The 576716-nt window shown below is 40.8% G+C and overlaps 3 protein-coding genes, 1 long non-coding RNA gene and 4 pseudogenes across 4 annotated transcripts; 5 read left to right on the plus strand and 3 right to left on the minus strand.

Annotated features, from left to right (window-relative positions):
• The first annotated feature begins 12348 nt into the window (after positions 1-12348).
• Positions 12349-13994, plus strand: LOC118657615 (ankyrin repeat domain-containing protein 26-like). The gene is made up of 2 exons (XM_036311880.1): positions 12349-13056; positions 13621-13994. The coding sequence occupies exons 1-2, from the start codon at positions 12769-12771 to the stop codon at positions 13729-13731; spliced, it is 399 nt and encodes a 132-aa protein (XP_036167773.1). The 5' UTR covers positions 12349-12768; the 3' UTR covers positions 13732-13994.
• Positions 13995-20261: 6267 nt separating this feature from the next.
• Positions 20262-20891, plus strand: LOC118657659 (annotated as a pseudogene).
• A 36309-nt stretch (positions 20892-57200) lies between these two features.
• GAD2 (glutamate decarboxylase 2) lies at positions 57201-117995 on the minus strand. Its single transcript, XM_036344842.1, has 16 exons — positions 117344-117995; positions 116584-116643; positions 116246-116395; positions 114975-115208; positions 110296-110386; positions 109281-109393; positions 104946-105061; positions 97859-97938; positions 86965-87019; positions 85378-85494; positions 82795-82859; positions 77166-77244; positions 74319-74468; positions 70865-70972; positions 70366-70455; positions 57201-60182 (listed from the first exon to the last, which is right to left on the minus strand). Exons 1-16 carry the CDS (start codon positions 117417-117419, stop codon positions 60009-60011), a joined length of 1758 nt encoding a protein of 585 aa, XP_036200735.1. The 5' UTR covers positions 117420-117995; the 3' UTR covers positions 57201-60008.
• Positions 117996-122664: 4669 nt separating this feature from the next.
• On the minus strand, positions 122665-358279 carry MYO3A (myosin IIIA). Its single transcript, XM_036344863.1, has 34 exons — positions 358201-358279; positions 330780-330969; positions 327782-327916; positions 308181-308285; positions 305524-305623; positions 287102-287178; positions 282435-282580; positions 279891-279956; positions 276753-276908; positions 243798-243897; positions 241568-241684; positions 240230-240334; positions 240041-240124; positions 235502-235704; positions 233488-233586; positions 233286-233400; positions 222505-222631; positions 213421-213631; positions 210762-210909; positions 196067-196220; positions 193373-193461; positions 191040-191169; positions 182348-182427; positions 181794-181871; positions 179020-179225; positions 176134-176245; positions 173501-173663; positions 171318-171441; positions 166971-167856; positions 164897-165041; positions 137174-137280; positions 132212-132252; positions 130767-130910; positions 122665-123098 (listed from the first exon to the last, which is right to left on the minus strand). The coding sequence occupies exons 2-34, from the start codon at positions 330945-330947 to the stop codon at positions 122969-122971; spliced, it is 4851 nt and encodes a 1616-aa protein (XP_036200756.1). The 5' UTR covers positions 330948-330969; positions 358201-358279; the 3' UTR covers positions 122665-122968.
• On the minus strand, positions 154843-155380 carry LOC118673699 (annotated as a pseudogene).
• A 50035-nt stretch (positions 358280-408314) lies between the features above and the next one.
• Positions 408315-424863, plus strand: LOC118678595. The gene is made up of 3 exons (XR_004974941.1): positions 408315-408382; positions 408960-408977; positions 424812-424863. It is a non-coding gene; the product is annotated as an uncharacterized LOC118678595 (long non-coding RNA).
• A 67811-nt stretch (positions 424864-492674) lies between these two features.
• On the plus strand, positions 492675-494338 carry LOC118665872 (annotated as a pseudogene).
• A 504-nt stretch (positions 494339-494842) lies between these two features.
• Positions 494843-494987, plus strand: LOC118662169 (annotated as a pseudogene).
• Positions 494988-576716: the final 81729 nt, after the last annotated feature.

Below are 576716 nucleotides of genomic sequence, written 5' to 3' on the forward strand. Positions count from 1 at the left end.
GATTGTTGTGTTTTCATGGTCATTCATTTCTAGGATGTTTTTAATTTCTTCTTTGATCTCTTTTGTAACCCAGTCATTGTTTAATAGCATGCTATTCAGCTTCCTAGTGTTTGAATTTTTTTGATTGTTTTTATTGTAGTTTATTTCTAATAGTATGCCATTGTGTTCTGAAAAGATGCTTGATATGATTTCAATGTTCTTGAATTTGGAGAGATTTTGCCCGTGACTCAATATGTGATCTATCTTTGAAAATTTCCCATGTGCACTTGAGAAGAACATATATTCTGCAGCTTTGGGGTGAAATGTTCTGAGGATGTCAATTAAGTCCATCTGATCTAGTGAGTCATTTAGGATTGCTGTTTCTTGCTGATTTTTTGTCTAGAGGATTTATCCAGTGATGTCAGTGGGGTATTAAAGTCCCCTAGTATGATTGTATTGTTTTTTATCTCTCCCTTGATATCTTCCAGGAGGGTTTTTTTTAAATGTATTTGAGTGCTCCTGCATTCGGTGCATATATGTTTACCAGGGTTATATCTTCTCGTTGTATCAATCCCTTTAGTATTATGTAGTGGCCTTCCTTATCTCCTATTGTGGCCTTCACTCTGAGGTCTATTTTGCCAGATATAAGTATTGCTACCTCAGCTTCTTTTCATTTCCATTTGCCTGGAAGATATTTTTCCATCCCTTCACTTTCAGTCTGTGTGAGTCCCTTGTTCTGAGGTGGGTCTCTTGTAGACAGCATATATATGGGTCATGATATTTTATCCATTTAGCCACTGGATGTCTTTTGATTGGAGCATTTAGTCCATTTATGTTTAAAGTTATTATTGATAGGTACTTGTTTGTAGCCATTTTTATTTTTCGTGCCTGTGTTCCTTCCTCCCTTCCTATTTTTTCCTTTTATAGCTGTCAATTTAGCATTTCTTGTAATTCTGGCTTGGTGGTAATAAACTCCCTTAGTCCTTTTTTGTCTGTGAAGCTCCTGATTTCCCTTTCAATTTTGAATGATATAGCCTTGCTGGATTCAGTCCCTTGCTTTGTGTCACTTTGTATATTTCATTCCATTCTCTTCTGGCCTGATGTGCTTCTGTTAAGAAATCAGTTGATAGTCTAATGGGAGGTCCCTTATAGGTAACTTGCTGTCTTTCTCAGTCAGCCTTTAAGATTCTTACTCTGTAGTTGGTGTTTGCCAATTTAATTATGATGTATCTTGGTGTTGTTCTTTTTGGGGGTTCATCTTGTTTGGGACTCTGTGTGCTTTTTGGACCTGTGTGAGTTTTTTTCTTCCCAATATCAGGGAAGTTTTCTGTCATTATTTCTTCAAACGGGTGTTTTATTCCTTGCTGTTTCCTCTCTTCTGGCCCCACTATTATGTAGATGTTGTTCATTTCCTGTTGTCCCTTAGCTGGCTTAGGTTCTCCTCCTGCTTTTAAGGTTTGTTTTTCCCAGCTGCTGCTCTGCTCGGGTGTTTTTTTCTTTTTGCCTTGTCTTCTGACGCAGTCTCAGCTTCCTCTAATCTCCTGTCGATACCTTCCATTGTGCTCTTTATTGCAGCTATGTCATTCCTCATTTCCACTTTTTTCTTCATTTCCTCTAGATTCTTACACGTGTTGAATTTGTCTTCCATCCTTTAAGCGTCCTTATAACTATTGCTCTGAATTGTTTCTCTTACAAGTTGCTTGGCTCCACTTTGTTTACTTCCTTTTCTGGTGATTCCTCCTTTTGTTTTGTTTGTGGGTTTTTTCTTTTTCTCCCCATTTTTTGCTGTTCCTTTGTGGGGTTTTACTATGTATTAGATCAAACTTCTATGTCACCCAGATTTTTTTGAGTTTGTCTTGTATAGTAGATGTTTTGTGGGATCCAGTGTTGCAACTCTCAGGTCTTGTGGTTGGGTATTCTATGGATGCTCCCTACTTGGGATATTTGGGTCCTCCTGGTGTAGTTGTGTCTTGAGTGTTATTGTCCCATTCATGGATGGAGTCTCCTCTCTGGGTTTCTGGTTATGTGGCTCACTCTCTACCACATTGACAGAACAACACAAAATACAACTTGACAAGATATGACACAAAGGGAACAAAACACAAATGTACTCATGATACCGACAACCCCAATAAAAGTGACCACCAGAGAATTAGGAGAGAGGAGAGAGCAACAATGGTACTGAGGAAAAAAAAGATAAGAGAGAAAAGAAAAAGAAGCAAAATGAAGGATAAAAAAATATACATATATGGGGAGAAAACTCCATAAGACAAACAAACCAAAAAATTCAAACAACAAACACCCAGAAAGAAAAAGGCGGTAGGAGGGGGGGGGGGAGGGGGCGGGGGGGGGGGGGGGGGGGAGACAGAATCTGTAGAGGCAGCGCTTATATCCAGAAAGTAAGGTAGAGAAATTGAATGGATAGGGCAATGCCATGGTTCAGTATAGAGGAGGTAGAAAGAGAATGAGTGGATAAGAAGAAAAGTAAAAAACAAAATAATTCTATCTAATAAAAGGGTAATATGCAAATTAACTGCCACTCCATCACAAAGATGGCAGCATCCATAGCCACAAGATGACAGTGTCCAGTCTTCTCAGCCCCGCCAGAGTCCTCCAGTCCTGGAGGGCAGCCGCTGAGAGCGGACAGTGTGAGCAGCCTGGTGGAATGCTTGCTTCATCGCCGCAGCAAGTACAATAAAAGTTGGCTCCAAAACAGCCTGTTTCTTGGCGAGTCAGGGAAAGAGGAGGTCTTGAGAGGTCTTGGCTGCTCAGGAAAACAGCGCTGCCATTGCTGAGGGAGCCATTGGGAAGGAGGTGGTAACGCAGCTGCGGAGCCAGAGCAAAGAGGCGGGGGAGCCTGAGAGGAGGAGGCAGGGAGCCGGAGCGGAGGAGGCAGGGCTGCCTCTGTTCCCGCAGGGGTGGCAGGTGAGCCACAGTTCAGGAGCCTCCGGGAGTGGAAGTGCCAGGCCATCTAGTGCTGCATCCAGTCCCTGAGGCATGCCCGCTAGTACTGCAACACCGAGTGCCCACAGCTGTCCTTCCAGAAGATGAGATGGGTTGTGCAGTACACCAAGGGCTGCCAGCACAAGACCAATGGAGGTTGCGGAGTGTGCAAATAGTTCATTGCCCTTTGCTGCTACCATGCCCAACACTGCCAAGAAACACGTGCCCCATTCCCTACTGCCTCGACATCAAGCAGACGCTCCGCCAGCAGGAGATACAGCACCGCCGGCAGCACGCGTAGCTCATGTGCCAGTGGATGCCATCATCAACACCCACACCGTGCCTCAGCTGAGTCTGCCTTCCCCTCCTTCAGCACCACCCTGACCCCCCACACTGCATCCCAGCACACCCTGGACACCACAGCCGCCAACTATACCCCAGACCTCTCCTGTGAGCATGTCACTAGCCGACTTCTCCAGCGTGGCCAGAACTCAGCCCCCCACCACAGTTTGCACTGGGAAGCCCACCAACCAGGTGCCAGCCCCACCGCCCACTGCCCAGCCCACTTGCAGCAGTGGAGGCACCCGGCAGATTGCACGTGAGCTGCAGCAGCAGCACCTGTACTGGGTGAGCACCAACAACGGTATGCCCCTGAGGCACAGAGACCCCTGAGAGCCAGACGGCCCCCATGGGCCTGAATGTGACCCAACCAAGTCAGTGGGCCTGTTATTCTGCCCCCTGAGCCCTGGCAGTGGCAGCTGACACCCATCCCCCAGCAACAGCCAATGTGAGGCATGCCCAGACCTGTGATGTCTATGCAGACCCAAGGTGCAGCCCCCTCAGAGTATCTCTCCAGGTGCCCTGCAGGACCTGCTGCGGACCCTGAAGTCTCCCAGCTCCCTCAGCAGCCGCACATGCTCAACATCCTCAAGTCAAACCCTCAACTGATGGCAGCTCTCATCAAATAGTACATGACCAAGTAAGTAGCCAGCCAGCCCTGCCTTCAGCTCTAGCCCAGCCTGCTGAATCTGAACGCCATGCAACCAACGGGCCAGGACCTGCTGTCCCTCCGCAGCAGCAAGCAATGGGAGGCCTGAACCCCCAGGGCCAGGCCTTAAACCTCATTCACCTGGGGCACAACCCCAGCATGGCGAGTATGAACCACAGCACAGAGAGATGCCCGGGAGCAACAGCGGCAGCAGCTGCAACAACAACATTGTGGGAGGCATGTCTGTCGGTTGTGATGGGGAGTCACCTTCTCCTGATCGCTGGGTTATCTCCTGCCCCTGAGGGCTCCCAACTGAGAGGGGGCAGGCTGGGCTGAGGGACCCCCTCCAGTGCACGAATTTTCATGCACCGGGCCTCTAGTCAATAAATAAAAAATAAAAAGATAAAAAAATAACAAAAAACATTTAAAATAATTTATCTATATATTCATCTATTTTTGGAAAAGGAGAATAGAGGAGAGATGTAGATAGGCTTGAGTTTAGTGAGTAGAACTAATTAAGCCATTAGGAGAAGAAGAGATCAAGAGAGGAGAGGAAAAACAACAGCATAAAAAAAATTGACTAGTGAAGAAAGAGAAAAGAGAAGGGTGCATGGACTTGAAGCAGGGGAGAGGAAATTAAATACATGAGTAAGCCAACAGAGACTATAATAATAATAACATGTCAATAAAGCAGATAAGGAAGGTCAATTTTTAACAAGGTGTAGAGAGAAAAAATATAGCAGAGATAGGAGAAGAGAAACAGGATGAAAAAGGGAGAAGTGAGGAAGAAAAGGGTGGAAAAAAGAAATAATAAGATAAAATAATGATAAAAAATTAAAAAAATAATAAAAATGGAGTGAAGAAAAATAATACAAAAAAATAAAAGGTTAAAGACTGAAAAAGAAAAAAAAATAAGTGAAAGATAAAAAATAAAAAGCTGAAGTGTCATTCATTTCAGCCCCGTTTTAATGTCCCGGGGGGGGCTGGTTTAAGACGCCTCTCTACTGTCCTGTCTGCCACTTCTCAGTTTCCTGGTAGGTAGTCAGCATGCGTAGAAATTCCCAGGGATCCACCACTCCTCTGTGTCTGTCCCCACAGCCTCGGTCGAGGCAGGCGGGGCCAATCTGCCTTCTTTATCTGTCTGCTTTCATTCTTATTTACACAAGCGTCTATTTCTGACCTGGGCGTTAGGTGGGGGTGTTGTTGCATTGGTTTCCGGACAAAACAGCACCTCAACCCAGTTCCCAAGGGCTCCCTGGATCTATTCAGAGTCTGTGTTTCCGCTGCAAAGCTCGAGGCTGGGTGCGGCTGCACTAGTTGCCCTGCGGGCGCTGCGAGGGGCTGGCTCTTCAGGAGGAAATGGCTGCTTAGGGTTGGAGGCTCCGGGATGTACCAGGGCCGGATTCCCGGTCACCTTTCCCGATCCTGCTCCTCTCCGCAGCCTCTCCCCAGCCTCCACAAAACTGCACCTTCACCTGCACCACAGCCTCGGTGAGGGTTTGTAATGGAAAGGTCCTATGAACTGGGTTTAGTGAGTAAAAGCAAGGAAAATGTAAAGGCAAAACAACCGCGCCACTGCGAGCTTCTCTCCCCCTGGTATGGCGCTGCTCGGCAGCTCTTCAGGCTGCCTTCCTGGGCGCGGCCTCTCATGGCTGTGGACTCAGATCTAGATGCCCGGCTGCCAGCCGTCCTGTGGACCCTCCACCGTCCAGTGGTACCGTGTCCCCAAGGGACGGACTTGGTGCCGCGCAGGTTCTTTCTGACCCGCTGTCCCGGTGGTCGCCAGTCTGTCTCTCCAGCCCAGATCCCATATCCTACCGTTCTCCAGGAGTCCGCTGTCATTTCCAGCCATGGATTGTCTCACCAGCTGTTAATCCGTCAATTCCGGGTGGATGCTATTCGATTTAGTTGTTCCTTCTATCTGCTCCATGAGAAGACGCAGGGCACGGCTGCCTATTTGGCCGCCTTATTGAAAACCAGCGCTCTATCCCTAATGTCAGTATCTGTGCCAGTTACTTATTGCTGCTTAATAACCACCTCCAAACCTCGTGTCTTAAAGCAGCATTTACCTTGTTCACAAATCTGCACTGAGGCCAGCTCATTGCTTTTCCACTTGCCACCAGCTGGGATGACTTGAAGCTGGGCAGTAGAATCATCTAAAGCAGTGGTTCTCCACCTTCCTAATGCCGCAACCCTTTAATACAGTTCTTCATGTTGTGGTGACCCCCAACCATAAAATTATTTTCGTTGCTACTTCATAACTGTGATTTTGCTACTGTTATGAATCGTAATGTAAATATCTGATATGCAGGATGTATTTTCATTGTTACAAATTGAGCATAATTAAAGCATAGTGGGACCAAAACTAAGATGGCGGCATAGGTAAACACCGGGAAATTGTCGCCTCCCACAACAATTGAAAATTACCGCAAAGGACTGAGCAAACATCATCCAGAACAACAGGAAGGCTGGCTGAGTGTAAATTCTACAACTAGAAGGAAAGAAAAGCACGCTGAGAGCCAGAGGTGCTGCGGAGGTGAAGTGCAGAGGTACGGCGGCTCGCGCGCGTGAGGAAAGGGGGTGGCACCTGAGGACGCGGCTGTCTTTTTGAATCACAAACTCCGGACTGCTCTGAACTCCGGTTCCTGGAAGTCTCTGGGGACCCAGGTCTCATACGGGGAGAAGCTGGTCTGTCCGGCAGCGGGCGAACTTGAAGGCGGCTTTCCCTCAGAGGTGCTTGCAGCCGTTACCGGGACACTGAGACCCGCGACTCCGGGCGGAGAATCGGCCATAGCTCCTTGATCCGCCCTTTGATTCCCTGAGACCCCGTCCCACCCAGGCTGCGGCAGAGGCTTTTGCATGTGAATGTACCTAACTGCAGCCCAGCCAGGCAGACCCGGAACTTCCAAGAGAAGGCCCAAGGCCCCGCAGCGGCTTGCATTGCTTCACAGCTGAGCCTCTTCGTGGCTCCTGCTGTGTGGCCTCAGGCAGAGGCTGAATTAGCACCTCCTTAGATCCAGGAGCCACTGGACCATCCAGATTGCAACTCCTCAGATCCATAAGGGACACACTCAGGGAGCAGACTCAGTGAGCACCAAAGCCCCACTGAAGCAAGTCTTGCCCCAGAAGGGTGTCTTCAGCACAGAAGTTCTCCCACTTTAGACACAGCTGATTCTCAGCCAATTGGCCTGGAGGTCAATTCCTCCCAGTGATTCTACAACAACCAAGGCATCAAGAGTGCACCAAGAGTGTCCACCCCAGGTAACTGGGGAGGCTGAGCTACTGGGCCCTACAGGACACCTGGCGCGCAGGGCCACTCTATCAACACAGGGAAGCTGCCAAAATGCGGAGACAAAGAAACAGGTCACAAATGGCAGAAATGGAGGAAAGCAAACGATTGGATATAGAGTTCAAGGCCACGTTTATAAGGTTTTTCAAGAATTTTATGGAAACCGCCGATAAATTTAATGAATCCCTCAATAAGTATAGTGAGACCATGGAGGACATGAAAAAGGACCAACTAGAAATTAAGCATACACTGACTGAAATAAAGAATAATTTACAGAGATCCAGCAGCAGACAAGAGGATCCCAAGAATCAAGTCAAAGATTTGAAATTCAAAGAAACAAAAAATACCCAACCGAAAAAGAAAAAAGAAAAGAGATTCCAAAAATATGAAGATAGTGTAAGGAGCCTCTGGGACAACTTCAAGCGTACCAACATCAGAATTATAGGGGTACCAGAAGGAGAGAGAGGGCAAGATATTGAAAACCTTTTTGAAGAAATAATAACAGAAAACTTCCCATACCTGGTGAAAGAAATGGACTTACAATTCCAGGAAGCGCAGAGAACCCCAAACAAAAGGAATCCAAAGAGGACCACACCAAGACACATCATAATTAAAATGCCAAGAGCAAAAGATAAAGAGAGAATCTTAAAAGCAGCAAGAGAAAGACAGTCAGTTACCTACAAGGGCGTACCCATACGACTGTCAGCTGATTTCTCAACAGAAACCATGCAGGCCAGAAGAGAGTGGCAAGAAATATTCAAAGTGATGAATAGCAAGAACCTGCAACCAAGATTACTTTATCCAGCAAAGCTATCATTCAGAATAGAAGGTCAGATAAAGAGCTTCACGGATAAGAAAAAGCTAAAGGAGTTCATCACCACCAAAACAGCATTATATGAAATGCTGAAAGGTATTCTTTAAGAAGAGGAAGAAGAAAAAGGAACTCTGACCATTTGCCACAGCATGGATGGAACTGGAGAGCGGATAAATACCACATGATCTCACTCATTTGTGGAATATAATGAACAACATAAGCTGATGACTGTCGGGACTTGGAGGGAAGGTAGGGGAGGGTGGGGGTAAGGGGGAAAGATCAACCAAAGGACTTATATGCAAGCATATAGGCCTAATCAATGGACATGGACAACGGGGGGGTGAGGGCATGAGCGGGGGTGGGGGGGGGTGGGGGGTAGAGGGTAACGTGGGGACAAGGACACATATGTAATATCTTAATCAATAAAAAATATATTAAAGAAAAAAAATTAAAGCATAGTGATGAATCACAAAAACAATATGTAATTATATGTTTAAGTGACCCCTGTGAAAGGGTCGTTTGACCCCCAAAGGGGTCGCGACCCACAGGTTGAGAACCGCTGATCTAAAGGCTTGTTTGTTCACGGGTTTGTCAGGTGCAGCGGGCTTTTGGCTGGGACGCTCCCTGGGGCAGTCTCAGCTGGACACCTGTATGAGGACTGACCATGTGGCCTGGGCTGCTTTGTTCTTCACAACACGGTGGTGGGTTCCCAGGGTGAGCTCCCTGGGGAGAGAGTCAGATGGCACCAGACAGCACAGTCACACAGCAGTCACCATTATCACTGACATTCCAGCAAGTTTGTTATTGATGATGATGACATTGTTTTGTTTAGTATCTTCCCTTACTTTGAGGGAAGTAAAAGAATTTCAAGATAGCATTATTGAATTCAGCCTCCCACCCCCACTTTTTTTGGTTCTAAAAAATGTAGGGCTTATGTCACTAAACTTTAACAGTAAGAGTTTTAATTTCTCTGTAATCCAGGGAATCATTTCTTCTTGGAATGCAATTCAAATTAGCATCAAACTTTTGTAGTTCAGTGAAAAACTTACTGCATTAGAATCCATATTTATAAGATTCATTAATTAGTCTCATTTTGAAAGTCTTATCTTGGGAAGCATTTGTTGACAATTCTGAATACCACAATATGATATCTCTAAAACTTTCTTTAAAAATATATTTTATTGATTTTTTTACAGAGAGGAAGGGACAGAGATAGAGCGTTAGAAACATCGATGAGAGAGAAACATCGATCAGCTGCCTCCTGCACATTTCCCACCAGGGATGTGCCCGCAACCCAGGTACATGCCCTTGACCGGAATCGTACCTGGGACCTTTCAGTCCGCAGGCTGACGCTCTATCCACTGAGCCAAACCGGTTTCGGCTCTCTAAAACTTTTTTTTTTGTGTGTGAAAGCCTGGAGGGGTGTGGGGGCCAGAAGTGGTCAATGGAGGGAAAAGGTAGATATATATATAATACTCTCAACAATAAAGATTTTTTTTTAAGTGACATAGATTTCTGGGTGTTAATTTTGTATCCTGCTACATTGGCGAATTCATTTATTAAATCTAGTAATTTTTTGATGGAGTATTTAGGGTTTTCTATGTGCATTAATCATGTCATCTGCGAATTTGGATGCCTTTTATTTTTTCTTCTTGTCTGATCGCTATGGCTCAGACTTCCAGTACTGTGTTGAAAAAGAGTGGTGAAAGTGGGTATCCCTGTCTTGTTCTTATTATAGGGGAAATGGTTTTAGTTTTTGTCCATTGATTTACTGACCTTTTAAAAGAACCAGCTTTTATTTAATTGATTATCTCTGGGTTTGTTGTTATTGTTGTTATCAATATCATTGCTTCTTGCTCTTTTTATTATTTCTCTTTTCTACCGCTCTGTATTTATTTAGCTCTAGTTTTTGTGGTTTCTTGAAATGCAAGCTTAAATTTGAAAATTTTTTCTTTTTCTTAATGCAGAAATTTAATGTTGTAGATTTTCCTCACAGCACTGCCCTGGATGATTCCCATACATTCTGATGTGTTTTGTTTTCTTTTTCATTCAGTTCAATGTATTTTTAAGTTTCCTTTGAGATTTATTCTTTGATCCTTGGATCATTTGGAATATGTTATTTCGTTTTCAAGTGTACAGAGATTTCCCTGTTATCTTTAAGTTATTAATTTCTAGTTTTATTTCAGTGTCATCAAAGAGCACATCCTACGTGTTTTCATTTGTTGAGGTTTGGTTTATGGCCCAGGAAATGGCTGATTTAGATATATGTTCTGTGACTACCTAAAAATAAATGTATGTTCAGTTGTTATAGGATGGAGTGTTCAATAAATCTTTATTAAATCCTGTTGGTTGATGGTTTTGTAGAGTTGTTCTATATCCTTGCTGATTTTCTGTCTAGTTTATCAAATTGTTGAGAGATATTTTATCTCTAACTATAATTGCATATTTGTCTATTTTAAACAGTTCTATCAGTTTTGGGTTCACATTTTGCAGCTCTGTTGTTTATATATGCATTACACTTAGGATTGCTATGTCTTCTTGGTGGATTGACCCTGATAGCATTATATAATATTTCTCTCTCTCTCTCTCTCTCTCTCCTATTTCTGAAATCTACTTTGATATTAAAACAGCAACTCTTGCTTTATCTGATTACTGTTTACATGGTATACATTTTTCATCCTTTAACTTTCACTCTACCTGTATTATTCCACTTGAAATGAGTTGCTTGTAGATAGCAGATAGTTGTCATGTTTTTTAAACTACTTGCCAGTTCTGTCTTTTAATTGGTATATTTAGACCCTTTATATATAATATAATTATTGGTATGTTAAGGCTTAAGTAATCCATTTTATTTTTTATTTTGTTTGGTCTGATTTTTGTTTTGTTTTCTTTTTTTTTTATTAAATCTTTATTGTTCAGATTATTACATTTGTTCCTCTTCCCCCCCCCATAACTCCCCTCCACCCAGTTCCCACCCCACCCTCCTCCCTCACTCCCCACCCACTGTCCTCATCCATAGGTGCACGATTTTTGTCCAGTCTCTTCCCGCATCCCCCACAACCCTTTCCCCCCCAAGAATAGTCAGTCAACTCCCTTTCTATGCCCCTGATACTATTATAATCACCAGTTCATTCTGTTCATCAGATTATTCACTTGATTTTCAGATTCACTTGTTGATAGATGTGTATTTGTTGTTCAAAATTTGTATCTTTACCTTTTTCTTCTTCCTCTTCTTAAAGGATACCTTTCAGCATTTCATATAATACTGGTTTGGTGGTGATGAACTCCTTTAGCTTTTTCTTATCTGTGAAGCTCTTTATCTGACCTTCAATTCTGAATGATAGCTTTTCTGGGTAAAGTAATCTTGGTTGTAGGTTCTTGGCATTCATCACTTTGAATATTTCTTGCCACTCCCTTCTGGCCTGCAAAGTTTCTGTTGAGAAATCAGCTGACAGTCGTATGGGTACTCCCTTGTAGGTAACTAGCTGTTTTTCTCTTGCTGCTTTTAAGATTCTCTCTTTGTCTTTTGCTCTTGGCATTTTAATTATGACGTGTCTTGGTATGGTCCTCTTTGGATTCCTTTTGTTTGGGGTTCTCTGCGCTTCCTGCACTTGTAAGTCTATTTCTTTCACCAGATAGGGGAAGTTTTCTGTCATTATTTCTTCAAATAGGTTTTCAATATCTTGCTCTCTCTCTTCTTCTGGCACCCCTATAATTCAGATGTTGGTGCGCTTGAAGTTGTCCCAGAGGCTCCTTACACTATCTTCGTATTTTTGGATTCTTTTTTCATTTTGCTTTTCTGGTTGGGTGTTTTTTGCTTCTTCGTATTTCAAATTGTTGACTTGATTATTGCAATCCTCTAGTCTGCTGTTGGGAGTCTGTATAATATTCTTTATTTCAGTCAGTGTATGCTTAATTTCTAGTTGGTTCTTTATCACATCATCGAGGGTCTCATTAGATTTCTTGTAGATCTCATTAAGTTTATCGGCAGTTTCTAGAAAATTATTGAAAGACCTGAAAAGTGTGGTTTTGAACTCTATATCCAGTAGTTTGCTTTCCTCCATTTCTGTCATTTCTGTCCTTTTTCTTTGTCTCTGCATTTTTTATGCTTCCCTGTGTTGATAAAGTGGTTTTCTGTGCTAAGTGTCCTCTAGGGCCCAGTGGTTCAGCCTCCCCAATTACCTGAGGGAGACACTCTTGGTGCACCCCCTTGAGGGCTTTGTGCACAGTCTTGTTGTAGTTAAGCCTTGATTGTTGTAGGACCACTGGGAGGAATTAGCCTCCAGGCCAATTGGCTGTGAGAATCAGCTGTGTCTGCAGTAGGAGAACTTCTGTGCTAGAGACACCCCTCTGGGGCAAGACTTGCTTCAATGGAGCTTTGATGCTCACTGAGTCTGGCCCCTGAGTGTGTCCTTTTATTCTAAAACTTTTTTAAAGATTATGAAGAGTTAACATGGGGGAAAGGTAAGAGACTTTCTACTAAGGGGCAACATGTAGTCATTTTGTGGATGATAGACATGAAACAGTCACAGGAAAAGGAGTATAAAGTCAAGTGCAGACGTGTGGCAAAGACAACAACAGTAAATATATTTTTGTCTCCTGGTCGTTTTAACTTTGGTTTTGATTCTGAGTAATTCAAGGTTCCACATCCGAAGACTCTACCACTGTACAGATAACATTTTATTGCAATTGAATTCATTTCAAAATTCCATACTGGCGACCGCACCTTCATAATCAAACTATATTCTTTTATTCATGCAGAATGATGAGCTTATAGCAAAACTGCAACCGTCATCTTCAAAATGTATATGTCTGGATGAAGAAAAGACACCTCAACAGGAGTTAGCAATGGAAACGCTTCTAAAGAGACGTGAAGAACTAAAGCCTAAACAAGACCCGTGGAAACAAAGAGCAGGAAAACTCAGAACACGAATGGATATGCGCAGGGCAGAAGACTGTGTAGGAGAAAAGTATAAAGTAAAGATTGAAGAAACTGCAAAGGATCTAGCAGACAAAGTGACACAACTCGACTTATTTTTACAGGTTAATTTATTGATTTAATGTGCTTTAATTCACTTCACTGCAAATTACATTTTGGATAGTGTTTTGCCTTTCCTTTGCTTCCTTTAATAGCAATTTATTTTGTAGATTTCTGGAAGGAAGGTGGCATTTGTTTTTCCTTTTCAGTATTTCAGTTTCCATCATTATTATCACTAAATTGATCTTTCCAAATGATTCTTAGAGGATCATTTTATTTTTAAGACCAGTTGATGTTAAACAAGACTATTTGAAAGAAAAGGGGAAAATGTGATTTAAAAATTGTTCCATACTCTTGAATTAAGTTATGTCATTCTACTTTAAAATGTTTAAACTGATTCTATTATTCTTTGAATTATCAGATTACATGAGTACTAATAGAAGAATGATTAACTTTATAACTCAGATTTAATTCAGTGGACATTGATGAAAAATAAATATTTTAAATGTCAGCTTTTTTTTTCACATTTAAAGCTGATCTCTGAGTCATTGACTCAAAACTAAAGAAAACAATTATAAACTGTTCAGGTTATACTTACTTTGAAAATGTATCCTTTTTATTTGCTTTAGACACAAAGAGCATCTCAAGCAACCTCAGAGGAGTTAATATGTACTCGTAATGCTTCAATAAGAAGTCATTTGGAATTCAGAACTCCTCTTTTTGCAAACTTCTCAAGATGACAGCAGAAAGAGAATCGGAAAAATATGTGCGACTCTATCAAGAAGAATTGGAACCCAGAAAATTATTGGAAAAGAAATGAACTTTATACGTCAAATGCAGAATCAGAGAAAATAAATTTAACTCGCCAATTAGCCTCTAAACTTAAAACATAATTACTATTGTGCCAGGTTCATGAGATTAGCAGGGCGTGAAAGCTAACTAAATAGTATAACTTTGGCAAATGATGTTAGTAAATAAACTTACCTTTCAAATGTTCCTTCAAGACAGTTTCATCTCTCCTCCTTTTTTGGTTTTACGTGCCTTTAGTGTTTTCCCCTTAATATTTCCATGTAGTTAACCTGATCTACTAGTCTTTAAGCTGAATGTCTTGAAGCTCTACAATTTATCAATATTATTATAAAATCGCGTGTCAGAATCCCCCTAAATAGAAACATTTAAGACAACTTGAACACAAAGGGTTAAGTTCCTCCAACACAATCTGGTACTTGGTAAATTTACTTTCTTTATTGTGATATTTTTTATTATCACTAGAGGGCGCCTTTAAACAAACTATCCTTTATAGTTTTTCTACTCCACATAGAGCCATACGTGTTAAATAGGCAAAGCTTAACATCGGGGTGAGGGGCAGTATAATTGACAAAGCGGCTAAAAATAATGTGATCTGCAGGAGGAGGGTGTGGGGAAGACAGAAAGGGAAGATCCCATCTCCAACGCCTTGGTAACAATGTTATCAGCAATGGCCTCTGGAGCTGTTTTCAGTCATTTGATCACCAGCCAGGCTATCCTGTTCTCCCTTAGAGGTTGTTGTTCTAAATTATGACTTGGTGTCAAGTTATTAATATCTCCAAAGTAATGAGTGTATTGTACAGGGTGGTAAAGGCAAATGCTTGGCAATGTCTTTGAGGGATTTTTTTTTTAATCTCTAAAGTGGCTGCTAAATATGTCCAAGGGCATCTTAAAAGGTCTTGTAAGTATAGCCCTTCCAGAGGCAGCAAGTATTACCTGATAAGCCGTCTGCATCACTGATAGCCTCCCCACTTTGGATTACTTAGCTGGGACCCCCTCTCCCCACTGCCTGGAAACATAAGTACTTTTTTAGAAAAATTAAGAACCTATACTTGAATAGAGTAGCTCTGCTCTGACACATTTTCATTGTTAAAATGCTATTTAATGGGCAATTCCATTTACTATCCTGGCTACTTTAAAAAATTGCAAGTCACTGAGGGAAAAATAAAATACTAAGCATCTGTTGTTTACAATCTTTACAGGGCTCAGAAGCAGCTAGCAGAGGTCAGCACTGAAGTTCTCCTTCTTGTAGAAACAACAAAACAGATGACTGAGCACTACTAATACGAGGCCAGTCCTGGAGACACCTTGTGTTGGAAATCCTAATAGTAGTTTTTTTTTTGTTTTTTTTTAATATATTTTTTATTGATTAAGATATTACATATGTGTCCTTGTCCCCACGTTACCCTCTACCCCCCACCCCCCCCACCCCCGCTCATGCCCTCACCCCCCCGTTGTCCATGTCCATTGGTTAGGCCTATATGCTTGCATATAAGTCCTTTGGTTGATCTTTCCCCCTTACCCCCACCCTCCCCTACCTTCCCTCCAAGTCCCGACAGTCCAATCAATGCCTCTCCGTCTCTGGATCAGTCCTTGTTCATCAGCTTATGTTGTTCATTATATTCCACAAATGAGTGAGATCCTGTGGTATTTATCCGCTCTCAAGTTCCATCCATGCTGTGGCAAATGGTAATAGTTCCTTTTTCTTCTTCCTCTTCTTAAAGAATACCTTTCAGCATTTCATATAATGCTGTTTTGGTGGTGATGAACTCCTTTAGCTTTTTCTTATCCGTGAAGCTCTTTATCTGACCTTCTATTCTGAATGATAGCTTTGCTGGATAAAGTAATCTTGGTTGCAGGTTCTTGCTATTCATCACTTTGAATATTTCTTGCCACTCTCTTCTGGCCTGCATGGTTTCTGTTGAGAAATCAGCTGACAGTCGTATGGGTACTCCCTTGTAGGTAACTAACTGTCTTTCTCTTGCTGCTTTTAAGATTCTCTCTTTATCTTTTGCTCTTGGCATTTTAATTATGATGTGTCTTGGTGTGGTCCTCCTTGGATTCCTTTTGTTTGGGGTTCTCTGCGCTTCCTGGAATTGTAAGTCCATTTCTTTCACCAGGTAGGGGAAGTTTTCTGTCATTATTTCTTCAAAAAGGTTTTCAATATCTTGCCCTCTCTCTCCTTCTGGTACCCCTATAATTCTGATGTTGGTACGCTTGAAGTTGTCCCAGAGGTTCCTTACACTATCTTCATATTTTTGGAATCTCTTTTCTTTTTTCTTTTTCGGTTGGGTATTTTTTGTTTCTTTGTATTTCAAATCTTTGACTTGATTCTTGGGATCCTCTTGTCTGCTGCTGGATCTCTGTAAATTATTCTTTATTTCAGTCAGTGTATGCTTAATTTCTAGTTGGTCCTTTTTCATGTCCTCCATGGTCTCCCTATACTTATTGAGGGATTCATTAAATTTATCAGCGGTTTCCATAAAATTCTTGAAAAACCTTATAACCGTGGCCTTAAACTCTATATCCAATCGTTTACTTTCCTCCATTTCTGCCATTTGTGACCTATTTCTTTGTCTCCGCATTTTGGCAGCTTCCCTGTGTTGATAGAGTGGCCCTGTGCGCCAGGTGTCCTGAAGGGCCCAGTAGCTCAGCCTCCCCAGTTACCTGGGGTGGACACTCTTGGTGCACTCTTGGTGCCTTGGTTGTTGTAGAATCACTGGGAGGAATTGACCTCCAGGCCAATTGGCTGTGAGAATCAGCTGTGTCTAAAGTGGGAGAACTTCTGTGCTGAAGACACCCTTCTGGGGCAAGACTTGCTTCAGTGGAGCTTTGGTGCTCACTGAGTCTGCTCCCTGAGTGCGTCCCTTATGGATCTGAGGAGTTGCAGTCTGGATGGACCCCCTCTGACCACTGGGTACAGTGGCTCCTGGATCTAAGGAGGTGCTAATTCAGCCTCTGCCTGAGGCCACACAGCAGGATCCACGAAGAGGCTCAGCTGTGAAGCAATGCAAGCCGCTGCGGGGCCTTGGGCCTTCTCTTGGAAGTTCCAGGTCTGCCTGGTTCGGCTGCAGTTAGGTACATTCACATGCAAAAGCCTCTGCCGCAGCCTGGGTGGGGCGGGGTCTCAGGGAGTCAGAGGGCGGAGAAAGCGGCCATGGCCGATTCTCCGCCCGGAGTCGCGGGTCTCAGTGTTCCGGTAACGGCTGCAAGCACCTCTGAGGGAAAGCCGCCCTCAAGTTCGCTCGCTGCCGGACAGACCAGCTTCTCCCCGTATGAGACCTGGGTCCCCAGAGACTTCCCGGAACCGGAGTTCAGAGCAGTCCGGAGTTTGTGATTCAAAAAGACAGCCGCGTCCTCAGGCGCCACCCCCTTTTCTCACGCGCGCGCGCGCGAGCCGCCGTACCTCTGCACTTTACCTCCGCAGCGCCTCTGGCTCTCAGCGTGCTTTTCTTTCCTTCTAGTTGTGGAATTTACACTCAGCCAGCCTTCCTGTTGTTCTGGATGATGTTTGCTCAGTCCTTTGCGGTAATTTTCAATTGTTGTGTGAGGCAATAATTTCCCGGTGTTTACCTATGCCGCCATCTTAGTTGCTCCCCCCTAATAGTAGTTTTGCATGCAATAGAAACCTTGGTGATTCCTACGCTGAGAATCTTTTCTTATGAATTAAATAAACATGTAATACTGAACTGATTAATTTCTGTGTTTAAGTGTGAATTTTTGTCATCTTCTTACGTAGAGAACATTCTTAATTGCTACTTTCCTTAAGCATTTTTATTTCAGTTTTTATAAAATGTCTTGCTGAGCAGTTGTACATTTTCTAAATAGTGAAATGAAGGAAATATTTGAATTTTTATTTTATATATTTGCATTTTTAAATAAAGTTCACTTCTGTCTGTATCTTGCCAGCCCTTGAATGACTGATGACTAAGATGGCACTGTCAGGCCATCTTGACATAGCAACTAGCTTTTATTGCATATCAGTTATTAATAAATCCATTAATTATCTCATTCATTGAGCTTTTTAGTTCCATAATTAGTTTGGTTCTTTTTATAGTTTTCATCTCTTTGGTAAAGTACTTCTTTTGTCATTAATTTTATTCCTGAGCTCATTGAACTGCCTTCTTGTATCTCATTGAGTTTCTTCATGACTGCTGTTTTGATTTCTCTCTCCTTTAGATCACAGTCATCCATTATTTTGAGTTCCTTTCTGGAGAATGGTCATTGTCTTCCCGTGTAATTGTTACCTTGGTGGTCCATGCTGCTTGATGGGTCGTTCCTCTGCGGGCACATTTGAAGTGGTGAACACTTTTCTTATTTGGGAGCATTTTCCTTTCCACAATTCAGCAGGTTGAAAATTTGAGGTCTTTCTTTTGTTATCCAGTAGATGGTAGTATAGCGCAGTTTTTGTTTTCTCTCACCTGTACTACTTAAGCTTGGGGAGGAGGATGCTTGTGAGTAAAGGTGTAGGAGGCTTTGCCTTGGACCTGGGAGTGGAGGTGGGGTGACCAGGGCAGTGGGTTCTGGTGTTGGATCCGGGTGGCCTGGGTCTCAGGGCACTCCCCCGCCCCCCGACAGGGATGTGGCCAGTTGAGGGGAGCCAGTGTGTGAGCCCACTGAGCTGCTGCCTCATTCCCTATGGCCACTGGCAGCAAGGTGCTGTGGCCTGGAGGCTGGAGGCTTTGCTCTGCTGCTGCTGCTGGTCTGTAATAGTGCGAGCACAGCTGCAACTGGGGAGGGATCTGGACTTGGGGGGAGGGAGAGTTAGGAATGCTGCTGGCAGTTGCCTTGCACTGGTTTGTGGTGTGGGAGCTGCACCCCGACTCAACCACTGCTTCTGTGTTTGCTGGACCTGTAGGTTCAGCCTTGCTGCAGTGATGGGTCTGTCCCTGTCATCCCCTCTTCCCCCTCTCATCCTGCCTCTCCTACACATTCCAATATGCCCACCTTCGGAAGTACTGGCCATGGACTTTTCAGTGTGTGGCGCACAGGACCCTTTGTTGGGTTCTGGATATCTGACTAGTTGTGGATTTCAGGGGACATGCAAAGGAGGTCTCACTTCACCATGATGCTGTCACTCACTAAAATACCCATTTCAATCAGTGCACGTCAGCCTATGGTTTTGATGGTGCTTTTATGGTCCTAATGCAGAGAAAAACAGCATAGGCCTGTGCTAACTGAGGCTTCAACCTTGTTTTTCCGTTTGGCTTCATCGGATCACATCATAGAAGAGCAAAGCTGAGGATTTTTAGATCACCTTTTGGGCAAATACGGTCTAAGTGCTTCAAAGTTGTGAAACTGGACTATTGGGTACAAAAAGAAAATGAATGGCAAATACTTCTGTAAATTGGTAAGCATCAGGCAAACCTAAAATGTTCTTATTCATTCTCACCAGGAAAATCAGATAATGTCTCATTTTAGAAGATGAAGATGAAAGAGTGTGTAGCTGCAGAAGCAATACAAGAGAAGATATTTGTGAAAAATTTAGTCTTTAATCTTTTGGAAAGAAAAAAGTGTTTTTGTTTTTTTAGTATTTCTAGATAATTTGAAATAAAATAGTTTAAACTTAATGTTGGTTCCAAGGTATGAATAGTTTCCTTGTGGGGTATTGGTTCGCCAAATCATGCTAGACTTTATAGAGAGTAAAAAAGCGCCACTTTATCCAGATACAGAGATCAGTCACAAATCCCTGCAGAATGCCTGGAAAGACTTGTTGTACAGCTGTTGTTTACAGAGTCCTGAGACTTACAGACAGAGGTGCCTTCTAGAGCTGCTGGGGATTTAATTATTGCCACTAGGAAAACAAAGCAATACTATGAGAGGTGCTAACATGCTGTCTAAATTGAAAGAATGGGGTGGGTTGTGGGATGGGCCATTACAAAACAATACATTTCTACAGATTTTTAAGCTGTGATTCTGGAGAGTAAAATGTTAAAAACACCTTAATATTGAATTTGTTTTTCAATCCCCTTTATTGGCAAGGTTTTAACATTTTGAAATATTCCTACCTTGTTTTTCCAACTTTAAGCACAATAATTATAATAAAGTATCACTAATCGGTGCTTTCAGTTTTCTCCATTTTCAGAATATTTAGATGGGTTGCTTCTCTCACCATAACATGAAGGTTAGCCTTGCCCACTTGATTCCATTTAGTGGTATAGATGACGGCCTGTCTGTTTTGATGATTTTTACCTTTAGTATTTACATTCTAATTTAATTCTGGGATGTTTATTCTGTACATCAGAAGTAATTTCAGCTCTCTCGGCCACTGGAGCTTACCGTTGCATCGGTGAGTGTGGCAGGGGAGCCAAACCTAGGTTTGAAATGAATGACTCTTTGCTTTTGGATCGGACTCGCTGGCTCCCTGTGGGTTCTTGGGAATCATGAAATCTGGGCACAACATTTGGGGGCTCGTCCGGGATTCCCAAGACCATCGAGGGACCCCCGATCCGAAGAGTCTGACTGACCGCGGAGCCTTGTTGGAGGAGATGATGATGGTCCTGGGTCCCCTGTTGTTGGTCTTCATGCTGGGGCCCTGTCTGACCCCACCAACCCTGGCTCAGGATGAGAGGTACAAACACTTCCTGGCTCAGCACTATGATGCCAATCCACGTGGCCGGAATAACAAATACTGTGATACCATGATGAGCATACGAAAATTGACTTCACCTTTGTGCAAAGACATCAACACCTTTATTCACAGCACCAAGAATAACATCAAAGCTGTCTGTGAAGACAAGAATGGAGTGCCTTATGGGGCAAATTTCAGAAGAAGCAAGTCTCCTTTCCAAGCTCAGAGGAGGGTCCAACCGGCCTCCCTGCGAGTACAAAGCCACAGCAGGGTCCAGAGACATTGTTATTGCCTGTGAACATGGCTTGCCTGTCCACTTTGATGAGTCCTTTTACCGTCCATAGCCAGCAGGCCACTAGCCCAGAGTTGGCTCTGCTCTCTATCCCTGGCATTTCCCCTACACACTCTAGAACAGGGGTGGCCACATTCATTGCCAGGGGCCCAGAACATGAGCTGCCTGGATCTTTTGTTTTCTGTTTTACAATATATTAACAAATAAAAATGTCTTTGAAATCAGTAAAAAAAAAAAAAAAAAAAAAAAAAAAAGAAGAAGTAATTTCAGTGTTATTTGATGATATTATAAAATACAAAAGATAAAAGTAGTACAAATATATCACTAGTTAGGTTTTCTTTATGTTTTTTCTTTAATCTTTACCCAAGAATGTTTTTTTAATTGTTTTTGAGAGAGAGAGAGAGAGAGAGAGAGAGAGAGAGACATAGATGTGAGAGAGCAACATGGATCAGTTGCTTCCCAGCAATTGATCAAATCAGCAACCTAGATATGTGCCCTGCTGGTAATGGCAGCTGCAGCCTTTGGGGTACTGGATGACACTCTAACCAGCTGAGCCACCCTGCCAGGGACTAGTTAGATTTTCTTGCACCTAAAATATTTTACTAATAACTGAAAACAATTTATTCCAGGAAATTTTTTAACAGATGAAATTTCTCTGGTTTCAAAATATTTTATGTGCAAGTGTTTTTCAGTATTTGTGTTTCCAACGCAATTCCTGGCATGACAGTTCCTCAATCATTGCTCTTTAAATCTGTGTTAAATAGGGAGACTCAATTTTACATTGATTGGTTTTAGACTTTTGGTCCATTTGTGACACTTTCAGAAAATATTAGAATTCTAATGATTTATTAAAGTTTTTCCATTTCTCAAATGTGTATTCAATAGTTTAGCAACTCTTGTATACAAATACATGAAAGCTAAAACAGTTAAGATTCATAAGACTATAACTTTGTACATGGCAGATAGAACATTGTGTCTCACCAGAATGTTGAGTCACAATTCTTCCTGACTAAACACAGGCCTCACGTTTCCATCACCAAGGAAGTGCCTTTCTCCTCTGAATTTTAACTCTATTATCACAGTAGTTATGCTAGTTTCTCATAAGGCAGAGATGAGTTTAATCAACTTGTTTTTATATTGCTCTATGTAATTGCTCATGACCTCACTTCACTTTGCTCACTTAGATAATTGTCCCATAGTCATTTATCTTTTGAAGGATACAGATATTTGCTCAACTTATTCCTATTCTTTTTTTTCATTCATTTTCTCTGTACTTAACTTTTCAGCTTTGGTGAATAAATTTTTCCTCATTTATTTTTGCAGCGAAATAAATGATTTTAATATTTGCAAACTGCCCAGTATATTTCCTTTTGCACATTAATCTATTCACATTTGGATAATGAATTGCAATACTTTAAATGGGCAAATGGACTTGATTTTATTACATTTTATATTACATTTATTTCTATAACATTTAAAATAAGAATGATATCAAAATTTAACTTAAAAGTATCAACAGTTACTGAAAATATATTAAATTTGAAAATGTGTACATGTGTCTGGTTTGTATATGTTTATCAAATTGGTCTCAGCGAGAGAATGCAACATTATTTTCTAACCCATAATCTCAGATATAATTTAATGGTAGCCTATCAATAAATTAGTGTTGAATGAATGAACATCTACTTGTATTTGTTGTGCTTTTGTTGGTATTGGCTTCATTATAATTCTTTCTAAAGTGTAACTTTCCCCCTCTTTATGGTGGGGGTTGTTTTGGACAATGTACATCATTATAAAATCAAGGAAGAAGAAACATTTCTGTAAGTGTTGTGTAGTTATCCCTCTTGTTGGAGCTGTGGTGGGGTAGGTGGCAAATGACTGCCCTCTTTCCCTTCTGATATTAGAACCTGGGAGTCAGGCAGATGGAGGTGAAATTACTAGCTTGGTTACCAACATGCCATAATGAATTGGAGGATGAGGTTCAGATGTGCGGCCACATTGGTCTTTGGAACACAATACAAGAGAAAAAACCTTTTAAAAATTGTATAATTTAGTGATGTATTATAGGGTATATGAATTATAGCTTAATAACGATATTACAAAGATCCTATTTTGTTTTTCTTAATTTTAATATTTTAAATTACAGTTGATGGTACAATATTATATTTGTTTCAGGTGTACAACCACATAATTAGACATTGGTATAACTTATGAAGTGACCACCCAATGAATCTAGTACCCATCTGACACCATACATAGTTATTACAATAATAGAGGCCCTGTGCATGGATTCATGCACTGATGGGGTGCCTCAGCTTGGTCTGCGGACATCCCCCGAGGGGTTCCGGATTGCAAGAGGGCACAGACCAGGCCGAGGGACCCAACCGGTGCATGATCAGGGCATGGGAGGGACCGTGGGAGGGCTCCAGGGCATGTCCATCCCATCTCACCCAGTCCCCATTGGCCTGACCCCAGCAGCAAGCCAACCTACCAGTCGGAGTGTCTACCCCCTGATGATCAGTGCACATCATAGCTACTAGTTGATTGGTCAAACAGTCGAATGGTGAATGGTTTGGCTTTTGTTATATAGGATTATTGACTACATTCCTTGTGTTGCATTTTACATCCCTGGGAGTATTTTGTAACTACCAATTTGTACTTCTGAATCTCTCCAACTTTTTTTACCCATCCTTCATCTCCTCCCTGCCACCCCATACTGGCATTCCTCAAAATGTTCTCTATGAGTCTGTTTCTGTTCTGCTTGCTCATTTATTTTGTTCTTTAGGTTCCACATATAAGTGAAATCAACTGGCATTTGTCCCTGTCTGACCTATTTCGCCCAGAGTAATATGAAGATTTCATTCTTTATTATGGCTGAGTCATAGTCCATGCACCACTTCTTTATCCATTCCTCTATTCATGGACACATAGGTTGCTTCCATATTTGGCTATTGTAAATAATGCTTTGATGATCATATGGATGTTTATATCTTTTCGATTTAGCCTTTACGTTTATTTGTATAAATACCCAGAAGTGGCAGTGCCAGGTCCTTCCTTGTCTTTCGTTAGATAGCCTTTGTTTTAAAGTCTATTTTGTCTGGTATAATTATTGCTATCCCAGCTTTTCTGTTTTGTTTCCATTTTCATGAACTATCTTTTCTCATCCCTTTAACTCTGTGTGTTCATTTCAATCTGAAATGAGTCTCTTGTAGACATCATAAGTAAGGGCCTTGTTTTGTTATCCATTCAGTCACCACATGTCTTTTGATTGGAGCATTTAATCCATTTTCATTTAAAGCAATTGCTGATAGACATGTACTTATTGTCATTATATTATTCATATTTTTATCCCCCCCCTTCTTCTTAAAGAAGATGCTTTAACTTTTCTCGGAATGCTGGTTTGGTGGTGATGAGCTCCTTTAGCGTTATCTTGCCTGGGAGTCTCTTTTATGTTCTTCAATTCTAAATGATAGCTTTGCTTGGCAAAATGATCTTGTTGTAGGTCCATGTTTTTCATCACATTGAAAATTTTGTGCCAGTCCCTTCTATTCTGTAAAGTTTTTGTTGATAAATTGGCTACTAGTCTTATGAGAGCTCTGGTGTAGGTAACTAATTGCTTTTCTATTGCTGCTTTTAAGATTCTCTCTTTGTTTTTAACCTTTGGCATTTTTATTATGATGTGTCCTGGTGTAGGCCTCTTTGGGTTCCTTTTGTTTGGGGCTCTCTGCAGTTATTGCGCTTGTATGTCCATTTCCTTCACCATATTAGGGAATTTTTCTGTCATTTTTTCCCATAGGTTCTTCCTTCCTTCCTCTGTCTTCTCCTTGAGGCACCGCATGAAAGTTGGTCACATTTTAACCACTTGAAGTTGTCCCAGCACATCTTAAACTACCTTCATTCTTTTTGTTCTTTTCTTTTTGCTATTCTGTTTTCTGCTTCCATATATTCCAAATCGCTGGTTTGACTCTTAGTTTCATTTACTCTACTGTTGATTCCCTGTAATGTACTCTTCATTTTAATAAATGTATTCTTCATTTCTGTTTCTTTTTTGTTGTTGTTGCTGTTGTTTTTGTTTTAGTTTTGCACATACTTTTTTATGCTGTTGAATTTCTCACTAAGTTCTTTGAACATCCTTTTAACAATTGCTTTTAACTCTACTACCTCTCTTTCATTTAGTTCTTTTTTCCTGAAGAATTCTGCTCTTTCATTGGGATCTCTTTCTTTGTCTTCTCATTTTGGATGCTTTCCCGTCTGTGTTTCCATGTATTAGATCAGTGATGGTGAACCTTTTGAGCTCGGCATGTCAGCATTTTGAAAAACCCTAACTTAACTCTGGTGCCGTGTCACATATAGAAATTTTTTGATATTTACACCCATAGTAGAAAAAAGATTTATATTTTTGATATTTATTTTATATATTTAAATGCCATTTAACAAAGAAAAATAAAAAAAATGAGTTCAGAGGTGACACGCGTGTCATAGGTTCACCATCACTGTATCAGATCTTGGTATAGTGGCCTAATATAGTAGGTTTCCTATAGGACCTAGTGGTGCAGCTTCCCCAGTCACTGAGCTGGTGTGCACCCTATGTGTGGGTTGTGTGCACTGTCCTATTGTAGTTGAGTCTTGATTCTTGATTGTTGTTGGCAAGTCACTGGGAAGGACTGACCGCCAGGGCAATTGGCTGTGAGGACTGGCTGCAGCTATAGCTTAGAATCTGCTGGGCAGCACTGATCCCACAGAGCAGGACCTGGTTCAGTGAGGGTTTGTGCCTGCCAAGTCTTCCCTTTGAGTGTGTTGCTTGTGGAGGTGGTTGGGTTGTAACCTGGCATGGTCTGAAGCTCACCACCATGTTCACTGGCTCTAAGGCCTCCCAGGAGGTACAAGGTGAGCCACTGCCTATGTCCTGCTGGGGAGAGACCAAGCTCTAAACTGAGGCTGGCTGTTGCTAGTACCAGGCCTGAAGCCACTTAGCAAGATGTATGGGGCTTCCTAGGCCAGATGCTGCTTGTTTGAGAAATTTTAGGAATGTCTGAAGCATGAGCCAAGACAGCCCATTTGTATGGAAATGTCCCTAGAAACAGCTTGGCTGGGCCCACAAGTTTGATGAGGCTGGGTGTCAGGGAATCACAGGTATGGGGCAAACAGTGTTAGCCAGGTTGACTCAGTTATGGGGCTCACCTGTGGGCTCTATGTGGGAAGGGCTTAGCAAAGGAACAATGGCCTTTTCAAGAACTTTTTTTCTGGCAGAAAGCTGCCCCTCCAGCTCTTTCCCTGATGCCAGCTAACTCAGTTCCTCCTTGTGTGTGCCTGGTGCCCCAGTGCTGGAGCTCAGAGAGAGTGAGTCTGAGTAAGTCTGTGCATGGGCCTTTTAAGAGGAACTGCCTGAGACTCCAGCAGCTCTCTGTCTCACTCAGCCACAATCCCTGCTGGTTTTCACAGCCAGAGGTTTGGGGACTTCTCCTCCTGATACTGGAACCCTGAGCTGGCAGGCCTTGTGTGAGGCTGGGACCCCCTCACTTCTTAGGGGAGACCACTGCAGGAGAGATATTCCTCCTGATTTTATTCATCACACATGGGTGTGAAACCAGCCCATTTTGTATCTTCACCCCTCCTACCAGTGTCAATGTGGCTTCTTCTGTATATCCTTAGTGATAGAACTTCTGTTCAGCTAGTTTTCAGGCAGTTTAGTTGTAATTCTGATGTAGTTGTTGGAGGTTCTAAGTGTGTTGTTTACCTACACTGCCATCTTGACAGAACTCTTCAAAACATTTCTTAAATGCACAGCACTTGTAGTATCTTACCTTTTAAGCTTCCAAGAACATAAATCAATACAGACACAATTTTGAATCATGCTTTAAATACCTTTCTCTGTATGACAATTTACAAGAGTATTTAGTTATAAAGTTTATGTTCATCTGTAGTGATTTTAATGGTTTCCTCATTTTCATTATATCTTTGGCACTGTCTCTTTCTTCTTCTCTTTCTATCACTTCTATTTTGACAAGACCAGGAGATGGAAGCCATGTGGCAGGTACTATAGTAATCTTATCTAATAAAAGAGAAACATGCAAATTGACCGTACCTCCGCTACACTCACAAGTCACGCCTGCCAGCCAATCAGAGTGACTATATGCAAATTAACCCAACCAAGATGGCGACCGGCAGCCACAGAGCTGGAGCAAGCAGGAGGCTTGGTTGCCCTGCCGGCTGTAGCCTCCGCTCAAGGCAACAAAGTTTCAATTATAGAAGATAAATAAATCCCAGATACCTGCTTCCAGCCAGCCTCCACTGGGAGCTTGGGTGGCTGGGGCCTGTGGCCAGCCTGCATACAGCCATCAGCCCCTCACCCAGGATGGCCACACCCTCATGGGGAAAGGGTCCCTGCTGGGAGGCTTGGCTAGCCTGCAAACAGTGATCAGCCCCTCACCCAGGCTGGCCAGGCACCCCAGCGGGGACCCCCACCCTGAAGGGACTGTGAACAGCCTGAAAACAGCCATCATCCACTCATCCAGGCTGGCTAGGAACCCCAGGGGGGGACCCCCACCCTAAAGGGTCTGTGGCCAGCTTTCAATCAGCCATCAGCCCCTCAACCAGGCTGGCTACACCCTCATGGGGTAAGGGTCCCCACTGGGGGGCTTGGAAAGCCTGCAAACAGCCATCAGCCCCTCACCCAAACTGGCCAGGCACCCCAGCAGGACCACCACCTTGAAGGGGCTGTGGCCAACCTTCAAACAGCCATCAGCCACTCACTCAGGCTGGCCAGGCACCCAGCAGGGACCCCCACCCTGAAGGGGGTGTGGCCAGTCTGAAAATGGCCCTCATCCCCTCACCCAGGCTGGCCAGGCACCCCAGCGGGATCCCCACCCTGATCTGGGACACCCTTCAGGGCAAACTAGCTGGCCCCCACCCATGCATCAGGCCTCTATCCTATATAATAAAAGGGTAATATGCAAATTGACCCTAACAGCAAAATGATTGGGAATAACTGGTCACTATGACACACACTGACCACCAGGGGGCAGACGCTCAATGCAGGAGCTGCCCCCTGGCGGTCAGTGCGCTCCCACAGCGGCAGCTCTGCTCTGCCACAAGCCAGGCTGATGGCTGCATGTATAGCGGTGGTGGTGTGAGCCTCTCCCTCCTCCTCAGCAGCACTAAGGATGTCTGACTGCAGCTTAGGCTTGCTCCCCACTGGCAAGTGGACATCTCCCAAGGGCTCCCAGGCTGCCAGAGGGATATCTGACTGCTAGCTTAGGCCCAATCCCCAGCCAGCAGTTGAACATCCCCCGAGGGGTCCCAGACTCTGAGAGGGCACAGGCTGGACTGAAGGAACCCCCAAGTGCACAAATTTTTGTGCACCGGGCCTCTAGTCCTATATAATAAAAGCTTAATATGCAAATCAACTGAATGGCCGAACGACCAGTCACTATGATGTGCACTGACCTCCAGGAGGTAGATGATCAATGCAGGAGCTTCCCCTTGGTGGTCAGTGCACTCTCAAAGGGGAAGTGCCACTCAGCCAGAAGCCAGGTTCATGGCTGGTGAGCACAGAGGTGGTGCAGGAGCCTCTCCACCTCCATCACAGCACTAAGGAGCAGTGAACCAAGCAGTAAGGAGCAGTGAGTAGGCCGGTGGTAAGGAGCAAGGATCCTGGACTGTGAGAGGGCACAGGCCGGCTGAGGGGACCCCACACCCCAGTTCACGCATTTTGTGCACCAGGCCTCTGTATAACTATAAGTACATTGATTTTAGTTGTACTTAAAGAAAGCTTTTCCTTCCTTGAACAACAGAAATACTATAACAAAGTTTTTGTTATATTTTAATAGTTAGCCTTTCTGAAAAGATTAGGAATGTAGATTTTTTTAATTTTAAAGAATGGAAATATATACATATATATTTATATAATATATACATATTATATTAACTGTAGGAGATATACATTTTTATATAATTCTAAATGGTTTCAAATACACTGAAGAGTTCAACCTTTCATCAAATATCTTTTTTTGTTGTTGTTAATCCTCATCTGAGGATATTTTTCCATTGATTTTTAGAGAGAGTGGAAGGGAGTGGGAGAGATGGAGAGATAAACAGCAATGTGAGAAAGACAATTGTTGGTTGTCTCCAGCATATACCCCAAATGGGGTCAGGGATCAAGTCCGCACCTGAGGTATGTGCCTTTGACCGGAATCAAACCAGATACTCTTCAGTCGTGGGCAACACTCTATCCACTGAGCCAAACAGGGTAGGGCCAAATGTTATCTTTTAAAACTGATTATAATTTTTAGAGTTTGAATATTCTCCTGCAAAAGAACAACTCTCATACCATATTAATATGGAATTTAGAAATATTAAAACACAACTTTTAAATAACAGAGTTAATAAATCAATGTTTTAAAATTCAATTTAAAAATGATGTCACCTTGTAGATTTATCAAGTAAATTGTTCTTGGTCAGCATAGTTATGTCATAAAAGTCATGAGGCTCCTAGGTTTTGCAGAAGAGTGATGAAGAGGATGGATTCACATCATTTGAGGCCAGCCCTGCATACTTTAACCACACCATAAGCTACTTAAGGAAAGGACTGGGTCAACTGTTATAACAATGGGCACAATTAAAGACCCAGGAATGATATTTCTGAATTGCATTGAATAATGAAGTCCAGTTAATAAATGCCTTCAGATCTGTGAAAAATCTGGCAGAAATCCTTTTACATAAGTGTTTAAAATTAAAATTTACTCTTTCTGGACAAAAAGAAAAACACAACAGATTACCTTAATTGAAATAATTGAAATGTGCCTGGTAGCTCAAATTACTTACAGATATAGGAGCTTTCAAGTTTTAATGAAAAATGTTTAGCACTCACAGTTTGGTAAGAACTTTTCGCAGCAAGTTCTACAAAGATAGCCTGAACGGTGAAGTTTGATAAAAGAAAGGAAATCAAAAGCTGAAAGGGATTTTCTCTCATGTCCACTGTGCTGGTTTGGGCATTTCTTTGCTTCCCTCGTTGAGGCAGGGTGGACCTGCCCTGTGCTACTGGCACCAGCTGGGAAGCGAAGTGGTTCTGAGGACTGTGTACCTGTAGGTTGCAGATAGGAAGGGGAGGACCAGAAAGAATAACTTTACCAGCAGGAGTGGGAGATCAGCAGATGTCAGCATAAAGACATACTTTCCCTTGAGTTCCCTTTAACCTAGCTGAAAAGATTGGGTCCTGCCTGTCGCTCATAGAAACACAGCTGGAGCTTCCTCCCTCCAAAATGCCTACTTCCCCCTCTAGGATAGCAGCACTTAAAGCTATATATGGAATAATTATTTCATGCCCGCAGATATCACCTGTCCCCCACTCCCTTACACATGCCACACCCCCACTCTCAGGATTCGTATTCTACATTTCTGAGGCAGCAACTCGGATTTTGCATTTTTAATAATCTCTACAGATCATTCTGATGAACAGCCAGGGTGGAGAACTGATGTCTGAAGGGCTAGTAGCAAATATATGATTTTTGAATCCTTGCATACTTGTTTTTTTCTAAGTGTGTCCTAAGGCTTTACTATTTTTTCCCCCTGAAATATATTTGTTTATTTATTGAGTCATTGATTTATTTATTAGTTCATGTATAATTTGCTGAGTCTACTAATTCCAAGGAATTGTACTAAGTGAGGCTAAGGAGGGTACTCTTAAGTGGTAGGGGCGATAAATAAACAAATAATTGCAATGTAAGGTGACAGCTATGATTGAGATAAATTCAGCTATGAGGGGGAGCTCTTAGGGAACACAATCATGGCATGACTAAAAGCATATGAATGGGACAAGTCAGTTTGGACAGCACGGATGCCCCTGTCCTTGGTGCTGAACCATCTCTTCACCTGCTGAGTAGGGTAAGGATGTTTTCCCCAACACCTGGCTTCTGATGATTTCTCTGCTACCTATCCATTAATTTTGAACCAACTGAGGAGAGGGGTAGAAAAAAATGAAGGAATACAGATATAATCAGATTAAAGAGGTTGTTGGAGCGATAGCCACTGAGTTATTGACTCAGTGATGTGGGAATTTGGGGAAGTAGGGAGTAGAGTTTTCAAATTATTTCGAAGAAGAAAGTTTCTGTAGTACATCCTGGAATATTATACTTATGAAACCAGGCAAGGCAGGCGGGACCCAGAAGCCTCAGAAGTACTAACAATCTGAAATTAGTCCTGAACTAACACCTTTAGGTGAAGGGGTCCTGAGAGGCATTTGGAGAGAGATAGCATTATTAATTTAAACCAAAGGGCTTGTTCAAGGACTTACGTAGAATTTGATATAGCAGGACCATACAATGTGATGATACAAAATAATGGTGAAGATGTAGCTAGTGGTTGCATCATTACATCAGTGTCCCAAAGCGGGAAGATTGCAGTCATCACTGAGGTGCAGGATGATTAGAACACGGTCCCTCAAGTAGCAGCTGGGAGAGTATGTAGTTAAGTTCCTCCCAGGGAGAAACTTGTAGTTGGACATTTTGCCAGCTCCATCTGTATGGGGGTGGGGGTGAGGGGTGGGGGTTATAACTACGAGGTGGCGACCCTGAACCCATTAAGAAATGTTTCTTTTTTTTGCTACTGTCTTGTGGGACTCGAGCTCAATTTCTGTTGGGTGTTAGAGCCAGGTGATCTGGGGGGGGATTTTCCCATGGTTGGCTGCTAAAAAAGCTGGGGTTCTAAATGTTGTGCAAACTTCTCCTAGGAGGATACTGGTGACTTGGAGTGGGTTAGGGGGAGAAGGCAAGAGAGGTATCCTCTGGATTTTCTAGTCTTTTATTCTGGTCCCCAGTTCTAGCTGAATTAGAAGCTGACCCTCAGCAGTAACTTTGGAAGTATCCAAATAAACCTCTTTCAGGGAAAGACTGGGAGATGGGCGATATTGCCCATCAGAGTGAACAGAAGGAAGAAAATAATAAAGATCAGAGGAGAAATAAATGAAATAGAGTCTAAAAAAATCAACACAAAATACCAATGAAGCCAACAGCTGGCTCTTTGAAAAGATAAACAAGATTGACAAACTTTAATCCGACTTATCACTCACCAAGAAACAAGGAGAGAGTTCACAAATAAATAAAATCAGAAACAAATGGGGAGAAGTAACAACTGACACCAAAGAAATACAAAAGACTGTAGGAAAATACTATGAACAATTATATGCCAACAAATTGAACAATCTGGAAGAAATAGATAAATTCCTGTAAACATACAACCTTCCAAAACTAAATCAGAAAGAAACAGAGAATCTGAATAGACAGATTAAAACTAGTGAAACTAAAACAGTAACCAAAACAACTCACAACAAACAGAAGTCCAGGATTAGATGGCTTTATAGGTGAATTTTATCAAACATTTAAAGAACTAACACCTATCCTTGTCAAACTATACCAAAAATTCAAGAGGAGAGAAGACTTCCATGCTCATTTTACAAGGCCAGCATTATCCTAATTCCAAAACCAGGTAAAGACAGCACAAAGAATAAAAATTATAGGCAATATCCCTGATGAACATAGATGCTAAAATCCTCAACAAAATATTATCAAATGGAATCCAGCAATGCATTTAAAAGATCATACCACAGAACAATAAACATGATAAACCACATAAACAAATTGAAGGATAACAACCTCATGATCATATCAATAGATGCAGAAAAAGCATTTGATAAAATCTAACACCCATCCTATCTAGTAATAGATCAACATGGTAATTGACCATACCTTTGCTACACCTCCCATGAGCTAATCAGCATGATATGCAAATTAACCGCCAACAAAGATGGCGGCTAATTTGCATACTGCAAGCAGGGTGGGACAGCGTGAGCTGCCAGCATGCCACCATCCAGGGCAGGCCCGGCCCCGCCTTGCCGCCCCAGATGCCTCAGGAGCCGGTCCCGCCTTACCGCCCGGGACCCAATCTTCGGGCCCTCGGCGGCAAGGTAGGCAGGACCCAGAAGCCCCAGGAGCCAAGACAGATTATGAGGGTGAATCAAAAACAAAACCCACTTTAAATATAAAGACACATATAGATTAAAAGTAAATGAATTAAGCTGCAGCCTGTTTTTCTCAGTGGATAGAGCACTAGCCCATGGACTGAAGGGTCCCAGGTTCGATTCCAGTCAAGGGCATGTACCTCAGTTGCTGGCTTGATCCCCAGTCTCAATCAAAGCATGTGCAGGAGGCAACCAATCAATGTGTCTCTCCCTTTCCCTTCACTCTCTTTAAAATTCAATGGAAAAATATCCTTGGGTGAAGATTAACAAAAACAAAGTAAATGGATTAAGTAACATTAAAGAGATTATAAGAAAAATATATTCCAAATTCTGTTAGTTGTATAATGGTTATGTTTAAATTATTCACAGCTTAGAAACTGGGTGAAGGGTACATATAATATGCTGTAGTATTTTATAGTTTTTTTTTACATGTATGAGATTATTTCAAATTAAAATATTAAAAAATTAAAAATTAATAAAATATTTGAAATGTATCTGCATTACATGAAAAATCTCCTAATTGCTTCTAGCAGAATTTATTAAATTGTGCTAAAATTTACAAGGGTTCAATTAAAAAGTATCATAATTCTAAATGATAAAATAGAAAATATATAATAGTGCAGTTATAAGCACTTATCTGAAAATAAAAATTTAAAGAAGTGAGTTTAAAGAAGGGATTAGCCAAAGAAAATATATGCACAAACCATGGACACAGACAACAGTATGGTGATGGCCAGAGAGAAGTGGGGGGGCAAGAGCTGGGTAGAGGGGGCAAAAGGGGGGAAATAGGGACAGCCTATATAATAATAATAAAAGGCTAATATGCACATTGACTGAACTGCAGAATGACCAGTTGCTATGATGCGCACTGGCCACCAGGGGGCAGACACTCAATGCAGGAGCTGCCTCCTGGTGGTCAGTGCACTTCCATATGGGGAGTCTCACTCAGCCAGAAGCTGGCTCATGGCTGGCCAGCGCAGTTGTGGTGGCAGGAGCCTCTCCCACCTCCGTGGCAGCACTAAGAATGTCCAACTAATGGTTTAGACCTGATCCCTTGGAGGCCTAAGCCTTTAGTTGGACATCCCCCGAGGGCTCCCTGGCTGCCAGAAGGATGTCTGACTGCAAGCTTAGGCCTGATCCCCCAGGAGTGAGCCTAAGTCGACAGGTGGACATCCCCCAAGGGGTCCAGGCTGGGCTGAGGGACCCCCCTCCCGAGTGCACAAATTTTTGTGCACCGGGCCTCTAGTTTATGATAAAAACTCTCAGTAAAGTGGAAATAGAGAACATACCTCAATGTAATCATGGCCATATATGACAAACCCAAAGCCAACATCATACTCAATGGGGAAAAGCTACAAGCATTCCAGTAAAGATCAGGAAAAAGACAGGGATGTCAACTTTCACTACTCTTATTCAATATAGTACTGGAAGTCCTAGCCACAGAAATCAGACAAGAAGAAGAAATAAAGGCATCTAAATTGGAAAGGAAGAAGTAAAACTTGTCATATTTGCAGATGGCATGATATTGTATAAAGAGAACCATAAAAATTCCACCAAAAAACTACTAGATCTGATAAATGAAGTTAGTAACATAACAGTTTACAAAATAAATATTCAGAAATCAGTTGCATTTTTATACACCAACTAGAGGCCCTGTGCATGAAATTCATGCATAAGAGGGGGGTCTCTCAGCCCAGCCTGCACTCTTTCCAATCCGGAAACCCTCGGGGGATGTCTGACTGCCTGGTATCAGGGCCTAAACTGGAAGTCAGACATTCCTCTCACAATCCAGGACCGCTGGCTCCTAACCACTCACCTGCCTGTCAGCCTGATCGCTCCTTCACTGCTCTCCTGCTGGCCTGATGGCTCCCTAACTTCTCTCCCCTGCCAGCCTGATGGCTCCCAACTGCTCTCCCCTGATGGCCCCCTCAGTGCCTGTGCCTCAGCCCCCACCACTGTGGCTTTGTTTGGAAGGATGTCCAGAAGATGTCCAGTCTAATTAGCATATTACCCTTTTATTAGTATATATAATGAACTATCAGAAAGGGAAACTAAAAAAAAAACAACCCACTCACAATTGCTTCAAAAAGAATAAAATATCTAGGAATAAATTTAGCTAGGATTGTAAAAGACTTGAATTAAGAAAATTATAAAATGCTGAAAAATAAATAGAGAAATATACAAATAAGGGAAAGCATTATACTGTGTTTGTGAATAGGAAGAATTAAAATGCCCATACTACCCAAAGCAATCTACAGGTTCAATGCAATTCCTATCAAGATACCAATGGTGTATTTCACAGAACTAGAACACATATTCCAAAAATTTATATGGAACCACAAAAGACCCTGAATAGGGAACAAACCAAAATACAAGTATCTCATTTCCCTCCCTACCCCAGCCCCCTATTGAGAAAGAAGAACAAAGTTGGTGGAATTACTCTACCTGATACCAAAATATACTACAAGGCCATAGTAATCAAAACAGCATGGTACTGGCATAAAAACAGACATATAGTGCTGGAGGCTAAGTCCAGCAGGTAATAATAAATGCCAGAAGTCCTCAAAAGGTTGAATGAACATTTTCAGCAGGGCTGAAGATCTGCATATTGTTACCTGCTGCCAAATAGCTGAGGGCAATTCCCCTAACCTGATAATCTTTTCCTGTTTGCCAAGCCTTACCTTTGATATGTATATCTGCTTTGCTAAAGGACAAACTGTGTGAATAGAAAGTTGTGGGTCTGAACATTGAGAGAGCTTAGTCAATAGAGCTAAGCCTCCATCTGGCTTCCCCAAAATGCCTTCCAAGTTTATATTTCTTGTACAGTTTATTCATTTACATGCAGCCCTTCTCCAGATGCTTGAACCCTTGCTGCAACAGGTTGCAACATTTATGGCATCCAAGACAAGGACATCTGGAGAAGAAGATTCGCCAGAGTGAAGAAAAGAAGTTAATCACCAGTAAAGGTGGGGACCACTGGTTAAGGTGGGGGTCACCAGTAAACTTGGTGGGGGGATTCACTGCGTGTAAAGCCCATACTGAGCCTAGAAAATCATGAGCCTAGGTGGGCGGGAACATCTTTTTCAAGCCAGGCCATAATGGGGAAGAAGTTGGTTGAAAGGCAAAATTATAAAGAAATTAAAATGTCAAAAGTTACTCTTCTAAACCAGGCTCGAGGAAAAGGAGTGCCATTGTCATCTTTAACTATGTGGGGTCTTGTTCAAATTGCAAAATGCCTAATTCGTATTAGGAATCAAAAGTCTATAATTATTGAAAAATCCACCGGATCCTCTCCTCTAGTGTGGAAAGACTAGGCAGATAGAGAGGGTGGAGCTGTCAGCTCTCTCGCTGTCCCCAGCGAGATGCTTTGTTTAAAAATTACCATAGGATGCGTTGGGACAGGCAAAGTATCGCTAAAATAACTTTAAAGGACAGTCAATGCTATGGAGAGCAGAATAAGAAAAGATTCAGGAAAAGAACTGTGATTTATTAAGTCTTCTCTACATGTTATCTGTTGAATGTAGTTTTATTTCTGTCATTTTTGTTTGATTTAATATGTTTATTGTTAGTTTATTAAGCACGCCTTTAGTTTAATTGGGAAAAGAAACACGGCCAGACCATTTGCTGAGTTTCGCCAGGGAAGGCAGGATGTGGGGGTGGGGAGACACATGGTAATCCTGTAAAATGGATGCCCACTCCCGAGAGTACTATTAAAAAAGTCTCATTTCCACCATATTTTTTATTTCCTGGTAAAATTTTTCAGAATTTAAGGGATGTGTCTGGGATTTCCGTACTCGTAAAGAGAAAAAGACTGGCTTAATAAAATGGTGTGTCCCGTCCGATCTTGGATGGCTTCTTGGGCTAAGCTCAATCTCTTTGGGGATGCTATAGAAAAAAAAACAAAAACTGTTTTTCTCAAAAGAAGAAAGATGGCGAAAATGACCCAAAGGAAAAAATACAGGCTGGTTCTAAGCAACAAGATTGGTATTTCCATAATAGAGGGAAGTTTTTGAATAATAATGGACTGCATTCCAAGGTTAACATTAAGGCTGCTAGAAGTCAGTAAGCTATCTCTGTTATAGAATTTGCCAAAGAAAATGCCTTGGATGATAATAATTGCCTTTTAAATCTCAAAATTGTTGATACATGGATAAATAAGGTAATTAAGATGAAGGATTCATAGTAAAACTTTTCAGGTATATTGATAAGTGGGGGTTCACTCCTTGTTAAAGGAGGGGCTGGTCCTGAGGCAGCATCCTCTAAGGAAAGAATGTGGCAATTTTACATTTATTTATTTATTTATTTTTTAATTAAATCTTTATTGTTCAGATTATTACATTTGTTCCTGTTTTTTCCCCCCATAACTCCCCTCCTCCCAGTTCCCACCCCACCCTCCGCCCTCACTCCCCACCCACTGTCCTCATCCATAGGTGCACGATTTTTGTCCAGTCTCTTCCCGCATCTCCCACACCCCTTTCCCCCGCAAGAATAGTCAGTCCATTCCCTTTCTATGTCCCTGATTCTATTATGATCACCAGATTATTTATTCACTTGATTCTTAGATTCACTTGTTGATAGATGCATGTTTGTTGTTTATAATTTGTATCTTTACCTTTTTCTTCTTCTTCCTCTTCTTAAAGGATACCTTTCAGCATTTCATATAATCCTGGTTTGGTGGTGATGAACTCCTTTAGCTTTTCCTTATCTGTGAAGCTCTTTATCTGACCTTCAGTTCTGAATGATAGCTTTGCTGGATAAAGTAATCTTGGTTGTAGGTTCTTGCTATTCATCACTTTGAATATTTCTTGCCACTCCCTTCTGGGCTGCAAAGTTTCTGTTGAGAAATCCGCTGACAGTTGTATGGGTACTCCCTTGTAGGTAACTGAGTTTCTTTCTCTTGCTGCTTTTAAGATTCTCTCTTTGTCTTTTGCTCTTGGCATTTTAATTATGATGTGTCTTGGTGTGGTCCTCTTTGGATTCCTTTTGTTTGGGGTTCTCTGCGCTTCCTGGACCTGTAAGTCTATTTTTTTTCACCAGGTAGGGGAAGTTTTCTGTCATTATTTCTTCAAATAGGTTTTCAATATCTTGCTCTCTCTCATCTTCTGGCACCCCTATAATTCTGATGTTGGTACACTTGAAGCTGTCCCAGAGGCTCCTTACACTATCTCTGTATTTTCGGATTCTTTTTTCATTTTGCTTTTCTGGTTGGGTGTTTTTTGCTTCTTCGCATTTCAAATCTTTGCCTTGATTCTTGTGCTCCTCTGGTCTGCTGTTGGGAGTCTGTATAGTATTCGTTATTTCAGTCTGTGTATGCTTAATTTCTAGTTGGTTCTTTATCATAACATTGAGGATCTCATTAGATTTCTTGAGGATCTCACAACATTTATAGGCGGCTTCTAGACAGTTCTTAAGAGACCTTAAAAGTGTGGTTCTGAACTCAATATCCTCCATTGACAGTTTTGTCCTGTTTCTTTGTCTCCGCATTTTTTATGCTTTCTTGGTGCACCCCCTAGTGGTCTTTGTGCGCAGTCTTGTTGTAGTTAAGCCTTGATTGTTGTCGGCAATACCGGGGGTGATTTGACCTCCAGACTAACTGGCTATGAGAGTCCGCTGTGTCTGCAGTGGGAGAGCTTCTGTGCTGGATCTCTAGGGCGGTGCTAATCTAGCGTTTGCCTGAGGCTATCCAGCAAATGGCTCTGCGCAGGGCTTGGGCGGGGCGGGTCCCAGGGGATCTACAGGGCGGGCCGGAGCGAGCAGTTATGGCTGCTCTCAGTTCCATCCCTAGCGGCTCTGCCTCACAGAGTCCCAGCAACCGCTGCAAACCTCAGAGAGAAAGCTGCCTTCGAGTTCCGACCGAAGCCAGACAGTCCCGCTTCTCCCGTTTGAGTCTGGGTCCCTAGAGACTTGCCCAGATCTGGAGCTCAGAGTCTGAAACTCCCTCCCGATTGAAAACAACAACCGCGCCCTCCGCCTCCAGCCCGCTCCGCGTGCACTCTGCATCTTAGTATTTCACTTCAGCACTGCGCCTCCTCTGAGTCTGGGTACGATATTCTCTTTCCTCCTAGTTGTAGAATTTCCACTCAGCCAGCCTTCCTGTGGTTCTGGATGATGTCCGTTCCATCTTTTAGTTGTTTTTTTGAAGTGGTTGTTCGAGGCAGCAATCTCCGGCGTTAACCTATGCCGCCATCTTGGTTTTTCTCCTATTTTACATTTAAAGAGCTCCCTGCTTCCCCGTCCTTTCACCAGCTAGAAATGTGGTTTTTCCAGAGCCTTTGGCAACTTAAAACTTTGGGGTTTGCTAAATTAAATAATAAAAACTTATTAAATATCTAGTTATTTTGAAATAACAGAGTACTGAAATATTAATCTGAGTTTGCTTAGTATAAAAAATCTAGAGGATTGAATTGAATCCATTAATTAAATATGTCTTGTATTTTATTTGAAATATATTCTTAAAAAAATGTGAAGTTAATACTAATCTGAGAAATGCGAAGTATTTAACTTGCAAGCTAAAATTTAAGGCTTTTAAGAGTTTAAAGTTCAAATTAAGTTGGGAGTAATTATAAAGTTGTAATAACAAAATGCATAAAGTATAGAAATTTATCTTTGAGAAAATAATTCTAAGATATAATATTTTATATAGTCTAATTAAATAAAAGGATTAATTCTGTGGTCTGAACCAAATTTTTAACATAAAAGCCACTTTAAATTTAATTAATATCTTTTAGAATAATTATGAAAAGTATATAATATAATCTTTGGCATATATATATATATATATATATATATATATATATATATATATACTAGAGGCCCAGTACACAAAGATTTGTGTACTTGGGAGGGTCCCTCAGCAGGGCCTGTGCCCTCTTGCAGTCTGGGACCCCTCAGGGGATGACCATCTGCTGGCTTAGGCCCGCTCCCCAGAGGATTGGGCCTAAGCTGGCAGTCAGACATCCCTCTGGCAGCCTGGGAGCCTTTGGGGGATGTCCACTTGCCAGCGGGGAGCAGGCCTAGCTGTAGTCAGACATCTTTAGTGCTGCTGAGGAGGTGTGAGAGGCTCCCGCCTCCACTGCTATGCTGGAAGCCGTCAGCCTTGCTTGTGGCTGAGCAGAGCTGCCGCTGTGGGAGCACACTGACCACCAGGGGGCAGCTCCTGCATTGAGCGTCTGCCCCCTGGTGGTCAGTGTCTGTCATAGTGACCAGTGATTCCCAGTTGCTCTGCTGTTAGGGTCAATTTGCATATTACCCTTTTATTATATAGGATAGAGGCCTGGTGCATGGGTGGGGGCCGGCTGGTTTGCCCTGAAGGTTGTCGAAGATCAGGGTGGGGTCCTGCTGGGGTGCCTGGCCAGCCTGGGTGAGGGGCTGATGGCTGTTTGCAGGCTGGCCACAGCCCCAAACAGGGATCCACACCCCATGAGGGTGTGGCCATCCTGGGTGAGGGGCTGATGGCTATTTTCAGGCTGGCCACAGCCCCCAGCCATCCAAACTCCCAGTGGAGGCTGGCTGGAAGCAGGTACCTGGAATTTATTTAGCTTCTATAATTGAAACTTTGTTGCCTTTTGTGGAGGCCACAGCCAGCCAGAGCAGGCGGGAAGCTTGGCTTCCTCCATCGCTGGGGCAACCAAGCCACCTGCTTGCTCCAGCTCCGTGGCTGCCGGCCACCATCTTGGTTGGGTTAATTTGCATATAGTTGCTCTGATTGGCTAGTGGGCGTGGCTTGGGTATAGTGAAGGTATGGTCAATTAGCATCTTTGTCTTTATTAATATATATATATATTAAGGGCCTGGTGCACAAAATTTGTGCATGGGGGTTCCCCTCAACCCAGCCTGCACCCTCTCCAATCCGGGATCCCTCTCACAATCCTGTACTGCTGGCTCTTAATTGCTCACCTGACTGCCTGCCTGGTCGCTCCTAACTGCCCCCCCCCCCGACCCCCGCTGACTAGATTGCCCCTCACTGCCTCTGCATGCCAGCTTGATCACCACTAACTGCCCCCTCTGCTGGCCTGGTTGCCCCTACTGCCCCCCCACTGGCCTGGTCACCCCCAACTGCACCCACTCACTGGCCTGGTCACCCCATGCAGCCTGCTGTTCAGTTTGGTCGTCCCTCACTAACCCCACTGCCGGTCTGGTTGTGGGCAGCCATCCTGTGAGGGTGTAAGGGTTAATTTGCATATTACCTCTTTATTATATAGGGTATTTGATGATCTTTCCAAGTTAAATTTCAAGACTTTAACCGAGAAATTACTTGGAACACTCTACAGGCCCTGGAGTGATTCAAAGATTTATTCTCTCTTCTTAAAAGAAATATTTTTGAATTAGGCCGATCTAATATACTTGAAATCATGTGGAAAGCTTTATCAAATAAAAGTTAATAACTATATTTTATGTATATACATATATTTTAAATATATAAAGGTTTTAACCTCTAAGGGAGGGCCAGGCAAAGTTGCTAAATATTTCTTCAGCAGCAGAATTTTAAAAACAAAAGCAAACAAAAGCCCTGGCAGACTGCCTTTCAAATAGGCTGGGGGGTCGGGGGGGAGAATGGGACAGCACCTGTGCTTCATAGGTCAAATGTGTAAGTTTGCTTGCTCTGCCTTTTCAAGAGATGCCTACTTTAATTACTTAATAATTAGCTTTTTAAAATATAATCAAGGTCTCATATAAGTTCAGTTATATGAGAAGCCAAAATGTTAAACAATTAATTCTAGTTAAGTTCTCTGAAATAGTTCCTGAGACTCCCATAATCCCTCTATGTATGCAAATGAGCACTAGCCAAAAAGAATACTGTTTAAAAGTAAATTTTAAGCTTAATAAAAAGGAGAAATTTAAAAATTTGAAAATCTCTTCTGCTGATATTTACAGGGTAAATGAAGGTTTTACTCAAGCATTAAATCTAATCATTAATCAGTCACAATAAATACAAAGAGAGTCACTTAAAATGTAGGCAGCAGTGTTAGCCAGCACCTGAAAAGCAACCAAGTGTGTTGCTTGGTTTAAAGTAGGGGTCCTCAAACTTTTTAAACAGGGGGCCAGTTCACTGTCCCTCAGACCGTTGGAGGGCAGGACTATAGTTTAAAAAAAAACTATGAACAAATTCCTATGCACACTGCACATATCTTATTTTGAAGTAAAAAAACAAAACGGGAACAAATACAATATTTGTATTTGCATGTGGCCCGCGGGCCGTAGTTTGAGGACCCCTGGTTTAAAGGAAAGAAAAAAGGTTTTTAAAAGAAACTCTCTAAATGTGGCCTAGAAATTACTCTGGGAGGAAATAAAGGGTGATTTCCTTCAATTGTCTGGAAAACTGTAATTAAGAGTCAATGTATTAGGCCTCAAAATGACAAGTAAGTGATTTGCATTTTTGCCTCCCTAACAAAGCTTATGTGAATATACTCAAAGATTGATAGCAGAAATTCAATTAGTGCCATTTATTGTTTACAGCCAAGGACAAATAAAGTTGGAAAATAAGCCTTATTTCAGACTGATTTAAATTGGCAAGTTGAAATAAGTGAATATTCAGGGGAACTTATTTGTAGTAGGCAAGAACCTATTCCTGGAGCATTAACTATTTTTTACTGGTAGTTCATCTCATAGTAAAAACTGCTTAACATGCGATGAATCCAAACCAGTCATATTTCTGTGCAAAGATTTTAATTAAAAAGCTATCAAGACTGCATTGCAGGATTTCCAAAAGCCTCTTGATATTATTTAAAACAAAAAAGGGGGGATAGTGGAGTAATCTCCTGTAAGTAAACTACATCAAGCCTTAATTACTTTAAATTTTTTTCACTTTGAAAATTTTTCACTTGGAATACTGATGGTAAGACACGCATGGTGTCAGAATAAGTCAAAGGAAAATGGTTTGGAAAAATGAAAAGATCCCGAGTCTAGTTTATAGAAAGGATCCCTTTATTAACCTTTGGTCAAGGATATGCCTATATATTTCCAGAAAACTCCTCCAAGCCCGTGTGGATTCCTGAAACAATGGATCTGAGAGAGGAATTGACCAGACTACTCCAGCCACAGATGGTGGTGGCCCCAAGCAACACGCTGAGGAGACAGAGGAGAAACAGTCCAGAGATGGGGGATGGTGAAGACACCTTGCCATGCTAGCAGTCAGCAGCTGTGAGTCGGTGCAGGTTGCCCTGGACAAAGCCAAGGAAGGTCGGACTTGCAATGTCATTGCTCATCGTTTACCCACCATCCAGAACTGGAATATCACCGCTGTCATGTCACAGGGGACAGTGATTGAGAAGGGGACCCATAAAAAACTGTTGGACAGGGATTGAGAAGGGGACTCAAAGAACTGTTGGCCCAGAAAGGAGCTTACTGCAGACTGATTCCTTTGATACCTGACAGCAATTTAAAAGGACGTGATAGAACTCAATCCTTGTCATTGAATTTAAAAATCTTAAAATGATCTGACCTCTGCAAATGGCATACATTCTTGTTAAATTTATTCAATCAAAAAGGGTGATATGCTGGGGGCTAAGTCCAGCAGGTCATAATAAATGTGAGAAGTCCTCAAAAGGTTGAATGGACATTTTCAGCAAAGCTGAAGATCTGCAAATTGTTACCTGCTGCCAAACAGCTGAGGGCATTTCCCCTAACCTGATAATCTTTTCCTGTTTGCCAGGCCTTTACCTTTGACACGTATATCTGCTTTGCTAAAGGGCAAAATGTGTGAATAAAAAGCTGTGGGTCAGGGCATTCTGAGAGCTTAGTCATTAGAGCTAAGCTTCCGTCTGGCTCCCCCAAAATGCCTTCCAAATTTATATTTCTTATCTAGTTTATTCAGTTTTGCAGATTCCTGAACCCTTGCAGCAGAAAAGACTGCGGCAATATATAGTTCAGGGGAACAGAATAGAGAGCCCAGAAATAAATCGACATCTTTATAGTCAATTAATACTTGACAAAAGAGGCAAAAACATAACAATGGAACAGTGATAGTCTATTTAATAAATGGTGCTGGAAAAATTGGACACATACATGCAAAAAATGAAACCAGACCACCTTCTTACACTACACACAAGAATAAACTCAAAATGGATTAAAGGCTTGCATGTTGGACTTGAAACCATAAGAATCCTAGGCGAAGACATAAGCAATAACATATTGGAATTTGGCATAGGAATATTCTCTTCTGATACATCTCCGTTGGCAAGGGAAACAAGAGAAAAAATAAGCAAATGGGAGTATCTCACACTAAAGGGTTTTTGCACAGCAAAGGAAACCATCCACATAATTAAAAGGCAGCCCACTGTATGGGAGGACATATTTGTCAAAGAGACATATGATAAGAGTTAATATCTAAAATGTATAAATAATTTATAAAATTCAGCAACAAAAAACCAAATATTCCAATTAAAAATGGGCAGAAAATCCAAATAGACACTTCCCCAAAGAAGATATACAGATGGGCAATAGCCATATGAAAAGATGCTCAACATCCCTAATCATCAGTGAAATGCAAATTAAAACCACACCTGTCAGAAAGGCTATCATCAATAAATCAACAAACAACAAGCACTGGTGAGGATGTGAAGATAAGGGAACCCTCACTGGCCGTCTTTGCAGAGCCTACAGAGGAGCCACAAGAAGATTCTGAAAATCCTCTCCTACCCCCACCAGCTATGCGGAGTCCTACTATCGCCGAAAACATCTCTGTGCACAGTGTCCCACTGGACAGAGGCGGCCAACTGAGGAGCCTGGGGTCAGGCCCATTTCTTAAGCAGAACATAACACATTGGGCTTTAGCTGTGTTTCTCATTTATTGGTGTGTGGAGTGGGAGCTGGGGTAGGGAGCAGAGAGCAATACTTGGATTTTGGTTGGTTCCCTATTAGAAACCAGTTTTGTTCTTAATTCCATTCCATTTGGAGCTAAGATGACTAATTTGATGATTTTTAAATTTTTCTCTTTTTTCCTGTTTTGTTTTAAGCCCTCCTTCTTCTACTTTGCTTAGGCATATATAGTAACATTAGCAGAAATATTTAATTTGGACAACTTTGATTCTTAAAAGGGAAAACAAAGCATGTGAATTAACATTGAAGTGTTCACCTCAGTTAGGCTTGGATCTTTGTAAAAATTGGTTTTCTATGTCAAGGAGGAGTTCAAGGCCTTTCTGACCACATTGTGCTCCCCTTTCCTATAGCCATGGATCATGTGGTGCTGCTCCTAACCACACCCCATGTGCCACCTCTGCCAGTATTTGATGATTTCTTCTGGGCTGGCATCCCATTCTCCACCAGCAGCTCCAATATCCCAACTTTCTAGGCCTGCTGATCCCTCAGCAACAGCCCTGCAAACTGGAAGGTGGTTACTGGTCTGTTTTCTAAGAAACTTCTGAATTCTACTATGTTTACAAATATAAGATGAGAAAATAATTTTCCTTTATTTTCTATTAATATTTTTATAAAATGAAAAGACACTCCTATGATCAATTAAGAAAATGGTTATGTCTGGGTGGTTTGTGGCATCTAATATATTTATTCATTGACTCACTCATTCATTCACTCAACTCATTCATTCTCACTCTCTCTCAACCTTTATCTCTCTCCACCCCAACCCGGTTTGAGTGTAAATATTTTTCCTAATTGTAAATTACTGGAAGGTGTTCTTATAGTAGAACCTCATGGAAGCAATGGGTTGCCCATTGCAGACTTGAACACTGGGAAGTAATATAATGCTTCATATATAGTACTTAGGGATTAGAGACCATTTTATTTTTAAAAATAAATTTTTATAGATTTCAGAGAGAGATATAGAAACATCAATGATGATGTTCCTGCATGCTCCACATGGGATTGAGCCTGTAACCCAGGCATGTGCCCTGACCAGGAATCGAACTGTGACATCTTGGTTCACAGGTCAATGCTCAACCACCAAGGCACTCCAGATGGGAGATCATTTTATTTTTTAAAAGAACTATTAATTATGATTTTCCAGACTCAGAGATGGCATTCATCAGTATGCTGACAATGTGGTTCAGAGTAGTTTCTTTTGATTTAACTGTGCTCAGTTCCATTTTCTGCTTGTGAAGGAAAATTGGGCGGAGTAATTACATATGAAGAATAGATAAATGGCAAAAGAAAAGATTTGTCCTCCAAGAACCACAATAGAGAATGAGAAATGAAAGATGATAAAATGGCAAGAATACCAAATAATTATTTTTGCATGTCCTTAGAAGCCAAGGTGAAGGAACTTTATGATGATGACAGAGATCACAGAACTGCTAATTATTGCAGGAGACTACCTGCCCATTGTGTTCCTTGTGTCCTGCAGTGTGAAAGGAGCAGGAGAAAATAAAAGTAAGGATCCAGAAAACATGGCTTTGCTTAGAATGAATGATCAGAAACCTCTAAGTGAGCCCATTCTTTTAAGTGAACATTGGAAGGGGAATAATGCAAGTGTAGATGCAGTCTGAATGAAAAGGCACATGGAAAAGAAAGGGAAACACAAGATGCATTCCTTGAGGAAGATACTGCTGCTTCCTGGCACTACCATTTTCACAGGTTGTAACTGTGGAAGTGACAGTACGATACTAGATGCCAGAACATGTTCTCTGAGATAATATCGGTACTGGTGTCTGAGCATCAAGTAGGTGCCAGATAAAAGCTACAAAGATGCTGATGAAAAAGTCAGCTCCAGGTGACTTCATCACACATTGAAGGGTGGTGAATGTGTGGGGAGGTATTGGGACTATTACATGTGGATGTGGAATTTTCATAAGTTGGTTATGGGGTGGATGATAGGATAAGGGGTGAAAAGTATTGAAAGGGACACTTAGGCATTTAGGCATCTAGTTCAACGTTGGGTTCATATCTCCCTGAAATGTCTACTGGTTTGGTTTTATGTGCAGCCCAAGTAGTTCAGTTTTTCAATTTATGTAAAGTAAGGTCATTGTTACACTGTTCACATGAGTAAAGTAAGTCCACTGGGATGGGCTGAGTGATTAAAGTCCAACCCTGTCAGTGTATCCTCCTCTCTTTAATATCTGAGAAAATGTAGCCATGTAGTCCAAGTGCAGCATTTTTATGTGAAGTACTAGAGGCCCGGTGCACAGATTCGTGCACTGGTGGGGTCCCATGGCCAGGCCTGTGGGGATCGGGCCAAAACTGGCTTTCTGATATCCCCTGAGGGGTCCGGGATTGCGAGAGGGCACAGCCAGGCCGAGGGACCCCACTGGTGCAGGATCAGGGCCCGGGAGGGACTGCGGAAGGGCTCCAGGGTGTATCAGGCCCATCTCACTCAGTCCTCATCAGCAGGACCCCCGCAGCAAGCTAACCTGCCAGTCGGAGGGTCTGCCCCTGGTGGTAGTGCGTGTCATAGCAACTGGTTGATTGGTCAAACAAAGATCGGACACTTAGCATATTAAGCTTTTATTATATAGGACTGGTAGCTATGTGAGAGGTTCCAGGGAATAATTAAATTAGAGTTGAAGTTTTAAAAGCCCTAGTGAGAGCTTCCTAGGAGAAAAATGGTGCTTTTCTTTGATACATATTCTAGAAAAAGCTAGTAAGGCTATTTGAAATTTTCTTATAGGATTTTAGGGAGATGTCATAGAATTTTCTGCATGACGGGAGAGTCTTAAATATAATTTTAGATTATGTAAATCTCAAGTTACTAATGGTAATTAGAATGTTTCAGGAACATTTCAATACTTGAGATTTGCTTCACATACAGTAATCCTGTTTTCTCAATGCAAGTCTCATGGTGTCTCTCTCAGACCCACAATCTTGGGAAAATCAAACTTCTTGTTTTTTACTTCTTGTTTCAGTCAACATGTACTATATAGTTTCCCCATAGTTCTGAACCCATCTAGTGTCTAACAAGCCAAATTTAGCAAAACTGGAGTCACAACAGGGCAGAAGTGGGCAGGGATGAAGGAGATGGCAGGGAGAGGGTCAGAAAGGAAACAAGTCACCATTGCTTACTGCGAATGGCTTTGCACACGGGTCCAGCTGATAGATTTGTTCAGTATCCTAAACTGAGATTTTTCTTGGAAGCCAGGAAAGAATTCTAAGTAAGTGGCTCCAGAAAAGATTCTGAGAAATTCCTACTGAGCAAACAAAGGCTTGGAGCAGGGATCCTGGGTCCTCTTTTCCTTTTCTAGAAAGTTCTTCTCATCCTAGTGTTAAGTGATCCAACCTTGGAGCTGTACCTCTTCTATTCCTTTTCCCTTTTTGTGTCTGTTTGGAATTTGATGAAATACGGTGTAGCAGTAAAGGCAGCTGGTAACCGTTGGCCACAGTTGGGAATACACATTAGTCAGGTAAGACAGCAATTAGAGAGAAAAAAATCACATGGATATTATTTCAGAATCCATTAAAATTCAGAATGCCCCACACTTCCTTAAGTAAACAATAGAAGATATTTAGAGCAAAATAATATGTTTTAAGATTTAAAAATATCTTTCTTTTTTTTTTTAATATATTTTTTATTGATTAAGATATTACATATGTGTCCTTGTCCCCACATTACCCTCTACCCCCCCACCCCCCCACCCCCCGCTCATGCCCTCATCCCCCCCGTTGTCCATGTCCATTGATTAGGCCTATATGCTTGCATATAAGTCCTTTGGTTGATCTTTCCCCCTTACCCCCACCCTCCCCTACCTTCCCTCCAAGGCCCGACAGTCCAATCAATGCCTCTCCGTCTCTGGATCAGTCCTTGTTCATCAGTTTATGTTGTTCATTATATTCCACAAATGAGTGAGATCCTGTGGTATTTATCCACTCTCCAGTTCCATCCATGCTGTGGCAAATGGTAAGAGTTCCTTTTTCTTCTTCCTCTTCTTACAGAATACCTTTCAGCATTTCATATAATGCTGGTTTGGTGGTGATGAACTCCTTTAGCTTTTTCTTATCCGTGAAGCTCTTTCTCTGACCTTCTATTCTGAATGATAGCTTTGCTGGATAAAGTAATCTTGGTTGCAGGTTCTTGCTATTCATCACTTTGAATATTTCTTGCCACTCTCTTCTGGCCTGCAAAGTTTCTGTTGAGAAATCAGCTGACAGTCGTATGGGTACTCCCTTGTAGGTAACTGACTGTCTTTCTCTTGCTGCTTTTAAGATTCTCTCTTTATCTTTTGCTCTTGGCATTTTAATGATGATGTGTCTTGGTGTGGTCCTCTTTGGATTCCTTTTGTTTGGGGTTCTCTGCGCTTCCTGGACTTGTAAGTCCATTTCTTTCACCAGGTAGGGGAAGTTTTCTGTCATTATTTCTTCAAAAAGGTTTTCAATATCTTGCCCTCTCTCTCCTTCTGGTACCCCTATAATTCTGATGTTGGTACGCTTGAAGTTGTCCCAGAGGTTCCTTACACTATCTTCATATTTTTGGAATCTATTTTCTTTTTTCTTTTTCGGTTGGGTATTTTTTGTTTCTTTGTATTTCAAATCTTTGACTTGATTCTTGGGATCCTCTTGTCTGCTGTTGGATCTCTGTAAATTATTCTTTATTTCAGTCAGTGTATGCTTAATTTCTAGTTGGTCCTTTTTCATGTCCTCCATGGTCTCACTATACTTATTGAGGGATTCATTAAATTTATTGGTGGTTTCCATAAAATTCTTGAAAAACCTTATAAACGTGGCCTTGAACTCTATATCCAGTCGTTTGCTTTTCTCCATTTCTGCCATTTGTGACCTGTTTCTTTGTCTCTGCATTTTGGCAGCTTCCCTGTGTTGATAGAGTGGCCCTGTGCACCAGGTGTACTGTAGGGCCCAGTAGCTCAGCCTCCCCAGTTACCTGGGGTGGACACTCTCGGTGCACTCTTGGTGCCTTGGTTGTTGTAGGATCACTGGGAGGAACTGAACTCCAGGCCAATTGGCTGTGAGAATCAGCTGTGTCTAAAGTGGGAGAACTTCTGTGCTGAAGACACCCCTCTGGGGCAAGACTTGCTTCAGTGGGGCTTTGGTGCTCACTGAGTCTGCTCCCTGAGTGTGTCCCTTATGGATCTGAGGAGTTGCAATCTGGATGGTCCCCCTCTGACCACTGGGTACAGTGGTTCCTGGATCTAAGGAGGTGCTAATTCAGCCTCTGCCTGAGGCCACACAGCAGGAGCCGTGAAGAGGCTCAGCTGTGAAGCAATGCAAGCCGCTGCGGGGCCTTGGGCCTTCTCTTGGAAGTTCCGGGTCTGCCTGGCTTGGCTGCAGTTAGGTACATTCACATGCAAAAGCCTCTGCCGCAGCCTGGGTGGGGTGGGGTCTCAGGGAATCAAAGGGCGGATCAAGGAGCTATGGCTGATTCTCCGCCCGGAGTCATGGGTCTCAGTGACCTGCTAATTGCTGCAAGCACCTCTGAGGGAAAGCCGCCTTCAAGTTCGCCCGCTGCCGGACAGACCAGCTTCTCCCTGTATGAGTCCTGGGTCCCCAGAGACTTCCCGGAACCGGAGTTCAGAGCAGTCGGGAGCTTGTGATTCAAAAAGACAGCCGCGTTCTCAGGTGCCACCCCCTTTCCTCGGGCGCACGAGCCGCCGTACCTCTGCACTTCACCTCCGCAGCGCCTCTGGCTCTCAGCGTGCTTTTCTTTCCTTCTAGTTGTAGAATTTATACTCAGCCAGCCTTCCTGTTGTTCTGGATGATGTTTGCTCTGTCCTTTGTGGTAATTTTCAATTGTTGTGAGAGGCGGCAATTTCCCGGTGTTTACCTATGCCGCCATCTTAGTTTCTCTTAAAAATATTTTTCGAAGATGGAGGTTGCGAACTTGAGAGAATGCTTTCTGAAAAGCCCCAAATACATTTGTGTACAAGGAAACTTTAGGCCGCCAGGCCTCTGAGGTTGTAATGATATGGGGTTTCTGGACTGGAACACGCAGTGTTCCCCTGGGCAGGATGGCTTCCTGGGATTCTTTGTCTATGGGAGTCCAAGAATGAAACCATGGATGGAAGGTGGTATAGCAAAGGTGGAAATTTATTGAAGAACAAGTACAGACTCCCATGTGGGGAGGGGAAAGAATCTCACAGCACAGACTCCCATGTAGGGAGGGGGAAAGAGTCCCACCGAGTTCCTCCTTCCATGGTTTATAAAGGCTGCAGTTCCTGTGTCCTGATATCCCCTCTGATTGGTCAATATGCCCTTTGATTTGGTCAGATAGCAACTCCTGAGCTCAAAGGTCAGACGCACATGGGACATGTGAGGCCTTCCTTCTTTATTTTGTAAATATATTCCTTTGGCTTATCCCAGTTCCCTTATCTTATGGAAATGTAACTTCTGCTGAACCCTGCTTCCTTGCTTATGAAAATGTAACCATTGTAGCTCTGTAGCCCTGTTTCTTCCATGGATACCTTTAATTTTAAAAATTCCCTCGCCGAAACCGGTTTGGCTCAGTGGATAGAGCGTCGGCCTGCGGACTGAGGGGTCCCGGGTTCGATTCCGGTCAGGGGCATGTACGTGGGTTGCGGGCACATCCCCAGTGGGAAATGTGCAGGAGGCAGCTGATCGATGTTTCTCTCTCATCGATGTTTCTAGCTCTCTATCTCTCTCCCTTCCTCTCTGTAAAAAATCAATAAAAATATATTAAAAAAAAAAAATTCCCCAAACCTGCCTTTTTCATCTCTAAAAATTCCCATTTCGCTAAGGTGTGTAAGTATTCCCAGCTTTCCCCAGATGAAGTGTGGCAGACACAGGCGAGGCCTCTCTCGGGGGAGCTTTCTGTCTGATGTCCCTACAACATACTTTTGCCCAAGTTTCTCCTCTAAGTGTTTGATCCTAAAATAAGAGGGTTGTGTTTCATTTCATCCCAATTTTGACAGATTCGAAAATACGTTTTGTCCATGTATGAGTTGCCTGTATGATGAAATGTATTTAACATATATTTTTAGTGTAATCAAGACCCTTTTAAGCTACTTATTGAGAAGTATGATATTTCAGTTAACTGGTTTTCTATAGAGGCAGAATAAGCACTGACCCATTTTATTAAAGACAAGAAAATGAATTTACCACCAATGCTTTATTTTGTTTAATAGGTGGATTAAAGGATGACTTTATCTTTTTTGGATAGTTCATAAACAATTGGGGGAACAATTATGCTACAGGTCATCTTTACTAACAATAATTTACAGCAGCAAATAACATTCCTGACCCTTGTGAGTTCTGATCCAGCCTTCAAAGCAAGGGCAGAGTGGAGGTGCTGACAGCTCTCTCTCAGGACCAGCCTGGCTCTGTTGTGGCTGCAGGAGCTTCCAGGAGAAACCTTCCACCCTAATTAAATGCATATTTGTCTCCCACCCTCCAGACCACTCGCTTTTCTCATGGCTGCATCCAGAACAATGACTCTTTTAGGTTTGATTCTTTTCACGTGTGTTAGCCAACAATGTGCATTTAGTTCTCCTTCTGACCAGAGCTCCTTGGTGGGCACACTGCAGGCCTCCCTGACGCTGTGCAGGCTGTGGGCTGCGCTCTCTCTTTGAGGGCTGCTCCAGGAGAGCCTCCCATGCCTGTCACACTCTATATAAGCCCCAGAATGCCTTTCTCCCTCTTGTCTTTCTGGAAAGTGTCCTTCAAGACCCAGACTTCTCTGACCTCCCATGGAGGCATCCTAGTCCTGTCTCTCCTGCCATGCTGGGAACTTCCTGAAACCTGAGACTATGATCTTTCATCTTTGTCTGCCTGCAGCTTACACATCACAAAGACTCAGTGTCTATTTACTCTTTTCTTTTTTGGTTGTTTTGTTACTCCTTACCCCAAGGATATTTTTCCATTGATCTTTAGAGAGAGTGGAAAAGAGGGGGTAAGATAGAGGGAAACATCTATGTGAGAGAGACACATCCATTGGCTGTCCCTGCATGCACCCTGAACCTGGATCAGGGATGGAGCCTGCAACCGAGGTATATACCCTTGACCAGAATGTCTTTCAGTCTGTGGGCTGATGCTCTAACCCCTCAGCAAACTGGCAAGGGCTATGCTGCCTTACTCTTGCCTTACTCTTTCAGTGGCGAGGCCATGACTTCAGGAAGGCAGGTGGCTGGAGAAGGAAAGTATAATTTATGGGCACAGGAAATATCCTATATAATAAAAGCCTAATATGCTAAATGTCCAGTTGTCTGGTCGGTCATTCAACCAATCAAAGCATAATATGCTAATGATATACTAAGGCAGCTTAACTGCTTGCTATGATATGCATTGACCACCAGGGGGCAGACGCTCTGACTGGTAGATTAGCTTGCTGCTGGGGTCTGACAGATCAGGACTGAATGGGATGGGCTGGACATGCCCTAGAGCCCTCCCGTGGTCCCTCCCCTGATGGGCATCCTCCTGCGCCCCTCCCCAGCCCAGATCCTGCACTGGTGAGGTCCCTTGGCCTGGCCTGCACCCTCTCGCAATCCGGGCTGAGGGACACCCCCCCCCCAAGTGCATGAATTTCATGCACTGGGCCTCTAACATATATATATATATATATATATATATATATATATATATATATGTATATATATATGTATGTATGTATGTATATGTCATTAGGGGCTCCTATGGTTCCCCCATTTCTGAAGCAAACTGTGTTATTTAACCTCAGAAGGGAAGGGAATGGCTAAAGTCTTTTTCATTCTTTCTTAGACGAATCCCTCCATTGGGTACAGGATGATGAGATAATTATGGTTCCTGTGTCAGACAGAACCTAGTGCTGTTCTTAGCTGCAGGGATGCTCCAGTGTGCTGCTGTGAAGGGTCCTGGGAGAGGCAGGGAGAACAGCTTCCTCCAGCCTGTGGGAGAGTGAATGAAGGCAGGATGGTATTCTTCTTAAGTGCCTGTCTCATGGTGTGGGGTGTGGGATATGCAGCCTTGTTGGCGCTGTTCCCTGCATGCCAAGGCCTTCCATAGCCCCCACCAATCATCTTTGCAGCAATGGCAGCTGCAGTGGCATCTGTCAACCGGGGGTCCTCTGCTCAGGTGGCTGCTGCTCACCAGCTAATAGGTGATTATCTAGTCTTCCCTTGTGGGGCCCAGTCTTAATAGAATCTAACACAATTCTTATAAATACATTTACCAGAATAAACCTGCTCCCAGTGTGCTCAAGCCCATGACTCTTTGCAGGAGTGCATGGTCTCCGTGGATGTTTTGTTTAAGCAACAAACCAAAAAACAAAATTTCTTTAATTTATATAAAAAGCTACCCAGAGTAGCAATCACATTCCTAGTGAGGGTGTGAATAGGTTGACTCCCCAGCAACCAGCCACTGGGAGGTGATTCTAACACCAGGAAGGCAGGGCTGTCATAGGACAGAGCTGGGGAAAGAAGGGAATCATCTCTACTATTGCCAAGGGCCTTAGAGGGGTTTTCTCATCGAATCCTTACAGCCCTCTGTAATAAGTACCACTAACCCAAGGTGGCAGACGAGGAAAAGACATTCAGAACTGTAGAGAGAAGAGACAATATATTATGGAGTAGGAATTTTGTCATTAGTCCAGGAATTATTGAAGGGCTTCTGATATTACACAATAGCTGCCTCAGGTTGAAGGTGAGCATTAGGAAAAGGAATTAGGCCAGGCCTTTGCCCGTTTCTCCCTTCCCCATTTCCACATGGAATCTCACTGAATATAGCTATAGCTGTTAGATGAATAGTGTCACTGGGTTGGGGTCCTTCATGCATTGAATTTATTCCTAGACTAAATCAGCTCTTATAATAATAACTAGAGGCCTGGTGCATGAAATTTGTGTACAGGTGGGGTCAAGCCAGCCTTCCCCTTTCAGGGCCAATCAGGCCAGACCAGCCAGGAGGAGGGACCATGGGCGGTTGGTGGGCCAGCCCTGCCCCCGGTCAAACTCCCGGTCAAGGGGACAATTTGCATATTAGCCTTTCATTATATAGGATTATTATAGCTCATAATGATGGAAGCAGAGAGAATCAGTCAATGTTAGAATTCAACTTCCCACCCAAGGCTAACTTTAGACAGTTAATTCTCAATAGATCTTTTACCTGAAATCCCACCCACTTTTCTAAAAAAGTGATGTGAGCAAATGCTTTGTTTTTGCCACTTTAAAAAGAAGAAATTCTTCCTTTACCTCTTGGTGCTTGATAAGAATTGGAACCATCTGCTCTTTCCTGAACATAGACCAGCCTGGGCTCAGCCAACTGTGGAGATGCCCAATGGTTCTCCCTCTGGAATGTGTCTCCACAGAACAGAGGGAATATATGCACCCTTAGGCAACAATTTAAACAAAAATCAATATAAAGAAAATTCCTATTCTTTTTTTAAAATATATTTTTATTGATTTCAGAAAGGAAGGAAGAGAAAGAGAGAGTTAAAAACATCAGTGATGAGAGAATCATCGATTGGCTGCCTCCTGCTGGGGGTCGAGCCTGCAACCTTGGCATGTGCCCTTGACCAGAATCAAACCCTGGAGCCTTCCATCCATAGGACGACGCTCTATCCACTGAGCAAAATCAGCTAGGGCAAGAAAATTCCTCTTCTTTACTCTCTTGATTTCCACAATCATAAAACAGACATATAAGGAAATACAGGGAAAGCAAAAGAGTTAGCAACAGGATTTCCTTTTGACTGTCTAAAATCTAAATGGAAACAAACTCTGAAGCTCTCCTTTGGTCAAGTTTGCATAAAAGAATTTCCTTGGAATTTTCTAAGTTATCATGTTTAAATAAATTGAAATTCCTCTACAAAGTCATTTTCTTGGCAACTGTAATACGCTTTTAATTAGAGTTCCTGAGCCAGAAGCCTCAGTTCCGACACTCTAACAGAGACCACACATATTTTCTCCAAAAGTGGGAAGCAGGATTCCAAGACGAGAAGGGTCTGTGCAGCCACTTAGGCCTGTGGTGTGTTTGTGTTTATCCAGCACGTGCTCCCCGGCCAGGACTGACGGCAGCAGGTGCTGGGAAGGGATGACCCTCAATTTAGAACGTTTAGTGCATCTTTGGTACTTGCTTTTTGAAACATTGGAAGTTCTTTAATGGCTTGGGGGAGACCAAGTCACTCTTCCTCCTCGTGTGTGCCCCAGTGATTGGGTCTCACTGTGTGAATGGAAGCTGTAAGCCTTCGGTGAGTGAGCATATTGGCAGTTCCAATGAAGCCAAAGCTGATGTCCTATGTCATTCGTTCTAACTCTGACGGCTGCCTGTCTGGGGCAAGGGTGTGCCCCGGGGCAAGGAGTTCAGAACAGGTACTGGTTAATTCATCCCAACTAAGACCGCTTACTTCCTCTCGCTCTTCCCGTTCACTCTGCTATCCTGCCCAGCCTTTCTGAGTCTTTCCCCTTCTCTATTAAAGTGAGGCCAAGCCCGTGACGGAGGCTGCCTCAGCCACCAGCCTGCTGTCCTCAGGGATAATTCACACCCAGGCTTTCTACAGGGAGGGGCTGCGGTCACATGCTCTCTGTGCTCAGCATGCTCTTGCCTAGATGAGTTGGGGGACTGAAGGGCTTGCGTCTGGGGCCTGGCTCTTCCAGGCAGCGGCACAGAATACAAGTAAAACTACCACATGCTGAGCATCCACTATGTGGCAGGCATTGGGTTTTCTTCTTTCAACCTTCACTATCACCCATGTGTAAGTGCTGCTTTTGTCCTCACTTAACGGATGAGCTCACGGGGTTCAGAGAGGTTAAGTGATTTGCCGAGGGTCACAGCGCAGATAATTAGCAGAGCTGGCTCCTGAGGCCAGGCAGTCTGACTCCTGCAGCTGCTCCAGTAGCTGCCTCATGGGAAGGATGAAAATGTGGGCCCACGAATCCTATTTCTCCTGGCAGAAGCTTCGCTTTCCAGGCCACCAAAACCATCCTTCAGGATACCTCCTCCCCATGGCATTCATAAATAGACTAAATCTGATTTGTATTTATTTGGCCATACAAGTTCAGGCAAGGCATATCAGAATATACTTCACCACTTCACTTCCCATGGCTTTCTAGTTTTTACCTGCTTGCACTTCAATAGCCCATGAGTATACAGTGTTGTATTGCGTGCCTGATTCACGTGTCAGTGTGTGGGCCTCAGTGGGTCTCCCGGGCCACAGGCCGGGCATTTGTTATAGAATCAGGGAAAGGAGAACACTCACTGAATATTTGATATTATTATGGAAATTTTATTATTATAGTTTTAGTTGTGATAACGGTATTGAAGACTTTTTCATTTAAGGAATCCTCTTTTATAGATTCATATAAAAATAATTTGGGGTGGGGAGGATATGAGATGGGGGGAATAGATGAAATGAGATTCAGGCTCTGAATCAGCAAATGTTGAAGCGGGGGGTGAGCCGGGGGAGGCCTTCATGGGAAGGAGTCTATTACACTGTTTTCTCCACTTGTGTATGTACACAAAACATTCCATAATACAATATTATTTAAAAAGATTGGCTCTGACTGAAAGACAAACCAGAGTGGTAAGCAATGTGCTTCAGAAGCTACAGTGGGGGGCAACTGCAGAGGTAAGAGCTCTTTTTCCCAACAAAGACCCAGAGACACGCTGAGCGCCGTGACTGGTGAAGGGCCTTTTATTCAGGCAACTCACCAAAACTTAGCCCCACAACGTGGAGAGGCCAGAAATAACGATACGAAGTCTGAGCTGTGTCCACACTCACACATTTATTTGGGTTTGGAGAGACGACACAGATAAAATACTTTGATCATACACAAGTTTATATTTGGTAAGAACAGATTGCCACATGTTTACATTTTTTCTTTTAGTAACGGAATAATGCTAGGGAGATGGCGATGTCTTGCAGAAACTCCGATTGGGAACACTATTTGGCACATATAACTAATAAATACACAATGTTTGTACTTAGCATTTGAAAACAGGACAGCACATGCAAGGTGATCTCACGTGTGGGGTCCTTCACTCCTTGCCCTGCCCTATATTTACACTTGTGCTTTCTTTGTCCATATTCTGAGGAGTAGGACCTACTCCAAACCCCAGGAGGGACAATACCTGCAATTTTGGCAGCATGTGACATTCCATATTGGTTTCTTCTGTTCTCAGAGGTAAAGTTCACCTTGCTTTTTGTGAAATCACAATTGTCAAAGGAGATTCCCAGTGGGGTGCTTAGCCGAGGGCATGTTCTGTATTAGAGCTGATGTGGAGGGCGTACAGTTTAGCAGAGAGGAGGAGAGAGAGATTACAGGAACAGTGCGAATGCAGTTCTCAGAATATTGATACAGCTACCACACAGAAAAAGACATATCAATAATATATTGTACAAGCTTTTACAGCAACACATGTTGATTTGCAGCACTGTAAAGTTCATATCTAAAGCACACAACCACAATCTGAGGTGACAAGACAGTACTATCAATACAATAAAGGCAACACAGTTACATACACAACTGATTCTTTTTCTTTCCTCACAGCCTTGTGATAATTCACGAATTCAATCCCATTTATATGTCTCAGATTAAGACGTACCACACTTGTTTCAAGTATTTAAAAATAATAAACACAATATTGCTGTATAAATGAAAATGGTCATGTTAATTCTGATTAAAGCTACCACCAAACTTTTCTAAAATTTGTAAAGAATGGTTTCACCTTTGGTACTGGGGATTTTGGCTAATGTTCAAAACAACCTACCTCCCTCACTCCCTCCCACCCGAGTGGGTGACAGACCTACTTTAAAGAATATTTATTAAACTGCTGGGACCTATTAGTCTTCTATTTACCTCCTTCCCTGGGCTACGGCTGGTAGGGGTTGCACTACACATGGTTGCACTTCCCCAAGCAAACTTGGGGAAGGACCTGGAAGGAGCAAAGGGTGGGGAAAGTCACCTGTTGGTAAACGCAATTTCTGGTCCATAAAGGAGAAATGTTTCTAAATTTGTGCCTGCAGCTTCACATATGAGTCCGCAGTCCCCTCGGCATCTGAGAATCAGCAGGCCCAGAACTGTCTGTGGGGCCTCTTGTGAGCTCGTGTCTCTCCATCACGTTTGCAGGGGCAGAGGATGCTTTCAAATATTGTTTTGAATTCTGAGGACCTTAATCTTTGCATAATCTGGGCACTTGGATCTTGATGGGAGATAGAGAAAAGAAGGTCTTAAGGTGCTCTCTCAAAATCCCTGGTGAGGAACTATTTTCACCAGAGGGACAAAAAATAACTACCCATGGAGTTGAAATTAATTATTTGGGATCCCAGTGATGGGGCACCTAACAGGGGAGACTTTCGTGGGTAGAGATGGTTGGAAATGGAACTAAGCAATTACTCAGGTGGTAAAGGACTCCTTCCTGGACAGTGGCAAAGCAATGTCCGGGCTGACACCATCATTCTCAAGCAGACATCTCTTCTCCCGAGGTTGGCTTTAATTTCCTGGGCTCACCACATTCTGGAATGTGCTTTGTTCTTCCTTGCCCAGGTTGATTAGATTTTATTTTTCTCTAATTAATCTAGATGACCAAATAAAAGAATATGGTTTGGGAAGATGCCATAAGAATCAGCATCAACTTTCTGTTTAAAACAGGGTGAACTGGAAAGTAAAATAGAGATGAGCATCCTAATTCAGTCTAAGATGAAGGTTGGCTTGTCATGCTCACTAGCAGATCTGCAAAGGGTCAACTGGGTGGAAAACATTTTTAAATGGGAAGGGAATCTTATTGTTGCTCTGATCAATTATATTAAGGGACTTGCAGTATTCTTTTGTGTTTGTTTTATAATACTGACTTTATAGATGTGATAAGCCATAACATGAATAAGAAGAAGGCATCATATCTTTTTAAAGAATTTTGTGGGCCTATGTTTCAAAATAACTGCTAAGTGTTTTATTGTGCCTCCATGAAAAGAAAAAAAATCTGGCTTAGTTTTTATATCTGCCCCTGCAGTTTGTATAACCCATATAAAATAAAAATCTATATGTTACAAAATAGGATTTCTTTTTAATATATATATTTTACTTTTGTAAAATTATATGTATTTAAATACATTTGAAATGTCGCTATAGGTAAATTAGAAATTTTTTTCTAATACTATGAAAAAGGCAAGAGTTTTTATTGTCAACATACATTTTATATTTACTTTATCCTTTTTACTGCACCCCAAAGAACCTTTTATGATTCAGGGGCAATTTGGCACTATTCAATCCTACTACTTTTAAGTGAAAATAACATTTGATTTGCATACTCTATTAAAAGTAAGGGAAGTACTTATAACAATTTTAAGCTTTTCCACATTGATTAGAACACAGCCTTTGTCACTAATTATTAGAGAGGCATTCTAACTTAAGAAAGGGTTTTTTAAAGGAGCAATGTTGTTGTTGTTTTTCACTGTACTTCTACTTTGACACCACAATATAGAAATAGATTTACTTTGGAACAGACTACAAATACATCCACACAGGTTGTGATGACTTAATTGTCTACCTAGAGAATTGAAACAGCTTAGTGAGTTAGTTTATTATAAATCTTGTCCAAGGCGTTCTATTTCTTCAATCAGGAAGTCAATGTCTTGGTGAGTTGCTGCCGGATTTGAAATGACCATGCGGAAGAAATTGACCTTGTCTCCCAAAGGCTGGTAGCTGACCATTGTGGTCCCAAACTCCATCATTCTGGCTTTAATTACCGGAGCCACCTGTGTGAGAGACCACATCAATATGGTGACTGTTTCTTCTGGGGGCTCTCCCCTTGGTCAAATAATCTGCTATCAAGTAGCATTTTAGCTTTTAACTAAACAATTAGAACCATATTTGTTTTTCCTTGAAGGAACTGTCTCCAAGCTTCCTGGGAATTGGAGAACTGGAGCAACTCTGTATGGTTAGATCATAAAGGTGATCAGAGGAATAATAAATCATAGTGAAAGGATTTTAGAGATAGGAGAGGTGGGCTTTAGGCAAGGCAGGTCCATGGGAGAGGAATGCATACGTGACAGGCAGAAACAGCTCCAAGCCACCAGATTGCTTATAAGGATGTAACAAGATAATGGGAAGAAGAAGAGGGGGGCACCAGGTGAGCTTTGAAATGATGAAACTGATATCATGCAGGAATAAGGGGCCGGGGGGAAGTGGCCAATTAGGAAAATATGGGGTACATAAAATAAGGAAGGGTGCAATTAGAAAGTATCATGAAGAGACAAAGAAGCTTCCAGCATTTATAAACCTGTGGACAAAGAGACTCACAGGACTATGTTTTTCCCATTTTAGAGCAGGGCTCTCCCATTTTGGGGATCCCTCCCCTGTAGAGTTCCCCTTTGTGGGCCCTGCCCCAGGGGGTGTCTGTATATGCTTAAAATAAACTTCCAGAACCAAGATGGCAGCATAGGTAAAAGCCTGTACTTGCTGCCTCCCACAACCACATCAAAATTACAACTAAAATACAGAACAACTATCATCCAGAACCACGGGAAAGCTGGCTGAATGGAAGTACTCAAATAGAGAGGTAAAGAAGAAAGCACACTGAGAATGGTAGGAGGTGTAGAGGCATGGAACAGGCTGGTCTGGCATCTGGGTGTGCTGCTTTTTTAATTGGGAGGGAGATTGCCAAAGGGGTGCACCAAGAGTGGCTACCTCAGGTGATTGGGAAGGCTGAGCCACTGGGCCATATAGGACACCTACTACACAAGGCCACTCTATCAACTCAAGGAGACTTAGCAGCTACCCAATACATAGAAACAAATACAGGGAAGCAGCCAAAATGCAGAGACAAAGAAACATGTCACAAATGAAAGAAATGGAAGAAAGCAAACTACTGGATATAGAATTCAAAACTATGGTTATAAGTTTACTCTAGAATTGTCTAGAAACCTCCGAGGAACTTAGTGATACTTTCAAGGATCTTAGTGAGAATGCCAAAAAAAAAAAAAAAAAAAAAAAAAAAAAAAGAAAGAAAGAAAGGAAAAGGACCAATGAGAAATTAAGCATACACTGACTAAAATAATAATATACAGGGATTCAACAGTAGATTAGAGGATCCCGAGAATCAAATCAATGATTTGAAATATGAGGAAGCAAAAAACACCCAACCAGAAGAGCAAAAAGAAAACAGACTCTAAAAAAAAAAGATAGTGTAAGGAGCCTCTGGGACAATTTCAAGTGTAGCAACATCCAAATTATGGGGGTGCCAGAGGAAGAGAGAGAGCAAGATACTGAAAACCTATTTGAAGAAATAATGACAGAAAACTTCCCCTACCTGGTGAAAGAAATAGACTTACAATTCCAGGAACTACAGAGAACCCCAAACAAGAGGAATCCAAAGAGGACCACACGAAGACACATCATAATTAAAATGCCAAGGGCAAAAGACAAAGAGAGAATCTTAAAAGCAGCAAGAGAAAAACAGTTAGTTACCTACAAGGGAGTGCCCATATGACTGTCAGCCGATTTCTCAACAGAAACTCTGCAGGCCAGAAGGGAGTGGTAAGAAATATTCAAAGTGATGAATAGCAAGAACCTACAACCAAGAATATTCTACCCAGCAAAGCTATCATTTGAAGGTCAGATAAAGAACTTCACAGACAGAAGAAGCTAAAGGAGTTCATCACCACCAAACTAGTATTATATGAAATGCTGAAGGGTATTCTTTAAGAAGAGGAAGAAGAAGAAGAAGGAAAAGGTAAAGATAAAAATTATGAACAACAAAGTGACAACAAATACATATCTATCAACAAGTGAATCTAATAATCAAGTGAATAAAAAATCTGATGAACAGAATAATCTGGTGAATGGAATAGAATTAGGGGCATGGAAATGGAATGGACTGACAATTCTCAGAGGGAAGGGGATGTGGAAGGGTGCAGGAAGAGATTAGACAAAGATCTTATATACATGTATGCATTACCTATGGACACAGACAATAGGGTGGTGAGGGCCTCGGGTGGGGTGGGAACTGGGTGGAGAGGAGCTATGGGAGGAAAACAGAGAGACATTTGTAATAATCTCAACAATGAAGATTAATTAAAAAAACTTCCACAGTTTTGCTTAAAATCTTTTAGTCTGCGAATTTATTCTTCAAATTTTGTGAGACAAGCACCTGAGAGGAGAGTCACAGCTTGCTAGCCCACGCACCAGTAGGCTATCAAGTGCTTCCCACCTTTTTCTTGCCTTTATAGTCAGTGTTTTGGGAGAATGAGAAGAATCTGGTATTGGTCCAAGGCTAAATAGTTTAGCAGTATAGCATTTGAGAGAGGGTATTTTTCCCCCCTCAATAAATGTAGAAACATTGGAAGTAAAACTGTTCAGAGAATGGTTTCCAAGAGGTAAGCCTCAATATCAAGTGATGTATAAAAATCGGAAGACTTTTGAGACCATACACCAATTTTTCTTGAGACCCTAAAGTTTTCTAGTTCCTTTTCATTCACCTTTTGCATTACCTTAATGTATAAAATATTTTGAAATATGTTCCTTAATAATGAAGAATCAGATGAGGCAAAAGGCTGAACCCCTAAGGACTTAACATTACAGAAGTCGACCACAGCTGAGGTTTTTCCACATGTATGCCAGACTGATGACTACAGTGCCAGCTGTCCCCTATTGTGTATAAAATTAAAGTCAAACTCTTCACTCAGTATAAAGGCCTGTCACCCACCTCTTGAGGGCTCATCTTCTAGTGCTCACCAAAATAAACCTTCAACTCTGACACGAGCTACTTATGTAATACCCTTGGAGTGTATCACACATATTTTTATCCTTGTCCTGTCATACTTGTTCTCTTTGCTTAGAATCTCTTTTGTCTTACAGCTCACATTCAACACACACTCCAAGGCTATGCCACAGTCCCACAACTTCTATGTACCCCTTCCTGATTCCTCTAGTCCACTAACATCTCTCTTTTAATTCATCACTATATGATCCTTACCTATAGGTTACGACTATATTCTAAGTCTAATTGTCCTCTTATGAGGAAATACATTTTATCTCTGTACTTCACTGGCAGGCACAGTGCCTTCCACTTCTTTTGTTTACGGTGGTACTGGGTGCCTCTTGAGGAGTTCCTTATTGACTATAAAGGCATACATTTAAATTATATCTAACTATGTATGAACTGTCCAATGATATGTTATCATCAAAATCTGTAAATATAACATATAATCTTTTAAATTTATTGCTGTAAACATGTAACCAGGAATGATAGGTGGTAGGAACACTGTAGACTCATTCAGATAGAGTCACCAACTCAGTTAAAAAATGGGGATCATTTATCTGAAACGAAGGATAGTTATATTCCAATGGAATGCTGCTAGGAACATATCACTTTTCAATGCCAACACATAAATAATCATTGTTTTACAATGAGGTTTTCATCTTCAAAGTACTCGATGCACAAAATCAATGTGGTTCCCATCAGACCTAGTGATTTGTGAGAAACCGGGGGTATAAGAAACAATTTTCCTCCCACTTTCTAAATTCTTCTAGATGGATTAATAATCAAATTTAATAAAATGGACACATATGTAATACCCTTTGTAATACTTTAAGCAATAAAAAAAAAATAATCAAATTTAATGGACACATATTAACAGGAGAAAATGTCCAAACTTTATTTTCCAGGTGCCATAAGAATGAGAACTATGGACAGATTGGACAGTTAAGGGCTTATATGCCATCCTGAGCTAAGGAAAAGAGGAGGTGGATTGTGATTTGGGACCTCAAAGAGCAGGAAGGCAATTTTCATGGAAATGAAAAGCAAAAGTTTGGTAAATAAATGTTTGCTGGGCCGTATTTAACAATAGGACACAGAGAAGACTTTGATCAAAGGGACCTTGCTAGGTCCTTTCCTGTCTACTGCACTTAGTTTATATTAAACTATAGTTATCTGTGATAATATTTCCCTTCCTGGAGCAGGTTCTCTATCTGAATTCCTTTAGATAGGTAAAGAAGGATGGACAAAGGTTATTTCTGAATTGTTTGTTTCTTCATAATCAGCTTAAAATAACCAATATCTCAAAAGACATATTTTGGTGTGGCAAACGCTGCTATCCTTCATTGCCAAAGACAAACTGCACCTTCACCTTCATTTCACCTTCACTTCACTTCCTAAACCTAATTTCCTCATCTAAAAATGTGGACGGTGATTCCAGCACTGAGTTTTCTGATTCAATATTAACAAATTCTTAAGTCCCTTCCTGCTCCCTCCTTATTCCATGAGGAGGTAATATAAAGAGGGATATATCTGTTGATCTGATCCTTCTTTCAACTCAAAGGATTAAGACTATATCCAGAGCATTGGGCTCATCCAAGAGAATAAATATAAATAAGAATGTAAATATTTCAAGTCTGGGATTAAGTTCTGAAATGGATCTCCTAGAATATTATAGCCTAAGGACATGAAATTTACCACTTTGTTCTAGGAGGCAGGGCATGTCAATGTGCTCCTGGGAAGAGAATGAGCGGGAAGGGGGGGGGTGGGTAAGGGGGGCAGCAATGGTGGGATAAGGACACATATGTAATACCTTAATCAATAAAGAAAATAAAAGAAAAACACTACTAAATATATATGGAAAATATAAAATAAAATGTGCATTATCATTTGAACTCATTTCAAAATTTCTTGTCTATATAAAGAATTGAATGATTTTTATACATTTTGCTTAAATATTTTTAAGTCTAAAAATGAAAAGGCTCTATTTTGCATGTTGAGATGCTATAAAAGAAAAAGATCCCATAAGAACGTAATGTATGAGAATGGAATAAAATGAAACAATGATTTAAAAAAGAAAAAGGAATTCCAAGTCCATGTATCTGCAGGAACTCAAGGAAAAATCACACAACTGTCCCTTAGTTTTGCCTGTGCAACAATTATGCTTGCTCTTTAGAACTGATAAACAATGACCATACTTTACTCAGTGAATTAAACCCTGATTTAGTTTGCATGGGCAAAACAAGAAAAACATATAGGAATGAAACTAATTATTAAGAACAATCACCTCTAACTTTTCAGATAAATCAAATCAAAGGTCAAAAGATTAATGGTCACAGCCATCCTCCCAAACAGATTTTGGCATTAAGTAAGATTGAGTCCCTCCAGTTCCCGAAGCTAGCTGGGATAGCAGAAATCACAGCTGTCTAAATACATGTGACTTTTAGTTGTTTCCAGAAAATGCTGATGTACTAAAATTAGCAGGAACATGGAACATCTACTTCATTACATAATCACTAATTGCAAGTTAAGAAGGAAAATAAAATTCTGACTATTCTGATGACTATACAGAGCTTTCACTTATCCCTAGGATGTGAGTGTGTGTGTGTGTGTGTGTGTGTGTGTGTGTGTGTGTAACATTTTTGGGTTTGCTGAATTAAGAAAGTCAGTTAAAAAAGAGAGGACTGTGTGTTGAAGAATTCACTAAGTGCCTCATCAGCAAGAGCTCTTTGGCGCTGCCTTAAAAGTTTTAGGGTTTTATTTTCTCCTTTGTGCCATTAGGTTTTCCAATCCTCTAGAAAACAATAACCAGAGGACTCTTTCATAATTGGAAAACACATTTTTTCTTCCTCCAAAGAGAGCTCAGAATAAAGCATCATGAAATGTATTTTTCACTGTGTATTACAAAACCTTTTTGTTTTTAAATCTTGGAAGTGTGAGTGAAAATTTTGAAAAATGAAATAGCAGAATAATGATAAATAAGACATTCTATAATGCTAAAGTCTCCCCATTACATTTAGAACAGAAGAGTCACAACAAATATGAGGTCAAATACTTCTTTACAAATTTACTTTTAATTCCATAGTTGACCTTTTGAAAGTATGCCAATCAGTATCTATACTAATAAAAGCCTAGGTGGCCCTCACGCCCTCACGAGACATCCTCACATCATCACAAGATGGCACCACAAGATGGCTGGCAGGAGAGGGCAGTTGGGGGCAACCAGGTCTGCAGGGGAGGGCAGTTGGGGGTGACTAGGCCGGCAGGGGAGGGCAGTTGGGGGCGATCAGACTGGCAGGCAGAAGTGGTTAGGAGCAATCAGGCAGGCAGGCAGGTGAGGGGTTAGGAGCCAGCAGTCCTGGATTGTGAAAGGGATGTCCGACTGCTGGTTTAGACCTGATCCCTGCGGGAAACAGGTGGGTGGCAGCCGGGCACGACTGGGGACTGGTGAGCGGGTGGAAGATGGCCCCGATTGCAGGCTGGGCCTGGGGACCTTACCCGAGCACGATTGCACAATTTCGTGCACTGGGCCTCTAGCACCCTGCGGGATTAGACCTAAACCAGCAGTCGGACATCTCCTGAGGGTTCTCAGATTGGAAAGGGTGCAGGCTGGGCTGAGGGACACCCCCCGTGCATCAATTTCATGCACTGGGCCTCTACTCCTATATAATAAAAGCCAAGCGACCATAAGGGCATAACGACCAGAAAGACCACTCAACCAATTGCTATGAGGTGCATTGACCACCTCTCAGTCCCTCCCACACAGCCCATAGGCTCCGATTGCAGGATGGCGAACAGAGAACCAGGGTGGGTGGTGGCAGGGTGGGACTGGGGACTGGCAACTGGGCAGAATGGCTGAGCTCTTGGTCCCTCCCTCAGGCCCACAGGCTCTGATGGCAGGATGGCGAATGGGGAACCATGGGAAATGGGTGGGGGGCGGCGGTGTGGGACTGGGGACTGATGAGTGGGCAGAACAGCTGACCTCTTGGTCCCTCTCCCCAGCCCACAGGCTCTGATGGCAGGATGGTGAACGGGGAACCACAGGAAACTGGGGTGGGGGGAGGCGGGGCACAACTGGGGATCGGTGAGCGGGCAGAAGATGGTCCTGATCGCAGGCCTAGGGACCTTACCTGCGCATGATCGCATGATTTCATGCACTGGGCCTCTAATAGGACTATAAATGCTTATAGAAGAGATGCAGATGATGATCAAATATAATGAAAATTAAAATATAAGAAGATGATGATGATGAAGAAGAACTAGAAACATAAGTGGTGATCAATATGCAGCCTTTGGATTCTTATCTGCTAATGTGGACTCTGTGTGCTGCCCCTTAAGGCAAGTGATCATGTCTCCAGAGCACCCTAGGCCCTCATGCCCACTCTGCCTCCATGACAATGTGCTACCTGCACAGTCAAAGTCTTGACTGGGCAGCAGGAAATGCACCCACCAGATTCTCATCTTTACCTCCCTCATGAAACTGTGACTTATGCCTGTTTTGGTAATAACCAGTTGTTACCTAGATAATTATCCCCAAGCCAGTATGTGGCCTGAGAAAAGGCCTACGGTTCACTAGTAGGTTTTCTAAGTATTGTTTCTGCCCCTATTCTGAAAGATTCAGAGAGCACTTTGGCTCAACACTTTTTAGTGCTATTTTATGCTTAGCCATGTAATTTAACTTAATTTTCTTTTTTTTTTATTATCGTTAATCCTCACCCAAGGGTATTTTTTCCATTTATTTCTTTTAATTTAAATTCTTTACCATTGAAAGTATTATATATGTCTCCTTTCCGCCCCCCCCCCATTGACATCTCCCAGGCCGCTCCCCCGCCCCAGCACGTCCTTGCTCCCCTACTGTCTGTGTCCTTTGGTTATGCTTATATGCATGCACACAAGCCCTCTGGTTGGTCTCTTACCCTTTTCCATTTATTTTTAAAGAGAGTGAGTAGAAGGAAGGGAGGGAGGGAGAGAAATATTGATGTGAGAGACACAACAATTGGTTGCCTTCCACACACACCCATTAGGGTCAAGGATTGAACCTGCAACCCAGGTACATGCCCTTGACCGGGAATTGAACCCTTAACCCATCAGTCCGTGGGCAGATGCTCTAACCACTGAGAAACACTGGCCAAGGTTAATTCAATTTTCTTGTTTGCCATATACCACATTGAAGACTCCATATTTCTCCCCATTTGGGATCTTTATCAGCACTGACCAAAAGAACATTCTGTAATGATGGAGATGTTCTCTATCTGAATCATTGGAAATAATAAGAACTAGTCACAAATTGAGCACTTAACATGTGGCTAGTATAACTGAAGAAGTAAAGTTCTTTGAAATTAATTTTAATTGATTTAAATTTAAATAGCCACATATAGCTATTACTACTACGTTGGACAGTGCAGATGATTTAATTTGCTTCAGCTCTTTTCCTTCTGGGATTGTGTGTGTGTGTGTGTAACAGTTTTACTGGTACCTGAACATTATAGTTTAAGTGCTTTGTACTTAATGGAAAACTTTTCTGAAACTCTGAAAAATTATTGACATAAAAGGAATTTAACCTTGATATTTATGTGGTTCTATTTTGATTTTCAATTCTGAATTGCTGAATTCTCTCTATTAGAGTTAGGAAAATGGAGTCACAGGATAGGGGAAAATTAGGAGAATTCATTTTGCAATCCCAGGAGACTTTCAAATTTAATTTATCTACAGCATAACAGTAACTTACTAATATTCTAATGGCTGTTCTCAAGAAATAATTTCCATTCCATTACAGTTTATGTGATATGCTAAATCTAAGAGGTATTTGAAGAGAGTTGTATTTAACTGGGGAACTCAGAGTTGACTTTTGCTCAGAAAACGATGAAAAATCCTTTTTGTTTTGTATTCCCATCTTGATCCATCCCTCAGCCCAGCAATAATTTATCAGTTTAACAAATGGAGTCAGCCAAACTACTGTATGCATTCTCTGCCTGCTCAGAGAATTAAAGGAGTGAAAGCCAATGAAAATGGAAATACCTAATTTCTAACTAACTCTTCAAATAAAATTAGTTATTGTTAAGATAATATATACCATGGAGAAGTCACCATAAAAGTTCCAGAAAAAAATGAATTTTTTTCTTCTCAACCAGTAGCAGGCCATTTTTTATTTTTGCCAGAACCTATAATTTTCTCCAATATGACCATCCTCACTCCATTATGCCCTTGGCTTGATTTCCTACAATGAACCAACTTCTCTAAACCTGCAAACATGACTATCATCCCTTCCACCCCAGACACACACACCCATGCTCTAGAACAGTGGTTCTCAACCTTCCTAATGCAGCGACATTTTAATACAGTTCCTCATGCTGTGGTGACCCCCAACCATAAAATTATTTTCGTTGCTACTTCATAACTGTCATTTTGCTACTGTTATGAATTGTAATGTAAATATCTGATATGCAGGATGTATTTTCATTGTTACAAATTGAACATAATTAAAGCATAGTGATGAATCACAAAAACAATATGTAATTATATCTGTGTTTTCCAATGGTCTTAGGCGACCCCTGTGAAAGGGTCAGGTTGGCGACCCACAGGTTAAAAAGCAGTATAATTTATAGCACAAGCTCTCAGGCTCTGGGGTCAGACGTGGGTGTGATTTTGGGAAAGTGACTTTTTCTCCCTGTGTTTCAGGTTCCCCATCAGTGGAGCAGAGAGACAACAGTGCTTCCCAAAGTAAATGGCTGTGAGAGAGACATGATGTCATGCTAGATCAAGCTGAGCCTGGGACACACCACCTACTACACAGTGGTCCTTATTACTGCTCCTGCTCTGTTACCTTCTGGGAGTCACCACAGCTCTAACGGCCCCATAGGGCAGCCTTGACCTTGACATCTCAAGAGGATCAGCAGCAGCTATATTTTCCAATTATTTCTGGTTCCCGAAGTCTCTTCTGTGCTTGTAACTGAGCACCAGTTTCACTTGGCAGGGCAGTCAATGCCAGCAAGTACAGTTGTTAAAAGTCTGGATATACCAGCATTGCATGCCCTGGCTCTGCAGGAGCCCACAGAGGGGCGAGAGTCCATGCACCAAGCTTAAGGATGGATTTCTCCTGAAGACCTATGAATATTCATAAAAGTATTCATGGGAAAGCCCCAATGTACCATCAACGCCATATCAGAGGAGTTTGTAGCACTTACTTTTGAGAGGCGGCTCATTCTCTCTTCGTTGTCTTCCAAGACACGCAGACTCGGAGGAACGTACCAGAAGCAGACATTTGTATGCTGAGGCTACATAGAGAAAAGTAAGATTCACACTCACTCAGCACAAAGTGGCAATTTTGAAAATTCCAAGGACATTTCTCATCTACTTATGCTGTAGCTTCTAAATACAATTCCTGCTTTTAAATCCGTAATCACCTTTGAAGTGCCTGACTTCCATAACCTTATTCAGTTACTTTTTAAATTTTTTATTAATATATTTTTATTGTTGATAGTATTACAGATATCTCCCACTGCAGTTATTTTTTTTGTGAGTTTGATTTTTACTCCAGCTCAGAAGAGCTACCCCATCATCCCTGCTTCTCCTTTGTAATGATCCACTTACCTTTATAGTACATTATTGACATATAAAAATATATCAGGCACAAGAATGGCAATTGACTAAACATTTTGGGGTTGTACAAATCAGAAGACATACCTTTCCATCAAACACCATTTCATATCCTTCTCGGTTTTTTATGATATTGTATAAATACTCTGCCAGCTCCAAGCACTTGTCAATATGTGCTTCAAACCCAGCAGTTCCCTAAGTGAGAGAAGAAGAGAGACTCAGGCAGACCGAGCAAAGTGGGGAGCACCCAGGCTGAGCTACGGACGAGTGATCCCTCGAGACAGATGGTCTTCCTGCCACCTCGGTGTCTTCCCTAACATAGGGAGTGTTTGAGGAGGATTTTCTGGCAATTCTTTCTCCTTTACTGTTCTCCCCCTCAGGTGTTTTTGTTCCCTTTCCCGTCTGGCATTACTGCTCTCCATGGAGACTCTTTTTCTTTCCAGGGCCTCCATTCCCCAGGCAATTATTTTGATTACTCAAGGGGAAAATTTGCGTCTGCATTCATAGGGGTAATCATGGAAGTCATTAATGACAGGAGGGCTGGGCTCTTCGCTTCCTGTGGATAAGAAGCATCATTAGAGACCACCCCCATCCCCACACCAGAGGCCTGCTTAGGCCCTGCCCATCATGTAAATCAGTCATTTCCAGACCCCGCTTTTGTTCACAAAATGTACCCCCATCATAGAACAAACAGGGTAGGTCTCAGTGAATATTTGTGGAACACATGAATGAATGAATCTTTAGGGGCACGCAGATGCCTCGCTAGCCTGTCACCCTGCAAAGCTTATTAGATTTCTCCTCTGGGGACCAATGGCTGATGGGCCAACAAGGTCACAGAGGCCTTTCAGCTTTTAGCTCCGGAAACCCAGGGTCTGGACTCAGGAAAAACAGCCTAGCAGCCTTGGACCGGGACTGTTGAACTGACGTCAGGCCACACTAGGGAATGGCTTTTTGAAATGGCTTTCCTTCAGTGCTTGTGGCATGCTAATGGAAAGCTTGGAAAAGCAGCTCATGCTCATCCCAGGAGCTCTTAGAACTGGCCCACCAGTGACTAATGCAAACCAGGGCGAGCAACTGTAATGGAGACAGGATGAACCCACTTTCCTGTTTACACACAATCCCGTCATTCTAGCGAAAAGAGGGACCCAGCATGGGCAGTGACATTTAGTATCTGACACATATTTAAGAATAAGCTGCATTTAAAAAATCTCATGGGTTTAGCAATCTATTTCTCTGGATGTTGCTGCCCTAGCTGATTGGTTTAAGGAGGCTGAGTGGTTCCTGATGAGCCCAAGGAAGGACTGGGCTGATGCCTGAATGCTCACGCTAACACCCATGCCATCTGCTCCATGAGTCTGTGGATGCCAAAGAAATTAGGATTGGCTTCCAGGGGTGGGCAAACTTTTTGACTCGAGGGCCACAATGGGTTCTTAAACTGGACCGGAGGGCCGGAACAAAAGCATGGATGGAGTGTTTGTGTGAACTAATATAAATTCAAAGTAAACATCATTACATAAAAGGGTACGGTCTTTTTTTTTTTTTTTTAGTTTTATTCATTTCAAACCGGCCGGATCTGGCCCGCGGGCCGTAGTTTGCCCACGGCTGTCTTAGACTGACCTGGAAGTTTGGGTCCACTTGGGATGGACCCTAGGTAGGAGGGAGATAGGTTAGTTGTTCTTTAAACTGGATCCTTTGGACCAGGCTAGAGCAGAATTTAAATTTGCACACACCTGATCCAGGATATGACAGGACCAGCATGACTCTGATCCTGTCCAGTGTATGACGTTGGCTAATCTCTCTGGTCATGTGGGAATAGCGGTGCCTGTGTGATTTCCCACACAGAGGCATAATAAGGCAACATGAATGCTCCGAAAGTGAGCTTGATTGTATTGCAAAGGGAGTGGAAGTCCTCAGCCATTTGCCAGTCCACTTGTTATCTATGTTGAAATTAGGGAGGCCAATCACAGAAAACTAAAAGGACACCTGCCAAACCCAGCTGGCGTGGCTCCATGGTTGAACATCGACCTATGAAACAGGAGGTCACAGTTTGACTCCTGGTCAGGGCACATGCCAGGGCTGCAGGCTTGATCCACAGTATGGAGCGTGCAGGAGGCAGCCGATCAATGATTCTCTCTCATCATTGATGTTTCTATCTCTCATTCCCTCTCCCTTCCTCTCTGAAATCAATAAAAATATATTTATATATAAAATGAAACCTGTCAATTGGCATAAAGATACAGACACAAAGATTTACTGTGAAAATTCATTAGTTACATATTAAACCATCCCTGCAGGCCAAAAAAGGGGGACTAATTTTAAACAATTTTTTCTACCACCAAGTTTTCACCACTGAAGAAATCTGTCAAGAAGGAAAATACTCATCAGACAAAATGAAAGTTCTACTCAATAAGAACAGAGTTGAGGGTAGGCATAGTGCCCTTGCTAAACACACGCACCATGAAGCAGTCTAGAGCACCTCCCAGAATCCTACATCAGGAGGCTTTTTAAAAAATAAATTTGGTCTAATCAAGTAATCTTGGACTTAACGTGATGGCTGTCATCAGTGCACTTAGTTCCATTAGTCATTAAGAGATTAAGGAATAATAATTTATACATAGGGTACTATCTTTCAAGTAGTTTATCTTGGGAGAAAATGTGGGTTCACTTGAAACATTGCATTCTTCAGGCATATCAGATAACAGAGGGTTTAATGATTATTGATTTTTCAGATTGTGTCCTCATTCCTGAGAGCAAGAGGGCATGTCAGAGAGAAGATCGTGCCTCACTCTTTCCTGGATCTTCTCGGGAGAGATGACCTCCCCTTCCCTGGCTGGCATTCCTAGACAGTTTTTGAGGCGAGAAGGCAATTATCCTCACCTCTGATCCAGAGTGCAAGACTACACTTATTACTTTAATAATTATTATCAATTCACTTTGTAAAAAATGCAGCTTTTTTTTTTTTTTAGTTGAAAGCCAAATGGGCATTTTGTCTGTCTAGATGCTTAAGGTTTTACATAAGGAATTAAGAGACCGTGTGTTCATAAGTTATGTGGCTGCTGGGACTGTTCTTTTCCCCCCCTCTCCTGGTGCCTTCATTTCAGCACTTTAGAAACTGGATCCTTTGCCTTCATTTCAGGCTTCATTTGTTCCTGCTGTTTAATTCACACCTGATGTCCTCCAAGTTATTTCTCTAAGAACCAAGCGGCTGCACCATGCTGGTGAGGAGGCTTTAGATGGAAGAGGAGCAGCAGGAACTGATGAAGCATGAGAGAAACATTTTTGTGTAAACGTGGCTGATGATCATCATCTTAATAAAAATGCCAAGGAAAGGAGACAAAAAGAATGGTACTGAACAATATTTAGAGATCAAGCTTACCTCACCTTATTGGCTGATATTTTGTAATTCCCACCAATTGATGAAATGAAAAGCCCACTCCGTTTGATAGCTTGAGAATACACCAATAATTCATATTATTAACACATCACACTAAGATGCAGTTTGTGTTTTTAGTCGACATTCAGCTGATCTACGCGCGCTCACCTTAGCTCTCCACATCAGCCATAACTTAAAGACATCAACGTGGCGTCCGCACTGCAAGGCCTTGTCTCCAGTGTCATAGGACAGGTCGTAGTGTTTATCTTGCTGGAAGAGGTAGGAGGCGTGCATCTGGTTGCAACTCTGCATCAATCCCTACAAGAGGAGAGAAAACTTAGGAAACTCTACTGACTTTCTAGGTATTCTATTAGAGTAACTCTGTGATGGAAATTATTAAGGAAAAATAAAAGAGAGCTACCTTGACTATCCTAGAGAAAGAAAGCAGTAAGAATCAAATGGGAAAAAAAGTGGGACCAATGTCTGGACAGGATGGGCTGTGCTAAGTCAACTCTGGGATAAATGGCTCAGGGTCAGATGTTACCAGAGTTTAGTCAGAGAAGGCATTAAAAAAAATCACAATCAGAGTGTAATGCTCATACTTTGGGAGAACATCCTGATATTCTAGTTTTGTTGCAAATATAATATTTTGGGAACTCTTTGGTTCTGTAAAATATTATTAATGTAATTCTACTCTGGTTTCATTCCTATTTAGTTCAAGTACTTTATCATTTAGCTGTTAAGGTTGAGCTCTCTTTGGAAGTCATAGCTTTTAAGATAGTTCACTGCTATCATTTTTATATGCTGGAATCTAAAAGAAATAAAGACATTATTACTCTGAGATGTCTTAAATAACCAATATGTCAAATGTCATGCCCTTCTCTCAAGAGTGGTTAGTGTGTCTGCACTGCATTTTCATATTCAGTTGTGTATGGGAGTTATTGCGGAAAGTCTCACTGTCGATGACCATTAAAGCTCCTTGGGACCATAAGCTTACTATGGAAAATGGGTGGCAAAGTGATAGAACTTTTCCAAAGAACGGTGAATGAATCATGCTCTCCTGACTTAGACAGCACTGCCCGTCTCCTCGTTAGAAACCCCACCACGTTTCAGTTTGTCATGAGCCACAGGAATCCCTTGACTCTTACATCATCCACAGCGTAACTGTGATTTTATAGAAGGTTTGGCATTTTTTCTCTTGTGACTCATGACCAGAGAAAAGACAAAAACGTGAACATTTAGTAGAAGTTATCAGTGTGAACCCTTTTAAAAAATTATCTAAACTAAAACAAAAGCATTGCAGCTAAGATCTTAGCTAGAGCTCAGCCTTCATATCTAGTGGACTGCATTAAGTTATTTTTTTGAGACTAAAGGAAATTACCCAATATAATTGAAATAGGGCAGTAGAAAGACATAGAATTTGAAAAATAAAATTCACTTGACCAACAAAGTAAAAAATTTCTTCAGGTGATTCTGTTTTGTTTCATGGTCACAGAAACTTGGTATCAACCTTCCTCAGTTCTACAAGCTTGCATAAAGGTTCCATCAATCCCAAGGGAGCCATCCCAGAGTGTGGAATGGTAGGTAGATCAGACCAGCTTCTACTGGGATAGGAAAGGTCACTCACGGCAAATGGGTTCTAAAAGGTTGGAGAGCACTAGTCTCATTGTGTAAAAGGATAAATAAAAGTGATGCTGTTTTTCACATGAAGGGCCTTGGTCAGATAGTATCCTGGTTCTGGGCCATTACAAAGTTTTAAACTATTATGTCCCAAACTATGATAAATACATGAATAGGTGCTGTGCTGTAAACTAGTTACTGTCAAAGAGATTCCCATGGTCAAGTAAGCGTAGGAAATTCTATATAATAAAGCCCTTATTTTCAGATATTTGCATATTAAAGGTTCTGATATGCCCAGAAATAATTAAATTTGTATTTAACTCTTTAACCCAATGCATCCCAAGCTTTTTGAAGACTAAGAATTCTCTCATCACAGAATATGTGGAATGGCATCATTCCTTGGTTCCCAGTAAAGGCAATGCTGTCAGAGTCATAGATTTGGAAGGAATCCGGGAGCTATGAACCTATTCCTTCCCAATGAGGGTATCCTTTCTATCCTCTTACTAATAAGTGATTGTCCAACTTCATTCAGTCACCTCCCTTGATGAGGCATTTATTTCTACATAAAGCATTCATTATTTTTTGGGCAGTTTAATTTTCAGAAAAGGAGTCAATTCATTTATTGACCCCCCAACTCAGACATAAAATCATGGTGTATTCTAATTTTGCCACCAAATCTGTACCAAGCAGTGTTACTAACCCAGTTCCCTGAAACCTCAGGAGAAAAACAAAATCTCTTCCACGTGAGAGTAATTTAAACACAGGCTATCTTTTCAGGCCCCTCCTTCCTTCCTTCCTTCCTCCCTCCCTCCCTCCCTCCCTCCCTCCCTCCCTCCCTCCCTCCCTCCTTCCCTCCCTCCCTTCCTTCTTTCCTCTTTTCCTTCCTTCCTTCTTTCTTTTAAACATCCTTAATTCTTTCAAACCCTTCTTTTACATGCTTACCAAGTGTTCTTTCTCTACTATTCAAGCTCTAGCTTGATAGGGTCACATATACCATTTGGCACAAACATAAGCAACCCCCGCCAGGTGTGTTTTAACCAGAGGATGTGGAGGACTGCCACCTCCCTCATCCTGAATCTTCACTCTTTCATCCCATTAATGTTTTGTGAATAGTAATTCTCTCTTGACCCATTATTAACCCCACAGATTACAACCTAACGTCCTAGGCTTTTTCACAAGTAGGACAATTTAGCCACGTGTAACAAATGACTATCTTGTCTAGTCAAATTGTAACCAGACTATCCGAGGGCATAAGAGCAGACCTTACAATTATCCTCATTAACAATTCCCCTTTTTGGATCTAACTCACTGTTCCAGCCTGTAAAATCATCCGTGTTCTGAATCTGTCACTGCACACATTTACTCTTATGAAACCCCACAGATGGAATGACATACCTCTTCCCTGACCAGGAGAGCGGAGCACTGCAAAGGGACGCCCATCATCTTGTGTGGATTCCATGTCACAGAGTTGGCCCTAAGGAAAACAAGTCCTGTTAAGAGGTGGCATCACGACAAGCTCAGACTGCTTCCCTGTGCCTGGGCAACAGAGCTTCAGGGTTCTTGGCACTGTTTTTCAGATGCCAGGAAGACACTAAGTTTGTAAAAGAACCAGTGGATCTACATCCTTTTCTCTTTTTCCATGGAGGCATTCATTTGACTTCCAAGGTGGTCTGAGAGCCCCTTCAAATGCCTGGAATCATCCAGTCCAGGGGCCCCTTTTGGCTACCAAGGAGCAGAGCAGCAGGCAAGTGAAGGAGCTGTCCTGGTGCAGGTCTCCCCTGTCCCTGCTCCTGATACAGTAGTGGCCTGGAGTTCAGAGCCATGGCTCCTTCCACTGCTGAATTTTGACCTTTCCCCAACCCAGTTTCTCCTTCTTCTGATTCAACTGATTACCAAATTTCTCAAATGTGTCATTTCATACTAGCTTCTAGCTCATCCCTGCTTCCATTTCTTCTTGAATCCAGTTATCCTTCCAGACTGCAAGTGAGGCACACTACAGCTCCAACAGCAGCTTTCAATCAACTTGGTTTCAACACACCGGAGAAATACAATGCTCTTCCATCATCAGTATTAGTGATTCTCAGATCAGGGATTTATGCTGTTTGAAAAGTCTAAGCCATAGTCCTGTTTCAGATTCCTTTAATAATAAGAATTGTTATTATTTTAATCTAGATACAGCAATCATGTCTTAACTGACTCTCGGTTTCCGTTTTATCCTCCACCCAGCTCCATATTTACTTCTTAGCTGTTTATGGCCCTCTCCTCTTTCTAAATTGTTGACAACTTCCTTTTGCCTCCAGCCCAAATTCAAATGACAGGGTATGGTTATGATACCCGCATGGCATCAAATGTGTTCGATCTTGTCCTTTCACTTTCTTGTACCCATTACCATCATACCGGACTATTTTTTTTTCTCAGAAAATTATGCACTTCTGGTCCAGGGTCTCTTAATGTGATTTCTTCTTTTTGAATGGCACTTCCCTTTGCCTCTTGACTAAATTTTACTTATTCTTTAAGGCCTGGATCAAGTTTTATCTCTGCACCTTTCTCGGACTTCATTCAATTTCTCTTCCTCACTTCGACTTTACTGCTCCAACCCCCTCCTCCTCCAGGTCCTAGGAAAAGCAGTTGTCCCTCAGTGAGTTCCTACTGCTCACTTTCTACGCTTATCAGGCAAGTGAGTCCCTGCGCACAACTTCTGAGAAGCTGCATGTGACCTTGGTATAAAGAGACTCGCAGAAGGAGGAGAGTAGCAGTACCTTCCATGACAGCTGCTGTGAGCGCTGCCCCCCTGGCTGAACAACAGTCTTGGGCTTACCCTGTGCCCAGCACGCGAGGTGCAAAAACCTTGAGGAGAAATGAGAAGCTGGGAAAGATCTGGCTCTTCTATTGGATGAATGGCAAGCTCAGCGGCCAGTCAGAGGGAACACTTACTGGCCTGGGGATCTTGTCTGATCAGTGAATAGTCCAGCTTTTCTTCCTGGCTGGAATTGAGGCAAGAAGCATAGGCAGTTCATGGCCAGATGGATACTACCCCTGGAAGGAGGGCTAAATGACTTCAGGACCAGAATCAAGGCGCCTGGGCTCTAAGCAGTAGGTAACAGTGGTTAAGGGAACCAGCTTGGGAGACTATCTGTATTTGCATATAGGTTCTATCACTTCCTAGCTAAGTGATCTTGAGCAAGTTAGTCAATCTCGATATGCCTAGATTTCTTTGTCTGTAAATAGAATAATAGTACAGTAAAGTGCTTAGAACTGTGTCTGACATACCATAAGCATTAAATAAGGTTGGCTTTTGCTATTGATTTCAGTTTTATTATTTATGAGCTGGTAACAGTGGGTACATAGATGCTGCCATCCTATAATATTGGACAGCTATCTACCTCATCCTGAGGAAACTCAGCCATCAGTAATGACTCTAATGGAAAAGAAAACAGCTTTTCTCCATTTCTCTGAGTATAGGTGTTTATTTCTATGCAGTGGCCAATGCGTCTTTTTAGAGTAGGAGGTGCCCAAGTCCACAGCTACCTGTCACTGTCCTGCTCTGTTCCAGAGGGGCTGCCTCACAAAGACAGCAAAAAGCTGAGCAGAGTGATTCAATGACGCGGCCTTAATTTATTGGAGAAATGTTGGCAATTTATAAAAAAACACCCTCCGGTTTATTTCAAAATGCTCTGCCCTTGGATTCAGACAAGTGGTGTCTGTGATTTTCCACAAGTTGAGAGAACTGAGTCCCCTTGGGCTGTTTTCAGACATAGCCAAGTGCCCTCATTTGCACCTCAGACTCAGCAGACCCCAAAGGAACTCGTTCACTGGCTCCTCCCATCCTCCCAGACCTCATCTTTGTCCTCATCTTCTGTGCCTCGCTCCCTGCTCCATTTTCCTCCCAGGCATCCAGCTCCCAAACCTGTGAGGCTTTGGTTTCATTCTCTTCTTCCTGGCTCCCTGACAGCGCCCCTTGCAGTTGTCTTTCCCCACCTCCTGGGTTCAATTGCTTTCTTCCCCAGTCCAAGAAATGTAATGCTCTCCGTGCGTAATAGAGGCCCAGGGGTTGAGCCTGACTTGGCTCTGTGGGCAGGCGCCCTGGGCAGGACTTGCAGACAATCGACTAGCTTCTTAGGCACTGCCAGGACTCCATCACAGTCTCCAAGCAACTCATCTGAACTTTCTCCAAAGACCCTTTCAAGCCTGAAGTCCCTGCTCATCACCTTGTTTCTTCCACTTCTGCCTGATAAAGCTCCCATGCCCACCCCTAGGAATCCTTCCTCTCTGGTCCCTCCACACAGCTCGCTTGTCTGTGTGTTGGGCCTTTACTTTCTCTGCCTTGAATTTTAATCCATTGTTGATTGTCAGTCTTCCCTGATGGAGTCTCAGCCTTTTGGAGACAGGCTTCCTATCATATTCATCCTTGTGCTCTCATGGAGCCTAGTGCGAGGCTTGCATATGGAGGAGGTTCTACAACTAGTGAGTTGAATTTCGGAACCTCTGACTCTTGGAGCGGAATTGAGGGCAAAATTGGTAATGGGGCAGAAGCTGCACTGGAACTTTCAGCTGGGCCCGAGAGCCTTGAGAGCGGACCACAGTAGTGGATTCATGTAGCAGCCTGCTGGGGGAGGGTTAAAGTCAGTTTAAGCCTAGCCGTTTTGGCTCAGTGGTTGAGCTTCAACCTATGAACCAGGAGGTCATGGTTCAGGGCACATGCCTGGGTTGTGGGTTCAATCTCCAGTAGAGAGGCAGCTGATCAGTGATTCTCTCTCATCATTGATGTTTCTCTCTCTCTCTCTCTCTCCCTCTCCTTTCCTCTCTGAAGTCAATGGAAATGTATTTAAAAAAGAATAGCCCATTTACAGTGCACAGAAACAGACTTTGGAGCCTGGGGCTCCTGGCATGCACTCTCAGTGACACCATCTCTGGCCATTTGCACGGTGCTAGCGAGGAAGAGGATTGCTTTCGGAGAATTGGGTTGGTTCTTGAAGGGGATGCCAGGCAGGGCTCTGGGAGCTTGTACCATTTTGTTATGTGGACAGCACTCTGGGATCCTGGTGACGATGAGGAAACCTCTGGATTTGGGGACAAAAATCAACTATGGATTTCCTCCACTTTAGCGTGAGTCCTAACGCTTGGAAAAACATGATACCCCAGGTGAAGCCAATTGTTTTCCTAAATTTGTGCCCATGCACATTATGCCCAGGGGTTTCCACAGGCCCTGCAACCTTATTCACCAACGAAAGTGTGCTTTTGGTGGATGATAAGTCAGCCTGTTGGATCATCTCAGATAAATGGAGGGAATTGAAGGGATTCTGAACAAAGCGAAACACCATCAATCCCTTGTTTTTAGGACGTCATGTCTAGCTGTTCCACTGGGTAGAGTTCATTACTATACAGTTGCAAGACCCGCGGCAGTGGCAGAGGACTCTGTTCCATTGCGAGTGTTCTAAGCCTTGCTCTCAAATAACAGTCTTTAGTGCAAAGGTGCGTGGGTGTGTTTTTCCCAGGCTCAGGGAAGGTAATTTAGCAGCTTTTAAGTCATCATCAGCGTAGGATGCTGCATGGCTTTTAGCACTCAGAGTCCCAGGTGGCATTAAAGGTAGAATAACAGATGCTCACTTTTTGTGCCCGTCACAAAGAAACTCAGAAAAGAGAAGGTACTGTGTACAGGACACTTCTGTCGAAATCACATGAATTTAATTCCTGTTCTGATCATTTAAACAGGCACCTCCTCAATTGTTCCCTTTTGTTCATTGCCTCTCCCTGTTTAGTTCATTGTCTCCTTAAGTTTTGGGTTTTGAGCAGATCGTCATGAGAAAAGGAGTGAGGCCTGTGAGAAGCCCTGAAGGACCAGAAGCAGAGACTAGAAGTGGCTCCTTGTAGGAAGGGACAGGCCTGTCCTCATCCACCCACACCCTCAGGCACCTGCAATCAGAGCAAGGGCAGCGACTCGGGACAGCGACATATCCTGCTGGTCTATGTCGAGTCTTCCCAGTCTTCTCTTCACTAAGGAGGCAGGGTGCCCTGACTCTGCTCAGCAGCCCCACTCCTCTCTCTACTCCCAGATTCCCTGGGTATTGGTTCTGGCCCGGCTGCCCTGCAGGACCAGCGGGGACAAATGCTCCCGACTGCCACCAGCCTGACTCCTCATCCTGGAACAGAAATTGTGCCAAACTGTCCGGGGGCAGAGCCAGTGGAAAGCTTTTCCTGGGCGGCATCTGGCTACTTGGCAGGGCACGCTGGGAATCTGGCAGCCTCCAATGAATTCAGGCCTGCTCAGTTGCCTGGAGTGTCAGAGCTCACCACCGCAGTTGACCTGCGGTGTCGTGATGGGAGAACAGGGAACTCTGAGCTCCCTCTGCATGTGGTCCAGAGCCCAAGGCTGGTTTTTCATTCTATGATTTTTGTTTTCTATTTGCTTTGGATCTGAATATGCTTTACACTAATCAAATAATATCTCTTTTGTGTTTTATGGCCTTTTCTCAATGATTTACTGCTTAGTTTCTGAATAAAGGTGCTTTGCAGCGTCTCTCAGAGTTATATCAGGAAAAAAAATATCATGGGAATAAAAGGGTGTTCCACTTTAAGTAAAGTGGCCATTGAAACCCAAACCTGTCATAAATTACAAGGTGTTTATTTGCTTTGCTAAATTATTTACTGGTTTCTTTAAAGCAGTGGATGTCATCCTTCATGGAACCCAAAAGCCATAGGTCTCTTTAGGAAAGTTTCAAACAATTTTGGTGGATGGTTCAGAGATCCTAGAAAGGTCATTCCTGACTTCTCTGGTGAACCGTGGGCCCCAGTTGGGAATCTGTGTGTCTGAGAGATATTCCCACTGCGCCATTCGATATAGGCTCTGGTTTCTTTTTGTTGATTACACATGGTATTTACACATATATGACCACACAAGGCAAGGCACACAAGGACTGCACAGAACAGGCTCACCTGTATACAACAGCTCTTAGAAATCGGGTGTAACTTGCTTTCAACATTTAGCTTTCACACTTAACATTGTGAACAAGAAAAATGTGTGTACCTCTCCACGCCGCTCAGCTTCCACTTGTGTTTTTGGGACATCAGCAATCCCCCACCCCAAGCGGCCTGAAAAAGGAAGATCATACAAGGAAAAAGGTAGAAGTTTTTCATTGCTTAAATTTCTATAGTTTGGTGTCTTTCAGAACAGTGAGCGTCTCCTTGACCCCAGAAAACTTAGGGGTTGGCCACCTTCCAGATTTTTTTTTAATTGTGTGGCTTTGATTCTGGTACAAGAACGTTGGTGAGTAGCACTGACTTTAGGTCATCCTGGCTTTATGATAAGTATTCAGAGAAAATTATTTCCCCTCTCTTTAGGAGCAGAAAACATTTAGAGGCTAAGCTAGATAAATTTCTATTATTCCAGAGGTATAGTCTGCATAGTAATTACCAAACTTCTTTCCCTTCCATGAGTCACAATGTGAGTTGTGCATTGGGCTACCAGAGACCCCTATGTTTTACACATGAAGACACTGAGAAAGGGTTGAACAACTTGAGTACCTTCAGTGACCTGGTCTCTGGACTGGGAATCTAAATCAATTAAACTAGATTTTCAAAGTTTAAATTAGGGGTCTGTTCTAAGGTTTCACACTCCATCCCTCATTTATATGGTGTAAGGAGCCACATTGGGGCCACCTTCCCTCAGTCTGCAAGAGAAAGAGACAGATTCTCCCCACAGCCCATCGTCAGCACTCAGTCCTAGTGAAGCTCCTCATCTCAGAGCAAGGAAACTTATTATCTGTACAGTGTAGAGTTGAGAACATGGGCTGGGGACCCTTTAAACATCTTCCAAGTTGCAAGGAAAACTCTTTTGGCAATTCTGAATGAATCCAGAGGGAGGACGCGGCTTCACAATCCAATTTCACTGCTGTGTAATTTTGGATAAGCTAATTTCTCTGTCAAAAGCAAAACAAACAAACAAACAAACAAACAAACAAACAAACAAAAAACCTACCACCAAAAAAGCAAGCAGGAGAGATTTGTACCAGTCAGTTAATTGAGCAATTAGAACATGGCCCTTAATTTTTTTTCTCAAGTTTTAAGATTTGAACTGGTAGAGTAATCTTCAAAAATAGGATGTCAAGATAGAGATTCATTGGAAGATATTAACCTCCTTTGTGGGTAAAAAATATTCCCGGGATTATTTTAAAGGGAAAAAACCACCACTGTTAGGGTATAATTGCTCCCCCAGCTTTGTTGTAATTTCAGTTCTTTTACAAATGTGTAATCTTTTAAGATTTTTTAGCTTAATTATAGAATGTGTAAACATTAAAGAGAATAAGTAGTAAACTTGATATGTTTCAAAGAAAGCTAATACAATTGGTTAAAAGAACTCCCAGCTCTGTTGTAATTATAATCCTGGAATAGAGACTGCAGCATCTGCTAGCGTAGGACACACAGACATTGCTATTTTTAAAGCAGTCAGGGTAATTGTCTTCCTGAATCAGCTAGCAAGGTTTAACAGACTCCCGGTTCCGAGACCAGGTCACTGAAGGTACTCAAGTTGTTCAACCCTTTCTCAGTGTCTTCATGTGTAAAACATAGGGGTCTCTGGTAGCCTAATGCACAACTCACGTTGTGACTCATGGAAGGAAAAGAAGTTTGGTAATTACTATGCAGACTATACCTCTAGAATAATAGAAATTTATCTAGCTTAGCCTCTAAATGTTTTCTGCTCCTAAAGAGAGGGGAAATAATTTTCCCTGAATACTTATCATAAAGCCAGGATGACCTAAAGTCAGTGCTATTCATCAACATTCTTGCACCAGAATCAGCTTACGCTTCCTTCACTGAGAAAGCCACACAATAATAAAAACAAAAGTCAGCTTTACCAAATACTGTGCTTAGTGATATTATTTTGACACCAACTCCTTATTTCAATCCTGGATCATTAACAGTTTGCAGATAGCAGCTAATCTTGAGCCACACTTTGAAAAATACTGGCCTAAATTTAAATCCCTGCAATTTGTCCTTCTAAAACTGGACAGTTTTTCATTTGAAAATGTGTTCATGGGCATTTTTTTTTTTTAGTGTGACTAAGCCTACAGTCAAAATTCTCACATCTAGTTTACCTTAGCTGATCAAGCTAAGAAATTGGAAATGTGGTGGTAGGTATTTCTTAGCAAGTTGTCAAGTCTGCTTTCTTCTCAGTATCTATAAATACCTGACTTGAGTTTTCTGAACCTTTGTGTTTCCTATATAAATGCAATTCCTGTTTATCCATGTGAACATTCTTGCAGGGCAGTAAGCTCTGCATGTGTGTGCTGTGTGTGTACAAAGGACATTGTGGTTCAATGGATTAAGAACTAAGTGCTCAGCTCAGGTACTGGCCAAAGAAATAAGAATATTATCATGTCGGGAACATTAAGGCATAATCAACCTCAGACTGCTTCCAGTGAATTTGTATATTTTGTCAATTGTGAGCTATTTTTGTCCTTTAAGTTATTAAAAGCTGAAATATTACCATTCGAAAATGAGAGAGAGAGAGAGGGAGCGAGAGAGAGAGAGAGAGGACAAATTTCATTCCACGCGCCCCAGGTGAAAAATGCGCAAGGACATTTTAGCGGCAGGCCTATGGGATACTTACATCCACATGCATCCAGATCTTATACTTTTTGCAAATGTCAGCGACAGCTAAGAGGGGATCAAATGCTCCATACACGGTGGTCCCAGCTGTGGCACTCACAAGGAAAGGGACAAATCCCTATGCAAATGAGAAAGCCCCAAGACGTGTAAAACAGGGGTTCAAAGATTCTTTAAAATAGCTGGCAAAAATAAATAAGTAAATAAATAAAAAAGAATAAAAAAATAAAATAGCTGGCAAAAACAAGGAAATCCCCCCTCTCATACAGGTGCATTTTTGGAGCCATCAGAAAGGCTATTGAAACCTCAGAGTCTGGTAGGAACAATATTCACACTCCAGGACTGGAGTTCTCCAGGCCATTCCTCGGGAACAGAAGACATTCTGGTTCTCAGAAGAGGCTACGCTGGACCCAGAGGTGAATACGCTTTGTGGTGCTCACCAGTCATTTATATTTTCTAGGGAGGTTTTTTGGCCTTTCCTCCTACCCTTTGATAACTTTCTAGTCTTTCTTGTTCATAAAAGGACCCCAACTTAATAAATCAGCAGAAAAGAGAACAATGAGAAGGAACTCCAACCAGCTCATTACTCCTATTTGGAAAATCCTCAGATAACTTATTTGGAATCTTAGAGAAGAAGATTCATATGGAGCTAAACAATAACCCCCGACTTTTATGCGTGTTAGTAGTTCTCAGTCTGTCTGGCCCTGGCTAAATGAAATTGATTGAAATAAGAGATCGCTGCTGAAAGAAGGCAGAAGAATGACTCAAATAGATGAACATGTTACTCCACGTGCTACAACATGATGTTACACAGTCAGTCTGTAGGTGGCAGCAAAGGCCTAATCAGTGATTTACCTTACAAGAAGTAGTTCCAGTACAAGAACAAGGGGAACCTCACGCTGCCAATTTATAGGGGGGAAAAGGCATATAAATAGAAATAATTATTCCTGAGTTCATAATAATCAAAAGGTGTTACAGCGTTGAACTAGGACCTGTAGGTTATATTCAGTGGAAATTTAATTAAGAGAATTCTAGAAATAAGCTCTCTGGCTTGCGAACCATCCAGGGATGTACATGACTTTCCAGAGCTTTGTGGGACTCTGTAGCAGGTCTCCAAAACTTATTACGTCTAAAGAGTTCTAAATGGTTTCTGAAAAAGAAGGCGTTTAGAGAGCCGGGCATATCAGTATGTGTATAGGCAGGGAAAAAATGGCCCCTTTCCAATAACCTCACAGCAGTAACTGACACGCTGCATTAGCATTCTGATATTTTCCACTTTTTGATCTTTCAAATGTGTCTGCTTGATGCCAAGCCTCTTCACACAAGAAGACAAATGCTTTGGAAACTCCTACAATATTATTGTGGATATTATTTATTCAGCAACTTAGACCTTTAGAAATACAGGTCTAAAAACCGGAGAAATAAGTAATGAGTAGATGCAAAATTCCATATTCTCATTAAAGCTGGGAGGTTGAGGTTCGGGTCCTCTTTTTAATAATAAAACCAAAGTGTGTTCTCCATTGGATCGGACTACAGATTTGTCCCCTTAGCTTGTCATGGGCTAGAGGTGAAGCTCCCTACAAAAACTTACTTTTTGTTTGGCTTCAAGGATCCTTCTTTCAAGGTCAGATGGGATCATTTTCCCCCTGGAAGGAAAAATAGATTATAGATTTGCTTTGAATAATTTCCTTTTTTTGTCCTTGACAAGCGGCAACATGAGGGTAAAAATCCAACCCTAAACCGTTGATAATAATAATCAGTTTAAACAACTCTCGTCGCTTTTCAGAAAGAAATGCATTTCCTCCCTGAATGATGCAAGGCTGCAGTATCTGGCAGGTTCCGGGGACTCCTGACCACTGTGCACTCGGCACAGACCCTGCTTTTCAGGTCATCTTCTTAATTCGGTTAAAACAAGGCTGCTTTGGAGCAAGACATTTGGCAATGGAGGGAGAGTGCAGAAAAAGACTTGTATTTCAAATCTTCTAATGGATGGACCTGCAATTTCACATACAGACAAAATACCAAGATGAGAAAATGCATTCTGAAGCCTTTGAATGAAATATTAAGCCAAAAAGCTACCTAATTACATGCTAAGTGCTAAAATCATGAAGCAGGACAAGAACTCATAAACTCAAATTTCAAGCAGGAATTGGAGAAAAAACATCCTTTCATCCCCATAATGCTTCTTTCCTAAAATAAAAACACAAATAGTGCTTTGCTTGCTATAAAACTCCACTATTATAACAACCAGAGGAGTTGATTTCTCCAAGAAGCCAGATGTGGCGAGATGTGTGATCTTAGTCAAGTTTCTTAATTTCCCTGTGTGTATTATTATTACTAACCCTAGGACACAGTGGCAATAATATCACTCATAGAGTTATGAGGATTTAATGAGTTAATAAATGCAAAGTATTTTAAAAGTATTTGACATATGGGACGCATTCAATAAATGTTAGCTTTTATTTTTGGGAAAGTTTTTATGTATTGTGACATTCCTATCTAAGACGTTTGGGGAAGCACAGGCAAAGGGCGGACAGAGTAGGTACAGAGGACCGAAGGAGTGAAATATTCTTTCAACCAACACAGCTCTCTTGAGGTTGCCAGACCGGTTAAACTTTTCACAGCAACGTCCTTGATCTAGGTGTGTTTTTTTTTTAAAGCAATTTGGAGAAATACGTTATGAGGAGGAGGTTGGAACAATAAATGGTGGGAGGGTGCTACTAGCATTTAGTGAGCAGCAAGAGGGGCAGTAGTATTGGTCACTAGCTCAATAGTCCATCCGTGGCTGTCCCTGTGAGTCCAGATATAGCACGAGAATTGGGCTGCTTCGTTACATCTCCTAGTGTGATCATGCCTAAGGTTTTGCATATTGAAATGTTATTTTATTGTTATTGTGCTACCATCTCTCCATTTAAAAACATAATTTGTGCATTATATAGTGAGCAGGTAAGTTATATTTTCTACAATTTTCATTTCAGGCTAATAAAGGAGGTGCTGCAAATAGTCGGAATATAAAGCAGACATTAGGCCTGAAGGCATTGAGAACCACTGATTTATGCGAAGTTGTTTGCCAAAGAAGGCAATTACCTGGCGATGGTAATGGACAAGTTAATAGTGATTAGTCAGACAGGGGGGTAACGAACAAAGGCATTGAATGTGCATTAGGTACAAAGGATGCACTCCACCTCGGAGCAGCCACCTTTGGGGAACTTCTATGCAATGGGGACAGGAGGAGGGACAGAGGGAGTGCAGAGGTGGGGAGGGCATCTCACTCCCTGTCTTTCTTTCTTCACTTCACAGCTTAGCCTGGGAGCAACCTCGAAGGAGTGATTTTCACCTCTCCTAGACCAGACTGCCGAAACACCCCACTCCAGCCCTGCTATAAGCAAAATGTTCACCTTTCAGAGGAAATGCAGATATTTATCTTTTATATAAAGTTCTAAGCACATTACATTTACTGTAGTGCCTTTGTGGAATATGGAGATTGAAAGAATTCCCAGAAATTGTTTACAAATTCCCAATTTTACCTGGTCTACTAAAACCAATCACCTGTCTGCCTTGCGAAGTTTGAGGTGGACTAGCTTGACAATAGCTATCTCCTCATCTAATCATGTTCTGTTAAGTTTAGGCAGTAAGGTATCACAGATTAAGGCACATTAGAATTGGAAGGGGCTCAAACCTGATTCCAGTTTAATTGTCTCCTTTTACAAATGAAAAAACAGGCCAAGAGAGGCAACGTGACTGCCCAAGATCAAAAGCTGGTAAAAGGCTGGTTGTCACTAGAAATAAAATGAGCAGCTTCCGGCACAAACTCGAAGGGCCAAAGATACAGGAAACCTATTTGGGAAGATTGGAGTCTTTTAAGATAAGATAAATCCTTTAAGATAATATCTGAATTTCATGGATCAGAGGTGTCATTCAAGTCTTCCAGGAAAGCAGTGATGAACATACAGTTGGTTCCATTTCTGTATTGGCGAGTTGTGGGGCAGCAGGAAGGGGCAAGCTTATCAAATGCAATATGCCCCCCTTAGCCATGGGGATGCGTTCCAAGACCTCCACTGCATAGAACCAAACCCTATACATATATACTATGTTTTTTTCTTATACATACATGCCTATGAGAGAGTTTAATTTATAAATTAGGCACAGTAAGAGATAAACAACTAATAATAACAGAACAATTAGGCAATATACTGTAATAAAAGTTAAGTAAATGTGGTCTCTCTCTCTCTCTCACAGCTTATTGTCTTTATTCACCTTTTCACTTAAAGAAAGCACTTCATGGCTTCCCTTTGGTATCTGCATTGTCAACATTACTACTCTTACACGTTGGGCTATTATTAAGCAAAATAAAGATACTCTGTCTTCCACTCCCATATTTATTTTGTCCACTTCAGAACCCAGAGCCTGGCACACTGCAGGTGGCAGCTCAACATTCGTTGGAGGTGTGTGATTAGAAGGCAAAGTTTAACTCAAGGATGATATTACTGTGTTTACTTTATTCTTTGACCAGACAGCTAGTGTGGGGGCCTCTGGAGACAAAATTTTTCATTTATCTTAGAATTGGCTGAAATACTTTAGAATAATGGTTTTTAAATTTTAGTGCACATAAAAATCACCTGTGTGTGTTTTTATTTATTTTTATTTTTGTTAATTCTCATCCAAGGATATTTATCTTTTTCCTTTGATTTTTAGAGAGTGTGGAAGGGAGGGAGAGAGAGAGAGAAAAAAAAAACCCACCACATTGATGTAAGAGAGACACATCGACCTATTGCCTCCCACACGCACCCCAACCAGAGCTGAGATGGAGCCTGCAACTGAGGTATGTGCCCCTGACCAGAATGGAGCACGGGACCCTTCAGTCCAGGGGCCAACCCTCTATCCTGAACTGGTTAGGGCTGTGTGTGCCTTTAAAACACAGATTCTTTGGCCCCGCTGTTAGGGATTTTGATTCAGTCAGTCAGTTATAAGACAGGAATTAATGAATCCCACAAGTATTTATTGCGAACTTACTATGTGCTAAACACTGGGTAAACAGCCAGTTTCTACTCCCCAGGGCTCACATGCCAATAAGGAAGATACATAATAACATAGTTAGTAGACAAACATGCATAAGAATTTGCATTTCTAATAAGCACCCAGGGTGATGCGGAAGCGGGTAGACCTAGCTCCAAGAAATACTGTTTTAGAAATGGAACGTTTAACCTGGTAGGCACTTAAATAACTGGGTAACATACTAGCCAAGTACTTTCATGTGCCCCATGGTTTTGAGTCAGCATGGCTTGGGTAGCGAGCAGAAGGAGCTCCCCGATGTGGCCCTATGCGGCCCTGCCTGCCCGTGTGCTGTGGGCGAGTACATTGGGTGACGACCAGCAGGCTCTTCTGAGGATTAGGAGCTGTCTGGCCAGTCCTGGCTTTTCCAGCCCAGCATCTCTCCGTGCAGGGCAGCTGTGGATGGCAGCTGTCGCATCCTCTGTCTGTTCTAAAAGCATTTCTATAGCCAAAAGTTCTTTAATGTTTACACATCCAACTTTTAGGCTCACATGTAAGTGGTGACCGGCTCTGTAACGCTGCTTTCTGTTAGTTGTTGGTGTTTACTAGTAAGAAAGCAACATTAAAGTGATGCCTCTTGAACCAGACTGCTGCTTTGAATGCTGCGGTTTTGCATTAAATTCCCGATTAGCTGTAGCCTTTGAAAATTCACATGATGCTATAGGGTCAGATAACTGCATAAAGTTGCCTGGGGAAAATGCCACAATGCCAGCTAGAGGATTTTGCCAGCAGGAAAAATCCTCTCCTTGTGGGAAGGGCAAAAACCATGGATTACATCATGTGTGGATTTTTGACTCAGATTCATGGCTATCCTTCATGGCTCTGAAGGAGAAAGCTACCCATCCTACCTAAAGGGGCACGTTCCTGCAAGGTGTGTACCTCCAGGCAGGCATTCCACTGGGCACATATGGGGTGCTTGAGTTATTGGTGACCTGCTCATTGACCTGCTGAACGTGTAGTAATTCTACCAGCCTTTACTAAGTGAGGAGAGCTTGGCTCTGCTCACAGAGACATGAGCGCAAAGAAGAAAGGATGTGTGAGTCCTTCCTGTTAGAAAGTGACTAATGTTATGATCACTGTTAATAGCAACACAACATCAGTGATAATGACTTATCAGTTTTAGGAAGAGTCACTGCACTATGCCTTAGATAAGGCTCTGAGAAGCAGCTGAATGTGGCTAAACATTTGAAATGAGGAGACAGAATAAACCGGCTCCTGCTCCAAACCTTGTGCTAATTGTGTGTACTTGAAGCACTTAGTTCTTCCTTGTACTCACCTGCCTCACAGGTTTACATGAGGATCAAATGAAATAGTAAATGTAAAACACTATAGGGCAGTCAGTGCCGGAAGCCAGTTCCAGCATGTCAGCAGGGCTGAATCATCTGGAGATGGCTGAGGGCATTTCCCCAAACCTGAAAAGGATGCATTAAATGATTGCTTGCTGCCAGACAGCTCAGGGCATTTTAATCTACATGTTATTGCCTCCTACTGGCCACACACCTGAACAGCAGGAGGCATTTCCCCTAATCTGACAATGGATTCTGTGCCTAGCCCTACCCCTTGAAGTGTATATCTACCTCCCCTTAGGACAAATTGTGTTAATAAAAAGCATGGGGTCCTGAGACAAGGAGAACTTAGTTCCTTTAACTCAGCCTTCTCTTACTCCCCATAATGCCTTTCAAAACTATGTTTCGTCTATGGACTCTCATTTAATTTACACACAGTGCCTTCTCTAGAATTCTGAACGCTTGTGGATGCTGGATCAAGACCACTGGCATTAATTGGCACCCTAAATATGGACAATTTGGATATGAAGTGTTCGCCTGAGCGGATAAAACAACACCAGTGATGGTGGTAAGATTAACTGTGCATAAAGCCCATGTCAGCTTCAGAAGCCTGTGGATCTGTAAGTGCATGGGTGATACTTATAGTTTAAGTCAGATTATAATGGGGAAGAATTTGGTTAAAAGGCAAAATTATAAAGAAATTGGAATATTAAAAGGTACTTTTTAAAATCAGGCTGAAAAAAGAGTGCAGTGGTCATCTTTAATGTGGTTTCTTGTTCAAATAATAAAATACCTAATTTGTTTTGAGGATCAAAAATCTATAATTTCTAAAAAACCGCCAGATCCTCAGCTTCTGATCTCAAAAGCGGCTGGAGCGGGCAGAGCTATCAGCTCTCCCACAAAAAGACTATTTAATGCTTTGTTTAAAAATTACCTAAGATCAACCGAAGGACTTGTATACATGTATATAAGCCAAACCAATGGACATGGACAACAGGGGGATGGGAGCATGAGTGTGCGGGGCGGGGGGGGGGGGGGGGGGGGGGGGAGGTTAGGGGTTAATGGGGGGGATGAGGACACATTTGTAATACCTTAACTAATTAAAAAAAAATTACCTAAGAACGTATTGGGATAAGCTAATTCTGGCAAAAATAAGTGTGAAAGCTAGTTATTACTTTGGAAAATGGAATAAAAAAAGGTTTGGGAAAAGAACTTTGATTTGGTCTTGTTGATCTGTCATTACCTATTAAGCATGCCTTTAGTTTAATTGAAAAGAGAAATGCAGCCAGGTCAGTATCTGAAACTTCCCCCAAAGCAAATAGGAGGCGGGGAGAAGGGAGACACATGGCAATCCTGTATGGACGGACCCCCCCCCTCTCCCCCGCCCCGAGTACACTAATTTAAAAAGTCTCATTCTCGCCATGAAAAGTTTTACAAAATTTAGAAACGTGTCTGGGATTTCTGTGCACGTGTAAAGAGAAAAGCTAGCTTAAAACAAATGCGTGCACAGTCCAATTTTGGATTTTAAAAAAGTTTTGAGCTAAACTTAACTCTCTTTACGGATGGTGTAGAAAAAACAAAACTGTTTTTTCTTCAGAAAGATGGCAGAAAGGAACCAAAAAAAGATTCAGGCTGGTTCTAGCAACAAGATTGGTATTTCCATAATAAAAAGTAGTTTATTTAAACAATAATGGACTTTTAATGTTCAAAAGCTAACATTAAAGCCACCAAGAAAACCAGTACATTGTCTCTGTTACAAAAATTTGCCAAAGAAAATGCCTTAAGATAATTATAATTGGATTTAAATTTCAAAAAAGTTGTTGAGACATAAATAATATATTAATTATAAAGGTCCAATAGCCTGGGGGGAAAGCTAGCTGCGCCTCTTTAATGGAGGAAGGGGCGAGTCGCCCTTCTCCCAGCAGAAAAATTTGGTCATGTTAAATTAGGCAGGTAAATCAGAGTTCCCCACCAGCAGCTTCCCAGCTTCCCCTCCTTGGGGCTGGTCATATTTCCGGCAAAAAAAATGTAACTAATTTGTATTTATATGGCTACATGCCTGCTACTGAGCTCTAGCAGCTTAATCTGAGAAATGCTAAAGATTTGACTTGCCAGCTCTAAAAGTTTAAGGTTCAAATTAAATTGGGAAAAATTTTATAGTTGTGGTAACTAAATGCCTAAAATATAGAAATTTATTTTTGAGAAAATAAAATTTTGTGTTTTCTCTGAAATAATTAGGAATTCAAAATATATTTCTTATTGGCCTAATTAAAAAGGAGGGTTAATTCTGTGATCTGAACCAAATTTTTAATATAAAAACCAATTTAAATTTAATTGATATCTTCTAAGATAATGATAAAAAGTATATAATCTTTAAATCATATATATATGGTTTCAACTATCTGCAGAACAAGACAAAATCTGCCACCCAGTCACCAATAGACTGATGAGCAGAGTCAGAAAAAGTGCTGTAAGAAGGGAAAGCCTTAGAGAGCAGGTCCAGGTTCATGTTTTGCAAAGTCGGCATGAACTTTGTGAAGCACACTAGGAGAAACTTTGTCTGTCTCAGGTGATTTCTGAACTGCACGCCTGATTTTCACGGGGACTTGATAGATAATAAGAAGAACATGGCCACTGGGAGGGTTTGAGCAGATTCCAGTGGGAACTGTGGCTGCAGATGACTTTTCAAGGCCTCCTCCTGGCCCCTGGCTCCAAATATGTCAGTGTCACTTAATCCATCAAGACCAGGCTCTCAATCTTAAACTCATGCTATACAGATGGTGTGAATTATTAGATTCAAAGACTATCTGTAGCTACCAACGTAGCTTTAATTTTCTTTTCCAAAATGTTCTCATACAATACTGCTAGGAGTAGATTCATGAAACCTATTGAAAGGCAATATGGCCTGATGTGTCACTTTCCTTGTGAATGTTCACAGATTTTAGGTTAGCAATAATATAAAGAAATAACCATAGATGTAGAAGCCCTGGGCCCGTAAGAACGTTCCCTGAAGGATGTAAAGGTTGTTTACAAGAGAAACACCAAAAATAGGGAAATAAGCAGTAGGGGACTAATATTTTGTGCTTGCTCTGTTCTAGCTGTCATTTTTAGCATTTTACGTTTGTCAATGCATGTAACTTGCACAACAACCCTATGAAGCAGGTGCCATTACTTTTTCCTTTCCTTAGCTGAGGAAACAGGCATGGATCGGTGTTTGTCCCGACTACTGCTGGAGCGGAGATTTATTTAAACAGAGTACTCTCATTTTTTCCCACAGCCACTCCTCAAAAATTATGTAAAGTGTGTTGTATTTGTAATAATGTAGAAATATATTTATGTTATCATGTTTAATTAGAAAAAGAAAGATGATCACAAATGTAAATATTATTCAAAAGAGAGGGGGCGGGGAAAGAATAAACCTCTATGCTTAAAAAGATACTCAAAGGTTTAGACAGCAATGTAGTACAATCTTTGGGTGGGAGAGCTATGATTTTTCCCTGCTATTTTCTACGTTTTTAAAAGTGAGCATATATTACTTTTTTTTTAAACTTTTTTAATTTTTTTAAAATATATTTTATTGATTTTTTACAGAGAGGAAGGGAGAGAGATAGAGAGTTAGAAACATCGATGAGAGAGAAACATCGATCAGCTGCCTCCTGCACATCCCCCACTGGGGAAGTGCCTGCAACCCAGGTACATGCCCTTGACCGGAATCGAACCTGGGACCCTTCAGTCCGCAGGCCGACGCTCTACCCACTGAGCCAAACCGGCTTTGGCAAACTTTTTAAATGTTAAAAATGTTTCCTGCTGCCACTCCCATTCCCCCTGCTTCCCTCCTCCTTGCTTCAATTCACTTCATACACGCACCACAAGATTTTTCTTCTAGTCCTTATTTCTCCCACCTTTATTTCATATGCTTTTTTCCCTCTTTCCTTTTCTCTTCCTTCTTTCTCCTGTGTTGCTCCGTGCCTCCCCTCCTCATCTCACAAGGCCCCTGAGCAGAAGGAGACAAAGCCCCTTGGCCCTACCGGTGGTGAATGACAGACACCTTTGGCCTCGGTCCCAGCTGCCCTGTCAGTGGTTTCTTTCCCTGCAACACTTTGCTTTTCCTTCTTCTAGGCCTGCACTTCTCTATGGAGCATGCTGCTGCTTCCGGACAGTCGGATGTCCTCAGCTCAGCCTTTGCTCTCATAAATACCTGGAGGTCAGGCTTAGGGGACGCCTCCCAAGGCTATTTCCATGGTCACAGCCTGATTTTCACAGGAGTAGAAGCAATATTGGTGCCATAAGGAGTGGAGCCAAGAGCCCCCTCTGCTCTCCCAGATAATCTATCCTCCCATTGGGATTCAACTCAAGAGCACCTACAAAGCCATAGCCGGTTTGGCTCAGTGGATAGAGAGTTGGCCTGCAGACTAAAGAGTCCCGGGTTCGATTCTGGTCAAGGGCACGTGCCCAGGTGGTGGGCTCGATACCCAGTAGGGGGCGTGCAGGAGGCAGCCCATTGATAATTCTCTCTCATCATTGATGTTTCTCTCTCTCACTCCTCTCCCAAATAGATATATACAATTTTAAACAACACCTACAAATTGGAAAATACATGGCCTGCCAGACAATTCTTCCCTGGATTCCAGGCTCATTACTTATAACCATTTGGCTACAGAGTAAGGAAATGTTTTTTTATTTAAATCTTTATCCCCAGTTAGAAAATTTTGTGTCTGTACCAATTTTCTCCTCAAGTACCTGATAGTGAGGAACACTGGAAGCCTTAAAAGTATAAAGTGGTTCCTTTTTCAGAATGTGTTCACCTCACTCCAGTCCTCTATCATTTCACGCCCATCTTACTGCTAGAGTCACTGACCAGTCTCTCATCTTCCTTGCTCCCTGAAGGGTGTTTCATTCATGCCCTTGGCAGATAAAAATGCTTGCAAGTTACCTGGTGTCCAGAATCATCAAGTTCAAATGCTAAGTTTAGCTTTTTATCCCCAAAAAGAAAAAAAGAAAACATCACTGTTTTTTTTCATTGTAGAGGTAATGTGCACTCCTTGCAAACAAATTCTGGCAATATATAAAGGTGTGAACAAGAACATGGCAGGTTATTGTAACTTTATCTTCCAGAGGGAGATGTGGCTATTAATCAGTTTGGTTTATTGAGTTTTCAAAATCCCACATGGCCAGACATGTTTGCTATGGCTGTCCCCTTGCCCTCCTGGAGCCCCACAGACTCATTGCTGCTTCTGTGGCTTTGCTGGTGGTACTCAATCTTCTGCTATTGTCCCCATCCCCACCCCCGTTTCCAACTCATCTCCAATTTTTAAAATCCAGCTCAAGCCCTCGCTGCTGCATGAAGCCTTTCAACCTTACCAATGTATACAATGTGTACTCTGGGCCACACAATCCAACCATATCAATGTCTCTTCTGATGCTACTCCATCTCTCCACTTAGATCATATTCTGTCAGGGCCCTGGGATTATGCCTTATCTTTTTCTAGAGCTTAGTGGTATGGTGGGCAATCATAAATGTCTGTCCCATAAATTCATACCAATAAATAAGTGGTTAATTTAATTTTTATAGGTTCCAAGCTACAGGCTAATGATAATTTACATGAATATCTTGAAAATGCTATTAAATCTTCCTTTCCCCTTCCCCTCCCCACCTATCCACAGAGTGCCTATGAAGGTATGGGTGTCAATGAAAACCTGGATTCTTCTTTGGTTCCAGCACAAAGCTGATGAGTTGCTGAGGCATTATTTATTCCCTACTCGCTAAAATGCCCCACCCACTTCTGTAATTACTCCATCAAGTGCACACCATCCAGGGTTCCTAGAATGATGACATCACCATAAATCAGTGATCAAGTTGTTGGTGTTGATGAATGTCCTCGTGCACCATCTTGGTGTAGAATATTTTGATAGATTTAACAAAGGTTCTGATTCAGTCAAGGGCCGTGGAAGGCTCCATGGCACTGAGGGACACCATCCCACGACTCTGAGCAAGAGCCCGTGTGAAAAAGAAAGTGAATGGCGGTGGCCAGGATTGCAGCCAGGTTTTCTCCCCCAATGGTCATCACCTGTTTTCAGACTAAAAGGTATACATATGTGTGGAATTTGCAAATTGCTAACAAACAAGGGTTGCATATTCATGCTCACCTCTCATCACATTTAATTAGAATCACGCTGTCTGTTCCAATGCCCAAGGCTGCAGCTCCCTTCTTGAGAGAAAAATGACTCTGTAAAAAAAGCATATTAGTAATTAGCTGCATATAAAGTCAAAATCCACTCCCTTAGCTATTTTTTTTTTTCATTTCTCCTATTTCTAACCTGTGCCTCCAAAGCCTGGATTGCTGCGAGAAGAAGGCATCCTTCACTTGGGCTTAAAAAATTGTCGCGAAATCTACATAACATAAAATTTACCAACTTTATCATTTAGAAATGCACAATTCAGTGGGTTAAGTACATTAATGTTGTTGTGCACCCATCACTACCATCCATCTCCAGAACTCTTTCCATCTTGCAAAACTGAAACTCAACCCATGAAACAACAGCTCCTTATTCCTCCCTCTCCACAGCCCTTGGAGACCACCATTCTACTTTCTGTCTCTATGAATCTGGCTATCCTAGGAACCTCATGTAAGTGGAACCGTGCACTATTTACCCTTGGTGAGTGGCTTGTTTTACTGAGCATAAGGTCCTCAAGATTCATCCACGTCGTAGCTTATGTCAGAATTCCCCTCATTTTCAATGCTGAATCATATTCATTGTATACATACATCACGTTTTGTTTTCCATTCATCCATCCATGACACTTGGGTGGCTACTCCCTTTTGTCCATATGGATACTGTAATATGACCATGGGTGTGCAGATATTTCTTTGAGCCATACTTTTAATTCTTTGGAGTATACTCAGAAGTGAACTGCTGGATCATATGGTAAGTCTATTTTTGAGGAATTGTCCTACTGCTTTCCACATCAGCTGTACCATTTTCCCACTCCCACCAGCACTGCTCCATGGTTCCAGTTTCTACACATCCTGTCAATAACTATTTTCTGGATTGTGTTTGAGACTAGTCATTCTAATGGGGTGGAGGGATACCTCATTATGGATTTGCTTTGCATTTCCCCAATGCTCAGTATCACCAATAATTATGATTAGTGATACTGAGCATGTTTTCATGTGCTTATTGGCCACTTCGGAGGAATGTCTATGCAAGTCCTTTGACCACTCTTGAATAGATGTTTTGTTTCTTTGCTTGTTTGTTTGTTGCTATTGTTGTTGAGTTCACTTGGACTTTTAAGTGAAATACTAAGCCCCTGGAAATTGTAAAAGGACCTGCTACTCCAACACACAGTAATCCAAGCCAATGTTATATACAAGGGGTAAGCGCACATCGACTGTCTCCAGCAGCTGTGTATGTATGGCTCCCAAACTTCTATTTTGCTACCAAGAGGTTACACTCAGTTTCTCTCACAGTTCAGTGAAATTGTGTGCACTCAAGAGAAGAGATTGGCTTTAAATTCAGCACCTTTTGTCCCAGGATTCCTGGAGGGGCTATGTGTTGTGCAGGTGACTGCCCGGCCTGGGCTGGGCTCCGGAAGGAGGCCTTGGTTCCTGGCTTGGGCAGAACGCTGTGTGGGAAAGGCCACACTGACAAAGCACAGCCACATCTTCGTGCTCTTGGTTATTGATTCCGGATAGGAATCTGAATCTTTTTTTTTTTTTAATGGCTGTATCACTGTGCAATGTGGAAAGCTGAGTGGCTAACTTAAGCCCAGCTGTACTGCATCTGCTCAGCAGCCTCCTACTATTAACTACAGATCATTAAGCCGTCCAAGAGGGAGCCGCTGCCTCAATTTACATCTCCAAAGGGCTGCTGGCTGGAATTTTAAGTTATGGTTCCTGAGTGGGCTCTCTTTTCAAAGGCCCACTTTTGACTTATTTGAATTCTTACATATGCAGCATAGGAACTGCTATTATACTTCTAGGGGGTGTGTCTTATAAACAAGAGGAAATCACATTTAAAACAGTAGCAAACAATGCAAACCAGTTAACGGGGCACTGAACAGAGGCGTTTTAAAAGCCCGGTGTCGCTGAGAAGTAATGAGAAAGGGCCATTAGCCTCATTTTACAACCTCAGAAAGACAAAGTGGACATTTGTTACCAAGATACCTGGGAACTAGGAGAGAAAGCTTAATTGGGTTTGTAAAGATGCCTGTCTCGTCACTAAAAAAAAAAATAGTAGTCTCTCTTGCTTACTTAGCAGATCCCTAAGCCACCCAGGAAAGGGCGAAAACAGCGCTAAGTCTCCCGGCTAGGAGGGCACAGAACAGAGGAAACAGCTGCCCCACTGAGCAAGCACAAGCCTCAAATTAGGCCCCTCAGTGAATGAGCTTGTAAGCACTAAACTGCCAAGTGGCAAATTGGGGATAAGTGAGAGATCTGGTGCACCTGGTCAATGAGAGGAAGTCGTCTCATCTGGTATTTAATGGGAAAGGCTAGGGATCCTCAAATGAGGAACAATTAACCAGGATAATTGATCACTGTACCAAATACCACACACTTAAAGACAAACACATGCCCAAATAGAAAGCTTAAAGATGGGGAACAAAGGTGATATGAGGCATGAAAAAGAAAATTAGATACCGAACGCATTTATATTTCAGGAAAGGGAGCAGGGAAATAGCTAGATGTTGTCCACAAAATAGCAAGGGACCCATAAAGAGGAAGGGACTTGAGAGACAAAAAAAAGACACTGCCTAATGAGGAAGAAACAGTGAAGCCAGCTTAAATGGCCCATCTCTCTGTGCTGATGGAGAATCATTTGTAATCCTTAGCACCACATCTCTTGGAACCACTTGTTGATGAACCAGAGCACAGCAGCAACCTAGATGCTGAGGAGCCTGGAAACCAAGTGTCTAGTGACGTCTCAGAGAACACTTGGTCATAAGCAGAGATAAAGAGGGTCATGTGGCATATGTGCGGCCTTTATATCTGAAGGGCTATGCCAGAGGTTCTCAACCTGTGGGTCGCGACCCCTTTGGCGGTCGAACGACCCTTTCACAGGGGTCGCCTAAGACCATCCTGCATATCAGATATTTATATTACGATTCATAACAGTAGCAACATTACAGTTATGAAGTAGCAACGAAAATAATTTTATGGTTGGGTCACAACATGACGAACTGTATTTAAAGGGCCAGAAGGTTGAGAACCACTGGCCAAGGCGGGAGTAGAGGAATAGCCTGACTGCTTTGGGTGGCTTCAGAAAGGAGAACTAGGAACAAAAATTGGAAGCTATAAGGATTCAGATGTGTCCCTCAAATCATCAAGACTGTTGTAATAATCGGTTCATCAATGGAATAGCTGGGGAATGAGCTAATGAATGCCCCTCTGGCCCTCCCGCCTCCCCAATTTTGGAAAAAATAACAATTGGCCCCTCTGCTAGAATCTAGTGCTTATTTAGAACAAAAGCATATTTCAATTCAAGGATAATAGATGTTAAAACCTATATGTTTTTAATTTATACTAAACAAAGACTAATTTACCTTTTAATAAAATATCATTAATTAATCTAGACACAGGATATATGTTTCAGTTGACATTGAAAATGTGCAAATAAGTATGGGATTTTATACTCGTGAAATAATTGTAAGTAAAAAGGAAGCAGGGTCTGAGTGTGTTGAGATTGTCCAAAGGGAGAATGCACGAGGATGGGAGCCACAGGCATGAGCTCCATCACTGTATGCAGCCCCGGTCCCGTCAGCCTTACCTGTCTTTAGGGATGGTGGGAGAGTAAGGAGAGTGGTGGAAAGTTCTGAAAGAAACCAGGTCAGTCTTTTGACATGCTGGCTTCTCTTCCTCTTTACAATTTAGATAAGCAGTTTGGAAAGTTGCATTAATTCTTTCAAGCCATTGTTAGTCACATCCAGATATTTAACTGAGACTCAGATTCAGTCCTAGTGGACCACAGGGCTTCAGGGAAATCCTCTTCTGGGCTCAGGGAACACAAAAGTTATTAAGACAGCCCTCATGCCCAGCCAGCGTGGCTCAGTGGTTGAGTGTCAACCTATAAACCAGGCAGGTCACAGTTCCATTCTCAGTCAGGGCACATGCCCCAGTTGCGGGCTGGATCCCCAGTGGGGGGCATGCAGGAGGCAGCTGATCAATAATTCTCTCTCATCATTGATGTTTCCATCTCTCTCCCTCTCCCTTCCTCTCTGAAGTCAAAAATATATGTATGTAAAGACAGCCCTCAGTACCTAGCTACCTTTATCCCCAACCCCTCCCTACCTTGTGTCCTACCTCCCCACCTCTCACTCTCTCTATCTGGTAGTACTGGCTTTTCTGGTCTTCTGTGAGCTTGCTCAACTTGTTCTTGTCTCTGGGCCTTTGTATTTTGTTTCATTTCTTGAAAAATCTTTCCTTAGATATGTATATAGCTCCCTCCCTCATTCGAGGTAGGTCTCTGCTATGTTTCATTTTTATAGAGACCTTTTACGACCATCTTGTAGAATAGCCCACTACCACCCCATTCTCTTGTCTCCATGTGGCATTAAATATTTATTTAGTTTACCCACTGTCTATACCCTAATAGAACATAAGCTGCATGAGGGAAAATTTTTATTGTAGCATATAGTTAATAAATATTTGTTGAATTGGACCACCTCCACCCTCCCCTGTCCGTATTCCCCTTCCTTAGCTTTGACCAAATTATTGTCTCACATGTCCAGAATGATTTGGATCAACTGTTCAAGGAGACATAAAAGTGTTTTCAATAAACTTGGAAACCCCCCTCCAGCTCAGCCCTGAGATAATGAGGAGGTGTTTTCTTTGGGGGAGGTAACAATGTACCATCACCTTCACATTAAGAAAAATCTCTTGGTGGAAATTTGATTTGGGAAGGTTGAAAATGTTAAATCCATTGATGAATTGTGGGGTACAAAACTTTGTTGCTGAAACGTTTAATCTGGTTTCTACATGGTAGTCGAGGCACTGGTCTGGGAGTCAGAACACCCATTAATCCTATCTCTGTCTACATAGCTAACTGCAGCCTCTTCATTTGTAAAATATTGGTAACAATCTCTGTTCTGCCTGTTGCACAAGATTGTCGTGAGAATCAAATGAGCTAATGTAATTGGAAGGGTGTTGGAAACAGCCAAATAGTTACCAGATATAAGATATTATACATTAGAAAAACAGTTCATTTGTCAAAATAAGCCTTCAGTTAGAACCAGTTGGTATTTTAGGGCAGGTTTATAATTCAAATGTTATTTCATAATTGTGTGTGTGGATAGAGATCCAAAAAAGAGAAGGGAGAATTAAATGGTTGTTGTATTACTGAATTACCTTTCTTTCCTTAGAAATGAAGAATTAGACTCCAAGTTTGCGATATCAGGAAAATAAGGCGTAGCAAAATCATTCCCAGGCTACATGACCCAAGCTTTCTGGGTAAGGTTAAGCCAATTTGCATGAAGCTTGAGCCCAAGAAACTCATTCAGAAACCAGAGAGCACAAGGCAGCTTGTTGGTTTAATCAACCTCATTTCAGGTTGTGTAATCAGCACAGAAGCCAAAAGAAAAAGACACCAAATATAATAGCATCTGGAATTTTTGAGACTGAGAATATAGTAACATTTACTTATGTAGAGGTCCAAATCCAATGCAGGGAAACAGTAATTAGAAAATATTGCACCATGTTTTTCTACCTCTGGAGAAGCTGAGAAATTAAAATTAGCTGATGATGGGGGTACTAGGCCTAGTAGAATGAACAATGTCTTCCTCCCCAAGGATGTCCATATCCCAATCCCTGCAACCTGGGAATATGTTACCTTACATGGTAAAAGGGATCTTTCAAATGTGATTAAGTTAAGGGTCTTGAGATGGGAGATTACCTGGGTTATCTGGGTAGACCTAAGTAATCATAAGGGTCCTAACAAGGGAAATAGTGGACGAGAGAGTCAGAACCAGAGAAGGAGATGTGGTGACAGAAACGGAAGTCAGAGAGAGCAGAGGAAACGGGTGCTCCCCTGCCACCTCCAGAAGGATCTCAGCCCTGCTCACCCACATTCCATTCTGACCTCCAATGAAGTCATGTTGTCTTAAGCCACTACGTTTATGGTAAACATGACTAAAAACAATGGCGAAAGATAATTTGTTAACATAAATCATTCGTTTCTTTTGATTCTATGGCTACTGCTGTGGTTATGAATTGTACTCACTGGCTTCCAACCTGTACTTGCCTTTCATTTCCTTGTTATAACACACACACACACGCACACGCACATGCACATGTACACACACACATACACATACCTTAAAACATAAAAAGAAAAGTTCTGTAGTAGAGCTGAGGCCCCACTATGATTCCCTGCTTCTCCTGCCTGACATGTCTTTCAGGAACTTCTAACTTCCCTATAAACCCCTCTCCGCCCTCCCCATTTTCCATTTCCCCTACCATCAAAGGGCTGCTTGACCTTTGAGGCAGTTGTTTTCCAGACCTTGGGCTACTTTGAGGAAAGGTCGTGATGGAGCAGTCTTAGGTATGTGAGAGGAAGCAGGCAGCCGAGCAGAGCTGTTAATTCAATTTATGTGAACAGGAAGGGCAATTGTTGCGATGCCTTGGTGGCATTAGCTCTTTGAAGGCCCTGGAAGGAATATGAAATACCACCTCCTGGAATTTCAGATGGGAATCCCAAGCTCCCAGCATCCTGCCTGGCCAGCAGCCTGGTGGTAGGTAGGAGCCTGTGCTTGGCTGAGAGATCAGATATGACAGATCACTATGCCGTTTCTCTACAGTGATAAAACCTCTGGTTAAGGTTAACATTAAAGTGATTCACAGTACTACGAGGGTAGGATATCTGGTCAGAATTTTAAAACACGAAGTCTGTATCAACAGGCTACTTTAGAGTTATGTAGGTGCAGTAATATCGATAGTCCAAATGAGTTCATGGTCAGTCTGCTTTCTCTCCTCCTACCCTTCCCCAACACACAACATTATTACTGAAAAGTGAAGCGTAGGAACTGCAGGTAAAACATCCTGATTTCTCTTTGAGAGTTTTCCGGAATTTCAAAGAGAAATTCAACCCATTGTACCACTCAGCTGTTCTCCCCCCTAATTCTTTTCCAAAAAGGATCTTTTAGGAAGAGAACCTCTGGGAATAAAGCATTTCTAAATAGCATTGCGTAAACCCGGGCTTTACAAAATAGAACCTTAAACTTGGAAAGAACAGAAACACGTACATGCTCAGATGTGAAGGCAATGAGCCTGGGAACAGCGGCCATCCCTTTCTCCTTGACTTCTGGGAACATCTTAAAGCGTGCAATCAGCATGGCATACATGTTAGATATGGCGCCACCTAAGTGCACAGCAACACATAATTACCTTTTCTAGTCATTATCAGCATCACTTCACATGCAAGCCACACCCCATTTCCACTGACCCAGAGTCCTCCTTGGACACAGGAGGAGAACTTTTGATTGGCTAACCTTGACCTGAATACTCAGACTCAGGTGCTAGCTAAGAGGGTCCAGAGAAGGGGCATTGGGCCCAACCATGGGACAGATGTCCTCCCTCCACACCCATCTCTGTCACTAAGAGGAACTGCAATTGATTCTGCTCTTTGAAGCAGCATTTAAGAACTAAGGAACTGTTGCCTTCTTTCCCAGCTTGTGAGTGCAGTCATTCTGCATGAGGCTTAGGAAAAGCTTACTTATATCCTCATGTAGAAGACATTTCTTTTCATTTCAGCTCATACAAATGCCTTGCACTTGAACGGCTACAAATCAGTTGCTGTTAATCAATAAATCTTACAGAATGAGAATATACATCCAAGCCCATCTCATCATACTCATTTGTTAATTCCCCCTAAATTGTTCTTCCCTCTTAAAGATATCATTAAAATATAATAGTAATAGTTTACAAAAATCTTATTTTATAGTTATGGGATGACATGCAACTAAGGGAACTTTAAGTTCATATTGAATTATTTTTCTGTGTCATCCTCAGACTGTCAAGAATTTTATACAATAAAATTTGTATCTAATAAGTAGAGTTTTATCTGATGTGCAAAGAAGAGTAAGCTTTTCCCCAGGATTGTTGGAAAGGTTAGGATTTTTGCTATCCAGAAAAAAGGGACAGATTCTTCTGCATGAAAATGAATATGTAGGCATGGAAACTGTGAGATCAAGATCATGAGACAGAGCAAAGGTACTCTCTCCCCCTCACCCAAAGCGGGGCACACCCAGGCCCTATCATGAAGTGAGTACTTTGTGTTCCCTTCCCTTCACGTGGCAAGAGCAAAAGAGCTCGCTGTATTCAGTTGAATGGCCCACAAAGGGCACAATCTTTGCCCCATGAGCCCTGGGCTCTGACACAAGCAGGCAGCCTCACACACAGCAGTCATCAACAAGATCCTGGCTTTGTCATCAGTAAGAATGAGGACGATTCTTACTTCTTCTGGACCTCAGAGACATGGGACAAGCAGAATCTAGGTCAGACCTGCTCTGAGCAGGCACCCTTTCTAAAAGTCTGACTGTGTAGGATGCCGTTGGAAAATGGAGCAGCTTTTAAAGAAATTTGCACTCTAGCTATGGCTTCTAAATTCTGGCGCCTAATGATAGTTTGGGCTGGATAATTACTTATGGGGGCCTGTCCTGTGCATTGCATGGTGTTTACCAGTATCCCTGACCTCTACCCACCGGATGCCAGCAGCACTGTGCTCCCCCAAAGTGGCAACCAAAAAATGTCTCCAGACATTGCCAAATGTCCCCTGAGGGAAAATACTGGGGGCAAAATTCTCCCATCGAGAACTGCTGCCCTCATTCTTCTCAGACAGGCCAGGGAGAAAGGAGAGGAAGACAAATAGAGCTGTGGCCTGTGGACTGAAGGGTCCCAGGTTCGATTCCGATCAAAGGCATGTACCTTGGTTATGGGCAAATCCCCAGTAGAGGGTGTGCAGGAGGCAGCTGATCGATGTTTCTCTCCCATCGATGTTTCTAACTCTCTATCCCTCTCCCTTCTTCTCTGTAAAAAATCAATAAAATATATATATTTTTTAAAAAGAAAGTTCATTTCACAGGACACTTGTCCAAGAGGCTTCTAGCTCTGCCTTCCCACTCTTCGGGTTGCACCTCAGTCATTCTCTTCACCCCTGAGAGGGATGAAGAGGCTTTTGGCCTCTGGACAGAGCAGACTGCATTGTGCAGCACAGGTAGGAGGACAGATGCACGGGTCCTGCATCCTCTTATTGCCCATGAATCTTCAAGAAAAAGGATGCAAAAGCAAGCCCTGAGTCATTCTGAAAACCCTGTGGATAGGGAAGGTGTGTGGCTAAGCCAAGCCTTTCCTCTTTCCCCTCAGTTCTTCATGACGTGCTGAGCAGTGACAAGTGCTCGGGTCTCTCTGGGGGTCAGGCATAGGTGACATAACATAAACGGATTTCTTCTAAGTCCCAAAGGACTTTCCATGAAACAGGAAGCCTCTGGACGTTATAGATGGAGGCGTAAGGCAAACAGCTGAGCTATATATTCAGCTACAGACCTACCTCTTCATGTTAAGTCCCAGACAACAGGACTTTCAGATCTCAGGGAGGTAATATGTGCAATTTCCCCTTTTCCTCACCCCTTAAATTGTAAGACTCTTTACTTCAGGAATAAAGCTGACTGCTACCTAGAAAGACACGTATTAGTGATTCAGGATGCTATCAACCTTTCCTCTGCAATGCCTATAGGAAGCAGAGAAGAAACAGGTTGCCAATGGCTTTTCTTCTGTACCCTCCCTACTTTGCAAAGTCTACATTACATTGTAACATGACGTCGATGGCTTCTATTTTAGGTCTTTGGGGCCAAGGAAGGAGCCCCATGATCAAACTTAAGTCTTGTCTAACCCCTTTTCTTGACCATTTGCTGTCATTGGTGAGGGTGTTGGGGAAACCTTCAATCTATAACTGGCTTAACACAACTGCCAGAGACAATGCTTTCTCTGGGACAGGTGGGTTTCAAGACCAGCCAGGTAATTAGGCCTGTCTCAAGCCCCTTTAGTCAACTTTTTAGGGTCCACGTGAGCAGCTGTTAGCATCTGTTCACTCTGCCCTCCTGGGAACCATTAAAATAGATCCTGGAATGCTCCTGGCTCCCTCAGGGACAACAACTCAGTCATGCAACTAACCTTATAATAGGAGAAAGAATAAAGGTAGAAGTGATGTTGATCTCTGAACCCTATCTAATTGCTCATGAAAAATACCTTAAGCCTTAAGAGCCTTAAGAACTTAAGAGCATCAGTTCCAGGCAATGATGACAAAGTTCCCTCAATAGGGGATGGTTATCCAGAGAAAAAACTAAGTACTAACTTTTCTACAAATAAAGACTAGCTAAAAATTCATCACAGCTGACATTCAATGACTTATAAAGAAAAGGCTAATTTTCCCTACAATTTAACTAACAGGGTTTCCTTCAGCACCTGAAAAAAAAACTGCCATAGCTTTAAAAACATAAAATAGCAGATCTGAGCTTATAGGTAAAGCTGCTTGATTTTAAGCCTACTGCTGCTCATTTATCATTTCTTTTTCCATCTGTTTTTTTATTTTCTCCCTCTCTCATTATCCCCTTGTCTTTGTAGATTTGCTGAAGAGAGAGCACAATGTGGCCTTTGGGAGGCCTGGCACAATGGCAGGCGTGGAGCTGGCTCCCCTAGGGGAGCGCCCACCCGTTATGATGACCTCCTTCTTGCACTGATTAGGCGATGATCTGCACACCGGGTTTCTTTTCCATGGGTCATTGACTCTTTTTTCCCACTGCCCTCCTAACTTCTGTTTCTTCTCTGCATCAAACCAAGGTCACACACACACACACACACACACACACACACACACACTGGGAAGCAAGCGCAGGCCTTTGTTTCAGGTTGATTCTCTTGGCTGAAAGAGGTGTAAATAACTGGAGCTTAGAATGCAATGGAGGGCGATAAAAGGCAGGATGGGAGAGACGGAATGGCTTGATAAAGAAGAGAAGGAATGAGAAAATTCCTGAAGAAATCATCACCCTCTCCTTTAGTTCTAAGAAACTGCCTCGTAGGCACTCTCCACCCTCCTTGAAATTAGTGTAAATCAGCTTCTCTGCTTGTTGCTTGAGAGGAACAGGGTTCTTAGGATCTATTAAGTATCTGTCTGTCATGCATTCTCAAACAGAGAATGCTTTATTAAACGAAGCTGCCCTTTTCCTTTCTCTAATTCTGGGAAGAGCATCAGAGAGTGAATTCTCTTATTAAGCATCTTTATTCTTTTGTTCCACATGATGCATACATCCTGTGTGTGGGAGCCCAATAGAAGTCCTGGGTAAATATAATCTTTGTTTATGCTCTTTTTGAACACAAATAATTAATGTTCAAGCATAGGATAGTTGGCTTAGAGGCATGGCCAATGGTCAAGTGTACTTAATGACACTCATTCTTTTTATCAATATACAGACTATTGAACTTAAGCACAAGTACAAACAAGATATTTAAGATTTCCCAGGTTCATAATAGGGCATTGCATACCAGAAGAAAGAAACACAAAGAAAAGTTGTAATATCATATACCAGGAGAAAATATCCCATCGCCAGAGCCCCCTGGCCAGCCAATGATTTCTCTCATTTTCTTTAGGGTGACATATTCCAAAAGCACAAATACTGGAGCAATTTCATAGGTGAACCTGAAATGCAGTAATGGCCACATTTTATTTATGTAACTCAAATAAATAACTCACCATTATAGTATCTACAGAACTATTTCCTTTTTTCAAACCCTGCATTCACAAATGTTATGATTATACATGAAGTAGAGAAAAAATTATGTCTTCTAAAAGGTTTGCTCATTTTTTATGTTCGTAAAGTTAAGAGCTTCAATTATTGACTTAATGCACAATGGTCATTTATCATCTCTATATATAAAAGCCTAAGCAACTGTTTGACAGTTCGACTGGTAGCTATGACATGCACTGACTACCAGGGGGCAGACACTCAATGCACAGGCATGGAAACATGGAACAGTCTGATGAATCTCAGAGGGAAGGGGGAGGGGGAGGGAAGAAAGAGATTAACCAAAGATCTTATATGCATACTAGAGGCCTGGTGAAAAAATTCGTGCACTGGTGGGGTCCCTCGGCCTGGCCTGCACCCTCTCGCTATCTGGGACCCCTGGGGGATATCAGATGGCCGGTTTCAGCTGGATCGCTGCAGGCCAGGCGGAGGGACCCCACCAGTGCTCAGATCCCTGCACCGGCCTCTAGTATTGAATAAATAAAGAACATTGCTGAGCAACACTATTTAAAAGATAACATCTAATCTCATTTGTTTTTTACAGTATACATTATTATCAATCCAAAATTCAAAAAGGTCCCTTTTTGTGTTTAAAAAATGTTGTATAGCTTTGCATAAGTTATATCAACACTATATTCTATTAAGTTAGAGTGAACAGCAATGTATGTCTGACATCCAAATCACTATTTTAGGGGTTACTTAATAAAAGAGATTTTCACATGAGAGGTAGAATAAAGACTATGAAACTTCACTAATAATTATTCATGATTACACAAAAACACATTTACCTACTTACATGTTAGTGTTTGCTGTTGATGTCAGCCAGTCTGCTGCTAATCCAACCATATCCAGTCCAGTGGAGAGTTGATTGAAATATCTGGGATGCCCTGAATAAAATGGATGCCCAGAATCAGGACTGGGTCCAATGAAAATAAATGCCTCTCAAACACACAATTTCTCTTGCTAAAGAACCTTCAAAGATCCCATAGAAGTAGGAAATCCATATTTAAAAACCCAATATGCACGCATGCATGCACACACACACACATCCCCCAAAGGGACATTTCCTCTAACAAGAGAGACTATTTTGGATTTTTGGTATTTCTAAATATGGTCCTTAAATATTCTCTATTAAAATAACAAATGTGGTCTGCAATGTGGGAAAAATGTAGCCCTTTTTTCAGTAGATTTGTAAAGTATAGTGCTTGTGCAATCCAAAGCTGTTCAAAGACAGGCTTTTCTTGTTTACACTGGTGCTACTAAAAATCCTTTTTTTGTTGAAGCTGTTCTGGAATCAGTCATACCATGACATCTGCCAGCCATGCCAACATTCATAATGATATCAGTGACAAACGGCTGATGATTACAAAAGACAAGGCAAAAATGAGAAAATAGGACATTCTGTTGAATGACTTGCCCTTGATTCAAAAGGTGATGATTGTCTAAAGATGGCATGGAGAAACCTAATTCTTGTCAATTCTTTTCTGTCCAAATATTTAATTATAAACAACAGAACTCCTTCATAGCTGTGATTTAAAATAAAGAGAAATACAGTCAACATCACTGTCTTGTCAACAAGATACATGAAGATATAGTCAATGGACCAATCAGTCCATTAGCAAGGCTTACCTAATTAATTTCTGGATTTCTCAGAGACTCTTTAAAGGGGTTGACATCCAAATACTCCCGAGGCCATTATTTTAAATGTGATGGTAAGTATCTCATTAGAATTCCACTTCTGTGTCTTGCCCCATAAAACCTATCTATAAATCTGTGATTTGCTTAGCAGCAAAAATTTTGGAAGACGAACAATTATGGAAATAGTGTCTGATAAAAAGGCACCTGCCACTTACTGGACACCTGTCTGAAGCCTGGGGGTGTGATCGTCTCTCATGCCAGCATGGGCAAAACAAGATTTAAAAAGGCAAAGCAGAAAGCAGGGATGCTATCTCTAGGACTGGAGTGCTCTCTTATCAGCCTCCTGCATGTGGCTAGACAATTAGATGCTGAGAAAAGATAGGAGCCAGGAAAGAAAAGAGCACATTTGAAAGAGATTGGGTTTTGTGCAGCTCTCTCTACCCCACCTCCACCATTGTTTGACCTCCCTTTGGCCTGGCACAGTGCCCCTCTATCTTTTTTTTGCTCTTTTCCAGGCCTATGATGCTGACCCTGTCCGTTTGTGCATCCACGGAAAGTGAAAAAGCCTCCTTTGGGTTCCACCATTGCCCTCTGGAACACCCCCCACTCCTCTCTGCCTCATTGACTCCCCATTTCATTAGAGCTCACAGCTGAAACCACAGTCCTCTGCTCCCTCCTGGTGCCCCTGCATTTCCCTTTCCTTAAGCCATTTCTTTAAAGCGAGGAAATTGATAAGGATTAGCAAATCTATCTGTTCATCTACTTTACCAATTCGTAGACATTTTCTCCATGAAGCTGCTGTTTGCTCGCACCCACTATTTAACTCTGTGGAAACTTTGGGATGAAAACCTCGGCATAAAATTGAGAGAGGTTCCAAGGCCGTGTTGTGGCCCAGGATGTCAGAAGACCAGTCGCCCCTGATGATTGCCTTTGGGAAATGGTGGGAACAAATTTGATACTTCAGTGGCCCATCTCCCTTCAGTATTTCTTTTTGGCCTTGGTCACCCATTTTGCCTGAATCTCTCTTCCCTCAAATTTTTTCATTTGCTGATAACGATGTGAAAATATAGAGGGAGATAGTTTGACAGGTCGGAACAACATAACCTCTTGATTTCTGCAGAAATACTATTTTGCTCCCTTCCAATGACCCCTACAAGCTTCAGGCAAATCCAGGCAGGGCTCTCTGAGAGAAGGAGAGTGGGAGACCTGCCTTGGAGCTTGCGGAGCTGTCCTGGCAGCCCTGGCATCCAGCTGCTGCTGCTGCTGCTGCTGCTGCTGCTGCTGCTGCTGCTGCCCCCACCGGCCCTGTGCTGCCAGGCTCCACGCCAGGAATCAGGTGGCCAGGGTAGCCTGAGCAGCCAGTGATACAGAGAGTTTGAAAGGTGAGATTAGAGTCGCTTCAGGCTCTACAATGCTCCCCACAGATTAGCAAATGAGACAGGAAGGATGCACAGACTGCTTGTCCAGAATCAGTGGGGGAGGGGCCTAGGGTCCACCAAACTGCTCTCTTTGTACTGTTAACTTGCACCCAAGGAGGTCTCACTTACTAACCCTTCAATTCCTTTGACTGATGGTTTAGTTAAAAGATTCAAGACAACATTTAACCCTTCCACCACCCAACCACCACCACCACCACCACCAAATCTAAGGACCCTCACAAACGCTAATTATTCCAGGATTCTTACCATTTTTTGGCAGTTTTTGGTCCTAATATTTCTTACAGAGGTAATTTTATCAAAACATGAAGGCATCATTTCCCCACTGCCCCTCATGCCACTCAAAGCTTGAAGTCCAAGTGGAAATTAGGTTAACGACTCTCAATAGAAAGCAGTTGGTAAGATGCATCTTTTAAAAACAATCTCCTGAGAATCATTAAAATGCTTAATGTAGCAGGGTAGCAACTACTCTACAAACCCTACATAGTACTTGTTGTCAAGTTATAGCATAAACTCCTGTAAGTAACAAGTTTATAGGAGTTTATGCTATAGAGACGATGACTGCTGTTAATTCTTTGAAATGCCATTTGTGGGTAAGGGGGAAGACTATGTATGTTATGAATAATATTGATATTGAATTAATATCAATATGCCTTGCTTGAAAATCCAACTTAATCAATCATATTTTTTCCTAAACTTTAAATAACATGCATGAGAGCTATACTTGCCCAAAAGATGTAAAAACATTATGGTAAAAATCAAAGAATTGAATTGACCCATGTTTTCCTGACACTAAATGGAACATTGACAGACAGAATTACTTTCATTGACTTGCATTTCCCATTATCTTAAGTCTTTAAATTGTATTTTAGACACCACCAGATTTTAAGGACAAAGATGTAAAACATTTGTATAGATTCTTTTTGGTTTGGCAGCAAAAAAAAAAAAAAAAAAAAAAAGTAGCATTTTACTATTAACATTTAAACATCAAGTTAAGGGAATGGGTTAAACAAAAAATGAATTAAAAGCATTGTTCAGGTTTGTACTTACAGATACATGAAAAGCTGGGAGAAAAAAACATCTTTAATGCCTAGTATATAAATCATGTGGATTCTCTATGAACATAACTGAGAATGATATGTAATAAGCCTTCAAAACCATACTGGACAGACGGAATTTGATAGAAATCACCAAACTAAATTCCTTTCCCTATATATCTAGCCCTAAGTCTATAGTCTCACAAAAGTGGATACCAATGGTTCAGTAAATTAATTTCCTAAGGTTTCTTCTATGCATACCTTCCCTCTCTGTTGGTTTAAAGAATGTACAAAGAACACCTCCCCCACACCACCACCACACACACATACACATGCACACTCACACACAAAGAGCTAAAATCACACAGCAGATATTCTTAAAATGTTTGTTGTTGATTATAATTATATGGATCAAATTTAGCTCCAAGTCAATTTAGATCCACAAGTTCTCTCTCTTTCCCCCTGAAAATTCAGTCATTTTTATTGCTCTAATGAAGTATCAGGATGATTAGAGATGAAGTAGAAAAGAAAGGGGTAATCATGACCTGAGAGATGAATAGCTGATTTTGTGTAGACAAAATTAAAACTTAGAATGCACCCAAACAAATGGTACACCTGGCACTATAAAACGGATAGATGATGAAGAGTTCTGTGAAAAAGCAATAAATTTGCTCCTAAGGATATCTGATTTCCCTCACCCACCCCACCTCACCCCCCTTTATCTTATATACAGAATGACTATGAAGTGCACATTTTGTATAATATGGCTAAATTGTTAAGGTAGTTTGAGTTGTGTTTTCTTTTGTGTACATTTCTTTGAAAATAGAGACAAACTAGAGTTCAAATCTAAAGTGTTGGCCATTTGAGACAATGCCAAAACATTATCCCTCTTGATCAATAATCACATAGGATGGTTTGTCCAAATTCTCATCCTTCCTATGTCAAAGTAATTACCAGCACTATATTAGCATTTGGGCTTTTGTTTAGATCATATTTTTTGACCATTCATTTTCATATCCCCCCCTTTTCTCCCCCTGCATTTTGGGTCTGCCTCTACTGGCCTCTGCTGACAAATGCTTGTTTCTATATCAGTGGTTCATCTCTTTGACCACATATGTGCAATGTAAAATATGACAATTTATAATTAGATAATGTTTTTGACATTACCAACTTCAGATCATTAACACTAATAGTAAAGGGTGCTTGTGATTAGGATCATTCTGATAATGTCTATTTTTTAAATGATGAAGAATTTTGTAAATTTGAAAATATCAGTAACTCCAAAAAAACAGAAAATATTTTATAGAAAAAAAATAAAGATTGTGAAAGAAAAAAGAGCTTTATTATTTCTGATGGGACAATACCTGTTTTAATTGCATATTTTAGAGTTGTTTGGCAATGCATCAAAATTTCCTCCAAATTTTGTGGTTGGTCTGCTAATTCCCAATTATATTCTTGAAGAAGCTCATTAGGGTAATGGAAATCAATCACTTTGGTTGATCTATCGAAACTTTTCACCACATACTGAAGCAAAATATCCATAACATCCTGCAGGAACGCCAAGGTGGGTCTTTCTCCATCACAGGCTGGCAGCAGGTCTAAGGAATGAAATCAAAATGCCACATTTTATTTTATTTTTTTAACAGGTAACATTAATCTTAATAATATATATTATTTAACCCAATATGTCCAGAATACTGTCATCAAAACGCTATGTTTTAATTTTACTATGAAATATCCAGGCAAGACCTGCTCCAGCAATTTCCCTAATAGCTGGCGATTGCATGTTTAAAAAAAAATCTTTGGGAAACGCAGAGCTTTTTCTTTCAAAGGGAGGCACTTTTCAAAGAGGAAGGAATGAGAGAAATTAGTGTTTCTCCCCACCTCCCGCCCCAAATGAATGCCTGCATTTCAATTCTAAACTTAATTGCTTTCTTTTTAAAACAGGGTGTGCCTCTTCACAGGGGTTCTTCAGAAACGTTTTTTCTCAGTAAACCCTCCGCCACGGTTATGGAAATTGTCCACGTCAGAAGTGTTTGAGGAACCAACGCCTTTGGGCAAACCGGGCAAAGGGGAACATGCAAAGTTAGGAACTCTGACCCATTAGGAAGGCCCGCTGTTTCCGAGGTCAGTGTGTGTGTGTGTGTGTGTGTGTGTGTGTGTGTGTGTGTGTGTGTGTGTGTGTGACGCGCGCTTGTTTGGATGACTAAGTATGTAAATGCAAGGGAGCAACACCGCTTGCAGTTCTCACGTGAATAGAATCGTTCTCCTGTGAAATCGCAGCTACAAATTACTCTTGCGATCTAAAGACAGAGTCTTTTCACTTCTGACCTGGAAACCGAGTCCCACCCGAGGCCTCTCCAGCACCAAGAAGCCGATCAGGAGCTCCCGGCGCGAGGACACCTCGGCCACCGAAGCGCCCCTTCCAACGCGGGCGCCGCGCACCGCGGAGAGGCTGGGGTCGGGTCTCGGACCCGGGGCAGGCCCAGCGTGTCTCACTTTCAGCTGAAGATTCTCCTAAAGTCATCCTCTGCCCTCCACCTGGAAGCCGGGGTTGGGCTCGCGGCGCCGGATGGCGCACGGGCAGAGCCACGGGCACTGGCTCCAGGGGCCCAGCGAGGCGCCTCGCCTTTACCTGTTGCGTGCAGAAATGCGTAGTTGACATCCGCTTTGGGACAGCTGCAGGGCTTCTGGTTGCAAGCACAGGCGGCCTTCCGGGAGGTGGCCCGCGGGGGCTCGCTCCCGCCACTCTCCGCTGGCTTCTCGGCGTCTCCGTAGAGCAGAGCTGGGCAAAGACACCGAGCGCGGATTTCGGTCAGCCGCCCTCTGGGCCCGGCTCCCCAGCCCCCGCCCACCCCGCACCGAGTAACCCCGACTCGGGGGCTGAGGATGCTGAGCTGAGAAGGTGGCTTTGCGCCGCGGCCCCGAGGCGCCCAGCCCTATCGCCTCCCGCCCCGGGGCACCGGCTCTCACCGCACAGCTTGTTTCCGATGCCTCCGGTGAACTTCTGGGCCACCTGACACCAGGCTCTCGCTGTAAGGAAAGACAGGCACGAGGTCGGCGAGGCAGAAAGAGAAGAGCAGACAGACGGACGTGCTAAATTTCGTTCTCTGTAAACAGTGTCAATACACCTGGCGTCCAGGAAGGGGCCGCCCCAGGTTCGGCGCCGCGGGCAGGTGCGGGAAGTGCGCGGGAGCCTGGCGATCCCGCCCGGCCCTCAGTTTTCTGATTCTTTCCCCCAAGGTGAAGCCCACACCGCGGCTTCTAGGTGCCAGTCGGCTCGGGCAATCTCCCTCCCCTTCCTGCCTCGCTCGGGCGAGTTTTCCCAGACACCGAGCCTGTCCCTTTCCTCGCAGGCTCTCCGTTCAAACCAAGAATTCTCTCCCCTTTCCCATTTATCCTTTCCCCACTGCCACTCTGTCCCTCTCTAGGATCCAAACACCAAGATGGTGGCAGTGTCCCAGGCCTGAGGAATTGAGGGGTCGAGGAAACGCCTCTGATGAGAAGGCTCGCCCAGACTTCGGCGGAGCGGACCCAGGATTCGTGGGGCGCCTTCTTAGGGGATAAGGACCTGCGGGGTTTGGTCTCTTGGGCCATCAGGGACCTACCCCGAGAGGAGGACGCAGCCGCTGAAGTTTCCTATTGCAGGTGGAAAACCTCCTTCCTCTCCCCTAGCCCCGCACACCGCAGTCCACCCTCAAAGCTCGCCTGCTGCAGGTCCTGGTTTTCCTACCTGTGCTGGGGTTCTCGGGATCCCCGGAGCCATCTTCAGAGCCGAAAGACCAAAAGCTGGAGCCGGGAGATGCCATCGGCGCTGCGAGACTGGAGCAGATCGCCTCCGAGTGCGAAGTGTGGGCGCGCTGCCCTCGGCTCGGTCCCGCGCGCGCGTGCGTGTGTGTGCGTGTGTGTGCAAAGAGGGCAACGCGCGGGGACCCGCGCGGCCGCGGGTAGGTTTCACTCAGGGACAGGAAACGTGCGTGTCTGCGTGTGTGTGTGTGTGTGTGTGTGTGTGTATGTGTGTGTGTGTGTGTTGGAGTTAGGGCTTTGAAACGTGGCGGCAACTCTCTGAAAGCCTAGAATGCTAAGTAGGGAAGGGGAAGAGAGGGTTCTCAGAGCCAGGAGAGGGGAAAGCGCAGAGCGCCCGAGTGATTTTGAAGGCGAGGAAACCCGAAACGGATGGATGAGCGGGCGGCGGGAGTGCGCTGAATCAGGAGGGTGAGACTGACAGCGCTCAGGAGCTGGAGTCGGAGTGAGTGGGTGGGAGGTGTGCCCGCGAGCTCCCGCAGAGGGCAAGGCGGGAGGGAGCCCGCTTGCCTCCCGGCCCGGATGCGCTGTCCAGGGTGCTAACGCGGCTGACTTCGCGCTGGCCTCTGGGAAGGGTGGACCAGAGAGACTTTGGCGAGGCGGGAAGGGTGGCGGGGAGCAGTTTTACGCATACTGGGAAGAGGGTATTGTTTGAGGTCTGGCTCCAGCTGCGGAGGAGGAGGCGCGGTTCCTGCCCCCGCCTTCCTTCAAGTGGGTGCTAGGGTCGCTGTGACCTCGAGAGACGAGCGACTGGGCCAGAATCCCGAGCGGTTCCGCAGCTCCGAGAGGGGATGGTGGGGGAAGGGCGCCTACGCGTTAATGGGCTCATTTCAGCTTCTTAGTAGCGCCTAATGCCTGCCTACTGAGCCGCGAGATCCCCGGCGGCGCCCCAGTCCTGGGCTTTCGAGCGCGCTATCGCCCGACCCACCGTCCAGCTTCTGACTGATGGATGGGGAGAAAGGCTGCCAATTGAGGCAATTAAAATCCATGCTGGAGTCTACGGTAGTCTATCACCGAGGACCTTGGGCTGGAGAAAAAAATGAAACAAACGGGAACTTCTTGGAAGGGGCGTGAGGAAGAGCAGAGAAGGAGAGCAGCTAGGACTGGCTGGATTGACAGTCGATGGGGCATGGGATCGGGTCATCTGTGACCTCGGCCTGCAGAGGCGCGGAAGGGCCGTTTCTTCCGTGTGATTGCAATCGGTGGGTGCGTGGGAGGCGTGCACAGAGTTTCAACTCCTGTGCAATTGGAGCTTTCCAAATCGGAGGCGGAAAGAAGGCATCTCCTGCTGGGCCCTCTTTTTAGCGGGCCTCAAATCAATGACCCCTCTCCCCCTGAGAATCTTTAGGATAGAATGTGTGTGTGTGTGTGTGTGTGTGTGGTGGTTGGGGGTGGGAGGGTGGAGTAATTGGCTATATCTGTGGCCTGTGGAAAAGGGGTTTCTCCTTTCCTGAAGAAGTTCAAGTCTCTCCTCTCTTACAATTTCTTTTCTATAAAAGCTGTTAAACAAAGGAAGGGCGCCCTGAGAACTCAAAGCCCGCTGAGCTCGCATTGCTTTCCCCTAGCCATCTAGAGAGCAGCGACCCTCCCGCACACTAAGCTGGTGGGGAGCGGGGCGAGGAGGACCGGGTGGGAAAGGGCTGCGCTCCCCTTGGGCAAAAGCTTCTCATTTCCATTGTGTTGCAACCACTCTTTCTCTGACCTCCTAACCAAGTCACCAAAGCTGCTGCCAAAGCAGAGATCCACGGATCCTCCGTTTCGACCACCACCCCTCGGCCCTGGCTGAGAAAGGGCATCGTGGGGCTAGCATGGCAGCCTTCAAGTTCAACTCCAGTGTCCCGAGGCGCGAGGAAGCCTGGTCAATTGCCTCCACTAAGCTGTGTCTTCTTCCCACGTGCCCGATCCCGAAGGAGCCGTTCCATCGGTCCCACGGCCGCCGGGCCCATTCTGGGAGTGGGCGCAGGGAAGGGCGCAGAGCAGGCTGCGTTCAGAAGCCTGCACCAGGCTGCAGGCTGCGGGCGCTACGTGAGCGCCAACCCAGGCCTCATTGTGGCCCCTCATTGTGGCTTCCGGCTCCAACGCTCCGGTGAAGCCAGGTCACAACTCTGGGGGTGTCATGATGCGGTGGTTCCGCCTTCTGGGGCGAAGGGCGGCTTCGCGGCTCTCGCTTCAGCCGTGCAGATGCGCGCCCGAGAGCCCGGTTCTTTGTTTAAATCCACACCAAATCCTGCCAATGTTTCCCTTCAAGCCAGCAGGCTGGGGTGGCAGAACTTTTCTACAAAGGATGAGTGGTCGAAAACAGAAAGGTTCTTTAAAACGAGCATTTAACACACACACACACACACACACACACACACACACACACACACACACATCCCCGAAGATTAAAACACGAGGAAGGTAGAAATCACACCTGGATTTCACGGATTTTTAAAACACGGTGGCTTGAAATTCTACTCCATTAAATCCCCCGGCTCCGGAGTACTTTGAGTCCAAGGGTAGTATTTGCATGTTTAATATAACACCCTACTTCAGAGGCTCTCGGGTTCTGATTTGTCCATCCCTAACGCCTTCCCGCCTAGACGGCAATTTGCTGTTCACAGACGCATTTCACAAAAGAGCCCACACCCCACCCCCCTTGCTGGGCTTGGGGTTGGAGATAACAAAAGAGCTCTGGGAGGTAATAATTACAGTCATTAGTTCACAAAAGAGGCGGCCTCCGACAGGGAAGGGGAGGCGGCCAGCTCTGGGGAAAAGCTTTCTGAGGAGAGAGAGAGACCCACACTCCCGCGCGCGGCTGCCAGGCCGGCTCCCTCGGCTGACCTATTTTTTGTCCGTGGATTATCCAGTGATCGCGCCGCAGGCCCGCCTAAGAAGGGTGTGCGGTACAGGTTTTCCCTATGTCCTCCCTGTGCTTACAAGTCGAAGGACAGAGAAAGAAGGGAGATGGAAAAAAGATTCAAAACAAATAAATACAAGAGAAAAAACAAAAACAAAAACATTGTATTTCACCTAACGTTTGCCATTCTCTTGGGGGGAAGGGGAAGATGTTAGGCACATTCTCTACCTTTCCCTGCGCTCAGTACTTTTCCATTACCCGCTGCTTGGGGATTTCGCGATTTTCCTATTATTCTCATTTCAGATTTTGCAAGACATGACGAATGGCTTGCAGTTTCCAGTGAACAGCCTCTCCCAGTTCGCAGCGGACTGCCTACACCCGGCTTCCCGCCATCACCTGGCACCTGGTGTGACCGGTTACTCGGACCTGCGCAGGAAATACAAATATCCCGCCCCCGCTACACTTGCTCGCTGACCGGACATACTGGTCTCAGCCGCTGTGAGGGAATGGAACACCAATTTTAAAACTCGCACAACGTCTTTTGGCCTGGATTCTGTCTGCACGGACCTAACAGAGGGGATTTCGGGGACGGGTCATTGCCTCCCTTTCCAGCAACGGAAGGGCCAGGCTGCCAGGGCTCTGGTCTGCAGGGACCACTCGGGAAGGCTGGGTTGACGAAGGGGCCTGCCAAAAAGCTCGGCCTTTAGCCCCAGACCCCTCTCGGCGGCCTGAGCGCTGGGTAGGGGCGGAGGGCCGGGCCACCTTCGGTTACGGAGATCGCTTCCTCCCGAGACCCGCCAGTGAGCCGTGTCCTGCGGAGCAGGTTTCATGGGTGTCGGGGCCCGGCCCCGCCCCGCCGCCCGCTGCAGCTCGGACGCGAGCCGCACAGCCCCGGGTGGTTCCTCCTCTGGGTCGCAACCCCGGCGGCGGCCGCGGCGCGAACCCAGGGAAAGAGCAGGCCTAAATAGAGTGCACTTGGCCTTGGATCTCAGCCGGGTCTCAGTACGAGGTTGCCCCTGGGGCGCGTCTCATTTGTAAAGTTAAGAGTTTGCATGAGTCATCTCTGGGGGCCTGTGAGCGCCCATTCAGTGGGATGGAGAAAAACTTACATCCAGGTGACCAAGTGGCACAACAAACACAATCGGCCAGCGCACGTGCCCTCGCCTTCTCCTCGAATAGTTCCCCAAAGTCTCCTGTATCTGGGCCATGGGTGTAGGAGCTGGGACAAGGCAGATGATGCAAGCCCCATCCTAGCCAGAATCCTCTTTCCAATCAGTCCTCGATGGAACCACCCCGCCACCCTTCCTATGCCCTCACCAGGTCTCAAAGACACGGAGCGTTAGCATAATATGCTAATTAAACCGGACATCCTTCTGGACAAAGGGAGAGGGCACCGCAGCAGAGGCCCCTGGCCCCGTGGAGGCGGTGGGCGGTGGCGGGGCCAAGGACCCTGCATGAATTTCAAATTTCTAGTATATATTGTTGATTTCAGAGAGGAAGGGAGAAACATCCGTGATGAGAGAGAATCATTGATTGGCTGCCTCCTTCACGCCCCCTACTGGGGATGGAGCCTGCAACCTGGGCATGTGCCCTTGACTCCAATGGAACCTGGGACCCTTCAGTCCGCAGGCTCACACTCTATCCACTGAGCCAAACTGCCTAGGGCCCCTCCATCTTAAATTCACCAAAATTCAGAGCTGGGAGATTGCTTCAAATCTGCAGACGGGGAGAACCGAAAACATCTGACAGTTCATTCAGTAGTGGACCAAAAATGTTATAGGCGGGGCCAAAGGAAGCCACAGTGTTTGGGCAGGCTGGGTGTGTGTGTGTGTGTGTGTGTGTGTGTATGTGTGTGTGTGTGTATATGTGTGTGTGTGTGTGTGTGTGTGTGTGTGTGTATATGTGTGTGTGTATGTGTGTGTGTGTGTGTGTGTGTGTATGTGTGTGTGTGTGCAGTGTTTGTGTTGGTGGGTTTGGAGATTTGGAGGAAACGTTTGTGTCACAGGTACAGGTTGTAATTTCACATGAGCCTTTGGAGTGCTGGTGGTGAGTTGTTCACTGGTGGAAACAGAAGGCCAGGCGCCTCGCCCCCCTCCCTGGTCATCCCAGCCTGCACAGCAGGACCACAGGAGCTAGACCTCCCAGGGGAAGACATGCACAGGCCCAGAAAGCCACGGACTCTCCAAGGCACTTCCTTTATTTAGTAACTTAATAACCACGGGAAGGCAAAGCACGAGTTTAAGTTCATCTTCAAAACTTCCCCACATCCTCACGCTTCTCCTCAGGATTTATTCTGTTTTAAGAGACTCAACCCGCCCACGAGTGTGCCGCGGGTCTGGGAGAGGCGTTTCCAGGAAGTAGGAACTCGTTGAAGTCGCCCAAAATGAGAGGCGGGGGGGGGGGGGGTCAACGAGAGATCAGGCGCCTTCCGGTCATCAGAAGGAGTGTGGCAGTCAAGTGAACAAAGAGCTGCATTGGGGGCCAGCGACAGGGGCTGGTGGGCTGGTGGGAGTGGAGGGTGAGGGAGCGCAGCCAGTGGGCGTTGGAAGAGCTTCCAGGTCTTCCCCCTCCGAGCGCCAAAGCTGGCCGAGGCCCTCCATGGAGAGCGCAGTGGGTAGCCCCTGCCAAAATCGGGGTCCAGACTTCAGCGCTTTGGACCCTGCAAGCAGCAGTCTCGGGCACATTACGGCTGCGGCTGCCACTGTGGCAGACGGGCTACACCTGCTGGACCAGGCGCCGGCGCTGGGAGGTTTTGCGCAGGAGCCTCCTGTAGTCGTAGGGATTGCTCGAGGGTCCATTCTCCCCCTCCTCCTCCTCCTTCTGGGGATCCTCCACCGCCCAGCACCTGCCAGCGAGACCCAGAGCCAAGCGTCAGTGGCGCCATCACGTGCAGCGCATCCCCGCCCACCCCGAGTTAGCCGAGTCTACACATTCTTCTCCACACATTCCACCATCGTCAGGCATTTGAAAACCGTACATTTAAGGAATCAGGGTCGTGGTCAGACGGATCTGCGATAATTTTTCTCAGCAGGTTTTCAAAGCTCCTCTAAGCTGAGGAGCAGAAGAGCCGGTGGAGCCTGGTGACTTTGTGTTTGAATGACAGCTAAGTAAAGCACCAGCGAATGTGTAGTTCAGAAAGACTAGCTTCTTTGAGCTTGAAATAGCTCACAACCAATAAACAAGTACTTACTTTAGTTGCCTAACAGACAACCAATATTTTGCATTTTTACACTGCTCAAGTGTTTCTTAAAAACTCCCCTGCCAAATCTAACACACCACTGGGCTAGCTACGCAGTTGGTGTTAGCCCTGTAGGCATTGTCAATGTTTTCAATAAGGCTGTTGGGCCAAATTTCCTACCGCTGGGAAACCCTGCCAATGATTACCTTTGGATTCTACAGCTTTCCCTGGGGAAGCCATGTACACATAAAAGGCAGCCACGGAGATTCATCCATTTTACGGAGCACCCACTGTCAGCCACCAGAGCAGGTGATGAGTGAGCAGAAGTCCCTGCTCTCATGGAGTTTATAGTCTAGTATGGGAAAGGACCACAGATAGCTTCTAATACCAGATGGTAAGAGGAGCTAGACAGACCAATTAAGTAGCTAATGGGAAAGAGTGGGGTGTGCGTGTGTGTGTGTGTGTGTGTGTGTGTGTATGTGTAGATAAGCCATTTCCTAGTGGTCAGGAAAGGCCTTTCTTTTTTTTTTTTTTTAATATATTTTATTGATTTTTTTACAGAGAGGAAGGGAAAGAGATAGAGAGTCAGAAACATCGATGAGAGAGAAACATCGATCAGCTGCCTCTTGCACACCTCCCACTGGGGATGTGCCCGCAACCCAGGTACATGCCCTTGACCGGAATCAAACCTGGGACCCATCAGTCCGCAGGCCGACGCTCTATCCACTGAGCCAAACCGGTTTCGGCAGGAAAGGCCTTTCTAATAAGGTGGCACATGAGGAGAGAGCTGAAGGAAGGGGAGGAGTGGGCCAGGCAGATTTCTGAGGGAATGACAGTCATTCCAGGATGACAGTCGAACAATGAAAAGTTTCCAAGCCTACAGTGTATATATTGTGCTCAAGGAACAGCAAGGAGGCCATTGAGGCTTAAATGGAGCAAGCCAGAGGAAGAGTAGCAAGGGATGAGAGCAGGAGGAATGAGGGGATAGTATGGCAGATAATTTAGTGCTTTGAGATCATGGCAAGGACTTGAATATTATTTAGAGTGAGAGAAACATTGGAGAGTTCTGAGCAGAAGAATGATTCCTAAAAGGATCTGACTCTCAGAGAGGAAGTAGGGAGGTCTGTTAAGGCTTCTAGAGGAGGTAAGACATTGATCAGGTTCTGGTCATATTTGGTAGGTAGAACTGAAAGAGTTTGCTGATGGATTGGATATAGGACATAAAGAAAAGGAATTGAGAATGTCCCTAAGGTTTCTGGCTTACTCAACTAGAAAAATGGGGTTGCCATTTGAGATGGGGAAGGCTGCAGAATAGTATTTTTTGGGGGGTGGAGGTAAAGATTTTGGTTTTGGTTATACTAAGTTTACTTATTAGACATCCAAGAGGGGGTATTGAATAGGCAGTTAGCTACACAAGTCCTGATTTAGGCTAGATATTTCAGTTCAGGAATTTTAAGTAAATAGATGATACTTAAGGTCTTGAGTGTATATGTTGACAAAGCAAAGGACTGGGACACTCGAATGGTTGAGAGATCAGTGAAATGAGGAAGAATCAGCAAAGGAGAATAATGAGGAGTCAGGGAGGTAGGAGGCAAAGCAAGAGAAGTCCTATCCTGGGGGCAAATGGAAAGAGATGTTTAAAGAAAAAAAGGAGTAATTGTAAAGAAAACATGTTCAATGTTGATAAGTGAGATAAAGATTGAGAATAGATAATGGCATATGGCAAAATAGAGGTCACTGGTGGCCTTGGCAGGGACATTTTCAGTGGAGTAGTTCAAGAGTGAAGTGGCTCAAGAGAGATTGGGAAGAGAGGACACGGAGGAGGTTGAGTCATCCTCACGTATTACCCTGCTATAATGTAGAACAGGAGCATGAGTTTGGCAGGGGACTGAGTCAAGGCTATATTTTATGCTGGGTCCAACTGCATCCTGTTCACAAATTGTCAGGAATGATGTTGTAAAGAGAACAAATGTTCAAGTTGCAGAGAAGCGAGGGGACAATTGCAGGACAGTGTTCTTGAGTAGAGGAAGGAACTGGATTCTGTGCACAAAAGGAAGGTTTGGTCTTACCTGGAGGACAGTCATCCATGCTAAACTGAGGGAGGTATATGCATAAGTGATAGATATGGTGGTGGAAGCATGTATCTGTTCTCTACTGTTGTTTTCCTAGGAAAAGAGGTTGTCTGATGAGAGTGAGTAGATTATGAGGGTTTGATGAGAGAAGAGGAAGTCTGAAAGAATGAACTGGGAAAGTTGCATAATGGATTTTTAGGGAAATGTAGTATTGCAAAATGACTCTTAAGTGCCTGCCTAATGTGGGTGGTCATAAGTTATAAATGATAATAGACTGGTTTTTTTTAAAGCTACATTCAGCTACATGGGTACATGTATAGATTGGGTAGGAAGCTGGGTTTACCCAGCACTGAGGCTTACCAGTTGAATATAACTGAAGGAGAAAGGGGCAAGGTCATTGAAGGTATATGCAAATGAGTGAAAATACTGACCAGCTAGAAAGGAAACACTAGAATTTCTGCAGATGGAATAGGCTTTTATTCTAGCCCACTCTGAATAAAGAATTTTAAAAAAGAAATCCTTTGGGTTTTGCACAACAAAGGAAACTATCAACAAAACAAAAAGACAACGACTGAATGGGAAAACATATTCACCAATGATACACTTGATAATGGGTTCATATCCAAAATTTATAAAGAACTCACATAATTCAATATCAAAAAACCCAAACAATCCAATTAAAAGTAAACAGAGAATCTAAAAATATACTTCTCCAAAGAGGACATACAAATGGCCAATAGACATATGAAAAGATGCTCAATGTCACTAGTCATTAAAGAAATGCAAATGTAAACCAAAATGAGATATTAAACACCTGTCAGAATGGCTACCATTAATAAATCAACGAACAGTAAGTGTTAGTGAGGATATGGAGAAAAGGGAACCCTTGTGCACCACTGGTGGGAATACAGATTGGTGTAGCCACTACAGAAAACTGTATGGAAGGTCCTCAAAAAACATTACAAATGGACGTGCCTTATGACTCAGTGATTCCATATCCCAAGAAACCAAAAGACTGATTTGAAAGAATATATGCATTCTTATGTTCATTCAGCATTATTTACAATAGCAAAGATTTGGAAGCAGCCCAAGTGCCCATCAGTAAATGAGTACATATAAAAGCTGTGGTACATTTACACAATGGAATACTACTCAGCCATAAAAAAGAATAAAATCTTATCATTTGTGACAACATGGATGGACCAAGAGGGTATTAAGCTAAGTGAAACAAGCCAGTCAGGGAAAGACAAATATCATATGATCTCACGTATATGTGGAATATAATGAACAAAATAAACTGACAAATAAAATAGAAATAGATATCATAGATACAGAAAACAGCCTGATGGTTGCCAGATGGAAGGGGGCTTAGGGCACTGGGTGAAAAAGATGAAGAGATTAAAAAATACAAATTGGCAATTATAAAATAGTCATGGGGATGTATTGTAGAGCATAGGGAATATAGTCAAAAATACTGTTTTAACTATGTATGGTGCCAGGTGAGCACTAGAAACATTGGGGGGAACACTTTGTAAAGTTTTATGATTATCTAAGCATCATGCTGTACACCTGAAACTAATCTATATAATAAAATCCTAAACAGCCATTACGGTGGAATGACCAGAACAACCAGTTGCTATGATGTGCACTGACCACCAGGGGGCAGATGTTCAATGCAGAAGCTGCCCCCTGGTGGTCAGTGCGCTCCCACGGGGGGAGTGCTGCTCAGCCGGAAGCCGGGCTCACAGCTGGCAAACGCAGCGGTGGTGGCAGGAGCCTCTCCTGCCTCCGTGGTAGTGGTAGTGCTTAAGGAGCAGTAAGGAGCAAGCAGGCAGGTGGTAAGGAATGAGAGATACCAGATTGTGAGAGGGAGCGGGCCAGGCATGAATTTTGTGCACTGAGCCTCTAGTATAAAATAACATTGAATGTAAACTGTACTTGAAAATTGAAAAAAAAAGAAAAAAGAAAGAAAGAAACCTTTGGGAAGGTCTTTTAGGGCATCATGAGCTCAGTGGATATTTGACATGGAAGGACTTTGGGTGGTACCTATGGGGAGGATCTTGGGTAATTGACTTGAAATCTCATTACTGTTCATCTCATTTCTGGTAAAAGAATATTGAGGATCAACTATCTGACAGGTACATGACACACATTATTTTTAATTCTAAGACAGCATGACAAAGCCTTAGTTTTTCTTATCCTCAATCTATAAATGAGAAAATTCTAGTTGATATGACTAATGAGGAATGGAGTGGGGTTTCAAATTTAGGTCTAGAGCACTTAGATCTCATACTTTCCCAACTGTATCCCTTTGCCTCTTTTTTTGCTGACACTTCTTTCATAATTCTCCTAACCCTAAAATGAGGAACTCTTGTTCCATTTTATGGAACACCCTTCCCCTCCCATCCTCCCTATAGCTTCTTGTCCAAATTAAAACCAACTATGACTTAAATACCCTACATTACTCTCTATTGCTTAACTGAGACCCCACTACTTTCTGTCTTAGTATTAGCTAAGGAGACATCAGTTCTCTTGTTGCTCTCTAATGCTATTCTCTAATCACTGACTACCTGCCACCATTTTTATTCATTATGAGACTCTTAACTCATCATTGCTGTTCCTGATTCCCAGATCTACTCACACCTTCCTGGGTTATATCAGTACTTGGGGTGTGTGTGTGTGTGTGTGTGTGTGTGTGTGTGTGATACATATAACATTGTCAGAATATATTATACTTATTAAAAATGATATAAATATGTTATATTTATGTGCTATAAATATATAATATAAACGATATATATTCTATAATAATTTAATATATAATACAATTTATATTCTTTCTGTAGTACTAACACCATCCAACTTTTAGTTTAGACTCAAGTTTCTCTAACTGTCCTAAGTGTCCTTTAGAGCTGTTTTTCTGCATTGTTTTTTATTTTAAATTCAGGATCCTATCAAGATTTACCTAGTGTCTTCGGGTATTTTTTAAAATCCTCACCCGAGGATATGTTTTTCGTTGATTTTAGAGATAGAAGAAGGAAGAGCGAGAGAGAAACATGGAGTGGTTGCCTCTCATAGGTCCCCCAACCGGGGGTCAAACTTGAAATTGAGTATGTGTCCTGACCTGGAATCAAATATGAGATCCTTGGGTGCATGGGATTATGCTCCAAGGGACTGAGTCCCACTGGCCAGGGCCATTTGAATGTTTTGTCTCTTTAAGCTTCTTTAATTAAAAAATCCCATCTCAGAGTCACCTTGTTCAGCTTTGTTAGATCAATATACTTTCTAGAATCAAGTTCCTTCAATATAAGGGTCACATTTCATGCACCAATGTACTACTACCCCTTCCTCAAACACCCTGCGGGGGAGGGGGGATGTTGCTTAGGTAGGCGATACAGAGCAGAGGTTAAGGTCCTTGACTCTAAACTCAAGAAGGCCCATGTTCAAATTCTGGCTTCATCAATTATTGTTTAGGTGAGTATTTCCAGTCACTAAACTTGTAGACAGCCTTCTCATCTATAAAATGGAGCAATATTAGTAACTGCCTCAGAAGGTTGCTGTGAGGATCAAATGGGATTTTAGCATAGTGATTAACACAAGGTAAGCACTCAACCAATACTACCTTCTAGCATTCTTATTCTAATGAGCATTAACTACACATCCATAGACACTACTAGAACACCAGGCAGTACTTCAGGGATGCAATGCTTTTAGAGCATGTGTGTGTCTGCCAGTGGAGAAAGGGGGAAAATACACTGGAGGGGAGGCAGACTGGGTTGTTAAAATGGGAAGCAGGTCAGTAGGTGAAAAGCAATGTGAGCAGGGAGTAGAAAACACTTGGATTTTGGTTCACTAACTCGATGTGTGACTTTGTGCAAGCCACTAAATCTTTCTGGCACTTGGTATTCTCCTGTTTAGAACTCTGTGGTTAGATTGAAACATCTCTAAGCTCTAACACGTTACAGTTCTTGATCCCAAGATGAAAGAATGCATCCTCTTTTGGGTACAAGAAGAAGAAATCATAGTTCGGGTAGATTCTGGAAAAGCAAATAGAGATGGTAATAGTCTTTAATGACTGCCTCTCCTATGCCACATCTAGTGTTAAGCGCTTCATAGACATCATTTCATTCATTTTTATGACATCATGGGGAGGCAGTTATTAGTAAATCCCTTTGCCGATGTGGAAACGGGGGCTTAAAGAGGTCCAGGAACATAAGCAAGGTCACTCAACTACTAAGTAGCAGAGTCAGGATCCAAGTCTGAGATGGTCTGACTCTAAAGCAGCGGACCTCAACCTGTGGATCTTGACCCCTTTGGGGGTCGAACGACCCTTTCTCAGGGGTTGCCTAAATACATCCTGCATATCAGATATTTACATTACGATTCATAACAGTAGCAAAATTACAGCTATGAAGTAGCAACGAAAATAATGTTATGGTTGGGGGTCACCACAACATGAGGAACTGTATTAAAGGGTCGCGGCATTAGGAAGGTTGAGAACCACTGCTCTGAAGCCTCTTCTCTCACGCACCATCTCACACTGTGGGAGAGACTGGTGCAGGCCCCTGAGTGGCCCATGTTGCTAGGGTGCTTGTTTAGGATTTTAGAAAAACAGCTTTTCATGGCTTGTCATTGCTCCCATTTCTTATACACCACATTACCATCTTATTATGTGCCCGCAATTTTACAACTTTATGAAGACTGTCTGGGGAAAGAAAAAAAAATTACCAAGGTAGTAAGTAAAGTACAAACTGTTTGTTACTTGAAATGAAAGCCGGTGGCAAAATGAGAGAATAAATCCAAAATACCAGGTACATATTTCCATATGAATCTTTCTCCCAAATATTGGTTTGGTCTGACATCACTGATTCTAAAAAATTACATGACATAACTGAGAAACTAGTGATTAAAATTACATCGGTTTGAGATTAACTACATTTTGAATATGGTTAATTGCTTACGGTTAATATGACCATAAATTTATCATCCAAACTGAGATACTTTTAAAGGCAGGGGGGCTGCAATTAATGATTACACCAAAAAGTAGGTATAAACTAGGATTGTGCTAGAAAAACTGGGATGTCTGATTACCCTACTATAATATTTATGGTTTTACTTTTAAACAACATATTAATCATAAGATGCAATATTCAGTAAGTGCTTTGTCATTAAATGATTTGTCATACATAAAATAAAAGTGCTTTAGAAACGGGATTGTGAGTATAAAATTGAAAATGCTATGCTTTAATGTGAAGTTTATTACCTTTCATCAGCCTTAAAACATTGATTCTGGAGTTCTCTCTGTTGTCTTCGTTCTTGTAAACTAGGGTTATGTTCCTTTGGTCCAGAATGATTAGGCAAAAATTCCTTATAATAGAAATCTTCCAAATCTAATAATTTTCCCTGACTGTAAATGAACACACAAACACACCACAGTATCAATTGAATTTTCTAGTAATTTACAGGATACTTGCTTTGTTTTTTAAAAGTATTTACTATAATTTAAGAGTAACACATACATGTCAATAGAAATAGGAGGAGTCTTGAAATGTGCAAAAGTAGCATATACTATAAATTAAAGAGAAAAACAAAACCTTTACCTCTTACCTTTAAGAGAACACTGGCTGCTGGAGGGGACTGTCCTGGTTCTGTCGCCTTCAACTTGACACAGCATTAGTAGTTACTAATAGCCAGTGAGTACAATGTTCCAGCTTGGCTAGACTAAGTCAGGGGTCACAACTGACCCTTGGGCCACTTTATGTACTAACACATAGCATTTTCCAATTTTATCAATCGTCAATACACTGATGTACACAATGTGTCATACTCTTCCTTATTCCTTTACAGCTAACTTTCTGTCCTCCCTTACCTGTTGGTCTTGTGGGAATCATTTTTTGTGTATGCGCTAGATTTTAATTCCTGCCCATGGGTTGTGCCCTCAACCATTTTAATTCTTGGATCTACTCTGACTGCAGTTTTGGTGCCTGTGGTGCTCAGCATCTGTAGGACTCAGATGAGGTCACCAGGGACAGGTCTGGACAACTACCAGGTGCTACAGTGCTTCTGGGGAAAAGTGCTTTTCAAGTTACAGATGCCAACATATAAATTAACTTTCATAAATTAAGAACTCTGTGTCCACTCATGCCTAACAAAAGAACCTGCAATATAATTAACACTGTCTGGACATTAGTTGATTGAAATAATGGCAAAATATTAAAATAGTAAAGTTGTGGTTGGCTGAAATACTATAGGCAAAGGGGACCCATGTGAATTTAAGTGTGCCACACCTGCAGGTGACACAAACCTTATCTTCCTAACAAGTCCGTAAAAGTGAGATTTAGCATGTTTTGTCTTCAAGAATAGAAAGCAAAAAGGAGTTTGGGGAAAGAAAGTTCATGGGCATGGGCATGTTCAAATTGCCCAATCAAAACCATATCAATGGACCAAGAAAAGCAAATTCTGGATTGTGACAGTATAATTCATTCAAAACTATTTGAGTTCTTACTGTATGCTTTGCACTGTGCTAGCTCAGTGTATTGCCAGTAGACAAGATCTTAAACCACATATAGGCATTCGTAATATAAATGCATTGAGAGCACACTACTTTCCAAATCTATCCACATAAAACTGGTGATTATTAATCTAATTTGAACATACAGATTTATATTTTGGTTTGATAACTTGTTGAAATCTAGAAAAAATAATTACCTATCTTTCCTTGGTCTTCGTTTTTCTTCTTGGATTGACTTCTAAAGGGAATAGAATAATTTTAAAAATCTCTATATATTAATGTCTTAATGTAATATAATTTGTATATTACTATAATCTTAATAAATAAATACATTTGTTCCTATAAAGCTAACTTAACAATAAACAAGTGGATACAATATTTTTAAGATCTGAAGTAATATAATTTACTTATATTTTACTAATCGTGAATTTGTGATTATTTTTACCAGCACTGGACTGAAATTTATCTTTGCATTCTATACAAAAAAAAAAAAAGAGTTCACCACAGTGACCACTATACACAGACTATATAACGTCTATCTACCTACAAATGGGAGGGGCTGGGAAGAGTCAGAATTTCCTGAAAATCCATTTCTTCACAAATGCAGTTGTGACTTAGGCAGATAATTAGGCTGCTTTGTGGTCTTGTTTCTATGCCACCCTTGTCTGCAGGTAAAGCAGATGGGCGGGCATGAGGGCAGCTGCAACAGTTCACGGGCCAATGAAACTGACTTCACTAACTATAGGAGTCCATTTATGGCATAAAAGTAGCAGCACAGATGATACCTTTGTTCATTTGCAAAATGTTTTCCAGTTGAGAACTTTATGTATCCAGGCAAAAATGAGAATATTTAAGTATAGGTGTGATTAGATATTTTTTAATCAATACTTTGATTTGAACTCTAGCAAAATGGTGCTTTACCTTACATACAAAGCAATATCCTCTTTGGTACTGTAACACTATTAATGGGTTGCACTGTGTGCTAGCTCAATATATTTGAACATATATTTACATGCTGCAAGAGCAGATACATCTCTTAGGCTGAGGAAACAATACCAGAGTCACCTTGATCAAGCCAAAGATGTTATAATTGTGGAAACCCTAATGCAGACATCAACTTGGCTGGTACCATAAAAGTGCAAAATAATAAAAATGGCAATTAATATGGTTTGTAAGGACTAAGGGTTTTCCCAGTATTTATAGACACACAATCATTTTTTCTCATGATTCATCATTTGCAATAAACTAAAATGTTGGATGAGTCAAACAGTTCATAGTTTCTTTCATTTTCATTAGTTGTCATTTTAGTGGATGGATGAGGCAGAAGTAATGCTTAAATGCATCAAGTCTGGGAGTAGACCTTTCAGGAAATAACAATGTAAGGGGCAGGACACCAATTACATTCCTGTCCTCCTTCCTATTTCCTATTACTTCACATTCTTGACCCAATGCCCTAGGCTAGGAGGTGCTTAGAAATAATTGTATTACCAGCATAGGTACAATGGCCCCTAGTGGTCCAGTTAATGATCCCTGGGACTGGGGTGGTGTTTGCTGTGGTTGCTGTTGTTTTAATATGGCAGAGGTCTTGTCTCCTTGATCCATTGTCTGAAAAAAAGTCTGTTTTGCTCTTGGTAACAATTTTCTATAATCCAAAATTATGCTGAAATGATAGCATGATGTTGTGTGGCAGAGATCCCCTTTATACAACTAAGAATGAGATAACGTCCTGCCTTTGAATTCCCAAGCTGGCCAGAAGTCCCCCACCCCCTTTTTAAACTTCACCTAAGGATACATTTTTATTGATATTTTTTTAGAGACAGAGGAAGGGAGATAGAGAGAAAGAGAAATTTCAATTGGTTGCCTCCTGTACGTGCGCCAACCGGGGATTGAACCTGAAACCTTTTGGTGTACTGGACATGCTCCAACCAACTGAGCCACCAGTCCAGGGCAACCCCTCTTAATTCTGTATTGCCTTTTCCCTTGGGAGGTAGTGTGTGTTAGCTGGCTCTCAATTACAGGAATTCTTAGAGAGGAAACCCTGTCCAGGCTTTACTTCACTCTTGCCTGTGTTAGGATATTCTAATGAAATGTAATTCCATAATAAAAATTTCCAAAAATTATTTAAGATGGTTTATAATAGAAGCAATTATACAATCAAGGTGATCAAACGTAAGTTGTAAATAAGAAAGGAGGACAAAAATGAAATGTGTTAAGATGGAGCCTTAGCGTTGGTCTCTTAGATTCCTAGAGGCTAAGTCCAAAAGGGAAGCATGAAACTACATTCTTTATCATAAAGAAGGAAGCACATTGTGCTTCATGGGAGGGGATTTAATATAAAGCTTAACCCATGGAACTTTATATTAGGGGCATTTATTGCTAAAACAAATAATGTTTTCAATTATAGTTTTGAAATTACAAATTACCAAATTGAAATCTTAAATGAAAATAAAGAAGCAAATGTCCCATGGCAGTTTCTTAAGGAACCACAGTAAAGAAGAAAGACAAGGAGACAACAAGGACTCAAGGAGGAGATTTTCCCTTGAGGGTGTTTTTCAAGGGGCCCTTTGAAAGAACAGAGGTCTTAGCTCAGAGGACTTGGAAGACTCAGCTGCAACACACTCCTTCCCCTCTAAACTGACGTAAAGAAATATGTTTTATAATGAAACTTTAAATTTCACATCTATTATATCATGGTGGACACAGTTTCACATTCCTTTTTGAAATACACTGTATATTTAGAAGTCTTCACCAGGGTAAAGAAAGTAGACAAATCATAGGGGGAAAAAGATCTTGGAATGGCCAAATGCCTACTGCTATCGTCAGGGAAGGTACTGGAGAAAATAATGAAACTGGAAGGCCTTCAGAATTATGTGGTCAGTTACTCTTCTTGAGGAAACTGTTGGCCCTTAGTCATTTTTGCGGCTGCCCAGCTTCTGCGTGTTACAGCAGCCCCACACGCCATTACAGCGGGGTGTGCAATCCCAGCTGAGGCATGCTTCGTAGGCTCAGCCTGCTCTTATTTTGGACACAACTATGGCAACATTTCCCAGACGTAAGAGATGAGGAGCATCAAATCATAGAAGAGAGCTGGTATTGATGTTAAGGCAGTCAGAACGGCTGTAGTAAGAACTGACATTCAAGGAGAAACACAAGCTATAAAAATAGGTAAAACAACGGAAAGCACAGCTGTCTATGATAAGCAGGTGTAGGGAAATAATTTTCACAGCTCAGCAGCTCCGTAAATATTTATAAATGCTCTGAGAAAATGAAGCAGGGCCATGGGACACAGAGTGATGGGGTGCTGCCTTAGACATGGTGGTCAGGGAGCCCCGCTGTTAAACATGGATCTGAATAAAGTACTAACATTGCTGCTCACTGCAGTGACCTTGGGTCATCAAGAAAAGGTTAAAATGTGCATTATAATATATTTTAGAAAGATTTTCATGAAAACCACTTAAAATTACAGTGTTTCAATGGATAAAGGAAAGTTGTTCTTTTAATGTTTCCATTGATTTTTAGAGAGAGAGGAAGGAAGAGAAAGAGAAAGAGAGAGAGAGAAACATCGATGTGAGGGAAACATAGGTAGGCTGCCTCCCGAACACAACCCAAGCATGTGCCAGAGCCAGTGACCTCTTGTTGCATGAGATGATGCTCAACCAATTGAGCCACACCAGGTAGGGCAAGGGGATGTTTTGATGAGTAAAGGGAGTGGGGCCTCATCATTTCTGTAAATTTCACCTGTGTGTGGCGCCCAAACTCAAGTAAGGGCCAGGTGAATATGAAAACATGGTGTGTTTTCACTTATAATAATAAACTAGTTTTCTGTGTTTTATTTTTCACTGAAGCCACAGATTTAAAGACTCGGGGTTATACAAAGGATTCCAGTCACTATGGTAATAACTCAAGATGTATTAAAACACTGTACGTTCATTAAAAAAAAAATAATTGTTCAATGGCAATGTAAGCTTTTTGGGGGCAGGGACTCCTTTGTGGAGCCTCAGAATCTGCTCCACTCTGACGGGTTGGCTATTAGTCATAAACATTCCTCCTTATTTCAAAGCCTCTTATAATTTCTCATCTCGAGAACAGTATCTGTTGTTGAAGTCACTGTAGCCAATTGCCATTTCAGTGGCCATTAGTAAAGATTATGGAGCATCATGTTTGGTACTTTCTAATTTTGTGCTCTGCTATCCAGCTTCGGAAGGAGTCTGGCCTTCATGCTGGGGGAGCTGCTGAGCTATAAAGGGACTATCAAGGGAGGAACATGATCAAATGAACGGTTTAGAGAAATTTGCTAACACGGGCTACAGAGGCTGAGATCAGAAGCCCTTAGGTGGGGCCTGAAGCACTGCAGGTGAAGAACGATGATGGTCTGAAATAGGGCTGTTGCTGTGAGAGTAGAGGAAGGGGGTGAGTGGGCGCGAGGCGTTGCTGGTAGAAGCCACACTTCAGATTGAATGGTCATATATGAGAGAGGGCCAGGTCCAGGGTGACACCAGGTTCTTGGCTTAGGTAACCAAGTGCATGATGGCGTCATTCACAGAGAACAGGAACATGAGAGGAAGAGGAGGCTGGCAGGGGGGATGCCAATGAGCTCCCATGGTGCCCACAGTGAGTGAGAGGACCTCAGTATAATGAATGACTTTGACAGCTAAGACGTGCCTTATCTGTGTCTCAGAGTCCGATCTGTGAGATGGGAATGCCCCTGTAAAGCTGTTTCTAGGATTAGATATCCCAATGCACGTGAACATACCTCAGTCCAGGCCTGGGATTTAAAAGGTGCCTAATAAATGCCTTTTTTCCCTTCCTTTCTTCCATTTTCACCTAACCTCACCCATTCATATTCAGGTCCCTCTCAGGAGAGCTCCTGCTACGACACAGCTCTCTTTCTGGGTTAATGTTTGCATAACAGCTCAGACGAATAGACCAGCAGAGAAAACTGCTGGGAGGCCATGGGGTTACAGGACTGGGGGAGAGGCCTGGGTGGTGAGGATGGCTGGAGGATAGCCACGTGCCCAGGTCCTCAGCCAGGGATGGGGCAGGAAAGCAGAAACTGATGGGAGTCTCCCTTTTAGAGTCCTCCCTTTGGACAGGCCTAGTGTGGACACGGTTTTGTGGATGCTATGGCTCCCATCTGATAATAAGAGTGAGCCACTTACATGTAGTAGATAATAGTATGTGCAGTCTTCAGGGTTATTTAATGTTTTGGGTTTCCGGGGCCGTCTTGGGGGTCTCAATATTTTTGGCTCCTCTCCTTTAGAAACACCTACAAGAAAGGTGATCATAAACAAGTATTCAATTACAAAGACTATCATCAAGCAATGCCTTCCTTTTGGGATAAATAAAAAAATAATATATGCACTACTGTGGCTAAAGCTGGGAGAAAGAGGAAATACCTTTTTTTCCCCCAACCAACCCTCATCATATTCCTCACCATGTGCTTCCTGCCAGTTGTCTGGTGGCGTGTGACTTTGAGAGTTAAGGGGGAGAGAGGAAGGAGAAGAAAAGAAATGCATAGTCTGTGATGTGGAATAGTGTGCTGCAGTTCAGAAGGTAGATGGGGAGAGGAGACAGAGCTGCTAAAAATCTTATAAAATGGGTGTAATGCTCATAGAATTTTGCTCCTCCCCCCCCCGCCCCCCACCAGATTCACACATCCACCTGTCCATCTAAGACCTGCCTGATTTTCACTTTAAGGTACCACCTCATGTTATGGCCCAAACAAGGACTCTTTCTACAAGCCTAATCAACCCTTTTGCCAAAATTTAGAATTTTCAGACCTGACTTTAAAAACCATGACCAAGAAAGAATAAAGTTTGTCATTCTTTTCTGCCTCTTCTGTCACTATAGCCAAGTTCTCAAATGGTTGCAACATCATCAGAGCATGCTTGGTTGTTAGTGATCATAGGCGGCTTTATATTTACAGAGATAATAGGCTTTTCATAAAGTATTCCTATTTTTCATGATTCTTAACACTCCATCCACTGACTGCAATTGTGAAGGAATGTCTGCTTGATAGAATATAAGGATCAGGCTGGAAAAGGGTCATGGGTGCTTTTTGGAAAATGCTACTTTAAACGGATACTTGAGCATACATTTCTTCGCTGAAATGTAAAGGTATTAACAGATCATTTTTGTGTATAGTAAGGGGACAGGAATGATCTCTGATTCTTACACAGAGAAACTGAATTGCTCCAAACCAAAACTAATCAAAGCAAGTCAAACAGAAACAAGTCAATGAATATTTAATAGTTACTATGTGTAAACAACTGTGGCTGGCAGTGTAAATCAGGTTCAACCAGATGGAGAAGCCACATGGGTGTCTGGCTTTCTAGTCCCTTGTTCGACCCACTAGGTGAACATACTGATCACAGCAGCATTCACAGTCTAATGTCATCTAGCTCATTCATTTTAAAATATATGGGAAGTTTTGGGTGACAAAGATACATCAATAGTTGAGAGTACTTCCTAGAGATTTAACGCAAAGAACAATGCTAATCAGAGAAAACCATGACAATCTTACATTACCATTTTTTAAAATAAAACAAAGGAAAATGAGGTCTTTATTAATGAGACCATGTTAAATAGAGATTAGTAATAGACTAAGGAGTGACACACTTTTCCAACCAATCCCTGGAAGTTCATCTCCCATTCTCTCTCTCTCTCCCTCTCCACAGGAATAGACAGTGGAGAGAATTGAGATATTGAAGCCCTGTCAGCATCCTGTTTTGCACTGTCACAGGTACAAGAAGAGATGGTAAACCCTGAATTCTTGCCACCACCATACACAGTATTTTTTTAAAATTAGTTTCCTTCTCTTTGCTTATCATCTGTCCCAGTGCTGATTAATAAACAGCTTCTATTGACTCTTACAAAGTGTTATTTAGAAATGTATTGGTCATATTCACTTATATTACTCATTTGAATCTGAACAGAAGGAAATATAAAACGACAGTGTTAAATTATTATGGTTTCAGAAACATGAAAGTGACCTGTGACTAAATTTTAAAAAAATTAAATTTATTTTAGAGAGAGGAAGGGAGAGAGAGAGAGAGAGAGAGAGAGAGAGAGAGAGAGAGAGAGAGAGAGATCATTGCATCATAATGGGTTGACTCCCGTGCATGTCCCAACCGGGGCGGGGGTGGGGGGTGGGGGGGTGGGGGTGGGGTGGGGGAGGGGGGAGTGGGGGAATCAAATCCCCACAACCTCCATATATGCCCTGAGGGAAGAGAATACACCACCTTTCAGTGTATGGTGAATGGGATGATGCTCCAACCAACTGAGCCACAGTGGCCAGGGCAACCTGAGACTAAATTTTAACTTGACTGTTAATTTTATTAAGTCTGAATTAAAGTATCAGAACGTTATTATTGAAATGAAGATTAATTAATTTGAAAATGACAAGGAATTTGAATAAATGCCAGGAAAGTATCTGGGAATAAAAGAAGTCTTGCTCTTGTCTCCATTTTATTATCAAATTTTCCCCATTCAATCTGATTTCTATTATAAGACTCTATTGAAGTTGCCTTCTAGAAGCCCAAGGGTAAACACTTTATTGACAAATCAAACGCCCTTTATCTGTCCTTATTATCTCTCAGCGCATCATTTAACATTACTGACCACTCCTTGCATTCATGATTGAGGATGAGGTTTCTGAGGGAATACAAAGGTAAGTATTCCCGGCACTTAAGGAAAAGCTGGTCACATAGTAAATGCTTAATAAAAGTTTGCTGGATGAGTAAATGATCCCTTTGCCTCTGGATTCAATCCCCAATCTCTTAGCTCTGTATACTTTCCACAGTGCTCTCCACACTGACCACTTCCTAATGTATACCTCAGGTTTGACCTTCTCAGCCCTCTAGACGTCCTGCCCTAATTTCTTATTGGGTATTTCCATCTCAAATGCTCAGACTCAAAAGGACCAGTGGCTGCCTTTCTCCTCCATTTAGAGTTCTGCATACCACAGCCTCAATGGTACTATTATTTCTGTCCCCCACTAGGTTCAAAATACTGATATCACCTTGTCTTATAATCCTCAACTTCTGTCAATGCTGAAGTGGGATTTCAGGAAGGAAAATCTGGTTTTCATTTGTGAGAAATTTCATTAAAAAATTTATGAAGCTTCTTTTTCTTACTTCCTTAAGCCTAAACTTCTAAATCCAGATGATTTCAATCAGCATTTTGAACTTGATCTTCCACTTCCCCCCAAAATTATCTTCCCTGGTCAGCCTAGTTACCTCATAGGAACCCTGACACGCCATGTTTATAGCTATGACTTCATTTATTCTCATCTTCTCGCAGCAACACTGAAATCTCCCGCCTCCTTCAGTGCCTACCTCCAGGCCTGTCTCTTCCATGATGCTCTCACTAACTGTCCAGTGACCTCCCACTCATGTGAACACTTATAGGCTGAACAAATCATATGAAACATGTTATGGGCTGAATTATGTTTCCTCAAAATTCATATGTTGAATTTCTAAGCTCCAGTACCTCTGAATATGATCATATTTAGAGAAAGGGTCTTTAAAGTGAGGTCATATGGGTGGGCACTAATCCAATAGGACTAGAGTCCTTATAAAAGGAGATAAGAACACAGACACAAGCAGAGGGATGATGACAGAAAGACACAGGGAGAAGACAGCCATCTACAAGCCAAGGAGAGAGGCCTCAGAAGAAACCAGCCTTGCCAATACCTTGATTTTGAACTTCTAGCCTCCGGAACTATGAGGAAATAAACTTCTGTTGTTTAAGTCACCCAGTCTGTGGAACACTGTAACAATAGCCCTGGCAAAATGTATAAAACCTTACTATTTTTAACCTGTGATTTGTTTTTCTAAATAATGAGGCTGTATGTTTTGGGACAATGGGGATCATGACTCAGGTTTTCATGCCCTCCTGCCTTGCCAGTGGTGGTCTGCAGGTGCCAGGTGTTGGATGGATTCTGTCTTAGCCTAGAGACACAGTGCTAAGTGAAGAGTAGACAATCAATGCACTTTTGTTAACTGAATCTCTATTGTCACTAGATATAAAGTTAAATTCCTGATGCTTTAAAGAAAAATGTAACTTAAAAAAACAATAAAACCCTTGAAAGAGAACCCAGAGGCTTCATGAACAATTTAGGGGCACACATGTCTTAACGAAAACTCAGAAGTCATAAAATGGTAGATATAGCTGCCTATTAAAAATATATGAAAGCCTTAACATGTCAATGAAACCAAAAGAGACAAGGTAAATTTAGAAAACCACATGTATAGCACAGATGCCAAATAAGGGGGTGATATTTCTAATATACAAGAGGAAAAGCAAATGACTACAAAAATAAAGACCAACAGAAAAATGGGCAAAAGATATAAACAGGAAAGTCAAGATGGGCAAATCCAAAAGGCCAATAAGCATGGAAGACAGCTGAGCTTACTAGCAGATATATATATCTATATCTATATCTCTATATATATCTATATATATATATATATCACAATGAATTACCATTTTACTTCAGACACATTAGCAAAGATTAAAAAGAAGGATAACGTGGCTGGATAGGATGTCAGAAAAAGTGTATTCTCAGAAATTGTTGAAGGAAATATCAGTTTTAAGGGCCTTTAATAAAGCAATCTATCAAAACCAAAATTACCTTTCAACTCAATAATTTCGAAGGACTTTTCTCAGAAAATTAAAATCCTAGGATACAAGGACATTTGCAAAGATGTTTACTGCAACATTTTTCATAGTGCCAAAAAAATTTAAAAAGTGAATATCTGACAATAGAAGAAAGGTTATACAAAGTATTGTGATCCACACAATGGAATATTATATAACCAGCAAAAAGAATAAATTATAACAATTCCAGTTGATATTCTAGGATTCCTGCTAAAGTATGGAGGGAGAAAAGCAAGATACATAAGTGTTTATATTATGATTCTATTTATATAAAAGAATGACAAAAAGCTCTATATGTGTGTATAAGTACATGTAAGCATATCTACAAAAAATATTAACTCATATTTTATAATAAAGGTTCCATTAAGGGAGAATAATGTGGGTTGGGGAGGGAGTACAGAAGGGTGGGGGAGAAGAAAATAGGCAAAAAGAGAAAATAAAACATATCGCATAAAAAGAATCCTGGAATGTATGGCACAGTCACATTTATTTAAAGTTATAAATTTCTAGCTAGTATGTAGATATTATAGAGATTTTAACAATGTCTAAATGCATTGAATTTTCAGAATTTCTGTTTAATTCTTGTTATCTTACAGGATCTGCTTTATTGTTAATTCATTGACTTTTTTCCTTCAGCAGGACAATCTCTAGGATGCATATTCTTAAAGGGCATCTCATTTAAGATCCTGCCATGCAAAGTGGGCAGCCAGCAAGGAAAAATTATTGATGAATATAACCAACAGAGTCTGATTGTTCAGATTAAATTTACCCAGACTATTTTTTATTTTTGAAGAGCAAACTTCTCATGAGCTTATCAGCAAATAAATGTTTCAGAAAGGTTTAAGTTTATTTTTGCTTTCTAAATTTTTGTTCCTTTGGGGGAGTATAAACATTGCCTGCTAACATCGCTCTAACCCCTTAATTACAAAAGTGACATAAACATTTATAATCACAAATGATCAGCAGCATATCAATGTTGGCAGTAGCGAAATTAGGTTTGTGACTACTTTGTGTGATGTGCATGATAAATATTAGATGGTAAAGGTTACTGCTATATTAAATAGTCAGAGGGTAAAATGTTGATTTATATTATAGTTTTGGTAATTATATCATTAAGTGTCTTAGTTTACTAGGAATGAACATTTTAAAAACAACGAATGGACAAACATCTCAACACTTTGCATCCTCCCCCCAAAAAAGATAGATTTAAAACTGGTCATATTTGCTTTAGGAAATTAAATTTCACTATTACTCTCATTTTAATAATTACACTATTTCACTTAAGAATACATGCAGAGTATAATTTGTATAAGTATCACATGCCTAAATTGATGAGGACAGAAGTGCACTTATGTTATTGTAATTTCTTAAGAAATCAATTTTTGTAAATTTCCATTCACTCCCCACCTTCTGTGAACGTTAAGCAACAACACAGTGACCTACAGGAAACCTTCGAAGGGAGGTATATTCATTGCTGCATGTCCAGGGCAGGATTCACCCTCATCAAGGTTGCAATCTGCCTTTGGGAAGCTGCTGATTCTGCCTTTCACCTCCTCTGCCCTTCAGCCGGGCTAGTCACTCTTGGAAGAGAACTGGAGACAGGCTCTGAGCTTGTGTGGGCCGTTCAGGTCTGCATGGCTCCTATCTGCTCTCTGCTGAGCTCCTGGAGATATTTTCATTTCTCATGCCGGGCCAAGATTTGACCACTAGCTTTACTCGACTACGTGGTCTTCGTCCTTTTGAGTCTATCTGAGGTGAAGAGTTATAAGGGTAGGTTCTTCTCCTGCTGTGTGTGTCCTAACACTTCTGTTTGCCTTACTGTTCAGTGGGTCCGCCTTACCCCTTTCCTCTGACCTTCTCAATAGGCAGCTACCAGCCCCATTCGGAACTGCTCAAGCGATTCCTTCTGTCTTCTTTTCTACCACCTGACCACGGATGCCCTATAGCCAGCTTACACCTGCACTTACCACCCTATAGGTCATGGGCTCTAAGCTTTTGGTCACTCTCTGATTTAGGTATGTTGCACTAATATCCAGAACCTTAACACAGAACATTTCGTTTTTTAATTTCCCTCTCAGATTTAGGCAAGTTGCTTCCCCCAGCCTGCCCTTTATGTCTCTTCTAGTTACATCACAGGACAAACAGGGGAGAATAAAGCGGCTCTGTTTGTGGCGTGAGGCCTTTGGACTATCATTTGTCTCTTGGACATGATCACTACATACCTTCTGTCATCTTCGTTGGGCTGGGGTCATGGATTAGAGTCTTCAAAGGCTAGTGAGTTTTTTCCCAGTCCCTGGGGTTAGGCTACACCCTTACTTCCAGCTATCTGCCATTCAGGTGCACAGTTACCAAAGGAGGGTGCCCTCGCAGAGGCGTATGAGAATGCACACAGTGATGCTGATGCTGTCTTGATAGTACCATCTTTGATGGGGACAGTGAGGCGTCACACTGACCCATGAGCATGTATCCTGTGTATGCCCATCCACGGGACAGAATACAGTCAAACAACAGACTTTCTTGCCTGAAGGGCGAGGAAACTCAGGAGTGGCATCTAAGGCTCCCTAACAACCCCTTGGTTATAAATAGTTGGGTATATAGCCTGAGGTGAAAACCTGTTCATTTTTTCCCCCAAAGAGTCAAATTTTAGAAAATTATTTATTGACTATTGCATAGTCATTTTCTCAGATTGGCCTCTTAAAAACACAGGATAGAAGAACATTACCTGGTTTTAAACAAGCAACATTGAGGTTTTTTCTTGCCCTCTGCTCATGCTTGAAGCCACAAGGATAGATGGTTCCTCTCAAGGTAAGGTAAGATATACCAATTCTTTAAAAAAGCCATCATTCCATAGTAGGGCATGTCTGGTCACAAGCATGGCCAGAGGAGACACCAAGCGAGCTTTTAGTGGCTCAAGCCAGCCTGGCAGCAAAGATGACATACGTGGAGATGACACCCTAGTCTTATTACACACGGCTGTGCAAGCTCTGTGCCAGGCTGCAGTCACATTATTCAGATGATTAATTTTATACAGACATGGACTCTGAGGGCCCAAGTCAGCAAGAGATGGAAAGTGTCTGCTCTGTTGGCGAGTGAGCACCTAGTTCTTATTCAACCAGTCACCGGGCTTTTCTAAAGCCCTCTACTCAGATGCTCTTGTTAATGAACCATCTCACACGAGGGAATATTAAGCTGATTTATTTACATTATCCAATTCCAATTCTGCAATATTTTATCCTGTAGCTAGCAGTTTGCCAAGGTTATTCTTTGAAAAATGAATTTAAGGGCTGTTAATATTCCATATATGAACGTGTCATTACTTATTAATCATTTCCTTATTGTCTAATTTTATATTTTGCCATGTACATAAATTTTTATTTTTCAGCTCTGATTATTCCTTTAGGCTATGTTTTCATAAGTGGGTTTACTGGGTCAATGATATGAATTATTTCAATGTTTGTTTCTTTTTTTTACATATTGTCAAGTCACTTTTTGAAATGTTGACTCTTTACAGTCTGAACATTACTGTTTGAGAATAATTAAATTCATATATTCTCCTCACAGTTAAATATTTTGTCTTCCTTGCCAGTTTGATAAGTAAAAATAGCAACTTGTTTTAATTATATTTTTATTTTTAGGGCGATCATATATATGCTTATTTGCCATTTGCATTTAATTTTCTATAAATAAATCCATTCTTGTGCCCATTTTTCCAACTGGGGGTACTAATGTTTTTCCTAATGATTTGTAAGAGCTCTTTCTACATTACATATGACAACCCTTTTTACATTTGTTTTAAATATTTTATCCAATTCGTCCTTAACCCTTTAACTTTTAATCTTGGCTTTCTAATCTCTAGAAGGTTTGTTTATGCAGTTCAAATTTATCACAACTTCTCTTTGTAATTCTCTTATTACTTCTTATGCTTTGTCCTGTCCAAAGTAGAGATTGTGCAATACTCAGTTCATACCATCTGGTTTCTTTAGGTTTATTTCTTACATTTGAATCATTAATATAACTGGGTAGTCACATAAGGTAGGATTCTTATTTCTTCTCCCCAAATAAGAAACGTTTCAAGCATTACCTATCCATTTCTTATTGCTTTGCTGTGTATATTTTAGTGACAAGTTTGCAGAAATACTAAGGCCAATTTGGGGACTATCTATTCTGTTCGAATAATCCATGGTTGATTATTGGCATGTGGTTTTAATTGTTATGGCTTTATATTATTTATTTTATTATTTAATAAGAAAAGTCCTCATTCATAATATTTTTTTCTGAAATTTACAAATAATCTTGAGGGACATTTTCTTAAGTTCTAAAAAAAAATCTCACAGAGATTGAATGCAATATTTTTAAATCCAGAAATTAATCTTAGAATAGTCATGTTTACAGTCTCTTATCTTCCAATTCAGACACACTATGTAATGTCATTCCATTATCCACCTCTTTTCTGGTCTCTTTTTGGTTTTCCTGTTAGCTTTATTTCAATGTCTTTATTTATTTATTTGTTTGTTTATTTATTGCTGTCATTTCCAATGAGCTCTTTTTCCATTATACATTTTTATAAGAAAGAATATCTTTATACCTATATATCCTTGCTGAATTTTATCATTAGTATCAATCATTATTTTGGCTCATTCTTTGCATTTTTAAGGTCAAAATTCATGTTATATACTAACACTCTTACAATCCTGTCTTTTCCTTTTCAATAGTTATAAGTTTTAGAAATGTCTATTTTCTGTCTTATTGTGTCAGTTAGAAATTCCCCCAAAATATAAAAAAGTATTTTTACTAGCATGCTTATCTTAATGCTGCCTTCTAAATGGAACCGCTTTCCAGTGTTTCATAGTTAATTATGATGTTGACAACGTGTTTAAGAAATGCATTCTGCATATTGCTAGAAAGCCTCCTCTTCCTAATTTAGTAAGAATTTGGCTTCTCTTCAGGACCACTAGTTGGATTTTATTGAAGACTGTTTCAACATTTATCACGATGACTGTATTCTTTGACCTTCTGATATTATGTTACATTAATGTGTTGTTTGTAGAGTCTCTTAATGTAATATTGCATGCAATTATCTAGTACTGTATTAGGAGTTGTACCTCTAAATTTCTGAGATTGATCCCTAGCTTTCTTTCCTTGCGTCCTTCCTCCCTTCCATCCTCCTTGCCCCATTTCTCTTTCTTTCTTAAATATTATTTGTCAGACTTGGGTTTGAGGATACATGACTGTCATAAAATATGTAACCTCCATTTTTCTTTTCTTTTCTCAGATTACATAGTATGGGAATTACCTGTTTCATGAACTTTGATTGCAAATGCCTATAACACTAAGTTCTTGGAAACTTTTTTTGAAAGCAATTCTTTTACATACATAATGTCACATTGACTAATTTATTCTTAAAAATTTATATGTCAGACCACAATTGTCTTTGCAATATTGATTACATTTATTGAATGTGAGATTTTAATATTATCAATTATAATCTTGTTCTATTTTCTATTCTTTTTGCCTTCTTTTTTAAAGTAACTATATATTTATTTTTTATTTTCAAAAACATTGTCTTAGCTTTATTTAGATCTTTGATGTATTTCTTTTTAAATTTTTATTTAACTTATTGGGGTGACATTGGTTATTAAAATTATATAGGTTTGAAGTGTACAATTCAATAATACATCATCATATATTGTATGTCCACTACCCCAAGTCAAGTCTCCTCCCATCACCATTTATCCCCCCTTTACATTATTCTACTAGCCTCCAACCCTCTTTCCCTCTTTCCCACAATGTTGTTTGTATCTATGAGGTTTGTTTATTTTTTGCTTAATCCCTTCACCTATTTCACCCAGGCCCCAGCACCACTCCCCTCTAACAGCTGTCACTCTGTTCTCTGTATCTGTGAGTTTCTATTTTTTTTGTGTCTACTTTGTTCATTAGATTTCACATATAAGTGAAATCATATGGTATTTGTCTTTCTGTGACTGGTTTATTTCATTTAGCATAATACTCTCCAGGTCCATCCATGCTATCCCAAAAGGTAAGATTCCCTTCTTTTTTATGGCTGAGTAGTTCTATTGTGTAAATGTACCAGAGGTTTTTATCTACTCATGTACTGATGGGCACTTGGGCTGTTTCTAAATCTTTTTTTTTCTTTTAAAAGTTTTTTATTCCTGGGTTATTTTTTTAATCTTTATTATTCAGATTATTACAGTTGTTCCTCTTTTTCCCCCCATAGCTCCCCTCTACCCGGTTCCCACCCCACCCTCTGCCCTTACACCTGCCCCCCACTGTCCTCATCCATAGGTGTACGATTTTTGCCCAGTCTCTCCCCACACTTCCACACCCCTTTCCTCCCCGAGAATTGTCAGTCCACTTCCTTTCTATGCCCCTGATTCTATTATATTCACCAGTTTATTCTGTTCATCAGATTTTTTATTCACTTGATTTTTAGATTCACTTGTTGATAGATATGTATTTGTTGTTCATAATTTTTATCTTTACCTTTTTCTCCTTCTCCTTTTCTCCTTCTTCCTATTCTTAAAGAATACCTTTCAGCATTTCATATAATACTAGCTTTTTCTTATCTGTGAAGCTCTTTATCTGACCTTCAGTTCTGAATGGTAGCTTTGCTGGGTAGAATATTCTTGGTTGTAGGTTCTTGGCATTCATCACTTTGAATATTTCTTGCCACTCCCTTCTGGCCTGCATAGTTTCTGTTGAGAAATCAGCTGACAATCCTATGGGTACTCCCTTGTAGGTAACTAGCTGTTTTTCTCTTGCTGCTTTTAAGATTCTCTCTTTGTCTTTTGCTCTTGGCATTTTAATTATGATGTGTCTTGGTGTGGTCCTCTTTGGATTCCTTTTGTTTGGGGTTCTCTGTAGTTCCTGGACTTGTAAGTCTATTTCTTTCATCAGGTAGGGGAAGTTTTCTGTCATTATATCTTCAAATAGGTTTTCAATATCTTGCTCTCTCTCTTCTTCTGGCACCCCATAATTCAGATGTTGGTACGCTTGAAGTTGTCCCAGAGGCTCCTTACACTATCTTCATATTTTTGGATTCTTTTTTCTTTTTGTTTTTCCGGTTGGGTATTTTTTACTTCTTTGTACTTCAAATCTTTGACTTGATTCTTGCGATCCTCTAGTCTGCTGTTGGATCTCTATAATATTCTTTATTTCAGTCAGTGTATGCTTAATTTCTAGTTGGTCCTTCTTCATATCCTCGAGGGTCTCACTAGACTTATTGAGGGTCTTACTAAATTTATCGGTGAGCTCACTAGACTTATTGAGGGTCTTACTAAATTTATCGGTGGGCTCACTAGACTTATTGAGGGTCTTACTATAATTTATCGGCACTTTCTAGAAAATAGTTGAAAAACCTTAAAACCGTGGTTTTGAACTCTATATCCAGTAGTTTGCTTTCCTCCATTTCTGTCATTTGTGACCTGTTTCTTTGTCTCTGCATTTTGGCTGCTTTCCTGTGTTGATAGAGTGGCTTTGTGTGCTAGGTGTCCTATAGGGCCCAGTGGCTCAGCCTACCCAATTATCTGAGGTGGACACTCTTAGTGCACCCCTTTGTGGGCTGTGTGCACAGTCTTGTTGTAGTTAAGCCTTGATTGTTGTAGGTATCACTGGGAGGAATTGACCTCCAGGCCAATTGGCTGTGAGATTCAGCTGTGTCTGTGGTGGAAGAACTTCTGTGCTAGAGACACCCTTATGGGGCAAGACTTGCTTCAGTGGGCCTCTGGTGCTCACTGAGTCTACCACCTGAGTGTGTCCCTTATGTATCTGAGGAGTTGTAATCTGGATGGTCCTACTCTGACCACTGGGTACATTGGCACTTGGATCTCTAAGGAGGTGCTAATTTAGCCTCTGCCTGAGGCTACCTAGCAGGAGCTATGGAGAGATCTGCAGATTCCTCTTCTTTGTTTTTGATTTGGAGATGCCCAGATGAGGCCCAGCTGTGAAGCAATGCAGTCTGCTGTGGGGCCTTGGGCCTTCTTTTGGATGTTCTGGGTCTCTCTGACCCAGGTGCAGTTTGTTAGGTAATTTTAGATTGCAAAGGGCCAGGTCATTCATATGCAAAAGCCTCTGCTAGCAGCTTGGGTGGGGCAGGGTCTCAGGAAATCAACAGGGTGGAGCAAACAGCTATGGCTGATCCTCAGCCCTGCCCTATGAGGTCTGGGGTCTCAGTGGCCCATGGTAATCACTGCAAGCCCCTCTGAGAGAAAGCCGCCCTCAAGTTCTGCCCACTGCCAGACAGTCCAGTTTCTCCCTGTATGAGTCTGGGTCCCCAGAGACTCGCCCAGAACTGGAGTCAGGGCCATCGGGAGCTTGTGTCTCCCTTCTGATTGAAAAAGACAACCGTGTCCTCAGTTGCCAGCCCTTTCCACGTGTGTGGCCCTCTGTACCTCTGCACTTTACTTCCGCACCTCCTCTGAGTCTCAGTGTGCTTTTCTCTTTCCTTCTAGTTGTAGGATTTCCACTCAGCCAGTCTTCCTGTGGTTCTGGATGATGTCCATTTTGTATTTTAGTTGTATTTTTGAAGTGGTTGTGCGAGGCAGCAATTTCAGGTGTTTACCTATGCCACCATCTTGGTTTCTCCCTGTTTCTAAATCTTTACTATTATAAATAGTGCCTCAATAAACTAGGGATGCATATATTATTTTGAATCAATGTTTTGGATTTCTTTGGATATATTCCCAGAAATGGAATTACTGGGTCATAAGGCAGTTCCACTTTTAATTTTTTGAGGAATGCTTTTCACAATGGTTGCACCAATCCTCATTCCCACCAACGGTACCTGAAGGTTCCCTTTTCTCCACATCCACACCAACACTTGTGTTTGTTGATGTATTGATGACAGCCATTCTGACAGGTGTAATATCTCATTGTGGTTTTAGTTTGCATTTCTCTGATGATTACTGATGTTGAGTATCTTTTCATACGTCTATTGGCCATTTGCCTGTTCTCTTTGAAGAAGTGTCTATTTAGATCCTTTGTCCATTTTTAAGTTGGATTGTTTATTTTTAAGGTGTTGAGTTATAAAAATTCTTTATAAATTTTGGATATTAACCATTTATTATATATATCAATAGCAGTTATATTCTCCCATTCAGTTGGTGTCTTCTCATTTTGTTGATGGTTTCCCGTGTTGTGAAAAAACTTTTTAGCTTGATGTAGTTCCATTTGTTTATCTTTTCTTTTGTTTTCCTTGTCCAAGAAAATGTATCAGAAAAAATATTGCTACAAGAAATGTCAGATTTTACTGCTGATGTTTTTAACTAGAATTTTTATGTTTTTAAGTCTTACATTTAAGTCTTTAATCTATCTTGAGTTTGTTCTTATATATGTTGCGAGAATGTGGTCTAGTTTCATATTTTTCATGTGTCTGTCCAAGCATTCTATCACCATGTACCAAATACCCCTTGTATGTTCTTGCCTCTTTGGCAAATATTAATTGACCATAAAGGCATGGGTTTATTTCTGGGTTCTCTATTCTGTTCCATTATTATACACTGAGTGGCCAGATTATTATGACCATCTGACGTTTGTAGACAAATTAGTTATAATTTCGCGTTGAAGTTGCTAGAGGGCCAGATCATTATAAATAGGGAAGCAGGTTGTTTACCACGACAGAAGTGATTTTTTTCTGAAGATATGGGTAAACAAAGTGATTTAACAGCCTTTGAATGTGGGATGATTGTTGGCGCTCGGAGCCATGGAGCAAGTATCAGCAAAACAGCCGAAGGCCTGTTCAAACACCTTTGCTGTCTGCAGTTACCAAGATAAAACATCTCCAATTCACACAGGAACACAAGGATTGGACAGTCGAGCATTGGAAAAAAGTCATGTGGTCTGATGAATCACGTTTCCAGTTGCATCATGCAGATGGCAGAGTGAGAATTTGGTGGAAACAGCATGAAAGTATGCACCCCACATGCATGAGTACAACCCTTCAAGCTGGTGGGGGCAGTGTTATGGTTTGGGGCATATGTTTTCCTGGCATGATTTAGGCCTTTAATTTGTGTGGAACAATGTCTGAATAGCACAATATACCTAAGTATCATTGTTGATCAAGTTCATCCTATCATGTTGATGGTGTATCCCAATGGAGATGGCTTCTTCCAACAAGACAATGCGCCATGCCACAGTGCTCGTATTGTGCAGGAGTGGTTTCAAGAACATGAGGGAGACTTTACCTTGCTTAGGTGGCCCCCACAATCACCAGATCTCAATCCAATTGAGCATTTGTGGGACGAAGTTAAAAGAGCCATCAGGCAGCTGGTTCCACAACCATCAACTCTCACAGAACTGGACAGTGCTATTCATCAGGCATGGTGTCAGATTCCTCACATCACCTTTCAACATCTCGTGGAGTCAATGCCAAGAAGAATTGCTGCAGTATTGAAGGCAAAAGGTGGCCCAACAAAGTACTGATGGGGCGGTCATAATAATCTTCTAGCCACTCAGTGTATATCTCTGCTTTTATGACACTACCATGCTGTTTTGATTACTATAGCCTTGTAGTATAGTTTGATATCAGGTAGCATGATTCCTCCAATTTTGTTATTCTTTCTCAAGAGTCTGTGGTTATTCAGGGTAACTTCATGGTTCCATATAATTTTTGAAATATTGGCTGTATTTCTGTAAAATACAGCTTTGATAAGAATGCATTGATCTATGGATTGCTTTGGGTAGTATGCACATTTACAGATGTTAATTCTTTCTATCTATGAACACAGTATATACTTCCATTTATTTTTACCTTCTTCAGTATCTTTCTTCAGTGTCTTACAATTTTCTGAGCACAGGCCTTTTACCTCCTTGGTTAAATCTATTCCTACATATTTTGTATTTTTTGGTGCATTTGAAAATGGGATTCTTTTCTTAGTTTCCCTTTCTGATAGTTCATTATTAGTGTATAAAAATGCAACAGATTTCTGGATGTTTATTATGTATCCCAATACCTTACTGAATTCATTTATCAGTTCTAATAGTTATTCAAGGTTCTCTATCTTCAGTGTCATGTCATTGGCAAATAAAGACAGTTTCACTTCTTCCTTTCCAATTTGGATGCCGCTTATTTCTTCTTGTTTGATTGCTGTGGCTACAAGTTCCAGAACTATGTTGAATAATAGTGGTGAAGGTGGACAATCCTCTTTTGTTCCTGATTTTAAGAAAAAAGCTTTTAGTTTTTGCTCATAGAGTATGATGTTGGCCGTGGGTTTGTCATATGTGACCTTTTTTATGTTGAGGTATGTTCCCTCTGTCCTCACTGTGCTGATTGTTTTTATAATAAATGGGTGCTAGATTTTATCAAATGCATTTTCGGCATCTATTCATATGATCATATGATTTTCATCCTCCCTTTTGTTTATGTGCTATATCACATTTATGGATGTGTGAATATTGTACAAACCTTGAATCCCAGAATAATTTCACCTAATAGTGGTATATGATCTTTTTAATGTATTGCTGGATCTGGTTTGCTAATATTTTGTTGAGAATTTTAGCATCTACATTCATCAGGGATATTGGTCGATAATTTTCTTTCTTTGTAGTGTCGTTATTTGCTTTCAGAATTAGGGTAAAGTTGGCCTCATAAAATAAGCTTGGGAGTTTCCCCCCCTCTTGTATATTTGGGAATAGTTTGAGAAGGATAAGTGCTAGTTCTTTAAATGTTTGATAAAATTCACCTATGAAGCCATCTGGTTCATGACTTTTGTTTGTTGGGAGGTTTTTTGTTGTTGTTGTTGCTGTTGTTTTATTTCCTTAAATTACTGCTTCAATTTCACTAGTTATAATCTGTCTATTAAGATCCTCTGATTCTTCCTGATTCAGTTTTGGGTGATTATATGTTTCTAGAATTTATCCATTTCTCCCAGATTGTCCAATTTGTTGTCATATAGTTGTTCATAATAATTTCATACAATCCTTTTTATTTCTTTGGTGTTGTTTCCTCTGGTTAAATGTTTATCTTTTCAAAGAAACAGCTCTCTCTTAGTTTCATTGATCTTTTTAAGATATATATGTATATATGTATCTATACCATCTATCTATCTATCTATCTATCTATCTATCTATCTATCTATCTATCTATCTATCTTCTATCTATCTATTGATTTTAGAGAGGAAGGGAGAGGGAGAGCGCGAGAGAGAAACATCAATGATGAGAGAGAACCATTAATTGGCTGCCTCCTGCACACCCCCCATTGGGGATCGAGCTCGCAACTTGAGCATGTGCCCTGACCAGAAATCAAACTATGACCTCCTGGTTCATAGGTCGACGCTCAACCACTGAGCCATGTCAGCCTGGCTCACTGATCTTTTATGTAGTTTTCATAGACTCTATTTTTTTTATTTGCACTTCGGTCTTTATTATTTCCTTCCTTCTACGCACGTTAGGCTTTGTTTGTTGTTCATCCAGTTGCTTTAAGTGTAAAATTAGATTGTTTGAGATTTTTCTTATTTCATGAGACAGGCCTCTAGTGCTATGAATTTTCTTCTTGGGACTGCTTTCACTGTGTCCCATACAGTTTTGGTTGTTGTATTCTCATTTTAATTTGTTTAAAGGTATCTTTGATTTCTTCCTTGAACTCATTGTTAATTTATTCATTGTTATTTAGTCTCCACATCTTTGTGTGTTTTTCTTTTTCACCCCTTGTATTTGATTTCTAGTTTCATACCATTATGATAAAAGAAGAGGCCTGATATGATTTCAATCTTCTTCTTCGTCCTCTTCTCCTCCTCCTCCTTCTTTGCCCTCTTTTTTTTTTAAACAAAATAATTATTTTTTGTTGTTGTTGTTGTTAATCCTCACCCAAGGAATTTTTCCCATTGATTTCTAGAGAGAGTGGGAGTGGGAGAGACACACACAGAGAGAAACATGGATATGAGAGAGACACATTAATTGGTTGCCACCTGTACATGCCCTGACTGGGCCAGGGACTGAACCTGCAACTGAGATACATGCCCTTGACCAGAATCAAACCCAGGACCCTTCAGTCCGTGGGCTGACAATCTATTCACTGAGCCAAACTGGCTAGGGATAATCTATGTTTTTAATTCTAATTAGAAGAAAACTTGTTTGATCACATGAAATATATTTACTAATAAAGACAATCAACATTATGTTTTTACTTTTATTAGTATTTATTTTATGCTAAATTTACTCCAAGGCCATAAGTTTTTGTTTCTTCAGTTTCTTCTGGGATATCTTTCCTTTTGTGCAAACTCCTCTTCCAGTTTCAAACCAATCTGCTCTTTTTTCAATAAGGATCATCTCAATGTGTCAGGGAGAGTTCATGTATGGGTTAATCCATGAGCTCTGTAAATTCTACATCACATCTTGGGAGCTTTGTTCACATAGATGTGTTCAATGACACATCTAATCCTTTAAGTTCAGTATTGCTGTCTGCATTTTAAAGTATATGCAGCAAAATTTCAGCACTCTTTTTGGGCCACTGACCCGGTGTCCAGCCCTGTTTCACCTGGGCACACCTACCAACTCCACTATTGTAATGATGGAATGGCACACATTGTTTCTGTACAGTATCTTCCTTTAGATACTTGGTGGTTTTTCAAATATGCATGCCCTTGATGGCCTAGGCAGTTTCACAAGTGTTCTTAAAGTGAACACGCAGATTTGAGCCTCTTGATTTGCATGATTTTGTGGGGTTTTCTGTGTCAAGTGAATAGCAAACCATTTTCAGAGGTCAGCTCTGGCTGCTTTGGGGAAGAGCTCCTTCTTCTTCAAGGAGCCTTTTAACATTTTTTGTAAAACCCGTTTGGTGGTAACAAACTCATTTAGCTTTTTCTTGTTTGGGGATCTCTTTTAATTTTAAATTACAGCTTTGTTGGATAAAGCAGTCTTGGTTGTATGTCCTTGCTTTTCATCACTTTGAATATTTAATGTCCATCCCTTCTGGCCTGAAATGGTTCTGTTGAGAAATCAGCTGACACTCTTACGGGAGTTCTCTTATAGATGACAAATTGTCTTTCTCATCTTGCTTTCAAGTTTCTCTCTTTGTCTTTAACTCTTGCCATTTTAACACATTGTTTGAAGGTAGTTTTTATCGCGTGCTAACAGGTGGCGTGGGCCATTTTTGCGCAAATGGCAATGTTCAGTAAAATTACGATAACTTTAGTTTACGTATTTATACGTTACCCGCATTCTATTGCTAGTCTATAAAAAACGTATTAATACGTGTCCCGCGCACTACTACACTGGTAGAACGTATAAATACGTAAAACGTGTAAACACGTTTCCCACATACAATGTGTTAATTATTATGTGTCCTGGTGTGGGTCTCTTTGGGTTCATCTTGTTGGGGACTCTGCACTTCATGGACTGTGTGTCTTTTTCCTTTACTAAGGTAGGGAAGTTTTCAGTCATTATATCTTCAAATAGATTCTCAATTCTTTGCTCTCCCTCTTCTCCTCCTGGTACCCCTATAATGTGATGTTGTTACATTTCATGTTGTTCCAAAGATCCCTTAAACTATCTTAATCTTTAAAAATTCTTTTTGCTACTCATAATGGTTTTTTTTCTACCTTGTCTTCCAAATTTGTTCAATCCTCTGCTTCATCCAATTTACTGTTTATTCCTTCCAGTGTATTCTTCATTTCAGATATTGTATTCTCCATTTCTGACTGATTCTTTTTTTACAGTTTCTATGTCCTCTTCATGCTGTTGTAGTTCTTACTAAGTTGCTTGTAATTAACACTAAGTTTCTTGAGCATCATTATAGCCATTTTTTTAATATACTCTATATTTGATAAGTCGCCTTCTTCCATTTCATTTAGCTATTTTACTGGAGACTTCTGTTCTTTCATTTGGGGCATGTGTCTGCCTCCCCATTTTGGCTGCCTCTTTGTGTTTATTTCTATATTTTAGGTCCAGTCTTGGTAGGGTGGCCTATGTAGTAGGTGTCCTGTGGGACCCTGTGTGATAGTCCCCTTGATCATATGTGTTGAGTGCTCCAGGAATATCCCTTGTATGGATTATGTGGACCCTCTTGTTGTCATTGAGTCTTGATTGCTATTGGCTCATTTGTGCATGGGTGACTGTGCTGACTGTGAGGCTCATTTGTGCATGGGTGACTGTGCTGACTTGATTGCTATTGGCTCATTTGTGCATGGGTGACTGTGCTGACTCAGCCTGGCTGACTGTGAGGCTCCACCCTGACCATGAAATACAACTGCTGTGTAGGTGCTGACCACATGACACAGAATTCTCCTCAGCAGGTCTGGTGCCCGCTGAGATCTCCCTTTGGATATGATACTTGTGAAGCATATTGGATTCTGCTCTGATGATGTCTAAAGTTGTCAACTGTGTGTGTTGTCTTGGCATCTTGGAGGGACTCTGGTGTAGGTCAATATCAGATGTTACCTCTGACTGGCCCTGGCATCCTATTTGGAGCTACAAAGGGATCCACATTTTTGTGGCTGCCTCTTATGTACCTGGGTGTGTAAAGGGAGGGCTCTGCACTGTTCAGGCATTTAGGGAAAATTGGTCCCTATCCTAGAGCCACACAACTCAGTCTGTCCCAGATTCTGCCATGAGAAGCAGTAGCTCAGCAGAGTGGGGCCTCTAGGAGTCAGGATGGGGATAATGGATCTCCTATGAGGAGGAGGTGCTGGTCAGGCTTTGGGATGTTGGCAATGTGTACTTGCCATACAATTCAGTCTGTCCTGGATTTTCCAAGTCCTTGGTAGGTTGGAGTCACCAGGATTCACCTGCTGTCACTGGAGGGTGAGGCTAGTGATCTCCCATGAGGGGAAAACACCAGTCAGGTCTAGAAAAGTTTGGGGAATGATCCCTGCCCCAAAGCTACACAACTCAGTCAGTGACACCCTCTGAGTCTGCCCAGATCTCTACAACCTTGCCAAGGCATCTGACTCCTCAGCAGGGTGTAAGATCATCAGGGTGGGGCAAGAGTGAGTCCAGAGGGTAGGGCTATTGCATTCCCCCAGGCTTGTTTTCAGTTGGTTATTCAGGTTGATTGTTCTATAATTTATTTGTAATTCCAGTTTGGTCTTGGGAGGTGAGGGTACCTTCCATCTATTGCATGCCATCTTGGATCTCCCAGTGTATTTCTGTCTTATCACAATTATTTCTCTTTTCTGTTTTTCCTGTGGTTGAATAGTATTTTTTTTCTTTTTCTAAAAATATTTATTAAATTACAACTATTTTTAAATTACTTTCTTTCAATTAATTAAAACGTTTAATGATTTACATTTTCCTATGAATACAGTCTGGCTGCATCTCATTCATAGTTTTTATATATATGTGGCTATTTTCATTTTTATTATTTTGAAATAATTTATAACTAATTATAACTCCTTCACTTCAGGCAATTTTATTGATTTTTAATATGCAAATTTATTTTTCACATCTATCTCAATTACATCCTGGTCAGGAAATATAATCTGGTTCAATTTATAATTTTTGGGAGTTTGTGAACTAGCCCAATATGTCTAGTTATAAGAACAATTAAAAATACTAGTATTTAAAAAGAAGGCATTTTCTCTGTGTGATATGAAATTATGAATATATTACATGTGAATTTACTTTGTTGACTATCTATTTTATTAAATATGATATGCAATTTATCTTTAAATTGACCTCATGTAGTAAGTAATATGGTGTACAACATATAAAGAAAAAACTCGGTTTACAGTACTGCTAATATTATTGGTCTTTTTTGGGTGCATTTTAATAAAAAAATAATGGAAGATGGGGGGGATATATTGTTCATAACGTTTCTGTTTCCATGTTAGTGCCATGTGCTCTATAGTTTAAAGTAGATTAAAAGTATGGAATGAGAAGAAGTATTTTGGATGCAAAAAATTTAGCTCTTTCTATCTAAGGCTTCTAGGTCAAGTGGTTAATCTGAATTAATTCAGTGAACTTATCAGAAATCCATACTTCAGAGTGCAAACTTATGTAAGGCAAACTGCTTTATATAATTAGTATTTATTAAAATACCAGAAATAAATGATTCTCACTGAATTGTAAGTTTATAAATAAAATAATTTCTTTTTGGATATTAAAGGTTGTTGTTGTTTTTAAGAGTTTTGGGGAATTAGTATTACTATTTATGAAAAAATATAGCAAATAAACTTAGGAAGATAAGTGTTCACCAGAGGTATGTTGGGTGGGAAGCAATATAACCTCTTTACTTTCTATTCTTGATGAAATAATATTCATAACCCAACATTATTTGAGCTGCCTGGCTTTCATATAAATGTAAGTATATATACAGATACATGTGGAGGTATCTTGTTGGATAGTTTGCAAAATACATTTCTAGGTGCTAGCATTACAATGGTAAAATGATAGGCATACCTAACAAATATCAAATCTGCACCATTATAACTGAAAAAGCTAGGGTTATTGTATGGATCTAAATGTCATAAATATTTAGAAGCAAATGGAAAATTGCTATTTTTCCCCCCTGACATTTACTCTGAAAGCAGCATAAAAGCATTTTCATTATACCCACTGTACGTTTGCATGGCAAAGGACTGCTTTAATTTAGTGTTGAATTTACTGATGATATTATGCAAATGAAACAGAATTATAATAGCGTCCTTATTTGTTAATCTTGCAACCATTTAAAAATTGTAGCTTGTTGGGTGGTATAGCTTCTTCATAAAAGGAGAGAAGAACATGCTTTTGTGTTACCAGGGTTTATTTGTTCCACAATTAATCTTTTTCTTCTCTTCACAATTGTCAACACAAATTGCCAGGTGTACCATAATTAAGAAGAAAACATCTCCCAAACTCTGCACACCATTCAGGGAGAAATAATGCAATTGTCATGTATACTTATGAATACAACAGCATTTATTAGAATTTGTAATCAAATGACCATGCTCTAGTTAAATACAACCTATTTATATATTTCTCCTGGTGAAAATGCGGGGCAGTTAGCTAATATCAGTTTCATTTTATAAAAATTATTAGCAAAACAAAGATATAAAATAAGCTGTTCAAGCACTTACCTTATTTTATTTTTAAATTTCATAATTAGCTCCTCAGTTTTCATATGCATATTATTTTACTCTTAGCACTTTTGCACTTTTAAACATGTCTTACAAAAAGAGAAACCTTATAAAATAAGGTTATAGCTTGTTAAAATTTGCAAAATTTAATTATCTTTATTTATTATCCATGCTTTCTTTTAGGTAAAAAGCATTTCCAAGCCACTTTACATAATCTAGCTAAGGCTTATTGAGGTCTTACAACAGAGTTGGGTGCAGCAATTATTGGAAAATGCCTGTAGATTTTTGAGAAATACAAGAGAATTAAAATTTCAGGTGCCTCTTAGGCTTATTTTAATGGCAGGATTACTTGTAAATAAGCTTGATTTTGGCTTCTGAAGTGAAAATTTTCATGGGGAAGTAGGGTTTGCCATGAAGGACAGTACTGCAGGGGTGGCCTATTGATCCCAAGCTAACAGGTCCCATAGCATAACAGCTAAATCTGCCTCTGCAGGTGAGGGCAGCCGCCTGTACTTTGAGGTTCCAAATTCAGTGTTATTTTTTTTTTTTATCACAAGAAGTATTAGAGTAGACAACATATGAAAATATAAATGAGTATTTAAAAAGAATGTAATGTTACATTTTTTGTTTTAATAAAAAACAAACTTTCTAATCTTTATTCCACTGGTCACTATACTTCACTCCACTATACATTTTGGAGGAAATTAAACAGCTTTTCAGCCAATTAATAAGCAGTTATTGAATGTTTACTGTGTGATGAATAAATGTGTTATGGTAATAAAAAATGAATACATAATATATGAGATGGTCCTGCTGGCAAAGGATTGAAAATCTGTTTGAGGAATACAAAACTAATCTACACGAGATAACTTTGAGATAAGTAAATACAGGCTGTGGTAGTGTTAACCTAATCCCTTCAACAAGTATGCACCTGAATGCCTGTGTGAAGTGTGTGATGTCTATAGGTGTATAAAGATCACTGAGAAAACCACTAGAACTAGAGGAATAAGAAATGGGTGGGGGGAATTATTGGTTTAAATATGGTTGGCAAACCTAGGCTGTTCTATAAAGAAAAACAGTGTCTGAAAATTTAGGGCAGAGTTGTCCAATTCTGAGGTAAAACAAGAACATCCAAAGATATAAGAATGAACCTGGAACCATTTCAGGGATTAAATATTGACCAAGCTATATCTGGTTCAAATTGTGACTTTAGTTTGATTTATTTCAACTACATTTTACCATAACATTTTATAAACTACTCAAGAAGTAAAAAAGCATTTGCATAGGTCAGTAAAATATATGAATATAGACTATATCCAATGATAAAGTCTAGCACATATTGCGGGTGAATTTCCACAAAAACAGCATCGTAATTATTTGTATCTGTCCCTCTTTTCAATTCATATCTATTCTAATATTTAAAAAAAACTCAGGAATTTAGTAAGTAATTGTTAATACTTCGGCAAGTCAATGGATATGTTAAATTCTCTTCGTCTTGCTCCATCAGCATCATTCTGTACAATATCTTAAGAGCCTCTTCCCATGGCTTCTGAGGTACTAGGCTTCCCGGTGTGCTTTCCTCCCTTCCTATTGCTCCTCTTTGCTGGTTCCTTTCTATCTGACCTGTACGTGTCTTAACTCTGGCTCTGGGTTCTTTTCTCTTTTCATTGGATGCGGACTACGTGAATGATCTCGTTTACTCCATGGCGTCAGTAACCACATACATGTCCACCTGCCTACCTGGCAGGTCCTCTACTGACTAACAGTTACTTGAAACTATTTGCCTTCTAGCTATCACTTTGTCCAAACCACCATCATTTCTGGTTGGCCTTCCATGTTCCTTTAAAAGTCATCATATTCTATTCATACAGTACAATCAGAAGGATCTTTCAGCAATGTAGTTGTTTATGGCAGGGTTAAATTTTCACAATGTGCAACAATTCAGATGTAACTTGATTTTCCTATAACTAAACTTAATTCCTACCTCTTAGTGCTCATTTCTATTTTCTAGCATTACATTGTTTTTAATGAATCCCAATTAAACTCAGTGACTTTCAATTTTCTTAGTATCTTCTGAGTAAACTTAATCATTTTAGGTTTCTGATTTTCCTCTTCTCCCCCCTCTATATTTTATCCTCTTTTATTCCATATAGTTAGGGGTGGGAGTGGGGAATATTTGCAGCTTCATAGCCTTAACGGAGATAGGCCATCTGCTCTGAAGCTATTCTTGGCTTTTCATCAGCATCTGTTGAGAGTAACTGTACTGTCTAGTCTTGTCACTGGCATCGACTACATCTCCCAGTGTCCTTCCTTACTCCTTGGTTCTGGGTTTTCACTCACTCAGGCACTTCTTCTGCTTTCTCAGGGACACAGAATGATTCAGATGTTTGCCAATGTAGCCTCAAACAAGTAGAGTAGACTATGTAACCTTTCTACATGTATATGGAGCAAAAAGTTCTCTGTCTACACCTGAAGTTAAAAAAAGTCACTGAGTTACAATTCTTTCCAGATAAGTTAACAATTGGTTCTGATAGCCTTTTTAGGGTCATTAAAAAATTGGCACACTGAAGAAGAAAGTGAAGTAATTTGACTTTCTAGAAAAATTTAGCTGTTATTAGGCCAATTCAAAGTCCCTGACAAAGAAATCTTGAGGGACAAGAACAAAGCTGGAGGCATCACACTTCCTGATTTCAAGCTATATTACAGTAATCAAAAACAGTATGGTATTGGCATAAAAATAGACGCATAGACAATGGAACAAAACAGAGAGCCCAGAAATAAACCTAAGCAAAGCATGTCTGAGTAACTACTTTTCAACAAGGGCACCATAAATACGTAATGGGGAGAGGATAATCTCTTAATAAATGGTGCTAGAAAAACTGAATAAGCACATGCAAAAGAATGGAATTGGGCTCATGTTACACTACATACAAAAATTAACTTAAAATGGATTCAACACTTAAACATAAGACCTGAAACCATAACAATCCTAGAAGAAAACAAAGAAAATCTCCTTGACATTGAGATGGCAATAATTTTTTGGATATGACTCAAAAGTTCAGGCAACAAAAGCAAAAATCAACAAGTAGGACTATATCAAACTACAGAGCTTCAGCACACTAGAGAAAACCATCAACAACATTAAAAAGTAACCTACTGAATGGGAGAAAATATTGTAAACCATATGTCAGATAAAGGTTAATATCCAAAATACATAAGGAACTTGAACAATTCAATAGCAGAAAACAAGCAACCTGATTTAAAATTGTCAAATGACCTGATTCATACAAATGGCCAACATTATATAAAAAGACTCAATATCACTTATCACTAGGGGAATTATATCAAAACTAGAGGCCTTGTACATGAAATCTGTGCACGGTGGGGAGGGGTGTCCCTCAGCCCGGCCTGCACCCTCTCCAATCCAGGGCCCTTGCCTGCCTGATCGCCCCTAACCACCTCTGCCTGCCGGCCTGATCGCCCCTAACTGCTCTCCCCTGCTGGCCTGATCCCCTTAACTGCTCTCTTCTGCTGGCCTAATCCCCCTAACTGCTCTCCCCTGCTGGCCTGAACCCCCTAACTGCTCTCCCTTGCTGGCCTGAACCCCCTAACTGCTCTTCCATGCCAGCCTGGTCCCCTTAACTGCTCTCCCCTGCCAGACTGATCCCCCTAACAGCTCTCCCCTGCTGGCCTGATCCCCTTAACTTCTCTTTCCTGCTGGCCTGATGGCCCTAACTGCTCTCTTCTGCCAGCTTGATCCCCCTAACTGCTCTCCCCTGCTGACCTGATGGCCCCTAACCACCTCTGCCTCGGCCCCCGCCACTGTGGCTTTGTCCGGAAGGACATCCGGGAGGATGTCCGGAAGATGTCCAGTCTAATTAGCATATTACCCTTTTATTAGTATAGATCACAATGAATCACCTCACATCTGTTAGGATCTAATATCAAAAAGATGAGAAAAAATGCTGGTGGGATGTAGAGAAAAGGCAACTCTTGTACACTGTTGGAGGGAATGTAAATTGGAGCAGCCACTAAACACGTGGAGATTGTTTAGGAAACTAAAAATAGAACTACCAGCAATCCCTCTTCTGTGTACATGTCTAAAGGAAAGGAAAGCATACTTGTATTTCCATGTTCAGTGCAACATTCTTTACAGTAGCCAAATTACGGAAACCTCAGTGCCCGTCAACAGATGAACACACACACACACAATGAAGTACTATTTAGCCACGAGAAAGAAGGATGAACCTGGAGGACATTTTGGTAAGTGAAACGAGCCAGGCATAGAAAGAAAACAACTACATGATCTCACTTATATGTAGCATCTATAAAAATCAAATACATAGAAGCAGAGGAGAATAGTGGTTAGCAGGGGCAGGCAGGTAGTGAGAGAGTGGAGGGCCTCCAAGAAAGGGAGAATGAGTGAGGGAGGATAAGTGTAGATTCTCTTAGGGAGAGGTCAGCAGAGCCACAAGGGCTGTCCCTGGGGGAGGTGATATACTAACTCGCCAGTTACCGGGTGCCCCTTGCATGAATGGGAGCAGTAGAGCCTCCCAGCTTGAAGGGATCATCAGGCCAGCTAGCAAATCGGAGTCCCAACAGTGATTGTGTGGGCAAAGGACTAGTCACCACAGGCTCACCCTGATCCTCACCCTGGGGGGAGGGGGCAGAGTATAAGGCTCGAAGGCCTTTGCACATCTTTGAGGGAGCAGGCAGCCTAATAATCACTGATCTGAATTCCCCTCCAGTTTAGTAGAAAGGGGGCAGAATGTGATTTAGGTTGATGAGAAGAAAATTGAATAATGCATCTGGGTTTGTATATCTACAGAGATTGGCACTTTCACACTCTCCTCAAAGTGGCAGACACTGGCAGGAGGAACAGATACATTTTACTTGTTGGCTCCCTCTTATCAAGCCTGTACGCTGCCCATTCCCCCCAGCTCCATCCCCTTTTATTCCCTTTGGTGTCATCTGCCAAGTTCTAGTTAAAGTGTATATAAAAGGAAGAAGAAAACACAAGAAAGAGGAGGAGAATGAAGCCAGAGAAAGAACATTCTGCTTATTAGAAGCAGAAGGAAAAGGTTCTCCGCAAGACTGTTCGAACACAGTCACCTCAAATCTGCCATCGAGTAAATGTGGGGGACTCAGAAGCAAGCAAAGGACAGTATCGGGCATTGCCTTCCCTGCAGGGAGATCTAGCGACTGATGTTTACCTGAGAGGTACTGCTGAGGAGAGACTCGTCTATTAATTGGCTTATGAGGACAGACACCCAGATAAAGAGGCTTCAGTTGCTGTGACAAAATCATTTCATTCAGTTTTTTCTGCAGAATGAAATATTCTTCAGATAACTTTGATATCTAAAAAGAAGGCCATGTGTCAGATTAAATCAAGGAAAAGAATTCAGAGCGCTCCCAGGTACACTGGGGTCTAATAAATTCCTGGTTAGCGGTCCCCGGGCCCCTCATGAACATCTTCTTCAGGACCCACCCTGACCCTGTAACAAGGGCTGATGAAGACCTCCCTTGACAGACCCCCACTCCCTGTGCTACCTGCCTATTTCACATTTTCCATTCAAAACTGCCAATCAGGTCATGCCACACAAAGTGTTCTATCCTGGGGTTCCTAAGACCTGGCTTCTGTCCTTACCATTCTATTGGGACTGCCTGTCAGCTTTGAGCTGGAGGAACCCCCTGCTGACTGACTGACCTCCTTCCCTTTACAGTCTCCTCAGCCTGACTTCAGGGTCACTGTCTCCTGACTCCTCTCCTCTCACCCCGGCCCCTCTGCCTCTGTCTCTCCTGTGAACATGGCTGTCCTGCGAGGTTGAATGTGAAGTCCTGCTTTTCTGCCTGTAGCTCTGTCCCTGTGGAGCACCCCAGGGCATACCAGCCTGCCCTTGGTAGATGACTGGTCATTCTACATCTCCTCAATGTCTCGGTTGCATAGCAGGTTAGGGTCCTAACCCCGAGTTTGGTCTTTAGTGTGAACAAATGTATGCACCAAGGGAAAAGAGACTAAAAAAAAATAGACCAGGGAGGGGTAGGTAAATGAATCAATTGCATGTCTCTACTACCAGCTACAAGTTGGAGATGTCTGGGCCACACCTCTGACCCTCAGGGGGTGTCCAAGGGCGTTACTGTGCTTTCTCATGGGTTCAGCCACCGTTAGACAAAAAAAGCAGTTTTGGAACTCAGGAGTATCAGCTGCTCCTTCTTTGAACTTGACTATTATGATACTTCTTCCATGATTTCACACACCAGTGACTACCCTGGTAGTTCATATTAATTTATAATATGAATTTTATAAGTCATCTAGTTAAAACCCTTCATCTTCCAAAAGAAAATAAAGGTGCTGATATACACAGTGATTTCTTAAGGTCAAACGTCTAGTGAGCGCAGGAGCTGGAAATGGCATTTACGGGAGCCAGTCCCTGTGATCTCTCCATAGCACTCATTTTTCAGAGTGCCACGTGCACCTCGGAGGAGCCCTATAGCGCAGTGGTTCTCAACCTTCTCGCCCTTTAAATACAGTTCCTCATGTTGTGACCCAACCATAAAATTATTTTTGTTGTTACTTCATAACTGTAATGTTGCTACTGTTATGAATCGTCATGTAAATATCTGATATGCAGGATGGTCTTAGGCGACCCCTGTGAAAGGGTCGTTCGACCGCCAAAGGGGTCACGACCCACAGGTTGAGAACCACTGCGATAGCGGATTGCTCACTTCTAGAAACAGCTGCGAGATGCCCACTAATGGCAGGCCATATTCTCCAAGAGGGAGTTTTTCTTGCTAGTTTTTCCTTAAGGTTCCTTACTGTCATGATGTAACATGTAGACTTATAGCTGCATTGCATGTGTGGCTGCACATCGAATTTTGATACCTGATTATGTCTTCTCAAAATCTGAGGCCAAAAAGCATAGGCTTTAAAAATTTTAGAAAACCTTTTTAAAAAACACACAAAAAACCCTATACTGAAAGATCTCAGATACATAGAAACATGCATTGACAAATGCTAGAATTTTTAAGTTGTATAAACCAATGACTAAACTGATCTTCCTACATAAGATTTCTATCATATTTTATACTATTTTATCATAACAAATTGTTTCAAAAGTTATGGCAATTTGAATAGCACAACCCTTGAGATATTTTATTAAAAGGGTTTGCAGTCTCATAAAAACAGATGAAACAATATGTCAGTTATTAATGAGCTATGTGTTTAATTCAGTTCTTGTGTAGTTCCCAGAGATGTGTACCAGTAAATAAATCTGCTTATTTACATACCTGTTTTGAAAACATTGCCAAGTCACATGCTTCTTTTTCTGACATTGCTTTTGAGTCTTTATCATTCCTCATGTTGATATTACAGGATTCCTCATGTTTTGTGGAGTAGGGACACAGATTGTGAGTATTTCTTGCTACTTCTGTCATTGTTGGAACGGTATTTTGATTTTTAAAAGAAGACCTCCTGTCCTTCCTTAACTGCTGCCTTCTCCTGTAACCCCGGTATTTGCTTTGAATGAACACGGCCGCTTTATCCTCTTCATCCTGGGCTCGTGTTGGTGGTTCAGCTTGGCTCCCTTTGGCCATCCCGAGCCTCGGGTGGCTTCTCTGTGGGCTGCATGTGGGTGCATTCTGGGTGACCACAGATGTCTTCTTTTCTTTCTCCTTGCTGTCAGCATTTTTATAAACTGACCTCTGGCTAAGACTAGGTTGCAAAGGTTGTTTAAAAGAAGGCGGCTTAGTTTCATTCTCGGCTAACCAAAGTCCTGGGTAGCTTGGCCTTTCTGACATGGCCTTCCTTTCTAGGTTCCCTGCTTTTAAGTCTTCAGAATTCCTTTCCTCTGTGTAGCTTTGGTAGTAATTCTGGATCACAGTAGCCTCCTTCTCCTCTTTGCTTATTTTATTGTTCTCTTCCAGGTCTTTCATATACTTCTGTCTGGGGCTTACTTCGGTCCAAGGGTCCCCCACCAGATACAATTCTTGCTTAGCCTCTTCCCCATACACATTATTCATTTTCTTCTGAGTATGATATCCCCTGTTGTTACTTTCGACAGCATGAGTGGCTTCCTCCTCAGCTTTGAAAGTAGAAGTCTTGTTATTTGGAGCTGGACTGATTCTTTCATTAGTAGGGGCTGCATTTTCTGTCTGTTTCTTCATAAAAAGTTCCCTGTGGGTAAAACATATTGCATCTGAATACATGATACTAAACTAGAGGTTATTACTCTTTTGTCAATAGCTCCATGCTACATAATGTTGGAAGAAGAGTAGAAGGGAAAAAAACCCCCTCAAAATAATAACTCTATGAAGTCACATTAACCAAGTTGTTTCCAAAATGCTCTCTTTAATGATAACTGTAATGGCTACTCAAACAATCACAAAACCAGTTTAAACTTTGAGTGAGAAACATCCTAGCATATTTTCACTTTATGAGGGTGGCATCAAAATCTTAGACAATTAATTACTTCAAATATGCCCTTTTCAAACAAAAATACCTGCAGTGAGGAGATGTTGAGAAAAATGTATCTAGATTTGAGACCGGTAGGCAGTGCATGTATGTTCTCTAGACTGATGTGCTGATTTTAAATAAGCTCTAAGTCTACTGATCACAGGAAACACCTTATGAAATGGAAGGAAAAGCAATGTCCCTGAGACAGCTCATCCTATCTAATAATAGACAAACATGGTAATTAACCATACCTCCGCTACGCTTCCGATTGGCTAATCAGGGCGATATGCAAATTAACTGCCAACCAAGATGGCGGCCGACAGCCAGGCAGCTGAAGTGAACATGAAGCTTGGTTGCTCCAGTGATGGAGGAAGCCAAGGTTCCCTGCCTGCCGCAGCTGGGCTCTGAGCTGCACTCTAAGCAACAATGTTGCAATTACAGAAGCTAAACAAACCCCAGATACCTACTTTCAGCTGTCAGAGCTGGAGCGAGCAGGACCACAACAGTGTTTCAATTATAGAACCCAAACAAACCCCAGATACCTGCTTTCAGCAGCCGAGGTCTCAGAGCTGAAGCCGACTCTCAGCTCCAGTGACGGCTATAGAAGGTAAATAAATCCCAGAATAAAAAAAGAAAAAGAAAAAAAAGAGAAGTTGGGAGCTTCAGTTGCAGGCTTGGCCCACTTGAAAACAGCCCTCAGCCCCTCATCCAGACTGCCCGGGCCACCCAGTGGGGACGCCCACCCTGAAGGTGGTGCGGGCAGCCTGAAAACAGCCACCAGCCCCTCATCCAGGCTGGCCAGGCACCCCAGCGGGGACTCCCACCCTGAAAGGGGTGCAGGCAGCCTGAAAACAGCCATCAGCCCCTCATCCAGGCTGGCCAGGCACCCCAGTGGGGACCCCCACCCTGAAGGGGTGCGGGCAGCCTGAAAACAGCCATCAGCCCCTCACCCAGGCTGGCCAGGCACCCAAGCAGGACCCCCACCCTGATCTGGGACACCATTCAGGGCAAACCAGCCGGTCCCCATCCATGTACCAGGCCTCTATCCTATATAGTAAAAGGGTAATATACAAACTGACCCTAACAGCAGAAAGACTGGGAATGACTGGTCACTATGACACACACTGACCATCAGGGGGCAGTTGCTCAATGAAGGAGCTGCCCTCTGGTGGTCAGTGAGCTCCCACATGGAGGAGCTCTGCTCAGCCACAAGCAAGGCTGATGGCTGCCAGTATAGCAGTGGTGGTGGGAGCCTCTCCTGCCTCCTCAGCAGCGCTAAGGATGTCTGACTGCAGTTTAGGTCTGCTCCCCGCTGGCAAGTGGACATCCCCCGAGGGCTGCCGAGCTGCCAGAGGGATGTCTGATTACCAGCTTAGGCTCAGTCCCCTGGGGAGCAGGCCTCAGCCAGCAGATGGTCATCCCCCGAGGGGTCCCAGACTGTGAGAGGGCACAGGCAGGGCTGAGGGACCTCCCCTGCCGAGTGCACAAATTTTTGTGCACTGGGCCTCTAGTAAACATATAATATGGTAGCCAACATTTACACTTATTACTTTACCAATATCCTTCCAAAATCATTTCTCCTTAACTTAACTATAAGACTGTCTCCACAACTCGTGTGTGTGTGTATGTGTGTGTAATGGCAAAACCCTCACAAGATCAATTTAAGCATAAAAAAGAAAACCAAAACCAAAACAAAAACTACTGGCTGGGTAGCTCAGTTAGTTGGAGCATCATCCCATACACCAAAAGGGTGAAAAAGCTTCTGCACAGCAATGGAAACTATCAATAAAATGAAAAGGCAACCTGCCAAATGGGAGAAAATGTTTTCAAATTATATATAGGACTAGAGGCCCATTTTACGAAGATTTGTGCAATAGGCCTTCTTTCCCCTGGCTGCCAGCACCAGTTTTCCTCTGGCACCCGGGACCCAGACCTTCACTCTGGCCACCGCCTTCCATCTTTGCTCTGGACACAGTCTTCGCTGTGGCTGGAGCCTTCAGTTTTTGCTCCTCGTTCTGGCCAGAGTCTTCAGTCTCTGGCCAGAGCTGCTCCTGTAGCTCCTTCCGCCCCCCAACCTCCCCCTCATAGCTTGATCGCTGCTTCACCTGCAGACCTCGCCGACGGGCTCCTGGGTCCCAGGGGGCCGCCTTGCCTGCGACCTGACTTTCCAGCGGTTCCTGGGGTCGCACGCGGGGGCCTGGATGGAGGCTCCCAGTGTCCCGCCCTGCCTGAAGTATGCAAATTAGCCACCATCTTTGTTGGTGGTTAATTTGCATATCGAGCTGATCAGCGAATGGCGATGGTAGCAAAGGTACGGTTAATTACCATGTTTGTCTATTATTAGATAGGATAAGGGGTTAATTCCCACAATATATAAAGAACTCATTACAACTCAATAGCAAAATAACCCCAAACAACATAATTAAAAAATGGCCAAAGACCTGAATAGATATTTTTTCAAAGAAGACATACAAATGGTCAATAGGAGTATAAAAAGGTGCTCAACTTCATTAATCAGGAAAAATGCAAATCAAAACCACAATGAGATACCACCTCACACCAGTTAGAATGGCTACTATCAGACAGACAAGAGATTTCTTTTCCACAACTCTGGGAGCAATTTGAGGATAAGGATTTTGTGTCACTTATCTATGAGTCCCCACTGCTTAGCATATCAGTAAAGCCAACTGTATAAATGAATTCAGGTTGGTCTGTGAATATCCACTTAGAAATACAAGTATGAAAGTTCAGGTGGAAAAGGGCTAAGGTGCTATGCGTTATAGATTAGATTATGACTTAGAAGCCAATGGCCTGTTGGTTATTAAGACCATGGAAATGAATGAGGGCCCAGGGGCAATATTTAATGGAGAAGGATTTAAGTATGGGGAGAGGAGAAGAATTAGCAAAGGGCACTCAGAATTAGGAGCAGAAACACAGAGAGCAGTGTGGCAGAAGCCCAGGAAGAAAAAAATTCAAGAAAGAAAGTGTGATCATCACTGTGAAATGCCAACAAACTCCCCTGGAGGATAAAAAACTTGAAAGCGGGAACGAGTGCTCACTGACATTTAGGCATCAGTATTAGGACCTGTTGGGTACAAGAAAGACTGTGAACTTTGCTTGGGAACTTTACAGATTTGAAAACTCTACAGTGTCAAAGTGGTATACAAATGACATTACTATACCTTTTATTTTCAAAGTTTTTCTTGTAGTCAAATTCCTGATCCTGAGTCTGAATGGTTGTTACTGCTGTGTTTTTGGTGTTAACGATTTCTTTTCTTTGCTTCCTGGCTAGAAGTCCTCTTGCCGCTGAAACATATAAGGCCCAGAGTAGTGTTAATCCTAACAAATAAAAGACCTTTATTTGAGTAGAACAAATATTTTTTTGGCCATCAATGTCAAAGAGGAAAATGAAATTAAAAGCTCCAAATAGAACAGGTTCATAAAAATATATGGGACTCATTAACAAGACTCTTCTAGATGTCAAGCTACAGCAAGAAAACAATTAAAGTACTTTTTTAAAAAAATATATATTTTATTGACTTTTTACAGAGAGGAAGGGAGAAGGATAGAGAGTTAAAAACACCGATGAAAGAGAAACATCGATTCACCTGCCTCTTGCACGCCCCCTACCAAGGATGTGCCCACAACCCAGGTACATGCCCTTGACCGGAATCGAACCTGGGATCCTTCAGTCCGCAGGCTGACGCTCTATCCACTGAGCCAAACCAGTTAGGGCTAAAGTACCTTTTGTATTAAGGAGAGAACTAAGATGACACTAAAGTTATAGAAATGAGTGAAATTAATAAAAAAGACAAAATGTACTTATTTGCTTAAAATCTGCTAATAATTACATTCCTTTTACCAGTATTTATGCCATGTTAACCTATTCATGAGAGAAAGCCCCTATTACCTAAATATGTTTTGGATCTTTTGGCCAATTATCCTTGAAACCAGATATTTTTCAGAAATCAGATTTAAACATGTCTTTTTTTTTTTTTTTTTTTTTACAGAAAGATAATGCAGAAGCAATAACATATATTTTGTAACACTCCCCATATCAGGGCAGCATTTCATAACCAAACACTATTTTTAAGTGGCCTGGGATGAGAAAGGACTGTAAAAATTAGGTCATATTTTATTTCAAATAAATTATGAAAATTTTTTTTTTTTATCATTTTATACATTTTGGAATTGTGGATAAAGAATTAGATCCCAAAGTATAGTGTTTGCATTTTGATGTCCCGGTGAGAAGTTAAGGGCTTAAAATTCCAAGAGATGACAAGGAGCCTTTGTGGTCCATAGCACTAGGCCAGAGCATGCATCTCCTGAAAGGAAGTTAGCTGTTCTGCCCGTCAGGTCAGTGTTCTTCAGAACACAGGTTGCAAATCAATAGTGGACCCTAAAATGGATTTAGTGGGCTATGAATCTAGCATCTAAAAATGAAATAAAATAAAACAGAATAGAAAATGTCAGAGTGCACTGCTTGCAGTATGTGTATGCATCAGGTTACAGAGTAAAATGTATTTTTTATTATGGGTCTCCAGTCAAAACTTTTGGAAAGATACTGTATTAAGTCATAATAGGCTCTAAGATTAGTTTCTTACTGATGAATTGAAAGCAAAATCCAAAGTCTATAAATATATTTTAAAAAATTTTTGAAATATGGTTCTAAATATTATTTTCCTACAGTTAATAGGAAGAAATGAATGCCATTTAAAATGAGATTTAATAAAGTTGTCAAAAATTATGGCAATTGTAACCTTTGGAATAAAGTTGGACAAATCTTATCATCCAACGGATTATAAGAATATGATATTGAGATCTCTAATTAATTCAATCACTTGCCATGTTTTGCACAATAGGTCAATTGTGTTTCATTACTACTTGACAGAAAATTCAATAATTACATTATTTCATTTAAAACAAAACATTTATTCAAATATTAAAAGTGCCAATCACTAAAACAATCTGATTTAGATTCAGTATAGGGCAGTGATGGCGAACCTTTTGAGCTCGGTGTGTCAGCATTTGAAAAACCATAACTTAACTCGGGTGCCGTGTCACATATAGAAATTTTTTGATATTTGCAACCATAGTAAAACAAAGACTTATATTTTTGATATTTATTTTATATATTTAAATGCCATTTAACAAGGAAAAATCAACCAAAAAAATGAGTTTGCGTGTCACCTCTGACACGCGTGTCATAGGTTCGCCATCACTGGTATAGGGAAAGTATCAGGGTAAGAGAGTCTGGAATTGAACATGAAAGCTACATAAGAACAGGAAGTTTGTATGTAAAATTTTGTTTCATGCCCATACCTAAATATAACATTCCATTTTGTGAGAAGGTCTGAGTGATTACCTGACTGGATTATTATAGCGCTCTCTTTCCTTTTCTCCTGTATTTTTTGGTACCGTCTTGAACCCAAGAATCCTCTGACACAGGCTTGAATCAAAATAAGCTTGTCAATAGCTTCCTTTCGCATTAAATTTAACTGTTCCACATGATAATATTTAAGAAACACCTTAAAAGAATTAAAATAAAATACAAATAAGACTCAGGCACACAGATGTGAAACAGTCATGTGCTATGTTTTGAAGGACAGATTAAATTTTAAATCGTTTTCCATTTTGGAGCGCACTGACTTAGCTTCTTTGGCCTAAATGTTGCTCTCGCACTAGGTGTTTATATGCTAGAAGAAAACCTCTCTTTGAGAAGAAGTGCAGTTTGAAAATCATGCTGTTTATTTGCAACAGGTAACTAGTTCTTGTTGGGGGAGCCAATACAAGTGGGGGATGTTGAGCTCTTGTATCAAATGTTTTAGCATCGTATACTCTGAGCAAAGATGACTTTCATGCTTTTATTTTTTTTAGAAAAAGGCAATTATACTTCCCAAATGTAAAAATATGACAAATCTCTTTGTAAGACAGAAAGCAATTATAGTATAGCTGCTCATTTATCAAATGCTTTTTGAGACCAATTTGTACTTATCTGCTGGGGATACAAAGGTGAGTCAGGAGGTGCACGGCCTCCAGGGGCTCTGATGTCAGTGAAGGCAGGATTGACAACTTTCTCACCAGACCCAGTGGCCACCAGGGAGAAAGAAATGTCTTTTGATCATTTTAAAATCAAAATGAATTCCAGCAACAGAGGAGTCTGAGGGCCTGGAGATGTTCTCACCTAAATGTTTTCAACTCCCCCAGGAAATAAGATTGTGTTGTTTTGTTTGTTTGTTCTTTACTTCTTTTAATGGCAACAGTTTCTAATGAAATTCACCTCAAAGAGAGTTTACTGAATCCACTAAAAAAGTCACTTAATTGCAAATTTAACAGCTGACTCATGACACCTGGTAACCCTGACTCTAAAATTCCCTCAGCATTCCATTACTTGAAAGCTTGGCCCCACAGGCAAACAGTTCAGCATTACACGATTTGATTGAAGTTAGTTTTAATTTCTACAAGGACTCTAGATGTTAACATATTTAGTCCATTCCACTGTTGACAATTCATTTAAAATTCAATCTGTTTAAAAAGGTCATCATTTTCTTTGAGCAGCATTAAAAGTGTTTTTATAGTGAATACTTTTATCCATCTTAATGAGTTGGAAAAGGTGAAGTGGAAAAATATAAATAGCTTTAAAATGCTACTCAAATATCATGCACAACTGGAACTGCAAAGGTCCTTTTCACAAGTTAAAACTCCATTTGGAGTTAGGCGTGCGTTTCAGACCATGAATCATGAGATTTCAGCCTGAAAAAAAACTCGTCTTTGTGAGCATCTAAAAGGGTGTGAATAAAATACACACTTTGTTGGTGCCCAGAATTTCCCCTTACTAAATACTAAAGTACATATAGATTATGAATATGTAGGACTCAGTCTAAGATAAATATTGAAACAAATTCCTTAAGTTGTTACTTCTCATCTAAACTTTATGAAAATTCTCTCCCACACCTCCCACAACTAATACAAATTTCTTTTGCAACCGTGGAAGTTGTTTCAGTTTGCATCTGTGGTGTGGCTGACAGTGGTTATTCTTCTGTTTTTAAAATGTAAATTCTTTATTGTTGAAAGTATTACATATGTCTCCCTTTCTCTCCATTGCCCTCTCCCTTGCAGCTCCCACCCCCCAGACATGCCCTCACCCCCCCTACTGTCTGGTCCATTGGTTATGCTTATATGATGCATACAAGTCTCTTACCACCCCCTTTCACTCCCCCCTCCGCCCGCCTTCCCTCTGAGGTTTGACAATCTGTTCAATGTTTCTATGTCTCTGGAGTGCTCACTTCTTTTCTTTAGCTTGACTCTTTTCTCCCCCCTCCCCCAGTGATACGTTCAGCATGCCTTAAGACCTGCTACACTGTTTATCTCCTTATACCCATCTTGTAATGCTCTGAGGATATCTGCAAAGCCCAAAATCATCCTTTCTCCAAGCAGCCACCTACCTTACTTCCATATTCAACATTGATTATGATTTTTCCACTTCATTCTTTAAGGGACTAAATAAGCTAAGATCTCACAGGCTCTCAAATCTAATACATGAGCATGCATAATAATATTGGTGAATATTTCACTCTGGATAAATTTCAAATTTATAATAGCAGATTTGAGAATTAAAGAAAGTAGAAAAAAATGCTACTTAGAACATTACGATTCTTTACCGCTTCTTGGCTATATTTGGTGGTGATAAAATCGAAAATATATGCGTCTGTTTTCAACACTATTTGAAGTATACTCACTATAAACTTCATCCTCTTTTTAGATAAGTCTTCAAGATAAATTTTTTCTTGAATTCCTTAAAAGAAAACTTTGAGAGCAAAGTATTTACTTTTCCTGAAGAAAACCTTTATAAATTTCCCAGTTTACTTCTCCTATAGTCAAGCTAAAGTTCTGTAACATAAAAAGCTTAACATTTTCAATCAACGTAGAATGTTATAACTCTCAGTAGATCCAATGTAATCATTAACTTTTGTCTTGAAAATTACATGAAAACCTTACTTTTGTTTTTCCAAGGGCCCAGTTATCGAGACCAGCTTTTTCCAAAATGGCTGCGCAGGTGTCAGGGCTCACGGGGGGCTCCTCGCTCCACTTGTAGCAGAGAACCTGGTACCTGGGGTGGGAGGGCAGGCAGGTTAGTGTTTCACAAAGGCCCGGCATCTCAGAGCCCGGTGGACACTGGCCAGCTCTGAGCAGTGAAGGAAGAGAATCCCAACTTAATGCAGGGGCCCTAGGCATTCTCAGAACAGCTCTGGCGTAGACTGAATTCCAGGCTGACACAAATCTCCAATCTGTTTGTATACATTTGAGCTATGTTTTCTTTCAGTTTAGTGATTGCTTTTCAATACTTAACACTGAAATCCCCAACAAAAACTCCACTGGGACGAAATAAACAATCGAGCAAAATAGAAGCAGACTCCTAGAAATGGAGAACAAAGACTGTCAGCCTTCAGAGGGAAGGGGAGTTGCAGGGCTGGGTGAAAAAGTGAAAGGATGAAGAAAAACAAACAGACTCACGAACACAGACAACAGTATGGTGATCACCAGAGGGGAAGGGGAGCGGGGGCAGGTAGAAGAAGGTAAAGGGGGAATAAATGGTGATGGAAGAAGACTTAACTTGGGTGGTGAACACACAATACAATATACAGATGATGTACTATAGAATTGTACACTTGAAATCTGTATGCTTTTATCAACCAATGTCACCCCAATAAATTCAATGACAAGAACAAAAATCCGCAGGGCATTTTTTAAAAAGTAACCTTTTCCTGGGAATTAAAAGTAGAAGGACTACAGTAGCAGGAAGCAGAGGGAATGATTTTATTCTTTTTTTTTCACCTTCACAAAACATAGGAAGCTGATCTGAAAATTGATGAAGGGATTTAAGTCTATGCAAACTTCCCCCATGCCATTGATCGCTGATCAAACCTGCAACTCAGGCATGTGCCCTGCCTGGGACTCGAACCTGGAACCTTTTAGTGCACCAGACGACATGCAACCAACTGAGCACAGGCCAGGGCTTAGGCTCTGATAATTTTAACTGGATTGTTAATTCTTGAAAATCAAGTCTGCACTTGAAAGTTTTAAAATTCAGTGTTTTCCACAGTGATTAGCATGGTGCCTTATACATTAAAAAGTCACTAAAATATAAGGATACATATATCAATGTTATTTATATTAATATTTAAGTGAGTTAAAGATCTACTCTTCACCTAAAAATGAAAATAATGATAATAAGGTCAAATTTTAGTTAAATTTGAAAGTCCTTTGCAATAAATACTTTCGGGTTACCTGCTTTCATGTACAGAATGGAGACTTTACCTAATGGCCAATAAAAAAATTACAATATCTTTTATTTCCTAGTTTTGGATGTAAAATATAAGAAGTGAAGTCAGTGGTTAGATGCTGGCTGTACTTCTGAACTCTAAAACTTGAAGTTCTAAAGTCTGTCTTAAGCTATTATAAAGAATTTGCAAAATGAAAATAATATTTATGTAATTTTGCGCTCCATCATAACAAAATTATAGGGTTTTCTTTATTTAAGGTGCTCTAAGTGAATACCTTTGCTTTGAAAATTGAAATTTCAAGTTTAATGGCTAAAACAAATCATTGAATTGATACATATAAAAAACATGAGCATTTAGCCCTGGCCGGGGGGCTCAGTTGGTCGGAGCATCATCCTATACAACAAAAGGGTGCAGGTTTAATTCCAGGTAGGGCACATGCGTAGGTTGCAGGTTCTATCCCCAGTTGGGGATATGAGACCCAACCTATCACTTCAATGTTTCTCTCTCTGTCTCTCTCTAAAAAAATAAAAATAAATAAAAAATAAATGAAAACATATCCTTGGGTAAGGATTTAATAAAATAAGCTTTAAAAATATTACATATATAAGATACTGAATCTATATCACCAGTAATGTGTTACTTAATAAAATATATTTAATCTATAGTTTAGTTCATTTTACATTCATCTCCAATATCAGAAAGGACTCCTTATACCGTTTATGTGTCCTAAATCACCTTTATTTATTTATTTATTTATTTATTTTTTATATATTTTATTGATTTTTCACAGAGAGGAAGGGAGAGAGATAGAGAGAGTTAGAAACATCGATGAGAGAGAAACATCGATCAGCTGCCTCCTGCACATCCCCCACTGGGGATGTGCCTGCAACCCAGGTACATGCCCTTGACCGGAATTGAACCTGGGACCTTTCAGTCTGCAGGCTGACGCTCTATCCACTGAGCCAAACCGGTCTCGGCCTAAATCACCTTTAGAGATGCTACCTCATTTGACTCTTATAACAATTCTATCAGGCAGTCATGGCAGATTTATTAGATGAGGAAACTGAGGTTCCATATAGACCAGGGTTTCTCAACCACTGCTGACATTGTAAGCTGGATAATTATTTGTTGTTGGGAGTTGTCCTGTGCATTTTCAGATGTTCAGCAGGATCCCTGGCCTCTACCCACTAGATGCCAGCAGCCATCCCCCTCTCCCACCAGTTGTGACAACCCAAAATGTCTCCAGACATTAACTAATGTCCTTTGAGGGCAAACTCTCCCCTCACTGAGAACCACTGGTGTAGGCCATGGTCACACAGCAAGGGGCAGAGCTCGGAGGAGAACCGGGTAGAAGCTCAGGCCTCTCACTCATGCTGCCCGTGCCATGTACCCACTGTGCTGCCACAGAGGACTCCCCGCTGACCAGAGAAACTTCCAGCTCCAGTTCAGAGTTACCTTCTTTTCAATACATAATCCTTAGTGTGAACAAAATGCTTCCTTCCTAGAATGCCTAAGTAATTGTTTCTTATCTATTCCTATATTTCTTCCAAAGCATTTTGATACAAACTGCACATGGAAACTTAAATAGAAATCCACATACCGCTTTATAAAGTTAGCAAAAAGTATCCGATGTGAATATCCTAGCCTTCGAATTCTTGCTGTTTCCAGAAGTCCTGTGTAGCGGAGCTGTAGCAGAACTTTCTCTTTGTCGTATTTCCTTGCTTGACGTTCATTATTTGGTTTGATGCAACGAACAAAATGAGGTTGGCCCACCACCATTTTAGATAACAAATCCATCAGGGAATACTGTAATATGCAACAAAAATAAATTTCCAAGTGTGCCATGCAAAAACTTATGAGCTTGTAATTCTTATTATTCTAAGAAAAAAATAAAAACCTGAATGTTACACATGCTTGTACTAATTCACAGTAAATGGAGGGCAAGCTGTATTAATGACAATTTTATATACAGCATTTTAAAAAAGACAGATTTCCTCATAAAAATGTAGAGGCAATAACTAGGAACTTAGCTATTAAAAGGTTGCCTATAAATTCTAAAGACAACTTTGATATATAAACTTATTTTTGATAGTTTGTAAGTAATTATGTCCTCTCATGGAAACTTGCCAAATTACAATATTTAGGAACACAATCTAATTTCCTGCTTATGCTACTAATTTCCTTATCTTTCTTTATAGAAAGAATAAAAGTAAACACTTTAATTCCTGCCAGAATCATCTCCTAATCTAAAATAAGGACTGAGAAGTTAATGCAGTTTAATATGTAGGACATAATTACATCTTTCTGTTGTTGTTAACCCTGACCTAAGGATTTTTTCTCCCATTCATTTTCAGAGCGAGGGGAAGGGAGGAGAGGAGGAGAGACAGAGGGAGAGAGAAACATCACGTGAGAGGGACACGACTGGTTGCCCCCCTCACGTGCTGCGACTGGGGCGTGGATCGCACCGGCTACTGAGGTACGTGCCCTTGACTGGAATTGAACCTGTGGCCCTTGAGTCCCTGGGCTGATGTTCTAACCACTGAGGAAACCATGCGAGCCAGGGCATAGTTAATACACTAAGCAACTTCATTTAAGTCCTCTAATATGCTCCAGTTTGATAATTTTCTTATTTTAGAATTTTAAAATCACACAGATGGGAAAACTCTGTTAGGCAGCAATACCTTATTAAAACAGCAGTCAGTACTTTTGCTCAGTATCATTAATTAGAAGCCAATTAACTAAGTATGTAACATATTAGAATAATCATGGGTAAGTTAAAAGTGGAATACCAGAAAACTAGTATTTTAGAAACCAGGTTTACAATTTGTTGGCCAGGTAATGACTATGTGGACATCCATAGCTGTTGACGGCTGGATCTCTCTTAGTGCTGGAAACGCAAAAGCCTACAGTTGCAAAGCCAGAGCAAACCGAATGCTGGAACCGGGGAACTGACAGAGCACCGGATTCACATGGCTTCCTCCTGGGCACTGAGACTCAGATGTGATCTTTAAACAGCCGGGTGTGTTATTTTGGAGCCATTTTCATTACATTTATCAGTGAGTCATCTTCCTTTAGTCATGCAAACATCTGCCAGGGAGCAGAGATACTAAGGTGATACATGTGTCTGCTGGCAAGCTGAGCAAGAGCTTACCGCCATTTAGGCATCAGTTTTCTTTAGGGAGCAAGGCAGAATGTCACTCTATAGTCATTCTTTTCTGCAGATTGAAAAATAACTTCAAAAACACACCACAGACTACATGAAATTATCTTCTATCACTTTCACTTCAGCCTGAAGAATAAAATCATTTTATGATCTGATGGTATTTGATGTTAACAGTAGTGGTATGGTAATGGTTTGGATAGGTCGCTTAAAAAACAACAAAAGAATCTGGCTGTAAATATTCTCAGTGACTTAGCTGTGCTGTAGTCTTGATGTAAGCTGAATATATCAGCAGCAAATGTGAGATAGTAAGCATTTAAATATAGTAGGTACTCCTCAAAGATGATTAGGCACACAATGGTCTACTTTAAGTTTAGGACTGGGAACATATTTAATAACACTACCCAGGTATTTTTAAAAAGTATTTTATGATTCTGTTAGGGAGCTGGGTTTATTTGCTGAGCACTTACAGTAAATTTAACCCAAGGTCCTCCTCCACATTAAATTATACTATTAGGAATCTTAGGTGGTATTTTCTTCGTTTTCACTGGCTGGTTAGCATGATTTTATCAGAAGAGATAAACGAGAACTGGAACCAATAATGAGAGCAGGGTTATCTAGCCCTCTCCAGTGCTTCTCCCCCCCCCCTTCCCCTTCCCCGCCGCCACCCCGTCTCCCCTACTGTCCTAAAAGGAAAGGTCACCTTGAACCTAAGCTGAAGACACAGTGACTCACTCCCATGGCATGTCCCTTGGTTTCCCTCATGACCCTTCTCCTGCCCCATTCCTACACCAGTTCTATTTTTCTCTTGAGGTTTTCAGCTTATCCGTGTGCAGCAAGATATGGAATGGGAGTGGATGGTCACCTTGTCCCATCTGTCTATTCAGGAGAAGGAAGGAGCATCGATAGTTATCATAGCATCAAATTAAAAGCCTTCTTAAGTTTTACTAGCATACTGGTGGAAATGCACTTGGTTCTATGGACAAATTTTAACCCAGGTATAGACCTCCATTAAGATGGACCTCGTATACATTAAGTTTACAGATTTTTTACAGTATACTCTATTATAGCCTATATCTAAAAAAGAATAATTAAAATACAGTAAAAATTCATTTTTTGCTAATAGCACTCTATGTTATTCACTTTCGATATGTCACTATCATTTAGAACAAATGACACCCCTAATCACAACACATCATAATTTAACATCTTACTCTAAAATATGATGCAACTGTTTGTGTCTTCATGTTGGTCGTCTCTCTAGCATGACGTGTGGTTTCTCCAGTTTCACCCTAAGACCAAGGGAGACAGTGATGCATTAGTACTGATTGTGCTTTCGGATCTACAAGGAGCTTGGGGAACTTTTCAGGTTATCATAGTCTGTGCACTCAAATACCTAAAACAACAAAATGTCATTGATCATTTTACTTTAAGGTAACTGTCTACCGGTAAGGTAATTGTTTAAAGTTTCACTGAAATTTGCGTTGGTCATGCATAGAATGTGAATATTTCTGACAAATACACTTTTAATTGGTCTTAGTGTAACATTAAAACTAGCTATAAATGAAGAGTTAAGAATATATCAAAAATGTATGATTATTTTAGTGTATAGTGGAAATATGAACATAACATAAATATCTGTTTAAGCAGAAAAGAAGATCAAAGAAAGAAAACGAAGAAAAAGACTGTACTTTTAGGAGCACATAAATGTTGCCATTGTAAAGGTTAGATTCTTAGATTCACTGCTGTGAAAAATACATTTTCTTACCTTTGTCAGGTTGATTGATTTTTCTGAAGTTCTCATTTGATAGTTTATTATATTTTTAGTTTTTGAATGTGGCAGGTTACCTGTGGGAATTTAGATAAAATTAATATACCTTTTAAAATCCTTAAATGGCTAGAAAATTTCCCTCATTTACTTGAATGTTAAAATAAGCATTGTTGATCTCACAATATTCAGACTTACAAGCTTGGTTAACTATTTATTGAGAAACTTAAAGATAAAGTAATATTATGTGACATTTGTGCCAAAATTTTAATTCAGAAATAAATAAACCCAGCTTAGAGAATAGAAAGATAGAGGTAAATGTTGGATTGCCTTTTATTTATTTTTATTTTTAAATATATTATTATTGATTCAGAGAGGAAGTGAGAGGGAAAGAGATAGAAACATCAATGATGAGAAAGACTCATTGATCGGCTGCCTCTTGAACGCATCACAGTGGGGATCGAGCCCGCAACTGGGGCATGCGCCCCTGATCAGGAGTTGAACCGTGACCTCCTGGTTCACAGATCGATGCTCAACCATTAAGCCATGCTGGCCAGGCTGGACTGCCTTTAATTGCTATAAAATATGGAGTGATTATGATAAAGGAGGCAATTTGTTGTTTGTGTGTGAGTGTGTGTTAAATGGCATCTGAGATTTTCTTTACCATAAAGAAAAGCTTTACAATGGACCTTAAAAATCATATGGATCACCCTAGCCAGCTTGGCTTAGTGGCTAGAGCATCAGCTTGCGGACTGAAGGGTCCCAGGTTCGATTCCGGCCAACGGCACATGTCTGGGTTTCGGGCTCGATCCCCAGTAGGGGGTGTACAGGAGTCAGTTGATCAATGATTCTCTCTCATCAATGATGTTTCTATCTCTCCCTCCTTCTCCCTTCCTCTCTGAAATCAATTAAAGAAATATATTTTTAAAAAAGTTTTTAAAAAAATCATGTGGATCATTAATTCATGCAAAGTGGTTTAAGTGAATCAAGTGTGGCTGATAGCACTGGACAATTTCAACTTAACATTCAGAAATGTGTGCCTGGTTCGAGGACTATATAAAGGTTCACAAGACAAGGTTGTAGAAAAAATATTGGTGTAGTAAAATAATAATGACCTACAAAGCCAGGAAGACCTAGGTTTGATACCAGCTGTGGTACTTAAACTGTTACCTGTAGGTTATTCACTTAAGTCTCTGAGTTGTAGTTTGGCTCCATAACATGGATCCCTCACAGAATTTTGATGAAATGTGAGAGTATGTCTGTCACATGGTAGGTGCCTGAAAATGTTAGTTCACTCCGTTCCCACCCCCTACCAACCACAATAACTCAACCACCACCATCCAAGAGTTTATCATCCTAATAGTAATGTTCAAAGTATCTCCAGAATTGAGTATCGCTTTAGAAAGGTCATTTCTGGTCACTCTCATTCTCTTACGTGAAAAGCAGAGGCTACCTATTTCTGGCAAATCCTTCACATTCTTTGTGGTTGAAGAGGTGGGTCGGAGAGGACCTCTGCCTGGGGTGTGGCTGGCAGTGCCTCTGCTCTGTTCACGCTCCCCCACCCCCTTCCCTCTTTATTCCAGGAAAAGTGCTGAGAAGAGTGCAATGGCTTTCCTGCTGTGCTGGCGCTGCACGCGACACTGTCACTCTTCAAATGGGAAACTGACTGAACACAGCAAGGAGGACAGGCAGCAACAGATGACCTCCAGACAAGCATGTCAGGAGTTTCAGTCAGTATCATCATCGTTAGGATTACCAGGGAGTTTCAGAAACAGATTACCACAGACTTGGAGATTTCTTAGAGGTGTGATGAATATACAAAGTGCTAGTAGCACATTAATTAGGATAGACCCATTACTTAATAGATCCTATTACTTTGTATTACCCAAATAAAAATTAAAAATTGCAAGTTTATCTGAAACTAAAAAACTAGAAGAAATTTAGTAAAGGATTAATAATTTCACTTAAACAAAATTTGTATGCTAGACATCAAATCATTTAACAAAATATAAATGAAAGCCTTTTAAAAATTCATCTATGCATATTGATAGGTACTAAAATTAGCATGAATCTTAAATTTAGAAACTATATCCAGTTTGCTTTTATAGTTTATCTGATGACAAACCTATGATAAACCAAACTGGAGATGTGAGCTGCAAGGCATACTTATGCTGCATGTCCCCTAATGAGGGCTGAACTTTTTTTTTTTTTTTTTAAATTTTTTTATTGATTTCAGAAAGGAATGGAGAGGAAGAGATAAAAACATCAATGATGAGAGAGAATCATTGATCGGCTGCCTCCTGCATACCCCACACTGGGGAGAGAGCCTGCTACCCAGGAATGGAACAGTGACCTCCTGGTTCATAGGTCAATGTTCAACTACTGAACCACACTGTCCGGGCAGAGCTGAACTCTTTCATATTTGAAGTCATACATGCAAAGGGCCATGGTTATTTTAGAATCTTGGAGACAGCATAAATAGAGAATTGAAGAGCCTGACTTTTCAAGCCTACTTCTCTGGGGCAACACTGAAAAAGCTGCTCAACACTTCTAAACTTCAATGTATCATCTGTAAAAGTAGTTCCTCCTCAGAGTGTGGGTATTAGGATAAATGAAAGTACTTGGCACAGTGCCTAGCACAGTGCAATTTTAAAACAAATTTATCTATTATTGCTGTCACTGTTATTATCACATGTTTGCATAACTAAGTGAATATAAAGCCCATATGCTTTAGTTTTGAGGTTCTGAGTTCCTGAAACACTTTTTGACTGTGAAGTTCTCTTAAACTAGAGAGCTGTTCTACTGATAGTCAGGAGGCATAACAAAGTATTGAGAACCTGGCTGCATGTTTTATAAGGATGAAAAGCACGGAGTTAGATGCCTAGAGGCTATAGGTGGATACAGAAAGAGATAACAATTGTTAAGATCAAAACTGAAGACTTGCTTCTAGGCAAGATAAAGTAACAGACTGGATTAAATGAAACAACTAAAAAACATACAAAATATATGGAACAGTCTTGTTTTTTTCCTTTTTCTCTTTTTATTGTGGTAAAATACACATACCATAAAATTTAGCATTTTAAAGTGTATAGCTCAGTGGTATTAAATACATTCATAATGTTGTGCAGCCACTACTGCTACCCATCTCCATAGCACTTTTCATGCCCTAAAATGGAAATGCTATACTTATTAAATACTAACTTCCCATTCTCACATCCCTCAACCTTAGATAACCAAAGTTCTGCTTTCTGTCTCTATGAATTTGACTATCTCATATAAATTAAATCATACAGTATTTGTCTGGGAGAAACCCTTGTTATACATTGTTAATAATGCAGTACAGGACAGTGATCCATGAGAGAGGGGAAAAAAATGAAGTAAGTCTACAATTACCCCAGTTTTCTCTGTCTGCAGAGATTTTAGGCTGAAATGCAGAGAGGGGAACCCAGGTAAAGACTGAGAAAAATAATAGATGGAACAAATAGAAAACAAATAACATGATGGTAGAGTCATCCCAAACATATAATTAATCACATTAAATGTAAATGGTCTGATCACCACAATTGAAAGGCAGAGATTTTCAGATTGAAACTTAAAAAGCAAGGCTCAACTATAGGCTGTCTAGAAAAAACCATTTTAAATATAAAAACAAAAATAAGTTGAAATTAAAAGTATAAAAAATGCCATTCAACCACTAATTATAAGAAAGTTGGAGTCTCCGTATTATTATCAGGCAAAGTAGACTTCAGAATAATGAGTATTACCAGGGATAAGAAGAGTAATTTAATAATAATAAAAGGGATCTACTCATCAAGAAAATGAAACAATTCTAAATTTTTATGTCCCCACTAGTAGACCTTAAAGAAACATGAAACAGTCCTGGCAGTGACTCGGTTGGAGCATCACTGAGAGGTCGCAGGTTGGATCTCCAGTCGGGGTGTGTACAGGATATAACCAATAGATGTCTCTCTCTCCCTCTCTCTCTCTCTCTCTCTCTCTCTCTCTCTCTCTCTCTCTCTCCTTTTCTCTCTAAAAGCAATAAAAACATATCCTCAGGTGAAAAAATACAGAAACTATATAAAGCAAAAACTGATTTTAATGAAAGGAAAATTTGATAAATTGACAATTATAGTCACATATGTCTAAGCCCCTCTCTCAGTAATTGATAGAAGCAGGAGAAAACCAGTAAGAATATAGAAGATTTGACCACTATTATCAAACAAGTTGACCTAATGGACATTTATATAACACTCCAACCAACAACAGTAGAATACACATTATTTTCAAGTGCAAATGAAACATAAAACAAGATAGAGCATATTATGGGCCATAAACATGTTTAGTTAAAATTAAATGGATTAAGTCATACAAAATATGCTTCCTGAGCACTAACTACAGAATTAAATTAGAAGCCCAGACAAAAAGATATCTGGAAAATCCCAACATACTTAAAAATTAAATATAAGACTTATAAATAACCCATATAAGTGCTTATATTAGAAAAAAAGAAACATTTTCTTAAATCACTGACCTAGGTTTTTAGCTTAGAACTTAGAAAAAAGACAAAATACCCAAAATAAACAGAAGAGAGTAGGCAATAAAGATAAAAGGAAAAAAATCTACAAAATAGAAAGCAAAGATAATAGAGACTATCAATGAAACCATAAGCCAGTTCTTTGAGAATATCAATAAAGTTGATGTCTCTAGAAAATATATCAAGAATATAATTAGAGAGGACAGAAATTATCTATATTACAAATGAGAGAGCTGATATAACTTCAAGATCTACAGATAGTAAAAGTATAAGGAAATAATAACAAACTTTATGTCAATAAATTTGACTACACAGATGAACAATTTCCTAAAAGACACAATCTACTAAAGCTCATTAAAAACACTGGATAACTTAAATAGCCTTATAGTTATTAAAGAAACTACATTTGTACTTAAAAACTTTATCACAAAAAGCCCTTCAGGCTCAGCAGGTTTCACAAGTAAATTCTATAAAGCAATTTAGAAATAAATAATACTCATTTAACTTTTCCTGAAAATTGAAGAGGAGGCAATACATCTCAATTCATTCTATGAGGCCATTATTACCCTGATTCTAAAATCAGAAAAAATAACCATAAGAAAAGAAAACTACCCAATATCCATGAACATAGATAAAAAAATTTGTTTTTTGTTGTTAATCCTCAAAGATATTTTTTCCATTGATTTTCAGAGAGGGTGGAAGGGGGTGGGGGGACAGGAAAAAGACAGAGCGAGAGACAGAGAGAGAGAGATGTGAGAGTGACACATTGACTGGTTGGCTCTGAAAATACCCTAATTGGGGCTGGGGATTACTGGTAAACCTGCAAACCAGGTACATGCTTTTGACCAGGGATCAAACCCGAGACCCTTAGGTCCCAGGGCAGTGATGGCGAACCTATGACACGTGTGTCAGAGGTGACACGCAAACTCATTTTTTTGGTTGATTTTTCTTCGTTAAATCGTATTCAAATATATAAAATAAATATCAAAAATATAAACCTTTGTTTTACTATGGCTGCAAATATAAAAACATTTCTATATGTGACATGGCACCAGAGTTAAGTTAGGGTTTTTCAAAATGCTGACAACGCCGAGCTCAAAAGGTTCGCCATCACTGTCCCAGGGGCTGATTTTAAAACCATTGAGAACACTGGGCAGGGTGATACAAAAATTCTTAACAAAATGTTAGACAATTGAATTAGGCATTACACTAAATGTCCAATGCATTATGACCATGTCTGGTTTTTCCTAGGAATAAAAAATTGTTATAACATTAAAAAAAATCAATCAATGTATCTCACCATATTTACAGATTAAAAAACAAGCAAAGAAAATAGCTCAGATGCAGAAAAAGAATTTGGCAAAATTCAAACATGCATGTCTGATTTTAAAAAACTCAGCAAATGAGGACTAGAAAGTAACTTCTTCCTGATAAAGAACATCTATGAAAAACCTACCACTGGCATCATTCTTAATGGAGAAAAACTGAATGTTTTTGCCCCAAGATCAGGAATAAGGCAAAAATATTCTTTCTTGCTAGTTTTACCCAGTATTACGTTGTTGATTCTAGCCAGCGCAACCAGGTAATCTGAATAAAAAGTAAACAGAATGGAGTAGAAAGGGAAAACTCCTTAATCAAGAATGACATGACCATCTATGTAGAACATCCTATAGAAATTACAACAACAAAAAAACTTACTCAAACAGTGGCTAGTCAGTGTGCTCATAACTCAATGTTTTATGCCTGTAGTAGAGACAAGGTGAGTTTGCTGAACCCCAGTTATTGTTTACAATGTCAGTCTGAACATTTTAGATACCTTATGCCACAGCATCTATAATGTCTTGAATCTAAGTCCTTTCTAAATGTATTACATCACTAGAGGTCTGGTGCACAAAATTTGTGCACTCGGTTGGGGGCGGGGGTTCCTCAAACTGTCTCACAGTCCAGAAGTCCTTGGACATCCTTAGGGCTGCCGCGGAGTGGGAGAGGCTCCTGCCACCACCGCTGTGCTCGCCAGCTGTGAGCCCGGCTTCTGGCTGATCGGTGCTCCCCCTGTGGGAGTGAGCCGAAACTGGCTCTCTGACATCCCCCGAGGGGTCTCAGATTGCGAGAGGGCTGAGTGACTCTGCCAGTGCATGGTCAGGGCTAGAAAGGCACACGGGAGGTTAGCCAGCCAGGGAGGGACTGTGGGAGGGCTCCAGGGCGTGTCCAGCCCATCTTGCTCAGTCCAATCAGCTGGACTCCAGCAGCAAGCTAACCTACTACTTGAAGTGTCTGCCCCCTGGTAGTCAGTGCACGTCATAGCGACTGGTCGACCGGTCAACTGTCTGCCCTATGGTAGTCAGTGCACGTTACAGTGAGCAGTTGAGCAGCCTTAGCATATCATTTGCATGACTCTTTGATTGGTTGAATGGCTGACCGGACAACTGGACACTTAGCATAATAGGCTTTTATTATATAGGACTAGAGGCCCGGTGCTCAAAATTTATGCACTTGGGAGGGGGGTCCCTTAGCCCAGATTGCAAGAGGGCGCAGGCCAGGCCGAGGGACCCCACCGGTGCACGTTAGGGGCCAGGGAGGGATGCCGGGAAGTTGGTTGCTGGGGAGGGACTACGAGGGCTCCAGGGCATGTCCTGCTCATCTTGCTCAGTCCCGATTGGCTGGACCCCAGCAGCAAGCTAATCTACCAGTTGGAGCATCTGGTCCTTGGTGGTTAGTGCATGTCATAGCGACTGTTCTAGTGGTCGACTGTCTGCACCCTGGTGGTCAGTGCTTGTCACAGCAAATGGTGGAGTGGCCTTAGCATATCATTAGCATATTACACTTTGATTGGTTGAATGGCCGACTGGATGATATTAGGCTTTTATTATATAGGATTATTATTAGGCTTTTATTATACAGTGGGGCCTTGACTTACGAGTTTAATTCGTTCCGAGACCAAGCTTGTTAAGGAGCTCGTTAACTCAAATTACTCTGTCAACTCAATGCAAAAAATCGGCCGAGAGACAGCTGGTATCTCAAAAAACTCGTTAGTCGGGACACTCGTAAGTCAAGGCCCACTGTATAGGATTATTATTCTTATAATTTAACTCTTAGGTTAAAACTATTCTTTGGGGAAATGAGTTCCATAAGCTCTTGCTTCAAAGTCTAAAGTAATATTTCCCCCATTTTATCTGTTATTATAGCAAACTTTGTGTATAATAAACGATACCCACCTACTCAAATAAATTAAGCAACACTGCACAGCAAAAATTAATACACAAAGATTAACTGGGTTCCTATATAGTAGCAACACACAGAACTTGAATTAAAAATTACCACTTATAATAGCTTAAAATGTGATATACTAGCAAATAATTTGACAAAAGATATATAAGACTTGCATGCTGAAAACTACATAATATTGTTAAGAGAAATTAAAGAAGACTTAAATAAATGAAGAGCTATATTTTGCCTCCTGATTGGAAGACTCAAGATTGTGAAGAACATTTGGCTAGGGGCAGGGAAGAGTGGGGGGAGGATTACAAAGAGCCATGAGGAAATATCATTTGGGGGTGATCAATAGGTTCATTATTGATTGTGGTGACGGTTTTACAGGTATTTGTGTATGTGAAAAACTCATCAAATTTTACTGTCTAAATATGTGCATATGTATATGTCAGTTATACATCAATAAAACTATAAAAAATGCAGAGAAAAATTTCAAACTCCAGTAAAGAAAAACCACCCACACTACATTTTTGCTCTTAAAAGCAAATTTAAGAATGTATATGGTTGAAGGGAACAAGGTTGTGTGAGTCTTTAATCAGTAAGTCAGAGCTCACTAAACCTATAGACCTCAAACCATCCAGATGCTACCTGATCGAAAATAGCAGGCAATTCTGAACTCCCTGGAGGTGAGCATATTCTTCTAGTGAGGCGCTAGGACACCACATTTTCTGGGAGGTGCTTCACTCTCTTTAGTGAAAACCTACCTTCCTTATGTTTTATTATTTTCTTCAGATGATCTAGGCAGGGGATATTAATAATTGCATATTTAGGGAGCCAAAAACAAACCAATATGAAAAACTGAGGAGCATACTCATGAAAATGACTATCAGAAACTATTTGATCAGGCCTGAAAAACCTTTTCATTTAAAGGTAATTGTCTTATCTTACCTGTTTTTGTCAGAGGGTGGTTAACTAGTTGTCGAATTACACTGTTTTCTGATGACCTCAAGAGTAGCACAATATCAGTTGGAAGAGTGTCTCTATTTTTAGCTAAGAACCCACTTGCATTATAAAGGACCTGTTGATAAAGTATATTATCATCATCATCACAATTAGTGTCACTGCCATCATCATCATCATCATCATCATCATCAATAGATATTTATTGAGAGCTTACTCTGTGTGGAGTGACAGTTATACAAAGATTTATAAAGGTAGTCCCTTACAACTTGGTTGGAAAAGCAAACCTCTCCAGGTTTACTAATAAATCTTGTCAGAAAAATATTTGTCTCACTGATTTTTTGGGTGTTGAAATGATAAAAGAAGTTTGATTCCTCCCATGTTTTATGTTGGAAATTTGGTGTATTTCCGGAGGGTTGGGTGTGGCAGGAGGAAGCACACTGGGGCCACCCAGGCATTCTCATCCTATATAATAAAGAGGTAATATGCAAATTGACCCTCACACCATAAGGCTGTCACAAGATAGTGGTGCGGGCAGCAGGGGCGGGGCTTCCACCAGGGTTCCTTCGGCCCCATGAGGGCACAGGGGTTCCCGGCGACCGCTGCACGTGGCCTGAGGTGGGGCATCGGGGCAGCACTCCAGGACTCGAGCCATCTGGCAGCGAGCTGGCCACACGGGGTGGGACTCCAGGACTCGGGGGTGGTCCCATGGTGTGGGGGGAGGGAGGATGTCCTGTGTCTCTCATGATTTCGTGCAACAGGTCACTAGTTTCTATTATAATTGATTCACTGCAGTGAATTAGCCACTACAGTATTTTGTCTCAGTAGTAAGAATGGTCTACGTCCACTGTGGGGGTGAATAATTTTAAGGCTTTCTAAAAACCAAGGTAATCCAAAGATCTCTGTAGGCTGGTCCAATATGGCTGTTGTCATGGACTGAATTCTGTTCCTCTAAAATTATTATGTTGAATCCTCAACCTCAAATGTGACTGTATTTGGAGAGAGAGTATTTAAGCAGGTAACTAAGGTTAAATGAGGTCATAGGTTGGGGTCCTAATCCCAGAGGACTGATGTCCTAAAATGAGGAAGATACACCAGAGATCTGTCTCTCTCTACCCCAACCTGTACACAGAGAAAGAAAAGATATAAGGACACAGCAAAAAGGCAGTTGTCTGCAAGCCAGGAAGGGAGGCCTCAACAGACACCAGCCTTGCTGGCACCTGATCTTGGCCGTGTTGTTTCCAGAACTGTGAAAAAATAAATTTCTGTTGTCTTAAGCCACTCTGCCTGTGGTATTTTTGGTATGGCAATCCAAGAAGACTGATATAGTTATTAAAACCTGGGTAAAATGACCATAGGCAATTTTTAATGGATGTTTTAAAGGAGGCTTATTTGAAAAATCAGATGCTAAAAATCATGAGAGGGGCTATAATTATAATATTGAAGGCAGATTTGTTTTTTTTCAGTGACAAGTCTGTGGAATATCGAAGTTTGTGGAATATAGTTCTAGTAAACTAGAGTGCTCAGGGTTATGAATCATTTTATTTTGTTTATTTTTAATCCATTGCATTCTTTCTTGATTTTAATACCTTCTTAGTCCTCCAATATTTATAACGTCATTGTGAGGGAATGGCCTGTTATTCTCTGCAGAAGGGAAGGAAAATGTCCTCTAAGTACTGAGGCTTGCTTTGGTGTGGGAGTGTGTATCTGTCGATGCATAAACATTTCTTCCTCTAACTGTGCACCAGTCCATTAGCCAATTCCATCTGTCTCGGTTAGCTCAGTTCCCGACCACACCCCTAGCCTGACACCTCCTCCTGTTGGGAGGGAGAAGAGACAAAGTCGGCAGTGAAGAGAGAAGCACTAATGTTTGAAAAAGTCAGTTTATAATAAAGGTTCCAGCTTTCATCAAAAGAAGAAAAAAGTATTGCCAGCCAATCTCACCCAAAACCAGATGTCAGGATCAGAAAGATGGACTGTTGAAGACCTGTCTCTTTTCTTGCTTGTTTCCCCTTAGTTTCTTAATAACAATTCTTCTAGAAAAACTATTACCTTGTGCTTGTTGAAGGATTTTTTATTTTATTTTATGTTTTTATCTTTTCAGGGTAGATGCTAGACGTGAAAGTGGTCGGAGCAAGAGTGGTTGGTAAAGGCCAGGACAGACTGTAGGAAGGTGCAGAAAGGGCCAGATAGGGGCAGACACAGATGGCTATCTCATTATAACCATCTGTAAATATTTCAGGCCATAATTTTCATGTCTACTTTTATTATTCGACAAAAGACTAAAGAGAAACTCAGTCACAATTCCTTAAAGTTCTTACCTTTCCTGCAAAATGGTGAATTCCAAAACTAAGTTCCATTCTTTTGGGCCTCCAGAAGTACTGTGACTTCAGATTATCTTCAAATTTTTCTATAGGAAAAAATGGAACGCCAATATCAAATATGTAGGAGATCCTCAAAAAATGCATGTTGACAGAATCACCCCTTTCTCCATAAAATGGACAGTGTGCAGTAAATAAAGAAAAATTTACATAGCTAATATATGCAGATTTTGGAATATAATTATAAATGGTATTGCAAAATTCAAGATAATGAATTTTACCATTCCGTTATGATTTACAGCAGTTCTCAAACCTTAGTAAGCAACAGAGTCCGCTAGAGGGCCCATTAAATACTATGCTGCTGTAAAAAGGAAGGAACTCTTACCATTTGCAACGGCATGGATGGAACTGGAGAGCATTATGCTAAATGAAATAAGCCAGTCAATGAAGGAAAAATACCACATGATCTCACTCATTCATGGATAATAGAGACCATTATAAACTTTTGAACAATAATAGATACAGAGGCAGAGCTGCCTCAAACAGATTGTCAAACTGTAGTGGGAAGGCCAGGGAGGGTTGGTGGGCAGGAGGGAGGGGGGTAAGAGATCAACCAAAGGACTTGTATGCATGCATATAAGCATAACCAATGGACATAAGACACTGGGGGATAGGGGAGGCTAGGGGACTGTCAAGGGCAGGGGGAAAAAAAGAACACATATGTAATACTCTTTGTAATACTTTAAGCAATAAAAAAAAATACAGAAAACAAACAAACAAACAAAAAACTCAGATTGCTAGGTCTTACCCGGAGAGTTCCTGACTCAGTACATCTGGAATGGGATCTAAGAAGTTATAATTCTAGCATGATCCCAGGTGATGCTAATGTTCCTTGTCTGGGGACCACATTGTGAGAACTGCTGGTACAGAACTACTGGAGTCTGACTGAACAAAGGGGTTTGTGAAACACAGTTTAAGCAAAGCCATGCACCTAGAAATTGGGTGTTTGCTTTTCCTTTCTATTAGATGGTATATGTTATTATTGATTACGTGGGAAACACAATGGGACCATAAAGACAGTTATTTTTCTATAACAATTTTACCAATCTCAGAGAACTTTTTACTCCATGTTCTAGAACAGTGGTTCTCAACCTTCCTAATGCTGCGACCCTTTAATACAGTTCCTCATGTTGTGGTGACCCCCAAGCATAACATTATTTTCATTGATAACTGTGATTTTGCTACTGTTATGAATCATAATGTAAATATCTGATATGCAGGATGTATTTAGGCAACCCCTGTGAAAGGGTCGTTCGACCCCCAAAGGGGTCACGACCCACAGGTTGAGAACCGCTGCCCTAGAAGGAACATTTTAGCATCAACATAGAGTGACTGCTATGCAATCATTTCCCCAAAATTTGGGTATTATTTTCTTTTCCATTAGTATTGTGCAATTAGAGGACAGAATAAACAATCAGTAAGAAATAATTAGCACCACTGACTTTAATGGTCAGAAACAGACCAATATATCACCAAAAGTAAGTCAGAGAATATCGGAATTTTTTGCAAGTATTGAGTATATATAATGATTATCTCCTACCATCAGGAAATATAGTGTTCCACATTAAAAATTATTTTTTTCAGATAGCTGAAAAAGCTAAAGTTGTGTTTGTTTGTTTTTAAATTTAAGGAGTAGGACATTTATGTTAACCATTTTTAGATGATAATCTTTTAAATAGGGTATACATCTCTGCCTTACGAAACAGAAAAAAACGTTTAATATTTTTTGATGACTTGGGATTATTATAAACAATGTACTGTAACTTAGAGATTATTAAGGTATTTGAGGCTAGGTGCATCTAGTAGATAAATGACTAGAACATCACAGATGAATTTATTTCCTCCCCATTAGCTAACTCATTTCAAATTCTAGAACTGTCCTTTTCCCTTGCCCTCCAATTTCTAATTTTGGGCTGCATAATTTCTAAGGTCATTTCTAAGATAAGATCCTATGGTTGGAGCACTATCATTAAAGTAAGAAGTCCAATGTCTAAATTTGTTTAATTTTTCATGAAATATTTCACCCTATTATCAACATTCACTGGTCCAGGTATTAAATCCAAAGCCTCTTTTTAAAAAAATATATTTTATTGATTTTTTACAGAGAGAAAGGGAGAGGAATAGAGAGTTAGAAACATCGATGAGAGAGAAACATTGATCAGTTGCCTCCTGCACACCTCCTACTGGGGATGTGTGCCCACAACTAAGGTACATGCCCTTGACCAGAATCGAACCTGGGACCCTTCAGTCTGCAGGCCAATGCTCTATTCACTGAGCCAAACCAGTTAGGGCTCGAAAGCCTCTTTAAAGTCCAATATGCAGGCTTTGTGATAGCTATTTTCTCCCAAATAATTAAAAATCTATTAAAATTGTTTTATGTCAATCCTCACCTGAGGATATGTTTAGAGAGAGGAAGGGAGAGAGAGGGAAACATTGATAAGCCCCCTCCCGCCCATGCACCCTGACTGGGGATGGAACCCATAACCTAGGTATGTGCCCTGAATGGGAATCGAACCTGGAAACCTTTTGGAGTATGGGACACTCCAACCAACGGTGCCACCCAGCCAGGGCTAAAAATCTATTTTCAATCATTCAGAATCAGATGACTATATCAGAAAAGGTAGACATACTCACCTATAAGAGTCTGGTCAGTGGCCTTGGGAAATCTACTTTCTTCATCAAGTAGGGACAGTAAACCCATTGGCTTCTGCAGAAACATATCTAGGATGGGCCGGTTATCTTCATATTCAATCACTCTGGCATCAACATCCTCATTGACATATTCATTCTGTAATAGGACATGACACATATAGAAAAATACACTTTAAAAATTTATGAATAATATATAGCTTTACAGTAATGACCTAACATCCTACTTTACAGATATTATAATAAATCACTCCCTCTGACCTTGCCCTTAAACTGAGGGTGTCACTGTATTTCTCTCTCCCCAGAAACACTAGATCATTAAAGTCAGGACTGATTCCTATTCAGGGTAGTTAAAGAAGAAAAGTTTCTAGTCTCTACACCAGAATTACAGACAACTTATGATTTCAAAATGCAAGGGAATATGTTATTAATGGGCAGTAATAAAATTGTGTTCAATAGTTTATAGAATATTAATTAGGTCTATTTTAGGATTACACTTCCCTCAATGTAAGCCTTTTATCTAGTTCCAGATGTGAATGTCTCACAAATATTTATATAATAATGTTTCAGTTATTGTTGGCAAAGTGGACAGCTGTGGGTCACAGGAACAACCGATGGATTCAGAGCCAAGCACCAACAGGTGCATGTCTGGGGTCTGCCATTTAACTAGCGAATAATCCTTTGCGGTTTTCATCCTCTGTAAGCTTCCACTTTCTCATGTACTCAGTGGAGCTCACAATCTTCATCTAACAAAAGTCAAAATATCCGGCACAGTAATAATATTTTGCTGTTGAGTATATAAGATTCATAAAATAAAGAACAAGGAACAACAATTACTGTACGATCATGGTTCCAGAACAACATAGTGATGATGATCTGCTTTCCAAAAGGGACACGGAGAACTGTGCTACATAAGTGTTTCTATGACTTTGCCTTCGTATTGTGTCCCTACTTCACAGTCTAGAAAAGAGAGGACACACATGACATCTGAACAATGACTTGTAGCAACACTTACGTGCAGGATGCTCACCGGCTCTCAGGTGAGAAAGCTACTATTACTGGAAGTGTATCAGATAACCACAGATTCAGGAAGAATGTCCTGCTCCACCCACAAATTAAAATTACAGGCTATTTTTCCCTTACATATTTAACTCTAATTTTATATATTTTATATTTTTAATTCATTAAACACCTTATAATAAGGAACTGTGTTGGGTGATAAATAGATGTTTAAAACAAACTCCCTGTCCTCAGAGGGTTTAAAATATAACTTGACTGATAAGGTTACTAAATACATATTCAAAATGCAAGGTACGATGTGACAGATAAATGCTACATGTACTACAGGAGTTCAGAGAAAGAGAAGTTATTTCTGGCAACTTCATGGAGGAATTTAGTCAATGGCAGGTGGGCCATTGATAAGCAAAAGCTTTAATCACGACTTTTGGAGCCTCATGAAATTAAAATCTCATTTCAAAGATGTCACCAGAAAAATAATATGTGTATATTTTAAAGTAAAATCTAATACAGAAAATGAGGCAGAACCCCTGGTCTAAGAGGTAGACAACCTGAAAGACATTTAGTTTATCCAGTACAAAAAACAAAGTGAAACAATGTCTTGATGTTTCACAGCTTTTTCTCATCTCCTAAACCCGTGGTCGGCAAACCGCGGCTCACGAGCCACATGTGGCTCTTTGGCCCCTTGAGAGTGGCTCTTCCACAAAATACCACGTGCGGGCGCGCACATACAGTGCAATTGAAACTTCGTGGCCCAGGTGCAGAAGTTGGTATTTTGTGGAAGAGCTGGTATTTTGTGGAAGAGCCACACTGAAGGGGCCAAAGAGCCGCATGTGGCTCGCGAGCCGCGGTTTGCCAAGCTGCAGTTTGCTGACCACTGTCCTAAACTAATTCAGCAATCTGCTTTTTCATTTGAAGGTAACCGTGGAGAAGTATGCAGACCTAGAATTACTTTATGCTGACAGCATGTTACAGCTTAAATGACAACGGCAAAGTTCAAAGGCGGTTCTGTATGTTTTATATAGAAAGCACACGAGGTTAAGGTCTAAACCAATGCATTTGTCATCTCTCTTTGCCGGTGTCAAAATCCACTGAATGCTTTTGTGGCAGGTCATACAGCGCAGAGATGAGGAGCTTGGAAAACAACAGGCTCCCCTTTAAGAAACTTGCTAGTATTACAAACTCCAGGGGAACCAACGGAGGAAAAATGCTGTTATTCAGGATTCATAAAGCGCTTTTAGTAAAATGATCATGACTTAAACATATATTATATATTGTTAGAGCAGTTATAAACTCCAAATGCTTAGTTTAGTTGTTTTTGAGCACATGCAGAGAATTGAGGCTCACCTACCACTTCAGAAAGTCCTCTGCTTTGCCCTGTACATTAAAAATACATTTTCAGCACATCAGTGGAATTACTCAGGAAAAGCTGAGCTGGTTAGCATAGGTAATCCCTACCCTGTTCAGACAGCCAGAATTCTCTTTTGAAAAAGGTTAGATGAATTACCTTTTAAAGTATATATCAAGGGGGCAAGGAAAATCATAAGACTTGGATGCTAGGAAATTTCATCCAGAGTTAAATTCTCCTTTGTTTTTCACTGAATTTTGAGTGTAGGTTGCGAAAGGACACATTGGCAAGAAAGCCCAAGGAAGGTGCACCTCCATAGCTAACAGTGCTTAGGCAGCAAGCTTAAATATTTAGGGTCAATATGTCATCCCACGAGAGACCTGAGGTTACTAAGTAAGTCCTGGCTCACACAGCAGCGTGGCAGGGTGGTCACCACAGGCTGAGAGAGGCTGCAAGCTTCCATGGCAGGAGAAAAATTATGGGTATGTTACTCAGCACAGGTGAATGACACAATAAAGGCTCAATCCTCAGGTCCTCAGAGAGACCTCCTCTCATCTCCTAAACTAATTCAGCAACCTGCTTCCTGAACTGGTCACGGTCTACTACCCCTCCCCCAACCACGTGCATGTCTCTTATTTTAAAATTTTAGTCCACTTTTCTTTTTACAGTGAAAATTTTTTATATTTAGAATTAGCCAGCCCTAGCTGGTTTTGCTGGGTGGATAGCCTGTGGACTGAAGGGTCCCAGGTTCAATGACAGTCAAGGGCACATGCCCGGATTGCGAGCTTGATCCCCAGTGTGGGGTGTGCAGGAGGCAGCCAATTAATGATTCTCTCTCATCATTTATGTTTCTCTCTCTGTATACCTCTCCTTCCTCTCTGAAATCAATAAAATATATTTAAAAAAGAAAAAAGAATTAGCCAGCTGGACTTAGTTTAGATGACCCTAATTTTGTTGGCAACATCCAAAGCATCATAATCAGGAGCCAAACATATGCCTTCTTTTTTTTTTTTAAAAAAAAATATATTTTATTGATTTTTTACAGAGAGGGAGGAAGGGAGAGGGATAGAGAGTTAGAAACATTGATCAGCTGCCTCCTGCACACTCCCTACTGGGTATGTGCATGCAACCAAGGTACATGCCCTTGACTGGAATCGAACCTGGGACCGTTGAGTCCGCAGGCCAACACTCTATCCACTGAGCCAAATGGGCTAGGGCCAGTGATGGTGAACCTATGACATGCGTGTCAGAGGTGACACGTGAACTCATTTTTTTGGTTGATTTTTCTTTGTTAAATGGTGTTTAAATATATAAAATAAATATCAAAAATATGTCTTTTTTTACTATGGTTGCAAATATCAAAAAATTTCTATATGTGACATGGCACTAGAGTTAAGTTAGGGTTTTCAAAATGCTGACATGCAGAGCTCAAAAGGTTCGCCATAGGCCCTCCCATGTCGGCAAACTGCGGCTCACAAGCCACATGCAGTTCTTCGGCCCCTTCAGTGTGGCTTTTCCACAAAATACCGGCTCTTCCACAAAATACCGACTTCTACGCATGGGCCATGAAGTTTCAATCACACTGTACGTGCATGCCCGCACGTGGTATTTTGCCCGCTAGGGCAAACAATGCCTTCTTTTCTCCATCAGGCCTGATCAGGGTGTTGACCTTGACCGCGTCAATGTCATAGAGCTTCTTTATAGCCTGAATTTTTTTCCTTTTTATTGAGTTTATTGGGGTGACACTAGTTAACAAAATTATACAAGTTGCAGCTGCACTATTTTAAAACCAGAGTATGAGCTGCACTATTTTAAAAAACTTCATCTGTACACTGTATTGTGTGTTCACCACCCCAAGTCAGGTTTCTACCATTTATTCCCCCTATACCTTCCTCTACCTCTTTCCCCCTCCTTTGCCCTGTACATTAAAAACACATTTAGAGCACATCAGTGGACTTATTAAGGAAATAATGTCCATGTCCATGAGTTTTTCCTTTTTCTTTTTTGCTCAATTCCTCTCCTGTCCCAGCAACGCCCTCCCCCATCAGAGCTGTCAGCTTGCTCTCCATCTATGAGTTCATCACTATTTTGCTTGGTAGTTAATTTTGTTCATTAGATTCTACTTGAGTGAGGTCATCTGATACTTGTCTTTCTCTGACTGGCTTATTTCCCTCAGCACAATGCTCTCCAGGTCCCTCCTTGATTCATAGCCTGTTTGATCTGGTGCTTACTGGCCTTGACCTCCACAATGAACACAAGTGTATTGTTGACTTCTATCTTCTTCATGGCTGACTGGCAGTCAGAGGGAACTGTGTGTGTGTGTGTGTGTGTGTGGCTGTGGACATCTTTCAGCACCACTTTCTTTGCCTTCAAAGCCTTTGCTTTAGCTTTGGCTTTGGGAGGGGAAGGTCTTCTTCACTTTTGGTGCCATCTTCATGAAAAGGCTCCACTTAAAAAAAAAAAAAATGCTTCTACCCATTTCAAATCATGGGACAAAGAATGAATGAGATTTATATCAAGAGATGGTATCTGGAATTCACCTCGGGGTGTAGCACTGTCTCTGTATAGACCATTGTAGAAAGAGCCACATACGAAAATTCTTCAAATATTGAGGAGCACCTACTATGTGCATGTTCAGGAGTAGATGGGGTTAGAGAAGGTAGAAAAAGATGAAAAAGGTCGAGTCCCTGTCCTGTAAGGCACAGAAACGATGCTCTCTCTGCCTTGCCATTCCAACCCAGAAGAAACATCTTTGGATTTCTCTGTTTTGGTATATTCTCTCTTTCAGTTGTTCCACCTTATATCCTTTCTACTAGGAGGTCTCTGCTCCCTCTATTGCCACTTGCTCAGTGCGACTCTTCTCTCCGCTTTCCTTCTTTCCTTCTTATATTGACTCGCCCTGGATTTTCATGTGAAAAGATGGTCTCTTTCTTTTTCTTTTTCTCCCTCCCTTCTTCTCTTTTTCTTTCCTTTCTTTCAAATACAAGGAGCACCCTTTTCTTCTGCATCGGAGATTACTTTTCTTGTGTCTCTGGCTCTCTGAACTTATTTGTTTGTTCTATTTGTTTGTTCATGGGAAGAACCTGAGATAGGCATCAGAATACCTAGATCCTGGTTCTGGCTTTGTTCAACCAGACTGCGACCTCGGGTAAGTCACCCGAAGTCCTTGTTGTCTTTAAAATGTAAATCATCTATTTAGGTTTCTTCTGGTTCTAACATTTCAAAATGCCAAGATTGCCTCAATGTGTTGTGAAACTTAATGAATAAATATACATTCTGTTGACAGAACATTCGCAAGGGGGAAAAAGCCACATGAACACATATATTCCTGAAGTCTATCTTTTAGTAAAAAAATTCCCACTCACCAGCTGCTCATATGAGTGTACACACTTACAAAAACATTCCCCTCACTGGACAGAAACCATTGAGAAGCTACTCATTCTAACCACTGACAAAAATCCTCATTCTAAGAGAAACATTTTAAAGGTTGAAAATCTAGGATTCAGAGTGCTATTAGTGCTCCAGGTAAATTGAGCATGTTTACTATAGTGAAAAGAAACAACAACCTCTGCCACTTTTTTTTTTCTTTTGAAATAACTTCAAACTGAAAGACAACTTGCAAGAATAGTACCAAAAAACTCCCATGTCTCCTTTATTCAACTTCCTCAGTGGCTAGTATTTACCACACTTGCTTTCATTCTCTTTCTTTCTATACATATTATTGTTAGTAATAACATTTTACTGAACTAAGCATTTAAAAAAGCTAAAAATGAAGAAAACAAAGTGCCAATATGCATGTTTAAAAATCTGAACACTTGATGTAAAATAAAATGTATAATTTGAAGTTGGTTTCTTCCTGTATTTTCTATTCAAAGCTGGTATTAATGATCCTGCTGATTTTTATGTTAATACTAATGGCAAACCACAGGGAATGTTGTTCATCATTATCTTGAGATGATGTAGGTCATTCATTCAGAATCTGACAAGTAATCTATGAGAAAGTACTTTGGATAATTCCTGATAAAATATACATATTTTATTTCACATACTAGAGGCCTGGTGCACGAATTTGTGCACAGGTGGGGTCCCTTGGCCTGGCCATCTCACCAAGTCCTGATCGGGGCTGGCTGGTGGGTGCGGGGGTCGGGGGAGGGACCGTAAGAGGTTGGCAGGCAACTCCTGCATTGAGTGTCTGCCCCCTGGTGGTCAGTGCACATCATAGCTACCAGCCAGTTGTCTGGCTGTCTGGTTGTAATGGTCACTTAGGCTTTTATATTATAGACTAGGGGCCCGGTGCATGAAATTCGTGCACTTGGGGGGTGTGTCCCTTAGCCCAGCCTCTGCTCCCTCTCACATACTGGGAGCCCTCAGGGGATGTCCTAGTGACAGCTTAGGCCCACTCCCTGCTCCCCTTGGGGAGCGGGCCTAAGATGCAGTCTGGCCTCCCTTTGTGGAAGGCGACCGGGCTGATCAGGAGAAGGCACCAGCCCCATCACCCTGCTGCTGCAGCCACTGCCAGTCACCACAGCCAGCAAGGTTTTTTCATCAACACGGACTACAATCCCTTCACCATGAAAAAATGACAACTTTCTTTAGGCATTTTCAAGATGTGTCTTTCATATAATAATAATTTCTTTATTATTTTTTTTATCCTCACTGGAGGATATGTTTCCATTGATTTTTAGAGACTGTGGAAGAGAAAGGGAAAGACAGAGAGAAACATCAAAGTGAGAGGAACACTTTGATTGGTTGCCGCCTGCATGAGCCTTGACCTGGGCCACCACCAGGGAGAAGCCTGCAACCTAGGTACATGCCCTTGGTCAGAATTGAACCCAGACCCTGCCATCAGCAGGCCAAGGCATTATCCACTGAGCCAAACAGGCTAGGGCAGGATATGACATTTCTTAGCCCTCCAGCAGTGGACCTTCGTTTTTTTCACCAGGAATGTGGTGAAAAACCCTAGATCACCTTTTTGGATTCTTATTACCCAAGTTACTAAGAATATTACCAGTGGCATACAGGGAGCTTAGCCAATGAGCAGTCAGAAAAGGTGTTTCCTCTGTAGTTCACACCAATCGTTGGCTTGGACCTGGCCCAGGCCTGACGCCTCTGGCCCAGGCTTCAGGCCTGGGCAGGGGACCCCCATCTCCCCCTGATCACCGGCTCCACCCTCGCCCAAGCCTGACACCTCGGCCAGAGGTGTCGATCCCCATCTCCCTCTGATTGCCGGATGGGCCCCTTGCCCAGGCCTGATGCCTCTGCCAGAGGTGTCAGGCCTGGGCAGGGGACCCCATCTCCCCCCGATCACCGGCTTCTGGGCGGCTTCTGGGATCGCATACTGGGGCCTGGATGGCGGCTCTTGCACTGGCGGCTGTGCTGTCCTGCCCTGCCTGCAGTATGCAAATTAGCCGCCATCTTTGTTGGCAGTTAATTTGCATATTGTGCTGATTTGTCAATGGGAGGCATAGCGAAGGTATGGTCAATTACCATGTTTGTCTATTATTAGATAGGATATTTAATGAACTTTGAAGGAAGGAATTTCAAGTGGTGCTCTTAGAGCAGCGGTTCTCAACCTGTGGGTCGCGACCCCTTTGGCGGTCGAACAACCCTTTCACAGGGGTTGCCTAAGACCATCCTGCATATCAGATATTTACATTACAATTCATAACAGTAGCAACATTACAGTTATGAAGTAGCAACGAAAATAATTTTATGGTTGGGTCACAATATGAGGAACTGTATTTAAAGGGCCAGAAGGTTGAGACCCACTGTCTTAGAGCATTTCCTTTTTATCAGAAAGAGGCATATAATGCATGTTAAGATGAAAAGTCTTTTTGTGTATGATACCTATTTTTGAAAGCTCTTTAAAAGTCATAAAGAGTTTTGCAAATTTATATTCTATTGATGGGCACTGGCTTCAGATAAGGAGGCATTTTTATTGGAAATTCAGAAATGTAACTTTCTATACATTCCTTTCAACTTAAATGTATTTCTCCTTTACTGTCATGTTTAAATCTTTACCAAATAATTTTTTTTTTCAGTTTGGCAACAGTATGCTTTAACCTTACATATAGAAACTATTTTAAGTGTATGGATCTATGCTCCTAATTATATATCTCATTTAAAATTATCTTTTATCATAATTAAAAGGTTTTGAAAAATGTTATTAAATTATCAAAATAAATCCCCACATTGCATTATGGTGCTGACCCAACTTCATGGGTGCGAAGAGAAACATGTGCAGCACAGTGTTGAGTGAGGGCTGAAATGGGCACGGAACCCAAGAGGTTGCCTGTGAGAACCAAGGGAGAGGAAGACACACCCCCGCCAGGAGCTGCTGCTGGGCTACTCCACGAATACCTTATCATGTCAACTTCCTCATTCTCCTAGTACAGGGGTGGGCAACCCTTGGCACGATGGCACGCCAGTAACTTTTGCTGGCACCTCTCTTATAATCTTCCATTTACAATTTTTTCCTTAATATTGACTTTTTTATTTTTCAGATAAATTCAGTGTAGGTGCATCTTAGATAAATAATTTTACATAACAAGTTATCTTAAAGACCATAGACATGGATTGACGAGAGAGGGGAAGAGCAATTTCTATGCCTCTGCCTTAACTCTCCCTGCCTTCCTAGATCTGACCAGTGTTTTGGTTTCAGCCTCAGACACAACGGGTTTTCATTGACAAGACAACCGCCTCACCTACTTATTCAAAATTTTGCTCTATAAAAATGAAACCTTCTCTCTTGCTTTGCCCACTGGTACTAACGAAAGGGGAATAAATTTCTATGTTTCTCTCGGCACAAAAGTCCCACTGATAATATCAAACGGAGTCATAAAGTTTTCTGTTGGATTATCAGTGTACATGTGTACATTAAAAAATAAATGTATTTTTCATCATCATATACTGTGTTTCTGTCGCTCGAATGAATTTTATTATTTCTTCAAGGTTCTTCACATACGTACATCTTAAGAGATATCAAGTAGGCGTAACATGTTCTCAAAAAATTAGGGTTGGCATGCAGAAGAATTTTGAGTCAGAGATTTTGCTGGTTTTGGCACGAACTCACAAAAAGGTTGCCCACCCCTGTCCTAGTATGTGAGAAGTGTAAGGAACATTTGAATGTGATCTCAAACAGTAACTCAAGTCTTGGCTGAGCATTTAAAAAGGAAGATTTGTTGTATCAAGGGTTTCTTAAATGTCTGGCTATGTTAATGCCTAAAGAAACTGCCTATAAATGTCCTTTATCACTTGGAAAGTTAAAATAAGACAAATGCTACCACCACAGCACTCTTTAATAGGGAAGATTTATTTAGTAGGGAAGAAAGTTGGATATAAAATAAAAATTCACATTTTGCAAGCAAAACAATTTGAAGACATTTATAAGGGGTTTATTTTAAACTACCCACACATTTTTTATCTGAAGGCTGATTTTTACTTTATGATGTTAATAAAGTTGAAAATGTAGATATTAGATAATTAAATGAATGTTTGTCCTTTGTAATTGTCACAAATCATGTAGAGCCCACATTAAAAAATCTCAAAAGCTTTCATCTTCAGGATATGAACAACTGGAGATGAAAGTCATACACATAATTTTCAGCAAGAAGCCAGAGCATTATTACAGTTATTGTTTCTATTATGTGCTGTAAATAGTTTCCTGCATATAAAATGATTCCTGACTTTTAATTCTAAACCCACAGGTACTTACATAAGTGATACATGTAACAACTTATCCTCATACAGAAAAAAAAATATTAATAGCTCACTTTAGAAATGAGCTTTAGTTCAGTTACTAGCCAGAAAGCTGAGCTGCACTAATGGGTAAGAAAGCTCATCCTAGTATAAACAGGCATGTCAGGAAGTAGAGTGACTCTTCAGGGTCTAGAACAATGCTTTGTAGTATCATAACAGCCTTAAAGAGCAATGGCATCTGTTCCAATTCAAATCATGCCCGGGGTGATGAATTAATGGTTTGTGTGCATTCCCCTTGATTTGAAACATAAACTTGAGGGAATAAGGTTCATTTTTTTATATGTTCATACTATAATGATTATGCCTTAATGCAAAATTAAAACAAAGGACAAAACCGACCACTACAGCACTAACATGACTAACGTGAAGAGAATGTCAAGTTTGCTATCACACTTTTTACTGTTGAGCTCTCTTTTACATGGAAGAAAACCTGAAAATGAAAAAATACTGCTCCCCCCCGTCCCCCGCCCCGCCAAATCTTGGTTACATAATTATTACCATGGAGATTCAGTGTGAGGGCTGTTGTAGAAAGATGCCTCCTGCATGGAAAATGGGATAACTTGTTTCCTGTTCTTAGAGCTGCTAACTAAAGGCTTTTAGAAAAATATGGAAGTAAACAGTGTGCATCAATAGAACCCTACACAGATGTAAGGGGAAATATGAATAATCTATTTGTGGAATGAATAAATTAAAAGAAAGACATATACTTTACGGTTGCAACTCATTTAAAAGAGTTTGACTCTGGAATTTTAAAAGGTTTTAACTATATTCCTCATCATCTATTTGCAGGGATGGGGACTTAAGTTATTATCTAACGCTCAAACTACTGTCTGCAGATGCAAATCATCCCTTTGAATTTTATTAAATTCGATCTGTATAAAATGGTTCTTCTAGTGCTAGAAAAGCATGAAAACTTCAAATATTATTAAGTATCAAACTCCAGAAAATTTTCAGAACCTATCAGTTTACACAGTAGGAAAATAATTCTACCATAGACCGGCTATCTTAGATATTCCAAATATCTAGATAATAAGAGGGGGAAAAAACGATACAAGTTCTGGATGCTCTTGTTTGGGTGTTGAGATTCCAAGACATGCAATTTATGTCCACAGAAAAGTGGTTATGAAAAGAAAGGAGGCATACGTGCCATCAAGCTAAAAGTGAGGATCCCAGATTTAAGACCTTTAAAAGCAATACAAATGGTTAGTTGGAGGCAAGCATTCCAAGAAACAAAACTATTCAGCCAGCAAGCCATGAATTAATAGGTCACTGTCATAAACTCACTAAAAATGTTTTCCTGTAGTCCGTTGATTATTGTTTTAATGGAAAGTAAAGGGAAAATGATACTCAAAATGCCTGTGTAACCAACTTTGTTGGAGTGTACCAGTGTATAACTGCAGGTAAAATGAGCCTGGGAGAAATAAGGAAATGCTTTCAGGAAACCTGTATTTGTGTTCTAATGTTGTTGGACTGTCAACAAAGAGAACATTTATTGGTTTAAGCAGGACCGGAAGTTGTTTCATCTGGGAAGGTGCTGCCTGAGGCAGGGTGCCTTTCGCTCAGATTGGCCAAATTTGTTGTATGTGCATGAAATTGAGAACAGCATGTCCTACTGATAAGCAGCAAGGACTTTATTAATGGAAGGAGTTCTGTGTTAGACCGAACCTGTGATTATATTCCACCAAAAAAAATGTGACCATGACTTTAATTAATGACTTGGCTTACTACCTAGTTCTCACTTATAGAAATTAGTATAAGTGTGCTCTCTTTATCTGTGACAGCTAATCATACAACTACAGTTAGCATTTCTCAGTTACGTTTTTTGCCTTCACAGGAAATGACAGTGAAAGAAAAAAACCACACACGTGCAACCACATTTTAAAATTAAGAGAATCACTGACTAATCTTGTATCGAACAAATCACACGTTCATCACACACTCAGCTGCCTGGTCCTTAAGATTATGAAGCAGAGGTTCTTGGATCACTTCTCTAGGAAGTCACTTGAAAGAATTGGGAATAGCCTTAATTCATCACTGGATCCTAGTTAAAATTTTAAATTGGGGACACTTTTGAGTTGTTTTGTCTAGAAAACTTCTCAGGTACATTTTTTTAAAGGGTAGAGAAGGGTAAAGGGGGAGGGTAAATGGTCATGAATGGAGAGTTGACTTGGAGTGGTGAACACACAATACAGTGTACACATTATGTGTTTTAACTTGGTCACCTGAAACCTGTGTAATTTGTTAACCAGTGTACCCCAATAATTCTATAAAAAGGAAAAAAAGTATCTTATAGAATAGTCTCATTTGTAGCAAGCTCAAAGACAAAAAAAAATTAAGAGCGTTAGAATCATGCATGGGATTCAAGACTATCAATAAAAGTGAATTATAAATTGTAACATTCTATAAAAGTGAAAAGCAAGTAATAATAAAAGATCTGTACATTGGTTTAAAGGCTAATTCCAATAAATCAGGTCCTAATATTAACCTCCAAAAGAGAATAACAGAAGTCTATCCACACAAGCTCTTAATAATCAGATGGGAAATACATGGAGATAAATCTTGTCTCCTGAAGCAGGTAACCCCAATTTTTTTTTTTACTTGTTTCAATCTCTGGTTAGAATGAATTCTGTGAACAGTGTGAAGCATTAAAGCAAGATTAACTTAATTTAATAAATATTTGTTGAGCAGTTGCTATATGTCAGGGTCAAGGATAGAACTCTTTGGAGGAGCTAGCATTTAGGCCAGTAATTCTCAACATTGGAATACACTGGGAACCTTAAAAAACAGTGGTACCTGGGTCTCAGCCCAAGAGATCTAATTTGATTGGTCTGGGATAGGGGCTGGGCACTAGACTTTTACAAAATTCCCCAAGTAACTCTACTATGCAGCCAGGGTTTAGAACCATTGGTGTAGAAGATGGTACAGAAAGAGTAAAGGAAGAACTATCAAAGAAGAAAAGAAATAGAAGGATGGTGTTAGTAATGCTAAAGGAGGGGTTTTCCAATAATAGGAATCTGTCAATAGGGTTGAAAATCACAGAAAGACTAATAATGTGAGGAGTAAAACATTTCTGGTACTAATGATGAGGAGATTAGGAAGGGCCATTCTGATTCAGTGAGGGTGGTCCAGCCAGATGCTGTGGGTTCAATGTACCAAGTGGGGAAGAAATCGATACAATGCAATGAGTATTGAATATGCTTTCAAAGAGCTTGTCTGTGAAGGAAAGAGAGAGAGAGAGAGCCTGGAGATGAGATTGGGCAAACACAGATTAAAAAGTATGGTTTTATTTTTTTATTTTTTGGCTTAAGAAATGTCAAGATCTAAATATTTTCTTTTGTGACCACTGTTCTCAAAATGCAACTTCAAAGTTAACGCTCAATAAGCCTAAATATTTTAAATCAGAAGAGATTCAAGTACCTCTAATTTATCTCAAATTTAAATAAAAACTTCAGTTGTAATCAGTAAATACAACTTTCATATATTATTTTAAAGGAATCAAATGACATACTGAATATGACTATTTCTTTTAGACTTGATAAAAATATTTAAAACAGTCTTGATACTACAGTTTTGCCAAATGCAATTCAAGTAAATCTCTGATTTTTCTCTAAGGAAGAATATTTTTGAAGCTGAATCATGAATTGCACATTGTACCCTGACAAAATTACTGTTTCACGGCATTTGCATCAAACCCATTATCTTGTGTTCTGTTGCCTAGTTACTGGAATTCTGAAGTTTAATGCATTTTAGATGGATATTTAAATTTCAAACAGAATTTCATACAGAAAGAGAAACAGTTGGATGCATCTATTTAAATTTCCAAAGGAAACGTCTTTGTTTGCAAGGGCTCAGGCTTGCTAAGTTTTGGAGAATGGTGCACTGATATTCGATGGAGGACATTCAATATCAAATATACTAGTTTTTTTGGCTTGTATTTGTTTTTCCTATGGGAATGAAGTGAGTAAATATTTTCTTTCTTTTTTAATATTTTATTGATTTTTTACAGAGAGGAAGGGAGAGGGATAGAGAGCTAGAAACATCGATGAGAGAGAAACATCGATTCAGCTGCCTCCTGCACACTCCCTACTGGGTATGTGCCCGCAACCAAGGTACATGCCCTTGACCAGAATCGAACCTGGGTCCATTGGGTCCACAGGCCGACGCTCTATTCACTGAGCCAAACCGGTTAGGGCGAGAAAATATTTTCTTTGTATTAAATGTTTAAGGCTTTAAATCTATGATTTAAGTCAGTGATGGCGAACCTTTAGAGTTCGGCGTGTCAGCATTTTGAAAAACCCTAACTTAACTCTGGTGCTGCGTCACATATAGAAATTTTTTGATATTTGCAACCATAGTAAAACAAAGAATTATATTTTTGATATTTATTTTATATATTTAAATGCCATTTAACAAAGAAAAATCAACCAAAAAAATGAGTTCGCATGTCACCTCTGACATGCGTGTCATAGGTTCACCATCACTGATTTAGGTCATGCTTCATTAGTACAAGTCTGCTTATAACACACAGGCATGCATCTTTATAGTACATTGACTTACCTGTTCCCATGCAAACACATGTTGATTAAAATAATACTGAATTTGTTCATTTGCAATGTTAATGCAAAGCTGCTCAAAGGAATTTTTTTTGAAATTTTCAAAGCCAAATATATCCAGTATGCCAATGCTCAGTTCATCACCATTCCCACTGGAAAATTAGAGATATTATTTTGAGTTCTTATTTACTTTCTTAAAAGGTACTATAAATCAGGTTATCTCAAAGTATGTTTTTGTGATTTATCTAAAAACCTACTACCAGCATACACACTTAAAGTGAAATTGTTAATTGAAAAGGCTTCCCTCCATAGAACTAAAAGATAAATTAGGTAGCATCAATTTTAATATGAAAATGGTCAATATTTTTCTTGTACTATAGAAACCACTGGTATACTATCTTTATATTTAAACAAAAGAAACATTATTCATATGGGTTTATGAGCACAAGATCACAGCCTTGAGCGAGTCATCATTCATAGAGAAAATATAGCTAGCATTCAGAACATAGCAAAAATATAGTCAATAAAAACCATACCAAAAAACACACATTCTGTGAAAGAGCAGACTTAGTCTTTAATTTTAGGGCAACAATGAAAACATCTTGCTAAAAATATTTCAATTATTTTAAAGAATTCTTATGTATTATAGGGTCATTCACTCATAATTTAAAAATATGCAACAAATGATAACCCAAAGGAAGGTGTAAATATATGTGGATTTGTTTTATAATTAAATATTTAAAAATACAATTAAATACTATTTTGCAATTGCACATTACAAATGCATTTTTTCCTGCTCTTACATAATGGCTATCTCTGCTCACTAAAGGTTAGATACTTGGTCAAAAGTCTGCTCCTCCTCCAAGAAATACCTACACTCCCAAAAAGGAAAGAACAAACATTAGTCCTGTGTCCACCATTTATATAACCTACGTTATTATTCTTGGTGTTGGGTGAGGCAGGGCTTTGGAAATGACAGCCAGCAACTGCAAGCTGTGAACTGAGGGATACTCTCTATATAAGTGGTTCTCAACCTTCCTAATGCCGTGACCCTTTAATACAGTTCCTCATGTTGTGGTGACCCCCAACCATAAAATTATTTTAGTTGCTACTTCATAACTGTAATTTTGCTACTGTTATGACTCGTAATGTAAATATCTGATATGCAGGATGTATTTTCATTGTTACAAATTGAACATAATTAAAGCATAATGATTAATCACAAAACAATATGTAATTATATATGTGTTTTCCGATGGTCTTAGGCGACCCCTGTGAAAGGGTCGTTCGACCCCCAAAGGGGTCGCGACCCACAGGTTGAGAACCGCTGCTCTATATTGGGAGGAATAGACTGCACTTAGAATGTAGACTTACAAAACATTTTGAATATGTGATGGGATCAACAAAAGGAAAACTATCAAATATTTCTGAAAGTTCTTAAAAGTAAACAGTGAGTATACTTTTATGTGGTTATATGAGGCAAAATGTCGAGTTAAAAGTTATACTGGCTCAGTCAAAATGATTATTCTTTTGCCATCTCTGTTCCACAGGATTTTACTGAGCTAAATAACTATCATGTACAATAATATATCAGATCCAGTCAGATAACATATGGTTTAGCAGGGAGGTAAAGAAGCAATTTGAAGATAATTTTGACTGGATCATATTATGGTGCAATGTGTATTTCAGTGGAAAAATAACAATAAATTGCATCCTGAAATGTATATAAAATGATTTTTTATATTTAATAAGCAAGTGTGAATGAAGTGACCTTAAGGCAGGTATTCATCTTCTTTATTCATTTTCAAATTTCTAAAGGTTGTATAATTTGTGGCGGAGCAAAACTTTAGATGTAAGTGAAAGGTATCTATGCACAATCCCTGCACATAGAAAGCACACAACGATGGCCATGGTTACCTTTAGTTCTAAGATGAGGCATCAGGCAAGGTGTAGGCTAAGATCACATAACACTGTTTATATCCTGAATGTACTATTCACTAGTTATTTAGAGCATTTCTGATTCCAAATTTCATGGATAGTCATAACACCTACCTCTCCAGGATTATAGTGAAAGTTAAAATATGAAAAAAGTTTTCCTTTGTCTTCAAGATTTAATTCAAAATCTCAAAACAAAAACAAAACACTGCTGAATTGACATTTTATACAAGTATAAAATGGCATGCACTTCACAGTACACCTTCTAATTAAAAGATATAAATTAATAGGTCACATTAAAAATTCACTTTCTGCCCTAGCTGGTTTGGCTCAGTGGATAGAGTGTTGACCTGAAGACTGAAGGGTCCCAGGTTCAATTCCAGTCAAGGGCACATGCCCGGGTTATGGGCTCAATCCCCAGTGGAGGGCGTGCAGGAGGCAGCCAAATAATCTCTCATCATTGATGTTTCTATCTCCCTCTCCCTTCATCTCTAAAATCAATAAAAATATATTTTAAAAAATTCACTTTCTATTATGTTTATTCATATTGCTGGCACAATGAATTGGTACTAGTAGGAAATAAAACAGATCTATTGAAATATAATGTTAATAAATTAAGAGATACTGATAGAAACATCTTCAAAGGGACTCTGATATAATCAATAAATTACAACACAGATTTACATCATCTGACATTTGGAAAAAAATGTGTCCATAAAAATTTTTACCTTGGTGATGTGTCATGCTTCAACAAGCTGTTAATGCGATTAACTATCCAGCTAAAGAGACGGCCATATAAAGTTTTAGCCATAGCATCTCTGACATCAGTAGCTTTTTCTACAGTGTTGGGTCGTATAATGGTTTCTCCTCTAGTGACCACACAGTGGGAGGTGAGGGCTTCTTGTAGCTCATCTGACTGAATGCAAAGCAAAGAAGCAGCTAAAAAATAAACAGATGTTTGGTTAGAAGAAATTATGGCAATGAAGAAACTTCCCAGAGAAAGAAAATATCTTAATTCATCCTCTTGATATGATATGAAATGATATGAAATATGCAAAGATTTTATAATCCTATGTAATAAAAGGCTAATATGCAAATAGACCAAATGGCAGAACAACCAGAACAACCAAACAACCAGTCACTATGATGTGTGCTGACCACCAGGGGGCATGTGTGAAACACGGCAGGCATTGGTCGTGGTGGGATGGTGGAGCAGGTGAACATGGGTGCCAGACCAAGGTAGGGTGCTGGTCACTATCATCAGGGTGAGTCTCTGGTGCTTACTGAAAATTCTTTTCTCCCATGTACCTCAGTCCCATCCAGTGCTTGCACCTGCAGCCGGTGCCTGGCACCAGTCCTGATCGCTCAGCGCCAACAGCGGGTGGGAGCGGCGGCTCCGGCCCTGATCACCCCTGAGGGCTTCTCCACCTCCCCCAGCTCCTGAAGGGCGATCGGGGCAGCAGCTGCCATTCGCACCTACTAATGGTGCTGGCCCCAATTGCTCCGGGCCATCAGCAGGTGTGAGCAGTGGTGGCAGGAACAGGGTTGCCGACAGACAGAGGACCAGGGACCACGGCAGAAGGGGCCAGGCAGGGGTGCGGAGGATGGACCAAGACCTGCTCCTGTGCCTACCACAGCCTCCCGACCCACAGTTCCTTTCAAGGTGCACGAATTCATGCACTCGGCCCCTAGTGTAAAAATAAGTTACTGTTCACTAATAGTCTTGGATCATTTTTCTCCATTTCTTTTGACTGGTCAAATGTGGGATGCTATAAAATAGAGCACAGACTAAACTAAACTGGCTCACTGACTGAAATATGTTCACAGGTGAGTGGTTGTTTGTAAGATGCCAAACGTAATTTCACTGAATTATGTTAAATAATTTAAAAACATTGCTAATAGACTTGGTATAAATTTGAATACCACTATTACATAAAGATTTTCAAAAGGTGGAAATTAATTGGAAGGTTACCTAGACTTCAGGGCTATACCCAAACAAATATATTTTATGTACCTTCTGCAATATACAACCCAAAGAACATACCCCTATCATGACATTCTTATACCTTCTTTCATACTACCATTCAGTTACATATTTCAATTACTAAATATTGTTAAAACTTGATGCCTGAACAAACATTTATTATCATAGGGACTTTAAAATTAATAATACATAACATCAGTGAACAAAACTCAGTTTTAAAAAATAAACATCTTGCCCTGGCCAGGTGGTTCAATTGGTTGGAGTATCATCGCATACACCAAAAGGTTGTGGGTTTGATTCCTACTCAGGGCACAAACCTAGGTTGCGGGTTCAATCCCCATTAGGAAGGGTATACAGGAGGCAACAGGTGGATGTTTCTGTCTCATATATGTCTCTATCTCTTTCTCTCTCTCTCCCTCTACTCTCTTTAAAATCAATAAATATATCCTCAAATGGGGATATATATCCTATCTAATAAAAGAGAAACATGGTAATTGGCGTACGACTGCTACCCTTCCCAATGGCTAATCAGCGAGATATGCAAATTGACTGCCAGCCAAGATGGCGGCCAGCAGCCAGGTAGCTTGAAACTAACATGAGGCTTGCTTGCTGCAGTGACGGAGGCAACCAACGTTTCCCGCCTGCCTTGCCGGCCTATGAGCTTGCAGTTTAAGAAGCATTGTAACAAATATAGAAGCTAAACAAAACCCCAGAAACCTGCTTTTAGCGAGCCAGGATCTCAGAGCTGGAGTTATACATTGTTTCGATTATAGAACCGAAACAAACCAGATACCTGCTTTCAGGAGTGGAGGCCTAAGAGCTGGAGCCTCAGATCTAAAGCTGGCCCAGAATAAAAAGAAAAAGAAAAAAAGGAGTGGTTGGGAGCTTCAGTCACCCGCCAGCCTGAAAACAGCCCTCAGCCCCTCACCCAGACTGGCCAGGCATCCCAGTGGGGACCCCCACCCTGAAGGGTGTGTGACCAGCTGCAAACAGCCATCATCCCCTCACCCAGGCTGGCCAGGCACCCCAGTGGGGACCCCCATCCTGATCCAGGACACCCTTCAGGGCAATCCAGCCGGCCCCCACACGTGCACCAGGCCTCTATCCTATATAGTAAAAGGGTAATATGCCTCCCAGCACCGGGATCAGCATAGCCGCGAGGCCTTCTGGCACCGGGATCAGCATGACAGGGGGCAGCGCCCAAACCCCCTGATCACCCTGTGGCTCTGTGTGTGACAGGGGGCGGGGCCACAACCTCCCTATCAGCCCTGCTCTGTTTGTGACAGGGGAAGGCGCCCCAACCCCCTGATCAGCCCTGCTCTGTGCCTGATAGGGGGGAGCTCCCCAACCCCCTGATTGCCCTGCGGCTCTGTGTGTGACAGGGTCCGGTGCCCCAACCTCCTGATCGGCACTGTTCTGTGTGTGACAGGGTGCAGTGCCCCAATCCCCCTCCCCCCCACGGGCCCTGCTCTGTGTGTGATGGGGTAGAACCATAACCTCCCCATCGGCTCTGCCCTGAGTGTGACAGGGTACGGGACCCCAACCCCCTGATCTGCCCTGCTCTGTGTGTGACAGGGGGCGGTGCCCCAACTCCCCTATTGGCCCTGCTCTGTGCGTAACAGGGGGAGCTCCCCAATCCCCTGATGGGCCCTGCTCTGTGAGTGACAGGGGGCAGCGCCCCAACCCCCTGATTGGCCCTGCTCTGTGCGTGACAGGGGGTGGCGCTGCAACCTCCCCATCGACCCTGCCTTGAGTGTGACAGGGGGCACTGCCCCAACCCCCCAATCAGCCCTACCCTGAGCGTGACTGAGGGTGGCATCGCAACTCCCAATCCACTCTGCTCTGTGCATGACAGGGGCGGCGCCCCAACTCCCCAATCGGCCCTGCTCTGAGCCTGACCAGGGGCTGCACCTAGGGATTGGGCCTGCCCTCTGCCACCTGGGATCAGGCCTAAGCCAGCAGGGCGTTATCTCCCGAGGAGTCCCAGACTGCGAGAGGGCACAGGCCAGGCTGAGGGACCCTCTCTTCCCCCCTGAGTGCACAAATTTTTGTGCACCGGATCTCTAGTATATATATAAAGAGCCAGGGTCCATAATGTCAAAAATGACTGAAGGGACGACCGGATGCCAGGCTATGCACGTAGCAGGCTCGGGTGGGCAGGGATTGGCAAGCGGGCTGAACTGCTGACCTCTCGGAGAGAGAGAGGTGGGGCTGATCAGCTGCTGCTGTGGATGCTGGCGAGGACAGGAGAGAGAGAGAAGCAGGGTCTGATTTCCAGCACTGAGGATCAGACCCTGCTTCTCTTTTTCTCTGGGCCTCACCAGCAGCCGTGCCTCTCTCTCTCTCCAAGAGGTCAGCAGTTCAGCCCTTTCACCAGCAGCCTGGGGGGGCTGCTGATCAGCCCTGCCTCTCTGATCAGGCCTGGAGATAGGCCCAGAGACACTGACTGGCATAGAAACCGACCAATCAGAACCTAATCTGGGTGAACTGCGAAGGCAGAACCTAAGGTGGGGGCTGAGGAGGGGTTTTAAGGGCTACAGCTATTTGGTGTAAGGTGTAAGAAAGCGGTTCAATTTTTTAATGACCAGTTTGGTAGTATAGTGCATATGGCTATCAGTCCAGATATAGGGATTATGTATTTTTGTCTGCCAAGAGCATCTCCTCCTGCTGAAAAAGGCTCCTCCTACTCCCCATTTAAGCAATCCCTATCCTATATAATCTATCTATACTAATAAAAGGGTAAAATGCTAATTAGATCAGGTCGACCAGCCATCTTCTGCACATCCGACTTCCGGACAAAGCCATGGTGGTGGGGGCTGAGGCAGACAGTTAGGGGCAACCAGGCTGGCAGAGGAGGGCAGTTGGGGGCAAGATCAGGCTGGCAGGGGAGGGCAGTTAAGGATGAGATCAGGCCATTAGGGGAGGTCAGTTAGGGGCGATCAGGCAGGCAGACAGAGGCAGTTAGGGGCGATCAGGCAGGCAAGCAGGCAGGCAGGTGAGCAGTTAGGAGCCAGCGGTCCCAGATTGCACAAGGGATGTCCGACTGCCGGTTTACTGGCAGTCAGACATCCTCCAAGGGGTCCCCTAATGGAGATGGTGCAGGCTGGGCTGAGGGGAGCGCCCCCCCCCCCCCGCCGTGCATGAATTTCGTGCACCAGGCCACTAGTAATTAGTTAAATAAATAAACAAATAAATAAATAAATTGAAAATAACTCAAACTATTACATGACAGATAGGCTGTTTTCAAATCAGTTTTTCTTTTAAAATATTTTGAACATAATGAATTTACTTTGAGCATTTGGATCAAGGTATTCCTTAGTTTTGTGGCAAAGATTGCTGGCCCTTGTTTAAACAAAATATTTTTTTCACATTAACATTGTACATTCCTTTCCTTCTAGGCATTTTATTGTCATTATCCTGCATGTATCTTAATGTAGTATCTTAAGCATTTTTTATTTTGTTAAGTATTGCTTCTAATTATAATTTAACTCATTGCACAATATTCTGGTATCATAATATAGCAATAATTTTTAAATCGTTGGATTTTTATATTGCTTCCATGTGTTCATAATTGTGAAGAATGATGGACAAATATTTTGGGCATGAATCTGTGTTCTTGTTTTGTATTATTTTCTTAGCATAAATTTTCTAAATTCAGTATTTGGTTTAAAGTATATAACCTTTGATACATCCTATTTAGCCACTCTTCACAAACTCTGAACCAATTATACTCTTATCAGCCAAATAAAAAAAAAAAACAACCCAATTTCAATACAATTTAATAGACATCAGAGATTATTTTTAACAATGGCCAGTTTGATAGAGAAAAAAAATGTCTCTTTCAATTTGTTTTTCATTGATTCCTAGTAAAGCTAAATATTTCGTTCTTTTTCATATTTTTATTAGTGATTTGTGGCTATATTTTGTAATTTGCTTTTTTTCATTGATATGATCATCTTTTCTGAGTTAATTTATGAGAGCACCTTACAGCATAAAGAGAATGCTTTGATACATATTGCAAATATTTTCCCTTGATTTTCATTGCAATGTCATTTGTTTTTTTTTAATATGAAAGTTTTTAATTTTTTATGTTGTCAAATACCATTTTAAAAAATAATATTTTTTTGTTTTTTGCACATAAAGTCCTTCAATTATCTCAGGATTATATAAATATATTTTGTCTTGTGCTTTTATACTTTTTTTTGCATTTAGATTGATACACATTTGGCATTCACTTTGGTACATGGCTTATGAGAAGGATTCAAATCCCCTCTCCCCCAAATGGTTAGTCAGTTGGTGGTCCCTGCAACATTATTAGTGATTTGTAATGCCATTTCTGACAATTTTACTTGGATTTGTTTCTGAACAGTGTCTGCCATTGATTGGTGTATCTATTTACATCCCATGATATTCATTGGATATATATTCATTGAATATCCACTTCACGCCAGGCATTATACTGCTAAGTATAATACCTTGTAAAACAAAGTTCTAGTCTTGATGGTCTTCATACAGGAGATATGGGAAGCTAATCAAGAAACTTAAGAGAGAATATAGAGGGAGGAGGAAAGGAAAGGAGAGGAGGCAAGATAAGATCAGGAGAAGTGGTGAAGGGGGAGGGGAGATCCAGGAATAGGGAGAGGAAGAGGGAGATTGAGAGAGCCCACCTATAGATTCATTTAGTAGTTTCAGAATAAGGTGTGGAAAATAAACTGGAAAAGTTAAAGAACTGATGCAGAATGAGCAATTGGAAGGTTACTGGGTGAGAGGTGATATTGTCTTGGATGACAAGGATGATGAGAGAGATAAAGAGAAGTGGTTAGATTTGATATATATATATCATATATATATATATATATATATATATATATATATATATATATATATATATATAAAAGCCTAAGTGACCATTATGACTGGTCGACCAAATGACCAGTCACTATGACACACACTGACCACCAGGGGGCAGACGCTCAATGCAGGAGCAGCACCCTGGTGGTCAGTGCGTTCCCACAGCCAACCTCCCATGGCTGGCCAACCTCCCGTGGTCCCCAGCCAGGCCGAGGAACCGCACCCGTGCATGAATTTGTGCCCCAGGCCTCTAGCATTTAATGAAAAGAAGGATAGAACTGGTGCCTAATTGAAGCAATGCACTTGTAAAATAATCTGGAAATATAGCCTTGATTTAAAGATAATTCCTTGTAATTTTAATTATAAATAATTTGAATGTAAATTAGTAAAATTTCTATTTTCCATGAGTGGCTAGTCCAGAAAGTAATGAATTTTAACTATATTTGTATTAATTTTAACCTTTCAGACCTAAATGACTCTCCTGCTATACAGAAATAGGTTTTCAATCATCAATATCATTTTTTAGTTTGTTTCTAAGTATAATCATAGCCACAAAAACCTCTATTGTAAGTCATTCTGTTGGCTGCTGACAACTCTTCTAATTATGATCAGATAGTGAGATTTTGATCCTATCACTGGAGTTTTCTGGTTGTTACACTTCTGATAATGTCTTAGTTGCCAATTAAGTTTATCAGAACAGCTTTTTAGTTTGTTGTAGTCTCATTTGTTTATTTTTTCCTTTGTTTCTCTTATTCTAGGAGCTGTATCTATGAAAATTCTGCTGCATAAGATGTCTAAGATTTTGCTTCTGTTTTTGTCTAAGATTTGTATGATTTCATGAAAGAAATCATCCTCAAAATGCAAAGGGAACCCACTGTATGGGAAAACATATTTGCCAATTGGATAAGAGTTAATTTTCAAAAAATATATGAAGAACTCATACAACACAACAAAAGGAAGACAAACAATCCAATTAAAAAATGGGCAGCCTTGGCTGGTGTATCTCAGTGGTTAGGGTCACAGAGAAGGGTCACACACAGAAGGGTCACAGGTTTGATTCCTGGTCTTGCCTGGGTTTGACCCTCAGTCCGGGTTGGGGGCAATGCAGGAGGCAACCAATCTATGTGTTTCTCTCACACAGATGTTTCTCTCTGTCTCTCTCTTCCCCTCTCTTTTTTCTCCCTCCCTTCTAGTCTCCAAAAAACAAAACAAAACAAACAAGTAAACAAAAAATCAATGGGGAAAAAAATGGGCAAAGGACCTAAATAGACACTTCTCCAAAGACGACATACAGACATCCAAGAGACATATGAAAAAGTGCTCAAAGTCACTAATCATCTGAGAGATGCATATTAAAATGACAATGAGGTATCACCTCACACCTGCCAGATTGGCAACCATCAATCAATCAACAGACAGCAAGTGCTTTGTCAAGGTTGTGGAGAAAAGGGAATGCTAGTACACTGCTGGCAAAAATGCAGACTGGTGCAGCTACTATGGAAAACAGTATGGAATTTCCTTAAAAAATTAAAAATCAAACTATTTGACTCAGTGATTCCACTTCTAGGAATATACCCTATGAACCCCGAAACACCAACCAGAAATAATATATACACCCCTATGCTCATAGCAGCACAATTTACAATAGCTAAGATCTGGAAACAGCCCAAATGCCCATCAGTAGATGAGTGGATAAAAAAGGTGGGACATTTACACAATGAAAATACTATGCAGCTGTAAAAAAGAAGGATCTCTTACCCTTTGAAACAGCATGTAGGGACCTGGAGAATATTATGGTAAGCAAAGTAAGCCAGTCAGAGAAAGACACTCTCACTTATATGTAGAATCTAATGAACAAAATAAACTGATGAACAAAATGGGCCCAAAGGCATGGAAGCATGGCACAGACTGACAGATCTCAGAGGGGCAGGCAGAGAATAACCAAAGAACTTATATGCATATATGCATAACCCATAGACACAGACAATAGTGTGGTGAAGGCCTGGGATGGGGTGGGAACCGAGTGGAGGGGGGCAATGGGGGACATTTTTAATACCCTTCAACAGTAAAGATAAATTAAAAAAATATCAGAACAGGTTCCTAGGTACATGTCAACCTCAGACATTTGTTCTGCTGTATTACCAACCTGGATCCTGAGACACAGTCAGATGGAGATGATGGAGATGTAGGGACAGGTCCAGACCAGGATGGTTGGGCATTTGGTCTCTCAAATTACCCTAAAACATCTCATTTGATTCATGAGTATGTATAAGCCAGAAAAATATATAAATAAAATTTATATAATGATTTCCTATATTATGAATGAAACTTATAATAAACCTGGTACTATGGGGACATACACTGATAATAAAAAATAGGTGTAATCAAAATAAAAAAGCTATGTCATTGGATGATATCAGTGGGGAGCCTTAAATTATTGGCATTAAACATCAAACTCTGCAAGTAAGAGAAAAACTGATTTGAAGAAAATACCAGGATGTACTTTACTTATGTAGAAAATGACTGCAAATTTAATCAACCCAGGATGAATATGTGAACAAAGTCTATGCAGTATGAAAATAAATATACGTCTTTATTACTTACAAAATGGTACAGATGCTAAATTTATAACAAAACAACTTAAATTCTTTTTAGATCAGTTAACTAAATTTTAATTAAATTTCCTGTGTTTTTCACTGAAATTAAATAGCTCCTAAAATAGTCATGAAAGCATAGTCTTTAGAAATGTTTTCTCCAGTAATCAGTGAATTTGGAGACATGAAGATTTGTTTCAGATAGTGGACTTCAAAAACTTCCCACTTCATACAAATGGAATCTGAGTATTGTTTTTAAAGATTCCATAAAAGTACAATTGCTTGAAATTATCCTTATATGACATTCACAGTATGTTGTTAGACTTTTTTTTTTTTTTTTTAAATAAAGAGTTCAGTTTAGAATGGAAGATAATAGAACTCACAGTTCTCCAGAGCAGCAAGATTGGAAATGTGGCTCTTGTCCACCTGGTGTTCAGTTGCCACTGAGGAAAATTCAATGTTCCCAACATTCAAGATGGCAGCAAGTATACTGTATACACTTCCAAGTTGCTGAAACACACCACACAAATGTTAGCATCACTATGCCCTGGGATACGGCAAGTGACTATGGGTGGGGACACACTGGGGAGAACCCTTAGGCTCCAGAATAAGACGGTCACCCTGCAGACCACAGTGTCAGACTAACAGACCCAGCTGGCATGGATCCAAGGATGCCCTCTTCTTTCATTCATTTTAGAGGTGAGCATGGCATCTTTTTCTCAGTGAATGCTTAAAATATTTTATGAATGTAGATGTAAATGAGGAGCTCCCCTCAGAGCAAGTAGAAATAGCTAAATCATTAGGCCACAGAGAAAGCTATCCATGCAAAACTTAACTTTTGACATTAATATGGTCATTTCCATATATGTTCCTTTTCCTTGAGTTCATCTTAAAAGTGAGGTTGTATGTGTGGATATAGTTAAGGAAGAAAATTCAAAAGAACCCAGTACCAAAATCAAAGAGTATATGTATCTAAAGAATAGGTAGGAGTTCAACAATAAAGATTTTTTAAAAAAATAAAATAAAACAAATACCTGACAAGGTAAAATAAATAATAAAGAAATATGTTCCTTCAAAAAAAAAAAAAAAAAAAAAAAAAAAAAAAAGAAGAATAGGTAGGAGGCCCTGAAGGCATTTTGTCACGAAGTCTATGGCAATTCTAGGTGTCATTCCAACTACGTTCATGGTGCAGTGAGGAATAGGAAAGAGAGAAAATCCTTTATTGCTTTCTTATTTTGCTGCATTTATTTTAGCCCAGCTCCTATACTCAACAAAAAATAATTATCTCATCCACTCCAACATTCCAAGTCAAGATAAAAGCTGAATATGAAAAATATCTTCAGGAATATTTATTCATTCATATATAACATATACGTTCAATGAATATATAAATATATTTGTTGAATGAATCCTCACCAGCATTTGATGTCAGTATTTTAGAGTTTGGCTATTCTAATAGGTGTGTTGTGGTATTTCATTGTTGTTATAGTCATTTCTGCTGCTGGACTTAAAGATCCTGAAGATGAGGAGCTATGTCTGGTCCTCAGATCCTATTTAATCTCTGGCCTACTGTCTTCCACATGGTCAGCAATGGCTCAGGGTTTGTGTAATCAAAGAGTAAGTATGCTTCTTATGGTAGACTAGAGGCCCAGTGCATGACATTTGTACAATGTGGGGGCGGGGGGTCCCTCAGACTGCTGGCTTAGGCCCGCACTCCTGGGGGAAGTGGGACTAAGCTGGCATTTGGACATCCCCCAAGGGGTCCTTAGCACTAAGAAGCAGGGAACTCGCCTCCTGGCTGAGTGGCACTCCCCCTGTGGGAGCACACTGACCACCAGGGGGCAGCTCCTGCATTGAGCACCTGCCCCCTGGTGGTCAGTGCACATCATAGCAACCATTCGTTCCACTGTTCAGTTGATTTGCATATTAGAGTTTTATTATATAGGATAATCAATGCCATTGTGGGGGAAAAGCCAGGGAAAGTAGGATGAATATATCTTCTTGTGGTTCTTTATAAAATATAGGATGTATCTGATTTATAAAACATAATATTCCAAAAGTTTCTTTGTTAAGTGACTTTGAGACATGGAGCACAATGCTGTAAGACAAAGCACCTTCCTTCCTGATGGCTTTATCAGCCTCAGGTGTGACCTGCTCAGAAGGAGAAAGGAACATGTCCATAACAGAGCATACCACACTCACAATCTAACTGAAATAAAAGGTAGAAAATAACGCTATCAAATTATATTAAAAATAAACTAAAAATAATTTGATGAATAAGAATAGATCCAGAGACAAATGGTAGGGGACGGGGGGTGGTTAGAGAGCAACCAAAGGACTTGTATACATGCATATCAGCATAACCAATGGACATAGACACTGGGGCGGTGGGGGCTTGCCCAGGGTGGGAATGGCTGGGGGGAAGGAGGTCAATTGGGGAAAAAGGAGATATATGTAAAACTTTAGACAATAAAAAAATAAAATAAATTAAAAAAACTAAAACTACATTCTCAAACAAAATGATATAGAATTCATGAGTAATAATTATTTCTGAGCTTGACACTATCCAATCTGTCTTCCACACAGCTGTCACAGGGATTCTCCCAGCAGGCAAATCAGATCATCTTAAGTCCCCAATTAACATCCTTCAACGGCCCCTATTTCCTTAAAGATAAATTTCCAACTCCTTCCAAGGCATAAAAACAAGAAGGTTCGGATCTTCCGGTGCTTCTGCACCTTCATTTCCAGCTACTTTTCTCTCACACATTTTTCAGCCAGGCAAACTCCTTTAGGTCCCCAAATTCCACATTATTTTCATACTTTAGTTCCAGTTCACATTATTCTTGTCCCCATTATTTTTTAAATTTTATTTTTCAGTTACAATTTATATTTAATATTATTTTGTTTTCATTTCCAGTGTACAGCATGGTGGTTAGACAATCCTTTACTTTAAAAATTGTCCCCCCCCCACCCAATAATTGTTGTACCCACCTGGCACCATACATAATTATTATAATTTTATTGACTATATTCCCTATGCTGTATTTTATATCCTCATGACTATTTTTTAACTGCCAATTTGTACTTCTTTTCTTAAAAAAATATATTTTATTGATTTCAGAGAGGAAGGGAGAGGGAGAGATAGAAACATCAATGATCAATCGGCTGCCTCCTGCATGCCCCCCACTGGGGACCGAACCCGCCACCTGGGCATGTGCCCTTGACCAGAATCGAACCTGGGACCTCTCAGTCCACAGGCCAATGTTCCATCCACTGAACCAAACCAGCCAGGGCCCAATTTGTACTTCTTAATCCCTTCACCTTTTTCACTCAGTCCCCCAGACCCCCTACTCCTCTGGCAACCATCAGCCTATTCTCTGCATCTATGGATCTGTTTCAATTTTGTTTATTTTTTTCTTTAGATTCCAAATATTGTTTTCCTCTGACTTATTTAATTTAGCATAATACCCTCTAGGTCCATTCATACTGTCACAAATGGTAAGATTTTATTATTTATTAGGGCCAAGGGATATTCCATTGTATATATGTACTACATTTTCTTTATCCACTCATCTAATGATAGACACTTAGGTTGCTTCCATATCTTGGCTATCTCTACTAATAAAAGGGTAATATGCTAACTAGACCGGATCAACTGGACATCTTCCGGACATCTGACTTCCTTCCGGACAAAGCCATAGTGGTGGGGGCTGAGGCAGAGGCGGTTAGGGGTGATCAGGCCAGCAGGGGAGCAAGCAGTTAGGGGCAATAAGGCTGCAGAGGAGAAAACAGTTAGGGGCGATTAGGCTGGCAGGGGAGCAAGCAGTTAGGAGTGAGATCATGCTGGCGTGGGGGAGCAAGCAGTTAGGGGCAAGATCAGGTCAGCAGGGGAGGGCAGTTGGAGGCGATCAGGCCGGCAGGGAAGTAGTTAGGCGGTGATCAGGCTGGCTGGGAGTGGTATGGGGCGATCAGGTGGGCAGGCAGAGGCAGTTAGGGGCGATCAGGCAGGCAGGGAGGCAAGTGGTTAGGAGCCAGCAGTCTTGGATTGTGAACTGGCAGTCAAACGTCCCCCAAGGGGTCCCAGATTGGAAAGGGTGCAGGCCAGGCTGAGAGGCCGCCCCCTCTCTCCCTTGCATGTATTTCATGCACTGAGCCTCTAGTTGTAAATAATGCTGCAATGAACATAGGAGGCCATACTTTCTTTTGAATTAGTGTTTTTGCACTTCTCTGAATAAATTCCTAGAAGTGGAATCACTGGGTTAGGAGGTAGTTCCATTTCTAATTTTTTGAGAAAGCTCCATACTGTTTTCTACAGTGGCTGCACCAGTCTGCACTCCCACTTGACAGTGTTTGAGGAGGTCTCCATTTTCTCCACATCATCACAAACACTTGTCATTTGTGGATTCATTGATGATCACCGTTCTGACAGGTGTGGGGTGGTATTTCCTTGTGTTTTTAATTTGTATTTCTCTGACAATTAGTGACATTGAGCCTCTTTTTACATATCTATTGGCCATCTATTTGTCCTCTCTGGAGACGCGATGATTCAGGTGCTTTGCCCATTTTTAAATTTTGTCCTCATTCTTTTATTTTTTTTAATCCTCACCCAATGCTATGTCTTTATTGATTTTTAGATAGAGGAAGAAAGAGAGAAAGAAACAGATTTGAGAGAGAAACATAGATCGGTAGCCTCTCTCATGCACCCTAACCAGGACTTGACCCTTTACCTTTTGGTGCACAGGATGATGGTCCAACCAACTGAGCCAACTGGCCAGGGCTTGTCCCCATTCTTTTCACATACTTTCTTCTTACAACTTATTGACCAAAACTTCATGTTTCTGTATTGTTTTAATCATGTAATTAACTACATTTTATTGAAGCTTTGCCCTGTGTATGTTTCTTCTATCAGATGATAAACAGAGACTGTGAGTAGTTCATATCCCTGATTCTAGCACAGGGCTTGGCACACAGCTGGCACTCAGACATGCTTGTCAAACTGTTTTCTTTTGCATCAGTCAAGTGACAGGAAAATTTCCTTCACTTTCAAGACAATTTCTCTCTTATTTACCTTGAAGTCTTTCACTCTATGCTCCTCAGTGTTTGCTCATCTTCCTCAGATTTTTTTTAAAATTCTAGCTGTCTACCTTTATGGTCATAGGCTTTGCATCCTGAGTGAGTAGTCAGATTTTATGAGAACAGCAAGACCATACTAAGCCAAGCTGTTTTCTTCCAAAAGCCAATTAATTCCTCTAAGTGGTAGAGTCTTCTCATTGGATAATGCATGATCCCCTTTCTCTGCTGTTGTTTTGGGAATGGAAGTTACACCCCAGTTGGATGGACTGAGTTTGGTACAGCATCCTTCTGGTGACATGTACCATGTCCTTTCTTAAAGCCTCAACCCATACTTGTTGCTTAACTGAAATCCATTCAAGAGAGGAGTGAGAAAGGTGACAACATATAGATCTCAATGTAGGTCGGTGTCACCATGGGCTGTGATATTAGCCCAGGCTTGGGGATATGGCACTACCCATTCCAGTCATGGGAAAGCCAAGATGCTGATGCTACTATTGAGAAAGAACAGAGAAGGCAGGATGGGGAGGAGCAGGCTGGGGCCATTAGTACAGGACCAGATGCTATCAGAGACCATACACCAGGCAAATAGGAGTGGGTGGGCTCTGTGATCAGCATTTGCAGATGTTTAAAGCGATATTAATACTTCTATATGCTTAGGCTGATTTTTGCAGATACCTAAAGCAATAAAATGACACGAACAGTCTGCAAAGATTAGAATGAAATTAATAGCCCGCGATTTGAGTCATAGATAGCGAGAGTAGAAAGTGACTCAGAAATAAACCACTTCTCTGCCCTCCTTTTACTGATAAAGTTAGAGCTGAGAGGTTAGTTATTGGTCTAAAGATACACAGCCAGAGACAAGCAGTGCCAAGGACTTTAACTCACAGATATGACTCATTAGTATAGAATTACTTTTATTTTAAATAACTGGCTTTCTTGGTCCTGTCGTTCCATTCAAGTCATCAATGTTGGTTGAATTATAAAACTGTAGAATTATAACTTATTTTATGTGTTTGAATGAAGACAACTAGGCACCAAATGATTATTTTTAAATTATCAAATGAATACATGCACCTCCCACGCTGACCAAAACAATTTTTATAAATGAAGTATTTCACAGAAATTCAACACTTTGTGTCATGCTTTAAAATACTTAAAACATTTTTTTTTCAAGAATATTATTTGATCTTAATTAAAGTCATAACTGGTAATCCAGGGAAAATGTACCAGATTGTGATTTTAGACTATCACAAAAAAGATAAGCAAAATTAAAGGAGAAAAAAAAACCCAACACACATCCTCATCTTAGATATAAGACATATGACTTTCTACAAAGAAGCAAAAATTCCTGCCATGAGGTGGCAAAAATTGCCTCGAAATGAGTTGACTCATAAAACTACTAATAATTTATTTTAAAATTATGGCAGGAAAATGACATAGGAAATCACATTGTTTGAAAAATTTTGGGGTCTTACATTTTGTTATTTTTTGAGACTACCCCATTTTGATTTTGCTGAACAAAAAACGTACAAAGGACACAAACTGTGGGTGCTGTCAACACCAATCAGAGAAACATCAGGGTATAAAAACAGAGAAAGAGAGACTTTATATAGGAGAATGACCACAACTGTGCTACAGAAAACTGTGAAGGCAGCAAGCTGTGCTCAGAGGATGTGAGAATCAGGCCACTTCACTTGATATTGAAGTTGTCTCTTCCCTAAATGGAATTGAAGCAGCTACAGACAAAGGACAAATCCAAGCAAGCCAGTGGGAAAGCAAAACAAACAAACAAACAACAAAAAACGGGAGTGGATTTCATTCTACTGCTTCCAAACTGTGTCACTCTGCCCTGTGAAGGCAACCCCTGCTTTAGGTGGGAGACCACCACATCGCAGGAGACTCATCTTGAACCAGACTACATCTTCACAAAATATGAGCAGTGACTGTGCTTCAGCTTCAGAAACAGCTGTTATATTTCCCTTTATCGTAAGCTGAATGTTCAGCTGTTCAAGAAACAGAGTATGTTGACATTTGGAATAAACAGTTTTAAATAAAAGAAATCTATTTGTCAGTGGATGCTAACTGTAAGACTGGTTTCATTTAATGCTACTAAACATTGCTCTACCAAGCAAGAGAAAGGAGTTGAACCAAATATAAATGAAACATTGCCTCTAATGAGGGGGGCTTAGAAGTAAACAGACCAATTAAAAATGATTCATTGCTTCTAAGATAGCAACCTTTGGGGGAGGGAATTGGTAAGAAGGTCAGCTCTTCTGATGACAAAAAGCAGGCAAAAAAAGTACATTGAGGCCCAGAGCCTGGTAAGAGCACGAGCTGCTTGCTTGGTGTACAGGATGCTTCAGTTTGGAGGGTGTGCTGAGTTCCAATCACCCTCTCCTGTTCTCTCCTCACCACGCCAACAAGAGTCAGACTACAGTCCTAAGGAGCATCTACCACTAGCAACATTCATCTTAAGACCAAGGACTGGAGAAAAGGTGAATGCTGTTGGGTGGTTTTTTTATTTATTCACTTTACCCCTAAACTGGATCCTCCTAGTGCTTACATCAATGGCCTCCGCAGGTGTAAGGTGTGGGTGAGGACAGGGCTAGGTAGAGCCTCGTTGGAAAAGGGATGCAGCAGGAGGGGAGGAGCCAGATTTGAATTTGAATTTTGTCCAGGGGAAGTGAAGATGCACCTGGAAGAGGCCACACCCAGGAAAGGATTGGTGTCCACACAAAGTTAGGATTAAACCAATTAGTGTAACATGCCAGGCTGTGGAGCAGCAAATATTCTATTTTTACTCCTCATGCAGCTAACCTATGGTTAATGTCATGCTGAAACACTTAGGGGAGGACAAGGTCTTGGTTCTTTGAACCAGAATGAGAGCAAAAGACCCAGATAATCATTGACGATGCTTGGGACATCAGAATAGAATATAAGAATTAGACTATGTCTGGAACAGTTTGGCGTGTGTGGAATCTTCTGGAGTGTCTCCCATAACTGTCTGAAATCTCTGGGTGGTGATCACATGTCACATGGAATTTGGCTAAAACTCATGCCTTTTGAGTCAATGACTTCCTCTCCCAGAGCTGAACCAATTACAGCCACGTTTAATTCATCTATTTCATTTGGAAATGTATTAGGGTTATCTCTGTTTCCCAATGATACAGTTCAGACCTGCTTCCCAAAAGGTAGTTAGGTAAGGTTAATAGCACAGTTTTCATCCTAACATGATGTCCACCACCTCATGGCATATGCACACCACTCTACTCTTTACATGAGAGATCCACAATGAGTTCTACAAGCTTAGTAATCTCCTAATTGTCCAACTCCTAGTCAGTCCCCATCATTTTCCTCCCAACTCTCCAGCAAAGGCTACTACTGGTCAAGCAAATTCTTCTGTCCTCATACATCTATCCATTCATCCTACCAACCCTTGTTGCTGACCCTTCCTCCTTCCTCCTTTCTCCTTCCTCCTTCCTCCTCCTCCTCCTCCTTCTTTTTCTTCTTCTTTTTTATAAAGATGGAATAGGGGAATGAGATTCATATACTGGCCACTTTAAAAACCAGGCTTCTCTTTGCTAGGAAATTTTTTTACAGTAACATATTACAGCTAAGAGCAGAGTGTGAAAGATTCCCCATAACCTTCAGAAATCTATGAAACAATGGATTCTTTGTTCCACTTGACAGCCTAAAAGCTACTTAATGCAGCAATAGAGAGAAAGGTCCAATCATCTTTATTCTGCCCAGAGAGCACAGAACCAGTGAGTTTCCTGATTTGAGTTGCAGTTAACTGGTTATAGAGTGACAGCCTGAGTCATAAGCTGAAAGTTCAAGATAGGGTCCATAAATCTACACAGAGAATGCATCATTCAGGGATTAGACTGGTCAAGTTGGAGCCTTAACTTCTAAACCAGAAAAGTTACCTTACTTTTCAGCTCAAGACTTCCTGTGAGTAGATTATTTGACTAAGAATGTATTCAACCTTGGCTTGTCATTGAGTCTACAATATTGTTTCCCACTTGTCTATATAATTCACAGTGTGCTGACAAAAACTGAGAACTCTTTGGAGAAGTCATGGCAATAATTCCTCTCTGGTCTCAAGAGGAGTTATTTCTCTTTAGGTCCCCTCAACTTCTCACTCCCATCTCTATACAACCAATTAATTCATCTAGAAATAGTAGCAATGTTTATTTACATCTCTAAGAGGGACTCTAAGTTGTGGGGCTATAAAGCAGCCAGGCAGGAGTCTCCCCATCAAATCTGAATTCCTTGTGGCTATGGAGGATGACCACACTAGAAAAATTAACTCTAATAGGTGAAATGTTTCCTGATGGACAAAGATTATCCTGACTTACCTAAACACCTCCTTGTATGCAGGGCCCTCATTTCTAGTCAAGAAGATATACAAATGATCAATCAGTACAAGAAAAGAAGTTCAGTATCATAAGCCATTATGGAAATGCAAATGCAAGCCACTAGGGAAATGCAAATCCAAGCCACTCCATACCCACCAGGATGGCTATGATAAAAAAGACATACTAAGTGTTGGGGAGGAGATGGAGAAATTGGAACCTTCATACACTGCTGGTTGAAATGTAAGACTGCACAGCTGCTTTGGAAAAGTCTGGCAGTTCCTCAAAAGATTAAACATAGTGTTACTTTATGACCCAGTAGTCCCACTCATAGTTATACACCAAAGAGAAATAAATTAAAAACTTATGTCCACATAAAAAATGTACACCAATGTTCACAGCACTATTCATAATGGCCCCCAAAGAGAAGCAACCTAAATGTCCCTGAACTGATGAATGGATAAATAACACAAGGTATAGCCATAAAATGAAATATTATCCGATCTAATAATAGACAAACATGGTAATTGACCGTACCTTCGCTACACCTCCCATTGGCCAATCAGCGCGATATGCAAATTAACCACCAACAAAGATGGCGGCTAATTTGCATACTGCAGGCAGGGTGGGACAGTGCCATCCCGCCTGCCCTGCCGCCATCTGGGCCTGCTATCTGTGACCTGGGGCGGCGGGCATCTGTGTGCGACCCGAACCGGGGTGGCTGGGTGGTGCAGCAGCGATCGGCCGGCCCACCCAGGAGTCCCATGTGCGACCCGACCCGGGGCGGCACCCCAACCCCCCGATTGGCCCTGCCGTGTGCGTGACCCAGGGTGGCGCCCCAACCACCGGATCGGCCCTGCCTTGTGCACGACCTGGGGAGGCGGGACAGGCACTGAGGGATTGGGTCTTCCATCTGCCACCCAGGGAGTGGCCTAAGCCAGCAGGTGGTTATCTCCCGAGGGCATTGTGAGAGGGCACAAATGGGGCTGAGGGACACCCCTCCCCCTCCCCCCCTGCCAGTGCACAAATTTTTGTGCACTGGGCCTCTAGTTCAACAATAAAAATAAGTAAAGTAATGATACATGCTACAAAATGAATGAAGCTTGAAAGTGTTATAGCAAATGAGAGAAACCAGTCTCAAAGGATGACATATGGCATCACTCTATGTAAAATGTCCAGAAGAAAGAGATTGATAGTGATGGAAGGCAAAGGTTGGATGGGAATGCAGAGGCACTGCTCATAGCATGTTTTTTTTGGGGTGAAAATTTTAAAACGTGAAAATATTCTAAAAATGATGATGGTGATGGATGCAGACCCCTGTGAATATACTACAAGCATTAAAATGTACTTTAATATGGCTGACTTGTATGGCATATGAATTATGTTAATAAACTTGTTCTAAAAAGACTGAACTAAAAAGAGCATGTAATATAATCACATTTATGCATTTATATAAAATTTAATATATGCAGGAGATGCAAATATATGTAAAATAAAAGATTAAGAATAAAACGAAACTCAATTATATCTTAAGGCCATTGTTTCCTTATCCATAAAGTAAATATCATAATTCTAGTCATTTCATAAGGTTATCTGAGTAACTAAAAGGATGACCCATGTAAAACCACTTAGCACGTTGCTTGCCATGCATTAATCACTCCATAAATGCTAACTCTTGCAATTAGTGATGATAAAAAGATATTTCCTAATGGGGTTCAAATGTCGTTCATACTCACCTCCATTGTAAAACCTATGACTTTGAAACATTGCTCAATTAATTCATATTGAGATTTATAGAAACTATTATTCATCATGTCCTGTACTGTTCTGAGGTGGTCATTTTGTAGGTATCTGAAAATATATGAAAGAATGGGTAAAATCTAATATTAATTGGAAAGGAAAAGTGTTATTTATGAAACATACAAGCTGCTGAATTACCTAGGAGGCTTGTTTTCAGGCAATTTGTAATGGGCTAGTTTCTTCTTTTCAGCTAAACCAGCATAGATGTAGTAAAAAACATGGAAGTTTTTTTCTCCACTGAAAAAAATAACATTTTCAATAAGGTGGTTAGTAAGAATAATTCTTTAGGGCAGCTAGAAAAAACTTAATTCATAGCATGCTTAATATATAATCCTAATTGTGCAATTTCCTAGCATTTATCCTACGATATTTTAGTAAGCATTCACGACAAAAATTAATTTTATGGTTACAAACCCAGGGCATCATTGCATAGCTCCAGAGTTTACTGGATGTGATGATGCTTCACAGAGCCCACTGTGACTGGTGCCCTCTGACATTGTGCAACATTGTGCATCTAAATCTCAAAACTTTGCCTCTTAGGTAGACTTTACTCAAATGCTTGAAGGAGAGAGTCTTACACAGTTATGAGAGCAGTACAAATTGTTACAAGAACCAGTAAACCTTCACATCTGCATAAGACCCTGAGGTGCCTCTGGGTTTAGATAGCAAAGGACACCCATGCATGTCCATTAAGTTCTGGGCACGGGGCACACATCAATAATAGCAGCAGCTATTTACTGAACATCTTCAATGTTCATGTCTGTGCTAGATGTTATTGTAATCTTCTGGCTTACACTGATGGGTTCTTACTATGTCTTATTCACTGTGCAAATACCTGACAGGCATTATCTTAATGGACAGGTAGGACCAATGCTATTTCCATTTTGAAGATGAAAAATTGAAGTGCAGAGAGGTCAAATATTTCAAATCATACACACAGTAAGTTCCAGAACCAAGATCCTAGAAGATTCTTTAAAATTTAATTATCTTATCCAGAGAGGACCAACATGCCATAGAGCCACAATTAAAAACCATATTTGTCTAATATTCTTCCTTCCATATTTTGAATTGAGGACCAAAGGCTAATTTTCCACACTGAGGACTGAGCTCAGGAGCTGGAGTCCGGGCAACTTATATTCACAGTTTACTCACCTTTGAAGGCATTTATATCTATACTAATAAAAGGGTAATATGCTAATTAGACTGGGAGACCTTCCAGGAGACCTTCCGGACGTTCTTCTGGACAAAGCCATGGTGGTGGGGCCAAGATAGAGGTGGTTAGGAGCCAAGAGGGGAGGGCAGTTGTGGGTGATCAGGCTGGCAGGGGGGCCAGGCCAGAGGGGAGGGCAGGTGGGGGTGAGCAGGCAGGCAGGGGGGCAGTTGGGGGTGAGCAGGCTGGCAGGGGGGACAGTTGGGGATGATCAGGCTGGCGGGGGGGGCAGTTGGGGGCAAGCAGGCTGGTGGTGGGAGCAGTTGGGGGCGAGCAGGCTGGCAGGCAGAGTGGTTAGGGGCAATCAGGTGGGCAGGCAGGTGAGCAGTTAGGAGCTAGCAGTCCCGGATTGTGAGAGGGATGTCCGACTGCCTAAACTGGCAGTCGGACATCCTTCGAGGGGAGGATTGCAGGCCGGGCTGTGGGACACCCCCCACCATTCCCCCCGTGCACGAATTTCATGCACCGGGCCACTAGTTAAATAATAATGTGCTAATAGATAATAAGAGCTTGTGTTCCCATGAAGTTAACATATGACAATTTACTACAATCTAGATATGTTTAGCATAAAACCAACAAAAAATGGAAGACTCTAACTTGCCACACTTTAAAAATCTATATAAATGGACAGAGTGGACATCTGATGTTGTGACTACAGTTTCCTCTTAAAAATAGCAAACAAATGTTTTAGAATCATTAGGCCAGAACAGAAATTTTGTTACTCAGCTACAAACTGCCAAAAGGAACACACATGCCACTTATGACTTGTACACCATTGAAGGCACAGTTTTAGATCACAGGTACACATTTGTCACTAATGAAACATATGTTGCTTATGACATGCCTGCCACCTACAACACGTGTGCTGCTTGGGGCACATGTGTCGCTTGTGACTGGTGTGTCTTTTATGACATGTTTCTTTGCCTGTTTCTCAGAACTTACAGGGCTTGGTGGATAACTCGGGATTTCTCCAGAAGGTACTCATAAATCTGTGCTCCCACCACAGCTCCAGAAGAGGTGAATTTCATTTCTAAATATTTTCCAAATCGACTAGAATTGTCATTGATAATGGTGCACGCATTGCCAAAGGCTTCCACCAAATTGTTCACTTGTAAAATCTTCTCTTGAAGGGTTATGTTATTAGCCTATGGAAAATGTCAAGATATATTTTAAATGTATAAAATTAATTTTGTATATAATTTTCTTCTTTGATAAGCACTTTTTGCAGATATAAATGTATCTGAGCATATTCTTAGTGTACTGTCAGACATTACGGTCTGCCTATTTCTCCCCTCCCATATGTGCATTCACCCACTTGCTTCCTTAGAGGGGCTAAGAGACCTTCTGTACTTTTTTCTATTCAAACATAGGTCCACTCTGTACCTAACTTACCAACATAATTTACGCATTCTGAGGTATACTTCTTACTTAGTTATTCTCCTCTACCTGCCCAAGCCCCCATCCAAATGTTCCCCAAAGCCTGAAACATTATCTTGCTTCCATGGAAGCTGCTAAATCTGTAACTAAGGGAATTAAGATAATTTGCAAATTTGAAAGTAGAGGAAAGGGAGCAATTGTGAAAACCGAGGACATCTTAGAAGTGTAGTTGCAGGGAGTGGAAGTCAGTGGAGGCCCACCTGCCTGTCCCTGTATTTGTCCCTACCCCACCTCACCTTCTGTCCTCAAACTTTTTTGTTCTTTATCACTTTACTTGAAATATCATCAAGTAGAAATTTATTTGGATTAAAAGCCAACCTCTGTTAGAAAAGCATCCTCTACTCTGTGTTTCAGTCATTCATGTCTTGGTAGAAATTTGGATCAAGTAGATGGTGTGCAGTGTAATACCTTGTTGAGCTTGGCTGTGCTAAAGGTATGGAAATTTTATATGTTAGGGAGAGGAGCAGTAGGTGTTTCTGGGACATAGCCTACAGGGGAATGTAGGAAGGTTGGAGGGGGCATTCACAGTGAGATTTTAAGAGCATATTAGGACTTTGGGTATTTTCTAAAAGAGGCAATAAATGCTGAGAGAAGAGTGTAACAAGAATTGAAACAAATGTGGCTCGATTGAAACAAACAGGGCTGGCCTTGCATCCACGAAAAAGGTGAGGAAACATCTTCATCCACCTATAATAAATATCAGTGCTCTGGTAAGTAAGGTTTTGCATATTACAAATAAATATTCAATCCACCAAATACCCAATATTTGTATGTGATCAAACTTTATCAAGGAAATAAGTAAAAGACATGATCAAGTCTGATAAGGTTAGGGTTCTGAGGTGTGTGTGTATGTGTGTGAGACCATACCCAATTAATATTAAATAATATGTTCAGATCTGGAACAAGATAAAGAGATTAGATGAACAAGTTTGCTTCCATCTACAAAACAACATTCCATTATTGATAAGGACCTCTATCCACCCCACAAATGAACAATGGGGCCCTGGCTGGTTTGGCTCAGAGGATAGAGGGTAGGCATACAGACTAAAGGGTCCCAGGTTTGATTCTGGTCAAGGGCACATACCTCGGTTGCAGGCTCCTCCCCAGCCGAGGCCCTGGTCGGGGGTTATGCAGGAGGCAACCAATCGATGTGTTTTTCTCACATCGATGTTTCTCTCTGTCTTTCCCTCTCTCTTCCACTCTCCCTAAAAATCAATGGAAAAATATTCTCAGGTGAGGATTAACAAGAAAGAATAGGAAAGGCCCTTTTATTACAAATACTTGAATAAATTAATTCAGCTGTTCAATTCTTCTATGCCAGGATAATATGCTGTGTTTCACCACCCTTCTCCCTCAAAAATTACATCTAATTTCACTGTACTTAAAACCTTTAGAATGATACTTCTCCTAGTTGTAAAGAGAGAGAAAGTGGTGGGCTAGGGCCGTGGTCGGCAAACTGCGGCTCGCAAGCCACATGCGGCTCTTTGGCCCCTTGAGTGTGGCTCTTCCTAAGCCTTAGGAGTACCCTAATTAAGTTAATATGAGTGTACCTACTTATATAGTTTAAGTTTAAAAAATTTGGCTCTCAAAAGAAATTTCAATCGTTGTACTGTTGATATTTGGCTCTGTTGACTAATGAGTTTGCCGACCACTGGGCTAGGGGGATAGGGAAGGGGTTGAGATGATAGCCCTGATATAGCACTATCTGCCTGGTCTCTTCTGGCTCTTCCAGTCTTTCAGGGTTACAAGTCTGATTAGTAGAGGTAATAGCAATCCATTGGGCAAAGTATATTTCTGTTCCATACCAATACACATGATTGAAAATATTAAAACAAGTTAATTGATTTTTTTTTAATCCTCACCTAAGGATATGTTTTCCATTGCTTTTCAGAGAGAGTGGAATTGAGGGAAGAGGAAGGGGTAAGGGAGGGAGAGAGAGAGAGAGAGAGAGAGAGAGAGAGAGAGAGAGAGAGAGAGAGGCATCGAGGTGAGAGATACACATCGACTTGGGGTGGGGAGTGAACCCAAAACTGAGGTATGTGTTCTTGACTGAGAATCGAACCTGTGACCTTTAGGAACACCAGCCAGGGCTTATTTTTAATAGGAACATGGAATTTTTTCAACTCATTATGTTGAAAAGGAACTATACTCAATTAGGCAGTTGTTTTGACCTTTTAACAGAGAGGTTAGCGGTTAGGTCTGGTCTTATATACTAGTACACAATACTTTATTACACAAAATTCTATAATCACAGTGATCACAAATTTTTAATATGACTCTAGTTTTAACTATGTAGATCATAATAAAATTTTCATACTGATAGGTTGTGCACAATGATTTTTAAACTATTAAGACTAATAAGAACACATAATTCTTGGCCTATCTCATTTCAAGGGCTGTACCTAAAAAAATCAAACCAAGTCTCTATCATCAACTTTCCTTTTTAAAAATTAAGATAATTTACATAAAGTAACATTCACCCTTTATGGTGTAAAGTTCTGAAATTTTTTTTACATATTTAATCATATAACCCCCATTAAAATCCACACATAAAACAATTCCCCCCCCCCCAATTGCATCATTACCCTTTGTAGTCAATACCTCTCACCATCCCTGGCCTGTGATAATAACTGATCTGTTTCTGTCCCTATAATTTTAAATATGCAAGAATGGCATATAAATTGAGTCATTCAATATGTACTCTTCTGAACCCGGCTTCTTTGAATTAGCATAATGCACTTGAAATTTATCCAAATCTCATCTAATAAGATTCATACATTGCTTGTAACAGTGTTTTTTATTTTTGCTTTTTTCATTGATTTTAGAAAGAGAGAGGAAGGGGGGGGAGGGGGAGAGAGAGGGGGAGAGGGAGAGAGAGAGAGAGAGAGAGAGAGAGAGAGAGAGAGAAAGAGAGAGACTTGTTCCATTTATTTATAAGTTCATTGGCTGATTCTCGTATGTGCCCTAACCAGGAATCAAACCTGCAACCTTGGAATATAGGGACAATGCTCTAACCAACTGAGTTTCCTGGCTGGCCAGGTATGTAACAATATTCTTTCATTCGTTTTTTTAATTATTTGATTTCTTATTATTGAGTCTTAAGGGTTTTTAAACATATATCTTAAGGATACAGTCTTTATTAGATATGTGACATGCAAATAGTTTCTTTGAGTCTGTAGCTTGTGGTTTCACTTTCATAACAATGCCATTCAGAGAACAGAAATTCTTAATTTTGGCAAAATCCAATTTTTTCCTTTATGGGTTATGCTTTTTATTACATCTAACAACTATTGCAGCTTCACAGTAAGTCTCAAAATCAGGTAATATTAACCCCCAATTTTGTTCTTTTTGGAAATTATTTGCTTATTATAGATCATCTGCCTTTCCATATAAATTTTTGTTTCAGCCTGTCAATCTCTACCAAAAAACATCCTGTTGGGCTTTTTATTAAAATTGATTTGAATATACAGATCAATTTGTGGAAAATTGACATGTCAATAACATGGAGACTTTTTATCCATGAACATGGTAAATCTCTCCACTTATTTAGGTCTTTTTTATTTCTTTTACCAACTTTTCTACTTTTCAGAATACAACTCTTGCATATGTTTTATAGGGGTTAGACTGAAATAGTTCATGTGTTTTGGTGCAATTGCAAATTTAAAATGTCAACTTGTAATTGATAATTGCTGGTATGTATGTATGATATATAAATACAATTGGTTTTTGTAATATTGACTCCTCTTTGATGTGCTAGTAAGAAAAGGAGAGAAAGTAAATAAAGCATTCAGTGACTGTATTGGGGCTAAAAAGAGAAAATCACATTTATAAAGCTTTGCAACTAAGAAGAAGATGAGTTAGAATATCTCCAAAACAGAGCATATGCTTTTTAGTATATTGTTTGTTATATTTTAAATTCACAAAGGATAACAATTGTGTTTTATAATTTTATTATTAAACTAGTGAATATTAATCTAATCAGTTATATTACGCTCTGATATGTAACAAATATTTCTATTAGGACAGATAAAAAATCAACTGTACCTTTCCGAGCACGGTCAGCTGCTGAACTAAAAGATGAGCACTTTCCGTCTTTCCAGCACCACTTTCCCCAGAAATAACAATGCACTGTACAGTGAGACAAGGAAGCTGTAAGACCACTTTATCCTCACAAAATTCAGCTGACACACAAGAAGCTAATAGGGGAGTTTCTAAGAATGTGAGACTCCTTACCTGATCTGAATTATATGTTACCATCGACTGGTAGCCTAAGTCAGCCACTGCAAAAATGTGAGGAGGGTTGGCAGTTCTCTTTGCTCCAATATAGAGTTTGGAATGCTAAGGATTTAAAAAAATCACATTTTATAAAGCTTTTGGTTTTTTTTTTTCTTTCATCCCTAGATTATTTACAGGTACAGCTCCAATTTTTAAAGCACAACATAAGCAAAAATAGAGTTTCATACCAAAAAAACATTACACACATTTTACACACACACTTAGATATATGCAGAATTCATGCAAAATTATGTAGAATAAAAAAGTCTGACACTAAATAGCCCAGAAATATGATAGCACAATATGCTATAACATCACTCTGGCAGTGGGATTTGAAAGAAGACTCTTGGTAGTGCATACCACTCCAAAACAGAAGTTAAGGTTTAAAATTATTATTATTTCTTTAAGTAAAAAGACAATTTACAAATAAAACAATAGGGATCATTTTGTTGACTATTCCTTGGATATAATGTCTGAAATATGCTCACCACTTTTTTTTTCTTTCACATAATTTTACATACATTTTCTCACTTGATTTGTCCAAGATCATATAGTTAATTGATAGCAGAATTTGCACTAAAGCTCAAATTACCTGAAACTCAGGTCAAGGTTCACATATTTACCATTCTTCTTGTAAATTTTAAAGTGATAGGGGATGACAGAATTATGTATTTTTCACATATAAAAAATAACTCTTAGGCACAGTATTAAGTAATTTTTTGGAGTACACAAATAGTTAGAAGAGAATGGGTCCAATTAAAAATGGCCTCATTTAATTCCAGAATACTATTCTATACTTAAACCATTAGGGGTTGAAAAAATGGATAATTATATATTCATAGTCATACAACACACAGGTCTGATATTAAAAACGAATCAATATGTCCAAAGAATTTGTAAACTCACAATTACAAGTGTTATAGCCATTAAGTATATTACCTATATAAATAATGTAATTATAACTTTAATTCTCCGATGCTTGGATCAGAGGTAGATATTGAGCAGACACTGTTTTAGATACCTGTGTATTGTTATGATACACAGTATAGACTAGTTATCAATAACTATAGGTAAGTAACATTCTGCCACATACTTTTGGGGAAAGGAAGACCACATATAGCATCCAGATTAAAAATTCATCTTCTATTTTTCCCTATCTCTATGTTGCACAATAATTATTTAACTGTTTGTTCAAGGTAATGAATAAAATGTTCCTTGGAATAATTTAAATTAATTTCAATATCTGAATAGTATAATTATTAGTACAAATAAGAGAATGCAAAGCACACAATTTACCTCTTTGGAATAAAGACCCAGACTCTGGAAAGGGTTAAGAGCAAGGAGTATGTCTCCCACATAGATATAAATCTGATCTCTGGAATAACACTTCTCAAGTTGCTCAGAGACTGTATGCTATAATAAAATAAAAGTAATTTATTTTTCTTAAAAATCATTTATGGTCAATTACAATGTAAAAAACAAACAATAATAAATAAAATATTTGGAATCTGGGCCAAGGCTCTAGAAAGAAATAGACAGATTGACAGTAAGACGTGTAACATTTGGTCATCAACTACCCTTTCACTGGACAGGCATTTTCTTTGGTTCTGAGAGCCATAGAGGGATGTCATTGTTACCTGTGTTTTCCAAAGGGAAAATCTGATATTGCAGATAGACTAGTGGCCTGGTGTATGGATTCATGCACTGGTGGGGATGTGTGGCCTGTGGGGATCTGCCACTGTGGGAGCGCACTGACCATCAGGGGGCAGCTCATGCATTGAGCGTCTGCCCCATGGTAGTCAGTGCGTGCCATAGGGCTTTTATATATATAGATCAGTGGTTCTCAACCTTCGCTGCACATTAGAATCACCTGGGAATCTTTTTAAAATCCTGACTTCTGGGCCTCATCCTCCGGAAATTTTGTTTCTTTGTTATGGGGTGGGGCCACAACATTAGTAACAAAGAAACATAATTTCCGGAGGATGAGGCCCAGAAGTCAGGATTTTAAAAAGATTCCCAGGTGATTCTAATGTGCAGCCAAGGTTGAGAACCACTGAGGTAGATGATGCTTTCAAGGAAATAAGTAAATGCAGATGATGAAATAAAGAGAAAAAACACTAAAAAAGAAAAGGGAAGATACAGTGAACATAATATAATGCCAAATTGAGATTATTCAGTGGCTCTGTGGAATGGTCTAGCCTTTTGCTTAGACATTTGGCTTTATGAGGCAGAATGCAACAGTCTTGTGATTGTGGAGGTAAGAAGGGTGGGTGAAGGTGGAAGAGGGCATAGAGGAAATAAATGGTGATGGAAACAATAAAGTAAAGGAAAATAAAAAATATTAGAAAAGTAACTTTCATAAGTTATGAGTATATGGTATCAATTTTAATAGTGTCATTAAAATAGTATATGACATAAGAGAACAAAAGTTCTTAGGTTAAAAAAAAAGACAAAAAGAAAGCACATACAATAAAAGCAACAACAACAACAACAACAACAACAAAAAACAACCACAAACCCTGTGTTTAACATAAGTCAGCACTATGATACCAAGGCCCCCCTTATAATCCTCGAGCCTAGAAATTCCCGTCTTGGAAAATCTGATACATAAGGTTTCGTAAAGGTTTTGGCAATCTCTGACTTGCAAACACTGTCTGATTACATGATGTTTGATATTCGCAAGAGAGATTATTTTGAGTTGTTTACGCAACCCTAAATTTACCAAATGACTACTTCTGTTGAGAAAATGTCTCCTGATTTGTTGCATTTCTGAGCAAAATGATCAGGCATGTATCAGAAGTATTTAAAAAACAAAAATCTGTTGATCAAGCAGGATAGAGATCCCAACCTTTCACTGAAAAGGAACCATTCATTTCTCTAATGATCTGATTATCTGGAGTAAAGGGCGATGAAAGGAAAGGAGGCTGAAACTGCAATTTACTGGCTTGGATTTATACCTACACAGAGATGTTTGATCTATTTCCGACATCCCTGGGATAAGTAAGGAGTTTCAAGCAGAATGCAATGCCCTAAAAGGTTAGCCCTGTGAGAGCTGGGGAGCTGAGGACCCAAAAGGGGGACAACTCATGGTAGTAACAGGCTGTTGAGGTAACGTGGAGACCTCGAGGCACTGCCACTGAGAGGGGGACAGGAGAGGATAAGGGGAAGGAAGCCACATGAAGGTGGTAGGAGACAACTTTCTGACCTCAGTAAATCATCCCTTTGAAACTTACAGAAAGAATTAAGGGGAAGAAGAGTCTGTGTCCTGTAAGCAATTCATCCAGTGGAAACTCACACCTTTGCAAGTTGAATATCAAAAACAGGAAAAAAATCGACACCAGGCTGGAGCTATGCGGAAATGTGGCTCACATGTATTCAAGCTGAAGACAGGAGATAGAATCAGGAAGCCAAGAGGCGCAGGAAGCATGAGAGGCACAGATATTATTCAAACAACCTCCTGATCACATCAATCCTATGAATTAAAATAATCTAGAATGTTTACATTTGATTAAACTGGGTTCCTTACCTCATCCAAAACTTCTAGGGTTGCTAAATCATCTACATCCTTCAGACTGGAAATTAAAGGTCTGCTGAAGTTACTTTTCTTGGTGTGAATACGTTCATGTCTGTGGAGCAATACAAAAAGAAAAACCCTTGCTGATCTGAGAACTTATTATTGATCATAGTGGAAGTAAGTTTTAGATTCAGATGAGACTGAAAAAATTACATGCAGCTAATTTATTAAATTCAACGATAGCAATTTTATCAGAAAATAACCTATTGTATTTGATCTGTTTGCTTGTCTTCTCCATTGGAAAAATGCTAACATGTCAAACCTCATGGATGATAAAGAGTTCACTATTCCTATCAAGAACTATCCTGCATATAATTTGCTTTAATGTTTCCTCTAAATTCTGTGAGTGATTTAATCTGCTACAAAGTGGTGAGTCAGAGAAATTTGAATTCATTAAATTTCCAATTTTGTCTGAAGTAGTACTAGGCCATCGGTGCTCAAGAAATACTAATTTCAGTTTATTTTTTTATTTAATTAAATGAATTGGGGTGACGCTGATTAATAGGATCATATAGGTTTCAATCATACATTTCTATGATATAAGATCTGTATATTGCACTGCGTGCCCAGCACTCATAGTCAAATCATCTTCCATCACCATATATTAGACACCCTTTACCCCCTCTTAACCCTTTTCCTCTGGCAACCACCACACTGCTGTTATTTCCACGGGTTTCAATTTTATATCCCACATATGAATGAAATCATATGGTTCTTAGCTTTCTGACTGACTTATTTCACTTAGCACAATATTCTCAAGGCCCATCCATGTTGTTGCAAATGTCACTATTTTATCTTTTCTTATGGCTGAGTAGTACTCCATTGTGTATATGTATCACATCTTCTTTATCCAGTCCTTTATCACAGGACACTTTGGTTGTTTCCATATCTTGGCCACTGTGAATATGCTGCAATGAACATAGGGTTATATATCTCTTTGCAAATATATGTTTTTAAGGTTTGGGGGTATATAACAAGGAGGGCGATTGCTGGGTCATATGGTAACTCTATTCTTAAGATTTTGAGGAATTCCAGACTGCTTTCCATAGTGGTTGTACCAGTCTACATTCCCACCAGCAGTGAACGAGGGTTCCCTTTTCTCCACAACCTCTCCAATACTTGTTATTACTTGTCTTGTTGATGATGGCCACTCTAACAGATGGGAGGTGGTATCTCATTGTCATTTTGATTTGCATTTCCCTAGTAGATAGTCAAGTTGGACATCTTTTCATATATCTGTTGGCCGTTCATATGTCTTTTTGGGAGAGGTGTCTGTTCAGGTCTTCTGCCCATTTTCAAATTGGGTTGTTTGTTTGTTTTTTTGGTGTTGAGTTTTATTAGTTCTTTATAAATTTTGAATATTAAACCTTTGTCAAAGCTATTGTTTGCAAATATCATCTCCCATTCATTCAGCTGCCCCTTTCGTTTTGTTGTTGTTGTGTAGAAGCTTTTAAGTTTGATATACTCAAATAATGGTAATTTTAAAAATTATTACTCAGCAAAATTTAAGAGGAGTACAAAAAATAAACCACAAGGTGGATTTTCAAAAGGTTAAATGTATATAGAAAATTGATTTAAAACATTAGGAAGTTTATTTTCAAAGGAAAACATCTCAGCCACTTTCACCTACGGCATAAGAATCTTGATTTGACATGAAAGCTGGAGAAAAAGTTGCTGAGATAAACACAAGGGTTTATTTAAACTTTGTTGAACATAAAATTATCACTCACTTTATTCTGAGCAAAACTGTATTTTCAATGTTTATTTTTGGACATACTTTTAAGCATCTGAATTTGTCTATAGTAACAGGGAAAAGAATAAATAGATTATGAGGATCAACAAGAATCATACCCCTCACTCACGAACGTTAATGCTTTCTCACTGCTAGAGACTTGTGTCTATTAATAAACTGTCCTCGCCTCCATCTGTGCCCAGCCCGGCTTCCAGGCTAGATTCTGTCTCCTTCCACTTAAGGACATCACTTCTGCCGGTTCCCCTCTCACTCCTACTTCACTTACTTCCCCTCTCAGCTGTTACAGCAAAGAAAAACACCCTTCCCTGATGTAGTTTCTTCCATCTACTGTTCCATCTCCTCGTTTTATTGCAAAAAATCCTCAAAAGAATTTTCTAAATTTAGTATCTTCAATTTCTCTCCACTCATTAAGAAAACCTATTTCAGTCAGGCTGTCCTCTATACCCTCCATGGAAACAGTTTCTGTTCAGGACATTAATGACCTTCACATTGCTAATCCAAGGGGTCCATTCCAATCCTTTTACTTAACCCATCAACAGCACGTAACAGACTCCTTCTTGAATACATCCATCTGGGCTTCCTGCACCCCTGGCTTGACTCTCTCCTTAATTCACTGGCATCTTCATCTGAGTGTCTTTTTCTGGTTTCTCCTCATCTTTCTGTCACATTTTGGAGTCTCCCACACTTCAATCCTTGCAGCTATTTTCTTCTCTATCTACATTCACACCCTGATTTCATAGACTTAAATACCACTCATGTACTAACAAGCTTGCTAACCTCCAAACTTAAGCATCCAAATGCTTACTGGACGCTTCAATGAAAAGTCTAACAGGCACTTCTAAACCATGCTCCTGAATACCCTAGCCCAGTGCTGGCGAACCTTTTGAGCTCGGCGTGTCCGCATTTTGAAAAACCCTAACTTAACTCTGGTGCCGTGTCACATATAGAAATTTTTTGATATTTGCAACCATAGTAAAACAAAGGTTTATATTTTTTATGTTTATTTTATATATTTAAATGCCATTTAACAAAGAAAAATCAACCAAAAAAAATGAGTTCGCGTGCCACCTCTGACACGCGTGTCATAGGTTCGCCATCACTGCCCTAGCCCCACGCCTGCTCTTGCCCCATGATTCTCATCTCAGTAAATGGTGATTCCATTCTTCTTATTGTTTGGGCAAAAAACCCAAGAGTGACTCCTGGCTCTTCAATTTCTCTCAGACCTCTCATGCAATCTCTATGCAAATCCACTATATATATATATATATATATATATATATATATATATATATATATATATCCTTTGTTTTTGTTATTTCCTCCTTGACCTCATCTGCATGATGAAACTTTATTCACTTTCCACAGTACTCTCCAGTGCCACCTCTTTTGAACCCCTAAGCATAATTCTTACATCCTACAGGCAAATATCTTAGTTAAGTCATTTCAGTCAATCATTTGTGTACACATCTTATTCCCTTTATTAGCCTGTAAACTTCCTTATGACAGGGATATCTCTTCAAAATATGGTGCTGAAATAGCTAAACATACATGCAAAAAAGAAAGAAACTGGAAACTAACCTTACACCTTTCATAAAAATTAATTCAAAATGGATTACAAACCTAAATGTAAAATACAAAGCTATAAAACTCCTAGGAGATAATATAAGAGAAAAATATAGTTAACCTTGGGTTTAGAGATGAGTTTTCGGATACAACACCAAAAACACCACCCAAAGAAGAAAAAATGATAAGTTGTATTTCACTAAATTAAAAAATCTGCTCTATAAAAGACACCATTAAGAGAATAAAAGGTGAAGTCATAGACTGGAAGCAAATATTTGCAATCATGTAGCTGATATGATTTGTATCTAATAATAGGAACAGTTTCACTCCTATTTGCAATTCTTAGATTCTTCCATAACTTTTATAGCATTTACAGAAATTTATAGTTATGCACTTATTTGTGTGGATAATTTAGTTAATATTTGAATCATTTACTACAATGTCAGCTCCAAGATGTACAAAACTATGTGTCTTTAGTTCCCATTTAGAACATAGGAGGTCCTCAATAAACATTTGCTGAATGAATGAATGAATGAATGAATGAATGAATGAAGGCATAGTGTCCATGATTTTGAGCACAGGACTGGCACACAGTTGGTCTCCACATTTGCTGAACTCAACAAGTATCATCTTATTTTCCCCCTATTTCCCAAGAGCTTCATATTATATATTTTTCAAAAACAAGAAAAAGAAATTCAATTATCCAATTGATTGAAGTGAAGAGCCCTGAATTTTTCATTGGTTTTTATGGGACCATTTGGCAGCTAAAGATTGTTCCTGGAGAATGAAAAGGAGCAGATGGGGAAGAACCTGGGGATCAATACTTGGCTGGCTGGTACCCTCATTCTTCTGCTCCTGTGAATTTGTCTTCCATGATGCTTTTGGTATTAGCTTCCAAAAACGTAGCAAAGATTTTGATACTGTGATGAATAAAAACCTTAGATGGCTCCCCAGTTCCTATAGCATGACTCAACATTCCTTGGCATGAAATCAATGAACCTTGACAAGCTTGCCTCAAACAACCTTCCCAGCACCATGACCTATCATCTCTGTACAGAACATTCCCCGATATGTCAAGTAATTTCAAGATTCTGTACTTTGCTCATTCTGTATCCTCTGCCTGGACTTACTTTCCTCCCACATCTGGCAAATTTCTACTTATCAGGCAAAGTCGGACTCAAATATCACCCTCTTTTGAAGCCATCACAGAGAGAATACACCACTAGTAGAGATACTTTCACACTCAACTAGGTATACCAGGTATTCATGTTCACCGTTCCTGCCAGATGGGGAGAAATTGTGAGAGATACCAAGTGTTATTCATCCTTCTATGCCTGGAATCAAGGATACGAAGATGCAAAATACAACTGGTGGCTTGAAGAGCAATACTTAGTCCTACCCAACCAGCTGGTGTGCAAAGAATAGTATCTCGTGGAGTGAGCAATCTTACGTTCTTCCCCTTTGGCAACAGTGCTAAAGCCTACTTAGGTACTGGAGGAATGCAATGAAAAGGCCCATGGTTGTCCAGCACATCTTGGCTCCAGCAAACTTCCCTCCCAACCTCTCACCCGTCAGCGTTGAAGTCAGTTTAACTAGAGAAGCACCCTGGCCACTGGAATTGCCCATTTGTATGAGGGTACCAGCCAGCCAAGTATGGATCCCCTGGTTCTTCACTATCCGCTCCTTTTCATTCTCCAGGAACAGTCTTTAGCTGCCATTGGCAAAGGGCTGCTCTGGGCAACATGGTCAGCACTGCTATCACTTGCGTGGGCCGTAAAGATTATGGAGAAAATGAGGCAAAAAAGAGAGACAGTAATAGCTGCCACAACAAAGTAGCGCTAGTGATGAGTCACATTTGCACTCTTTCAAGTGGCATGACTCAGTGAACCACGTGATTAACATGGCATTTCCATTCTTGTTCTCATTTGTTAGGCTTCTCTCCCCGGCCCCTCCCCCCCCACACACACACATAGAGACTTGAATTATACATGTTTCAACATTCACTACTGCATTCATTCATTCATCATTCATTCATTCAATAATTATTTAAATTTACGGAGCACACGATAAGCTTGGATAAAGCTATGAAGACAAATAGTACAGGTCCTGGCTCACCAGGAGCACACAATCTGATACAAGAGTTAACAAAAATCAACAAAAACGTTAAGATAATTTCAGCTATAATGTATATGTTTGAACACATTCATTTCTTATGAAGAAGAATATGTTAAAATCAAGGAGGTACAACTAGCTACTGCTTCAAACGCTACTCTGTTAATTGACATAGCTGTATCTGTTCACATGGCTTCTAAAATTACATGAATGATGTATAGTTAAGTTAGGTGCATGAATTAGTTTATAAAAGCTTTCTCTAGGAGTTAAACACTTTAAAGCTATTAAAGTTGTAATCATAATGAAGAAACAAAAGTAGATTCTATAAATGAAAATTAAAAAAAGAACCAGCAGTTGTGAAAATACTTTACACTTTCTTACATATCTCTTTTGGTCAATAATGTATCCTAAGAACTTAAAAGAATAGCTGAGGCATAATGGATACTCAATAAACATGTATAGAATGACTAAATGATTATTCATCAAAGGAACATGTCTAGTCCAATGTTCATTGTAACGTTAATCTGATATCCATGTTTGTCTGAAACAAACTGAATTCTTTGGATTCCCTTTGGGTAAATAATAGCTTTGAATGATTTTTCTTACTTATACTATTATGTATTTCTTAAAATGAATTAGTACGTTTTCACAAGGACATCTAAATGTTTCTATAATTTTATACATTAGTGAATATCTTATCAGTCATGGCTGATTTTGTTCTGGTTGATTTTCATTTTTCCAATATCAAGTGATTTTGATTTGTTAGATGTACCTATATACCAAGTACCAGACACAATTAAAATGCAAATAATTTTTGATACTTTAAAAATACACATTTATAGGAAGTGATTGCTACAGAATTTGGAAGGGCTTTTCTTTAGAATATTCTCATATGACTGTCATTTTAATAAAAATCTTATTTATTTAGACCCTGCCATATGCAAGGCAATGTCCTAAGTGTTGAGGGGTTACTGTGTATGAAATAAGATCCTGCCCGTGCATTCAATGAGTTTTAATCTAATGGGAGATATAGACACAAATATTTAAAACAACACAAGGCATATAGCAAGTGCCATAAGTAAAGTAAAAACTAAATATTATGGAAATAGCAAGGAGGAATAATTACTTCTGGTGAACTGGAAATGATCTTCAGTAGTTCAGCATTTAATCTTGGTTTTTAAGTAAGAGTAGCATCCCATGACCTAAGGCAATGATGGTGAACCTATGACATGCGTGTCAGAGGTGACACGCGAACTCATTTTTTTGGTTGATTTTTCTTTGTTAAATGGCATTTAAATATATAAAATAAACATCAAAAATATAAGCCTTTGTTTTACTATGGTTGCAAATATCAAAAAATTTCTATATGTGACGCAGCACCAGAGTTAAGTTAGGGTTTTTCAAAATGCTGACACTTCAAGCTCAAAAGGTTCGCCATCACTGACCTAAGGGAGTCAAACCTGAAAGGAGATCCTGTGTGAGTTGCAGTGTGTGTGCCCCAGAACAGTGATGTGCTTGCTGCAGCCAGAACTAAATGGTATGACACTGGAGGCTGTGGAAACTGGGTTGCAGGAGGGCACAGTCATTGAGAAACAGAGATGTCTTAAATGCATTTAAATTCCAGATGTCCAAAGAGCAAAGCATGACCTTCCGCAGCACAGCCTGAAACTCCCCCAGTGTTTCTTATCTCATTGACTGACACCATCATCTAATTCTTGCACACACCGGAAATTTCCATCTTCCTCACCTCCTGCATCCACATCGTCACCAAATTATAGTGTTTATCCCCTTAAAATTTCTCAAACCTCAATTTCTCTCCATCTCCACCGAGGAGATGATGGTTGCATGGACTGAGATGGAGTTGTCTGAGATTAGAAACAGTGACACTGACAGGTTAAAAAACCCAGATGTTGTGAAAGCTATAAAATATTTGTAAGATCATTTAGAAAATTTTCCCTGGACTTCTGGGCAAAGTGGGGAATTTCTTACAATGGAACAATATTCTGATTTCCTTCTAAATCTTAGAAAGAGTATTTAATAAAACCATAAATGCTTCAGAGGCTCAGCCCCACTCTTCCCTCTGCCTGGAGAGACTAATGTGCCCCGCTCTGTCGTGAGGTCTGAGCTGATCACTCATTTTTAACCTTGCAGTTCCACGCCCCCCCCCCCCCCCCAGGACTCCCAATCCAGTTTATCTTGCTCCATTTTTTTTTCTTTAGCATGCATCACCATCTAATATACTACATCATTTACTAATTTATTATATTCGTTGTCTGGTTTTCCCATTGGCATGTAAGCACCATGAGAACAGGATTGTTTTTTAAATTAAACCTGTTGACTGATATATCCCATACTCGTAGACCAGAGTCTCACAAATGGTAGGTGCTTAAAATATATTTCTTGGGTAATGGAGTTAATATTTTCCTTTTACTAAATGTTCATCTACTATGGAACCAAAGAAAAGTTTTATTAATTTTAAATTCTGGTTTTAAACAATTGAAATGCTAAAGTAAAAAGTATATGTGTATACTTTATATATCTATATCTATATATATACTATATATATCATAATATTTCAAGATAATTTTATACTTCTAACATTTTCCCTTTGCCTTCATTTTACATAATTAACTTCCATTCTTATTACTTTATTCAATATTTAGTTTCTGTAAGACTTGGAGAAAGCAAAGCTAGAATCCTTCCATAAGATTTTTGTCCTCTTGTGAAAAGTACAACTTGTTAGCCAGATTATATATTTCATTTACTCTGTAATACTGGAGAGAAATAGTTTCAGACTTTCTGTATTGTCAAAGGTCACAGTTACCCTCAGGGACGGTTATTACAGTTTCACTTGTATTTCAGTTCTACACACTGAAAAAAGAAACAACAATTGTTGCTCAGTGTTAAATTTTTATCTTTACTATTCAGTTGTTCTATTTCAATGCAACAGCTTTATTTGCTTTTATTTTGGTTAATATCAAGCTCTATCTTCTAAGACCACCCAGGAAGCACTGGGGTAGCCTAGCAATCCGTTGTTAAACATAATTCTAATCAATGATTTTATTTTCATTTCCTTATCCATCGTTAAATTCTAGTAACAAAGTCACAACTGCTAGTATCAAAGGGAGTATGGGCTCTCACTGATGTGCCTTGGAAAAATAGTTTTTATTTCTCTGTAGTTTGACCCTTTTGGCCAAGTGTGTAGTTCTGAAATGATGGTGGGAAAGAACGCCAGATCAGCAGAACAACTCTGGCAATGGCCGGAGTGACAGATGTCATAGTCACCCAGCCCCCATTAAACTTTTAAATGTCTTTTTCACTAAATCCTTCCTCTTTCCCATATAATTCCTCAGAGATGTGCTTTAATCTGGACTGTACACATAAACACATGTTCATAAAACTTGTAGCAATGCTCGAAGAGGTTGGAAAAGTAATACAGTTGACTCTTCAACAACAAAATAGGAACATCACTACCCCCTCCCCTGTAGTCAGAAATCCATGCAAAACTTTTGACTCCCCCAAAACTTTACTGTTGATCGGAAGTCTCATCAATAATTAATAAATATTTTTATTTGTATTATATATAATTATATACAATGAAAGTAAGCTAGAGAAAATGTTAATAAAATCATAAGGAAAATACATATACAGTAAGTCTATACATATTTATTGGAAAAAAAAATCCATATATTAGTGGATGCTTGTGTTCCAACTCATGCTGTTCCTGGGTCAACTATATATGGGAGCAGATAAAAATCTTACCTATATTAGCATCTTCCTTAATTTATTCTATAAATCTCTGTATTAATATTCTCCTAATCTTTTCTCCATGTGGGTACTAAAGCATCTAATCTAATAAAAGAGGAACATGCAAATTGACTGTACCTTCGCTATGCCCCAGGCCATGCCCACCAGCCAATCAGGGTGACTATATGCAAATTAACTCAACCAAGATGGCGGCCCGCAGCCACAGAGCTGGAGCAAGCAGGAGGCTTGGTTGCCCCAGCGATGGAGGAAGCAAAGATTCCCACCTGCCCTGGCCGGCTGTGGCCTCTGCTAAAGGCAACAAAGTTTCAATTATAGAAGCTAAATAAATCCCAGATACCTGCTTCTAGCCAGCCTCCACTGGGATCTTGGGTGGCTGGGGGCTGTGACCAGCCTACAAACAGCCATCAGCCCCTCACCCAGGCTGGTCAGGCACCCCAGTGGGGACCTCACCCTGAAGGGGCTGTGGCCAGCCTACAAACAGCCATCAGCCCCTCACCCAGGCTGTCCAGGCACACCAGGAGGGACCCCCACCCTGAATGGGCTGTGGCCAGCCTGCAAACAGCCATAAGCCCCTCACCCAGGCTGGCCACACACTCAAGGGGTGAGGGTCCCTGCTGGGGAGCTTGACCAGCCTGCAAACAGCCCTCCGCCCCTCAGCCAGGCTGGCTAGGCACCCCAGCAGGGACCCTCACCCTGAAGGGGATGTGGCCAGCCTGCAAACAGCCATCAGCTACTCACCCAGGCTAGCCAGGCACCCCAACAGGACCCCCCTCCCTGAAGGGGGTGTGGCCAATCTGAAAATGGCCCTCAGCCCCTCACCCAGGACGGCCAGGCACCCCAGCAGGACCCCCTCCCTGATCCAGGACACCCTTCAGGGCAAACCAGCCAGCCCCCACCCATGCACCAGGCATATAATAAAAGGGTAATATGCAAATTGACCCTAACAGCAGAACGACTTGGAATGACTGGTCACTATGACACACATTGACCACCAGGGGACAGACGCTCAATGCAGGAGCTGCCCCCTGGTGGTCAGTGCGCTCCCACAGGGGGAGCTCTGTTCAGCCACAAGCCAGGCTGACGGCTGCTAGCACAGCAGTGATGGCGGGAGCCTCTCCCGCCTCCTCAGCAGTGCTAAGGATGCCCAACTGCAGCTTAGGTCTAGTCCCTGCTGGCAAGTGGACATCCCCGAGGGCTCCTGGGCTGCCAGAGGGATGTCTGACTGCCAGCTTAGGCCCGCTCCCCCTTGGGAGCGGGTCTAAGCCAGCAGGTGGACATCCCCCGAGGGGTCCCAGACTGTGAGAGGGCACAGGCTGGGCTGAGGGACCCCACTGAGTGCACAAATTTTTATTCACCGGGCCTCTAGTCTAAAATAAACATCAAGGGATTGTGTATGAAAGTAGCATGTTCCTACAGGATTCTCTGTACCATTATAACTTTGTTATTGCTGCATTTAAAATCACTTCCTGGTTTTTCTTTTTATGCTTTTTGCCCATTCATTGCCATGACCAAAATTCTATACTCTAGGGTATAGATTGACAAACTTCTCTATAAAGTGCCAGATAAATAAAACATTTTGAGTTTTGTAAGCCATATGACCAGTGCCACAACTACTAAACCTTGTTATTAGGGTATGAAAGCAGCCTAGACAATACATAAATGAACAGGCATGACTGTTTTCTAATGAAACTTGATTTATAAAAGTGGGCAGCAGACCAGATTTGGCCTGTAAGCCAGCGTCCGCCAACCTTTCGGACCTCACGGACCACCAGTGGTCCACGGAGTCTAAGCAACAGCTTGCTGACCCTCTGAGAGGCACCAGATCTGGAGGGAGGGACAGCAGACACTATCAATGATTGGTGGTTCACCAGGTAGAGTCCTTTTTAAGATATAAGTGCATTAAAAATTAAGCCATGAAATGCTTAGTATTACATTAAAACTTAAAAGATGCAGAATAAATGATATATTTAATATAATTGGTGTGTCAGTTAAAGAGGTATGGAATCAACTTTCAAACACTGTCTTGCCCTAGCCGGTCTGGCTCAGTGGATAGAGCACCGGCCCCATGGACTGAAGGGTCCCGGGTTTGATTCTGGTCAAGGGCACGTTCCTTAGTTGTAGGCTCTGTTCTGGGCCCTGGTCCAGGTGCGTACAGGAGGCAACCAATCAATGTGTCTCTCACATTGATATTTCTTTCTCTCTCTGTCTCTCCCCCTCCCTTCCACTCTCTCTAAAAATCAATGGAAAAGTGTCTTCAGGTGGGGATTAACAAAAAAAATAAAAAATTGAGTCTTCTCTCCTATCTCCAACACTTTTATTCAGAAAAAATATTAAATTCTCTCCAACCTCTAATTGTCATTGGTTTTTAACATTATATGCCTCTCTGACCAACCTTGATGTTTCTGTTCAAGTGATGGAGTATTAAAATTTTAAATTAAATATTAAAGGAGGCTTGTTAGATTTTCCTTTAACTCTCAAGTTATTTGCTTGTATATAAGAAGAGTAACTCTAGCCTAGCCAGTGTGGTTCAGTGGTTGAGCGTCGACTAATCCACCAGGAGGTCAGGGTTCCATTCCCCATAGGGCACATGCCCAGGTTGTGGGCTCGATCCCTGGTAGGGGCTGTGCAGAAGGCAGGTGATCAATGATTCTCTCTCATCATTTGTGTTTCTATTTTTCTCTTCCTCTCTGAAATCAATAAAAAATATTTTAAATAGAATAACTCTAGAAAAAAACAGGGAACTGCACTGGTTGCCCTTGGGAAAGGACATCGTGAGCAGACTATTTTTCACTGACGATGCTGGCACTCTTTCAATATGTGTGGACTATCCATTCAAGAAACAGAATAAAAGAAATGTTGTTTTCTAGCAGAGATTTTTATTTATAATTAAGAAGCAGCCTGCTTCAAGAAAAAAGGATATGATCCTTTGTTTATGACTTGGACAATAGGCACAATCTCACTAATTAAAACGAGTGATTTCATTAAGGCTATTAGCAAATTTTAAGCAACATATACCATCTGGTAATCATTTTTATGTGTTCTGGGCTGGGTGAAAAGTGTGCCTGCGGGCTCTTAAAAAAGAATCAGTTATCTGGAGACTGCAGACAAATGTTCCCACAGGGAAAGCCTGTCTGTTTCTGCTGTGAATGGGACTTTTCTGTTCTATTGTTTTAGATAGAGTGACCTGGTTTTCGATGTTGAAATAAAATGGACATCTGTGTTTGCAAGAATATTTTATGGCTTTTCCTCACCTGCCAAGATCCCTGGTAGGGGCTGTGCAGAGTTCCTAACATCTTTCTCCTCTACTCTTAGCATAGAGACAAGGAAGAGAGCAGAGAAGACACAGCTTCTGCAGGCAGAATTGTGTTGCAAAGAGGGAGTGGCACAGTTCCTTCAATAGGCAGAGCTGTGTTACCATGGCCCCTGTAAGTCTCTGTAGGATAAACGTCACTACAGGAAATTTACCTGGCTAAGAATATGTCTGGGGGTTTGGTGGAGTTTGTATTTTCAAGGAATGATGGCATTAAGGGTCACTGAAGATTGTGTGATTATCTTTATTACATTAACTTTATTCCAGGTATATATTTCAAAAATATCTTCTTTGTTGAACAATGCCAAAAAATGTAAGACAAAAATCACCGATAACCCCATTTCCAACAGATAACCACTACTGACATTCTGATGTTTCCTTGTTGTTAGACAGACAGGAGCAGAGCAAGGACTATGGGCCAGGTTCAGAAACTCACCAGGGCAGAAAGCCTGGGATGCCTAGCAAGGGGGAAAACTGGGAAAACAAGACCCTTGCCGCCAGGATAACCTATCCTCCCTTGGCATATCAATGGTCATGCGGTTTAGACCCCCTGACTTTTTCCTCCCTAAAAATAACATCTAGCCGAAACCGGTTTGGCTCAGTGGATAGAGCGTCGGCCTGCGGACTGAAAGGTCCCAGGTTCGATTCCGGTCAAGGGCATGTAACTGGGTTGCGGGCACATCCCCAGTAGGAGATGTGCAGGAGGCAGCTGATCGATGTTTCTCCCTCATCGATGTTTCTAACTCTCTATCTCTCTCCCTTCCTCTCTGTAAGAAATCAATAAAATATATTTAAAAAAAAAAAAAAAAACATCTAGACCTCAGTTGTATTTCAGCTCCAGGCCCAGAGAAGCAGGAAAACCAGACGAGTGGTGCCCTGGCTGCCTCAGGACCAGCTGCATTGACTAATGACCCCCAGCCTTGGCACCGACCGATCAGTAGAGACCATGACCCTGAAAGAGCACACCTAAAAAGCTGATGAATATTCTATTACGACACTTCCCTTAATCCTCCCCTAAGATTTCTACCTGCAAGTCAGAGATAAATACACTCAGGATGAAGGACCCAGAACACACTCTCTCCCAGGGGAGCATGCCAGGGCCATTCCCTTCACCCTTCTTCCCTCTAGCCTAGCTAGTGTGGGACAACATGAGACTTGCAACCAGGGGAGCAATGCGCAGCAGCAGCTCACCCCAGGCTAACCCCGTGAACCTGTCTCCAAAGTCCCCTTCTCTCTGACTTCCCAGTGAGCCAAAGCAGCCTGCCGAGGTTCTCCTGTTATTCCTTCTCTGCACCTTCCTTGTATCACTGCTGTCATCATTGACCCAATAGCCTTTGGCTCAGTGCTGTGTAACCCTTCCCTTGGATATCCCCATCCCCCATGCCCTTTTCTTTAAATAAATTCAATTTTTCTTTATTCACCTTCTGACATTGCTATTTAGCCTACCCAGGCACCACCAACTTTACCCTTTCAGTTGTATGTTTCTTTCTTTGAGCATATTTTTTAAAACAAGTTGACAGAATTTCATTTTTGTGTCACCTTATTCTCTCAGTCTCCTCTCTGGTTACATAAACAAACTATCCCTACGGTGAACAAAGGCCAACTCTTCTACTTGTGCACCTGCTCTCTCGGGACTGCTGGGAGGATGCTCTTCCACATGCATTATGAGCTTCTCCCTCCATCAGCATTCAATGGGCTCTAGGATCTCCCATCTCTAACAATCTCTCCTTTGATCCTCCATTCCTTCACCACTATCTCATGTCTCTTCCTTTTACAGCTGAGCTTGTTGAAAGAGTAGTTCACATTCCCTCTCTCTTCTTCCTGACCTCACCCCTCTCCTTAACTTCTCCCAACAGGGGCTTCCTTCCAGCGAGCCTGCTGAGATGGCTCTTGTCAAGGTCACTGAAGAACTTCTTGTGTCCAAATTCAGCATTACTCTACTTTTCCTAAATTCTCAGCACTGTTTGGTGGAGCTGACTATCCTCTCCTTCTTGAAACACCTGGTTCACGGGGCTTGCCAGACCGCATTCCCCTGCTCTTCCTCCACAGGTCACACTCGCGTATTCTCCAGCTCTGATTCCTCTCCCTCTGCTGAGTTCCTCAATGTGGGTGTCTCCCAGAGCTCTGCCCTAGCCCCCTTCACATCTCTCTCTAAATGCACACATCAGCGATTGCATCCAGTGCCATGGCATTAAGAACCTCTATAAGCAAATGACGTATAAAGAGGATCTGATCTCTAAAATGGACTTCTCTCTCCTGAAATCCAGATTTCTGTATCCAACTGCCTATCTGAAAACTCTACTTTCATGTTTAATTACATCAAATTTAACATCTTCCCCAAAGAATTCAAGACCTCCTTCCACTTTATTTGAATAAATATAGGAGAATTACACTATTGGACAAGGAAAACACCCACATTTTAGGTTGGGCTGCCAAGGTAATGTTTTTACACACACACACACACACACACACACACACACACACACACACACACATTATTTTTTTCAGAGGAACTTGTGGTACAGTAAAATACATATGAGTCAATCATAAAATAATAGAATTCTATTTTAATTTCAATTCTCCAGACTAGAACAGCCATAGTTAGGTACTTATTTCCCTTTCTTTCCTTTCCTTTTTTTTTTTTTTTAAATAAAACATGGCATTTTGACTTCAGATTTTTTTCACTTAAAAAAAACCCCAGCAACTCCAGCTGTATTTATATAGAAATCTAACTTCAAAGTGAATCATAATCTTCCAAAACTAAAAATTCTCTTAAATACAGCACTTTTTTTTGCAGAGATTACAAAACTAAATGGGGAAGCAAACAAGATTAGGGCAGCTGAGTAGTCAGAGATAAAGCTTTACGTGCTTTGCAGTAAGGAATGAGGAGCACATCATTTTGAATTCTACTCAAAGACTGAAATATTCTGCTCTAATTCTTTACTACTATCCTTAAAAATATTTTTCACTTTTTCCCTGCAAAAAAGATGGTTAAAAGTTTTAGCTAATTTAAATCACAAACATTTACAGTGTTACTCTCAGTAGACTTATTACTCAGCCCCTTAGACATGATGACAAAATGCAGAGAACCAAACAGGGGAAGGTGCTCAGGGAAAATGGTTGCTCTGTCCTCCATTCAACCTACACATCTTGTGAATCTTGCTTTGCTGCAAAAAATTAGTATCAACCACACTCAGTGTTCTGCCTCCTGTGTGGCACTTCAGAACTCAACAGTAAATGTAATTTTATGCAAATGTGTCTTTTCTTAATACCAAAAATGGATGCAGTCAAATCCTAAGCCATTTAATTTGAAAAAAAGTAAATAGGCAAAATTGCAGTATTTTTTGCAACTTTTATAATGTAGGTCAATACTCTTGATAATCCCTTGAGCTATTTTTATTCTAGAGAATAAAATTTGTGCCAGGCCAGTGTGGCTCAGTGCTTGAGCGTCAACCTATGAACCAGGAGGTCACAGTTCAATTCCTGGTCAGGGCACATGCTGGGTTGCAGGCTTGATCCCCAGTAGGAGGCATGCAGGAGGCAGCCAATCAATGACTCTCTCATCATTGATGTTTCTATCTCTCTCTCCCTCTCTCTTCCTCTCTGAAATCAATAAAAATATTTTTGAAATGTGTTAAAGATGAACGTCTTTAAGAAGGCCAAATAATGTACACAGAATTTTCCATAAATTTTTTTTTTTTTTTTTAGAAAATGGGTTATAATTAGTTCTATTTAACTACATATACTTATTGGATTCAAAGCATTTTATTCCATGAATTCAAGTGTGATTATTTTCAGAAACCTCTGTAAGTAAAATAATTATAAAATTATAAGAAAAAGTGCAAATATTTTTAAAATAAGTTGAGTCAATTTAATATAGTTAAAACTGGATAATGCCATCTTTAAAATAATGACTTCTAGAACATCAATGGAAACATCTATATTACAGATATTTGGAAATCTAATATAATTCCAGAATTTATAAAGTGGTCCTAATATATAAAATTTAAATTTCCCTATAAATAACTAGCATATTTTAATATTAAATTCTAATGAAAAACAATCTTCCATTGAATGATGCTGAAAATACCAAGGAAGTGCCAAATAAATTAGTCACATGAACTTTAGGGAAACAGACTTCAACCTTGTATAGATTTGCTGAAAGCATTTTTACGTGAATGCAATTTTATGTGAAAGTACTTTAGAGTAAATAAATTTTCAAGCTAGTTAGGACCCACATAAAAAAGTATGAAATAGGGACAGCTCTTTATCCAATTCTCTAGTTGTGCTAAAATTAGGTGTATGTTGATAATATTACAGATGGTGATCAAGTTGGGTTATAAAACAAACTTATTCAGAATTGTCCCGGGCTCCTGATCCACAGTCCACATTATACAACACCAAAAGGCACCGCTGATGTTGTAGCTCTATGCAACATTATTGTGGAGAAAGCATTCATGTGGAATATGAAATGAATGGTGCATCCTGGAGGTGTACAACATGGGCCATCCCACACAACTTATAGGTACAATAATAGGAGTCTTCAAAAATCATACTTTGATGGCTCATTGTCCCCATAAGTATGTCTCAAACGTGCTTATGGACAAACCCACTTCAGCTAGACACCGTGTTACTCACTCTTGCTTATTGGGAATTGGTATCCTTCCCACTTAGTTGGGCAAATGGTGACTGACACACTGTTAGTCACTCTGGGTGCGCTGGTTGCTCCTCAGCACACAGAGTCCTTCCTGACTAGGCTGGGCGTTGCTTAGCATTGCTCAACATGCAAGCAGTGCCTCCAGTTACTCTGCCAGGTAGCTTATTCCTCTGCTGAGGAGCCTCTGGGTTGATACACTATTGCTGTGTGGATATTTGGCCCCTCCTGTTGCTGCTTTTATCCAGGAGTCCTTTGGGAAATGGAAATGATGGACACTCCCCCTTTGTGTTATATGCTGATTGAGGTGGGGCAAATATTGTTGCTTGTACCGAATTTACAGATTGAGTGAAGCAGTTCTTTCAGTTTTCACTTATAACCTCACCTTTCCTTAGGACACAGACATGTACCCAGGTCACTGGGTTGGGTTCAGGATGGCTTTGATTAGTAGCCAATACTTGTATTCAGATTTCCAACTCCTTCCACTACTGGGTTTTTTTTTACACGTCAAACCTGTGCTCTTCCCCTTAGTAGCAGTCATCTCCCAAAAGATTACATGACCCTAGGCAAAAAGACTCCTACTGGGTCAACCTACTGCCCATCAGATATTCCTGGTTTCCTGTTGTGGCCACAACTCCAGTTCCTTTCCTAGGAAGCTCCTCGGTACCCTCCACGTATGTGAACACACTCATCTCACTGGTAGCCCAGACATATCTAATCTCTCTTAGACTCAAGGTGGGACTCTTGTTATATAAGCCACCTAAAGTTTTTAGTCACCATGATACAATGAATTTTGGTGACTTCATTCAATTAATATTTTCTTGTTTTGGTTATTCATTGCTATGTAACAAATTATCCTAAAATTTTGCACCTTATAAAAAACACCTATATATATATAAAAGGCTAATATGCTAAGTGTCCCTCCGTCCGTCCAACCAGCCGCTATGACATGCACTTACCACCAGGGGGCAGATGATCAACACAGGAGTTGCCATGCTGCAGTAGATTTGGCAGTGGTGGTTCTCGGGTGATGCACCCCGAAACCAGAGAGGAGGGAGCCTGATTCCTCGTGGGGCTGAGCGATTCCACCTTCGGCCATGGGTTATGTTGTTTCTGGGGCACTGTCGGCCCTGAATCTGATTTACTGCACACTCGCATTTGCGTTCCACATCCTATACCACAGCAACTTTGCAGAGTGCCCTCTTGCATTCCAGGACCCCTCGGGATATGTCGGAGAGGTGGTTTTGGCCCAATCTCCACAGGTCAGGCTGAGGGACCCCACCTGCCATAGGGACCCCGCTCATTCCACAGACACCCTTCAAGCCACAGTGCCACTCCAGGTGTGGCTAGCTGGGGAGGGACCACAGGAGGGTGGCTCTAGGGCATGTCTGGCCCATCTCCCCCAGTCCTGCCCCACCAGCCACCTTCTAATTAACTTCCTTTCAATGTGCATGAATATGTGCACCGGGTCACTAGTTTTATTATATTTTATGATTTTGTGGGCCAGGAATTCAGGCAGGACTCACAGGTAGGCAATTCCTTTGTTCCATGTTGTGTCAACTAAGGTCACTTGGTGACATTCAGCTGGTGAGTAGGCTGATCTGAGGGGGCCAAGATAGCTTCAGTCATATAGCAGCACTTTTTAGGGACAGCTGTGAGGCTAGGCCCAAGCAGGTCTGTTGACCAGCGTGCCCACATGTGGTCTCCCCAGCATAGTGGTCTCATGGTTCATCTCACTTACTTTGTGGCAGTTCAGGGTTCTCAGAGACAGTACCCCAAGAGACCTGAAGTGGACACTGACAGCTTCTTAAGGCCTGGGCTCAGAAACATCATTCATTACTTTTTCTATCTTCTATCAAGTAAGGAGGTCACAGAAAATGCCAGTGCTAAAGGGCAGGCAGGAAAGACTCCAGCTCTTAATAAAAGAAGCATCAAAAAATTGTGACCATCTATCATCCGTTGCACCCTGTCCTATTCTATCAAGAAGCTGGATGAGAGTTAGTCCAAGTTAAAGGCCACAGAATAAAGTAAATTTTCCCTTCCCTTAAAACTCATTAAACAGCAAAAAGAATGGAAAGTAGAGAAAAATCACTTCCTTTCATGAAAAACAGAAATGACCATAGTCCCACAATCTATAAAGCAAATGGTCAAACACTGTGAAATCTGTTTATCTGAGAACCAACATATAACTCTTTATGTGTTCCTGGTCCCACCTGAGAAGAGATTCATCACCATACATACTTTTCACAAAAGAGGAAAATAAAAGGAGGAGGAGGAGGAGGAGTTAAGGGTTATAAACAAAAGGCAGATGAAGTACATATCACACAGGAAAGAATCATGGAAAAGGTTCAGACAAAAGTTCTCCATCCCTCAAAGGCACTTCTTACATGATCTCTCATTAAAGAGAAAACTCCTCAAGAGAAGGTACATAGTTTCAATGAAGAGACAAGAAGAAAACAAAAATAGATAAACACTGAGACAGTTGAGTTGAGAAAAGAAATGGAAGAAAATCATGACACAAAAGCAACAAGCTGCAGAATAAATATGACTGAAATCATGGGTAGGGTAAGGTGCATGGTTTCAGTGCACAAAATGAAAAAGAAAAGAACAAAGATTCACTTGGCTCTCACGAGCCAGTGTGAGCTGGCTATAATGAATTATAAGATACAAACAAAATAGATAAGGAAGGACTGACAGTAACACACAGCTTGGCAAAATTATTGAAAGCCTGTAGGCACCCTGCAGACAAAGTCAGTCATGAACAAAGGGAGGCATCTCATTGCCTTGGTTCTCTCAACAGCCAGACACTCTGCCAAAGAGAGTGGAACAATGCTCGTAACATCTTGAGGAAAAGAAACATTAACTTAAGTATATTTTACCTAATGAAACTGAGCTTCAAATTCAGGAAGGAAAGAATTCAGGGTTGAGACTTTCTGGAAATAGCCATGCAAAAACACAATTTAACCACGCAAGAGAATGATGAAAGTACTCAGAAAATGAGAGGGTATAGTAAAATAAATAAATAGATAAATAAATAAATAAATAAAAGACTTGTCATGAGCAATGAATCAAGATTATACAACCTTACAAATTATGGTTAAAGACAGACTATAAATGTGAAACTCTGATAATCCTATATAATAAAGAAGTAATATGCAAATTGACCATCACACCCTTGCACAAGATGGCCACCCCCATGTGGTCAAAGATGGCCACCCCATGTAGTCACAAGATGGCCACCACAAGATGGCCAGTAGGGGAGGGCAGTTAGGGGTGACCAGGTTGGCAGGGGAGTGATTAGGGGGTGATCAGGCTGGCAGGCAGAAGCAGTTAAGGGCAATCAGACAGGCAGACAGGCTAGTGGTTAGGAGCCAGTAGTCCCAGATTGTGAGAGGGATGTCCGACTGCTGGTTTAGGCCCGATCCCAAACAGGCGGTCGGACATCCCCCGAAGGGTCCCAGATTTGAGAGCGTGCAGGCCGGGCTGAGGGCCACCCCCTCCCCTCCAGTGCACAAATTTCATACACTGGCCTCTAGTGTAAAATAATAGTGTAACAATACCAGGAAGTGAAAACAAAGGAGATAGGAGGAAGTATAACTGCTAACTTCATCCATCAGATCCAGGAGACAGTAGCACTTACTGTACTCCCCCCAATCCTCAATTTTGCTTTCTGCAGTTCCAGTTACCTAGTCAACCACAGTCCAAATTCCAGAAGTAAACAATTCAAAACTTTTAAAATGTGCACCATCCTGAGTATCATGAGGAAATCTCACACCAACCTGCCTGGACCTGAATCATCCCCTGGTGCAGGGTGTCCACACTGTATATGCTCCCTGCCCTTGAGTCACTCAGCAGCCCTCTGAGTTATCAGATTGATGGTCACAGTCTCATGGTAACCCTTATTTTACTTAATAATGTCACATTCACATAACTTTTATTATACTATATTTTTATAGTTATTCTATTTTACTATTAGTTGTTGCTGTTCATCTCTTACTGTGACTAATTTATAAATGACACTTTATCATAGGCATGCATGTATGAGAAAAAGCATAGTACATATAGGGTTCAATACTAGCCAAGGTCTTGGGCATCCACTAGGAGGTCTTGGAATGTATCCCCTGCAGATAAAAGGAGACTACTGTATACAGTCTTGCAAAATGTGAACACCGAGGAAAATTGATTGGAGAGTATATGAGGTTTTCTGTATTATTTTTATACTATACTAATATATGCAAGAGCCAGCTTTTCCATCTAAGTTGCAGAACTACATGTGTTGGTTATAAGGGGTGTGAATAATGGCATGACCGAATCCCTTTAAACTGTAATTTCTAGTAGTAAAGCACCTCTAGAACGTATGATTACCCCAGGGTATTAGTTGGATTATCTTGCTGAATGAATAACTAAATTTCAAGAAACACCACAGAGATGAAATTGAGAGACTGGCCAGTCTTGGTTCTGCAATAGCACCCTGCACCTCAGTGGTGCTATCCTAAAAGAAGGACCAGGGTGCACATCATGTGACTTCACAAAGATGGTTTTAGGAGCAAATGAGAAACTAATGTAAATGTTATCATCTTTTCCTCCCCTAAGTCCTCTTGCTTCTGCCACTAACTCAGCAGAAGAATTATAAAGAGGAACTGTTAAAATAGAAGTTTTCTCTACAAAAGACACACATTTAAACTTTTCTCTAAAAACCAAAAATTCATGTTAATTGCTTCTCCAATTATTCTCAGTTAAGTAATAGTCAAACATGCTCTTAACTGTACCTATTGAATATAAAAAGCCAGATGACGGTTTTCTATTCCTGATCGTAATCCAAACTTTTCAATTCAAGATAATGAATATTTATTGAGCATTTCCTACAGGTAAGGTACTGGACTCAGTATATGGAATTTGCAAAGATGACCAAGATTCACAAAATATAGATGCATGTAACTATCCAGAAAGTGATGGTATATCTAACTCTGTACTAGGTTCTGAGCTTTCTGCTTTTTAGGGCATTTCATTTATCCTCAGAACTGTATGGGATAAGTTTCCCTAGTGTTTTCATTTCTTCTTTTTCTTTTCTTTCTTTATATATATTTTTGTATTGATTTTTTTTTTTTTTTTTTTTTACAGAGAGGAAGGGAGAGGGATAGAGAGTTAGAAACATCGACGAGAGAGAAACATCGATCAGCTGCCTCCTGCACACCTCCCACTGGGGATGTGCTCGCAACCAAGGTACATGCCCTTGACCGGAATCAAATCTGGGACCTTTCAGTCCACAGGCCGACGCTCTATCCACTGAGCCAAACAGGTTACGGTGCATTTCCATTTCATAAACAAGATTTAACCAGGTCTCAGAGACGTTTAGTCACTTGCCCCAAACCACAAAACTAGTGTATGGCAGGACTAGTACACAGGTCTGTCTGACTTTGAAGGATGAACAAAGTGCTGTAAGACCCTAGAGGGAAAATATGCAACTGTAAACTTGGGTTTGGGAGAAAGGTTTCTCAAGGGTGCTGACATTTGGAGATATGTTTCTGAAGTTTATGTTCAAGAAGATAAAGAAGAGGGGAGATTACAATGGCAGAATATGGTGTGAGCCAAAATAAAGAGGAATGACAACGTATGGTAGATTCAGCAACCAGCAAGTCACCTGCTGGCTGGAGTGTGGGTACCAGGGGATCCATGGACAAGTCGCTCATCACAGGCTCACTTATTGTCCTCAGGGACACATATTGGCAGTCACTGAAGACTTACCAATTTAGACCCAAATGAAATTAAGAATGGAAGACTACATACCATAGAGTACACAAGTAGCATGCTAAATAGAGTCTCGGAGAGCGATGTAACTCCAAGGAGTAATTAGCAGAGAAAACAGAACTAAGACTTTTTTGATTAATTAAATTTTATTGGTCCCTGCTGATAATTTGGTTCCTAATAACAAATGAAAATCCTTAAACTCAAAGTAGAAATGAGGGATCTTAACAAAAGAAATGAAAAGATCAGCCCTAACCGGTTTGGCTCAGTGGATAGAGCATCGGCCTGAGGACTGAAGGGTCCCAGGTTCGATTCTGCTCAAGGGCATGTACCTTGGTTGCGAGCACATCCCCAGTAGCGGGTGGGCAGGAGAAGGCTGATTGATGTTTCTCTCTCATCGATGTTTCTAACTCTCTATCCCTCTCCCTTCCTCTCTGTAAAAAATCAATAAAAAATATATATTAAAAAAGAAAAGAAAAGATCACGGTGTTGATGATCATCAACTCATAGTAAGTAGTCATTAAAATCTAGTTCCTAGAGGATTATTTCCCAAACATTTCAAGGATGCTGGAAAATAGATTGCCATTTTATCCTCTTCATTAAAAAAAAAAATCTTTGGGGAAACATAAACAAAGATTTATTTAACCCTTGAATATACTAATCGCTAATGCAAATCCCAATTGCAAAGAAATTGGTTAAAATTTAAGTTTAAATGCCCTTTATGGGTAAATCATACAAAGCAGCCCCCAAAAGTCCAACAAAAACTTTATATCATCAGTTTTGTGAACACAAACTTCCATGACTAGTGAGGACACAGAAACCAGAAAAAGTGCTGGTCTGAAAATTAGGGTGTTTGAGTTATGGCCCAGGGCTGACCATTAACTGATTTTAAAATTATGGATTTAGGTTTCTGATTTCTAAAATAAAGAACCAGAAGAAAAGTTCCCTTCCAGAAATGACAGTCTATAATTTTATGATTATTCTTTGGAGAAAAAAGGAAGACAGCATGATGCAGACAAGAAATGGACTAGGTACTAGGACCAATGAGTTCTGGCCCCTACATTTCACACAGCATGACCTGACCCTGCACAAGTCTTGGTTCCCCTTGGTCTCAGTTTCCTCTAGTCATGTGAGTCAACATCCATGGCAAATTATCTGAATGTAATGGTTCTTTACTCTGCTTTTAGTGTTTTAAGTATCAATGTAACTTACTCCCAGGAGTAAGGAATCATTTACAACTTATTAGCACATTTGAGTAACTGCCTCTTCCTGTTTATTTGAATCCCTTTACTCATTGTACTGAGGAGCACAGATGCTCATTAATGGTCTTCCCCAGAGAGTGCTTATTCAATCGCTTATTCCTTATAAAACTGCTCCAAAACAGGAGACTATATTTAAAAGTGATTTAGCTCTGATTTGGGAGCCTTTCCAGAAGGGGAAGGAGAGAAGAAAGGCATAGGCAATATTTCAGGTGGGCAAAAATAAGTCATCATTTCTTAATGTTCTAGTCCTTGATGGGCTCCTACTATAATCATCTAGCTTCATCTGTCTCTTTTTGAGTTCTCTGTCCAAGATAGACACTGCCACTAACTTGTGCCTTGATGATATCTCTCTCCTAGATTTTAGATGAACAATTACTTTACTCCCTTGTTTTGGTCAAGATAATATTGGAATTTTCCAAAATAAAATTTACTTAGAATATAAGTACACACATACACACACACACCAAACAATAAAAACATCCCACAAAAACATCTACACTAATAAAAGACAAAGATGCTAATTGACCATACCTTCGATACACCCATCAGCCAATCAGAAGAGTATGCAAATTAACCCAACAAAGATGGCCATTAAATTTGCATACTGCAGGTGAAGCGGGGCAGTGCCATCTGCTGCCCGCCCCAACCCCAGGATCGGGTGTGCCATGTGCGCGACCCAGGGCGGTGCCCCAACCTCAGGATCGGGCCTGTCGTGTCCGTGACCCAGGGCGGCAGGGCGGGGCAGCACCATCCACTGCCCGCCCTAACCCCGGGGATCAGGCCTGCTGTGTGAGCGACCTGGGGAGGCGGGGCAGGCATTGTGGGATCGGGCCTGCCATCTGCCACCTGGGGAGCGGGCCTAAGCCTGCAGGTAGTTATCTCCCAAGGGGTCCCAGACTGTGAGAGGACACAGGTCGGGCTGAGGGACACCCTCCCCCCTGCCAGTGCACAAATTTTTGTGCACCGGGCTTCTAGTAGACATAAAAATATAGCAATAGATTTATCATCTCAAAATATTTAAAACTAACTGGCTTTATAAATAAACATGGGGACCAACTTCCCCTATCAACTTGAAAGTATTGTATTTAAAAATATACAATAGTTTAAAGTTAGGAAGAAATACTGGAAACAAGCAAACTGCATCCAAAATTATTGCTATAATGTGTCCTGGTGTATCCACAGCTTACCTTCTAGAACCAGGAAAGGATGGTGCACAATAGGACACAAGTGTCTCGGGGGTCCTCTCTAATGTGGGCTGTCAAGAACATAGGTCAAACCTCTCAGCCTGATTTTCAATGTTCTCTGTGGTCTGTTCCCTCCAACCCTATTTCTGAGTTTCCCCTTGGAACTTTGATTAAATGCTTGCCTGTCTGTGAGCATATCTCCTTGCTTTCATGACTACGCAAGCTTTTCTTTCCAGCAATAATGTTCATCTAGTGATAACTGTCTCATGTGATTAAGTCATGTTTATCCCTTGCTATGCTGATTCAAAGGCTGCTTTCCTGTACCTGCTAGCAGAAATCCTCTTTGCTTCTTCTGAAGTTTCACAGGACATTTTCATATTCTTTTTATGGAATTGAAATGTCTTACTGTGTGTAACAGTTATTTACATGCTTGTCTTACACCTTTCACTAAAAGATAAATTCCCAGAGCAGACTCAATAGCTGCTTCAGCTGTCAGCTCCCTGCAGCAACTCATTCAGAGCTCTACACAATGGCCTCAATAAATATCGAGACAACATGGATGTGTTGTCTCAACCATGATTTCTATGATAGCAAGGATTATGCCACAATTGGTACTGGGTTGAGTAGGGGTAAAAAAATTTAGTCTTGCTATGGACTAACAACAGGAAGTAGGAGAGAAGAACATGTCAAGATAATGCCTAGATTTCTGGCTGGCATACTGGGATGAGTAGCGGTACCATTACTAAGAGAGGAAACAAAGAATTAATTTTGGGTGGGAAAGCATCAGTTCAATTTAGGAAATGTTGAGTTTGAAGTATCTTTGAAATATTTGAAACTGAAGTGGAGACAGGAGTCAAAAGGCTGTTTATAGTGAAAGCAGCCAGGATAGCATTTTAGAGATCCCATGTATTAAGGGAAAGGAGGAGCAAATGCTTTAAAGGGTGAATAATTCTCACTAGGACATGGTCACAGCCATTAGAGAAACATTATCTTGCTCATAAAATAGAAAGTAAAATGGAACTATGCATTGAATTATACTGAAAGAACCTTATTATTGATTTTTCTGCTTTCTCCCTTCATTTTTTAAATAAAACTCCCATTCAAGTGAATTTCCATTACATAAAGTCTTACACCTAACTAAAGAATTGACAGCTCTTTTAGCACTGAATGGTTAGACAGTTTTCTAATTTGTCTTTCATTTGTTAATCCTTTGAGAAATGTGCCTTATATCCTGGTTTAAAAACCACAGGATCCTTATATCCTCACAGTTGCCTTATATCCTGGTTTGAAAACCACATATGCCAAGGCCAAGGGGTGGGGGTGGAGGTGGGGAGTAGGGGTGGGGGTGATTGCACAGCACCACAAATGCAGCTAGTATTTTTGGCCTAAGAGATAACTATGTTTGAGTTACTAAATTTTTACATAGATTCCTTCTGCTACTATAAAATTATATTCAAAATGTAATTTATCTATTTCAAAATTAATCAACACTAGCATATTGAGCATGTCAAATAAAATATTAAAGTTATTTTGCTTTGTACATAAAAACAAAAGAAATTCAAAGGATAACATATCTATATATATAAAACCCTAATATGCAAATAGACTGAACGGCGGAACAACCAGTCTCTATGACGTGTGCTGACCACCAGTGGGTGTGCATGGAACATGGCAAGCGTTGGCCATGGCAGGATGGAGGAGCAGGTGAGTGGGGGCGGGGGGAATCCTTGCCAGACCAAGGCAGGGCACCAGTTGCTGTCATTGGGTGAGCCTCTGGTGGTTACTGAAAATTTGAAAATTCTTTGCTCACACATGCCGCGATCCCACCTGGCGCTCGCACCTGCGGCTGCTCGCACCCGCTGCCAGCGCCAGCCCCAATCGCTCCACACCATCAGCGGGTGCGAGTGGGGCTGGCACCAGCAGGGCATGGGAGCGGCTGTGGCTGGCAGACAGGGAACCGAGGCTGTGGTGGGACGGGCCGGGCGGGGGCGCAGAGGATGGGCCGAGACCCACCGCTGTGCCCGATGCATTCTCACAGCCGACAGTTCCTTTCAAGGTGCATGACTTCATGCACTGGACCCCAAATTAATACTATAACTAACACAGAAAGAAATTTCAATTTGGAATTTGTCATCATCAGGTAGATACTGGGCTAGGTTTTCCTTTATTTATGGGGAATGCAAATCACAGCTTAAATAATATTTTTAGGTAAATGTTCAAGGTATATAAAAAAGAATTTTAGGAAACTGTTTGCATATTCCACATAATGGATATTCAGTTTCAGCAGCTCAGAATCCTTTTCTTCTGCAGGGGCCAGGGGTCTGAGGGCCTGGGGGAGGGCGTGGTTCCCAGATGGTTGAGAGGAAGGACTCCGCCTCCCACATAGGAACCAGAAGTGAGGGAGGACCAAGAGTGTCTGTACGTTTCACCCACGGCACGGGCCTGTGACCTAAGCATGGGGAACGGATGGTCCTGTATGGACCTGAGAGTGTCAAGGGAGTGAACCAGAGCTCAAGGTCAGTTTACTGACAGTTTGAGGTGGATGTGGCATTCACGAAACCAGTGTGGCTGTAAGAAATGTGGGGTGGAGGGTGAGTTTCACTGGCAGTTCTTGAGGAAGGGTATTTGAGGACCCTGCTTCCTTTGCTCCATGCCCAGGCAGGCCTGCCTATCTGTCTCAGACATTCATTATTTTTCACTAAATTGCTTTTCTTCTTAAGTTGACTTATATTGTTGTTTTTAGTCAAGAATGCTTTCATTACAAATGACATTTATCCATTCCCATTAAATCTTTGATTATTTTAAAATACCGAACAGAGGAATTAAGCTTTCCTTTTAAAATATTCCATAATTTGAATTTCTCACTGATTTAGTCTGTACTTTAACGTTGTCACCCATAACTCCCATGAGGAGTATGTCTTGGAAGCAGTTGCTGCATGCACATACATCTCCATTTCACAAATTAGCTAAGGAAGTTATAAGTGACTTATTATACTCAGACCTTCATTTAAAATAGAAAGTTCTTGTATCCATTCAACAGTGCCTTCTAACACCACTCTCTCCCCATCATCTGGAAATTTAAAGTACTCAGTTTACATAAAATATATAGTAGAATGGTCTTCTTTAAAAATGAATGTGATTTCTTATTTTTTTAAAGTATCCTCTCAAGCACATATATCAATCCAATTTCAAAAGTTAGTAACAGGTACAATAAAATATCAGCTTTGAGTCAGCTGTGTTGATTGAGCACAGTCAGATTTTAGATCAATTTATCAATTTGAGAACTGTGACAAACCAAATGATTTTGTGTGGTCTTGAAGAGGACTATTTTTGCCTCGGTGTTGCCTGTGGTACACTAGAGCCTCATTTCTTTTCCTGAGTATCCTATATAATAAAGAGCTAATATGCAAACACTAATATGCAAAGCCCTCATGCCGTCACACCATAACGACTCAGACACTCAACACTAGGGAGAGAGGAATGGGGACCAGCCAGGCTGTGGCCTGGGAGAGGGACAAGCCGCCCGCCCCACAGTCCCGGCACCAGTGACTGCGCCTGCTGCCCCGGAGAGGGATAAGCTGCCCGTCCTGTGGTCGCAGGCGCCAGGGGCTGTGTCTGCACCTGCGGCCCGGGAGAGAGAGAAGCTGCCTGCCCTGCGGTCCCAGGTGCCAATGCTGCGCCTGCACCTGCAGCCTGGGAGAGGGACAAGCTGCCCACCCACAGTCCCCTGCGGCTGCGGCTGACCCGGGCGAAGTCAGCCCGGGTCCTGGGTGCCTGTGACCAGCCAGAGGGAGGAAAGCCCAGGTCCCAGGTGCCTGCGACTGGCCAGAGAAGGGAATCATGGGTCCTGGGTGCGGGACGAGGCAGAGGTGGTTAGGGGCGATCAGGCTAGCAGGGGAGCAGTTAGGGGCCATCAGGCAGGCAGGCAGAGGTGGTTAGGGGCAATCAGGCAGGCGAGCAGTTAGGAGCCAGCGGTCCCGGATTGCAAACGGCGGTCGGATATCCTCCAAGGGGTCCCAGATTGGAGAGGGTGCAGGCCAGGCTGAGGGACGCCCTCCCCTCCGTGCATGAATTTCATGTACTGGGCCTCGAGTCTCTTATATAAAAGGCCCATGGTTGTGACGCCGTAATGCCATCAGGACCAAATGAGCAGTGGCTCTTGTGGTGGGCGGGGCGGGGCGCGAGCTACAGCAGAGGAGAGCTACGAGCAGCGATGTACGGGGCGGCCAGCTGAGGCAAGGGGAAGCGAGTGTGCGTGCTGGGCCTCCAGTGTTTCATAATTTGGAACTAGTATAAAAAGGCTGAGAGCAGTAAAATCTTCCCTCCTCCTATGACTTGGGACTAAGATCTGTAATCAAAAAGCACCTTGGGTTAACAATTCAAGATCCACTCCCACCTCCTTCAAACATATACTTGTGGAAAATAAAAGTGAACCTAAGAGATCATATATACGGAGGGCACAAACTATAGGCTGACTTGAAGCTCAGAACTAGAAATGGGCAGAAGAGGCCTGGAAGGTAAAAGAACTATGTCTCATAATGAAGGTCCTGACCTAGACTCCATGGACAGCGTGTGTGTGTGTGTGTGTGTGTGCGTGTGTGTGCACGCATGCACACGCACGCGGGGTGGGGGGGTTGGGGGGTGTCTGGGGTGGGGAGGGGATGTAAGGGTTTCCCTTGCCTAGAAGAGAAGATTGAAAAAATTCTGCACTTCTCCCTTTCATGCAGCCAGGTACTCAAGATCGCAGAATGGAGCAGAGATACGGTATCTACTTCATACTGGCTTGGTCACTAGATCTGCAATATCCTCAAGTCATGCTAGGCAGCAAGGCTTTGGGCTAGGGCTCCTGAAGCCACATTACAGCAAAGAAAAAAAACCTTCAAAACAGGAGAAAAGAATGCCAAAAAAAGAAAAGAAAACACAAAAAACCCCATCCAAGATGAGAGAGTAAGCTAAAATTCTAAACCACAGAAGGAAACCAAATATTAAGGATACAAATAAACTCACTAACTAGGACAATTCACCATTATTGAAATGCAAATCAAAAATTGACTGCTAAATAGTGTAAGATAAAAGAGCAAAAAGAAGGAATTAAATTCACACATACACCAACAAATTTGCCATATATGAATAGTCTTTTATAAGAAGTCATATATGAATAAAGAATAAATGGTGAAAAGATAAAACAGTGAGAAAGTCTAGAAATGAAAAATACAGATGTTAATAAAAATATTAGCATGAAAAAATCCCTATAAAGAATAAATTTACACTAGACCTAGTCTAAGAGAGAATTAGTGAATTGGGAAACAATTCTGAAGAAATCATCCAGAATGCAGCAGAGATTAATAAATGGATGACAGCATGAAAAAGAAATTATAAAATATGTAAGGTAAAGTAGGACATTTCAATATTTATCTCCTATAAGTAAAAAAAGAAAAAGAAAAAAAGAATCAATATTTAAAGAAATGACTGAAAATTTCCCATAATTATGTAAGACATGAGTTCTCATATTGAAAGCATATTCTGAGTTCTTAGTTGGATAAACAAGAATAAATTTTGTGACTCAGAAACAGAAGTATTGAGTCTAACACAGTGCCCAAAATATAGCAGTTTTCAAAATTGTTTATCACTAAAATTCAGAGCACCAGGATTACGATCCAAAGATAAAATCTCCCTCCAGAACAGATGGAAGTTAAGATAATGTTTGCTCCAGGGATAAGCTTGGACTGGTTTGCTTTAAAAGATTAGTTTCTCATGCTCAGGGTTCCTCAACTGTGAGGCAAACCCACTGTATATACAGTACCTACTTAGGCTTACACCCCTATGACCAGTCAGGCGAGGACAACAAACATGAACATAAAACCCATGCTGCTGACTTAACTGTGAGTAACAATGTCCTCTGTCTCTGATCCAGGAGTCTCATCTTCTTCTAGCCTTCACAAAACTGGCAAGTCAACTTACTAGCTTTCCAGTAGGGTAAAACCTCAGGTCCTCTCAGAGTTCTTGACATTCACCACCCTGTACAACGCTGGTATATACTTTAGTTCCTGTTTGACTGCTTGTTGTTTGTCTGTTTGTTTTGAGAAGGATGGGACTGTGGCAGACTATAAAACTGTATTCACACAAGGATAAAAATATGAGCCTGTCTGAGCCAAAGACCACCTCTTTGCTATAAACCCCATGCCTGCTTCCTTTTTTTTGGCACTCTATTCCACTCACAACTTTAATTCTTCCTCATTACAGGTGTATTAGTTCTGTCTCTCCAATAAAGTTGTAAGCTCACATAGGCAAGGAGAATATCTCCCCAGATCTTCCACAATTGTTAGGCCATTTACTTTGATGCGAATAAAACTTGGGCTTTGGGATCAGGATTTGAAATCCTGCTAAGTCATTCATTACTTCTACAGCCTCGTACAAGTTAATGAGTCTCTTCAAACCTCAGTTCTCCTCAGCTGTGAAAATGAAGTATCAAGCACATTCCTCTCAGGGTTGTTGTAAAAGCCCATGGGGCAATATAAATAAAGTCCTCATACAATGTCCTGCATACAGTGGGCATTAAGAAAATAGGAATTAAATATGTAAAACTGCAAAAAGAATTTAAATAGAATTGTCTCTTAAGTCATGTCCAACTCCCTAAATAGTGATAGGCTCCTGAGATGAAACTAATAGGATTCTCAAGAAAGAATTTAAATGACAAATGACTATCTTTGACTTAACAGTACCATCTATAGTAATTTATCTTAAGGAAATAATAAAAGATTGAAGTACAGCTTTTTTCATTATGGTGTTACTTACTAGAATAAAAACAACTAATAAAAACTTAAATGTCTAATAATAGAGGATTATTTATATCAGTTGTGCAAGAGAATGTTGTGCAGGCATTAAAATTTTTTGGTAGAAGGATATTTAATGACATATATATTCACTATTCAATGAAAAAAGGCAGTCTCCAAAACACAAAAATATTACTTAACTTTTAAAAAATATATTTCTGTTCATAAGATACTATAAGGTTATAGACTGATTTTTTTTCTACATTTCTTCATATCTTCTAAATTTCCTAATAAACACATATACTATCTATAATATATAAAAAACATGGCAATATTATAAATACATAGATTTTTAAAAATCCAAATAAGAAGTATAAATAAATATATTAATTATTTTTGAATATAATTTAATCAAGGAAAATGATACCAACAAATAATAGTATAAAAAAAATCAAATTTTATGTTCCTTCTTAAATCTCAATTCTAAGATAGCTTACTTTACAGAGGAGCAGAAAATATATATGAAAATTTATACTAATAGTAGTCACCTATTGAAGTTTACATTCTTTGTTTTGAGGAAGTTTTTGTAAAAACGCTGCCAGTAATTTTACCAATTTCGGATGCAACTCAACTTCTGACAATCACTTTTCATGTAAGTGCCCCTGATCTCCAAACCACAACCATGGAATTTAAGTTCTTTTCTCCCCTTAACTATTTCCTTATAAAATTGTTCAGTCTTTAGATGATCCTTGGGCTTTTAGAGTTAAGATGTTACTTGATTACCTGGCCTTTTCTGTGCCTCCCATGCATTGATAAATGTCAATGAATTCCATGAGTTGTTTTTGCAACATCACGTCTTTTCCCTCAATTTGAGTAATGAATTTATGCTGCAGAAGATCTGACACTGTTGGACGCTTTTCATAATCTTTAGTCAAGCACCTGCACTGGCAAAAAAGAACATGCAATTATTAGATAAGTTATATAAAGTATGACTCATATTCCTAAAACTACTCTAACATAAGAGAATAATGTTCCTCATAATCGCTCAGCCCAGGTCTCAAAAACATCTCAAAAAATGTTAAAAAGAAATGGGACAAAATGAATATTTGTGAAAGTGCACACATCTGTGATTATGCTACTAAATGCTACTTCCCTAGTCTCCCTGAAAGCATTATTGCATAGTGAGAGTTAAACTCAGTCTCCACCATGAAGTCTCCTTTACATGTTACTAGCTAAAAATAACAAGTCATTACAGTTTTAATACTGATCTGAAATTAAAATAAACTTTTCAGTTTCCCTCACTAATGCTTCCAAAGGCTTCTCATTGATCTAATTCTTTCTATGTGATAAAACTGCTAACCCATTTGAGAAGGCTAATGTATTGAGGATGTTTAAATTCCACGTCAGTAGATGTTATCTGAGGTCACAGAGTAGGTGTACATGTAGGTCACACTTCTTCTTGAGAGGTTCGCCCAGAGAGGCGTCATAAGAAAGGAGGTGGGGAGTGAGAGCACCTACGCAACATCACAGGAGGAACATTGGAACAAACTTAGGATGTTCAATCAGCTGAGATGCTGTCTTCAAATATTTGGAGGAGAGATTAGACAGTTCTCAGTGATTACAGGGGATAAAAAAAATCCACAGATGGGTTGGTAGGATTAAGAGAGAAACAGATTTCAGGTTAATATAAGGAAGAACTTTCTTTGGCTTAACGCTTCTTGTCCCTCCAACCCCACCTCAAGGTATGTCAGTCTGTTCCATGCCTCCCTGCTTCAGGTCTTATTTTGTTTGGTCAATTCATTTTGTTCATTAGATTCCACAAATAAGTGAGATCATGTGATATTTGTCTTTCACATGATCTCACTAAGTTTGGCTTATTTCACTTCACATAATATTTTCCAGGCCCATCCATGCTGTCCCAAAGGGTAAGAGATCCCTCATATACTTACATGCATAGCGCATGGACAAGGGCGATACAGTAGCGAAGATCTGGGGAAGGGTAGATAGCGGCTGAGAGGAGGGGGAAAGAGGAGGAAATGGGGGATAGCTATAATACTATCAACAATAAAAATATATTTAAAAATGAAAAATATATATAATGAAGAACTTTCAACAGTGAGGTTTCCCAAAGATAGACTGGGCAGCATTGGGAAGTATGATTATTTTTATTAGGGGTGTCTACTGATTGGGTGACTGCTCAGTGGACATGTTTTAAAAGAATTTACTCTACTAATATAAGAATGGGCTACATAAATTTACAATATCCTTTCAACCCTGAGATTCTGAGCATCTATGATTATAAGAACACTGGTCAGAGTTGGGCTGTCATCTGGGGATATAGAAAAAGGAAAAAAGAAGGAACTTATGCCTTGATTTCAGCAGTGCTGTTTCTAATCTGTATTGTTGATCTTCCTGAAATGGTAATTTGGCAATTTATTTTACTGGGCTTAACCAAAAAGATATTTCCCAGGTATGCTAAATAAAATATGCTAAGGAATAAGAATGATGATATCTAACAATACAAACAAGAGCTTTCAGTTTTCATTTAGTTTAACAGACGGTTGATTTCTGACATCTGCAGCACTTGTATTGCACTTAGTCACATATAAAATTATTTTATTCAAGTAAAACTTCATAAAATATCTGACGTGTACCAAGCACTTTGCTAAGACACTGGAGTGACAGTAGCAGGTAAGGCACATTCAGTGCCCGGGAGTCACTTTCTGTCTAGGTAGGGAGAAAGACCTCTAAGAAGGTAGCTGAATGAAAGTGGCGATGTTACAAGAGGAAGACAAACACACTACAATGAGAGCACACAGAACAGAACATTAACTGCCTGGAGGAAATCAGTAAATGTTTCTCAGGGGTGAACTTGTGTGAAATATGTTATCACCAGGTTCCACTCAGGATCTGCGTGGAAGGATCTGCAAACATGGGGCATAATTATGAATCGTGGGGAGCCCTTCAGAGCTACCAATGATTCTCCTGAGATTTATGAAATTCTATTGCAGTTTATTAAATAATCTCTAGTGCATAATACATACTCAGTAATGACTGGTTAAGTGAAAACTAAGAAAAAAAAAAACTATTATCAATCCTTTTTAGGTTTCCACAACCCTTAAATCTATGCACCTGACTTTGTAATAATAAGCAGATATTCTTGGTAGGAAAACCAGTGATAGCAGTTATGGATGGTATGACTGGTTCCTCTTCTTTCTTTGCCCTTTCTACATTTTTTGGAGTGGAGTCTGACACCAAGTCTTAATGACCCTTCTCTTCCATTTACAACCTGGGGTCATCTCTTACCCTTATTTTCTAAAGTGAAGTCAGAATAAAAATTGTGAAAACAGAGTCTGTGGGACAGATACTTAGAAATGTCTGAACTCATGGCATCTGGTCAACCGTCTGAAGGCACTGAACTTGAGCTAAATATCCATCAAATTTAAAATGTTCACTGAATTTCAAATGTATAAGCATTTTATCTATATGATTATGAGATTCACCAACTACAATAAATATTGCCTGATCATGATGAGAATTAACAATAAAGATAAATGAAGGGTTAAATAACAGACTAAATAGATGGTGGGTGAGCAGGAGGGAGAAGCTGAAGGTGTAGCTGCTAAAGGCAGGTGGACAGGAGAATATGTTATTGGATGATGCAAAGTCCGCAGAACTTACTAACAATAAGCGAATCAACAGGGCCCTGAGGTCATTGTTTAGGCAACAATGAATTCACTGAACATTCACAAGACATAACAAATGCTTGTTTTGGAGAAGATAGTGGAAACCTCTGGGGCTATTTAGTAAATAAAATGTAAGGAGGAAACATGAAGGAATTGTTCTAAAAGGCACATCGCTAAGTTAGCAAGGTGGTGTTTCTTTGATTTAAAAAGAAAAAAAGACTATCTTGTTACTCACTTGCTAATGAAATCATTGAATTCTGCTGACCACATCTCAGGCTGCCTTAGTTTGGGGGGTGGATTCCTAGAAAAATAATAATCAAGGTTGAATTAGACACACCTGTCAGTCAGTGCAAAATTAGGGGCAGAACTGGACTAATCCAGTACTGCCCTCACAGGTCCTGCTGGGTAAAATCAAGTATTATACACATCATTTTCCAATTCAAAGGCAGATAAGTGAGTTATTAATCATTCTTTATAAAAAATGACAAGTTTCTTGTTTCTCTGAAAGCATTTAATAGATGACCCAATTTTTCTAACTGATAATTTTTTTCTTTTAAAGAATCTTCTTGCTTTTAGCTGAGAGCCGTGGGGGAAAGCATCAATACTGAGCAGAACAGAAACAAGAAATACTAGGAAAAATTTTTTGCTTTGAGTCTTGCAGAAGTCCCTTCGGGACATCCAGAGTACACAGAGGTGACCTGAGAGGAGTTGCTAAGGAGACGGAGGAAACTTCAGCAGAAAGAGGCACAGGACAACGTCCTCACGAGTTCTGTTGTTACTGAATACGTGGCCGGAGATAGTGCCACAGAAGTAAGGAACTGAAAAATACGATTAGCTATAAAGCTCTGAATGCCACTTGAAAGATTTTGTTATTAATTCCTTTCAATTTTTAAGCTGAACCAATCTTTTCTTCTTTGACATGTTCATGAATACAACAGAACTTCACTTGAAAATGAGGCTGAGCTAACTCTGTAATCAAGCTACATTGATCAACCATGAGGGTACCACTTTATGTTCACTCTAACAGCTCTTTGTTTTTAGTAGTGGGATGGAAACATTTTGTCTTCAGTCCTGCATTACTCCTTGAATAGCTTATAATGAAATGAATGTACAGTCTGATTAAAGAAAAGTGCAGCTACTCATCTACCCTGGCTCACCCCTAAAGCTCATTTTACAATCCTTTGGACTATTTGGAGATTGCTGATTTCACATTAAAAGAAGTAATTCTTTCCCCCAACAATCTTGCTTTGTTTCTTGTCCTCCTGAAAAATTCCTTTGTAAGCGATCTATCGGCTTGCTCAGGATAAGAGTTTTGGTGATTTTAGAGCACTAAGAACTGGGTGCCTTTTCAGATCCCATTGTTATAATTGTTTCTAGAGTCACTAGGAGTTCTTAGAGTTCCATTTAGAGATATACTGGTGGTGACAGTAGTAAGAAATAACTAAGATGAGGTAGTTTCCTTGAGTGCCTTGCTCATGGTGACATGTATCAATGGTGTCATCACTCCTCCATGCAGCTATGGTCACTGAAACCATCATTAAAATGGTTCAGAAAATACAGTGCTTCATGTTACATAGTAGGAGTTAGGAAATAATATTTTTTTTCCCCATTTTCCTCATACTTAGACATGGTGTAGAGCAGGTTTTCTGTTCTTTTCTGTAATTTTGTTTCTCCACTTACCAAATAAGCAATATATTTTACAAACAATCAGGCCTAAAAATATGTTGACATTGTTATGTGTTATCATTCAGAACCTATAGATAGGACAGGAAATTCAAAAGTAACATCACAAAGTCAAATGTTTGGTGTTATTATAATTTAATTACATGCCAAATATTCCAAAAGGATCCGTTTGGAAATGAATATAAAATATCGGCATGAATTCTTAGGACTGGAAAACGACCCCCAAGACTTCGTACATATGATTATATGTTCTATAGGTGTTGGGACCAGAGAATTTAACAGAAAATGTGCTAACAAACTATAATATACCACCTACCACTCAGCCCTGGACCCCTGTCATTCCATTAGAATTAAGGTACCAGGCAAAATCCTTAAGAAAGTCTTCAGAAGATATTACATCTATACTAAATATAGGCAGTCTTTTCATATCAGCTTTCTGAACTATCTAGGAACTAACCAAATATATAAAATAGAGTTTAATTAGTAATAGAAAAAGCAGGGGAAAGTTTGTCAATATACACACTGAAGGGGAGGGGTCTACATAGATACAGGAATGTGCTTTCCTGGCTCCAAAGAAAAGAATTCTTCTAGGTCTACTGTTTAATGTTAACATATTCAAAACATTAACATATTTTAAATAACTATTATTTTATCAATAATTTTTATTTATAATTTCTTAATGTTATTTTAAAGTCCTAAACAAAGAGAAGTCTTAGCAAGCAGTGAAATAACTAGATTGATAGAGTGCAGAGACTCAAATCACTGTTGCATTGACAGTGGACTAGGGTGCCTCACTGACTAACTTGGGAGTGGGTAAAGACTGGGAGGAACTACTTTTTCTGATAGCAAATCCTTATAAGAAAAAAAAGGCACACCAAGTATCAAGAAAAAACTCTTCTACTTAACCTAGACCAAGAAAATGAAACTATTAAACAAACACAATATCTCGAAGAAGTAGAATGATATTCCAGGCCACTTTGCCCGCAACTTGCTGAAATATATCTGAGTAATTCCATGATGAGCATGAGGAGCACTCAGTAGCTGGAGGAAGAAAACTGGGCTGCAGACACTGGGCCGAGTGTCAGAATCCACTGACCTTGGTATTTTGAAGAGTGCTCGCATGGGATGCAGGTCGGCTAGTGGAGGGTCTCCATCCCCTAGCTCAATGGCCGTGATCCCCAGGGACCACGTGTCACACCTGGCATCATAAGTGGTATCCAACTGCTGTTCACATGCAATCACCTAGTGGAAAATGAAAGGGAAAAAAGTGACGTTTGTGACTTTAACAAGCATGTAGCAAGACGTTTAGAATAATGTGTAAGTGTTCAAGCTGATGAAGTCTGATAGCTACAAGTAAAGCCAGTAACTTGGGAGAGTAAAAGCTTAAACTGTTATTAGTGGTAGTATTTTCATTCTGAGAACAGAGAATACCTTAGCAAACACAGGTTTGCAAACATAAGGGAAGAAGCCTATGAAAAGAAATATTTTTGGAAATGTCAAACAGAAAGGGCAAAGAAACAGTGTCCCAAATGGAAAGAGATGGGATCAAATGCACAGCGAAAGACTATGCAATCCCTGCCACTCAGTGAACATCTGATTAGTGAATGAAGTCATTTGTCATGGCAAGATAAAGAGCATATCTTAGTGAATTAAAAGTAAAGTTGAGAGCGGTATAATGAAATGGCCTTGATCTCTCCTGGTAACTGGAAGGCAAGGGAGGAATGAGACAAGTTTGAAGGAATGCAAAAAGGTTTACACCATTAATAAAAGAAAAATCTACTGAGTAAAAATAAACATTCGTAAAGATTTATCAATATTTACCTGGGAGCATTCTAAACTGTAAAACTACAGCCAGGTTTTTAAAATTTTCACTAATCAAAGGATATAATAGAGAAATAAGAAAAAATGGAATTTTTTGCAATATTATAAGATAGTATTACAGAGAACAATTACTAAATAATTACCTCAGAATTTATTTCTAAATATGCAAATATAAACACAGACTGCAAATAACGACTCATAACATCAATGATCACAGAAAGAAAATTCAACTTTACATTTAAAAACTATTTACATTTTTAAAAATTTTACATTTTGTGAATTCCAACTTTTAAGACAAATAAAAATGATTTGGGAATGATGGCAGGTTAGAGTTTATCATTTAACTACAGTATTTTGAAATGATACATAAAGCAAAAGAAATCTAAGGCCCTGTCTGGAACAATATTTCATCTGTCTGACTCTATTTAACATCAAGCTTAACACATTAAAATATCCTGGTGTTGGCACAGAGTTTACTTGGTAGCATTTACACATATTCCATCCAGGAAGGGTGACTCCTTCATAAATATATCTTTACTCATACCTAATACTATCAGCAAGAACAGAAAAGAGTTTAAATGTAAACATATGAATGTGATTAAAAAATAAAAGGAAGGCAATGATAAACAAAACATCTAGGACAGAAGTTCCTCCAGGAAGGAGGCAAGAAGATAGGATAAAGGAAGAATATAGAAGCAAATGTATGCTATTGGGTTGAATAAATAGACAAGAAGGCCATAATCAATTCTATTCTTAGCACCTGTATGTGTGCATAAATTATATGTATCTCTATCTCTATCTCTATCTCTATCTCTATCTCTATCTCTATCTCTATCTCTATCTCTATCTCTATCTCTATCTCTATCTCTAATCTATCTCTATCTCTCTCTAGAGAGAGAATATATAGCTTCCCAACTTAAGTGTCAGTATGATGATGGGGACAAAATCTTACACAGCACTTCCCAACTTGTCCTACCAATGTATCCTATATAATAAAACACTAATATGCAAATCAACTGACTGGTGGAACGACCAGTCGCTATGACATGCACTGACCACCAGGGGGCAGATGCTCAATGTAGGACAGTGATGGAGAACCTTTTGAGCTTGGCGTGTCAGCATTTTGAAAAACCCTAACTTAACTCTGGTGCCGTGTCACATATAGAAATTTTTTGATATTTGCAACCATAGTAAAACAAAGACTTATATTTTTGATATTTATTTTATATATTTAAATGTCATTTAACAAAGAAAAGTCAACCAAAAATATGAGTCCGCGTGTCACCTCTGACACGCATGTCATAGGTTTGCCATCACTGACGTAGGAGCTGCCTCCAGCCCACAGGCCCCTACAGGCGGCAGTGGCGGGGGGCAGGGGTGGCGAGAGAGCGGCACCAGGCCAGCCTGGGTGGGTGTGAGCAGGGGCCCAATCACCTCGTCGATCACCCCACAGATTGGCCCTGATCACTGGCCAGGCCTAGGGACCCTACCCATGCACGAATTTTGTGCACCGGGCCTCTAGTTTTTAATATCACAGGAGAGTGAAATGCTGAAATCAGAAAGCATAGCCTGAAGTACCAGAAGAAAGCATGAGTCCCAAGTTTTGTATTAAAAATTGATGTGCAGCCCTAGCCGGTTGCTCAGTGGTTAGAGCACCGGCCCATTGATTGAAGGGTCCTAGGTTTGATTCCAGTCAAGGGCACATACATCAGTTGCAGCTTGATCCCTGGCCCTGGTTGGAGCATGTGCAGAAGGCAACCAATCAATGTATATCTCTGTCTCTCCTCCTCCCTTCCACTCCCTCTCTCTAAAAGTCAATGGAAAAAATATCCTCAGGTGAGGATTAATAATAACAACAAAAAATTCATGTTCAATATAAAATGGAATATTACTCAGCCATAAGAAAGAATGAAATACTACCATTAGTGACAGCATGGATGGACCTAGAAGGTATTATGCTAAGTAAAATATGTCAGTCCAAGAAGGACAAATACCATATGATTTCACTTTTATGTGGAATCTAAAGAACAATATAAACAAATAAAACAGAAAGACTCACAAATACAGAGAACAGACTGGATTAGCGTGTCTGACTGTCTCCTAATGCACATTAAGTAGTGTAAATTTTAGCCTGGCTTCATAACTCAGTGGTTGAGCTTAGTCCTCTGAACCAGGAGGTCGTGGTTGAATTCTTGATCAGGGCACATACCGGGTTTCAGACTCGATCCCCAGTGGGGGGTGTGCAGGAGGCAGCCAATCAATGATCCTCTCTCATCATAGATGTTTCTATCTCTCTCCCTCTCCCTTCCTATCTGAAATCAATAAAAACATTGTTTAAAGTATAACTTTTAATTATTAACTCATAGTACTTTGGTAATTAAATTTTAGATAGGTCAAAATATTTCCTTTTACGCATAGAGTGGTTTCAAGACCCATTAATCAAATTGTTTTTTACTGAGTGACAAACTTAAACATATAATAATGGCTTTATTACTATAAATTAACATTTAAAAATATAAAGCTAGATCATCAGTTATTTAATATTAATTATATGATAATATAATGATTATATCTTATAGTATTTATTATATTAATAATATGTGAATAAAATGCAATGCTTGGTATTATAGCTATATTTTATTAATTTCTCAGTTTTTAAAATTGTTTCATAAGCTGCTAAAACCAGCAATATATCAGGATAAACTCTAAAAAAACTTTCACTTGAGATTTTCTTATTTATTTTGTTTTTGCTTATATGACTATACTTTTTATTTTTATTCTAAGATGTACTCACTGCTACAAAGTTTTTTAATCTGCTGGAGTCTTTAAAAGTTTCTTAAGATGAAAAAATAAGTTTCTTAAGATAATTTATCCTTTCTCCATATTTGACTATTACTTTTACAATTTAACTTTTTTGCAAGTAATAATTGAATTAGTATCCAAATAGAAAAAGCACAACAGGATTTAATCCTCAAACAAATTTAATTCTAAGATTTTGCTATATTAATGTAGTGTTTGAATTACTTCTCCTCCCTTCACTCCTTAGGAAATTGTAGATAAATAGCAGAGCTTTTCCCAAAGGGTGCAGAGAGAGTGTTGTTTTCTGATAAACATAATTAAAAAGACCCGCATTAACAGTGACTGTGGAGAGAAGATGTGACTCCAGAATACTCTTCCTTAACTATTTCGGCCGTTTTCTACAACTTCCCAACACTAAGAATGAAAAGAATCTACCAAAGCTGAGCACAGTCCCCAAGCAGAGTGACTCCATATGGAAATCTGTGGTACAGATGAACAGGCCTGAATCTGATTTCAATAAGGCTAGTGGTTTTCATTATATTTCTGTTATAATTTAAGAACAGAATCTAAGCATCATTTATATAGAAACATGCTAAACAATGAAAAGTAAATTTAATGAAAAAGTAAGGCTCCAAGCAATTTCTCCTTCTCTCCTCTGACTCACTCATTCACTCAATGCTTCATCTGCTCATATATGCCTTCACAGCCCATTTACTGAGCACCTCCCATGTTCCTCCTCACACATGCAAAAATCTCACCTAAAAGCAACACAACTGACTTTTTCTTCTAGAGCAGCGGTTCTCAACCTGTGGGTCGCGACCCCTTTGGGGGTTGAACGACCCTTCCACAGGGGTCGTCTAAGACCATCGGAAAACACATATATAATTACATATTGTTTTTGTGATTAATCACTATGCTTTAATTATGTTCGATTTGTAACAATGAAATTGGGGGTCACCACAACATGAGGAACTGTGTTGAAGGGTCGCGGCATTAGGAACGTTGAGAACCACTGCTGTAGCGGCTCCCCACAATACAGAGTCTAGAGTTATTCCAAAACACACATGGAGAGAGAGTACTCATGAAAAGGCAAGTCAGAAAGGATCAAATATGACATCTGTCTCCCTCAAAACTCTATCTGACCTCAGGAGCCATCCAAAATGGTGTTCCTACGGACGTGTTCCGGCGGTGCCAGGTGCTGGTGAGCTGTGCAGACACACCTGGAAGGGAGAGACAAGACTTACTTCTTGTATTAATGCTTCATGTAAACAGATTCTAATTGCAGTAAATTTTCTTACAAAGTAATATTAAAATTCTGTTCCCTTAAGCTGCCACTGGACTTGAACTTTACATTAAAGTTTCCCAAGTCCGGATTTTTGCATAGCCAAAATACAGAATGGTCCCCTGTTTTTCATTTTTCACATCCAAACATATGCCTCCAAACAAATGCATCATTTCAAGTTTTAGGTCCTCCATGCTGACTTTTAATCTGCTTTTGATCATACCAACTTCTATTTCTAGTTTGGCATGTAATTGTTATTTAAATGGTATGCTTCCTACCCTCTCCCTCCCTCTGTCCACTATCAATTTCTGGTGAATCTGAAAGTATTTTATGGTGGCATTCACCTAGGGCAGTGGTTGGCAAACTGCGGCTCGCGAGCCACATGCGGCTCTTTGGCCCCTTGAGTGTGGCTCTTCCACAAAATAATGACTTCTGTGCATGGGCCACAAAGTTTCAATCGCACTGTACGTGCGCGCCCGCACGTGGTATTTTGTGGAAGAGCCACACTCAAAGGGTCAAAGAGCCGCATGTGGCTCACGAGCCGCAGTTTGCCGACCACTGTCTAGGGAGTGACTGGAAGTTTCAAATTAACAGCATCTATTTAAACCAGCACCATTAGTAGAATCTGTTCTTTTCTTTGAGAGAGAATATAAACCAAAGGACTACAATGGAGAGGTACAACCAAATATTTCAATCACATCATCCCATTACTTCCAACTGGTTAGACATAATCAGAACTGGCCCTTAAGAAAATTAGGAGGGAAGTCTCTCTCCTCGCATTTTAATATCACAGGAGAGTGATACTAACAGCAAGAACTCCTGCTCTTCACACAGGGCCTGGTTACTTGCTTCTGGCTGTTCAGTGCTGCTTCCCTTGACCTCCTCTGGACTTGATGGGTTAGATCCAAATCCTGGGCTTCCACTCCCTGGGTTCCCTGGTTTGAAAAGTACCTCCTGGGCGTCACATTTGTTTTAGGCTCTGGATGTTTATCTTTCCAGGTACAAGCCAAATAGAACAAAGGCACTAATAGAAACTTAACATTGGATACATTTGATTCCTGTAAGGCAGCGGTTCTCAACCTGTGGGTCGCAACCCCTTTGGGGGTCGAACGACCCTTTCACAGGGGTCGCCTAAGACCATCGGAAAACACATGTTGTTTTTGTGATTAATCACTATGCTTTAATTATGTTCAATTTGTAAGAATGAAATTGGGAGTCACCACAACATGAGGAACTGTATTTAAAGGGTCGCGGCATTAGGAAGGTTGAGAACCACTGCTTTAAGATGACATTAGACATTTATCATGAAATTCAGCCAAATGGGCATTTCATTGGTGGAAATGCACTTGAGCAAAGGGGCAGGTAGTATGTTTTGGTTCTACATTAATTGCATCCCTTAATGACCTACTCCATCTACATGTAAACCCTGTCCTAAACAGACTTCATCTATGGCCTTCAAATTTTGCCTATAAATTTATTTGACAGTAAAAAATCCTCACTAAATCATTTTTCAAATTCAAAGGAGATTTTCTAACCTGTGCTTGAAGGTTCTCCATTAAATATTTTCTAGCAGACTATCTGAAGAAAGGGAATCAGCACTTATTGAATCGCATTTCTCCAAAAGACATCCTCTACCTCTACTCCAGGCATTCTACTTTTAGAAAAAATTAAATTTAATTCTAAACATTTTAACTTGTCTTTTTCTATGAATTAAAGGCAGAAGTCAATAAGCTTGAATTTCACAGTAGTATCGATATACAATTAATTATGTAAACGAAAAAAAGGATTTAAAAAGCAATTTAATTTAAAATTGATTCTAAAATTACCAAAATATAATCTAAGGGTTTATAATTATTTACAAAAAAATTAAACTATATTTGACTCTGAATATTTTTGTTTCAAATTCATAAAAATAGTTTAAGAATTCAAATATCATATAATTGAAATGGAAAGGGAAAGGAAAAAACCACAACCAAGTAAAAAATCAGAAGTATTGCTTCTGGCAGAAAAATAACATTTTAGGCTAATCACATGGTACATTTTTTCTCTTTCTGGGTATGAAAGTTATGTCATCCTAATTGGCATTTTTCAGCAAGTATTCATGTCTCAGCGTCTGAATTTATAGACACAGGGGGCAGAAAATATTTCACAGCAGATATTTATGAAAGGATGCTGACGAAAGGTAGACCATTCAGGCTCTCTGTCTTAGAAGTGTGAATGTTTAGTGGAGACTCTCAGGGAAGGTGATAACTAGGGCTGAGTCAACCAATGGCAGGGCTCTAAGGACTAGACCAGGTGAGGCTGCCTGTGAGGTCTAAGGCTGCCACAGCTCCCTTCCTAGGAAGTTGGTGGTCCGCCTTTTCCCTTGACTTTGCAAGCCAGCCAGTGTTGTTTTCAGTTCTTGCCACAGTTGGTCAGTTAGCTTCTGTTGCTTACAGCCAAGGAACCCTGACTAATACAAGACCCTAATGATTTTACATGTGAAGGAGCAAATGTTTTACTTCCAAAATCTTTTTTTTTTTTTAAGATATTCATTTTCTTTCTTTTTTTTTTTTTTAAATATATTTTATTGAGTTTTTACAGAGAGGAAAGGAGAGAGATAGAGAGTTAGAAACATCGATGAGAGAGAAACATCGACCAGCTGCCTCCTGCACACTCCCCACTGGGGATGTGCCCGCAACCCAGGTACATGCCCTTGACCGGAATCGAACCTGGGACCTTTTAGTCCGCAGGCTGACGCTCTATCCACTGAGCCAAACCGGTTTCGGCTACTTCCAAAATCTTTAATCACACATCTTAAACAGTAAAAAACTTTTGAGCAAGTACACTGTACATAGATATAAAGACAGTTCTCTAAATATCTACAGTGGGGCCTTGACTTATGAGTTTAATTTGTTCCGTGACGGAGCTCGTAACTCAAATTACTCGTATGTCAAATCATAAAGTGAACGAGTGAGACATGTGATGCTGGGCTGATGTTGTGGCATTCACTGTGACGTTCGCTGTGCCAACTAGCGGTGGGATATCTGAAGCGGGCTCGTAACCCAAATTTTAGCTCGCAACTCAAAGCAAAAAATCGGCCGAGAGACGGCTTGTATCTCGAAAAACTCGTGAGTTGGGACACTCGTAAGTCAAGGCTCACTGTACTAGCATATCAATATAGACATTATGAAATATAAAATGAAAATAATTATAAAGGATGATATTAAAATAACTGTAATAAGGTATGAATATTTCTTTCTGCACTCCAATAATATTTTGCAAACACCCTGGTATTGATTGACATTCCTTTCAAAGACAACTGCTCTAAGGAGTGCTGGGGTAATGAATCACAATGCTCTTGGAGTCTCATGCTGTATGGAAACAAAAATTCAACCCAGATTATAAAGAAAGAAAAACAAAAATAAGTGGAAAAGGACAAAGTAGCCTTAGCCGGTTTTTCTCAGTGGATAAATCGTTGGCCTGTGGACCAAAGGGCCCGAGGTTCAATTCTGGTCAAGGGCACGTGCCTTGATTGCAGGCTCCTCCTTGGCTCCAGCCCTGGTCAGGGCTCACGCAGGAGGCAACCAATCAATGTGTTTCTCTCACATTGATGTTTCTCTCTGTCTTTCCCTCTCTCTTCCCTAAAAATCAATAGAAAAATATCATTGGATGAGGATTAACAACAACAAAAAGTAGAATAAGAAACCTATGCCTTGGCCGGTTTGGCTCAGTGGATAGAGCGTCGGCTTGTGGACCAAAGGGTCCTGCATTTGATTCTGATTCCAGTCAAGGGCATTTACCTTGATTGCAGGCTCCTCCCCGGCCCGGGCCCTGGTCAGGGCTCGAGCAGGAGGCAACCTATCGATGTGTTTCTCTCACATCGATATTTCTCTCTGTCTTTCTTTCTTCCATTCTCTCAAAAAAGAAATGGAAAAATATCCTCAGGTGAGGATAAAAAACAAAAAAGAAAGAAACCCATGAGTTGGAGAATATTGGATGATTGTCACATAGAAACAGGACAGACACCCAACTGTGAAAGTGACAGAGGAAGTCATTTACCAAATTTCATATTTGCTGACTGCTTCCGCAATGACTGTTAAACCTCAAGATCATTTACTAAGACAGACAAAGAGCTTCAGAGCTAGAAGGCAACTTAATGGTCAGGAGTGTTCATTTTCGGAGTAGTAAACTTCAACTGGAGAGAAAAATGAGTTTCCTGAGGACACATGGCATTTTGATTCAGTATAAATTCTCACAAGGAAAGCAGTTAATAGGTAGAAAAATATAAATTCTATTAAGAAATGATTGACACAAATGACTTTAAGAGGCAACAGGAATCCAAATTATGAATTCAGGAGCCCTGGGATGTAAAGGAGATTAGGGAAATCATCTTGTCCAGAGAGGAACTAATGGAATAAGTCACCAAAGTAAACAGTTACATAAGCATCTCAAGAGAGAAAACGCCAAAGGGTGGAAAATTCCAGGCAGAAAGTTGGGGTAATGAAAGGATATTGAAAGAACAGGAGGCCAGAAAGAGATCAGGGCTGAAGAGAAAAAGACTAGAATCAGTAGTCCATTTAAAGTTAAAGCCACAGGAACATGAAGGAGGTTTATGTTAATGGTTCTTCAGCCCTTTGCTTGACTACACTGCTGGAGAACTGTCATGCTATTTTAAGCCCCTTCCATAAGGCATCCTGGGTTGTTTGGTGGCTGTACAGCAGATCTGTTCCCTTTTGCATTAGTCCCATTTCTAGGGAGATAAACGTGCAGCCTCCATCCCTGCGGTCAGAAGATCTTTGAGCGTCTTAGGAACTCAAAACAAACATCCCATGTGTGGGTTTCCAGTATGGTTCAAACAGACCAGAAAATTTCAGGGAACTTGATTTTCTATAACCATCCAGTAAAACCCTTGACATCTCAAGAGACCAAAGGTAAGACAATGGGTTTGTTTGTTAAAAAACAAAATACTGTGGGAATAAGAATTGAAGTTATAAAAATACAGAATTTTTCCAACAAGAGGAGCCCTGAAATTTGTTACACCATCTAATATCCTCATTTCTTTGATGAGGTTAAGACAGTGTGATGATTAATTTTATGCATCGACTTGGCTGAGCCACGGGGCCCAGATATTTGGTCAAACATGATTCTGGGAGTGTCTGTAAAGATGTTTTTAAAAATATATTTTTATTGATTTCAGAGAGAGCAAGGGAGGGGGGGAGAGAGAGAGAGAGACATCAATGATGAGAGAGAATCAGGATCAGCTGCCTCCACCATGCTCCCTACTAGGAATCTAGCCTGCAACCAGGGCATATGCCCTGACCAAAACGTGACCTTCTGGTTCATAGATCAATGCTCAACCACTTAACCACACTGGCCAGGCTCTGTGAAGGTGTTTCTTGAATAAGGTTAACATTTAAATCAGTGGACTTGAGTGAGGCAGAGTATTCTGCACATTTGGAGAGCCTCATTAAATAAGTGAAAGGCCTTCGTAGGACAAAGACTGACCTCCACTGGGCAAGTTCTTCCAGCAGATTGCCCTTGGACGCACACCACTCTTCTCCGGGTCCTCACCCGCCAGCCTACCATCAGATTTTGGAGTTGCCATGCCTCCACAATTACATGAGTCTCTCCCATAAGGGAGACTTAGTCTCTCTATATTTATACATATACACATTCATATTCTGTTGATTCTATCTCTCGGGAGAACCCTAATACTGATTTTGGTTCTGAGAGTGGTTCTAGAAACACAGAATCTTAAAGATGAGTTTTCTGAACTGGTTCTCAGGCTTCTGGAATTGGCTTTCTATTCTGATTAGATTTAAAGACACTAATGACTATTTCCAGTAGGAAAGAGCACTGATAGTCCATGAATGATGTGGTGATAGAAATATGCAAAACATCATCACTGGATACTTGTAACCAAACACCTACAGGAGATACAATTCAGGGTGACCATCTATATGACCTCTTTAAACATTTTTGTCAAACTAATGAGTATAATGAGATTGGCTGTTTGCTTCTAAAGTCACTGGACAAAGTGAGGAAAGAAAAGGATGAGCTCAGGGGTTCAAATTCCCAGTTCAAGTGCTACATAAGTGACCTGAAAGCTACTATGTCTGCCCTGAGAGAGACCCTTCTCTCATGTAGCTGCAAAGCTGAGATTGCTGAAAACCAAACCCAGAATCTCATCTTGCAAGTGGCTGAATTGCAAATTAATTTCCCAACCTCACAGGGTGTCTACTGTTAAAGTGAGGGCCTTGATTGGAAAGGAATGGGATCCTGAACATTAGAATGTGGACCTGGTGAAGCTGGGGACTTTGAATTACTAAATTATGATAAATTTCTTTGCTGGTACAATTGGTAACCTCTCTATCCCCATCAAAAGAGATTAACTTTGCACTGACTAAGGAAACTGTAATGCTTCCTCTGATGTAGTTGCCTCAGAAGACATCTATTCTCTTAGGACCCATCCTAACCATCATCTCCCTGCTTCTAAACCAACAACTAGACTCAAGTCCCAGTAGGACCCTAAAGATGAGATACAAAAGTACAAAGAACAACTTGATTTTTCAGATTTATACAGAAATTCAGAGAATATGTGTGGGAATGCTCAACAAAGGTGTAGGATAAGGGTGGAAGGAACATAAATTTGGATCAGACTCAATTTACTGATATGGGGCTTCTAAGCAGAGACGCTGCAATTAATATTGTAGCTTGGGGAGTTAAAAAAGCTATCTATCAGTTTATTTGGTTGACTCAGACGTGGACCAAAAAGTGGTTCCTAGTACATGAATTTGAAATACCTGGACTACATTGGCTTAGTCTACAGGAAAGGATTCAAAGGCTTAGGAAGAGTGGAACGGTAGAATGAATTTATCATCCAACATGGGAGGGTTCATAGGCCATACCTTTCAACAGAACTGTGAGAAATAACTTTTTGAGGGGAGCCCCATAGTCCTTGAAGAGCTCTGTAATCACTCATCTCTGTAGGCTAGAACTTATAATTGGAACTGCTGCAACTAAAGAGGAAAAGCTCAATGCATTGGGAATAATTGATCACAGAGTGGTGGGGGCCAAGTGGTGACCCTCATTTGCCAAAGGCAAGGTGGACATGGTTCCCATAATGGGCAGCAGAGTCAAAGCAGTAATCAGAAGAGTGTGACTTGCAGAGACCAGTTGTATTGCCTATGGGATCTCGATGTTCCTAAAAGTTGCAGATGGGAAGCCTACTAAATTCTTACTTGATTTGTGTAAGTAAAATACTTCTAAGTTAAGTGAACAAAAGTCTATCTGGAGTCATAAAAACAGACAGTCATGGCCCCTCAATCAAGTCCAAGACTTCATGTCCTTTATAAACCCAGAAACACTTGCATGAAGGGGAGGTCAACCCCTTAGGGAAGAACCCCAGCACACCGCCAAAAGTTATATATTAACCTTTCTTCAACCTTCCCCAAAGGGACCTATGGCCTTTTCCCAGGGTGACTGTGCACTAGGAAAAAGGAAATAATAAGGCTTTTCTGGGATTACTGAGCACTAACTCTGAACTGACACTGATTCCAGGAGATGTCTCAGGTTGCCCTGTTCCACCAGAGCAGGGACTTAGCGGAGGTTAGGTGAGCATTGGAGTTATAGTTCAGGTCCCTCTCACAGTGGGCCCAGGCTTTTGTTTTCTCATTGTTGATTTAGGAGATTTGAATACATTAATGACCCTTTATCACTTTTGGGTTATAATCTACTTAGTGATTTTCATAAAAGTTTTATACTTTCCCTTTAGGAAATTCATATTCACACAACCTTTTGCATATAAGGGATATAATCAATCTTCTGACATTCCTGTACTTAATATACCAAATGATCCGTCCTCTCTCCAGTTCACCTGGCACTAGATCTTTCCCTTTCTTTAATACTCAGCTCAGATTTTATAATGGACATGGTATAGTGTTGTCTCTAAAGGCATCAAGATTACTGCTCACTGCACTCTCCTTGGCTTTGAACATATGAACTATGCACCTAGAGCTGTCTGTGCCATTCAATTCTGTATGCCTTTGTATACATGTGTGCATATATACATAGTATTGAATCTCAGTTACAGAGAGTTGAGTATATATAATACTCCTCACTTAGGGTACACTATCATCACTGATCTTATCTCACTTTTTTCATTTTCTTTCTTCCCCATTCACCTCCCCCATTGTCCTGTCTCCTGACTCACCATAAAAATCTACTTGCTTGAAGCTCTTTGGGAATTAAAATTTTAAGCTGCAGGCTAAAACCATTTAGTTCTAGTCCAAACACTTATTTTACAATGAGAAAGACTGAGGAGGCAAAGAGATGATTCTTAAAAAGTATAAGAAAAGTCACACTGACTGAATGGCTCACTTGGTTAGAACGCCATCCTGATATGCCAAGGTTGCGAGTTTGATCCTTAGTCGGGGCACATACAAGAATCAAGCAATGAATGCATAAATAAGTGGAACAACAAATTGACATCTCTCTCTCTCTCTCTCCCTACCTCCCTCTCTAAATATCAAGCAATATTTTTTTTGAAGGAACGTTTTTTTTTTGGTTCACCTAAAGTTATCACACCATGGAAAGGAATACTTGGTTCTTACTAAAATTTCTACAGTTTGTTTTTGTGTTAGGTAAATCCCTAGATGTAAAATTTCCTTTTATCTGTTACGAAATAAAAACTTTGAAATGTCTGAAATCCATTCTTAATATAATTTTTGGTGCACTTTCATTATATAATTTAATTTCAGCAATTAAAAACTACAATTTTGTACATCTTCAGAATATAAGGCAATGCACATCCATAAGAAAAAATATTTTCTAGAATATTTAGAAAATATCTTTGTCTCTCCCTTTCCATATCCTCTTTTTAAAAGTCGTTATTCAGTTATTTGCAGAATAGGCAGGCCCAAGGAGGCTTGACTGTACCATATCAGCCCACTCCCCAGGCATGGCTCATTGGATTAAAAGTGGATATCCGACCCAGCTGGTTCAACTGAGTTCCTTCTCCCACTCCAAATCCCTTCTGACTTGGGATGCTAAAAATCTGGGTTAGTTAGCTGTTGGCAATGAACCAATAAGATTATTCATACAGACTTGGAAGGTTGAAGCTGTATTTTTTATTAGGCTTGATGGGCAACATGAAACTCCAGAGACTGGTCTGTAGACTGGCAAAGAGAAGCAGGGAGAGAGATTTGGTAGAGAGAGAGAGAGAGAGAGAGAGAGAGAGAGAGAGAGAGAGAGAGAGAGAGAGCGAGCGCAAAAGGCAACAAGCAGGCCCTGACTGGTTTTTCTCAGTGGTTAGGGTGTTGACCCAGCAGACTAAAGGGTCTCTGGTTTGATTCCTAGTCATTGTCATGTTCCTCAGTTGCATGTTTGATCCCTGAGAGAGGGCAGCCAGTTGATATATTATATCTCTCTCGCATCAATGTTTCTTTCTTTCTCTGTCTGTCTCTCCCTCCTTCTCTCTCTGTCCCCTCCCTCCCTCCCTCTCTCTCTCCTCCCTTCCTCTCTAAAAATCAGTGAAAATCTGGTAAGGATTAATAACAACAAAAAGGCAAAAAGCAGTCAAGGTTCTTGCCTTCTATTCTCCTGTCTCTGTGTCAGTCCCCTTGGTCCTGTTCTTCTTATCTGAGATGGCCTTCTGTAGCTACTTTGGGTTTCTTGTCCTTACAACTAAAATACCCCCTTGACTAAGCCTTACAACATTATCTATAAGGTTGATTGGCTTAATTCAACTTAATGTTCAGCTCAAGGAATACTTGAGCCCACAAGTTCAGCTGGAACTACAAAACTCTAAAAGAGATTCCATTTATGGTTTTGCTTTATATAAAAACAATAATTATAAATGTCTTTTCTTTCAAGTAAAAGTTACTTCCCCAAAGTAAAAAATCAAATTCTAGCTGAATAAAATATTAATCATATAGAAATGAAAATTATAAAGCTCTGCCTGCCCTGCATGGCTCGGTGGTTAAGCGTCGACCTATGAACCAGGAGGTCATGATTCCATTCCATGTCAGGACATATGCCCAGGTTAGGTTGCAGGCTTGATCCCCGGTGGGGGATGGTGAGGGACATGCAGAAGGCAGCCGATCAATGATTCTCTCTCATCATTGATATTTCTAGCGCTCTCTCCCTCTCCCTTTTTCTCTGAAATCAATAAAAAAACATTAAAAAAAGTTCTAAAGCTCTGCCATATTTTAAATGTGGTTGTTCCCCCAAGTCCCCCCTCCCAACACATATTTTCTATAAAGCACTCACTAGCTCTCAAATTTTCAAGATTTATTCAACAATCAAATGTATATACAATCTTTAGACACACACACACACACACACACACACACACACACACACACACATCTTTAGACCTGTGTTAAGTCTCCAACTCTACTCCATAACTTTAAAAAAATGCTGACATAATTTCAACCTTAGAGAAAAGTTGGCAAAAGAAGTACAAGTAACTTTTATCTGAACCATTTGCGAGTAAGTGGGCTACATGATGACTCTTCCCCCCAAATACTTTTGGTGTGTAATTGCTACAAACAAGGGCATTCTGTTAAATACCCACAACACAACTAATTAGGTCAGGAAATTTAACACTGTTACCTTCCTATCATCTAATCTACAGACACCATTCAAATTTCACCAAGTGTCCCAAATATGCCCTTACAATGAAAGGATCCAATCCAGGAGCATGTGCTGCATTCAGTTGTCAGGACACTTTAGTCTCTTTCAATCTGGAGAAGTTCCTTCATTTTTCCTTGAATTTTACAACCTTGACATTTTTTAAGATTTCAGGGCAGTTATTTTGTAGCATGTCCCTGAATGTGTATTTGTCAGATATTCCCTCGTGGTAATATTTTTGACAGGAATATAACGGAAACAATACTAAAGTCTTCTCACTGCATCCTATCAGAAATTACGTGATTTTCATTTTTTTCAAATACTATTTGTGTTCACTTGATCACTTGATTAAGTTTGTGTCTGCCAGGATTCTTCCCTATAAAGTTTCTCTTCTTCTTTTGTAATTAAGTATTTTGTGCAGAAGTCCTTTGAAACAATGTAAAACATCCTATTTCAAATCAAAACTTAACCAGGTAGTTTAACATCCATTTACATTTTGGGATGAATTAATTCTTACTAAAATAGTTGCCAAATTAACAATTTTATTATTTCTTCAATATTTATTAGTTGGCATTCTTCTGTAAGAAAAGGTTTTTGCTTCTTTTCATTCAGTTATTCATGTATGTAAGTATGTAAAAGTATAGCTTAATGGATTTCTGTTTCATTCAATGGGTTACCACTGTTACCACCATTATTATCATTATTTTGAAGCTCCCAGATTTGATCAATGAGCATAGCTTCAATTTGGCTTCTGTGTCCTTTTGACATGCCTCTATCATTTTTTGAGCATTGACTGACTTTTTGGGACACTAAGGCCTAGGTTCATCTTTATAGCCCTAAAAATCAGCTCTTCTCCAAAAATCCCCACTTCTTCCTAGTTGAGAATTATATTTAAAAAACCAAGTGTTAGGTGCTGGATGTGCTTTGGGGTATCAATGCTTACAAGCCCTCTTAGTAGAAATATCTAGGACACACACACACACACACACACACACACACACACACACCATACATGTATTCCTAATTTTTTATTAAACATTTTTTTCACTTTTTTATTTTGAATTTTATTGGGGTGACAGTAGTCTACATGAACATATAGGTTCCATGTGTGGATTACTAATTTATAAAATCTGTATATAGGACCATGTGCCCACCACCCAAAGTCAAATCTTCTCCTGTCACCTCATATTAGGACCCTTTTCTTCCCCCACCCCCCTCCCTCTGGCAACCACCAACACTGTTTCTTGTGTACATAAGTTTCAGTTTTATATTCCACATATGAGTTAAATCATATAGTTCTTAGCTTTCTCTGTTTGACTTATTTCACTTTGCATAATGGACCATGTTCTCAAGGTCCATCCATGTTGTTGTAAATTTTAATGTTTACATATTTTTATATCCCTCTATACATATTAAAAATCATAAGTTCACATTGAAACCTCCAATTCCAATCCAACAGCATTGGGTTCATTTTTCTCCCTTTCCATAGTTGTCATTCTTTTCTCTAACAGTAAGAAACCTGGCTCCCCTTGTCATGATTTTTCCTGATTGTGTGAAGCCCTATTTATGTAAATAATCTCTCGTCTCCATCTTGACTGCAACACAGGTGCCCTTGTTACCTAGCTCAACTGATAGCCTGACTGGGCCCCTCCTCCTCCGAGGTGAATGCTCTTCTTGTCACACTCAGAGACTCAACAAGACACTCCTACAAGACACTACCACACCCTCCGGCATGGATGTCTTCCTCACCCATTCTGGGCCTACATGCTATACCACCACGCACGTCCATGCTTGCTCTTCCCCACCTAAAGGCTATGGTTCTGAATTATTGAGGAAGAAAGAAAGGAATAAAAGGAACTTCCAAGTTTTAAAGTTCAGATGCAATTGCCTCACTTGATGCTAAAAAGTGGGTTTTAATTAAAAAAAAATCACAACTTCTCTTCGACCTACATTACTCATTGGGGATTTAGTCTAAATTTGGGCTTGTCAGTAATAAGAGATTTAAAGCCATGAAATATTCTGTCATAAGAACAATGTATAAATAAATCACAAGAAGTACATGGTGTACTTTTGTATTGAAATGTTAACTCTCCTATTAGAAATGAAATTCCACAGAGAGAAATCCACAGAATGAGAACTGGAAACCGCCCTTCAAGTATAGTCTCTCATTTTTCTATTCCAGAGAGGGACTGATTTTTCTGACATTAATTGACTTGCCTAAAGGGGTTTACCTCCTGGGAGGTCATATTATTTTTTGATTGATAATACACCAGTGACTGCTAATGGATTTCATTAATAACATTTCCAAGCTCACTTGTCTTTCTGGTCTCGGAAGTGTCTGGTGGTGTTCTGTAAAAGCGTATCCACTTAGCAAAAAATCAAAAGATTTTCTTAACTAGTATTACCAAACTGAATCTCACTTTTAGTGTAATTAAATAGCAGTTTGCTATTAAAGTAATACTGACCTTACTTTAACAAAGGGCCATATGTATTGAAACAGAAAGAGGCACATCTTTTAGGAACTCAAACTTTCATTATTTAGCAACTATTTAATAAAGTATGTATTTACTATTTATTGAGTAACTACTTTGTGTACAACACTGAGCTAGAGGCTACATGAAATTACAATTCCATATCAAGGGTAATAGCTCAGATATTTTAAAATTGTAAAATGTCAGTAATTTCACTAAGTAATTTTATCTGTATCATCCTATTTACTCTTCATAGCAATCAATTGTGAGGTCTACCTTTTTTATAATTGTAGATAAGCAGAATAATGTCTTTGGAGTTTTTAAATGGCTTTCTCAAGACCACAAAATTGTATAGAAAATCCTACCTCTCATTCATTCATTAATTCATGAGTGTTTACTGAGCCCTTTCAATGTGCCAGTATCGTGCTTGGTTCTAGGGACAAAGTGATAGATCAGAGGGAGAACACAGTCGTCATGATGCTTATAGCTTAGCAGGGAAGGTGGTCAAATTAAGCATATGATTACAATCAAGTATGACAACTGGATGGCTACATACAGTATAGGGTGTTGGGGTGGCACTCAGCTGGCAAAATGAAGTTAGCTGTGTGCAGGGCTGAGGGGAGATTTCTATGCAGGGAAAGCATCATGCTTGTAATTGGTCATAAAATTTAATGACACTACACTTACATATACAGAGAAACTGTAATTTCTTCAATTTGCCTATAACTCTTATGGTCTATCCCTATGCCACTACCCCCTGGGTGGGAGGGAAGTGAAGCTTAGTTTTTTCAGATAGAGTTCAATCTCTGTTGGATAAAAGTGTGCTTGCTCCATCTCTCAGATGACGTCCCTCCTCCTTCATCTCTCCAGAAGATGGGACTGTCCATACAGGATGAGGGATGGCTTATAACTTCTTGTGGGCAGGGAGAAGAGAGTGGTGGATATCTACTCTCTAGAGCAGGGGTCCTCAAACGACGGCCCGCGGGCCACATGCAAATACAAATATTGTATTTGTTCCCATTTTGTTTTTTCACTTCAAAATAAGATATGTGCAGTGTGCATAGGAATTTGCTCATAGTTTTTTTAAACTATAGTCCGGCCCTCCAACGGTCTGAGGGACAGTGAACTGGCCCCCTGTTTAAAAAGTTTGAGGACCCTTGCTCTAGAGCCATGAGCCTTCATCTGCCTGCCTTTTGGGGCCCAGCTGGCCTCCGATGCTAATATCTGCATCCGGTGAGCTTTGGGTCTGTTCTCTTTGTGCAAGCAGGGCTTTCTGTAGTTCCTCCCAGCAGATGAAGGCTGGGGTGGCTTCAGCTAGAGCTCAGAGCACTGTGAGGTCTGGCTCGGACACCTATGCAGACCGGGCCCAGGTAATCTGCTCTGTGCCCCACTTCCCTTCCTGAGAACCCTCTTTAGAAGCTCTCCAGCGAGATTCTCAGGTACTTTTGGGTTTCTGGAAACTAAGGGTCAGGGCTTGGGGAAGCTCAACTTGAGCACTTCCTCCAGTTAATCTCTGCACCTCAGGTAACAACAATGTGGCTCACCCCAGCCTGGACTGCGGCAGACTGGGCAGCGGCCTCCGCTGGAACACCGAATGGCAGCGGTGGGCGTGTGCGGTAAGAGCTCCTTTCTGCCTCATTGTCATCTTCACTTTTAAAAGCTCATCTCACTCTCCTCTCTCTCTCTCTGTTCCATCTTTCCACAACTACCCCAGAATTGGAAAGGGTTTCCCTCGTTTCCATTCTCTCTTATGTGAAACTCAACAGTGTGTCCCTGGGAATTCTCTCTCCATATGCTTAACAAAAGTTAGAGCAATTTACATAGAACTTTCTCAAGAGATAGTCAGGTCTTGCTACAAATTCCTATTTTTGAATGTTAAAAACTGAATATTACTACAGTTACTTTCTTGCATTCCTTCTGGAACAAACCTTGATCTCACCCCAGACAGAGGTGCCTCAAGCAGACTGGGGTGAGACATATGTTTAGATAGGCAAAAGAGGAAAGCATGTGGATAAAATTTTAAGTACTTCCAAAAGTACTTGGAAGTACTCAATTACATGTTCCAGAGCCCTGACTGAGAAAGAGTTGGGCACATGTAAGGAACTGGAAGAGGCTGACCTTGCTCTTTGGAGAGAGCACTAAGGGGTATAACAAAGGTATGGATCATTCAGCACTCACTGTGTGCCAGCACAGAGGACCGGAAGTAAAGCCCTTCCCAAGGGCTAGAGGAAGCTATTAAACAGAGTACTGAGCAAGAGGGTGGCAGGACCAGATGTACTTCCTGAAAGGGCCCCTCTGGTTGCAGTGAGGACAATGGACCATAAGGAAGAGAGTGAGACCAGAATCAGGGAGTACAGCAAAGTGTAACTACAGGAGTCCAGGTCAGAGATGACGGCTAAGACTGGGAAGGAGCAATTAAGATGGAATCTGAGGATATATATTAGAGAGACAGAGCTTTCTGACTAATTATAGGTGTGGGAGGGGGAGACAAGGAAAGTCTCAAGGACGAGCCTAAGATTTCTGGCTTGAACAGCAAAACAGACGCTGGTGACTTTCTAAGACAAGAAACTCTTGATAGAAAGCAGACTTGTGGGGATGGAGGAGGTGGTGGAGTTCCATTCTGGATATTTTGAGGACTAGCAGCCATCCCAGTGCAGGTCTTCAGTACCCAATAATGAGCTTACTATATATTTTCTGAGGTGAGAAACTCAAATAACATGTATTCTAAAACCTTTACATTCAGCTATAACTTTCTCTGAGATTTGATTTAAACATAAAATGAGGACATTAATTTTCAGTTTGATTCGGCGATTTGTGGCTTACCATATCTTATTCCTTCTACCCTTGAGAAGTTTCATTATGCATGCACCTCCATCCTCAGGTTTTTATTCATATGAAAACCTATACATCATTTTAGGTGAATGGAATCCATGTCCTCTTACCATGGAGATTAGAAATATATGCATTATCTTGTGTACAAAAAATATAGTATCAGATCTAGGAACACATTTAATAGGCAGGGGCCTTCTTTTCTAATTACTGCTAAAAGTTATGTCTTTAAGTCAATAAATCGAAAGCAGAAGCTCTCATTTTGTCAGCTTCCCAACTTATGACTACTTTATAACGATACTAGAGGCCCTGGCCTACAAGATCAGGCCGAAACCAGCTCTCTGACATTCCCTGAGGGGTCCCAGATTGTGAGAGGGTGCAGGCCAGGCCAAGGGACCCCACCGGTGCACTATCAGGGCCGGCGAGGGACGCAGAGAGGTTGGCCAGCTGGGGAAGGGCATGTCCGGCCTTTCTCACTCAGTCCTGGTTGGCCAGACCCCAGCAGCAAGCTCACCTACTGGTCAGAGCGTCTTCCCCCTGGTGGTCAGTGCAAGTAATAGCGACTGGTCGACCGGTCGACTGTCTGCCCTGTGGTGGTCAGTGCATGTCATAGTGAGCGGTTGAGTGGCCTTAGCATATCATTAGCATATTACACTTTGATTGGTTGAATGCCCAACTGGACGATCGGACACTTAGCATATTATGCTTTCATTATATAGGATCACATAAAAGGTCATCTTATTAATTATCTACGTATATGTTTTTAATCTAGATTATTTCAGAGGGTATCCCAGGAAGCTGCATTTCTCAAAGCTACTGGTTTACCAAGTTTTTCTTTCATGCCTGAGAAGCTGTTTACTTACACTTGTTTTAATAATTTCCATCTAGGCTATATATGTTGTAACCATTTTTTAGAGCAAGAGAATTTATGAAATCTCCAGTTTAATATTAAGTTCTTCATTTGGGTCTATTAGAGTAAAGTTAGGGACCTGCCTATGGAATAGTGAAGAGCGTTTTGATGTGTGTGTGTGTGTGTGTGTGTGTGTGTGTGTGTTTCAATTTCAGGCACAAGTTTTTATTAGTATCATAATCCAGCCAGATTGTTAAACACACAGCTTTGAACTCAACTAGAACACATACTAGCTGTATCCAACTTATCAATCAGGAATTAACTGTCAAACTCACAGCTGCTGGGTAGTTTTCAAAAGCTCAGCTGAGGAAAAAAGAGGAACACACATGGTTGTCTGAAGGATATGCTATCCATCCATTTCTTTCTAGAGACTATAGTCTGAAATTCATTTCTGGGATCAGCCAGAGAGCTACATACATGGATATTAAAACAATTAATTTCTAAAGTTAATCAATGGACTTCCCTAAGCTTCAGTTTCCCAAATTCAAAATGAAGGAAGATTCATTCAATGATCACTCATTGAACTACTAATATCCAAAGCATTAGAATAAGACATAGTCCCACCCCTCAAAGACCCATCTAACTATCTTTCTAAGTATCTTTTTCTATGACCCAAGAGATAATTATAATTCTATGTGATAAACACAAAAATGGAGACATATGCTGGGTACAGAAGCACAAGGAAGGACACCTTACCCAGCCAGAGTGCAGGGGAAGAATGCTGGGAGAATACTGAGGTATCCTAGAATAATTATGCTCACCCTCACAAGATTAGAGTATGAGTAGGGATCAAATGAGAGAGGTTGGCTATGAAACAGAAACTCCAGATTGGCTTATTAGTAAATAGGAAATTTATTATCTCATGTGAAAAAAGGTCCAAAGCTAGGGCAGGCTCCAAAGTTGGTTAATTTAAGGGCTGGATTACATCATCAAAGACCCTTGCTCTTCCCTTCCTCAGCTCTGCCTTTCTCAGGGTTGTCTTTCCACTTGGAATGAAGCACTACAGGACTGAATTATGTGCCTGTAGCAGTACAGGCATCACAACAGACACAGAGGGTCTGGAGGAAAACGGAGACCGTCTTCCCCTGTGCTTCCTTCTTAGGAGGGAAGAAAATTTCCCAGAGACCTTTGAAGATTTCAAAATACTGGATTTGGGCACATGCCCATCTGTAAAGCAATTACTAGTCAGGGCTGTGGGATTAGGTGTAGGATAATCAATGGGGTGCCCTCCATTTTAGAGAAGCAGCCACACACACTGCTACAGCGGTGTACGGACACAAGCTAGCTGACGTGAAAGTCACTCTTCAAGGAATCTCTCATCTGCCAAATGTTTAAAAACCTGCACTTTCTAACCTCAAGGAGATACAGCCTTTTTTTCTACTTTCAATGCCTAGAAAGCAAGGCTAATATTAATGATCAAGTTGTATCACACTATTCATGAATTTCAAATAAAACTTACCAAAATCTACAAGTTTAACTCCGCCTTCTGTGGTCAACAGGATGTTATTTCCTTTTACATCACGATGGATGGTCTTGTTGTTATGCAAATGTTGAAGTCCCTAGAAGGTAGAAAATATCTCCTTTTAAAGAAAGCACCAGCCTATGGTGTGGCTCAGTGGGTGAGTGTCAACCTGTGAACCAGGTTCATCCCTGGTCAGGGCACATGCCCAGGTTGCAGGGCTCAGTCCCCCATGGGGGGCGTGTAGGAGGCAGTAGATCAATGATTCCTTCTCATCATTGATGTTTCTACCTTTCTCTCCCTCTCAGAAATCAATAAAAATATATTAAAAGAAAAGAGAAAAAGCATCAAACAAAAACATTTTCAGATGATTGCATTTGTACAAAATCTATAAGAAACACAGAGAAAATTAAGATTCAAGCATTCTTAAATGTTTAATATTGAATTAGTCATATCAAGTTACATCACTTTCACTTTGGGCTATATAAAAATTCCAAAAAGCAGAGCATGCCCTTAACTCTCATCAAATAATTTTATTGAAAATGTGTTGACCTCAATAAAAGAAAATGCTTATATACTTATCCTATCTAATAATAGACAAACATGGTAATTGACTGTACCTTCACTACGCTTCCCATCGGCTAATCAGGGTGATATGCAAATTAACTGCCAACAAAGATGGCGGTTAATTTGCATACGTAGGCACAATGCTGGGAGGCGAAAGGGGAAGGACGGAAGAAGCTGCCTGCCGCTGGCGGTGATCAGAAACCCAGGTGGCAGGTAAGAGCCGCCTTTGCCCTGCCCCCCAGCCCGTGATTGGAGAACCGGGGCCACCTTTGCCCGCCCCCCGGCTGGTGATTGGAGAAGCCAGGCGGGGCAGGGAAGAGGCGGCTGCCAGCAGCCGCCTCTTCCCTGCCCCACCTGGCCAGTGATCAGTGATCGGAGAAGCCGGGCTGGGCAGGGAAGAAACGGCCATGGGCAGCCGCCTCTTCCTTGCTCCCCCGCCCCCCCCCCCCCGCCAGTGATCGGTGATCAGAGAGGCCAGGCGGGGCAGGGAAGAGGTGGCCTCCAGCAGCGGCCTCTTCCCGCCCCCCCCGCCAGTGTTCGGAGAAGTACCTGTGTTGTTGTTTTTTTTTTCAAAGTACCTGTATTTTTAATAATTTCTTGACATGGTAAAAGAATTTTACATTATGATCCAAGGGTGGTGGGGTGAGGAGAAGGAGCAGCAGAAAAATCCAACAAACAAAAAGGGAAACAGAAATGCATGGTGGAAGGGATTTGAAGGGTGGGTAGGGGCATTGCCCAACTAAAATGCAATTGGTTTGTTACTGAGTGCTATTCATGGGAAGACAGCATCCTGACTCCTTCTCTATACAGCATATTGGGAGTAAAAATGATGCATCCAGGTGGAAATATGATTAGGGGTTGGAAGACAGACAGGGAAAGAAGAAGTCAGAAATAGACACAGAGAGAGTCACTGGCTGGCTGGCTGCAAATACTGACTCTCCAGTAGTGATAGAATAAAAAAGTGGGGGATATCTCTGGAAGATTCAAGAGATAGGGGGCAACTCTTCTATGGTTTTGACTTGCCCAGCAGATTTCCACATACACACATGTACATGCCTATGTTTGCATGCACACACATATACACATAACTGACTGCCCTCCCTGGAAGCACAGAAGAAGAAGAAGCTGCCAGAAGAAGAAGCCACCCATCTTAATCCAGGCGCCAGCACCTGCGGCTGGCTGCAGCCCAGGAGATGGACAAGCCACCCGCCCGAGGTCACAGACTGCAGCCACCCGGAGAAGCTGCCAGCCCTGTAGTCCAGGGTGCCAGCGCCTGTGGCCAGGGAAATAGGTTCCCTCTTCTCCTACTGCAGTCATTACTTCAATATTCCCCTTCTGAATTTCTCTCCTGTGCTGCAACCCAACTCCACTTTTCATCAGAAGGATACGGAACAGAGAGAACAATGTTAAAAGCTTATATTTTTAAGCCGGTAAGGTTGGTACTCAAACATATAAATGGAAAACTCCTTAAGGTAACAAAGGCTACAAAGGACAGGGACAGCGTATGACCTATTATATCCAGCAATCCATATGGGGACTGAAGACTTTGCAATGATGACAGTTAGTGAAGATATGAATCAACTAAAACAGCTGACAGGGAGAATTCTTCCATCTTTGAAAATATCTACATCAAATCTGTTTAAACAGATTTTCATCTGCATAATATAACATATTCTGACAAGACCACCAGCACCACCAATGTGGTCAGTGTTGTGCCGATAAATGTTTAATAACAGAAATTTCGTGCGCCGCCCCCCGCCCAGTGCACAAATTTTTGGGCACCAGGCTACTAGTTTTAAATAATGGCAAATAAAAACCTAACTCTTAGTAAAAAATACACATTATCTATCTCATAATCACAATCTCAGAAATATACTTAGGAAATCAGAACTCAAGGTTCTGTTGACACAAGGAGGGTAGATTTCCAGTGGAAAAAAGAAATTAGTTGTGCTAAACATTTCAGATTTTGCATATGTACTCTTGCATCAATAAATTCGAATGTATTATTTTTCTAAAAATAGGATCCACGTTTTCTATTTAATGAGAAATGCCTCAAATAATTAATGCACAAACAATTTAAATTGCCTTACCATTAGTGCTTCACGTAAAATATAGGCAATTATGGGCTCATTCATTCTTTTCCCCTTTTTCAGAAATCCTTTCACAAGATCAGTCACTGATCCTCCATTGCACAGCTATAAAAGAATATTTTAAGATCAATATTAAAATGAATATGACATTTTAAGGACTTGCTATAAAAGTTTCTACAAAACATTTTTTAAATTATCCAATTTTTATTTCAAATTATTATTTTCATCATCCTTATGGTTTCATAAATAAATGAACATATAAACTTATAACTACTTTACAATTACTTATTGGAACACAGTTTTCATATGAGTTAATTTTTAAAAGAGAATCTGAAGCACTGGGCTTGATTTTAAAATTCAAGTATAAGAATCTGATTCTACAAATTAGTCCCACCTTTTAGTATCTAGGGCTTAAAAGCATTCTTGATTTCTAATAGCTTAATTAATAGTGCAATAGGTTCCATGACTTCAATACATGGCTACATACTATTTTACATGTGAATTAATTTAAAAACATGACTTCTTTCTGGAAAATTGCAGAATGCTTTGAAGTAAGGATTACAAATAATATTTTATAGGAAACTGTTTTAAATATCATGTTTTCCATGCTCTTTAGCCTCTTCCCCCACACACTCCCTCCACCTGCAAAGTAGAGGACTCTAAATGGAAATGCAAAAGGGAAGAGCATGGTAGGAGAATTTTTTACATCCAGGTTCTCTAAAGTTAGGAAACATGAAACCCCACAGAAAATTCTCAAAGGAACTGCATATTTGCAGAACATAGAAACACTGATATTAGCAGTAGAATATGAGACAGGAGATACCTAGGCAAATGACCTCAGAATCAACAAAGCTTTGATACATGAACACTGGATCCCCTCATCTCTGGCCCTTTAAGCCTTTGTCTTGAACCTGCCTCTTCTCTGGGGGCTCTCACCCATGTTCTCCTTACCCTGACCCATGAGGCCTCCGCTCCCATCTGCCTTGGTTCCCACAAACTCCTGGAAACTGAAAGAGCCATAACTTCCCTGATTCTACTAACCTAAATGGAGGCAGAGGAAGGAGGTGAGAGGAAGTATATTCCTAGCATCCTAGTTTCAAACACTGAACACATTTTCTCACAAACCTTTCTCTACCATGATAATTAGGTTTTACTGGATGCCTGAACACTTGGCATAAATTATGAATTAAATAAGTGATAACAGTTAAGGGGTACTGAGCACATCCTTTGTACCAAGCATATTTCAAATCCATTTACAGTATTATCTCTATGACTCACCACACTCTAAAATAGGCATTATTATCACATCCATATTAAAGATTGGAAAACGGAGACACAGAATGGTAAAGTAACTTGCAAAAGGTCACGCAGTAGTGACAGACTAGTTTGTGGACTCAGACACTCTAATTATAGAGTTGAGCTTCACACTTCACCATGATCCCCCAATAGGTTTTATGGGCTGGCTGGTTGATCTAACCATCACGCATACACTGTTTCTATAAGACAATGTTTTAAAATCTAAACATGAACTTACAAATGGACATTAAGATGGAACCCCATTTATAACCAGTGTCTTTCTACATTCAGAGAAATTTTTTTCAGCTTATGCAGTAGGTACAGTCCTAACATCCCAACACCTGCATTTTCTTCTGTATCCAGTCCTCTAACTGGATAGACAGAAAAGTGTTCTGCCCTGGCAGCAGAATACAGTGTTACAGTGCCTCCATTGTGGCCCAGCATAATTAGTTCATTAAATGACTCACAAATTGCCCTAGCGGTTTGGCCCCGTGGATAGAGTGTTGGCTCTCAGACTGCAGGGTCCCGGGTTCGATTCTGCACAAGAGCACGTACCTTGGTCGCAGGCTCAATCCCTGGCCCCTAAGGCAACCAATCAATGTGTCTCTCTCACATCGCTACTTCTCTCCCTCTCTCTGTCTCTCCTCCCCCCCTCCATTCTCTCTTACAAAAAAAAAATAGCAATGGAAAAAATATCCTCATGTGAGGATTAACTAAAAGGGTTCAAAATTGACTGAAAAGAAATTAGAGCCCTTTAAATTGCAAGGAACTTATTTAAAAGAACCAAGTCTCAGGAATAGTTTGAAAATTTCTGAAAATAATTGCAGAAAGACTAAAAGTTTTTCCTGTTTCTCCAAAGTGTGCCTCTCTTTGGATGCACCTTCTGTGCTTGACTATTATGTTAATGCAAGAGTAAACAGCTAGAATGTCCCAGGGGGAATAAAGAACCCAAAGAATGTGCAGTAAATAAAATTTTAAAATGCAATCATACAACTGGCACTAGGCAGTTCAGATTTTACTTTCTGGTATCAATTTTTATTTAAAACAGGTCTTTTCCCCATCTATTATAGGTTAGAATAGAGAATTCCATGTATTCTATATATACTATATGTAATATATACTTTATTTTTTAAAAAGTAAGGTATATTGAGGAGTAAGTTGCATTATAATAAAATTCACCCAATTTAGTGCATGATTCTGAATGTTGACAAATGTATTAGTCACATAATCACTACCACAATGGAACAAATCCATCACACAAAAATCTTCCTTTATGTCTCTTTGTAGTCAAGTTCCTTTCCTAGCTCCTGGCAACTACTAACCCATTTTCTGTCCCTATAGATTTTGTCATAGAAATTGAATCCTAAGGTTGGTAGCCCATTAAATCTTGCTTCTTTGACCTAACATAATAAATCTGAGATTCATCTATGTTGTTGCACATTACTTTTTAATTGTTTTAATAATGTTGTTTATGCCCTTTTTTGATGTTGAGTATTCTACTGAATAAAGGACTATTTGTTTAATCATTCACAATTGAAAGACATTTGAGTTGTTTCCAGTTTTGGGAAATTATAACTACTAAACATTCACATATAGGTTTTTATAAGAATAGTAGAGGCCTGAGGCATGAAATTTGTGCAAGAGTAGGCCTTCCTTCCCCCCACTGCCAGCACCAGCTTCCCTTTGGCACCCAGGACCTGGGCTTCCCTCGCAGCCCCGGCTTCGCCTGGAAGGTCATCCAGAAGGACGTCTGGTCTAATTAACATATTATGCTTTTATTATTATAGATGGTTTTCATTTATCTTAGGTAAATACCTAAGAGAGGGAATAGGTGGGTTCTATGGATCATATATTTGATCTTCTAAGCAACTGCCAAACTATTTCCCAGAATGGCTATCCCATTCTGCATTCCCACAAGCATTATATAAAATTTTTCTCCTATATTTTCTTGAGGAAGTTTTATATGTTTAGATTTTAAATGTAGGTAATTCTATGATGCATTTTGGGGTAATTTTTGTATATGGTGTGAGGTATGGATTATATATGGATGTCCAATTGTTACAGCACACTTTTCTATTAGTCCAAAGTGTCCAAGAAACAGAAGATACAATTCTGAGTTGAGTTTAAAATCTAGCTGCCAACATCAAAAGAAGGGGAACCTTAAGATACAGTATATTATTAAGTGAAAAAGGCAATCTGAAGGCTACATACTGTACAATTCCAGCTATTTGACATTCTAGAATGTTGTTTAATCAAACAAAATTAAAGTATAATTTTCTCAAACCAGAGCTAGAGTTATAACACAGCAGCACTGAAAATAAACTGTACTTAAGCTGTAGTCAAACATTAAAAAAGAAATCCTAAATCAAGAGGGATGACATTCTATAAACAGATCATTATAACTAACTTCCAGAGGCAGCCTTTATAATTTTTCTAAATGTATTCTGTCTTTACCATGTTAGAAGAGGATATAAGATTTTCATTCAAATTTCTGATAAAGGACTACTTATTTCTGCAGTTGGCAATTCTGTTTTGTGCTGTTTTGCAATTGAGTTTTGTTTAAGAATGCTCAAAGGTCATTTGGTTAGTCTGACAATATTCTATGAAAGGCCAGTAAAGCAGAAACTATTATTTTCTTCTTCTTTTTTTAATAAAGGAAGGGAGGTTTTTATTTTTTTTTAAATTTATTTTATTGATTACAGAGAGGAAGGGAGAGGGAGAAATAGGAACATTAATGATGAGAGAGAATCATTGATTGGCTATCTCCTGCATGCCCCTTACTGGGGATCGAGTCCACAACCCGGGTATGTGCCCTGACCGGGAATCAAACCATGACCTCTTGGTTCATAGGTCAACGCTCAACCACTGAGCCACACCAGCTGGGCAGAAACTCTTATTTTCTAACACTCATTCTAATTTTTACTTTGCTCATTTTATAAAAGTGCTCTCAACACTCACGTTTAAGTACTTTTGTAGAAACTAATCTTTAACAAATGCCCACTAGTAAAAATTTTGTATCTATTATGTTAATGCAAGAGTAAACAGCTTAAAATGCAACCATACACTTGGTAAGTGTATGTGTAATGTTATACGACACTGCTGTGCTGTTTCTAAAGAGTGTTTTACACTGCCTAGGCAATGCGTAAAAGTTCAATTTGCTCTGCAACTTCACAAATATTTGGTATTAATAATATTTTTAATTTTAGCCATTTTAGTTTTGATGTACTAGTAGTCTAAGTGTGGTTTTAACTTGAACTTCACTAAAGATATTGAACACATTTTATATATGTATATATATATATATATATACATACTTTTGAGAAGAGCCCAAATTTTTTACTTTTTCAAAAATTGGGTAGATACACTTTATTAGGTGAAATTTCTGTCTATTCCTAGAGTTTACCACAAATGGATGTTGAATTTTGGCACATTTTTAATGATTTTCTTCTCTTTCTCTTAACACAGTGAATTATGATGCAGTGAATTTTAATGTGCAAACAACTTATTGTAATGAACTTGCATTCCTGGGATTAATACTACTCATCAGTTATGATGTATTAACATTTTTATATCTGACTGGATGTGATATGTTAACATTTTGTGAAGGATTTTTGCATCTATGTTCATGTGGAATAGTAGAATATAGTTCTCTTTTTTTGCAATATCTTTATATTCTTTTGTCAGCATAATGTTGGCCTCATAAATTAGTAAAAAAATCTTATCTCTTTACTAAATATTTCATATGATTTTTTTTCCAGAATAGTTATGTGAGGAACTCTTAGACCCATTCTCTAGTGAAACAACCACAACTGGTAAAAATCATAAAAATAACCATTTAAAATCTTTGGAGCCCTGGCCAGTGTGGCTCAGTTGTTTGGTGCCGGGAGCCGGTCCATGCTTGCTGTTTCAAGGGACCTGGCATATATGGCATACTGTTCTTAATATGTTTGCTCACCTTCTTGGCACTGTGTTTTAACCAAGGTCTCCTCTCTGAGAAAGGTTGTTTCCCCAGGTAGGGATTTTCCCCTGAAGTTAGGGAGGGAATAAAACCCCTCAACTAAGTGCCAGGTGGGTAATTAATCACTTTAACTATGAACAATCATGCTTAAGCTACATAATCTTTACTCCCTGGAATGGAGATAAGAAACGCCCTAACCTTTGTAATAGAGATTGATAGGATTGAATCAACTGGTATAAATACAGTTGTAACAAGACAGCAAGACACAGAACTTAGAATACAGAGCTTAGAACACAGAACCTACAGACAGAAGAACTTCGCTGGAGAGAACATGGCAAAAGATCCTGGACAGAAACTGGCCACAGAACCTAGAGACAGAACCTAGCGAGAGAACCTGGCTACAGAACCTGGATAGAACATGGCAAGAGAACCTGACTAGAACCTGGTGACTGAACCTGGCTGGAGAACCTGGACAGAACCTGGCTGGAGAACCTAGTGAGGGAACATGGCTACAGAACCTGGCTGGAGAACCTAGCAAGAGAACATGGACACAGAACCTGGCTGGAGATCCTAAGCAGAACCTCTCTGGAGATCCAGACCAGAACTTGGCTGGAGATCCTGGCTGGAGATCCTGGCAAGGCTGCTGATCAACTGAACGCTGTCTCCGCGTCATTCCTTCTTCGCCGACTCCGTCCACACCTTTGGGGACCCCTGGACCTGCTGGGGTTGGACCCCGGCAGTTTGGGTATCATCCCGTGCACTGAACGGTGGCTGGTTCAACTCCAGGTCTGGGTTGTGGGCTTGATCCCAGGTAAGGGGAGTACACGAGTCAGCTGAGAGATGTTTGGCTCTCACATCAATGTTTCTCTCTCTCTCTCTCTCTCTCTCTCTCTCTCTCTCTCTCTCTCTCATACTCTTTGTCTAAAAGTCAATTTAAAACTTCTTTTATGAAAAATAACATCTTTGGAAATTTTATAAGGGCATATGGCAAGTGAAGAAACATTCAAGAACAGAACTAAATCTCAGTAAGAACAGCAAGAGTCTGAGACACTTGAACCTCCCTACTTTCCTTGCCTCTGACCAGCACAATGACAAAAGCTCTACTCTGGTGAAGTGTTTCCAAGAAGATGGGGTTCTCTCTCCCCAAGGTCTATAGAATCTTCCCACCATCATTTTTCACCCTTCTCCCCAACTCTGAGTCACAGATACTAAAATCCAGGTATGTGTGAGAGGCTCTATTCTTCTACCCAGCTCCCATTCATAAGATGGGGTTTTAACTCTAGAGTAGTAAGTCAAGCCCTGGAGTATTGCTCAGTGGTTAGAACATCAGCCAGTGCAAACAAAGGATTGTGGGATCGATTCTCAGTCAAGGGCATATACCTGGGTTGCAGGTTTGATCCCCAGCCCTGTAGGAGGCAACCAATTAACGTTGTCTCTCTCACATTGATGTTTCTCTCTCTTTCTCTCTCAAACCCCTCCCTCCTTTCCACTCTCTAACAACAACAACAAAATCAGTGGAAAAATATCCTTGGTAAGGATTAACAAAATAAAATAAAAAAAAAAAGAGTTGCAAACCAAGAACAGTAAGGGTCCCCATTATCCTCACACCATGCCATCAGACACCATTTGAGAAAACCAGAATCTACCTCTCTGGTCCTCAACCCTGATTATAAAGTAGGATGTCACTTTAAGAGATGGGGGGACCACTGTCCAGCTGCTAATTCCAGAACAGTAGCCCAGATATTTTGCCCAGGGAGAGAAGCAGGACATAAAAACAGAGAGCTCCCAAACTTTCCCCAATGGACTTGACTTTATTTGAGAGAGCGGATGAGGTAGTTCAAGCCTAAGGGTGCTCTTGAAAATAGCAGAAACTTCAGTAATTGCAAGGGGGCTGGTAGATAGCCGCATGAGAGCAAGCAGCTAGCCACACACAGTTCAGAAGAGCAATTCAGGAAACAAGAAGCTGGGTCAGAACCAGCTTCAAAGACCTCCAAGATCAGCCTCAAAAAATACCCATTTAGAGAGGCCTGAATTTAATTAGATCAGACAATGAATCAATTTATACCCCGCGACATACACTGTGGAAAGCAATAGAGGAATTAGCTGACAATTAGTGTAACCAATAGCTGGGTGTTACAGCAACAGAGGCAGACAGCCTCATATAAGGATCAGGGAAAAACACAAAGGATGCTCTGTTCAAGCCATTGTTGCCCCAGGGTGACTGTGAAGGAGCCTGAGGCTTTGACCTCTGAGGAGCAACATCAGAGCTTCCTACTGTGGGGGATATATTTCACTAAAGCAATACAGCCAAGTCACTAAACAAATAAAAAAGCAAAGATAACATAAATGCCCCCAGGGGATTAACATCCAGAGTTCCTCCAATAATATGTCCAGTTTTAAGTGAAAAATTTATGAAATATGCAAAGAAATAAGAAAATTTGTGCATACAAATGAAGGTGACAGAAACTGCCTGTGAGAGGGCCCAGATACTGAACTTAGCAAGCAGGATATATAAAATGCTAAAAAAAAAAAAAAAAAAAAAAAACCAGCTGAAGGAAACCATCTTTAAGAAGTGAAGAAAGAAAGGTATGATGGCAATGTCTCATAAAATAGAGAATATCAATAAAAAGATACAATGCACACACACAAAAAAATAAGTAAAAATAAAAATTCTAGAGTTTGAAAGTAGAATAATGTAAATGAAAATTCACTAGGGTAACTGAACAGTGGATTTGAACTGACAGAAGAAGGAGTCCACAACTTTAAGAGAGATCATCTGAGATTATGAAACATGAAAAGAGAGAGGAAAGAATACCTTCATTATAGGAACAGTCTCGGAGAAAGGTATGCATACCAACATATATGTTATGGGAATCAAGAATAGAAGAGAGAATATAGAGCAGAAAAAAAATCTTGGAAGAAATAACAGCTGAAACTTGCCAAATTTAAAGAAAATATTAATTGATACATCCAAGAAGCATAAACACAAAGAGATTATAATCAGTCATATAAAATAAAAATGTTGAAAGCCTAAGATAAAAAGAAAATTTTGAAAGTAGCAGGGAAAAAATGAATTCTCATGTACAAGGGACCCTAATAAGGCTGACTTCTCATCAAAAGCAGTGGAGGCAGTAGGAGGAAGGATGACATATTCAAGTTGCTAGAGCAAAAACTGTCCACAAGAATCTTATCCAGCAAAACCATCTTTCAAAAATGAAGAGGAAATACATTCGTACATAAACAAAACTGAGAGAATTTATTGCTACCAGATCCACCTTATAAGAAATACTAAAGGAAATTCTTCAGGATAAAAGCAAGTGATCACCAACAATGGGAATATTATAGGACAGTGAAAAGCTAGGAAAATTCCAGGAAGAGTGGAACAGGGAAACTAAAACAGGAAAATTAAACAAAGCCAAAAAGCTTTGCAAGCTGCTTATAGCAGGACCTTATCTTGAGAACAAAGGGTTAAAACCTCTCCTTCTCACAAAAGAATGCGGGAGAGGAGGAAGAAGAGAAAGGGGAGGGGAAAAGGAGGAATCCTAATTCAACTTCTCACTAACCAGACTGCTTAGTGCAAATCATCCTGGAGTTGTTAAGGCAGCAGTGAGGAGGGGGAAGGAAAAGTGCAGTCTTATCTCATCCCACTGTATAAACAAAGCCAGCAGTCTGGGGATTTAATTGCCAGGTGCTTCTCACAAATTGTGAAAAAGCCATAACAAAGAAGAGGGGTGACCTTCAGAGTTAATCTATACTGGGATAATTAGCAGAGGAATTAAAAAAAAACAACTTATCAACAGGAGGGTATATAATGCCTCGAACTCCCACCCAGAGGAGCTCTTCATGTTAGCTGAGAGTCCATCTGTGATCATAAGGCAGATGTATAGATTTGCTTGTATTGCTTCTTAAATAAATATGCATGCTTTTAATTTTTATATGTATATTTTTATTGATTTCAGAGAAGAAGGAAGAGGTAAAGAGAGATAGAAACATCAATGATGAGAGAATCATTGATCAGCTGCCTCCTGCACGCCACCCACTGGGGATCGAGCCCACAACTCAGGCATGTGCCCTTGACCGGAATCCAACCTGGGACCCTTTAGTCTGCAGGCTGATGCTCTATCCACCAAGCCAAACTGGCTAGGACTTTAATTTTTTAATAAATTCATTTTAACACAATCCAATCAGGGTCACTCCTTTAAATTCATTTATACAATGAGACAAGAACTGAGGTGGAGAGAGCCCTCTCCCTCTGACTCAGGGATGTCCAATAACACACTTGTGCACCAATTTGCAGTCCCACCAACAGTACACAAGTGTTCTCTTCTCCACATACTCTCCAGCATATGTTTATTTGTTTTAAATGGTCTTTCTCCACCATTTGACTGTGAGCTCCATGATCACAGAGTTTGTCTTGCTCTCTAGTGAATGCCCAAAGTCTACCAAAATGCCTGGGTTAAAGTCACAGATGATATTTATGGAATAAATGATAGGTTGGATAAACTTAAGTTCTGTACACTTATGCGTGCACACAAACACATACAAAATGACAGAATGGCATCTTTTCACATGGTTTATAAAGTACCTCTTCCAAGTGTAACATTTTTTACTTATCAATAATTTCAATAAAATATATTAATGTAGTAAATTCTGTACTTCAATAAAATACTGATAAGATATGAATGAGAGCTGTCATCATTACCTAATAGATGGTTCCTAATGTGTACTTTCATAGTAGGTAAAATTTTCACATTACTTTTACAATGTGTAAACTAAAAGCAGCACTTTTAATGTATTATCCTATCTAATAAAAGAGAAACATGGTAATTAGCTGTACATCTGCTACCCTTCCCATTGGCTAATCAGGGCGATATGCAAATTAACTGCCAGCCAAGATGGCGGCCAGCAGCCAGGCAGCTTGAAGCAAACATGAGGCTTGCTTGATTCAGTGACGGAGCACCCCAACGTTCCCCGCCTGCCGCTGCCAGCCTCTGAGCTTGCAGTTTGAAACATTGTTACAAATATAGAAGCTAAGTAAAACCCCAGAAACCTGCTTTCAGCCAACCAGGATCTCAGAGTTGGAGTTGAAACAGTGTTTCGATTATAGAACCCAAACAAACCAGATACCTGCTTTCAGCAGCAGAGGCCTAAGAGCTGGAGCCAAGCCTCAGAGCTAAAGGGGCCCAGAATAAAAAAAAAGAAAAAAAGGAGCGGTTGGGAGCTTCAGTCACCCGCCAGGCTGAAAACAGCCCTCAGCCCCTCACCCAGACTGGCCAGGCACCCCAGTGGGGACCCCCACCCTGATCCAGGACACCCTTCAGGGAAAACCAGCTGGCCCCCACCCATACACCAGGCCTCTATCCTATATAGTAAAAGGGTAATATGCCTCCCAGCACCGGGATCAGCGTGACGGGGGCAGCACCCAAACCCCCTGATCGTCCTGCGGCTCTGTGTGGGACAGGGGGCGGGGCCACAACCTCCCTATCCCCCCTGCTCTGTTCGTGAACAGGGGAAGACGCCCCAACCCCGATCACCCTGCGGCTTTGTGTGTGACAGGTGCGGCGCCCCAACCCCCTCCTCACCCCCACGGGCCCTGCTCTGTGTGTGACGGGGTAGAGCCATAACCTCCCCATCGGCCTTGCCCTGAGTGTGACAGGGTGTGGCGCCCCAACCCTCTGCTCGGCCCTGCTCTGTGCGTGACAGGGGGGAGCTCCCCAACCCCCTGATTGACCCTGCTCTGTGCGTGACAGGGTACGGAGCCCCAACCCCCTGATCGACCCTGCTCTGTGCATGACAGGGTAAGGAGCCCCAACCCCTCTGATGGGCCCTGCTCTGTGAGTGACAGGGGGGAGCTCCCCAACCCCCTGATCGACCCTGCTCTGTGCGTGACAGGGGGTGGTGCCACAACCTCCCCATCGACCCTGCCTTGAGTGTGACAGGGTGCAGTGCCCCAACCCTCCAATAGGCCCTACCCTGAGCGTGACTGAGGGTGGCATCGCAACCTCCCGATCCGCCCTGCTCTGTGCATGACAGGGGGCGGCGCCCCAACTCCCCAATCAGCCCTGTTCTGAGCCCGACCATGGGCTGCACCTAGGGATTGGGCCTGCCCTCTGCCACCCGGGAGCAGGCCTAGCCAGCAGGTCGTTATCTCCCGAGGGGTCCCAGACTGCGAGAGGGCATAGGCCGGGCTGAGGGCCCCCCCTCCCCTCCCGAGTGCACAAATTTTTGTGCACCGATCCTCTTGTCCTATATAATAAAAGGCTAATATGCAAATAGACCGAACAGTGGAACAACTGAACTGAACAACCAGTCACTATGACGTGTGCTGATCAGCAGGGGGCATGCGGAACATGGCAGGCGTTGGCCGCAGTGGGATGGTGGAGCAGGTGAGCGGGGGGCCAGACCAAGGTGGGGTACTGGTCGCTGTCATTGGGGCAAGCCTCTGGTGGTTACTGAAAATTCTTTGCTCCTGCACACCGTGGTCCTGCCTGGCACTAGCACCTGCTGCTGGCACCAGCCCCGCTCCCGCTTGCACCCTCTGCTGGCACTGGAGCCGCCGCTCGCACCTGCTGCCTGCGCCTGGTTCTGGTCCCAATTGTTCGGCGCCATCAGTGGGTGTGAGCAGCGGCTGCCAGTCGCCCCTGAGGGCTTTTCCACCTCCCCCTGACAGCACCGGCCAGCGAGTGCGACTGGGGCCAGCACCATCAGCACATGGGAGTGGTGGTGGCGGGAGGGGCCAGGCGGGGGCACAGAGGATGGGCCAAGACCCGCCCCTATGCCCACCACAGCCTTGCAGCCTACAGTTCCTTTCAAGGTGCACGGATTTGTGCACTGGGCCCCTAGTTGAAATATAATTGGCTTATTTAAGTATGCATTTTGATGTATTTTGGTAATTGTATACAATCATGTAACCAGTAAATCAAGATACAAAACAGGCCTTGGCCAGTTTTGCTCAGTGGTTGGAATGTAGGCCTGCAGACTGAAAGGTCTCAGGCTCCATTCTGGTCAAGGGCATGTATCTTGGTTACAGGCTCGTCCCTGCCCCTCTCTGGGGCCCATGTGGGAGGCAAACAATAGATGTGTTTCTCTCACATTGATGTTTCTCTCTCTCTGTCTCTCCCCTTCCTTCCACTCTGTAAAAAAATCAATGGAGAAAATGTCCTTGGGTGAGGATTAGCAAACAAACAAAAAAGATATGAAACAGTTCCATTATCCTAAGCTGTTTTGAAATTCTTGGGAAAACACCATGAAACATTGGTAATGCTAGCAATAAGAAATCTATGATAAAATATAGGATAAATTAATCTGTGATTTAAAAAGAACTCAGAAATGTTTCATGTGCATGGAAGGAATATGTTGATTTAACAAATGGCAACACATCTTAAGCCACACCATATTTTTCCTCTGAAGTAATACTATAAACTTGCACTCCTGTTCAAAGAGTGGATGTTTCTGCAAGCACTGAATTACTATTAGGGAAGAAAGATATAGAAGCCATATATATGGGTTTCCAGGGTTACAATTAGATTTTTTTTTCCATCTTGCCCTTTAAACAAAAATAAAATGAAATGACTAGGTAACTTGGCTGTCTGTTCTATTGCAAGTACACTCAATAACAGCATTTTACATGAGAGCTTGGAATGGGGGTTCCAGTCCTAAGAACATGAAAAGAGTCATCCTGACCTTTATGCTCCTCCACTGCAATTGTGCACAGCCAAAGGCAGGAGGGAGCAATGCTGTGCTATCAGAGCAACTCAGAAGCCCAGCTTCCCACTCCTGCCCTCCATCCCCTGTCCCCTCCCACATGTGCAGGTCTGAAGTGGCTTCATGTCTCCTGTGTACATGCTCTCTCCAGGGCAATAAAGGGTTAATAGCTGAAAAAAAATAAACAGAAACCATTCCTTCATTTTACTTTCTATCATCCTATGTTTCCTTTCCTCATGACAGGATTGCTAGATGCAGGTCTAAAGACAGAATAACTACTAATGCATGTCATATGAAAGTAGTACTTGTCTACAAAAACCACATCGATTACCTGAAATATCTATTTGAGAGGCTTTATAATTATTTACTGAATTTTTGTGCTTTCAAATACCACCTGTAATTTTTAGTCTTTGATGCCTTGAAAGGGATATAATTTCAAAGAGAAAAATTGCTATAATTGGAAAGCAATGAGAGAAAGCAATGTCACTGTTAAGAATGAACAAATCAGGACCAATTCAGATAAATAACAGAATGCACTGTGCAGCACCACTGCAAAAGGAGCAATTATACCTCAGACTGAATTATGGGAGAGGGTCTTTTAACACAAAGATGTCCTAACTGAATTTTGTCTTTATTCTGGCTGAGGGAACACTAGGCAAATAGCCTCTGAGAGAGAAGACTGGATTGCTTAGGGCAGTGGTCAGCAAACTGTGGCTCGGCAAACCACAGCTCACGAGCCACATGCGGCTCTTTGGCCCCTTGAGTGTGGCTCTTCCACAAAATACCGGTTCTTCCACAAAATACCGGTTCTTCCACAAAATACTGACTTCTGCGCATGGGCCACGAAGTTTCAATCGCACTGTACGTGCGCACCCTCACGTGGTATTCTGTGGAAGAGCCACACTGAAGGGGCCAAAGAGGCGCATGTGGCTCGTGAGCCGCGGTTTGCCCACCACGGGCTTAGGGATTTAAAATGTAGCTGTTCATCCAACCAAGAAGGGGAAAATTAGTTACATCTCAGTTTTTCCATTTGTCATCATCAGTAGCAAATGCTTAGTGACTCGATTTTGACTCTATGTTTCGGTCTCCAGGTTCAGTGATAAACATATGCAGAAACCTAACCAACTCCCATGTCCCCCTGAGTCCTTGCCACTGATCTGCAACTGGAGACATTAGGAGTTAAAGGAAGTACAAACCCAAAAGAGGCATAGTAGTCCCCCTTTATCGGCAGTCTTTTTCCCCCCCAGGGTTTCAGTTAACCGCGATCAACCACGGTCTAAAAATATTAAATGGAAAAATCCAGAAATAAACAATCTATAAGTTTCCTATTGCATGCCATTCCAAGTAGTTTCCATGATGAGCTCAATTGCTGCCTGCTCCATCTGCCAGGACATGAATCATCCCTCTATCCAGCATAGCTACACTGTACATAGAGTACATAAGGCATTTTGAGACAGAGAGAGGAGAGACCACATTCACATAACTTTTATTACAGTATATTGTTATACTTGTTCTATTTTATTTTCATCATTGTTATTAATCTCTTACTGTGTCTAATTTATAAATAAACTTTACCATAGATGTGTATGTATAGGAAAAAAAATCCTATATAATAAAAGAATAATATGCAAATTGACCCTAATGGCGGAATGGGAATGACCAGTCACTATGATGTGCACTGACCACCAGGGGGCAGACACTCAATGCAAGAGCTGCCCTCTGGTGGTCAGTACGCTTCCACAAGCTGGGCTGATGACTGCCAGCGCAGCGGTGGTGGCGGGAGCCTCTCCCGCCTCTGTGGCAGCGCTAAGGATGTCTGGGAGTGGGCCTAAGCCGGTAGGTGGACATTCCCCAAGGGGTCCTGGACTGCAAGAGGGTGCAAGCCAGGGCTGAGGGACCCCAGTAGTACATATAAGGCTCAGTACTATCTATGGCTTTATGCCTCCACTGAGGATCTGGGAACACATTTATTGCCCATGAATAAGGGGGACTACCCTATCTGTATTTTACTAAGCAGGTCAGCCAAGGGATGTGGTAGCAATAGGCAAAAATTAATATAAGTATGGTACTTTAAAATGAGACATAGATAAAGAAACAATTAGTTCTCCCTTTATGGCTTCATGACTAGGAAAACCTAAAATGTTAAATGATAGTAAAAATCTCCATAGACCTTCCTGTAAAAAAACACAAAACAAACTAATTAGATCCCACAGCAAAAAATGTTCTACCTCTTCTCTTAGTAGGTCATTTCGTTTCAACTGCATGACTGGAATTTCAGTAGGCTAGCAACTAGTACTCTTTTACTGAATCAGGGCAACATTTATAGTCTGAAGATAAATACACAGAAAATTTAAAAAGGAAAGAATTCCCAAACAGAGCCTTATATATTATTCATGCTCAAGAACTTATAGTATGCCCTGGCCAGTGTGACTCAGTTGGTTGAATGCTGTCTCATGCACCAAAAGATCTCCAGTCAATTCCTGGTGAGGGCACACACCCAGGTTGTGGATTTGATCCCCGGTCGGAGTGCTATGGGAGGCAACTGATCAATGCTTCTCTCTCACATGGATGTTTCTCTCTCTCTCTCTCTCTCTCTAGTAAATAAAACATATTAAAAAATTATAGTATGACAAAATGAAGAAAAGATACAAGAAAGAAAAAACTATATCAAAGTGAAAGAAATCGTTTAAAATCACAACTAAATAATAGAGAAAATAGACTGCCTGGAAAGACCTATATACACATTATTCTTAGGATTTCAATTCTAGATTGAAATATAAATAAAATTTTTCACGGTAAAAAGTCACTGGGCAGCAGTTGGTCTAAGCTGGCATAGCGCTTACCCACACGCCAGACTGATAATGAGGGGTGTGATGGTGCTCAGCCCCCCGGGACACCTCTTCCTTATGTAGATTCACATTAGAAACCAGCCGTTGTTAGCATGGCTTGGTAGTTGTGCCTCTTTTGGGCCACTCTTTTGGTATCCTCATTCAAAATAATTCATTTGGGCTTTATTATAATAATAGGTATAATTAGCAGTCATTTTGTAGACTAAAGTATTGATGCCACAAGCCAATTTTCTGAAAGTTCCTCTAAAGCAGCATTTGCACCATTCATGTTTATAAATCAGATAATTATACATCTGGCCACTTATGTGTATATGTAATGTGTAATTGATTTACATATGCAATTCAATTATCTTATATCAGTTAGCCAACTTCTTGCTTTCTTTACCCTTCCCTTCCCCCCACGTTGTAAGTTCAGATGGATTAGATTTCTGAAATCCCTTTATAATAAATTACCATTTATTCTTTTTTTCTCAGGCTATTTAGGGATATTTCCAATACCACCACCTGATAATAAAATATAAGGACAAATCTCAAAGAAGCTGTTAAGTCTCTATTGATTCATTATATCAGGAAGCTGCTTCACTTTACTGGATGTTCCAAAACCATTTTAATCAATCTTTTCTGCCCTCTGAAAAGAACATCTAACTATGATCAGGAGTCTCAACTCTCACCTAATTCCACGTGATAATAATGAATGTCAGTATAGGCTTTGATCATCATGAAAGACAATGACTGATCTCATTCAATACTTTTAAAGGCAAAGATTTATTCATTATGTCCTTGCCCATTTAGACCTACATTACAATGCCTAATCATCTGCCAATGGTTTTACATGGAAAAAAGTAAAGATGCAATTATTGAATATGTTTTGAAGGATACAAAGACATGAAATTTTATTCAAAACTATACTAAGGATTTGCACAGCATTACATCTCAAATATACAAACACAAACATGAAGTAAGCCCTTTAAAATTGTCCATTAATTTAAGGCAAAATGGTTTAAATTCATAATTTACATACTATTACTTAGGTAATTGTTTTGCTTTGTTTTCATGTGTGATTTAACTAAAAACATAAAGCTATTTAAAACTTACAGATAATTCTCAAATCCTAATAATTTGCCTATTTCTAAAAACACAGCTGGTTATTTACAATTTTAAAACTTCTATATGATAATATAATACACAGTTTCAAATTTTGGAAAGGTTCTTGAAAATATTATTTTACAGTTTTGAAAGCCTCTATGGTTCAATTGAAGGTGGCAGATTAAACATAAATTTATTTCCTCTCACTCATGATTCTCTGTTAAAATGCTAGTAAAGGAATAAAAAAGTATAAATCACAAGAAAATAGAGAACAGAAAAAGAGAGAGCAGCAGACAAGAGTTTCAATAAAATTTTCCAATGTGGAAATCAGATAACTAGTGGTAACTGATTTAGCAACGCGAAGGAAGCCACAAACTAAAATGCTCAGTGAGCAGATTAACCCATACAGGACTGAGTCACAGTGAAAGGGGCAGTGGAGTAGGGAGGAGAGCTGCAGAACACAAGGAATCCTTTGGAGTCTCTAATCAAAAGACTTGACCCCTCTTAACCCACATACAAGCTATCCACATGCAGAAGCCTGCCTGGTACTCCTCACACACTCACCCAGCAAGAGACTGGAAGTTTTGTTCCCTACAGAGGCTGAACTGAAGAGACTCAAGATGTGATGACATCATTACAGCGGATAATGAGAGTAAGGCGCATACCATTCATTACATGATGTGCGAAACAGAGAAATAAAGTTGGAAAGTGGCGGTGATGAGATCCAGAAAATGATGGATTCTACCCAGGTTGTCTGATATATCTGCAGAGAGATATATCAGAGGTTAGGTGCATGACAGACCTCCAGAATGGAGCAGGACACCGGTTCCAGAAGTGCAAATAATAACCTTGTTAAAATGCAGAACCTGGATTACTACATAAAAGAGCAGAAATGCCCAGTCACACATGTCCAAGTACATCAATCAACACATCAAAAGCACAGACCTGCTCAGGAGAAGATGGCACCACTAAGCTGGAAATACATTATTATTGCTTTACATGTTAGGCCTTTTGGTTCTACTTGCTTTTTATTGTGTATTTATTTTGAAAAAGGTAAAAAGTAATTAAGTCTACCTGAAATTACATTAAGTGAAAAATAGGATAATTTGATACGTGATATTTTCAATCATTTAAACATACAAAAAAGGGTAAAGGATATATGTTAAATGTTAAGAATGGTTGTTAAGAATGGTTCTTATAGTTTCAAGTACAGGGGGGCCTTGACTTACGAGTGTCCCGACTAATGAGTTTTTCGAGATATGAGCCATCTCTCGGCCGATTTTTTGCTTTGAGTTGCGAGCTAAAATTCGGGTTACGAGCCAGCTTCAGATACCCCACTGCTAGCTGGCGCAGCGATCGTCACAGTGAACGCCACAACATCAGCCCAGCATCATGTGTCTCACTCGTTCACTTTTGATTTGACATACGAGTAATTTGAGTTACGAGCTCCGTCACGGAACGAATTAAACTCGTAAGTCAAGGCCCCACTGTATTTTCTACAATTATCATCCATTATTTCTATAATCCCTTATAATTCATAATAAAAATATGATGTTGAGTAAGGAAGCAATATAATTTATAAATGATTATTATGCCACTGTAGGAAAACCAACAGAACATTCTGAAAGAAGTAGAATAATCAAATGCTAATAAAATCATAATGAACACAATAAACATATGATACTACAGTGGCCAATAAGGATTTTACTCGACATGATTACAACTTGAAAAAATTCTTAAATCACTTGAATAACAATATTCAATGAAAATTAGTAAAACCACATTCTCCTAGGACTGGCAGTTACCTGAGCAGGGCGCCTTCTAGAGCTCGGCATTAGAGAGAACTATCCAAACTATTCTCAGGACTTAAAAGGCAGAATCTACAGCTTCCTTCTGACAACACAGTCAGTATTCTACACCATTTCTACTGTGGTTTCCACACACACACACACACACCCGCCGCCCCATACATGCAAATACCTGGTTTTGTAATTTATGTCATTAGTATTCAATAAAGAGAGAGAGAAAAAAAATAAGAACCATAGCAGCTCACCATTTTTGCATAATGAAGCCTCACTTAAAATTAATTTTCTCTTCTATCCTAGCACCTGGCACAGAGCCTCAATCATGTATTAGTTGAATAAAATATGGATGAATAAGTAAATATTATAATGAAGTCCCTTTTAAGCTTGTTCTTCTGCAAGGAAAATAATCCTAGTTTCTTTAGGCTTTTATTGTGGAGATGTTCCTTTAATTTTTAATAATCTTTGTGGCTTTTAATTCCCAATGTGTCTTAAGATGACAGGGCCTGCCCTAGCCAGTTTGACTCAGTGGATAGAGCAATAGCCCACGGACTGAACAGTCTCAGGTTCGATTTAGGGAAAGGGAACAGTTTCAGGCTTGCTCCCCAGCACTGCTTGGGATGCATGTGGGAGGCAACCAAGTGATGTGTCTCTCTCACATCGATGTTTCTCTCTCTCTGTCTCTCCCCTTCCCTTCCACTCTCTCTAAAAATTAATAGAAAAAATCCTTGGGTGAGGATTTTAAAAAAAGATGACAAGGCCACAACTGGGCGCAACATTCCACTGAGAATGTAACCAGTCAGGAACACACTAGAACTGCTTTGTAATATCGATGTTGCATAAACATGACGACATTCCAAACCACACTGCAAATTTCTACCCATAAAATAAGGTTGAAACACTTACCTCAAGAACCAACCAAAGCTTATCTCCATTTATTTTATCCTTTTTGAAGTACATCCCGTAGAATTTGACCACATTAGGATGGTCAGAAAGAGTTTTTAAGATACTATACTCTGCTTCAATCTCTTCATCAATATCCTAGTTTCAAAAAGTCATAGAAAGAGAACTGTGAGGAAAGCATGAATAACATCAAAGAAACTTATTACAGAAACTGAATAGAGAATTTAATTTTGTCAAAGTAAAGTCATAATAGTTTTTATTGTGCTCAGCACTGTGCATTGAAATTTCTCATTACATTGTTTAAAGGGAGAGTTTGGGATTTTCCTGCTAATCAAATATATCTCCAATTAAGTTAATTTAATTGAATTAAAAAGGGATAAATAAAAGGCTATTTTGGTATGTAGTTACTGTAGAGAGAAGCATATAGGGAGAACTACTAAAGATTATTTCCTTTACTTTATAGTGTTAACTGCATTTCAATGGCAAGGCCACTAATTTAAAATAAAAACTTTTAGCTAGTACATTTTATTTCTTTGAAATACAGGATATTTAGAAACTATCAAAACTCAGCCATAAAATAGATTCCCACCTTCCCAAAAAAGTAAAATACAATAAATTCCTACCTTTCCAAAAAAGTAAAATGCAGTAAAATTATATAAAATGGTGTATAGTCTTTAGTTAGCTAAAGGCCCATTAAGAATAAGAAGAATTGATTGCTATCCTGTCAATAAAAATTCAAGATAGCCCCTAGTCATGTTTCTAGATAAACCATATATACATGGAACAACTCATAGAGGAATAAAAGAAAGCTGTCTAATACTGTTTTTACAGTAATATTTAATGTCCACATTGTTGTAAGACAGATGATGGAATCACAGAGCTGAAAAGAATTTTAGACCATAGCTCTAACATGAGAGGAAGACACTGAAGCTCAGAGAAGTTAGAGTCACAGAGCTGGTTGGTGCAAGATCCAGGACTAGCCTGCCTGCAAGACCACTGCCTGCTACCTCCTGATCCTGCTCATTCCAGCCTTATTTTTGGAGAGAAATTCACTAGTTCAAAATCCATAATAATGAGACCCTTTTAATAAAAAAGCCACTCTGTGAAATGCTTGGATGCATTTAAATTTATTTTATTTAGATTATAATCTCTTGGTTATAAATCTTTTTTATTTGACTTGTGACATGATGGATGAAGAGTAAATAATTCTTAGAAAACCACATAGGTACTATGACAAGAATAAAAGCAACAAAATTTCATACTAGAGCTATGCAATCAATATGTTCCATCAAAGCAATACAACAAAGCATGATTTATTAGGTTAGTAGTATACCAAACATGACTATATTATGAAAGCCATCTGTTCTTCTCCATTAAGAAGTAAGGAATGGGAGAGAGACACTGTTTATAGAATCAGACCATGGGATCTGTCTGGAATATTTTCTCTTGTCACCATGAACCCCGATCCCTAATCGCAAAGACTAGAGGAGAGAGGTACAGTCACTTTGGTACAGCTTAACTTGGGTCTCTCTTCCCTTAGTTTAAATGGTAAGAACTTTCCAATAGGGAAATGAGAAGACATTCCACATCAGTTAAGACTAAGCATAGTGCTACTCATTATTTTTCTTCATTATCACCTAATTACGGGGTGGCGGGGGGAGACACAACCCACACTCTTTCTTCTTTACTCAAAATAATATGAAACACTATAGTCAGCATGAGTTTAGTAGAAATAAACTATGCAAAAAAAAAAATCAATCTTAAGATGAACAGTGGCCCAGAGACCTTTTGCAGTGACCTCCAGTTTTGTTAGTGGGAGGAGGACTGGGACTCGGATGTCCCCTACCACAAACCACATCATTTATATCAGGCTACATTCCCATCACATGTGCAAGAGAGACATAAATGGAGAAGCGGCTTTCAATAGAAGTTTGGGGATTACGTGATCACTGAGCTCATTCCTGCTCATCCATGTGCTATGGGAGAGCTACATATCTCCCAGTAGCTGAAAATGCTTCTAAAGAGCCAGTTCACATCTCAGAAGACAGAATCTTATCAATCTCCTTATGCTATTCAGGGCAAAGAAAGACTTAGTAGGTTCCCTTATCACAACTGCTATTCCAGAAAAAGGGAGATCCCATTTGGGCATTGCTTAAACAGACAGAACATGAAATTCGGTTCTTCACAAGGAACCGCAACCTGATTACAAATGAACACTGTTGAAATTATTTAAGCAAATCTGAAAATTAATTTCCCTTCTCTGAATGAAATTTAATTTTTTTCAATCCTCACTTGAGGATATGTGTTTTTATTGATTTTAGAGAGAGAGGAAGGGAGAGAGAGAGGGAGGGAGGGAGGGAGAAAGGGAGGGGGGGAAAGAGAGAGAGAGAGAGAGAGAGAGAGAGAGAGGAAGGAAGGGAGGGGGTGAGGGAGGGAGAAAGAAAGATCCATATAAGAGAGAAACATTGATCATTTGTCTCCTGCACATACCTGGACCAGAAATTAAACCTGCAACCTGGGTATGTGCCCCACCGGGAATCGAACCCACAACCTTTCAGTGTACGGGAAGATGCTCCAAGAAACCGAGGCACAGTGGCCAAGACCGAAATTTAATTTAAAAAGAAATATCCTGGCTTGGCTTAAGAAAAATTCTTCCTGCAGCCTAAATAAGTACAAGAAGAAAAGGAGATCTGGTCCTGATGACATGTGAGGACTACTGCTACACCCGTGGGTCTATTATTACAACTTTTTGAAATCTAAAATAATATTAAATGAACTACTGAGCTGTTGTGAGCTGTATTTATTTGTATTATATATTTATTAATTTATCAAATATTTCTTGGGCCTTATATGTTAGGCATACAAACAAGGAAAATCTAACAATCAGACTTTTCCCCCCAAATTTTCTTCAAATTGAAATAAATAAATCAAGATAAGGTACTTACAGACTTTTTGCAGACAAAAACAAAGTTAATTACATGATAAAAACAATGTGACTTACATGAATCGGATCCAGAATTTTGACTGCTGCTTTTTGGCCATTTTTCTTATTCAACACTTTAAAAACTTTCCCGTAAGTTCCTTTGCCAATTGTTTCGGTGATTTCCCATGTATCAGAAGGATCAGGAAAGTTATCAAAGATGATTGTTTTTCCAATTAATGGAAGCATCTCAAAAGTTTAAATCACTGGACTGGAGAGAAAAAGTACAGAGTTTCATCTCCATTTGATTGGGATATTAAATAGCACACATAAACTCATGGGAAATTTATCTGATATTTTCACTGATATGATGGAAAATATACATCAATAACCAAATGTACTTAGAGTCAAGGAAAATTTTAATTTCAATTCTTTTTTGCAAGCAGATTAATATGAATTTAATAATGCTTTGTAGGCAAGGCTTTATTTCTATGTTTAATATAGTCCCATATTAATTACTGTTCATTCTCTTCAGATTAGAATAAGAGGTCTGTATTTAAATAATTTTATTTACTACTTTCTACACAGGTATAAAAAATTTTAGCATGTTTAGAGATGATAAAATTCGACTTCTTCATAAAAGCAAATCCTCACTTTATAGTGTTCTTTTCTTTTAACACTTCTCTATATAAAACCCAATAATGGGTCCTCCCACATTGCTTTTAGGAATAAATTTCTTTAACATAACCTACCAGGTCCTTTAAAATATGGCTCTTGCTTAATTGTCTAGCCTTGGGTAGCTACACTTTTCTCATCTATATTATAAAAGGCCAGTGGCCATAACACCATAACAACCAAACAACTGGCCACCAGGAGGTGCATTGATGGGTCTCGTGGCATGGCGGGTCTCGGTCGTGTGGCGCGGCGGGTCGTGCGACATGGCAGGTTTCCGGTCTCGTGTAATTTCACACGCTGTGCCTCTGGTATACCATAATACAGCCACTCAGGATCCTTCAGGTCCTTTCTTTCTGCTTGAGAATCTTAATATACACTATTTCTTCCCACCATTCTTTGTTAAATTCAAACTCCTACTTATCTTTCAGCTCTTAGCTTATATGTCACTTCCTCAAAATGTGACCACTCTCTATCCCATTTGGGTTGCATGATCCACCTCTGTACTCCAACAGCATGCTGCACCTACCTTTATCTGATAACTACAGGCCCAGTGCATGAAAATTTGTGAACTCAGGGGGGTCCCTCAGTCCGGCCTGTGCCCTCTCACAGTCTGGGACCCCTCGGGGGATGTCCACCTGCTGACTTAGGCCCGTTCCCTGGGGGGAATCAGGCCTAAGCTGGCAGTCAGACAGCTCTCTGGCAACCCAGGAGCCCTCGGGGGATGTCCACCTGCCACGGAGGTTGGGCCTAAACCATTAGTCGGACATCCTTGGTGCTGCCGTGGAGGCGGGAGTGGCTCCAACCACCGTTGCTGCACTGGCCAGCCATGACTGGCTTCTGGCTAAGTGGCGCTCCCCCTGTGGAAGTGCATTGAGCACCAGGGGGGCAGCTCCTGCGTTAAGAGTCTGCCCCCCTGGTGGTCAGTGTGCATCATAGTGACCGATCATTCCGTCATTAGGGTCAATTTGCATATTACCCTTTTATTATATAGGATACTATATGCCCAGCACATGGCACAGGACTGGAATAATTAGGAGAATGTGGCCAATGAGGTCAAGGCTTTAAAAATAAGATTTTATGTATAACTTGAGATAAGATCCCAAGTTTCTGACTTCTAAGTAGATATTTTTTACCTTCCACTTTCTCCCTATATTACATTCAACCATTTTCATGAAATTAAAAAAAGAAAGAAATAGAAAGAGCTCTGGCACTTCAGTCCATGAAATTCACTTGTCTGACCACAACTTTCAATCTCATCCACACTAATACATTCCTCACTATCAGACATCTTCAGTCTTCATTCCCTCTTTATTTTCTTCTTCCCCAGCATAAATTCTACAGCTTGAATGATGGTGACTTTCTTGAAAACACCTTCAACACTTGTTCCTCTCTTTCTTCACCATAATCTCCTGAGATAAACTCAACTCTTGATAAACATTGTACCTTCTTGTCACCTGTCCCTGTATCTAGAGAAAACCACACAACTAACTTCACTTTAAATTCAGGATAAAAAAAGCTATAAGTTAGACCCTCAAAAAACTGCATTTTCTTGGTCTGCCTTTTCTTTTATTTTTGGAGTGACTATCTTACAATGATCTCATTACATTTTTATCGCCTTAAATTGTTCCCTCTTTACTATCCATCCGCTCCCACAAAACTTCCCAATTGATGCCCCCATTAATTGAAAAATGGAACCAATAATATATTCCTTAATTTTCTCATCTCAAAAACTACAAACCGATGTACATCAAACACAGTGAGTTCATTCAGATCATCAGCAACTGCTGTTTGGCCTCAATTAATCTTGTCCTTTGGTTCCTTGTCAGCTCAGACAACTCTTTCTTAGAACAAATCTTTCCTGGCCAACCTATGTAAAGATAGCTTTCCCCATGACAAGAGCATATAGACTTTGCTATTTTTACTGCTGTATCTACAATTCCCAAAACAATGTCTAACACATAGTAGGCAATCAGTGAATACTGGCTAAATGGGAAGAAGTTTATTCATTTGTTAATTCTGCCAGCAGAGATCTTATCTACCTTGTTCACTTCCAAATCTAATAATGCCTAATAGCCTGGCACAAAATAGAAGTTAAATATAGCTGTTGAATAAATGAATCAATATGGTTCTTCAAACAAGTGTTTTTGAAAAAGAGGAGAGAAATTAGGATTATGGAGAGCTGAAAAGAATTTTTAAATCTAAACAAAAGAGGATCCTATTCTGATTCATTATCTGTAAGAGCACATCATCAAGTAAATGGCTATGAATACCTGCTAAAACTTATATCACCACATAAAAACACACTCATGAATAGTTCTTAGAACACTTAATTTTTATGAAATGTGTGCCTTTAATCTGAATGCAAAAAAAAAAACACAAACCACCAAATAGGAAATAATAAGCATCCACTTGAGTGATTTCACTATCAATGGCAGGATAACTACTTCTTCTATCTATCTACTTGAGTCATCCAAATAGCATTTATGCCACCCAACTAATGTAAAAGTTAGACCAAAAGACTGGCTTAAATCTTGTTAAATGCCTGAAATGGGAGTTTTCAACCATTAGAAACATTCTTTATATGGAATATTTGCTTTCAAGCAGTAATATTATTGAACACAATTTTAATTTCTGTTATATTATTAGGAATTAACTATTGGTCTTTAAATATACAGTTGTAAAAATTTAATTAAAAAGTGATGAACACCAAATGAATGTAAAGTATTTTAGAGATAGGCAACTCATGGATAGATAAATTTAAAACTATAATATAGTACGAATAGTGATAAATAATAGAAATATGCATAAAGTACTATAGTAGCTTAGGTCAAGAAGCAATTAATTCTGAAGTGATAATGAAAAGATACAGAAAATAAGCAGTATTAGAACTGGACATTAACCATGAGCAGGAGTTTACCTACAATACAATTTCCTTTTTAAAAGTCCTCAACCAGACAAATATTTAAAGCAGTGCAATGCTTTATTATAAAACACCCTATCTAATAAAAGAGAAACATGGTAATTAGCGTACATCCGCTACCCTTCCCATTGGCTAATCAGCAAGATATGCAAATTAACTGCCAGCCAAGATGGCGGCCGGTAGCCAGGCAGCTTGAAACTAACATGAGGCTTGCTTGCTTCACTGACAGAGGAATCCAACGTTCCCCGCCTGCCTTGCCGGCCTCTGAGCTTGCAGTTGGAAACATAGTTACAAATATAGAAGCTAAACAAAACCCCAGAAACCTGCTTTCAGCGAGCCGGGATCTCAGAGCTGGAGTTGATACAGTGTTTTGATTGTAGAACACAAACAAACCAGATACCTGCTTTTAGCATCAGAGGCCTCAGAGCTGGAGCCAGAGCTAAAGCTGGCCCAGAATAAAAAAAAAAGAAAAAAAGGAGCAGTTGGGAACTTCAGTCACCCGCCAGCCTGAAAACAGCCCTCAGCCCCTCACCCAGACTGGACAGGCACCCCAGTGGGGACCCCCACCCTGAAGGGTGTGTGACCAGCTGCAAACAGCCATCATCCCCTCACCCAGGCTGGCCAGGCAGCCCAGTGGGGAGCCCCACTCTGATCCAGGACACCCTTCAGGGCAAACCAGCCGGCCCCCACCTGTGCACCAGGCCTCTATCCTATATAGTAAAAGGGTAATATGCCTCCCAGCACCAGGATCAGCAGAGCCGCGAGGCCTCCTGGCACCAGAATCAGTGTGAAAGGGGGCAGCGCCCAAACCCCTGATCACCCTGCGGCTCTGTGTGTGACAGGGGCCGGGGCCACAACCTCCCTATCCGCCCTGCTTTGTTCGTGACAGGGGAAGGCGCCCCAACCCCCTGATCAGCCCTGCTCTGTGCCTGATAGGGAGGAGCTCCCCAACCTCCTGCGGCTCTGTGTGTTACAGGGGGTGGGGCCACAACCTCCCTATCCGCCCTGCTCTATTCGTGATAGGGGAAGGCGCCCCAACCCCCTGATCAGCCCTGCTCTGTGCCTGATGGGGGGAGCTCCCCAACCCCCTGATTGCCCTGCAGCTCTGTGTGTGACAGCGTGTGGCGCCCCAACCCCCTGATTGGCCCTGCTGTGTGTGTGACAGGGTGCGGTGCCCCAACCCCCCCCCCCCCATCATGGGCCCTGCTCTGTGTGTGACAGAGTAGAGCCATAACCTCCCTATCGGCCCTGCCCTGAGTGTGAGAGTGGCGGCACCCCAACCCCCTGATCGGCCCTGCTCTGTGGGTGATAGAGGGCGGCGCCCCAACGCCCTCCCCCCGCAACGGGCCCTGCTCTGTGTGTGATGGGGTAGAGCCATAACCTCCCCATCAGTCCTGCCCTGACTGTGACAGTGGCGGCGCCCCAACTCCCTGATCGGCCTTACTCTGTGGGCGATAGAGGGCTGCGCCCCAAACCCCTGATCCGCCCTGCTCTGTGTGTGACAGGGGGCGGTGCCCCAACTCCCCTATCGGCCCTACTCTGTGAGTGACAGGGGGGAGCTCCCCAACCCCCTGACTGACCCTGCTCTGTGCGTGACAGGGTACGGAGCCCCAACCCCCTGATTGGCCCTGCTCTGTGCGTGACAGGAGGTGGCGCCGCAACCTTCCCATCGACCCTGCCTTGAGTGTGACAGGGGGCGGTGCCCCAACCCCCCAATCGGCCCTACCCTGAGCATGACTGAGGGTGGCATCACAACCTCCCAATCCGCCCTGCTCTGTGCTTGACAGGGGGCAGCGCCCCAACTCCCCAATTGGCCCTGCTCTGAGCCAGACCAGGGGCTGCACCTAGGGATTGGGCCTGCCCTCTGCCACCCAGGAGCAGGCCTAAGCCAGCAGGTCGTTATCTCCCGAGGGGTCCCAGACTGTGAGAGGGCACAGGCCGGGCTGAGGGACCCCTCCTCCCCCCCCCCGAGTGCACAAATTTTTGTGCACCGGGCCTCTAGTTATAAAATAATAATCACAGGAATGACAAAAGCACAGGCATTTTGGAGTCAGAATATACATAGTCAAATACCATTAAAAACAAACAAATAAAACTCCCAGCAAGTGGTTAAAATAAAGCCTAAAATGCCTTTCTAAAAGTCAAACATTAAAGAATTCCAAGAATTAAATAAAATAGAAGCAAGTCTTCTGACTCCTAAACTATACTTTCCCCACTCTACACAGCTGTTTATTCTCTAAGAATAAAATAAATCGTTACAGTTAGTAAACAACTAATTATTTCATGACTATAGTAAATTACATCTCCATAGCAATAAACATTCATATTTTTCTAGTCCTTTAGCATTCACAGACTAAAATATAATCCTCTAGCTCATAAAACTAAAACATGATTAAGTTCTTAATTACGTAATCATGTGAGCTAAGGAATTATTTGTCATATATATTTGCAGTATTTTCATATATGTATTTGCCATAATTCTGAAGTTACTTACAAAGCTACATATAAAAAATTAAAAATCATCTTTTTTATTTGATTTATTATATGTTCAGTTGTTGGGTTATTTTTCATGATAGAAAAAAAACCAACCATAATATAATGTCAGGATCTTGACATTCATCTCAACAATTATTCTGACTGCTTTTGTAAACCTGCACTGTTTTTTTTTCCTTTTTTTTTATTGATTAAGGTATTGCATATGTGTCCATATCCCCCCATTGCCCCTCCACCCCACTCCCGTACATGCCCTCACCCTCCTGCTATCTCTGTCCATTGGTTATGCTTATATGCATGCATATAGTTCTTTTGGTTGATCTCTCCCCTTTACCCCCACCCTCCTCTACCCTCCCTCTGAGGTTTGAGCATCTGATAGATGCTTCTCTGTTTCTGGATTTGTTTTTGTTAATCAGTTTATGTTGTTCATTATAATCCGCAAATGAGTGAGTTCATGTGATATTTGTCTTTCTCTGACTGACTTATTTCACTTAGTTTTATAAAATAAACAAACTGCCTTCATGCTCATTCTAAAACATAGCAGGAATGATCTCCCATTGAGCTCTCCCTTCCATCTGCCTGGAATGCTCTTGCTCCAGATATCCACATGACCTTCAAGTCTTACATCAGCATCAGCATCAGCAATCTTCTCAGTAAGTACTATCCTGACCATCCTGTTTAAAATCTCTTCCTGCCCCCACTTCACCTCGTCCTGCCTCCCAACTCCTGGTCCACCTTAACCAGCTCTATTTTCATAGCACTTATTACATCCTAATACACTGCATCACCTCTTGTTTATTATGTTTTACACGTTGTTTTTCTACACTACAGAATGCAAGCTCTTTGAGGATTGAATGTAAGCTCCACCTGAATAGAAAATTTTATCCAGGTTGTTCACTGATGTATTCCAAATTCAGGCACAGAGGAGGTACTCTACAAGAATTTGTTGAATATTTGATACAAATGAATAGAACAGTATATAAAATATTTTCAGATGGTTTTACCAGTGAATTCTATCGAACACTCAAGAGACTAGAGGTAGAGAAAACAATTGAGAGTATTTATGAAGATATAAAAATTATAAAAAAGAACCAAGAAGAAAGTCTGGATATAAAAAATAAAGTAACTGAATTGAAAAATTTCCTAGAGTGCCTCAATATCAGACTTGGATAGACAGAAGAAAATCAGTGAACTTGAAAAAAAAGAAGAAAGAATGAAGAAAAGTGAATTGAGCCTGAGGGACTTCTGCAATACATCAGGCATTATAATACACTAGAGGCCTACTGCATAAAAATTTGTGCACTCAGGAGGGTCCCGCAGCCCCGCCTGTGCCCTTTCGCATTCTGGGACCCCTCAGGGGATGACCAACTGCTGGCTGAGGCCCACGTCCCGGGGAATTGGGCCTAAGCTGGCAGTCAGACATCCCTCTGGCAGCCCGGCAGCCCTCAGGGGATGCCCACTTGCCAGCGGGGAGCAGGCCTAGCTGCAGTTGGACATCCTTAGTGCTGCTGAGGAGGCGGGAGAGGCTCCCACCATCACCGCTGTACTGGCAGCAGTCAGCCTGGCTGGTGGCTGAGGAGAGCTCCCCCTGTAGGAGCGCACTGACTACCAGGGGGCAGCTCCTGCACTGAGTGTCTGCCCCCTGGTGGTCAGTGTGTGTCATAGTGACCAGTGATTCCCAGTTGCTCTGCTGTTAGGGTCAATTTGCATATTACCCTTTTATTATATTGGATTATATAGGATAGAGGCCTGGTACATGGGTGCGGGCCGGCTGGTTTGCCCTGAAGGGTGTCCCAGATAAGGGTAGGGGTCCCACTGGGGTGCCTGGCCAGCCTGGGTGAGTGGCTGATGGCTGTTTTCAGGCTGGCTACAGCCCCTTCAGGGTAGGGGGTCCTGCTGAGGTGCCTGGCCAGGCTGGGTGAGGGGATGATGGCTGTTTGCAGGCTTGCCAAGCCTCCCAGAGGGGACCTTACCCCATGAGGGTGTGGCCAGCCTGGGGTGAGGGGCTAATAGCTGTTTGCAGGCTGGCCACAGCCCCTTCAGGGTGGGGGTCCCCACTGGGGTGCCTGGCTAGCCTGGGTGAGGGGCTGATGGCTGTTTGCAGGCTGGCCACAGCCCCTTCAGGGTGGGGGTCTCCGCTGGGGTGCCTGGCTAGCCTGGGTGAGGGGCTGATGGCTGTTTGCAGGCTGGCCAAGCCCCCCAGCAGGAACCCTCACCCATGAGTGTGTGGCCATCCTGGGTGAGGGTTCTGATGGCTGTTTGTAGGCTGGCCAAAGCCCCCAGTCACCCAAGCTCCCAGTGGAGGCTTGCTGGAAGCAGGTATCTGGGATTTATTTAGCTTCTATAATTGAAACTTTGTTGCCTTTTGTGGAGGCCACAGCCAACCAGAGAAGGCGGGAAGCTTGGCTTCCTCCATCCCCAGGGCTACCAAGTCTCCTGCTTGCTCCAGCTCTGTGGCTGCCGGCAGCCATCTTGGTTGGGTTAATTTGTGTATAGTTGCTCTGATTAGCTGGTGGGCATGGCTTGGGCATAGCGAGGTTATGGTCAATTAGCATCTTTGTCTTTTATTAGTGTAGATAAGCATTATAAGAGTCCTAGAAAAAGAAGAGAGTTATCAAAAGACAAAGACAAAGGAGGAATTCTGAAAGTAGCAAAAGAAAAGTAATCTGTCATTTATAGGAAATCCTCAATAAGATTTCTCAACAGAAACACTGTAAGTCAGAAGCAGCGGAATAATAATACAGGGTGTCCACAAAATATGTATGCACACTTTGAATGATTATAAAGTCAGTGTATAGTAATATACAATTCATTTTCAACATTTTCAAGAATCTAAAAAAATGAATGATTTGTTTTGTCAAATGCCTATTTTCAATTGATGACCATTCTGTTCCAGGCACTGCTGATAACAGAAAGCAATGGAATTAAGAATCATTTTGCGGGAGAAACCAAGATGGCAGCATAGGTAAACACCGGGGATTGCTGCCTCGCACAACCACTTCAAAAATACAACTAAAAGACGGAACGGACATCACCCAGAACCACAGGAAGGCTTGCTGAGGGGAAATTCTACAACTAGAAGGAAAGAGAAAAGCATACCGAGACTCCGAGGAGGCGCAGTGAGGAAAATACAAAGGTGTGGAGGTGCGTGAGGAGAGGGCTGGCAGCTGAGGGCGTGGTTGTCTGTTTCAATCCGGAGGGAGTCTCAGGCTCTGAGCTCCAATTCCGGCGAGTCTCTGGGGACCCAGACTCAAACGGGAGAAGCGGGACTGTCTTGCATCGGTCGGAACTTGAGGGCAGCTTTCTCCCCGAGGTTTGCAGCAGTTGCTGGGACTCTGAGAGGCAGAGCCTCTGGGGACGGGACTGAGAGCAGCCATAACTGCTCGCTCCGCCCGCCCTGTTGATCCCCTGGGACCTGCCCCGCCCAAGCCCTGCACAGAGGCATTTTCGGAATAGCCTCAGGTAAAGGCTAGATTAGCACCTCCCTAGAGGACAGAAGTTCTCCCACTGCAGACACAGCTGATTCTCACAGCCAGTTGGCCTGGAGGTCAAATCCCTCCCAGTGTTACCTACAACAATCAAGGCTTAGCTACAACAAGACTGCGCACAAAGACCACAAGGGGGTGCACCAAGAAAGCATAAAAAATGCGGAGACAAAGAAACAGGACAAAAATGACAGAAATGGAGGATATAGAGTTCAAAACTACACTTTTAAGGTCTCTCAAGAACTGTCTAGAAGCCACCGATAAACTTAGTAAGGCCTTTGAAAAGACTGGTGAGACCGCAGATAAATACAGTGAGATCCTCAAGAAATCGAATGAGACTCTCGATGTTGAGATAAAGAACCAACTAGAAATTAAGCATACACTGACTGAAATAAAGAATATTATACAGAGGTCCAACAGCAGACCAAAGGAGCGCAAGAATCAAGTCAAAGATTTTAAATGTGAAGAAGCAAAAAACACCCAACCGGAAAAGCAAAATGAAAAAAGAATCAGCAAAAATACGAAGATAGCATAAGGAACCTCTGGGACAAGTTCAAGCGCACCAACATCCGAATTATAGGGGTGCCAGAAGATGAGAGAGAGCAAGATATTGAAAACCTATTTGAAGAAATAATGACAGAAAACTTCCCCCACCTGGTGAAAGAAATAGACTTATAGGTCCAGGAAGCACAGAGAACCCCAAACAAAAAGAATCCAAAGAGGACCACACCAACACACATCATAATTAAAATGCCAAGAGCAAAAGACAAAGAGAGAATCTTAAAAGCAGCAAGAGAAAAACAGCTAGTTACCTACAAGGGAATACCCATACGACTGTCAGCTGATTTCTCAACAGAAACTATGCAGGCCAGAAGGGAGTGGCAAGAAATATTCAAAGTGATGAATAGCCAAGAACCTACAACCAAGATTACTTTATCCAGCAAAGCTATCATTCAGAATTGAAGGTCAGATAAAGAGCTTCATAGATAAGGAAAAGCTAAAGGAGTTCATCACCACCAAACCAGTATTATATGAAATGCTGAAAGGTATCCTTTAAGAAGAGGAAGAAGAAGAAAAGGTAAAGATACAAATTATGAACAACAAATACGCATCTATCAACAAGTGAATCTAAGAATCAAGTGAATAAATAATCTGATGAACAGAATGAACTGGTGATTATAATAGAATCAGGGATATAGAAAGGGAATGGACTGACTATTCTTGGGGGGGGGGGAAAGGGGTGTGGGGGATGCAGGAAGAGACTGGACAAAAACCGTGCACCTATGAATGAGGACAGTGGGTGGGGAGTGAGGGCGGAGGGTGGGGTGGGAACTGGGAGGAGGGGAGTTATGGGGGGGAAAAAGAGGAACAAATGTAATAATCTGAACAATAAAGATTTAATTAAAAAAAAAAGAATCATTTTGTTCAATATTTGCGTGCCCTCAATTCATCCACTGTTGTCAGTTTTGTACTATCTATAAACTTTATCTTTTATGTATCCCCATAAAAAAATGTCTAGTAGCACTTTAGGATAAATTTTCTTTGTTCAATGCTTAGTCTGGCTTCCCCTATTATTTCAAATGAGTTAAACCAGAAAAGAAGTGTAAATTAAGCTAGTGATTATCAGCTGTTAAAGTGTATATACATTTTTTAGGACACCCTATATTTTAATGTGCTGGGGGGAACACACCTTGTCACCTGAAAATTTTATATCAGGAAAAACTGTCCTTCAAAAATGAGAAAGAAATGAACACTTTACCAAATAAACCAAAGAAGAGGGCGTTCACTACACTAGATTTGTCCCACAATAAATGCTAAAGAGAGTCCTTCAGACTGAAATGAAAGGATGTTAGACATTATATAATGATAAAAGGATCAATTCACCAAGACAATATAACAATTACAATTATATGCACAAAACATCAGAGCTCTAAAATACATGAAGCAAACATTGACAGATTTCTACAGTAATAGTAGAAGACTTCAATACCCCACCTTAAATAATGGATAGAACATTGAAACAGAGATCAATATGGTAATAAAAGATTTGAACACCACTATAGAGCAATTTTATCTAATACAGAACACTCCCCCAACAAAGCAGAATACACATTTTTCTCAAGTGTACATGAAACCTTCTCTAGAATAGACCATATATTAGGCCACAAAAAAGTCTTCATAAATTTAAAAAGACTAAAAACTTACAAAGTGTCATTTCCAATTAAAAAATGGAATTAAACTAGAAATCAAGAGCAAAAGGAAAATTGGAAAATCCACAAATATGTGGAAATTAAAACACATACTGTTAATCAATGAGTCATACCAGAAATTATAAGAATAACTAGAAAATATCTTAAAGCAAATGATAATAAAAATACAACCTAGAGTTCTGGCCAGTTGCTCAGTGGTTAGAGTGTTGGCCCATGGACTGAAAAGTTATGGGTTTGATTCCAATTCTGGTCAAGAGTACATACATTAGTTACAGGCTTGATCCCCTGTGCTGGTCAGGGTGAGTGCAGGAGGTAACCAATCAATGTGTCTCTCACCTCAGTGTTTCTCTCTCTCTGTCTCTCCCCCTCCCTTCCACTCTCTCTAAAAATCAATAGAAAAAACATCCTCAGGTAAGGATTAACAACAACAACAATAACAAAATACAACCTAGAAAAACCTATGGGATATAGCAAAAGCAGTGCTCAGAGGCAAACTGATAGCTATAAAAACATGTTAAAGTATAATTTCAAATCAATGACTTTACACCTTAACTATAATTAGAATAAGGGGAACAAATTAAACTTAAAGGTAAGAAAATGAAGGATATAATAAATACTAGAGCAGAGATAAATAAAATAGAGAACAGAAAAAATACAGGAAATCAACAAAATCAAGAATTGGTTCTTCATAAGCAAAATTAAAAAACCTTTAGGCTTATTGACTAAGAAAAAGAGGGAGAAAAACACAAATAACTAAAATTAGGAATGAAAAGGGGACATTATTACTGATTTCACAAAAATAGAAAAGATTATAAGATAATACTATGATCAATTGAATGCCAACATAATAAATAAATTAGGCAAAATAGACAAATTCCTAGAAACACACAACCTACCAGGAGTGAATCGTGAAGAAATAAAAAATCTAAATAGATCTATAACTAATAAGGAAATTTAATCAGTAATCAAACTCCCCAAATCTCTCAATAAAAATAAAAGCAGCCCAGGGCTAGATTGCTTTACTGCTGAAGCTACCAAGCATTTAATAAAGAATTAACACCAATCCTTCTCAAACTATCCTAAAATGTTCAAGACAGGGAATACTTAACTCACTATATGAGGCCAACATTCCCCTCACAGCAGAGCCAAAGACACTACAATAAAAGAAAACTGCAGACCAATATCCCCATAAACACTAATACAGAAATCCATAAAAAGAAATACCAGCTCACTTAATTCAATAGCATCTTAAAAGGATCATATGCAATGAACAAATGGGATTTTCCTCGAATGCAAGAATGGTTCTAAGTATGAAAATCAATGTAATACACCATAATAACAAAATGAAAGAGGAAAAACAAATAATTTAAATTGATGCAGAAGAAAACATTTGATAAAATTCAACACCCTTTCAAGATAAAAAACAACAAACACTCAAAGTAAGGAAATGACCTGAATATACCTGGTAAGAAAGGCCATGTACTGAAAAACTACAGCTAACATCATACACAGTGGTGAAAACTAAAAGCCTGTCCTTTAAGATCAGAACCAGTCAAGAATACCTACTTTAGGAATTTCTATCCAAGACAGTACTGGCAGTCAAATAAATAAATAAAGGGTATCCAAATTGGAAAAGAACAAAATTATCTTTATTCACGGGTGACTTAATTATATATCTAAAAAACCCTAAAGCACCCACACACAAAAATACTTTGAGAACTAATAAATGAATTCAGGAAAGTTGCGGGATGCAAAATCAATGTGCAAAAATCAGTTGCATTTCTATACACTAACAATAAACCTGAAAAGGAAATTAGGAAAACAATTCTATTTACAACAGCACCAGAAAGAAGAAAACACTTACGAATAAAATTTAACCAGGGAAGCAAAAGACTTATACAGTGAAAACTACAAAATATTGTTGAAATGTAAAAAGATACAAATAAATGAAAGACATCCCACATTCGTGTATTAGAAGACTTGATATTAAGATGTCAATAATATCCAAAGTGATCTATAGATTCAGTTCATTCCCCCATCAAAATTCTAATGAGATTTCTTGCAAAAATAAAAAAAAATCACCCTAAATTGCAAAGGACCTCCAATAACCCAAATAATCCCTAAAAGAAGAATAAGGTCTCACATTTCTTGATTTCAAGTTATTACAAAGCTACAATAATGAAAACAGTGTGGTACTGCCATAAAGACAGACATATAGACGAACAGAATAAAACAGAGAGCCCATAAATACAACTTATTATATATGGTCAAATGATTTCTGGCAAGGCTGTCAAGACAATTCAGTGGGGGAAAGAATGGTCTTTTCAATAAATGGTGCTGAGAACACTGAATATGCATGTGCGAAAGAAAGAAGTTGAACCTCTCTGTTACACCACATACAAAACTTAACCCCAAATGCATCAAAGTCCTAAAAGTAAGAGCTAAAAGTATAACACTTAGAAGAAGAAAACAGGGGGAGAGCTTTACGACATTGGATTTGGCAATGATTTCTTGGATACGGCACCAACGCACAGGTAATGGGAATAAACAGATCAATTGTGCTTCATAAAAACTAAAAACTCTTGTACATCAAAGGGCACCAGCTACAAAGTGAAAAGATAACCGACAGAATAGGAGAATATATTTGCAAGTCATCTATCTGATAATGGGTTAATATCCAGAATATTTAAAGAACTCCTATGACACAACAATAAAATAATAATTTTTTTAAATGGGCAATGATTTAAATAGATATTTGTCCAAAGAATATATACAAATGGCCAGTTAGCACATAAAATAATGCTCAACATCACTAATCATTAGGGAAATGCAAATCAAAATGATAATGAGATACTTCACCAACATGAGGGTGACTATTATAAAAAAAAGACAAAAAACAGAAAACAAGTGTTGTTGAGGGTGTGGATAATTAAAACTCTTGTGCATTGCTGGTAGAAATGTGAAGTAGTGCAGCTGCTATGAAAAATTGGATGGCAGGTCCTCAAAATAAATGAAGAGCTACCATATAATGGATGCAGCAATTCCACTTCTGGGTATATAACCAAAGGAAATGAAAGCAGAGTCTCGATGAGGTATTTGTACATCCATGTTCTTATCAGTACTATTCACAATAGCTAAAAGTTGGAACCAACCCACATGGCCATAAGTGGATGAATGGATAAATAAATGTTATATATACATACAGTGGGATATTATTCAGCCTTAAAAGGGAAGGAAATTCTGACACATACTACAACATGGATGAGCTTAGAAGACATTATGCTAACATTGGGCAAACACTGTATGATTCTATTTTATATATAGTACCTGGAATAGTCAAATTCAGAGTCAGAAATTAGAATCATGGTTGCTAAGAGCTGGGGAGAAGAGAAGTGGAAACTATTGCCTAATGGGTAGAGTTTCAGTTTGGGAAGATTAAAAAGTTTTGGAGATGGATGGAGGTATTCACTATGCAACAATGTAAATGAGCTTAATGCCACGTTAACTGCACATTTAAAATAGTTAAAAGGGGCGCTAGCTGGTTTGGCTCAGTGGATAGAGCATCGGTCCGCACACTGAAGGGTCCCGGGTTTGATTCCGGTCAAAGCCACATGCCTGGGTTGTGGGCTTGATCCCCATTAGGGGGCTTGCAGGAGGCAGCTGATCGATGATTCCCTCTCATCATTGTTGTTTCTCTCTCTTTCTCTCTCTCTCTCTCTCTTTCTCTCTCTCTCTCTCTCTCTCTGATAAAATAGTTAAAAGGGTAAATTGTATGTAATGTACATTTTACCACAACAAAAATATTACTTAAAATGCAGTATACGAAAACAAAGTAATAAAAAATCCAAAAGTCAAATAGAAAGATATGGAAAGGAGAGTGGAATGGTTTGTTTGCTCTCAAATCCATGCATGACCTTTCATGTCCTGAATCCTGGTGGCTAACATTTCAAAACTGTATTTCCCAAACTCCTTGTCCAATGGCTTCCTCCCCTGCTAGACTCTGTCAGGGAGAGTCCCAGGCAGGAGACTAGATGGTAGGAGGAAGGGAGAGACCAGGATATTTTTTCTCTGCTTTCTCTGAGTTTTATGGTGTCTCCATCAGTAGCTATGCCTCTTCCGGGGTCCCTGTCCTTATAGAACAGAACCTGCCCTCACATTAGATGGCCTCAGCTTCCAGGTTCTGGTAGGACTATCTCCTTACTGTATTCCTACAGCCCAAGAAAGGATAACCATTTTTTGCTATTGCTAACTTTTAGATCACTCCACTAACCACTGTTTGGTTTTCAGATTTCCTAAAACATTTATAATTAATTTCCCATGTGTCTTCGCCTATTTGGGCCACTATAATAAAAATGTCATAAACTGGGTGGCTTATAAACAACAATCATTAATTTCTCATAGTTCTGGAAGCTGAAAAATATAAAATGATGATGCGGGCATACTTGGTATCCGGTAAGGGCCCTCTTTTAGATGATCATCTTTTTGCTGTAACTTCACATGATGGAAGGGAGCCACCTCTCTAAAGTCTCTGAAGATACAAATTGTCATGATCTAATCCCTTTAATCACGATAGAGTCCTCATAACCTAATCACTTCCCAAAGGCCCCAGCTTCCAATACTATCACCCTGGGGGTTAGGATTTCAACACAGGAATTTGGGGGGACACAAACCTTCAGATCATACCACCACATTAAATTTCCTCTGTTGAAGAACATGGCATTAACTCTGTTTTCCTGTTTAAATCAGTCCAACAGACACCTAATCAGAATTTAAGAAGGAGAGAATAGAGAAAAGGCCATAGATAATGACTGAGAGTTTTCACAAATAGGCAAGAGGTATGAACATTCAAATTTAGGAAGCTCAACTAGGATAAATAAAAAGAAATCCACACTTAGATATAATACAATGAAACTATAGGACACCAAGTACAATGAGAAGCTCTTAAAACCAATCAGGTAGAAAATCCTATCTAATAAAAGACAAAAAGGGTAATTGACCATACCTTCGCTACACTTCCCATTGGCTAATCAGGGCAATATGCAAATTAACTGCCAACAAAAATGGCGGTTAATTTGCATATGTAGGCTCTAGCGGTGGAGCGAAGCCAAACGGCCCCGAAGCCGGCCGAGCAATGAGGCCTCCTGGCCCCAGGATCAGCGGAGCCGCGAGGCCTGATGGCTGGGGGCGGGGGGGGGGGCGGGGAGGGCCTCTGGCCAGAGCCCAGCCAGAGCGAAGGCCTGGGTCCCGATGCCAGAGGAAAACTGGTGCCAGCAGCCAAGGGAAGGGAAGGCCTATTGCACGAATCTCTTCGTGCAACAGGCCTCTAGTATATATTATATCAGAGGAAAACAAATAAAATGAGCATTGGTATTTCAATTGAAAGCAGTAATATAATATATTCAAAATGCTGAAAGAAAAATAACTATTAAACTAGAATTAACAAATGTACCCACAAAAGTATTTTTCAAAAATCAAAGGCAAAATAAAGATATTATTCACCCCCAAAAAGCGAGTTTAACAACAATGACCCCTGAGAAAGAGCTCGTCTAAAGGTTATCTTTAGAGAATGATAATGATCCCACAAGGAAGGCCTAAATTGTCAAAATCAGAAAAAAAAATTGTTAAGCATAAGTATAAATCTAAACTAACAGTGACTGTAAGAAACAATATAGCCAATAATGAACAATAATAATCAAAAGTAGAGTAACATGATTTAAAATGTTCTTAAGTTCCTCATATAAACAGGCAGTCAGAGATAACTTCAGACTTTAAGATAATTATACATGTCAAAACTTACATTAAACATAAGAATCTCAAAATATCATGCTTAGCTTCCAAAATATTAGAGAAGAAAAACTGACATTAAAAAACTCATTCAACCAAAAAACTCAGGAAAGGAGAATAAAAGAAGTACAGAAAAACAAAAACAAAACAAAACCAGGAGAATCAGAAAGCATAAAAAAAACCTTGTAGAAATAATTAGAAATATACCAGTAATCATAACACTTATACATGGATAAAACTCACCCGTGAAAACTGAGAAATTGTTAGCCACAGGTTATCAATTTGAAAGATAATCACATAAACTATAGACAGAGATAGACTGAAAGTAAAATAATGGTAACATATAAATACTCAACAAAAGAAAGCAATATGGCTAGATTAATGTCAGACAAAATATACTTGAAGGCAATAATAATTATTAGAAGTAAAGCAGGTCACTAAGTAATAATTAAAGACTTAATTCACTAAGATAAATATAAAAGTCCTAAATCCCAAAATATATAAAATAAGAACTAAAAAAAATAAGATACAAGGAAAAAATTGAGAAATTCACAATTTTAGTGGCTGATTTTAACATATCTCAGTGATTTCTGGATCAAGCAGACAAAAGAATTTGTAAGAATAAATAAAATTTAAACAACATAATTAACAAGGAAAATTTAATGGATATAATGGAATATACATAAAATCCTATAACCAAAAATCTATAATAATAAAAGCATAATATGCTAATTAGACCAGACATCCTTCTGGACATCCTTCCGGATGACCTTCTGGATGAAGCTGGGGCTGTGAGGGAAGCCCGGGTCCTGGGTGCCTGCCAGCAGCTGGAGGGAAGCCTGGGTCCCAAGTGCCAGATGGAAGCCGGTGCCAGCAGCCGGGAGAAGGAAGGCCTACTCTTGCACAAATTTTGTGCATCAGGCCTCTAGTAAATAGATATTCTCCCTGAGGATATAAAACTCCAACAAAGTTAAATAGACAGCATTATGCTGAGCAAAATAAGCCAGTCAGAGAAAGACAAGAATCACATGATCTCACTCATATGTGGAATTGCCAGGACTGACCAGCAGACCCTGAGCAACAGATGAATGGATTACTCTGACACACATTTCTGTGAAAGAGAGGCTAAGGGGCTGGTTGGGAGGAGACACCAAAACAGCCTCGACTGCCTGACTCATTAGGCTTTTATTATAACAACAGCTTGAACTAAAATTAACCTCTAGATACAATCGGCAGGGTAAGTATCCTTGAGAAAACATATGCTTCTATAAGGCCGGGTCTTAAAGACTAAACAGAGATTCTAGCAAAACACACGGGGGCTTGGACTTGTTTGGAAAAGTCAAGGCAGGGGCTGCCGCCTTTGGCAAGGTCTGCCTAATAGGCCCCCCAACCTTTCGGAGACTCCTCCTTACAGACTTTCCAACCAAGTCTCGTGCTTCCCCACATGGAGTCTAAAGAACAAAATAAACTGATGAACAAAACAGATCCAGAGACACAGAAGCATAGAACAGAATGTTGAATCTCAGAGGGAAGGGGTGGTAGATGGGTGGGTGGGTAGGAAGAGATCAACCAAAGAATGTATATGCATACTAGAGGCCCAGTGCACAAAATTTGTGCACTTGCAGGGGTCCCTAAGACCAGCCTGCACCCTCTTGCAGTCCAGGAGCCCTCGAGGGATGTGCGACTGACAGCTTAGGCCTGCTCCCCATTAGTCGGACATCCTTAGCGCTGCTGCAGAGGTGGGAGAGGCCGCTGCGCTCACCAGCCATGAGCCTGGCTCAGGGCTGCTGGCTGAGCAGCACTCCCCCAGTTGAACATCTGCCCCTTGGTGGTCAGTGCATGTCATAGCAACTGGTCATTCCACCATGCGGTTGATTTGCATATTAGCCTTTCATTATATAGGATATGCATAACCCATGGACACAGACAATAGTGTGGTGAAGGCTTGGGATGGGGGAGGGGCACAGGTTCCGGCTACAAGGAGTCAATGGGGGGAAAAAGGGACATCTGAAATACTTTCAACAATGAAGATAAATTTAAAAAGAAAGAAAAAAATGAAAAATGAAAGATAAGTTTTTATTTTTTTATTTTTTTTTGAAAGATGTTTTTAAAAACCTATACAATGGAATAATTTTAAAAGCCCTCCTAAACAATGCAAGAGTCAAATAGGAATCATAATCACAATCCTATATAATAAAAGAGAAACATGCAAATTAACTGTCCCTCTGCTATGCTCAAGCCACGCCCATCAGCCAATCAGGAATGAGTATGCAAATTAACTCAACTAAGATGGCAGAGGCCATGGAGATGGAGCGAGCAGGAGGCTTGGGTTGCCCCTGGCGATGGAGGAAGCCAAGATTTCCGCCTGCCCTGGCCGGCCCTCCACTCCGCTCAAGGCTACAAAGTTTCAATTATGGAAGATAAATAAATCCCAGAAAAAAAAAAAGGAGAGGCTGGGAGCTTGGGTTGCCGGGGAGCATGGCCAGCCTGAAAACGGCCATCACCCCCTCACCCAGGCTGGCCAGGCACCCCAGTGGGGACCCCCACCCTGAAGGGGGTGTGTCCAGCCTGAAAACAGCCCTCAGCCTCTCACCCAGGCTGGCCACACCCCCATGGGGTCAGGGTCCCCACTAGGGGTCTTGGCCAGCCTGCAAACAGCCATCAACCCCTCCCCCAGGCTGGCCAGGCACCCCAGTGGGACCCCTACCCTGATCTGGGACACCCTTCAGGGCAAACCAGCCAGCCTCCACCCATGCACCAGGCCTCTATCCTATATAATAAAAGGGTAATATGCAAATTGACCCTAACAGCAGAATGACTGGGAATGACTGGTCACTATGACACACACTGACCACCAGGGGGCAGACGCTCAATGCAGGAGCTGCCCCCTGGTGGTCAGTGTGCTCCCACAGGGGGAGCTCTGCTCAGCCACTAGCCAGGCTGATGGCTGCCAGTACAGTGGTGGTGGCAGGAGCCTCTTCCGCCTCCTCAGCAGCGCTAAGGATGTCCGACTGCAGCAAGGCCTGCTCCCCACTGGCAAGTGGACATCCCCCGAGGGCTGCCGGACTGCCAGAGGGATGTCTGACTGCCAGCATAGGCTGATCCCCCAGGGAGCGGGCCTAAACCAGCAGGTGGACATCCCTCAAGGGGTCCCAGACTGCGAGAGGGCACAGGCCGGGCTGAGGGACCCCCCACCCCCGAGTGCACAAATTTTTGTTCACCGGGCCTCTACTTTTAAAATAAACTTTAAACTATAATAATTTCAACATCCACAAATCAATTAATGCAATACACTACACTAACAAATGAAAAATAAAAAACATGATCATCTCAATAGATGCTGAAGCATTTGATAAAATTCAACCTCCATTTAGACAAAAACTCTCAACAAAATGGGTATAGAAGAAACATACCTCAACATAATAAAGGCCATATATGATAAGTCCACAGCTAACATCATGTTCAACAGTAAAACACTAAAAGCTTTTCCTCAGAAATCAGGAACAAGACAGGGATGCTCACTTTCAGAACTTTTATTTAACATAGTATTAGATGTCCTAGACATAGCAATTATGCAAAAAAGAGAAATAAAAGGCATCCAAATTGAAAAGGAAGAAGTACAATTATAGCTATTTTCAGATTACATTGTATAGAAAACTTTTAAAAGTCCACCAAAAAATATTAGAATTCCTAAGTGAATTCAGTAAAGTTGAAGAATACAAAATCAATATACAAAACAATTTGCATTTCTATTCACTAATAACAGACTATCAAAAATAGATATTAAGAAAACAATCCGCTTACAATTGCATCAAAAAATACCTAAGAATAAATTTAACAGAAAAAGGTAAAAGAACTATACACTGAAAATTGTAAGACATGATGAAAGGAATTGAAGGCACAAATAAACTGAAAGATATTCTATACTCACGGATTAGAATTTAAAGATTTAATGTAATCCTTATTAAAATTCCAATGATAGTTTTCATAGAAATAAAACAAACAATCCTAAACTTTGTATAGAACAAAAAATCCTAAAATAACCCCATAAAGTATGCAGAATAAGTAAAAAACCATCTTGAGATATAAAAACAAAGTTGGAAGCACCATGCTCCTTTATTTCAAACTATATTACAAAGCTATAGTAATCAAAACAGTGTAGCAGTGGCATAAAGACAGATACAGAGATCAATGTTAAACCTATACATTACAGTCAATTAATTTATGACAAAGGAGCCAAGAATATACAATGGGAAATGGACAAGCTCTTTAATGAATGGTGTTAGGAAATTGGACAGTCACACGCAAAAGGATAAAACTGAACAAGAAAATTAACTCAACATATAAAGACTTGAATATAATAACTGAAACCATAAAACTCCTAGAAGAGAATACAGGCAGTAAGCTCCTTTGCATTGGTCTTAACAATGATTTTTATTTAAAGATATGACATCAAAAGCACCAGCAACAAAAGCAAAAATAATCAAGTCATCATCAAATTAAAATCCTTATGCGCAGCTAGGAAACTATAAATAAAATGAAAAGACAACCTACTAAATGGGATAAAATATTTGCAAATCATATATCTGATATATTTGCAAATCTTATTTATAACCATTCAGTAGGTTAATATCCAAAATATTTAAAGAACTCCTCACACAACTCAATAGCAAACACACACACACACACATAAACAAAAAACAGACCCCAAAACAAATAATCTGATTTAAAAATAGGCACAGAATCTGAATAGACATTTCTCCAAAGGAGACATACAGATGGCCAACAAGTACATGAAAAGATGCTCAACATAACTAATCATCAGAGCAATGCAAATCAAAAATGAGATATTACCTCATACCTATTAGAATGGCTATCAAAAATATAAGAAATAACACATGTTGGAGAGAATGTGGAGAAAAGGAAAACCTTGTGAACTATTGGTTGAAATGTAAATTGCAGCCACTATAGAAAACAGTAGAAGGTTGCTCAAAACATTAAAAATCAGCCTTCCAAATGATCTAACAGTTCCATTTCTGAGTACTTATAAAAAACAAAATCACCAACATGAATAGATAAATGTACCCCATATTCACTGCATATAAAAAGAGGTAATATGCAAATTAGGCTGGGACACCTTAAGCGGTCATGACCAGGCAGGAGGAGGTTGCGTGCAGGTGAGGCCCGGAGCGGAGACAGAAACAGGGGCGGCTTGGGCGGCCTCAGAGAGGACACAGGCAGGGGGGGGCGGGGTACGCCGCGAGTCAGGCGTGGGTCCCAGCCCCCCCGCAGTACCTGTCCGGCCTGACTCCCACGGCGGCCAGTGCTGCGTGAGTCAGGTGTAGGTCCCGGCCCCCTGCGGGGTGCCTCCTCGCACAATTTCAATCGAACCCTGGGCCTCTAGTTATTTATAATAGCCAAAGTATGGAAACAACCTAAGTGGCTATCAAAGGATGAATGGATAAAGAAAATGTGACATATAATACATATGAACATTATTCAGGCATAAAAAAAAGAATGAAACCTTGTCATTTGTGACTACATAGATGAACCTTGACAGCATCATGCTAAGTGAAATAAGTCAGACAGAGAAAGGCAAATACAATACTATTTCACTTATATATGGGATCTAAAACAAAACAATAACAGAAAAAGAAAAACAAGCTCCTAGATACAGAGAACAGATTAGAGGTGAGGGAACAAAATGGGCGAAGGAAGTCAAAGGTACAAACTGCCAGTTAGCAAATAAAATAAGTCATGAGGATGCAATGTACAGTATGGCAACTAGAGTTAATAATACTGTATTACATATTTAAAAGTTGCTAAGAGAATAGATCTTAAAAAAATTCTCATCACAAAGCAAATAAATTCTGTAACTGTGTATGCTGACCAGTGTCAATTAGACATATTTTGGTGATCATGTCACAATATATGCAAACATGGGATCATTATGTTGCATACCTGAAACTAATATAATATATGTCAATGCCTCAATTTAAAAATTAATAATAATGAAAATACTAGTCATCAAAATTTGTGGGGTGCAGCTAAAGCAGTACAGAGAGGAAAACATATAGCCTCAAAGTATATATTGGAAAGGAAAAAAGGCTAAAAATTATGTACCAAAGAGTTTGGAAAAAAGAAAGAGTAGAAATTAAAGAAAGACATTATAAGATATAAGATTGATTAGAGGATTGGTAAAGATAACAGTTCTTCAAAGAGAATTTTTTAAAAATTGACAAACTGCTGTCAAGATTGATCAAGAAAAAAGAAAACAAGAAAGAAGGTGAGCAACATTAAGGATGAAGAGACTAACAAATTACAGCAGAAACTAAAATGATTATTAAGGGATATAATTTTATATCAATAAACTTAAAAACTGAAATTAAATGGATAATTTTCTAGAAATAATATCACAAAAGGAAAAAAACAAAAAGAGAAGTGATTTTTTTTTGGTATGTTTGCATTAATTGGTCCTCACACTTCTAACATTTAATTCTTAACTCATATAATCTCTGAGGAGAGTAGATAAATTAATGCCAGAAAAGAATCACTCTTTCCAAGTAATTCATAATACTTTAGATGTAATGACCAAATTTATCAGTAGAAGGGGTTAGAAATCCTATTTAGGGATCACCACTTCATAAATAAAATGAACACATTTCCTTTCTAATATAATACAATCTTTAACCAGCTCAATTGTTAACTTTCCCAGAACACATTCAGACAACACCATTTCTCAATGAAATGCAATTTCCCATGATATCCATGATATAAAACACACTAAGAAAGTAGCAGATGGCTTTAGTCAAAACCAAACAATATTCAAATACTGTGATTCTTATTTTTAAAAACATTCTATATATATATTTACTGTAGAGTATTACTCAAAGATCCTTCCCTTTTGCCAAGCTGCTTAAACTGCATTAAATAAGGTTTATGTTAGATTCAGAGGAGCTCTTGCCTGCCATGGAAGAACATCAGCAAGTCGGCTACAGAACTTGTCTCTCTCCACATAGAGCAGCCAGAAGGATCTCAACACAGAAATCAGATCACATTATTTTCTTGACAAAAATTCTTCAAAATCCATTCTTACCACGTCCTCCAGACCCAGAATGATTTGGCCCTTTCTGATCTCCCTTAATTCATCCTATGTTCTTCTTCACCATTCATAGTGACTTCAGCCTCAACTGCCTTCTAATTGTTCTTAAAACACTGTAAACTCTTTTCTGCTTCAGTACCTCCTGATGTCTTTGTCTAGATGTTTCCCCCAATCCTCTGCTTGGCCCCCCTGAACTTCTCTCATTCATAATCACATACACTTGCTACATTCACAAATAAAATACCTTTGATTAATTTATTCAATAGATTATTCTCTTGGTATGATTATTAAAGTAATAAAATAAAGCCTACAAAATGTGAGTTTGCCATATAAAACAAACTTCCAGAGACAACAGGCCAAATCACCAAACAAGGGTATCTCCTTTTTCACAGAACTTTAAAACTTGGACTCACAAAAATCTCTGGTCTAGCTTAACTACAGACTAGATGAATTGGACACATACCCCTTTCAGCTTTTCAATGATACAAAGTATGGTTTAAAACAGATGTTGTCCACTTATATGTATGGCCTTTCTGAATAAGCAATAACCAATGTTTTGTTCCCTTTAATTTACTTTAAAATGTTTTGTAAAGAGGGAGAAAAAGTCTTCTATGTACTTTATACATGTATTTTTCTTTCTACCACTCATTTTATCATTTTGTAATTATAGGGATAAAAGTACTTGCTAAAAATAAATGCTGGAACCAAAAGAAATGCTATCATTTTCTAGAAAATTTCTCCATATTTAAAAACTGGCATTCATGAGAACCTTAAAAACACTATAAGTTTCATTGTCCACAGCTATAAAATGGAATAATGATGTATGTCTGAACTAACTCTCAGAATTGATATAAGCATCAAATGAGTTTTAGGAGGAAATGCTTTGTAAATCGCAATACAGGATTACTCTTTTCCTTTTTCTAAAAAGAATCCAAGTTGGGTTATAGCTTTGGCCACACAAATTTCTGAATCAGAAATCACAAATTGAAAATATCTTCAGGGGCAAGGGAGGTAAAATACATGAGTGAAGCACATCTAGATCAATGGTTCTCAACCTTCCTAATGCCGCGACCCTTTAATACAGTTCCTCATGTTGTGGTGACCCCCAACCATAAAATTATTTTCGTTGCTACTTCATAACTGTAATTTTGCTACTGTTATGAATCGTAATGTAAATATGTGATATGCAGGATGTATTTTCATTGTTACAAATTGAACATAATTAAAGCATAGTGATTAATCACAAAAACAATATGTAATTATATATGTGTTTTCTGATGGTCTTAGGAGACCCCTGTGAAAGGGTCGTTCGACCCCCAAAGGGGTCGCGACCCACAGGTTGAGAACCGCTGATCTAGATGAAATAAAAGGGAATGAAGGCCTTGTGGCAGTGGAGAGTATATATCCCATCCAAAGTGGAAAACCACATCCTGGCTTCAGTGCTGGCAGCTGCAAGCCCTGCCTTGCCTTGTCCTCTTGTTTTTCAGGAGAAATTAGGACTTAATTCACTAATTTTAAAACATTGGTAAATAACTTTAAAGTATTCAGTGAAAGTACTGAGCTGACCCAAATGAACATATCTAAAGGCGAAAGTCAGCCTTCATGCTATCAGCCTATGACTTCAACCTGGGGTTTTGTGTTCTTTGGCAGGAAATGGCCAATAAACATAAACCTATCCACAGGGTGTAATCCTCAGAGAGAAGGGAAATGGATAATAACAGTGGCTAGCCTTTTTCTGACTGCTTGCAATAGGCCAGGAACCTAATGTGCTTATACTTTTACATGAACTGTGTCATTTAATACTCATAAGAAACCTTTCAGAAAGGCATTACTTAACCCCCAATTTCAGAAAAAAAAAATTAGAGAGAGTTCTTAAGGCCATGATGCTGGTAAATGGTAAAATCAAGAAACAAACCAGGTCAAAGCCCATGGTCGGAATGTGGTGTTCAATGATCCTGATTTCAGTTCAAAAGAGAAATACTTTCAGCTTGAGGGTCCTGACTCCCTCGGTGCCCCCAAAGTGGTAAGGGGCCTTCCGTGAATTAGTCTGAAAGCCCAGTGGAAATCTATTAACCCTGTAATGGATAACTGATTTGTTTCCTATTGCCCAGGGCAGAGAGTTTATTTGTTAGATACAGTCTCTCAGATTGTCGATTCAGGGGAAGACGAACCAGGGGATCCTTGTTTTATTGTTTTGTTTTTTAAAGAGTTGGAAATGACTAGGTTAGGAGCACTGATATTATAGAAATTATTAAAGTGCTAAAACACTTTTACATCAAAACGTTATATAACTTACACTTATATAATCTAAAGTGTATTTTCACTTTCAAATATTTGTTTATCAAACTATTAGTAACAACTAATGGATTTTCAATATTTTGAATTTGACAGATAAAAGTTACTTTTCAAAGAATTTTTGCACAAAAAAATTAGGCTAGTAAAAATACAGTTGAAAAGGGAAGTACAGGATGATGCCATCCTGTTAGGTGATGTGACCAAAATCTCTGCTCGTAGCTATACTAAGTTGGTATGAGAGATTACCAAATATCATCATTTATTTTGCACTTTTTTTGTTCCTAACAATAATAATAAAAAAGGACTGAGACGAATGAGAGCAATTTTTCACATGCCAGACATCACATCAATATATTCATAAAGAGCAGGTTATCTTTGAAAGCTAATACATCTCTCAATTTTCCCATTTAAAAACAATTATCTTTGATAATGTAATGAAAATCAATATGGCACGAATAACTTGCACCCTCATTTATCTGTCAAGCCTTGGCACTTAGGCTCTAGCAAATTCTGAAAATCTGTCAACGTTATTACCCACCTTCAGCAAAGCTTGAACGTAATGCATAATAATGCTCAGATATCAAGACAGAGCAATGTCCAGGCAACAGCTGTGATCCTGGGCCTGTAACACAGAACAAAAAAAAGTCGTGGTGTTACAGGGATAAGCATTCAGGATCTGGGGAAAGTAATTAGAAGTTGAACTTAGAACCACGTAGGCAGTATGGCAAGACTATAACTTATTCCTCAGTTTTAGCATTTCTACATAACATGGAACACGAAGCACCTCATCTTCTGGGCCTGCATAAAAGAACTCTGAGGTTGTTCTAGATATAACTGGATCAGTGTGAATCATAAATATGTTCAAGAGGCTTTGAAAGCACCCGTGCAATCACCAAGAAACTGGAGACATTAAAATCCACGAGGATTTGGCGGGTTTTCAAAAAATCTTAAAAAAAAAAAAAAGAAAGAAAACCTCCACAATTTCAATACCATTACAAAGGATACTTCAAGGCTTATACCCAATTACCATCCTAAAAATAAAATTTTAAAAACTATTTTTTTTTTTTTTACATTTCTCATAGGAAGATTTTATCAAGGGGCAAAGAGAAACTACTGGGTACAGAGCAAGGCTGTTCTTGAGCAAGGTGAACTGCTTGCTGTCGTTTCTGGTGGGATCTCTCTATTTCCCAGTAACCATCACCATGACTGTATCTGCGCTTCCTCCTTAAAAAGAAAACCTGACGATGCCTTTTGAGTAGCAGGGACCCCAGCTCCACCAAACTGCCCTGGAGGGCCAACCCTGCGCAGCTGGCCCCCGGCGTGGACTCCGCGCCGCGGCGCCCCCAGGTGGGTTCTCCCCGCGAGTCCCCCCGAGGGCTCCCGCGCGCCCCGCACGCTCCCCCTGAGTGCAGCCTCACGTTCTTCCCGTCTCCCCTCCAGATCCACCTGTGGCCGGGGCTGCCGGCGGGCGCGGCGGTTTCCTGCTCTCAGACCCCGCGCCCCGCACGCCTCCGTGGCCACGCGGCCCGGCTCCCTCCCACCGTCCCCGCTTCCCGCCCCCCCGCCCGCGAGGCCAGACCTCGACCGGCGCCGGCAGCGCGTCCTCCCGACTCCCGCCCGGGCGCAGGTGGCTGCCGCTCCCCGCGGAGAGGCGGAGGTCTCCCGGGAGTGGGATGGAGCCTCCAGCCGGGGGCGGGCCGAGGGTCGGGGGAGGAGTTGACCCGGGCGACCGGTCCGGGCGCCAGGGAATAGTCTTCCACCCGCCCCCGAGGCCGCCGAGGAGGCAGCGCCATTCGCGCGGGCGGGGGGCTGGCGGCCAGGGCGGCGCGGGCTTTCCGGACTCGGGGCGCTTCCCGGCCAGGCTCCCGGGGAAGAGGAGCGCGCCCGGGATCCCTGTACCTTCTGGGACAGGCCAGTGTCCTAGAGCAAATGAGCCTTTTAATGCGCAGGGCCTTCCCGCCAAGAACGCCCATAAACTACCCGGAGCAACGTCCAGGAGGACAGCTCTGGCTTGGCGGGCCCCTTCGCTGAAAACAAGCATCGGATTGGTTTTGATCATGAGATCACCCCCAGACACCACTGTTGGTTTAAGGAGGTTGAGCTCAGGTGAAGGCAAGGCAGTAACTTTGCCCTTCAGGGCACCTGTTAATGACCAACCCTCTAACAGTAACTGGTTCCTTGTGGTGGGTTCGAGTCCTGTTCTCTCCGTCTCTTGACAAGCAGGGCTCATTGGTCCAGGCTGACCAGATTCCCCTGAACAGCCTCAAAGAACACTTGGGACATAGTTATGCCTTCCCCCTCAAAAGGTGAAACCACAATCAAAATGTCCTTTGAGTCTCTTAACCATCTAAAAGGGTCTATCATTCATGATGTCATCTAAATGAGACCAAACAGAGGTCATCTAGCTCTAATCGGCGCATCTATCTTAAGAAAAAAACATGATCACTTGAATAGATGCCCCAAAGGCATTCAGCATATTCAAGATCCTCATAACAAATCTCTGAAATGTAGAAATTGGACAGTGGATTTTTCTCATAATACTGTATATCTCATCTGATGATATCTCAGAATACTGAGAATATCATATCCATACTAATGTTATATAACCAGATTCAAATTGCAAGGGGTTTCTTTTAAAGAGATTGTATCAAATATATTATTTAACAGAAGAATTAATAAAGATAACAAGTGGCTCCATACAAAATAAAAAAGGCTAACAATAACCAATTAAAATACATTGGAAAAAGTGGAGTCCATTCACAATAGAACAAACCACAAAATAATTAGTACTAATAAAAACAAGAAATGTGGGGAGATTTAAAAAAGAAGAATGTAAGAATACTGAAAATTTATTTATTTATTTTTAATATATTTTATTGATTTTTTACAGAGAGGGAGAGGGATAGAGAGCTAGAAACATCAGTGAGAGAGAAACATCGATCAGCTGCCTCCTGCACACTCCTTACTGGCGATGTGCCCGCAACCAAGGTACATGCCCTTGACCGGAATCAAACCTGGGACCCTTCAGTCCGCAGGCCAAAACTCTATCCACTGAGCCAAACTGGTTAGGGCTGAAAATTTATTTATAAAATATTTTACTAATTGGAGAGACATAGTGAGACATAATAGCCTTAAGTTAGAAGACAACATTTTATATACATAATTACTACCTCTCAAATTAAGAGGCAAAAATATTCTAGAATTCATCTGAGAAACTACACAGCCAGACTAACTTAGATCAGTGGTTATCTGTGTGTGGTCTGGGGGCATGTGAGGTTCCCAGAAATCCCTTCAAGGGGTTCACAGGCTCAAAATTGCTTTCATAATAATATTGACTTTTAAAAACTCCCCGTTCACTCCCATTCTTTCACAAGTATACAGGGAAGTTTTCCAGTGATAGCACAACACGTTGAATGTAGAAGCAGGTAGGTCTTCTGTTACTCAAGACATTCAGGACATTTGCAAGAATGTAAAACATGCCATTTCTACCACTAAATTATTTTTATTTGGTAAACTATAGTTATTTTTTCACAAAAATATTATTTATGTTAACATATAATGGATTTACTAGTGTTTTAAATTTAATTTTATAATAAATATATTTTTAATTTCTCAGTTTTAATTTCTGATATGGTAAATATCAATAGCTAGAACACATAAACAAAAGTTCCTTGGTGTCCTCAATTACTTTTTTTAAAAAAAATATATTTGATTGATTTTTTATAGAGAGGAAGGAGAGGAATAGAGAGTTAGAAACATTGATGACAGAGAAACATTGATCAGCTGTCTCCTGCACACTCCCCACTGGGGTTGTGCCCGCAACCAAGGTACATGCCCTTGACCGGAATCGAACTGGGATCCTTAAGTCCGCAGGCCAACGCTCTATCCACTGAGCCAAACTGGTTAGGGCCTCAATTACTTTTAAGAGTGTAAACCTGGAGACCAAAACATTTGAGAACCTTTTGATAACAATGAAAAACTACACACATTTATTAAACTCTAATAATTACGAGTATGGCACTAACACATGAATAGAACAGTGTGGCCAAACCAATCAGCCTGAGACTGTCAAAGATGCAACCTCTAGTCCCACAGTCAGGTGTACTGACACTTTGCAACCGTGGACACTAGCCCCCAGAGTAACCGGAGGTTGAGTTTTAATGGGCTCCAAGCAGATCAGGCCTGGGAACAGAAGCGTCAACATGAGGCTTGTACAATGAAATAGGCACAGGGGTCCTGTTTCCTTGTGTAAATGTAGAATGTTGTATGCAGAAACGCCTTATCTGAAGCTCTGCACCTGAGTTGTAAATCAAGACCATGTCTTCGTGTCACAGCGAGTTAGAACTTCCATGCAAGAACAGAGTGTTTCCTTCTTTAATTGCAAAAATCAAACCCTCTGATAGTCTAGGATACTAGAGAACAAGATTTTCCGTGAAGTAAGAAAGCAGTAGTCACTCAAAGAAAATGGCAGTTGTGATGGCTACACAGCTGCGGGGCGCCCTGGGAAGAAACAAGTCCTGCTGGCCCTCCCAGCCTGGTGAATACCAGGCAGATTTTACTTTCTCCAGCAGAGCTATTTTTTCTTTCTCAAAATAAATTAATTAAAGAGTCCCAAAGCACTTGCTAAAAGATATACGAACCTCACATATAACACAAAGCCATAAAAAGCAATATAGGAGAAAAAGTTTATCCAGGGAATAATTTTAGGACTCGTGGTTAGCTTATAGGAAATACTGCATGTCATTAGATCCTTGCCACATCACGCACAAGATAAATACCATAAGGATCAAAAAGTTAAATTTAGAATATCAAACCAAAACATTAGAAAAAAATTAAAATGAATGTCTATCAAATATCTGGATGGAAAAATATGTTATGTTTAAAGCAATTACATAGGAAAATAATCGGTAAATTTAATTCAAAAATTTGGTGTGTCCCCAAAAAACATCAACCAAAACAAACAAAAACCAACAAACATGCACAGGGAGAGAAAATTCTGGAGAAAACAAGTGCAACAGATCCAATAGGGTTCATATCTTTAACCCATGAAAAACTTTACTGAGCTGGATAAGCAAAACACCAGGACTTCAAAGAACACTGTATAGAAATGGTAAGTGCTACAAAAGAGGAATGGGCAGTCCTCACCAGTGAGCTCAGTGGTTAGAGCATCGGCCCTCTCACAGAAGGGTCTCTGGTTCGATTCCAGACACAGGCATGTACCTGGGCTGTAGGTTCATTCCCAGCCTCGGTGAGTGTACATGAGGAAGACAACCAATAGATGTATCTCACATCAATGTTTCTCTCTCCCCAGCCCTTTTTCCCTTCCAATCTATTTAAAAGCAAAGGGAAAATATTCTCCGGTGAAGATTAACAAAAAAAAAAGAGAGAGAGAGAGAGAGAGAGAGAGAGAGAGAGAGAGAGAGAGAGAGAAAGAGAGAGAGAGAGAGAGAGATGGGCAGTTGGTTGTGGGAGCAGAAAGGAGAAAGGAGATAAGTCTATGTGGGCCTGGTCTGAGGGGTTGAATAAGGGCAAGAAGAGGGTGGTAGTCAGGGAAAGGAAAGCTCAGAGAGATGTTTGGTTTGAGATATAAGAATGCACAGAGGCTCACTAGCTAGGTGGGGGAAGAAGGTCATATCAGACAAGCAGAGCCCTGTGTGCAGAAATGGAGACTTGGAGGAAACAAGATACTTGAACATGGCTAGACAGGCATGGGAGATAAAGCCACAGGATGGGTGAGCTTGACAAAGCCCCCCACATGCCAGACCAAACGGTATACATCATGGGGAATTATTAAAGAATATTAAAGTTATTAAAGAATACAACAACCCCGACACTGGAAACAAAGAGGAAGAGGTAACTTTAAGAGCTACTAAGGATATTTATGGTCAGATTTGGTGACTGAATGTGGAAGAGTGACAAAGTAGTTAAGAATGACTGATTTTTGCTGTGGGTGCAATGACACAGAAAGCAAGCTCATCTTTGTTAGAGGTAGACTCCCCTTCCTCCTGCCTCCTCAAGAGATCTGTTTTCAATGAAAGAGCACCTCGATAAGCATACTTGGACACACACACAGACACTATCTCCTCCTCCTCCTCCAGCACCACCACCACCACCACCACCACTCCAAGGAGAGTGATTAATGGTTGCAGAATTCTTTCCTAGAAAAAGCTGGATTTGTCCAATGCAGGGCTTTGCTTCACTGAAATGATTGGGAAAGTTTGGGGAAAGACTCTGGGAAAATAATTGGTAAGCCCAGAAGTCACTTGATTATGTTTTCCTGGAGGGTGAGAGGGTGGAACCATCTCCCCTGTTCTCCATGAAGCTGTCAGTAAAATCTGCAGGAGAGATGGTGTGGATGGAGACTCAATGAAGTGCCACGTGCTGGCCTCAAGGTGACTCAGACTCAACCCTATTCTGGTTACATAAACTAGTTAGTGAACTGTGGTCCCAGAAACTGAACAGAAATATAGTAGGGGATGTGGATTTTGGGTGGAAACAATGGATTTTAAATGTTACATATTGAGATTGAAGTGTAAATTATTGCTAGATATTCGATACAGCTGTTTTAGAGTGTTCACAGAACATTTCGAATAGGTTCATATTTGTTTATAGCTTCAGAAAGGGCAGTGTTTGCTTTTCCCTTGTCTTCTATGTCACTTCGTTCTGCTCATAAGCTCTTTATATTGGTTTAGCTCTCTGCCTTTTCACAGTGTTTTTTTCCCCTGTGTTTCCCCCATCTTATCAAAGGATGCTCACCATCTCTGTCAAAGATTTAGGGGAGTTAATCACATACACACATCTTCATTCACTTGGACAAAAATTGGAAATGAAACACAAGGAGCTGAGACTCAGAGTAGAATGTGATCTTTATTACTGTCCAAATGAAATGGAAAGATAAGCTCAAGCCTCTTAACCTCTCATTCTGCTTTAACCTGCCCATCAAGTACTGAATGGACCTGCCTTGTGGGCCTACACCCCTTGTAAGGGAGCCCAGCACAGCTGGGGCAGAGGCCCAGGAGAGCGAGCAAGGGAAGGAACCACCAAGCCATAGTTGTATGTGAACTGCAGCCCAATGAAATTACTTCTCAAATGTATCCTTACCTTTATTCCACTGGTATTGCCTTTGTTTAGACTTTCACCATTCTAGAATGTTCCAACACTTTCCTGATGATTGCCTCTGCCTGCCCTCTCAGCTTTATAATAGACTAAAGCATTGGATGTGTCACTCCAGGCCTTTGTAGGAAGACTCCTTGCATTTATAGTACACGTGTGGTGACTCAGGTAGAAAATATAAATCTAATCAATAGAAAATGTAATCAATAACAAAATTTAGTAAATGCACTTCCAATGTATTCTCGTTTTATTCACACAACATTCCTCTCTAATGGAAATATCTATAATGCCGGTGCCTCTATTCACTAATAAGAAAACTGAACCCGGGCCAACATGACTCAGTGTTTGAGCATCAACCTATAAACCAGGAGGTCACAGTTTGATTCCTGGTTGGGACACATGCCTGGGTTGTAGGTTCTATCCCCCATGGGGGGTGTACAGAAGGCAGCCAATCAATGATTCTGTCTTACCATTGATGTTTCTATCTCTCCCTCTCCCTTCCCCTCTGAAATCAATAAAAATATAAAGAGAATTGAAGCACAGACTCATTAATGACTTCCCAAAGGCCATATCTTGTTAAAGTGATCACCTTTTTAAGATAATAAATTCCAAAAGCTACCACCCCTGTAAATGCTCAAATTAGAGTATGATCCTCACCAGTATCAATACTGAAACCATGCTGTTTCAAACAATCTAAATACCATTTGCTAGCTTCCCAGTAATGGGCCTGTGTGGGCTTAGTTAGACCTAGAATGGTGAGACTTTCATGAGACATGTCACTTGCTTCTCTATCTACACTGAACACACTCTCTTCTATACTTACTGAACCATCAAAATCTCAGTTGTGATGCACTTGATTGTTCCTTTCCTAAGGAAGAGCATTTACCAGAATCAGTAGGATGGATACAGTAGGCACCATTTAAGAATTCCATTCCTCCACTCTTTATTCATCACTCAATAAATATTTACTGAGGACTTCTACATGCTAGAACTGCTCCAGATATTGAGATTGAAACATATGAAACATATATGTCTGCAAAATGTTTGCAGATTTTGAGCTGACACTCCAAAACAAGGTAGAAGTTTACTAATATAAAAGATACTCAGATAGTTGCGACAAACACATTCTTTCACCACTAACCTTATCTAAACCATTTAATTTATTATTTAGATTCTTGATTTATTAGAAAAGGTAGCCCGGGTGTTTTCTTGAGCATTGTTTTGGACACTTTGGCTGGCTTCCCTCTTCATCATCTGATTTCCAGTTCTAAGGACCCGTAAACATGTACATAGACATACTACTAGCTCAAAGTACATCAGAACTATCTTTTCAATTACATCTATTCAGGCAAAGGGGGTCCAATATTTGACTTAGATGGTTGTTCATGAAATATTCCACATTTTAAGATCTCATTGGTGTTACCTACTTTATTTTTCTCTATGTGTTTTGAACTTCCATCACTGTTTTGCATTATGGTATGTGGGAGGGAGGAGATATATAATATCACTTTGTAAAAAAGTAGGTATAAATGATCATAATCTTTACTGTTAGGTTTATACTCATTGACGCCCTCACCCCCCCACCCATCTCGGTGTCTACAGGAAATGGAATTAGATACCCTTATGCCAATGTTATGAAATCCTACTTGTAAAGGATTAGTAAATAGAATTAAGAAAATAAGTTATTATTTCGTTCATTCAGAAACATGGATCAAAAGCTTCATGTATTTTAAGTATGGGGTACCTGACAACTGAAAAAAATGGTTGAAAATCACTGCCCTTATCGAGAGTGCATTCTAGTTGTGGAAACTAAGTAGATCAATAAGTAAAATACATTTCATTACAGATGGTGATAAACATGAAAAGAAATAGAACAGGGAAGGTGGATAAAAAGTGTGTGTGTGTGTGTGGGGGGGGTACAGGATGTAATTTTAAGTAATATGGGGAGGGCAGGGCCAACTGAGAAGGTGACCCTGTGCCCTGTGAGTGAGACCCCGAGACTGAAGATGGCGCTGGGGCACCAGGAGCACTGGAGTTCTTTGGACACCATTGAAGGTGTGTCCTCCCAGGGGGAAGGGCTGCTCCCCTGAGGCCCCTTCATTTCCAGAGAATCCATCCTTACTCCCTCTTCACTCTTGCCAGTGGAGGTATGGCCAGTGTGAGTTTACCTTCTGTCTAAGACTGTCCTAAACATCTAGTCATTTAAAGTATTGTGAGCACTGGTAATAAATGGAAAAGGCACCGGAAGAAAGAGCTAAGAGCTGGCAGCTCAATGACAGCGATTCTGAGATTGTGCGAAACAATTAACATCACTGTCCAACTTGCTGCCTTTCATGTCCCCCTCCCACCACATCTTCTGTGACTTTTTCAGGCTGATATTTGCTCTGAGGACTACTTCTGTTCGGAAGCTGGGATTCATAGTGTTTGTTTCTCGAGTTCCACAGATCAAAGTTTTTCTTAATGTCCATTTTAACCAGTTTTCATTCGTATACACTAAGACACGAAGGTGAAGTGGAGATGTTAAACACAGTGTAGCTTCCTCTGGGGGTCTGTTGGAATGACCTGCCCCCTCTTAGCCGAAAGATGTAAGAAGTCATTTGAGAATGAGCACTATAGATGAGGTCCCTTCTTTCCTGGAGTTGGCTGAGAAGGAAGAGAAGATATCAACCAGCAGCTGGACTCTGCTCTGATGCAGTAGTAACTGTGATATATATCTATATCTATATCTATATCTATATCTATATCTATATCTATATCTATATCTATATCTATATCTATCCATCTATATATATATATGTATATATATACATATATATATATACACATATATATATTGGGGATTTTTAGTATTAGAGACAAGAGGGGAAGAGAAGAAATTAAGGAGGAATAGAGAAATGAACAGAAAAATGTTTTTGCATATCCCACTCACAGCAAGCCTCCTTCAACACAAGGGGGAGGGGGTGGAGGGTGATTTCCTTTAAAGACCATGAAATAGAGTCATAGGCAAACATGATTCAAAGTGAACTTCTGATTAATAACATAATTAGGCTTCCGTAGGATCACAGTAGCTAATTAATAGGCCAAGAGTTCAGAGCATGTACATCTGTGGAGGAATTTTGTTTCCTTTGGTTTAAGGAAAACCCATAAAAGTCCCAATATGCATTCTTTTTTGAAAATTCATGAAGGTGAATGAAGGCATAGTCTTGTCTTCTGTATGACAAACTAATTTCTGATTTCAAAACTGCAAAATTCCTGTTGATGTAATTAATTCAAGGCTGAGAAGCATCAAATGATGGGGTGATACAAGTGAGGTTGGTGGTGTTAAATTATACATTTGCCTAAAGATGAGGTAAAGTAATCCAGTGGAGTTTGTTAAAATATTTACACTGCCAATTAGTGTAATGGGGGCAGTAGATTCTGTACAAGATATCTTTAAAAAGCAGGAAAACCACCAAAGTAAATGTAAAACAAAAATAGAAATGAAGAACAAAATCCACCTTTGGAAATAACTTTTTAAATGTTTTCGGAACCACCATCATATTCTCCCCCCACCCTCAAGTCCCCAAGTATGTGGTTTTTGCAACTTGGAGTGTTCAGTCTCTGAAGTTTAAAAACGCATGCAGGGACACTTTTCTGGTAAAGCAAATTAGAGCAAGTAATTTTAGTCCCTTGCTAGTAGGGAAAGCCCAACGTTGGTGGAAGAAGATTGCAGACTAGGTGGGTGGATAGTTGGGAGGGCTGAGCACTGAGAACTATTACTTCCTGTGGTCCCAAAAATAAATTGATGGCTCCTGTATGTACACCGTATGTTGCAAAGCCACAAGGTCCTCATTATCTTCAAGAAAAAGAGCAGGCTCACCCTGCTCCCTTCCATGCATATCTGCTCTTCTCATCTTTTTTCATTGTGACCTCATGGTACAATTAATTCTCATTTCAATGTGTTTATCCATGAAAGGAAACAAACATGGACCACTGACTGGGCCATATGCTTACTAGGCCCTTGGCATAATACCATTTTATTTAATCCTAGCAAGAAACCGAGTAGAAGGAAATTAGCTTTTCCATTTTACTGATGAGTAAAGTAAGGCTAAGAGAAGCTAGGTAACTAGCCTTGGTAGTACTGTTTATAAGTGGTGAAGCGGTAGAGAGGACCTATTTTATATGCATCTGGGCTTCATAAAGCATGGGGTGTGGAGCAGACTTGCCTTGTTTTAAAAGTTGCCTAAGATAATAAATCCTAATAGCATTTCTTTGTTTTTTTTTTAGATGCTTTGTTTACAGACAATTGTACACATAAGAAAAGAGGGATTTTGATGTACCACTTTGGCTGATTGCTTTTATATGAAAATGTGGTAAAATAGATATAACATTTACCGTCATAACTATTTTTAAGTGTACAGTTCAGTGGTACTAAGTACATTTACATTGTTGCGCTACCATCACCAGCATCCATCCACAGAATTATTTTCATCCTGTAAAACTGAAACTCTCTATTCATTAAACAGAGACTACAATTTCCCATTCCCCCAGCACCAGGCATCCACCATTCTACTTTTTGTCCATATGAATTGAACACTCTAAGTACCTAATATAAGTGGTATCATACTGTAGTTGTTTTTATGTAACTGGCTTATTTCACTTAGCATAATATCTTCAAGGTTCATCTATGTTGTAGCAAGTGTAAGAATTTCTTTTTTTTCAGAATTTCTTTTTAATGCTGAATTATATTCATTGCATTTTGTATTCATTCATTGTATTCATGTATATATATGTATATGTATATATAAATATACTAGAGGCCCAATCCACAAAATTTGTGCAAGAGTAGGCCTTCCTTCCCCCAGCTGCAGGCACTGGCTTCCCTTTGGCACCCAGGACCCAGGCTTTCACAGCCCCAGCTTGGTCTGGTAGGTTGTCTGGAAGGATGTCCAGAAGGACATCAGTCTAATTAACATATTATGCTTTTATTATTATAGGTATACTAGAGGCCCAGTGCATGAAATTCATGTGGGCGGGTGGGGAGGGGGGGAAGCGGGATGTCCCTCAGCCAGGCCTGCACCCTCTCACAATCTGGGACACTTCGGGGAATGCGGGTTCAGGTTTAAATTGGCAGTTGGACATCCCTCTCATTATCTAGGACCACTGGCTCCTAACTGCTCACCTGCCTGCCTGATTGCCCCTAATCACTTGCCTGCCTGCCTAATCACCCCTAACTGCTTCTGTCTGCCTGCCTGATCACCCCTAAACGCCTCTGCCTCAGCCTTCAAAGCCATGGCTTTGTCAGGAAAGTCATCTGGAAGGACATCTGGAATGACATCCAGAAGGTCATTCAGCTGTCTGGTGTAATTAGCATATTATGCTTTTATTATTATAGATATAGCACATGTTGTTTTTGTATTCATCCGTCAACAGACACATGGGCTACTTCTACTTTTTGTCCATTTGGCTAAAGGTGCTATAAATATGGGTGCACAAACATCTCTTCAAGTCTCTGCTTTCTTTTCTTTTTTTTTTTTTTAAATATATTTTATTGATTTTTTACAGAGAGGAAGGGAGAGAGATAGAGAGTTAGAAACATCGATGAGAGAGAAACATCGATCAGCTGCCTCCTGCACATTTCCCACTGGGGATGTGCCCGCAACCCAGGTACATGCCCTTGACTGGAATCGAACCTGGGACCTTTCAGTCTGCAGGCCGACGCTCTATCCACTGAGCCAAACCGGTTTCGGCAAGTCTCTGCTTTCATTTGTTCTGGGGATATACCCAAGATTTAATTTCTGGATCAAATCGTAATTCTATTTTTACTTTTTTGAGGAACCACCATACTGTTTTCCACAGAGAATGTACTATTTTACATTGTCACCAACAGTGCACAAAAGTTCCAATTTTCCCACATCCTTTCCAACATTTCTTATGTTCTGTTTTTAATAGTAGCCATCCTCAAAAATGGGATGTGAGGTTGAGTATCACTTAATGCACAAGCTTGTTTCTGCACATAAAGGCATGAAACTTCATAACTGTCCCAAAATATCTTCCTCATTTACTTATGACTGAATCTAAAATTCTCTGCAATGTGTGCCATTCAAGGTTTTCAGTAGAAAACATATTAGTTGTTAACAATAAAAAGCATCTGTGTGATTTTTTTCATATATGGTTAATCCTTACAATGTTTGTGTGGGGTCAATGTTATCCCCTACATATTAGGACACTGAGGTCTGGATTGTTCAAGAGCCAGGAGGTCCAAACCCAGCTACTCTGGCTGTGAAGCACAGATAGTCCCACACTGCTGGAGGCCAGAGGCAGTTAAAAGGTGGGTGGTGTTAAAAGAGGAAGTTATTACCACTGATATAAAAATTATTGGATTGGTTAGCAGAGAGCAGGACCTGCGGGAATGTGGAACATGGCAGTGCTTAGTTTTGACAATGGTTTGGTAGTAAAAAAAGGGTGGAGAATGTGGGTGTGTGCAGTGATACTATATTCAGATCCTAGGGTCTGAAAGTGAGGAAGCTTTTGCAATTGAGAAAACCTGAATACTGTACAGGTTTAGCATTTTGCTGAGGGGGGGCTTTGTCTTCTTGGGTTTTGGGCAAGATTTTTTTTCTCCCTCTCAATTTTATGCCTGTAACATGGAGATCACTATCTTTATAGGATAAAGCAAAGTATTTGAACCTGTAATCTTTCTTAAGCTTCTCCGAGGGAAATGCTTACAGCATTTTACTTACTCTGTTTAACTGAAAATGACAAAGCTAATCAAACATTGTTTCTGTGTTCAATATAAAACTTGAATATGTCAAATAAAACACTTTGTGAAATTGTTACACTCCCTTATTATAGACACCATTTACTTAAAAAATAAACAATTAATAATGTTTGACATTAGGATAATGCAATTTAAAATATAAATTCAAGACCTGCGTTTTGAGAAAAGCTAGACAGTAAGAAGAGAAAAAAAGTCAGACATTATGGCCCCATTCATTTGTTCATGATATGACCAATTGATACTAAGAACTTTTAAATACGGACAACTATTTAGTGATCCACTGCTTTTATTAAATAATTTGAAGAATGGAACAATATGTGTTGAATTCAGAAATGAGACAAAATTAGAAACATTAATAAACAGAAAAAATATAAGGATGTGGAAATAAGCTTGAGAATGACCTAAGACCGTCAAGAATTCCTAGGTGATTATAATTCACACATCCACCATGACTACTAAATATAAGGTTAAAACTAAACAAACTAGCAGTCATGTTCTACCACCAGGGATAGCACATCACCAATGAGATTATACATTTGTTCCAAAAAAGATAGTGAATTAGGTGATATAAAATATCAAGAATGGTACCTAACTTAAAAGTGTTTAAATAAAAAATGAGATAGTATATCTTTTGGCAAGTGGGATATGAAAGATTATTTCCATGGCTCATTATACTCACCTGGATAAGTGCCTCAGCCAATGTTACTCGACTCTCTGGCTCATGGAGGGTGATCCAATTCTAGACTTGTCCTAGAAATTAATATATAAACTTTAATCATCCCCAAGGGATTGACTCTGGTTAATAGCGACCCTGGAGAGTGTGATGTCTCTAAAAATTATCCTTGAGCAGGAAGGTCCTCAAAGGACCAGCTTTGATTAAAGTACTTCTGCAAAGCAGGTTAGGAAAAGCGCAGAATACCAGAACAGGAATGCTTCACCACTGTCCTCACATAATATCTCTAACATCACACACATATACACACAAATACAGGGTATCCAAAATATTTTGTTTGTAAAATGAATTAATGGTGTACATGTATGTATACATATGCACATATACTGGAATGATTCTTGTTTCACTCAAGGTCACAAATATTTTTAGAATGAATGGGTAGTGAAGAAGAAAATTTAGCCAGGGGAGACTCTTTTAAGAAATCTGATGATAAAGGACAGAAAAAGAGGCAGCAATGTAGAAAAGGCTTTTTTAAAAAATAGATTAGTGGACATCAGAGAGAGAAAGGAGCCAATAGAAGAGGAATAACTGAAGGTCATGTGTCAATGTAATCGATCTTGAAAAAATATATATTGTACATGTTAAGCACATATGTCATGCCCGGGCTTTCCATAAGTTTTCTCATAACAACTCTGAATGTCTCCTTAAAGGTAGAGATCATCATTTATTCATTTTTGTGTCCTCCACGCCTTTCACAGAATGTATGTGGCCCAGAGCTACCTACATCATCAAATGTTTGTTAGATTGTTCTCAGGATCGATCTGGGATCCCCAGGCTTCCCTTTGTGTGAGTTGGGAAAAGCCTACAGTGAGGGAATTTCTAGCCTCCCCTGGGAGTGTGAATTACACAGAGAAATATAGCAAACATTAAAGTGTAAATAAGACCTCTCAGCTAAATCCACTATTGTTCCCAGGAGAGAATGTCAACTGCCCATTTACCTCATCGATTCACCCACAGTGAGGGCATTGCAGACCATAACAATCCAACAAGACGATCCGCTTGTATTAAATTAATATGCGATATATGTATGCCCGGGTGACATTATTTCTTCCTCTGTGATTTTAAACTAGCTTTCTGATTCTTAAACACTTTACACATTTAGTATCTGACCGTCTGAGTCTCTTGCCACTTTGATTCAGGATACTACAGCCCACGTTTTTTAAAATCACTTTTTTGCCAGCAGCTGTCTGACTCCAAGATTCCAGGACTAGTGGTGAATGAGCATCTGAGAAAAGGCAAAATGAATCTGATCTGAGCCAGACATTTTCCATTAGCAATCTACTGTATAGACCTCAGTCTCGTCTCTTTTTTCCTCTTTAATTTTAATCATATTTTTCTTTAACATGTTTCAGCATCTTATTAATACCATGATAGTTCTTAATGAGCAAGTATTTATTCCCTATTAACATTACGGATGTGTGTTTAGTCCTGCTATGTTACCTTATGAACAGAGAAGTAGATTAAATGGTTCCTGCCTTCAAGTACTTATCTGTCACATTGAACAGCATGATAGGAGAACTTAATAGCTGCTGTTTATGGTGATTTACAGTTAACTGCTTTCTCACAGCCTCATTCCTTTCTAACAAGTCTATGGGGTCTCTTAATGGGATCAGGATTCATATGCATTTACTTATGTTCTAAATCACTTTAACCTCTTTGGTACACCATAAGTATTTCTGTCTCTCTGTGAGTATGCATATATATTTATATATAAACATTTCTTAATATTATATTTATATTACCTATGTGGATATATAGATATACATATATATATACCTTTAATTTACATATATATGTATGTTCACACACATATATAGATATAGATACAATGTACATATATATTTAAATTGATGCAATTTTAAGACCCAGGTTCTCCTCTGGATTTATCACTTACTGTCTACTGAACATGGATACACAGATCAAGTTTCTTTATCTGTAAAACTAGAGGCCCAGTGCAGGAATTCGTGCATGGGTGGGATCCAGCCAGCCGCCCCAATCTGGGTGATGAACTCCTTTAGCTTTTTCTTGTCTGTGAAGCTCTTTATTTGGCCTTCAATTCTAAATGAGCTTTGCTGGGTTGAGAAGGGTGTGTCAAGAAATATTCAAAGTGATGAAGAGCAAAAACCTGCAGCCAGGGTGACCTTCCTTTTGAAAGGATGCCACTGCTTCGGGGGCTGAGGTTTTGGTCTCTATGAAACCCAGGTCAGTCTTTGAATCAGGCAAGTGGAATCCCTGAGGCTTATTTGAGCGTCACCAAGGCTGGGAGTGATCCCAGGACAGTTAAAAACACGTTCATGAAGGGATGTTATGAATTCTCTCTCATCAAAAAGCCCACACATGTCTGTGCTCCACCAACAGGGTTGCTTTAACACTGCAGCCTCCATCAGCAAGCCCACCTGCCTCCAGGAACTGGTGGGAGGTTGAAAGTGGCCGTGTAGATGAGGCTGGTGCCAGGTGAGCTGGCAGGTGTCAGCCGCTCAGCCCTCTGAGCCCAGGTGTGGGGAGACGGGCTCTGACATCACCACTGTGCAGAGGATTTGACGGCATCGGCAGTGGCTTCAGAGCTTGCTGCTATTTTGTTTTATTTTTATCTCCTTTTCCCTTTAAACCTCTCTAGGTTGTGTGCATTCAAGAGAGGAGCAGCCTTTGCAGCCTCTCCGGCAGAGAGCACAACTTCAATCTGGGTTCACACATAGCTGGACAGAGTCCTGTTTAGAAACACGTGTGGGTCTTGCATTATTTGCGCTGTTACCGGTAAAGATTTAGATTCTGGCACGTAAATATGTTTCCTGCTTATCCATGAGGGCAGGAGGCTGAGCGCAGCCACAGGCACAGCCACATCACAGGCCTTTGTCCAAGAGCAGTGATGCAGGCACTTTGCACACAGAAAGGGCCGGGGAGCAGAGTCGGGCAGTAAAATGCACAGCACGGCCTCCTGTGGCCCTGATTTTCCCAGACTTCCTGTCTCAGTCCCTATCTTCCCGCTTGGGGTCTGTAGCATCTTCCTCCTGAGGTGGATTCAGGCATCCGAGGGACATGATGTTTATCACATGCTGTTTCTCCATGTGGGTGGTCAGCATGGGTCCTGAATCAGGCTTCCTTCAGCATTGTGGTGGGGGTGGGGGGCAGACAGCATGAAGGTGTGAACACAACTTGTGCAGACTCCTCACTGAGCACCTTCTGTCTACCTTCTGTATACCTGGCTGGAGTCTTCCTTCAGAAGGCATGCCGATAGCTCAGTCGTGTGCTCCCTGTGTCTGCGACCAGCAGGTGGTAGGGGATGATCGGGGGCAGGGCCACTGGGGGGAGGGGCCGTAGGAGGTTGGGGGAGGCCAATTGGGGCTGGATCAGGCTGGTTGGCTGCCGCAGTGTGGGTCATAGCCACCGGTTATTCTGGTTGTTCTGGTCATTCTGCCGTAATGGTCTCTGGGCTTTTATATATATAGACTAGAGACCTGGTGCATGAAAATTCATATACTGGGGGGGGGGGGGGGTGGAGTCCCTCAGCCAGGCCTGCCCCCTCTCACAGTCCAGAAGCCCTTAGGGGATGTCCTATTGACGGCTTAGGCCCACTCCCCAGGGAGGCGACCAGCAGATCATGGGAAGGCACCCCCCTATCACCCCTTCCCTGCTGCTGCCGCCTCTGGCCTCCCTCTTCAGGAGGCTACCAAGTTGATCAGGGGAGGGTGATGCCCCCATCATGCCACTGCTGCTGCCACTGCTGGCTGCTGCAGCTGGCCTGAGCCTTGGCACGGCCCTCTCAGCAGCAGCCACCACAGCTGCCTGAGCCTTGGCTATGAGGGCCGAGGCTCAGGCAGCCACTGCAGCTTTGTCTGGAAGGATGTCCAGAAGACGTCGGTCTAATTAGTATATTACCCTTTTATTAGTATAGATGAGAACATAAGTCCAGCCATAACATTTTTTTGCAGGAGATTTGTGAAGAGCCAACAAAACAGCATTTATGAAAGTGTTCTTAAAGTCACATTAAAAATGTGAAACAGCCCTGGCCAGTGCTGCTAAGTGTTTAGACTACAGACCCTCAAACTGAAGGGTCATGGGTTCAATTCCTGGTCAAGGGCACGTACCTGGTTGCAGGTTCAATCTCCAGTTGGATGCATGCAGGAGGCAACCAATTGATGTGTCTTTCTCAAATGATTTTTTTTTTCTCTCTCTCTCCTTCTCTCTCTCTCTTCCTCCTTTCTATCTAAAATAAATTGGAAAATATCCTCAGGTGAGGATGAAAAATCCTATATAATAAAAGGCTAATATGCAAATAGACCGAACAGTGGAACAACTGGAACAACCTATCAACCGAACAACCAGTCGCTATGACCACCAGGGAGCATGTGCAGAACATGGTGGGCATCGACTGCAGCAGGATGGTGGAGCAGGTGAGTGGGGGCACCAGACCAAGGTGGGGCACCGGTTGCTGTCATCAGGGCGAGCCTCTGGTGGTTACTGAAAATTCTTTGCTCCTGTATGCATTGGTCCTGCCCAGCGCTTGCACCTGCTGCCGGCGCCGGCCCTACTTGCACCCACTGCCAACACCAGAGCCACCATTCACACCCACTACCAACGGGTGCAAGGAGTGGCTGCCAGCCCCAATTGCTCCTCAGGCTTCTCCACCTCCCCCTGCTCCTGAGGGGAAATTGGGACTGGCAATCACCTCTCGAACCTGCTGCTGGCAACAGCCCCACTCGCACCCGCTGCCAGTGCTGGAGCCACCACTCACACCCACTGCCAGCGCCAACCCCACTCACACCCCAGCCAGCGCCGGAGCTGCCGCTCGCACCTGCTGCTGGTGCTGGCCTCAATCGTTCCACTCCTTCAGCAGGTGCGAGCGGGGCCAGCGATGTCAGTATGTGGGAGTGGCAGCAGCAGGAGTGGGGCTGCTAGCAGACAGGGGACCACGGGTCACTGTAGAAGGGGCTGGGTAGGGGCATGGAGGATGGGTTGAGACCTGCCCCTGTGCCTACCGCAGCTTTGCAGCCCACAGTTCCTTTCAAGGTGCACGAATTCGTGCACTGAGCCCCTAGTAAGTAAGTAAGTAAATAAATAAATAAATAAAGTGAAATACTATTACATACCATGGTTTTTCTGTTTTATAAAGAAAACTGAAGATTTCTCTAGAACTATTAAATAAAATGGAAACTTGACAAATACTCTCACCAGCAGACCTCTACACCATTTTTTCCATCTTTGATCCTGGAATAGGAGGGAATCAAATGTTCTTCTCTGAGACCTCATACTTATAACAGAAATATTAGGCTTGCTTGCTATCAGGTGGCTGCTTCCTGATAAAATGGCACTGACACAAAACACATTGCATAATACATACACATCCCTGATATACCAGGGCACAGGAATGAACAGGAAGAGAGAGATATTTAAGTGTTGCATTCTAATTATTGAATCAAGAATAGACTTTTAGCTCAAGTCTAAATTTTTGTCAGTGATAGATTTCAAAGTCAAAGCTTACCAAACTGAAAAAAAGAGAGATTTTAAAAGAATAACATTAAGATGTCCTGAAGTGGCTAAAGAGCTCTGTAATTCTTGCTAAATATTTCATTTTTAATTTTGTTTCAGTCTGCCATATTTCTTAAAATGTAATTGCTCCTAAGTAACTTGTTTCTGTGAAGAGTCTATTTTTAAAACAAATATCTACTTTCATTTACAGTGTGGATAACTCCAATATATCTAGTTGTGATTGTTATTTCATTTTGTTTGTACTAATATATGATGATCTTTTCTTACTCAAATTTTCACAGTGAAATAGAAATCATATTTTTACAGGAAATGTCCTAAGCCTTGGAATGATGGATTCTGCCACAGGTGTGACATTGCAAAGAAATAGCAGATAGCTAAGTAAAATAAAAGGCACACAATTATTTCAGAGAAATCATAACACACGAAAATATTAGTTAATATGAGAAAAATATTCTATTCTAAGACATATATCCTTCTCTGAATATATACTAAGAAGGCAAATCAGCTTAGATTAAATCTGATATATAGCAGATACTAAAAAAATGTCATTACTTTACTCCTATATGAATGAATTCATGACAGCAGTGAATTTTTTTAAAAAGCCATTTCAGGCATTGAAAAATTTCTAAATTGCATTTAAGCAATGCTTACATAGCTGTTGTTATTTTAGTCTTTCCAGTGCATTGGCTCAAAAATTTGTCTGGATCATAGCTTTCACGTCTGTGTTATTTTACAAGGAATTTAGAAGTAAGTGAGTTGTTTCAGCTGTACGTAGGTGTCTAACTTTTGTGGTGAAAATAGTTTAGAATAAGAGCTGCTTATTCAGATTTTTATGTTTTAAAGAACTGTCCATTTATTCTTTCTCTCCTTTATTTTTCTTTTCCTTTGAATGAGAAATATACTGTGTTTGATATACATACATATATAAATGAATACTTACACTTCATCAAGTTTAAAAGTACATTAGAAATACCTTGAGACCTCATGGTACCCCGATTTCAGTCCCTTTGCTGCTCCACCTCAAAGCTGGATAACCATCACTTTCCTGATTGGGGGATTTATCAAGGCCTTATTAGTTTACTGGATGTGTATAAAGCCCAATTTTCCAAGTTTTTAAAAAGTTTTCTTTAACTTGGTAAAGAGTCATATAGAATGCATTTTGAGATTATGTTTCACAACATTATTTTTGTGAAATTCATCAGCATTGCTGCATGCAGCTGAAGTTTAATTCTCACTATTGTGTAGTGTTTTGTTTTATCGTTATGCCATATTGCAAACATTCCTGGTGCATACAGACCTAGTTCTGGGTCTTTAATTATGTTTCTTTAATGTTACAAGAAGCTGCCAAATTGTTTTCCAAAATAGTTATGCCAATTTACAATCTACCAGCAGGGCGCAAGAATTCTCTTGTGTTTCTCTCTGTCTCTGTCTCTATTTCTCACTCTCTCTCTCTAAATATATTATCTCCCCCCTTATATCATTACAAATACCTCATATAATCAGATTAAACTTCTTTGGCCAAATTAATGCTATAAAATATGTCATTGTAGTCTTAATATGCATTGCTAATATTGATAGTAAGGTTGAATATATTTTCATAAATCATTATGCAATTCTGTCAAATGTCTACTCATTTCTTTTGTGTATTTTCCCCATATGGTGGTTGGTTATTTTTCTTCTTGATTTTCAGCAATGTTTCATATGTTTTGGATAGAATACACATTGCGACACAATTCTATCAAAATCCTGTCTGTGTCCTTTCCCATTTTTCCGTGTTTCCTTGTCATCTTACTGATTTATAAAAACTTTTTATGTTTTTAGATATAATTTTTATGTCATTTACATGTGTTGAAATATCTTCTTTCAGATTGTGCATTTTTTCTGCTTCCCTTAGAAAGCCTTTATATAAATTGGAAATTATAATTAAAATGTTGACAATAATGGGTTATTATCTTTGTACCTGTTTAAGAAGTCCTTCCTCATATCAGTCATAAAGATAATCTTATACATGTTCTAAAAGTTTTATCCTATATAATAAAAGCCTAATATGCTAAGTGTCCAGTCATCCAGTCATCCGTTCAACCAATCAAAGTATAATATGCTAATGATATGCTAAGGCCACTCAACTGCTCACTATGACATGCACTGACCACCAGGGGGCAAACGCTCTGACTGGTAGGTTAGCTTGCTCCTGGGGTCCAGCCAATCGGGACTGAGAGAGATGGGCCAGACATGCCCTGGAGCCCTCCCTTGTCCCTGCCCGGCCCCGATAGTGCATGGGTGGGGTTCCTCGGCCTGGACTGTGCCCTCTTGCAGTCCAGGACCCCTCAGGGAATGTCAGAGAGCCAGTTTCAACCCAATCCCTCAGGCCAGGGCCTAGGAACCCCACTGGTGCACAAATTCATGCACCAGGCCTCTAGTAATTTTATAAATCACATTTGGAATTGATTATTATGTGTGATTTGGAATGAGTCCAATTTCATTTTTTTCCTCTTGATGGAATGTAAAATAGTCCATTCTTTTCCCCTTGATTTGAAATGTCATAAATAAAGTTTCTAAATAAATGAACTATGGTTAGCTACTCTGTTCTGCTGGTTTATACTTTACTCATGTACCAATGCTATTGTATAACTTTGAAGGAGCCAAAAGGGCATAAATCCTGGCTCCGCTATTTATTGTTTGTATGGTCTTGACTACTTAACTCAGTTTGTGCTTTAGTTTTTTAATCTATAGTTATAATAATACCCCACTTCACCTGACAGTCATTGCTGAATTGTTCCCTATGTCTACCTTTAAGGTTTCAGTTCTTTCTTCTTCTTTGAACTAACTCCCATGCCCCTCTTGGGTTCATTTTCATTTTGCTGCCTCTCCTGACCCTGGGGTATGGGGAAATTCTGTGAAGTTGTCAAGTAGCCACAGCTATTCTGATCCCACTGCCTTCTCAGTCTCTATCCAGGATAGAGATACAAGTCTGCCTGAGTCATCAAATCTATGTGGGATTTCTGACTGGGCCCCTCATTTTTTCTTGTTTGTCAGTGAGCACTGAACACATTAACCAAAGCCTTAGTCAGCTAAAATAAATATATTCTAGGAATAAACATATTTTGAAATATAATTTAGAATAAATGATGCTGCTAAATTATTAATAACACATATTCAGAAAGATACTATTAACATTTCAAAGCTATTATTCTACCACGTCAGTGTACATTTATGTATGAATAGCCATGATTTATTTTCCAACTATTCTGAAGAAACAGGAATCCATATATTTCTCAATGTGGCTATCATTGAAAACAGTTTTCCAAATGTCCTATAAAAGTGCTGTCCACATGTTAGCTTCCCAAACATTAACTTGAACTTTTAAATGAGGAGGACAATTATTATTAGTCAAAAGTCCTCTATCTGATAAGACAAGTCCTGATTAATTATTCTGTCTAAATTATTCATTGTTATAGCTACTTAATGAGCTGGTAGAACACTTAGATATTTTCTTAGGTATATAGATTGTAATTTAATTTAATATACACTAATTCTTGAGGAGGGTTCTTAACCATTAAGGCTTATTAAATTGTATATAAAAAAGGTATACTCTGAGAACAGAGGAATTGTGTCTCTTCCCTAACTATAACAAAAACTGTCTTTTCTGCCCCTCTAGTTCCCGTGCCACCTTTTGGTTCTGAGATATAACAGATATTTATTTATACCCTTTGATTGAGGATTCTTTGAAATTTTTGATAGTTAGTTTCAAGTTGATTTTACACAGTAGACCCTTCTTTTGCTAACTGCAAAGCAATTGTATAATAATTTAATGCTTAGAAACTTGACAAATTCTTTTCAAGAACCTCAGCTATTTGATAAGTACCCAGTTACCTATTAACCAGTCTTAACTGTAGTCAGAACACACCCCTGAGGGCAACAGATCTTTCTAGGTAGTTTGAATCCCTGTAATATTGATATTGTTGACCACAACAGTAATTGATGTGCACCTGTTCATGGTACTACTGTAATTTGGTCAGACCATAAGTTGTGTCTCTCATTTTCTGGACAGTGATTCTAATGTCAGTTCAGTTGTCACCTTTGCTTTGCTGGTTAGGTCTGCCTGGTGCATGTGTCACTTAAGAATTAGCGGAGGGCAGTGGTTTCTATCACAAGTGAGTTCCTTTTAAAAATATATATATTTTTTTATTTCAGAGAGGAAAGGAGAGGGAGAGAGAGATAGAAACATCAATGAAGACAGAGAATCATTGATTGGCTGCCTCCTGCACACCCCCCTCCTGGGGATTGAGCTCCCAACCTGAGCATGTGCCCTGACGGGGAATGGAACAGTGACCTCTTGGTTCATGGGTTGAACCTCAACCACTGAGCCACATCGGTTGGCATAGCAGAGTTCTTGAAGCATTTGCTATGCTTCTTTAGGTGCATTCAGCACATGGTCAGTTGAAGAGTAAGTGTAGGACTTACTGAGTTTGTGTCATGAGTAGAGCCGTCCTCTCCAGTGGGACCCACACTGGCTCCTAGGAGCCCTTTTCCCCTCTTCCTCTGGACAGAGTGAGGTTTTCTCTCTTCTCTCTGGGTTTTAAATGTTAGAGTTGCTGCCACAGCAATGCATCTCCCAACTGTGGCTGGCTTTAGGACAGGGCTAGGAGGGAAAATAAATTAAAAATAAAAACCTGGGATTCCTGCCACACTCACTGGCACTCAGGGGGCCCTTCTCCCAGTCTTCTGGCTGGAACAAGGGGTTTCTCTGTGCGGTTTTGGAGCACAGTTCTGCCCTTAGGCCCACCTGCAGGTTGAAACTGGGATATAGAGGAGCGGAAACAAACAGGGAGCCCATGCCTGTTATAGGTCATTACTAAAGTTTTACCTGCGTCCCCAATCAGTTGGCCTAGTCCAGTGGTTGGAAAACTGCGGCTCGGCAAACCGCGGCTCGCGAGCCACATGCAGCTCTTTGGTCCCTTGAGTGTGGCTCTTCCACAAAATACCGACTTCTGCGCATGGGCCACGAAGTTTCAGTAGCACTGTAGGTGCGCGCCCGCACGTGGTATTTTGTGGAAGAACCACACTCAAGGGGCCAAAGAGCCGCATGTGGCTCACGAGCCGCGGTTTGCCGACCATGGATCTAGGCTGACACCAGAAGTTTAGGATCTTTACAAACACATGTGGGAATTAAGCAAATGGAGGAGGAGGTTGTGCCAAGGCTCAGCTGTGTGCACTCAGCACAGCTGCCCTGGGTATGTGGCTCCTTCTCAATGCTAATTATATTAAAATTGAAAAGTCACATAAAAGGAAATAAGTAACTGGAGGCAGAGCTGTGTGTAATCTGTTTAGTTCCATTTTATGGGGAGATTTGAAGATGAATTTGGGACATATTTGTGACATAAACAAAGACTGAGTTTATGGGGGGAAAGAATTGGAGGGAGTTTCTAGGAGCCACTTGAGTCTCACTGGCCTGTGGATCATGTCATTGTAAGTAACAAATCCGGGGTATACACTTGTCCGCAGTGCTGCTAGGGGAACGCTTGTCTGGGAAGAGGTGGGCGGCCCGCCTCTGCCGCCCTGGGTGAGCTTGTCTTGGACACAGTCCCAGGTGAAGTGCTGCTTACACACCCTCCCACCCCCCTGAGGAGCCATGCACAGAGGGAATGGCTAGCAGTTATAGTCTAAGTCTGCTTATACAATTAGAGTACTTTAAAATTTTTATTTTTATATTCAAGATACAGTCCTAATGACAGTTCTGTTTGTTTACTGATTGATAGCTTGTTTTTATCATTTACCATGAAGTTTTGGCCCTAATTTTATTTGGGATTATGCTCAAAACCCAGGCATGTGCCTTGACCTGGAATTGAACTGTGACCTCCTGATTCATAGTTTGCTGCTCATCCACTGAGCCACACTGGCTGGCTAGTCCTAATTTTAAGTAAATTAAACCTGAAAGTTTGTCTTTTTTTAACACTCACTATCTTCAATAGGATTTTTGGTAATTACCATATATCAAGCTCCATCCTAGGTATTTTACATAGATTATCTCCTTTACATCTCAAACAGTATTTAAAGCTCAGAGAGGTTATGCAATTTGCAAACAGCTGAGCTGAGATTCAAACCCAGAACTCTTTGCTTAACCATTGTTTCAGGCCTACTCTCAATGTCATGGATAATAAGTAGACCATTGTTCTCTTGTACTTATGTGTCCTTTACAACCACTAGTGTCTAAACACATTTACATCTTCTTATAACTTTTGCCATATAAAGATAATTGAGCAGCCAGTTTTTGGAAACATTCTGCCATTGTTTGGAATGTCTGGAACCTTGACCACACTGCCAGACTGAAAGCCCTTTGGTGTGCATGAGAATTTGCTTTACAAAGCTGCTGCCGCCAATCCCTGTCATTTGTCAAAGGGTCACCATGACCTTTGACAACTCGCTGACAGCCTGGACATCTAGCTCATAACCCGGGCTGGATGTCTAGCTCAGCCTGGCCATGCCGCCTCTCCAGAAACGGGGAGTGGGTCCCCTCTCCCGCAGTGGCCAGCTCCTCTGCTGGGAAAAATCTCATGGGTGCTACCACAGCATTGACCCCCGCCCCCCCCGCCCCCCCTCCTTGGAACTTGCACAGCTGCCTGTAATGGGAAGACATGGTAGTTGAAATCATGTAATCTTTGCCGCATCTGAAATGGGAGGGGAAATTATGTGGACAATGTTATAGGACATATTAAATCTAAATGAAGCAATAATTGACACAGGCTCCTGAAAGTCCAATGTATTTGCACAATTTATTTTTTAGGAATCTGTGCAAATTGCACTTGCACACACTCTCACACAGCAATTTCTTGTTGTTTTTTTCCTTTATTGATTAATGTATTGCAAATGTGTCCTTATCTCCTCATTGTCCCCTCATCCTCCCAGTCCTGCCTTCACCCTCACCCTTACCCTCACCCTCACCCTCACCCTCACCCCCTGTTGTCTGCATCCACCGCTTATGCTTATATGCTTATAAGTCCTTTGGTTGATCTCTCCCCCTTAACCCCACCCTCCCCTATCTTCCCTCTGAGGTTTGAGCATCTGATCGATGCTTCTCTGTCTCTAGATCTATTTTTATTCATTGGTTTATGTTTTCATTATAACCCACAAATGAGTGAGATCATGTGATATTTATCTTTCTCTGACTGACTTATTTCACTTAGCGATTTCTTCTTAAAAAGCCCTAGCAATAAGCAGTATAAATGTGTAAAGGAGGATTAAAAGCAAGGGATGTATGAAGACCTATTTGTGATATTTCTTGGGTATAGATTTTAAAACCACAAAGTGGAAGTTCTGCAGGATGCGAAAAAAGCAGCCTCTCCTCCCAGTGCTTTCCCAGGTTGGCATTCCTCCATGTCCTCTAGCTCTGGTGTTTAACTTTAATCCTGAGTAGAGGGCACTATTCATGGGTATTAATACACAGCAGAGCAAATAGCCCCCAAAGAAACCCAGATCATAACATGCCTTGGGCAGCTGCCCCTGGGTCGGTCCCCTGAGCAATCCCCTGCAGCGGGTCACATGCTCCTCTCAGTGGGATGAAGGCACAGTGAAGATGTCAAGCACCATTGCTCCTACATCAATAAAAGAATTGACTCTTTTCTACCTATCCTCTTGCTTTCCACTTTTCCTAAGTCTTGATGGAAGGAAGCTGAATAGACATATCCTTTTCCATATGGAAAAAATAGTCAGCCAACAAACAAAACATCCTACTGCACCTTAGCTTTAACCTTTTATCTTAATAGCCACAGCACTTCAGATTTACATAAAAGTTAAAAGAGAACATATCATTTATTTTCAGGAAGATTTTATTTAACAGAGTCATTTCTGGCCTGCAGATGACCCAAGTAACACATCTGAAGGACTCCATAATGGCAAACTCTTAAACCTACACAAGATAATTCTCTCTCTAATCCAAAATGTAAGGTTATGTATTGTATTTTTATTTGATTGATTTCCATGTCAAATCAAACATGAAGTCGGCAAGCTAAAACATCCAGGAGTGTTCACATTTCATTTGAGCTCTAGGCAGGAGGGACTGTTGTCACTGGGAAAGCTCTCAAACCCCTCACATGATCACGGTGCATTGAGGGGATTCAGGGACAGAACAGAACAACACTGAGTTTTAAGGCTCAGCTGTCAGGAAATCTGCAGACATGGACACCTAGGCGACAGAACTAGGAAGTGTCATGGCCATTCTCTCTAAACAAGAGGAGACACTAGACTCATTTATAATAATAACTAGAGGCCCAGTGCACAAAAATTTGTGCACTTGGGGGGAAGGGGGGTCCCTCAGCCCGGCCTGTGCCCTCTCGCAGTCTGGGACCCATCGGGAGATAACGACCTGCTGGCTTAGGCCTGCTCCCAGGTGGCAGAGGGCAGGCCCAATCCCTAGGTGCAGCTCCTGGTCAGGCTCAGAGCAGGGCTGATTGGGGAGTTGGGGCGCCGCCCCCTGTCATGCACAGAGCAGGGCGGATTGGGAGGTTGCGATGCCACCCTCAGTCACACTCAGGGTAGGGCCGATTGGGGGGTTGGGGCACCGCCCCCTGTCACACTCAAGGCAGGGTCGATGGGGAGGTTGTAGCGCCACCCCCTGTCACGCACAGAGCAGGGCCCATCAGGGGATTGAGGAGCTCTCCCCTGTCACTCACAGAGTAAGGCCTATAGGGGAGTTGGGGTGCTGCCCTCTATCACCCACGGAGCAGGGCCGATCAGGGGGTTGGGGCGCTGCCACTCTCACACTCAGGGCAGGGCCGATGGGGAGGTTATGGCTCTACCCCGTCACACACAGAGCAGGGCCCGTGAGGGGGGGGAATGGGGTGCCGCACCCTGTCACACACAGAGCAGGGCCAATCAGGGGGTTTGGGTGCTGCCCCCTGTCACTCTGATCCCGGTGCCGGGAGGCCTCGTGGCTCCACTGATCCTGGTGCTGGGAGGCATATTACCCTTTTACTATATAGGGTAGAGGCCTGGTGCATGGGTGGGGCTGGCTTGTTTTCCCTGAAGGGTGTCCTGGATCAGGGTGGGGGTCCCCCCTGGGGTGCCTGGCCAGCCTGGGTGAGGGGCTGAGGGCTGTTTTCAGGCTGGGGGTGACTGAAGCTCCCAACCGCTCCTTTTTTCCTTTTTTTTAAAATTCTGGGCCAGCTTTAGCTTGAGGCTTGGCTCCAGCTCTTAGGCCTCCGCAGCTGAAAGTAGGTTTCTGGCCTTTGCTTACAATGTTGCCATCCTGCTGGCTGAAGTCCGGTGGTATTTGTTACAATGTTTAAACTTCAGGCTCAGAGGCCTGCAGCCGCAGGCGGGGAACGTTGGTTTCCTCCGTCACTGAGGCAAGCAAGCCTCATGTTAGTTTCAAGCTGCCTGGCTGCCTGCCGCCATCTTGGCTGACAGTTAATTTGCATATCTCACTGATTAGCCAATGAAAAGCGTAGCGGTCGTACACCAATTGCCATGTTTCTCTTTTATTAGTGTAGATAATGCAATAGGTAGGTGTCCTATCTCTGATCAGACAACAGAGGCAAGAGTAACATCCAGAGTACAGCCAGCTTTTCAGCTTTTTCCTAAAGAAGCAACCGAGTTTTCTTTACTAGGTACTCACTCTTTATAGACACGGGAGGGGCTGTGGGTAGCGGTGCTGGAGACAAAAGCCTGTGGTGTGTCCTGAAGCTAGCATTCATTCTCTCAGGCAAGTTCTGAGAGCTAGCAGGACAGCCTGTCAGAAGTCTTTTTGCACAAGGGACTAAGGAGAGAACTAGGAGAGAGCTTTCCCCGAAGGGAGAAAGGAGTCGTGACAAGCTTGACCCAGAAACAAAGCCTTAGTCATCAGAGGGGAGCACAGAGCAGAAGCTGTCACTCAACTATATTCCCAGACCTTGACTCAGTCAAGGGCAAGGATGGAAACTGTAAGTGAAGCAACTAATAGCTGTTACACCAGAAGCTGAGAGTTTCCGTGCAGGTGGCAGAGAGTTGATGCTCTTTAAGTAAGATTCCAACAAGGAGACTGAGGTGTCTCTTCTGCCGTAGACCACCACACAGTCCAAGCCCCTCAGGGGCCCCTAAGCGTCGGTGGTGGTCCAGGTGTGAGACAACAGAAGCACAATAATGCCAGGAAGCTGTCATCTGAGATGATTTGATCATCGGCATGCCTAGAGAAGACTGGATGGAGGCCCTGAAGTGTCACATGAAGGGCTCTCTGGGCCAATAGAAATTGTCACTTACGATGATGTTCTCTTCAGGAATATACTTTTATGAAATTTTTTTCTTCCTTAATTAAGTATTTTTATATATTACAGTAAAATTCATTATCCTTATATCTAGAAAGCACCAGGCTCCCCCCAGATTACTTCCTAAATTTCTAGATGGGAAATCAGGATAAAATCAATGTGATCTTCCCCCCCCCCCAACTGGTAACTCAGACCCCCCAAGCTATGAACAACTCTTTTAGAAAAGCCTAGATTAGTGGGGTACTGGCCAAAACAGCTTCCCTGGGACATGGGGTTCAGGGTACAGGATAAGGAATCAGCCAAATGACAGCATCAAAACAAAAGAGGGTATATACAGAAGAGTGGGGCTGAGGAAATCCTCTAAAACCACATGGTTAATATGAGGTACCCACACCAAGCAGAAATAGAGATATGGAAACAAAAATGGGGCAGAGAAATAAAAATAGGGCAGGGCAAGGAACGAGGAATGCACACAGCCTGGAGATATTCTGGAGCCCTCCTGTAGATGCCTTTTCTGGCCGCCTTAGGTGTACCCAAAGCATTTAAAGGGCATGGAACAAAACCCACAGGTTTTAAAATTACATGTTGTATTAATTTGCTAGGGCTACCATAACAAAGCACCCCACACTGGGTTTACACAATGGAAATTTATTTTCTCACAATTCTTGAGGTTAGAAATTTGAGATCAAGGCGTCAATCAGGGTTGTTTTCTTCTGGGACCTCTTTCTTTGGCTTTCAATAGATATATTCTCCCCGTCTTTTCACATGGTCTTCCACTGTGCATGCCTGTGTCTTAATCTGTTCTTCTATAGGCACAGCCATATTGTATCAGGGTCCATCTGAGTGGCCTCGTTTAACCTTAATTGTCTCGTTAAAGGTCCTATCTCCAAATACAGTCACATTCTGAGATACTGGGGGATGGAGGGTTTAGGACTTTAAAATATGATTTGGGCGGGGGGTGGGGGGAGCACAATTCATCCTATAACACATGTTTGTAGGATAATTATATCAGAGTACATGCTCATGATTAGTTTCTTACTAATTAATTAGTAAGGAAGTAGTCCCTGTAACATTTTTCTCTGCACTGAGAAAGCACCATGGCGTAAGGAGAGGATATAGGTGATGGTTTAGGCTTGGGGATGGTCAGCAACATATTGTGTCATCATTACCAATCCTGCCATCAGATTCTACCTGTTGTTGAGGGAGAGCTGGGCAGGGGAGTTTTTTCATGACAAGGAAACAGGGGATGGTGGAGAAAAGTGGCATCAAATCAGTGTGGTCAGCGTCTTAAGGAGACACCATCTCCATTTTGATGTGGAGATTTGGGTGCAGGAAGTTTACTGGGGAGTGCTCTCAGGACCAGCACCTGTGGAGAAGTAGAGAGTTGAGCATAAGAAAAAGCCAGACTCAATGCAGGCAGTGCAATTGCAACAAAGGTCTCAGCTGAGCCCTTAGAGCTTTGAAACAGGAATGATCCTGCTGAGTTGTGCCTCTATAAGAGGACTAAATCTGAATCTTCCCCCTACACACACACACACACACACACACACACACACACACACACACACACACATATATACAGGGCCAGTTATTAAATGAGGACCATCCCCTGACAAAGGGTGTGACCCTAGACAAGGCAGTTTTCTTCAACTACATTCCCAATAGCCAGAGGAGGAGGACCTGAATCCCAAAGGGGAGATCCAAGTGACATCCCACATACCCACTGCAGTCAGCTTTTCATATGTTGGCTAAATTATTCAGAAAATAATCAGTTGGGGGCCAATGAGAAGATGACAAGCTCCCAAATGACAAATTCTCACTTGAAAAGAAACTAGTCTTTGGGGAAAACTAAGATGGCGGCATAGGTAAACACTGGGAAATTGCTGCCTCCCACAACAACTTCAAAAATACAGCAAAAAGACAAAACGGACATCATCCAGAACTACAGGAAGGCTGACTGAGTGGAAATTCTACAACTAGAAGGAAAGAAAAGCACACTGAGAGCCAGAGGAGCTGAGGAAGTAAAGTGCAGAGGTACGGAGGCTTGTGCATGCAGAAAGGGGCTGGCACCTGAGGACGCGGCTGTCTTTTTGAATCGGGAGGGAGTCACAAGCTCCGGACTGCTCTGAACTCCAGTTCCAGGAAGTCTCTGGGGACCCAGGACTCATATGGGGAGAAACTGGACTGTCTGGCAGCAGGCAGAACTCTGAACTTGAGGGCGGCTTTCCCTCAGAGGTGCTTGCAGCAATTATCGGGACACTGAGACGCTCGGCCCCTTAGGGCAGGGCTGAAGATCCGCCATAGCTGCTTGCTCCGCCCTTTGATTCCCTGAGACCCTGCCCCACCCAGGTGGTGGCAGAGGCTTTTGCATATGAATGCCCCAGCCCTTTGCAACCTGAAAATTACCTAACAAATTGCAGCTGGGCCAGACAGACCCAGAACTTCCAAGAGAAGGCCCAAGGCCCCACAGCAGCTTGCATTGCTTCACAGCTGGGCCTCATCAGGGCACCTCCGACCTCCAAAAAAGGAAGGGGAATCTGCAGTTCTCTTCATAGCTCCTGCTGGGTAACCTCAGGCAGAGGCTAAATTAGCACCTCCTTAGATCCAAGAGCCAGTGTACCCAGTTGTCAGAGGGGGACCATCCGGATTACAACTCCTCAGATCCATAAGGGACACACTCAGGGAGCAGACTCAGTGAGCACCAAAGCCCCACTGAAGCAAGTCTTGCCCCAGAAGGGTGTCTTCAGCACAGAAGTTCTCCCATTGTAGACACAGCTGATTCTCACTGCCAATTGGCCTGGAGGTCAATTCCTCCCAGTGATCCTACAACAACCAAGGCACAACTACAACAAGACTGTACACAAAGCCCACAAGGGGGTGCACCAAGAGTGTCCACGTCAGGTAACGAGGGAGGCTGAGCCACTGGGCCCTACAGGACACCTAGCACACAAAGCCACTCTATCAACACAGGGAAGCATAAAAAATGCGGAGACAAAGAAACAGGTCACAAATGACAGAAATGGAGGAAAGCAAACGACTGGATATAGAGTTCAAGGCCACGTTTATAAGGTTTTTCAAGAATTTTATGGAAACCGCCGATAAATTTAGTGAGACCCTGAAGGATATGAAAAAAGACCAACTAGAAATTAAGCATACACTGACTGAAATAAAGAATAATATACAGAGATCCAACAGCAGACAAGAGGATCCCAAGAATCAAGTCAAAGATTTGAAATACAAAGAAACAAAAAATACCCAACCGAAAAAGGAAAAAGAAAAAAGAATCCAAAAATATGAAGCTAGTATAAGGAGCCTCTGGGACAACTTCAAGCGTACCAACATCAGAATTATAGGGGTACCAGAAGAAGAGAGAGGGGAAGATATTGAAAACCTATTTGAAGAAATAATGACAGAAAACTTCCCCTACCTGGTGAAAGAAATAGACTTACAAGTCCAGGAAGCGCAGAGAACCCCAAACAAAAGGAATCCAAAGAGGACCACACCAAGACACATTATAATTAAAATGCCAAGAGCAAAAGACAAAGAGAGAATCTTAAAAACAGCAAGAGAAAGACAGTCAGTTACCTACAAGGGAATACCCATATGACTGTCAGCTGATTTCTCAACAGAAACCATGCAGGCCAGAAGAGAGTGGCAAGAAATATTCAAAGTGATGAATAGCAAGAACCTGCAACCAAGATTACTTTATCCAGCAAAGCTATCATTCAGAATAGAAGGTCAGATAAAGAGCTTCACAGATAAGAAAAAGCTAAAGGAGTTCATCATCACCAAACCAGCATTATATGAAATGCTGAAGATATTCTTTAAGAAGAGGAAGAAGAAAAAGGAACTCCTACCATTTGCCACAGCATGGATGGATCTGGAGAGCGGATAAATACCAATGATCTCACTCATTTGTGGAATATAATGAACAACATAAACTGATGAACAAGGACTGATCCAGAGACGGAGAGGCATTGATTGGACTGTCGGGCCTTGGAGGGAAGGTAGGGGAGGGTGGGGGTAAGGGGGAAAGATCAACCAAAGGACTTATATGCAAGCATATAGGCCTAACCAATGGACACGGACACCGGGGGGGGGGGGGGTGAGGGCATGAGCGGGGGGGGGGGGGTAGGGGGTAACATGGGGATAAGGACACATATGTAATATCTTAATCAATAAAAAATATATTAAAAAGAAAAAGAAAAGAAACTAGTCTTTGATCACCCCTAGTAAAAAAGGGCTGAATGCTATGAAATGTGCTTGTAATGTTGGTTTCAAACTGAGGTCTCCTCTGGAGTTAGAGCGAGATTTTAGAAAATGGACTCATGTGATCCAGTGGTCCTGAAATGTCAATTAAGTAAATGCAATGAGCAAAATTCCTGAATTTGCATTTGCCTCTTCAACATGACCTCTTTCCAGGCTGCAGACAATTCTCAAACAATTGCTTCGTATAGAGTGAGTTATTTGTAACCATTTAAGGATACATGTACACATATAACAATGCGGTATGTCACCTTTCCCTTCACTGACCTTTCATTAAAGAGTGAAAATAAATTATTATACATCTAAGGTGTTTTCACCATGGAAATTTACAAGATTGAATTATTCAATTCATCATGTTTTTTCAGCAAACATTTACTAAATATCTTTTCTGTGCCAAGCACAACACCTAAGCTGAGTTTTAAAAATAAAAATGACAGATATGACCCCAGCCTTCAGGTTATTTATAGTCTTTGGGAGACACAGACAAGGAAAAAGTGAAAAACAAAATAATTACAAATCATTTTATGGGCTACTAAGAAGACAGCCTGCCAGTCAAGAGAAAACTGAGGTGAAGAGGTCGGCTGCTTTGGTTGCAGTATTGGGAAGTCCTCTCTGAGGAGATGACCTTGAATCTCTGGCTTGAAGGTGAGGAAGGAACCTGATAGGCATTCTGTAAAAAAAGAAAGGGTCCCAGGCAGAGAGAACAAAATGTGCAAAGGCTGTGAAACGGGAAGGAGGAAGGAGCATGGCTTGCCACTTGACTGAAGTGTTGAGAGTGAGGGGAGGTGGCATTTAGGGATTATTAGGATGCAGATCATGCAGGATGCCGGAGGTGTTTTGATGTTATTTGAAGTACAGTGAGAAGTCATCGAAGGGTTTCCAGATGGGAAAAGAGATCTAATTTGTATTTTAAGAAGATGGCTCTGGTATTATGTGGAGAATGGACTAGAGGGGTCTGTGGGTAAAAGCAAGGAGAAGGGTTAGGAAGCCTACTCTTCCTAAAAAGCAGGGAGAGATGATGATGGGATGAGAATGCTGGGATTGTGTGGACGGGGAGGGCGGGGTGCAGAGCCAGGCAGCAAGGGAAAGGGGCACATTAAGGCTGATTCCAAACCACTTGGGTTGAGCAACTGGGCAGATGATAATTCAGTTTGCTGAGATTGGAATGATTAGGAACAGAAAAAACATTTAAATGTTAGGGGTTGGAGAGTAACAGCATTTATTTTCTGATTTTGTCTCTTTCTTCTTTCTCTCACCTTCCCTATCTGCATGCCTACATATACCTTCACAGCATGTAGATATTAATTACAGGTAGTACAAGAAATGTATTAATTATATAAAAACAAAAATGAGGATAACAATAACTTTTACCATGTTTTCCATATAGATAAGGGACTATGCTAGGTGCTATATATACATATTTTATTTAATCCTCACTACAATCACAAGAGGCCATGCCTATTGATCATATGAAGAAATTGAAGCTTATAAAACTTATTTTATTTTTTAAATGATTTTTTTTTTACTTTTTATTGAATTTATTAACAGGTTTCAGGTGCACAATTCCACAGCACATCATCTGTACATCATATCGTGTGTTCACTACCACAAGTCAAGTCTCCTTCCATCACCATTTATCTCTGAAGATTATAGGGTTTAAATCGCTTCTGCAAAGTCACATTTTGTATTTATCTGGCTATTACCTACCTATTGGGATTTGAGCCCAAACAGCCTGACTCCAAAATTTATGCAGTTTTCCTACAAACTAAATTGAAGCCTTCTGAGATGTTGAATATTTACTGTTTTTATGAAACATTCAAATATTTCTCTGCACAGAAACTTCTTTCCTTCATATTGTCGGGTGGTAGTTTCAGTTAATACTTTGTCACCATCTGTCATATGACCAGTTTAGCATCAGAAGTCTGCAAATATTGGTATCAACAGAAGCCTCCTGTTTGAATTCAAATACGCTAAACTGAGCCCAGAATAGAGAGCACGATGAATTGTCAAATCCGAAATGTATATTGTTTTTCTAAGGATTTCTGCCTGGATTTCTATTAATGTTAAAGGCAGTGAGAGGCCTTAATTTTCTCTGATAGTGAACAGGCCCTTTTGATTTGAGAATGATTCTATGACAAGAGACTAAATTAGTAGATCACCGACATTTATTCCACACAAAAAGAAAAACTAAGCTTTCTCACTTTTAATATTATACAACAACATTCTACCATCCCCTTTTTTTAAAAAAAAAATGTTTTTATTGATTTTAGAGAGAGGATGTGAGAGAGAAACATTGATCAACTGCCTCCTGCACCCCCTACTGGGGATTGAGCCAGCAACCCAGGCATGTGCCCTGACTGGGAATCAACCTTTGGTGCATGGGAGGACACTCATCCATTGAGCCTCACAGGCCAGGGCTACCCCCCTCTTTTGTTTCCTACTTTTTCGGTATCATTTGGGCAGAAGAATATGCATTTCAAAGCAAACCTAGGGAGTAACGACAGGTAGCTACAGTCTAAAATTCACCTAAGAATTAAAAAAAAAACCAAGAAAACCAAGCATTCAAAGCAGGTCTTTATTTTTGTACTATAAAATCCAGGAAATGTATTTCATCATGTCCTAATCTGATTATGACTGTGCCTCATTTATTCCTCCGGGTGATTACAATAATGACGCTTATTTGGAGGAGCACGTTTTCATTGGATGTACAGTGGGCCGCAGAAAGGCAGCAAGGTGACTCTATACCTTTATTGTTATTGGCATCCCACAGGCAGGGCTTCCAGTGTGCCCTTCATTTCTTGCTCCGCTGATTTACAAATGGTAACTGTATAGCTGGGAATCAACACAGTGGAGAACCAAGAAAAAAAAAAAAGCCCCTAATCTGTTAAATGGCCAGCAGGCAAGTGTCCAGAAAGCATTGTTATCTGAAACAGCAGAGTGACAATGGAAACATTGATGTTGGAAGATAACAAGTCACAAAGCTAGATGAGAATACTAGCTTAAATGTTTCATATTGTTTTCCAAGATGCAGCTTTTATTATTCAGTTTCACAATGGTACATCTGTGTAGAAAATACCAACTGGCTTTTAGATAATATTATGGCAAGCATGACAAATAAGACCCTTAAAAGACAAAGAGTAATATCAATACTTCAGCTTGAAAGGGATATTCGCAGGTGGCTACCTATTCCCAATGCACTACTGAGTCAATGTTCTCTTCTCTGTATCTAATAAAGAGTCACCTTTCCCACATGAGGGGAAGCAGGCAGAGACACCGCCCCGGGGCCGACCAGAAAGCTGAGGCGGGGCTGGGTCAGCAGCCAGATTCCAGTGTAGAGGTGGATTCAGTCATGGATGTGGGCAACCACCTCAGTCAAGTTGGTGGGATTATTTTCTGTGGAAAAAAGTGTGCTCAGAAAATAAATAAATAAATAAATAAATAAATAAATAAATAAATAAATAAATAAATAAATAAATAAATAAATAAGAACCACCTTTATATAGTACTTTGGGCTGATAAAGTACTTTCATATGTGTTACCTCTTTTTTTTTTTTTTAAGGCAAGTATTTATTAAGGACTTGTTCAGCCTCATCCCCTGTGTGGAGGGCATATCAGCATCGTCTCATTCAATCCTCACAAGGGCAACACAAGGTGACTTTCAGATTAGCCCCATTAAATAGATGAGGGAACAGAGGCTAAAGAGGTCAGGGGATTTGCCCATGGTGTGCTCCATTTCTAGCAAGTGCTTAGAGAAACATCATTCTCCTTTCCGTGTTTGGCCATCCTGGCCCAACTTCCCATAGACTTCAGAGGCTACTCTGCAAGTTTCTTGATAAGCCGATTTTTCCAGTATTAGATATCCTGTGATGTCTGGTTTGGCCGCCTAACCTCTTTCCTCCCCATCTTCAAGGCTTCTCTAGAAGCAGCCACAAAGGGGATCTTAGTAGGAACCCGTGCATAGAGCAGCAGTAATATCAATCAGTTGGAAGAATCAGGTCTGAGTAAATAAGACAAATTCAGAATAAGAGGATCTGACAAAATGTATTTAAAATACTTGGGACTCAGAGGTGCAGGCTAACATCAGTTTCCCTCTAAGAGCACTGGCGTATAAAGTTCTATCTTGTCTCTTTGCAAAATAAAATAAGGAACTTCATTCTCTCCCCTTTACATTGGACTTGGAAAAAAAAAAAAAAAGAATCATTTTGTTCCTTCTCCCCTTGCTCTGTAGTTGTGGTTAAAGCGTGGCCTGAGTTTGAATCTTGGAAACAGCCTTCATAATGATGCAAGCTACTCTCCCCGGGCCTCAGTTTTCTTGGTATTTATACCGGAGGGCAATAATAATAATAGTGCTTTGTTCATGGTGTTGTTAGGACTAAACTAGGTAGCATCCAGGCTGGAATAAGCACAAAGTAGTGTCAGCTATTACTATTTTTAAAAGGAACTGTGCCTTTTTAAAAGCGTCCTTTAAAAGTTTCAGATACCTGCTGCAAATAAGTATCTTTGGTTGTTTACCCTTTAAGAGCCCCATCGCACTCCCACACCACAGGGGCTGCAGTAGACAAGGATGTGAATTGAAGATCATGCCTTGGAGAGCCCTTGGCCCCTTCCTTCATCATGCCCAGCTTGGTTGTGTGTGAAGTGTTTCTCCAGGCCTCCTAACAGGGTCTCTTTCCCTTGCTTCTGGCACCTGACCTTACCTTCAGTTGTTTAGTGGACAATTTTTCTTGGATGCCTCAGACTCACCCTAAATTCAACACGTGGCCATCCCATCTCAGCATGTTTTCCTTCCCAAAATTGCTCTTATTTCTGATTTCCCTGTCTCTATTCTCTCTCACCTTTAGAATAATTTATCATTCCCTCTTTTTGCTTAAAATGAGTTATCAAAACAGACCTGGAGAGTATTATGCTAAGTGACATAAGCCAGTCAGAGAAGGACAAGTATCATATGATTTCACTCATGTGGAACCTAATGAACAAAATAAACAAAATAGAAACAAACTCATAAGTAGAGGGAGGAGGCCTGGAGGGATTGAGTTTAAAAGAAAAGAAAAAAGAGAACTCATGGGGAAAAGAAACAAACAAACAAAACCAGGAGTGTCAGTTCTGTTGATGGCAGCTACCCCTGGTATCTCTATTTTCAACTCTTTGTAATGTTAATACTTATTTATAGTTATTTTCCATTATTGGTTGAATGGCTTTTCCTTGCCAGACTAGAAACTCCATGGAGTCTGGTCTGGTTCCTTATGTCAGTATCCTGCATACCTGGCACAATCTCTGGTCATGGTTGGCACTAACAAATAGCAGTTAACTACTCATTTTCTTTCTCTGATATGTATTTTTTTTTTGCCCCATCCCCATCCCACCATTTCCAATGACACCTTCCCTAGTGAAACTATCAAGGCTTTTCACTTGGATTTTGAATGAACCTCCTGTGGGAATATTTGGGTCATCATACATAGAGGAGTATAAATCCAGGTTCTTCAGCTTATTGTCTATGTAATCTTGGGGAACTTTTTGAGCATCTGTGTTTCTAAAATGGAAATGATGAAACTTGCCCATAGGGTTGGAAGATTAAATGAAATAATATATTTAAAGGCCCTTAGAAGTACCTGACATACAGGGATTCTCAATGCATGTTGCCTAGTGCGGGGGAGGGGTACAAAATGAGGAGCATAAAAGAAACACACCTCCCCCCCCCCGCAATTTGTAATATGTGTAAGATTATCCACCCTAGGACTTTATTTTCTTCAATTATCCTTTAAACCTAATGTCTGAATTGTATTCCCTTGAGATACTACTCCCCATGTTTGAAACTAACACTTGTCTCTCAGGGCTTAAAGTGTTTCCTCTCTGGCAATATTTTTCTGGAGATCTTCTAGAAGACCTCCAGAAAATGATTTTGAAGAGGAGACATTTACGCACATGGCAGGTGGGCTGGTGATTTCAGGCCTGCTAGGACTTCCCCCAGTGTTGTCTTTCCCCCATGGCTCTGCCTCTTCACTCCCTCCATCTGTCTCAGCTGCATAAAAAGCTGTAAAGATCAACCTATATACAGGACTGGATGGATTGGAGTCTTACAAGACATTTGATCCTGTCCAAAATGTTCACCGACACATTTGGCCCCTGCCCAGAGGTCCTTGCTATTTGGCCCTGTCAAAAATGTCCACACTTAATAAAGCATCCCTAGATTCAAAAGTCCCAAAATATTTATTTTCACTTTGGGTTTCCCGGATTAATTCATAAAAATTCCATCATATTTCAGGTACAGCTATTGGGTTGTGACTACATCATCCATAATAACCCTTCTAGCTTTGGGAGCCTAGCTGGTAATGGCACATAAGGTTGGATAGGTGGGTTGGCATCAACCAAATGTCTCCATGGATGATTTGGACAGGACCAAATGTCCACTAATTGATTGGAGAGTTCTTGCCTGACACCCTGAGACTCTGAATGGGTCATTTTTGCAGCGTTACATTCAAACATTAGATTTCCTGCCCTGCCCCTGTCCTAGTACCATTTTCCTTATACAAATAAGGCCTACATTTGTCTTTCTAGTCTTGCTCCAGGTGACTAGTACCATTGCCCCAATTCCTAGATTTCCTGCTGGGCCTGCTATATCTGATAGACGTTTGTCAAAGCTAATTCTCTGTGCCAGCCGGATTCTAAGTTCCATCCGCTTTGGAATCACCTGTGCTTCCTTTCTACTTGTGTGTGTAGAATCCCCCTCCCCTGACACCTTGTCAACTGCAGAGTGCCTAGCTTCTGGCCCAAATAGGCTCTGGACACTACACTCTCATTTGACTGGCCTCCCTTCTCGAACTGGTTTTTACAGTGCTTGGCCAATCCAAGAAACCATATGCAGAAACAGCATCTTCCAGTCTACTTTCACCAAGTGGAGTTAATTGGAACATTCTTAGCTATAATCCCAAGATAAGAGAAATGGGGGAGCGACAGGCCTTTTTGCTATCCATCTAATCATCCTATGCAGAAAGTTATTTATTCTACAGAGAGCTAACATCTTTAATTCTTTGAGCTAGGCATAACCAGAAAGATATTTAAAGCACTTGGAGTATTAAACAAAACAAAACAAAAACACACCAAAAACCCCACTTGGTTTATAATTTATCCTAAATTCCCATATGTATATTATTACTGAAGTTTATCTGGCATGAAGTAGTTTTGCTTAAGACAGATTTGTGAATCTTAGTCACATGACATCCACCATAAAGCCTATTATAAAATTATCTGTAAATTTCTCAACAATGGTAACCTAAATTTTCCTTTATGTTGAAAACAAATGCACAATAGCATAGTGTGCATGAGATGTGACAGATTTATGTAATTATAACTGAAAAGTGATAAGTAGTGATGATTTCCAAAATATTGGGAATGACTGAGGTCTGCTGAGGAAGCATGGCCACTGTCATACCAGAGGATTAATGGCACAAAGATCATCTGTCACATTTGGGAGTTGTTTGGAATTCTACAGGCATTTTCCTACCACCTCAATAATATAAACGGTGATTAAAATTATAGTCTGTGGAATACACATCTTTGCTAAATTTGCAAATGTTTAATGAGCTCCTATGAGAAATGCATTTAATTTTCTAAGCAACTGATTAAAAAAAGAAAATTTATATACAACTCAGAAGAGAACAATTGCTTATTTGTAGTGTCACATAGCATGACCTAAACAAGGACAAGCAGAGAGGATTCCTGCTTCCTCTGTGATGATGCAATGGGCACTAGACCTGCCCTGTCTTGAAAACAATTGGAAAACGGAATGAAGTGTTTCTAGATATTGGTTGACAAATGGCACTGGGCTGTGTTACCTGAGAGGAGGAAAGTTAAAAAAAAAAGTCTCTTTAGGGTAAAACTCCATGAAGCAGAGCAAAAAACTACCATGGAGCTGGAAACTGACCATTTCCTAATAGTTGAGTCCTGATTAGCCAGAGTGATAAAGCTCATTGTACATGTGGGCCTAGTAAGGGCGTACTAAACAGGCTTAGTGTGAGGGCTAACCCAGCTCAACATCACTTCTTTACTAACAGAATCATGATTTTGGTCATGGTGGCAATGTGCCCAGTCAAACTTACTTTTAAAAAAACTTTAAATCACTTTTCCTTGCAGCTAGATTTGGTCATGGGATAGGTCTGGGTAATTGTAATATAGGTGAAAATCAGTGTGAGGTTCTGAAAAAGCTCTTTTAAGTGGGCCAGCTCATCTGGCTTATGTCTTTTTCTGTCTTGCTCATCCCTTTCTTGTTCGCTGAAATCCAACAGCGATTGGGATGGAGAGCAGCCATCTGCAGCCAGGAAGGAACACGCTCACTGAGCATGGCTACGAGGACCCTACAGGGAGCTTGTTTTCTCTGGAAGGTATTGTGGAGACACCAGAGGTCCTCAAGGTTTCTGATTAAGAAAATGGTTGAGAAAAAGAAAATCATAATTTTTAACATTACTTTTTAAACTAGTTTCTGTTGTTTTTTAAATACTTAAATATTTAGCAAATTCTTCTTGTTGGAGACTTTTCATAGCTACTCTCAAATGCTTTGTTTCTTCAGATAAAAATCTACATTAAAAAATCCAAGAGACATATGAAAACATGCTCAAAGTCACTAATCATCCGAGAGATGCAAAACAACAATGAGGTACCACCTCACACCTGTCAGAATGGCTATCATCAACAAATCAAAAATGACAAGTGCTGGAGAGGATGCGGAGAAAAAGAAACCCTTCTTCACTGCTGGTGGGAATGCAGACTGGTGCAGCCACTGTGGAGAAAAGTATGGCGTTTCCTCAAAAAATTAAAAATGGAACTTCCATTTGACCCAGAAACACCACTTCTAGGAATATATCCCAAGAAAACAGAAACACCAATCAGAAAGGATATATGCACCCCTATGTTCATAGCAGTATAGTTTATAATACTTAGATTTGGAGACAGCCTAAATGCCCAACAGCAGATGAATGGATTAGAAAACTGTGGCACATCTACACAATGGAATACTATGCTGCTGTAAAAAAGAAGGAATTCTTACCATTTGCAATAGCATGGATGGAACTGGAGAGCATTATGCTAAGTGAAATAAGCCAGTCAGTGAAAGATCAATACCACATGATCTCACTCATTTATGGATAATAAAGAACATTACAAACTGTTGAACAAAAATAGAGGCAAAGAGGCATTGAACAGACTGTCAAACTACAGCGGGAAGGTAGGGGAGGGTTGAAGGGGTGGTAAGAGATCAACCAAAGACTTGTATGAACACATATAAGCATAACCAACAGATGCAAGACACTGGGGGCGAGGGGGTGAGGGCAAGTGCAGGGGGGTAGGGAAAGCCGGGGGGAGGTCAGTAGGGGGAAAAAAAGGAGACATATGTACTACTATTTGCAATACCTTAAACAGTAAAATTAAATTAAAAAAAGTTTCTGTAAGCATTTTGCCTGAAATTTTATTAATTTGGGGGAAGACCACTTTATAATATTGGGTTTTTTCATCTATAAAAATTTATATCCCTCCATCTTTTATGTCCATTATAAACACTTTTATAATGTTCCCCATATCAAATACCCTATGGTTGAACTATTTATTATCTTGTATTATGCAACTTAAAAAAAAATTCATATTAACCCTAATAAATTATCTGTAGTAGCTATAAAAAAATTCTGGAGGAATCATCTTATTTGGATTTTGGTTGTAACCTTCTTAATTTAGAGAGTTGGAGGCAGTCTCACTTGGATTGTGGAAGCAGACTGCCTGGGTTTGAGTTCTGATTATTATGCCACTTAGTAGTTGTAGAACCGTGGGCAAGTTACTAATCTCTCTGGGTATCAGTTTCTCATTGGTAAAATGGGGGGCATTATAACATTGACTTCTTAGGATTGCTGTGAGGATTAAATGAGTTAATATGTCTAAAGTATTTAGAACAGAATCAGTCACATAAGAAGTGCTCAGTGTTAGCTAATATTATTTTAAATATATGTATATATTTGTAAAGTATGAATTCTATGATACTGAGTCTTATTATCCAAAAACAACTATGATCTTTATTATATTCAAACTAGGGGCCCGGTGCACGAATCTTCGTGCACCGGGGGGTAGTGCAGTGGAGGAGGGGGTCCTCAGCCCGACCTGCACTCTCTCCAATCTGGGAGCCCTCAGGGGAGCCCTCTCCAATTCAGAAGTTTCTGTCTGTCTTTGCAAATTGTCTGAGACCCCCAACCCAGTTTGATTTGTTGTTCACAGAATAATAGAGGCATTTTTTTTTCTTTGCTCCATTGGTAGAGATTTCCTGGAAGTTTTAGGATATCTTTCCTTTAATTTTTCCTAGACACTCTGATTTTACTTATGTCTCTCGCCTTTGCTTTGCCTCCATCCCCAACTGTAAGAGTGCTCCAGGCTCACTTTGCTCTAGTGCAGCGGTTCTCAACCTGTGGGTCACGACCACTTTGGGGGGCAAACGACCCTTTCACAGGGGTCGCCTAAGACCATCGGAAAGCACATATATAATTACATATTGTTTTTGTGATTAATCACTGTGCTTTAATTATGCTCAATTTGTAACAATGAAAATACATCCTGCATATCAGATATTTACATTATGATTCACAACAGTAGCAAAATTACAGTTATGAAGTAGCAACGAAAATAATTTTATGTTTGGGGGTCACCACAACATGAGGAACTGTATTAAAGGGTCGCGGCATTAGGAAGGTTGAGAACCACTGCTCTAGAGTTTTTAGTATTTAAATATTTTATTAAAAATGTAAGCTTTTCTTTTATAGAAAATCTCTAATTTAGATGCGAATGATTCTACTTCAATAAAAATACATTTGTTCTTTTTATCCTCAAATTATATACTTTCTGGATATAAAAAAAGGTAGCATAATGACAAATTGAATAATTCTGTTATCCCATGCCAATAAAAACTCAAGATTTAATTATATTTTGAGGAAAAAGAGAACATTATAAAATAATCAATAATCAGGTTTTCAGTTTGTTAGTTCAAGATATATTTTGTGATTCAAGTGACTTATATTTTACAACAGTTATCTTACACTCTTGTAAAGCACAGCGTATTATTTTCTGGAAAGAAATGTAATGAAGAAACAAAAATGAATTTCATAAAATTGGTTACATGGGCTGCTTTTATTTCCAATAAACAAATATAATTCCAAATTGAAAAATATATGTACACCAAGGGAAAATACTGTTAATAAAGAGTGTTTCCAAATGTCAAAACCATGCAGACTGTGTAGTGTTGGAAATAAACTCTACAATCCAAATGTCATAAACACTCAAGTGACCTTTGTGTTCCAAACAGAGACCAAATGGCCAGTCTGGCTTGTGTTGCCATGGTGACATACTTTGATGGAAGGACCTCTGATGAGGTTGAGCAGCGTGAATGATTAGGGGCAGTGCTGTGATAAATAATAATATGTGTCAGTGTAGCACCCTCTGCAAGAGATTAAGGGTGTGTGTGCTGAATAGATAGCATTGTTTAAGAAAATATACCAGCTAATGTCTATAATTAACGCGCAAATAAAAAGTAGTTTTAATATCTCTTTGGGGTTCTAAATGTATAAACATAGCATGAGAGAAAGACATCAATTAAATTTTAAGGACAAAAGTTAATCACAAGCATAATTTATTTTATTGTGCTTTTCAACAAATATCATTTGATATTTAGCCCAGGCACAGTATAAAGATAAATTCAACTTCAGTCACAGATGTTTGTCCCTACTATGTGGAAGGTATTGTTATGTTCAATGGGAATACTAAAATAAGAAAGACACCATGCTTGGTTGTGAATGAGTAATTAGTTCATAAATAATAAATTCTGCTTTGTTATAACTTAGTTTTAACAGATTCAAATTAAGGACCATAAGAATTCACTGGAGGAGAATACTAACATTTGGACATGGCAATCAGGGAAATCTTTAAGGAATAGAAAGTCCTTGAGATAGGTAAAAAAATATGTAGTGAGAGTCTCACTGGAAGATGCAAGATTTGAAGGAAGAGAAGCAAAACATATGTACCCATAAGTGTTATCAAATGAATGTAGCTGGTATACAGGTGTGAAAGGGGACACAGTTAGAGAAAAATGAGATTGGGTCAAAATGGCAGACTGAGCACATTCCTCATTCACCATAATTATCCTATGAAAATATGTTTACAAGGAAAAAAATCCATACTAGCATGGAAAACAAGAATTATCTAATAAATGCACCAGAAAACTTGAAGAATCTTTGATAGAAACCAGTCAGGATCATGTATATGGTAGGATAGGTGCAGAGGGGCTCCAAGCATACAGGGGAAAAGCCAAGGAACAGGAGTGGGCTCAGGGAAATCTTCAGGGTAATTATTGAAGAAATAAACCTTGAGCTGTAAGACAAATAGATCTTCTCTCCTCCTATAAAATCATGTACAACAGAGCCATCTAACCCCAGCTGAAAGCACCAGGGTGGGTGCTGAGCTCAAGGAATAGGCAGGACCTCAAAAATATACCAATATATGGGAGTGGCTGGGAACCTTCACTCTCAGAAAAACAAGTTACACCTGTTGGAGAGGATAAAGGTACACAAATGCTCTTGGTATGTTTTTGGAGATGACAAGAATACTCTAAATTGAGAAAATAAAGTGACTGCTAGGAAAACATGTATATGAGAAATGAAATGATTAGGATGAACAACTATTCGACAAAAGGGGTGAAAATGGAACAAGTAATGACCCATTAATCTAACAAAAACACTGATACAACCCACATTAAGAAAAACAATAGGTCAGACCTGCCTTTAAAACAACCTTTCTCTAGGGTTCTTACTCAATGATGAGAGAGAATCATTGATTGGCTGCCTCCTGCATGCCCCCTAGTGGGGATTGAGCCTGCAACCCAGGCACGTGCCTGACCTAGAATTGAACCTTGACATCCTGGTGCATAGGTTGACACTCAACCACTGAGCCACACCAGCAGGGCATTCCTTGTATTGTATAGCTTAGTTATTTCCTTTGCTCAAAGTAACTAAGATTTTCACACAATTTCTGCTAATTTTGAGGGTTAAATAAATAAAGGAACAAAATATCCAGGAGGTGTGGGGAGAGAAGACAGAGGGGGGAAAGAGAGTGAACTGAGCACTCAGAAGGAGGACCAAGGAGTCTGCCTGTAGAGCAGGGGGGATTCAGTCTGGTAGTTCCTCAGCGAAGTGAAGAAGGTTGGCAAGCCAGAAAAAGAGAATAATTGTCCTCCGAAAGAGCCCTTGTTGAATGTACATACATGATGCAAAGTTATACAATGTGTATTTGTAAAAAATAAAGACTCGGAAAATTTAGCTATAAAAATTTAACTAACTAAATTTGATATACATGAAATTATATTTTACAGTGAGACCCAAGAGAGTGCACACTAATTGTTGTATTTTAATCAGTTTTGACTACTCTCCCTGGTTCAAACAGAGTGTCATAATAGGATGGTCATGGGAATTAATACTTTGGCCAGAGCTGCTTGTTTCTCTAGAGAAAGGATGATGACAGTTATTCTTCTTCCCTCAGAATGATATGGAGATTCAGGACAAAAACTACAAAGAGAATATGTCACCCATTGCCCAATACAATCAGTGCAGGCTCCAGGAAATTAATGAAAATGTAAAATATTTGTAGCAAAGGGTCAAGCCATGACAATAAACATTATATGTAGATAATCGGGAATTTCATATTTCCCTTTGCATTCACTCTGCAGATAAGAGTGGCCTAGATCCGTGGTCGGCAAACCGCGGCTCGCGAGCCACATGCGGCTCTTTGGCCCCTCGAGTGTGGGCACGAAGTTTCAATCTCACTGTATGTGCGTGCCCGCACGTGGTATTTTGTGGAAGAGCCACACTCAAGGGGCCACAGTTTGCCAACCGCTGGCCTAGATTGTTATTAGAGTTGCTGATGGTTCAGTAATCATTTTCTAGAATAATAACTATTTTTAAAAAAGGTACATCTTATAGCAGGCACTTATAATAGATCCTTTTCATCATATATATATATATATATATATATATATATATATATAGTTTTTTATTGGTTCTGACTACATATTCTAATTGGGTAAAAAAGCATCTTGAACTCAAGTAGTAATTTTGAAAATGACAGTTTGTAATTGAATTTAATCAGGCACATAGACTTTTTCGCCAGAAACTAAAATAATATATGACCTGGAAAATGTGTCTAAAACGGAACATTTCTTTAGTTTGTTATTCTGTTGAAAAGACTAAATTATGAAAAAATAAACCTTAGATAATATCTAAGCAACACAAGTATTTTAACTATATTGTCTATTCTGGTCTAAATTTTTATTTTCTTTTGAAGGGCTCAAATAATTATTAAAAAACAAAAGACAAAACAGAGCCTAGAGCCATTTCTACAGAGGGTCCTCTCACACAAATTGCACTTCAGGAAGAAGCCTGCACTGAACTATCTGCCTGCACTGTGTTTCTGCCACCTGAGTCAGTCCTTATGAAGAATCCTATTTCAGCCAATACTTCTGAGGCTTTCCCCATCCAGTCAGAGCTGCATAGCTTTAACCAAGCACAGGATATCTGACCCATGAGGATAGTGAGGATTTTGAGTCATTTGAATAAGGACAGACCAATCAGGGATCACGGTCGGGGCTTCTGTCTATATAAGCCAGCTCCCCTCTGGCCCTGGAAGTGTACTTTCTCTTTCCATAGAAGACTGAAGACTGCATCTCCCTGGCTGAGCTGAAAGACTAAAGATGTCTAGTGGGAGCAGAATGGAACACACCAGCATAGTCTTCTAGCTGGAGAGGGATCTAGTGCCAGGGCTGCCTATAGCCACAGCTATGCTATATCCCAAGTGAGCTGTTTTACATTGAATAAAGTTTCCTTCTTCTCAGAACCCCAAATTGGGAATTCCCAATGGTGTTGAATTGGTGCCAATGACCAGATCATTGGTTGACAATGTGGAATCATGTGGGTAATACTAGTAAAATAGAATGGAGATAGAAATGAAGGCTTACATAATATCCAGCCATAGTGTTGTCTTCTTACCCATTCCCAGTGGGGGACCAGAACGGCAGGACCCTACACAGTGGAAGTGGTAACTACTCACTATGTTGCTAACACCAAACCCAGATTCATCTGCCAACCTTAGGCAACCTACCATTAGTACTCTCTATCAAGGGCTTCATTTTGCCAATATTAACTAGAAATGCCATTTTAATTCTCTTATTAGCAATGAAATTTAAATCAATTAATTTTGTTCATAAGTGTTATATTCAACAAAAGAAAATATAGTATTTTTTGATATTCCAGGTACTTTTCATAAGACATACAACTTCCCTAAATCCTTGAGATGTGTATTGATATTCCTATCTTAGAGTTGAGGAATATAAAACGCTGGATAATGTGGTTGCCTGGGTCTAAATTCAGATTCATTTGACTCCAAAATCTGTATTCTTTCATTTGTCCTATACTTTTTCCTATAAGAGAGAATGTGGAAGCTATTGACTAAAAAGTGAAGATCATAAAATGCATTTCAATCTGATAGCCATTCCTATTACTATTATCAAAGTTTTAAACAACCACAAAAACAGCTCAAAACTCCAGACGTATTATTCTCACAATGGTAATCTGAATAACAAAATTCTTCTATGACATAGTTAATGCTACTCAACTTTCTAAATGAGTAGATACTCAACTGAGAGCAGAACTGTTATCTGGATGATGGGTAAATTTCTATGAATTTAGGCTCATGGGTACATATGGGAAGTTACTTATGGTACTCACACCTGGAAACTCCTGTGCCTAATGCAACTTCCATACATTCTGCGTGGCCCTTTTGATTTTGGAGTTAGAGTCAATTAAAAACATAGTTCTATCTGGACAGGTAGGTGTGGTTAGTTATAAGGTTTTGCCAGCTGTTAGCACTTTATCTCAAATTAGATTGCCAGATTAACACACTTACCATTTCCCAGGGCTCTCCTAGGAAGTGAAAGCTGGGACCTATTTGTTTTGAAGGAAGAGGTGACAACAACTAAAGAACATTGAACAAATTTGAGTAAGACTCTGCATTGAAAGAAAATTCCTGTGAGAACAGAGATTTCATAAAACTCCAAGTAAGATGCCCTTTAATTCTGGAATTTTATAGTAAGATAATGTTATAGACAGGCAAGCTTCAATTGTTTAATCATTTTGCCTAGTAATGACTATACAGATTTTTAAAATTTCAACTATGGAAAAATAAACAAAGACTCTCACCAAAATCCTTGGGCAATATCCTTCGAGGGCACCCATACTGGCCAACTATGTGAATACTGTACCTAAACTCCTCACGCCCTCTAGTGCACCCTCTGAAAAAACAGCTGCTGGTTCTTGGCTTATGTAAGTATTTTCTGTTATAAGAGGAGAATTTCCAGAGCAGCTAGTGCTTAGAATTTTCAGTTTATGCTGTGTCTCCAACTCATACTGTTGTCTTTCTTCAGGACTCATACAAATTCATTACTTTATAAACAGGTGAGGCAAAATGACCAAGAAATTAGATTAAAATACATAAAATAACAACTGACCATCCTTTCATCAATGGGCTGCAGAGTTAGCCCTACATAAGATCAGAGTAGACGAGGTTATTTTATAGTAAAAACAATTCCCAAATCCCAGGGGCTGATGACAAGTATGCTTGAATTTCTCTTTCAGGTTGCAGACCCACTGCAGGTGAGCTGGAGGCCTGCTCCCCACTTTCTCTTTAATGTCTATGCTAATGGAGCAGCTGCTGTCACTCATGCTGTCAGTCACTGTGGCAGAGGGAAAGCGAGCTTTGAAGGATCTTGCACCAGCAATGAAAGGCATTGGTCATATTGCTTCTTCTCTCTCTCAATGGCTGGAACTAGTCTCATGACTCCATCCACAAGAGAGCAGGAGCTTCTAGTCTTCCATGTGGAAGGGGTGGAGTGGGGATATTGGTCCCCTCACCCCCAAAGCACACTACAGTGTTCTAAAAGTCAGGTGAAACAGGAAGTAAGGATAGATCTGATTTATACAGTGCATGAGATAAAAAATGAATATAACAGCTCAGGAAAATTTTAACTTTTTAATTTTAAGATCAGACAGGAATTTCTCTAGGACTCTTCAATGAAAGGACAATGTACAACATAGATTATATCATCTTTCCAATGGAATGAGGGTCTTTTCTTATAAGGCCTGTGTATGGGTTTATGACAGCATCACATAGCACAATAGTTTAAAGAAACGTGAGGGGTCAAATTATTGTGGTTTAGATATCTACCTTTTTGCCACTCTCCATTCAGGGACATATTTAAGCATTCCAACCACAGTGAGCACTAGGCTGGGTTCTCTAGAAAGCTTTTGGGGAAAAAAAAGCTATTCTTTGCTACCAGGGGAGAACCAAGCCTTAACAACTACCATCAATGAGTCAGTTAAAATCTAATTATGGAAGCTAAGGATCCAACAAGGGTTCTTGCCTAACTAGAAGTTCATGCTCCTGTTCCGAGGTGAGCTGAGGGAGAACCCGATATTTAGGCCAACATCCTTGTCAGACAGTTCTGGATTTTCCCCATGATGCAGAGAGATGGTCAATCAGTAGATCCCCCAAATTTCTATTGCATTGCCAGGGGAAAATTAGCTTTAGCCTGAAGTGTTTTTTTTCTACTTACTGAGATAAATTGACGCATAACATTTTCAGGTATACAACATAATGATTAGATATTTGTATAAATTGTGAAATGATCACCGCAGTCTAGTTAACATCTGTCATCATAAATAGTTACAAATATTTATTTTCTTGTGATAAGATGTACTTTCTTAGTAATTTCAAATATGCAATACATTATTATTAATTAATTAATTATAGTCACTAAGCTGTACATTGTACTTTCATGACTGATTTATTTAATCACTGGAAGTTTGCACCTTTTGACCACCTTCACTCATTTTGCCCACCCCTACCCTGACCTCTGGCAACCACCTATCTGTTCTCTGTATCTATTCTGATTTATTTCACTTAGCATAATGCCCTCAAGGTCCATCCATTGTTGCAAATGGCAAGATTTCCTTCATTTTTATGGCTGAATAACATCCCATTGTGTATACATACCATGCAAAGTGCATTGGGGGATCTATTAATTGAATCATTTATCCGCATCACAGGAAAATCAAAACTGAGGAGAATATTGGCTCAAATATCAGGTTCTCCCTCAGTTCATTCTCAATAAGAGGCAAGTGGGAATGGCATTGCAACAGCACTTAGAAGTTTCCTAAAAAAGGAGCCCTGGCCAGGTAGTTCAGTCTGTTAGCATCGTCCCGACAAGCTAAGGTTGTGGGTTTAGTCACCAGTCAGGACACATACAAGAATCAACCAATGATTGAATAAATAAGTGGAACAACAAATTGATGTTTCTTTCTCTCTCTCTCACACCCCTTCTTCTCTCTCTAAAAATCAATTTTAAAAAAGTTTTCTGGAAAGGAAACATGTTTGTGTTGAACCCTCCTCCATTTAAAAACTTCATTTCCTAGTAATCAGTCACCTACCAATTTTGGATGTGTTTGACGTACCAAGAACAAAAAGGCAAATTTCCCTACATGTGTGACACCTCTCTCAGATGTCAGAGCTGCTTAGTTACTATTTTCATTGTCATAATAGGCTGCTCAAAACTCCCTTTGTCTGTAAGTCGCTGGTTCTCCTTAAAGAGGTCATTTCTAATCCTGGCTGGTGTGGCTCAGTTATTGGGCATCATGAGAGGTCACTGGTTTGTTTCCTAATCAGGGCACAAGCCCAGGTTATGGGCTGAATCCCCAGTAGGGGACATGCAGGAGGCAGCCAATTGATGTTTCTCTCTCATCTATGTTTCTCTCTTTCTCTCAAATCAATAAAAACATAGATTTTTTAAAAAGGTCATTTCTAATGCTGTAGGAGATAAGCCTCCTTTTGAAAGAGAAATCATTTTGAATAATCTTCCATAAAAGTCATGTTTTGATTACCGTTGATTTAGAAAACACATAATGACCAAAAAACTACTACAAATTTAGTCACACCTTTAAATGCATTTATGTTACTCAACTAGTAATCATAACCTTACTTATATGAATTTAATGTATATTGGTACATATGTATGCAGATTTTTTTTCAGTCTACAAATGAAGTTTGGCCCATGTATGGATTCATAGACTCCTCATAATAGCTCCAAGACATCTAGGAGTTTACTACAAATGAGCTCAATATAACTATTCTCTATTCTCTTAAACTTTCTTAGGCTATTAGCCTTCATCCTCACATCCCCAATCTTCCCTTTACCCACTTGAACCCTGTGAGATCATCTTTAAACAAAATCTGAAGTACTAGATAGAACCTATTTTAAAACTACATATACATGCTAAAATGCTTACGGGTGAAATATACTGTTGGCCCAGAAAGGGAGTCACTGTGGAAACTGTCTCCTTGGTCCATCACCTTCTCTCAGAACCTCTGGGGGCTTGTCCCACTTTTTATTAGACCCACTCTAGTTTGTGTGCAGGTATTTAATTGTGCTTTTAACTTGCATTTCCCTAATAACTAATGATACTGAATATTTATTATGTGCTTTATTGCTTGCCCTTTGTATATCTTTTTTTGTGAAATACCTGTTAATATACTTTGCCACCTCCGTTGTAAAATCAAGTTATTTTCTTATCATTTGAATTGTAAGAGTTCTTTATCTATTCTAGTAATATGCTTTTTAAAAATTATTTTGAGATTTTCTCTTCTTTTTGGCTTTTGGTGGTTTGACAATGTTAATTAGGTGCATTTTTTTTTCTTGCTTGTGCATTTATCATAGTTCAGCTTCTGTGAGCTTCTTTTATCTGTGGTTTGGGGTGTGTGTGTGTGTGTGTGTGTGTGTGTGTGTGTGTTTAATCATTTGAAAAAACATTTGGCCATTTTCCCTTAGAACATTTCTCCTTTTTCCATCTTCTTTCTCCTCTCCTAGAGCTTTTTCCTATGTCCCACATATCTCATTCCAAACGTTCTTTTTCTCTGCTCCATTTTGTTTCTTCTCAATTATCTTGTCTTCCTGTTCATAGATTTCAGTTTCTATGTTTATCTGAACCGCTTTATCCATTTGAGTCATTGTTTAAACAATGATTCAGAGATTCTGGTGAAATTCTCCATTCCTTCCTATATTTTCACATACTTTCTTAAACTTCCATAAACTTTTAAATTTTAGAATAGTTTTAGATTTACAAACAAGTTGAAGAGATATCAGAGAATTCCCATGTACTCCACACCTAGTTTCCCTTGATTGTTAAGGTCTTACATTATTATGATACTTTGGTCACCAACTTCTAGCCTTTCCTCTTTCACTCCCCCATTACTACAATTTCCACCTATCTGTGATTCTACTCTTCCCTTACCAAGGTAGATTCCTCAGAACACATTATGAATGCCAATCCTGAAATTCCACATCCCACTTATATTACAGATGAAAATAGACTCGCTTAAGAATTAAGAGATAGTCAGTGGCAAGAAGTGGACAAAACCCAGTAAGCGCTATTACCAACTCAATATTCATTTTACTAAACAACAAAATAAAGATTCCTAGTTCAACATAAACTTCTTTTAAAACTAAAATTTAACAGGGAAGAATTCAAAATTCCTACTCAACTTAATCCACTAATTATCTTACCTGATATATCTATTACCATAATTATTACTACTTAAGTCAAAGTCACAATTATGTACTTAGTTTCTTAGATACTGGAGGAGGAAGACTGATTTAAAAACTTTCTGTTAAAAATCTGCAAAAATTAGCCATTGTTGAGAAAACAGAAGAGAACAAATGTATAGATACATTGTGGAAAAAATATATATAAACATATAATTTCTATTATGATTTTCAAATACTATTACTATGATCCTTACTATTTAAATTCCCAATATTTTATATGATATAAACAAAGAAAAATGAGAAAACAAAACAGTACATGTAAAAATACCACAACATGTAAATATTACCTCTCCAATTCAGAGGATAACAAAAAACTTGTTTAAAAGTGAATATTACCTTGGTTCAATTCCCCAACAGGGCACACATACCCAGATTGCAGGTTTGATCCCTGGTTCGTGTGGGAGGCAAGCAATTGTTGTGTCTCTATTATATCGATGCATATCTCTTATATCAATGTTTCTCTCATTCTCCCCCTTCCTGTCTCTCTAAGAAAAACAGTAAGAGGGAGAAAAAAAGATGGTGACTGGTAGGACGGAGGTGAGGGAGAAGAAGTGAGTGAGTGAGGGGATGAAAGGAGAGTGTGTGGATGTGTGTGGATGTGTGTGGATGTGTGTGTTGTGTGTGTGAGTGAGTGAGTGACAGTAAAATCCAGAAGGAGCAGCAGGGGCTGGCAGACCAGGCTCTCTAGGACAGGGAGAGACTACCACCACTGCAGGCGCTCCCCGGACTGCGGGGCTCGAGCACAGAGCCCTTGCCATCTTGAAGCAGAGAGCGGCCTCTTTTAGGAACTCATCAGCACCACCACCCAGACAGGCTTTGGACACTGCCCCCAACCCATCAGCCACTCCTGCTGCCCCACCCACAGACCCACAGACCCTGGGACATCCACCTCCACAGGTGCAGCGCTCCCACAGCAGTAAGTGCAACGTCCCCCCTCCCCAGCACCAGAGCTCTGGACACCACATTCATGCGTTCCCAGCTCACAGGCATCCAGGGCACACAGCAATTGGGAGCCACCGTGAGCCCCTGCTGGGTGTGATTTTGTACAGACAAGGTCATGCTGCCCCACAGTAGAAATTCTGAATTCCCTCTACTTGAATAACTGCCCACAGACAACCCAGCTGCACAACTTCAGTGCCAGGGCCCCTCAGAGTGCCTTAGAGCTCTGTGCCAGCAAATGCACCATCCCAGTTGCACATTTCCAACGAGCAGGCACCCTGAGACCATCTACCCACAGGGCACTCATGGGAGCTGCTGTGAGCCCCCGTTGGATGCGATCTTGGACGAACAGGGATGCACTCCCCCCAGCAGTAGAAATTCTAATTCACTCATCCTGGATACCTGCCCACAGATGCCTCCATTATGTGGCTTAAGTGCCAGGGCCCTTCTGAGTGCTTCAGTATGCCACGCAGGCAAATGCACCGCGGGTGTCCCTGTGAGCCACCACTGGGAGTGCGCCTATCTACCACAGTTGCAGCAGCAAAAAGTGAGGCTTCCCACCTCACAGCTGCAGAACTCTGGACACTACAGTTGCACGGTTCTCCAGCGCACGGGCCTCCCAAGCTCATTGCTCCACAGGAAGCCCTTAAATGCCTCTGTGAGCCCCACGCTGGGCATACATTTATACAAACAGGGATGCACTGCTGGGCTGTAGAAATGCTGAATTCCCTCTTCTGGGATACCTGCCCACAGACACCACAATCCCTTGGCTTCAGGGCCAGGGCCCTTCAGAGTGCATCAGTACACCCTGCTGGCAAATGCACTGTGGGTGCCCCTGTGAGCCACCACTGAATGCACCTGTATCCAACCACGGCTGCAGCAGCAAAAGCTGAGTCCGCCCACCCCACAACTACAGAACTATGGACACCACAGTCATGCCTTTCCAGAGCTCAGGCCTCCTGAGCCCAATCACCCCAACAGATGGTTCCTGGGTGGACTGTGAGTCCCTGCTGGGCACACACGATTTCAACCAAGGGTGTAAGACAGCAAAAATTGGGACAGCCTCCTCCACAGATGCTGACTTCTAGACACCGCAGTTGCACCTTTCCAGCTTACAGGCCTACATCAACAGAACGCAAATAGCTCAAGGAGGGAGCTACACTAGATTACCAAGCCCAGGAGACCTGAGAGATAACATCAATAATATCATCCCATAAAGAACCTGGGTAGCAAAGCAATTGAATCTAAAATTAAAACATTACAGCAAAACATGGGAAGACAAAAAAGCAATCCCCAAAGAAAGAAATAGAGGAATCACCAAAAAGGGAGTTAAATGAAATTGAGGCTAGCAACTTATCAGAGAAAGAATTCAGAGTAATGGTTATAAGGATGCTCAAACGCCTGGATGACAAATAAACACAACTCAATGACAAATACACACAACTCAATAAGAATTATTAGGAGCTGAATAAGAATGTCACCAACATGAAAAGGAACCAAAAGGAGATGAAGAATGACATAGCTGCAATAAAGAACACAATGAAAAGCTTAAACAGTAGACTAAAAGAGGCTGAAGACCGCATCAGCGAATTAGAAGACAAGGTAGGAAAACAATCACAGTAGCAACTGGAAAGAAGACTTAAAAAGCAAGAGGAGAGCCTAAGGGAGCTTTGGGACAACATAAAATGAAACAACATTCGCATAATATGAGTACCAGAAGGAGAGGAAGAGAAGTAAGGAATAGAAAACCTGTTTGAAGAAATAATGACAGACAACTTCCCTGATATAGGCAAGGAAAAAAAAATTGCAAGTCCAAGAAGCACATAGAGTCCCAAACAAGATGAACCCAAAAGACCCACACCAACACACATCATAATTAAATTGGCAAACACCAACGACAAAGTAAGAATCTTAAAGGCTGCCAGAGAGAGACAAAAAGTTACCTACAAGGATCTCCTATTAGAATATCAACTGATTTCTCAACAGAAATATACCAGGCCAGAAGGAAATAGAATGAAATATACAAAGTGATGCAAAGCAAGGGACTGAATCCAAGAATACTATACCCAGCAAGGCTATCATTAAAAATTGAAGGTCAAATCAGGGGTATCACAGACAAAAAAGAGTTAAGAGAGTTTATTACTACCAGGCCAGCAATGCAAGAAATGCTAAAGGGACTGCTGTAAAAAGAAGAAATAGAAAAGCAAGAAGAAACACAAACATTAAGAATAAAAATGACAACAGACAAGTACTCATCAATAATAATATTAAACATAAATGGATTAAATGCACCAATCAAAAGACATAGGGTAGCTGAATGGATAAGTAAACATGACCCATATATTTGCTGTCTGCAAGAGATGCACCTCAGAACAAAGGATTCACACAGACTGAGAGTGAAGGGATGGAAAAAATTTTTTTTTAGGCAAACGGAATGAGAAAAAAGCTGGGGTTGCAATACTTATATCTGAAAAAATAGACCTCAAAGTAAAGGCCATAAAAAAAGATAAGGAAGGCCACTACATAGTACTAAAGGGAGCAACTCAACAAGAAGATATAACTCTGGAAAACATATATACACCCAATACAGGAGCACCCAAATACATAAAACAGCTTCTGGAAGATATAAAGGGAGAGATTGATAGCAATACAGCCATAGTAGGGAACTTTAATACCCCATTGACACCACTGGATAAATCCTCTAAACAAAAAGTCAGCAAAGAAACAGCAATCCTAAATGACTCAATAGATCAGATGGACTTAATTGACATCTTCAGAATATTTCACCCTAAAGCTACAGAATATACACTCTTCTCCAGTGCACATGAGACATTTTCAAAGATAGACCACATATTAGGACACAGGCAAAGTCTCTTCAAATTCAAGAGGATAGAAATCATAACAATGATTTCTTCTCAGATCACAGTGGCATAAAACTAGAAACCAACTACATAAAAACAATAAAAAAATCAAACACTTGGAAGCTAAATAGCATGCTATTAAACAATGATTAGGTTACCAAAGAGATCAAAGAAGAAATAAAAAGCATCCTGGAAACAAATGACAATGAACACACAACAATCCAAAATCTATGGGACACAATGAAAGCAGTCCTGAGAGGGAAGTTCATAGCTCTGCAGGCCTACCTCAAAAAACAAGAAAAACTGGTAATAAATTATCTAATCTTGCAACTTATAGCATTAGAAAGAGAACAACAAGAAAAACCCACACTATCCAGAAGGAAGGAAATAATAAAGATCAGAGCAGATATAAACGACATAGAGACCAAAAGTCAATACAAAAGATCAATGAAACCAAGAGCTGGTTCTTTGGAAGGATAAACAAGATTGATGAACCTCTCGCCAGGCTCACCAAGAAACAAAGAGAGAGGACCCAAATAAACAAAATCAGAAATGAAAGCGGTGAAGTAACAACCGACCCTACTGATATACAAAGGATTGTAAAAAAAATACTAGGAATAACTCTACTCCAAAAAAACCTGGACAATCTTGACAAAATGAGCATATTCCTAGAAAAATGCAAGCTTCCAAAACTCAATCAGGAAGAATCAAAAAACCTGAATAGGCCAATAACTTCTGATGAAATTGAAACAGTAATCAAAGAGCTTCCAGCAAAAAATTAGCTCTGGACCAGATGGCTTCACAGGGGAGTTTTACCGTACATTCAAAGAAGAATAAAAACCAAACTTCTCAGACTATTCCAAAAAATTCAAGAGGTAGACACACTTCAAAGCTCTTTCTATGAAGCCAGCATTACCCAAATCCCCAAATCAGATAAAGACTCCCCAAAGAAAGAGAATTACAGGCCAATATCACTGATGAACATAGATGCTAAAATCCTCAACAAAATTCTAGCAAACCGGATCCAGCATTACATTAGAAAAACCATGCACCATGACCAAGTGGGATTTATTCTAGGGATGCAAGGCTGGTACAATATCTGCAAGTCAATAAACATGATACATAACATTAACAAATTGAGAAACAAATATCACATAATGATATCAATTGATGGAGAAAAGGCATATGACAAAGTCCAACACCCTTTTCTGATAAAAACACTCAGCAAAGTGGGAATAGAAGGATCATACCTCAACATAATAAAAGCCTTATATGACAAACCTACAGCCAACATCATACTCAATGGGCAAAAACTAAAACCATTTCCCTTAAGAACAGGAACAAGACAGGGATGCCTGCTTTCACCACTCCTGTTCAATATTGTACTAGAAATACTAGCCATAGCGATCAGACAAGAGGAAGAAATAAAATCCAAATTGGAAAAGAAGTAAAATTGTCCTTATTTGCAGATGACATGATACTGTACATAGAAAACCCTAAACACTCCATCAAAAAACTATTAGACTTAATAAATGAATTTGGCAATGTAGCAGGATACAAAATTAACGCCAAGAAATCTATGGCATTTTTATACACCAATAGTGAACTTACAGAAAGAGAAATTTAAAAAAACAATCCCACTTACCATTGCACCAAAAAATTAAGATACCTAGGCGTAAACTTAACTAAGGAGGTAAAAGACCTATACTCAGAAAACTACAGGACCTTGAAAAAAGAGATAGAGGAAGTCATAAACAGATGGAAGAACATACCTTATTCATGGATTGGTAGAATCAACATCATTAAAATGTCCATACTACCCAAAGCAATCTACAGATTCAGTGCACTCCCCATTAGAATACCAATGGCATATTTCAAAGGTCTAGAAAGAACTCTCCAAAAATTCATCTGTAATAAAAAAAATCCTGAATAGCTACAGTGATCCTGAGAAAGAAGAACAAAGTAGGTAGGATCTCAATACCAGATAGCAAGCTGTATTACAAAGCCAGTCTTCTCAAAACTGCCTCGTACTGGCAAAAGCACAGACATATAGACCAATGGAATAAAATAGAGAACCCAGAAATCAACCCAAACCACTATGCTCAATTAATATTTGACAAAGGAGGCAAGAACATACAATGGAGTCAAGACAGTCTCTTCAATAAATGATGCTGAGAAATTTGGTCAGACACATGCAAAAAAATAAAACTAGACCACCAACTTACACCATACACAAAAATAAACTCAAAATGGATAAAGGACTTAAATGTAAGATGGGAAACCATAAAAAAATTAGAGGAACCCACAGGCAGCAAGATCTCAGATATATGCCGAAGCAATATCTTCACTGACACAGCTCCTAGGGCAATGGAAACCAAAGAGAAAATAAACAAATATGACTACATCAAAATTAAAAGCTTCTGCACAGCAAAAGAAACCATCAACAAAACAACAAGAAAACCCACTGCATAGGAGAACATATTTGCCAACGATATATCTGACAAAGGTTTAATCTCCAACATTTACAGGGAACTCATGCAATTTAACAAAAGGAAGACAAACAACCCCATAAAAAAATGGGCAATGGACCTAAATAGATACTTTTCGAAAGAAGACATAAGGAAGGTCAAGAGACATATGAAAACATGCTCAAAGTCACTAATCATCCGACAGATGCAAATCAAAACAACAATGAGGTACCATCTCACATCTGTCAGAATGGCTATCATCAACAAATCAACAAATGACATATGCTGGCGAGGATGTGGAGAAAAAGGAACCTTCATGCACTGCTGGTGGGAAAGCAGACTGGTGCAGCCACTGTGGAGAACAGCATGACATTTCCTCAAAAAATTAAAAATGGAGCTGCCATTTGACTCAGTAATACCACTTCTAGGAGTATATCCCAAGAAACCAGAAACACCAATCAGAAAGGATATATGCACCCCTATGTTCATAGCAGCACAATTTACAGTAGCGAAGATTTGGAATCAGCCTTAGTGCCCATCAGCAAATGAGTGGATTTAAAAACTGTGGTACATCTACACAATGGAATACTATGCCATAGTAAAAAGGAAGGAACTCCTACCATTTGCAACAGCATGGATGGAACTGGGGAGCATTATGCTAAGTGAAATAAGTCAGTCTGAGAAATATAAATATCACATGATGTCACTCATTTGTGGAATATAATGAACAACAAAACTGATGAACAAAAGCACATCTAGAGACAGAGAAGCATTGATCAGATGCTCAAACCTCAGAGGGAAGGTAGGCGAGGGTGGGGGGAGGGAGAGAGATCAACCAAAGGACTTGTATGCATGCATATAGGCATAAGCGATGGATGCAGACAACAGGGGGTGAGTGAGGGTGAGGGTGAGGGCAGGACTGGGGGGATGAGGAGACAATGGGGGGGGATAAAAACACATTTGTAATACCTTAATCAGTAAAAATTTTAAAAAATAATAAAAAAAAATCATATCTGAAGAAAAACAGTAAGAAAATATATCTTCAGGTGAAGATTTTTAAAAAGTGAATATTATCTACATATATAAAAAAGCAATATGCAAATTGACCGAATGGCAGAACGACCAGAATGACCTCTTGACCAGTCGCTATGAGGTGCACTGACCACCTCCCAGCCCTTCTCCCTGGCCGGCAGGCTCTGATCCCCCGATGGCAAATGGGGAACTGGTGGTGGGTGGTGGCAGGGGGTGGGGCTGGCTGCCAGCAACTGGGGAAGATGGCCCTGATCACAAGCCAGACCTAGGGACTGTACCCATGCATGAATTTCATGCACTGGGCCTCTAGTTTAATCAATAAAAGTTTAGATCTAAGACAGGGGTGGGCAAACTTTTTGACTCGAGGGCCACAATGGGATCTTAAACTGGACCGGAGGGCCAGAACAAAAGCATGGATGGAGTGTTTGTGTGAACTAATATAAATTCAAAGTAAATGTCATTACATAAAAGGGTATGGTCTTTTTTTTTTTTTTTAGTTTTATTCATTTCAAATGGGCTGGATCCGGCCCGCAGGCCGTAGTTTGCCCACGGCTGATCTAAGACAAAGGCTAAGGAAAAAAATGAAATTACTTTAATTTGAAAAGACAAAGATGAAGTTAAAAATAAATAAATTTATATACAAGATTAATATATTTACAATAGCTTTCATTTTAATGCAAATTGCCTCAACTCCTCTGTGGAAAAAAAAAAAAGCTATAAAGCACTCAGTTCATCACAGGCTAAATATAGAACAAGAGTTAAATTTTCAACTGTGTCCTATGTCATCTAGCTACTATTTCTGAAATCTTTTCCATTTTTCTTCTCTTCTCAAGTGTTGCAGGATTTCTAAATGCTTATTGAAACTTTCTCCTTGGTTATCGAATTTAAATTAACCATAACCTTCTATCCACCAATCCACCCACTCATATATTTCCCACTTACCATCCCACCATCATTCTCTGTATTATTGAAGCTTCATTTTTGAGTCACCATTGACTCATTCTTCTTATCTCCTGATTTTCTTTAGTCACCATGAAATCCTATATAATTAGTTTGCAAAGTATCTCTGGATTCCATTCTTTTTATCCTATTTTCATAACCTCATTGCCTTGTCCTTTGTAGCTCAAATACTCCTTGTGTACTTGAGTCTCTGTGCTACATCAATTTAGCGGAATAGCAATCTGACTAAAAAATAAAACTGATGACAATTCAAAACTTTACTTAGTCTCTCAAAAATGTGCAGTGTCATAGTTCAGTGTGAAGATCTGAAGCCAGACAGCCTGGGGGAAAACTGGCTCTCTCAATTCCTGCCAGTTACTCTATCCGCCTAAGTTCCCTCATCTGAGAAATGATAAAGGGGGGTAAGAATAAGTGATGAAATTGGAATAACAATAGTACCTACATCCCAGGATTATTGTGAGACTAATATGACTCAATACAAATAAAGCATTTACAATGTCTGATACATAGCATGTTATGTTTTATTATTGATTTTAGTGTTATTGAAAATTCTTATTAGTCTTTGTCACTATCAAAGAGAATAGCAGCTATTTTCCCTAAAATATCTCTTCCTCCACTCTTAACTTTTGACTGAAATCCATTTCCAGATATCAGCCCACCCTGCTCATAATATCTCAGGCCATTTTTTCAACTTGCTGGACACTTTTCTTATCTTGTTCCAATGTAAAAATCCCCTAGCCCAATTCCAATCCTTTCAGGTTTTTCAAACTTGCTACCAAGGAAGGATGGCGAAAGCAGTCTACCAGGTGCAGGTGACAAGAGGTCTGTTCACTATAGAGAACTTAATATCAATAACCAAGCTAATGAAAAGTCAGCTTGACTTTTATTTTTGCCAAGTGCTGGCAATTCTTAAAATATCAGTGATAAACTACTTCCTCCTTCTCCCCAATCTTTTATGAATCTAGTTGCCATGACTGCTGTTGAATTTTTAATAACATGTACACAGGTAAATAGAAATATATACACATACATATATGTATATATGTATGTATTGTCAACAAAAGTTCACTGCCACCAATCCAATGACAACAGGAGTTCCCAATCTGAAGTGCAGTAAAAAGAGAGACTTTATTTAGGTGAATAGTTTGCAAACTGGGGCCACACAGCCTTTGAAGAAAACTAAAAGTCCATTACCCCAGACAAAGGGAGGCCAGGTTACTTTTGAGAAAATGCCTGCAATGGGCCCTGACTGATCCATTTTTATACAACTGAGGAATCCAATTTTGCACAGTTTGATTGGTCAGAGTCCTGATTGGTTGTTATGGAGCCACTCTGATTGGTCAATAAACATGGAAATTAAGATATTGCTGCACAGCTAGGCCTGGAGGGGGCAGGTCTCAGCTCACAGGCCAAAATATGATTCCAGGAACTCAAACAGCAGGAGGCTTGGCAGTGCAGTGTGTGGCTTTTCCCTGCCTGCATTCCCAGTATGTATGAGAGGCCCCTGTAAACAACAGCTGCTAGAGTCTGATTATAAATTTGGGCCCAGTTAACCACAAGGAGTCCCTTTTTGACAGGTATATTCCTTTTTGGAGTCAACAATATGTATAAGCTTTATATTAGTGTGATTTTATAACATAGTATTTACTCAACATTGGATTCTACCTCCAAATAAATTCTGGAAACTACCAGTTACACAGTTGACCTCCCACCCCCAACAGAGATGGACTAAAATATATATGTTCTTTTGGCTTATAAGCTCATGAGAATTCAATCATTCAGCAACGTTGGGCACAATTTTCACCTCCAATTCTATGGTATTGCATATTTCTGCATTTAACAGTAGAATTAAAATAAACAATGATAGCACCGTGACTATAAAGACAAAGAACTTGAGTTACCTCAATTCTGGCATTCTATGTAATTACCTGAAATTTTAATTTGTGTTTAAAATTTAAAAGTAAAACAGAGCATGCACTACAATGTATATTTTACTGTATCTGAATGACATCTTTAAAATATAAATTTATTCATTTTTCAATGTTAATTGTTTTAAATCTAAGGAATGTATCAAGAAAACAATCATGCTAGTTATTATTACATGATTATTACTGAAAACAATTTTGTCTTATGGAGCAGGAGCTGTTAAAACTGACTTTGCTTTAGTGTCAAATATTCTTCTGTAGTAGTCTTCTCCCTGTATCCCTGATTTTATGCATCCTAAGAATATGCTGACTTAGCATTCTTCTTGGAGTAGAGGTTTTGAAGGCTGGGAAAATCCATATACATAAATAACTCTTTTTCCCATTCTTGGATTATTACATTAACCTCCAAGATAATTTTCTATGCCATACTCTGATCCCCTCTGTTAGACCTTACTTTTAAGCTCTAACTCTTTTGCTGGAGCCTATGTCAGTGCATCAAATCTAAACTTTTATGCCTGAGCCATTCAAGGGTTCCTCTTTCTATTCCCCAGCGGGCACTTCTTATTCTCCCTCAGGCCAGTCACCTCTCCACTGGTGGGTCATTTCTAGGAAAAGTGTCTTTCCTGGAACATCTTTCCTCTCCATTTCTTTATGTTATAGGCCTTCCAATGTTTAGCTTAAGACTTAACCTCCTTGCAAGGTCGTTCTGACCATTGCCGCCCTCACAGGCTGGCTTTCCTCTTAGATCCTATAACAACACAGAGCCCACATTATGTAATTTAGCATATTTTAGTTTACTCAAATTCGGATGATATCTTTTTGAAGTTTTTTCTCACATATCTAGTTTTGTTTTTCAAATCTTCTTATTGTATGCCTATACTTCTTATTGTATCCCATATCACTAAGATAATCCATTCTCTTAATTATGGAATCTATTGCATTTAAATCTTTCTTCTTAAATATATTTATTCTGTGGCCCTCAGACTTCCTGTTCCCATGGTACCAGTTATTATCTGGGCCTAGAATATTCATAAAATTTTAGGAGTGTATTTTTTTGTTTGTTTTAAAAATCATATAAGTAATTTTATTAAGGTAATATATAACATGCTGTGTAAAAAGTAACCTAAATGCTTACAATGACAATCTTAAAAACCAGCGTTCTGCGCTATCTCCCCAATCTCATTCTACTCCCCAGAAGCAACTCTATTTTATCATTTTAGCTATTTCTTTGACTGTTACTTCAATATTCTAAATACTTTCTTGATTTATCCACTTTGGGCATTGTCTCTCTGTTTTCTGCACAAATGAATGAGAATTTCTTTCTTTTTATTTTATTTTTTATTTTTTTGGGGGGGGGATTTTACTCAGACATAGCTTTATAAATAAAAATCAGTAAATATCATATGGAATAGAGAATTTATTTCTTAAACTACTTATTACTTTCCTTCATCCCTTTCAACCATTAAACCAATGTAGTTTTATTTCTATTTTGATGTTATTCTAGCTTTTATATTATTGTAACAGTGACAATGCAATATTATATTCACTGCCAAACCCAATATTACATTCTTTCTTGTGAAGCTTTGTTTTTTTCTGGCACTTACCATAATTTTCCTTTTCTTACTTGTGTTATTTTACCTTATAGCCTCAAGCCCAATCTTTCCCCCATAGATGGTTCACACAGTGATACATGGTACAGTGTAAGAACGTGGGCTCTGAAGGTAAGCCATTCAGTTTAAATTCTGGCTCTAAAACTTTCTAACTGTGTGGCCTTGAGCAAGTTACTTAACAACTCTATGCCTATATTATCTGTAAAACGAGGCTAATAATATTACCTGTCTCACAAGTTGTTATGAAGACTAAAACATTTATCTAAAAAGAATTTGGGGAGAACCAAGATGGCGGCATAGGTTAACGCCGGAGTCTGCTGCTTTGAACAACTACTTCAAAAGTGAAACCAAAAAACGGAAGGGACATCACCCAGAACCACAGGAACACTGGCTGAGTGGAAGTCCTACAACTAGGAGGAAAGAGAAACGCATACGGACACTCGGAGGAGGCGCACTGCTGAAGTCAAGTTCTGAGGTGCGGAGTGCGCGAGCAGGCTGGCAGCGGAGGGCGCGGTTGGTGTTTTCAATCGGGAGGGAGTCGCAGAATCTGAGCTCCAGATCTGGGCGAGTCTTTAGGGACCCAGACTCAAACGGGAGAAGCGGGACTGTCTGGCTTCGGTCAGAGCGAGTGCAGCTTTCTCTCTGAGCTTTGCAGCGGGTGCTGGGACCCAGAGAGGCAGAGCCCCTGGGGACAGGACTGAGAGCCGCCATAACTGCTCTCTCCGGCCCACCCTGTTGATCCTGTGCGACCCACCCCGCCCAAGCCCTGAACAGAGGCATTTGCCGGATAGCCTCAGGCAAAGGCTAGATTAGCACCTCCCTAGAGGACAGAAGTTCTCTCACTGCAGACACAGCTGATTCTCATAGCCACTTGGCCTGGAGGTCAAACCCTCCCTGGAATTAGCTACAACAATCAAGATTTAACTATAAGACTGCGAACAAAGACCACTAGGGGGTGCACCAAGGAAGCATAACAAAATGCGGAGACAAAGAAACAGGACAAAATTGTCAATGGAAGATATAGAGTTCAGAACCACACTTTTAAGGTCTCTCAAGAACTGTTTAGAAGCCGCCGATAAACTTAATGAGATCTACAAGAAAACTAATGAGACCCTCGATCTTATATTGGGGAACCAACTAGAAATTAAGCATACACGGACTGAAATAACGAATATTATACAGACTCCCGACAGCAGACCAGAGGAGCGCAAGAATCAAGTCAATGATTTGAAATGCGAGGAAGCAAAAAACACCCAACCGGAAAAGCAAAATGAAAAAAGAATCCAAAGATGCAAGGATAGTGTAAGGAGCCTCTGGGACAGCTTCAAGCGTACCAACATCAGAATTATAGGGGTGCCAGAAGATGAGAGAGAGCAAAATATTGAAAACCTATTTGAAGAAATAATGACAGAAAACTTCCCCCACCTGGTGAAAGAAATGGACTTACAGGTCCAAGAAGCACTGAGAACCCCAAACAAAAGGAATCCAAAGAGGACCACACCAAGACACATCATAATTAAAATGCCAAGAGCAAAAGATAAAGAGAGAATCTTAAAAACAGCAAGAGAAAGAAACTCAGTTACCTACAAGGGAATACCCATACGACTGTCAGCTGATTTCTCAACAGAAACTTTGCAGGCCAGAAGGGAGTGGCAAGAAATATTCAAAGTGATGAATACCAAGAACCTACAACCAAGATTACTTTATCCAGCAAAGCTATCATTCAGAATTGAAGGTCAGATAAAGAGCTTCACAGATAAGGAAAAGCTAAAGGAGTTCATCACCACCAAACCAGGATTATATGAAATGCTGAAAGGTATCCTTTAAGAAGAGGAAGAGGAAGAGGAAGAAAAAGGTAAAGATACAAATTATGAACAACAAATATGCATCTATCAACAAGTGAATCTAAGAATCAAGTGAATAAATAATCTGATGAGCAGAATGAACTGTTGATTATAATAGAATCAGGGACATAGAAAGGGAATGGACTGACTATTTCTGGGGGGGAAAGGGGTGTGGGAGATGCGGGAAGAGACTGGACAAAAATCGTGCACCTATGGATGAGGACAGTGGGTGGGGAGTGAGGGCGGAGGGTGGGGCGGGAACTGGGAGGAGGGGAGTTATGGGGGGAAAAAAAAGAGGAACAAATGTAATAATCTGAACAATAAAGATTTAATTAAAAAAAAATAAAATAAAAAGAATTTGGAGCCCTGGCTGGTGTGGCTCAGTAGGTTGAACGTTGTCCTGTGCACTGAAAGGTCGCAGATTTCATCCCCGGTAAGGGCAAGTGCAGGCGGCAGCGGCAACTGATCCATATTTCTCTCTCACTTTGATCTCTCTCTCTCTCTCTCTCTTTCTCTCTCCCTCTCCCTCTCCCTCTCCCTTCCACTCTCTCTCTTTAAAAAATTCAATAAAAATGTTAAGAAATAAAGAATTTGGAATAATGATTTGTGCACACTAGTAAAATTCTAGGTATACTATCACAACTCTCCCTTTCATCTCTCCCTTCCATTCCAAGTAAAATCCCCTTCCACGGATCTATCCTGCTGTATCATCTGTGTGTTCTCCTGGGCTGGACTCACTGTTCATATTCTCATGTTCATCTAGCTTGTAAGGTTGTGGTTGAAATGTCTGATCTCTCTCTCTCTCTCTCTCTCTCTCTCTCTCTCTCTCTCTCTCTCCCTCTCTCTCTCTCTCCCTCTCTCTCCCTCTCTCTCCCTCTCTCTCTCTCCTGCCCTCTCCCTTCATCTTCTGTCTCTGTCTCTCACTTCCTCTTTTTCCCTCTGAAAGCTTTTAATATCTTTCCTTAATTCCTAGTATGAAGAAATTTTGTAATTGTATATCTAGGGCTGGGCACTCCTTCATTATTTTACTGGACACTCTCCATACTCTTTCCATCTACAACCTTATGTCCTTCAATTTGGAAGATTGTCTTCTATTATTCTTTGATGATTTCCTCTTAATTTTTTTCTTCTCCCTTTGGAATATCTATTAGAGAAATATTTTGTTTCCTAGACTGAGCCTCTTTTATTTTCATCTTCTATTATTCATCTTATCTTTTTTGACTTGTCTAGACTTCATCTTTCTTTCATTAGAACATTTGTATAAAATTCTGATCTTGTATGGTTACAATATTATTTCAAAAATTTCTGTGCCTCATCAAATAGAAATATTTAAAGTTCTAATCCTTCTCTTTGTGCCCTCCTGCTCATTTCTTTTTCTCTTGCTTCTTTAATATTCATCTTTTCCCCTTGTGTTGAAGGATCTTTAAAAAATATCTGCTGATATCAAAGAACAAGGCAGTGAATAACTGAATGAGAATTCTGCATGTTACTGATGGTGAAGCATCCTGCTGACTGGTGAGGATCATTTCAGGTGGACAGTCACCTGAGCTAGGGAACCTCGGAAGCCTCTGGCCTCCTGCCTGGAGGCAGACACTCAGTTGCCTGAGTTCTGTTCTCAGTGGGGGGATAAATGCTTCCACCCACAGCTTTTCAGTTGCTCCCTTGTTTCACTTACCTCCTTCCCCACATTGGGATCCTTCAGTGCCTTAACCTCTTCAGGGAGGGCAGAGTGCTTTGTCTTCATTATTCTCTATGTGCCCCATATGTGCTCTAACGTTATATATAAGCAGGTCAAGGAGTTCCAGGAGGATTGGTGCTCATTCATCTTTACATTTTTGGTAGAGTTAACCAGTGAAACCATCAGATGCTGAAGTTTTCTTTGTTGTGAGCTTTTCTATTACTGATTCAATCTCCTTGTTATACATCTGTTCATATTTTCTATCTTTTCATGATTTAATTTTTGGGAGTCTGTGCTTCTAGAAATGTGTCCATTTTATCTAAGTTATCCTTCTGCAAGAATTGTAAACCGTACAACTTTAGAACACAAAATAAATTAATCATGAAAAAGCAATTTTCTTTAGCGAGATGAAGTAAAAATGTTTTTAATATCCTTGCTGGCAAGGAATGAAAAACATAGGAACTGTCTTGAACTGCTGTTAGTGGTGTTAGTACAACAACTGAGAGAATATTGCCTATAAAATATAAAATGCTCAGAATCATTGATCTACCCATTAGAATCTGCTTTACAAAATATACTAGGAGAAGTATGCATTGTTACATGCACACTAATGCAAATTGCAGGTTAGTTTGTAAAAGCTAAAAATTCGAAAAAATCTAAATGCCATTGTCAGGAAAAAAGCTGAGATTCTGCATTTTTCCTATTAAAATATAGTTGATACACAATATTATATCAGTTTCAGGTATACAACATAGAGGTTCCACATTTATATTCCTTACAATGCGTTCACTACAATAAGACTAGAAACCATGTATAACCATGCAAATTTACTACGATAATATTGACTAGTTCCCCTATGTTGTACAGTATAGCTCTGTGCCCTATTTTTTTTTTATATATAACTGGAGGTTCGTAATTCTTATTTCTCTTCACCCTTTTCATACATGCCTCGGTCTCCTCTGGCAACCATCAGTTTGTTCTCTGAATCTATGAGTCTATATCTGTTTTGTTTTATTTGTTTGTGTTTTTTTTTTGAGAATCCACATATAAGTGAAATCAGACAGTATTTGTCTTTCTCTGTCTGATTTATTTCACTGAGATAATACCCTCTAGGTCTCTTTGTGTTATCGCAACTGGCAAGGTTTTGCATTGTTTTAAAAGTATTTATGCTGCAGTCACCATTTATTTTAATTGTATTATAGTTGATTGCTTTAAATTTATAAATCCTATTTGGTGTAAGAATTCTCCCCAGATTTCTATCTTTACCATATTTTTTCTCACATTTATTGGTTCATCCATGCATTTATTCATCCTTTCATTCCAAAAATATTTACTGAGCTTCTTCCCTGGGCCAAATACTGTGTATTCACTGAGTAGAGAGCAGTGAATAAAACAATGCTCCTCTCTCAGGAAATAAGCTATAAACATCATTTATCTCTCCCTTTATTTAGGTCTTCCTTAAGGTCTTTCAATAAAGTTTTACCATTTCTCTTATTTATTTTCTTATTAGTTTTTCTCATTCTTCTTTTCCCCCTTTATATTGGTTTGAGAGAGGTATGTTCTTCAAGTTATTAGCCCTGGAATTTCAATCTTCATATTTACCAAACACAGAAGTTATCCAGTATCTCTTCTCAAACAACACAGAGCCCTTAGAATGCTGTAAGTCAAATCTATTCCTTCCAGTTAACATTCAATTGTTGTATTGTATTTTATCTCTATTTGCTTTAATTATTTTACCCCCCAACTTGGGTTGTTATTATTTTTTATCATTCCAGTGTTTATTTATATGTATCCACATACATACCTTTTCAGGATTCTTTTTGAAATATGTCCTATTAAAATTCTTTGGAGTACAGGTAGTTCAGAAACTCTGTTGCTGGTTTATAATCTTAAAATATTTTTATTTCAACCTTGTTGTTGAAAGAGATTTTTATGAAGAATACAGTTCTTGGTTAGTTGTTTTGTCATTGTTGTTTTATTTTGTTGTTTTTTAAAATATATATATTTTATTGATTTCTTACAGAGAGGATGGGAGAGGGATAGAGAGTTAGAAACACCGATGAGAAGGAAACATTGATCAGCTGCCTCCTGCACACCCCCTACTGGGGATGTGCCCACAACCAAGTACATGCCCTTGACTGGAATCGAACCTGGGACCCTTTAGTCCGCAGGCCGATGCTCTATCCACTGAGCCAAACCGATTAGGGCTGTTTTATTTTGTTTTGATCAGCACTTTGAAGATATTTTTCTTTCTACTGATATCTGTCATCCCATGTTATTCTGGAGAAATCAACTATCTGTTTAATTTCTATGTTACTTTTGTTATCTTTACTCTCTGATCTTTTTATGATCTTTTCTCTTTGGTGGTCAGCAGTTTCATTATAATTATTATTTCTGAATTTGTGGATTTATATTTTTATAAAATTCTAAAGCATTTATACAAGAAAAAAATCATTTGGTTGACTGTCTATTCTTTGCATTATTACATGCTATCATTTTCTTTCTTCATTTTTACTTTTGCTTTTTTCTATGCATTATGAACCAATTTTCAAAGTCATACACCATATTGTTGTTTAATTTTATGTTTAAATGTTCTCTCTTATAAATTTAAAATTCTTTTTGTGTATAAAGTGCATTTTAATTTCAACCTCATAGTTTTAGTTTTCTTTCATTTATTTTTAAACTTCAAAGTGCTCTATCTTTATCTCCATCTTTGTCTCAGCCCATTTGTTTTCCATTTGTCTTCCTGTTCATATTTCTTTTTCAAATTTGTTGAAGGCAGCAAAGATATGAGTTCTAAAATGTCCTCAACTATTGTAGTAGAGAAATGCTTTTCCTCAGAGTCTTTTTCACAATGCTCCTCTCGGTATTAAATACAGATTCTATTCATGGTGAGGTGATGAGTATTGGCTGAGGATTTTCCAATAGGAAGGCAACCGAAAAGAAGAGGAGTGTCCTAAGTACCTCTGTGTACATTTGGGTATTAACTGGCTTTGCTTTGATGGACATATGACAGAAGTGTACATGATGAGCAAGCATTTCATCACTTAATAAACTTCACTGAATTAAAAGATTCTGTTTTGCCCATTATATGCTCTGACTACACCAGAGTAAGATGCAGTCTATAGTTTTTCTTGGTTTGGGTGTACACCCTGAGAGACTGTCCTCCTAAGTGGCTCCACTGTCAGGCCTTCCTCTGCATCTGTACCCACCAACCACGATTCTTCGTAAGTGACACTGCAGTCAGAGCATACCGTGCTCTTCACAGAGAAGTCAACAAAATGAATTGATGGGATTTCAGTGAAGCAAGAAGGTGCAGCTCAGAAAACACCTCATTAAAAAGAAAATTATTAAAAAAATCTGTGTTACATTTGCATAATAGAATACTATGCAGCTGTAAAAAAGAAGGATTTCTTACCCTTTGAGACAACATGGAAGGACCTGGCTAAGCGAAATAAGCCTGTCAGAGAAAGAAAGGTATCATACTATCTCACTTACACTGGTATGTGGCATCTAATGAACAAAATAAAGTGATGAACAAAATAGATCCAGAGACATCGAAGCATGGAACAGACTGTGGAATCTCAGAGAAAAGCGATGAGAAGTGATTAACCAAAGAACTAATATGCATATAATGCATAAGCCATGGACACAGACAGTAGTGTGGTGAGGACCTGGGGAAGGGATGGGAGGGAGTGGAGGGGGTTAATGGAGGGGGAAAAAAGGGGACCATCTGTAATACTTTCAACAACAAAAATAAAAGTGTTTTTTTGTTTATTTTTTTAAAAAAACAACAGATTATAAAACTATCCCCACATGCCCTGGCTGGTGTTCTCAGTGGTTAGAGCACTGGCCTGTACACTGAAGGGTCCTGGGTTTGATTCCTGGTCAAGGCCATGTACCTGGGTTGCAGGTTCCGTCCCCAGCCCTGATGGGGATGCATGCAGAAGGCAAGCAATCCACGTGTGTCTCTCACATCTCTCTCTCTCTCTCTCTCTCTCTCTCTCTCTCTCTCTCCTCTCTCTTTCCTTTCTTTCTCCCTCCAACTCTCTCTAATAATAATAATATCCTCTCGTGAGTATTAACCAAAACAAAAAACAGACAATCCCCGCACAGTTGAGGATTGCTCCTTCCACTGTGCATCCTCACATCCCTGTTAGGGTTAACAGGGAGTTAATTTAAGACTTCTTATCTTTTTAATGCTTTCTGTCCTGTTCTGCTTTGGAAGATAGGGTGCATGATGTTGAAGAATGCATTTTGCTTTTATCTTCCACATTGAAATTGGAAATTTCTCCATGGCAGTTCTTACTTATGTTTCAAATGGTGTGACTGAGTTTTGTGGTTACTTACTTATCTATGTGATACTTTTCATGGGAAATTGGGAGAAGTCTGTGCTAGCATTCTGAACCGATCACCTGGAATTCTGTGTTTGGGTGTTTCCCTGTATTGGCTCCCTCCATGATTTTAAGGATTTTTGTATCATTTATATAACATAGGCTATATCGCCTTGAGACTGCTGATTTTTTATATCATGATTTCCGCTTCTAGTCTTCTCTAGAAGACTTGTCATTTCACGAAATTGAATCAGCTAGATTATAGGAGAGTCATCTAATTGGTTGAATAGCAAGACGATGAATAGATTGCTGCCCTAACTGGTTTGGCTCAGTGGATAGAGGGTTGGCCTGCAGACTGAAGGGTCCCAGGTTCGATTCCGGTCAAGGGCATGTGCCTTGGTAGCGGGCACATTCCCAGTGGGGGGTGTGCAAGAGGCAGCTGATTGATGTTTCTCTCTCATTGATGTTTCTGACTCTCTATCCCTCTCCCTTCCTCTCTGTAAAAAGTCAATAAAATATATTTTAAAAAAAATTTCTTTATAAAAAAAATAGATTGCCTACACCTCTCTTTCATGGGATTAGAGCGTTAAATGCTTTACATCTAAAGCAACTAAATTACTCAAACTATGGCTTCCTCAGTAACTTCAGCCATTTTTCATCTCAATTTCTGAGTTAATGTAAGTATTAAAACTGTGCATTTCCCAACTTTTTATTTTGAAATTTTAAAAACCTACAGAAAAGTTGAAAGAATATTGCAACAAACACCAACATATCCTTAACCTACATTCATCAATTATTAACATTTTGCCATGTTTGGAACCCTCTTTGAGTATGTGTGTAATTGTTTTATATTTGCTGAACCATTTGAAGGAAGACATAAATTGCAGACTTCATGACACTTTACTTGTAAGTACTTCAGTATATATCTTCCAGAACAAGCTTGTTCTCTAATATAAAGACAATATCACTATATACTAAAATATTTAGTCACACTGATACAATATTATCTGATATACAGTCTCTATACAAATTTATTTGTCCAAATAGCATACTTTGTAGCTATTTTTAAATCCAAGATCTAATCAATAATCAGATATTGCATTTAGTTGTCATTTTCTTTAGTCCTTTTTTTCTAGAAGTAGAGGCCCAGTGCATGGATTCGTGCACTGGTATGGTCCCTCAGCCTGGCCTGTGGGGATTGGGCCGAAACCAACACTCCAACATCCACCAAGGGGTCCCAGATTGTGAGAGGGTGGTTCTTGGGTGACACACCCCGGAATCAGGCTCCCTCCTCTCTGGTTCTGGGTGAGTTACCTGAGAACCCAGCTGCCAAGTCACTGTGGCTTGGCAACTCCTGCATTGAGCATCTGCCCCCTGATGGTCATTGTGCGTCATAGCTACCGGTTGGATGGTTGAACGATTGGACGGTTGCTTAGGCTTTTATATAGAGAGATATCCTGTTTTTATATGTCAAATCCAGATACCAGTGCAACTGTATTTATCTAAAATTTAGATTTCTTTGACAAGTAAAAATAATAAAATGATATATGTTTGAATCAATTATGTTCCCATAAAAAATAATTATCTTTTTATAAATCTGAGAAGTATCTGTTAATGGCTAACATTATGTCTTACTTTACTCTATTAACATAAGTTAAACAAATTACAATCATTATAAACATTTGTAGCTTACAAATTGTTGTTCAAATTAGAAATATTTTGATGCCTAAGCCTCATTTCACCAATCACTAAGATGCATAAATATAATGTTTTTTAATCACCAAACATTTTCTCCTTCTGTTCATATTTGACATTCATTTTAGTACTTCTTATTTCCCTCTAATTGTATATTTCCTCATCATTTTCAATATCTATTGTTTTCCCAATATTTTCTCTATTCCTTATCCCTTCCCACCCTTCCACTGCCCATACTGTCTTTCACAGCAGTATCCCTGTTAGGAGCATTTTTATGGTCTAAGATAGACATCCAAACATTTAGTTAAAACAACTGGGATTACTTCTTGGTTCTAGCAAATGTTGGGCGACCTTTTAAGGTTAATCTCATTTAGCCTCAGTCTAAAAGAAATTAATAAAATGCGATAAGCCTTAACCAGTTTGGCTCAGTGGATAGAGCGTCGGCCTGTGGACTCAAGGGTCCCAGGTTTGATTCCGGTCAAGGGCATGTACCTTGGTTGCGGGCACATACCCAGTAGGGAGTGTGCAGGAGGCAGCTGATCGATGTTTCTCTCTCATCAATGTTTCTAACTCTCTATCCCTCTCCCTTCCTCTCTGTAAAAAGTCAATAAAATATATTTTTTTAAAAATGCGATAAAAGCGACCTAATAAAGTGAATACCGTCTGGGGCACAGACAAGTCAAATCCCTTGCCTAAGTCCTACAGCTGACAAGTGGAGAAACTGAGTATAAACCCCAAGCAGCTGAATCTGGAGTCCCTGATCCTAACCACTGTTCCCTATCGCAGTCTCAGGGCCAGAAACCTAAGAGCATTTGAGTCTGAGATCCAATTTTTGTCTCCCAGGGTGCCCCCTGTGGCCATTTCTCTCCCATTTGGGAGAGAGCTTTCCATAGACCGCTTTCTGATGCCTTTGGTTTCCTTGGACTTCCTGGCTGCCTCCCAGAACTCTGTGTCCTCTGCAATAGGGTTGTAGACAATTCGTTCTGTTAGTCCAGCTTCTGTTTGGGGCCAGAGGAAAGGCAGTGTTATCATGAAGACTGAAGATGGCGAACAGAAGTAGTACTTCACTGTGCAGGAATAGCCATCTGCCTTCTAGGATGGACCTGTTTCTCTGCATTCAGTTCCTTTCCAAAAGGCGCCACAATTATCTCCAACTCAGTACCTGTCAGGCCACGGGGATGAAATGTAGAGAAAGCATATGATGCACTGAAATTCACTGGAATTGGATTCCTTTACTGCTCTAGGCCTGAGACGAGACATCTCTTTTTAAAAAGGCTACTAATGCCTATTTGGCAGGACTCATATTAAATAAATCACATCAAATGCTGAGGAGAGAAACTAATAAAAAACAAGCTCTTAGAAAGTGGCAGCTATTCTCATTTTTTCTAACAAAGAATCTTATGTGCATTGAAAGAATGCTCTCTGAAACTCTTGACAATATTTCAGTGTAGTTATTAGTATTCCTGGGATCCTGAAATACATTTATTTCAAAAAGACTTGATATATGTCCAAGATTATCAGAAATCATTCTGAATATATGGATATTATCTTTTTGGTGTTTTCTTGCTGTGTTGTTTTGTTATGTTGCTTTAAGAGGGAGTAATATCCAATATATGGTACTTTATCATGATTTCATATAAGTGGAATCACAGCTATAATAATAAAAGCGTAATATGCTAATTTGACCAGGTGTCCTTCCAGACATCCTTCTGTTCTTCCAGATGCCCTTCCATGCTTCTGGACGAAGCCAGGGCTGCAAGGGAAGCCCGGGTCCTGGGTGCCTGCCGGTGGCCAGAGGGAAGCCCGGTTCTTGGGTGCCTGAGGGAAGTTGGTGCTGGCAGCGTGGGGAAGGAAGGCCTACTCTTGCATGAATTTCATGCATCGGGCCTCTAGTATTTTCACATAAAATTATATGAGACTGCCGTGGCCAGTGTGTTTCAGTGGTTAGAGCTCAGTCCATTCACTGAAGGGACACTGGTTTGATTCTTGGTCAAGGGCATGTGACTGGGTTGCAGGTTTGATCCCCTTCAGGTTAGGGCATATGAGGGAGGTAACCAACTGATGTGTATCTCACATCGATGTTTTTCCTCTCTGTTTCCTCCTCTAGCCCTCCCTTCTACTCTCTAAAAACCGATGGAAAAAATATCTTCAGGTGACATGAGACAAAGAGCAACAACAGTGTTGTGTGATTCCTGGTTTAGGGGAGTGATAATATTTTTCATAAATTTGCAAGTAATAGATACCACAGGTGTGGATTACTTATGTGGAGGCTTCTGTTTTGGTCTTGAGAGTCATTATAAATATGACTCACCTGGACATTTTAAAAAACATAAAAGAATTGTCCATAAACCAGAGTCAATTCTCAACCTCAATGCAATTGTTTGGGACCAGATAATTATTTTCTGGGGGGACAGTCCTGTGCATTGTAGGCTGTTTAGCAGTATCTTGGCCTCTATCCCCCTATAAGCTAGTAGCACCCTCTCACTTGTGACAACCAAAAATGTACCCCCAAACTTTGCCAGATGTCCCCTGGGGCAGTGGTGGTGATGGTGCAAAATCACCCTCCTTAAGAATCACAGCTGCCGAAACCGGTTTGGCTCAGTGGATAGAGCGTCGGCCTGTGGACTGAGGGGTCCCAGGTTCGATTCCGGTCAGGGGCATGTACCTGGGTTGCGGGCATATCCCCAGTTGGAGATGTGCAGGAGGCAGCTGATCGATGTTTCTCTCTCATCGATGTTTCTAACTCTCGATCTCTCTCCCTTCCTCTCTGTAAAAAATCAATAAAATATATTTAAAAAAAAAAAAAAAAAGAATCACAGCCTTAAAGTCACACTATATTTAATCTACCTGAAACAGGTTATCAAAGAATGAGAAAACAGTTCTCAGTAGGAAAAGAGATAAAAGAAAAAAAGGCTTTGAAAGATTCATTACCATTGATTTTTATATCCAGGACATTCTTTTGGTCAAGATATTTTCCTAAAAGTGAAAAGAATCCACACACATTCTCACAAATGCACTTACAACACCTTTCTGCTTGACAGATCCTTCCCAGGCAAAGCTCTTTGCTCCTGAGGGCTGAAATTTATTTCAGAATCCAACACACCCATTTTCTACTCACATCTTAGAGCTATTGTTCTCATCTCAGTACCTCATGGTAGCATTCCCCACTCCCCCCGCCCCACCCCCCCACCACTTCACAGAGACTACCTTCCTCCAGACACTATAAAGTTAAGGACTCAGTATTACACAATTTAATGGCCCATTTTAAGACTTCCCAAAGAGTGACCATCACATTTTCCTTCTCAGAAGCAAAACCCAAACCCACTTTCCATTCTCCCATTTATTGCTTTTCTACTTAGTGTGCTCTAGGTTTAAACTGTTAAGCACCAGCTAAAGCTCAATATAACATTAAACTAGGATAGTGTGAAATTTAAGGAGTCATGAAGATACCAGAACTTGTAAGATCTTTGGTGATGACAAATTGACTTACATTGTTTTACAAAGCAATTCCTTGCATTTCCTCTCTATATTATCCCAATAACCCTTAGCACAATGCATCAAATGGTGACCCCTAGTTGGGGAAGTCTCTGTCAATCTGGTGGGTAACTAAAAACATGGAAATTGTTCAGGTCATAAGGAAGCAATAGACTTGATCTCACAAGACACTGGCTGGGATATTGGGATGAGTTAGTTTCTCTCTTGAGCCTCTCAACATCTCAGCCTTTGATGTTTGCTATCAAATCAAGACCAAAGGAATGATGAGGTTTGGAGTTTATTTGTTCCAAAGAGGTAAAATATCGAAGAGAATTTAAGAATTTGATGAGTGTTTCTGACTGCCTCTCTGGGGGGCATAGAGAAATTCAGGCAGGCAGGAGTTTCGAGGCATTTTCTCTTACTCTCTGCCTATTCCTTGAATCATCGTTCACCTGGGTGGGAGAAGGATGAGGTCAGTCTGACAATGACTGCCTCTGAAGGGGCTGAGATGCAGTATCTCAATTCTACACTCATCTTTCCTGGCACAAATGTTTCTTTTTGGGGCAACTTCCCATGTTCCCCCCCTTATGCTACTCAGTAACAGTCTACAGGTCATAAGGAAGCAGTAGACTTGATCTCACCAGACACTGATCTAGGGTTGTGACCCCTTTACCAACCTGTGTTCTGGTTACTTATGTACAAGCCTTAGATCGCTTACTAGTCTGTGAGATCCTTCAGAGCAGGTCTATGTGGTTGTCCGGCTTCAGGGACCCAGCTCTGAGCTACAGCTTTTGATCTCCCTGAACAAAAAGAACAGAGAAGACCTATGCCTGATGTCTGCTCAGCATGGCTTTTGCTTCTGACCAGCCTTGAACACAGTGCCAGCAGTGATAACTACCCTCTTAGCTTCCTTTTATATACATTGCATCAACAAATGTTATTCAAGCAATAGTGGTAATTATACTTGTCAACGTGAGAAATCTGAAGCTACTGAGAGATTTTTCCTCCCTTCCTCTTTCCCATTATTAAGTATTTGAGTGGCTGCTTTGTGCCAAGTACTCTTCTAGGCACTAGAATTCAGTGGTGAGTATGACAACGTTCTGATCTTTGTTGATCTTGCACCTTGGTGTAAAGCTCAGACTTACCCTAAAGATCCGAAAAGTGATTTGGCCACCTTTTCCCACCCAGGTGGTATATGCTGGGGTCCTGGCTAATGGAGAGTGGAGCTGGCCATCATATTCCCTTTCAATGTCCATTGCTCTGGGGCACCTTCCAATGTTGCATGCATACCTTTTGCTCAGGCTGGTGTCCTTGTTCCTCACAATGCCAGGGACTGGGAAGATGGAAACAGCCTCTCAGAAAGATGGAACCACCTGGAAAAGCTTTTTTTTTTTTTTTTTTTTTAATGCTTAAAGTATTACAAAGAGTATTACATATGTCTCCTTTTTTTTCCCCCCGCCCTTGACAATCCCCTGGCCTCCCCTACCCCCCAGTGTCTTATGTCCATTGGTTATGCTTATATGCATGCATACAAGTCCTTCGGTTGATCTCTTACCCACCCCCCTCCTGCCCTCCTACCCTCCCCGGCCTTCCTGCTGTAGTTTGACAGTCTGTTCGAGGCAGCTCTGCCTCTGTATCTATTTTTGTTCATAAGTTTATAATGGTCTCTATTATCCAGAAATGAGTGAGATCATGTGGTATTTTTCCTTCATTGACTGGCTTATTTCATTTAGCATAATGCTCTCCAGTTCCATCCATGCCATTGCAAATGGTAAGAGTTCCTTCTTTTTTACAGCAGCATAGTATTCCATTGTGTAGATGTACCACAGTTTTCTAATTCACCATAGCTAAGATCTGGAAACAGCCTAAGTGCCCATCTGTAGATGAATGGATTGGAAAAGCTTTGTTTTACAAGAGTTTCTTGCATTTCCTCTTTTCATATCCAAGTAACCTTTAGGACTATGGATTCAATTGCCACCCATATTTGGAGAAAGTGCCTGTCCATCTGGTGAGTGACTAAAACAGAATTTTTCAGTTCATAAGGAAACACTCCATTTGACCCCACAAAACATTGGCTGATTTGCTGTCTGATAACCCCCTTTATTATTATTATGAGAAGCATTCCCTTTAAGAAAAGATGTCCAGGAAAGTTAGTTATATTCAGTATAGAAAAAAAAAAGGGCCTGTAGAACCCTGCAGGATGAATGACATGGATGTTTTCTTTTTCTAAGTATATCCTAATATAAATGTTCTAGTCTATCATTAGAAATGTAAATTATCACATGTAATGTCTTATAACTGGGATTTTGCACCAAGAGTAAAATTATGTCTATTTTTGCAAGTGGCAAAAACAATAGACATTTTAAAACTGGCATCATGGGAATCCGTGAAAGAAAAACTTGGCAAAATAAAGGCAGGATGATTCCATGTCAAGAAAAAAAATGGGTTCTGGTAAAGTCACATTTGATTTTCTGTTCGAGAAATGAATTCATTCAAATACGAGGATATTTTTGGAGATATTGAGAAATGTATTTCAATGGGACACATTTTTGCTTCCTGGTGACAGCTGTGTCTCATTTGAACTTAAATTTTCCTGCCTTAGGCAAGGAACCAGCAGCATAAATCAAGGTGCTGAGCATAGTCATTTCACTCATCATATTTTCTTCATGTTCTTTCCATGCTCTTGTTTCTATTCCTTTCTGGGGAAATTATTTAGTTTTTGTTTTAGGTCCCAGAAGAGCATTTCTAAGGTCACCGAATCCTGAGGAATTCCCTTCAAAGACCCAAATGAAATCACCATTTAAAGCTGCTGTATGTGTGCCATCCAAAACAGAGTACTTGAGCCTTTGGTTTCCATCAGCTTTTTCGATCAGACTGTGGGAACAACCCAGACCCCAAGCATCCCTTTCCTGAAGGTCACTGTAGTGCCAGGTGAGGCAAGACATCAGGTCACATCCTCAATTGGACATTAAATTAGATGTTTATTACCTTGGGGCCAATGTGACAGTAATTTATCTTTAATTTAAATTACACTACATAACGGATATGAGTTAACTTGGGATGTCCCCAATGCCAAGTAAATGAAGTCAGCAGTGTAAGAAACATGCCCCTGCTTTATCTTCATAGAAAAGAAGCAGCATGTGGCCAGGTGGTTACTGAATTTCCCCAGAGCAAACAGGATGTGGGGGGTGGGAGAGGGTATGAGCTGTACACATGGCTGATAGCACATGTCCTAGGAAGATTCCCCTAGGCCAGTGGTCGGCAAACTGTGGCTCTCGAGCCACATGCGTCTTTTTGGCCCCTTGAGTGTGGCTCTTCCACAAAATACCACGTGTGGGCGCACATGTACAGTGCGATTGAAACTTTGTGGCCCATGTGCAGAAGTCGGTATTTTGTGGAAGAGCCACACTCAAGGGGCCAAAGAGCCGCATGTGGCTCGCGAGCCTCAGTTTGCTGACCACTGCCCTAGGCAAAGGGAGGTGGAGGCAACTAGAAAAGGCCCCAGCCCATTTTTTAAAATAAAGTAATGGGAGACAGTAAGACCTGGGTGACCTATAGGAAATAGGTGACCAAATAGTACTCAGCCAATGAGGAACCGGAGGAGGGACTAAATAGATAGGCTACGTTCCCTGCCCCGTGTGTGTTCCTGTACAATGGGCATCTGCTCTTGAGAATGTTATTAAAAGTCTCCTTTTTGCCATGCTTCTGTTTCCTAGTCCATCATTTGAAATTTGGACAAGTGAACGATTTCTCACAAGCAACATCTCTCATACTGGAGTACTTATAAGTGAGAAATAATAACCCTTCCGTGGGTACTTGCAACATTGGAGGAGCACTCTGTAAAGCACATGACTTTCTAACCACTATGCTGTACATCCGAAACTAATACATCAGAAACTAATATTGAATGTATACTGTAATTGAAAAACAAATAATAACCCTCTCAGATAAAGCCATGCCTGGCAGTCTAGGCCACTGGCATTCTCAAAGGCACTTTTTCTTTTTCTTTTTTATTGCTGAGAGTATTGTAGATCTCCTCAATTTTCACCCATTCCCTCCCCTTCCACCTGGTTCCCTCCGCACCCAGGCCTTCACAATACCATTGTCTGTATCCATGGGTTATGCATATATGGTTAATCTCTTCCCGCCCCCGCCCTGCTTGCCTCTGAGATCTGTCAGTCTGTGCCTTGTTTCCATGTCAAAGGCACTTGTCTAATTCTCCTTTCCTCTTATACCAGGTCTTTGTGGACCACTGGCCTCATTTTTTCCTCTCACTAAACAAGCTCCTGGCACCAAGACGAGGGCTCTCCATGCACATTTCTTTGTCATGGAGTTGCACCCCTGCATGAAATCAAATATTGCATTCCTCTGGGGAGCCGGCCTTGATCATCTAGTGTTATATCCAGTCACCAAAACACCTCACATGGTACATATTCTAGGACTTTGATGGTTGAGAGAACTGCAGTGAGCGAACAGCATGGTTGGGGTAGTCGGGGGGAGAGGAAGGACGTTGCAGCCAGACAGCCCCGGGGCCAGTGCTCAGAGTCATCCTCCAGCCACTCCAGGTCCTCAGTCTAATCATTTGTCTTCTAGATTCATTTTCCTCAACTATAAAAAGAAGGTGTAATACCTTTTGTGTGGTTATGAAAACTAAAGAAATTGTCTATAGCGTTCCTATTGTGTCTCACCCTCATTCCTGTGGTGATACTCTATCTCGTGCCTCTAGCAACACAAGCAGCACAGCCTCCTTCAGCCTGAACATAGGGTTTCATTTCCTCACAGTGTTTTCGCACTTGCTGTTTCCTCTTCCAGGAACCCCCTTTCTTTCAGTCTTTAGAACATCAGTGATTCTTATTCTTTAGGCCCCAGATTAAATGTCGCCTCCTCAGTGAGACTCTCCCTGGCTCGTCTCCCTGTGCAGCTCTATGTCCAATCCATCATAAGCCAATGCTTTTATAAAATAAAATAAATCTTGAATTACTACAGAAAGAATTTTAAAAATAAAAAAAACATGCACAACATAATATATTTTTAGAATTAGGTTCAATCGTCATTAAATTGCTTTAAAATGTCTAGATGCTTACATTCAATTTCTGATCTTACCTCCTAGGGGGCCACATACACGAGTGGCGCCATGTGAGAAAGTATCTGGTTAGCGGTAAAGCACTCAGACCAAACGAAGAAATACTGCAGATGGAACAGCCTTCATGGGATCTGCACGAGGGTGTGATAGAGCAGAGAGTTTCCTATGGAAGGGTTCAGGAGCCAGTCATCTCACCATTTACTTATTGCTTTGTGGATTTATATTTTTATTTACCTACTTATTTATACTTTCTTTTAGCTTAATGTGATGCACCTGAAATCAAACTACTGGTCAGGTCCTTTGGAGAGATCCTTCAGATGTCTGGACAGCAGCTAGAACTGCTAAATTATAACATTTCTAAAATATTACTCAAGTTTCGTGCCACCAGCATTTCTGACAGAAAGAATTCCAAAGGGGGAATATGCCCATGCACATGCCTTAGTTGTTTGCTAAAATGATTCTCTAGTCAAGGCACACTTTTTTAAGTCATTTGTGTCAGGTCCTGAATATATCCCCAGGAAAGAGATGGGGAACAGTTACTCAGCCAAGATTTGATCAGTAAAACCAAAGGCTGGAGTGGGGTGGAAGGGATGAGGAGTATTTGTTAGAAAGAAAGCAGAAAGAACCTATAGGGATAAACAAAAAGGCAGCCGGGAAGATGAAGATGATTTATAGATGGCCAGGAGATGAACGGCCAATAATTTTTCCTTAGACAAGCCTGTACTCAAGGCCATGTGCATTATAAAATATGAGGAATCAAACAATAAGAAAAGCCAAAAGCATGTAAATCATTAGTCATTGATAAAGAAAAAGACGAGACCTATTTGAAGGCTCGGAGTAATGACTTTGAGGATTTTTTAGCACAGAAGTCTGGGTAGATTGTAAAAATGAGGCGGAAAAAGGGCATGAGAGTCACAGGTATCTGTCGAATGAGTTGAAGGGATTCAGATTAGTGTGCTGAGGGTTTCACAAACAATAATTAGGCTACTCAGGTTTTTCCAGGTGGCTTTTCCAAGTAGTGGGAATATAGCCTTAAAATTGCATAACCTGCACTTAAAAATATTGAAACCATTTGGTGAGTGGGAAAGGGCACAAGCCTTGATTTCAGGAGACCCAGCTGCAGATTCAAGTCCTTTAGGGCCTCAAGGTCTACCTGACTGAGAACAATCAGCAAACCTTCTCTCGTCTCAATCTTGTTATCTGAAATATGGGAACAATAGTCATCCCTGTGGTATCTGATTCACAAAGTTGCTGTAAAGATCAACTCAGCTCATATGTGAGGGATAGGAGAGAGTAAAAGCTGAGAAATACAAGGACACACTCACCTGTGGCTTAACTTGGCCTTGATTCATTAGAGATGAAGGAGTAAATTTAAAGCACTTATTTTCCAGATAGTTTTTAAGGTACCTGTGTGGGCTCCATTCATTAAATTGATGTTAATGACTTATGGGGTAGAATTTTCCTTTTCATAAGGTAAAACCCAAATATGGTAACGTTCATTTTATTGCTGTTAATGCTGTTTTACTATCCTTATTCTCCTCACCAAATATTTCTGAATGGAAGTGCACAGAAACAACCACCCATCACCTATTGTGTGGTGTTCTCTAGTCAGTCCTTTGTGGCTCAGGGCAGATAACTGCTCCAATGCCAGGGTGGCTCAACTGCTTTGGGTTTATCTGGAGCTTATGATGGGGTTAAGAGAGAGCTGACCTCAGACTGTGGGGCCCAGAACTGCAGGTTCATTCTTTGCAGCTCTCCTCCAGCTTAGGCGTTATAACACTCCAGGGGGCTGTAAGAATAAACGCAGCCACTGGGGTCCTTATCTCTGGGTCTAGTTTGTTGGCTAGCAGCCAGTCTCATTTCCCCAAGGCCTGCCTCTATGTAAATATGCACAGCCAACCGCCGAGGAGCAGCTGCTAACCTCAAAGTGCCTTAAATTGTTGGAGCCCTATTTCCATGAATGTGCTTTCCTTTGTCCCCATCTCTCTCCATTACAGGCAAACAAATTAGCCCAATTTATTACATAGGAAATCCTGTAATGGTGTCCAGTGCATTTTAGCGCTAAGGATTTCCCACGGCACCATTGTCCACATCCTAGAAAGACAGAATGACCTCCAGGAAGCATTTCTCATTTCCCAAAGAAACAGCTGGTCTGATTTTAAATGGATTCATATTGCTTTTCAATATTTAAAAGGAGGTGGGGGGGGGGGAGTAAAATTTAACCATCTGAATTTCAAGCAGTTTTGGATGAAAAAGCTAAATTCTAAACTTTGATACTTAATCTCTACAATACTATTGTAGATGGTCAGCAGACTCAAAAGTATCAATTGAGCTGGATCTCTGGACCTTAGGACACTGTCAACGGGGTTGCAGCCTTTTAATGATCCGGAAGCTTAACAGCTTGATGTGCTCAAGGGGGCGAGGGTACTTAAGATGTCCAAAGGAAATGAAAACTAATTGTATTACATAAATGGATTTTTGATTCATTGCAGTGGTTCCTATGATTATGAGAGGCATGGATATCTAGTCATCCACTTAAATCTTTGAGAAAACAGAGGTAATATTTACAGCTTACAGTTTTTGTTTTAAAGTGTTTCCATTATTAATTGCATTTACTGTTAAAGACAGTCTCAATACAAGAGTAACTACTTAGCTGGAAAATATATATAATAACAGACAATTCCAGGGATATGACTATTGCCAGAGATTTGCATATAGTACATAAGCATTAAACAATATATAATAACTCATTGCAAAGTACCAAAGATATGCGGGATGTTATGACTAAAGATAAATTTATTTGTAATATTAAGAGCACATAACGTCTAACAAAACAAATCCTAGAGAATAACTTGGCATCACTGACTATGCTAAGAGCCAGTACTATACTCTGCTACTTGCAAGCGATGTGACCCTGTGTATAGATCTGATGTTTGTCCCTCAGTAAATAGTGGTCATAGCATTACACACTTCTCAGGGCTGCTGAGAGGATCACACAAGGTCATACATGAAGAGTTTTCAGCATTGACTGCCCTGAGTTAGCACTGAGCAGAGGTTCAATGTTACTATCACTACTGCTGTTATTACTACCATTTTACCACTGCTATTACTAATACACCCTTTCCTAGTTTTCATATATTTTTCCAGGTGAAAATTATACATATGTTCCAAACTCATAGGTCTTCATTCTGAAAAATGCTATTGAGAATTTCTGAAGACAGGATTTCCAGTTTGAGGAGCATGGATTTAGTTGTGGACTCTTCACCAAAATCAGAAAATTTGGAAAAAGTTAAAGGCACTTTTGAAATTCTTTAGAAGTACCCCTCCTGTGCTCTAGCGTTTGAAGAAGCATTTAAAATTTAGGGCTAGCAAAATTCTTCCCCTACTTAGGGTGAGAGTAAGAGACAGACACAATGGCCAAGAAGTGGTGAGCAATACCCAAATGACTGTTCGTGTACTACAAATGTTACACCAACTTATCTTAGAAGGAAGTGCTTTCTTAACCAAATCTTAACCCAGTTCCTTGTCATTATTTGGAAAATTCAGTTTTTTCAGTTTCCTTCACATTCTAATTTCGTTATATATTGTATTTAAGAAACTTAACTAGAAATGTGGTTAGCTTAACAGTTTTAACATGTGTCCAAAGTTTGAACGTCTTTCCTGAGTTAAGAGCCTAAGACAGACTGATCATGTAATTTGGATGACGTTAATTTGATTTAGAGGAAATAGAAAGCAATTATTGCTCAGTATTTTAAGAAAGTATTTTTTTTTTTACTACTTTTATATTTTCTGATGAAAGGCAGGCCCATGAGGAAGACCACAGATAATTTTTAAAATTCTAGTATGCATTTCATGGCTCTTTGACTGAATTAATAAGATGAAAATGCCATAATCATGAATACATATATACTTGAATTTCACTTGTCATTCCAGATCATAATTTGCACAAATTAAGCTCTTTGATTTCAGAACATGTACATATGTAAAAATCCTCAAAACAAAATGTTAATTTAGCATTCCTAGTGATGGTAGAAATATACCATACCATTTTTAAAACTGCCTCTTCTTACACCTGCCAGTGAGGAAACACTGAGCCAAATTCATCCCTTCACCTGTGGGGGCAGCGCCATTTGGCTGTAGTCTCAAGCTTGAGAGGCCTCACATTTTGGCCATTTTTCTGTTGCCTAATTGTGGCCCGGGTAGCGAGAGAAACCTCATCATGACTTTTGATTGAAATCCGTCAGTCCCTGCCACTGGCTCAGTCTAAGAGTGGGGGATGAACTCATTTGTAGAAGGATTTGGAACACCTGACCCCCCTCTGTACACCTTAAAATTTGGTACATATATGATGAAACATGTGAGTCCAGGAGTTTAAATCATGAATATGAATAGTAACTTAGTAACCCAGACTTTTCCTCTCCCCAATTTACCCCACTGTTCTTTATACTACCAATGATCCTTTATAATAAAAGCCTAATATGCTAAGTGTCTGGTCGTCCAGTCGTCCATTCAACCAATCAAAGCATAATATGCTAATAATATACTAAGGCCACTCAACCGCTCGCTATGACGTGCACTGACCACCAGGGGGCTGACACTCTGAACGGTAGGTTATCTTGCTGCTGGGGTCTGGCCGATCGGGACTGAGTGAGATGGGCTGGACATGCCCTGGAGCCCTCCAGCGGCCCCTACCTGGTTGGCCATCCTCCCGCATCCCTCCTGACCCTGATCGGGTCCCTCGGCCTAGCCTGCACCCTCTAGCAATCTGGGACCCCTGAGGGGAAGTGGGAGAGCCAGTTTTGGCTCAATCCTGCTCTAAGCAGGAGCTGCCCCCTGGTGGTCAGTGCGCTCCCACAAGGGAGCGCTGCTCAGCCAGAAGCAGGGCTCATGGCTGGCGACTGCAGCGGTGGTGGGGGGAGCCTCTCCCACCTCCATAGCAGTGCTAAGGATGTCTGACTAATGGCTTAGGCCCACTCCCTGCTCCCTGCTCCCTGCTCACGGGCCCCACCCCCAACTGCTACCGCCAGTTGCCTCCCTCTGCAGGGTGACCAGCGGGGCGATGGGGGACCCCATGATGGCACCCGCCTTGGAGGTGACTGGCAGGGTGATGGGGAGGAGGGGCGGCACTGGCCTGCTCACCAGCCGACCCAATCACCTGCTGCCGCCGGTTGCCTCCCTCCACTTGCTGGCTGGCCCCATCCCCGGCTGCCCCTGATGGTTGCCTCCCTCTGTGGGGTGACTGGCAGGGTGATTGGGAGGCCTCTGCTGGCACCTTCCTTGGCTGGCCTGGGGCCTGCAGGCTGGGGGCAGCTCCTGCATTGAGCATCTGCCCCCTGGTGGTCAGTGCACATCATAGCAACTGATCGTTCCACCAGTCATTCTACCCTTCAGTCGATTTCCATATTAGGCTTTTATTGTATAGGACTAGACAAGCTTCTGCATTACTAAGAATAACTACATAGAAACTATTGTCCCAATAACTTATCAAACTTGTTTAGATCTCAATTTGAAGTGGAAAGATTTTACGATATTGACAACAAACTATTTCTTATTTATGAATAAATGTTTTTAAGTCCTCATGTTCTTAGTTCTGGACTGAGCTCTGTGGAGATAAATTTAGGCAGGTAGAATCCTTGTTCTTTACACAGTCATGTATAACAAATCAAAGCATCGTTTTTTCATGCAAAGACAGAAGAAAATCTGCCTTTATGAGCATATGTATCCATACAATCAGTCAATAGGATTTGATCATTTGAGCCATTTCCTTTTTCATGGATTTGAAATCTCCCCTTCAAACTTCCCTATACTTGCTATATACTCAATTCAAATAATTTTTACTAAGACGAAATTCAGAAAAAAAGTTAAAGTAAGTAAAGGCTTTCAACCCCAAATTTGTTGATCAGATATTTAGTTTGATATGTGCCAACATGGTCAGAGAACATATAAATTAATGTTCAAAATTCAGTCCAAATGACTGTCTCCTTGGAGCCGCAGTAGCTGGTGCCCCTCCACTCCTGCTCCTTCTGCTCTGAATTAAGACTGATGTGTGGGGAAGCGGCTTCTTTCATTTTTGCACCAGTGGGGTGATCAGAGTTAAATCGCTGTCCTTTTCAATCTCTACTCTTATCTCCCATTGTAAGAAGTCCTCCTCTCCCTCACATTTGCAGGCATTTTACCTGGGGCAGGAGAAATAAAACTAATTAAGGTTCAAAGCACAAGCACCATACTTTCCACCAAAACTTGATCTTACTTGGTCCTTATCCTACTGTTGTTATATCCCTTGTCTCGTGACATAATCTGTTTATTACACTTAGCCTCTTCTGCACCCAGTGAACCCCTGGTCTTTCTGCCTATAGGATTCCTCTTGTATCCATTGTCTTCTCTTCACTCCTGCTGATTTAACTCTTGCACAAGCCATTGTGGGATACATAATTTCCTCTTCTGGATTGTATGTTCTTTGGATAAAATTTTGTGCCTTTTTGTATCCCCTAGGTCAGTGATGGCGAACCTATGACACGTGTATCAGAGGTGACACGCGAACTCATTTTTTGGTTGATTTTTCTTCGTTAAATGGTATTTAAATATATAAAATAAATATCAAAAATATGAATCTTTGTTTTACTATGGTTGCAAATATCAAAAAATTTCTATATGTGACACGGCACCAGAGTTAAGTTAGGGTTTTTCAAAATGCTGACACGCCGAGCTGAAAAGGTTTGCCATCACTGCCCTAGGTTGTACGATGGTGTCTGCTCATGGAAGACCTCAAAAATGTTTGTTAGAGGGTTTGTATTTTGCATCATCAAACTGTGGCACACAAATAGCTTCACTCTCCCTCAAATTCAAATGGCCTTATATGCCTTTTAAACTATCTATTTAAAACTCCAGAATTTATTTTTTTTTTTTCAGTTTGCAGGAAGATAGATACATACATATTACAATTAAGATGTTTGAGTTGTTTGGTCATAAATGTACTGATATTGAAATGTACATACTGGAATGCTAAGATGAATACATTTTAGAAAAACAGGAGCTGTTATTTTAAGCCAGTGAAATAGGGTGGCTCCTTTTTGGTCTTGGTTAATAATGTCCCTAAGTTTATTCCTCAGCTGTTCATATGCCACAAGCTAGCACCAGTCAAGCATAACCATGCCAGATGTATGTACTTTTCAATCTGAAATGAGAGCATAAATGGCTCATGCAAGCCCTTTGGCTAGTTGACTTGGCATATCTGTGGGGATGTCAGTGTCCCAGATTCACGCATAAGCAAACTAGTTTTGTGTGTTGCTGGGGAAGTCACAGATGACCAGTTACTATGGAGACTATTTTTGTTTAAGGATATTCTCTTTGGTTTCATATGATCTTTGAACATTGAAAACTGCTTATTGACGGGATCCGTTTTCATATTCTACTCATGTACACTGCTCCTGTAAGTCAAATAAATAACAGTCCTCACTGGTATAGACATAGCAATTGTTTGTTAGCTAAAAGAGCTTAGATAGAAACAAAGAAACAGATAAGAGAAATGGCTAAAACTGAAAAATTAGAGAAAATAAAATAAAACAATCTTTAATCTCTTCCCATAGTTTATAGACACTAACGAGATTCTTTTCATATATGTATAAAATTTTCAATTATAATAGACATTACACACACACACACACACACACACACACACACACACACACACATGCATAAACATAAACATACGCTTGCTCCACAAGCCTTCAGGCCCAGCTTTTAATGAGATAACAGATTCTCTTGAAAGGAGTCCAAAATTAAATGGCCGTATAATGATTTTCGCTACGTGGTAAATGGTATTATATCAGGGACAGGAGAGAAGATGATGAGTAATGTTCACAAACAGGGTATTATCTAAATGTTTCTAAGGCTTTGGTTGATTTGAAATATTCAGTGTAAAGTAAATTAGGAGAAAAAAAATCTCTTTTTGATTTTGCTACTTATTTCTCTTCAAGTAAGAGTAGTTGAGTTTACAAGATCTTTTATGAAATACTTTCTGGTAAAATTAAAACTTTTTTTCCACATGATTTATGAAATGTGGCTTATATTTCTATTTGGTCATTGCTTTCAGTTCATGTTTTACATAAATCTGCTGAGGAACTGTTATTTTTATCTTGCCTGTACCATTCTCTTCAATGCTGATGATTCTTACCTCTGTGCATGGGTGTGGCTGTGATCTGACTACCAGCGATTGAATAGCCCATTTTCCGAATGTTTATTTCTCCTGCTTTGTATACTATCATTTTTCCTTGAGCTCATGCACAGAAATACTAGGGTGTGTGTGGAATTTAGTGCACTTGTCATGAGAATTATACCCAATAAATGAGATGTTAGTACTGGTAGGATCTACCGCATTTTGAGATGGGCCTGATAAGATTGATGAGAGTGTTTAAAGCACTGTTTAAGCACTGAGATGTGATATTTGTAATTCTTTATGACTGGAGAATATTAGTTTGAAGCTTAATACCAGAGTGGTACAAAAAAAGTCAAAAGTGGCTTGCTGTGGTTGAATATTTTTGTTGTTAACCCTTTATTTTTGTGATGAAAATTTGGTGAGCCAGAGTGATGGGGTTTGTACTAAATTACTCTGGGTAGCCATCATTGCAAAGTATCTGTTGAAGGACTTAAGTCTGTTGATAGCACGGAAAACACTTTTAACTTTAAAAACTGAAAATATGAAATAAATCATAAATACAAAAGAATAATGGACTTTTTATTTAAGTTGTAAAAAATAAAAATAAATGAACAACCATAAAGCTTCCACCCAGCTAGAGAAATAGAACATTAATAATATCTTTGAAGCCCCTATCTGCCTATCCCCTATTCCTTTTTCCTCCCTTATCCAGAATTTTTCTGACTTTTTGTCTCCATGACTCCCTTTCAATTCACCACACATGCATGAGTCCTGAGGACTACATTGTTTTGTTTCAAATATTTTGAATTTAAAATATTGAATATATTCTTTCTGCTACTTTCTGGCTCAAAAATTTAATGTTGCTGGGGCTCCTACATGTTGGTGCATACAGCTGTACACCATTCCTTTCCAGAGCTGTATACTAGTCATGCATTATTGTTTTCATTTTCCTGTCAATGTGCTTTTTGGTTGTTTCTAGGTGTTTGTTACTACAAACGAAAATCGTCCAGATAGCACAGAGAAGAGTTTCTCTGTAGTATGTACTAAATAATGCCAGGCGCATTAGCAAAAACAGTTGTACTAATTTACTTTCTCCCCAGATGTATGTTAGCATTCCTTGTTCTATAACCTCTCTAATATTTGTATTGTCTGATTTTTATTCCCATCAAAGAGTATTTCATTGTGGTTTTACTTTGCATTGTCCTGAATTGATAAGGTTGAGAATCTTTCTCATTTTTAGATGGGCTGTCCTTATTGCCTCTCTTGGGCATTGTTTTTTATCCATTTTGCTGTTGTTTTTGTTATTAAGACATAACGGTTCTTTAATATTCTAAATATGAGTCCCTTCTTAGATATATGTGTTTAACTTATCAATTTGTGTCTTATCTTTTTACAATCTTTTTTTGTTGTCTAAAGTTTTACATGTCTCATTTTTCCCCAATTGACCCCCCTCCCGCCCCAGCCATTCACACCCCGGGCAAGCCCCCACCATCCCAGTGTCTATATCCATTGGTTATGCTCATATGTATGCATACAAGTCCTTTGGTTGCTCTCTAACCCTATCTCCTCCCCTGCCATTTGTCTCTGGATCTATTCTTGTTCATCAAATTATGTTGATCATTATATCCCACATATGAGTGAGATCATGTGATATTTATCTTTCTCCGACTGGCTTATTTCGCTTAGCATAATGCTCTCCAGTTCCATCCATGCTGTTGCAAATGGTAAAAGTTCCTTTGTTTTTTTTAGCGGTGTAGTATTCCATTGTGTAGATGTGCCACAGTTTTTTAATCCACTCATCTGATGATGGGCACTTAGGCTGTTTCCAAATCTTAGCTATGGTAAATTGTGCTGCTTTGAACATAGGGGTGCATATATCCTTTCTGATTGGTGTTTCTGGTTTCTTGGGATATTGTCCTAGAAGTGGGATCACTGGGTCAAATGGGAGTTCCATTTTTAGTTTTTTGAGGAAACTCCATACTGTCTTCCACAGTGGCTGCACCAGTCTGCATTCCCACCAGCAGTGCACGAGGGTTCCTTTTTCTCCACATCCTCACCAGCACTTGTCGTTTGTTGATTTGTTGATGATAGCCATTTTAACAGGTGTGAGATGGTACCTCATTGTTGTTTTGATTTGCATGTCTCGGATGATTAATGACTTTGAGCATGTTTTCATATGTCTCTCAGCCTTCTGTATGTCCTCTTTCAAAAAGTATCTCTTTAGACCCTTTGCCCATTTTTTGATTGGATCATTTATCTTCCTTTTGTTAAGTTGTATGAGTTCTCTGTAAATTTTGGAGATTAAACGCTTATCTGCAATATCATTGGCAAATATGTTCTCCCATGCAGTGGGTTTTTTGTTGTTGTTGTTGTTTTGTTGATGGTTTCTTTTTCTGTGCAGAAGCTTTTTATTTTGATTTAGTCCCATTTGTTTATTTTCTTCTTAGTCCTCATTGCCCCAGGAGTTGTGTCAGTAAAGATATTGCTGCAACATATGTCTGCTATTTTGCAGCCTATGGAGTTTTGTAGGATTTTTATGGCTTCCCTTCTTACATTTAAGTCTTTTAGCCATTTTGAGTTTGTTTCTGTGTATGGTGTAAGTGGGTGATCTAGTTTCATTTTTTTGCATGTATCTGACCAAATTTCCTAGCACCATTATTGAAAAGACTGTCTTGACTCCATTGTATGCTCTTGCCTCCTTTGTCAAACATTAATTGAGCATAATGGCTTGGGTCGATTTCTGGATTCTCTGTTCTGTTCCATTGGTCTAGATGTCTGTTCTAGTGCCAATACCAGGCAGTTTTGAGAACCGTGGTAATATAGCTTGCTATCTGGTATTGAGATCCCACCTACTTTGTTCTTCTTTCTCAGGATTGCTGTAGTTATTCGGCATTCATTTATTTATTATAAATGAATTTTTGGAGAGTTTGTTTTAGATCTTTGAAATATGCTGTTGGTATTTTAGTGGAGATTGCATTGAATCTGTAGATTGCTTTGGGTAGTATGGGCAGTTTAATGATGTTGATTTTACCAATCCATGAACATGATATGTTTTTCCATTTGTTTATGTCTTCCTCTATGTCTTTTTTCAATGTCATGTAGTTTTCCAAGTACAGGTCTTTTACCTCCTTAGTTAAGTTTATTCCTAGGATCTTAATTTTTTTGTGTGCAGTGGTAAATGGGATTTTTTTGTTGTTTGTTTGTTTCTCTTTCTGTGAGTTCATTATCCTATATAATAAAGAGGAAATATGCAAATTGACTGCCATGCCCTTGCACAAGATGGCCACCCCCATGTGGGCACAAGATGGCTGCTACAAGATGGCCAGCAGGGGAGGGAAGTTAGGGGTGACCAGGACAGCAGGGGAGGGCAGTTGTGGGGGGACCAGGCCTGCAGGGGAGGGCAGTTGGGGGGGTACCAGGATTTCAGTGGATGTCAGTTGGGGTGACCTGGGCTGCAGAGGAGGGAGGGCAGTTGGGGGGCCTAGTCCTGCAGGGGATGTCAATAGGGGCAACCAGACCAGCAGGGGAGGGAAGTTAGCAGTGACTGGGCTGGCAGGGGAGGGCAGTTGGGGGCAACCAGACCAGCATGGGAGGGCAGTTGGCAATCAGGCTGGCAGGGGAGCAGTTAAGCATCAATCAGGCTGGTAGGGGAGTGGTTAGGGGCAATTAGGCAGGCAGGCAAGCGGTTGGGAGCCAGCAGTCTTGGATTGTGAGTGGGATGTCCAATTGCTGGGTTAGGCCTGATCCCTGTGAGAGGGTGCAGGCTGGGCTGAGGGACCCCCCCACCCTGCATGAATTTTATGCACTGGGCCTCTGGTGTATAAAAAGGCCATAGATTTCTGGGTGTTAATTTTGTATCCTGCTACATTGCCAAATTCATTTATTAGGTCTAGTAGTTTTTTGATGGAGTCTTTGGGGTTTTCTATTATTTTCACATTCTTAAGGTGTCATTTAATGAAAAGAAGTTTTAAATATTAGTATAGGAGAAAATACCATGCAATTCAGTGCGCTGAGCTGACTTATTTTTACCTTCATTGATCAGCACCACAGACTTTCAAACAGGATGCTGTCTGATCACCCTGGAACTGGCTGCCATCCATAAAACAAGCAGCTCTTTGTTGATCAATCAAGAGTTGTTTATAGGGCACTGTGCAAGTGCAATACAATCCAGCAGCTCTGCCTGGCCTGTGTGGCTTAGTGGTTGAATGTTGACTTATGAACCAGGAGGTCATGGTTCGATTCCCGGTCATGGCACATGCCTGGATTGTGGGCTCAATCCCCAGTGAGGGGTGTGCAGGAGACAGACAATTGATTGATGATTCTCCCTCATCATTGATGTTTCTATCTCTGTCTCTCCCTCTCCCTACCTCTCTGAAATCAATAAAAATATATTAAAAAATATCCAGCAGTTCCTGAGGCAGTTCCATAGTGTGTCACAAGGGAAGGACTATATTTGCTTATCGGTATATTCTTATAAATATACTGGGTAACTTTTTAGAACAAATGACATAAAATATAAAATCATGTACATTAATATTCTTAAGAACTAAAAGCTTAATGGCAGATAATAAAATAATTGTAATAACTGTGAGAGACTAAGAATTAATAGTCTTACTATAAAATACCTACAGTAAGAACATCATCATCAAATAGCAACAAATGAACAGCTATGACCAAACAAATCACAAAGAAAAAAAATGTACAAATTAATAAAATGGCAGAGATGCTCAACTATGCCAATAATTCAAGAAATGAATATTTAAATGACAGTTACATATCATTTTTCAAAAGTCAGAGAGTAAAAATGTTTATGTAATACTATTAATTGCTAGTGAAGATGAAGAGGGACATTCAAAAACTGTTGGTGAAAATGACAATTATTATATCTTTCAAAATGTATAAAGCAACATGATGCAAACAAATTTAAAGAACTTCCAATATATTTTCTTTCGATTCTTTATTTTTATTAAGAAATTCATTATAATGATATTACTAGATATTTATGTACTAAAGGCCCAGTGCACAAAATTTGTACACTTGAGGGGGTTTCCCTCAGCCTCGCAGTCCGGGAGCCCTCGGGGAATGTCCAACTGCTGGCTTAGGCCTGGGGAGCAGGCCAAAGCTGGCAGACGGACATCCTTAGCACTGTTGCGGAAGTGGGAGAGGCTCCCATCAACACCCCTAAGCTCGCCAGCTGTGAGCCCAGCTTCTGGCTGAGTGGTGCTCCCCCTGTGGGAGCACACTGACCACCAGGTAGCAGCTCCTGCGTTGAGCATCTGCCCCCTGGTGGTTAGTGTGCATCATAACGACTGGTCGTTCCACTGTTTGGTCAATTTGCATATTAGCCTTTTATTATATAGGATAAGGATGCTTAGAAAAGCATTCATTTACAATAATAGGAAAATAATTTTAAATGTAAAAGAAATGACATGATTAAATTATGATACAAGCACATGTTGGAATATTATGTACCCATTTAAAATATGTCTTAGCCGTGTTCAGTATGTTCAGTGGTTAGAGCTTCTGCCTGAGCACCAAAGGGTCTCCGGTTCAATTTCCTCCCGGTCAAGGGCTCATACCTGTGTTGCAGGTTTAATTGGTGGCCCTGGTTAGGATGCATGCAGAAGGCAACCAATCAATATGTCTCTCTCACATACATGTTTCTCTTTCTCTGTCCCTTCTCTCTTTGCCCTCTGTTCCTGCCCTTCCACTCTCTCTAAAAATCAATGGAGAAAATATACTTGGATGAGGATTAACAAAAACAACAACAACAAAACAGCTTAGAAGAATATTTAATAACATGAGTAAATGTTCATGCTATTACATGAGAAAATGGGGTATGATGTCATTTATATGTAGTACATTGTATTCATGTTTGTATTTGGATGTATGTATGTGAGTAAAATTTTAAAGAAAATACACCATATATTAATAGTGGTAATTACTGAATGATGTAACTTTTTGCTATTTTTGTTAATACTCACCCAAGGATATTTTTTCCATTGATTTCTAGAGAAAGTGGAAGGGATAGAGGAGGGAGAAAGAGAGGGAGAGATAAACATTAATGTAAGAGAGACACATTGATTGGTTGCCTCCCACACGCAGCCTGACCTGGGCCAGAGATCAAGCCTGCAACCCAGGTATGTGCCCTGGACCAGGAATAGAACCTGAGACCCTTTGGTATACGGGCCAATGCTGTAACCCTGAGCAATATGAGCCAAGGCTGTAGGTAACTTTTCATGTTCATTTTAAACTTTTCTCTATTTTTCAAATAGTCTACAACAATCAAGAATTATTTTTATAAGTAGACAAAAAAATAAATATCAATGAAAATAGATTCAAGGTCATTGAAAAAATAACCCAAACAAAAGTGTGGACAATATTTTCCATCTTATATTCATTTGGGGAAATTTATTTGAATGCATAGCCTTTTTAAGTTTATGCATTTGAATGGAACCCAGGTTGGCTGACTTTTATATTTCACAAATGAACTTGACCTATGGGCATACTATGTGTTTTCATCAAAAGTGCTAAAAAGAGGGCAGACCTCCAAATGAATGGTGTGTATGCTTTATGAAAGAACTCTGCACTTCAAAGGGAATCTCAGTTGGAAGAGCTGTGTGACTTTAGTGATCAAAGGAAGTCAGCCATTGTGAACAGAAACTCCCTTCTGCAAAACCTGATGAGTTCTCAGCCTGCCTGATGGGCCAGGGCGAAAATCCCATTTTCTCATGAAAGTCAAGGCTACGCACCATATTGCCAAACCTAAAAATAACAGCGTTGTAGGCTTATGGATGCAATGGTAACAACAAAATCCAAGAGCAGCCTCTATTCCTAACAGATTAACCTCCTTTCCTGGAGTAATACAATTTTCAATTATCTCTTTTTTATTTCAAAATAAGAGAAATTAAGAAAAAAAAAAACAACATTTACACCAAACCCACATTCTCTTTTGCAACTGCGACTCCATTATTTCTCATGTATCTAATGGTGTGTGTTAAGGATCTGAATTTCTCTTCGCATAGGCAAGGAACACAGCCCTCTTGTAGAGAGCTGTAGCTATTTGAATGAAAATGGGCCTGTTTCCAAATATGAACTAAAAGCACGCAGATTGAATTAAACATACTCTTTCAAATCAGAACAGTGGCAATGATGTGGCTTGTTTATACAAGACCACAGAACCCTGGCCTTGCTGCTTCTGACAAAATTTTAAAAGTTAATGGACTGAACTTTATGATTCTATGTTTGTTTATTTTTAATTAGAAAGAGTTTCTAAATTACAAAGAAGGAAGGCAAGGTTCATATTTTGAGGAACTAAGCTTTTCTACACGCAAAAGCCAAATTCCTCAAAATATGAACCTTGCCTTCCTTCTTTGTAATTTCCACTCCTCATGCCGTTTGATGGTATAACCCAAACATTCTGAACTACTCCTGGGCGTCCCAGTGACTTGCACCTGCTTTTTACTTTAATTTATTATATATATATACATTTTAATCCTCGCTCAAGGATATTTTTCCATTGATTTTAGAGAGAGCGGAGGAAAGAGGGAAAGACAGAGAGAAGCATCAGTGTGAGAGAAACACAGCGATTGGTGGCCGCCTGCACCTGCTCTGACCAGGGCCTAGGCCGGAGAGGAGCTTGCAACCGAGGTCCGTGCCCTTGACAGAATTGAACTCGGGACCTTTTGGTCTGCAAGCCAACGCTCTATCCATTGAGCCAAACTAGCCAGGGAGCACATGCTTTTTCCACTTTCTGAGGTTAGAGCAAATGGAAGAGACTCTGTATGACGAATGCCTCATTCAATGTCTGCCCCCAAATTTAAATTTATTAAACACATCAGCAATCTAATGAGAATGACAACTTAGATTATATCCCTCAACTCTTGGGGCTAGAAAGGAAAGTTGATGTCAATTCTTAAATACTCAGCTTTCTGAATGATCTCCTAAGCCTTTTTGTGTGTGTGTGTGGTTTTCCTTGTGGTGATTCTCTGTTTCTCTGCTTCTCTTATAGGATTCTTTACCATATTTTATTTGTCTTTAACACTATTTGGTGTAGTGGTTTTTCCTCTTAATAATATCCAGTAAACAAACTGTAAAAACCTGAAACTGTGATTGCCTTTAGGTAGAACAATAATAAGCCCTCACTATGGCTTCTTCAGACCCAGACTTCTTGCAGAGGGAATAAGAAAATTCTAAGAATCTTTGTAAGTGGAGACTGTTTCTTTCTCACATTCTCCTGTGTGAGCATCCTAATAAAAAATGTTCTAAGAAGAACATTTCAGAGAATAGCTTTTCTGCTGCTGCTCAAAAGCTAGCATAGATTGGAAAGTGACTTCAGTTCTCTCTCAACTTTCCTTTTCTGATGTTCATTTAGAATAAGAACATGTCTTTCTTTTGTAGCCAAAAAATAACTGTCAGCAGTGACATTGTGCAAGAGATTCCAGGGTTGTTCTGTTTTCTTGTGTTCTCTGAAGAGAAAATGATTACACTGTGGCTTGCCATTGATTAACTGAATCATCCAACTATAGAGAAATGAGAAAGGGTAGCACAGAAACCATAGCAACCTCCACGATAATGATTCCCGTAATGACATGCTTTCAGAATGTCCAGGCCTCCAGGTGGCAATTGTTTATAATTTTTGCCTGTGGTTCTGGATCATCCACAGTGGAGTTGGCCGGGGTTCACTGCTGAGGCCCATTCTGATTATGGAAGGCGGGGGGGCTCATAGTGCCTGCTGTGAGACATAACAACAGAAAAAATCGCTTTTATATGTTGTAGGATCAAGGCGGGATTATCGATACTCACCCCACTGCATTAGAAATCGACATGTATCTTGTCTTAGTGTGTTCAGGCTGCTATAACAAAATACCATACACTGAGTGGCTTAAACAATAAACATTTATTGCTTACAGTTCCCGAGATGGAAGTCCAAGGTCTAGGTGCCAGCAGATTCAGGATCTAGTGAGGATCATCTTCTCACTGTGTTCTCATATGGCAGAAGGAGCAAGGGAGCTCGCTGGGGTCTCTTTTTTAAAATATGTTTTTAATTGATTTCAGAGAGAGGAAGGGAGAGGGAGAGAGAGATGGAAACATCAATGATGAGAGAGAATCATTGATCAGCTGCTTCCTGCATGCTCCCTACTGGAGATCAAGCCTGAAACCTAAATATGTGCCCTGACTGGGAATTGAACTATGACCTCCTATTTCCTGGGTCAACCTTCAACCACTGAACCCCTCTGGCTGGGCCTGGGGTCTCTTTTATGAGGGTAATGATCCCATTCATGAGGCTTCACATTCAGAACCTAATAACTTCCCAAGTGCCCCACCTCAGAATTCTGTCACATTAGGAATTAAGTTTCAGCATCTAAATTTGAAGGGAGACAAATATTCAGCTTATGGCATATCTGCAACCATTAATTGATCTTTTAATTTCATTTGATAACCTAAATGTTAGCCTCATTTTGGATTTGGAAGAGTCACTTCTATCTCTTATGAGGAACAATTTGTTATTCAAGAGTGAGAATATTAAAATTTACTAGTGATGGTTCAACAATTTATTTTATGAGGACATCTATTTCATTGCCAACCATAATAAAAAGATAAGAGGCTGCAACTCTGGAAATAAAACTTCCATAGCAGTATTATCACCTGGAAACCAGGGGGAAAGGCCAGAAGTAATCACCTTTTTGAACTTAAATCAGAAGGTGTTGTGTTTTTTTCCACCATTTTTAATAATCTTCCTCACTACATTTGCAAAAAATTTTAATTCCCTTACTTATACATACAAAGCCAGAAGAATACAGCAATCCTTAAAACATTGTTACTCTGGCATTTAACAATTTGTTGATGTATGGTGAAGCCAACTATGGAAGCCAAACATGGGAAATATCTCATAGATTTTAAATGTAGTCACTTGCTTATTTAGAAGAATCAAAAGATACCTTCCTTATCCAAACTTATACTGTGCTAACTAATCTTGTATTTTAACACTACTCGGAAAAAAACAACACTTATTCATTTGTTCTTTTTTAATTTTTATTTTATCAAGCAAGCAGAAAATGTTGACTCTCTAGTGTATGCTAAGTACTTTGGTGGGCTGGGACAACCAATATAAAAATTATCTTTCTTTTAAAAAAAAAATATTTGTATTGATTTCAGAGAAGAACTGAGAGGGAGAGAGAGATAGAAACATCAGTGATGACAGAGAATCATTAATTGGCTGCCTCCTGCAGGCCACACACTGGGGATCGACCCCGCAACCCAAAAGCCCTGACCAGGAATCAAACCCTGACCTCCTGGTTCATATGTTGATGCTCAACCACTGAGCCATGCCAGCCAAGCAAAATTACCTTCCTTTAAAGGGTCAACAGACTAGAAATCTTCAAGTTTCTTTTGGTTAAGAAAAGCAACAGCTACCTAAAGATTTTAGGGTATTTTCACAAGGAGACTTGCTATCAATTAAATGGCTCTAGATACCATACTCATTTTCTCTAAAGCTCTTCTTTTTAATAGGCTGCTTAAGGCTGTAATCTTGTCTTAAAATGACTCTCAAACCAAGGGTAATGGTAGGTAATCTCCCATTCGGTAAAGAAAACATGCTTTAATCTAAGGCTTCTGTAGCCTGCATTTAGATTGGAAAGAGCCAAGCTTCGGGCTGTGATCAAATGAGGGAGCAAATAACAGAGATTTTTAAGGGCATATCATAACTTTTGGAAACCATGAATTTTGAGGCATTTCCATATACTTTTAATTTAGTTATGAGTGTTTCCATGTGTCTAAGTCTCTCTTCCTCAGCAAGATTTTATTCCCTGGGTAGACAAACTATATCTTAGCTTTTTTTATATCCATAGTTTATAGAGCTGGCTAATAAGTATTTATTGACTTGACTCAAGACCACTCCCATGATATAAATTAGAATGTAAATGTCTAAAACAGTCAGAAACAATGCAACCTGTCTGACACTGGAAGTTATGGCAGCATATTCTTTTAAAAGATTTTATAACAGCTTCAAACCTGAAGTTATATTTTAGTCATCACTTAAATACACTTTGGGGTTATGTAAGGGTATTTCTTGAAGCTAAATATAATGATGAATACATAAGTTTGCATTGCACATTCTCCTCCTAAAGAACTAATTTAGCTTATCTCTGAAAAACAGATTTGATTAATTTAAAATATGCCCTTGGATATTGACTTTCCAGAATGAAAATCTTCAATAGGCTTGGTGCACACATAAGCTGTGTACTGATCAGTGGGGGAAAAAAACCAAGAAATCAAATCGTGGAGTCAGCAGAAGCTGTGCCTCTTCCCAAGGGCTTGACCTTTAATGTCATGTAGTAAATGTCTCATTCTTTGCCATCATTAAGTGCTGTTTTTAATATAGTTGGTGAATGTGCGGGATGTTTATCAGGATGTATACCATTTATAAGTTATGGCATACCAAACAAATGTACCATGAGGCAAGAACTCACGTAGCCAGCCTGTGGCTAATCCTCTCCTTTGAGGTAAGCAGTATTTTTGGGGGGAGGGAGGGATAAAGTATTTAGTTACTATTCGCTGGCTGGCAGATTACCACAGTTGAAGTCACAATAGAGATGATTTTGCTTATCTAAGTAAAGTTTCTATTATCTGTACTATTAGAGGCAAAAAAGCATGAAAATCTAAAAACGACTGCCAACATACTGAAATGCAACTAGATATGCAGACAGAATTTTGAAAGAAATGATGAGTCTGAATTTTTTTAAAATAGTCTGCATGCATCCATTTTCATGATGATGAAAGGTACATTTTTTTCCCTACCCTACCCTGACTATAATATGCAAGTAACTGATTTGGTAGTTGCTCTTCCCTAGACCTTGTGGATGTTTGGGAAGTCTGAATAACAGTTCCAAACTGTTTACAACAGGTCCTTGAATAACACCATTTTGTTCAATGTCAGTTTGTTATAATGTTGATGAGGAAAAAAAATCCGTTCCCGACTGGAGCCATTATCTGTGTAGAGCTGGCACATTCTCCCATGTCTGTGTGGGTTTCCTCTGGATTCCTCACACACCCCAAAGAGGGACAGGTTAGCTTTACTAACTAGTGTGTCTCCATTTTCCCAGGCTGACTGAGTGTGGTGTGTGTGTGTGTCCCTGTGATAGAAAGGTGTCCTGCTCAGGGGGGGGTCCTTCCCAGGGTCTGAGCTGCCAGCAGAGAATCCAGCCACCCATGACCCTGCACTGGAATGAGTGGGGTAGGAAAGACTTATATTATTTGTTTTTATTCATCTCCTTTCTGTTTAATATTAGAAGCGTTTGGGGTCTTTATTTAGAAGTTTGGTGATTTTCTGTGTGACCAGGAATATACCATAGGAACTTAACTTCTGTTTAGTAAATGGTAAACTTGGTTTTTTTATATGTTGTTTGCTTAGCCAGGGGTGGGCAAACTTTTTGACTCGAGGGCCACAATGAGTTCTTAAACTGGACTCAGAAGAAGGAGCTGTGACCGTGTTTCCCAACGTTGCCATGTTAACGCTGCTGCTGGTGAAGGAGCGGAGGGGAGAGCAAGAGAACCCTCCGCTCTTTCGGCTCCGTGGGCCGGATAGAACAGCAGAACGGGCCGGATCCGGCCCGCGGGCCGTAGTTTGCCCACGGCTGGCTTAGTCACAGTTTCTAAGAGCCTATCAAAGATGTCAAGTGAGGATTTACTGTAGTTCACAGTATTGAGCATTTATGTCTACATAACTAGACATTTCATCAACTAGACATGCTCTCCAGAGAGCACGCACTGGAGTCTGAATCCAAGTCTAAGGAAAGCATCCAAATACACTGGTTTAAAGCACTGATGAGAGCCAATCCAATCTGGTTTATAATCCTGGCTCTGCCATCTACTTCTTTGGGGCATTATACAAATTACTTAACCTCTATAAAGTCAAGAATAAGCATTTAACAAATGGTAGTCATTGTATTATTTTATTTACACAGTAAAGTCTGTTATTTCAAATACATCAGAAAAGCAACTGTTATTTAATAAATAACGGATGGTCATTTTATTTGGGAAAATAAAAGTTTGTATTGTATATTCCTGGAAAATTAGTAATAAAAATAAAGGCTAACTTGTATGTGTCAGGCCCTATTCTAAGCATTTCATAAATAACAACTAACTTAATCTACACAACAACTGACCAGTTAGGTACTGTAATTACCCCCATTCTACAGATAAGGACATGGAGGCACAGAAAGATTTAGTAACTTGCCCAAAATCTTACAGCTATTAAAAGAGAGCCAGCATTCACACACAGATAATCTGGTTCCAGAGTCCAGCTCAGTCTCTATATTGAACTCCATTTGTCCTATAGTATTATTCTTTTAGTTTACTGATAAATTCTATTTATTATTATTTTACTTAACCTTTTCCCATTGATATTTATTCATAAGTGAGTATTGTTTTTCTTCTTTGTACTACCTTTGAGTGATTTTGCTATTATTGTTATTCTGGCTTCATAAAAGAGAATTTGGAGGCTTTCCATCATTTGCTAGAGCATTTTAAGTGACAGCAAAGTATCTTTTTGTTGAATGTATTTAAGGATTAATCTTCTTCCCTCATCCTAATATCCTAAGCGACATTTCTATGAGCACAATTCATGTTCCCAGGGGGATGGGCATGTAAATTGGAATGGCTAGGTAGCATTCCCTTCCTGGTAGACATGCTTTGGAACATGAAATTGAACATGTCATCTGACAAGAGGGCATACCAATATTTAGAAGGAGGTATGGCTGACTCAGCCCCTACTCATGACTCCCGGATGCTAATCAGAGGTCTATTGTGAAATACTGTGGCTGAGCCATCACTCTGGAACTCTGGCTTATGTGTAAAATTATGTCTGTCCTAGGAGGGTTCTTTTTGAGAAGTGATCCACAGATGCAAAAAAGTTCTCAAATGAGCCAAAGTGTTACCCCAAAACTTGGGTTCTTGGACACAGCTACTTCTTACTGTATGATGACAAAAAGCATAGGAGGATAAACTAATCATATAATTTTAAACCCAGGGAATTTATTACTAATCCATTTTATAGATGAGGAAATTGAGGTCCAGAAAGTTGAAATAACTTTTCTTAAGATTTCTCAGTTATTGGTAACTAAATGATGTTTCAAAACCAGATTTCCTGGTTTTGAGCCTTTCTTTTCTGTCATTATGTCTCCTAGTCCACCAGTGAGTAGAATTAATATTCTAGACAAGGGCCCTTGTATTTGGTAGCACAGGCTGTGCACCACACATCTCCAGGTGGTGGCATTCATATTGACTAAGATACCAAGAATGGATAGTGCTGCTTCCTACCCATGGCCTTGACTTGTACTATGTCAAAGACACCCTAGGCTAAGGTGGGAAGACATCTGTTCCTTGATTTTTGCTCTTAGTAATTTTTTTTTTGAGAATACTATTCCCTCCCTAAAGCTCAGGTATTAATCAACAGGGATTGAGTTGAAAGATATTAATTGACTGAAAGAAAAATCACCCTTTCCTTAGAACATAAGGCATTCTTACTAGACCTCTTATGAGGCCTAATTCACCCTCCTTAGGATAAGTTGTTTTGCAAAATCCTTGGTTCTTTGTGAAAAGAAATCCTTGGTTGATTCATAGTAGGCCTTTGGGCATGGTCAATATAGGGGTAGGCAAAAGTAGGTTTACAGTTGTTTGTCCACAAAACACGGAGCTTATTCTTGTTTTATTATTTATTAAATGTTGTATTATTTTCTATATGAACAACTGTGAACTGACTTTTGCCCCACCCTGCATGTCTGTATCTTGAGAGTGAGCATGGCCCAAGCTCAAGCTGAGAGCACCTTCATGAACGATGAAACTTGATTCCCTCTGAGACAGTATATGCTAAAGGAGGGTTCGGAGGGAGTCAATGGGAAGAAAATAGAGCAAGGTCTTCAGGGAATCTGGGTTCTTACCTGACTCAATACATATAACTGGCTGGTTGGGAAAGTTATGGCATCTCTCCAGGCCACATTTTCTCAACTCAAATCATTGAAAACAGATTCACTGTTCACTGTTTCCTTCCTTTAGTACATATTATATGAGTTGTGGGTTTGTTTTTTTTCCTATGGTATCTCATTCTCTGGATACATTTGAGCCAACCAGAAGGGAGATCACCCAGACCCATAATTTTTCTATTACTTTGAATTAACAACTTTTGTGATGGTTATATCTGCTGTTGTCCCTTAAATTTGTCATTTGTGGAGTGTAGGTGCCTGGGAACAATTTTATTGGATCAGATACTTGGATACTTGTAGCAAATGGAAGCAGAGGTCACCAGCATAGCTTTGAAGAACAGAGAGAAAACTTGTCTGGTGGCAGACTCACTTGAAGCTCTGTTAATGACTCCTGTGGTAGGCCAATGAGTGGCAGCCTACCTGCAGTGACTTGAGAGGCACTGTTATAAAAGCCTCTTCACTACAACATCCCTCACTCTGCCCTGTAGTGATGCCAGGAGAGATTGGGCCTCCAAAAGTGATTCTATCATCAAGAATGCCTTGAGGAGGGCCAGGGTGAGGCAATAAAAAGGGTAATAATAATAAAAGGGTAATATGCTAATTAGACCAGATGTCCTTCTGAACATCTTTCCGGATGACTGTCCAGATGAAGCGGGGGCTGTGAAGGAAGCCTGGGTCCCGGGTGCTAGAGGGAAGCTGGTGCCGGCAGCCGGGGGAAGGAAGGCCTACTCTTGCACGATTTTCATGCATCGGGCCTCTAGATAGAACTATATTTTAACTAGGGCCCAGTTCCAACACAATAAGGGGCTGACAATAAAAGCAGGGCAGCCAATGAAATAACTCAGGTCTTCTCAAAGGAGAAATGAGAAAACTCCAAAACCCAGACTCACCTACATTTCACAATCCTCCCAGAACTAGAAAGATTTTCAGAGGCCACTGGCAGAACAGGAAGAGCTGGCCAAAGTCTCCTCCTCTTATGGAATAAGCTGCCCCCCCATCTGCAAATATTAATTTACATGTTTCAGATTCACTTGCAATCTGAAGAGTCAGTTCCCTCCTTCCCTCACAGGCTGAGGCAGCAGCTGAAGGCACTCATTGCCCACTTGTCTGCTAAAGTTTGAGACACACAACACATGGCGTGACTTCTGTTTCTATATTATTTCTGCACACTTGGCTGTTCTGAGCTCATTGGGAAGCAGAACCTTTTAGGTCTGTTGTACAGATAATGCTAGCTCAATTTCATTTTCAGTTTCAATTTTCAGCCTTATTAATAAGAGTGTTTTCAGTCTCTTTGAAAGGCTCCCCCTCAAGTACGACTAGGAGCCTGTGGAGCCCAGGGGCCTTTGAGGGCCCCCTCTGCATCCCCTAGTGTCTGGCTTTTACCTGAGCCTCTCCCTGAAACTCCTAGCCATGCTTTTAACCACCCTGAAGCCCTTTCCCATGCATTGGACCAAGTGGACACAATAAAGTTTTTTTGCAAAAAAAAAAAAAATAAGAGTGTTTTCTTCCTCCCCCCCTTCCCCCTCCCCCCCCCCCCCCCGCCCATGAACTGAATGGTTACTTCCAACAAATTAGGTGAAGGATGAAAGATACAAAAGATATGGGCAAATATAGCTATATGAAAGAAAAAAAATAAAAATAAGATAATCCACAGATGAAAAAGCCAGTCCTTAATAGTTGCACATAATTTTTCCCCTCTCAAGCTGTCCAAGTAGGAGAGGGCAGCATGAAAGCTTTGTAATTTCACTAAAAGTCTGCTCTATAATGTGTCAAACCTGGGGGAGCAAAAAGAATATGTGACTCAAAGCCATTTACCTCTGACTGCAATTTCCCCTCTATTACTCATATTGCTAAAGATAAGTATATATGACAGCTTTTTCCTCCTAAAATCATTTTCTAAAATTGGAAAACCCCAATGAGATCCCATTAGTTTCTGACATCATTGTATTGTCTGAAGATAAGCCCTCATGCTGAAGATGGAAAAGGGAAAAAATAAAACAAACAGAACCCTCAAATTAGACTTTACTTTTGTTTTCCTGAGAAGGAAAATTTTGCTTCTTTGATCTAGGAGTTCTGGTGGAGTAAACTCTTGAGTGTGAGACAGAAGCAGGAGGTGAGGCAAACGCTATTAATTCAAAGTGATTGGAAATGAGGATTGTTTAGATTTGACTATCCTCATAACATTTTTACTAGTGTTAAAATCAGGCTATGTAATAAACCTTCTGATGGAAATTTTGCCCATTGAATAATGTTTAATTAAGAGCTGTAAATGATAGTAAGCATAAACAATATCCAGTCATTATTTCTATTCACCTTACTAATAGTTAAAAGAGCTCTGTTTGAGGAAAGTTAATCTCTCCTTCAAAAAGCAAGATCCAATATCTAAAACAGACTATAATCAAGCCATTGGGATTTTGTGATAAAATTTCTACGTTCCTTCTGTGGGGGGTAGTGGATTGAGTTTTCTTTATCTTCCCATTGTCAATGGAATACCAGAACAGAATTAGAGTGGCTGTGGGCTAGGATCTATCCTTCATCCTTCCCTCCCAGACTTAGCAGATATTGGAAGTCAGAAATTTGGAAGCCTGAAATCATTGCAGGGCTGGCCATAGGTCCTGTCCAGGAATTGAGCAAGACTTGAAGTCAAGAGCCTGGGCAATATTTCATTCATTCATTTAAAAATGATGTACTGAGCGGGTGCTGTGTTACAGGAGCTTTTCCAGACAGTTGGGACACTTCAGTGGAATAGCAACCCTTGTCTTTGTGGGGTATATAATCTAGTGGTAGGAGAGCAGAAGCACACAACAAACATGATAATTTACTAATGCTATAGAGGATTGGAAGCTGAGAAATGCTATGGGAAAAAGCAGAGTAGGGCGATAGGGACCAGAAGTACCATGGGCTTTTGTGGGGTGTGGATTTAATTTCTTAAAGGAGTCAGGGCAGCTTTCATTAGAAAAGTGTCACCTGAATGAAAGCCTGGAAGGATGTGAGGACCTTAGCCATGTGCATATCTAGGCAGAGCATTCCCAGAGGAGAGAATGGTAAATACAAAGGACACACGGTAGAGAGAATAAGGAGGTGAGTTGGCTGGAGTAGAGGCAGCAAGGCAGAGAGTAGGAGAGATGACATCAGAGATCAGAAGCAAAGTGGGTGTAGCCCTCATGGAGTTTTACTCTGAGTCAGATGGGAGCCATGGGGGATTTGGAGTCCTTTATATATAGAATTAAGACTTTCATAGGTCAGTTGAGAGAGGAACATTTTGGGTGACTACTGTACAGGTCAGCAGTGTTGCTATATATACAGAAAACTTATATAATTATTTGTTTATTTTATTACATTTTGACTTCATTTTTTCCCCCATAAAAACTAAGTTCTTGCCCTAACGCAATTGAGACAAAGTTGGAAATCATGTCTGTTATTCTCAACCCTGATAGTGAATTTGAACATCTTGGAGAGATTTTTACAACCTGCTAAAGCCAGAAACTGCCCCCAGAGATCCTGATTTAAGTGACCTTGGAAAGAGCCCAGGAATTAGTTTTAAATACACACACACACACACACACACACACACACACACACACACACACCAGAACAAAGAAACAAACCTTCCAGGTGATTGTAATGTGCTACCAGGAATGAACAATTCTATATTAGAAGTTTTGGAGGCAAAAATTTTTGGCTCATTGAACTTAAACCACAGTTTTAACTTCAGCATGTTTTATTTAAGATTAAAAGAATCAAATTTCAAGACTATGTATAAAATACACAAAAGATATCATCAGACATTATGGCAAAAAAGAATGATGGATTTAGAGAATTTATGATATTTTCCCTCTGTCTAAGTTTGATGATATTTTCCCTCCAATATAACATATAAGGCTGTGGGAATTCCCTGAATTGCATTTTACTTATAGTTTCTAAGAGTAGTTTTTAAATAAGGATTTGGGAGCTCTGAAAATGTCCCTCTCTTTGGTGGTGACTGCTACAGACTGTATTGTATCTCCCCTTCTCTTTCCAAATCCATATGTTAAAGCCCCCCCCCCCCATTGTGATGATATTTAGAGATATATAGGATCTTTAGGAGGTAATCAAGGTGGAATGAGGTCATGAGGGTGGGCCATAATCTGACAGGACTGATGGCCCTATAAGAAAAGGAAGAGAGATGGATCTCTCCGTGCCAGGCACTAAGGAAAGGCTATGTGCTCACCTAGAGAGAGGCCAAGGTCATCCACAAGCCAAGAAAGAAATCTCAGCAGAAACTGAATTAGCTAGAACCTTGACCTTGGACTTACAGCCTCCAGAATTATGAGAAAATAAATTTGTTGTTCAATCCACCAAGTCTATGGTATTTTGTATGGCAGCCCTAGTAGACTAGTACAGTGACTGAGCTTGCACACTGGTGGACTGGACAGGCCTAAATGTGTAGCTCATTTCCACTCCCATCCCTGGGCAGCGGGCCCCACAGCCCAGCTCTCCACATTGAGGCAGCCATTCACCTTAGCAAGCATTTCTATTAACCACAATAAAAAGCAAAACATCCCTGTGCAAAGAAAGAATGTGTGTGCTGTGTGTCCAAGGGCAAAGTAAAAAGCAAAATAGTTGATAAAAGAGAATGACTGCTAATCATTGACATTTCTATGTAGCTCTTTGCCTTCCTATCTATTAGGACAGGCAGGTAAGGCATTGCATCATAGTAAGTAAAACTACCTTTGGTTATTCCAAGGTGGATTTGACATTTAAAAATCATTATTGTCATTATTATCAACATACCTATATAGTCATTATCTTATGTTATTCTGACAACAATCCTGAAAACAAGATGCTATTTTCACCCATTTTTGCATATGAGGAAACCAAACTTCAGAAGATCTGAGCTCCTGTTCGCACATCTAGTGCATTGCAGTCGCTGGCTTTGAGCCCCACACTCAGCTCTCCTCTCCTGCCTACTCCATTCCACTTCAAATAAACACTGGATTTCATGCCTGGTGCAGTTCCTATAAGCTGCTTAATGAATGGAATGTACCCTATAGCCATTTTTGCTCAATATTTTCTTAAATTAAAATATTCTCATAGTTTACACACCTGTTAAGCCTCCTAAAAATGGACATAGTCCTTCTTTTACTTCTTGGCCCTAAATGATATCAGAGTGCATTATGACATCAAAGATAAAATAAAATATTTTACAAACAACACTGGGTCAAATTCATCTCCCTTGAAAAGTGCTATCTGCTTGCCTTCTTTAAATTGATTTGATCATTGCCCTCAAAATGTAGTAGCAAAAATTCTATTAATTTTGGGGGTAGGGAAAAGTCCATTCTGTAAAAACCAGATTACCCAGATGGAAGAGAGAATCTGGTACCGGATTCCAAATAACAACAGTGCATAATTAGCAGCTGTTAAAATAATACAAGTCAATTGAACAAAAATATGGTATGCTCGGTGTTCATTTATTAAATACTTTATGTTTCCAAACTACTTTCCTCAGTGGTTGAAAAGCCTTAGAGGGGCATTTTCGCATTTTTCCCTGGCATCAACTATCAGACTATTTTTTTTTTTACAAACTTCTAAAAGGAGCTATTACTACATCCGACAGACAGATGCAGAGATGACTATTGTACAGCTGCCCAACGAAAAAACTCATTTGTCAAAAGCAACCTGTAAGTGGGTAGCCATTATCAACGACGTCAACAGCCTGTCTCCCTGGGAGACAGCGGAAACCCCCCATTTATCTAAATTATCTCTGTAAGATGACAGAGTGATTGCTCACTAATGGTCAGTAACAGTTTTCTTTGTCATTTTCCTAGTCATTACCTCTTCAGAATGAACTCCAGAATAAACTACTTGCAGTCCATGACTAGAATGTTAATTTCCTCCTCACATTGGTGGCTGATTCTCTTAAACATGGGGACTTGGCTACCGCATTTCTGACGTTTTCATTTTGTGATAAAGAATACCTGCCTTAGAGAGCCTGATAAATGCAGAGATGCTTTGCAGGCAAACAAAAAAATGCTGTTTGTGATTTCCCGGGTTGTGAATTGTCTTTTATTCGCTAAGGCGTGTAGCAACTGTGGGCTCAGAAAGGGCCAGCAGAGGTATTTGCTGGTCTGATTCCCGTGGCTTTATCAAGCTATGTCACAGATTTTCATAGTTCAGCCCATCCCCCACTGAAGATACCGACGGCACTAAAAACGATCGCCTCTCAGCACAGATTCCGAGAATATTTCCTGCAACAGCATGAGCACCCAAAACCCCAGCCCTTTGTGAGGATGAGGGCTGTTTGTTGTACCTGTGTTTCTATCCAATAAAAGCTAGATCAGATTTCCAAAATGTAAAGCCCACACTGAAAAGAGAAAGTAAAAACACAGAACTTTTTCTTCCAATAATTACAGCTGAATTGTTTGAAAGAAAGAAAGAAAAAAAGAAAGAAAGAAAAGAGAGAAAGAAAGAAGAAAGAAAAATTTAAAAGTATATATCCTATATAATAAAGCAGTGATATGCAAATTGACTGTCACACCCTCACACAAGATGGGTGCCCCCATGTGGGCACAAGATGGCCTCCACAAGATGACTGGCAGGGGAGGGCAGTTGTGGGCGACCAGGCCAGCAGGGAAGCAGTTAGGCATCAATCAGGTTGGTAGGGGAGTAGTTAGGGGGTGATCAGGCTTGCAGGATAGTGGTTAGGGGCAATCAGGCAGACAGGTGGGCAAGCGGTTGGGAGCCAGCAGTCCTGGATTGTGAGAGGTTGGGAGCCAGCAGTCCCTGTGGGATCAGGCCTAAACGGGCAGTCAGACATCCCTTGAGGGGTCCCAGATTGGAGAGGGTGCAGGCTGGGTTGAGGGACCCCCCGCCCCCCAGTGCATGAATTTCATGCACCGGACCATATATATATATATATATATATATATATATATATATATACTGGTTGTGCCAGAGAAAGTAGGTCATTGTAGTTCAAATGGCAAGCTCCATGGGAAATTCAGTGATAGAGGCCTAAACAATCAGCCAGGACTCAGAGCAGCAGCTGCAGCAGCCACAGCGGGAAGGACAAACTGGATCTGCATGTGCCCTCCTTGGCAGCTGCCACCTTATAGGAGATGCAGTGAATGAAGGTGGGCGCTATAGAAACAACTGTCTAGGAATATCGTCACTGCACATTTGTGGGACAGGAGTGGTGAACAATTCAACACATTCCCTGAAAATAAGCTGCTTCGCTTTCAGGAAAGACCTACACTAGCACCTGTTTTCCCTAACTGAAAGAATTCTAACGAGGATTTTCATTTTTACAAAAAAGAAGGTGAAAAGTGAAAACAGCATTCAGCCTTGGTCTTCAGGCAGCCCTTATAAAGGCAGCGGCACCACCGAGCCAGTGTGCTCAATGGTTGAGCGTCTACCCAGGAACCAAGAGGTCTCTGGTTCTATTCCCGGTCAGGGCACATGCCTGAGTTGTAGGCTCCATCCCCAATGTGGGGTGCGCAGGAAGCAGCTGATCAATGATGTTTCTGTCTTGTTGGTGTTTCTATCTCTCTATCCTTCTCCCTTCCTCTCTCTTTAAAAATCAATAAAAAATAAAAATAAAAATTTAAAAAGAGGCAGCAGGACCCCCACCCCAGCAGTGGAAGTGGTCTACCAGGCTCCTTCCCCAGGAACTACACTAATAAGAGCTTGCGAGGGTGCTCCACTTAGCATAAAACTGGACATAATTGTTTTGATGGTGGTGAATGAAATAAAGGTATTGTAGGTGCATTGAGTTTTTGGTCTGGGAATGCTCAAAAATGTTTTCATATAAATTAATGGCAATTGCTTCTTTATATCATTTGCGCTCTCGAAAGTTTTCATAGGAAAACTTACTTCTGGGTGGGGTGAGGGGCAGAGTGGGTGTGGGGAGCGTCTCCTTCCCAGCCCAGGGTAGTCTCAGCCTCACTGTTTCTCATTTGTTTGTTCACTTAGAAAGCAACATATGACCATAATTTTCTGGTACAGTATACTCAGAGTGATTTGTCCCATCACACTTGGAAGTACATATATGGTTCTCAGAATAAATATGGGCTTGGGAAACTATGGCCACTAAACTTACACTGGATCTTTGCCTCTTTCAAACACAGGTTCATAGCCTGTCATCCTGTTTCACCTTTTCCTGTCCTACCTGGTCCATGCCTCTGGTCACTTAACCTCACTCCCCAGAGCACGCAGATTTCCAACTGACAACCAAAACTGGCAATCCATGCGCCCCATGGGCATCTCAATGGTATTTTTACCCAGAACAACAAACTGGCATTTCCCCTCTCAGACTTGTGTTATAGTCCATTACGTCTCACAGATCAGAAAACTAGCAGTTATCCTAAAATCCATCTTCACTTTCAGCCCAAGCCCAGTCAACTCTCTCTAGAATTCATTCCACCTCTGCATGCCTGATACCTCTGCATATCGGACCCTCCCCATGTCTTTTGTAAACGATTCTAATTAGCTTAATTGTCTCTATTTCCAGTTTCTTCAACTCCAGGCCATTTCCCACACCGCTTTCAATTTTTTTAAACTGAAAAATGACAACTTACCTTACCTTGTCATTCTCCTAACTTAAAATATATAACATCCCCACCCTGAAATTTTCCAAATTTCTTAGCTCTGGCATTTGATGTAACCCCAATTCAGTCTCTAAACCTCATTCTAAAAACCGCCTCACAGTCGTGGTGCAGAGGTTCCCCTGTGCTTTATTTCTGTTGTTGTTTTTGTCAAAATTGTCCTTCCCTTCCCTTTCCACCTTCATGCATCATTTAAAAACAACCTTAAATCCTATCTTCTTGGTTTAAATTCCATTCTATCCCTTTAGTAAGTCGTCCTCACTGTCTCCATTTGATATTTTCTGTTCTCCATGCTTTCCTAGCTCAATTTCCATGCCTATTATAGCACTTAACACACTAAATTGTAGTTGTTGGCTTATGTGTTTGTTTCCCTTTCTAGTCTGTCAGCTCCTCAAGGGCAGAAACTATTATTGACTCCTCTGTGCATCTCAGCCCCTGGCATATCACAGACCCTTAATGAATTTATGTTGAACTGAATGACTACAGATGCTCACATTTGATATTCTAACTTGATCTTATATTTTTTTTAAAAAAAAACACAAGACATGATTAAAAAAAAAACACTATTTCTCAACGCAGAAGACATTTTCTATCTTAGTAATAATAAGGCATCTTTTGTCTAGCAGTCAGATGTTGGCTAGATCAATCACTCAGACAGCAGGAATCTTGAGCAGAGAGTGTCTTCTGAAAAGCAGAATCATGGATAAGATAAGGGGCAATGCCCAGCTGGCATGGCTCAGTGGGTGAGTGTCAACCTATGAACCAGAAGATTTGATTCCCGGTCAGGGCACATGTCTGGGATGTGGGGCTCGATCCCCAGTGTGGGGTGTGCAGGAGGCAGTCGATCAATGATTCTATCTCATTATGGATGTTTTTATTTCTCTCTCCCTCTCCCTTCCTCTCTAAAGTCAATACAAAATATTTTTTAAAAAATGATGAGGGGCAATAACTCTGTGGTTTGTGTCCAGCACACCTGTGGCCTAGGACTAGCATGAGGTGGGGGAGAAGCATAAGGACAATAAGCCAGCCCACAGGCACTGTTCAGATTTCATTATGCTCTTTCAAAACATTTCCCCTACATGATATTTTCCCATGATTCTAGAGTCCCTTGAATGTGATATGAAATTTGTGGTGATTTTCTAAGGGCTTTTCAGATTACCCTGCTTTAGGAGAGTTCTTGCCCTTGTCAGCATCCATAAACCTTGCTGTGAGAAGGGGCATGGAGCAACCTCACTTCAGAGAAGGGAGCTGAGAATATTCTACATGAAACTACATTGAATCAATAAACTCAAGGTTCATAATAAAAAGCCAAAAGCTGAAACTATGAGGAGCATAAGTCCTAATTATAACAAATACAGTCTTACCTTCTGAGAGGATTCTGACTGCGTGGCTGCATTATCAACTAGTCTGAGGACTGAAGTTTGGAATGTTGACAATGAGTCATCCATGAAAGGTTAAATTATTTTTTTAAGAAGCCAAATGAGTATGGGATCTTTTAGGAAGAATTTCCCCCAAATGGTATAATTTTGATAATCTTGTGCTTAAAGGAGTAAAGTGTCATTGCCTGGTGATTTGTTTTTTGTCAATTAGCTTGTTTTCTACCCATGCAAAATCAACTGAGGTATTTATTGCATCATTACACTAGCTCTGAGTAGGCACTATACCCGGAATTCATTTTTAGATGTAAATTGTTTTGCAGAACATTTTGCTCACTCTTGTGAGGATAAATGATAGATTTGGACTGTTATATATGCTCAAAAACAAACTGAGAATATGCATAACATTTAAGGTAATTACATAGTGCAGCTTTCGATTTTGCCTTGTTATAAATATGTGCTCTGTTTACTTCTTTACATTCATCCCAGAATAGATGGTAGTTTATTTGAAGTCAGACTGTGTCTAACTCATTTTGTGTCTTGTGCAGCACCTAAAGGAAATGGCCAACACTATTAATGTTCTCAACATTAGCAGTGAGAAGGAACCATTAGTAGGGAACTCTAGCCTGGTCCTCATATACAGATCCTAAATTTAAAACCAAGAAGGCCTATCTCTGTCTGGAGTACCCAGTGCCACAAATAGGTGAGTTTTTTACGCTTTATGAAATATAGGAGGAAGAGGTGAACTATGCTTAAAACATGGCCAAATACATGCAGAGTCTAATTTGTATTTAATAGAATATTCATAATTAATAGCCACTTTTGGTACCACACACATTTTATTCTAAACCTCTAAATATCTTGAAATAACATCAACGAGGAAAGTTTTCCTTCTTTCATTAGAGTGCATCCAGAGAGAACTGGCTGAGATGAAGAAGGCATGAAACCAAGCTTTAAGGGAATGCTCATTTAGCTAGAAGAAAGTAAATCCAAATGCCATATTTGAAGAACTATCATGCAAAAGAAAGAGGAAAAAATGTTTCTCTTTGTTATTTAATCTGGTGAAAATAGAGCTAATAAGTGAACCACAGCCTGGCCAGGGTTGCTCAGTAGTTGAGCATCGACCCCTGAACCAGGGGTCAGGGTTCTATTTCCTGGGTCAGGGCTGGGTTTCAGGCTCAATCCCCAGCAGGGGGCGTGCAGGAGGCAGCTGATCAATGATTCTCATCATTGATGTTTCTATCTCTCTCTCCCTCTCTCTTCCTTTCTCTGAAATTAATAAACACACACATACACAAAGTAAGTGAACCACATTACAGAGGCAGAGAAATGCAGGTGTGTGTGTAGTGATGGTGGTGGTGTGTGTATGTGTGTATGAGAGAGAGAGTAAGAGAGACAGACAGACAGAGACAGAGAGTGGCTGGAACAGAGGCAGAAAGATAAAAAAGAGACTGAAGAGAGAGGAAAATAAAAAGAGAGAGAAGAGAGATTGAGAAAGATGGTCTTCTTTCAGACTTTCCGTTAGTAAATTTTAAAAGTGACTCCTCCAGCTAGTGAGGGATCACAGTAGATGACATTTAAAGTCCCTTCCAGATTTCATGATTCCATGTCTGGGTGTTTATTTTACTCAGAAGGGAGTGAACGATTGACAAATATAATGACTCAGCTCCAAATGGAATTTTATTATCAACTTTTTGTTGTCAATACTATTCAACCTCCAGCATCTTAAAAAACAAACAAACAGCCCTGACCAGTTTGGCTCCGTGGATAGAGCGTCGGCCTGCGGAGTGAAAGGTCCCAGGTTTGATTCTGGACAAGGGCATGTACCTTGATTGCGGGCACATCCCCAGTGGGAGGTGTGCAAGAGGCAGCTGATCGATGTTTCTCTCTCATCGATGTTTCTAGCTCTCTATCCCTCTCTCTTCCTCTCTGTGAAAAATCAATAAAATATATTTTTTAAAAAAAACCAAAAACAAACAGACAAACAGAAAACAATAGAAGCACACAGACAATACGTCTCCTTGAGTGTCCGTCCATCAAACAGCAGCAGTATTCTCTTTTGCGCCACAGATACAAGTCTGATATTTTCCTTCAGCTGTCATTGCATCTATGTTGACCAACACTCACACGAACTAATTTAAACCCAAGTGACCTGGTCTGGATCTTGGGAATAGGTTCACGTTACCGTCTGTGCTGCACGTCAGGGCTTTCAGATCCCATTGCACATTACCTGCATCTGTTATTGGCCCAACAGCTTAGTTTAGATGTCTAGTTTTTGTGCAGAGAAACCTCCTCTAGGGTTTGCACTGAGGGTTCCACCATCTTGAAGAATGAGATCTTTAGTAGAACACAAATGATGGGTTCCTCCTGGAAAATAAATCATGGCTTAGAGATTAATAACCTATTCAGCTTGCTAGGGCTATGAGTCTCCTTTATAGGTTAATCCTATGATTCCAGGGGTACCTACCCCCATTGGCAGTGATAACACATTTCCATAAGGAGGCATTGGGCATGTCATGGGGCAATGAGTCATGTCCATGATCTGTCCACAAACTTTGTTGCTAGCCCATTTGCTTTGATGAGACTTTGACATTATTTTCTTCTTTGTTTAAAGATTTGGAGGTCAGAAACCATTAGATGGCAAAATAGACTCTAAGTTTACAGACACCCAGAACCTATTTATCTATTGACTGCTATTCAGAGCAGAACAGGCACTTTGTAAGAAGACTGAAATTCCAACATTATAGAATATAATAAAGATGGGACATGACAGTCAACAACCCATTAGCACTTCCAGATCTATCAGAGCCAATGGACCTACCTGTCATTCTCCAACGAACCAAGCCTTAATCTTTCTAAAATAAGCTCGTGTCAGTGCTTTAATCATCCATCAGCCACATTAGATTGTCTTCCCAGGGTCATTTTTCTCTAGGGGTAGTAGACATTCTAATGGGGAAGGCAGGACTCCTTCATCAGCAGGACCCAGTGGATTGTCATGTGTAGGTAATAGACACACACCATCTATGACATGGGTAGGTAACAGGTGTTTGATGCTTTTATCTCATGATTGTGTTGATGACTTAGAGCAGCAGTGTGTTTCCCTCTTCATGTGCTGAACAAACATAGATGAACCAGGTTGCAGTGAACTTTCAGGTTAACACAGAGCTAATAGACTGGGTAATGAGAATGTTGAAAACTACCTGAAAAGTTAGATGCTTATATCTCAGAAAAAACAGAGATAATAAAGTTCTGAAACATTAAATATTTTAGGTAATTAAGTCATAGAGGAAGAGATTATAGGATTGTATGAGAGTAGAACTGTATGAGAAGCTGGTTGTCTTTTATTAATTTAGAGCTGGAGGCCACCACTTAAAAAATGAACACTTTGAGTCCAAACTGGTGTGGCTCCACGGACAGAGCGTCGACCTGCAGACTGAAGGGTCCCGGGTTTGATCCCTGTCAAGGGCATGTACCTGGGTTGCAGGCGCATCCCCAGTAGGGGGCGTGCAAGAGGCAGCTGAATTGATGTTTCTCTCTCATCGATGTTTCTAACTCTCTCTCCCTCTCCCTTCATCTCTGTGAAAAATCAATAAAATATGTTTTTAAAAAATGAACACTTTGAGAGTAGGAAATCCTATGCCTTCCCAATCTTTTTAGGTAACATCTATGGGAGAAGAAAATTATCCACAGACCCAGTTGGTAAAATGCCATTTGGTTGATTCACTTGGGCTTAAACAATTCCTTACTGTATTTAAGTTTATGTCAAAACTTGTAGTACTATTTAGAATTGTTTATTTAAATGGAATGATGAAATTATTGAAATGTTAAGCTGGTGTATGTTAAATATTTTACTTTCTATTTTAAATTATAAAATATTAAAATCACAGAGATAATGCACATAACAGACATTCATGGACCTCTTGCACCCAGATTAAATAAATGCAAACATTTTACCACATTTTTTTTCACGTCTCTCAATTAAAGAAATAAAATGTTACTCTCAAACCCCAGTAACCTCACAGGTTTCTTTCTCTCCAGAAGTTATCCTTATTTTCTAGACATGAATATCATTTTCATGTGTGTTTTTATACTTTTTTACATATGCAAATATCATAAATTTAAAATGTCTAATTTTAACCTTTGATTAATGTTATTACATTCTAATACTTTCCTGCAACTTACCTTTTCACTCATTAATGTTTGGACTTATACCTTTTGGTACCTGCGACTTCTCACCATTCATGTTAGTTGCTATCTAGTATTACAATTTACTTCTCCATTTCTCTAGGGAAGAACAGACACATACATGGGCTAAGGACCCACAGTGCATGTGCACTGGATCACTAGAGCACATGTCTATGAGCGGCGTTGCCAGCCACAGGGTGTGTATGCATGCATATCTTCCCCTTGGCCAGATAGAGCTAAATGGCTCTCTAAATTCACAATCCCACTGAGCACGAACAAAACTATTACCTCCTTTTGCAAATTTATATCTTCTAGTTTTAAATTAGTATTTTTGTAATTACTTGTGGAGTTGAGTATATTAGTTATTCTGATTTCCTTTTTAGGGAATTGTCTAATTTTTGCCCTTTTGAGGGGAAGCAGGTTGGGGAGGTGAAGTGTCCTTTTTGTATTTATATATAGAAGTTCTTTACATAGACTGGAAAAACCTATCCTTCATTTTCCAAGTGTGTTACCTGTAACTTTTTTCATTCACTGCTTTTCTTTTAAACTTCCATTAGTTGTCACTTGTCTAATAGAAGTTGTAAATTGTAACATAGTTTTTACTTTATGATTTTTTCTTTTATTAATAAATCTTATTGATCCTATGATACTAAAGTTACATTCTTCTATATTTCTCCCATAAGTTTTAAAGTTTTACACTTGATATGTTGATTCATCACTTACTAGTTGTGTGACTCTATGCAAGTCACTTTGACCTCTTCACTGAGTTTTTTTTAATTTGTGAAAAAGGATGGTAATATTACCTACCTCATAGTGTCACTATAAGGAGAAACAGAGCCAACATATATAAACACTTAAAACAGTACCTGGAACATAGGAAAGGCTACATAAGTGTTGGCTATTATTAATATTAGAAGAAATATTACAACAACAGTAAAAATACTTGTATGCTAAGGTCATTGTTGTGTTTAAAAGAAATACAGAAATATTGGATGATTATAGACTATTAGAAATATTTATAGTATGACATATATAAAAACACATAAATTAAGATAGTTGCAAATTTAAAGGTAAATTGAATAAATTAAACTTTGGAAAAACATTATAAAATTAGATTAAAATGAACAGATATGGACAAATGATACAGAAAAGTTTAAAGCAAATGGCTGGAAAGATAAACTATAAAAATATTAACCTAAAGAATAATGCTAACCTAAAGAAACTTGCCTACCAATAGTTATATCAAGCAAAATATAATTAAACCAAAATGTATTAGTAAGGATAAAAAGGAATCCTATATAATAAAGAGGGAATATGCTAATTTGTCTGTGCCAGTGTCGGAGTCACCACCATCAATGGGTTGCACACACACAGGAGCTGGGGGGTGGGGGCAGGGATTTCCGCGCCCAGAGGAGGCACTCCCAGGCCTGCCCAGTGCTAAGGTCCCGCCCAGCGCTGAGGTGAAGCTGCCTTTCAGACTATAACTTCAGCCATCAAAGATAAAACTCTACACCCCAAATGCTGTTTCTTGAATGGTCCAGGTGTTAGTGGAAAAACATATCTTTATAAAGTTTTAATACATTATATTAGAGGTCATGGTGGTACTGTTTTACCCACAGCATCTATAGGAATTGCTGCAAATTTACTTTTTGGTGGAAGAACTTTTCATTCCCAATATAAATTACCAATTCCATTAAATGAAACTTCAATTTCTAGGCTCAATTTAAAGAGTGAAATTGCTAAAACCATTAAAAAGGGCAAACTTCTTATTCTTGATGAATGCACCATGGCATCCAGTCATGCTATAAAAGTCATAGACAGATTACTAAGAGAAATTATGAATTTGAATGTTGCATTTGGTGGGAAAGTTCTCCTTCTCGGAGGGGATTTTCGACAATGTCTCAGTATTGTACCGCATGCTATGCAATCGGCCATAGTACAAAAGAATTTAAAGTACTGTAGTGTTTGGGGATGTTTCAGAAAGTTGTCTCTTACAACAAATATGAGATCAGAGGATTCTGCTTATAGTGAATGGCTGGTAAAACTTGGAGATGGCAAACTTGATAGCAGTTTTCATTTAGGAATGGATATTATTGAAATCCCCTGTGAAATGATTTGTAATGGATCTATTATTGAAGCTACCTTTGGAAGTAGTATATCTATAGATAATATTAAAAATATATCTGAACGTGCAATTCTTTGTCCAAAAAAATGAGCACTTTCAAAAATTAAATGAAGAAATTTTGGATATACTTGGAGATTTTCACACATATTTGAGTGATGATTCCATTGATCCAACAGATGATGCTGAAAAGGAAAATTTTCCCATCAAATTTCTTAATAGTATTACTCTTTCGGGAATGCCGTGTCATAAATTAAAATTGAAAGTGGTTGCAATCATTATGCTACTGAGAAATCTTAATAGTAAATGGGGTCTTTGTAATGGTACTAGATTTATTATCAAAAGATTATGACCTAACATTACTGAAGCTGAAGTATTAACAGGATCTGCAGAGGGAGAAGTTGTTCTGATTCCAAGAATTGATTTGTCCTCATCTGACACTGGCCTCCCATTTAAATTAATTCAATGACAGTTTCCCATGATGCCAGCATTTGTGATGACTATTAATAAATCACAAGGACAAATTCTAGACAGAGTAGGAATATTCTTACCTGAACCCATTTGCACACATGGTCAGTTATATGTTGCTTTCCCTCCAGTTCGAAGAGTGTGTGATGTTAAAGTTGTAAATACTTCATCACAAGGGAAATTAGTCAAGCACTCTGAAAGTGTTTTCATTCTTAATGTGGTATACAGGGAGATATTAAAATAATTTTAATTACTTTATCAGTCATTGTTTGCATCACTGTTGTTTTTGTATCATGTTTTTGTTGTTTTCATATCATTTTTTTTGTTTTTATATCATGCCTCTGTTGTTGTTATATCATTTTGTTACTGTTTATTTATTAATAAATTTACATATTATTATTTTAAATATATTTTATTGATTTCTTACAGAGAAGAAGGGAGAGGGATAGAGAGAAACATCGATGAGAGAGAAACATTGATCAGCTGCCTCTTGCACACCCCCTACTGGGGATATGCCTGCAACCAAGGTACATGCCATTGACCGGAATAGAACCTGGGACCCTTCAATCCGCAGGCCAATGCTTTATCCACTGAGCCAAACCAGTTAGGGTTATATATTATTTTCATATACATTTTACTAATTTCCTTTCATCTCTGACACTTCTATTATAGAGAAAGGGCAAGTAGCAATATTAAAATATTTCCTCTAACTAATTCCCTTTTAATGTGCATGCATTTTTGTGCACTGGGCCACTAGTACTCTATAAAAAAGAAAGGAAAATCCACCAAAAAGATATCATAATCATGAACTCAACTCCTTAACCACTTAGCTTTAAAATATACAAAACAAACCTTGAAAATATTATTAGAGGAAACTAACAAAACTATAACAATAGTGTGAAATATTAACACGTTTCTATCAGAAACTGACACAAAGCACAAAATCTCTAATAAGGCTTTTAGGAGGTTTAGACAACAAATCAGCAAGACTACCTAATGCTCTGACTCTAGATAAGATAAATCTATACCTTCTAAATAGACAATGTTTATAGGTTTTGAGTATACAGTGTTTAAAAAATTGGACCATGTTACAGTTTTAATATATTTCAGAAAATTGTAGTTGCACAAATATATTTTCTGACCACAATATGAAGTATTTTTAAAAATATATAGGTTTAGACACCCAAAAAACATAGTCTAAGTAACTTCAGTTTAAAGTGAAACAAAATCTATTTAGAATTGAACCACCACAAAAGCATTACATAAAAAAAAAGTGAGATGCACCTAAAACAGTATGTGAAGGTAAATTTATAGTCTTAAATGCATTTGCTTTAAAAAAAAATAGAAGAAACTTTGGAAATAAGTTAGCTAAACAGTCAACTCATAAATTAGGGTCAGAACATTATAAACCTGAATAAATTATAAGGAAGAAAACAATTAGGAAAAAAGCAGAAATTCATCAATGAAAACAAAGGTAGAGAGAAGCAACAAACTAACCTTATCTCCCAAAACTTGTTCTAAATTAAGTGGAAGGTTCCTTGTGAGAAGAATTTATCCCCCTAAGTCATTTGACAAGTGTATCTTAATATGTGCTTTTCTCACTGTAGATAGTCAGGGAGCACATGGAGTCTCCCCCATTGGTCAAGATGGCACAGGGGGAAGTTCTTGCATGGAACATGCCAAAAGTTAGAAAGATGAATGGATAGGACTGAAGCACTCCCCAAACTAGCAAGATAATTGGATTTTAAAAGCCCCCCTCCCTATCCTTGTAAGAACCTGGGGCTTGAGCAGAAGGGAGAGATGGTCTTTGAGATGGGAGTTCACCATTATCCCAGGTCACAGCACCTGAATAAACCTCTTTTCTTTTATACAAGCACCTGTCTCACGAGTTTTGCTTTTGTTGTGGTAGGCAGCTGAACCCATTGTTCAGTTATATTTTCTGTAATTTTTTACTTTTCTGACTTTACTGAGCCTTTGTTTGCACCCTCTTTACTCCCACAACCTTCCTGAAAAATTCCTGGTCTCTTCTGTAATCAAAGTTGCTTTCAGTTCATACTGGCTCTTTTCCCTGTTTCAATTGTTATTACTAATCAATATCTGTCTTTATCACCTTAACCAGTGTCCAGAACCAATTCCTTTGCTTCTCCTTGGTGCCAAACCCAATCCAGATAAGCCCCCAGCACTTGCATCCTGTTCCCATCATTTCAAACAGTGGGCTGTGGTCTTGTCTCACCAGATGTGCTGACATATTGGAGCTCTTGCCCTTTTTGCCCAAAAGACACAGCTGCAGGACCTGTCTTGAGGTCCCCCATATTCAAATTTCACTTCACCTTATAAAGACTACCCGATGCATCATGTTTGGGAGTGATAGCTCTCTCCTAGATTTGTCAAAGATGAAATTTGTTTTCACATTCAATTCTCTGTGATTTTAATAATGACTTAGAAGAGGCTGATAACACCATGCTTAATGTGCCATTTTAAAAGTAAAATTTAGGATTTATTTTTAAGATAAAATGTACTAATGGTACAGCATCAACATCAAATCTAAAAACTCAACAACCTTGGATTTATTGAAATCAAAATGTTGGCCAGTAATATCAAATCTTATAAGCATCAAATAGGTCTAGCTCACCTCCTTCAGTTACCACTTGCAGATCAGGTGGTACCATATGTAATAGCCTGATTGTTTGAAATTTATTTTACAGAAAATATCATTAAGATTTGCAATAGGAGCACTTTTCTCAGGTGGGGTTACTTGCAGAATAGTACTCTTTCAACTGTAACAGGTTTAACATGACTCATAGCAGAAAATGGATGGGCCTTGAGAAAAAGCAGCTCTGTGACTCTCTCCCTAGAATTAACCCTTACAGGGAGGAAGACAGAAGTTGTCAAAACATATTGAAGGGAAGCAAGGCTTCTTTATTAATTTTATTTTCTGGGATTATTCAAGGGGGTAAGAACAGTGGTACCAACTGAGTATATTTTACTATAATAGCTGTAAGAGCACACAGGCCAGGAGGAAGACTGAGGAAAACCAAGAGACTCAAAAATTTATGCTAGCAGAAACCGGTTTGGCTCAGTGGATAGAGCGTCGGCCTGCGGATTGAAAGGTCCCGGGTTCGATTCCGGTCAAGGGCATGTACCAGGGTTGCGGGCACATCCCCGGTGGGAGATGTGCAGGAGGCAGCTGATCGATGTTTCTCTCTCATCGATGTTTCTGACTCTCTATCTCTCTCTCTTCCTCTCTGTAAAAAATCAATAAATATATTTTTTAAAAAAATTTATGCTATAAGTAAGCACCAGAACAACCTATTCTTTAATTTAGTCACACCAAGACTAGTTGCTTCATTTAGTGTACCCAATTTCACATGTAAATTTTTTCTATTTATAATCTTACCAGTTCTTTTTTTATCCCTTCACTCATTTATTCATCAAACAATTTTTTGAGCTAAGCATAGAAGATTACTATCATTGAATACAGCATAGGAGCATTTTCATTCAAATCAATTTCCCCTAACAGAGTATGAATCTCTAGGCTTAAAAGCAGCCTTAAGCCTCCAACCAGCCTGTGATGAATGGCGTAATAGACCTATGCTTCAGCAGAACATTTTATAAAATCAACAATGTGTCATTAATATAATATCAAGAATAGAAATGATGTCCTGTGTCCCTTTTCCCCAACCAACACCTAGTGTCATCACATACTTAGTACATCCTCAATAAATATTCATTAAAAGAAAAGGTAAGTATATCTGTATATATTTACATACTTATAAATATGTCATAAGTAAACTAGTTTATCATGCTATATATCAACTATATTAATTTGAATAACAAATTATTATGTAAGAAGTATTTCTATGGCAAATCATAGTTATTGTAGCAGAAAAAGCAAATAGTATATATCTAAGAGGCTAAGGGGGGTAATTCTTCATCCATATAGATGTCAGGGTGACATTATCCACTTATTAAGGAAATAGTTATTTGTCATATTCAAGGAAGCCAAATATATATTTTTTTATTTTTCCAGAGATTGGACATTCAATAAATGCTTTGGATCTGTACAAATACTAATTACTTCAAAGTGCCAGAATTCACTGGAAATCAATTTGACTAGTCCTGCCTGTTGGCAGGTGACAAAACATGTTTACTTGCTCAAATGCCCTAGTTACTAATATCAGCTGGCAATGGCTCTGCTAAAGCCACTGGCACAAAATTCCTAATTGAAAGAGTCCACCTAAAAACTGATGGATATATTACTTTTCATATTGGACTTTATTCAGAATGTTTGGTACTGAAATATGGTTTTCTATAAGAGTTCTTGGTTGGAAAACAAAACAAACAAAAATAAATAAAACAACCAAAAAAGGATAGAATAAACTACAGTAAGAAGAGGAATGGCTATTAAAGTAAATAAAGGAAAGTCTCAAAGAAATGAAATGAAGTTGGGTTTCATGAAAACTATACTTAAAATCTGGGAACTCAGGAATCAATTCTCTCTCTCTCTCTCTCTCTCTCTCTCTCTCTCTCTCTCTCTCTCTCTCTCTCCTTCTCTCTCTTTCTCTCCTTTCCTCTATTTCTCCTCTCCCTCCCTCCCTTCCTCTGCTCTGTGGGTGTGTGTGTGGGGTTAAAGGGGCGTTTCTGGCAGTGTGGTCTCACCTCTTCCTTGTTCCCTGCAGCTCTGCTGTAACTTCATCTCTGCACACTGGCTTCTGCCAGCTCTTACAATGATTCCGTTTTACTACTATGGTTGTCTTTAATTTATGACTACAGCTCTGGTCTCTTAGTTCCAATTGTTGATATATAGAGATAATCAGATGGTCACTGGCTATCCATACTAACTGGCATTTTTGAGGTAAGACACCCATCTCTGCTCCAACTGGTTAAAAGTACATACTGTAAAATATAGGCCCTGTTGCCAAAGCTGAGGTTGGAGTATTGTGACAGAGAAGGTGGTACGAGGGGTGGACAGTCTCAGCTAAGCTTACCACCTGCAATGATCAGAACTCTTAGAAGTCAAACTCCCTTCTACCACAACAGTTTACATGTCTAAGAGAACAGAAACTGTATTAATTCAGGCTTCCTGGTCCTTAAGGCAGATACTCTAGAGCAGGGGTCCTCAAACTATGGCCCGCGGGCCACATGCAAATACAAATATTGTATTTGTTCCCGTTTTGTTTTTTTACTTCAAAATAAGATATGTGCAGTGTGCATAGGAATTTGTTCATAGTTTTTTTTTTAAACTATAGTCCGGCCCTCCAACGGTCTGAGGGACAGAGAACTGGCCCCCTGTTTAAAAAGTTTGAGGACCCCTGCTCTAGAGGCAAACTTCCTGATCTGAATCTTACTAATTCACTTATTAGCCTTATGAACTTGGGTAAATTGCTTAACCTCTCTGTGTCTCAGCATCTTCACCTATAAATTAGGAAAATAATTGTACCCATGCTTCACTCTGACCAAGAGATCTTTCTAAATCACGGATCTGATCCTCTCAGACAAAAAAGTAAGTTCCGCCAAAACCGGTTTTGCTCAGTGGATAGAGCATCGGCCTGCGGACTGAAAGGTCCCAGGTTCGATTCCAGTCAAGGGCATGTACCTGGGTTGTGGGCACATCCCCAGTAGGAGATGTGCAGGAGGCAGCTGATCGATGTTTCTCTCTCATCGATGTTTCTAACTCTCTATCTCTCTCCCTTCCTCTCTGTAAAAAATCAATAAAATATATTTAATAAAAAAAAAAGTAAGTTCCACCACAAGGCAACCACAGCCCTCTTCCCTGGCTCCCTCCTAGTACCATGTCCTGCCCTAATGTATGATTCTCAAGTGTTCATTCCATAGTATGTATAGCACGCCAACTAGGGCCTTCCACTGCCGGACATTTAGCAATGTCAGCAGGTGGCAGGCAGCTATAAGTCTGGTTTGGATTATATCAATGCAGAGTCCTGGCCTACTTGAAATACATGTTGTAGTAAAAAGAGAAAGACAAAAGTCAAAAAAGAAAGGTATAATAAATCATATGAGGAAAAAGTGCTACGAGGCCAAACAAAACAGGTCAGGGGAAGAGAGAGGCTGACAAGGGAGGGAGGCATTTGCTCTTATATTGTGTGGTCAGTGAAGCCTCCTGATAAGGTTAAATTTGAGCAAAGACCTGAAGCTGACAAGGTGGGGACAAGGGGAGTCCTGCAGAGGGAAAAGTTAGGAAGGATGAAGGCAAGAGGGTGCCTTGCTGGGTTTGAGGAGGAGAAAGGGGCTGAGCTGGGCTGGGCCTTGGGAAACAAATGGAAGAACAGGGAGATGAGGTTTCATTATCTGATCTGGGTTTTAACAAGTTTATGTTGCTGCTATGTTGAGAATAGCCCCGAGGGCACAACAGAGAGACCAGTTAGAGGTGAACGCCATCATCCAGACCTGAGATGTTCTTTCATGTCCCCTGGACACTTAGAGTCCAGGGGAGGCTCCATGTCTCATTTGTCCATATTTTTCTCCAGCTCCCAGCATACAGCCCTGCATGGAGTAGTTATCCAGTTACTATTTGTTAAGTAAATGATGCTTCTGATAGCGGTAGAAGTGGGGTTCCTAGGATGCCACTAGAATAAGAATTTCCAGAGGCCCTCGTGGGAGAATGAGGTACCTTAGAAAATTTTATTTCTATGGACTAAAACCCCCAAGTTTCCGAGTTCCCATTTCCCCCTTTCCCGCCAAGGAAGAGAGTAGCTGAGCTCCAGCAGAGCTAGAATTAGAGCCAGGGTCCAGTTTTCACCCGTGGTGGAGCATGTCCGGTCCAGCATCGGGCCGGTGTACTTTGTGCTCCCAGTTGCAGGCAGTCCATCAGTCCATTGCATGTGGGGTCTGCATAGCCACATGGTTATGGAGGCAACAGAGGCTGAAACAAAGCCAAAGGAACCAGAGAGCCAGAACTAAGAGAGTGAACTCCTTTGTTTAGGGGCTTATGTATTTCCAAATTTTTGCAGGATGGCAGTGGCCCCACCCACTCTGGCCAATGATCTCTGTTCCCACGTTTGACTGACAGGCATCTTCCCTACGACACAGCCAACTGCACTGTGCATGTGCCCATCTTCCCCTTTGTCCAGCCCCTTCCCTCAGTCACCTACAGGGAACAGGCCAGCGCAAAGTGGCAGCTTCCTGGTGAAGCTGTTCACATGGCCGTGCTTATGTCTGGCCTCCCTTTTGTTCCTTTCCTATCATTAATAACTAGCTAATTACAACGGTATCATATCTATGACATTGCCATTATGGTTGTTCTACACAGAAGGCCCCTTCTGCCTAGTGGGCAGTTCAGCTTTTAAAAGTAGCTCAGAAATCATTCCTTTAGCAGCCTAGTTAAGAGTCCCCAGGTAGACCCAAGGAACTAGTCCAGTGGTTCTCAAACTTCTGGCCCTTTAAATACAGTTTCTCATGTTGTGACCCAACCATAAAATTATTTTCATTGCTACTGCATAACTGTAATGTTGCTACTGTTATGAATTGTAATGTAAATATCTGATATGCAGGATGGTCTTAGGCGACCCCTGTGAAAGGGTCGTTCGACCGCCAAAGGGGTCGCAACCCACAGGTTGTGAACCCCTGAACTAGTCTTTTCCAAAGCTTGCCAGGTGATTCTAGTATGTAGCCAGAGTTGCATAAAACAAATCACAGAGAAGAAACAGGGACAACGGTTCTCGGAATATATCTGTCTTGGAGCTTTTCAGGTCAAGTTCAGAACTCTTTTCCTTGGAGAGAGGCAGGGTAACATTTTCACAGTTATTTCAGTTAACTTTGCAAATAGCCTCTGCTTCTCTGCCAGAATGAGAATCTGTTAATGTCAGGTGACTGGCAAGGGGGCCAAGTCCATTGCCTCAAGTCTCCCAGGGATAAAGTGGTAATTAATTAGGAGTAAAAATGTGGGCTGGAAAAAAATGTTTTTGTGAATTGGAATTGGAGCAAATGAATATATCTCTCCCTTATTTCTGTCACCTTGAATCTGTGAGACCTCTGCCTTGGTATAATTTAAGTAGATATTTCTCTCTTCTTAAAATGCCAGGTATGATTCTGGAATGCCACAAATAAACATTTAAGTTTTAAGGTGTTGCTCAAAGACAGGTTTATAGACTGCCTGCTTCAAAGCCACTGGGAAGTTCATACAGTGAAGTTTCCTGAGCCCTGTACCAGATCGGTGCATAAGAAACTTTGCAGTGGAGCCAGACGTCTCTATTTTCTTTAGTTTTTACTTGTGCATGTAGGATCAGGGAGTGTTTCAGAGACGTTCCCCTCTCAATAAATTTCCCTTGTTTCTTTAGAGCACAGGAGGCATCAATGAACGGTCTGTGTTCCTCAAAACAATGAGAAAAGTTCATGTGAACATCCCTTTGCTGTAACGCTCTTGTGGAATGTGATGGTCCAGTGCAGGCAGAGGCCCGCGTGGGTGGCAGCCCAGACAGCGGACTTACAGTGATCAATCTGAAATAAGGCTCCTCCTGCTCCAATAATTTGCCATTTTAATATTCTAAAGCCTTTTGTTCCAGATAGTGTTACTGTTTCACAGAAGAGCAAAAATCTGTGCTACATGACTTGGTGTCATTTTGGATCAATGAATTTTGTTTGACTTAGGAATACCTGCAGGTATTCCCAGGGAGGTTTCAGAAATCAATAAAGCTGCCCTGGCCACCGGTGTGGCTCAGTTGGTTGGAGTGTCATCCCATACACCAAAAGGTTCGATTCCCAGTCAGGACACATACCCAGGTTTTGGGTTCAAACCCCAGTGGGAAGGCAACTGATTAATGTTTCACTCTCACATCAGTGTTTCTCTCTCTTTCTCCCTCTTCTTCTTTCTCTACAAATGAAAAAAAATCAATTAAAAAATAAATAAAGACAAAAGAAAGGAGTAAGTAACATTACTTTAAGGAGAACTTGATAGAGAGGAATATAGACAATAACCTAGTGAAGTAACTCAAGGTCACAAAACTAGTCCTCCCCTAATCAAGCCAATGTCAGAAATTGCACTGCAAAGATTCTCCTTTCACTGAGAAAGCCCCGACTGCCCCACTCATAGGTCCTACTTTCAAGAAGCAAGGAGAAGCTGCAGAAGCAATGAGAAGGGTTAGGGTCCACTGCCCATAACCCCCTAGCAGAGACCCAAGGAGGAAAGGAACCAGCCTTGTCTTTAAAACTATAAAAAGAGGCATTTCTTGTCTTTCAAATCACACATGAATTCACATGGATCAGGGTTATAAGATTTTAGAATGCCATCCACATGTAGAAGAATAAAGCTCATTGATAATGACTTATACAATGAGTGTGAGAACTGGAAAAAAGAACAGCTCATGCTCTGACACTGGTCACCTGAGGTCACCTCCAGAGGCTGGAATGATAGGCAACTATCCATAGACATGGCCAATGGTAAGCACAAGTATCACATTTTACATGTATCAGATTCCAAGCCTTGAGTAGGCACTTACTGAATACTTGCTGATCTGACCGGTGTAGCAATTGGCAATGAGACAGAGCTCCCTTTTCTGTTAGCCAGCTGCTATTTTTCACAGACTGCCTGTCAGGATCTGTTCTGTGATAGACACAGCCTCACAATATCTTGTGCCAAGACTTGATTTGAAACCAAATGAAAAAGAACCAAACAGGTGGTAAATATCTAGGTGTTTCTGGGGTTACATTGATATCATCCTTGTTATCATCCGAGAGAAGGAAACTTGAGATCAAACAATAAGTGGTTCATAAAAAGGTCATTTGCTGGAACAAAAAGCAGGGGGAGTTAAAATTAATCCAATCTGAGTAATTTAAATAGACTTTAAAACATTACACACAGGTCTAAAGAGCATGTGGAGGTATACCAGTATAACTTTTATTGGTAACGTAAATTATTTAATTAGTACAAATATTCCTTGAAGATGAAATGCATAAAAGGATAAACAGATGGCTGTCAAGTAAGTACATAAGTTGGCATGCTACTCCTTAATGTTAGCCACGCAAACAAAATTCCTGTTTGCTTAATTAATTCAATTGTTTTTATCCACTATGTAATAAATGGCATTGATGACTGATCCAGAGTTGGTTCTGCAAATAGCCAGTTCACATGCTGCTGCTTGCCTGTTATGGCATGGATGTTTATTGCTAAGCCATATTCTCTTACAGGTGAGTATAATCATCCTTTATTATGTAGATATCAAGTACCTGGACCCATAAAATCAGCAATAGCTTCATTCAAAAGACAATATTACAAATGCATACATATGAGCTCAAATTGAAAATTAAAAGCCAACAATTTCATGAAGGGCCAAAGATTTAAACTATATTAGCCATTATCTAAAATGAAATTTTAAAAGCATAATAGGCCCTGAACTCTGTGGCTCCTCTTTCATCAATCAGTCCAGTCACCTGATCTCCAGTTCATTCCTCCCTCTCTTGCCGAGTAGCTACCAGTGAAAGCAGCAGGTCTCAGAACATCCGAAAGAAGAAAGCACACTGAGATAGCAAAGTGCATATATGATCTGAACAGAGGAAAGGGATGCCTAAAAATAGGAAGGGCAAGGACTTCTGATCATAATAGTAATCAAAATGAATCATGGAACTTGGAAATGATGACACGTAGCATCCCCAAAATATACAGACTACAGAGAGAAAAGATATTTTCCTATGGAATTAATTATCCAATTATGCAGAATATGAATTATTCTTTAAAGGAAAGTTTGGAAAGACTGAGACCCAAACTTATAGGATTTTCTTTTCCTGTTAGGGATTTGTAGACTAGAGGAGAATGGTGTCTTTCTAGTTCTGATTGTAGTATAGTCAAAAATAAATAATTATAAAATAAGGCATAAAAGTGAAAGAACTAAAATATTTTGATAAACATAATAAAAAAATTAAAAAGACAGAAAATAATGTTGATTATGTTTAGGGAGTTTAACATTTAAACAAGGATAGTGCCAATACAAAATATGTAATAAATAAGTGAGGCTAAAAATGAAAGAAAACATTTGGAAATTGTTTAAGTTAAAGAAGTGAACCAAGGGGGCTGCCACGACCCAAGCTGACAAGAGCTGTGGTCCCTGACTCAGGCTAACTGTGGTCCCCGCCCACAGTGAACCCCGACATTACCCATGCAGCCCCAGCTCCTTCAGGTGCAGGAGGAACTTGAACAGAAACCTCTTTCAGCAGAGATGGAGATGGCATCTGTGAATTTCAAACCGATACGGGTGACTCCTGCAGGGCTGCTGAGGAGCTCGTCAGCATCTACTCTACCACCAGGTAGAGGTGTCTGCGGTCCCGCTTGTACACATGGGCCCAACATCACAGTGTGGAACAGAAGCGCTGTTTTAGGACAAGAATCTTTGAATGAGTTTTTTTGAATGTTGGCATCTAGTGAGTTCCAAATCAAGTGGTAGACTGCCAGCCTGTATATGATGAAGCCACAGAAGCCAGACCACAGTCCTTATTGTGATCTTGGAACAGTGGAGTTTGAAGGCAACAAACAATGGGACTTCAACCATAACTTCCTCCTGGCTGCCCAGGCCTGGTCCAGCAACAAGGTGTGGAAGAGAGCAAGCTACTGCTCTCAGTTCCAGGACTGGGCCAGCTAGTAGGGCAGGAAAGGCCTTTGCTTCAGGTCCAGCTCTGGAGGCAAACATAGATCTCAAATGTGGGGTAACAAGTTTCTTTCTGTTGTTGAAAGGCTATACCGCCCAAGCTATACTCTGTATTTGCTCAAGTCCAAGGAGCCCCTTTCTGAGTGTATACTTGTCTGTCAGAGTTGTTCTTTTGAAATAGTAAAATTTTCTATTTTTCTACTTGCCCAATAGAGACCTTAGTTCTGGGAATTCTGACAAAACAACAATACAAATGTTGAAAGAGAAGAAAGAAGAAAGAAAGAAAGAAAGAAAGAAAGAAAGAAAGAAAGAAAGAAAGAAAGAAAGGGCAAAAACAATACTGACAATTACTTGACAATTTAAAATGAAAAATAAATCTAGGGAATTATCCTGATCTGCTTCCCTTCTTTATTGAGTAATTATACTTTAACAAACTTAGTTCATTATTATGGAATTTTGTGGCATAAATAAAATGAAAATTAGTAAGTCAATGTGTTCACCCCCTGGCAATGAGCAAGGAGACACCTGATTGGTGGTGTTGCTCTTATATCAATCAGGGGCAAAACAGACATGTAGTCCTTAGTTCATCCTAGCTTTATGCCTCTGTTGGTAGCCAGAGCTGTTTCATGCCTGAGGCACATTATAAAAAAAAAGTCAACATGTTGACCCACTTCTTGGTTCATAGATGGTGAGAGGAGGAATGAAAGGAGGGGTTTGCTTCCTAATCCCATCCTGCGGGCTGGGGCCTCCTGGCCAGGGACTTCCAAGACCTCAGCTTGCTCATCTGTGCAATGGAAACATCACAGGGCTCCGGGGCTGGTGGTGAGGGCTATGCGAGCCAACGCCTGGCACAGTGTGACTCTCATACATGTTACACGTGGTTTTAATGGCTGACAGGCAGTGCTGTGACATAGGACATGTGCTTCTGAATTTTTTTTTTCTCCTGAGTTGCAGTCTGTTTGGCCCTCATGGCAACCTCCGTCGGGTTGTGTTAGTCCTTGCTTAACTCCACGGACAATGGGAAGAGAGAAATGGACCCTGAGCAGCCGAAAAACCACCTTCTGAAATGACCCCTTCTTGGCACATCCAGCTTTATGCTCTGTCCTTTTTCTAGATAAAAAGTTCGTGTTGTAGTGGACTGGGGACATTATCTCGTGATGAGTAAGGGAGGCTGATACCAGGCCACAGCACAAAATGAAAGCTGCCTGCTCTCCTCAGAAACTCTCAAAAAATAACCCTCTTGCCGAAACCAGTTTGGCTCAGTGGATAGAGCTTCGGCCTGCGGACTGAAAAGTCTCAGGTTCGATTCCGGTCAAGGGCATGTACCTGGGTTGCAGGCACATCCCCAGTAGGAGATGTGCAGGAGGCAGCTGATCGATGTTTCTCTCTCATCGATGTTTCTAACTCTCTATCTCTCTCCCTTCCTCTCTGTGAAAAATCAATAAAAAAAAAAAATAAAAAAAAAAATAACCCTCTTCCCCAGCAAATGGCCACGGAGAAGGTGGATTGCAGTTGTGTACAGCATCACAAATCCTTTCTCAGATCCTCTGTTATCTAAACTGGTACCTGCCCACCCCCTCTCAGGAGCTGGGAGGGGCTCACTCACCCATCGGCCCCATCTCACAGCCCGGGAGGCACCAGGAGGCCAGTTCTCTGTCCCCACCGCCTTGTTCTAACAGCCTAAGTCAGCACTCCCCACGCTTCAGCTCCACCCAGAAAGGTGATACCTCCTAAGGATGGGATGTGACAATTACGGAAACTCTAACCCATTGCGGAGAGAAAAGCAGTGACAGTTAGAGAGCTGTCCCCCAGCCACCTCCCCCAAAAGGCCCCATGTACAAACAATTTTAGTTTTAAGTATGGAGGGTGTCCCCCCAAAATGTCTACACATGCTCTGAATAATTCTAAAGGCAGTGCTTATTAAAATATCTCATTTTCAGAATTGGCCTATCAGCTGTTAAAGTGTGTGTACCCTGTATATACAGGGTATACAAATATATATACATTTATCTAAAACTAAAAACTTTTAAATATATACACATATAAATATGTATGTGCATATATCAGTGTTGGCCAACCTTTTGAGCTCGGCGTGTCAGCATTTTGAAAAACCCTAACTTAACTCTGGTGCCATGTCACATATAGAAATTTTTTGATATTTGCAACCATAGTAAAACAAAGACTTATACTTTTGATATTTATTTTATATATTTAAATGCCATTTAACAAAGAAAAATCAACCAAAAAAAATGAGTTCACGTGTCACCTCTGACACGCGTGTCATAGGTTCGCATCACTGGTGTATATGCATGTATACACATACTTTGAATAATTACATGGATGTATATAGGTACATATGTGTGTACATATACATGCAAATATCCTATATAATAAAAGGGTAATATGCAAATTGACCCTAACAGCAGAACGACTGGGAATGACCAGTCGCTATGATGCACACTGACCACCAGGGGGCAGACACTCAATGCAGGAGCTGCCCCTTGGTGGTCAGTGTGCTCCCACAGGGGGAGCTCTGCTCAGCCACAGCAGGGATGATGGCTATGAGTGCAGCGGCAGAGGCGGGAGCCTCTCCCTTCTACTCAGCAGTGCTAAGGATGTCCGACTGCAGCTTAGGCCCTCTCCCCTTGGGGTGGAGAGGGGCGATTGGGGGCATTGCTGGGAAGGGGCCACATGCAGTTGGCCAGCTGGCCCTGACCCTGATCTGGCTCTTCTCTGGCCACAGTGGGCGTCATTCCAGTTGTTCTTGCATTCCGGTCACTGGCTTTTTATATATACAGATTATTATAGTTATGTATAGAGATTATTATAGATAGTACTGGATATATTATTATAGTTATGTATAGAGATTATTATAGATAGTACTGGAAGTCCTAGCCAGAGCAGTCCAACTGGAAAGGAGGAAGTAAAATTATCATTATTCATAGATGACATGATATTGTATATAGAAAATCCCCTCCCTTGAGGAGAGGGCCTAAGCTGGCAGATGGATATCCCCTGAGGGCTCCCAGGCTGCCAGAGGGATGTTTGACTGCCAGCTTAGGCCCAATCCCCCAGGGAGCAGGCCTAAGCTGGCAGGTGGACATCCCCTGAGGGCTCCCGGGCTGCCAGAGGGCACAGGCCAGGCTGAAGGATCCCCCTCACACACACAAGTGCACAAATTTTCATGCACTGGGCCTCTAGTATATAATAAAATCTGTCAGCAAAATGGGAATAAAGTCCATATATGACAAACTCACTACCAACATCACACTCAATGGGCAAAAATGAAAAGTGTTTCCCTTAAGATCGGAACAAGAGAGGGATATCTGCTTTTACCACTCTTATTCAATACTAGAGGCCCCATGCACAAAATTCGTGTATGGGTGTTGTCCAGCCGGCCAGGCCCCAGTTGGGGTGGATAAGGGCCAGGCCTGTCAGGAGGAGGAGATGGCTGGAGTTTGGCAGGCCAGCCCGCCCAGATTGGGCCTGATCAGGGCCAGACCAGCTGGGGGGAGGGGCCAAGGGCAAATGGCTGGCAGGCCGCACCCTTGATTGGGGTCAGGGGGCCTATTGGAGGTGGGGCCATCTGTGGGGAGGGGCTGTGGGCTGTGGGTTGGCTGTCCCCACCCCTGAATGGCATGGAGGGGGCTGGTTGGGGGTCAGCTGTGTGGGAAGGGGCTGTGGGAGGTTGGCCAGCCAGCCCTGGCCCTGAATGGGGTGGAGAGGGGTGATTGGGGGCATTGCTGGATGGGAGGGATGGGCCACGGACCAATCACGGTGGTGGGGGCCCATCAAGGCCGGGGCCAGCCTGGGGGAGGGGCCGCATGCAGTTGGCCAGCTGGCCCTGACCCTGATCTGGCTCTTCTCTGGCCACAGTGGGTGTCATTCCAGTTGTTCCTGCATTCCGGTCATTGGCTTTTTATATATACAGATTATTATAGTTATGTATAGAGATTATTATAGATAGTACTGGATATATTATTATAGTTATGTATAGAGATTATTATAGATAGTACTGGAAGTCCTAGCCAAAGCAATCCAACTGGAAAGGAGGAAGTAAAACTGTCATTATTCATAGATGACATGATATTGTATATAGAAAATCCCCAAAACTCTACCATTTATTAGGTTTACTAGACCTAATAAATTCAGCAAGATACAAAATTAATATTCATGAATCAGTGGTATTTTTACAAACCAATAATGAACCAAGAAGGAGAAATTAAGATCACAATCCCATTTACTATTGCAACAACAACAAAAATACCTAGGAATAAATTTAACCAAAGAGGTAAAAGACCTCTCTACTCTGATAACTATAGGACATTAAAGAAAGAAACTGAGGAACATACAAATAAGTGGAAGCATATATCATGTTCATGGATTGGAAGAATTATCATTAAAATGTCCATACTACCTAAAGCAATCTATAGATTTAATGCAATTCCTATTAATATACCAATGGTATATTTCACAGATATAGAACAAATATTCCAAAAATTTGTAAGGATCCAAAAAAGACCCTGAATAGCATCAAAAATCTTGAAAAAGAAGAACAAAGTTGGAGGAATCACAATACAAAATATCAAACTGTACTAGTAGGCCATTGTAATCAAAACAGCCTGGCACTGGCATAACAGGCATATAGGTCAATAGAGCAGATAAAAAGAGCCCCAAAATCTGCCCACACCTATAAGTTCAATTAATATTTGACAAAGAGGCAAGAACATACAATTGGGTATGTCCTCTCTCTTCAATAAATGGTTATGGGACAACTGAGCAGGTACATTTAAAAAATGAAACTAGACCACCAACTTATACCATACACAAGATTAAACTCAAAATGTATAAAAGACTTAAATGTAAGTCACTAAACCATAAAAATCCTGGAAGGAAACATAGGCAGTAAAATCTCAGACATCTCTCGGGGAAAAATTTTTGCTGATATGTCTCCTATGGCAGGAGAAATAAAGGAAAAAATAAACAACTGGGACTACATTACACTAAAGAACTTCTTCACAGCAAAAGGAAGCATCATCACAATGAAAAGAGATCCCACTATATAGGAAAACATATTCACCAATTATACATATGAATAGGGCTTAATTTCCAATATATATAAAGAACTGGCCCTAACTGGTTTGGCTCAGTGGATAGAGCGTCGGCCTGCAGACTGAAGCATCCCAGGTTCGATTCTGGTCAAGGGCATGTACCTCAGTTGCGGCACATCCCCAGTAGGAGATGTGCAGGAGGCAGCTGATCAATGTTTGTCTCTCATCGATATTTCTAACTCTCTATCCCTCTCCCTTCCTCTCTGTAAAAAATAAATAAAATATATTTTTTTAAAAAAGAACGGATACAACTCAACACCAGGAAGATAAACAACCCAAATGAAAAATGGGCAAAGGACCTGAATAGACACTTCTTCAAAGAGGACATACAGATGGCCAATAGACATATGAAAAAATGCTCAAGGTCACTAATCATCAGAGAGATGATTGAACTACAATGAGGTATCACTTCACACCTGCTAGAATGGCTACCATTAATCAATCAACAAACGACAAGTTTTGGTGAGGTTATGGAGAAAAGGGAACCCTAGTACATTGCTGGTGGGAATGCAGACAGGTACAGCCACTGTGGAGAACAGTATGGATTTTCTTCAAAAAAATTAAAAATGGAACTGTCTTTTGATCTAGTGATCCCACTTCTGGGAATATATCCTAAGATCCTAAAACACCAATTTGAAAGACTATATGCACCCCTGTGATCCTAGCAGTGTTATTTATAATAGCTGAGATCTGGAAACAGCCCAGGTGAACATCAGTAGGTGAGTGGATAAAAAAGCTGTTGTAGTTTATTTATGCAATGCCAATGGTACACTGCCATAAAAAAGAAAGAAATCTTACCTTTTGAGACTGCATGGATGGACCTGGAGATTATTATACTAATTGAAATAAACCAGTCAGAGAAAAACAAATACCATATGATCTCACTTATATGTGGAATGAACAAAATAAACTGACAAACAAAATAGAGACAGATATATGTATACATGGAACAGACTGACAGCTGTTGGGAGTGGGGGATGGAACTGAATGAAAGAAGATGAAAGGATTAGCCAGGAGTGGGGGATGGAACTGAATGAAAGAAGATGAAAGGATTAGCCAAAGAACATATATGCATAACCCATGGACATAGTCAACAGTGTGGTGATAGGGGTGGAGGTGGGAGCTGTTTGGAGGTGGGCAAAGGGAGGGGAAATTGAGACATCTGTAATAGTCACCAAAAAAATAAAATGATAAAAATCGAAAAATAAAACTGAAAAAAAAAAAAGTGTTTGCTATAGGAATTTCTCAAAATTGGAATTTTTCGTGGAGCCAGAAATGACCACTCCCCTAGTGCAAAGGTGGCAACCTTTTGATTCTTTGAGATTCTTTTAGCAGATTTGCTGGGAATGTAAAAAGGATCCACATAGATAATCCAGTTACCAAAAAGCAAACAAACAAACAAAAAAGCGCAAACACACATGATAAAAATTACTGTTAGTCATCATAGAAATGCAAGTTATAATTTTTCTGTTATCAAATTGATAGATAATTTTTCAATGATTATTTGAAGTCTTGGTGAGCATTCAATAAAATACCACCCCCCCATGACTGCTGGACAGAAGGAAATATCCTTTGACCTGGTAATTCCATTGATATTTTATTGTTCCAAGAAAATAATCACAGGTGTGTACTATAATTTATGAGCAATGATCCATATCATAGTTTTATTTTTGAACAAAAATAGAAATAACCTCAGTATTTAACAATAGAAGGTTAATTAAGTAAATTATGGTAAATTCATGTAATGGAACACTGCCACGATTCAAAAATATGCCTTTGTAATACTTAAGGAAATACCATCTGTATATTTTTAGATGAAAAGTGAAAGCAGTGTGTCTGATCTAAGACCTATTTTGTTTTTAAAAATAGACTCATGTGCATGCACACATATAGAAAAAACTAGTAAATTGGGAGGAAATATATCACAGTATTAATGGTGGTTATCTCTGATTGATGAGATTACAGGTAATGTTGGTACTTGTGCTTACTTACAAATATTTTTTCAAAGTTTCTATGAAGGTCAGATATTACTTTTATAATCAGAAAAATAAGTATTATTTAAAATATTTTTCTTATCAGAAAGACAATCAATATTATTTCTTAAATGATCTGAAATAAGGAGCTATCCTTTCAATGTCTAAGTATGTAATCCCTTTGGTGATCTTTAGAGAAATGTCACCAGAGTTCTTTCCCCTTCGGCTCACAGAAAGTAGTTAACTACAGTAGTCAGGGGTGCATGCAAGCAAGAAGGGCCAGTGATTTGCAACTTTCACTGAACTGGGTGAGAAGTTTGCTTTTTGGTCCTTGAAACTTTATCAAATGTCAATGCCACTTAGAGATCTAAGTAAATAATGAATAAATTAATGAATAAATGTTTATCTCAGAATGCTAATGCACATTGCACATGAAAATAATTGAAGTCTGTGATACCAGGAAGCTAAACAGAATTCTCTCTTTTATATGATCTGCTAGGATGCAGAACCAGGAGATGGGCTTTGAAATAATCAATTTGAATTAAGTCATGGGGGAAAAGAGTTCACTCATTTTATACTTATTTATTCTAATTCGTTTGATTTTGAATTCGTGATACTGTCTGCAGAAGGCTTTTGCTTACATCAGTAAGTCAGGTAGAGAAGGAAGAAATGATAAAAATAAACTCAGAGCATATTATCGGCTACTTAAAGATCAGGTAGTCCTGCCTTCCTAGTTTCATTAAAACCAGCTATCTCTAAGGCCACTGATGCCAAATAGGTATAAACTATAGAATCACAGAACTAGAAAAGCTTCGCAGACTGTCTCACTCAATCATCATCTTTTATAGATGAAGGGACAGACTGCCGCAGAGGTGAAGAGCCTTGTGCAAGGTCACACAATAATTTAACAGCAATCAACATGAGAATTCTGATCTTCTGACTTCCCGGCCACTCTCCTTCCACTACAATACACTGTTTTTCAGTGAGAAATGTCTCATTTTTTCCTTTTCATTTATGTATCTAGTCACGGAATGTCTCCACTGGCCATAGCAAATGAGCCTGGATGGCAGTTAGAGTAAATAACATGCGCTCTAAAAATGCCATCTTTCCGTGCAAAGTATTTTTATATACTCTGATAGGCCATTTTCACTTTGCGCATTGTAAAACACCTTTTAGAGTTCATTCCGAATGTCTTAAAGATCATCATTTTTTCAGCATGACCTATGCCACCAAAATCCTGATATATTTTAAGTAATATTTTATAGAAAGGTAGTGAATTTTTCCAGCTAAAAGCCAAAGACTTTCTAGATAGCAAATGTTGGTTAAATGGGATTTTTATAGGCTGCTTTGAGAGATAATAAAATATATGCAAAGCTAAGACACATCCAAGTAGTAAATTGACCATATCTCAAATAATCTAGAAATATTTTTATGGTGAGAGGGCAGTTATAATAATACAGTATGTCTAAGAATAGCTAGAATTTCTTGAGCACATTCACTGTGCTAGCATCTGATACACATTGCTACTTTCAGCCTGCGTAATAGCCAGATGAAGTAGGTACAATTATTCCCCACATTTTATAGGTAAGGAAATCGAGGCCTGGAGAGGTTCGGTTGACCAGGTCAGAACCAGGACTTTAAGCCGAGACAGTTTGGCTCTGTAGTCCATGCTCTTAACAATGAGAAGAAATATGACTTACGAAGTGAGAGGGAAAAAGGAATAGCTGAGAATTTATAGAGTAAATTCCTAAATAGAGCTCCAGGTAGGATCTTCCTTTTTACCTATAAGCCACAGTTAAATCTACTTAAAACAGATTCCTAAAATTTGGAATTTTAGCTTTTTCCTCGACATGTGAGACACACCTGTTTTGATGAGGTTATTAGTATAGTCAATTCACTATGGGAAGGTCTATTTAATTTGAGGCCTTTTTGAGGGAACCACATAGGAAAGAATTAGGAGAACACAGAGAAGAATCTTCACTTTACTTCCAGGGTCTCATAACCCAATGGAGAAGATGGGCACATATGCCTCTGATGATAATAAGGACAGTGTGATCACTGTTATGAATCAATCGTATACAATGCACAGAGTGCTGTCTCAGCAGCCCTATGTCATTGTTTCTAATCGTCTACACTTTGAAGATGAAGAGAATGTGGTAAAGTCTCCACAAAGATATTACCTTGGTTCTTTGGAGCTGTGCTGGCTGAGATCCTGAAATTTCATAATAGTAAATCTAAATATCACCATGTATAATTGTGATGACTCCTTAATAAATATAGCACATTTGTTTTTTCCTAAAGGACATAAATTATAGCCATATTTTTCTCATCCCCTCCTGTCCGTATTTCCTGGGAGGTTTATCACACGGGTGTGTTTCGGCCACAGCTGTGTAAATGTGGCTGTAACAATGTAGTTGTAACCCCCTGAGTTCCTTCTCAGCTTTCCCCAGGTGCAGACTGTTAGCACCAACAGAGAGGATTGTGATCTCCCGACCAAAGATAAGATCACAAAAGAAATGTGGACTTCTAGAAACTTCAGCTTGAAAGAAATCCCCATTTATTCAACAGAAATTTCTAGTGTCTACCAAGTGCCAGCACTGGTAATGTGGTGCTGCAGCTGGTCTGCTGATTTTTCCGGAATTTTACACACCAATAGCCAGTATATTGGTAACTAGGGAGTATTTAACCACAGAGAGGGGCAAACTCAGAGAATTGGTGTTTTCACATTTACCAGCACATTAGTGGTTCCTGTCTTCATAAGACTTATGCTTTAGTGGGGAAGGAATTTATAGCATAACTATTACTTGATATAGCATAATAACATACAATATCATGTTATTATAAGTACTAGAGGCCCGGTGCATGAAAATTCATGCACTGAATGGGGGGGGTCCCTCAGCCTGGCCTGCCCCCTCTCACAGTCTGGGAGCCCTCAGGGGCAGGAGGCAACCTGGTGATGAGGGGAAGGCGATGCCCCAATCACACCTCTGCTGTTGCCACTGCTGGCAGTGCAAGCCTCGGCCGGCCCTGGTTATCTGAGCCTCGGGCGGTCCTGGGTGGCTGGGCAGCCACCATCTGAGGCTTGCCTGTGCCTCAGGCCAGCCCTGGGTGGCTGAGGGGCTGAGAGGACTGGGTCCTGCCATCTTGTGGCTGTGGACGCCTCCATCTTTGAGGGCATGGCAGTCAATTAGCATATTCTCTCTTTATTGCTTGTGGGCACTGCCATCTTTGTGAGGGTGTGAGAGTCAATTAGCATATTCCATCTTTATTAGGATAGAATAATTAAAAATGCGGTGAGCCCTGGCTGGATAGCTCAGTTGGTTAGAGCATTGTCCATATATGCCAAAATTGCAGGTTTGATTTCCAATCAGGCACATGCAAAAAGCAACCAATGAATGCATAAATAAATGGAATAACAAGTTGTTTTTTTTCTCTCTCTCTAAAATAAAAATCCTAATAATAATAATAGGAAAGGGGAAGTACAGGATGCTGTGAGAGTGATGACAAGGGATCCAGCTTAGTCTAAGCTGGCAGCGGTTCTCAACCTGTGGGTCGTGAACAATGAAAATACATCCTGCATATCAGATATTTACATTATGATTCATAACAGTAGCAAAATTACAGTTATGAAGTAGCAACAAAAATAATTTTATGGTTGGGGGTCACCACAACATGAGGACCTGTATTAAAGGGTCTCGGCATTAGGAAGGTCTGAACACCACTGGCTAAGGGGTGTTCAGAAGTAAAATAAGCTTACATACTTTCTTTTTTTAAAAATGTATTTTATTGATTTTTTACAGAGAGGAAGGGAGAGGAACAGAGAGCTAGAAACATCGATGAGAGAGAAACATGGATTCAACTGCCTCCTGCACACCCCCCACTGGGGATGCGCCTGCAACCAAGGCACATGCCCCTGACCGGAATCGAACCCGGGACCCTTCAGTCCGCAGGCCGACGCTCTGTCCACTGAGCCAAACCGGTGCTGGCTTACATACTTTCTTAATATGTTCTCAGCACTGATTTTTATCCCACCTCTAAACACATTTTATATCTTTCCTGTGAAAATGATAATATACCACCTGTGTTATATAGGCAGGGTACAATGTACAAAGACATCAATTTGAAGTGCAGCTCCCATACTTGCCAGGTGGTTTGGCTTTGGGAAATTCTCCTAACTTCGCTGAACTCAGTGTTTTCATTTGTAAAAACAGGATACTGATTACTAATATGGGAAATAAAAGTGGGGACATCATTACAGATTCTATGGGCATAAAAGAACAGTAAAGGAATACTATGAATAACTCTATGCCCACAAATTTGATAACCCAGATGAAATGGACAAATTCCTCCAAAGACAATTTTCCAAAACTCACACAAGAAGCAATAGACAATCTTAATAGTGCTAATAACTAAACCTTCCAAAACAGAAATCATAGGGCTTACATGGGTTCACAGATGAATTCTACCAACATTTAAGGAAGAAATTATGCCAACTCTCTACAATCTCTTTCAGAGGATAGAAGCACAGGTAATACTTCCTAACTCATTGTTCAGGCCAGCATTACCCTAATACCAAAAACAGACAAAGACATTATGAGAAAAAACTACAGAGCAATATGTCTCATGAACGTAAATGCAAAAATCCTCAACAAAATATTAGCAAATCAAATCCAACAATGTACTAGTATAAAAAGAATTATACACCATTACTGAGTGGGATTTATACCAGGTATATGATGTGGGTTCAACATTGTAAAAAACAAAGGTGGAGAACTGACACTACCAGACTTCAAGACTTACTTTAAAACTACAGTAATACAGTGTGGTTGGTCAATGAACTGAATAGAGTGCCCAGAAACAGACCCACATAAATAGAGTCAATCAATCTTTGACAAAGGAAGAAAGGCAATACAATGGAGCAAAAACAATAAATGGTGTTGGAAAAACTGAATATCCACATGAGAAAAAATAATAGACATAGACTTTACACCCTTCACAAAAATTAACTCAAAATGGATCACACACCTAAATGTAAAGTGCAAAATTATAGAATTCATAAAAGATAACATAGAAGAAAACCTATACAGCCTTGGGTATGGTGATGACTTTTTAAATATAAAAACAAAGGCACAATGCATGAAAGACATAATTGATAATCTGGAGTTCATTAAAATAAAAACTTTTGTCCTGTAAAAGACAATGTCAAAATAATGACAAGACAAGCCACATACTAGAAGAAAATATTTGCCAAAGTTATATGTGAAGAGCTATTATCCAAAATATATAAAGAACTTTTATAACTCAATAATAAGAAAAAAAAACCTGATTAAAAAATAGGCCAAAGACTTTAACAGACACTTCACCAAAGAAGATAAACAGATAAAAAAAAAAAGCGTATGAAAAGATGCTCCACATCATATGTCATCACAGAAATGCAAATTAAAGCAACATGAGATACCATTATGTATCTCATAAAATGGCAAAAATCCAAAACACTGACCCCACCAAATGCTGGTGAGGATGTGGAGCAACAGAAAACCTCACTCATTGATGGGGGAATGCAAACTGCTACAGCTACTTTGGAAGGCAGTTTGGCAATTTCTTACAAAACTAAACATACTCTTGCCATATGATCCAGCAATTACTCTCCTGGGAACAGGAGTTGAAAACTTATGCATTAAATGCTAGTGCAGTGATGTTTATAGAAGCTTTATTCATACTTGCCAAAACTTTGAAGCAATTAAGATGGCCTTCAGTAGGTGAGTGGATTAATAATTTGTGGACCATAGGATCCAGACAATGGAATATTATTCAGTGCTAAAACTGTATGAGCTACCCAGCTATGAACAGACATGGAAAAACCTTAGATACATATTATTAAGTGAAACAAACCAATCTGAAAAAACTACATATGGTATGATTCTGATTATGTAACATTCTAGAAAAGGCAAGACTATGGTGGCAGTAAAAAGATCAGTGGTTATAGGGAGATGAATAGGCAGAGTTCAGAGAATTTTGGGAGTAGTGAAACTGGTCTGAATGATGTTATAATGATGGATATGTCATGATATATTTGCCAAACCTATAGAATGTACAACACCAAGAGTGAACCCTATTGTAAACTGTGGACTTTGAGTGATTGCAATGTACCTATGTAAGTTGATCAATTGTAACCAATGTACCACACTGATGGGGGATCTTGATAATGGGGGAGGATATGCATGTGTTGGGGCAAGGGGTAAATGGGAAATCTCTGTACCTTTTGTTAAATTTTCTCCTAACCTAAGACTGCTCTAAAAACATAGTCTTTAAAAAACATCGCAAAAACAGGATAATACAAATTTAAGAGCTGCAAGGGATTTTGGCAATCATGTATGATACTTTCAGTGTTGTGTTAAAGATTAGATGTATTAGATGTATACCAAGTGGTAAAATTACACATAAGTCTCAATAAGTGGTGTCTAGTATTATCTTAGCATTATTTTTATTTGTACAATTGTTTTTATTCAAGCTACTAGATTTTAAATTCGTTGAGTAAAGGCACAGTACAGGGTGTCCCTAAAAATGTATACATACTTTAACAGCTGATAGGTCAATTTTGAAAATGAAATGTATTTTAATAAGTGCTGCCTTTATAATTATTCAAAGTGTGTGTATACATTTTAGGACACCTTGTATTTTATTTCCAGCATATGCTGGAAGTTGACACATAATTAATGAAAGTTTGTTGAATTAGTTTATTCTTCATGGAATTAAATTGCTCCTACTGTATTTGCAGAGAAAGACTGGCTATTTCGGCTCATGTAGAATGTCACTGCTTTTCTGTGCCAGGTTCAAAGACACATTTATTTGAAACTAAAATAAAACAAAATATTGACAAGTAAAAACTGTATTTAATTTTTCAATTAAGTAAGCATAGCCCCAACTACTGCATCATAATTACTGAGACTATTGATGCTTTCTCACTGTGGTCCAAATTAATAATAATCTGTTGTTTCATTGGAGAAATGTTCAAAGGAAGAGGGCTGTGTTGGGCAATATAACATACAGTCCTCCTAGGGATTCCTTTTCCCCATATCCCTTATTTTCATACTAAAGGCTCGGTGCACAAATTTGTGCACCAGTGGGGTCCCTCAGCCTGGGCTGTGGGATCAGGCCAAAACCGGCTCTCCAACATCCCTTGAGGGATCCTGGATTGCAAGAGGGCACAGGCCAGGCCAAGGGACCCCACTGGTGTATGATTGGGGCTGGGGAAGGATGCGGGAGGTTGGCCAGCTGGGGAGGGACTGAGGGAGGGCTGTGTCTGGCCCTTTTTGCTCAGACCCAATGGGCCGGACCCCAGCAGCAAGTTAACCTACTGGTCGGAGCATCTGCCCCCTGATGGTCAGTGCACGTCATAGGGAGCGGTTGAGCAGCCTTAGCATATCATTAGCATATTATGCTTTGATTGGTTGAACGGACTACCAGACGACTGATACTTAGCATATTAGGCTTTTATTATATAGGATTCCAGATATTTTGTCTAAGCCATTTTTAAAGACTGTAGGAAATAGTTTTAGCGTCATACAAATTTAAGAGCTGCAAGGGATCTTGGCAATTGTGTCATTTTGCAGGTAGCTGAGATAAAAAAATAAATAAATAAAGGACTGAAGCTCATACAGTTTAGTGAGAAACGATTTTTGAAATGGAATCAAAACTCCTTTTACTATTAAAAAAACTTTTTAAGAGAAACAAGAAAATATGATATGAAAACAGTCCCCTGGACCATTATGAAAAACAAAACCAAAAAAACTACCCCCTGCTAGTACTGAAATCTTAGAAGTGGTAAAATATGAAAAACTGAAAAATATGACAAATAAAAAACAAGGAGAATGAATGAATCAACAAATAGTATGTGAAATTACAGCAGCAAACTAGAAAAAGAGGAAAGGAAAAAAATTGTCTTTTTTTTTTTTCCAGAACGCATGCGGACAACCCAATTTCCAAGCAATGGGCATTATGGCTTCTTTTAAACCGCCCTTTTTCTTCCCGAACAGTTCCAGTTCTAATCCTGCTGTCTTTCTTGTTTTTGAAAATCAAATGAAACGCTGAACACGTCTTGCGCTTAGATAAGCGGATGTTCATCATCTTGCCTAGCAGAGCGCGGCTTCCGCTTTCCCTTGCTTAACCCTCCTTTCTTTTAATCCTTTCCCATCTGAGCCTACTGATTTCATATTTCTAAGCAATTAATTTTTTGGCTGGGAGGCACAGTCCACAGGTGTGGGTGACTGGCAGCGCCCTGATAGACTCCGTCTGTTGGCGGCTGATAGTGGCTTCCTGGGGCTCGGGGGCTGGCTTCCCGCTCACAAAAGCCAGCAGCCTCATCTATTTGCTGGCAGGCGGAAGAAGGCCCGCAGCTCACATTGTTATTCAACAGGAACAATCGGTTACAGACTGCACTTTAGGGGCGCAGCGGGAGGCTTTGGGAAGGCGGCAATGTTTCCTCAGTGAGTCAGAGCTCCTCCAATGCCCAGGACATTTCTCCCTCTTTGGGGAAATAAGGACAGGACAGGACAGGATGGGGAGATGGGAATTTAGTGACAATTCTAGGGGTCACACTTTATAAAAGAAATATGAGGGCCCTAGCCGGTTTGGCTCAATGGACAGAGCATCAGCCTGCAGACTGAAGGGTCCCTGGTTCGGCTGGATTCTGGTCAAGGGCACATGCCTGGGTTGAGGGCTCCATCCCTAATAGGGGGCCGGCAGGAGGCAGCTGATCAATGATTCTCTCTCATCATTGATGTTTCTATCTCTCTCTCCCTCTCCCTTCCTCTCTGAAATCAACAAAAAAATATATTTTAAAAAAAGCAATATGAGGAACTGGGGTAGTTACAATCATTATAATTTAGTTGTGATGTAAATAGATGAATACAAAAATGGTAGGGCTGGCATCAGAGCCTCTGGAGAGACTTGGTTGAACTGGTGGGTCCCTTTTAGAATGTAAATAGCAGATTTGGTGATCTAGTAGGAGAACTAAGCACAGGTGACACTCCATTATAACAGAAAGGAGAGTTTAGCATGCATTTAGGGTAGGTGGGGTGGAGATAAAATGAAAATCACTTTAATTGTAATATAGATGTTCCATAGGCTATGGGGGAACAGGGTAAAGGTTCTCAATTCAAGAAAGAGTTTTTAAGCATTTTCTTTAAATGATGTATAATTAGTAAATATTTAATATTTAGGCAAATGGTTGAAGTGGCAATATTTGGGTGAGACATCTAAAGCCTTAAAAAGCAAGAATTTTTGCCTTTTTTAATCTCATTATTTTGTTCCTTCAGACACCATTTAGGGACAATGTAGCCTCATCTGGATGTACCACCCCAGCAAAAGAAGCAATGATAGTGAAGCAGTCAGTTCTTCTACTCTGATGCATGAAGTTGGATTTTTTAAAAAAGCATTCTTTAATTTATCAAATTAGATTTTCCCTCTTTCCTTCCATTACTTCCCATCTCCTTTCTCTTTGGAACGAGGTAAATGTAAGTCCTCTCACAAGATACAAGCACATCCAGGACCTTTTCGAATTCATGCTTGTGGTGAGTTTGTGCAGTGGACACCTCACACCCCCTAAGTGTCACTCTGAACTCAGTGACACACATCCAACCTCTTCCCTAGGTGCTTTTATCTACTTCAGAAGACAATCTATATGGAGATTTGAGAATCCCTAAAGAATTTAAATGCAAATCTACTACTAATAATATAAAATGAGTTGTTAAGCCCTTTCACAGCTGATGGTTAGAAGATTAATATATTTGGAGAAGCCTTTCTACTTTAAAATTTAGGACTAACATCACCTATTGAAAAGAATCAGAGATGATACAAAAAGAAAAGAATTAAATCTGCATCTAAACAGCACCAACACCTCTAGGCTTTAAATGATAAAAATAATATTCAAGATTCAGTCAGGCACCACGTTCATGCTAGTTATATGGTGGGAGTAGGATGGTGGGAGGCAGGTATTTTGGGTGACATGGCACTAAATAACTAATTTACATTTACAATGGATTTTTTTTTTCATGATAGAATACCTTTTCAAGGGCATGGTAATTGATAAGACTCAGGTGTCTGGAAAAACTGCTTTTAAAAACTTTTATGATTCAATTTGATTTTTGATTCCCAGTGTCCAATTTTGTTCTTGGCAGAATATAATCTAGCTACTTCTGAAAGATTTCTTCTCTCCAACCCCACAATTTCTCTGTCAACCCATCTATACATTTTATTTTGTTCTCTCTGTGTGTGTGTGTGTGTGTGTGTGTGTGTGTGTGTGTGTGTGTTTATTTCTCTCATGAACCCTAACAAAGAAACACACTTTAGAAGGGGTCCTGGTGGCTCACTAGATTTTTTAGAGTCTAGCAGCCATTTCTGCACAGGGTCCTCTCACACAAACTGCACTTCAGGGAGAAGCCAGCACTGAGCTGTCTGCCTGTGCACTGAGCTGGCTGCCTGCACTGTGTTTCTGCCATCTGATCCAGCCCCTATAAAGGAATTCCTGGAATTCAACCAATAGGGCAGAGGCTTTCTCCAGCCAACCTGAGTGGCTCTGTTCTGACCAATCAGAATTGGTGCCTTTTGTACCAATCAAACTGTGAGGATTTAGAGTCCTCATTTGCATGACAGACCCATCAAGGACCAGGGGTGGGATTTCTGTCCATATAAGCTAGCTCCCCTCTGGCATGAGAGCACACTGTCCCTTTCCACTGAAGACTGTGTTTACATGGGAGGTATCTGCAGGAGCAGAACAGCACAGGCCAGAGCAGACTGGCATGGAGCAGAGCCAACAAAAGCATTGTGGAGCAGACCAGCACAGCACAAAGTAGACTGGCAAAGAGCAGAGCAGAGCTGTCTAGCCACAGAGGGCCTCACAGCTCCCCTGTTTTCACAGCCCTGCTATGTCACAATTGAGCTGTTCCACAGCTATGCTGTTCAGTGCTGTATCTTAATTGAGCTGTTTTGCCCTGGATGGAGTTTCCTTCTCCACCACACACACAACTGGGGATTCCTGTTGGCACTGAATTGGTGCCAACAACTGTCAGTTGACACTCTCCAGACTGTGAATTTATTTAAAACACACATAAATGTGTCTTTCATTATTTTATTCCCATTACTGAACACATACTGCATGTTTAGTGAATGTTTGTTGAATGAGTAAATGAAAAATAAATCCCTCTGTAATAATCAGGGTAGGTATAACAGAAATTAATTTGTGGGCTTATAGAGGAACTGGTGTGTCCTATTGTACTTTTACCTTTAGTTTTCTTGGAAACCCTATTGGTATAAAAATGTATGGTATTTCCTCAGATTCTAGTGAGGAGTAAGGACAGGACCAAGTTACTAAGCAAAGGTGTTCTTCCATGAGCTTCCTTTAGCTGTTTTTTAATCTTAAAAAAAATATCCTATATAATTAAAGGCTAATATGCAAATCGACTGAACAGCGGAATAACTGGTCCCTATGACATGCACTAACCACTAGGAGACAGACGCTCAAGGCTCCGTGGCAGTACTAAGGATGTCCGACTGACGGCTAAGCCGTCCGTGCATGAATCTCATGCATCAGGCATCTAGTATATATATGAAATGCCTGAATCTACTTTGTTTTATCAAACAACAAGCCCACTAGTTTTGATGTAAAAATCTTGCAATACCCAGGGGCAAAAATTCTGAGCATGAACAATGCATCTGAGATCTATCTAAGCATATATTTGCAGTGATCTGAGCGAGATCTGGCAAAGTCTGTAGGGAGCAGAGAGCGTTTTAAGCGTTGTTTGGCTAAAAATATCTGCTGTTAATTTCTTGTACCACATTCCCACCTTCCTCCTCTTCAGTGTTTGCTTCAGGGCAAAAACCTAGCTAATGGAGCATTTTGTTACAGTGTTTCATTGAGCTGATTCAATTGATTCCAATTCCTAAGGCAGTATTTACCCAGAGCCAGATATGTGCCTTTCCACATCTTAAATGAATGCTAAATTTATCATCCTTTGTGATGGAGCTTGCACATTTGCTCAATTTTGCTGTGAGAATAAATGGTTAAATGTCTTCCAGTTTGCTTTGCCACCCAGGGTTAGAAAGAAAACAAGTCATTTATCCTCAAAAGCTCCCAGGAGGTGGGGGGGGGGGGGGGGGAGGGGGAGGTTGCTGCTTTTAAATAGATTTCTGTAGCAAAGTGCACAGTCATTTTAAAAACCAGTGACGTATTTTGAGAATTATATATTTCCTATCTGTCAGCCCCTACCATTAGATTTCATATGTCCTAGTTCACACTAGGATGCAAGCTAACTCAATGCTGCCCCCAGGTGTCATTTCAAGCATGAGCACAGAAGGGAAAAGGCAAAACAAAGGGCCATTCAGCCTAAAAAAGAAAACCATTATCAAAATTCACATTATATCTTGAATTATTCCTATTGCTGTTTAAAAAGCATTGGTGCCAAAGACTATTGAAATCAACTCAACAAATCTCTTTGGAGAACCTGTTCCCTGCTATGTGTAGCAGATACAAAGAAATAGAACATGATCCAAACCTTTCAAGGCTTTTAAACAAGTTAGACAAGAATGGATTAAAGATTAACTAAAAGACAAATATAAGTCACCAGAATGTGTGAGATAAACTTTTAAAATAAAGGTAAAAAATCTAACCTGCGTAGCTGAAGTTTTAAAGTATAATATACAATACCATTTTTTTCCCCCCAGGCATTGTGCATTTATTATCTCATTCAGTGTGCACGATAACCCTGTGAAGAAGGTAATAGTGCAACTTTTCATTTCTTCCCCTGAATGCAACTGGAGTTTTTCGTTGAAAGCAAGGTCATTCCCTGACCTGAAATCCTTTGTTCCTGGGAGAGATTTGTACCTGAGATGCTTTTGGGCCAGAGGATGTTAGGGAAGGCAGCCATCACACTAAGAAAGGGAATTAGGGAAGAACTGACTTTTCAAATGAATCCAAGAGCACTGCTTGTTTTGTCAAGGGAGCTAGAGGTTTTTAGTCAGTCAGACTTGTGAGCCTGGATTTGAATACCAGATCAATTTCTTATATAGTCAGTTTCCTCTTCCTTCAAATGAGGTTATAATAATACCCATCCCTTGCATCAGATGTATATAAGAAGTGTCTGGCTCATGCTGGGGCAGCTCATAATCTCAGATTCCTTCTTCATCCCCATAGTAGACAAATACAGTAATACTCTTGGACCCAATGCATCAAGATTGCGAAGGTCAGAGAAAGATCTGATTTCAGAATCCCTCTGGGAAAATTTTTACAACACATTCAGGCTACTGAGGGTGCCGCAGTTTTATAGATTATGTAATACATACTTCCAAACACGAGTCTAGAATGTATTCATTTTCTTCTATAAATGTCTCTGATCTAATCCCTACTCTCCTGGGAATGTAGCTGAGAAAAAAGCAGGTGACTATAAAAGATAAAAAAGAAAAATTACCTGGGCCTTTCTAGATCAGATTTATAGCTTACATCTCTAAGCCACTCATTCCTGTATGTAAAATTGGGTCATATCTGGGGAAACTCATATTATTACTTTGTTAAAAAGAAAAGTATAGGCCCCAAATGGCAATGGCTTCACTTAAGCTAAAGCCCAAGATATCAAACCTAGATTTACTACCTGAACTAATCTCTGTTTCAATCTCTCCCAGAAACATAATCTTAATCAACCAGTCAGTTTCCTGGATCGACATCAATGAAATAATCTGTCATGTGGGCCCTCCCCATCCCCCATAGAAAGAAGAGGCAATCAACAGGATAAAAATCCTTGCTGTTGCCTTGCCCTCATGAAATGTCCAGGTCTAAAAATAATTTTTATTTTTTTTTTGTTAATAGTGCCCTTGCCCCGACCTCTTCCTATAAAAACCTTCGTTTTTGTATAACACCTCCGAATGCCCTCCTAGTTGCTAGATGGGATGCTGCCCTATTCATGAATTGCTTAGTGAAGCCAATTATATCTTCAACTTTACTTGGTTGAATTTTGTTCTTTCACTTTGTATTGCTTTGCTCAAATACAGTCTAAGATGCTGTAGACTTAGCAGGATGCTGTGGGCCACTGGGTCTTATTCTGCATCATGGCCAAGTCCTTCTCCTGGAGAGCATATTGTTAGTGCTATACAACTGTAGCACTTTTAAAATTACTGTTGCTATTTCTGCAATTTCCCTGCTGACTTGAAACAGTTAATTTGCTTTTGTAAGAATTCTACTTAGGACTGAGCTGTGACTCAGGCTGTGCCTGCATGGGGAGATGGAAATGAACCTAAGCAATTTAGTCATCTGCTTTTGACTGAATTCATGAGCTCTTTCTGTCTGAGTGAAACTTCCCTTCTGCCGAAAATTGCAGAAACCAATAGGCCCAATATCATTTCAATGTGATTTGTTTGAATTTCTACTTCCCCTTTAGACTAGTATATACTTGGAAAATAACCCAATTAACCGTTTTCCACATTCTGGGAGAGTAGATACTTATGTCTCTTTATCAGAGGCATTGGATTTATAGGATTCACACTTATTCATCAGTAAATAGTCTATTCAAAGAACACTTTTATAAAATTTCTAAAAAAGAAGAAGGAGAAGAAAAAGGAAAAAAGGAGACAGAGGAGAAAGAAAAAAAAGGACATTTCTCTGACATTGTGCTCTGACCCCAAAGGAAGATAAAATATTGGTACTCCCTGTGTAATCTAGAATTCCCTGTGGAATCTGGGGAATTTCAATAGGTTTCTGATGCATTTTCCTTACCCTTCCACTGTTTTTATCTCCCTCCAGTGTTCACTTCTCCTCTAACTCAGGTTAGACTTCAAGGCCCATCAATTACTATAACTCTCCTGCGTGTATTACAAAACCTCCCTTTCACCATACTCACCTGGCAAATACTCTATGTGGATTCAACCCACTTCTCGATTGTACCTAAGGTGTTGAATAAAATTGGAGAAAAACACAACTATACTGGCTATGTGGCTGTGAATTTATGAAACCAAACCTCGAGGGGCATTGCCCACTGGTCCTGGATCTCGGCTGCTTCACTCACTACACTGAGAGGACTATTTATGCCCTCTCTCTTCCAAACCTCTTTCTTCTCACTCTCAGCTGATTCCTTCTTATTATTTGCCTGAGATGATGGAAAGGGTCAGAAAAGAACTTGCACTTTTTCCTATCTCTCTGCATCTGTGCCCATAGTCCTGTCCTTCACCCATGACAACGGATAACTGCCCTTAGCGCTCTCTATAGTCAGTCCCTCCACTCAGGCATGGACTCCCACCTCCTGTCAAGAATGATGCTCTTACAAAGAAATCGAGCAAAGGCTCCCTTCTCAGATCCCCTGCAAGCTACTGTCCCATTTCTTTGTTTCTTTTTACAGAGAAATTGCCTAAAAGATTTGTCTTTGCTTGATCTTGGTAATTCCTCACTTCCCAAGCTCTCTTGAATACCGCCTAATCGCTTTCTCTCTCATCTCTCCAAGAAATTACTCTCATTTAGGTCTCAAGGACTTCTGTTGTAAAAGCCATTGATTTCTTGGTCCCCTATTCTGCCCCTGCCTCTCTCCTCAGGAACTCAGTCCCATCCAGTGATACGGTGATCGCCCCCTCCTTCTGGAATCACTTTCTTCACTTGACTTCTGAAACACAGAGCTGTCTTGTTTACCTATTACTGCATTGATTGTTTCTTCACAGACATTTTCTGTGGAATCCTCTTCTTTTCCCAAATTATAAACTTGGGAATGCAACAGGGCTCAGGCCTCAGGTTTCTTCTACATTCAATCCACAGATATCCCATTCCCATTGTCACTGGATGGGGACCGGGCCAGAGTGCGTCTGCCTCAGGCCGGCCAGTAGTGTGTGGGTTCTTGACTTCATGTAGGAAAAATTTCACAAACGAGTTCACGTGATTTTGAGAGTATGTTTATTAATGCTGGGAACAGTGAAACAAAAGAAGGACTGAGGGTAGAAGAAGCAACAAGAGAGGGCCTAGGTGGTGCTCTGCTTTGGAGCCCTAGAAACATTACAGGAAGGAAGCGAGCCAGGGTGGGCTGTTGTTAACTCACTGAGAAGTAAAAGTCACAGGCAGGGCGCTTTTAGCTCACTGGAAAGTCAGAGAAAAGAGGCATTGGAGACAGGTTCAGGGGATAAGGCCAGGATGAGCTGCTGCTGCCCAATGCTCCCCTGGTCACAAGTCTCTTGGGAAACTTTAGAACAGTGGTTCTCAACCTTCCTAATGCCACGACCCTTTAATACAGTTCCTCATGTTGTGGTGACCCCCAGCCATAAAGTTATTTTCGTTGCTACTTTATAACTGTAATTTTGCTACTGTTATGAGTCATAATGTAAATATCTGATATGCAGGATGTATTTTCATTGTTACAAATTGAACATAATTAAAGCATGGTGATTAATCACAAAAAATATTACGTAATTATATATGCGTTTTCCGATGGTTTTAGGCAACCCCTGTGAAAGGGTTGTTCGACCCCCAAAGGGGTTGAGACCCACAGGTTGAGAATCGCTGCCTTAGGAGAAAGTAAAAGTGCATGCCTGAGAACAGGCATGGGCAAGCTCTAGAGCAGTGGTTCTCAACCTGTGGGTCGCGACCCCTTTGGCGGTCGAACGACCCTTTCACAGGGGTCGCCTAAGACCATCCTGCATATCAGATATTTACATTACGATTCATAACAGTAGCATCATTACAGTTATGAAGTAGCAACGGAAATAATTTTATGGTAGGGTCACAACATGAGGAATTGTATTTAAAGGGCCAGAAAGTTGAGAACCACTGTTCTAGAGAGAGTCTGCACTGGTATCCTTTGTCTTGGGGATTTTATTTCTCTTCTGCTAGCAAAAATCTTGGGGGAGGGTTTTAGCAGAATATGCATCATCTTTCCATGTGTATTTTTAATATGCTGATGCATCCAAATGAGCAAATGGGGGGAGTTTGTGATTACTCCCTGGTCAGTTTTAATGCTTTACTTTCCTCTTGGGTCTGTCTGGCTCTAATCAGGTGTTTGTTATTTGTTCTCCTGACTTCATCTGTCCTTTGGTTTAGCTAGATAAAGGGCACTAACTGGGTCTCTGCTCTCTATCTCCCCAACCAGGGTGATTTAAGGTATTTATTCTCTGGTTAAGGAGGACAGGTATAAACCATTTTCTCTCAAGTGTCCTTGGTTAGGGAAGATAAGATATTGTGATTCACTAGCTGGCTCGAAGTTGCTCAAATTGTTTGGCCTTGTTTAATTATCTTGTCTCAGTTTTCCCATTGCACTTGTCCAAGAATTTTGATAGCTTCTTACTATCCTGCTTCACCATTACTATGTATAGCATTTCTATGTAGGTGATTCCAAAATTTAAATCCCCAGCTCCGACCTGTCTCATAATCCCTTATCACATATTGTGTTCTCTGCTCACTATGTCCTCCTATATGCCCAATAGGCATCTTTCAAAAGAAATTGCAATCCTCCCCTACCCCAAATCTGCTCTATTCCCTTGAGTGTCACCTGCCTCCGAAAGGTAACCCCCAATTAATCAGGTTCACTGTGGAGTCATCTTTGAATTCTCTCCCCACATCCCCAACAAATCCCACATCCAACCCATCAACAAACCCTGTTGGCTCCACCCTCAAAATATGTGGGAAAAACACCATTCCTTACCTTCTCTCCTGCTACATCTCGGTCAAAGGCATAACCATCTCTCATGTGGACTATTCACAGTAGCCCCCTCACTGGTTGATCTGCTCCAGATTTGCCACCTACAGCACAGCCTCAATATTGCTGGTAAAGTGACCCTTTAAACCATCAGTTAATGTCATGCTTCCACTCTCAACTGCTCAATGCAATGCCGACTAATTCCTTCAGAGTGAAACCCCAAGTCCTTCCCATTGCAGCGGTTCTCAACTTGTGGGTTGCGGCCCTTTTGGCAGTGGAACGACCCTTTCACAGGGGTCGCCTAAGACCATCCTGCATATCAGACATTTACATTATGATTCATAACAGTAGCAACATTACAATTATGAAGTAGCAACGGAAATAATTTTATGGTTGGGTCACAACATGAGGAACTGTATTTAAAGGGCCAGAAGGTTGAGAACCACTGGTCTAGAGGCCTCACCCTTCACACCATTGGCTACTTTCCCCTTACACATTCTGCTTCATCACACTGTCTCCCTTAGTTGTCTCCTTTAGTTGTAACTAAAACTTTGCTTTCTCAGGGCATTTGCACTTGCTGTTCCCTCTCACTGACACAATATCCATCCCAAACATTTACATGGCTTACACACTCACTTCTTTCAGATGCCAGTTCAAATGAAGTCTTTCTTGACTACCCTCTCTGAAGTAGCACCTCTGTCCTCTCTCTCCCTTTATCCTGCTTCATTTTCTTTGCTACACTTCTAACCACCTGATGTCCCCTGTACTTTGAGTCATTCATGAAATGCCAGCTCAGAAAATGGAAATAATGCAGAATAATTGCTGACCTGCTTTGGCACTCTTAATCACTGAGGGAAAAATCAACACAAGAGAAAGAGGAAATTATCTGTGAAGGATTTTCCTCTGAGAGATCTGGTCAGGTAACCCAACCCCCACCTTAATCAGGAAGTGTGTGCCTAAGATCACATATAGATTGACTGCTTAGAATTCAAACACCATTTCCACAAAAGTATTATTATGTGTGGTCCCAGGTGACAGAACAACTATTTATTCATCTATAACAATGTTGGTTGAAACGATGTCAAAAATTAAAGGTTGACATGAAAAGAGAAGGAATGAGAGAGAAAGAGAGAGGTTATTCACAATTTCTTGAGTGCAAGACTAGCCTAAATAAAATTTGGCATGTGGAATTGGTTTCCCCACCTCCATTTCTAAACCCTCCTCTGTTAAGCACCGTATTGTTGCTTCTATCCTGTCTTCCAAGGAACTCAGACTCCAAAATTATTTTCTACTCTCCCTCTTATCAAAATGATCATTTCTTTGGCACATTTGGTCTCCATTAAGCATTAGGAGGTTTGCACATTGAATTAACTAAATAACTTTACAGTAATAGTCTCCAACATCCCCAAAATAGCCCATTACCCTTAAATGTGTTTCCAAGTTAATGGAATATCCGTTCCTCCAAGTAAAATGGGAAAGGAAGGTTTGTGGTTCTATTTTGCCCATGCTATTTCTGCCTGTTTTAGTTTTGGATTTCAATTTTGAAATCTATCAAATTTTCAGTCATCTTCACAACTTGGCCACAGTATTAGGGAGTGAGGGAGGGGTCAGGGATAGAAGGGGAGACAAAGCAGCACCTTCTCTGAAGGAATGAGCTCTTTCTAAGTTAGATGCTGCCTAAATCCCTTAGGCACCGCACCGTAGACCTCCATGTACTGACACAACTTTCCAACCTGAAATGTTAAGTGTTTAGGTTTCTCTTCAAATCCTTGCTACTGTCAGAAGGAATGAAGGGAACACAGGGGGAAACTAGCTTACTTAGTGAGTAGTCGGGACTGGTCCCTATTTAATCACAGCTCTCAACTCAGACTTTATAATTTAAACTTCACTAATAGTCTTCTTGATTACAAATCAGCCACGTCTGCAGTCTATCTTTGAACTAAGAGCCTAGCTTATCTTTGGCATTAAGTAGGCAGCGTTAGTCTCAGGTCTTCAATTTGTTGTGAGCCATTCAGTGGCTAAATCAAAGGCATATCAGAAAGCAGACTGGTTTCGCTGGACCTAGCCACTGATAGTAATGATGAACCAGGCAGTTCCACTTTAACTTCTCTGAGATAATTCCCCACTACCTTGACATGCTAATTTCCATAAGTATATTGGGGCCCAAAGTACCCAAATCACTTGGGGTTTTACAATAGAAGAATGTGCTTGACATATAATACTTCTTCTTTGGAAATAAATATGTAGCAAAAAGGTAATAATTCACATGGCCTTCCTCAAAACACATTTTTGGTGGCTCTGCTGCCAACTGTTCACATTGTACTGATGCATGATCTTTCACAGAGTTGGAAGGGCAATTTGATATCAAAATTACAATTTCCCCAATTACATTTTCATTTTGAAGATATGCCTTAAGCTCTTCGTCTGAGAATAAGGTTACCCAGTTAAAAAGAAGTTGTATTTGTTTAAATGTTAATAGGAAGGCAAAGTACCAAATTCAGATTGGTTTCTTAGAAAGACATAAGTAGCATTTACCTATTCAGACAGTTCATATAAAATTTAGATGTAAGGAATGTACTTGTGGTTCTGAAATAAGGTTATAACATCATTATATATCTTTCTGAAAAATCTTAATGCTAATTTTCATAAAGAATAAATCTAAGATGATTTGAAGTAACAAGAATTATTTAAAATTAATCATTTTTCATAATTCAATATCATGCTCATCCATAAAAATAACATTTGAATTTTCATTACTTTCTTGTCAATTTGACTTTTATATCATTATCTCAATTCTCTGTCAGGATTAACTGAAAAAAAAACCCAAAACGAAACTGAAAAACTCTAAGATGAATGGTATTCTATAAAATACTAAAACCTCAGTTCATTATTTGTGAAGGAAATTAGATAACCCTACCTAACATGGTTCCTTTCATAATGCACAAGTTTTGAATAATTATTATTCATAATGATGAAAATAATTAAATCAGTATCACATCATTTTCAACAGTGCTAGTGTTATCCTATCTAATAATAGACAAACATGGTAATTGACCGTACCTTCGCTATGCCTCCCATTGGCTAATAAGCATGATATGCAAATTAACCACCAACAAAGATGGTGGCTAATTTGCATACTGCAGGCAGGGTGGGACACTGGGACCCAGGAGCTGCCTTGCCTGCGACCCGTGATCCTGATCGCGATTGGAAAGCTGCAGGCAAGGCGGCACCCCGGGACCCAGGAGCCCCTCGGCAAGGTCTGCAGGCGAAGCAGCAATCAAGCTATGAGGGGGAGGGTGGGGGGCGGAAGGCGCAACAGGAGCAGCTCTGGCTGGAGACTGAAGACTCTGGCCAGAGCAAGGAGCAAAGACTGAAGGCTCATGCTGCAGTGAAGACTGTGTCCAGAGCGAAGATGGAAGGTGGTGGCCAGTCCTGGGTGCCAGAGGAAAACTGGTGCTGGCAGCCAGGGGAAAGAAGTCCTATTGCACGAATCTTAAAAATATTAAAAAATTAAAAATTAATAAAATATTAATTGAAATGTATCTGCATTACATGAAAAATCTCCTAATTGCTTCTAGCATAATTTATTAAATTGTGCTAAAATTTACAAGGGCTTAATTAAAAATATCTTAATTCTAAATGCTATAATAGAAAATATATAATAGTGCAGTTATAAGCACTTATCTGAAAATAAAAATTTAAAGAAGTGAATTTAAAGAAGGGATTAGCCAAAGAAAATATATGCACAACCCATGGACACAGACAACAGTATGGTGATGGCCAGAGAGAAGTGGGGGGCAAGAGCTGGTAGAGGGGTCAAAAGGGGGGAAATAGGGACATCCTATATAATAATAATAAAAGGCTAATACGCACATTGACTGAACTGCAGAATGACCGGTTGCTATGATGCGCACTGGCCACCAGGGGGCAGACGCTCAATGCAGGAGTTGCCTCCTGGTAATCAGTGCACTTCCATATGGGGAGTGCTGCTGGCTCATGGCTGGCCAGCGCAGTGGTGGTGGCAGAAGCCTCTCCCACCTCAGTGGCAGCACTAAGAATGTCTAACTAACGGTTTAGACCTTATCCCTTGGGGGCCTAAGCCTTTAGTCAGACATCTCCCGAGGGCTCTCTGGCTGCCAGAAAGATAGATGTCTGACTGCAAGCTTAGGCCTGATCCCCTGGGGAGTGGGCCTAAGTCGACAGGTGGACATCCCCCAAGGGGTCCTGGACTGTGTGAATGGGCGCAGGCCAGGCTGAGGGAGACCCCCTGAGTGCACAAATTTTTGTGCACCAGGCCTCTAGTTAAAATATAAATAGAGAGGAGAAAGAATTTAAGTTGTTCCTAAGGAGAAATATCAGAAAAAAGTACCATATGGAATTTAGTTAGAAGATTAAACACTGGCAAATAACTCATTTTATTTAGCAGAATTCACAAGGACACTCAACTGAACAAACCAATGGCTTTGTGTATTTATTTATACACTAGAGACCCAGCGCACAAAATTTGTGCACAGGTAGGTCCCTAGCTGCAGCCAGCTGCCACCCTTGCCTGGTTGCCAGCTGCTAGACACTGGCCAGGGCCTTCATTCATTCTGCGCTGCCCCCTGGTGGTCAGCGCATGTTATAGCAAACAATCAAACTCCTGGTCAGTCGAACTCTCGAGGGGACACTTTGCATATTAGGCTTTTATATATATAGATACTTATTTAAAATGTCTCCCTTTGAAAATTTTTCTTCTATCTTTCACATTCTCCTAGCACGACAACAAAATTCCTACAGTTTGTACTTATACATTGTATTGAATAGCAAAGTTCCCACTCTAGGAATGTATGGAATCACTGTGGGGAAGAGTAAGGAGAACATTATATATGATCTCATTTTTGTAGATTTGTCCTTCTTCAAAATGAGGTTCGGGATCCATCCAAGTAGTTTTCTCAAGGGAAACTTTTGCGATGACTCCCTCTTATAACTCTCCAGCCTGCAATTTCTATATGTTATATTATTTCACCTCTTGATAACAATTGTATCTCAATTTCTGTGTTAGCTCCAGATTATAAACCCACCAAACTCCAGCAAAACCATAAAATTGTCAGTGGAGTTTTCCCACAATTTCACATTTCAGTCAAACCAATTGTGTGGAAAATCAGGCAGTCTGTCAACTTTGCTAAAAGGTATGGTCTATGCTCTATTAGCTTTTTTAAAAAATTTAAACTTTAAATTTTAGTTTTACATTTACAGTAAAATTATGAAGGTAGTTGAGAGTTCCTGTGTACCACACACTCAGTTCCCAGATGGTACTTTCTTCCTGATATTTCTCCTTGGGAACAACTTAAATTCTTTCTCCTCTCTATTTATATTATTAACATTTTATATTATTAGGGTACATTTGTCAGAATTAATGAGTCAATACTGACACATTATTGTTAACTAAGTTCCATCTTCTATTCAGATTTCCATAGTGTTTGCCTAATGTCCTTTTTCTGTTCTAGGGATCCCATCCAGAAAACAATGTTACATTTAGTCATCATGTTTCCTTAGACTTTTCTGCACTGGGACAATTTTTCAGACATTACTTGTTTTTGTTGACTTTGACAAAAGACATTAAGCACCTTTTCATATGCTTAATCTGGCATCTTTATCTCTTCTTTGTTGAGGTGTTTGCTCATACCTTTTGGTCATTTTTTAAAATAAAAGCTTGATTACAATATAATTCATGCATCATCCAACTCACCCTTTAAAAGTATACAGTTCAATCGTTTTCTGGTGTATTCAGAGTGGTGCAAATACCATAACTCTCTAATTCCAAAATAGCCTCATTATCTCCCAAATGAACCCCACAACTATTAGCAGTCACTCCCTATTCTTAATCCCAGGTCCTGGGAGCCACCAGTCTGCCTTGTGTCTGTTCTGAACTTTCCATATAAATGGAATCTTACAATGTTTGGTCTTTTAAGTTTACTTTCTTTCACTTGGAATGATGTTTTCAAGGTTTATCACATGTTGTAGCACATATCAGTACCTATGCTTTCTTATGGCCAAGTCATACTTTATTTTATAAATTTATTATATTTGTTTTTATCCATACATCAATTTTGGACATTGTTTTTCTACTCCTACCTATTATACTAATGTTATTATAAACATTCACTTGCATGTTTCTGCATAGACATAAGGTTTCAATGATCTTGGTAGAGACCTAGGAGTAGACTTGTGTCAGGTAGAAAGGCCAGGAACTGCCAAATTGTTTCCCACATTTCCCAGTAATGTATGAGAGCTCCAATTTCTCCTCATTCTTGCCAAATCTTGTTATGTTCTTCTTCTTCTTTTAAATTATTAACATCCTCTTAAAGAATAAGCGGAAGAAGAAGAAAAAAATATTAAAAATGTGAACAACAAAATGGCAATGAATACATATCTATCAACAACTGAATCTAAAAATCAAAATAAATGAATGAGGAATCTAATGAACAAAATAAGCTGATGAATAAAATAGAAGCAGAGGCATGGAAACATGAAACAGACTGATGAAGAGATTAACCAAAGAAGATATATACATATATATGCATTACCTATAGACACAGACAATAGGGTGGTGAAGGCTGGGTGGGGCGGGAACCCGGTGGAAGGGGGCAATGGGAGGAAAAAAGGAAAACATCTGTAATACTCTCAACAACAAAGATTAAAAAAATTATAACCATCTTAGTAAATATAAAGTGTTATTTCATGTGGTTTTGATTTGAATTTCAAAAGACTAAATGATGTTGAGCATCTTTTCATGTGTTTATTAACCATAGGTATATCTTCATTAGAGAAATGTCTATTCGAATTCTTTGCTCATTTTAAAATTTGTTAATTGACTTTTTATTGTTAGGTTGTAAGAGTTCTTTATATATTCTGCATAAAAGTTCTGTATCAGATGTTTGACTTGCTATATATTCCCCCATTCTGTGGGTTGTCCTTTAAAGTCTTTCGATAGTGCCTTTTGAAGCACAAAACTTTTTAATTTTGATGAAGCCCAATTTATCTCTTTTTTTTTTTACTTGTGCTTTTTGTGTCATACCTAAGAAACCATTGTCTAACCTAAAGTCATGATGATTGACCTTTATATTTTTTTCTGAGTTTTATAGTTTTACTCTTATGTATAGATCTATAGTTCACTTTAAGAGAATTTTTACATATGGTGTTCAGTAGAGGTCAAACATCACTTTTGCATGTGGCGATCCACTTGTCCAGTACCATGGGTTGAAAACACTATCATTTTCTTGGCACCATAAAATGGTCATGTTGAGAGAAAACTAGAAGAATGTGGCTTCATAAACGTTAAAACAAGTAGTTGTTTTAAAAAGAGGTGTCCCCCCAAAAGAAAATTTAAAAGTAAACAAAAGAAAACAAAAATAAAAAGAGGTGTCCCATCCTGTCAAAAGCTTCAGATAGGTTGTGTGAGTTCAGGACCGAGCATTCTGCACTAGATTTCACAATAAGGAAGTTGTTGCAAACCTTGTGAGAACAGTTAAATGTCCCCAGGGTTCAGAAACAAAGCAGGATATTTTATGCAAATTTAAGCCTGTGATTTCTGAAAACCTGACAAGAAAGCCTTAAAGCAATGAAAGTAATTATCAGAAATAATATGGTGTGACTGCCTAGAATATTAGTTTTGATTTCTGACCTTCCTCTGTAATGAAAACAACCCAAGGTTGTCCCTTTTTTTCCATTCAGGTATTTTCACATTTTACAAGAAATCTCTACTAATAAAGAATGTTATTTAAGAAGCCTTATGCATAATTACAGTTTATGACAAAGTATGATGTCACATCCATAAAATATTTTAAGTGTACCTTTCTTTTATTCTGGAAATGTAAACATAAGGCCAATTCCAGGACACAGCTGTTTCTTCATTTGCTGTAACTCCCCTGGCAGGAGAGAATAGTCATTTCTCCCTGAACATGTAGGATGTTATTCCAGGATGAAGCGTTCTTGAGTTTTAAGACAATTACGTACCATCTGGAAGCAGGACAGCAGGGTCCTCACTATTTTGATTGTGACATCTTGAAACAAAGTGAGGCAGGATGAGCTCTGCCCTGCTCCTTCCCTCTGAGCATCCTCAAAGCAAGTACTTTTTCTCCATAGCAAGAGTTTATTTATTTTTTTAAATATATTTTTATTGATTTCAGAGAAGAAGGGTGAGGGAGAGAGAGAAACATCAATGATGAGAGAGAATCATCCATCAGCTGCCACCTGAACACCCCACACTGGGGTGAACCATGACCTCCTGGTTCTTAGGTCAATGCTCAACCACTGAACCAAGCTGGCCAGGCATATAGGAGAAGCTTAATTTGGGGAGGTCTGTATTTGTTATTTTTATAAGATCAAAAGCCCACAAAGCCAAATATATCTCTTTCTAAGTGACAATCCCAAATGTATGTATTAGTCTCCAAGAACTTTAGAATTATTTAATGTGCATATCTCCCCACTCCTCACCACACCCTACCTCTCCATTCACCCTCAGCCCAAGGAAGCTTAATAGGAGTCTTTAAAATGCCTAGGTACCTGCTTTCACTCTGTACTTGGCCCTGGGAAGCAGGTATTTTAACCTGGGAAAAGACCCTAGTCTTCAGTTCAAAGAAATTTTGAGACAAAGCCTCAAGACAAAGAACAACTATAAGTCATCTCATCTTCTCCTTGATAATCTTGACTCTCTTTGAACTTTGTCTGCTTGTGTTAATAATAGTAATCCTTAGTATTATCAGTGCTAACATTTACTGACCATATACTATGTCTAAGGTATGGTTCTAAGTGCTTTCTTTAGTAGTTTAATACAAAAACCAGATGAAGTAGAATAAATTATCTTCTTTTTATAGATAAAGAAACCAAGACACAGAATGGTTAGGTAACTTGCCAGGAGGCTCAGAGTCAGTGATGATCCCTGGAACGATGGAATCGCCCCCTAACTTCCTTGTGCATGACAGGGGAGCAATTATTTCCCCTCCTAGGAACACCGGGTCAGGAATCAACAGTTTCTGCAGGCACTGTAAGCCAAGTGAAGAAGATTGCTAGAGCGACCAGAACAGAAACTGCATGTCAGGGCCATTTTCCCCTCAGGAGTGCAGGCCTCTCAGGTCTTTTACTTGCCTGCACCCTGGAGGCAGAAGCTCACAGTACAAGAGAGGCAGAGAAACCAAAAGGATTAAGTTTGGAAGGAAGAAAAGCAGGGAAGGAGGGGATGAGGGTGGGATGGAGGGAGGGAGGGAGGGAGGGAGGGAGGGAGGGAGGGAGGAAGGAAGAAGGAAGGAAGGAAGGAAGGAAGGAAGGAAGGAAGGAAGGAAGGAAGGAAGGAAGGAAGGAAGGAAGGAAGGAAGGAAGGAAGGAAAACAGGAAGGAAGGAAAGCAGGAAGGAAAGAAAAAAGGAAAACAGGAAGGAAGGAAGGGAAGAAGGAAGGAAGGAAGATTTGCATCTTTCACTGAATTCTTGGCTGGTTGCAGCTTTTCTCTGCCTGACCCAGTAGAGTATTCCTGTTGCAACATTTGCTCCCTTTGTTTTAAATTGTAAACATTTTGTTCAAGAATTCAGGTGCTTAGGATTACTACTTTTGTTTTTAGCAAACACATAAAGAGGAAAACTCAAAACACATATTTTGAAAGGGAGAGGAAAGGCCAAATATGAATGTGATTACTTAGCATTGTGGAAGGAGCAAAGCCTGTATTTTTGAGTAGAGACCCACCTAGTGGCCATGAATAAATGTATGTATCCCAGCAATCACCCAGGAATTTAAAGTAAAAACAAGTGAGATAAGAAGCAATGAGTGGAACTCCCATTTGACCCAGTGATCCCCCTTCTAGGAATATATCTCAAGAAACCAGAAACACCAGTCAGAAAGGGTATATGCACCCTTATGTTCATAGCAGCTCAGTTTACAATAGCTAAGATTTGGAAACAGCATAAGTGCCCATCAGCAGATGAGTGGATTAGAAAACTGTGGTACATCTACATGATGGAATACTATGCCGCTATAAAAAAGAAGGAATTCTTACCATTTGCAACAGCATGGATGGAACTGAAGAGCATTATGCTAAGCAACATAAGCCAGTCAGAGAAAGATAAATAGCACATGATATCACTCATTTGTGGAATATAGAGAACAATATAAACTGATGAACAAAAACAGAACTAGAGTCACAGAAGCATCAATTAGACAGTCCAATCTATGAGGGAGGGCGGGGTGAGGGGGTAACGGCATGTGCTGGGGGTTGTGTGTGGCCAGGGAGAGGTCAATAGAAGAATAAGGAGACTTGTGTAATACATTAAACAATAAAGAACTTAATTTTCTTTTTTAAAGAAACAATGAATAGAGAGCCCTTGGCAATTTCCATCTCAGTTCTCTCTTCATCCATTTTCTGGGACATATTTTTATAGCTATAGTTGTACAGTTTATCATTCAAAATGAAAAGTATGTGTTATTTTTTTTTAAATGCCACATTTAGAAATTATTATTCATTTTCTTTTGGTGTTTTTATAGAATATTTCTTTCCATGCTTTGTACTTTTAAAATTTATATATACTTAAAAAAACTCTTGTAAGAACCCCATTTTTATTTTTATTTTATCAGCTTTATTGAGGTATAATTTATGTACAATAACCTGCCTCCATTTCAAGCATACAGTCCATGGATTTTGACAAATGTATATACCCATAAGAATATGACCACAATCAAGGTACAGATGCCCATGCACATTGTAGTCCATCTCTCTCCCACTCCTGGCCCCGCACAACCATGACTGGCTTCTTGTCACTCCAGACTAGTTTGCATTTAACAGGGTTTAGTATAAAGGGAATAAATAGTGATGTGACCAGCTATTTCACTCAGAATAATTATTTTGAAATTCATTCCTGTTGTGTGTGAAATGGTAGTTTGTACCTTTATGTTAGTGAACAGTATTCATATCTATATATATAAACAGGGAATATGTTAATTAGCCGAGCGTCATGACCGCTCAGGAGGAGCTGCCTGCACAGATGAATGGAGGGGACTGCGTGCTGCCCCCACCCCAGCGGACACAACGCGGCAGCTGGGGAGTGCTCCGAGTGGCCGCTGCTTGGCTCAGAGCATGCCCCTCCCCAGCCAACACAAGGCAGTGGGGTGTCTCCTTGCACGGCGGGAGGCAGGGTGCCTCCTTGCACGATTTCAATCACACTGGGCCTCTAGTATATATATAATTAATACATGTTAATTAATGTCTACGTTGTGTTCTGTAAGGGCTATAATGGAAGAACTTGTTATGAGCATTCATGAATAGATATTTGTGTAAAAATATGTTTTTTTATTGATTTTGAGTTAATCTGTAGGAGTGGATTGGCTGGATTCTATGATGAGAATTTTTTTTATTGATTTTAGAGAGAGAAACATCGATGAGAAGATGAGAAACATCCATCAGCTGCCTCCTGTATGTCCCCTACTGGGGATTAATCCTGCAACCTGGGTATGTGCTCTGATGGGTAATCAGACTGGAGACCTCCTTGCACATCTATACTAATTCAAGGGTAATATGCTAATTAGACTGGTCATCTTCTGGACATCCTCCCGGACGTCCTTCCGGACAAAGCCACGGTGGTGGGGGCCGAGGCAGAGATGGTTAGGGGTGATCGGGGCAGCAGGGGAGAGCAGTTATAGGGGCGATCAGGCCAGCAGGCAGGTGAACAGTTAGGAGCCAGCAGTCCCGGATTGCGAGAGTGATGTCCTACTGCCAGTTTAGGCCTGATCTCACGGCAGTTGGACATCCCCCAAGGGGTCCCAGATTGGAGAGGGTGCAGACCGAGCTGAGGGACCCCCCCACCCTGCACAGATTTTGTGCACTGGGCCTCTAGTAAAGTATAAAGGACTATAACACTCAACCAACTGAGCCACACCAGCCGGCGAGACTGCCAATGTTTTAAAATGGTAGCACCGTGTTATACTCCCATTGACCAGCTTAACGGTTCCAGTTGTTCCATATCCTCAATGCTTGATAATGGTATGTGTTTCTAATTTTACTCTTTCTAATAGGTCATCTCATTGTGGTTTACATTTTTCCTAATCAACAATAATATTGAGCCCCTTTTCATGTGTTTATTTGTGAGTACATAGGCAAAAAGAAAAATGAACTAATGGTACCATTCACCCAATCTCCCGTCTCCCATCTTTGGCACCAGGATGCCAGATACTCATGGATTTGGGTATTTTTCTTCTCAGAATGGATATTTTGACTCCTGAGGTAAATAGTCTCATTGCCTAAATCTTAAACATTAGTATGGCCCTGGCATCTAGATTTTGCAAGAGTAGGAAAACCATGTGAATATACCCAATTTATCTTTATATTATCTCAATACAATTATTTAAAAAAATCCTCTGTAATTCTATGGAAATAATATGATAGTTTTTAAGAAAGAATAAAAAATTCAGCATTGTTTATAGCCACAGAGGTTGCAATTATTGATAAAACATTAAATATTCAAAGTGTTCAGTAAATAACAATTGATGCCCTAGTTGGTTTGGCTCAGTGGACAGAGCATTGGCCCATGGACTCAAAAGTCCTGGGTTCAACTCTGGTCAAGGGCAAATACATTGGTTGCAGGCCTGATCCCCAGTCCTGGTTGGGCCTGTGCGGGAGGCAAACAATTGATGTGTCTCTCGCATATCAATGTTTCTCTCTCTGTCTCTCCTCCTCCCTTCCACTCTCTCCAAAAACCAATGGAAGAATATCCTCAGGTGAAGATTAACATAAAAAAATACATTTAAAAAATTACAATAGAGTGTATAATGCCTTTATAACATGGAAAAACATGCAACTCTTAAGAATAATGCAGTGTAACGATTATTCATATGGAAAGATTTTACAATGAATTCAGCCAGAAAAGCTAAGTTTTAGAACTATATTTAAATATAGTTTGTTATATATTTGAATATATTAATGTATTTATACATAAATATGCAAATATTGCTATAAAGTTAATAGTTTTCTGTTAGTCTGTTGCTTTTCATTCTCTCTTGCTCTCTTCTTTTTTATCTTTTGAATTAATTTAGTCACTTTTGTTGTAGAATCAACCCTTTTTACTAAACATCTCCTGGTAGTTCAGGTGCTCCAATCATGTGGCCAGACCTCGAAAGCTCTTCGTCTCCTGCCTCTGCTTTCCTCTGGGCTCCTTCAGTCCCAGGTATGTCTTCCTCACATTATGGCAGCCAGTTAGCAGCAGAACAAGATTGTCTTTCCACTCATAGATCAAAGAAAGCTTCACTTTTGGAAATGAACTACCTTGATCTAGTTTGGATCTTGTGCTCCTGGTGGCATCTGAGGACTAGAGAGGCCTGGGTCAGAGAGGTTGACCAACAGTGGATTATAAGTGAGGATGGGAGGGCCTCCTAAGTAAAACTGAGCTGAAGTGGGCTGTCTGGAGGGCAGGCAAAACACACAGGTGGTCATCCTATCTAATAAAAGAGAAACATGGTAATTAGCGTACGACCGCTACCCTTCCCATTGGCTAATCAGGACGATATGCAAATTAACTGCCAGCCAAGATGGCGGCCAGCAGCCAGGCAGCTGGAAGCGAACATGGGGCTTGCTTGCTTCAGTGACAGAGGAAACCAACGTTCCCCGCCTGCCTTGCCGGCCTCTGAGCTTACAGTTTGAAACATTGTAACAAATATAGAAGCTAAACAAAACCCCAGAAACCTGCTTTCAGCCAGCCGGGATCTCAGAGCTGGAGTTATACATTGTTTCGATTATAGAACCGAAACAAACCAGATACCTGCTTTCAGCAGCAGAGGGCTCAGAGCTGGAGCCTCAGAGCTAAAGCTGGCCCAGAATAAAAAAAAAGAAAAAAGAAAAAGAGGAGCAGTTGGGAGCTTCAGTCACCCCCAGCCTGAAAACAGCCCTCAGCCCCTCACCCAGACTGGCCAGGCATCCCAGTGGGGACCCCCACCCTGAAGGGTGTGTGACCAGCTGCAAACAGCCATCATCCCCTCACCCAGGCTGGCCAGGCACCCCAGTGGGGACCCCCATCCTGATCCAGGACACCCTTCAGGGCAAAACAGCCAGCCCCACCCATGCACCAGGCCTCTATCCTATCCTATATAGTAAAAGGGTAATATGCCTCCCAGCACCGGGATCAGCAGAGCTGAGCGGCTTCCCAGCACCAGGATCAGCGTGACAGGGGGCAGCGCCCAAATCCCCTGATCGCCCTGCGGCTCTGTGTGTGACGGGGGTGGGGCCACAACCTCCCTATCCACCCTGCTCTGTTTTTGACAGGGGAAGGTGCCCCAACCTCCTGATCAGCCCTGCTCTGTGCCTGATACGGGGGAGCTCCCCCAACCCCCTGATCGCCCTGCGGCTCTGTGTGTGACAGCGTGTGGCGCCCCAACCCCCTGATCGGCCCTGCTGTGTGTGTGACAGGGTGCGGTGCCCCAACCCCCCCCCCCCCCCCATCATGGGCCCTGCTCTGTGTGTGACAGAGTAGAGCCATAACCTCCCTATCGGCCCTGCCCTGTGTGAGAGTGTGAGAGTGTGAGAGTGGCGGCACCCCAACCCCCTGATCGGCCCTGCTCTGTGTGTGACAGGGTGCGGCGCCCCAACCGCCCCCCACGGGACCTGCTCTGTGTGTGACAGGGTAGAGCCATAACCTCCCCATCGGCCCTGCTCTGAGTGTGAGAGTGGCGGCGCCCCAACCCCCTGATCGGCCCTACCCTGAGAGTGACTGAGGGTGGCATCGCAACCTCCCAATCTGCCCTGCTCTGTGCATGACAGGGGGCAGCCCCCCAACTCCCCAATCGGCCCTGCTCTGAGCCCGACCAGGGGCTGCACCCAGGGATTGGGCCTGCCCTCTGCCACCCGGGAGCAGGCCTAAGCCAGCAGGGCGTTATCTCCCAAGTGGTCCCAGACTGCGAGAGGGCACAGGCCGGGCTGAGGGACCCCCCCTTCCCCCCCCCCCCCGAAGTGCACAAATTTTTGTGCACCGGGCCTCTAGTCCTATATAAAAGGGTAATATGCAAATCGACCAACTGGTCCTTATGACATGCACTGACCACCAGGGGGAAGATGCTCAACGCAGGAGTTGCCCCCTGGTAGTCAGTACACACTCTCACAGGGGAAATGCTGCTCAGCCAGAAGCCAGGCTCACAGCTGGCAAGCACAGTGGCAATAACAGAAGCCTCTCCTGCCTCCATGGCAGTCGGACATCCCCTGTGGGTTCCTGGACTGTAAAAGGGCACAGGCCAGGCTGAGGGACCCCCTCCCGCCCCCCCCCCCCCCTCAGTGCACGAATGTCATGCACCAGGCCTCTAGTTACATTTATAATTTTAGATTTTTAAAAAGATGCCTGGATTGCTTGTCTCGAAATAAAAAAAGTGAGGCCTAGCCATATTAAAATGCATATTCTATATCTATTTTTACAGCTTTTCCAAAACACAGCTTATGTGTTATTCATCTTTATAATCCTGGTATAGAGCAGTTATTAACACATTGGAACTGTTCACTTTATTTTTGAATCAGAGTGTATTTTTAAAAATCCTAACTATAATTGGCCACAAGATGTCCCTACAGCTCTAGGAGATGGTTTCTATATGTCCCTAGACAGGTTTTTTCATTTCAATGGACTGTCTTGGAGGATGCTAGCCAGGTGATGTTTAATGAGATTTTTGTTTTAAATCTGGGTTTAAAATGTTATGCCCCTAAGAAATCAAATATTAAACAATAAAAAAGAAAGAGAAATCAAATGTTAAATGTTCAGAAGAGTACACATCTTCAAACCAGAGTTAAAGGAACATTCCCAAATGCCAACTACACGTTTGTCTTCTAAAAGCCCATACTAAACTCTGGTTTTCTTAAATGGTTGGACTCCTTGTGGCCACCTTGAATTCTTAAGTTATCAGAAAATGTTACTACTGTGATATGACATTTGTAGGAATAATCCTCTCTTAAAAGCTAATTAAAAATGAAGAATTAGGCAGGTCATTGTGGCTCAGTGATTGAGCGTCATCCCAACACCAAGAGGTCAAGGGTTTGATTCCCATTCAGGACACATGCCTGGGTTGCAAGCTCAATCCCCAGGAGGAGGCTTGCAGAAGGTAGCTGATCGATGTTCCCATCTCTCTCTCTCCCTCCCCTCTTTCTAAAATATCAGTAAAAACATATTTTTTAAGTGAAGAAGAATTAAAGTATGTCTTATCAATGTTTACTACAAGATACAAGAGGAATGCAAATGTATATTTTTTTTTAATAAATATGTGCTCTGGAGAATGATGAGTCTGGACTGGAATTAGGGGGTTTCTTAGTTTTATCAAACAAATCAAAATCATGGTTGTTCTGGGCTACCAGGGAGAATAGATTCTCTTCCTTACAGGTGCCTAGTGGACACCTGACTTAAGACTGCTGGTCTAAAACAGACCTTTGTTGCCACAAGGATTCCTTAAGTAGAACATATCTTGAAAATAACTTTTAAACCTAATGCACACATGAGCTGAAGGAGAAAAACAGATATGTTAAAAGGACCAGGAAAGTTCTATAGGCAAACAGATTTTATGCTCAGGTGAAGCAGGATCCATTTTATAATCAGGATTCTTTTTTAATGGACAAGTTTCCTTCTTTAAAATTGCTTTTGATTTAATAATTGATTAAAAGTGTCACTACAGAAAATGTAAGTATGTATCGATTAAGCCTGAGTGTCTCTTTTGAAATGGAAAAGGTAGGAGAATTAAACATTCTTAGTATTTTTAAAAATCCATTGCTGGGCCATGTTATGGGTTGAATTGTGTCTTCTAAAATTCATATGCTCAAGTCCTGACCCCCAGTATCCCAGATGACTTTATTTGGAAGTAGAGTCATTACAGATATACTTGGTTAAGATGAGATCACACTGGGGTAGGGCCCCTACTCCAATATGACCAGTGTTCTTATAGAAAGGGGACATTTGGACACAGACAAGCACACAGAGAGAATGCTATGTGAAAAAGAGTTATGCAGCCACAAGTCAAGAAACCACCAGAAGCTAGGAGAGAGGCCTGGAACATAACCTGCCCCAGTGTCTTCAGAAGGAATTAACCCTGCGAACACTTTGACCTGACTTCTGGCCTTCAGACTGTAAGACAATAGATTTCCATTTTTTAAAGTCATTTAGTTGTTATGGCAGCCTAGGTAAACTAACACAGGCAGTAATTGCCTAAAGGGAGTGATTAATGTTAATAAAAATGTAAACAGTATATCAATTGATTCTTTTGCTAATTCTTTTTCTTTCTTTTTTTAAAAATATATTTTATTGATTTTTTTTTTTTTTTTTTTTTTTTTTTTTTTTTTTTTTTTTTTTTTTTTTTTTTTACAAAGAGGAAGGGAGAGGGAGAGAAATAGCGAGTTAGAAACATTGATGAGAGAGAAACATCGATTCAACTGCCTCTTGCATGCCCCTTACTGGGGATGTGCCTGCAACCCAGGTATATGCCCTTGACCGGAATCGAACCCTGGACCCTTGAGTCCGCAGGCCGACGCTCTATCCACTGAGCCAAACCAGCCAGGGTGTGCTAATTCTTTTTCTTGATATTAAGTTTCATTTGGTATTTAGCTATTATGCAATCATGATTTTAATTTAATATTTACCCAGGAAACATATATTAAATAATTTTCTCTAGAGTCATAAGTAGATTTGAGTCCAACCCTACTAAATAATAGAATTTTAGAAACATGCAGGATATCTTCTCATTATAGATGAGGAAATTAAGGTAGAGAGGTTTAGAAACAAAGCTAATATACCCTATGGGCGAGTTTTCTGTCCTCAGGAAGGGGAGGTGGGGAGCTTGTACATCTCTTCAATTTTGGTTGATTGTTTTTCTCATAGTAGAAGGTTAAAAGAGAGAGAGTGTCCTAGTCATCGAGGGAAACAAGCATACTCTGGGTACTCTTGAAATGACAAGCAGAATATATGAAAGAAGACCTAAAAACCTTGAAACTAAACCTTCATTAGTGAATCATCCAGATGCATATGGGAGCTCCTTGCTATCTAGTCTCCCTATATGGTGTCTTTGCCCCTAGTTAAGGGAAAACTAAACTCTATTTTATCTCATTACAGCTCATCTCTTGAGCCTTCTCTTCCACAAACACTAGTATATGTGCATTCCACCCCCATCCACCTCTGCTACCTCCTCCTCTTTGCTTTGCTGAGCCCCACATTTCTGTTATGGGCTGAATGGTGTCCCTCCAAAATTCACATGTTGAAGTCTCAACCCCTGGTATCTCAGAATGTGACTATTTGAAGATGGAGTCTTTAAAAGAGTTAACGTTAAAATGAGGTCACTAGGATGGGCCCTGGTCCAAGTGGACAAGAAGGGATTAGGGTACAGATTCACATTGGAGGAAGGGCACATGGAGACGCAGGGAGAACATGGCCATGTATGAACCATGTAGAAAGGCCTCAGAAGGTAGCAACTCTGCCAACATCTTAATTTTAGGTTTCTAGCCTTTGGGACTGTGAGGAAATACATTTCTATTGTTAGAGCCCCCATCTCTGGTACTTTGTTATGGCAGCCAACTTCTCACTTGGGACACAGCACATATTTAACTTTTTATTCTTACCTTTACAGACTTTATCTCCATTTTCAAGCATAGGGCCTACTAAGCGCACTGCTATTGGCAGAAGTAAATCATGAGAAAGATACGAGATTATGTATAAGTATACATGCAAATATGTCAGAATAGCAGTCTGTTATTGGACCCTATCTACAGTTAGCATATTTTATGGCAGAAGTGATGGTTGGAAGTTCAATATGGTTTTGTTTGTTTTGTCTTTTCTGGAGTTGAGACTGGAGTCTCAAGTTCTGAGCACTATCAGCTGATTTCCTCCCAACATGTAATTAATGATAGCACCTCTTAATCATAGGGTGTTTGGCAAACCGACTCCTCATTTTCTAATGACAGATGATGGTTGTTAAGAGAAGCGTGCTATTTATCCTTCCAGGCTATATATTTCCATGGTAGCAGGAGTTTTCTGGAATCCTAAGCATGGTGGTGTCTGCAAAGGGTCATGACTTCTGAAAATCTGCCAATGTACGGGTGGCCCTGCAGGGTGTCCATGTCCTAATCCCGGGGCCTGTGAATATGTCACCTTCCAAGGCAAAAGGTATTTTGCAGAGGTGATTACGTTAAGCTCTTTAGATGGAAGATTATCCTGGATTATCTAGGTGGGCCCAAGGCAGTCACAAGAGTCCTTTTAAATGAAAGAGAGAGGCAGGAGGGTCAGTTTGAACTCTGACATCCAGAACTGCAGATAGTAAATTTGTGTTGCTTTAAAGTACTAATGTTGTGACAATTTGTTACAGCAGCAGTAGGAAACCACCACAGCTGTCCAGTAACGTGCTTACTGAGCTTTCTGTATGAACCTGCAGGAGGACTGCTAACCGGAGCGGAGATGCCAGTCAATCCCTTACTACCAGCCCACTATTCAAGTACACTCTGGGATGAGGACATGGGACCCTGGGAAGACCTCAAATTTTCTGGCTGTGAACGCTTCTAAAAAGCATCTGAGTATCCGATCGAATCAGCAGACATTCTAAATTTAATCAGGCCAGATCAGAGTGGCCTGCTATCTGCTTGATCTGATTATTCAACTAAATCAATTGATAAATTTGGTAAATTAATTTATAATGACACCTTAATGTCTGTCAATGTCTAAACAAGTTATTTTTTTCAGCTTTATTTAAAACTTCAGCTTCAGGATAAAGGGTCAGGCACATGAGCAGTCAGGGACTTTGTGGGTGTTTGGTTCTTGGTTGCTGGGGAGGCTGCGAGTTGGGGAGAGTGATCTCCACATCACTCCAGCCTGTGGTGCAGGCAGCATCAAGTGGGGAGTGGATAGAGGTTAAACAAAGACCAGGCCCCCACTCACCCATGAGACCAGGATAGAAGAGACAGTGAGGAAAAGAACAATTCTGAGACTCTGAATGGTGTTTCAGTGAAGCTTTAAAACGCCCGTCTGGAGTCCATCTCTATATATGATAGACGTCCTGTAGACATCAAGTGAGATCTCCACCCTGGCCTGTCCCAACATGAGAGCAGAAGTAGCTGTGTGTGAGATGGGGGGAAAAGAAGGCCTGGCAGGCACCTAAAGGAGCTAGGAGGGGCAGCTGTGAGCTGTCGCTGCTGCCCTGGGAAGCTGTCCAGCCCTCAGCCACCACTCAGTGACCTCTGAGCACGTGCAAGTCCTGTGACACAGTGTGGCACAGAGGTGGCATTCAGCGATGCAGGTGATGGCGATGATGTGGGTGGCGACGGTGCTAAGTTGATGTGAAAAGCTTCCCTGCCCTTTAGATTTTCTTTTCTGCTCCCTCTTCTTTTGCTCATAATTCCATCATTTTCATGTCTCTTTTGCAGCAAACTATTGCCTTTTAACATATTTCAGGTTTAAAAATCTCCAGTGTACCCATGGCCTTCAGGAAAAACTCCAAACTGAAAAGTCTTTCAGCAAAAGTCTCAGAAGCAGTCAGCAGTCTGGATGGTCGAAAGTAAAACCCTGGGGCCTTGGCTCCGCTTGCTATTAGTGTGTAGATGAAAGTTCAGGAAAGGATGGGCCCCTCCTCAGCAGTGATGAAAGCATGCAGGCCCTGAGATCCAGGCTGCAACGTGTGCGGCCCCTGGATCCCACCGCTCTCTGCACATCCATTCCGGTCAGAGGTAAGATTTGGTCGTGGAGATCCTGTTTCCCCTGGCCCACTTCTGGCAGGTCTAGAATAAACCCGAGGGTTGCCTGAGTGGAAACAAAGCAGCAACCTGTGTGGTGGAGGACTGGATTGCCCACCCCAGCTTCATGCACGCACACTGCTCATCCCTCCAGGGGAACTGCTGTCTCCCAATTCAACCCGAGTCCAAGGATTGTGTTTTCCACTCCCGTGGATCTGGCACCAGGCCCAGCACAAGGTGCTGAGGTACTCAGGGTACAGACTCGCACGTCAGAAGATGCTAGCTTAGTCAGGCCTTAAGGCTTCCACTTCTTTCCACTCCTAATCCACCCCAAAAATATTTGTCTTGCCTATTTAAAAAAATTACGACTGTCAAAGAGAAAAAAAGAAAAGAAAAAAAATTACGACTGTTCACAAAATCTCTACCTAATACTTATATGTCTTCCCAGCCCTTATAGCTCCTGCCCCTCCACAGACATAGGTAGTGAAGCTTGGGTCTTTTAAATGAGGCTGTAGCACAGAGCTCACAGAGTTACAGAGATGTAGGGATCACAGCACCTTTGCAAGTTACCTAGTTTACATCTGCACAGTTTCATAATAGACCTAAAAAGCTCTAAAATTGCTAGCTTTTTAAATCCTCAGCCGAGGATTTGGTTTATTGATTTTAGAGAGAGCTGAAGAGGGAGGGAGAGAGAGAGAGAGAGAGAGAGAGAGAGAGAGAGAGAGAGAGATCAATTGCCTCCTGTATGCACCCCGGCCAGGGAATGAACCAGCAACCTTTTGGTGTATGGGACGATGCTCTAATTAACTGAGCCAACTGGCCAGGGCTACTTTTTTTTTTTTACAAAGTTTTAAAATTACATTTTAGGGAGAATCAGCACTGAAGACATATGATAGGTACAGATTTAGAGAAAATTAGTTCCATAGAAATGTAAAATAATTTGTATTCACTAATAATAATATTAAGCATTTTCTGTGAGCTGGATACTAGTATGTCCACTTTCGAGATGAGGAAACTGAGGCCCAGAGAGGCCAGGAATACTCACCCACGGTCACACAGATGTGAGTGAGGGAGACCAGGATCGAATATGACCAGGGGGATTCTAAAAGCATACACTTGTAACCACAATCTGTGCCATGGAAGCAAGAGGACACACGAATGGCTGTGTTAGTTCTTGATTGCTGCATACCAACCCCCTCCCCCCAAAAAACAAACAAACAAAAAAAACCTTAGCAGCTTGAAAGGACACACATTTGTTATCTCCGTTCCTGTGTGGAGGGACTGAGGGCACAGCTCTCTGCTCAGGCCTCAAGGCTGCAGGGAAGCTGCCAGCTGGGGCTGCGGTCACCCCGCCTCCCCTGCGCCTGAGGACCCACTTCCCAGGGCTGCAGGCTCAGCTCCTTCCCGAGCGCACAGCCCACAGGCTGTCCGTGTGTCCCCCTGACGCAGCAGTCAGTGGTCCCAGGGACAGAGAGCACCTTACATTTTTCTTTTTAACACAAACACATAGAAGAATTTCATATTTCTGCATTTTCTAAAATGGCCCCACTATTTGGGGGAATTGCTCCCTGATTTTAGTGTGGAGCCTCTCTTGTAGGAAGGTGAGGCGCTAACCCAGGATGCAACCTTCCCATCCTTCTGGAAGTAACCCTCCCTTTCAATTCAGTAACACCGCAGGTCCCTGCCATTTCATTGTGTAGCTTTAAAACTAGGTCAACCTGCTCTTTCATTAAATTTTCTCCAAATACAGCACTGTCAATTCCAGAGCGGCTTTCCAGGCCCGGTCAGTCGGTGAGACGCCGGAGGAACCTTGGGGGTTGCCGTGGCAACCGCCAGCCAGGCGCGGAGCTGAGGACACACAAGGTAAATGAGCTGTCACACAGGCCGCCTGGCGGGAGGGCCGGGATCTGGAACCAGGAGACAGACTGGGATGCAGGCTGCATACAGAGCAGCGGGAGGGCTGGGAAGGCGGGCACAGTTGAGAGCAGGTCAGAGTGGGACCGTCACAGGGCCCAGCTCCCCTGGGCCTGGGCCTCCCAGGGGCTGCGAGTGGGAGGCTCAGAGCCGGCCGGACCCACTCTCACTGGCTCTGAGTTCCCCAATCTGCACGTGCCATTCGTCTAACAGACTCTAACATCTGTAAACAAGCGAGGCGTGGGATGGAAAGGGCCCGGGGGGGCTGGGGGGGGGGGGCGGGCAGGGCCGCGGCCAGAGCTGTGCACCGGTCCGGCAGGAAGGGTGGCCCTCGTCCTACAAGAAGGGCGGGATTCTGTAGCAGCCTGCTTCTCCACAGGACTGGTTTTCTTTCTCCCTCTCCCTTTATTTTTCTTTCTTTCTTTAAAATTTATCTTTATTGTTGAAACAATTACAGATGTCCCCCTTTTCCGCCCACTGTCCCCCTCTACCGCGCACCTGCCCCCCCCCCCACCCCAAGGCCTTCACCGCATACAGTCTGTGTCCATTGGTTATGCATATGTGCATATAAGTTCTTTGGTTAATCTTCTCCCACCACCCCGCCTTCCCTCTCAGATTCATCAGTCTGTCCCTTTATTCTTACCTCAACCTAAATCATTTTTTTTTCTTGCAAGATGTTTACTGCCATCTGCTGCCCAGATTCAGTCCCTACAGAGACAATTGCAAACCTGATAGCCAGGCGCAGGGATGACTGCTGTCCTAATGCTTCCGAATTAATTAAAACTAGGACAGCCCTGGCCGGTTTGGCTCAGTGGTTGGAGGAAAAATATCCTCATATGAGGATTAAAAACAAAAAACAAAACTACCATAGAATCTCTACTTGCATATGACCACTGTGGTATTAGGATCAGAACGCAACAATATGATAGTGGGGCTTGACAGGAGGTTTGAAAAACAGATAAGGAGAACAGAAACACTAAATCATGGAGTTAATAACAAGGACATCGATCATTCTGCCTCTTCAGATATGTTGACAAAGGGTGATTATCACAAATTCCAATATTTATGCACAAAGAGTTGAGAATATCACCATTTAATGCTTTAAGGAGGAAATGACAAATTTAGATGTAATGATCTAAGATAAAGGAAAAATGAATAAACATAGGAGCTGTTAGGACTGATCCTAGTAGGGTCTTGGCTGTGGACTCAGTGACAGGATAGGGGCATGGATGAGGGCAGGCTGCCCCTGACACCCTGACATGTACAAATGGAGGTCCACCTACCTTATGACCAGTATTTAAAATGATAAGTCAAGCTGAAAACTGTTATGTGTATATATATATATATATATAGTCAAGCAACTGGAACACCAGAATGACCAGACACTATGACGCACACTATGGTGGCCAATGGGCCTGATAGGGGCCCTGATGGGCCCCCCACAACCTCCCGCATCCCCTCCCGCCTGCCGGCTCAGCTCTGATAGGCTCCCATTGGGGCGGGCCAGCTGGACTCCACCTGTGCACAAATTTGTGCACCAGGCCTCTAGTATAAAATATGACCTATTCTCCTACCTTGACAAAGATAGCTTCATCATGACATGAAATGTCAGGGTTTAGTTAAGAACTCAGATTCCTCAAGATAAAGTGTCTGAATGCCAACCAGCAAGGAGAGCCAGCCTCTGTGCCCGGGCCACTCACCCAGTCCCTTCCGTTCACACCCCTGGCTCCCTCCCAGCTTCATAGTCTAGTTCTACCCGATGCCCAGACCCGCAGGCTTTGGGGTGTGCACACAGGGAGCCTGCTGGCCCTCAGAGGGTGGACCCTGAGAAGAGTCAGGCAGAGATGCTGGAGCTGATTTCAGATGTAGATAATTCCAGGGTCCCAGACTGTATATTCTAGAAAGGGGTGCACTGGTTCCTGAAGGCATGGCCTCTTGTGTGCCTTGCCTAGTGTTGGGCATCCCAGCTGGAGAGGCACAGAGCAGTTCTAAAGACGGTGCTGGGGGCCGAGTTGGTGTAACTGAGGTAAGAGTCAGGAAGGCCTGGCTGGGCGCTGGGCCTGGGAATGCCCTGGCTGCTCCCCACCCTCCCTTCTTCACTTGCTGTTAATGCTGTTTGTTTCTATGTAGTGGCTTTTTTAAAAACAACAACAACTCACAACTTTCTCTCTTTTTTTGTACCTTTAAACACTATATGAAATTGTATGCACAATTTTTTTCAAAACAATGATAGAGTTTCTGAGAAGGAGGAGGACTAGAAGAGCAAGAACAAGAGAAGAAGGTGAGGCAGAGAAAGAGGAAAAGGAAAGTAGAAGATTCTGAGACACATTTCTGTTCATACTTTATGGCCAACTGGGCACTGATTGGCCCAACAAATCCAGCCTCATTAGAAGAGGCTGAACATCGGGCCGAGCCAGCTGGTGGCTGCCTGTCTGTCTATTCATGTGCTTGTTTCTAGCTGCTACGTGATTAACTCGGAATCTGCCCCAGTCAAAGGAAAGCTTGTCATGGGGTGGGGGTGGGGGGGGGCGCGGGGAGGAACAATGTTATTTTTTGGCTTAAAAAACCCTGAATTAAAAAAAAACCTTGCTTTTGATGTTCTAAGTCCTCACTCAGTAACCTCTGGTGTATGTTTTCTGTAGCTCTGCCTTCCCCTTACACTACATTTTCCTTCCTTGGTTTATTTCTGCTAAGGAAACCAGAATGTTTTGTGGCTTTTGCATGGCTTTTATTCAGCAGTGGAATCTTGCCACCAGCTTCTTGGCATTCACCTGCATTCTCCTCACAGCTGCCTTAGTGATCCTTTCCAACACAGCGTGTCACATCGCACTTCTGCTCACATCCTCCTGTGGCTTTCTGTCTCGCTCAGAATAAAACCCACAGTCTTCCCTGCTGTCTACGGGCCTGTCATGAGCTGGTCCCTGACATCACTCTAATACCAGCTCCGTTACTGTCCCGCCTGCCTCTGCCCCTCCAGCCACAGCAGCCTCCTTGATGTTCCTCCATTCCTTGAGGGATGCGCAGGGGCTGCGATACCTGCTTGAATCGCTGCCTGCAACCACCTTTCCCCGTGGGGCTCTAGGGCTTACTCCGTCATTCTGTCAGATCTCTCATCAAAATGCCCATTTCAGGAAGACCTTCCAGTCACTCTACATAAACCTCCCAGCTGTCATATTCTAGCTCCTGTAACTTTATTTTTCTTTAAATAACTTATCTCCAACTGTCACAATATCTGTATCTCTATCTATCTAGATATTTCTTTATCTGTGTGTCTTTTTAAAAAAGTATTTTTATTGATTTTTAGAGAGAGAAGAAGAGAGAGGGATAGAGAGATAGAAACATTGATGAGAGAGGGACCTCATCTATTGGTTGCCTACTACACGACCCCTACTGGGGATGGAACCTGAAACCTGGGCATGTGCCCTGACCTGGAATCAAACCAGTGACCTCTTGGTTCCTGGGTCAGCACTCAACCACTGAGTCACACCAGCCAGGCTGTGTGTCTTTATTTATTTATTTTTTAAAATTAATTTTCTCTATCCACTAGAAGGTAAGCTCCATGAGATCAGGGACTTTCTTGTTGGTTTGTTTGTTTAACTGCTGTATCTTTACTGCACAGAACCATTGCTCAATAAATATTTGGTGAATTAATTAATGTATGAATGACTACAAAACAATAATATTCTAGTTAAATATCATCCGTAGGTTCCTATGTGTATGGAAAACACTGTTTCTAAACACAAGGCCTACAGAACATATATTTTTTGGCAGAGCCAGTGAGCCTGCAAGTCCCCAGTGAGCTCTGACATCAATCTGTATTTGTTGCAAAGTCCTCAAATGGTCCTCTCACCAAAGTTCAAAATCCATTGGTCTACCACATCCTATGAAGCAATATGTACAGTGTGATTGAGTTCCTTCTAAGAGTAGACTGCCTTTTCTCAAAGGAGAGAGAACATCTAACAGAGAATAAAGTAAAAAAAAAATCATTAGAACAAAACAATATCATTCAAATTGAGTGCATCAGTGGTGACTGATACTACAATGGGGTCAGTCCTGTAAAAAATTCAAGAGTTCCAAGTCTCTTGGGTTTATACAACCAGTGTTATAATTGAGTAATAAGACTTCTTGTTATTTCCCAGACTATCAAATTTAGATAATTTAAGAAACATCCATAGCAGCAGAAACCACTATTTTTCTGAACCAATGTTGATAAAACTAATGGCAATTTTCTCTCTAAAAAGAATTCAATGTACAACTTTGGAAGTCATGACACAGACCTAATAAGACATAATGCCCATTCTCCAGCTGGACCTGGTAACAGTGGAATAACCCTGAGAGGAGTCTGGAATACAAAACTGACTGGCTTTCTAGTCATTTATGCTTCTGGGTAATTCATAATTTCTTTTTTCTATTCATTCATCCCCAAATATTTACCAAGACTATATAAGGTTATAATAATAATATAAACATTGTCATCATAATTGCTAACTTTTAAAAACCTTTATTATGCATAGGGTTCTGTTCTCATATATATCAAATCATTTAATCATCTTGGCCACCTACTGAGGCAAGAACTATCATTATTATCTCCACTAGAGGCCCAGTGCACGTATTCGTGGGCAGGGGAGGTTCCTATGCCCAGCCTTAGGCCCAAGGGGATCGGGCCTAAGCCGGCAGGCAGACATCCCTCTTGCAGTCTGGGACCCATCGCTCCTTATCACCTGCCATCAGCGGCTCCCTGTGGGAGTTCACTGACCACTAAGGGACAGCTTCTGCATTGAACATATTCTCCCTGGTGGTCAGTGTGCATCATAGCAACTGGTCGTTGGTCATTCGGTCAATTTGCATATTAGGGTTTTATCATATAGGACTTCTAGATGAAGAAAATGAAGCACAAAATATTACTACATAACTACTGAGGTAATAAATGAAACTAAGTCAAAGCACTTACATAACAGGGAAAAATAAACAAACAGATTCCATTGTAGGTAACTTCAAGTTATTACACATCCGAATGTTTGAGACAGGAATTATGGAGAGATGAACATATGAGTTGGATATTAATTATATTAAAGAAATTACAGATGCAGAGATGGCGCATGAAGAAAAATGAGCAAGAAGGAGGAGGGTGAAGGCATTCCAAGCAGAAAAATCCTCAACATTTTGGCCATGCAGAAGTTGGCCCCAGGGCCCTTGTGTTAGAAATGCCTGTGCCCACCACAGTGCAGTGTTTCTGGGATGTCACACTCTACTGGACTTGAAGCCTCCCCTTGAACTCTGCATTGCTCTCTCCCCCAGTCAGCCTAGCAGTGGTCAGCAAACTCATTAGTCAACTGAGCCAAATATCAACAGTACTTCTTCAAAATAGACTCGCCCAGGCCGAAAACCAACTTCTGCGCATGGGCCACGAAGTTTCAATCGCACTGTACGTGTGCACCCGCACGTGGTATTTTGTGGAAGAGCTACACTCAAAGGGCCAAAAAGCCGCGTGTGGCTCGCAAGCCGCAGTTTGCCGACCACGGGCCTAGCTGGTGGCTCCAATTCCCAAATTGCCAAGACACTGACCACAATGTATGGGAATGAGATCATAGTAAATGTTTTAGAAAGCCTACAACAAATATGGAAACCAAGTTCTAGGATGAGACCCAGCATGACTTATAAATCTGGAATGGACAGCACGTTCAGTTGCTGGTCACTGCCCTCTCCCAAGGCACCCTGGATATCACCAGGGAGCTCTAATGTCTCCTCCCCTTCTTCTCTTGGGCCCAAAGACAGCAATAAAGTGCACAAGTCGAGAAGCCCACCCCATGTTTGTGCAGTGTCTCCTCACAGGAGCCTGCCCCCATCTGCTTACCCCAGGACTGGGGTCTCTGCATCTGCTCTTGGCTCCAGCCCAGGTCTTGAAAATGCACGTTCTGGGCATTGTCTCCAAGTAAGTCTCCTTTGTTACTCAGTGAAGTCACCTTTGGAGCTCAGAAACCACTCGACAGCTATGGAAATGCCGCCCTCTCCTGGCTGTATTCTCAACTGCCCTCAAGATTAAGAGGATAAATACAAATTGCTAGTTATAAAAATAGTCACAGGGATGTAAAATACAGCATAGGGAATATAGTCAATAATATTTTAATAACTATATATGATGTCAGACAGGTTCTAGGTTTTTTGGGGTGATCACTTTGTAAGGAATAAAAGTGTCTAATCACTATGCTGTACACCTGAAATTAATATAATATTTGTATATTAACTGTATTTGAAAATAAAATAAAAAATTGAAAAGAACCCCTTTCTTGCTAACTGCATTGTTTCCTTTTATCTCCTCTTTTAATCTTTGAGCTGCAGAAAAGCAACATCAGGTCTTATGAAAACCAGCGCAAGTTGCCACTCTGCCCTCTGTGTCCAGAAAGCTGAAGAGAAATTCACCAATGGGACAATTTTCCATGTTTGACCCTCATGAAGAACTACTAGAAATATTTGGGTTGAGAAAGATTTTGGCCTTTTAGCATCAAGGGCAGCTTCTTCACTTTGAATGTATCAGGAACGATTTTCCCTGTAACTAAAATTATAAAATTTTACATCGAAAGAGGGATGGGGAGTGAGGCAGAGATAGGATGGGGAAGGGAGGGCTGCAGGGTGGAAAGTATGTGTTGGCAAAGGAAAGGTTTGAACAAAATATTATACGGAAAGCTGGGCTCCCCTCCTGAGGCCGAGGGACGAAGCAATTTGGCAAGTCTGAGTCTATCTGTGCAGGATTTCAAGGCCTGGGACACACAGGCATTGCGTCTTTGTGGGGTGTTGCCCACCTGAACCCTGTTCACACATGGGCTTTTTCCCGGGGATAATTTCCTCTCGCGGCCGGTCAAAGTGAAAGCTGAAATCTTTAGAGTCTGTAGCTGTCTTTTTAGAATACACGTCTCTAAAAAGAATAATCCTATTCGCTTCTTCATGTAGATGGCTTCACCAATGAGCCCCATCATTCGGGTCCCGCAAGGGTGTTGGACACAGAATAGTTACCAATGATCTTTTCCCTCCTCTAGGCAGTGTCGGCAGCATGTACCTGGAGTCAAAATAAGGTTTCTATCTTTGAGAACAAAATGAGGGTGGGTCGGCATGCCAAAATCAAGCTCAACCATATATAAGAGAAGTCACCCTGCTTTAGCTGAAAGGGCAGATACAGGCTATGAACATCCAAGACCAGGATATAGCTAAGAAAGAGACTGGCCTCTAGAGGGCGCGCAAAACCTAAGGCTGGAGGAGAGTAAGCTTGAGATACAGCCCAGACAGTCCGGGGGTGGATCCACTGATCTTCTGGCAGAGATGCGGCTGGCCATGCCAGTGCCCCACACACATCTCTGCAAACCCCTTTCCATTTTGGGGCACTTAGCTTTCCGGTGAGCTTTCACTTTCATCAGCGGGCACCTGCATCTCTTTTCCTAAGTGCTGACCTTGAGTTAAGGTGCCTGAGCCTGCTTTGCCTGCACAAGTGACTCTTACCCAGTGAGGATGGGTGCAGGAGTATAAGTGCTCCAAAAACCTTTCCCCTGATGGGTAAGTCTGATGTGGGAACTACATTGTCCCAGAGCTCTCCTGTGGGATTGAACCAAACTCACCTTCCAGGGGACGTTGCTGGATAACACACCTTGCTTAGCTCGCTGCCCATTTCCGTTTCCAGTCCCTGCTCACCTACCAGTTTTAACTGGAAACAAATTCTAAAACATCATTTTTGCAAGAACTATTATCTCAGAATCTGTCTGCGTCTGGGAAGCTCAGACTAAGACAACAGGCCTCCCAGGGTGCTTGGCAGGCATTCTCTAGTCAGGATGGGCAAGCCAGGTTGTTCCAGCTCAGTGATATCAGCCAATCAGATCATTCCATTTCCTCCCCACTCCCACACTTTGATGCCAAGAAACCAAGCCACCTTCCAACTATAATTCATCGTTCCATGTGGCTTTTCTCTAAGGAGAGAAGACGTTTATCAGCTAAAAGGAATACTTCAAGTTCATTTTCACAGTTTTATTTCTCACTGTATATTATAGATCAGTCTTTCTCGTGTCATTAATCCAACTTGGTCACCAAGAGTCAGAACACTCATGGGAAATTGACAAATTGCATTTTCAATTTGAGACATCTTGGAACCTTCCAGCTGAGACATCTTGGGACCACATCGGGTGGTTCCCTGGTCGTGGGAGCCCCTTGGCCTCCCCGGGTGCCTTCTCTATCGGTCTACTCTTTAACCAGCGGAGGCCTCACCACTTTGATCTCCTGCCTGGGCAGAGTTGAGCACATGGTTGGGAATGTTTTTCTCGCTTCCTTGAAAGGAATCCCTACCCTGATGTGTCCAACTTGTAAAATCCCTTACATTCTTATCATTTGACTATTAGGGGGAGCAATAAAGTGTTGTTCTTGTGGATGCGTCAAAGGTAGGAAGTAAAATAAATATGAAAGAGCTCATCTGGAGCACTTTGATCTGTTTCTGCCACAACAGGCAGTCACAGTGCACTCCTGTGTCTGTAGTATGGATTTGTAAATAGAAAGGTTTTGTGTGTGTTTTTTTAAAGAAGAAAGCTTGAATTTTGATTAACGAGTTTACTCTAAGACAGCGGTTTTCAACCTGTGGGTCGCGACCCTTTGGGGGGGTCGAACGACCCTTTCACAGGGGTCGCCTAAGACCATCGGAAAACACATATATAATTACATATTGTTTTTGTGATTAATCACTATGCTTTAATTATGTTCAATTTGTAACAATGAAAAATACATCCTGCATATCAGATATTTACATTATGATTCATAACAGTAGCAAAATTACAGTTATGAAGTAACAACAAAAATAATTTTATGGTTGGGGGTCACCACAACATGAGGAATTGTATTAAAGGGTGGCGGCATTAGGAAGGTTGAGAACCACTGCTCTAAGATCTTTAGAGTGTTTGATTATATTGATTAATGTGTTTGTAGGCAGAGTCACACACTGTGAGCACAAATTAATCCCATTAGTTATTACTTCCCAAACAAACTGTGCCTCACCACAATCTTATTTGAGAGGAGGACAATATGATTTTCATTTAGTTTTTCTGCTTCTGGTCAGCAGTTCCAAATTCACATCCAGCATTTAATTTCCTCACCTTCCTCCTTTCCATCTGCTGCAAGCCTGAAGCTTAGGTGGGGCCACTCCCCCAGGATTAGGAACTGTAAAATGTGGATCTACAAAGGAGCACAGAAGGAAGAAGCAACGCTCAGTTCCCCCGGTGAGAGTAGTCAACCTTTTAGACACAGGTTTGAAATGGTGCCTCCCTGACCTCATTTGCAGGCAGCCCGCTTCTCCCTGCAGTTCTGGCTGAAGTCACTGAGGGACGCTGCTGTATCGAGTTCCACCCAGAGAACCCAAACTGAAAGTTGGGAAAATCAATGACGATGAGATCACTTCCTCCGTGTGTCTTTCCATTTCTGGGAAGGTTTTTCAATTAAAACTCCAGACACAGACAATCATCATTCATGACCTGCCTCCTTCAGAGCTCGGTGGGAAGCCAGGGCAGGCAGGAGCAAGGCTCTTTATTTTGAGGAGCTGCCTGTGCTGTGGAAAGAGAAGCTAGAAATAGACCTGGGGAAAGTAAGAGAATGGGGACATAGCCGATTCGCAGAGCTGTTTTTCTTTATAAATATATCTGTCCACTTCCACTCTCTCCCATGTCAGTGCGGGCCATTAGCACTCTATTTTTGTCTCCACGGATTCTCAGGGCCTGCTTCACCCTGCTTCCCCTCCTGGCAGATTATCTCCTGAGGGCAGCACTCCTGGGCCAGGGTTTGACATCATCAGTTATTTTTATCCCCGTATATTGCAATATCATAACAGCTTACATCCTGTGCCAAAGAACGGCCCCAACGCTGACAAAGGGGAGAAATTACCTCAAAGGTAAACTCCTTGGTCTCAAAATGCTTCGCAAGTACACTATTTAAAGCCATTGCAAAATGAGTAACAAAAATATACACATCTTAAATGTGGCCTGGAAAACAATGTTATATAGTCTCCAGTTTCATAATCACTAAAAGAAAGCTGTATGAAAAGGCTGTGGCATGTCTAGGGGAGGTAGGCAGCCCCCTGGCTGTTGTCAGAATTTGGGTCCCAGAAAGATGGCCCCATCACTCTAAATCCATCCAAAGTTACCCTCTCTGCTCTCCTGCTCTAATTAAAATTCTCCTTCAGTGAATCCCTTTGTGTTAAGTTGTGATCTCAGGGATGGGAGCTAAACAATGCCTGAAGCTGCCACCTAAGTGTGATCCCTAAGTGAAGAACAGCAGATTTGGATGCAGGAAAAGGAAACTAAGTTCAAAGAAAATGCAAAACAGGATCCAGGGAGAGGCCTCTCCTCTCTAGCTGGGCCTTTAGAGAGGGTCAGTGTAAGTGGGGAAATGCCTGCAGCACTGAGGGGACATCGGGACACACCCGGGGCTGTAGAGTTTAGCATGGTGTTGAATCATGTGAAATGGCCTTTTCCATTTGGCCAGAGTCAGTCAAAAACTGGCTCTGGAGACAAACACTCCTGAATACATGTGGGGCCTGCCCGAGCCGGTGAGCAGCCCTACTCCAGTCCAGGGCTGCCAGCTCCTCCTGCCTCTTAGAATATCATGCCCGCATTTGTCACTCCTCCCAGGCATGCTTGCAGGGTTGCATTTCCTCTGAACTCACTGGGTTTGGGTGTCAATTATCCTTAGCCTTTTCTCTCTTTAACACACTCAACAGATAACATCTCCACAGAGGACACTCCCCATCAGGAAGTGAGGTCATGGTGCTGGTTGCTATACAATTAAAAGAGGTGAGCATTTAGGCACATATCTTGGCCCCACTGGCTCTTATTCTGCCTTTCTTGTGTCCCTTAGTCAGGTGACCCTGTGGTGTGGACAGAGGCAATGAAGAGCCGCTGGTCTATGAGGACAGGAATGCAAGAGACTCTATAGAAACAAAAGTGTGTTGTTTTTTTTTTCACGAATCTTTCTCAGCTTCTCTAGATCAATGAAAACTGCCATGTAAAGTCTAATTGGATTGGGTTTAATTTAAGAGTCTTTAGCAGACGGAACCATGATATTGTCATTTGCCTGGAGCCTGGCTAAACTAGGTGGTTGTGGATAAGGAACACTCCAGAAAAGAGCCAACTCCAGGGTCTGACAATGTACCCTGGGTCAAATCCAAGACACCACGATACCAGGGCAAACTGCCGCTGATGGGCGGCCATGACTTGTGCTTTAGTGACTCACTAAAACCAGAAGCTGACAGACACAGGCTGAACTGAGTGATGTGACATCGTGAAGGGAAAGGAAATGAAGAAAGATCCATCTTCTATTTCTCCTCTCTATCTCCTCTTACTAAGACAGCTGGACAGAGTAGGCAGATATGCTGCTGTAGGGCCCTGTGGAAGGGCGCCTCTTGGGAGCCCCAGGAAAAATCCCCTAAATCACAGAAGGCTCGTGTGGGAGTATGACAGATTCATAGGCACTTTCACTCTTTCTTATTCAAATTTTAGAGAATTTCCGTAAAATCATATAGCAGGACTTAAGAATTTTCTTCAAAAATAGTATGGAATAGACACCAAACGTTAAAATGCAATCATGTTTATAATGATTTTTTGTGCTTATTTATTCCACTCTTCTTTCCACTTAATAGTGAATATTTGCAACTATAATTGTCCTACCAAACGAATGTGCAAACACTCTTGGGATTCAGATTTAAAGTTGTTTAGCTCCAGAAAGTCTTCCTCTGAACTATTTCAAAGTTGTCACAGGTCTTGATATTTTTATCACTATCAACATATTTTGAACATACAGCATATATAATGCTGGTTTTTCATTTGACGGCTGCAAGGTAAACAGATTCATGATGTATGAATATAAGGTAATGGGGATACTTTTCACAAACTCTCAGGGTAATGACAACAGTGGTCCCCACCACAGTTTACCAACAATCTCCTTGTCGTGGGAATACTGTATAGGCTCCCACAGAGACTATATTGAAGGAAAAATTACATTTGTTTGATTAAGTGGTGGTCTGTGCATTCATATATCAACTAGAGGCCTGGTGCATGAATTTGTGCATGGGGGTGCAGGCAGGGACCGTGGGAGGTTGGCCACTGGTCCCGCGAGGTGGGAACCAGCCCTTGGACCCCCTGGGAAAGGGCCCACGTCCGCCGCCACCCACCCCAAGTTCCCCGTCCCAGCCCGAGGTCGGGAGAGGAGGTGATGATCACTGGGCTGGGCACGGAAGGAATGGATGGACACCGGATGCCAACACTGCCTTTGGTGTCCTGCCACCATGTGGTTCCCTGCCTCCCCCCTCCTCCTTCCCTCGCCATCATGATGGGAGGGTGGCCCTCGGGGAAGGGAGAGAATGGGAGCAAGACAAACCCTTGTGTTGAGGGCTGACTTTCAATAGATTGCAGCGAGGGAGCTGCTGTGCTACATATGAAACCCTGGCCCAGAAGCAGGTCATCTACAAATGATTTAGCACCAGGGGCCAATGGGGGCCAGCTGGGGGATGGGCAGTGGGAGGTTGGCTGTGGGGGCGCACTGACCACCAAGGGGCAGCTTCTGCATTGAGCTTCATAGCGACTGGTTGAACGGTCGTTCCAGTCATTCCAGTCGTAAAGGTCGCTTAGGCTTTTATATATATAGATTTCATTTCTCTAAATTCACAAATTTCCGGACCTTGGTAGGCTTATATCATTTTTGGAAAGTGAATAGATTCCTTTGAAAGGCATTAAAAGTTAGCAATTAGCCCTAGCCAGTTTGGCTCAGTGGATAGAGCGTTGGCCTGTGGACAAAGGGTCCCAGGTTTGATTCTGGTCAAGAGCACATGCCTGGGTTGCGGGCTTGGTCCAATGTGCAGGAGGCAGCCAAACAATGATTCCCTCTCCTCATTGATGTTTCTATCTCTTCCTCTCCCTTCCTCTCTGAAATCAATACAAATATATATTTTAAAAAGTTCGCATTTAGCTTCTTTTTATAAAAGTTTCTCATGTAATTAAGTTCAACACATGAAGATGTTAACTCAGGATTTTGGAGAAAAAACATTTATGAGGTGATAAATGCAGGTATAACATTCACAGAGTCTAGGAGCTGGCTTTGGAGCTCGGCAGGCCTGGATTGAAGAAGGGCCACCCACCAGTGTTGGCAAGCCTGATCTGATTTCAGGATTACTTGCCTTGAGAGCTAATTTTTACCATTTCTGGTTTCCAAAAATGGCTATTTCATACCGACTCAATTCAATTTTAAGCTCTGCTGCTTTAGGCTTGAGCCTGTAATTATAACCAAGAACCAATATTTATTTTTTCATAGGCAGGTTACTGTAGTTAGTGCAATATTATAGAGTTGAAGCTTCAAAACATCTATATTTCAGTAATATAACCTGAGTTTGAGTTCTTCGTAAATGTTATAAAATGTAAATACCAAGGCTCAGATCCAAAGTAGCCTATGTGTTCCCTAGGGCTCTGAGCAATGTGGGTGCATGATGCTTCCTCTGCCATAAAACACCTTTAAAAAGTTATTCTCTATGATTCCTTCCAGGACACAGTGTTAAACTGAAGGCTGACAATCATTTGATGAGTATCGAGTATCTATTATGTTAAAGTGAAAGGATGACTCCGACATAATTACACAGAGTAAACACAGCACAGTAAAGGCCTTCCGAAACCATTTGGTCCACAAAAGTTCTCTTCAGCCTCCAGTGAGGCATCCACCACAGCCATTTAGTCTGTTTAATGCTTCTGTACCCCGCATATTTGCTTTTGTTGAGTCATTTCCTCAAGTTAAGAGGAAACCAACCTCTGTCCACAGAAATTACACTCAGATCTCTCCTTAAGCAGCTTTATTACATAAGCGTCTTAAGGACAAATCAAAAGGGGAAGCTGACTTCAATTGGGCTCAGGCTGAGTAATTGGCTTTAATTTCATCTTATGCGCCAGGAAGCAATCGAGTCTAAAAGACACCGGATCTTTTTATATTGCATACCATACTTCTTCACTCTGTTTGTAGTGAGATGATCATTTTTTCCCAACTTAAAAGGACTACTTCTGCCCTGGCTGGTGTGGCTAAGTTAGCCTGAGCTTTGTCCAGTGCACTAAAAGGTCACTGATTGATTCTCCGCCCCCCCCCCATTATTGATTAAGGTATTACATATGTGTCCTTACCCCTCCATACCCCTCCCCCCCACTAATGCCCTCGCCCCCCTGTTGATTCTTGATCAGGGTACATGCCCCAGTTGCCAGCTTAATCCCCAGTAGGGGGTGTGCAGGAAACAGCCAATTGATGCTTCTCTCTTACAATGATGTTTCTCTCTCTTTCTCTCCCCCTCTCCCTTCCTCTCTCACTAAAATCAATAAAAACATGTATTTTTTAAAAAAACAACAACTTCTTACTTTTGTTGTTGATCCCTATACATGTGAATTTACTAATTGACAAAAAGAATCTTAAAATTTGTTTTAATTATGTCTAAACTTTTAAAATGCACTGGTAACATTCCTTAATATATCAAGGCACAATATATACTCGGGGTGAAATAATCAGTAATAAAAGCAGAAGTAATTCATATTTCAAATAGTTTTTTGATAAATGCACTTTTTGGGGCCTCATTTTTGCTTGATTGGTTGTATGGACATAGCTTGTTCTAGAGATGTGGTTGGCAGAGGGATTATGTAAAAACCAAGGCCAATTGTGACTGTCATTTTCTTGTTCTTCACTTTTGCTGAAATTGTTAGCATTATCATTGATATATAATTACTGAGCAAAATTCTTTCAAGTCAGTTGTTTATTTTGTAAGAATACATCTAATTTAAAACTGTGAAATGTAATCTATAAATTCATTTCATCCAGCGTGAGCATAGATTGTAATGCATCTCAGCACTGAAATTAAACCATCACCAAGGGCCCACCATCAACCTGATAAGAGATTCCTCAAACCCCCTGTGTGGCATCCAACCCACACAGAGGGCCTCAGTATCAACCAGTATTTCAAAAACTATTAGAACAATTTGTTAGTTTTAGATAAAGAAGGCAAATGGAAATGAAATATCAACACTTTCTCTTAAGCTCCAATGGGTCATCTTATTCACTTGCTTGCCCACTCCTCTTTTTAAAAATATTTTTATACATTTTTATTGATTTCAGAGGGGAAAGGAGAGGGAGGGAGAGATATAAATATCAATGATGAGAGAGAATCATTGATTGTCTGCCTCCTGCACTCCCCACACTGGTAATTGAGCCCCCAACCCAGGCATGTGCCTCAACCAGGAATCGAAATGTGACTTCTTGGTTCATAGTTCACTGCTCAACCACTGAGCCACACTGGCTGGACACCAACCCTCTTAAGACCACTGGCCTAGATTACTGGTCCATGAGCCACTGACATCAGAATCGTTATAAATAATTATTTAAAATGTAGAATCCCAGGATTTATATTGGATGCAATTTTTTAAATCTTTGAAAGTGCAGTCCAGTAATATTTGTTGACTAATAGTATGTATTGATTGTGTGTTGTTTGACAGACATTTTTCCAAATTTTATACACGTTAAAATAATTTCAATGTTAGATCACTGTTATATGAGGTATATACTATTATTATGCACATTTTACAAATGGAGAAATTGAAGCACAGAGAGGTTAAGTAACTTGTTGAAGTCCTCCTGCTAATAACTGGCAGGACTGGGATTTAAAACATTCTTAAGACACTATCATATACTAGTTCTCTAAATGATTCTTGTATACACATTAGGTTTAGAATCACTGATTTGCATGATTTTCTGCACATCTTGATATTGAATAAATATCAAGATGATTCTTGTTTTTAGATCAAATTATGTATAAGGCCAACAAGGAATTAATTTTTATTAATAACTGGAGTTATTATTAAATTCATGCAAGAGTAGGCCTTCCTTTCCCCAGCTGTTGGCACCAGCTTCTCTCCAGCACCCGGGACCCGTGCTTCCCTTGCAGCCCTGGCTTTGTCCAGAAGACCGTCCAGAAGGACGTCCGGTGTAATTAGCATATTACACTTTTATTATTATAGATTATTAAGCTTTGAATATAGATTAGTAAACTTTATGTCCCACAGACATAGAAAATCAAATATGCCAAAATATATGCATATTTGGTAATTTTCTTAATTCATATATATAAAATAGAGAAATATGCTAATTAGCCAGGATGCCGTAACGGGTCCATCAGACAGGAGGAGGTTGGGCGCACAACGTTGGGGGTGGGGCTGCAGGGGCCTCCTCACGCCTGCACTGGGGGAGGGCCTGATCAGCAGCGGCTGTGGCTGCTTCAAGGGCCGGAGAGTGAGGCGGGGCCGGACTGGTGATTCGAGGGTGGGCGGCGCTGCGTGATTTTGAATGGTGTGCTGGGCTCCTAATTTATATATAATGTCCATAGGTGTGATAAAAATTACAGTTTTGGTTTTTCCTCCTTCACATGATATTTTAATTAAAAAAAAAAAAAAGAGGTTACACTGCTGTCTGAACCATGTGCCACTTCCCTCCCAGCAAGAGCAATGTTTCTGGAGCAATATCCCTAGTTCAAGCATCACAAAGAAGAGAGCAGCTCCATTAGGGGATGTTCTGTGCAGGTGGGGTCTATTTCCAGTCTCTCCAACTGTACATATAAGGCGAGAGACTATACAAGACAATATAACCTCCTACCAGCACACAAAGGCAAAGCGCCTTGTTAAACAGGGGCTACAATTAGAGCACATAGCTGTTGTCCTTTGGACTCCCTGGCTGTGTCGCACCTTAAGGTATTCTAGAGTTGGGTGTGTGAGTCACATAAGATCACTGATGTGGCTGCTCTCATGTAGCCCAATGTCTAGGTCAGCAGCCCTAAGGTGCCATAGCATCACCAAGGGAGTGTTAACCTGTAAACCTTTAGAACTCACTTTCAGGGATCCTGCTCAATGGGTCCTGGAATTAGCATTTCATCCATTATTCCAGAGGACTCTGATGCAGCTGGTTGGATCACCACACTTTTATGATAGCAGAGAATCAAGAAAAAAGAGCCGTTGGATCTCACCTGGTTTGGATGCCTTTTGATGGCCAAAGCAGGAGATCAGGCTGTTTCAATGTAGTTGAGGATGCAACTTTGGAGCCATGTTTAATTGCCGCTAAGAGATTGTACTTGGGAATCAGAGTGAACAACCAGGGGCTGAGGGAGGCTAGCTTTGTAGCATCATGATGGTGGCACCTTCTTGTTCCTGGAGACACGTGATTGGATTGTTGAATAATCTCATAAGCTGGCAGGGAGCTGAAATCACTACTCAAGGATAAGCAGAAACTGTGCCTGGTCCCCTCCATCAGGAGGGGTGTGTGGCTAGGGGGCTCTTGTCCATGGGAGGAGGGCGGGAAACAGGCCTCGCAGTTTCAGAGGTCAAGGCAACCCATACTATTCATCTCAGGCTCTTCACCGCAGGCCTGTTGTCTCTGTTTATGTTCTAAGAGCAAGATTTGGTAGTGAGAGGGAATGCCTGTCCATTCAGTTGGGAGTCCTAATTAGGAGCCTTTGTTCCCACAAAATGTCAGTTATCAGATGACATCACCTTTCAGGGCTGTGCTGTTACACATGCCCGCATTCCAGAGGAGAGGAACCCTGCCCTATCAGCTGCTTGGCTCTTCAGCAAAAATTTCCAAAGAGGGTTCTGATAGCTATGTAACATTGAAAAGTCTGCTTCATCCAGGGAAACTAGAATTTTCCCTTAGATAAAGCTGGAACTAAGAGACCTGCAGACTGAAACCACATTATTTTATTTTTTAAATTTATTTTATTTTTTGTTAATCCTCACCCGAGAATATTTTTTTCCATTGATTTTTTTTTTTTTTTAGAGAGACTGGAAGGGACGGGGAGAGACAGAGAGAGAGGGAAACATCAATATGAGAGAGACATATTGATCGGTTGCCTCCCACACGCACCCTGACCGGGGTCAGGGATTGAGCCTGCAACCGAGGTATGTGCCCTTGACTGGAACTGAAACCGAGACCCTTCAGTCTCCAGGCAGATGCTCTAACCACTGCTCAGGGTGCGTGTCCAGGGCTGAAACCACATTGTTTTAACATCCACACACTCCCAGCCTGGCAGTGGGCCTCTAGCTGACTTGCAGGGACACTGGAAGAAAGTGCCCTGCACATGTTCTGCTGCATTTCTGGAAGAAAATGCTTTCACTCAGTGTTCTGCATTTTAAGTTTCACATAAGAAATTCATTTCAAGTGTAAGTTTAAGGAAAATATTTTATTTTGTGGATAAACTGGCATAATTTTTGTATATGCTCTAATATATAGAAATCTGTTCCAATCTTAAACCTGATTCTATCTTTCTCTTTCATCCATAATTCCTCTAAATCTGATTGGCTAATATTTTTTATGTAACTGTGAATATTATTTATATTATTTTATGTTGCTTTAAATCTTTTATAAAATGATATAGGTATGTATGTATGTATGTAGGTAGGTAGGTAGATTGATAGCTAAAGAAAGAGGTGGGTAGTAAGACATTTTTCAAAATTAAGGAAGATGGGTTTCTTTCCCTTATCATTTGCTCTACTCATGAAAACTTCAGGCTGTGAAGGAAACTTCCAGCTGTGCAGATTTAGTTTTCTGTAGTGCTACACTGTTATTATTTGCAGTGTTTCTTTACCTTTTGATTTAATTTACACACATATTTTTACTGCTTAAATGCATGCTTCATTATTTTAATCTTTGGTTCAGTGGTGACCATGAGCAAGAGCCCCCATCCTTAGGTAATACAAGTGAAAATATTTCACAAATGAGAAAGTACTGCGCACATTTCATCACCAAGGAAATTTGCAGTAGTGATTAATAGTAGTGCTTAGACTCATAATTCAAGCCTTGAAATACTGGACTTGTACTTCAAGCAATGAGCTATTCTCCAGAAAGGAAATGTGTACTTTTTATTGCTTCTATAATACAGGTAGATGACAAACACACTAGGTTTCCATGTGGTGGGAAAGAGTAAACTGTAGATCAGTGTCTCTTAGGTAAACATTTGTTAACTGCTAAACATTCTATAGAAAGAACAGTGAGAGAGTAAGAAAGTGAGAGAGAGTAAGGTATATATGTATGTATACACATACAAGTATTCTGTTCTCTCATTCTCTCACTATTCTCCTTTATATATAAATAGATAATTATCTATATACCTGTATCTCTATCTATCTCTATCTATATATTTATATCTACATCTTCCTAATTTATTAGGCTCCAATTGTGTGCTCTGGCACTCTATTAGGTCTTTACAAATGTTACTTCATTTGATCTTTACCATAATTCGAAAGATTGACATTATTGCCCTTATTATAAAAAAACTGAGGTGCAGAGAAGTTAGGTAACTCACCCAAAGTCACAAACCTTGGAAATAAAAAACAACAATATTTGCACTTGGTTTGTCTGTCCCCCAGATCTATAGGAATGATGAGTGACTAACATTGTATACCTATATTGTTTATGTTAAATGTGCACTAAATGAAAATTAGACTGAAAAAGGTCTCATTAGATTTAATGAACATGCAACTTCACATAAAAGAATAATGAAAATCACTAAGAGTCAGATTTATCAACCTTGATTTGGACAAAAAGTTTATTAAATGAACCCTCTCATTTTGAGCATCTCGTCTTACTCATTTGATTAGTATAGCTGACTGGTCTGCTACATTGAACTTGAGGTTGAGTTCTGAAAGGGGAGAATAACATGAGGAGACTGCTAACTATTCCCCAAAATCCACACTTCCCTTCTTATATATTAACTAGAGGCCCAGTGCACGAATTCATGCACAGGTAGGGTCCGGCCAGCCAGGCTCCAGTCGGCTGATCTGGGCCAGGCCTGTTGGGAGGAGGAGACAGCAGGAGGTTAGCCGGCCAGCCAATGCCAATCGGGCCCCGATCAGGGCCTGGCTGGCTAGGTGGAGGGACTGCGGGAGATTGGCCAGTGGGCCCCTCCCCTGATTGGGGTGGGGGGCCAATTGGGGGCGGGACTGGCCATAGGGAGACACTATGCAAGGTTGGCCGGCCACCCCCACACCTGATTGGTGTGGGGAGGGCCTATCGGGGGTCGGAGCTGGCCGGGGGGAGGGGCTGCAGGAGGTTGGCCGGCTGACCCTGCCCCCTATTTGTGTGGGAGAGGTCGATGAGGGGTAGGGCCACTGGGGAGAGGGGCCACGGGAGGTTTGCGGGCTGGCCCCACCCTCCGATTGGGCTGGTTCACTGGTTGCAATGGGCGTCATAATGACCGGTCGTTCCAGTCGTTCAGGTGTTCCGGTCCCTGTCTTTTTATATATATAGACTAGGGGCCCAGTGCACAAATTTGTGCACCTTGAAAGGAACTGTGGGCCATGAGGCTGCAGTGGGCACAGGGGCAGGTCTTGGTCCATCCTTTGTGCCCTCACCTGGCACCTCCCACCGTAGTCCCCAGTCCCCTGCCTGCCGGCAGCTGTGCTCCCGCCGCTACCGGCAGGTATGAACAGCTGTTGCTGCCCCAATTGCCCCTCAGGAGCAAAGGGAGGTAGAGAAGCCCTCAGGGGCAATCAGGGCTGGCAGCCGCTGCTCGCACCAGCTGATGGCACCGAGTGATCAGGTCTGGTGCCGGGCACTGGCAGCAGGTGCGAGTGCCGGATGGGACCAGGGTGTGTGGGAGCAAATAATTTTCAGTAACCACCAGAGGCTCACCCCAATGACAGCAACTAGGGCCCCACTTTGGTATGGCACCCCCACTCACCTGCTCCACCATCCTGCCATGGCCAACACCTGCCATGTTCCACACACGCCTCCTGGTGATCCGCGCACATCATAGCACCTGGTTGTCCGGTTGTTCGGTTGTTCCACCATTTGGTCCATTTGCATATTAGCCTTTTATTATATAGGACTAGTAGCCCCGTGCACGAAATTCGTGCACTGGGGTGGGGGGGGGCCCTCAGTCTGGCCTTCACCCTCTCCAATCTGAGACCCCTCAGGGAATGTCTAACTACCTGTTTGTGCCCACACTTTTAACAGATAACAGCTCCATTGTTGTTTCTTTCTTATGCTTAAAACCATTGGAATTAGTAGGTATTCAAAGTGCGTATATATTTTGGGGGGACACCCTGTATATCTCTAGTCAGCAGTGAAAGGAACCAACAGCAGATTAGGAACCCCAAGACAGGGAACCTCGCTCACTCCCCACATGTCTCCCCACTTCACTTTCCACCTTCGTGGGCAGCAGGAGAATCAACGTTTTCTCTCATTAATTCGGAAAAGCATGTCCTGTCACCCACTGCCAGGCAGGAGTGCGCTAGGCCCCAAGCAAGTGAGGCTCAGTCAGGGCAGCCTTCGCTCATGGGTGCTGGCACCCAAAGTGTACATTCCTCCTCTACAGTCACCCCGACTATCCCACTGTTTCACTGAGAGGACGGAATTCCTCTCCACCTCTGGGTTCTTGATCTTGAACTCTGACTGAAGGCACCTTGGCGAGGGCCACAGCACCTGCATTAACCCCCCAGAGGTGATCTCGTAGCTGCACTGGCCTCCATGGGAACAGGGCATCACCACTCCGCCCTCTCACTGTCATCTCACAGGCGCCCACCCTCAGCACCCAGAACTCTCACTCTCCAAAGGACGTGAGCAAATCAGAGGGGATGTGTGCACATCCTGTGGGGGTGTTAGGCATGCCGGGTTGATGGAAGTGCGGTGGAGAGGCGGGGGGAACTTGTGCACGCCTTGGTTTGCAACCCTTGCAGGTGCGGGAGGTTCAGTCTGGCCTACCATGGTGGCTGTCCCTGCGATCCTGCACCTTCTGGGCCAGGAGGCTGATCTTGTGCAGCCACTCCTGGGTGCTGATGGCCTGCAGGCGCTACTTCAGCTCAGCCTGCAGGCTCCGCTTGGTGCACTCACACCTGTCACCACCGACATGTGGGGATTACAGGCCGCCCTCTGCCATCCTGCCTCCCTTGTCCAGAGGCTCTCTGTGCTGTTCACCTGCCCAGAGTGACTGGGGCTGGGCGGAAGCCAGGCGTCCTGCCCTGCCCAACCCCAGCCGATCCGCCCCTGTGTGAGCTGCTGCCCCGCCTGGCAGGGTCACGGATCAGGGTCCTGGGACCACGGACAGCCTCAAGCACTGCCCCCCGCCTGGCAGGGTCATGGACCTGGGTCCCAGGACCACGGACAGCCTCAAGCACTGCCCCCCGCCTGGCAGGGTCACAGATCCGGTCCTGGACTGCGGACAGCCTCAAGCACTGCCCCCCGCCTGGCAGGGTCACAGATCTGGGTGCCGGACCGCAGACAGCCTCAAGCACTGCCCCCCACCCGGCAGAGTCACAGATCTGCTCCCCGACTGCGGACAGCCTTGTCCGCTTCCGCCTGCCTTCAGTATGCAAATTAGCCGCCATCTTGTTGCTTCAGGGTGGGGGTCCCCACTGGGGTGCCTGGCCAATCTGGGTGAGGGGATGATGGCTGTTTTCAGGCTGGCGGGCAACTGAGGCTCCCAACCTCTCCTTTTTTTCTTTTTCTTTTTTTATTCTGGGATTTATTTACCTGCTATGGCTGTCACTGGAGCTGAGAGCCAGCTTTAGCTCTGAGGCTTGGCTCCAGCTCTGAGACCTCAGCTGCTGAAAGCAGGGATCTGGGTTTGTTTGGGTTCTATAATTGTAACACTGTTGTGATCCTGCTTGCTGAAGCCTGGCTGGCTGAAAGCAGGTTTCTGGGGAATTTTTAGATTCTATATTTGCAACATTGTTTCTTAGAGTTGCAGCTCAGAGGCTGGCAGCGGCAGGCGGTGTACCTTGGCTTCCTCTGTCACTGGAGCAAGCAAGTCTCCTATTCACTTCAGCTGCCTGACTGCCGGCCGCCATCTTGGTTGGCAGTTAATTTGCATATATCCTGCTGATTAGCCAATGGGAAGGGTGTCAGGGTTATGGTCAATTTGCATGTTTCTCATTTATTAGATAGGACTAGGGGCCCAGTGCATGAATTTGTGTGCCTTGAAAGGAACTGTCGGCTGTGAGGCTGTGGTAAGCACAGGGCCGAGTCTTGGCCCATCCTCTGTGTCCCGGCCTGGCCCCTCCCACCATGGCCCCTGGTCCCCTGTCTGCCAGCAGCCCCACTCCCGCCACCGCCACTCCCACGCGCTGAGAGTGCAGGCCCCACTCACACCCACTGATGGTGCGAAGTGATTGGGGCTGGCCCAGAAGCAGGTGTGAGTAGGGCTGGAGCCATCAGTGAGTGCAAGCCATGGCTGCTGCCCTGATCACCCCTCAGGAGCAGGGTGAGGTGGAGAAGCCCTCAGGGGCAATCATGGCGGGCAGCCGCTGCTTGCACCCACTGATGGTGCCGAGTGACCAGGATTGGCACTGGGCACCAGCAGCGGGTGCAAGTGGCAGCTCCAGTTCAGGCTGCAGGTGCGAGCGGGGCCAGCGCCGGCAGCAGGTGCAAGTGCCAGGTGGGAATGTGGTGCGCAGGAACAAAGATTTTCAAGGACCACCAGAGGCTCACTCCAATGAGAGAGACTGGTACCTGGCTTTTGTCTGGCACCCCTGCTCAACTGTTCCGCCATCCTGCCAAGGCCAAGGCCCACCATGTTCTGCACATGCCCCCTGGTGTTCAGCACACATAATAGCTAACTATTGTTTGGTTGTTTGGTTGTTTAGGTTCCACCGTTTGGTCTATTTGCATATTAGCCTTTTATTATATAGCACTAGAGGCCTGGTGCACAAATTTTGTGCACTCGGGGGCATCCCTCAGCCTGGTCTATGCCCTCTTGCAGTCTGGGACGCCTCGGAGGATGCCCACCTGCTGGCTTAGGCCCGCTGCCTGGGGGATCAGGCCCAAGCTGGCAGTCAGACATCCCTCTGGCAGCCCAGCAGCCCCCGGAGGATGTCCACTTGCCAGTGGGGAGCAGGCCTAAGCTGCAGTCGGACATCCTTAGTGCTGCTGAGGAGGCGGGAGAGGCTCCTACCCCCACCGCTGTACTGGCAGCCATCAGCCTAGCTTGTGGCTGAGCAGAGCTCCTCCTGTGGGAGTGCACTGACTACCAGGGGGCAGCTCCTGCATTGAGCATCTGCCCCCTGGTGGTCAGTATGTGTCATAGTGACCAGTCATTCCCAGTCGTTCTGCTGTTAGGGTCAATTTGCATATTACCCTTTTATTATATAGGATAGAGGCCTGGTGCACAGGTGGGGGCCAACTGGTTTGCCCTAAAGGGTGTCCTGGATCAGGGTGGTGGTCCCGCTGGGGTGCCTGGCCAGCCTGGGTGAGGGGCTGGCTGATGGCTGTTTGCAGCTGGTTACACCCCCTTCAGGGTGGAGGTCCCCACTGGGGTGCCTGGACAGCCTGGGTGAGGGGCTGATGGGTGTTTTCAGACTGACCAAGCCCCTGGCGACTGAAGCTCCCAGCTTTTCCTTTTTTTTTTTTATTTGCTCCAGCTCCGTGGCCATGGCAACTGGAAGCAGGTATCTGGGGTTTATTTACCTTTTATAATTGAAACTTTGTTGCCTTGAGAGGAGGCAGCAGCCACCGGGAAGCTTGGCTTCTTCCATCACAGGGGCAAGCAAGCCTCATGCTGGCTGCAGCTCTGTGTCCACTGCCTGCTGAAAGCAGGTATCTGTGGTTTATTTACCTTCTATAACTGAAACTTTGTTGCTTTTGAGTGGAGCTCAGAGCCGGGGGCAGGCTGGCTTCCTCCTTCACTGGAGTAAGCAAGCCTCCTGCTCGTTCCAGCTCAGTGGCTGCCAGCAGCCATCTTGGTTGGGTTAATTTGCATATAGTCTCTCTGATTGGCTGGTGGGCGTGGCTTAAGGCATAGTGAAAGTATGGTCTATTTGCATGTTTGTCTATTAGTAGATAAGACTAGAGGCCCGTTGCAGGAAGATTCCTGCACGAATAGGGCTTCCTGCGGCTGGAGTGAAGCAGAGAAGGGAGCAAAACCTGCTGAGGTGGGCTTTGCTCCCGTTCCGCCGTGCAGCTGCGTTTCTCCCTCCCTCCTGCTCCTCCGCCCGGCTGGTTTCCCTCCTGCCTCCTGCCTCCACCGCCTCTACTTTGCTCCCTTCTGTAGCGCTTCGCTTCCACGTTGTCTTCAGTCTTCGCTCCCAGCCAGTATATGCAAATTAACCACCATCTCGGTTGGGTTAATTTGCATATAGTCGCTCTGATTGGCTGGTGGGCATAGTGAAGGTACAGTCAATTAGCATCTTTGTCTTTTATTAGTGTAGATGTAGCTACACCATGTCTACCAGCTAGATTACATGTTCTAGCCTACCTTTTGGTTAGGTTTGGGTATGTGATTAAATTCTCACTAATAACATGTCTGAGTTTTGGACTTAAGTCATATTGATAGGCTCTCCTCCACCATATTTTCTCCCCTACAGCTGGCTGCTCTGAAAAAGAAAGTGGCAGAAATCCAGTTTTGACCATCTAAGGGATGCATCTAAAGCAGGGGTGGGGAACCTTTTTTCTCCAAGGGTCATTTGGATACTTATATAACATCATTTGCTTCATATAATTCACTTAATATAACTTTATGTTGCTATGAAAAAAGGTCCTAGATTTATTGCACTTCAAGTCCTGCCTGCAGTTGCCTTGGCATGGCCAAACCAAATGCTTTAGTGGGCCTTAAATGGCCCAAGAGCTGATGTTCCTTATCCCAATCTAAAAGATGATTTGAAAGGGACTTGGAAGGAGCTTCCCCATTTAATCTGAACTGCTTACCTTAAAAACTGTCAGTAGAGAAAGAAATTTGCATATATTTCAAGGCTCTGTATTTTATGGTCCTTTTCTGGCAGTTGTTTAGCTTTATCATAATTTAAAGAGGAATGAAATAATTCAGTAAGACTCCCTGGAGAAATGGACTTGAGTTGGACCTGAAAATATTCATTAAAGATTAATCAAATCAAAAGGAAAAAGGCAAAGACAGAGAATTCTTTTAAACTGTATTTTAGTGATTAGACATTGCCCTGTCCATTATAAAATAGAACAATGTAATCTTAGGGACTGAGTCTCACTTTATTGCTTAATAAATTAAAAAAAAAAAAGAATTGCTTAATAAAGTAAAACAAATACTCTAAAGGCAAATTTCCAATAGAAGTAAGTATCTTTAACTTTCATTAAAACATGTAGACCTAGTTCAATTAAATTATCTACATTTTGAGGAATTTTCAATGGAAAAGGAAGCATTTTATGTAACCATTTGTGGTTACATAAAATCATAGGACAAAGCCAAAGCCAAATTTAGTTCTATGGTACACGAGCAATTACAATTAGACTATATTGGTACTATCCTCAATGATGTAACTCTTTACATCCCTTTTATATTTTTAAAAGGGATGTTTCACTGAAGCTATGATGGCATAACTGGCACCAGACTGCTTGTTCTGCCATAAACAACTAGGAAATTGTTTTGAGACATTAGACAAAAAGCAATGTAGGACTAATATCCCTGTGAGAAGGGAAACAAAGAAACTGAGCCCTGCCATCACCCTGGCTTTCTGCCTGGAAGCATTTGCTGAGCAGCAGTTCATGCAGGAGAAACTTGAGATCATGGTCTCACTGAGTTGAGAAACAGAGATTAGAGCCTGTCCTGGTTGAGATGAATGGAATTTGCAGTGGGAAGTACCAGAGAGGAGAAGACTGTGCAGAAAATGACATCCACATATGTGTGTGAAGTCACCTTAGCATTGTAGAGTACTAAATTGAAAACAAAAAGGGTAAAATTTTATGAGGCTGAGGGGAAAAAAATGATAGGGGTTATGTATGCTAAACAATTCCACAGTTCACACAGGGGCTGGGAAATGTTCAACTTTCAACCAGCCAGAGTGAAGTAAATAAGTAGAGCATTCGTAGAGTCCCCTGGAGGTCACCGTTTAGTAGTAGGGTGAAACTATCTCCAAAGTAAAGGCAACAATAGGTTTATTCTAACATAGTTTTAAAATAAGCTTAAAAAATAAGCTGATCCTCAGGTAAACTTAGTACCTTTGGGAATCTAGAGCTCAATATCATACAAATCACAAAGCCTGGCTTCCAGTAAAAAATTACTAGACACAGGAAAAACCACTAAAATGTCATTTGTAATTTGGAGAAAAATATGTCAAAAATCAAATAGCCCCATGTCTACTGGGGAAAAAAGACATTAAAGTTGGAAGGAAAATATCTGGCCCTGGTGAATTCACTGGTGAATTTTTATCATACATTTAAAGAAGCAATACTGATAATTTTTCTCACACTTTTAGAAAATAGAGGAAGAGAGAACACATACCAACCAGTCTCATAAGATCAGCCTTTCCAAAAACAGATAAATATTGCATAAGAAAAGTAAATTACAGATGAATATATCTCATTACATAAATACAAAATTTCTTAACAAAATACTAGCAAATTGAATGCAGGAGTATATAAAAAGGATAATGTATCATAACCAAACGGGGTTTGTTCAAGGACGGAGAGGTTTATTTAGTGTTTCAAAAAATAAAGGAGGAAAAAAATGCATTGTGGTTGGCATGATTATCTCAATAGATGTAGAAAATCATCTGGCAAAATTTAACACATTCTAATAAAAAGTTTCAGGAAACTAAGAAGAGAAGGTAAATTCCTTCTGAAAATTCCTGAAAAAAGACAGCTTCAAAAAACATGTTCCTATGATTACACTTAATAGTGAAAAAAATAAGATGAGAAAGAAAAAGATGTCACTGTCACCACTTCTATTCAACACTGTACTCAAAGTCATAGTCAATGCAATAAGATAAAATTAAATAAATAGAATGCATATGGATTACGAAGCAAAACTGTCTTTCTTTGCATTCTACATGATCACATGCGTATGTAGAAAATCATAAGGAAACTACAAAAAAGCCACTGGAGCTAATAAATTTGGCAGTCAGTGTTATTGGAGAAATTGGGGTGTCTCTTTCCCCTCTGGGTGCTGGGGTGGGGTCTGTCTGTATGCTACATGATCACATATGTATGTAGAAAATCATAAGGAAACTACAAAAAGCTACTAGAACTAATAAAATTGGCAAAGTCATGGTGTTATTGGAGAAACTGGGGTATCTCCTTCCCAACTAGGTGCTGGGGGTGGGGGCCTTACAATATCTCTAGAAAAAGAATTTTCTGAGGCTCCCATGGGAGGATGAGTGATTTTTATTTGCATGGGATTATCCCCTGGTTACTTTAAGTCAGAAACTCCTTAAAATTAGGGGACCAGAGCAGCTCGATCTGACATTTAAATGTAAAAGTTTCTAAGGGGAAAATTGCTGTTTGAATTGTTGCCACAGAAAGAATGGCTGGAGGTCATGTCTTAGCGGCGTTACTACTGTAGGGCTCCTTTTCTAGGGAAGTGAGTGGGACGTAGAACTATCAGCTCATAATTAACAAGGATTCCAAACTTTTTTTTAAATTAATACACTGAGTGGCCAGATTATTATGACCACCCCATCAGTACAATGAAGTGAATTAGTTATGCAAATAATAATAATAAAACCTTGAGAGTATTTGCTTAGGATGTTTTCAATATTCAGTATTTTTGGAAGTGTCAATGAAGTACTGATGGGGTGGTCATAATAATCTGGCCACTCAGTGTAAATCTTCATATGTGTGGCAGAAGAATAGCCAGTATGATTGGAAACTCTTTCTTGCGCTGAAGAAACTGCACCAATTAACAATATTCATTTGCCAATTCAGCTCTGCAGGTTCAGGCTCATTTAAGTTGACGAAAATAGCTCCCTTTTCCTGAGTAGGGCAAGTTTTTCTCCGCCTCCAGCCCTGTGCTGGGCAGCAATGCTGGAGGAATCTTATTGAGACAGGATAGTAAGAAGTTAGGAAAATTCCTTGGCAAGTGGAATGGGGAAACAGAGACACATAGCTGATTCAAACTGGCCCCATCCAGCACCCTGACTCACCTGTCTCCCTCTTCCTTGCAAGATCACTCCCTTGAGCATTAAGCCCTCAGGACAATGATGTTCTGATTGGCATCAAATAATCTTAGGAACAAAGCTTTGGGTCTGTTGACCACAGAGACAGAATTTTGGTCAAACTGGAGATGACATCTAGGCCTCAGCGGTGTTTCAGCTCCAGGCCCAGAATAGCAGCCATGATGAAAACCAGAAGAAGTAACACCATGGATGGCATCAGGATCAGATGCAAAGGCCAATGACCCCCTCTAGCTCCAACCAATCAGTAGAGACCAGGACCCTGACCCAATATGCTCATTTTGATGAATCAGCATAATAGAGGGCACACCTGGAAAGCTCATGAATATTCTATGGAGACCCTGCCCTAAGATCTCTCTTAAAATGACTAGTACTGCCTCTAGAAAATAGATAAAAACTGTTAAGACAAAGAACCCAGTGCACACACTCTCTCTAAAGCATCCCCTTGCCTTCTTTTTCAGGTGTGTATCTTTACTTTCTTTCTCCTAAGCAATAAGGGTCTCCACAAGACTTGCAATCAGGGTAGCAGTGGCAGAGGCAGATCATCCTGGGTCAGCCCCAGAACCTTCTCCAAGGGTCCTTCTTTTGCTTCTGTAACTTGTTTCCTGAGTCCACTCAGCCCAGCTGGCTCAGTCTTCTGCCTCTGTGACTTTCTTTCAAAAATACCAAGGTAGCTTTCTGAGTAGCCTGCTAGGATCTTCTCTCTGAGTGTACTTTGGCGTTGCATGCTAAATAAACTTCCTCTTGTGCTAGAGTTCTTGGCTCTGAATTCTTTGTTGCTGAACTCAAGAACCAAGAGCCAACATCACCAGAAACATTATTACTGTTGGAGTCACTTCCCAGTCTCTAATGCTCTTTACTCAGCCATAGCACCGCACACTGTATGTTTGTGGATACCCATTTCAGGAACTTCTTTGGTTTCTTTACCATAAAAATCACTCTACAGACATCTTTTACCCAAAAGCCCCACTGCAGTTTCTGTCTTTCTCCCTCTCTATTACTCATACTAGCTTCTTTCTTTCCTTTTTGCCCTTTGCCCCTTCTTCCTTCCCCTTTCTCCCTTTCTCCCACTTCATTTTTCCTTTTCTACCCTTTTGTTTAGGCCTTCACCAGTGCCTCTCATATTATGTTTTAAAATTTATCTTTATTGTTGAAAGTATTACAGATGTCCATTTTTTTTCCCATTGACTCGCATCTGCCTCCATCCCAGGTCGTTACCACACTATTGTCTGTGTCCATGGGTTATGCATATAAGTTCCCCAGTTCATCTCAGAGCCTATCATATTTTAACTACTTGCCTCTTTTTTTAAAAAAATATATTTTATTGATTTTTTTTTTTTTTACAGAGAGGAAGGGAGAGGGATAGAGAGTTAGAAACATCAATGAGAGAGAAAGATCCATCAGCTGCCTCCTACACACCTTCTAATGGGGATGTGCCTGCAACCAAGGTACATGCCCTTGACCGGAATCAAACCTGGGACCCTTGCGTCCACAGGCCCAGGCCAACGCTCTATCCACTGAGCAAACCGTTTAGGGCACTACTTGCCTCTTTTATGGTATGATAATGGACTTGACCTGCGAGCAGCCAGAGCATATCAGGTGTGTTTTTTTCCCCTATGAAGTTTCCATACACAGCAATGGTACCATCTCCCCACGCTGCTCCTCTCCTCTCCATTTTCAATGTTTTCCTCCTGTACTGAGTGGCCAGTTCTCTTGTCATTCTAGTCTAGCCTCACCTGAAATACATAAAGAGACTAATTCATGTGTGAAGCCCAAATTTTCTGCATAAGAGGAAATTCCTTTTGTGACAGAAGCATCAGTCACAATTGAAAAGAGTAAATGATGACTATCCATGGTGTCACAATGAACTTGATTCTGAAAAGTAAACTACTTGCTATGTGGTGGAAGTAGGAAGAAATAAACCATGACAATGAATGATAGTGTTTGAAGAGGTAAATGAGACTGGTAACAGTGATAAAAAGGTTAATTAAATTGACAGCAGTTATGGTTTCATAGGAGTTTATAATGTCAAAACTCATCATACAGTATACTATAAATATGGACAGTTTGTTTATATCAATTATACCTCAATACATTTATAAAGCCAAGCAAATAAACAGTAAGAAAAAAACTCAGGATTTAGGAATAACCAGCCAGGCTATTCTCACATGCAAACTAGCATACTTGGAATTGTAGCCTTATTAAGCTTTATTAACCAGTTTCAACCTTATTGTAATAAAATATCATTTGAGTTAAAAAAGTTGGATGTGAGAACATACTGAATGAATGTAAAGTGGGTCTTGGTTCTCCTGCTAGCTTGTTTCACTGTGAGCTGAAATATCAGCGCACAAGCTGCACAATATCTTCTGTGATCAGAAGTGATAACATTCACGTCTGCAAATAACATCATTTAAACTCTCTGTTCCCATATTTTGAAGGATACTGACTTCTGTGTAATTATATGAGGCAGAGCTGCTCTTCACCCGAGCCCCAGTCACTTTATTTCTATTCTTACAATGTCACATGCATAAATGGAGCTCACATCTGGAAGCTACTTGGGATTGCTGAATGAGAGTGGACGCCTGGATGAGTGCTGTTGACCACCTTGGTTTGCAAGAAAGTTTCCTTAACCCATCTGCAAAAAGAAGGCTCTATAAGTAATCAAATATAAGTGCTGGTTGGAACCTTATTCCACCAAAGTCTCATTTTATATATGTATGCATTTATTTACTTTCTCTTTTTAACAATTCATTATGCTCAAAGTTATAAAACTTTGACAGTGATTAACACAGATTACATGGATCAACTACATCCTATATGCTAACTAACCTCTTTTAATAACCCATGATTATGTTTTGTTCAGATTGTGGCATGTTATGAATTTCTAATCAGCAAACTGATTGATACTACTAGATAATGGCTAGAATATGGATATGCTTATTTGCCTTTTTAAACAGCTTTACTGAGGCATAATTTATACACAAAAACTGCACATATTTAATGTGTACAATTTGAAGAATTTGGACATATGCAGACACCTGTGACACCTTCAACACAATCAATGTAATTGATATATCCAACAACTCTCAAAGTTTCCTTGTGACCCTTTTGTGTTTGTTTCTTTGTGGTGTGCATGCGTACGTGTCTGTGTGTGTGTGTGTGTGTGTGTGTGTGTGTGCACGATAAGAACACTTAACATGAGACCTACTCTCTAAACAAATTTTGCAGTGTACAGTACCATATTGCTAACTATGGGTCAACTCTATTGCCATACAGCAGGTCTCTAGCACTTACTCATCTGGCACAACAATTTTCATCCTTTTTCATCTCATGGCACATAAACTAATTACTAAAAGTCTACGGCACACCAAAAATTATAGTATACTAGAGGCCTGGTGCACAAAATTTGTGCACTCGCACAGGGGGGTCCCTCAGCCCAGCCTGTGCCCTCTCACAGTCCAGAAGTCCTTGGGGATGTCCAACTGACAGCTTAGGCCCGCTTCCTGCAGGGCGCAGGCCTAAGCCATCAGTCTGACATCCTCAGTGCTGCTGTGGAGGTGGGAGAGGCTCCCGCCACCGCCACTGCGCTCGCCAGCAGTGATCCTGGCTTCTGGCTGAGCCGCCCTCCCCCCTGTGGGAGCGCATTGACCACCAGGAGGCAGATCCTGCATTAAGTGTCTGCCCCCTGGTGGTCAGTGCATGTCATAGCGACTGGTTGTTCCGCTGTTTGGTCGATTTGCATATTAGCCTTTTATTATATAGGATTTTTTGCCGATCTGACAAAAAATAGGTGTAATTTTGATTAATTCATACTAGATGGCTGTTGTCTTGGCTGTCGTCATTTTTTCTATTTGACAATTTAAAGGAAAAGAGGTCAGTGCCCTTGACTAAATAGTCAGGTATTGCATGTTTTAAAAATTCTGTGACACACCAGTTGAGAATCACTGATCTAGCGTAACTGAAACTTTAAACCCATAAAAAACAACTCCCTGTTTTCCCCTCCCCTGGCAACCCCCACCCTGTTTTCTGCTCTATTAGTTTATTTCAGATTCCTCATGGAAGTGGAAGCCTACAGTATTTGTCTCTCTGTCACTGGCTTATTTCACTCAGCATGATGTCCTCCATGTTCATCCATGTTGTTGCAAATGGATTTTCTTCTTTTTTAAGGATGAATAATATTCTATTTTTATATGTTTATCTGTGGGTGGACACTTTTTAAAAACTTTCCCTGGGCAACTATAGAGAATAAACATTAGTGATAATCATTTGTCCATTTTTGCAGTGGAAGTTGGGGAGCTATAAATCAAATGCACAGCTCAGTTTTTTAAGGTGTTAAATATGCATTGTGGGTGCTATTCTTACCCTAGCAGCCACTCATTTTTTTTATCCTGATTCTTTTATATCTTCCTTTATTTAACTTTGTTTATTATAGCAAGCTTTCACCAATTCTTTTTTCTAACAAGGTAAGTGTAAAAAGAAATAACAAACTTCTTTTAGATGTGAGAAATCCGAATCTTAATTTCAAGATGTTACTTTCAAGAGTCTCAAGGCAATACCCAGGCAATAAAATAACAGGAAAAACTGTAGAGATAAATTGTGAGTCTCTGTGAGCTTTTCTACAAATCATACTTACTTTTCAGAGGGCTGGGCAGACATAAGCCAGGGAATCAGAGACAGCGAGCTCTGAGGCCAAACTTGCCTCTCCCCACAAATGGCATATTTGCAACAGAACATTCTATTAAAAGTCTTGGGGGACAAGGATATACTGGGGAGGGTAGCAGACTGGAAGGAAATTTCCCTCTCTTTTGGAGGGAAATGATTAAAAGATCACCTTCAAGGCATAGCAATAGGTCATCAGTGTTAACTGGTGAACTTGGCAGAGAAAAAAAAATCAGTCATATGGAATCATGTAAGATGTCCACAAACGACTGATTATTGACATTTTTCAATTGGATATGAAAGTGTTATAGACGTACAATCTTGTTGGGTTTTTTTTGTTTGTTTCTATTTCTAGGGATTCCCGTACATTTTTAAAGTTAAGGCATGGACACGTAGTAGGTATCAGCCCTAATAGTTAGCACAGCCTTCTTCCCAATGTGTCACTCAGTGCATGCCTTTCTCATTGGGCCAAAACACAAACAGAGTCTGGAACAGCACACAGAGAAGCCCTTCGCCAAGAGTCTAGTTTCCATTGTGCTTTATGTTCCACATAAATTGCACATAAGGTGGAGATTGGAGTGTGGCATCTACACTCTGTTAATAACTTAAGGTGGCTCTAACGCCATGGTGGCCTATATAAGCAATCCCAAAACCTAAGCCTGCAAATGCCTTAAGGTTAAAAAATCAAAATGCTTAGGACAAATAACCAATAACAAACAGCCAACAGGTTTCATGTTTTGTCAATCAAATGATTTCCTTTCTTTGCTTGTGCACTTCCTATATATGTCTTGCATCGGCTCCTAATAATTTCCAATTTGGCGTTGCCTGATTTGAATTGATAATACTTAAATACACTCTTTAAAAATTCTAGTACAACTCAGGTTATCTTTTAACAACTTCATTCAGCTGATTCCCAAGATCCTTGATGGATGAAAGAGTCTTCTTTCAAGAATCTCAGGGTAACTACCCCCCCCCCCCCCCGCCGCCCCTTGTCTGATAAGCCTTTCCAGGGCCCTCAGTCTCTTTAACTCTTTGTTTCTCGCAGATTTACTCCAGATTCTACCCACTTGGCCAGAGTGGGTTATTAGTCAGGTCCACAGGTTTGTTGCTAGATAGGTCAGGGTTGGGTATCTACAAAATGATCAGATTCACTTCATGCGAACATTGATCTACTTTTAAGTTACAACTTTGAGATTCCAAGTGACAGAAAGTCCAGTCCAAGGGACTTGGGTATACTTTGTCCTCAGGTGATTGTATATCCGTTATGTTCTAAGTTTGTCTTACTCTTATTCACTCAGCATTTTACCCAAATTGCTGGCATGGCTACTCAATAGAACTTCTGCTTAAACATGTGATAGAGAGATATGGCACCTTGCATAGACTCTTCCATCAATCACCTCACCTTGACTCCATAAAACTGAATCCCTATAATAAATCCCGTATTCTCTAAC

Source organism: Myotis myotis, unplaced genomic scaffold (assembly GCF_014108235.1).
Source record: "Myotis myotis isolate mMyoMyo1 unplaced genomic scaffold, mMyoMyo1.p scaffold_m19_p_1, whole genome shotgun sequence".
Classification (NCBI taxonomy): domain Eukaryota; kingdom Metazoa; phylum Chordata; class Mammalia; order Chiroptera; family Vespertilionidae; genus Myotis; species Myotis myotis.

Coding starts and splice junctions, on each gene's coding strand:
- MYO3A (XM_036344863.1), bottom strand. CDS start 330,947: ATGCTTCCATTAATTGGAAAAACAATCATCTTTGATAACTTTCCTGAT. Junction 222,632..233,285: donor TCATAGGTTTTACAATGGAG/GTGAGTATGAAC, acceptor GGTGTGTTTCAG/CAACTTGGAAGTGTATACAG. Junction 173,664..176,133: donor GGGCCCTTGGAAAAACAAAA/GTAAGGTTTTCA, acceptor AATTCTTTTAAG/GTGTTTCTTAAATATTATCA.
- GAD2 (XM_036344842.1), bottom strand. CDS start 117,419: ATGGCATCTCCCGGCTCCAGCTTTTGGTCTTTCGGCTCTGAAGATGGC. Junction 109,394..110,295: donor TCAACAGCAAACACTAACAT/GTAAGTAGGTAA, acceptor ACTGCATTTCAG/GTTCACCTATGAAATTGCTC. Junction 85,495..86,964: donor TCCTTGAAGCCAAACAAAAA/GTAAGTTTTTGT, acceptor TCATTTGCATAG/GGATTTGTCCCTTTCCTTGT.
- LOC118657615 (XM_036311880.1), top strand. CDS start 12,769: ATGCAGAATGATGAGCTTATAGCAAAACTGCAACCGTCATCTTCAAAA. Junction 13,057..13,620: donor AACTCGACTTATTTTTACAG/GTTAATTTATTG, acceptor TATTTGCTTTAG/ACACAAAGAGCATCTCAAGC.